Genomic DNA, 576716 nt, shown 5'->3' with positions numbered 1-576716 from the left:
ATACGGGAATGTAAAAAGAGGAGGTTGGTGTGATCATAATATCCTGCTTTATTGATTATTCTTATGGGTGAATGTGTATGTGCCTACAATAGCGGATCAGGTAAAAATTCTTCCCAATGTCTGTTTTGATGTTTTTTATCATGTTTTATCACACTTATGGATCTGAGATGATGCTAGATAACCAAGCCCCAACCTCAGCGATTTTTACCAGCATCCAATAAGGAAGTGACCACAACTGTAGTAACCAGGAAGTGCCACTGGGGGCTGGGAGCAGAAGACAGCCATCTCTCATTGACTCCAATGTTAAACATGCCGTTTTCACAGCGTTATTAAACCTATTTACAGCCTGGGCCACAAAACCATTTTAGTCTGTATGTTTAGGTCATATCTCCATGACAACACTGAGGGGGGTGAATTTTTTTGGCCCACGCTAGTTTTTATTCTTTTGGAGGTTAAAATGTATTGGCGCGATCTCTTGAGTGACAGCTCTCCGCCCGTTGTCCCTCACTTTGCCTCGGAGGTATACGTCAGCTATCTCCCTCCCCCTCACAAAATGGCGATGCGCACAAACCAGGATTATTGGATGCCGTGTGAATAACTGAGGTCAGCCCGGATGCTACATCCATATTATTTACTATCTATGTAGATAACTCGCTGCTTGAAGACCGCAGTGCATTAATGTGGTGACGTGGGGACGAGGGAGACTGCTAACTCCAGGAAGTTAGCTAAACTGACCATTCCGCGTACTGAACCTTTAATACACTGGAACACTAAACACTGGTATCTCTTACCACATCTTTATTTTGTAATTCAAAATGAAACTGTAAGAATCGATTTTTGATTTTTTTTTTAATGAAAATTAAATCTGATTAGTGATTGAGTTTCGCAGAGAATGATAATAACATGCTCAAATGTTAGAAACTACTATTAGCTATGGTTAAGCAATTCTACGTGAACGAAAACGTTCCAGTAAAAGGCTCCTTTTGTTTAAAGGTCACATGTCATGCTCATTTTCAAGGTTCAACATTTGGAATTTGGGGTTTCTACTAGAAACTGTTTTCATGTTGTCGTGTACAAAATAACCATTTACATCTCCTCTGTTCAGCTTTTGTCTGAAACACTCCATTTTAGAGCCTGTCTCTTTAAGCCCCACCTTCCGAAAAAGCCCAAATCTGCTCTGATTAGCCCCTGAATCTAACTGCCAGTTAGATTTAGGGATATATCTGGGGGTGTGGCTTATCACAGACGGAGGTAGTGCTAAGTCAAGTTCTTAATAAGGGGACGTGGTTTTTGAACACAGGGTTTTCAGAAAGGCAGAGGTGGAGAAAAAGAGAGAGGGTTGTTTTTTCCTCATACTTTGGGAATCTCTAGTCACACCAGGGACCCATATTAATGTTGAAAAACTCTGAAAAAATACATTTTGCACAATAGGTGATCTTTAAAAAACCACAACAGTTGATTCATTTTTTCAACAACTGCCTTTACAAAGTCAATGAGGAATTAGACTGGATGTGGAAAGTGTAATGGCAACCGGCTCTATCAACATCAGGAAAGAGAGCAACGCCTCCACTTCCTCCAATTCTCTCTCTCTGTTTGCTTATTGGATTGCACTTCATCCTGTGGTCTGTGTGTGTGTGTGTGGGAGAGAGTGAGAGAGAGAGCATAACCACTCCTTTCATACAGTCACAGTCAGACAAACAGCAAAAGCAACGCCAGAGGAGCTTGAGAAAAGGCCGGCACCTCTTGCACCCCAGGGTGAGCCCACTTATTTGTTTCTCTATTGAGCATCACAAGCTCTAATGCCTGTTCCTATCAACACTTAATAACTTCTGTATAGTGCACATACAGAAAAAGATTATAACAGAGCCACACACACACACACACACACACACACACACACACACACACACACACACACACACACACACACACACACACACACACACACACACACACACACACACACACACACACACACACACACACACACACACACACACACAGGTAGCCTCACGCATCAGCACCACTCTGGCTCTAAATAAGACATGTTTCCTCGTGTGTCCATGTATCCAACTATGGGCAAGAAGGCTGAAGTGATATTTCATTTTCCGATCTCGTCTTTTAAACGTTATTTATTTGTGGTTTTGTGACACTTCCCCACAGTGTCCTGGATGCTGTAAAGCTTTCTAGCTCAGCTGTGTGTCAGCTTAAGCCCAGCAGCTGGCTCTTGTAGTTGGCTCACTGCCACTAGAAGTCACTGTGTTGTTAAGTTAAACCACACCTGTTGCATGCCTATGGCTGTGTTCGGAAAGCCATACTAGCGTCCTACATCCTACATACTCACCATCTATATACTACATACTGTCTACTCAAAGATCGATTGTGTATGTGAAGTGCGTCGAAACATTCACACTGAAGTATACTCAAGCAATAAAGAATTTCTTCTTCTTCTTATAAGACTCCGGACGTTTAGATGCTGTTTAGCGTATTGCCGCCCTCCACAGGTTCGATATAGAACTAGATTTTTACATACAGTCCTGTGTTGTGCAGGAAATGCAGAATTGTAAATAAAGAATTAAAAAAAAACCTTCCTTGTCGTTTGAAAAGACGCGATGCATTGTGGGGCGGTTGAGTAGGAAAAGTATACAATCGATCCATACCCAAAATCTTTCCGGAAGTTAGTACTCATCCGGGAATTTCTCACATACCCAAACTCGCATACCCATACCGTCAAAATGAGTATGAGTAGGACGTTAGTATGGCTTTCCGAACACAGCCTTAAAGACCTACTTCACCGGTGGAAATATGAAGGTGTATTGAACTCTGAGATCCTATGTAGTATAAATGTGCAAACATTTTAGAAATCTGATCATCCTAGCTTGAGAAAAGGCAGAAAGAGTGTTTTATGGTCTCACTGTCTAACCCTACATTTTTACCTTGTGTGACATCACACAGGGTAAAATGTAGGGTTAGGATTAACAGGACAGATGGGCCAAGGGAAGACTGAGGGAAGAAAAACCTTATTCCTTATAATATAATTTTATAATGACAGAATGCCGGTTCCATATGGGTGAAGTATTCCTTTAACCAAGGTTTGATCACCACTGACTGGAGGAAAATGGATGTTTGTACATTTGAATATTTTCCCAGAAAACTATTTTTTTTTATGTATCTCTCAAGTACACATCAACTGTTAAGATGGCAATATGTTGTAATACGATGTTTAGAATGTGTGCATGTCCCTGTACTCTAAATACTATGTTATATTGGGTATTAAGTGTAGCCTAGTAATAGGGATAATGGTCTCAAGTGGAACATGGACTAATCAGTAACAAGTGAAAACCCCTGTGTGGGCCCCAGCAGGACACACTGATTATGGGTTGACTTTCAGCAGGCAGCAGGCGCTTTGAGGCCATGTGCACACGTACAGGGGGGATTTTAGAAACCGTATCTTTCTCTGTGGAGCTTGGCTTTTTGTCCACATGCAAACATCACAGCCGGACATTAAAAACCGGAGTGTTAAGTGGAGATTTTGGAAAAACGTTGTATTTCTGTATTGGTGGAGACATGGAAACCAGAGGATTTAAAAAACGCTGGCGTCATGACCTTTTGTAATTGTTGTGTCCATCTACTGAGCATGCTCCGTTTTCTCTGTTTTGAAAATATGTAGTGTACGTGTGGACATGGCCTTAGTTGCTACACATTAATTGTTTTTGGTTAAGTGAGTGGTTGGGCCTGTAGAGGCCAAGCCTAAGCTTTAAGCCCTGATATGCTGTACCACGGAATACCTTCTTGACGCGTCTTTCCTTTGTTGTTATGAATGATAGTCAGAGTCATATTTGCAATTAAAACCATCTGTTCAGCTTATTTAACTTAGCAGTAGAGCTGCAACGATTTATCGAATAATCGATTATGAGAAAAATTTCCAAATATTTGAACTAGCAATAATTCGCTTCGACACATTTTTTTAATAAAAAAATTCCAAATTTTCAGCTTCTCAAATGTGACTATTTTCTGCTATCTTCATGACAGTAAACTGAAATATCTGTGTGTTTTAGACATAGCAATACATTTGAGGACGTCAACATTGGCTTTGGAAAACTGATCAACATTTTTCACCATTTTCTGACATTTTACGGACCAAACCACTAATGAACTAATTAATAATTGATTAAACGAGAAAATGATCAACATATTAATCGATCAACAAAATAATCGTTATTTGCAGCCCTACTTAGCAGCAATTATTCTACAAACAAATTCCCTTGCTGCAGTCAAATTGTATGGCGTGCGATGTGACTGTGTTTGGTCAAAAACCGTTTGTCTTCCGGGTAGCAAACTGCTGAACCATAGATTGGTGTATTACAAGACCCCTGATTGGCTCTTACGGGACCTATATGTTATGTCATGGTCTGAGGACTCGAGATGCATTACCATATATTACCCAAGCTTATTGGTAAAGGTTGCCTTCCAACACTATTCATTTTGAGCTGCCATCTAGCCAGGCTCAACTATGGGCACTATGGGTTATTGTTTCTTACATCAGTCTCAGGCTGTGTCTTATTTAAGGGGCTAAGGACGCGGTCTACGCGGTCTATGAAGGCTATAGCCTGTGAAGGCCGATTCGAAGGCCTAACAAGCGTTGTTAAACGAGACGGTCTCCGCAGGTCTCCGTTTACGAGCATTTCCGGTTTGCGTAACAAGCCGTTACCTTGCGTGACGACTCGCTGCTCCTGTGCTGCCTAGCAACCCTGATTGCTGCCAATGGAAACAGCCTTGTCAACGGAGGAAAAAAGAAAAAGAAGTTGCCTACCAGACGAAAAAGTACAAGAAAAAAAGAAAGGAAGATAAAAGTTAAGGAGATGGAGCAACACGTTGCTGTTTTGTTTTGTTATTTTATTTTATTTTATGCCATCTATGAAAAAAACGCAATGAATCTTGGGATATGTTGGGCCGCGAAGGATACATTTGTTGCAGCCTTTAAAACTGTGAAACGAAGGCTGCATTTCTCGGCTGCATATGAAGGAGCCTTGCAAATGGAACAAGCCTTTGCGCGCCGCTATGACGCAATCGGTCTTCAAATACAGCCTTCGTAGGCTGGGGCCTCTGGAATGGGATTCACCTTCAATCTCTGTTGGCATCCCTTTCTCCCTCTCCCCACCCACTGTCCCCTTTCCCCCCCTCAGATTCCAGTCTGTCACTATCACACACACACTGGTTACTAGTGTGAGCAGAGATGGGCAGTGTGGCGTGACAATGGCTGTGTTTTAGTCTGCTGTATAGAGGGGCGTGCTGCTGAGTGCTTCTCCCACCCTGCTACACACACACACACACACACACACACACACACACACACACACACACACACACACACACACACACACACACACGCTGGCTCGACCCTAGACGACACTTCTTCCACATGCCATGGGATTACACACTACGTAATGAACACCTGTATAGCCTGGAAAATGTTTGACTTGAGCAGCATGTGAAGGTAAGATCAGACACGTTGACACAATGGGGCAAAACAAATTGAAGTTGGAAAAAGCTTTTGGGTGGAGCAGCACAGTCCTCTGACGGCATGTTGGTGTTCCATTTCACTGAGGCTGAGGGTTACTGAATGGAATACAAGTGCAGCCTGGGTGGAAGAGATTTTTGTAAATTCCACCGCTGCTGCTGGCCCCTAGATCTTCTGCATACTTCTTGTGTCTTTGTGAATCACTGGAACTTGTATCCGTAACTCCTGACATCTGGCCTTTATTATGGGGCTTTAAAAGCTCCTGGTCGTGATGGTTTTGAGTGAAGGTTTGCAGCGACCTAACCCTCCGTCATGTTCTAAGACCTGGACGTTTAAAACCAAATCACTAACCCTGCGTTCCAAATCACATGCTCTTTCTTTTTTCTATTCTACATAGCCTACTACATCCGACGATAAAAATAATCTAGTTAGGATGCAGTAGGCATACTATTGGGACATAGTTTTACTTATTTATTTCATCATAACATTGCGCCTTGATCTTGCCTCTTGCTTTTATATCCGTTGCATCCCCGTTTGTTTTCATATGGAGGCTTCGTCGATGTGACGTCACTTCAGGAGCACACTGGATTGTGGTTCAGAATCGCCCAAATACGATGCTGTTTTCAACACTAAAAATCTTGGCCAGATGTAGTAGACATCCGGGTCTTTCTAACCATCCTAAATCTGGCCACAAGAATCGGGACATACTATATTTTTCTACCATACTAAATAGTAGAATTTACCTGTAAGCAGTAAGGACTGCTGCATTGAACTCACACCAGATTTTTCTGCTTCTTAAGGTGCGAACACACTGCACTCTGCCGCGCGGCGAGTTTACATACAAAGTCAATGTATTTCGCGTGGCGGCGCACGAATGGGCGGCCGGCGGCGGGCATAGAGCGGTTCACGCGGCGCGCCGCCGCAGGAGTTGAGAATATTTAACTTTTTGCTCCTCCCGACGTCACTCGCTTCGGGACGACGGACAGAGGAAATTAAGATGGATGAAAACATAATAGTCACAGTTTGCTCCAATAAGTTCTGTGAATAGCCTATGTGTCTGTTGCCTGCTGTGTACAGCTATCAGTTTTGCTTTATGAACCAAGTTAGCACCGGTTAGCTTGGGTAAAGCACCATCAGCACAGCAGACTGGTCCCCTCAGCACCGGTTAGCACCAGCATATACCCCGGGCGGGGGACACAATATGACCCAATATGATCACGCGGCGCGGAACCTGCGATTCGCGCCACGGAGCGCAGTGTGTTCGCACCTTAAAACTCATATCATCTCATATCATTTCTATACTGTATGCTGTGTGTTGGCCTTATTACATTATGCTTATATTGAACAATGAGTGTAATGTGAGTGTAGTGTAAGCTCTTAGCAACAAGCTAGTGGACACAGTGGAGCATTTAGCTGGCATAGAACCAGATGTTTTTAGTCAAAGAGTTGCTGATAAAGGAGGTTCATGTATTGGCCAGACACTGGACTTAAATGAAATGCTCTGTGCATGCTGGATGGGTGCACATCCTTTAGCTAACATGTTCACCATGTGTGTGTGTGTGTGTGTGTGTGTGTGTGTGTGTGGGTGGGTGTGTGTGTATGTGTGTCTAGGTGTGCACAGTAGCTATCTTTTGGATGTGAGAAACAATTTAAATAATTTAAAACAGTTGTTTTATGCAATGTTGCAATTGTAGAGATATTTCAGTCTATGATTGCCACGCGGACAAACTAAATGTGAAATGCAAAGATGTGTGTGTGTGTGTGTATTTTTTATTTTTTTATTTTAGTATTTTACTTTCTGCATGACTTTACAAGAAGTAAATAAAGCTGACAAGCTGTCACACTCTCTCTTCCCTCTCCTCCAAATTTGAATTCAGTTGACCCCAGCACCAAGCTACTGTAAACTGTAGTTGAGCTGAGTTAATTGCATTACATGTTCTAAAATGGCTTCCCGGCGGTCTGGATCATTCCATTAACGCTACCTCACTGTGAGGAGCCATGATGTCTGCTTGGAACCATTAACGGCAGCTGTCTCTAGCCCTCTTCTATTAGCACTCATTCTAACACTCGCAACTAAATATGTTCTAGACAAGCTGACACTAATCCATCCACTGCATATATGCGCTGCACTGTCTTTCCAACCCTCCCTCCTTGTCCTTCTCTCATGGATAGATACATGGCACACTCAGCCCCTGAAGATCTAGGCCCCAGGAGCAATCGCCACAGTTTTCAGTAATTAAAGGTGTAGTCAGCATTTTTGCCCGTGGTCCAAATCACTTCAAGGCTGTGTATTAACACTGGATTGTTTTTTCAGGTAAACCGATCGAGAGGATATATTCTCTGATTTTGACAAAAAAGTGATTTTGACAACAAGCTTTCTCCAGAATTGGTGACTCCACTTTTAATTGTCTAGTTGTAAACAAAAAAACAAGAGGGGCGAGCAGTTTCCTTCGACTTAAAGAATAGGTTGACATTGTTTCAAACACATGATTAGCCAATACAGAAAAGAAGACAAATCTATTTTCTAACTTCTTTTCATTTACAATAAAGAAGCAATCAAAATACACAGTTGTCCTTCCAATGGCAGTCTTTAGTACCAAACACAACGAATAAGCTGGTGAGATATGGCTGGTCTCATGAAGCTAGATGGACGACTACAAGAACCAATCAGAAGCTTATTCCTCTATGAAGGATGAACGTTAGGTCAGAACGCAAGCTCTGATTGGGCCAGCCATTTTTTGACCCACTGAGATTGGAGAAAGTCCAGACTGATCTGTGGGAGAAAAGGTGAAGATAGGGTGAAGCTCACGAGACGAGGCTAGTGATTTGGGCTCTTGCTCAAAGGCACCTCAGTAGGGGCAGTACTGGCGGGTTACTGCAGCTTGTTTGATTCTAAACGAAGCTCGGCAGCTGTGTCACACTCCACTGTCTGTTCTGCAGCCAGTCAGGTGGCCAAGGACAACGGCAGGCTACACCGAAACACATGCCATCCACATGACCTTCCACAAACAGAAGCATGACATCACTGCTGAGACTCACTCTGTGTGTGTGTGTGTGTGTGTGTGTGTGTGTGTGTGTGTGTGTGTGTGTGTGTGTGTGTGTGTGTTGGCAAAGCCCAACCCTTCCACAGAGAATGGCAGTGCACCTGTGCTGTCACCATGCCACCTGATGGTCCCACCTTCCAGGAAAGCCCCTGAGGTTTACATGTCAAAGAGAGACAAGTGGCTTAGCTTATGAACTACTTGGGATTAAGCCTGTGTGTGTGTGTGTGTGTGTGTGTGTGTGTGTGTGTGTGTGTGTGTGTGTGTGTGTGTGTGTGTGTGTGTGTGTGTGTGTGTGTGTGTGTGTGTGTGTGTGTGTGTGTGTGAGAGAGTGTATTTGTCGGCGTGGCATGTGCCCGTGTTGACGTGTGTGCAGTGTTGAGGGGACAGTGTGGACAGTCCGTGATAGCGTGTGTGTATATTATATGGCATAGTATGTATGACAACAAGCGAGGACATTCCTCCTGTGGATTTAACAGCGTAGGACATGCTGCCCAATGCCATTTGTGTGTTACGCATGTCCACATGATATAAAAAGACATGTATATTAGTTCCCTTACCATCTGACAGGCTTGTAGAAAGCTAGCTTGTATGTTATAGTGTAGCTACCACCCAGGTGAAAGCTTGGGTCCATGTGGACCTTTATATAAAATTATTACTTTTCACGCTCTTTTAGCAAATCAACATTGCTTTTGATGCCTCTGTTGTGATCCAGAATGACATTATTGAGGTGCCACACACTTTAAAACACCGCGCTCACGTACACGCATACAGACAAAGCTATTATTTCAGATCTGTCATCCTTTGAAAGGTCAAAGGCAGCGTGTTACAGACTGTTGCGAACAGTCCCGCGCTGCCAAACATGAGATGATGAGTCAAGCCTATCAGCTGAACAAAGCAGCATACAACTCAGATGGGATCTTTTGACATTTGTATAATTGCCATTGATTTGGTATTAAAAAAGTATTAAACTATTTTTTTTTTAAAGACAAAACACAACCCCCTCATCACCTTACATAAAATGTTCTTCTAAATAGAAGAATTTGTTCATATGTTGTTAATTGTTTGATCTATATTACGTTTTATACGTATTAAAAATGCATTTTTGTAAGACCTTGACATCGTATTTTTTGATTTATCAAATGGAAAAAAAGGCTGTATCCAAAATCTGGTCCGTAAAAACTTTCAACGCTTATATGTTGAAAAAAAAATAGACATAAAGGTTTGAACTCTGGCTTAATCCAACAACTAGATTTGTGTTTTTAAAGAGGTTGCACATTCACACATAATTAGACAGATATTGCCAGATTTGCATATTTATTTGAACATTTCTTAAACAATTGCAATACATAAAATCATTGTTATAATGTCAGTAATCAACTGGCAAAGTTTCATGATGATATCTATGAAGTTAAAACATGTACCCTATGCAGTGTCTTGACGGTGTGGTCTCTGTTAAGCCCTCTATACCCGGGAAAGACAATAGGCTCGTTCGACCTGTCGCCGTCTTGCTAAGACCTGCGCAATTATGACGCTCGTCTTGCTGAGCGCACTGCATTATGGTTAGACTTTTTGTCCCACTTGCACCCGTGGCTGGCTGCGGCTCGGCTGCTTGAGACTTTGAAGTCCCGCGGTATCAAGACGGACACAGACACTGGAGCAAGTCGCTGCAGTTGCTCCCCACGGGCTGCGGGAGCGAAATGTCTGATGGGAAACGTCTTGCTGACAGGCGGAGCTGAGCGCTAATTGGGAGTTTAAACCTCGTGCCTTTGATGCGTTTCCCCAATTGGTTAGGCAAAAGTCTGACATCACCGCTCAAAATTAAATTACGATCCATTCTTTTTGATTTTAATTTATGTTTAACCCTTATGCCCCGTTAAAAAAAAGTTACACTGGGACCGCTTCGTACATTTTGTGTATTTTGACCTTTAAACTGCATTAAAATGATGAAAGATCAATATTTTTTCACAATTTTTTTTTCCATTTTTTTCATGAAGGGGTTGTTATTCAATTCATGTTGTGATTTAATAAATCACAAATGAAAATTAACCCTTTAGATGCCATTTTTGATCATATACCACTAACCGCTTTTTTGAAAAATACACATAAATTCAATATTCAAATCTTTTTTTTAACTTTGATTATTATTAGTATCACCGGCTCACCCATCTGAATGATAGGTGAGAAAATTATATTTGGTGCATTATTACTTTTTGTTTAATGTCAGATTGAATAAAAAAGTTACACTGGGACCGCTTCGTACATTTTGTGTATTTTGACCTTTAAACTGCATTAAAATGATGAAAGATCAATATTTTTTCACAATTTTTTTTTCCATTTTTTTCATGAAGGGGTTGTTATTCAATTCATGTTGTGATTTAATAAATCACAAATGAAAATTAACCCTTTAGATGCCATTTTTGATCATATACCACTAACCGCTTTTTTGAAAAATACACATAAATTCAATATTCAAATCTTTTTTTTAACTTTGATTATTATTAGTATCACCGGCTCACCCATCTGAATGATAGGTGAGAAAATTATATTTGGTGCATTATTACTTTTTGTTTAATGTCAGATTGAATAAAAAAGTTACACTGGGACCGCTTCGTACATTTTGTGTATTTTGACCTTTAAACTGCATTAAAATGATGAAAGATCAATATTTTTTCACAATTTTTTTTCCATTTTTTTCATGAAGGAGTTGTTATTCAATTCATGTTGTGATTTAATTAATCACAATTAAAAATTAACCCTTTAGATGCCAGTTTCGATCATATACCACCAACCGCTTTTTTGAAAAATACACTAAAATTCAATATTCAAATATTTTTTTTAACGTTGATTATTATTAGTATCACCGGCTCACCCATCTGAATGATAGGTGAGAAAATTATATTTGGTGCATTATTACTTTTTGTTTAATGTCAGATTGAATAAAAAAGTTACACTGGGACCGCTTCGTACATTTTGTGTATTTTGACCTTTAAACTGCATTAAAATGATGAAAGATCAATATTTTTTCACAATTTTTTTTTCCATTTGTTTCATGAAGGGGTTGTTATTCAATTCATGTTGTGATTTAATTAATCACAATTAAAAATTAACCCTTTAGATGCCAGTTTCGATCATATACCACCAACCGCTTTTTTGAAAAATACACATAAATTCAATATTCAAATCTTTTTTTTAACTTTGATTATTATTAGTATCACCGGCTCACCCATCTGAATGATAGGTGAGAAAATTATATTTGGGGCATTATTACTTTTTGAATAATGTCAAATTGAATAAAAAAAGTTAGATTTCTACCATTGACTTGCATTATAAGAAAACTTTTTGGCAACCCGCCTTTAAATTAAAGTGAAACATTTTTTTTGCCTCTGATTTCCCATATTACTGCAGAAAACACAATGCAATTGGGTAAAATGAAAGAGAATAGTAAAATTTACCCATTTTATCACCTCTTTTATCATCAAAATATGAATTTTTATGATGAAAACCACTCACTAAAACTACAAAATAACAGCTTTTTTTTTTTTTTTTTGTGTGTGTGTGTGTGTGTGTGTATGTGTCTGTGTGTGTGTGTGTGTGCATGTGTAAGTGCATGTGTGTGTGTGAAAGTGTGCTTGTGTGTGTGTATGAGAGGAGAGAAATTACAAGGGGTACAGATTTGCAACCCTAATATCGTATGACACATGCAAACACACACACCCCCCCACACACACACACATACACACACAATCTTATTTTGTCATGGACATGCAGACAACAGTCCCCCCCATCCATATTCAAACACATTTGACATTTTTCTTTAGATTTGTTGTCGCAGTGGCCAGTATTCCTGAAATTTTTTAAAATTATGAAAAATCCTATTTTTTTTCAGATTTGTGTCATGAGGCAAGTTTTCCCCCAGTAATACACCATATGAAATTCATAAATCAACTAGATAATAGTTAAAACCTAAAATGTGATGCCTTACCTTCAAAATGAATGCAAAACATTATATAAATTCTGATTTTATCTTGGCATGGCCAAGGAATCAAAAATACTGGTTTTATGGCTTTCTATGAGTTTACGAAATGGCATCTTTTTAGACAAGGATTTCAGTGTATTTGATTTGAGTACACACAGACACACTCCTGGATTTTTTTTTTTAACTTCAACCATTCTGACTAAAAGATGTGTTCACTAACTACACATCAAAACAATTTTATTGTATTTTTTAATTTTTTTTAACTGGTTTGCAGCCATGAATTACACAAGGATGCCAATTTGTTGTAAAGGGTCACCATAGAGGTCAGGGGGGGGGGGGGGGGGGGGGGGGGGGGGCTAAAACGGGGCATTTTTTTTATTGACCTTATTTTTACATAACCTTATCAAGTTTACTACAGAGAAATGGGAAATTACAGTCAAAAATATTTTTCACTTTAATTTTAAGGGGGGTGTCAAAAAATGTCGTTATAATGGAAGTCAATGGTACAAACCGCGTAGTTAGCGGTCCCAGTGTAACAAAAACATCTCACACAGTCAAAATGAAGTGGAAATGGATGAAACTCAGGATATCAAAACGTCATTGTAAAACACACCTCCTTACCAAATTTTATGGCTTGGGGACAATCACAGCCAAAATTATCTCAAAAATGCAACCCCAGATACACAGAATTCCACTAGCGGGGCATAAGGGTTAATCATTAGGCCGCCACAATATGCATTTAAGCAGAAATACTTAATCAGAGTTAAACCTCTGAACCCTTGACATAGAAATAATTTGGATGTGTAACTCTCCTGTATAGATATATTTAAAAGTGAACACAAACTTGAGTCACATAAGATCTTGGTGAAGTGATTTTTATACCATTAAGATTAAATCATAGGCTTATTTCAAGTGATCTAAATGGTCTGGGGATTGTATTTTACATGTAGTGTTGCAAAGCCAGACCAAAACTACAACAAGTAGTTTGTTTGTTACACATCATAATACAGTTCATCATATCCATCTCTACAATAATAATAAGGGATCTTTTCTTAGACCTTCTTTATTTAGGCCGATCATATTCGTTATGTGAAGGGAGAAATACTAAACCTCCTTTATTTGGATTTGTAAATTATTCTTGTAAATTATTCTTTATCACTTAAAAGTAGGTGTTCTAGTAAAGTAACAAGAAAGATAAAGATGTGTGGGGAATGGGGATATTAGCTTATATCTCGTTTCTTGTTTTGAAAATGCCCCTCGCTTTTAAAGTGTTTACTCGTCTTTGTGTTGTGTTCTGCTTCTAATCGGTTGTAGCATGTGTGACTCTCCTGCGAATATGTTTCTAATAGGCCTTCAAAATAAAACTAGAAAACGAACTGCATCCGCAACAAGGACGCTACTTCCGACTCGGAGCTGTCCGGCTTCAGTCAGGCATTTTCGTCACTCCCCCGACTGCACTCGGCTACTCTCGTCTACTTTCCAGACGAGCTGAAAGTTAGGTCGAACGAGCCTAATACTATTGGACATATTTTCATGTCTCATTTAATGTGCAGTCCAATGTGCAATTGTAGGTGTGTCCTCTACAGCACCCAAGTACAAACTAAGAAAGCTTTTAGAACGTTTGGGTATCCACTCATTTGAAAAATATCTACCTCCTCAGATGTTGGATAATAACTTTTCATGCTAATTTTGTCCATGTGCGATGTGGTGACAAGGATGTACATAGTAGGGTTACAGCTCTGACTGGTGTCAGATGTTTGTGATTTAGGGCGAGGACTATCTGACTTTGATAATCACACACACACACACACACACACACACACACACACGCACAGCCCAGCCTCCTCCCACATCCACTCTGACAGGTGCTGATGAGGCATAAGACATAAGAGAGCTCACACCTTTCAACTTAGCCACACAGACTTGTTTGGCTTGTTATTTAGAGAATGGGCTCTACGGGCAACGGATCGTTACTGAGTGCTTTTCGGTTTCCATTGGTTTAAATATTGTCTTTTAGTGACTTCAAAAAACTGAAAAATGTATTTGATTTTTGATTTGAAACAAGAAATAGAAGTTTGGTTTTACTTTTTCGGTCTGAAATACAATGTAAAGCTCCTCATGGTTTGTGACGTTGGAAGTGAAAAAAGGGTTGTCAGCTGCAGGTTAAAATGAAGACTGCTAAAGCCATAACTGTCAGGACTGTTATCCAGTGAAATGTGATGGGTAAACAGCAGCCAATGAGCGGAGGTGTAGTAACGTACAAGGTGCCATGTTAGGGGACAGCTGGTCCCTAACCAACACTGACTACTGCCCGACTCCACCACCACAGATCAGGTGAGCTCAGTCCTCATATCAGCATGTTGAGCCATGCCTCAGCATTCTGCTTTTGTGTCTTAGGTTTAGATCTAATTTGGGTAACACTTTACAATAAGGGTCCATTGATAAACTGTTAGTTGATGCTGAAGTCATGCTAACGGTTTGTTAAAGCTTATTAAGCATTGATGGACTGTTAATGCCTAGTTACTAACGGTTAGGCATTCACTATGCTGAGTTAACTCATGCTTAGTTGAGCATTAAGTAAGCATGATGATTAGTTAATTAGTTAATGCTTATATTACGCAAGCATTTAGCAGTTTTCAATGGTTAGTTAATGTTACGTTAATGCAAATGAAACATTAACTAAGCAGTCACTAACAGTGCATTAATTGTTCCCCTATTTTAACGGTTTACCCTAATCTGATTTCCTTGTCCTGTTGCAGAAGTAAGTTAGTAGAAATAACCCTGTGGAAATCTCCGTGTCCATTTAAATTGTTCATACTGTATATTCATTTGTTCACAGAGTAAAACTTACTATGTTTCCTTAAGTACAACATACAGTATACACAGTGCATGTCCATTATGATCGTGTTGTTATTAATCCATGATTTGATATTGCCGTGAGGTCAGAAAAGATGCCATACATATACCAACATCTGTGCAGGGTTGAACAATTATCGAATATACATCTAATTCTATTTAATTTTTTTTCTTCTGTGATACTCTTGAATGTCATGACTGGCATAGTTGTCCAGTTATGGTAACGATGACAAAAAAACCTGATGAGTCCAGACAAACAATATTTGTAATATTAGAGTGACAGCTATAATGTTGACAGCTTTGTACTGTTGTGTGTGGAGCTAACATTAAACCTATAGCTCCATAGACAAACAAGACAGATTCACAGGCCAATCTCTTGCTCTATGAAGCTTTGAGAAAGGTTATTTGACATATTTGTCAATATCTAACTAATTATAAGTAAATGTGCATCTTTTTAAAAGTCAACAATCTTTATGTTGTATAAAGAGTAAAATCTTTACCAAAAGAATACTTCACCCATACGGTGTTTTAATACATATTTCCACCGGTGAGGTATCTTTAATCTTTATTATTTTGACAAAATATTTGAGTCAGAAGTTTTTTACTTAACATATCTTGATGGATACAGCCTTTTTTATTTTTTTTATTAATACATACTATGTACAGGTCTTAAAAAAAATAATTTTCAGCATTTTTTCAAAGAGGGAAATGTATCATTAATCAGACAATTAACAACATATGAACAAATCCTTAATAACCTTCAGAATAGTGCTAAGAATTGTTTATGGTAAGTTTAGTTACTTGTATGAAAGAAGAAGACATGTTATGGAAGCAACAAAAGACATACATCTCAAAATAGACTGCAGTGCTCACAACCACCGAGCTGACAGCACACACATATACAGGAGAAGCAAATATTGGCTCAGGCACCTGTCAGGTGGTCCATCATTCATGGTTCTTATACTTTGACCATGTGTGTGTGTGTAGTGAAGCATGCTAGAGTCAATATTTAGTCCCTTCATGTTGACTGCTCCTGCTTTAGTCTCCGGGTGCCAACAGCTTCCTGAAGTGTTGCTCTTCTGTTTGTTCTGGTCACTTATTCCAAACAGCTTGACCTGATCATCAGTCAATGGATGCACATAATAGAATTATCGTATTGCTGTGTTCAGACTTGATTGATTTACAGAGTGGACGTGTTTGTGTCAAGAAAAAAAATCCAGTGTGAAAACACAGCCAGTAAACGGGCATGTCGCTGTGGTTGGCCCTTTTATTTTCATAACCGTTTTCAGAGCCTGTTGCCAGACTACATTATTATGTTTCTAAGAGTTGTGAATTCAAATTTTCACTCAAAACAATTAAAACCCCAACTAGGCTGGGGAGGCATGTGCATGCATGCTGGCAGCCCCCAGACATTGGGGGGAATGTTAGATTTGGCTGAATTAGGTGACACAAACACAGGCACACAGCCGCTATGGACGGATTGCATTGTGCGAGTGTGACCTAAGGTTAACCAGGGAGCACCTGAACCGCTCAAATGCCCCTTTAGCTGACAGGTTAAATTTTTTAAAGGACGAATACATTTTATTTGCTAATCGTTTAGCCTCGCACAGCCAGACCAAACTACAGCTAGTAGCATGGTCTGGAACCAGGTTATATCGCTTTGAGGTTAGGGGGGAAACTGAGCTGGCCTGTTTTCATTTCTTTAAACCAATCACAATCGTCTTGGGCGGTGCTAAGCAACATTATGAGTTGGATACTATCAAACCGTATCAAACACACACACACACACACACACACACACACACACACACACACACACACACACACACACACACACACACACACACACACACACTCACTTTCTGATATCTCCTGTTCTGAGCAGAGCATTAACATGGACCTATTATAAGAGAGCATAAACGATAGGCTACAGCGGGGAAGAGGAAGAGGAAGGGGAGGAGTTTGACGCTGTTATCTAGCAGGAGCGCTGTACTAGTTGTCGATATCTAGTTAGTCAGATTACTGATCCTTTGCTTTTATGCTTGGTAGGTATTACTGGTCATTTTAGTATCATCATTTCAAAAATACTTTTGATATAATGTATCTGAATTTGAATAAAATAAAATAAGGAATGATATAACATTACTAAAGCAACTGGTAACTAAACTGTCAGAGGAGTACAAAGTAGGGGAGAACGGGGGAATCTGAGGCATCGGGTAATGTGAGCCACCCCCTGTATCTAGGCAACGGAAAACATTTGTGGTCATGTGAGATATATGTTTTCAAGCCCCTCTCATTTCCCCATGGCCCTGAAAGAGAGGACCTCATGGTGCTGTGGTAAGCATGTTTTTTTTACCAAAATAGGTATTTTGCATGTAAAAGTAAATTTTCTTGCTGTCAACTTAATCAACTGTTGTGCCAAAGCAAATGTATTCACGTAGAAAAACTTCTATCATACGTGTTGATGAACTACCAACATATGAAACGCAAAATGTAGCACAATGCCCAAGACAAATTTCCTTAACAGGACAATAAAGTTTACCCTGACCTGACCTGACCTGACCCTGAAACCATGTGATGCTGATAACTGAAGATTAGCCTGAAATGCTAAGAGAGGTAGTTTTTTCTCAAATTGTGGTGGTGGGGGAAAGTGAGCCACTGTCTCACTTTCCCCCACCATGTGGCACAAGTTAAGTTTAGTCTTAAACATATTTTAATGTAATATTACATGACATGTGTTTTATTTTAATGTCATACACATTGTAGAAAAGCTGGGGCAACCACACGGAAAGAGCACCTTCTCATCTTTCCCTGTAACCTTCAGGGCTGGAATGTAGAGTAGGCCTAGTTGTAGAGTATGACAGGCTGATGTTATACTCCAGTTGGGTCTTCTCTTGTGTTCTGAGTCCCAGGCTGTTCTCGCTGGTTCTGATTTTCCTATGCTTTGGCCCCCAGACACTAGCTGGCTCTAAGGGTCCTGTGTTCTGACCCCCAGACTGTGTTCCAATCTAACTGGTTCTATCTTTCATTTGAATCTTATTAAAACCTTTTGAATTATTATATGTTGTATTTGATTTTGTTCAGAGTTACTTTCAAGTGTTTAGAAAATTTGCTTTGCTTAATTGACCAAACCCCATCATTCTTTTACTAGTCCGACATTAGTTCTGGAATGTGTGGCTAGCTTTCAGGATTCTTACTGTGACAATATCTGTTGTCATGGTAATTTCAGAGTGGAAAAAGTAAGTGGATCAGTTTACCCCACAGCTGGGGTAAAGTGAGACACATGACAACTTTTTTTAAAACAATCATATTTTCACTGCCCTTTGTCTTGAAAAAATTCTGCTAATGCCCATTTCTAGGAAACATCCTGAATTAATGGGAAATGTGTACATTTGAGTGATAAATCATTTTAGCTCGCTTCGAGGGGAGCAAATGTAAAAAGTGGCTCAGATTACCCCGTTCTCCCCTACATTGCATACAATGGAAATACTTAAGAAAAAAAATCACAATTGTACAATTCTTAAATAAATGTACTGTTAATTTCCACCACTGTTTTCACTTAAGCATTATAACTTAAATACAGAGACATGAAGATGGGCCTACTGTATGTACTGTCACTGTTGAAAGAGCATCTTCAGTTGTCATGAGTTAAGCGTCATGAAATGGGGCTACTCAAGTAAAGTAAAGCTCAGATATGTACTCATGTACAGTATTTAATGAATGTACATCATTACACCAATGCTTTTTCATCTTCCTTTGTGGTATTTCCAAGGTAAAGGCTTTGGTTGGAAGCTGCATAGGGAAGTAGCAAGTGAAAAGTTTTTTTCTTATCTCTGTTTTCCAGGATTAAAGGTTCATTAGCGGCATTGTCAGTTTAGCTAACTTCCTGTCAGTGACTGCAGTTAGCAGTCCCCTCCCTCGTCACCACATTAATGCACTGCGGTCTTCAAGCAGTGAGTTATCTAGCACCATCTCAGATCCGTAAGTGTGATAAAACATGATAAAAGCCATCAAAACATTGGGAAGGAGCCAACAAAAAGGTGACCGGGCCTTCGCAGTAGCTGCCCCACGCTTGTGGAACCAACTGCCACCTGACCCCTCCATTACTGCCTTTAAATCAAGGCTCAAAACCCATCTGTACACCCTGGCTTTCCCTCCCCATTAGCTATCTGACTTCTACACTACTGTATATGTTTGTGTGTGGAAGTCCGGGTTATATGTATTTTGTACTTTTATCTTTATTTTTTCTATTGTTGTTGTTGTTATTTTGCCTTCATGTTGGCCCATGTTGGCCTACTGAATGCACTATGTACAGCACTTTGGTCAGTGAAAACTGTTATAAATGTGCTTTTATAAATACATTTTACTTACTTACTTACTTACTTACTTACTTACTTACTTACTTACTTACTTACTTACTTACTTACTTACTTACTACCTGCTCCGCCATTGTAGGCGCAAAAACATTCACCCATCTGTCGCTCTGCATGTGCACCGGCAGTGGGACGGTTGCCGGTTTGTAGCGTTCTCTCTTCTGATTGGTTATCAGTAGTGGGATCCCCAAAAAGTTTATTTGCTGAATACATGCAGAGCGGGTGAGTGAGAGATCAGCTTTATGAAATGCGCACACTATGTAAGTGATCACTGTATGAATAAAGAGCGATTTAACACTTAACATAAATACATCGCTTACTTCACCTTTAAACATCTTGTTATAACACTTAAATAGAACACAACACTAGAGTTAGCTTTCTATTGGGCCTGCTTCCAGTCACCGTGTTGTCTGACCTTCACCACGTCAGCTTTTATGAGTGAGCATGTTTTCCATGTGTGCCACAGCTCTTCAACTGTAGAGGAATGACAGCTATGTGCTGCAGACAGACAGTGTGCCCACAAAACATTCTGCTGTGCAACACAAGCTCTTCCATTAGTCTACAAAGATAACTCTCTTGACACAAAAAGACACACACACACACACACACACACACACGTAGGCAAGTAGTCAGTCAACACACTCAACACACATCATTCCAAACCAACGCATGCTCTCAAGGAAGTCACAAAACACACTTATCTTAGACCTGTTTCTCTACATATCATTAAGAGTAATTCTACTCTGGATTATATTATCAAATAATAAATGTTAATCACTTGAAATGTGAACAAAAGTGCAACTTCCAATATTTCCATAATTGATGCCCGATAAGTGAGAGGAGAACCTAAATATTATGAAGACTAATGCCGTTTTTACAGTCACTATACTAGCTGTAGTACCATGCAAACTTGATACATTCAGTTGAAGGTATTGTGGTTGCATGTCACTTCTGCCAAGCAATGAGGATACATAAAAAAGCAAACTGTCAAAATCAGTGCAGAAAAAAGCAGATATTCTGATTTCTAGTCCCTAGCATTAGGCCGAGCACTTAAAATACATTGGATCCTACATTTCCCACAATGTATAATGTCCTTGTTGATCCAACTCCACACTTCCAGTTTGTAATGCAGGCTTTCTGTGTACAGCCTGCAAGAACATATTAACAAAGATCACACACACACACACACACACACACACACACACACACACACACACACACACACACACACGTCACACACACACACACACACACACACACATACACACACACACACACACACACACACACGCACACACACAGAACAGAGCTGACAACACCGTAACCTCTCAGCAGCGTGAGTGCATTGCTGAGTGATGATGAAAGAGACATGTTAAGCCGGGTTGTAAATTATTTGGAGGCATGCTGGGTCAGCTGAGTGGTGACATAGGAGCATACGTCCTGACAAACAGCTGGGCTTGTTTTTCCCTCTTTGATGTTAATGGAATACTTCACCCATACAGAACCGGCGTTCAATTATTATAAAATCGCTATTATAATATAATGAATTAGGTTTTCTTCCCTCAGTCTTCCCTCAGTCTTCCCTTGGCCCAGCTGTCCTGTTAATCGTAACCCTACATTTTTACTAGTGTGATGTCCAAGCCCCAACCTCAGCGATTTTTACCGGCATCCAATAAGGAAGTGACCTACAACTGTAGTAACCAGAAAGTGCCACTGGGGGTGGCGCCAAGACGAGCAGTTTTTCTTTGACTCACTTGTTAGATAGGCCGTTTTCAAAGTCTTATTAAACCTATTTACAGCCTGGGCCACAAAACCATTTTAGTCTGTATGTTTAGGTGATATCTCCATGACAACACTGAGGGGGGTGATGTCACAGAAAGAGAAATGTAGGGTTAGACAGTGAGACCATAAAACACTCTTTCTGCCTTTTCTCAGGCTAGGATGATCCGATTTCAATTTTTTTTGCACATTTATACTTCATAGGATCTCCGAGTTCAATACACCTTCATATTCCAACCGGTAAAGTAGGCCTTTAAGCATTTACTAAGCATGTATTAACAGTTAAGTAATGCTTAGTAAATGCCTACTAAGCCTTAATTAAGCATTAACTAACAGTTATTTAATGTACCCTTATTGTAAAGTGTTACAGGGGTGTCCAAACTTTTTTCACTGAGGGCCACATACAGAAAAATCTACGAAGGGCCGGGCCACTTTGCAAAAATAACACATTTATCAGGACATGTAGCTGCTCTGATGTTTAGTTTCATAGTGTCTTCGTGAATTGTAATCTTTCTTCACGGCAACACTTTACTTGCACATTAAACATTAAACATTTGCGGCCAATGTCCAGCTGAGCGAAAATAGTAGCCAGCCGAGATCCCGCCCCTCCAAGGGCGGTCCGGGGGTATGCCCCCTCGGGAGATTTTTTTAAGTTTTTAAAGTGAAATGCATGATTCTGGTGCACTTTGAGAGGGATATTAAGAGGCTAAAGCTGAAGAATTTTGTATGAAAAAATGGAGACACTGTGTCAGATGAATTAGAAGCTATTGGAGAAGGACACATGGATTTTCCATAATAATATTAATTTAAAATTAAATATTATTCAGGGTCCTCTGGGATGGGCTTGGAGCTCTTTTCCCTTTATGGGACATATTTCTCTGTAATATAATGAGTGCATTTAAATTATTTAAAAATTAAAAAGGGCCATATTACATTATATTTTTTAAATGTGCCACGGGCCAATCAATCAGTTTTGACACCCCTGCACTAGTGGGTTAACTAAGAAATGCAAAAAAAAAATTCAAAGGGCCATATTACATAATATTTTTAAAATCGGCCGTAGTTTGGACACCCCTGAACTAACCTAAAGTGCCTCGTTTCCACCGAGTAGAGCGGGTTGGATCGGAGCGGTTCGGTTCGGGTAGTTTGGCTTTAAATTTGCCAAAAGTTGGGTAGGGTACGGTTTAAGCGCACCTAACCGCTCTGAGCCGCTCCTAATTTCGGTACTCCTCCGTTGGGGTACCAGCCGCCTGAAAGGGTGCCGAAAAGGCGGAGCTACACATGCCGTCCGTTTATTGGTCGAAAGAATAATTTCCGCCGTGTGTAGTCACCTCGGCAAGAGTGAAGAGAGTCTTGTGTTTTGGCGAAAAATGTAAGCGCAGCACTGTTTATTGTGTGGTGTTTTTCCTCGTCATTAAATTAATCAGTTGGTTATACCACCATGTCCCACTGCTACGATGTCAGGTAGCTGCCGCAGCCAGCACCGTTCGCTCACTGTCTCAGTTGCACCGAGCCGTCTCTGTCCGTTTACGCTCACAAAAACACGGGGGGAATAAATAAAGAAGCGGCTGGTTTGACCAAGCAAAAACGAGAGAACGCTGGCTTGACCACAGTTGTTCCACAGCCCGATAGTTTGACCCATATTCTGGCGGCGGCTATCGCAGTCCAGCCTAAACCCCGCCCTACCAGTAAGGGTAGGGTCGGCGGTGGAAACACCACCGAGATTCTTAAAGGCGAGCTGTCCCGCTAGGAGCCGCTCCGCTCCGACCCGCTCTACTCGGCGGAAACGAGGCATAGTAGCCTCTTAGGCTAACTCTGACTCACTTACAGTTTGACTGTTGATTAGTGTGCAATGTCCCTGAAGTAAACCAATAAATACAAATAAATACATAAATGACTGTAAGGGTGTTTTTGAAATCACCATAACATGGATTTGAAACTACATGCAGATTGTGGAATACAAGGTCCAACAGATAATTCAAAGATTTAATCATGAATGTGAAAACCAGAGAGGTTTCTGTGACTGATGTTTAAGCCCCTATCTCACTGGGCTGCGACTGTTAGCGACAAGTTGGAGACTGCATTCGCGAGGGAATTGGAGTTGGAGACTGCATTCTCAATTTCATCGCATGCGTCGCAGAGCCTCACAGTCCGCCGGATTCTGAAAAAAATTAGCGAGACAAATCTACTCTCAAAATAGTCTCAGAGTCGTCGCAGGTGTCTCGAACGCGTCGCAAACCCTTCTCAGTTTAGTTTCCGCAAGTTAGAAAGTGCGAGAAGTGTGAGACAACTATGCAAGGGTTTAGCGAATTGTGACTGATTTGAGACAAAAATTAGACTGACATTCCGTTCGTGCGACGCTCGCCAGATTTTCGTGGGACATAAATGCGAGGTCCCAGCAAGTTTTGGCCAGGACATTCGCAAACGTGTCGTGAGGAACCAACTCAGTGAGACTGCAAGTGAAAATTGTCGCTAATTTGCATGTTTTCAGGCAATTTTGTGTCTCCAACTTGTCGCACACTGTCGCAGCCCAGTGAGATAGGGGTTGTGTGGTAGTTGCTTTGCTTCGGTGGTAATGCATAGTGTTCATCAGAACTGGTTGATGACTTATTCACTATCATATCTACCTTTTAAAGGCCCCCCTAACTTGTATTTTTCCCTTGCCAATCTCAAGCATTGTCCACAGTAAACTATTCAGTGGCCTATGGACATCAATATTAGTCCATGTAAAATGTGTGTAGTCTTTTTGAATAATATTTTCTCCTATGTTGCAGGTGGGTCATCCCCTCTGGCAGCAACGGTGGACTACAAATCCCTCCTTCCTCAGACAGGATGTTTCTGTGGGCAGGAAGTAAAGCAGGGGATGGAGGAGGTGACCGCAGGTATATTGTATACTGCCTTACTTGATTTGTTATATAAGATGAATGCAAAAGTTAGTATGTTAGAACTAAAAATGGCAACCATTTCGAACCTTAAACCATCTGAAGATTCCAGAATGCTGAAGATTACACGGGAAAATGTTTGAATATCAAATCAATGTAAAATAACAAAACATGTTTGGATGTGAGATGTTGAATGGGATATCCAATTGAAGTAGAATCACCAGTTGACCTAATGTGGGAAGACTCACGCCACTCACACAGAGTTGGATTGCCAGTTGAAGTGGATGAGACTAAGAAATACACTTTCTGATGAAGTTAAAGGAATACTTCACCCATACGGAACCGGCGTTCTATCCTTATAAAATCACCACTATAATATAATGAATGAGGTTTTTCTTCCCTCAGTCTTTCCTCAGTCTTCCCTTGACCCAGCTTTCCTGTTAATCCTAGCCCTACATTTCTAGGGTTAGACATTGTGACCATAAAACACTCTTTCTGCCTTTTCTCAGGCTAGGATGAACCGATTTCTAAAATGTTTGCACATTTTATACTACATATGATCTCAGAGTTCAATACACCTTCATATTCCCACCTGTGAAGGAAGTCTTTAAAGAAGCGCCACGGACTGTTTAAGGGTTTCCCACTGTAAATAGTTGAAGCATGAGTTGGTATGTAAGCAGCATTGAGAAAAGTGGGAATGTCACTCTGACAGCCAGTCGTGCGGTAGAAAGCTGTAAAACTGTCAATGAAAGCGCTTAAATGACCAGTTAAAGTTTGGTGACGAAGGCCGTTAAACCTGGGAGTGCCAAGGATAGTTTAAGTGCATGCACTGTAAATAGTGAAAGTGTCAGCCGGTATGCAGGCTGTGGCAGGAGTTCGACATGGCATTTGAAGGGTAAAAGGCTAGTTGAAAGATGAGCCCATGTGTAGAGGCTGAATGCACTTTTAACTTACTTGTTGAAGGGTATCAAATCAAATCAAATCAGTTTTATTTATATAACCCAATTTTACAAATAGCCAATAGCCTCCTCCCAGGACTGACAGACAATAGTGCGATACATTTTTTTACAGAACAGAACAGCAGAAAAATCACAAAAGGGAACACAATTCAATGACACGATTATAACAGACATATAGTAAAACACGTGAATTCAGTCAGTCAGTTCTGTTTGTTCTGTGAGGCCCTGTTTTGTCTGTTGTTTTTTTTAACTTGTGTAATTGTATTTTCTTTTAACTTCGATGTCAGGGGACTACAGATGAAAAATAGCCTTTTGGCTGATTCTGGCATTTTTAACCCATGTATGATCATGTGTTTTATTAATTTGCACTGTCCCCTTCTTAAATAAACTGAATTGAATTGAATGCAGGAGGATTTTAGATGCTGCCAGAAGTAGAAGCTGAGCAACACCGTTTAAGATAGAGCAGGCCTCTCTGGAATGATAGTTTGAGTGGAGAGAGGAACGCAGCTGAAGATGAAGTTTTGGAGTGTTTATACTGTGTATAGGGAGAGGGCTGTATAGAAGGGCCAAGACAAAGGGTTTACCTACCTGTTATAATGTTGCTTATTCCCACAAAGCCGTGCTGTGCCACACAAAATGAATCTAATGATAGAAACACAAGAGGCAAAGACTATTAGGCCATTACACATGTTCAAACAGATCCCAACATTTCTAACCCTCTCAGGTCTGTACTGTAGTGCGCCATTCACTAATTCATGAAAAGTATGTAAACATCCTTTTTTAAGAGGTTCAGAGAAAAGTCTTGCCTGAACACAAATACAGAAAACATGTCGGCCCCTGCATGTTTAATGTTGAGCGTTTTTTCCAGATCCATCTACCAGAAGATGCGTGAAAGTGACGTCCTGGACAAGAGGAAGACAGTGACAGCTCTGAGAGCAGGGGAGGACCGGGCCATTCTGCTGGGCCTCAGCATGGTGCTCATCTCCGCCATGATGTACTTTGTCCTGGGCATCACCGTACTACGCGCTTACTCTGACAGGTAACAACAGCTGTGTGTGTGTGTGTGTGTGTGTGTGTGTGTGTGTGTGTGTGTGTGTGTGTGTGTGTGTGTGTGTGTGTGTGTGTGTGTGTGTGTGTGTGTGTGTGTGTGTGTGTGTGTGTGTTTGTGTGTGTGTGCTGTGACTTCAATGATATCACTGATTCAAAACCTAAAAATGAATGTCACCATATTTATAAGCTGCCGCGGCTTGTGCTGTTCGCTCCCTGTCTCTATCGGGTTGCACCAAGCCGTCTCTGTGCATAAATTTACCGGCGTAATACGCTCACAACACGGGGGGAATAAATATTTAAGCTGCCGGTTTGGCCAAGCAAAAATAAGAGACCGCTGGCTTGACCACAGCTGTTTCAAAGCCCAGATAGTTTGACCCATATTCTGGCGGCGGCTATCGCAGTCCAGCCTAAATCCCGCCCTACCAGTAAGGGAAGGGTTGGCGGTGGAAACACCACCCAGTTTTTTAAAAGCGAGCTGTCCCGCTCTGAGCCGCTCCGACCCGACCCGCTCTACTCGGTGGAAACGAGGCATTAGCTAACTTCCTGTCAGTGACTGCAGTTAGCAGTCTCCTCCCTCGTCCCTACGTCACCACCACATGAACACACAGCTGTCTTCATCAGATAGTGCCGCAATGGAGAGCAGCGAGTCATCATTCACGGGCACAGAGACCCGCCTCTTTACAGCGCTCTGTCTCCTGATTGGATAAAAATCGGGGCGACTGTGGCTCAGGTGGTAGAGCGGGTCGGCTGATGAAAGGTTGGAGGTTCGATCCCCGCCCTGCCACCTGTGTCATAGTTGTTGTGTCCTTGGGCAAGACACTTCACCCACCTTGCCTCGTGTGAATGTCGATAGTTAGCCTGCTGCTATCGGTGTATGAATGTGTGTGTGAATGGTAACGTGGGAAAGGAAAACAGGTCTCCCTTGCAAAAGAGTCTTCGGCCTCAATGGGATTTACCTGTAGAAATAAAGGTTAAAAAAAAAAAAAAAAAAAAAGAGCGGGATACTAAAGATTTTACCTGGCAATTACTGCAAAGCTGAATGACTGGGAGACTTGTGTTATGAACTGTGCAAACTGTACACGTGATTGCTGTATGAATATAGAGTTATTTTACGCATATATTAACCAGCCAGCAATTGTAAATTTTCATTATAACAGTTTTGTTTTCATCTGCATAACCCACAACACACAAAGGGACTTAAATGCACTTTAAAGAAGTGTCTCTTCCTCTTCAGTCTGTGGACGGACGAGGCTAGCTGCACTATCGTCAACTCCACCATCGTGTGGGATGTGAACTGTTCGTACAGCTGTGGAGCAGAGTGCTGGAAGAGGTCCCGTTACCCCTGTCTGATGGTCTACGTCAGCCTCAACTCATCAGGGAAGGTTCTGAGGCTGCTGCACAATGAGGAGACAGAGGAGAGCAACGTGGAGGTACTTCAGTGTTGCCTGTTCTCTGCCTACTTTAACTGGAGCCTTTGGTGGAGAGGAGAAACATCCCTGCGTTCCAAATCACATACTTTTCTTTTAACTATACTACATACTAAAGCCTGCTGGTTTCCATACTCCGGAAGGCAGTTGGATGTATTGTACATGAACCGATTTAATTTTTTTTTTTGCACATTTACACTACATAGGATCTCTGAGTTCAATACACCATCATAATGTCTTCAATAATGCCTGGACTATCACATGACCAGCGATTATATATAATGAAGTGATATAAAGTCTGTTTTTCTCTCTACCTACTCTTTCTTTCAGTGCTTCTTCATCCCAAAGTGCCGTAAAGACTATGCAGCCACTCACGCCATGGTGCAGAACATTTCGGAGCGCCTGCGGTCTCAGCAGAGTGTGCAGTGCTTCGTGGACCCCACAGACAGAGCGGACAGCGCCATCCTCACACAGATCTACGGCCGCATGGCAGTCTTCCACTCCCTCTTCTGGCCAACCTGCACTCTGATTGGAGGAACCGTCATTATCGCCATGGTGAAGCTGACCCAGTACTTGTCAATCATGAGTGATAGGCTCGGTCGCATTAAGAGGTGAACAGTAAAGGAACGACTAGAGTTCACAAGGAAGCTACGAACCTTTTGCAGGACCTACACGTGTTTCCACTGCAGGAACTATGGGTCTAAAAGCTGTGGTCCCCGGAACCTTTCTTAGGGTAGGACTTTGCAAAGGTTCAGGAACCTTTGGGGCGGGGCTACAGTGCTGAAGATGTCTGATTGGTGGAGTTACCGTTTCACCCACGATGTTTAAATCTCTGTTTAGCGAGCGTCCTACGTACTATCACCTGGGCCACACGTCATGCATCTGCTGCACTTGTGTTTGACCTTTTCTTTTCTTTTTTTTCTCTGCCAACGTGTTAAGATTATAGCAGCCGCATAGCAACACTTGCAACACTTCAGCTCAGTGGTCTCGCCCTTCTATTTTTCTTTGTTTTTTTACCGTCAAATGGCTGCTGTTCTACGCTTAAAATATACAGAGAAATAATCTGTCCGCTGCCCGTGTTAACCGACCAGCAGCCACACGGTGCACTTTTCATTTTGTTCTCCTAGACGATCGCATCTCTCTGCTAAAATAAATAAGAGAAATAATCTGTTGATTGTAATTCACTGATTCTCTCTCAACGAACTCAACATTTATTAAATGTAGTCTGTTAGAAAATGACGTGCAGTGCAGATACATTTACTGCTTCTCCATACGTCATCAGCCTGATATGCATAAACCTCCCCAGGACTTCACACCCCGGTGGAAACACACACAGCCACGCAGCCCAGGAACTAAAGGTTTGTGGTGAAGGAGTTCCTGCTAGTTTGGGTGGAAACGTAGCTAAAGAAGATGGAGAGCTGAGCTGTGGTCTGTCTGTGACAGCTGGAAAGGATTCAATGTCTCAGTGACTATCTAAAGAGGAGTATTTTGGGACAGTGTCGGAGTCCCAGATTTGCAGATAAGCTGATACTGCTTTGCGGCTTGACACTAGTTAGGCCTGTCGGTGGCTTAAGCTGCAGCCACAATCTTGAACCAATCATTTCCATTATATTTTGTGGCCACTCCCTCATTTTAGAGGATTTCCACCAATGTGACGTTATGTCTGTAAAGCTATAGTGCGTAACTTTTTCATATTAATGAATGTCGGTTACATTCAAGCCATCGGCAAACGCGTTGACACATAGTTGATTAAGCCTTATCAGTTCCACAAAACTCTCTTGCGCCCAAGAAATGTTTCAGTTGTTGATTCCTCTGCAAAGAAAAAACCTGGACGTACAGCACAACAGAAGGTATAAAATCCATGTGTCAATCACGAAGGATTGCCTCATGTAGATGCGCCAACAGGGCTGTTGTAATTAACCAGAATTCCTCATGGGGGGCGACAGAAGTTACGCACTTAACTTTAAGTACCTGTTGTGCGTTCTAAAGCTATACAAAGCTGTTAAGTAAAAGAATAGTTAGGTATGAGAAGTATTTTTTATTGAATATTTCAAATTGTCAAACTATTTCTTTTAAGGACTTAACTGTAGCTTGGCTTCAGTAAGTGCATTTGGCTGATTCCCAACATGAAAAAGGCCACAGTATGCAAGTGCATACAATAAACAAGGGGATCAATTCACTGCTTCACTCCACTGTAAGTTCACTTCAGTCATTTCTTCCATTTCCTCTTGGGTAAAGAGGATAGGTGGTGGCAGCCTTTTCAGATACGTACAGTGAGCAAATGAATGATGCCTGTGTGTGATTTTAAACATTTTCTATTTTAACCTGTTTTGTTACACATATTACTGTACAATCAAATAAACACAACGTGCCTCTTACCTCTCTGATTTTCATTCCTCATTAATATTAGTATATATTTATTTTGTATTCTGTCAGAGTTTGATATTACGGCTTTTGGATTATGTGAACTATTTTATGACGACTGACGGTTTGACAAGCTCTGTGATTGGCCGGATAGTCTGTGCCATCAAAGACCAAAGAGGTAAAGTTCCTATCATTATTTATTCTTTACGAGCCCATTTCTCATACGAAGATCTTCCCTTAATTTAACATTTTTGCTAATTTTTTTTAATAACCAGTCTAATATCTGGAGGGATTCAGTAAAGCCATATTATAAATGTTTCAATAACAACAGTATGCTAAAACTTTACCACAAACAATTAAAGAAAAAGAAAGGTTTTATAATTCCCTGATGATCAATCCTCTTTTTATCAAACTATGTATATATTTTGTGAATGAATGGCAGTAATATGGTCGTTTATTGATGGTGCATTGAGGTACACCAATTCTGTTTGAAATTAGGGTTTTATCCTGTGTTATTGTATGTACATGTATTCAACATCCTATTACTTTACAGTAAAAGTCACATATTATTATCAGTTTCAGATTCAGATTTGTAATTTGGGATTCTACTAAAAAAAACTTAATATTTCTCCAGTGTGATTGTATGGGAAGGAGGGACTGAAATGTCATTGGCCACCCATGTGTTGTTTTTTTTTCTTCCTTTCTGATAGGTAGTTTGGAGAGGATGGGTATTTTTTTTCTTTTTTTTCTGATAGTTTGCCACATTCATCAACATACACACTGATAAATCAATGAAGACAGCTTATCTACTGATATAGGACCAGTTTGCAACTTCCAACTACACAGTAAAGGCAGGACTGTGGCCACTAGAACTGGTCTCTGGTCAGCAAAGGTTTTGAAAACAGCATAAGTGTGCGTGTGACACGCATGCCACCCATGCATGGGCAGGGCACGTGCCCCACCAGATTTTTGACATTTGATTTTGTTTATGTGTAGCTATGTAGTTTCAATGATCTATTTATAAGTGTACCATGTTCTTAGTAATGGCAGAATTTCATAAATAAAGCTTTTTTTAGCAGGTTATTTGGCTAGTAGCCCCAATAGCATTAGCAAGTGCCATGGTCATCTGTCCCTCAGTAAAGTTGTTAAGCATCTGGCTGACAGAAAGATATGTTGTTTTGCTAATTTTACTATTCATCTTAACTGAAATAAATGCTGACTTCTTCCTTTATGCTCCAGAATGCTTGGATTACATGTCCCTTCTGTTGTTGGACCCCACCACAACTTTGGCTTGCATGGCGCAGGTCAGCACTGTTCTAGGCTGTGTGAACTCGCTCGTGAAAACAGACATTACAATGGATACTAAAATGATTTGAGGATTTTTGATTACACATACTCTTTGCATTGGTTATAATTTATATCACATGCCATTCATTCAGGTTTGCGATGGCCACCCCACTCTAGGTCTGTGTTGATTGGAAAAAGGGGTTAAAATTGTGTGTGTGTGTGTGTGTGTTTCTAACTCCCCTCCCCTGCACCAGTGTCTATCCAGGGCTACAATACTTACTTGAGCTAATCATACAATATTCAATTAATAATTAATTTGACTGCTGTGTTATTTCCGTCACATTGAGCCATAAAAATGAACACAACATGCAAATGTAGTGCAGCATAACAGTGATCCTTCTTCTGTACAAGAAGAAAGCAGCAACATTTATTCAGACAGAGCAGGACTGAGACAGGTGAAACAGATACAGTGTGTGTGTGTGAGTGTGTGTGTGTGCCTGCAGTTGGAGCCATGGCTTTAAGGTGGATGATTCTGTTGTTTGGCCTGGGACTGGTAAGCATTGGTATCAAACATTAACAGTATTATTGTACCTTCACTGCGAAACACATTCAGCTCTAGAAAAAATTAAGAGACCACTCCAAATGTTCAGTGTCTCTCGTTTTACTATCTATAGGCATTATGTTTGAGTAGAATGAACATTTTGGTTTTATTATATAAACTACTGACAACATTTCAACCAAATTTGAATAAATGTTTTGTCATTAAGAGCATTTTCAATAAGTAATGTATATGAAGATTTAAGAAAAATCCAGACTGGTCTCTTAATTATTTCCGGAGCTGTACATTAGTTCAACATTGAGTTGGCTTTGAAATGTCAGATTATCCTGTAGCGAACCAGGTCATCAATGTCCTCAACTGATTGATTGATTAATGTGCTTTTCAATGTGTTAAACAGGCAGCAGCTAAGCTAACAGGTGATACAGGTGGGTCATATCAATGTTTTTCATGTTTAATTGCTGTGAAAAGGTGGGGGGCAAAAACTGTAGGATTTTAGACAAAGTGAGAATATTTCAAATACTGTAGGAGAGAACGGGGTAATTTGTCACACGGGTAGGTTGTCACAATCGTTATATCTCGGAACCAGAAGGCGCTGTCTGTTAAATTTTGGTATGTAAATATCCAGAATTGGGATCAGAGGTCATCTACATAGTCTTCCTTGGAGTTAGACTGCTGCATTTGAGGTGAGAGGACTGTTAGTGTTTTTCATGTCAAATTGAAAATATTTAGCTCCTCAGTATTTTACTTCTAGGCTTTTACACAATGGGTTTATAACAAAACACTTTTTACCCTAAAAAAGTGTGAAGGGTAAGCTATAGTTTCATCCCATTCGTCCGGTTACCTGCAAGCTCCGTCGCACCTCTGCCACGTCATCAGGACTCACCCGCGGCCGCTATTGGACCATTCATCGCTTCTGTCAGGCAGCAGCTCACCAGGCAGGACAGAAAACATGGACTGGATTTCACTGCTGTCCTTTCCCCTCACCCACACATCACTTCATCAAATGGCCAATCATTTATATACTCAACCACCACCACCCCTCCACCCAGTTTCCCCCCCTCCCCTCCGCCCCTCTGCACAGCTAACCTGGCTAACCTCAGACCTCTCCAGCCTGCCCCTATCCCATCACCCTCTGGCTGTGCCAACTTTGCCCTCCTCAACACCCGCTCACTCAACAATAAAGCCCCCGCCATACATGAACTCATCCTCGACAATAATCTGGACCTCCTATTACTTACTGAAACCTGGCAACAACCCAATGACTTTTTCTCCCTCAACCAAGCATCTCCCCCTGGTTTCAGCTACATCGCCAAACCCCGCCCTTGCCGCCGTGGCGGTGGCCTCGCCGTCATCCACAAACATAATTATTTGATCAGAGAACTCACCCTCCCCTCAGTATCATCATTTGAATTCATTGCTTTTAAAGCCCCCTCCTCCACGACAGTTATCCTCATCTACAGGCCACCCAAACCTAATCCCTCCTTCCTTTCTGACTTCACCGAACTCATCACATTAGCATTAACCCTCTCTCCACGCTTGCTGTTACTCGGTGACATTAATATCCACATGGACTCCCCCACCTCCAAGCTCTCATCTGAACTCACCATTGTACTGGACAATTTCGATTTCACCCAACATGTCACCTTCCCAACCCATGACAAAGGACACATCCTCGACCTTGTCTGCTCCATCAATCTCCCTATACTCAGCCTTCACCCATGCCCCTTTCCCCTCTCTGATCACAAACTTATACTGTTCACCATCCTCTCCCCCACCCCCTGCCCCCGCCCCCTCAGAGAAATCACCTTCCGTAACCTCAAATCCATTGATCCCCACCATCTCTGTGACCTGCTCTCCTCCACCCTCCCCCTGGTCTCAACCCTCAGCTCACCTGATGAGCTTACAAACCACCTTAATTATATCCTGTCTTCCTCCCTCAACACCCTGGCCCCCCTAAAAACCAAAACTGTCTCCTTTAATACTTCTTCCCCCTGGTTCACACCCGCACTCCGCAAATTGAAACAGACTGGCCGCCAACTCGAACGACTCTCCAAAAAAACTTCACTCACAGTCCACCACCAAGCCTACAAACTCCACCTCACTGCCTACAAAGACGCCCTCACCGCTGCCAAGTCTGCCTACCTCTCTGCCAACTTCTCTGACCCCTGCCAAAACCCCAGAACCCTCTTCTCCACAGTGAGCAACCTCCTCAAACCCCGGACCAGCACCCTCTCCACCTCCTCCCCAGATCTCTGCAACTCATTCCTCCAGTTTTTCGCTGACAAAATCACCACCATCAACCTTTCACTTTTCCCTGTACATGAACCCCCTGCACATTCAATGGCCCCTTCCCTACCCATTTCGCTGGACATCCCAACCCCTCCTCCCCATTGCCGTCTCTCCCACTTTGACTTGGTTACCCCTCTTGCACTCTCCAAGCTTATAAGCTCCTCCAAACCTACTACCTGCTCCCTTGACCCCCTCCCCACTCCCCTGCTCAAGTCCTGCCTCCCCGTTCTCTGCCCCTACCTCACTAACCTCTTTAACTCCTCACTGTCCCATGGAATTGTCCCCTCTGCTTTCAAATCTGCTGCTGTCACCCCCACCCTCAAGAAACCTGGTCTCGACCCCGCCTCCCTCTGTAACTACCGCCCAATCTCCAACCTCCCCTTCCTCTCCAAAACCCTTGAACGCATAGTCACCAAACAACTCCAATCCCATCTCCACGCCAATAACCTTTTTGAATCCCTCCAATTTGGCTTCCGCCCTCTCCACAGCACAGAAACCGCTCTCCTTAAAGTCTTCAATGACCTCCTCACCTCTGCCGATGCTGGTTCCCTCAACTTCCTCATCCTCCTTGACCTGAGTGCAGCCTTCGATACTGTTAACCACACCATCCTGCTCACCAGACTCAGCAACCTCGGTATCGAAGGTACTGCACTCAGCTGGCTTCATTCTTATCTTTCTGACAGATCCAACTTCATCTCCCTCCATAACCACACATCTGCCACAGTCACCGTCACACAAGGTGTTCCCCAAGGTTCTGTACTCGGCCCCCTCCTCTTCATCATTTACCTCCTCCCCCTTGGTCAGTTACTTCGCCATTTCTCAATGGACTTCCACTGCTATGCTGATGACACCCAAATTTACCTCAGTACCAAATCCCCCCACAACCCCCCCATCTCCCACATTGAATCCTGCCTGTCTTCCCTTACACTCTGGATGAAAAATAACTTCCTCAAACTCAACAGCAACAAAACTGAACTCCTCCTAATTGGCTCCAAATCCACCCTCAGCAAATGTACAACCCCCCCCACACTCACTATTGATGGCACCATGGTCTCCCCCTCCCCCCAGGCCCGCAATCTTGGCGTAATTTTTGATCCCACCCTCTCCCTTGAACCCCACATCCGTCACACTGTCAAAACCTCCTTCTATCACCTCCGTAATATTGCAAAGATTAGATCCTCCCTCACACCCCATGCTGCTGAAAGACTCATCCATGCCTTCATCTCCTCCCGCCTTGACTATTGTAATTCACTCCTCGCCGGCATCAGCACCACCTCCATCAACAGACTCCAACGTGTCCAGAATGCAGCTGCCCGTCTCCTCACTCACACCAACTCGTGGAACCACATCACCCCAGTCCTCAAAAAGCTCCACTGGCTCCCCATTTCTTTCCGGATCAATTACAAACTCCTGGTCCTCACCTACAAAGCCCTCAACCATCTGGCCCCCCCATATCTCACTGACCTTCTCTCCCCCTATCAACCCCCTCGGGCCCTCAGATCCTCCTCAGCCAGTCTCCTCTCCACCCACACATCTAAACTCTGCAGCTTTGGTGACAGAGCTTTCTCCAGGGCAGCTCCCAGGCTCTGGAACAGCCTCCCCCAACATATCCGTGACTCTGAGTCCCTCACCATCTTCCAGTCCAAACTCAAGACCCATCTCTTCTCCTCTGCCTACCCCTAATTCACCCACCAACCCAACTCTACATGACATTTTTGTTTGTTTGTTTATTGTTTTGTTTTTGTAAAGCGCTCTGAGTGAGAGAAGAGCGCTATATAAATAAAATTTATTATTATTATTATTATTATAGTTTAGATTGTTTGTAGCAAGCTAATTAGTTGTCAGATGGTTGTTGGCCTTGATACTAGCAATAAATTCCAGTTGGGGTTGGTCGTCACATTTTTTGGGGGTTGGTTGTCACATGTTATCCAAAGGGTGCAGCCAGGAAAGGAACCCAATAACAAAAGAAAATGACAAGCTGTATCCTCACTGACACCCCAGAGAAGGAGGCAGCTAGCATGCAAAAGAGAAAAAGGGCAACAAAATCAAAACGACCCAGTGCATCCCAAACTAGACCAGTTGCCAAGGCTACTGCACCCCAGTGCACTCCAACCCAGCTGGGGAAGAATAAACAGAAGAGAAAGAGACATAAGGAGGAATCTTCATCAGATGAAGAGGATAGTTTGTGTTTGGTTTGTATGGAAACGTTCTCCAGCACCCGTTCAGGGGAGGTAAGGGAGAAGTGGTGTATGTGCAACCAGTGGGCACATAAGCTCTGCTTAGTTAGAGTGGGCAGACCCTACATTTGCCATCACTGTAACTCAGATAGTGAATGTGTGTATCCTAGTTGAGTAGGCTATTATTGTTAGACCTATTTGTTTTGTTCTTTATGTTGTTACATACAGTAGGTTGGTCTTAATATGGATTTCCTTTTTGTTAATTCCTTGCTCATTTTGTGTTAAGATGCATAACGTTATGTAGGCCTATTTTTCAACTTGACAATGAAATTAAACTTTCAAATGTAGTTCTGCTTTCTTGCCTTCTTTTTAAGATTTTTCCCATAAAGATAACATTGTGACAAACAACCACATAGTGTGTGACAACCGACCCCTTGATGGGGTTGGTTGTCACAATGTGTTAGAGGGTCTTTGATGGTAAATTTCTTCTTTATTACAATAAGTTAGAAAAAGTGAGGGGTTCACATTTCACGCCAACACCTTAAGCTTCAATTTAATGTAGGAATGACTAAAGATGTTTAGGTGATGAGCAATTCTCACTAGAGTAAAAAGTGTGCCTACTTACCCCGGTCTCCCCTACCACCATGCTCTACCTAATGCACCTGTGGCTGTTTGGCTTTTAATGCATGATTTATTTCATTATTATTATTATACAGGATACTAACCTGCTGTAACCCTTTTTTAAGCAGCATAATATTATTTATTCTTTATCTGCAGAAACGGATGTCGATGAAGGCCGCGACTGGGACATCTTTAACATTAATGAAGGTTGGTGCGTGGTTGGCTCATTGTTACTGTTCTGTTATCACCTGTCTAAGAGGATGTTCATTAACTAATACACTTTACCCTGGTCAGCCCTCTGAAAAGCTGCTACAGATACACGTCTAGGTGAAGACGGCATTGGTGCAATAAACTGTACAGCTCCGGGGAAAAACTAAGAGACCAGTCTGGATTTTTCTTAAATCTTCATCTCTACATTACTTATTGACAATGCTCTTAATGACAAAACATTTATTAGAATTTAGTCGAAATGTTGTCGGTAGTTTATATTATAAAACCAAAATGTTCATTCTACTCAAACATATGTTTATAAATAGTAAAACAAGAGACACTGAACATTTGGAGGGGTCTGTTAATTATTTCCAGAGCTGTATATGCCAATATGTATTTAATTTATTCATTTCTATGTATGTTCTATATCTCCTTTTTATACTGTATGATGTATTATATGGACCTGTGTCTGCAATAAAAGCTTGATTATTATATTATTTATTTTTTACCTCTGCAGAGGCCGGACTGGACCTGCTGGAGGGAGATGTTGAACAGAACGTAAGTTTGTGTGCACGGAGACCGAATACCTCTGACTGCTCTTCAATAATCTGCATATCGTTAACCTCATAGCATAATTGCCTAAATCATATTTACTCTACATCTACTCAACTCTACATCTACATTTCGTTAGCCTAATAGCATAATTGCCTAAGTCATATTTTTAAGGGTTATAAAGTAGGGTAAAGTAGATGTAGAGTAGATGTAGAATAGAGTAGATGTAGAGTAAAAGTAGAGTAGAGTAAATATGATTTAGGCAATTATGCTATGAGGCTAACAATATGCAGGCCTATTTGAGATGCAAAGCCATTATATAGGCTATGTATATTCATGCTGATGGGACATTTTGAGCATGAAAAAGATGTATTGTTAACAAGTTAATGATAGTGACAGACCGTATACTTACCTAGTCACAGATGTTACAAATATTCAAAGTGCGATCAGATAACGAACAAACTTTGTGATTAGATAGTTTTTTTTCTGATTTCATTACTATTGAATGCTTGTGGATGATGAGGTTTTAGCAAGAACAATATTGTTGTTCTCTCAAATGAAATGGGCATGGCATTTAAAAAGATCTTATATACGCATAATTTGCATGCAGGAATCAAAGTAATTCCACTATACTGAGAGGAACTGTTTCATAGAACTACAAGCTTGCGTATTACACATGTTCTAATAGAAGACAATATCCGAATTTGCATGCCAATCAAAGAAAACTAGCAATTTAGAAATTCAAGGTTACAGTTAAAAGACAGTGGGTAAAGTTGTTCCTTTATCCATCTGTATCACGTTTTTTTCTCTTGTTTCTTTCATTCCCATCAGACATTGGCCAGGAACTCCATCATAGCCGATGAATACCGCTGGCCAACAAGCATTCCCTACTACCTAGAGGACAGCCTGGGTAAGACTGTCTGACTGTTATGGGCACCATGGTACTATGGATACCAAATTGCACCAAATTCAGATTATCTTTCATTATGTTTCTTAATTGTAACATGTAGACATGAATGCAAAGGGAGTTATCCTGAAGGCTTTTGAGCAGTACAGACTGAAGAGCTGCATTGACTTCACACCATGGAAGGGAGAGCAGAACTACATCTCTGTCTTCAAAGGGGACGGGTGAGCCCTGCTTTAAACCACTGTGATCACTTCACATAGGCATCTTCTCTTTAAAACAAGACTAAACTACATCTTCTAACATGCCTGCTGCTTGAGCTTATCTTGGCACATGAAGTCACAATTTATGTCCACGCTAACTCTGCATCCTTAAAATAAACTACATGGAACTTTGAAAAATTGCCCTTCTCGCCTGGACGTAAAAGAGCCTTTAGTAACCAATGCATCTGGCCTCCCCTCTGTGCAGATGCTACTCCTATGTAGGCAACCGGCGTGTAGGGAAGCAGAGGCTCTCCATTGGTAGAAACTGTGACCGTCTGGGAACCGTAGAGCATGAGTTCCTTCACGCTTTGGGCTTCTGGCACGAGCAGTCCAGAGCTGACCGAGATGACTATGTCAACATCATGTGGGATCACATTCAACCTGGTAACACTTGTACTTATAAAACATATAGTAACTTAAGGTGAGACACTGCTTTCATCACATGTATTCTTTCATATTTTTTTTTAATCTTTATTAATACAGGTAATCCCAACGAGACACGGCCATTATCTCAACATTAGTTTTTTTTCATGACGACATATACAAGTTAAACATTTTACCCCAATGCAGTGTCTCGACTTTGTACAATATATAATAAACTGTTTCCCAAATCTATTCTCTCCTGCATGTTGCTCCTAATGCGCACCTGCTATCTATTAAAAAAAAGATGTCCACACAAACACGGGCAGTAATTATTAAAAACAACGTGCTGTATCATTCCTGATATCATTAGCCTCTTAGCATAATTGCCTAAATCATATTTACTCTACTCTACTTTTACTCTACATCTACTCTACTCTACATCTACTTTTCATTAGCCTAATAGCATAATTGCCTAAGTCATATTTTAAGGGTTATAGAGTAGGGTAAAGTAGATGTAGAGTAGATGTAGAATAGAGTAGATGTAGAGTAAAAGTAGAGTAGAGTAAATATGATTTAGGCAATTATGCTATGAGGCTAACAATATTCTTGTTTGTTCCTCCCCTCAGGTAAAGAGCACAACTTCAAGACATACGACGACACAGTGTCCAGTGCTCTAGGTGTTCCATATGACTACGGCTCCGTCATGCACTACAGTAAGACCTCCTTTAGCGTGGGCTCAGAGGCCACCATAGCCACCAAGCTACCACACTTCACGGATGTCATCGGCCAGAGGATGGGCTTCAGTGCCAGTGACCTCACCAAGCTCAACCGCCTCTACAACTGCAGTGAGTCAGCTCCGCCTCCACTCAACTAATACACCTAGACAGCCCTCGTCAGAGCCCCAAATGTAATACTTTTTTGTGGTAACACTTTACATTAAGCGTACATTAATTAACTGTTGCTCAATGCTTAGCTAATGATAGTAACGGTTAGTTAATGCATAGTTAATGCTTATCAAACATTAATTAACTATAACTAACGGTTAGTAAATGCTTGGTTAAACATGAATTATGCTTAGTTTACTAATTAGTTAAACCATTAACTAAGCATAACTGTTAGGCAATGCTCAGTTAATTCTTATTCAACATTAACTAAGCAGGTGTTAATGCTTATTAAGCGTTTACTAAGCATTAACTAACCATTGATTAATGTACCCTTATTGTAAAGTGTTACCATTTTTTAATAAAACCCTAAATGTAGGGCCGATTGTGTTAACAAAATGCTGAACCTATAAAAATCTAACATCTTCCATAATGCGATAACTGACCCAAAATGTAATAAATTGTCACATTATGGGTAAAAAAGTTATTAGGTTTTGTGTTACGTTATCAACCAGTTATTACACTTTTGGGTTTTATTACATTTTTAATACATTGTCACATTCGGGGTGGTTGTTACATTTTAACAAGGCTGCCACAAACCGTTACAGTGGACACATTGTCTGGTACAGAGGGAAGCCTCTGGCAACACCTACCATGCAGGCTACAATGTAATTAAAGGTTCAGTAAGTGGAATGGTCAGTGACTGCAGTTAGCAGTCCCCTCCCTCGTCCCCACATCACCACATTAATGCACTGCGGTCTTAAAGCAGCGAGTTATCTAGCATCATCTCAGATCCATAAGTGTGATAAAACATGATAAAAACCATCAAAACAGACATTAGGAAGGATTTTTACCTGCTCCGCCATTGTAGGCGTATACACATTCACCCATCTGTCGCTCTGCACGTGCACCTGCAGTGAGACGGGTGCCGGTTTGTAGCGTTCTCTCTTCTGATTGGTTAGCAGGTGTGGGATCCCGAAAAGTTTATTTGCCAATTACATGCAGAGCAGGTGAATGAGAGATCGGCTTTATGAAACGCGCTCACAATATAAGTGATCACTGTATGAATAAAGAGCTACTACGAGTAAGTCGGCACGTTGGCGACACCTTCGAACAAAAGCGGTAGTATTATTACGACGCCAGCTGTCGTGAAGCTGTTTTGTAGCTCGTGCAGGCGTGCAAGATTCAAATAATCAGGAAGCAATATGGTGCGTGTCCGTGTGTTGAAAGTGTGAGGGCACCGGACTCTTTTCGGCTCCGTGAGTCTATGGGTGACACAGCATCAACTAATGCCAGTCAGTGCTAAACACACCTGATTGCAATGAGTTGATGCATTGTCACCTCTCACGGAGCTGAACGAGTATGTGTCCCCACACAAAGCGAATGAACGAGAGACGGCAGTTAGTTATGGATCACGATGAGGTAATGTGTTTATGTTGTAAATAATGACTATTTCCGATGAATAATGGTCATCTGATGATGCTGGTGAGGCAAAGTAAACTTTGTTTTAGTAGGCTACCGCTCATTCATTTAGGAGTAAACACTGCAGTCTAGTTTCGCTGCGTGAAATTGTGTATACGTTGCTTGGCAACGCCCTCCCTCCCGACTATCACTCTCCCTTTTAGCTTTTCTTCATTGCATTCTCTTTTTTTTCTTTTATGGTTCAGCCCCGTTATCGGTCATTATGACGACAAACAACTGTCTCAAACAAGGCTCCCGCTCCCCTTCCCTCACCTGGAGGGATAGGCTTCTCAAATCGCGTTCCTGCGCCTCACTGAAATCTGTGACCAATACGGATATGTGACCATAGAGCATGCACGCGTGAACCGAAAATCGGACTGGGTGTACGACCAGATCAAATGCAGTAATAAAAACTATATAAAAACGTCTTTCTTTGCACTGATGGTCTCGTTTGCTGTTAAAGGTAATTTATGATTATGAGAGGAAACATGAGGCTGTTTAAAAGATATTTAAAAGTTACTCGTTGCCGCTTTAACACTTATATTAACATAAATAAATCGCTTACTTCACCTTTAACCAATTGTTGTGTCTAAGGTAAAACAATTCATACCATGTACTTAATAATAGCTGCTTCACGCTAATTAGGACAGATAATGTCCTCCTGTTGGATACGTTTACATGCACAATACAATCAATCAGCAGGTGCATCTTCAAGTATTATATATCCTTTGGAATATGACAGATTCTAAATGCTTTATGGTGTCTGCAGTCAGTGATGTAATATCAAAGTATGCTGACTATTTTTAGGAAAGTATTCATGTTGGTATGTTGTTTGAACCAAGCTAAACATTGCAATTACTAGCTTGGTTCTTTTTGAAGAAATCATTCTTGAAAACGACCTGCAATGATTGTTACAATATTGTTTAGTTTCTTTATTTAGTCAGTTATGCAGTCTTTGCCACCATCATAGCAAAACTAAGTGTTATACACATGTATTATGTTATGTATCATCGGGCTTAGCTTCAATATGCCATGTATATATACAGTCATATGAAAAAGTTTGGGAACCCCTCTCAGCCGGCATTATAATTGACTCTGCTTTCACACAAAAAAAGATAAAAGTGGTATGTCTTTCATTTACCAGGAACAGCTAAGTACTGGGATGTTTTCCAAACAAAGATTTTTTGAAAAGCAGTATTTATTTTTATGAAATTAAATAAAATGTGAAAAACTGGCTGTGCAAAAATATGGGAACCCTTGTGGTCTTGCTGATTTTAATGCATGTAACAGCATGTAAAACTGAGGACTTTAAACACAAAATTGGTTGGATTATGTTGTTAAGCCTTGAACCTCATATAAAGGTCTGTTTAATCATGATACAAGGTATTTTAGGTGCCTAAATGCAAGTTCCACTTCTCTTTGACTCTCTGCAGAAGTGAGACAGAATGCGATCATCAAAACAGCTCCCAAAAGATCTTAAAAACAAAGATTATTCATTGTCATGGTTTAGGGGAAGGCTACAAGAAGCTTTCCCAAAGGTTTCAATTGTCAATTTCTACTGTAAGGAACGTTGTCAGGGAATGGAAGGACACAGGCACAGTTGCAGTTAAACCCAGGTCTAGCAGACCAAGAAAAGTACAAGAGCGGCATATGCGGCGGATTGTGAGAATGGTTGCACACAACCCAAAGATCACCTCCAAAGACCTGCAAGAACATCTGGCTGCAGATTGTGTATCTGTACATGGTTCTACAATTCAGTGCAATTTGCACCAAAACATCTGTATGGCCGGGTGATGAGAAGGAAGCCCTTTCTGCGCCCACGCCACAGATACAGTTGCATGGAGTATGCAAAAGCTCATTTAGACAAGCCAGCTTCATATTGGAAGAAAATGCTTTGGACTGATGAGACAAAAATTAAGGTATTTGGTCTTTATAAAAAGCAGATGTTTTGGTGCAAATTGCGCTGAATTGTTGAACGATGTACAGATACACAATCTGCAGCCAGATGTTCTTGCAGGTCTTTGGAGGTGATCTGTGGGTTGTGTGCAACCATTCTCACAATCCTCCACCTATGCCGCTCCTGTTTTTTTCTTGGTCTGCCATGCCTGGGTTTAACTGCCACTATGCCTGTGTCCTTCCATTCCCTGACAACGTTCCCTACAGTCGAAATTGACAATTGAAACCTTTGGGAAAGCTTCTTGTAGCCTTCCCCTAAACCATGACAATGAACAATCTTTGTTTTTCAGATCTTTTGGGAGCTGTTTTGATGATCCCATTCTGTCTCACTTCAGCAGAGAGTCAAAGAGAAGTGCAACTTGCATTTAGGCACCTAAAATACATTTTCTCATGATTAAACAGACATTTCTATGAGGTTCAAGGCTTAACAACATAATCCAACCAACTTTGTGTTTAAAGTCATCAGTTTTACATGCTGTTATAGGCATTAAAATCAACAAAACCACAAGGGTTCCTATATTTTTGCACAGCCAGTTTTTCACATTTTATTTTATTTCATACAACCAAATACTGCTTTTCAAAAAATCTTTGTTTGGAAAACATCCCAGTACTTAGCTGTTCCTAGTAAATTAAAGACATACCACTTTTATATTTTTTTTTGTGAAAGCAGAGTCAATTATAATGCCGGCTGAGAGGGGTTCCCAAACTTTTTCATATGACTGTATGTTCTCAAAATGTTGTACAAATAAATGTAACTACATTACACTTTTACAAGATATGTATGTAGTCTGACGTGAAGAAAGCACTTAAAAAACATATTGTTCTCTATGATAACATTTACATTGAATTATCGGCCAATAATTTCTGATCATGTAGCCATCCAAAATGTTTTCGGGCTTCATTTCAGTTCAATGTTGTTTCATGAAATATTTACGTTCTTCTGTTATCTTGTACGTTAGCAGCCTTGTTTGGCATTTTTGGTTTTGTAGCAAGATGAAGATCTACCTGCAATAACACTTCCTGCATTGTCATCAAGGACATTGAGTCATATCTTGTTAATGTTAATCAATTATTTCATGTAGAGCAAATAAAACAACGGATATGTGATAAGATATTTGACCAAAGGTGTCCTTTATCAAAACTCTTACGTAAGAAGGTTCCATAAATAGTCATTGAGACATAACAACATAACATTCCTCACGGTTCTATGCTGCTGTTTGTGGATTGGGAGCATGAGTGGGTTGCCTTGAGAATCTTACTCACCTGTACTCATTTGATTTGTGTTGACAACAATGAAAACAATATTGAGAAAGAGAAAGGTAAAATACGTTGTGTTTATGACAGGACATTTGTTCTCACCCACAGCCCAGTCTTGTACCTTTGTGGACAGCTGTGACTTTGAGGAGGAGAACATCTGTGGGATGATCTCAGGTCCGGGCAACAGACAGTGGGAACAACACAGCTCTGTGAGGGGAGGGCCTCAGAGCGACTTCTCCAACATGGGCCAATGCAAAGGTGACTGTCAATCACTTTAGCCTCATAGCATAATTGCCTAAATCATATTTACTCTACTTTTACTCTACATCTATTCTATTGTACATCCACTCTACCCTACATCTACTTTACGTTAGCCTAATAGCATAATTGCCTAAGTCATATTTTAAGGGTTATAGAGTAGGGTAGAGTAGATGTATAATAGAGTAGAGTAAAAGTAGTGTAGAGTAAATATGATTTAGGCAATTATGCTATGAGGCTAACGACATGCATGTTATATGGTGCTGCAGCCTGGACCTTACTTTTTTTTTTTTATTAATTGGAGACTGAACACGTTCAGAGATGCCAAATATTTTGCAAAACATCAGTAACTCTCAATTTTACAAAAAAAACAAACAAACACATTTTAGATGAACAAGTGAAATACAATGTACAGCAAAGTACTAATCACACTGCAGTATTGTTCCTATAGAAAACATCAAACGGTAGATATTATTCAACAGTATGAGCATTTTACAGACAAACAAAAAGAGAAATGTTGACAGTGAACACGTACACACATGTCCAGGAAGCAAAATGAAATACAAGCGAATGAGTTCTTTCTCTCTTATCTAGCCTAACACACCTGTAAACACCTGGCCTTGATGTCTGAACACATTTGAAATCAAAGGCGCCTGAGGGGATTTTTAACATAATCTGTACAAAGTACATATTGACAGTAAAGATATATTGATTAAAAGTTCCACGTTTAAAAATAAATACCAATTTATGAGGGGGATTTATTAGATACAATTGAGAGAGAGGGTTTCTTTTATTGTTATAAAAAGTTATAAAAATGATTGTCTACAAAGATATGATATTTATGTCAAAGCCCCAACAACGATGCACTAGTGTTATGGATGGCAAAAGAGAAAGAATCTAGAATCACTGTGGATTTGTGTTGTTAGTCCAGGCTACGGAAGAATATTAGGGCCACAGGAGAGAGAACAATGTGAGGAAGTTTTTTCATTTTGCATTTGAGAAGAAAGTCGGAACATGTGGAAATACAATTTTCTAGAATAAAGACGAAAAACAATGTTGAGAGCTGTAAAATGACACTACAGATTTGAACTACCCGTATCAATTACTCATCAGCAAAACGTTATCAATACACAAACGATGCATTTTTTCTATCATCATAAGGCAAACAATGGCCTACAACCTCATTTTTTACTGAAAGCAGAAGTCCTCTAAACACCACTTATAACATTGCTCTCTATGTGCAGCGGGCTGTGACACAAACCTACAGGGACCGTCTACAACTGAAGAGAACTGTTATTAGATTCTGCAAAAGACTTGAGACTGTGGAGGTTCACCTTCCAGCAGGACAATGACCCTAAACATACAGCGGAATGGAATGGTTTAAATCAAAGCATAGTCATGTGTTAGAATGGCCCAGTCAAAAGTCCAGACCTAAATACAATTGAGAATCTCTGGAAAGACTTGAAAATTGCTGTTCATAGAGTCTCTCCATCTAATCTGATGCTGAATCTGAAGCTTAAGCTATTCTGCAAAAAAAGAATGGGCAAAAATGTCTGTGCAAAGCTGGTAGAGACATACCCCAAAGGACTTGCAGCTGTAATTGCAGAAATGTGGTTCTACAGTATTGACTCAGGGGGGCTGAATACTTTTGCACGCCACACTTTTCAGTTTTTTATTTTATTTTATTTGGTCCATCGCATGGTCAATCCTAATAAAACATGTGTTGTTGTTACGTGACAAAATGTGAAAAAAGTTCAAGGGGTATGAATCCTTTTGCAATCCACTGTATACAAGCAAAAGGCAAGATCGAGGCGCAATGTTATAGTGAAATAAACAAGTAAAAGAATGTCCCAATTGCAGCATACTGCATGCTAATTTACTAGATTATTGTTATGATCAGCTGTAGTAAGTAGAATAGAAGACAAAAAGAAAGAGTATGTGATATGGAACGCAGCCAGCCTCAATTTGTTAACTTTGTCTCTCTCTGCTGTCAGGAAGAGGCTACTTCATGCACTTCAGCTCGGCCTGGGCTCAGCCTGGGCAGCGTGCCCTGCTGGAGACGCGCTGGCTCTACCCCAAACCTGGAGCCCAGTGTCTGACCTTCTTCCTCCATCACAGCGGGGGAGCCCACGATGTGCTCAATGTCTGGGTGAGAGAGGACGACCAGGCCGGCTCCGGCAGCAAACTAAAACTCTTCAAGAGTATTTCAGGTGAATAATGATAATATTGTATTGAACAGGGTTTTGACGTAGGTGATCCCATGCCACTCTTTATTCAAACGCTAATATGAATGATAAAAAATGCAAGATGGTGTGCCGTTTTGACTTTGCTTTTGAAACATTGACATTGTTATGCTAAAGACTATCGGCCAATCAGATCAAAGACGAGGCATAATGAACATTTGTAAAAAAAAAAAAAAATGTGCACATTCAAAATGGAAATACTATTGAAATCAGCTTTTTCCCTCAGACCTAGCGATACATAAGGGTCTAATATCTATTCTATTTTCTATTGTTGTCTGTTGTCTTTCCAGGAGGGGTCATGGGCTCCTGGGAACTTCACAGCGTCAATGTGAAAGTGACTGGGAAGGCCCGTGTGCTGTTTGAGGCAGTGAGGGGAGAAGGTCCGTCCACAGGAGGCTTGTCTCTGGATGACATTAACCTGTGGTCCACACCGTGTCCTCAGCACGTCTGGCACATCCGCAACATCAGCCGCCTGCTGGCCACCACGCCCGCCGGACACAAACTCTACAGCCCTCGCTTTCTCTCACCCAAAGGCTACTCCTTCCAGGTACATGATGGCTTTGATATATCGTATCCTCTCCATCTACACACTTGTATATACATGAGAATATACAGGCTTTCTCTTAGCTGCTGCCTGTAGTGGTCTTGTTTCTCAAAGTGCATAACAAAACATAAAAAAGAACTTCCTCCTCTATTATTTTTCTATTTTTAGATTTCCATTCTTTGGAATAATCTGAATATTGATTTAATAATGATAATATATTTAATTTATATAGCGCTTTTCTCACACACAAAGCGCTTTACATAGGACCACAACAGTAAACAAGCAAAAGGAAAATGTAGTAGAAAATGAGTTGTAATTTAGTAGGTGTGGTCTGAAAAGCACCAGGTTGTCTCATGTTCCTCCACTATGCCCTGATCATCCATAGGTAGGTGTGTACCTTAACGGAGTGAGCAGTCGTCCAGGGTACATGGCCACATACTTCTACCTGACCTCGGGCCCCAACGACCACAGCCTGAAGTGGCCCTGTCCGTGGCAGCAGGTCACCATGGCCCTGATGGACCAGCAGTCTGACGTCAGACAGCAGATGAACATGCACCGGATGGTCACCACCGACCCTGACAAGATGTCTTCTGATGGTAAGAGAGGGCTGGATGACTGGGCTATCCATTCACTCTCCTGTCTGTAATACTGTCCCTGCTTTCCAAACCACATACTCTTTCTGTTTTCTATTCCACATACTACATCTGACCATAAAAAAGAATCTAGTTAGCATGCAGTAAGCATACACTTGGCACATACTTTTACTTATTTATTTCATCAGAACATTGAGCCTTGATCTTGCCTCTTGCTGCCTCTGTCGCATCCCCGATTGTTTTCATACAGAGGCTCCGTCGATGTGACTTCACTTCCGCTTCGCACTGGATTGTGGGTCAGAATCGCCCAAATAGGATGCTGTTTTCAACACTTAAAAATCTCGGACGGATGTAGTAGATATGCCGCGGGTATTTTTTTTTTTACCATAGTATGGGGATTGGAACGCAGCCAATGAATGCATATTGATTGATTGATTGATTCTTTTTAATGACCACACAGCCAGGCTGGTGGGATTTGTTATCAGTACAGCTTGGTACAGGTTCCAACTTACAAAACATATAACACAGATGTACATACAGACATACACACTACACAATACATAAGGGCCATGCTTAATCCTCAGCGTTCAGAGTTCAGAAAGTTTATTGCAGTTGGGATGAAACTGTTTTTGAACCGTGAGTAGTGGTCATATTTGTCAAACAGAGTCCCACCCTGTTGATCTATTAGGCACTGAGTACTACTGGGACAATCCCAGGACGGTTGGCTCCAGAGTGACTGCTCCGGACGGCAGCCATTACTATCGAGGCCCAGGCTTCGGGACCAGTGTCTTCATCAGCCACAGCAGACTGAAGAGCAGGAGCTTCATCAAGGGAGACGACGCCTTCTTCCTCCTCAGCCTGGAAGGTGTGAAGTTATTCACATACAGTACACAGGACCGAGATACTACACACAGTTACACTCTATATTTAAAGGAATAGTTCAACTATTTTAATCTTTGCCTCACTCTTGGGTTGAAGACAAAGCAACAGAAAGCATTCCTTTAACTATGCATACATTTTTGAAAAAGAAATGGGCAAAGGACGCTCATTGCAGATTAGTTTATCACAAATACTAGGAGTCAATAGATTTACTGTTATGTTGCACTCTATATATTTGTTGCACTTTGTCATTTTAGTATCAAATACATATGCCTATTGTTGCCCTAATGACAAGCACATCCACGGTGGTTTGCAAATGCACACTGCCTGGGTTCCTTCCAGTATGTATTTCATTCTCAAATGACAAAAAAAAATGACAAAAAAATATAGAGTGCAACATAACATGGTAAATAAACAAGTTGGAACTAGCTCCCAGGGGCATTTAGAGATGGTGTAATCTTTATCTTCTGTCAGCAGAGGCAGGCTACAACTATCTATAACTATAACGCTATCTCGAACTAAATTAAGCTACCCTAGCCTGTTTCTTCATCAAAAATGCACACACAGTTAAAGGAACGGTTTATATCGCCTTGGCTTGAACCCGAGAGCGAGTGAGGAAACACGCTCAAAATATAAAACATGTTGAACTGTACCTTTAAGATCCTCCTGCCTCAGATCCACATCATGCTAGTCCTCTACTGGTCCTCAGATATCTCTGGTCTGCTGGAGTCTCAGCCTCTTGCCCACTCTGCAGTCCAGGCTGAGGACAGTCTGATGGAAGCTGCTGCAGACCCAGGCTCTCCACAGGCAGACACGGAGAATAATAACCCCACGGTGGTCAATGCCATAGCAGGGTGTGTGGCAGCAGCAGCCATGTTGGGTGTGTGTGTGCTGGTGGTAGGGAACATCCTGAGGAGGAGGAACCAGAGCAGGAGGAGCAGACAGCAGGAGAGTGACCAGGCTGTCATCATACAGGACATGCCTGGCTTCATGGAGGTCTTTGTGAGTTCAACACTGCACTCACTTAATCCCATTAGGGATTACAAGTACTCACATTTGGGTTCTTGCTGGAAAACCGAGTACCGATTTGAGTGCTTAATAAGTAACCTGGTGAGACCAGCCTGATCTCACACAAGCTTCACATTCGTTTCAAATTAATTTATCCAATCTCCATGTGGAGGAGCCCTCCCCACTTTCCATCTATTAGTGGATGCAGCACCTGATTGGTTCTTGTAGTCGTTGACGTCAACATGGTAAAATGATTAAGCTTGTGAGATATGGCTGGTCTCATGAGGATAGATTGACGACTACACAAACCAATCAGAAGCTGCCTTCCACTATAAGAAAAACACAATAGCCTCGTTTGAGTAGGAGCCGTCTTGCTCAGACCTGCGCAATTATGACGCACAGCAAGACGCGCGTCATAATTGCGCAGGTCTGAGCAAGACGGCTCCTTCTCAAACGAGGCTAGTAGGTCAGAAAGCGGCCCCTGATTGGCCCGGTAATTTTTTGACCAGGCTCCTCCCCACGGAGATTGGAAAATGTCCATACTGATCTGCAGAAACAAATGCAAAGCTTGTAAGATAAGACTGACCTCACCAGGCTACTTAATAATGCCATTAGAGTTCTTGCAATAACACAATCATTTCTGACTGTAACAAATTGTCATTACAGGCATTTTAACATTCAACACTATGCTCATTTTAAAGAGGGCTTGGCCGGACCTTTCCCTCAGATATGACCTTCATCTTAATTGGAACAAATTGTTATGACCAGGGGCGTTTCTAGGTTTCTAAAACACCCAGGGCTTAGCCCAAGAGGGAAAAGGCTAGTGCGCGGCAATTTTTTTTAATACTTTTCTGCTGATGCACATTTTTCATAATGCTTTACATAAATAAACAAAATAGCCAGTTTATTATAGCTTTAAATAGCTACTTGACTGCTGTGCTGCTTATCCCCAGACATCTAAAGTTCCAATCAAGTTATTTCAGAGTAAAATGAGTATAAGTGAGTATTAGCATGCTATTTAGCCAAATTGGCCTACTTACAGCCCACAGAAAACTGACATATTTTCTTTGATGCAAGTTCATCAATTCATGGCTTAAAATCTTGAGCTGTGGAACTTTCAACAGAAACTCCTAGCAGTAAGCGACGCGAGTGTCCTAACCTTACTTGTTTCCAGGGTTGTGAAAATGTACAAAAAGAAATGAAAATGGTTACACAATGGCATTTTCAACGTGTAGTCTTACACGTTTAAAAATAAAAGATTGGATTTGGACATTGTACATCATCTGCTTCTTACGTCATGACGTGTAAAGTGCTGTTGGGTGTTTACTAGTACATGCACACAGTATTGGACCATTCCTAATTACCATCATTGAAATTTAGATTTGTAATGGTTTACTGTGCATTCTTATTGTGCCAATTCTTGTAAATCAAACAGATCAAGTTCTTAGTTTGTGTTCTAAAATCAGTACTAATCGTTTCTCTATTTGATTACAGGAACACCCAACCAAGGGCTTACCGTCTCCTCTCAGCAATCCATGACATCCAGATGAAAGGAAAAGGAGCACATTACTAAATGATCAGTTAATCACCGGACTCCTTCTGAATGTAAAACCAATAAAACCTCTGACATGTCAGGCCCTGGCCGTGGCATTACAGCAGCTTGCTTGTTTGGAGTGAATTTCTAAAATGAAATCCATCGCATTTATACACTTTTATCAAGAATAGTATCAGATAAAAGCAGACCCAAACGAGCGTCTTTAAAACGGCGAGGAACTTTCTGTTTTTGTTGCATTCTTTCACCCACTTTGGACAAAAGCGGTGGTGTTTTTTTTAATACGCCAGCTGTAGTTCCTTGGTGAGGGACCCATGATAAAGGCATAAAGAAAAACTATATAAAAATAGCATTCTTTGCACTGATGGTCTCGTTTGCTGTTACATGTCATTTATGATCATCAGAGGAAAAATTAGCACGTTTCAGAAATATTTAATAGTTCCTTGCAGTACCTTTAAACAAAGGCAGTGGTTGGGATTTAAGATTCTAAAGGCGAGTGTAGCTCCAACAACAGCCACTGGGAGGCACCACACACAATATTATTATTCAGATTGAATTGAAAAAGGGAATACGTGTACCACCTGATGCATAAACAGGCAAATGTAATGACATCTTATGTTTTTAGATCAACACATGAACACATCACTCCATGGATTACTATTGTTATTTGGATGTTGAATTGAACTATTTTGTCTTAATTCTTTAAACAACACATTCGCACATATTTTAAAAGGTGCAACCCAACATTTTAGTAAATCAAAAATCTGATGACGATTAAATGGTAGAACTGCTGGTAAGAAAGAATAACTAGGACATAACTGAGTATAGGGAAATTAGACAGTTCCTATCCGCCTTTTAGACATCTCAAATTCTACATTGCAATGCCCTGCTAAAAGAATATATCTATTGTCCTGTCCATCATTACCTGCATCAAATCAGTCACCTGTTGAGCCCCCCCCCCCTCCCCACCCCACAAATATCAGCCAGATGTCAGTTCAAGTCAAGCATAATTTTTATTATGAGATACTCAAACACAACAGCATAAGTGCCATGGTTCACACTCAAAGCATGGTCTAACTCACACAGTTTCATAAAAGGTGTCTTGCGTACAGTCAGTGACACTCACACATTGTCCCTGCGTTCCGAATTGCATACTATTTCTTTTTTCTATTCTACCTACTACATCCGACGCTAAAAATAATCTAGTTAGGATGCAGTAGTCATACTATTGGGACATACTTTTAATTATTTGTTTCATCATAACATTGTGCCTTGATCTTGCCTCTTTCTTTTATATCCGTCGCATCCCCGTTTGTTTTAATTTTGCTCCGTCGATGTGACGTCACTTCACGTGCGCACTGGATTATGGGTCAGAATCGCCCAAATAGGATGCTGTTTTCAACACTAAAAATATTGGCCGGATGTAGTAGACATCCGGGTCTTTCTAACCATCCTAAATCTGGCCACAAGAATCGGGACATCCTAAATCTTTTTTGTACCATACTAAATAGTAGAAAGTATGCGATTCGGAATGCAGGGTGTGTTTCCTTTTAACAGACGTTTGGACACAAACAGTAACAATCTTTCACTTTCTAGTTCAGTTTGTGGGTCTCTTCACAAAGCAGGTATTCATAGAGGTATAAACATGGATTATCTGGCAACAGAACTTAATTTAAACTCTTTAATTTTATTTTATTCAGTGTGAGGGGGGAAACAAATGACATTTTATTTGACCCAATCCATCGTACCGCTTCTTCAAATATTCCATTGTTCTCTGGAACATCATCCAATTTATACATGAACAAATAACTGCTTTAAATCTAACTAAAAAGTTAGACCAAAAAAACGCAACAATGTCCATAAGGATTGTCTTGATATTTATATATAAAAAAAATATTTTGGGATAAATGGTTGATTTACATGTCAAAAAATTAAGAAATGTAAAATATTGTTTATATGTAACCTGGATTGCCCCCCCCCCAACAGGCACTGTTCCTCTTTAATTTCCACACTTTATATATTTCTCTCTCTTTGATCATACTCTACATAAAACCAATAAAAGAAAAGTTTGAAAAATATATATATATATATTTTAACTTTCTTTGTAAATTTGGACTTTTTTGAGTTGTTCATTGCTATTATTCGTCAGTCTGCCCCAGGACAGCTGTGGCTACTCTCGTAGTTTACCACCACCGGTATGACTGTGTGTGAACGAATTGAACCAGGAACCCTGTAAAGCGTCTTTGAGTGCCTAGGCAATAAAGCGCTATATAAAACCTATCAATTATTGCTGATAACAATACTTGTGCAAAATCTCCTTGGTAATCTCCTTGGTAGTCTAATTATTTTGGTGTTGGCTGTCTGACGGCTGCAACAGCATTTGGTTTTTCTCTCTGAGCTTTTCCAGCTCCACATGTATAAACATCAGTCATGGGCTCAGATCTGGGTTCAAAGCTCACAGATTTGGCTCATTTTCACATTAAAAATTGTGATTTGGATGTCTACTAGAAATCCTTTTCATTTTGTATTGTCCAAAAAAAAACCTAATATTTGCCATTGCTGAATCTCCTCTTGCAGCTTCTGTCTGAAACGCTCCATTTAAGTCTCTGTCAGCCCCTTCTTCCAAAAAGCCTAGTCTGCTCTGATTGGCCCTGAATCTAACTGCTGTAGGGGTATATGGGGGTGTGCTCTTAGCGGGTGGAGGTAGTGCTAGATTTCTCTCCCCTTATGACGTCATAAGGGGAGAGAAATCTGACTGAGGTTTTTGAACACAGCTTTTCAGAAAGGTGGCGGTGGAGAAAAAGAGAGGGTTGTTATTTTCATACTTTTGGAGTCACATTAATGTTGAAAAAACATGAAAAAGTGCATTTTGCGTAATAGGTTAAAAGAGTCCCCTAAATTTGGGACTTATTTAATATCAAAATGCCAAAACATCAAAACATGACAGACATTTGAAGGCTGTATAATTCGTAAATCGTAACGCCAACCCACGGAGACTTAGCACCCAACTCTGTAGTTTCTCAGCTGGACATAGCCTTTTGGTCAAATTTGGATGATTTTTTTTTGGGGGGGGGGGGGGGGGTTCTGGCACTCAGATCAATGTATTATTACAGCTTCAAATCAGAATGACAGAGAAATATGACGACTGTTACACCCGTATAAATCCCATTTGTGTTGTTTCACAAGTAAACACTTGGTCAATACGTATTCCATTAAACGCAAAGACAACTCAAAGATGAACCAACAGATGGAACGTTGAAGGTATGATAACTGTTGCAGTGGGACTTCTTCTCTTATTCATATCACCTTGGTTTGCCTTATTGTGTGAAGACTTTTGTCTCTGTTGAGCAGAACCAAACGGTTAAATCACGTTCTTCACATTTGATCTTTTCTAGACACCACTGCACTTCACCTTTTATATTGTGTGCTGTTAAGTCCTTTTAAGATTAGCCTTATATAATGTGCTGTTTGTTGAATAGGAATGGATACTATAATATAGATCACAGTAGAAATAGCTGGCTGCACTATGGCTAAATACACTCTTCGGTTCCAAACTGGCTATTACTCACACTGTCCTTATGATCTGACGTGATTTGAGATCGCCCTTTGAAAGCAAACAGGCTTACAGCGCTTCGGCTACAACACCACACACACAAACACACACACACACACACACACACACACTGATGGAGGAAAACAGTCGGACACACAATGTTACATATCTGTCTCACACCTGACATACCATAAACAAAGGTAGATGGCTCTTGCGATGTGTAAACTCTGCCTCCAAAAACTAAATTAACTTGCAACTGTTACTAGCACACACACACACACACATACACACACACACACACACACACACACACACACACACACACCCACACACACACTAATGTACAAATGTATTGAGAGCGTTTCCTAGTTAGGCCCAGAGGTCAGGTGCCATGCGACTATAAAGTAAAGGCTTGAATCTCTATCAGTGCACAAAGGAGCCACTCTGAGCAGCAGAGACAACCAGGGCAAATGAAGAAGACAGAGGGGGAAGATAAACAGACTCAGGGCTGCACTACAGCAGACCCAAATGGCAGCGATGACAAATTAAGTATTTGAAATGTTAAGACTTAAACACCCATCATTTATGTATTGCAGTGTTGACGAAAATAAATAAAAGAAAAAACAACATTTTGATGCATTTGCAGAAGCCTGTTTGGTTAGTGTCACGGCCTCAGCTCAAGGGGAGAGGAGAGGCAGGACTGAGCTTTAGAAGTCAAGATCACTTTAAGTCATGGAAGACCAAATGCCATGTGTGTTTCATTTGTAGAATTTTTAAGGAATTTTTGGTGGAAAACTTGGACGGGGATTCCTTAACATAATGAAACATTTCTACATTTCTATTTACCGGACAGGCATTACACAACACTTGGTTCACACTCATTCTAAAAAAATTTGAATGTTCATTTGGTATACTTTCTATTGAAAAATTCTGATGAGTTATTAGTGTAATCTCTGGAGTGTATGGGGAACAGTTCAAAGAAATTGAACACAACATCAATTATACTCATTTTAAATAGTGTAAAAGTAATCTGAACATACTTGAAGAAAATACACAAGTTTTGGTTTGGGAGATTATGGGCCTACAGTAAATATACCATACAAAAAAGGATGAAATGAAGGACACATTTTAATTTAAATGCCTTTATCTATTGGACAAAGGATAAGGAAGCTGTGGAAGAAAATGTGTACTTTAGTATTTAACCAGGGTGGTAGAATGGACTAGAGGAAAGGTGGCCGACCAGTAACCATAAGGTCGCTGGTTCGATCCCCGGCACCGGACAGGAGGGTGTCCGATCCGACCTGCTCTACTCGGTGGAAACGAGGCATTAGTTGTAAAATTAGTTGTGGCTGGTATTACGCCTTCGGTGCCCACCATCTCTACCATAGTGTCCTTGAGCAAGACACTTAACCCCAAAACTGCTCCAGGACCCTGCGCTATGACCCCCTCCGAAGTGTGCACTTGAGAGGGGATATACGAAAAGACTAATTTCAATGTGACCATTGACTAATAAAGTAACTTAACTTAACTGGTATTGTTATTCAAGGACTGGCTTACACGTAACTGACAACCCTGACCATTCCGCTCACATACCACAGAATGCTAAATCCAAAGTGCTATAGTCAAGTGGTTGAAGTCTGATACAATTTTCCAGTGGAAACTTTGGAATTCACTTTCGGGCGCATACAAATAAAAATTGTAGAAAAATATGTTTTTTTTTTGGTAGTACTTTAGATAAGAAAAAAGAGCAAATTCTCCTCCAACTCAAGGTTTTATATTTTCAGTTGCATAAATACAACATACAGCTCTGGAAAAAATTAAGAGACCACTCAAAATGTTCAGTGTCTCTCATTTTACTATGTTTAGGCATATGTTTTAGTCGAATGAACAATTTGGTTTTATAATATGAACTACTGACAACATGTTTACCAAATTCCAATACATTTTTTGTCATTAAGAGCATTTTCAATAAGTTATGTAGAGGTGAAGATTTAAGAAAAATCCAGACTGGTCTCTTAATTTTTTCCGCGGCTGTATTTCTAATAAAGGACGATGTGACAGAATTGTAAAAGGCATAGTTCAACATTTTTAAATTTTTAGTTTTTTACTTGGCTCGAAAAAGACGACCAAAACCAAACCTTTCCTGTAACTGTCCGTGCATTTTTCTGAAGAAGGGACATAGGTCGCTCATCCAGGTTAGCTTAGCTCAAACACTGGTAGTCAAAGGGAGTGTCGGCTTATAGTCACATCACTAAACGGTCCCTGTGTGCTAGTTGGGACTTGTTTATTCACCACGTTATGTTGTGCTCTATATGTTTTACACTTTGTTATTTTAGAATCAAATACATATGCTACTGGAACGAAACCAGAAACTGCCCGTGACAGCACTGTAAACCCACACCGCGGTGAAGTTAGTTTGAAGTTGGAGAAAGAGAAGCCGTAGCAGCTGATGAATGTCTGTCGAACATCCAACGTCAAACTAACTTCACCGCGGTGTCGGAATTTTGAACTATTCCTTTAATAAGAACAGATCTCAGACAGAGGATGATTTATATGTCTGTGAGCTTAAAAATATGTTTCATATGAACATCTTTCTCTCACATACTCAAATCACATGACTCATGTATAAGGAAGCAGAGCTGTACAACATGAGTGAACCAGCTGCAGCTCTTCATGCACACTGGTGGGGTGTCTGCTGGAAAGGAAGTGTTCTCTAAAGGCCAGGACACACCGGTCCGACTACCCGAAAATGGAGTCTGCCGTTTCAGGCAGCTCCAGTCTGCCCGTCGCGGCCCAAAAAGTGCCAAGAACACACCGAGCCGACTACTGACTTTCCGTACGCTCTGCGCTTGTGCGGGACGCAATGTCTCCATAACAGCAGGCGGCGCTAATATGTATTGTGGCCCAAAAAAATACGGAAGCCGGAAAGCTCTCTAGACCATAAACATAGATAGAAATACGTATTTATATTTATGGACCATAAAGAGCACCATTTTTAGCAGAGAGTGTCGAGCATGGTGTCGAGTAGTCAACAAGGGTTGATGCATGCGAGTACTCGCTGAACGAAACAAACAAACATTAAAACATTAAAACAATGGCTAACTGTTGTTAGCTGTTTGTGCTACCTACCCGGGCTTCACTGATTTGCTAGCCCTCCACCAATCAAATTGCTCCAACTGAAAGACTGCCGGCTCAAAAGAAGCCCGACGACATCTACGACGACCGACGTCACGGCACACACCAAACAGATTCGTGTCCCCGCCCCTTCCAGACTCTCCGACGGCGATTATCGGGCCGGTGTGTCCTGGCCTTTAGGCAACGGCTTTACTTGGGCTATGTAATGCAAGCTAGGCATGCAGGTAGAGCACAACCTGTTTCGGTTAGTTTAGCTAGCTTGAATCTCATAGGGTACTTGTGTAGAGATCATCTAATGTTGTAATGCTCATGAGAGGTCTAGATTTGTAAAACATACCCACTGTTGCTGTTGATAGGCCCTACATATCTACCCAAAGAAGGCAATAATCCCTGGCTATACAACAAATACTTCATTCCATTCATGTAATAAAACTACCAAGCATGCCGTCTCTCTCTTTGTTGCTGCTTTCAAACATAATCCTGCTTCTTCCTCAACTATATTACTCTATTAATGTCTTATTCTCCTGATACTACCAGTATGATATGATAAATAAATCTTTGAATTTTGCTGGTCAATAAATGTCATTTCATGACCTTAAAACTCAATACAGTGTCATGCAATCTTAACGTATGAAACAATTCAAATGTTCGGATTTTGGAAGCTCCAAAAACAGACGGCACCACAAACCAACTGACAGACTGAAAGTATCAGTAGAAGCACTGGAATATTATAATTCCCACTTTAATGTATCTAGATATTACAGTAGACACTGCACAATCTTTAAAGCCACTGTGTGTAGAATTTGACAATTTCTATCTTAGGTTAAAGCAGCAAATTTGACTGGAGCAGCTTCCACCAGGACTGGCTCTTTTTTCTACACATATCTAAAGCTAACGTTGAGACAGACGCTACAAATGATCTACACACAGTGGCTTGAGCATGTACCCTGCATATACTACGTTTACTACTGCATATGTAATTGTTCTATTGCTCAGCAATATACCGCTCAGGACAATAATTCATATACCAGCATTATTACAAGGTATAGTACCATATAAAATGTTGCAACTACTGTTATTTTGATCATAAACTTACTGTCTAACTGGGGAAAACTTTTTTTGGACAATAAATAGTCCATTCATATTTCAGTTGTTTTTCCAAGCGCACATGCCAGATGATTCTCCAGCATGCACTCATAACTTGTAACGTGTGCCCTTCTCATAAACAGTAGAATAGTACACTAATGAGTATGCTGACTTTTTGTAAATACTAGTGCTTGGTTTACACTTAACAGCACAGTTCGATTCGGTTCGGCACGGCATTTTCACTGCTGACAGTACCCTTGTTGGGGGCGGGGCAGGGGGGTTATGCCGGACGGCGATAAATACATATAGTCAATTGTTCAGAGCATGTAAAGTGCAGGCTGCAGCAGCTACGTAACTTTGACATCATAGTAGCGGGACACAGTATATCCCGATGATTAATCACACAGTAAACAAAGAGCTGCGTACTAACATCATTCTCAAAGACTCTTAACTCTTGCCAAGGCGACTACATACTGTGGTTTATCTGTCGCATGGAAATAACCAACGGACTGTAGGACTGCAGTGTGTAGCTCCACCCCCTTCTGGGATGGTTTGGTACCCCAACGAAAGGGTGACAGAAATAAGTGCAGTACGGCTTTTCTTATTTTGGTCTAAACGCGTACAGTGAGTGTGTGCTGAGCTGGACTGTACCGCAGCGCTCAGATGACACACGGCTAAAGCTACAGAGCATAAGGCTATGGGACAAGGGAAGTAGGAGGGCGCTAACTACCAGCCTCACATCATTTCCCCATGAAAACTCTCTGAGGAGCCAACAGAGGACTCTCATTAAAAGCTCAACATAACAAATAAATAGGCAGCAAAAAAAACAATACTTATAATTTCTCATTTAAACAACAGGATAGGACATACCACAGGAAAATATTCAGTTCATTCTTTTTGTCAACTGGATTTTTAAAGGTTTGACTCGCATTCATTACTAAAGGGGAGATCACCTGTTATGATACGTTATGAACCGTCCAGAGCCCTTAGGTCGTCTGGGACAGGTCTACTTACAGTCCCTAGAGTTAGGACTAAACAAGGAGAAGCAGCTTTTAGTTATTATGCACCAAAAATCTGGAACAAACTCCCAGAAAACTTGAGGTCTGCTGCAACTCTCAGTTCTTTTAAAATCGAGTCTGAAGACTTTTTTATTTCCATTTTAACCTGCAATTTTTTTTTATTTGCTTCTTTTATTCGCTTTTAAATGTTTTATAATGTGTTTTATGTATTCTAATCTTGCCCCTGTAAAGCACTTTGAGTGGCCTTGTGTCTGAATTGTGCTATATAAATAAACTTGCCTTGCCTTGCCTATCCTGCAACATATTTCTAATCAAATCCGTGAACTCAACTGAAGCCATTAAGTATTTCACTAAATACTATATGTATCTAGAGATGCCACTACTACAAATAACAGAGCATGGATTCTCATGGCTTCGGCCCCTAGCAGCTCTCAACATGGAAGATCGTTCTTGTCCTTAATGACAAATTCCTATAGTTTGGTAATTTCTTTTAAATGAATGAGTGAAATGGAAGATGGAATAGAAACTGCTGAAGCCAGGCCAATAGACTTGTGGCCCAGAGTCATCCAATGGGATGTTACCGTAAAGCACTAGATGAATGTGCACTGAGAAAAAGTAACACAGACTGGTGGCCGCTGAAATAAAAGGGTTCGCTGTTCACTCCTCACGGCCCAGTTTCAATTTACACTCTGCAAGTTAAAACAGAACTTCCTGTAGAAAAAAAAACCCACACATGCTGAACTTTTAACAACACTCGCTTAATAACTAAATCATTTGTACTAAGAAAGACAGCTGTATGTTAGCTGGACTAATGTTTATAGGGGGGAAGACCACTGGGCCCTGTGCTGCTGTTGTTATTTCATGCAAACAGTTGCAGAGATTGTATATTGTGCTGGGAGGCCTTTCACTGCACAGTCTGGTATAAGTAACCTCTTTTGTAGGCGCTGAGGGGATAGAAGGTGGCCACCACAAACTTGCCGTCGAAGGTGCGTCCCGTCAGCAGCCTCTGAGCCTCTTTGGAGTCACTGGAGTTGGCGTATTCTACAAACACCTGATGGACACACAACAGAGAGAAGGAAGGGTGGATGGATGAGTGGCTGAGGTCTATGGGTGAGGGTGTAGCTCTGATACAGATCAAAGGAAAGTGAGGTTGTTAGATTATAATTTAGTACAAACACATAAATTAGCAGTGTCTTCATGAAGTTTGGTTTGCTAACTGTCCAATCAAGTATGCACATCTAACACACAGTGGAGGTTAACTATGGGAAATAAAGGGTTATTTGTTACACTGAGCGTTCCCAGTAACTCCTTATCTTTACAGGTGGCTTTCAAAGAAACCACAGTCTAACCTGTCCTTTGCCCGGGTTCTCCTTGGGGATGAGCAGAGACACCACTGAGCCGTACTTCTGACACTCTTCCTTCATGTCATCCAGGATGTCTGGCGGGAAACAAAGACAGACATGTTGGATTACTAACCCTCTACACACTGGTTAAAGGGTGCCGGTTTCTAGCGTTCTCTCTTCTGATTGGTAATTAGTAGTGGGAACCCCCGAAAAGTTTATTTGACGATTACATGCAGAGCGAGAGACGGAGATCGGCTTTCTGAAACGCGCACACTATATAAGTGATCTCTGTATGAATAACACTTATATTAACATAAATACATCGCTTACTTCACCTTTAAGAACCAGCTAATGAATTCAGACATTCCCAAAGTCATCATTTAGACATCGGATAGGTAGATGGGTAGATGGATGGATGGATGGATGGATGGATGGATGGATGGATGGATGGATGGATGGATGGATGGATGGATGGATGGATGGATGGATGGATGGATGGATGGATGGATGGATGGATGGATGGATGGATGGATGGATGGATGGATGGATGGATGGATAGATAGATAGATGTGACATACCTTCATACTCTTCTTCATTATGCAGGTGGCTGTCATCGATCAGGTTGAGCAGACGCAGGACAGGAGAGGGCAGCAGTACCAGGTCCTCAATGTGAGGAGCTGACAGATACATGAGGGTTAATGTGGTACACTGAGAGATGTGTATTCATTATGCTGGGCGTCTTGAATATTGACACATACCAAAGGGAATACTGAAGAATGGGTTGAGCAGGGCAGTGTCAGCTGTGCATCTTTGCTTTGGATCATTGAGAAGCATGCTGCAGACACAGTGAAATAACAGTCAAATGTAACTAGACGGCTATAGACAAGTTGCCTCAACATTTCGTTAGCCTCATAGCATAATTGCCTAAATCATATTTACTCTACATCTACTCTATTCTACAGTACATCTACTCTACTCTACATCTACATCTTTTCGTTAGCCTAATAGCATAATTGCCTAAGTCCTATTTTAAGGGTTATATAGTAGGGTAAAGTAGATGTAGAGTAAAAGTTGATTTAGGAAATTATGCTATGAGGCTAACGATTTCTGAAAGCTGTAGGTGCCCCTATTTATTTATTTTTGTCTTCTTCTTTATTGATAAGAAGATCATACAACACACCAACTAAACTCACACAAGCTTGGGGGTCTGAGTTAAATGTAATGTGGAACCATAGTGTTGTGAAACAATGTTTTCATGTCAGCATGTTTCTTGTAGCCTGGTGAGACCAGCCCGGAAAGTGCGCTATAGCTTCACACTTGTTTCTCTTGAGTAGCTTAGTAGAAGTTAAAACCGAGCATCAGAATTGGGAAGAAAGGGGGTTGAAGTGACTTTTAACGTTGCATGGTTAATGGGGACAACCGTGGCTCAGGTGGTAGAGCGGGTTGGCCAATGATCCAGGGGTTGGCGGTTCGATCCCCGCCCTGCCACCTGTGTCATGGTTGTTGTGTCCTTGGGCAAGACACTTCACCCACCTTGCCTCGTGTGAATGTGTATGACTGCTGTATGTTTGAGGTGGTGGCCGGAGGGGCCGTAGGCCCTGAATGGCAGCCTGCCCCAGGGCAGCTGTGGCTACTATCGTAGTTTACCACCACCGGTATGACTGTGTGTGAATGAATGGAACCTGGAACCCTTTGAAAAGCGCTATATAAATCCAATCCATTATGGTGCAAGGCACAACTGAAATCGAGACTCATCAGACCAGGCAAGTCCAATATTTTATTGTCCAATTTTGGTGAGCCTGTGCGAATTGTAGCTTCAGTTTCCTGTTGTTAGCTGACAGGAGTGGCACCCGGTGGGGTCTTCTGCTGCTGTAGCCCATCTGCTTCAAGTTTGGTCGTGTTGTGCGTTAAGAGATGGTATTCTGCATACCCTGGTTGTAACGAGTGGTTATTTGAGCTGCTGCGTTTCTATCATCTCGAAACAGTATGCCCATCCTCCACTGACCTCTGGCATCAACAAGGCATTTTTCGTCCACACAAATGCCGCTCACTGGATATTTTTTCTTTTTTAGGCCATTCACTGTAAGCCCTAGAGATGGTTGTGCGTGAAAATCCCAGTAGATCAGCAGTTTCTGATATACTCAGACCAGCCCGTCTGGCACCCTCAACATTGCCATGTTCTAGTCACTTAAAACCCCTTTCCTCCCGATTCTGAAGCTTGGTTTTAACTTCAATAGGTTGTCCTGTTCAGGTCTACATGCCTAAATGCATTGAGTTGCTGCCATGTGATTGGCTGATAAGTTAAATGTGTTAACAAGAAAATTAACCGCTGTACCTAATCAAGTGGCTGGTGAGTGTATATGAAATATATTTATACTATTGTATTGTCATAAATGGTGAATCTTCAAACAATAGACCAAACTGTTTTGACCTTAGTCTTGTGTAAGATAAAGTCAGGTTGTTAAAACTAAGATAGTATGTATGTATGTAAAGTAGACTAGTAGCGCCAACGTATGTTGTTATGTCTCACTATTCCAACCCTGAAAATCTATCACGTAGGGTGATATTCAAGCGTTGATAGATTTTGCTATAACTTCTGGAGAATGACTGCATTCTCATTTCATTACAATCCCAATGCTGTATTGTTGTCTTGACTCATGTTTGTTTATTTTGTAATTAAACATTGTGTCATCTGGTATTAATTGCCTTATTCTCATCTTTCTATATTCTACATCATCTGATATTTCAATTCCACGACATTGCACATTTACCTTTTGATAAGGTCTCTGAGGTGATAGACGGGGATTGCAGGGCACACCAGGCTGTTGTTGGCAAAAATATGGTCAACAATGGCAGCACAGTTTTCCTAAAGGAGAGAAGGCACTTTTCTTTATTCATTCAAAACATGGAAGACTGTTCTCCACTTGGTTAACTCAGGGCAACTATCATACCTATGTGTACATTTAATAACCTTCTTAAACGTCCACACATTTCTTTGATACCATCAAAATAAATCATATTGTCTAATGAAAGTTATTGCTAAATAACTAAATAAGTCCACCAAATATTCATCATCATCATCTTCAACCGCTTATCTGTAGTCAGTCAAATATTTGAATTGATTATTCTTCTTTTAATCATCAAATCTATGACTTTGAACCCTTTAGAACAGAAATAGGTCTCGCTCCGCCAACTCTTCAAGCTAAAATGCAACTTTTTCCTTACATTAAGCCATACTAAGACCTTCTGATTCAGAGGTAGAGTCACTGATTCTGTAGAACGCTTGTTGTCAAAATCAGTGAATATCTCCTCATGATCTGCTACCTGTCTGTACTGTGTGTTCGCTGAAAGAAATCCAGTGTCAAAAGACAGCCTAGGCTCTGTAAGCGGGCATTTAGCTAGCTACAGCAGACCCCCCTTTGTTTACATACCATTTTACAGAGCAAGACTGTGTATTAATTAACACCAGGTTATCTTGGCGAGGGGATATTCACTGATTTTGACAACAGGCATTCTCCAGAATCGCTGACTCCCACCTTTTTAATTGAATGAATATCATGTTATCTGAACCCTCAGAAAAGATCTTTGTGACATACCTTCCACTCCTTCGAGCGGACAGTGTCTTTGAGTTTGATTCCTGAGAGCATCTCCAGCAGGATGATGCCCAGGCTCCAGAGGTCCACCCCGGCCGTGCAGCCTGAGTCCAGCTCCAGCCCGGCCTGGGCCAGGCTGTTCTGGAGCTCTGCCTCTGGAGCACGGTACCCATCTGTCTGGATGTACTTCACATCCTGGAGGAGGGGAGGGGAGGCAAAGAGGAGAGAGTTACTTATACAGGACTCAGACGGGCAATCGTCATGTGCGTTTAGAGCACCCCCCCCCCCCATAAAGGCTCAGTCCATGTTGCAGATCTGTGTCTCTCCACACTGTCATTAAAGCATGGAAAATGCAAAAAAAAAAAAAAGGAGAAGGAGAAGAAAGAAATACAAGACTCATGTATCCTACTCCTCTCTCCCCGACCTTCCAGCCAGCAGCTGCACCCACCTGGTTTCCCTCCTTGAAGCTGAGGCCGAAGTCGATGAGCTTGAAGCACTCGTCGTCGGCGCTCCAGAGGATGTTGCGTGGCTTGAGGTCGGCGTGGACGTAGCCCTCCCTGTGAAGGAAGGCCAGAGCCTCCAGGATGTCTCTGGCACAGTGCTGCACCATCCACATGGAGTGGCCCTGCTGGGGTCTGACAAACAATATCACACCATCAAGTTAAAACTATACTGTATGTATGACAAAAACACATTTAAAAATGTCAGTGTATTAGCTACACTACACACCTAGCTAAAAGTAATGCAAGCTAACACAACCGTCCTACAATAAATCCTCCCCGTTTCACGAAGGTTATAACGTTGGGCTACTGTTAGTACTGTTTAGTAGGAGGCTTTCATTCAGAAGTGTATGATCATTCTGAAGGCCACAGTTTGTGGTGCTGATAAATGGCATTGCTTTCTTTGTACTGACTGACCTTTATAGTCTGTGTGGTACAGGTGTTTGGATTTGTTGGGCCAACCCCTTTATACCAATGAGGCTGCGCTTAATAACAGAACAACCTCTGTGTGGCCTGTCACAGTCACACCCTGCGTTCAGAATCTCTTTCTTTTTTCTATTCTACATACTACATCTGATGATTAAAATAATCTAGTTAGCATGCAGTAGGCATACTATTTATTGGGACATACTTTTACTTATTTATTGCATCAACATTGCGCCTTGATCTTGCTTTTATATCCATCGCATCCCCATTTGTTTTCATATGGAGGCTCCGTTGATGTGACGTCACTTCAGGTTCGCACTGGATTATGGGTCAGTCGCTCCAAATAGGATGCTGTTTTCAACACTAAAAATCTAGGCCGGATGTAGTAGACATCCAGGTCTTTCTAACCATCCTAAATCTGGCCACAAGAATCGGGACATACTAACCCTGCGTTCCGAATCGCATACTTTCTACTATATAGTATGTAGAAAAAAGATTTAGGATGTCCCGATTCTTGTGGCTGGATTTAGGATGGTTAGAAGTACCCGGATGTCCTACTTCATCCGGCCAAGATTTTTAGTGTCGAAAACTGCATCCTATTTGGGCGATTCTGACCCACAATCCGGTGCGCACGTGAAGTGACGTCACATCGACGAAGCCTCCATATGAAACCATCAGGGATGCGCCGGATATAAAAGCAAGAGGCAAGATCAAGGCGCAATGTTATGATGAAATAAGACAGTAAAGTATGTCCCAATAGTATGCCTACTGCATCCTAACTAGATTATTTTAATCGTCGGATTTAGTATGTAGAATAGAAAAAAGAAAGAGTATGCGATTCGGAACGCAGGGTAAATCTTTTTCCATACTAAATAGTAGCAAGTATGCGAATCGGAACGCAGGGACAGAGTTCTACTACATGAGAAAACAGATTAGGGGACTTGACTCACCTACCAGCCTGGCTCCCACTACTGCCACGTACCAACAGCTCAGACACACTGACATCCAGCAGCTCCAGCAGCAGGCAGCGGGTGGCAGACCCCATACAGCCGTGGTTAGTGAAGACTCCGTACAGTGTCACTGAAGGGGAGAACACATCTGTCATTAGTACAATACTATACGCCAGGACTCTGCTGTACTTTATATGACTTAAAGAAAAAGTGAATATGAAATGTCATGCTGCTGGACCATGCTCTTCAGTACAATAAAGATGACAATGGAGTCACACTTAAATTACTTTTCTATTATTATCCTTTTTTCTAGGTATTTTTTGTTATTAACTTAAGCCTTAGAAATGCTTATTCTATTTAGTTGATATTTTAAATGGCTTGTTTTTCTTTGCAATGCTAAGCTTCTTCTATCTATACTCTATGTTATCCTTTATATTTGCTTTTATAATCAAGTCTTTGATCTTGTGTATATTTTAACGTGAAGCACTCACTGCATGCACTGACATTTAGCCTACATTTCAGGTCAGCTAACTAGTTTCGCTGGCTGACTGAATGTGCTGCTTACAGGGGGCAGCCTGAGAACATTGTACATGTTTCAATAGTGCAAAGTGTGTTTACCTATGTTCTTATGTCCCTGATGTCCCTGGATGTCTTCCAACACGGACCTCTCCTTGTGAAAGCCGTAATCTCCTCCCTGAGTGTCGGCCTGGAACTCCTTGACAGCGGCGGTGGTGGCTCTGTCTGAGCTGACCTGGTACACGGAGGCCGACACTCCCTGGCCCAGACGCGATTGGACGGTCCACAGTTCGCCGAAGATCTCGAACAGAACGGGCTTCATGCTCTGGTCCACGCTGCTCCTCTGGCCCGGCATGATGCTGTCCGAACCCGGCGGAGGTGCCTGTGTCTTAGCGCTGGGCTCGACGGAGGAACCACCGCAGTGAGCCATTGGAGGAGAGGTAAGCGGCGGCTAGTTGACAGGTGGAAGCAGCTGCACCAGCATTGCAAACCGCCACATAAAAACTACCTAGGACGGGTCAGCGACAGCTAGCGCACAATACAGCTACACCCACACCCACACCTGGGACCTTGTTAAAACTAAGCTCAGAGCAAAACCTGGGCATATTAAAGTACGTTTACCTACCGAGGCTGTCAAAATGAATTGGCATTAGTCAGCTGAGAAAAAGTAAGCTAATTAAGCTGCTTTACTTAGCTACACTAGCTAGAGTTTGAGCACAAAAACGAACCACTTCAACGAGGCGTATGGAAATGTCCCCCGCCATTTGTATTGGCTTTATATGACTTAAAAAAGCGTATTCGTTTTAGTTTAATCTGCGGTAAAGTTTTGTCGAAGTTGTAACTCAGGTTGTTGATATTAAACTGACTTCCGTCCCTGGGTGTTGCAGAGCATTTTTTCCTGCAGTCTGCCCCCTGTCGGTATGGAATACTAGCTACATGTCTACATGAGTTCATCCCACTATGGTTCAACCGCACTGTAAATTATTTTTAATTGTCAAGATTCCAGGTAAATTAATACCCCCTTTCTTTGTAGTTCTATTCCTTTTCTTGGATATGCAATTTGGATGTGCAACGTGATTAAGGCGAGACACTGTAGGTGTACATTTAATAAATGAAACTATTGCCAGTCGATTACTTTAGCCTATCTTTTGCATTAGGCTACAACAGAGTCAAACATGTTGAATACTGAGCAGCATTTTTGCCAATATCTTTTAAATTACCCAGAAAACTGATTTTGCATAGTCTACATCCTTTTTTATATTATACATTAAAACTAAGGTCTTAAAAATGCATTTCAGCATGTTTTTAAGAAGAAAATGCATCATGATTAAGATCAGTAACCATATGGACAAATCCTTCTGGAATATCCTTCAGAATAGTGCAAAGAAGGATTATGGAAAGATAATTTGTGGTAGATTTTTAGAAATTGAGATTTTTGGAGAGTAGGCTACTGAAAAAAACTAATGTTGAGATAAGGCCAGTGGACAACACAAACTGTTTTTTGGGCATTAATTATTATGAAATGCCCTACATAGGCTAAGTGTCAAAAGTGTACCTTCAAGTGCAGGGTTCGTTTGAAAACATTTAAATTGAGAATTTATTGATTACTTTTACAGTACCCTTCAGCCTCTAAAAACAGTCTCACAGTCACAACATATGGACGTGAGTCAGGAAAATAATCACGTCATGTTGACAATTGACATGCAGTTGTGGTTGGGCCGTTCACCATGCCGTTCACGCTTGTCTCCGGGGTTGCAGCTGGATACTATTGACTGTAGGCGTACTGTCAGCACACTCATCCTGGGCTATCTGACATCGACACGTCGAGTCTGAGGATGTGAACAGGAACAAACAAGGAAGTGTAGTTAGCAAACAGCAGGCAGAACACTAGCTACTTCTGCATCTGCGGCTCTGTTGGTCTGTTACCCGAGTCAGTGTGTGTGTACTCACTTACGTTAGAACGACAAAATGCCTGAGAGACAGACACTAAGGTAAGAATAACTAGTATAGCGCGCAGCGTGCGTTATAATTGTCGCACGCTAAGTTCTATGTTTTTCACTCATTCACCGAGGTCACTGTCGTTGTCCCCCCCAGTTTACATCACCGAAAAAACAACCGCTGTCAAACAGAGAGCTGTATACTTTATCCCACGTCAGAATTCCACCTATTAGTAGCGTATTAGTCTTATTTTAACCATACTATTTATGATTTTAACGCGTAGGCTATTCACCTGTGACCTGAGGCAGTGAGTGAAGGTGTCAAATGTGAAGGCCATATGCATTGTGCTTTTTGTCTCGTCTCATAGGTGGTGGTGGTGTTCACTTGTTATTATATCAGAATGGGCATGATGATGCTCCAGTGATGATGATAAAAAGGTCTAGTGGGGAAAAAATGTTTAAAAGTAGTAGGCCAAGGCCTAGCCTAAAAAGTAAGTGAACATTCTAAAAAAAATAAAATAAATCACATCAATCACATGGACATTTACAAAGATGAAGCAAAGCCATTATGTTCCAAATCTAAAGACCAGCAATCAAAACAACAATTTCTTATGAAATAATACAATTCTCTTTTTTGTATAGGCCTATAGTGTATGAATGAATACATATGCTCCCACAAAATATACAGCCCCAGAAAAAATTAAGAGACCAGTCTGGATTTTTCTTAAATCTTCATTTCTACATTACTTATTGACAATGCTCTTAATGACAAAAGATTTATTGGAATTTGGTAGAAATGTTGTCAGTAGTTTATATTATAAAAGCAAAATGTTCATGCCTCTAAAGAGTAAAACAAGAGACACTTAACATCTGGAGTGGTCTCTTAATTTAATAAAAGCATCAGACTGAATGATCGGCCATTGTTTTGCGACCGTGGTTCTTTTAAAGTGCAATGTCATGTCAGTTTTATGTCAAGCTGACCTTACTGTGTCATTGTGACTTTTTGCCTTCCCCTTTGTCCAGGCTTCAGGCCAATAACACCAGTGCTAGTGAGGGACTGGAGGGCTTCAAGGCTCACGCTGTCTTCCAGGAAATCAACAAGAAGCTCCAGGAGGTGATTACAGTCCCTATGTCCAAATCACATTTTTCTTTTTACTACACTACTCATATTAAAGTACAGAAGAGTTTTAGGCCACAGGAGAGAAAAAGAAATCAGATAAGAAAGATTTTCTTTCATTATGTCGAGAATTAATAGCCTGGCTCCGCCCGCCTACCTACTTCCGCCCAATTTTCATTTCACTTCAGTAGTCAGTCTGGGGTTGGGGTGTGTTCCATGGGTTGGACCAGGCTAGAGAATTAATACGAATACTGCAAAATGCAATAGGTGTGAGTGGGGCATCTAGGTGTTTTCAGCATACTACAATTGACGTGCATGTATTGGGACATCCTAAATCTTTTTCCGGCATACTAAATAGTGGGTAAGTATGGGGATTGGAACGCAGGGTGAATTCCTTATTGCCCACCTTTAACTTTATTTTATTCTTACTTTTTCCTTGTGTATACTCTACAAGACTTTTATTTCAACCGTATTGTTTTCATTATAATTCGAACGTAGCACACGTGAATTTAATTTATCAATCCATTCAGACATACAGTGTTTTTTATTTAATTTTTTTATTAATACAAACTTTGATGACAAGACTTAAAAAGCAAAAACACCAAAAAACAACAACATGTCAAGTAAAATAAAGATGCAAAATACATAAATAATAATGGGGGGGGGGGGGGGGGATTATGTTAATAGTATCCGTTGAGCAATTTAAGGAAAGAGAATAGTAACAAGTGTTTTGAAGCAGTTACCTTTTGTGTGACATTACTCATACCAGATCCCTCTCTAGCTGTCCGGCTCTGCTGTCTATGTAATGTGTTGGGTTTGTCATCAGTGACGTGGTTTAGTGTAATGTCGCGGGGCAACCGATCGAGGAAACCCGATTGAAAGTTTTCGATGCAGAGCTTATGTTTAATAAGAGAACTGTTGCATCATCAATGTTATTTAAATGTAGAGAGGGAAGTGGATTGACCTGTTTCTATTCAGATCCCAACACGTACATGTGCTTGTAAAAATATGCCTCACAATCCTCACCTTCGTTACATGCTTTTTCACGCATGATACAGAGTCAACCAGAATTCAAACACATTTTGGCTTATAAAACTGGGCTCAGGTGTAACCGCATTATACCCACTGTTTACATCACACAACACAAGATAACAGCATATTATACTGTGTGTTGAAAACATGACGATATACAGACAAAAATACTAAAAACCTCAAAATGTCAGTTTTTAACATATTTTTCATAAAACATATCCTTGAACACGTTGAGCTTTACCTGCACAATGGAAGGTTGGCATTTTTCTACTAGCATAACTTCGAACGGTATAGAAAATGTTAATTCACATTAAGATGCTTGTTGTAGGGGTTAACTGCATGTACAATCTCTGTTGCTCTTTGCCCAGGATGGAGAATCGTTTGTGAAAAAGATCGGCGGAGTGTTTGCCTTTAAAGTGAAGGACGGGCCGGACGGACAGGAGGCCACTTGGTTTGTGGACGTGAAGAACGGCCGAGGATGTGTTCACCATGACACGGGTAAGAACAAGAGTGTTAGAGGCTTCCTGCTGTCTGCTAACCACATAGACCAAACCTATAGACGTATAACAGCAGGTTAATATTCAACTTTCAGTATGTGTGGAAATAACAGTTTAAAGTTCAAGCCGTGCACACACTGACCCTGCGTTTAAATCGCCATACTATCTGCTATTTAGTATGGTAGAAAAAAAAAAAAGATTTAGGATGTCCAAATTCTTGTGTTCAGATTTAAGATGCTTAAAAATACTAAGATGCTTACTACATCCGGCCGAGATTTTTAGTAGCTCCTTTTACACAGCCAGTGGCAAAATGCTGGCCTTTTTCACCCCTCGCCCTGCTGTGTAAATGGCTCCATTGCATAACAGGGTACGAGAGGCGCAACAGATTGTGCCTGGAACTTACTACCTCAGAGGAAGTAAAACTCTAGGCATGTTGTGCTTCTCTGTCTGAATGCGTCTGCCTGTTTGTTTGCGAAACAGGGACGCGCGTGGCTAGTGTGACGTTACACACGTTCTAAAAGTGCCACCGTAACCATGGTAGCAGTCGGAAGACAACAGATAGATACTTGTTTGATCCCGAAAGGATATTCGGACATCCAGTAGCAGACATACCACACAAACACACCTCATCTTTTAAGAAGCAGAAAGAACAAAAAGTAATGGCTGATCAGTGAGCTCCTCTCAATCTGAGCTCAGGGTGAGGAGGGCCCTTTGACTGCCTGCACCAGCACTTCTGCTCTCAATTCACACGCCATTGTTGTTTACTCTTTTGCGACACAGGCAGCCCTGTTGCATTCTGGGATGTGGATTGCTGTGTACATTGGCACACTGATGCGCCAGCATGCTGGCTTTGCTTGGTCGTTGGTCCTGTGCAAAATAAACAGAGCCGACATATTGGCATAACGTTGTTCTCTCAATATGCCGCGATCTCTGTGTAAAAGGGGGCTAGTGTTAGAATCAGCTGGCTATTTGGGAGATTCTGACCCACAATCCAGTGAAGTCAATTCGACGGGGCCTCCGTATAAAATAAGAGGGATATGACGGATACTGTATTAGCAAGAGACAAGATCAAGGTGCAATATTTTGATGTAATACATAAGTAAAAGTATGACCCTAGACTAGATTATTTTTATGATCAGCTGTAGTATGTAAATAGAAAAAAGCAAGAGTATGAGATATGGAACGCAGGGTGTGTTTCTCTCTTCCACCTCTGTTTGAATGTGTTAGACTTTAACCTGTCCCTTTTGTCTTAATCCCCTCTACCATTTAATAAATGTCCCTAGGGTGTGTATGCTCCTATTCCTTATTGAAGCTCAGCTCCTGTCTCTGTGCCCTGCAGATAAGAAAGCAGATTGCACCATAGCCATGTCAGATACAGACCTGCTGGCCTTGATGACAGGGAAGATGAACCCACAGACTGTAAGTATTCAATCTGAGTGGACTCATGCATGTTCTGTTGATAATAATAATGGATTGGATTTATATAGCGCTTTTCTAGGCACTCAAAGCGCTTTACAGGGTTCTGGGTTCCATTCATTCACACATAGTCATACCGGTGGCGGAAGCGTTGCTGCCATTCAGCGCCTACGGCCCCTCCAACCACCACAAACATACAGCAGTCACACACATTCACATGAGGCAAGTCGTCAGGTGAAGTGTCTTGCCCAAGGACACAACAACCATGACACAAGTGGCAGGGCGGGGATCGAACCACCAACCCTTTAATCATCGACCGACCCGCTCTACCACCTGAGCCACAGTTACCCCATAATGATTCTCATTCCACTATAAGGAGGGGTAAGCAATTCTGGAGAGTGCTTTTTGTCAAATCAGTGAATATCTCCTCACAATCTGCGTACTGTGTGTGCACTGAAAACTAACCTGGTGTTAATATGCAGCCTACGCTCTGTAAACTGGTATATAGGGTAAGGGAACATTAACAAAGGGGGCCCACTGTAGCATGTAAAAAGGCCCGTTTACAGAACCCAGGTTGTGTATTAACAACAGATTTTCTTTCCTAGCGCACTCACAGTACAGACAGGGAGCAGATTGTGAGGAGATATTCACTCATTTGACTAAAAAGTGATTTAGTCAACAAGCATTCTCCAGAATTGCTCCACTATTAATGGTGATGCTTTAAAGTGTATTACTGACTTTCTTCAAGGATAGGTACCCATGTTTTTAATGTCTGTCTTGAAACAACCCTCACATGCCCATAATAAATTGGAACAGTCCCCATGTTGGCCAGGTCCCCTCCTAAACATTCCACTGTAAGTGATGGTCAAGTCAACTTTATTTATATAGCACATTTATAACAGCCGAGGCGGACCCAAAGTGCTGTACAGTAAAATAAGTCAAATACATTACATCCAACACATCAAATAGAAGCAAAAAGCAAAAAATTAAAACTAAATTAAAACACAAAACAATAGTAAGAGTTCTAGTAGACACTGCTGGGATAGAATAATGGGGGGATAATCCAATGCTCAGTCTGTAAAAAGAGGCCCTTCTAATGTTCTAGTATTAGGTTTCAGCTGTTCTCAGTGTGTCAAATGAAGTGGGTATCATCCAAACAAACAGGCCTCAGAAGTGTGAATTTCCCCTCATTGTTTGCCAGTGTTTTCTTGGGAAAGAAGAAACCCTCACATGAAGAGGGAATCGTGTACTAAAAAAGACTGTAACTTTTGGAAGATACTCCCTTCATTGGTCTGACTCACAGGGCTGAATCCTTACATGAGCTTCAGGGGCCCTTTACACGGTGAAAACGTGACAGTTTTCCCGTTTTTGGTTTTAAAAAAAAACCTGTTCAGACACAATTTATCTGACATGTGTCATCTTCACTCGTACACATGTTTTCAGAGGAAACGGGACGAAATCGCTGTAGTAGACATGCCAAGCCAATAGTCAGCGGTGACACAGCCTAGTAGATAGCTCTTCCGGTACAATTTGATGCATAGAACCTTACTGTAACCGAAAATTAATGCCACTAACGTTCATAAAGCGGTTGCTGTAAGCTTTGGGTTACAAGTATTGCAAATGACAAGCTTTCTGTCCTTTCACCTTATTGAACTCGTGAAAACAGAAGACATGCTGATAGTGAAGGGGCTTTATGAGCGGCTACTTTCCTGTTAGGCGTACTTCAAAATAAAAGTCAACTCACGTTTGTCCAGTGAAATGCTATTAATGTTTAGCCAGTGAAATGCTTTTACTGTGAAGCCATAGCCTTAATGCTCCTTTTGTTGAACAGTAACTTAACCGCTGCGCGCTGAACTATGGATAGTGTTTTTTTAATGTAGAGAGCCGTGTCCCTGGCATATTGTAGTTTGGTCTGGCTTTGCGAGACTACTGGCATATAGAAGCTACACACGTTTATTTTGCTAGAAAAACCGGCACAGCACAAATCTTTCCCCAGACAAAGTGGCGGGTGGTCTCAATAACTTACTAATCGCTTAGACTAAATTGGCGAGTGTTATATTTGAGCCCTGCACGACACTCTCCGCGGATCACAGTGATGGTGCCGCGGAGACACCTTGCATGTTGTCTTCTAACTTTATAACTCGCGTGTGGGTATTTTGACAGCAAATGTTATAGACTACGCATGTGTGAGGTTGGAGCCGTGACGTCAGCGTTACCAGGGAAAATGGTTTCGGTGTTTACAAGAAACCAAAACCGTTGTGTTTTCCAAAAAATCCTCCCTGGGAGGTGATCTCAAAAACCTGCGGTTTCATGCCTGCGTTTGCTGTTTTCATGTAAATGATATAGTGCAAACGGGAGAATATTTTCGCGTATGCACCGTTTCGTGTTGTCGTGTAAAGTGCCCCTCAGTTGTACTTCAGAAAAGTGTTGATTGATAGAAATCTCCAATAATCAGCTGAGAAGGACTCCAGTCCAATCTCACCTCACTGAAATCACTGAGACTTTTTTCAAGTATTTCTTGGCTGTGTCACAGAGCCTTTCCTTCACCATCCAAGTCCTGTTGTAAAGAGCAGCGAACTCCAACACTGTAATGGAAACACAGAGCAGCATGACTAGTTTGTGTTGGCTTACTCTGATGCTCTCTCGGCCCTGCTTCATGTTAGCAACATCAGCTAACCTCCCTGTGAAGCAGACTAGTATTGACACTTATTTTTCACAAATCCAGTGTTAAAGCACTTTGCCTTTGCTCTTTAAATGCATACCCTTTTTTTACATCCCCGTTTACAGAGCCTAGGCTACACAGGATGTACAGGTAGCATCTTCATGAGGAGGTATTCACTGACTTTGACAAAGTGATTTTGTCCAACAACTTGACTCCACCTTTTAAATGGTTAACTGTGGGTCCCTGCAGTAAATTCTGATGCGGATACAGACGTAATTAACATAATCATTTGGAGTATGTCCCTCATTTAAATATAAAGGTGTGGTCTCTTATGTACATTTTGTAGTGAATAGTCAGTAGAAGGTTATGTGCACACAAAAAAAAAAGATTAACGGCCGGAAAATCCTTCTATATAAAATCATCTCTAAACTTATATAGTATTTTAGATATGTAAATGTTGAATACTATTATTCATGTATGAGTTATGCTGGTCATGTGTGCTTATAGTTGAGGACAAATATCCACCACCGTGACAATAAAGTTGTGTTGAAAAGGAAATCTAGGACAATGCAAATGAGCTTGTTCTTTCAATTCTACACTAACTCACTTAATCTATGTTCAGTTGTTGCATATTCATTTTACCATAACGCCTAGGACTTTAATAAGCAGTTGAACTATGTAGTGCATTTATGGTATGTTTTCTAATATGCTCAAAGAAAAGTATAATATTAATGTAGGCACTGATTTATTTTCCCTTGTGTTTTTGTCCTACCGTTTAGTTCACTGTGTGTGTGTGTGTGTGTGTGTGTGTGTGTGTGTGTGTGTGTGTGTGTGTGTGTGTGTGTGTGTGTGTGTGTGTGTGTGTGTGTGTGTGTGTGTGTGTGTGTGTGTGTGTGTGTGTGTGTGTGTGTGTGTGTGTGTGTGTGTGTGTGTGTGTGTGTGTGTGTGTGTGTGTGTGTGTGTGTGTGTGTGTGTGTGTGTGTGCGCATGTGTGCAAAGGCTCTTCTATAAAATGAACCAGATTTATTTGACATTTATTTGGATTTGGCACCACCAATATATTTCTTAGCACCAGGGTGAAACAGTATTGCGTTGTTATTTGGCTGATTGTGTTAATGTACTGCCCTCAGACTTGAGGCCAGGACGTGGTTGCTGCATAGGACCAAAACATAAAACACATTATAATACAAATGTCCTGTGTGTGTGTGTGTGTGTGTGTGTGTGTGTGTGTGTGTGTGTGTGTGTGTGTGTGTGTGTGTGTGTGTGTGTGTGTGTGTGTGTGTGTGTGTGTGTGTGTGTGTGTGTGTGTGTGTGTGTGTGTGTGTGTGTGTGTGTGTGTGTGTGCGCGCAATGCCTGATAGATCTCATCCATCTCTGCCTTAGAGCTCCATTGTTGTCTAGACTCTGACCAGATGTTTTAGCTAATCAATTTCTGCCTTTTTCAAATCTGAAACAGTTTTTATATGTCTATTCTAAGCAGGAACAAATTGCTTTCAAATGGGAAGTTGCTGTGTACTGAGAGGCAGACCAGTGCATTGTTAGTTTTGGTATTTTGGTCATTGTTTAAAGTAAGTACAAAATATCAAAACACAATGCAATTTTTTAGCGAGGAATGAACAAAACCTTTCATCTTTAAGGGGAGACACGGCAGGCAAAAGCAAACATTATATTTTTCATGCACTGGTCATTTTTGAGATTTTTGGCCAGTCGTCTTTCATACTAGTATAATTCAAAAGTCCAAAATGTAGATTTTTTAAGGTGTTTATTTGACTAAACCTTGTCTGTTTGCGTCTGTTTTATTTCTCCCATAAACCATCTTTAACAGCTATTATCTCAACATTTTTTTTTTTTTTTACTCTGAACCAGAAACCTCAACTTCTAATGCACTTAAATCAACTCAAATTTCCATAATCATTCTTATTACCGTTCCGAAGGTTGTCACAGAAGGATTTTTTCACATGTTGTTAATTGTTCGACATTTTTATTTATTATATAAAATGAAAGAAAGGTTGTATCTAAAATCTTTCCAGTAAAAACTGTGGACGTTATTATGTTGTAAAAGGGAAATCAATTTTTTAACTCTGGCTTCCAGCATCTAGTTCTTTTTGTTGCATAATTACTTAGTCAGATATTTCCAAATTTCTGAAAAGAAAGTGTTAGACTGAAAATAATTGTTTTGATGTAAGTCATCAACTGGCAAATATTTCTGTATACATCTATATTTATAAGTTAGAAAATGTACACTATTAACTATGCAGCCGCAGTGTCTTAAATTCTTGTTTTTCATGCTATGTGCAAAATGTGGTTCAACTCTGAGTAACCATAAGGAAATGTAGTCGATCGTGAAGCCCTCCAAGGTCAATACTGGAAGGGGCAAAGTACGCACTCACCCCCCTGACATTAGTCCATGGCCGTTCTCTGAGATGACGTGTATCAAAACGCCCGGTTAAAAAGCTTTCATTTTCCTTCCGAGAACTGAGGTTCAAGGGATAGCTCAGAATAATTGAAGTGGGGTTTGTATGAGGCAGCTAATGCATATTTTTTTTTTTGCATTGTTATGCTTTTATTGATAGTGTAGATACAGAGTTGAAATGGGGCAGAGAGGGGAGTGACATGCAGAGAACGACCGCAGGCTGGAATCAAACCTAAAAAAATACATATCCGTTCTAAATCTTAATGTGGGATTTTTGCAGCGTATCACTACGGCAATCAGCTGTATGACTCATCATGAAGAATCCTACATTTAGCTTACTATCAAACGGATATAGTTATTATTTAAGTAAGCATTTATATATATATACTGCTGGTCCCCTCTACAGCAATACAGGGCTGACTTTTACTACAGCGACATCTCCCCACAAACTCCTTATAGTGACTGAGCCAGCTCCACAAGGTAACACACTAACTATGCCTAAGTACAACCATACAACCCCACTTCAAAAATACTGAACTATCCCTTTAAAAAATGTCCTACTGTCCTAGTGATCACAGTATTACCTCCTGATCTGATTGGACTCTGGCCCACAAACTTTCATGTCTCTCCCCACTGTGTCTGCCTGTGTGTTCCCATGCAGTCCTTTACATTGCATAATCTGTTGTTGCCGCCGTTGGCCCACTTTTCCCTCTTGGGTTGAGTTAATCTCCTTCACGGTAACTCTTTTAAACCAGCAGTGTTACAGTTTATCTCTCTCTCTCCAATACAGACCAAACCCTTTGCATTCACCAAGAATGCGAGAGAAGCAGCTTTCAGTTTGTATGCTCCACATATCTGGAACAAACTCCCAGAAAACTTGAGGTCCGCTGCAACTCAGCTTGTTTTTAAATCAAGTCTGAAGACTTTTCTGTTTCCATTTTAACCTGCAATGTTATTGTACTTAAATGTTTTATTTCTATTCATTCGCTTTTTGTAATGTGTATTATGTATTTTAATCTTGCCCCTGTAAAGCACTTTGAATGGCCTTGTCTGAATTGTGCTATATAAATGAACTTGCCTTGCCTTGCCACGCCACAACAACTGCCTCCATGACACTTTTTCTTCTCTTTTTACATCACCCTTGTTCTCGGCCGGCAGGCGTTTTTCCAGGGCAAGTTGAAGATCACAGGGAACATGGGACTGGCCATGAAGCTCCAGAGCCTGCAGCTGCAGCCGGCCAAAGCCAAGCTGTAGAAGAGACATGGCCAGCAGCAGCTTGATGTTACTACTACACTAATGAACACTGAATAGCATTAACCACCAAGATTTTTTAACAGCCAGATGAATGTTAAAGGTTTGTAAAGATTCTTGATCCAGGTTCCCCCCCTCCCCTAACCCTAGAGACCTGACCAGTGGAGTAGTCGGCAGCCCCAATCTAACGCTGGAATAAGATAAATGGACAAGGGGTGGCTCTCTCATGATAGCACACAGTCCTACAATGGAGCAGAAGGCAGGTGCTCCCCCCTACTAATTCACTTCATGTCCAGTTTTTTTTCAATAACATCCAGTCTGTCCCTAATCAACTCTTCCCTCTTGAGTGTGTTCTGTCTGGAAAATGTTTTTGAGTAAAGCAGATTGACGTCATTTTTTTTCTCCACAATCATGGACACACACACACAACAGTCTAAAGTGCCTGCTGCTTCTTCTGACTCGCAGTTTGCTGTAAGGTAGCCAACCGTTAAAAATAAATGTTTTTCACTGTGGCCACCACCCCAGCTTATCAACGGAGGGGGATGATTTGTCATTTCCTTGCACTTGTACCATTCATGTTTGAATCTCTCTAAAAAGATTTCTATTAAAATAAACGTGTCTTTTGCCAGACATCACAACAACATGCTGTTTCTGTTTTTGTGTTTTTATCAATAAAAGTTTATATGGACAGCCGTGATAAAATGGTCATGTCGAGTTTTATGGATTTCCAAATGGAAATATTTGTCCTGATGTCCTAAACTGAGCTTATTTTTTTATTCCGTGTAAAGCATGGATGTTAAACTCCTATGGTCATGCTTCTCCTTGTTCCACGATATATATACTTACCCTGCGTTCCAATACCCATACTTTCCCTACTATTTATTATGCCAGAAAAAGATTTAGGATGTCCCAATACACGCACGTCAATTGCAGTATGCTGAAAATACACAGATGCCCCACTAACTCCAATAGCATTTTGGAGTATTCATCTTTATTCTTGACATTTCTTGACATAATGTGAAAACAAATCTTCCTTTTCTGATTTTTATTTATCTCCTGTGGCCCTAAAACTCTTCTGTACTTTAGTATGTAGTGTAGTAAAAATAAAGCGATTTGGAACGCAGGGACAGACACACATGACTCTTGCTGCACATTGCCTCTCCCCCCCCCCCCCCCCATCCTCAGAGGTTATAGTAGGGTAACCTTTACAATAATGGCCCTCTGTGCAGCTGTGACTTGGATGTTATAGTCAAAATTGGCAATGTTCCCCCCCCCTTTTTTTTTGGAGGAGCTTCAAAATTCATTTTCCAACACTGCACAGCGACCTGCTTCCAGACTGCCACGCTGTAGTTTTCCCCTTCTACATGGAGGAGCATGGCAAAAAAACAAATCTGTTAACTAGCTCTGACCCAGATTCCACTGCAGCAGCTTTGGCTCAACTCAGGGAACTTGACTGTGGGTATTATACTGTGGAGTCACACTGGGCTTATTTCATCACAATGAAATAATGTGGTAAGACTTTGTGTCTTACCACATTTCTTTACTTTTTTTTCATGTATCTTATATGTTATTTTGTTTACAGCACTTTGGTCAACTGATATTGTTTTTAAATGTGCTGTAGAAATAATTTTTTACTTTGACATTTCATGAGTTTAGACTTATCTTTCCTGTAAATCTCAATCAAATGGTGAACCTTTTTTAGAAATAACATATGTGTTTAAAACATGCTTAACAAGTTGAATAAGGACATACAGTATCTCACAAAAGTGAGTACACCCCTAACATTTCTTCAAATATTTCATTATATCTTTCCATGCGACAACACTGAATAAATGACACTTTGATACAATGTCAAGTAGTCAGTGTATAGCTTGTATAACAGTGTAAATTTACTGTCCCCTCAAAATAACTCGACACACAGCCATTAATGTCTAAACTGCTGGCAACAAAAGTGAGTACACCCCTAAGAAAAAATTTACAAATTGGGCCCAAAGTGTCAATATTTTGTTTTGCCATCATTATTTTCTAGCACTGCCTTAACCCTCTTAGGCATGTAGTTCACTAGAGCTTCACAGGTTGCAACTGGAACCCTCTTCTACCCATTCATGACGACATCAAGGAGCTGGTGGATATTAGAGTCCTTGCGCTCCTCCATCTCCCGTTTTAGGATGCCCCAAAGATGCTCAATAGGGTTTAAGACTGGAGACATGCTTGGCCAGTCCATAACCTTTACCCTCAGCTTCTTTAGCAAGCCAGTGGTCGTTCGGAGGGGTGTTTGGGGTCGTTATCATGTTGCAGTACTGCCCTGCGGCCCAGTTTATGAAGGGAGGGGATCATGCTCTGCTTCAGTATGTCACAGTACATGTTAGAATTCAATGAACTGCAGATCCCCAGTGCTGGCAGCACTCATGCAGCCCCAGACCATGACACTCCAACCACCATGCTTGACTCTAGGGAAGACACACTTGTCTTTGTACTCCTCACCTGGTTGCCGCTCCACACTCTTAACACCATCTGAACCAAATAAATGTATTTTGGTCTCATCAGACCACAGGACATGGTTGCAGTAATCCATGTCCGTAGTCTGTTTGTCTTCAGCAAACTTTTTGTGGGGTTTCTTGTGCATCATCTTTAGAAGAGGCTTCCTTCTGGTATGACAGCCATGCAGACCAGTATGATGCAGAGTGCGCCGTATGGTATGAGCACTGACAGGTTGACCCCCCACCCCTTCAAGCCCTTCAGCAATGCTGGCAGCACTCATACGTCTATTTTCCAAAGCCAACCTCTGTGTACGACGCTGACCATGTGCACTCAAACTTCGTAAACTGGGCCGCAGGGTGGTATTGCAACATGATAACGACCCCAAACACACCTCCAAGACGACCAGTGGCTTGCTAAAAAAGCTGAGGGTAAAGGTTATGGCCTGGCCAAGCATGTCTCCAGACCTAAACCCTATTGAGCATCTTTGGGGCATCCTCAAACGGAAGGTGGAGGAGCGCAAGGTCTTTAATATCCACCAGCTCTGTGATGCTGTCATAAATGGATGGAAGAGGGTTCCAGTTGCAACCTGTGAAGCTCTAGTGAACTCCATGCCCAAGAGGGTTAAGGCAGTGCTGGAAAATAATGTTGGCCACACAAAATATTGACACTTTGGGCCCAATTTGTAAATTTTTTCTAAGGGGTGTACTCACTTTTGTTGCCAGCAGTTTAGACATTAATGGCTGTGGGTCGAGTTATTTTGAGGGGACAGTAAATTTACACTGTTATACAAGCTGTACACTGACTACTTTACATTGTATCAAAGTGTAATTTATTCAGTGTTGTCCCATGGAAAGATATAAAGAAAAATGTGAAGAAATGTGAGGGGTGTACTCACTTTTGTGAGATACTGTACATGCTTGTATACAAGCTACATACAGTACACACAGATGTTTTTTCTCAGTTGTCCACTTTGTTCCCCAAATGGTTGCTTTAAAGGGGCACTCCACCACCAATACTTTTTTTGTAACATGAAGGTCATTTCACTTGTCAAGAGAAAGTACTACTCAGCCTGTGAAAACAGTTGAACAATTTGTTGTGTGGCTCTGCCCTGGAGGAGCTTTGTCAAGTCTAGGAAGAATAATGAACCATTATGATATCACACTGATGTCATACAGGGAAACTTTGTTTTGAGCATGGAGACGACATAAAAAAACAGAAAGCGTCTAGTGCAAAGTGGGGTGGGGTGGTATGTTTAAAAGATGCGTTATGTTGCACTATGGGAAATGTAGGACCCAGTTTGTTTGGGGGGGAAATTACCCATATACAAGGGGGTTGCTGTCAAACTGCATACATTTAGACCATTCTTTTCAGACTTCCAATATTGTGGGAATTCAATTTCAATAAGAATTTAAGGCATTCATTAAGGCCTTTACTTATTTTCTATGATGGCTGTGGTCGCTCTGTCACCATGACCCTGACCCAAATAGCATGTTTGTTTGTTTGCTATTCAAAACTCGTACGTACGAGTTACAAAACACAGCAGTGATTCAGCGTATAGGCAGGTCATCACTGTCCTAGGAAATGATTGCCTGATGCGAGATGCCATGCTTGTTTTGTACAAGCAGAAAAAGAACTGGACTGTTAGGAGAGCGACGATGAGTAGCAAATAAACATCTCTCCATCCGTGTAACAAAGCAGGGGAATAACAGGATCTACCAGTTAACGACATGTGATATGAGACAAACATATAGACTGCATGCAGTAAATCCTACATGCTGTAATAAATAAAGCAGTTAGTTTAACAGCGATGACCAGGAGAGCCACAGCTGAGAAGCTTTATTGGACACGTTTTTCAAAATCACTAATGCACTGGGTGGGACTCCAAGCCTTGTTTTGTAGGCGGCTACATTACGAGAGCTGCTGCCCTTTCAAACTCAATGGAAAAATAGTTCAAGTAAAAGATGCAACGTGTTGGCTCATAATAAATGCAGACAGATGTGTGCAAAGGAAGCAGACAACATCCCATATGACACTGATGGATAGACACTGTCAACAAAACAGTTCCATGTCGTTGGCCTATTCGCTTTAACACAGCAGAGGCAGAGGTATTTAGATTATAATGCACAGAGTAAGAGGTTACAAGTCACAAGATAGGTCACGTGATCTCTGCCACTATGTTCTGTGTCTGTGGAGAATGACACAATGAAACATGAAAAACTAAAGAACCTGTTCAACACTTCTGTGAAATGAATCTGTTGGTACATACAAAAAAATGTCCGATAACATATTTTTACTGTAATAGTGGGAACATATTGAAAACGGGCTGTGTCTCTCTCACTCTCACTCTCCCTCTCCCTCTCCCTCTCCCTCTCACTCTCTCTCTCTCTCGCTCTCTCTCTCTCTCTGTCAGCCTGAAAACAGCAGCTCGACAGGGCTTGTGATTAGTGTGACTCCCCAAACCCCCAACAGACTCTCCAACCGCCAAGTGTCTCCCTCCCCAACGCAAGCATTCATCAAACTCTTTTTTTTCCCCTCTGCAGTCCATGGCTGCAGTCCCAGCAAAAAAAAACAGATTTAAAATAGAGATTTATATATTTTTTTTAATACTTAAGGCCACTAATAGATGATTGACTGCCATTACGTTGAACTGCCGTACAGTCCAGATGCACCTGATGAAAACTTTATTTTCACTGTAGGCTACTTTGTTTTTGTCACTGTACATTTATTCAATTCTTTACATAAACAAAGTACAAATACATCAGAAATGACACAGACGACATGGTGAATGACCAAGGTGTAGGTTAAGCAAAATACAGGAGCAACCAACTACAAGACAACAATGGGAATACATAGATTAGAATACAAAAAATAGTTCACATAGTGTTAAGCACACAAAGCAATAGCATGTTTACAAGTTAAGCGGCCTAGTCAGATGCTCCACATAAGAAATAAAGGGGCTGCCAAACTGCCATACAAAAGAATGAGACATCTTGCCACAAGGGCTGAGTAAGCAATACTGTTCAAATGTGCTTTGGTCAGGGTAAGAGTGTAAACGTTTTATGTTTAAAAAAAAATAGATGAATAATTGTGGGAATCACTGGCAAAGGAGCAGATAGTGTGGAAGCCTCAGAAGAGATCTTGGTAAATGTGAACACAGTGTGAGACGAGCGGTCACATCCGTCTCTAATAGGAGCAGTCATACATTTCTTTATATAACAGTTGTATTATTATTATTATTATTATTATTATTATTATTATTGTTGTTGTTGTTGTTGTTGTTGTTATTAATAATAATAACGATGAATTAATTCATTCATATTTATTATTATTATTATTATTATTATTATTATTATTATTATTATTATTATAAGTAGTATTAGTATTTTTGTTATTGATAATAATGTAATTATTTAAAAATCTTTCAGTAGTTCACTGAAGTTTAGTAGGCGACGTAGTGTTTTCCTGGACAAATTGGAACATTCAGCAGTTTAATATTTTATCATTTTATTTAGCAGAAATGAATAAATAAGGGACACATGCAACTAAGTGCTATCTTTTTCCAATGTCACTGCCTCATGCATGAGCTAAGCTTACTCTGTTAGCAAAAATGTCTCTCTAAAAAAAGAATTAATTTATTTTGCCTTTGAAGGGCAGCGCAGATGGCAATTTAAAAGAAAATGTTTCATTATATTAATGCACCAAGTGGAGATGAAAAATAAGGTTTTAATGGCTCACGCATATACACACGGTCACCCACAAAGTTGGAATAAAATATTTTTGACCTCTTCTCATGAAATGATTGTGATAATGTGATGTATTGTTGATATATAAAGTGTATATCTTCTTAAAACTTTATTGATCAATCTCCCAAAAAATGTGTTCTTTGGTTGTGCTCTTGCAGCTTAAAGCTGTCCCCAGACCCTTCTTGCTTGTGTGAGGCATTAGTTCTCCAGGATGTCCCTGTACAGTGTTTCCATCCAGCTCCACCAATGGTGTTTCTCCTCCATAATGAAGACTGGCCCATACCATCACTGAGCTTCACCTGCTGGAGTGGTTTCCTGGATGCAGTCATCACAGAGGTTCTTATAGCTTAATCACAGCACCCTTTGTCTTTCATGTATACGGTCAAGCGTGTAGTGGCTCTCATCCATAAAGACAACATGTCGCCAGTGCCCAAGCTGTAATGCCTGTAGGGGGGGCCATACTCAATATTAGTGAGTGAGTGACATTTGAAAGAGTACTATTGGAAATTCCTATGCATGAAATACCCTGGAGTGTATGTTTCGTGTTCAATTGACCAAGGTGAACATGTTTTTACAAACCCCTTTTATTGTTCAATTTCCCCAATTTTGTTTAAACCTGAATACACAGTTTGTAAAGGTTAATTGTGGTTTAATTTTCACTGTGATGTGTTTGGATGAGATTGATCAATGAAGTTTTGTGAAGATATACACTTTATCTATAAAAGAATAATTCACATTGTCACAATCATTTCATGAGAAGAGACCAAAGATATTGTATTCCAACTTTTTGGGCGAGCGAGTATTATTGAAAGTGTTTTAATCACAAGCAAGATGTAAGAAATGAGGTGAGAGAGTAACTGTTTTTGAAGTATTTTCTAGGCCTATTTTGACTAACCTATGGTGATGGAACGTCCCAACACCCTTAGCAGTTTATGTCTGATGTTCAGTGAACTGTGCTAATGCATCATAATGGGAGCAGATGTTCATACATCGGGGTGGGCTTGTTGAAAAAAGAGACCCAATCAGGAAACACATAGGACATTAGATCATACCCCGTCGCCCCTTCTTTGGCAGGCTAACAAATGTATTGCTGAAATATTTGAGACAATTTATTAAAGTTAGCCTTCCTAAGAACAGGCGTCTGTCTCCAAGCTGAAAAAAGGGTGCCCCTATTTGGTAACATATTCTATAATCTTTTGCACTTCAGCTTGCTTTAAGATTGAGTGTAGGCTACATTAATTATTATGTGTTTAGCTGTTGTATCCAAGAATAAGCCATGTTATCGGTTTGAGTTATTGTGGAACTGTATTTCTGGTAAATCCAATGATTCAAATGTAACCAAACTCAACCAAAACCCAGTCAAAAACCCAAACCTTGCATCAGAAATAAACAGAGCTGCTACATCGAGGGCGGGAAAAAAAATCCATTCTTGGGGGGAAAAATAAGAGAGAGAGAAAAGGAAAGAATTTGTGTTTTTGGCACTCGTGCAGGTCAGAGCTTTCTCTCTCTCTTACTCACTCCCTTCCTCTCCTGACTCTCGCCTGTTCCCCTGCCTTTCTTAACTCCCACTCCCACTCTCTCTCTCTCTCTCTCTCTCTCTCTCTCTCTCTCTCACACACACACACACACACACATCTGGAGGGTATCTGCTGTGGCTCTATGCTGTGACTCCCTGCCTGCTATGGGACAGCCTGTGTGTGTGGACTGGACATCAGAGCTGCAGTGTGTTTCAGCAAGCGTTGGTCGGACTGGGGTAACGTAGCAGACCAGTTAGCTTTTGCTTCTTTTGCAGACTTTATACCGCTGCATGCTATAGGGATTCGCTGTTCAAGTTAAAGTGGGAAATATTAGACTGAGCTTTGTGTGTCAGCGTCATTCATCCATGCATGACAATTGGGGCATGTGTGCATTTCAGACAGTCCAGATGTAACACTTTTACACAGCGCAGTAAAGCCACTTCACAAGCTCCTGCACAGCTGGGTAAAGGAGAGAGAAACGCAGGAAAACACTATGATATATAGAAAACGCTCAGCATCTCCGCTAATACATCTCACTGAATAGGGTAACATGTGAATGTTGGTGACTATTTTAAAAGGCTTTACACATATACCTGACCCCTGGTACGATGATTTTTTAATATTCTAGCCATGGTCTTTAGTGTGCATTTAGTGCAGGGAAGTGCACAGGCTTTGATAAATGGGCTTTTTTTTAACCAAAAACACTAACCTGAACATATACTGTATACTGCTGCTGCTATAGTGCTTGTCAGACAATTGCTAAATAAATATATAGATTCATTAATAATCATGTTATCTTATATTCCATTCCTGAAGATTTGACTTGATTGATTTTTGTGAATTCTGGTGTTTAATGATTTTAGAGCAATCAACAATTTTGGTTCTTTTTTCAAATTAGACCTTACAGTTGGTGAGGACTGAAGCTTCAGAGACCGCAGAGAGAAAAGACAGAGAGCCCGCAGTCTTTTGCTATTGGCCTGGTGTGTAAAACAGTTTAACACACACACATATATATATATAATGAATGATGGTTGTTTTTCTATTCTCCAGTTTTTGAAATTGACTTGCAGGGATAGACCAGTAATGGTAGATCAAAAACTCTACATTATCTTCCAATACAGTAACCAGATACATGGTTACATTTGTTTTGCTTGCTGTAAAGTTAAGTTTAGCTTCCCTAAGTCTGCTGCCCCCCCTCGAGAGAGACACAGATTGAGGCAGCAAAAGCAAAAAAATATTCTGGAGTGGGTCAAGCTCCAAAAATCCTGTATCATACACCTGCCACGAAGCCACTCCAAGGCATCAATCGTTTAATCCACCCAGCCTGATACCTGACGACATCTTTCAGACTTACATTTAGTCATTTGTGAACATTTGTGGTCTCCAGTCAAGCCAAATTTGAGATTGTTGCAATGATTTCATCTGGGTAATTTCACTCGGCTTCTTCAGCCTACAGAAAAAGAAAATTGGACATGGGAATTGGACAAGCAAGTTGATTAACTGAGGGAACGATCTATTGGTCAAGAGCATGGATTGATAAACTGTATCTGCAAAAAGATATTTGAAGCGGCATCCATTGGAACGATAACAATTACAGGAGCTGATCTAGTGGCTTTATGATGATGTACTCCGGCACTAACAAAGCATGGTGTGTCTACGCAGGTTTCATTTTTAACATGTTTCCCATCTTGTTTAGCATGCTAACATTAGCTAATTAGCACTGAGCACAAGGAACAGCTTAAACTGATGGGAATGTCATTAGTGTTGCATTCATTGGACCATAAATCAAAGTATAAGTGGTTCCAAGTCATCTATGAAATACCAAATAAATTGCATATCCATCATCAATCTAACAGTTATTGAGTCATTTCAGCCAAAAATCCCAAATGCAAATCCCATGTTGGTGCTGGAGGATGAAAAATTACCAAAGTCTCCAGGACTGATCCTCTAGGCAGCATGGATAACTCTCCCAGCAATTCATCTGAAACTGATTAAAAGTGAATAGAGTCTGAAAAGTATAGAGCACCTGCTATATGCTGCCTGCACATGATAGATAGATAGATAGACAGACAGACAGACAGACAGATAGATAGACAGATAGACAGACAGATATATAGATAGATAGATAGATAGATAGATAGATAGATAGATAGATAGATAGATAGATAGATAGATAGATAGATAGATAGACAGACAGACAGACAGACAGACAGACAGACAGACAGACAGACAGACAGACAGACAGACAGACAGACAGACAACAAGATACAAAAACAAGTAAGAAAAACACAAGCTTAAATGCACCAATAGACATGGTACAAAGGTAAATACAGATGTATATTTATACATGCATTTTAAAAAGAAAGAGCAGCAGCAGATGTTAATATAAGCCCTTCTCTTGTCAGATGTTTGGACTTATCACAGTAGGAGAAGCACTACCTTGCTGCTAGTGTTTTAATCCTAACCTGTGAAGTAACAGAAATATCAAAAGTGAGCTGGAAGGCAAATTGGGTTTTGGGGTGTTATAAGAAAATAAAAGCATGTTTCCAACCAAGTCAGTCACAGTGCTTCTGCTACACAAATCTATCTGCCTTGTTGTGTTGAGTGGGTTTTACCCGTTATCAATGTCTGAATCTGTTGAGCCTCGGCAGAGATGACTCTCACAAGTTTATATATCGATCCTGGTATGAGTGTTTTTTTTTATATCCAGACATTTTGTGTCTGTTGTTGTTTCACTAACTCAGCTTTGGTTTAATTGAACCGAACCTGCTGGGAATTCAAGACGCAGCTACTGTATGTGCTAAATTGGATTGATCGCTGCATCAGATAAACTGCTGTGAAAGCAAATGTCTGATTAAGTTACATCATAAGGTACGGACCCCCCTCCCCCCCACTCACACACACCCCTGGACTATTCATAAGAACACTGATTCGTAGCAGTATATGTTTAATCTAAAAATGGTAATTGAGGAATTTAATTTAAACTTTCTGATTTCCCACTTCAGTTGACTGTATCACTATCTCCTATGGAAAGCAATTTAGAAATACAGTATCACTTTTTTCACGTTTGATTATCACAAAATAATGTTTTTTCAATCAGTTTAACAAATTGTGATGTTTGTACTTCCCAAATCTGTCAGGTCTTGCACACACTTTCTGATGCAAAGACGCTTCAGGGTTGTATCTTGGAGTCACTGTCTGTTGCGACAGACACCCTCATCCAAGCACCCGTCTCCATCAGGCTTAAGTATGTGTCCAAGTGGCATGCTCCTAACTCCACTGGTCATTTCTCTTCAGCCACAGTCACCTCTCTGCTGCCTCTTTGTTGTTCCTAATGGTTTTCACCTGCACTGGCCGGTGATCCCAGGGCTCCGTAAGCCTTGCAGAGGGGGTGGCCTACAAACCCCCTGGTAGCCCACCTCCACTGGCATGCACCTGCTCCTCCAGCAGCTCCTGGTACTTACCCCCTTTCCTCCTCCGGTGTCTCTCCATCCTCTCCTGCCAAGGCACAGTTTGTTCTAGCAGGATGAGCTGCCTCAACGTCTCAGGGAGAGCTGGCTGATGTGCACTGGAATCTCCAGTTGCCTCCCCAGGTCAGCTGTAATCAGCCTTGTCTCATCCCGTAGATAAGCAGACCAGCAGAACAAGGGTATCCTTTATGAACAAGATATCCTCTTTGTTAAGGTGGATCCTACATGCTGTTGCTGATTTCCCTTGCTGATGGATTCTGCAATAAACTGCAGGGCCTGGCCGTCGCCCAGTGCCTTGAAGCAGCTACTAAGGATACTGTATGTTCAATGGTTCCTCTCTTTGAATACATGGGGCAAGAAGATGTTTCTGCAGATGACTTCTGTTCAAAAGCTTTCAACTGTCCTGGTCACTCTGTGGACCACAGGAGGATTGAGAGGATTCCATGCTGGGCCATCCAGACCTCGACTTTTCCAGGGACTCTAGACATGTCCACTGCTGGCAGGTCCAGCACAGGTCTGGCCTTTATAGAGACATGTCCTTCAAGCTGCAGGTGAAGATCTTCCCCAGGTGCTTCACCAGCTTATCCATGGTGAACGGGCTATAGACATCTCCAATGCTGAAGTGGAACTGATCTCTGGTCCTCCTTCACTTCAGAACCATAGACCAGACTTGGTGGATTTGTAGCACATGTGTATTCCCTATAGTCCCTGGGGGATGGGGGATCCATCTGACTCCTGGAACTGATGTTGTTGTTACTGCGAGGTCATCCAATGCCAGCAATGGATTGGTGGTTGCCTCACACCTGACTTGCTGAGAAGGCCGCAGCACTGTCTTTACAGAACCTGACCAACATGTTAAACACACACCAAGACCTCATTGAAGAGGTTGTCTCGGTCGGGTTACAAACAGACTCTGATATGGTTTTACTTTGGGTGAGAACATGTTCTAAGCCCAGTATGACCCAGCTGCAGGAAACATTGCACCCATTTGTTGGATTGAAACCAGCTTATGTAGCCAGTTGCACTGTGCATTACCGGTGGAATTGTAAGCTTTTGCAGCCACTCCAAATTCTAAAACTGTTTCACTGGCCTGAAGTGATACATGTAAACCATGTAATAAATGATAACCACCTCCAAGATTGACCCGTGTAGACCAGATGAACAGGTGTCTGCTCTTCTTCTACTCTTTCCCTGCGTTGCAATACTCATACTTTAACGCTTTTTATCCTGCTAGAAATAATGAAGGATGTCCCAACACGTGCATGTCAAATGCAGTATGCCAAAATACCTGGATGTCCTACTACATCCTGTCGCATTATGCAGTGTGCAAGCCCGCCAGCTTTTTCGTCTGTTCTGACACAAAATCATCTGTGCAGTGGAAGTTAGGCTACTTTACATCAACTGAGCTGCCAAAAGAGAACACCTAGCGATGTCACGGCTCAATAAGCAAGAGGGTCAAGTTCAAGGTACAAAGTTGATGAATAAATAGTTTGTACCAACTGTATGCATACTGCATGTACATTACAGATATCTAAAAGGCAGATGCAGTATGTAGTATAGTCAAGTAAAAAGTAGAAGATGTGACACGTAACACAGTTACATCAGTTTGACAGTTATGATAGTGTTGCCTCTATTTTTTTTATATTCAATTCAGTAAATTCATTTATATGTTCAGTTTTTCAATCAGTGTAACCATCCAGGGTCCTTGATCTCTATGGTTCATAGAGGGCTGATGCTGCCCTTTCCAAAGACATTCTATCCATTCAATCCTTTAACCAATTGTCCATGTTAAAGCAATTGGGTTTTTGTATTTTCCAAGTCATCGTAATATCTTGCTTAACTGACAGAAATGCTTAAAATCGATGATGCGTTGACTGAAAGTGTTGACTGTATATTTCCTACCCTACTGCGTAAAAGGGCGATTAGTGGGCAGAGTGGAACTTTTCAAATAGAAGACAAACTAGAGATGATCTCTTTCACAAAAACTCTGAGGGGCACCGCCACATTAGGTTTATCAGTGCTCAAGCCTTCATAGGACCATACACTCATTTATAAATATAATGTGCTTTTAGTGACATATCCACAGAGATGTATCACCTAAATCTGCAGTTTTATCACTGGAAAGTCTTTTCAGCTTCTTTCAGTTTATTGTTTTGTTTTGTTTATGGCCCACTACTTTGTGTGTTTATTGGTTACTCTCACCACTATTAATCAGTGTTGTCTTTGGTGACGACAGCAGGCATGGGAGTTAATGGTGAAGAAGCCGTTACAAAATAGGAACCAAACAGGTAACCCTCTACAATAAGGGTACATTTGTTAACTGTTAGTTTCTGCTTAGTTAATGCTAGTAACAGTTGGTTAACGCATAGTTAATGCTTATTAAGTATTAACTAACTGTTACTGCTTAGTTATTAACATATAAGCTAGTTAAGCATACACCAAGCGTAAGTTAATGCTTAGCTAATGCTTGTGTACCCTTATTGTAAAGTGTTACCGCAGAACACGTGACCTGATGTTTTTAACTTTGCTGTGGTTGTGATTGTGCAACAGAGAGATCGAAGCTGAGCCGAGGACATGGCCGTTCCCAGCAGGCGTTCCCTCCTTTGGGCCCTGAGTGTGCTGCTGTTGGCTGGGGCCTTGGTGCGCTGCCAGGCCCCACTACAACCAGAGGAAGAGGAGGAGGAGGAGGAAGACTACACCGACATGGCAACAACAGCCCTGACCAAACCCGAGCCCATCGAATGTCCGGCCGACTGCAGCTGTACAGATGAGGAGACGGTGGACTGCGCCGGGGTGGACCTCACAGAGTTCCCACCAGAGCTGTCCCACACAACCCGCCAGCTCTCTCTACAGGTGCTTTCACACACGCACGCATGCACACATTCACGCACACACATTCACGCATGACACACACACACACACACACACACACACACACACACACACACACACACACACACACACTCACACACACAGTGTTAGCTGTGTCAGATAAGTTTAACATGTCCTTAGGTTATATTCTCATAACTGAATAAACAAACTTTACTCACTGGAAAATTCGATTCCTGGAACACATGTTTGAAGCTAAATGAGCTACCGGAAAAGTACTGTTTCATTGTTGTTGTTTACAGTTTTGTTAGTAAACATTTTCTATACTTTCATTTAGTTCCAGGTTCCTCAAAATGATTGTTTATAACACAAGTCTCTTATGTCCCTTTGCGTCTTTGGTGTGTGTCTGTGTTTGTTCCCCGATGCCAGAACAACAAAATTGAAGAGATCCATTTGGAGCACATTTCCCATCTGCATGACCTCGAGACTCTCAACCTTCAGAACAACTGGATAACCACTGATGGTAAAGACTGTGAAGCAATCTGATGAAATGACTGTGGTGAAGTGTGCACATTCTCTGAGCCATGTAAGAGCCCTAAACTGTCAAGTCAATTTGTAGCAACTTTGGTTTGAAAAAAGTGGCTATTATGTGACCGGGATTTATTTATTTATTTTTATTTTGGCATTTTAAGCTTTATTTGATAGTACAGAGTTGAAATGGGGAGACAGAGAGAGAGAGAGAGAGAGAGAGAGAGAGGGGGGATGACCTGCAGTAAAGGTCCACGGGTCAGATTCGTACCCGCGACCACTGCAACGAAGGCCGGTGGCAATGTGGTACGCGTTCAATCCACAACGCCACTGGAGCACCCGGGATTGTTTGTTTTTTTGAAGAAGACTTTTTGTTTGGTGTCTTATTTTCATAGAGACAAAAACCTTTCCTATACAAAGTGGTTTGACAATGTTAATGCCAGCATTTAGTCACAGCCAGTATAGTCACATCCAGGAAATGGAGGGGATGGACATGGGCATCAGAATATTTTTCATAACATGAGGACCAACGTTTGGTGGATTTTTTTCTTCACGGCCGGCTGTGGCTAGCTACTGGAGTATATTGTGTTATGATTGCTTAGCATGGTGTAAAACGAATTGACCCATTTCATAAACAACAAATAATTGAGCTTCACTGAACTAAAATAATGTGAATCAGCAAAGCGATGTGTCATTGTTTAACCTCTGTACAGAAAGTGTTGTGGTTGGACAGACATTACAGAGTAAAAGAAACCACATCAGACATTTGGCATTCCTCGTGACGATGAATCAGCGTCCTAATGTTTTAAATTCAGTACAGATTTTTTTCCTGAAATTCCTTCAAAGAATCTGAGATTATTTTCACGTGTACCATAGGTTTGATGTTTTTCTCCTCATAGGCCTTGAAGACGAAGGCTTTGAGATGCTAACACAGCTGGCCTATTTGTACTTGGCCAACAACAAGGTGAGTCATGCATCCGTCCCACGTTTCAAATGTTTGTTTTCAGCACTGACCTCAAATCTGCTTACAACCACCAAGCAATGGCAACTCATCTAGTTCCATCACAATATTTTCACTCTATCTCCTTCCATGCTTTTCTAGTCTATTATTCTGATGCATTGACATAGTGCCAGCTGGCAGAGAGGGGTGGCAGCCTTCCTCTCGTACAGCTTTGTGTGAAGCTTATGCTTGTAATCACTTCCAGTATGGCCGTGCCAGCTGGTCAGGGCTAAAATGTTACTGACCCTTTTGGACACAGCATGAGAGAGAAAAGGATGGACAGATTTGTTTGTGCCTTCACAGGGATGAATAAGCAAATGGGATACAGGAAGAATAGGGGGCTTTTTAAAGTGCTCAGTAAGCCCTCAAAGACACCCATGCTGCTTTAATCCATAAACCATGTTATAAAGGAGAGAGCTCTAAATGAACATCTAATCTCTGGGATTGCTATATTCTCTGCTGCTTTTTTTTTGTACAATGAAGCGAATGAAAAGCAACGAAAACCTTACTTTTATTAGAGGGGCCTTCTTAGCTAGTCACGTAGCATTTCTGCTCTGTGTTAAATTGAGTTGTGGCCAATTGTCTGCAAATGAGTGACTGGCTGTATCAAAGCTGGCATTAGCTAGTTAGCACACAAGTCAAGCTGAGGATGGCAATGGGAATTTAGCTTAGCACATAGAGGTCACTTGTGAGAAGAAAAAAACATTATTATTTTTCTATTTAAGATGGTCTAAATAAATGAAGACACTCTCTACATCAGTTGAATCTAACAGTGACTTTTTTTTTGTATACACTTGAAGCTCACCTCAGCACCAAAGGTCTTACCACCCTCCTTGGTCAGTGCTGATTTCGCTGCCAATCAGCTCACGAGGATATACCCGTACACCTTTGGCCACAAACCAAAACTGAGGTATGGAATATGTTTGTGTAGATGTACCCCTTTGGTTCCTGCAGTTATAATATGTCCATTTGGCAATGTCACCTTGGAAAATGAACTGTTCCCAGGTCGGTGTATCTCCATAACAACAAGCTGACTGACACAGGGCTCCCTGACCAAATGTTCAACGCTTCAGAAAGCCTGGAGATCCTCACCATGTCCAGCAACTTCCTGAGAGTGGTGCCCAAGAACCTGCCCTCTTCCCTCTACCGGCTGCATATGAAGGTCCACCATCTGATAAAGCTCGCATTAGCTTTCAATTCAAATCAATTCAATTCAATTCAGTTTATTTAAGAAGGGGACAGTGCAAATTAATAAAACACATGATCATACATGGGTTAAAAATGCCAGAATCAGCCAAAAAGGCTATTTTACCATCTGTAGTCCCCTGACATCGAAGTTAAAAGAAAATACAATTAAACAAGATTCTAAACAACAACATAAACAGGATGGAACCTCACAGCACAAACCAGGGCATCACAGAACAAAGAAAGAAAGAACATACATAGTGTGTTGACCACATTCACAACAAATGATCATAGTGCTGACATGTGTATGTATTGATCAACCATTGTCTGAACTGCTTAGTAAATGATTTGCATGTGTTTCGTCCCCTGATATGTTGTTGGATAGAATTCCATTCCCTTGCACTGCGATCCATTTGTGACACGATCAGTACCTGTTCTTCTACTGATGTACTCAGCATGTGGTGGTGGAGCCATGTTAGCCGGTCTCTTCTCATCCATGATATAAATGCCTGGTAAATGATGATAACATAAGGGTTGGCTGCTGTTGTTCTACAGAGTAACAAGCTGGAGAAAATCCCAGCGGGGGCCTTTGATAACCTGCCAAACCTCAGAGAGCTGTACCTCCAGAACAATCTGCTCAGCAACGAAGGCATGGACAACGAGACTTTCAGGTGGACACAAATTCTCATAAATCCCCATAGCAGGGCTGCACTATATATAAAAAGTGTTTCATTATAGCGAATACGGTAGAAGTATCTCACAGACTGCTTGAACTGCAATAACAATAACAATCTGCATGTCAATTTATTTGGTCAATCAAATCTAGCCTATGCCAGAAAATGTTGTAAAGGGCGTTTGCTTAAGAAGTGATCAATATACCCAGGGGGCAAAGTGATTTTATGGACATGGAGCGTTGTAAAAGGTTGTTCACCAAAAATGACATCTAGGACCTTCCACGATCACAACCTGGGTGGACAACCTTGTCAACAAGCTGCTGGAAAGCAACAGCGGGCCGACATAGCAAATCAGAACCACTGTTTAAAGGCCTACTTCACCGGTGGGAATATGAAGGTGTATTGAATTCTGAGATCCTATGTAGTATAAATGTGCAAAAAAAAAAAAATCGGTTCATCCTAGCCTGAGAAAAGGCAGAAAGAGTGTTTTTTTTAACCCTATATTAATCTTACTGTGACATCACAGTAAGATAAATATAGGGTTAAAAATAAATTACTTTGTAAATATTACTGTGATGTCTCAGTAGGAGAAATCACAGTAATATTTACAAAGTAAGGTTTTTTTTTTAACCTGTGATGTCACAGTAAGATTAATATAGGGATGGGCTAATGGGGAATTTTTTGAACTTATAGATATCATTATGAAACTTTGCCAGTTGATTACTGACATTAAAACAACAACTTTTTGTATTACAGTATTTTCAGGCAGTTGGACACTTGTTTTGTTTTCAAAATTTAAAAAAAAATTGACTCTGCTTTTGTCCAAAATCTAGATTTTGGGGCTTTGCAGATATGCACATTTACGCATCATTAGTAAGATATTGATGATTTTTCATATTTATTTAAACATTTTGGAAAATACTGTAATACAAAAAGTTGTTGTTTTAATGTCAGTAATCAACTTGCAAAGTTTCATAATGATATCTATAAGTTTAAAAAATTCCCTATTAGCCCATCCCCATTCGCTTAAACAGTGGTTCTGATTTGCTCTATGTCGGCCCCCTGTAGCTTTCCAGCAGCTAGTTGACCAGGTTGTCCACCCAGGTTGGGATCCTGGAAGGTCCTGGATATCATTTCTGGTGAACAACCTTTTACAACGCTCCATGTCTGTTTTTCAAAAAAAAAGGGGTTTTGCCCCCTAGGTAATAAATAATAAACAATAAAACCATGTTGTTGAAATGGAAATCATGCATTTAATTTTTTAGTTTTTGGCGTCTATGTTGGGAATGAGTTTAAAGCAGAAATACATACAAAGTATTAAAAAGTAAAGCTTTAAACTATATACTGTATTTAAGTATTTGTTTAATTATATCCTAAGAGAAGTTGTCTTCCCAATATTCAACAATGTTATCACATATCATAGTTTTCCTGATATGGTGCAGGCTTAATCGCTAGGGGGATTTAACAAATGCTATCATCTTGGAAAAAAATTGTAAACAAAGAAAATCCCCTTGAGTACTATGTGAATTCTAATGTTGCAGCATCAGAGTGAAGGCACACACGAGGACTGGATCAGAGAGCTGAAAATTTGAATACTTCCTCTCTCTCTCTCTCTCTCTCTCTCTCTCTCTCTCCCTCTCTCTCTCTCTATTGCTTCTCTCTGGCAGCATGCTAAGTAGCCTGGAGTGTCTGGACCTGTCACACAACAACCTGAGCGTGGTGCCCAAGGGTCTGCCTCGCAATCTAGTGCTGCTGCACCTGGAGAAGAACTCCATCCGCAGCATCCCCGGAGACTCTCTGAGCTCGGTGAGGAACCTGGAATACCTGCTGCTGCACAACAACCAGCTGCGCTCACGCTCCATCCACCCCGCCGCCTTCCAGGTACACAGCTCCTTGGGCCATTTCAGATTCTTTTTGATCTTTTGCAGTGAATGACTGAGGATGATGATGATGTGCAAAAAACTGCTTTGCATCGTACCTGACAAATGTAGACGTTTTGAAAATGTGATTAATAATGAATTACAGATCTATTTATGTTGGGGCCTAAGGCAAAACACAAGCATGGTTCTTTTACCATTCTTATATATCTTTCTTTTTGATTGTCTTTGTTATTTCTCTACATGTGCATGCCTATCCATTTGTTCGTTTACGACTGTCTTCTACTGAACCATTTTTGCAGATACACAGTAGGATCATGGAATAGCCCAATGGAGAGGGGACTGAAGGGGGGCCCTGAGTCTGAGACTACTCAGGCATTCAGCATTCTGCTGCCATTTAGGCCAATGGATTTTAAGAAAGACATAGAGAAAAGTAAAATAATTAGGGCAGTCAAACGATTAACATTTTTAATCACAGGATTCTGTGGATTAATCACGATTAATCACGATTCATTTTACCATTCGAAATATGCCCGAAAAATTCGAATTTTCTCTGTATATTGTTGTATGAACGGAAAGATATATGACAGAAGGTGGATGTACATTTAAAATTAGTATTTTTATTAATTGAAAATCCAAATTATAGTTTTAATACTAAAAATAAATTTAAATCAGACTAAATGTACTGTGTTTGTACGTGTTTGTACGTGTTTGTACGCGCGACCACGTCCTAGGGACTGTTCATTTGTGCCAGGAAGCCGACGTTATGTTGATGTCTATCACACAGACCTCTGAAAACTGCAGACGTTTGTGTCCTCGCGGGCTCTGAACAGAGCGGACAATGTTTCTCCTCCTGTTGCTCCCGACATCAACTGTCACCCGCGGCAGTTGATTGTATATACTATCTATAATGCGCGTGACACAGACCTGGCCGTAAACAGATTAAAACACAGCATGGGCTAGCGTGCTGCTATGTTTGGCTGTGCACAGCTACTGATCCTGGGTCAGCCACAACGTTAAAGTGACTGTAGTGCAGAGCCGGCAGGATGTACGGGGCGGATCATTCTGCACATGCGTTAATTGCGTTAAAAAAATGAACGGGTTAATTCCATAAATTAATCACCCTGCGTTAACGCGTTAATTTTGACAGCCCTAAAAATAATACATTGAATTGAATAAATGAAAAACTATGATAACCATACTTCATGTTGTATGGGGCCCTTTGGTAGCTAGGGGGCCCAACAAGACAATTGCTCACTTTGCAACCAATGGTAAATCCACCTCTAATTTCCCCTGGCTTGTCGTTTGTCCACTGTAGGGATTGAAGAAGCTGCACACTCTCCACATGTACAACAACCTGCTAGAGCGTGTCCCCAGGGGCCTGCCTCGACGGGCCAAGACCCTCATGTTGCTCCACAACTCTATCAACGAGATCGCCCGCAACGACCTGGTGCTGCTGTACACCCTGACGGAGCTCAACCTCAGCTACAACAAGCTGACCAGCCCCAAGGTGCACCGCGAGGCCTTCAGGAAGCTGCGTCTGCTGGAGACCCTGGATCTCTCGGGGAACGGCCTCCACTCCGTGCCCCTGGGTCTACCACGCAGCCTGCAGACCCTGGAGATCAAGGGCAACCAGCTCAACTCTGTGCCGGACGGAGCCCTGAGTGGCATGGACAAGCTGCGTAAGCTTGTCCTGAGTGACAACCAGCTGAAACTCAACTCAGTCTACCAGGGAGCGTGGATGGAGCTCAGCGCCCTCACAGTGAGTGGGGGCTAGGGGGGAGGGGGGCAGATTACATGTCAGATATATTGTAGCTCTTGTCCACTGCAGAAACCTAACAAGCTGTAGCATATAGGCTTTTAAGATTCAAGTGTGGTTTTGGTATGAGGTTCATCCTTGTGCTTCCACTGTATTTTTACAAACTGGGCCATTTCTGATAAAATACCTACTTAAGGGCAAACGGGATCACGCTTATCGTTTTCGTGTGAGTTGAGTGAACAACATAAACAGTAGTTCTTCTGAGGTTGTTTAAAACATCGATACATTTAGTTTAAAGCGTACACGGACAAAAGATACAAAATCCAGAAAACCGCTGCTGAACACAGGTCACACACAGAAGATCCAATCCCCTCTGCCGTTTGCCACATGGCGTGCATTTTGATCCTTCATGTTTCAGTCATCTTGTGTCATATTTTTTTCACATCTCCCTGAAATGATTTGCTCGTCACACATCTATTTTGTGATGTGATGACGACACATCTGCTCCACCAATCCAAACTGACGAGCACTGTCAGGAACCCTGAAACCTGGGATGGGTTTTTTCTAGTGCCAGAAAAGTCTCATGTTGCCTCTGTATTTATTGGGTTGGAACTCCAAATACACTGTATGATGTGTCACTGCCTTATTATTCTTTTGGGGTATTCTTCAACATTCTTCGACATATGGGCATCAGGTAGAGGCGAGTTCTCATGTTAACACTGCTTAACCATCTCAGAGACAAGCACATAAAGCTATAGTTAGCTCTCAGGGGAAAATATTTCGGGTATGTCGCAGAGGACTCCAGATGGTTTGTAACTTGTAAAAAGTTGTAATGCCTCCATTTCAATCACTGGCAGTGAGTTACACATAAAGACAGGAGGAGGAGGGGGGAGAAGGTGAGAGCTGTTGTCAATCCCTCACTCAGAGTATGAGGCTGAACGTAGACGATTTTTTCATATTTTATTTTTGCGAGCACCTGTCACCTTTTATGCAAAATGCACTTTTTAAAATGATTTTTCAACATAAGCTTGTGATTAGAGACTCCCAAAGTATGGGAAAAGAACAACCTCTCTCTTTTTCTCCACATCCACCTTTCTGAAAGATTCAGATGTATCTCCCCTTATGACATCATAAGGGGAGATAAAGCCATGCCCCCTCATTACCAACATAACTTAGCACTACCTCCACCTGTGAAAAGCCACAACCCTAGATACCGGGTAAAATCACTCGCTGCGTTTCAATACTAGTTCCACTTCCCCTCGTTCACTTACCCTCAGCCCTTGGTATGGCGTAACAGCATACGTTGCACGTAGGGAACTTGGAGCTTGGAGGGAGAGTGGGCGGGGAGGAGCGGGGGATTTAAATGGGACACACTTGCCCTTGTAGTCACAATGGACGGTCAGTCACATAGGTAGTTCTGAATGCAAAAAATAGAGAATTATGACATTCTACTAAAGTATATTGCATATTAAGAAAATTCCATAGCACGACTTACTTTTAATTCGGACATGATAATTTAGATTATCAAGATATTGTTACCTACACTTGTAAATTTGGTCCGACATGTTTTCTTAGTTTCTGTTTGTTTCAACCAAAAACATCTGTTTTAAATAGGCATACTAATTGGCAGCCATCGGTGTTATAGCAGCAATGTGTAAACTGCAATACATTCACTGGATTGATCCTGTGGAAATAGGATAGGCTAATTGAGGCATTTTGGAATATATACAGTATATATATTTGTCATGTAGATGGCAGCAATGTGCCATAAAGGCATACAGTCTGCAGTAAAATAAAAGAAGAAGAAGAAGAAGAAGAAGAAGAAGAAGAAGAAGAAGAAGAAGAAGAAGAAGAAGAAGAAGAAGAAGAAGAAGAAGAAGAAGAAGAACTGCAATGCACTGTGGGTGATATCCACCTCGGAGTGACCATGGATGTTCACTCGATCACTCAGCCCTCCGAGGGTCTATCTCACTAAGTTCACTTCAGTTTTCCAACAATTGGAACGACACTTATGATGGCGGCGGGGATTCCCTCAAAATCAAGTGAACAAGGGCATATTGAACAACTATTGAAACGCAGGGACAGTTTGCACTGAATCTAGATTCAGAGCCAATAAAATGGAGCGTTCCAGACAGAGTCTAAAGAGAGGAGAGTTAGCAATGGCACTGTGAGAAATCTAACTTTTTTTTTTTATATTAAACCATGAAAACAGTTTTTACTGGAAACCGAAATGTTCTATTTTGAACCTGAGAATTAGCATAATATGTGACCTTTAAGTATCACCTCCAGAGTAGTAGCCAAGTTCAGTTCCCCGGAACGCACAGCCAGAGTGGACAACAGAGGGAATCCAAACAGGAACCCGTGAGAAACTCAGGATTTGTAGAGCTCCTGCAGTGTTATATTAGTTACACATAATTTAAATCATGTTTCTGTATATTTCTTACAATAATATGCAACAGATGAGTGAAACATTTTAATTGTTCCTTCTGCATCTTGTCATTCATAGACACTTGACCTGTCTGGCAACCTGCTGTCCCACGTCCCCTCTGATCTGCCTGAGTCTCTGGAGTACCTTCACCTGCAGAGTAACCGCATCTCCAGTCTCCCTGCTTCAGTGTTTGAAGGCACTCCCAACATCAAAGGCATCTTCCTCCGGTAAGGGACGCGCAACATAACAGGTCTTATCAAACGGATAACGTTGTAGCTATTATTATTTTTCTTGGACACAGTCAATTCATCCGCAAGATGGGCCTTAACTTGATGCTCTTCACTCTGTCTAGGGTTTTGAGGAAAGAGGATTGGGGGAGGGGGGAGGGGGGGGGGGACTGTGCTTTTAGACAGGTTCTCTTTCCACTTAGGAAACTTTGACACAAGTGTGACTGAAGCATGTCGGTGAGGAACTTACCATTTGTTATATCGCTCTGCCTGTCTCAGAGGGACCGTTGCAACACCTGTGTTCTTACAATCAAAACAGGTGGAATTTTACGGGCAATGGAAAGTTTTTTTTTTCTTGAGTAAGTGTGCCTTAGAATACTTAATCCACAGGGGATAAAACACAATCTATGAAATGAGCTTGTTAAATATATGAAAGTAGTGTTTTGAGGTTTGCCATTTTCTAATAAAAAAAAATAAAAAAAATAAACTTATAGTCCTGTAGGTCTGAAGGTTACATGAAACTACAGCTAGCTGGATAGCTCAGCTTTAGCACCAAGACTGGAACCGCTTATTTCACCTCTTCCAGTAGAAAGAAAATCAGCCTTCCAGCACCTCTAACGCTCACAGATTAACATATGCGCTTTGTTTTATATGAAAGAAAAAACTGGCAAAAGCAACACATGATTAAATGGGAATTATGGGCCAGGCTTTTTCTCTGCCAGGTGCAGTGACTTCATAAGCTAGCCTGCTGTTGGCACTAACATCATAATAACCTTATGTGGGAGTGGGATACATTTTCTTATCAAACCCTGGCCAAGGGAGTGAACAAGCGTGATTTCCAAGAAGTATAACAAGCCACTTACAGTTTTGCAACTCTGCAAGGAATACTAACCTGATATTAAAGTTAAAAAAAGTTAGAAGGTTAGATTTAGAATGTCAATCCTGTTGTTTCCCATTTCACAACATAGTTAAAGGCCAGACACAGATATGTATTTGTCTTTTTTGCTTCCATAAGATGTCTTCTTTCATACTAGTATAAAAAAAGGTCCAAAATTAAAATGTAGGTGTTAATTTGACTAAACCTTGTCTGTTTGCCTCTGTATTGCTCCTACACAACCATCTTGGTTTATTACAGAAATATTAGTTTATATGTTGTTATGAGACATTTTGTTCTAAAAAACATGCTGAAATGCATTTTTAAGAACTGTACATGGTATTTTCTTTATACATTGAAAAAAGGCTCCATCCAAAATATGTTCAGTTAAAAACTTTGGAATCTAATATGTTGTTCAGATGAAATAAACATTTTAACTCTGGCGTTGTCCAACATCTAGGTTTCTGGTTATTTAAAGATATGCACATTTAAACATAATAAGTAAGTTATTTCTATTTTCATAATTATTCAAACATTTCTGGAAAAAAAAGTAATCCAAATAATACTTGTTTTAATCTTAGTAATGAACTGGCAACGTTTCATGATGTCATCTATTAGTTCAACATTTGACCCTATTCACCTTCAGTGTCTCTCCGTAAACTGTCAAAAGGTCCTTTCAATTGTACAAACCATGGTTTCAGTGCTATGAGAATGTGTTTCCAGCACATGGAAGTCAACCACGTGATAAACCTTTATAAAAAAAAAATGTAAAAATACTTTGTGTCCTGGTTGGTTAGTAATCTGCTAAATTTACTATGTGTTGGACGAGATTGGACTTCATTTTGCAGAGTATAGTGCAGTGCATGTGTCTAATCTCTCCATCTCCTCTGCCTTGTGGGCATTCAGCAAAAATATCCACTTTGGTGTATTCGGCTTATACCCACACAGGCAACTGCAGCTAAAAGCAGCAGCAGCCAGGCAGCAGGGTAAATAGGCTTCAGACAAGCCTTTTTTCAAGGCTTTTGTTTTTCCATCTGACCTCAACATAGCCGCTTTATGGCTGGTGTTTACGGGCCTTGACCCCTTCCAGGAAGTTGTGCTCTTCTTGTTGCTCGGATCAACTGCTGCCACATTTTTCTCTTTTTTTTCTCTTCCCAAATCCCCCTACAGATGGGAGCCTTTGTCCTGAGCCAATTTAGAGCCACTGGAATGCTCGCATCAGTGGGGGAAGTGGGAGGAAGGATTTATTGTGTTTGTATTCATTACTAATAACATGTGTATTGCTTGTTGACTTGTTGTTACAGTTCATAGGCAACATATGCAATCATTTTTACTGATTGATTTGAGTAGATGCAGTTGATTCCAGGTGTTACAGAAGTGTCTTGATAAACATTCCCCCCCTATAATATAACTCAATATCAATTCAATATCATTTAAAGCTCGCAAGCTTTGAAGAGAGAGCGAGAGAGAAAGGGGGAGAAAGAGGGTGTATTCACACTGGGAAAGACCGCTAGTTCACTTGCTATGGTCCAGAGCAAATATAATTTAGATTTTTTTAGTTTGGTGTGGTCCACTTTCATATTGCCCCTTTTGCAAGTGAACCAGCATTACGAAGCAAAACACATGTGATCTGAGGTCATTCATTCATTGGACAGACATTCTGGGGTGGAGAGAAGCAGGAAGAACAAAGTAAAAACTGCGAAATATATCATAATATGGGGTTAAAAATAATAAAGAGGCCTACATCTAGCCTATAAATAAAGAAGAAAAACATAAAATTAGTGTTGTTTCATATGGTTATAAAATGTAGCCCTATGACAATGCCACGTTATGTGGCTTGTAGCCTACGATGTGAAACATAATTTTACTGTATTTTTTGTTTTTGCTGCTGGACGCGCGGCTCGCAAGAAGCCGACACTCAGCTGATTAACCTGTGTATCAGCTGGGTGTCAGCTCGGCGCAGCTCAGCTCCAAACTGACGCGAGCACAGTATTGACGGTCCCGTAACATGGGAAGCAAAATAAAAACACACACTTCATGCAAAGCGCAGCGTGAACCTGTTGTCACTGTGCGGGAGACGCTCCCCTCTCCTTCATCTGGTCGCTGAACACATCAGCATGTTTACGCGTCCTGTCTATCAAATGTAATATATTCGCTCGGGCTCCCGGTCAAACCACAACTAATCTTCCTAACAATGGCGACAACAACACTTTCCCATAATGTGAAGCTGATGGCAATTTATTAAAAAAGAAAAAAAAGAAAAGGCACAGTGCTTCCTGCAATTGGGTCGGATCGAATCCGGACAAATTCACACCACAAACAAACTGCAGCAGAGTGCGTTTGGAAGCGCATCGAGACCACCTCTTCAGCTGGGTCTCGGAGCGCTTGTTTGGTCCGCCCCCGAGTGCGATTGCTGTCTTCACACCTGCCTGAAAGATGCGCACCGAAATGCACCTGACTTCGTATCAACCGAACTAAACACGGCAGGTGTGAATACACCTTGACAGACAGAGATAAATGGAGTATGGAGAAATAGCACCCACTAAAACGGCCCATGTGAATAAGTGCTGGCCTTTGAGGATATGGCGCTACGTATTTGCAAACAAGGCTGATTTGCATAAGAAGGGAGAAAGTTTGTGCAAATGGGATGGACGTGCGATAGATACAGTGCGGTTTCAGTGCAGTTTGCGCGCATTTCAGCCTTTTGCGCGTGCTCTGTGGCAAAAGCAGTGCAATCCTTAAGTGGATCTGGCCCTATGTGTTTTTTTATGTGCAATAAAGAAAAGAGAAAGAAAACATATTTTCAAGTGGATTTTTTAGTTCAGAGTGTGGACAAATAGACCCCACTCTCCTGATCCCTGAGTGGAAGGAAGCTGTCATGCCTGTTGCCTGATCCTCTCTACAGGTGTGATTAGTCAATTAAGTTAAGTGACTTTATAGTCAATGGCTACATTGAAATGTATCTTTGCATATCCCCTCTCAAGTTACCACACTTTGGAACGGTCAGGGACTGCAGGGTCAGCCATGATAGTACAGCGCCCATGGAGCAGTTTGGGGTTAGGTGTCTTGCTCAAGGACACAATGGTAGAGACGATGGGCACTGTACATATAATACCGAGTCACCACTAGTTTTACAACTCACACCCTCCTGTCCGTTGCCGGGGATGGAACCAGCAATCTTGCAGTTACTTGATGGCCCCTCTTTCCTCTACTGTAGGTCATCCTACCACCCCCCAAATGTCGCCTGCGGTCTGCTAACCGTCTCTTCAGCACGTTGTCATTCTTGCGTTTAGTCTCTGAGAGCCCAGGCATACAGACAGCCTGTCAGGGGTAGGGATGAAATTGTTTTTATTTCCTCTCTTTTCCTCTCCAGGTTTAACCGTCTGTCGGTGGACTCAGTGGACGAGAGCTCTCTGGCACACCTGACCAACCTTCAGGTGCTGGACGTGGGCACAGGGACCAGTGAGCGGCCATTGAAAAGAGAAGAGAGGGAGCGTGATGCCATGATGGAAGAAGAGGAGGAGGAGCAAGAGGAAACATAAGACATGATCCATTAAAAACTGACATTGGACTCAAGCTGTCATGGACAGAAAAAAGGGGCTTTGAAGTGAGCCCTGTGAATGTAATTTTCCCAGGTCTGTTATTGTATTTCGCTGAGTGGCAGAGTTACATTATTTTCCTGGTGCAGGATACCGGATGAAAAGTACTTTTTAGATTCCATTTTTTGGGCTGGTTAGTATAACATATCTTTATATAACTTTATATAAGCTTCTATTTGTTTTGGACCGTTCACATGCAACATCTTATACCAAATTATATTTCTGTGCTTTGTTCTAAAAATGCATTTACAGAAGTCGAATTGAACTTCTCGATGCAAATGTTTCATAGTCAATATACTAACAACTGAAGCGCACTGTGTGCGCCTCTCTCTTTCGCTCTCTCGCTTTGTGTAATTTTCTTAATGGCTGCCTTGTCTCGCTGGCTTTAAAAGAGTCTCCCACTGAAGCTAGCAAAACCTTGTCATCTCAAACCAATGTATGAAACACCACAAAAAGCACTCTGTAAAATGGGGCTGCAATTCAATTTCATATCTATAAATCTATTGCTTATCTTTTAAAGTAATACATAACCTCTTCAATTGTCAAAAATGACCAATGCTCAACTCCAGCTTAGATTTTTCCATTTGCTCACTTTGTCAGGCAAACTCTCAGGAGTGTGATTCAGAAAACACAAAATAACAGAGAGCAACACGTCTCATTTGAAAAGCTTTAAAGTTACATCCTTAATATGTTCAGTATACCAATCAAACTTTTTTTTACATCAGCCATTCTCTATATTTGCATGTTGCTGTGGGTTACCAAATACAGAAGCAATTTTTTGTTGTTCCTGGCAAATTAAAGCTCTATTGTGTAACTTATGTTGCCCATATGAAGAATTCTGAGTAATTACAACAACACTGTTGGCGCATCTACACGAGGTAGATTGGTGATCATTGATTTTATACACTCTGCTCTACGTCCAGGATTTTTTCTTAGCAGTAGAATGAACAACTGAATTCATCTGAATCATTTCTTGGGCGTTTCTTATGATTTTTCTGAGCTCCTGCACCAGTGTTGGGGGGGGGGGGGGGGGGGGGGGGAGGGGGCGAGAGAGTTTTGTGGAGCTGGTAGGCTTAATCAACTTTGTGTCAACTCATTTGGCAATGGCTTGAATGTAAACCGACATTCATTTATATGAATGATTATATATATATATAACAGTTATGCACTATAGTTTGTATAAGCACATGTTTCACAAACTGCAGAGCACAACATTTGATCACCAGTTCAGTTTTTCCGGATTACATTGTTGTCTGTATATTGAGTCTTTTTTATGAAATGCCTTGTGAAATGATGAATTCTTAAAAAGACAGAGTTAGACTGCAAATCAACTGGGAATCCAATGTTAAGGATTGTTAAATAAAGCTCATATTATTTTGGGTTTCGACTAGAAACAGTCTTCATGGTTTACCCTGCGTTCCAATACCCATACTTCCCTACTATTTCGTACGCCAGAAAAAGATTTAGGATGTCCCAATACACCAATGCGCGTCAATTGTAGTATGCTGAAAATACATAAATGCCCCACTAACTCAATAAGAATTTCGGAGTATTTGTCTTTATTCTTGATATTTCTCGACAAAAAAATCTTCCTTATCTGATATTTGTTTCTCTCTTGTGGCCCTAAAACTCTTCTGTACTTTAGTATGTACTGTAGTGTAGTAAAAATAAAAAGTATGTGATTTGGAACGCAGGGTCAGTGTCCAAAAAAACCTTTATTTCTCACAGTGCCATTGCTGAGTCTCCTCTTTTTCAGCCTCTGTCTATCAATGTTGAAAACCCATGAAAAAAGTGCATTTTTCATAATAGGTGACCTTTGCTCAGTATGTTTTCTTGATCAATTATTCAAACCATTAATCCCGATCACAATGACCTTTTATTACTTTGTATTGAGAGTTTCTCTTCAACATTGCTCTCAGTAAACTCATATGCACAGTGAGGTATTGGTATGGCGACAATGATTTGAATCAATAATGCATTATAATGTTACTTTTGCCATGTTTACCTGAATGATTCTAAACCTTATAGCAAGTTTCAACATATCTGTAGCTTCAATCCATGTTACTGCTGCTGTCCAGTCCTGTCTGTTTTTTTTTATTTTTGAAAAGATGGCAAATATTTTTATATGACATTTAAAAAATACTCATCATATTACAAACACTATATTGCTATGAATACAGTGTCACTTTCACATACAGCAGTATAGCATTGTCACATATACAGTCATTGAACACGGCAATAAATTATTTCAAAAGGCTGTAGAAGACGTGTGCGTTTCCTAACATTCACCAGCAGAGCATTCGATCAATTACTGTGTCTGTTCTCCCACGCTGCTCATTTCTCATTTGTCTCCAATTTAAACCCATCATTTGACCAGATTAAACTGGAGCCCAAGTGTAGTGTGACGAGTGGAATGTACCATACATAACTTTTGGTCCTTATCATAATGGCCATAAAACAATCCCTTGATAGTGTAGCCAAACTGTAAATGTGTGTTCAGAAAGGAATCAAGAGGAAAAAGGTTCCTCGTTAAAAGTTCTTCGTAGGAGTTAGCCAGACAACTTGCGAGCCCCAGCAGCAGCAGCTTAGCATAAGAAAAGATTGTCCGGGCGAAATACAACGGATGATACCAACCTGTTTTTCGGTAACTTAGACGGTTGATGCCCAGTCATGGCTTCGGCTCAACTCTGTGATGTATTTTAACAACATAATGAGGGCTATAAGGCAGTGTCTGTAACTACTGTATGTATTGCACTTAATGCACTGTCCACCATTGGACCATCATCATGAAAACGTAGTGTCTATGGTGTACACCGTTGACTGCTAGCATCCCAGAATGCAATGCTTTGAGTTAAGTCTGTGTTTCCCATTGAGTCAGTTAGTCAGTTCATATAACACATCAATATTTGGCACACTTAACCTGTCAGTGATGACTCAAAAAGATAATGATTAATACTGTAAGTGTTCAAAATCTGATTAATGAGCAGTGGGAAAAAAAGTGTTGTATTAAGAAAGACCTGAACATATTTAAGTCTTACCTTTAATTGAATGGCCTCGTGCGTATTGGTGAAATGTTAGATACACTAATCCAGTAGAAAAGCTCCATAGTAACATGTTTGTGTTTTAAAGGAAGAGTTCAACATTTTTCAGTTTGAACTTTTTGCCTCACTCTCCGGTTTAAGAAGAAAGCGACAGAAACATTGTTCCTGTAACTATGCGTGCATTTTTGATATACAGTGCTTTTTGAGCATTTTGGAATTGTATTGTGTTTAACCATTATTCATTCATTTTTATCAATACCAGTATTTTTTATATGAAATAACAGATGTTTGTTTATCAATTCAACATTTTTCTTTTCCAGAAATAAATTGTTAAAAGAGATAAAACAAATGATTTGCCAACTGCTGTATGTGCAAAGTTTTGTGAACCCTGAGCTGCATTGCTTAAATCGAGCAGGTAAAAACAATCAGGTGGGCCAAACTGATTGATGAAATAGACCAATGTAATGAGAGATCTTTAGGGAAGAAATTGGGTGGCACAAGGTAAAACAGAGATAAAAACCAATTCAGTTTAGGCTCACCAAAGTGAACCCATACAGGTCAGACATGCTAAAAGGGGAAAAAAATCTCAGAGGATCTCAGGAATAGAGTTTTGATGCACATTTGTCTGGGGACAGCTATACATTCATATAAAAAAATTTGAGCTCCATCGGTCCACCGTGAGGCAAATCATCTACAAATGGAGAGCTTTAAGAGTGACTTAACATCTGCCGAGAAGTGGACTTCCTTCAAAAATATCCTCAAGCGCCACAAGAAAAGGGATTTTTCAGGTAAAAGTCAACCCACACATTACATCTGGAGATTTGCAGACCATTTGCCATCACCATTCTTCACTTGGGAGAAGGTTCTCTTGGTGGTAGGCAGAGTTGCGTTTTTGCCCAAACATGGTGGTTTTGGTTATGACTAAACAGTTAAATTTTGGACTAATCTGTCCACAGAATAAGACTTCAGGTATCTCCAGGTGCTCTCTGGCAAAGCTGTGACAAGCAGTTTTGTTATTTTTTAGAGAGCAGAGGCTTCTTCATCAACCCTCCCATGAAAGCCATGTTGACTGAGTTTTCTTCTTATCGTGGAACCATGCACATCTGTCCCAGATGCTGCAAGAGAGGTCTGCAAATCACTAGATGTAATGTTTGGGTTGGCTTCGAACTGAAAAATCACTTTTCTTGTGGCGCTTGTGGATATTTTTGAAGGTCCACTTCTAGGCAGATGTTCAGTCACTCTTAAATCTCTCCATTTGTAGCTGTCCCCAGACAAATGTGCAGCATCACAACTCTATTCCTGAGATCCTCTGAGATTGTTTTCCCTTTTAGCATGTCTGACCTGTATGGGTTTACTTTGGTGAGCCTAAACTGACCTGGTTTGATCTCTGTTTTATCTACTGTAGTGCCACCCAATTTCTTCCCTTAAGATCTCTCACTACATTGGTCCATTTCATCACTCAATTTGGCCCACCTGATTGTGTTTACCTGCTCGATTTAAGCAATGCAGCTCAGGGTTCAAAAACTTTTGCACATACAAAAGTTGTCAAATAATTTGTTTTATCTGTTTTAACAATTGATTTCCGGAAGAGAAACATTTTGAATGGATTAACAAACATCTGTTATTTTCATATAAAAAAACTGGTATTGATAAAAATGAATTAATAATGGTTATAATAAATAAAATTCCAAAAGGCTCAAGGGGTTCACAAACTTTCAAACAGCACTGTATAGAAAGGGGCAAAGTTTGCTCATCCAGGTCAGCTTAGCTCAAACACTGGTAGTCAAGAGGGGCAGGACAAAATATAATCTTTACAACATCACTAAACGCTCCTGTGTGCTTGTTGGGACTTTATTTACAAAATTCTACAAAATGTGTAGAAATATATAGCACAACATAATGTAGTAAATAAACAAGTCCCAACTTGCACACAGGAGCGATTAGTGATGTAGGAAAGTGTATCTTATGACCTGCTCCCCTTGACTACCAGTGTTAGAGTTAAGCTGACCTGGATGAGAGACCTTTGCCCCATTTCTATATCAAAAATGTATGCACAGTTACAGGAACGGTTTTTGTCACCTTTTCTTGAGCCTGAGAGTGAAAAGCCAAACATTAAAAAAAAAGAACTTTTCCTTTAAATGTAGAATGTTCAGATCTGGTTTGATATACTTGCCAGTCGCAGTATTCCTAACTCGTCTCTCCACTCAACCAAACAAACAAGGATCCCTTTGTTTCTGTTGGATTGCCAGCGGTTGATTTGAGTTCAAGTGCCAGGAAAAAGTTTCATTTAACCAGGGGCTCCTGAGTGTTGTTCAAATATGAGAAACCATACGACATATCTAATTTGCCAACGTTACTGAAGTTATGACAAGACCACTAGGGACAGTTCAGTTTCTGGTCTTCTTCTTCTTCATCAGCCTATAGCAGCAGCACCAGCTTTGTTAAGGCATTAATTAAAACAATGAGGGCATCACGGATCGTATTATCACATATGACACAAAGAACACTAGTTGCTTGCAGAAATATAAAATATAACAAAACACCTGTCTTTTTAAATATGGTGCACACAGACAAAATAAAAATGCATAAATGATATAAAATGGAGTTATCAAATAGTGTTTGTCGATGCGAGTCCTTAACACCTGTGTTCAGGCTCTGGGTGTGCAGGTGTGCACTCACGCTTGCAGGTCCAAACCAAGGAGCAATAAATTCCCTCTGTAGTCCTTTGAGTGTCATAAATTCCACTGTCCACGGCAGACGGCAGTCCACCGCTAAAACCAACCAACAGTTTCTCCATTGAGGCGTTCCCTGTTTAAGTTCCCAGGACATCTTGACCCTGTCATGTGAGTATTTGGCCCCGTAAATAAGATGAAAGATGAAGCCTGGCCCTGCTGCTGCTGCTGCTGTCTTTGTCCAGGTTTCTGGTCAGCCCATCCATCCACACACACACACAGACAGACAGACAGACAGACAACCAATCAGAGCCTAGGAGGAGTATTGGGCTATACATTGGTCTCAAGGCCATTCATGTCGATGGTGCAGTGTTCTTTGCTCTTCTTCAGGTGCCTGGGGGGAACAGGGGGATTCCTCCTCTCTCCTGCCGGCTTCACCCCCTCCTCCAGCTGCATGAGGCGGGCCACCTCTGAAGGGGGCCGGTACACGCCGTTGTTGTTGTTGTGACAGTTCATCACAGGTGGGCTGTTGTTCAGCGCCGGCGTGGGCTCACAGATCAAAGGCACCTGGTCAACATGGCCACAGGTATGGGAGTTTAGAGGTTTAGAAGAAAACAAAATGAATCAGAATCAGAAACAAACTAGGGCAGCAGCTTTGTCGTTCTTATATTCCATGATGTCTCCCGTATGCTTTTATGTTTTAATGTTCTGTGTTTTGTATTTATAATGATTATTTGTCTGTTGTGTGACAATGGTTTTACTACAGAATGCAGAACAGAGATTTACCAAATCAAATATCAAATCAAATCAGAATTACTGTATTGATCCCAGGGGGGAACAATACAGTAATTACAGTACAGCTCCAATTTAGAATAGAAACCCACAAAGAAAAGATAGTGGTTTAAACAATCAAAATCTAACAACACAACATAAGAATAGGAGGCTACTACAGTATAGACAATGTTAGTACTGGAATAACTAGCGTATCAGATATGTAAAGTGTGCAAATATTGACATCAGAAGAATGCCAGGAAGAAAATGAAACAGTTGAGAAGGAAAAACAACATGTTGAGAGTAGCAGGACAGCCATTTTCTGAGAGCCAGACTCACACTGCATGTTACAAACGTACAGTTCTGTGTTAAGTGCTAATGCAAAAAAGCTGCACTTACACTGCACAGCCCTCTGTTACTGTGAAGGAGAGTGTTGAATACAATTTCCCATATTAGACCCTAAGGTCTAGTTATGATCACTTATTTTGAGCCTGTAGCTTCTGAGCAAATCTTAACTTACTCATATAAATTCAGAAGCAATGAAAATATATGGGTAACACTTTACAATAAGGTGTTATTAATTAACTGTTATTAATTGAGCATGAACTTACTGTGATTAACTGCTTTGTTCATGCTAAATATGCATGAACAAAGCATCAACTAACCGTTATGCTTAGTTATTGCTTAACCAAGCAATAACCAATCCTTAATAACTACGCATTAACAGTAAGTCAATGCTTAAAAAGCATTAACTGTGCATTTAAAGATCTTCTATTATACTACTTTTCTGGTCTTAAATATCTTTTAAACAGCCTCTTGTTTCCTCTGATAATCATAAATTACCACAACAGCAAACGAGACCATCAGTGCAAAGAAAGACGTTTTTATATAGTTTTTATTACTGCGTTTGGTCTGGTCGCACACCCAGTCCGATTTTCGGTTTGCGCATGCAGGCTCTATGGTCACATATTCGTATTGGTCGCAGATTTCAGTGTAGCGCTGCAACGCGATTTGAGAAGCCTATCCCTCCAGGTGAGGGAAGGGGAGCGGGAGCCTTGTTTGATACAGTTATTTGTCGTCATAATGACTGATAACGGGCTGAACCATCAAAGAAAAAAAAATGCAATGAAGAAAAGCTAAAAGGGAAAGTGATATACGGGCGGGACGAGGGCGTTGCCAAGCAACGTGTACACAATTTCACGGGAGTGAACTAGACTTCAGTGTTTACTCCTAAATGAATGAGCGGTTGGTACTAACACAAAGTTTACTTTGCTTCACCATCATCAGATAACCATTATTCATCTGAAATAGTCATTATTTACAACAACATAAACACATTGCCTCATCGTGATCCATACTAACTGCCGTCTCTCGCTTTCTGTGAGGACACGTAATCTTTCAGCTCCGTGAGAGTAGTTAGGTGACACTGCATCAACTCATTACAATCAGGTGTGTGTGGCACTGACTGGCATTAGTTGATGCAGTGTCACTAACCACTCTCACGGAGCCGAAAAGAGTCGGTGCCCTCACACTTACTTTCAACACACGGACATGCACTATATTGCGTCTTAAGCATTTGACACTCGTACGGCCAGCACGCCCTAGAAAACAGCTTTACGACAGCTGACATCGTTAAAATACTACCGCTTTTGTCCAAAGGGGCCGCCAACAAATGCTTCCTCTCATCTGGGGCTTTCAGCATTATCTGTCAACACTGGGCTTCGTCCTTCTCCGCCCCCTCGCCCCCCTCCTGCCAACCCCACTCCGTTGTGATTAGTTACCTTCCGAAACACTTTCAGCAGCGCACGGGCAAATTTGAGCAGGAAGGTGGGGGCATGGCCTGAGCCTGCCTGAGCATGTTGCAGCATTACCATTAAGGTTGCAAAGGGGTGGAAAGTTTCCGGTAAATTTCTGGAAACTTTCCACGGGAACTTTCGCTCGGGAATTTTGGGAATATTCAAAATTGGGAAATATAGGAATTAACTAAATGGCGGTCATTTAAATGATTTTTTTTCAAATCCAAACATAAATCTAAACATATAAACACTATGTTTTGTCATAGGCAGACATCCATGCAAAATAATACAATAAAAAAAAACATTTGGCCTACATTTGAACAGAATTATTTATAAGTAGAACTTATAGAAGTTTTGATAATTTTATGAACAATCAATAATTTCACTGAACAACAAAAGTATGAATGTTGTGTAAAATATAACACATCTTTCTGACCCAACCCATTCAATAAATTAAGTAAAATGTGATGGCAGAATGCACAGTGCATGTAGGGGGCGTGGCCTCAGTTCCCCTGCAGTAAGCAGTGTGCTATGTGCAACTTGCCAAGTGTACTTGCATGAATTCTGGTTGTTTTAGTCAAGTTGCTCAAATATATTTTCCCCACCTATATTTATGATCACTGTTTAAGCCTCTGTAAACCTGGACTAGTAGAAATCAATATATGAAATCAAGTTGGGTGTCTTGATAAGCTTTAAAAAAAATCTGATTTGAATTTAAATGTTCATAAATACTATAAAACTTAGTTGAAAACACTGCTTTTAACTGTCTAGAATGTTTGCTAGGACTGCAATAACATAGTTAGAAGGATTAAGTGCATTTGGGTTGCTTAAAATTTTGTAAATTCCCGTTTATTCCCGTTAATTCCCAATATTCCCGTTAATTCCCAAGGAAAGTTTCCAACTTTGAAAATTCCCGGAATTTTGCAACCCTAATTACCATACATGGAAAATCCGGATTGATCTACGCAGATAAATCCCAGAAATTTGAACAAGTGAATCGCGACCGGCTGCCCTAGTGTTTAGCGCTCTGCACAGCCACCCCAGACGGTCAGCAGGGAATACGTCTAAATGCAAGTAAGTCATTACTTCACACTTTAGTATGGTTAAACATGACTATAAATATTTATAACGTTTAGGTCATAAAAGTTGAAAAAGCATTATAGGTGCTCTTTAAGGAATACTTCACTCATACGGAACCGACGTTCTATCATTATAAAGTCGCTATTATAATATAATGAATTAAGTTTTTCTTTCCTCAGTCTTCCCTTGGCCCAGCTGTCCTGTTAATCCTAACCCCTACATTTTACCATGTGTGATGTCACACATGGGGAAATGTAAGTTTAGACAGTGAGACCATAAAACCTTCTGCCTTTTCTCAGGCTAGGATGAACCAATTTTTTTTAAATACACATTTATACTACAAAGGATCTCAGAGTTCAATACACCTTCACATTTCCACCGGTGAAGTATGTCTTGATAGTTGATAGCAATGACTAACAGTTAATTAATGTACCCTTATTGTAAAGTGTTACATGTGATTTGAAACCGAGATCATCCAAATCAGATATGTGCACGCACCATTATATCAATAACAATGGTCATATCAGTCATGGCCGCCATCTTGAAAAATGTATTATCCAAATAGCAATTCCCAATAACTGCATATACTGTATGGTCGATACAGTCAACCTATGATGTACTCAATATAACATTATATCCATCGCTGATGAGAAGATTAAACTGAAAACTGTTGTTTGCAAAGAGCACCATATTGAACACTCGTGATAACCCAATGTCTGATTTTTTGGTTTTGAACCCTTCACTATAAGTATACCTGATGTTATGCTACATCAAAAAATAAACAACTAAGTGAGCATAGCGTTAGTTCAGGCAGGACACGGAGTCAAGCCAGCTGTTAAACCCTGCTACGTCAGCTGACCAACAGCTGTTTCCACTCCAAGCATCTGATTGGCTATTCACTCAAAGAGGCGCCTTATTTAAGCTGCTCTAGCCTGCCTACTGGTGGTGCTTCCTCTGCACTGCTTTATAACCCACCTCCAACCCAGTGCCTCCTTTTTTACTGTATTTGTCTATCAATATCATTTGTGTTGTCATTGATGCTTGCTCTGTTCTGAACCCTAGGGGGTCCTTGCTTCAGCTCTCCGCACTTTGCACCATTCCATGTTGCTCATGGAGGGCAGAGGGATGGCCTTCTAATTGAAATCAAGGTTTCTTTTGAAAGTATTCCTGACTGAATTATGGTTATCTGAAACAATGAATGGAACATAATAGTTTTAGTCACAGTTTTCACAGTGGTATTGACAGCACACTGGGGGGGACCAGCCTATGCACATGAAAGGTCAATCATTTAGGAGGCGGCTCTCGTTACATTTCGGAGTGCCCTGTCAATGCTGTTTGTGTGTAAGTTCAAATATGAAAAAAAGAACTCTTCCAGAAGTGAAACCACAAATACATCATCTCACCCCGTCTCCCTCCTTCATGAAGTCTTTCCTGCAGATATGTGCCATGATGCCTGTGGCCAAAGCATCGCCCATCACATTGACCATGGTGCGGAACCTGTCTCTGTTAGAAAGAAAATAGAGAGATAATAGGGGCGGATATTTTTTTTGGACATTTGGGTCCAAGTGAAGGGTATAGCTGAAGTCAAATGAGATTTGTGTGTTTTGCTTTGGATCTGAAAAAAAAGGAACAATAAAACAGACACACAACTTACAACGCCCAATCCACTGCAATGATGAGAGTGATGTCATCGGTTGGCAAGCCCACTGATGTTAGCACTATCACCATGGTGACCAGTCCGGCCTGTGGGATCCCTGCTGCTCCGATACTGGCTGCAGTGGCTGTGATACTGGAAGGTTGATTACACAGAGAAACACCATGACCGTTAATCAAACCTTCAAATATTAAAGGTGCAGTGTGTAGAATGTATTGGCACCTTTGCATAACAGACTTGTTATTGGCTATTTAACAATAACAGTGGTCCTTGTGGGATGGCACAAGAGCCCCGTAAGTAAAGCTTACAAGAACAAGCAATTTTCACTCTTTTTTTTTTGCTAATAATGTGTTGATGCCTTATTGTCTTTACATTTCCCTCTTTTACCTATTTTGCTTGTTGTTTTTCCAGGGCTCAATTGGATAATAGATCGCAAAAAACTAGGCTTACTCTTTTGCATCTATACTCAACTGAGTGGTATAGAGAAGTTAACGCATAATGAATGTATCATCATCAAGTCAGCGTTGTTAACTTTACAACTGTATTTTATCCACAAAACCCTATTCCACTTTACCTTCCTCTAGGCCTACAAATAATTAAATATTATATTATATTATACCATGCAGACAATGACCCTCATTTACTAACAGTGCGTATGCACAGATTTGTGCTGAAACTTCGGTCAATATTCTCGTACCTGAATTTCTTGAACTTTTCATTTAATAATGCATTGGCCAAATGTATTGACTAACCATGACATTGATGTGATTTCATCTTCACAAATTATTGTATATCTATTCATAATTAAAATATTAAAATAAAAGCTGAGTTCCCAGTCCAAATGTCCACATAACGTTGTCGTTTACTACCTCTGTAATCTGCTCTGTAATTGGTTTTTAAACATAATTCAGCACTCGTGTACTATCTGTCGGACACTCTTTTTATTGAGCTGGCGTCCTTGATTCAGCAGATTGGTTTTGATTAAAAGCTTGCAGTAATTACTAACTATTAGAAAATTGAAAGGTCAAGTTGAGCTGTACTGTACATTCAATGAATGAACTTTCTCATGGCCAATATGTTCTTAGGATGGAGTCAAAGGATGAGCTTGGCCTCATGAATAAACTGCCTGACTACACACTGATTACAAGCATAAGACTGTGAGGACTGTGTATATACTATCCGGTGCAGATGGGCTGATCCATCACAGCATGCTCGTGAGAACTGGTGGTGTGTGTGTGTGTGTGTGTGTGTGTGTGTGTGTGTGTGTGTGTTTGTGTGAGTGTGTGTGTGGGGGGGGGAGGGCGGGGGAGGTCAGAGGTCCAGCAGTGGCGTGACTGGGATACTGCGGTTTATCGAGGCCACGTGGCTCTTTTCTCTGAGACAGCTAAGCCGATATTACCAATGTACAGTAGCTGTATGGAATTATATGGAGTGACATACAGTGGCAAAAAGTCGGTCAAAACACAAACCCGATTCCTTTGTTTTTAGTTTCAATTTTAAAGAAAAAGTGGCATTATCAAAATTTCAAATTCATTTATTACAGTTTTCTTCACAGATAATATTTAAATGTTTTATTTTTCGGAGTAAATTATTATTATACAATACTGAAACAACAGTAAAAAGACTTGTTCTCCAATTCTGCAGGCATGTCAGGAATTGAATATGCTATTTTATATTCATGCCAGCCATTGTTAGCTTCGCTGGATATCTGCCATAGTATTGTGTTATTTCTCCGTGTACATTCACCACTTTTCCTTGTGTGAATTGGCGATAATGAAAAGAGGCACTGGGCCAAGTTCAACACAATGTGTTTAAGAAAATAGCTGGGCAGGATTCTTTCTTTTTTATTCTTCATGCAACTCTCTCTCATTACTTTTCTGTGTGTTCAAGCAAATGAATGTCACTTGTTCATTCCTATATCACAAATAGCAAATTTGCCTCAGTGGGCGTATACCTTCTGCACAGCATACAACACCCTCTGTCCTTAGACACTGGTGTAGCATCATGGATGTCTTTGAAAAGAGACAAACTTGTCCATTAACACCATTTTTTTGCATGCGTCACTGCAATATTGATAAATGATAAATAGCACATTTTTTTGGAATTTTGATTTACTGATACAAATGTCCAATGGATAAAGCATGCATTCCACTCTGCTTTTTTAATGTGGCAACACAGAACAAGTAAATACAATTGTTTGCCTTAAATGCATTTGTATACTTTGTACATAAAAGGCTTGTCTGAAGAGCAACCTTACGTAAGGGTTTACATAATTGGGTCGTGAGAAAGAGCGCTATTCTTGGTATTCCTTTCGTTCCAACTCTCTCCATGTAAAGCCTTATTACTACTTCTAATGGAAAATGCCAGTCCACAGATGTTGTTCTTGAAATGTATTTGGACCTGGCCTTTAGAATCACTCTCAATGCGCATAGCTGGGACTGAAATATACAGTATAAAGCCAGGCTCAGCTGCTCATCAGTGACCTCTGTTATGTTGACTGTGATGTATTTCTTTGATAGCTTGATGAAAGGCATGACATGGCTAGAGACTGATGCTGCACCTGATTGGAGCCTGGGAAAACTGTTCACAGTGTGTCCAAAACACCAAGGAACCTCATCTCCATCCAAACAATCTGAACGTGCTCACTTTGATAACGGCTGCAGTCCAAAACCCAGTGAATTATGTGGGTATGCAGAAGGATCACCCAAAAAGCATGCTAATTTCCATATAAAAAAATCTCAACCAGATGTAATAGGGGTATATTTTTCAGAATGCAACATCTGACCAAAAGAATTGGGACACCCTAAATCTTTTCATTTTACCATACTTACATACGCAGGGTATACGTGCCAAGTCTTAATACTAGCATGTTTTTTTTAAACTTGTAAAAGACATCTGTGGTGCCAGCAGCCAGTCACAGTCACAAACAAACAAGTCTCCCATGCTGTTCAGATGGTAAAAGGGATTTATGGTTTGTTAATATCATTGCTTTAAAATCCCAGCCATATCTTTTTGGCCATGTCAATGAGCTTAAGAGGCACAGATGGTCCACTGTATATAAGCGCGGGCCCACCACTGACCTGATGGTGATGATCTGGCCAAAGTCCAGCTCGTAATTATTAACTTGTGCGATGAATATTGCAGCCACCGCCTCGTACAGCGCCGTGCCGTCCATGTTGATGGTGGCGCCCACGGGCAACACGAAGCGGATGATGCGCCGGTCGATGTGGTTGTTCTCTAGCAGGCACTTGAAGGTGATAGGCAATGTGGCAGAGCTGAAGGGAGACAGTCAAAGTCAAAAGTCAAAGTCAAAATTATTTCTATAGCACATTTAAAAAACAACATCAGTTGACCAAAGTGCTGTACAAGATACAATACAAAATAATAAGATACATGAAAAGAAAAATTAGGAGTGTCATTATCTCAACTTGTGTTAAAGGCCAATGCAACAAAAGTGAGTCTTCAGCAACGTATTAAACTGCTCAACTTAACAGGGATCCAGAGACAGAGCAGAGCAGAGGAGGCATATTTTTCTAACCCTCATCCTATACCCACAGACTTGACACGCATGAAAAAAAGCCATTTCAGTGTTTTAGAATTACTCCGCTGTTTGTCAACTTGAGAATGAGTCCCTCTGATGGAGTGTGATACTTTATATAAGAATCTATGGCAAAGATAAACTCAATAAAAAGTTGTATTTATAAAAAACTGCAAAGGGCGGAATTGGACAGTTTTGACTTGAGGTAAAATTACCCCAAAACATGTACAGTACAATGACACATTGGAATAATAGAATAAGATACCAGTGAGATAGGACTCCACTCAGGTAGGATGAGGGTTCAAATGCTAGACAATAAACATTCCATCATGACCTAATGCACCTGGACATGTGCGTAAACAACTTGTGTCCATTTATGGTGTTGTTGTGGTGAAGGAAACAGCTGCAAATGTTACCAATACAACACAATGTTTTTCCAGACATTCAGCATGTTGCTAATCTGAGCTCAGAACACACGTGTGAAAACGGCTGGCTATACTAGAGCAGGTGTTTACCAGTGCTTGGCTGAAAACAAATTACCCCCGGACCCCTCTACGAGGGTCTGGTTCTCCACTGGCTACTATTTTCCTCCAGCAGGACATTTGAGGCACTAGCGAAAAAACTCTGGGTGTGTGAATGACATTTAACTAGTCAATCATTTGGGCAAGTCTGTCTGCCTATCTTTCTCACTCCGCTGCACACTCAGTCACTACTATCCATGCTTAAAGGAAGCAGGATAAAAACACTGGATTAAGATGTTCAAATGTATTAAAAAATGTGTTTAAAAATGCACAAAAATGTTTAGAATGTTTCAAAAATATGTTTAAATTTGTTAAATAATTAAAAGATCTTTCAAAACACACAGGGATTTAGAAAAAAAAAATTGGGGGGGAGGGGGGGCTCCGCTGAAATTTGTTCTCGGAGGGGGGGCTCACTCTCTCACACTTTGAAAACCCCTGGAATAGACTATAGAATAGAATATCCTTGTAATGTATTTGTGCAACTTCTCTTCATCAATGCTAGTACACACTGCATTCTCCTTTCTCCTAATAGAACTATAACTGATTTCACATGTCAAATGTATACATTGGATAAACCATGTGCAAAGTTTGCAAACACAGGATGCACACACACACACACACACACACACACACACACCCGATGATCTTTCCTTACACAATACAAACATGGTCAGTCCATCCCCTTTACCTTGAGGATGTTGCCAGGGCAATGAGCAGAGCTTGCAGGATGCCCCGTATGTAGACGATGGGGCTCTTCTTGGTGATGAAGAAGTACATGGCAGGCAGGATGAAGAGGCCGTGGAGGACCAGACCAAACACCACCGTCACCGCGTAGAAACCCAGCTTCTTCCCCATGGCCGAGGGGTCACTCATCTCCAGGATCTTACCCGCCACCAGGAACACTATGCCAAAGGGGAAGTACCTGGCAGGAACACAGGGGCAGCTAACGGTTAGCAACGCTTAGCTGTGAGATATCCTTAAAAGAAATTGAGGGGGCGCCCGTGCCGCAGTGGGTAAGGGTGCGCCCCCCGGGCCCAGGCCCCGCAGCAGACCGGGTTCGAATCACGCCCAGATCCGTTCTCTGCATGTCTTCCCCTCTCTGCCCTATTTCACCTCTGTCTCTACAAACTGATAATAAAGCATGAAAAATGCAAAAAAAAAACTTGATCAGCCATTCATACTACATGTTGATGCCAGCCATATGGAGCTGGTGCGGTACTCCTCCAGGCTGATGGAAAAGGTATCGAACATCCCGTTAGCTTCTACGTATTCTAAGAAGTTTAAGGGTGTATTCACACAGGGAAGTCCGCTAGTTCACTTGCTTTGGTCCAGACCAAATAGAGTTTAGATTTTTTTGGTTTGGTGTGATCCACTTTCATATTGCCCCTTTTGTAAGTGAACCAGCATTACGAAGTAAAACCACAAGTGATCTGAGGTCATTCATTCATTGGACAGACATTCTGGGGTGGAGAGAAGCAGGAAGCACGAATAAAAAGTTTTTAACTGTTGTTAGCTGTTTGTGCTACCCGCCTCACTATCATCATAAATCAAAACTAAATTATTATGAGGCACTTCACTGATTCGCTAGCCCTCCACCAATCAAATTGCTCCAACTGAAAGACTGCCCGCTCAAAAGAAGCCCGACGACATCTACGACGACCGACGTCATGGCACACACCAAACAGATTTGTGTCCCCGCCCCTTCCATACTCTCCGACGGCGATTATCGGGCCGGTGTGTCCTGGCCTTAAGTTGTACGGTTGCAACAACCTGGTCAATACAATCCTCAATCCGAGGAAGTGGAAAGGAATCCGATTTGGTCACTGTATTAACTTTACGAAAATCTGTGCAACATCGAGGTGATTTATCGGATTTCTCAACTAACAAGCATGGAGATGCCCAACTGGAAGTGGATGGTACTGCAATTTGATTATCCAACATGTAGGTTACCTCACGGTCAAGTATTTTCCTCTTCTCCTCAGAGACTCTGTAAAACCTCTGCCGGATGAGTTTAGCGTCAATATCATGCTCTATCAGATTTGTCTTAGACGGCGTGTCTCCAAATAAACCTGGATAGCTTGCAATTAGTTCAGCTAACTCAGTTTGCTGCTCAACAGAAAAATGAGACAACAAGCCATCCATATTCTGTAGACATTCAGAGTTCTTCAGACGACCATGCAGTACAGAATCATCTGGCACTGCCACATCTTCTCCCCCACTAAAAACTGACTGCAACACTATACCAGCAGACAAAACTGGGCGCACTTCAGAAGGAGTGTGTGAAACCTCAGATTCATTCTGGGGACATTCCCGACCATAGCATGGTTTCAGCAGATTTATGTGACAAAGTTGATTTATTTTCCTACGATCTGGAGTGGAAATTAAATAGTTAAGCTCAGAGAGCTGACGTTCTACAGTATATGGGCCCATAAATTTAGCTTGGAATGGTGAACCCACAATTGGTAGCAAAGCCAACACTTGGTCACCCTCACTAAACTGTCGTCTCTCAGACCGTCGATCATACAAATGCTTCATCTGAACCCGTTTACATACTCTCTCAAATTGGACGGAGGTTCCTCTGTGTACCACTCATCTCGAAGCACTGCCAACGGACCACGCACTCTCTGTGACCAAAGACTAAATCATTTGGACTGAAACCAGTACTTTCCTGACACACTTTCCCATGCAGCTAAAAGCAACACTTTACAATAAGGCTTCATGCAATAACTGTTAGCTAATGCTTGGTTAATGCCAAATAGGAATGCTTAACCCTGCTGTTATCGTCACAATTTAGTAACACAGGTTACTAAGGGGTTAATAGGCATTAAATCAGCATTAACCAAATAATAACTGATAACGGATTATGACGAGGTGGTGAATAGTTTTATACAGAAACTCAGGAGCAGTCATTTCTGTTATAAAGGAATAGTTCAGTATTTTTGAAGTGTGGTTGTGGGAGGTACTTAGGCATAGTTAGTCTGTTACCAATAGATATGGTGGTCAGAGCAGTCACTATAAGGACTTTGGTGGAGATGTCGCTGTAGCAGAAGTCAGCAGTTTTTTTTTTTTTTTTTTCTCGCCACATTTATAAATGGTTAGCTAAGCATGTAGAGTATCAATCCGCAAATCAGCAGTGGAAAGTATGAATTTCATTGAGAGAGTAAGACTCTTCACCAGAGCTGCCTGTTAACGGTCTGGGACACAGATGGTTTGTCATTGCCTGTATGTAAAGTGTGGCAGGTGCTAAAACATTTTTGGTGGCACATACAATCTAAACAGTAATCGTTACTGAAATGTGGTAAAAAGCACTTCCTCAAGTTCAAAAGTATGTCTGAAGGAGAAGTAAGTGATCTTTTTTGGTTAATATAAGTGTTAAATCACTCTATATTCATACAGCAATCACTTAAACAGTATGCACAGTTGATAATACGAGTCTCCCAGTCATTCAGCTTTGCAGTAATTGCCAGATACAATTTTGAGTATCCCAATCGTTTTTTATCTAATCAGGAGACAGAGTGCTATAAAGAGGCGGGTCTCTGTGCCCGTGAACTATGACTCGCTGCACTCTCTGCACTATCTGACGAAGACGGCTGTGTGTTCATGTGGTGGTGATGTAGGGACGAGGAAGGGGACTGCTGACTGCTAGTTACTGACAGGAGGTTAGCTTAAAGGACCAAATCAATTTTACTTCTCCTTTAAATAAATCCTTACCATATCACAATGGCAACGATCCTAAGGACGGCCTCGTTCAGGCTCTGACAGAAGTTTACCAAGGCACTGCCATTTGGCCCCATCCTTCCCAACATGATACCTGTGAAAAAACACACAGCACAATCTGTTTAAAAAAAATTAATGAATGAATTTTAATTTGCGATGATGAATCCTAACTCAAGGCCCAAGAGGTACACATTAGAATTCAGAGAAGAGTAATGCATTTTATTTTATTTTTTTACCCATGGTGGCGGAAAAAATAACGATTCCAAGCACGTTCATCCCATCGCTGGTTCCTTCCCGGGTGCGTATGAGCACATCGGGGGGCGGAGTCAGGTCCAGGGCAAAGTTCTGGATGTCAGTTCCATTGTCGTCCTGGATGCCATAGATGAGCGAGCGTCGCGTAGTGGACTCTGATTGGGCCATACTCACCGTGGGCTTGGCTTTCACTATGACCTCACTATTCGTTCTATACTGTTGCCAGGGAATCGAAGAGAGTAAGACTTGTATTAAAGAAAAACAACACAAAAAGCCTTTGTGTTTGACAGTGTTGGGTGTGTGATAGCAAACAGGTCTTACCTGTTGAAATGTGGCCTGGACCAGATTAGATGGAAACATGTTGCTGAAAGGCAAGGACAGACATTTTATATTTTAAAAAAAGTAAGATTGAACAATAAGAAAGCAAGCAAAACATTTCATGATGTCCTGTTTGTGCTTATTTAGATCAACACATTTACATTTTTATGAAATTCAAAAAAAAAGTGAGACTGCTTCATTTCCACTTACATTTATTTAAACCTTATCCAAATCTCTTATGTTGCCCAACGTTAACCTTAACTTTTATCTCCCACAACAATGAAATTGCTTTCCAAAAAAAATGTTTTCAGTATATTCCCACCTCACACCCTGCTGTTTGATGAGAGGTGCATGTACAAAATATGATGAGCTAGATCAGGTCTGTCAACCATGGTCCCGACAAACCATTTAGTATCTGCTCCTGACTCTCACAGCTGCACAAATTAAAACTCGTATTGCACACAAAGGCATCATATCTCAAATGAAATATGGATCACTCACAGGAAGCACCTGGAAAACCCCTTAACGCACCATAACTTAACGGTGTATATTTCACCCAAATACAGGCTATGTAACTTTTGATAGAAAAAATAACACAAATGGAATTCATATGCAATAAATCCCCTCATGCACAATTCAATACACTTTGTATCAGGTTTTTGCTACTTGGTCTGGTATGACCAGTAGATTATGACTGCTAATGTTTGCTAACTTTAGATGCATAAAATTGTAAGGGAAGTCAATAAGTAAGTTAACTGTCTTCATAACTCTTCTCTATGTCATGGTCTGTCTTTGTCCTGTCTTGTTTTGGTGGTTTCCTGTTTTATTTTGGTATGTCTGTCTTGTTCCTCCCGATGTCCTGTCAAGTTTCCCTCCTGTTTGATTACTGCTCCCTCCCCTAATGTGTTACACCTGTGTCTCGTTGTGTCTAGTATACAGAGGCGGCCTTAACGATCTGGGGGCCCCATTCAAGACCTAGTGTGGGGCCCCCCACATTTTTTGTATTTTCGTATTTTTTTATTTTTATTTTTTTAATACATATTTCTTGTGCATGCATGCTTGTGCATGCTTCCCGCAAAAAGAAAACAGATTGTAGAGTTTTATGAGATGATCGGCCACTGGGTGCAGACTCTTAAAGGGCCCCCCCACTCCTACCTATCCAGTCAGGTACACTGACTTTTCAGCACATATACAATTAATGGTAAAAACATATTAATGAAGTCAGTTTTTCTCACAGGATTTAGGGATACTGTGGGAGGGACCTAGCCTGGTGCTACCAGACCATCGTACTTCATTTCATTTGTACAGAAGGTCTGGAAGTGCTGTAATTGGCAAACGTTCACTCATTTGGAGGCGGGTGTCTGTCGAAGTTTAAAACTATTGGATCTGCCCAGTGCCACTCTGGATTAGCCAACCAATCGCATCACGTTTGGTCATCACATGTGTCATGAGCCGGCTTTTGATGGTGCCTTCCAGTTGGACAGGGAACTCGGAAATTTCCGACTTCACTACAATATTGTAGTCTATGAATCTACCGGTACCTGGCAACAGTAACTTGTTAGAGCCTAACGTTTAGTTATTTGGACGAGAAAGGTTTTAGGCGTCCATACTTTCGCGAGCAGATGCACTGGAACACAGACAGGTCGGAACTCGGAACTACCAAGTCGGAAATCTCCTTCTTCCGAGTATAAAGGAACGCAGCATTCAACTGAAACTGGAGCGTTCTCAGCCACTCGCTCTGTTCGCTGATTGGCACGATCGTAGATTCTCCGGAGAATCTGGGAAATGCGCTGTACACCCAGACTGACTACTGAAGGGAAAATGAAATTTGGCCGGAAGTAGGCGGGCGGGCGGAGCCAGGCTAGGAGGGACCCTGGTCCTTGTTGGGGGGTCCGGGGGCATCCACCCCGGAAGAAAATTTGTGCCTTTTGCATTAAAATGCATCAATCTGGTGCACTTTGAGGGGAACATTTAGAGGCTATATCAAATCCTGAGATGCAGCAGGAACATTATTTTTCAGATTTTTCTTAATCAGGCAGCACTCTTTACTCTGCTACTGTAAAAACAGTACAGTAGATTGGTCTGCAGACTCATGTTCTATGATGGAGAGACTCATTTCAACAGATAAAGGGTGGATAGCTACTTTTTATGAACAGCATAGAATTTACACATAGAAATCGTATTCCTGTATGTGTGTGGGGGCCCTAAAGGCTCATCATGAAGCCCCTTAGACAGAGCTACTAATGCTGTTTTCTTATGCTTTTGTATTTCTCCCCCTACTAGTTGAGGGGCCCATGATGATTTATTTCCTTATATTTAGGCTTATTCCTTTTTGGACCCTGTTATTGACCTGAGTGACTGAGCTCTTTGACAATGCAACATGAAAAGTTACTATGAGGCCTAGGGCCCGGTAGCCTGCTCAAGAATTATTTATCAAAAAAAATAAAAAAAAAATAAAAAATTTTAAGGGGGGGCTTGGGGGCCCCCCAGAGGGCGGGGCCCCATTCAATTGAATGGGTTGAAACATAGCTAAGGCCGCTACTGCTAGTATATATACCCTTTGTCATTCCTTTGTTCCTTGTCTCTGCATTATGGTTTGTTGTGTCAGTGTCGGCGAGTCTTGTCTTGTCTTGTCCCGTGTTACCTGTGTTCTCTGCCTGGCTGCCTTTTTTGCCTTTTGGGAGTTGCATTTTTTGTACAATAAATTACCTTTACTGGAAACGTTCTGCATTTTGAGTCCTGCTCGCCTGGCTGTCTGCCACACCGTAACAGAATGCACAGACCAAGATTGGACCCAACAGACGCTCTTTTTTGCCGTGAGTTGGAAGACATGTTATTTTTTATTATCAGTGCCATGGACGGCTGGGAGAACATTCCCAGCAGGAAGGAGCTGGTGCATGTGCTGCTAAGCCCGAGTTGGAGGGCGCCTTACCCGAGTGGGCAGTCGAGCTTCTCAACCCCCCAGTTTTTTGGCCTAAGAGCTATATGCCACTTCCACCGGACTTTTGCGACTGTCCTAAGCCTCCACGCTCCAGCCTCCAGCCACTGCCCCCGGTTCCCTGCTTCCAGCCACAGCCCCCGGTCTCCTGCTTCCAGCCACAGCCCCCGGGCCCCGGGCCCCAGCTACCAGCCTCCTCCTGCCTTAAGGACTATCAGAGTGGGGGTGGTGAGTTTGGATTACCATCAGTTTCCACAATGCTCTCCAGCTCCCAAGATGACTCCGGCTTCAAGCAGCAACATCCAGCCTCCGGCTTCCAGCAACAAGCACCAGCCCCCGGCCTCCAGCAGCAAGCTCCAGTCCCTGGCCTCCAGAAACCAGCATGCTAGCTACCAACCCCAGCATGCTAGCTACCAGCCCCAGCATGCTAGCTACCAGCCAAAGCATGCTAACTACCAGCCCCAGCATGCCTTCGCTCCTGCCCGAGGGGGACCAACCTTCGCTCCTACCTGAGGGGGTCTGCCCCCCAGACCTTCCAGATCTTCAAGGGGTTGCCCGCCCTCTGCCACGCCTTCCTCTGGATGGGGTCCGTCCTCGCCGCCGCCGGCCCCCTGGGGGGTCCGCCCTCATCGCCGTGGCTGCTGGCCTCCGGGGGGGGGGGTTCGCCTTTGCCGGCCTCCTGAGCGGGTTCGTCTTCACCTGTGTTCTCTGCCTTTTTGCCTGGCTGCCTTTTTTGCCTTTTGGGAGTTGCATTTTTCGCACAATAAATTACCTTTACTGGAAACGTTCTGCATTTGGGTCCTGCTTGCCTGCCTGTCTGCCACACCGTAACACTCTACTTATGCACTAAAGCTTTTGTAGAGTATAGAACTGTGCTACAATGTAATACCCTAATTCCAAAATACAGTCAAACCAAGTGCAAACATTAAGCTTAAATAGCACCTAAACCAAACACATTAGTTTTTTCTAAAAGTTGACTTATAAATAACAAAATCTAATCTTTTTATACAAGACCAGAAAACACTCGGACACAAACTCTATCCTTATCAGAAGAACAATGTATGTGTTGTATGAGACTGACTGACTAACTGGCAGCTTCAAACCGGCAGTTAGATTCAGGGCCTATCAGAGCAGACTGGGCTTTTTGGATGGCTTGAAGAGGTTTGTATCTTGTACAATGCATAGAATGATGCTTACAATGCCAACAATGTTAACAGTGAATAGTGAAAATAATAAAAATTGAAAATCTGAAACCTCTAAAGCACTACTGACAAACGCAGCTTTATTTGCACTCACTGGCCCTCATTTATCAATGTTGCGTAGACCAGAAAAATGGGTGTACGTACATTTCCACGCACATCTCGGCATTTATCAATATGGACGTGAGCGTAGGATACGCTCAAATCCCACGCCAGCTCTCAGCTCGTGTACGCAATTTTGTAAACAGCATGGACTCGCAGTGCAGGCTGTGCCGGGTAGCCGATGACTTTGTTGGACAATTATAAGAAGATAATACAAATGCAGTGTTTGCTCAGACCGAAATAAAGATATTAATCACTTAAAATTGTGCAGCTTATGGTGCGCAACTGAGTAGGAGCACTGATTCAATAGTGCACACACCGGCCACTTAGGAGCGCTGCATGGGACTGCGTAAGGGCAGTTATCTCCGTTTGGAGCAGCTGGGGGGACACTGAGGCACGGGGGCTGCATTCATTCAAAATGTTAGCCACAGTATTAAATATGTAGTAGGCCTACACTGCTCTTTATGATAAAAAATACACGGCACAACATTCAGCTTAACATTTTATTTATTTGACGCACTTTTTAGATGTTAGTTCCTCTTTTAATGTGTTATTGATCGCTTAAGCGAGCGATTTATTTCCACCGTTAACCGGCACGTTTTTCCGACCTGCTGGTGGAGCAGGACTGTGGGCGCTCTCACAGCTGATCGTTGCCAGGTCGGCTTGTGCAGCTGACCGCCGGGCTGACCACTCCTGCTGTCATACAGTAAAACGCAAAATGTGTTATTTTTAGTTTTTACAACCCTTTTGAGTAGTGCTATCTAAAAGGGCCAATACATTCTAATCATTCAAATCTCTGCAGACCTGTATTTATTTCATGGGGACCATTACCGGACAGTTGGTGCGTCTGTTTCTCCTCTACCACTTAGGCTATATTATGCCCGCACCCTCAGTTGGTTGCATTTCAGAACAGCAACACGCGATGTTTGAGTCAGACCACTAAAGAAATGGCGACATATAATTGTATATGCTGTTTTATAGCATTTGAGCGATAGTAGCCTACTGATGTAAACCTAAAATGCAAAATCCTCAGCTGGAGATCGTTTTGTCAACACCAACGCTGTTGACTGCAGCAGTTATTTCCTTCCTAACTGCTGCCTTCTGTTATTCTTTGATGCCGCTTGTAATGCTCCGAAATGAAACTCTTTTTTTTCTACTTTCGCTGTTATTCTGTCAATTTCTACTTCAGATAAATTCCTCTTCTGTGCCGTAATTCACATATCCATGTCGTAAAACCTCTGGGCGAGGCCTCTAAACTGAGAAAATATAGGGGCGTGGTACGATCGTTTTCAGCCGCCGCATTTATCAATAATGGCCTGGCGTACGCTGAGATTGGCGAGATACGACTGTTTGATAAATACCACGCGACACCTGGCGTAGGGAGGTATTTGCGCCAGAATCTGCACCAGTTTCCACGCAAAATTGATAAATGAGGGCCAATGAGTAGCCTGGAAATCCAGACCCATATCTAGAACGATAGATGGTCTGGCCACAATCAATAGACCTTCCCAACTCAAGGGGCGGCACCTACACGTGCATTTCAAATACCACTGCATGCAATTGGAAAGCACTACAACCAATCAGAGCAATGAACAAAGTGACGTATTAAGCCCCGTTCGTTTAGCGAACAGCGGGATTAACTGTTAAATAAAATGTGTTAAAACTGTTAAGTTAATTTTGCTGTGGTTGGTCTGCAAAACAGAACATTCCACTTACTTGCTAATGAAAGATTTGAGTGCCGTCTTCCAAATCGTAAAGGGTCAAGGTCGAAGCCTTCTCAAACTCAAACAACATCTCTGTTGTTTACTATCACGCTTCGACGGGGCATGCACAGCACTGTCATCGGTTACGTCCGCCCCAGAGCACCATATCTAGTGCTCTGGCATGCCCACATCAGAAAGAACGATTTGATTGGTAGCTCAGGATTTTCTGACATATTTAATGAGCTTCAAATGGAGTGTCCAGACCAACAGGCTCAGCAAATTTTATTTGCCAGCGGCAGGTCTGGATTTCCAGGCTACTCAATGACTGCACTGAGACCTAAGATTGAATTTCCCTTATGTAAGTGGGTTTAGTTATCACACTTTAAGGTCACCTGCTGATCCATTTATCCTGCATACACAGCTCTATGCTGGCTGATTACTGCCCTTGGACTCACCCCATTGTTCCACCAAGAGATTAGACAACCCAACATACACTCACACGAGCACCATGTCTGACAGTGAGGAGTCCTGTCTATTGACACTGGCTCGGAGAAAGATTACATTTTTTGTCAACAATGCAGTCATCCCTGAATATGGGAGCTTAGGAAAACCAATGTTTTTAATCCTGTCTCCGGACTTGTGGCAAATCCACACTGTCTGAACAAAATAGGATGCTGTCAGGATGACGTGTGCTCTATAAGGGTGTTATAACATACTCCGAATAGATTAATGTGAATCTGGGAATGAGGAGTGACAGTGCTAACGGTACTGACTGCGTTTAGTGGTACGTTTTAAACTTCCAACTTTTTCTACCCTTTTCTACCTGATATTGTTCATGCCATCATAGACAAAGCATGAAATCATTCTCTTATACATTTGAATGGAGTTTTACATTACATAGGTGACACAGCAAAGTTTATTCTTTCACATTGAAGGCATTACAGGTAATTCTGGAGAATGTTTGTTAAATCACTTTTTCTAAAACTGAGTGAACATCTCCTCACTATCTGACTCTGAAAAAAATAAGTGATTTGTCAACAAAAATTCTTCATAATTACCTAGTATGCCTTTAACTACACGGAACACTTAGAAGAAGAAACTGATGAGTTCACAAACAAGGGTCATTTTCATTTTTGATGGTCATGATGATAGCTTGCCTGCAGAGTACATGTTTAGCACTGTGATACTTCTGCCGTCAGAATTCCCAAGAAAAAATCATACTGATAAAGACACAATATTATGATTAATATATATATATACTGTATAAGAATCTAAAGGGATAGTTCATTATTTTTGAAGTGGGGTTGTATGAGGTACTTAGGGATAGTTATTGTGTTACCTTATGGAGATGGATATCAGTGCAGTCAATATATGGAGTGAACAGATTAACTATGCCTACCCCATACAACCACACTTCAAATACACTGAACTATCCTTTTAAAGAACTAAATGTTGCATGTTTAGAATTTATAACACCATCAACTTGTATTTTGATCTCTGTGCTCTGTGGCTCAGCTGATTATTCTACTGTCTCCACTGTGCTCCAGCTGCTGCTTTAAACACGCAACTAAGCCGCTGAAAAATCATAATTGGATTCATCATAATGACTTATAGTGGGGCAAGCAATACCTGTTGAACACAGATATGAGAAATGTAACTTAATGTAATTCATTTGTGTTCATTTGTCAGAGTTGGGGTTGAAATTATTATTACTTACTTATTATTACTAAACCTGCCTTCCAAATCACATACTTTTTTTCTATTCCACATACTACATTTGACCATAAAAATAATCTAGTTAGCATGCAGTAGGCATATACTTGGGACATACGTTTACCTATTTATTTCAGCATAACATTGCGCCTTGATCTTGCCTCTTGCTTTTAAGTATATCCGTCACATCCCATTATTTTTTCATATGGAGGCCCCGTCGATGTGACGTCACTGTCGGTTCGCACTGGATTGTGGGTCAGAAACGCCCAAATAGCATGTTGTTTTCAACACGAAAAAACTCGGCGGGATGTAGTAGAAATCCGGGTATTTTTAAGCAAACTAAATTTGACCACAAGAATTAGGACATCCTAAATCTATGTTCTACAATACTAAATAGCAGAAAGTATGGGTATTGGAACGCAGGGTCTATTAATACCCTCAAAGTTGACTCACATTAAGTTATGTTTCTCCGTCATGTGCAGCACTACTTAGCCTGTGAATACATATGTGTTATATATCCTCTATGCATCTCCAAATAACTTACTAAAGTCCAAGCAAATAAGATTTAATAAACAGTAAACATTATACTTGAATTAATAGATGTTTGTTTCTTATTATTAATCAACACATCGTATAAAATCCCAACTTTTTAAAATCCTAACATGGCCTTATTTCTATATAAATTTAATGTACAGTATATGTGTATATGGCCCTCTCCTCAGAATTCAGCTCCATACATCTCTTCTAAACCCTGACAACCACAAATAATCCCCTGCTGCACTGCTGAATGCAGCCTCTTAACTATCCTCTCCAGGATCTTGTACAAATTGCAGAGCACTATTACTATAACTATTGTCGAGTGATTTTGCTATTTAAGTCTGCTGAACTGGCAGCAATTGCCATCGGTTTGGGGTGTCGCCTTACTCTCATTATCATTGCGATCTAGGAATCAGTGTTTTTTTTTTGCTGGGTTCACGTATAGTCATATGGATGTCATGGTGTTGTTACCGGATGAGGTCCAGCAGAGCATCAGCAGAACTCATGATAGCCTTGCCACTGTCCTCAGAATCCTCTTTCTGGGCTGCTCCGCCGGGATGGATGATTGAAACCATGATGATCCCCACCACCACGGCCACAAAGGTCGTCCACAGGTAGTAAGAGACGGTGATCAGACCCAGCCGACTGGAACACTTGGCGTCTAGAGCTGCCAGTCCTGACATCAAACTAGAAGAGGGAAAAAAATCCAAGTTACATTGTTAGTTGGTGCTTTGACAATAGTTTCATTATTATATCCCCGATTGCTGGTTGAACCATTTTAAAGCACATGTGGTATTGCATTCCAAAGTATTAAAGTTCATGCTTCCCGCTTTGACACTCAACTTATCTTGATAATGTTGTAATACTAATAATTACCTTTAATAATTTTATTTTTTTAACAGTTTGGTAACGCTGGATTTCTGAGTAAAGCCATGCAATGTATTTAAGGTGTTTTATGAGGCCAAGACCTTGGACAATATTCTTAACCTATACAAGAGTGCATCTTTACCTAAAAAGTTCAAGAACGATCAATGTTCAAGTTTCCATTTTTCCGAGCACTTTAAGACGTCAGAAATGTTGTTGGAATTGTGTGCCGGGTTTTTGTTTCCATGGACAGGAATAACACCTACAACTTAACTAACATGACCACTGAGCAAACTTCATCTGCTAAGAAAGTGATGTGCTAGCATGTGATGCCATCCAAAGATCCAGAAAGCCTACTGCTGTAGTAAGATTCTTCCACAACGGCGCATTTCCAGGTGGGAGGTGAACTTAAAACCGAGGCTGGACATTCAAAATAAATACAATGTTGCTTTTACAGAAATGAAGTGACAGTATACAATATGGGATCTGCATCATACTGTACAGTAGCCTTACGTTTTAAAGTCCAACATTTTGTTGACCCATCCATTCACCCTGAATGGTGAATGGATGGGTCCTGGTGAGACCAGCATGATCTTGTGAGCTTCACATTATGCCTCGTTTCTGTCGTGGAAGTTTTTAATCAGTTAAACCTTGTGGGAATAAATGAACTGAAACTTCTCAATATAAACAATTTAATAAAAGTAGATCAAACAACAGAGTTACAGAGTAAAGTTTCCAACCTGCATGGTCAGCCCCCGACGGGACTGACCCTATCTTTTGGTCAGACAGGGATTTTAAAGGCCCCCTTCAACAACGGGGGTGTCAACTAACAGATGGTCAAACAGGTCTCAGGGGTTTATTGTGGTCATTGTGGTTTATTGTGGTCAGCCACAATAAACCTTAAATTACTTTAAGCAACTGTTGTCAGCACATTTCTTAGAGGAAATGCACATGTGTTAAACTGATGTGATATACATATAGAAAAACAGATCAATACGATGGTTACAAATAAATTTGCCCTCACAGTTTCCACCGAGTAGAGCGAAGAGTGGAAGCCCCAACCTCAGCGATTTTTACCAGCATATCCTTTCTTCCCCATTCTGATGCTCGGTTTGACTTCAGTACATTGTCTTGACCACGTCTAAATGCATAAATGCATTAAATTGCTGCCATGTGATTGGCTGATTGTTTTTATAAGCCATTGAACAGGTGTACCTAATAAAGTTGTTTATAAACAGGCATATAAGTGTGCGATTAATTTAGATTAATTAATCACAGAGCCTGTAATTAATTAGATTATTTTTTAAATATTTAAATATTATATAATTGATTGCCATTAACACATGCGCAGAATGACCTGCCCTCTATATCCCACCCGCTCTGCACTAATTGTCATACTAGCGTTATGGCTGACCCAGGATCTTTAGGCTACTGGGCACAATGGTGATGTGCAGTGGCAAGCAGGAAGCGGAAAGTAGCAGCGTGTTTTTGTTTCGACCTGCTAGTGTCCACGTATGTGTGTGTGTGTTGCGGGTGGCAGTTGCTGTCAGAAGCAACTTAGGGTGTATTCACACTGGGAAAGTCCGCTAGTTCACTTGCTTTGGTCCAGACCAAATAGAGTTTAGATTTTTTTTGTTTGGTGTGGTCCACTTTCATATTGCCCCTTTTGCAAGTGAACCAGCATCACGAAGCAAAACCACACGTGATCTGAGGTCATTCATTCATTGGACAGACATTCTGGGGTGGAGAGAAGCAGGTAAAACGAAGTAAAAACTGCGAAATATATAACTGATACGATATGGGGTTAAAAATAATAAATAAATAAATAAATAAATAGGCCAACATCTAGCCTATAAATAAAATTTAAAAAAACATCAAATTAGTGTTGTTTCATATGGTTATAATATGTAGGCCTGTGTCAATGTGTGGCTTGTAGCCTATACGATGTGAAACATAATATTTACTGTATTTTTGCTGCTGGACGCGCGGCTCGCGAGGAATAGGCTCAAGCTGACACAGCTGAATTAGCCGTGTGTCAGCTGGGTGTGAGTTCGGCGCGGCTCAGCTCCAAACTGACACAGGGGTAGTATTGACGGTACCGTAACATGGGATGCAAAGTAAAAACACGCACTTCATACAAAGCGCAGCGTGAACCTGTTGTCACTGTGCGGGAGACGCTCCCCTCTCCTTCATCTGATCGCTGAACACATCAGCATGTTTACGCGTCCTGTCTATCAAATGTAATATATTCGCTCGGGGCTCCCGGTCAAACCACAACTAATCTTCCTAACAATGGCGACAACAACACTTTCCTATAATGTGAAGCTGACAGCGATTTATTAAAAAAGAAAAGGCACAGTGCTTCCTGCAATTGGGTCGGATCGAGTCCGGCCAAATTCACACCACAAACGAACTGCAGCAGAGTACGTTTTGAAGCGCATCGAGACCACCTCTTCAACTGGGTCTCGGAGCGTTTGTTTGGTCCGCCCCCGAGTGCGATTGCTGTATTCACACCTGTCTGAAAGATGCGCACCGAAGGCGGAAGTGCATCTGAGTTCGTTTCAACTGAACTAAACACGGCATGTGTGAATACACCCTTAGTCTGCCTTGTTCGGAGCATGGGAGGACACAAACGTCTGCAGTTTTCAGAGGTGTGTGTGATTAATAGCCTACAGGACATCAACATAACGTTGGCTTTCTGGCACACACACACACACACACACACACACACACACACACACAAACACACACACACACACACACACACACACACACACACACACACACACACACACACACACACACGATCAGGAATGCAAAACTTGACCAGAATTGATTGAATATAATGTCATGCACACATATGGAAACAGATTTAAAATCAGATTTATCCATTGATTCTGGTGTGGATCACAAAATAAATGACATTCTATATATTTGCTCAGAAGCACAGCAAAGTTATGAATTATGGTTTTAGTATTATTTTAGTTTTCATTATTGACAGCACACCATCATTTGGATTTGCCATGATTAAAAAAACAGATGTTAAATGTATATCCACCTTCTGTCATTCATCTTTCCGTTCATACAACAATATACTACAATAAAAAATGAGAATTTTTCAGGCTTATTTCGAATGGCGATGAATTGTAATTAATCATGATTAATCCACAACCCTGTGATTAATCTGATTAAAAATGTGTATCTTTTGACAGCTCTAATATAAATATGTGGGATGTTGGCTGGATAACAAACTCTCATTTATGACCAATGGGGAACACCTAACAAAAAGTCTATAAGTAATTACTGGGTCTACTGCTGCTTCAAATCCATTCAGTAATTCATATGATTTATTCACATTGCATTAAATGTGTTAAAGTGTTTAAGGTAGAATGTTTTGGGAAGCATTAAACTCTCGACTGCATCTGGACGCTTGTGAGCCGGCCATGGAGTAGGTTGTGTCTTACTCAGCTCCTCCACCTTCGCTAAATTTAATAAGAATACGCTTATTGACTGTGGCAAATAACCATAGACGTCGATTACGGGGGGGATGGGGGGTACATGTACCCCCCACTTTTCGTCAAGACTCATTTTGTCCCCCCCACTTTTTAAGCCGGACATGGAGTGCGTCCAGCCGTATTAAAACACAGCGTTAAGGTCTCTCTCTCTCTCTCTCTCTCTCTCTCTCTCTCTCTCTCTCTCACACACACACACACTAGTTTGCACACCAGAGAAAACATGCTCCGAAGTCTCCGCTAGTTTGCACACCAGAGAAGACTGATGCATTTCAATCAGCAGCAGAGAGACAACGGCGAGTGGCTTTAAGTGTCCCGTTGTGAAGTGTAAACTGTAGGGATTTACCATCCTCTATGCCCACTAATGACTGTTAATGTAGCGGACACTAACAGCAGCTTGTGTCGCGGCACATGGATACTGACGATGTTGTTTACAGTGACGTGCGGTCAGGGTAGGCAGTGCCTACCCTGGCGGTGTGCAAAAAAATAAAAATAAAATAAAATAAAATATTTTTTTTATTTAATAAACTTATATTTGTATTATTACTGTTACTGTTAATTATTTCGATCTTTACATGTAATCCGCGATTACTTTAAAAAAGTGTAGACGTTTTGATTCGAAACGTGGCAGTTAGTAAGTTATGCCAAAAAAATATTGTGCCTTTGCTGTTTCCCATTCATTGTGTACGGCAAAGAATCAGTGCCTTTGCGCCTATTCATTGTGGACGGCAAGAAAAAAGTTTTCGCTTGATTCTGTATTATTTAACATGTACGCAAATAAGCATAATTCTTTGTGCCTTTTTTACGTAAATGGTATGCCACATAAGCCTTTACATTACATATCATTCATGGACCAATTAAAATCGAGATATTACTAGACATTTACGCATCTTAGGGCAACGTCATTACGTTATGCTCATTCACGTCGCATTACCCCCGCGGATTTTTAAGTCAACATTGCAGCTGCCGTGCCTGCAGATATTTCAGACTGGAGGAATTTTAACAAATTGGATTATAATTTAAAAAGGAACAGAATGAATAGCAAGAGAAAGGCCTGCGCCAGCCTTGGACGGTGTACAGCAGCAACAGGGACAAACAATGTTCGAGCATTTCAAACGGACAGGCAGCCTACATGAGCGGAAGGATGCTAGCTAACTGTGCTGTCAGTCAGACTGTCACTGGATTACTATCGTCTTGCTTATTTCTACAGCCAGGGAGTTAGATTGGTGAGTCAGAAACTTTTTTGGGGTTTATTTAATAATAAAGTTGGATGAATTGATACCGAGTGCAATCCATTCTGCATTTTATATTCAATTGAGCAGTTGTGTTTTCATTGTTACTGACGGACAAACCTAAGCTCTGCAATGTGGATAAATGGTTACATTCTGATGCTGGACAGGTCCATGGGGCATATGCTACTGGTACTTTATCTATTAAGATAAAGTTTATGGAGTGGAGTTGCCATCAGTTATGCTGTAGTCCTACATAATGATGAATGCTGTCTTTTATTTTTAAGTTGAATAGAAGTAGTACCGGTAGTTTGAATCGGCGAAGGTTTGACTTGTTGCCTTACGTTTTTTCGGCCCTCGGTGTGAGGGACGGGTCCGTTAAGTCGATGGATGCGATGTTTAATCATTTAGACCAAACTACAGTAGGCTACGGGCAAACCTGAAGTCACCGTCGTGACGTTTCATATACGTCCCGTCTGTGTGTGTGTGTGAGTGAGTGAGTGAGAGAGAGAAAGAAAGGGAGGAACTTATTTGAAATCGGCCGTGCGTGCCTGTTTGTTGTTTATTGTTTTTGATTTAACAATATATAGGTTTAGAGAAATCTGGCTTTCAGAACTCAGTGCCTACCCACTCACTGACCTCACCGCACGTCACTGGTTGTTTATCAAGAAGTAATTGAAGCTGATCATGGCTATGCTACTAGCTAGGTTGCCATGGAGACCGAGGCGGAGTAATATTGTTGTGCGACAGTCCAGCCGTGCTTCGGCTCGATGTGCTCAGTCGGAACTACCTTCCCAAGCTCCTTTTGTTTACGTCATGTTTGGTTGGGCTACGGGGAGCAGCTAGTGGCTCATATGTCCGCTGCTTTTTGAAAATGCTTTTTTCATCAAATGTGTCAGACATCAGTGTTTTGTAGGCTATACATTGTATTCATTAGTGAGCGGGTATGCCGTCTTTCAGAACCGTTCATTACCTGCACTAAAGAGAAAAAAAGATGTTTCCTCATTGTCCCCCCCACTTTTGAAAATGCACTCCAGAATGCCTGTTTGTCCCCCCCACTTGTTTAGCCAAATCGACGTCCATGCAAATAACGCATAAAGCTCTCATGGATGGGTAAGACCAAGAAAAAGAGCCCAAAGGTGCTGGACAATCTTTTGGGGAGTGAAGGAGACTTTTTGTCGAACGAACTAGCTAGCAGTTCACCAGGCTCAGCTAGCGCAGGTGATCACTTCTCTGCCCCATCGATAATAATTATAATAATACATTTTATCTCGAGGCGCCTTTCATGGCGCTCAAGGTCGTTGTACATTCAAAAACATATACAGTATAAAAATATAAAATAAAAATATTCTTAAGGTTTGGAATAAAGAGATAGCCCCCTGTTTTGATATCTGGCTCATAGAGTTCTCCAGTACTTTATCTATGGAGAAAATTTGTTATGAGATTTCAGGGAAAGCAGAGAAATGTAAACAGATATTTTCCTTGCAGCCTTGCCTTGACTATAACTGTACAGAAGGGACCTAGATGACATGTTGTTGACTTGACTTTTTATTTTTTGCTTAACGTTCGCCTATAGTTTGAACAATGTGTTTGGAAGTTGTTACTAACCTGTAAAGTAGAGTATGCCATGATAGTTGTTTATTTTATTGTGTCTTTTGTGATACTTTAAAAAAAAAATTGTGTGAACGGTATGTTCTCTAAAAAAAATCCATAACAAAAGCATTTAATTCAAAAAAACTCCCGTCTGCATGAACATCATGAACCAGTAAGAGGATTTACCAGTAAACACATTCACAGCCTTTTAATTAAAGCAAAGCGGGCGTCGCATCAGTGCTATGGTGTTGGTGCCTTAATCCACACACACACACACACACACACACACACACACACACACACACACACACACACACACACACACACACACACACACAGAGTAATGAATACAGTAGACACAAAGATGTATGAATGAGAGTATCCAACACAACATGCATACTTAAACTAATAGAGAACGATATTGGATCATGAAGGTCACCTATTTTAGCTGATCTGATTATAGTGTTTTGTTTTTCAAGTTACTTTTATAGTAAATGATGTGCTACATTTACATTACATGTATTAATGACAAGTCAGATATGAGGAACGCTAATATATTAAAGCTCACATATTATGCACTTTGCTGTCAATTTTATATGGTCTAAGTCAGTAGTTTTCAAACTGTGGGGTTATGGCAGGGGGGGGGCGCAGATGAATATGTGAAAAAAAGAAAAACTTTTTTTTTTTTTTTGAGTTTGTGTTTTTTATATTAAGATCACGGTATAGCTGGACAAGAGTTCTTCTGCTTCGTTCCTCTCACTGCATTTAAATGCATTCATTATATTACAGAGAAATAAGTCTTGTTAAAGAAAAAGAGCGCCAAGCCCAACCCAGAGGACCCTGCATACATTCTTTTTATTTTAAATTAATATTTTTATGGAAAATCCATGTGTCTTTCTTCAATAGCTTCTAATTCATCAGACCCAGTGTCTCCAAATTATTTGTTCACACAAAATTCCTCATATTTAGCCTCTTAATTTTCTTCTCAAAGTGCACCAGATTCATAGCCTGGAAATCCAGACCCTGATATCTTGAACGATAGAGGGTCTGGCCACGATCAATAGTAATTTCCAACTCAAGGGGCGGCTCCTACTCGTGCATTTCAAATGCCACTGCACGCAGTTGGATAGCACTACAACCAATCAGAGCGATGCACAAGGCGACGTAAGCCCCTTTCGTTTAGCGAACAGCTGTTAAACTGTTAAATTAAACGTTTGCCGTTGTCGGTCGGCAAAATAGAACATTCCACTTGCTAATGAAAGATTTGAGTGCCGTCTTCCAAATCGTTAAGGGTCGAGGCCAAAGCAGTCTCAAACTCACACAACATATCCGCAGCCATCTTTGATGTTTACTATCACGGCTTCGACGTCGCATGCACGTCACTGTCGTCATCCGGTTACGTCCTCCCCAGAGCACCATATAAAGGGCTATGGCGCACCCATATTAGATAGAACCAATTGAAACCACCAGCCAGATTTCTGGCTTTCTTGATAAAGCTTCCGGAGCGTGTCCAGACCAACACGCGCAGCAAATTTAATTTGCCAGCGCCTAGTGGCAGGTCTGGGAATGCCAGGCTACCAGATTCATGCATTTCACTTTAAAAAGGTGAAAAAAAATCTCCCGGGGGGACATACCCCCGGACCCTCCTAGGAGGGTCTGGTTCTCCACTGGCTACTATTTTCCTCCATCAGGACATCGGAGGCACTAGCAAAAAAACACTGGGTGTGTGAATGACGTCTAACTAGTCAATAATTTGGGCAAGTCTGTCTGCCTATCTTTCTCACTCCGCTGCACACTCAGTCACTACTATCCATGCTTAAAGGTCACATATTATGCTAAATGCACTTTTTAAATGTGTTCTAACATATCCATGGGTCCACGGTGTGCCTAGAGACTGCCAAAATATTTAAAAAAATAACAATCTCTCCTGTTCTCACTCTCCCCCTTATCTGAAAGTTTTTTTCAGCCAACAATTAAAGAAAAATATATTAGGGACCACTAAGACCATATAATATGGTGTATAATAGTACCGAAAAGTGTATAATATGGGATCTTTAAAGGAAGCAGGATTAGAATACTGGATTAAGATGTTAAAATGTATTAAAAAATGTGTTTAAAAACGCAATTTTTTTTTTAGAATGTTTCAAAAATATGTTTAAATTTGTAAAATAATTAAAAGATCTTTCAAAGCACAGGGATTTAGAATTTTGTTTTAATTTTTTTTTTTGGGGGGGGGCTCCGATGAAATTTGTTCTCTGAGGGGGGGCTCACTCTCTCACACTTTGAAAACCCCCTGGTCTAAGTAGTCCCTAATACTTATTTTTTTAAATGTTTGCTGAAAAACCCGTTCAGATCATTTATTGTAGCAAGCCTCTATACCCTGATGTTCCTCTGGTTTCCGGATGACCTATATTGGTGTCTGCAGCCTGCGATCTGGCTGGCCCCTCCCACCTCTCTGCCGGGTCCTCCCACCGTCTCTGCCATGCTCTCGTGATACTAGAGAGACACTGCGTGACTGTGAACACAAGTGTTTAACCGGAGCGAAGCCATACTTCGAACAGTTTGACATGACCTGACATGATTAAAACCAGTGAAAACAGTAGCCTCACAGTTTGATTTCTACAGGAAAAACTTCCCACCCTTTGTGGTGTTAAAAACGAGGCATTATTAAACTCCAATGGGAAAGCTAAGTTAGTGTAATAGAAGCAAACGTTGGGTGCTACATCCGAAGCTACATGTGCGCTAACGGCTAAAAGTGACAGTCAGACGATTTAAAACCAGTGAAAACAGTAGCCTCACATTTGGTTTCCACAGGAATAACTTCCCACCCTTTTTGGTGTTAAAAACGAGGCATTATTGAATTTTGAACTTTTTATTTTATTTCAGACATATCAAAAACAATACAAAACTAAATGAAAAGCATAAAAATACAATAAACAAAATGTATGTTTAAATGACTTCACAAAAAGAAAAAAAAGAAAATTATCTGTATTGATGTGATATGCCTGAAAAGGAGCAGGAAGAAGTATACACTTATTTAATCCTACCCCTTTTCCATAGTAAATAAAATAAAAATATTTATTATATTCGCTTCTTGTAATCCATATAATCTCTATACAATCTATCTATACAATTGGCGATTCTATATTTGACATTTACGATCTATACATACATACAACTTAATATACTATGATTTTTTATATTTTTTATATATTATTAAACTCCAATGGGAAAGCTAAGTTAGTGTAATAGAAGCAAACGTTGAGTGCTACTCCCGAAGCTACATGCTACACTAGGTAAATAACAGGCAAACAACCATTGAGGAGATTCCTTTTAGTTTCACCGATGGAATTACTACGTAACACAAGTAGTTCCCTAAGCTTTGTCTTGTTATAAACGCGGCATTATTAAGACTGCTGTGATTAAGATAAATTAGTGGATTATGAGCAGAATGCTTCTGTGTTGGTTTATGCAACACTCTGCATGGTTTGCTGCACTACGGGCATCTTGTCGCTTAGCGGGGAAAACAACATGGCTGTCGCTCGGAAAATTTTCCAGAGGATCTCAGGGCCGTGGACCAATAAGAAATGGGGGGAGGGGAGTTATCATAGAATACTGCACGGTGGAAGTTTCTGGTTACTAATGTGGGGGGGAAGCATGGACATATAAAGAAAATATGGGGGATGTGGCTGTGCCGACTGTGACGATATAGTCGGCGAGAATTCTGACTGGAGTATATTGGGGGAGGGGTGGGGGTGTCAGAAAGGGGGAGAGTGAGAAAAGGAGAGATTGTTATTTTTTTCTCTAGGCACACCGTGGACCCATGGATATGTTAGAACACATTTAAAAAGTGCATATAGCATAATACAGTCAAGTGCGAAAGTTTGTGAACCCCTTGAACATTTTGGAATTGTATTTATTTTTACCATTAATAATTCATTTTTATCAATACCAGTATTTTTTATATGAAATAGCAGGTGTTTGTTTATCAATTCAACATTTTTCTTTCCCAGAAATAAATTGTTAAAACAGATAAAACAAATTATTTGACAAATGTTGTATGATCAAAAGTTTGTGAACCCTAAGCTGCATTGCTTAAATCGAGCAAGTAAACACAATCAGATGGGCCAAATTGAGTCATGAAATGGACCAATGTAGTGAGAGATCTTTAGGGAAGAAATTGGGTGGCACTAGATACAACAGAGATAACACCAGGTCAGTTTAGGCTCACCAAAGTGAACCCATACAGGTCAGACATGCCAAAAGGGAACCCAATCTCTGAGGATCTCAGGAATAGAGTTGTGATGCTGCACATTTGTCTGGGGACAGCTATAAATTATTTTTTTTAAAGTTTGAGCTCCATCGGTCCACCGTGAGGCAAATCATCTACAAATGGAGAGCTTTAAGAGTGACTGAACATCTGCCTAGAAGTGGACTTCCTTCAAAAATATCCACAAGCGCCACAAGATAAGTGATTTTTCAGGTAAAAGCCAACCCAAACATTACATCTAGTGATTTGCAGACCTCTCGTGCAGCATCTGGGACAGATGTGCATGGTTCCACAATAAGAAGAAAACTCAGTCAACATGGCTTTCATGGGATGGTTGCTGAAGAAGCCTCTGCTCTCAAAAAAGAACAAAACTGTTTGTCACAACTTTGCCAGAGAGCACCTGGAGATACCTGAAGTCTTATTCATTGGACAGATTAGTCCAAAATTGAACTGTTTGGTCATAACCAAAACCGCCATGTTTGGGCAAAAACGCAATTCTGCCTACCACCTACAGAACCTTCTCCCAAGTGAATAATGGTGGTTTCAAATTGTCTGCAAATCTCCAGATGTAATGTTTGGGTTGGCTTTTACCTGAAAAATCACTTTTCTTGTGGCGCTTGAGGATATTTTTGAAGGAAGTCCACTTCTAGGCAGATGTTAAGTCACTCTTAAAGCTCTCCATTTGTAGATGATTTGCCTCACGGTGGACCGATTGAGCTCAAATTTTTTTTATGAATTTATAACTGTCCCCAGACAAATGTGCAACATCAAAACTCTATTCCTGAGATCCTCTGAGATTTGTTTCCCTTTTAGCATGTCTGACCTGTATGGGTTCACTTTGGTGAGCCTAAACTGACCTGGTTTTATCTCTGTTTTATCTAGTGGCGCCCAATTTCTTTCCTAAAGATCTCTCATTACATTGGTCTATTTCATCAACCAATTTGGCCCACCTGATTGTGTCAACCTGCTCGATTTAAGCAATGCAGCTCAGGGTTCACAAACTTTTGCACATACAACATTCGTCAAATAATTTTTTTTATCTGTTTTAACAATTGATTTCTGGAAAAGAAAAATGTTGAATTGATAAACAAACATCTGTTATTTCATATAAAAAATACTGGTATTGATAAAAATGAATTAATAATGGTTAAAATAAATAAAATTCCAAAAGGCTCAAGGGGTTCACAAACTTTCGCACTTGACTGTATGTGACCTTTAAACCATCACTGATACACTGTACTGTACAACATATATAAAGGTGTGTTTTTAGTCTTGTATGAGAGACATTTTATATCTTTACAAGTTTAACATGTCAATCGTAGAGGTGAAAAGTAGAACTCACAGGACAGCAATGCACTTAAATTAAAAGACAGATGACCAGTAAGATCCAGTGCCCTCCATAGATAGAATATAAAAGGTGCCCTCCTTATTTTCAGCACAATCCACAATCCTACGATCTAACAAGCATTGGGCTTCCTTAAGGTAGGTAGGCCTTTGGAGCCAGCCTCTGAATTTTAAATATGGTGTTGAAAACAAAACATGACCTGAATGAGGTCACATTGGCATTCGAACATTGTCACAGATAATCTAAATATTAATGCTTATCCCTGCCAAACCAGCATCACTTCAGTTAAAGCTTAACTTCGCCCAGTTTACAGTTTTTTTCAATTGCTAACCCACATTGGGCACAACTGGAGCGACATGTGCAAAACTCTAACAACATTATGCCCAGCAGCAGTTCATGTGGACCAAACTCTAGCTCGTTTTTCATTGCTAAAACATAATTTTCAAAACTATTATCTCATGGCTTAACCACAACCTGCACAACAGTGTGGATTTCCAGCACTTTGTTCGAATGCTAACACACTCACAACTGTAGACCACACATTCAAAACAGAATAGATTTCAGCCTAGTGCATTTCAAACACTAGTGATTGCAATTTCAACTGAAACACTAAGAATGTGTCTTGTTTTAGACTTGTTAGTGAACATACTGTATATACAGGGAAAAGGTCAAAAGTACTTTATTTTGGAAATGGACTAATGAAGACAGGTTGTTGGAGGGAGAAAAGTGGCAATGTGAGTGTGAATGTGTGGAGCAAAACCTAGAAGATATAGAGCTGTAATTTATGATGAAATACAGTAAGGGCTACACTGATAGACCTTGTTGTGAATCATGGTCTCTCATTGAGAGAGGTGTGTGAAGTAACTCAAATTATTCAAACTGTAAAGATTAAAGGTTTGTAATTTGTGTATTGGGGTTTGATGCTAGTGTCTATATATATACTCTGAGTGTGTTCTGATTGACAGTATGTGTTATCTCAATGAGGCTGGTTCATAGTGTGTGCTGCACTGAGCCTATTTTGCAGGTGAAGTGAACTGTTCAGCTCAGTGAGGAAGACAAACGGCAGTACCTGGACACGACGAGCGGGAGGATCAGCATCTTCAGCATCCTCATCAGCAGCTCTCCAGGAAACTGGAAGTACTTCACCTCCTGTCAGAGGGATAGAAGAAGAATGGCTAGTCAGAGGCAACCTGAGGGAAAGCATTATACAGCTGGTTGAAAAGGGGAAAATAGTAAAGGCACTTGATGAGATTCAAAAAATAATGAACATGGGTTTCAAGGCATTGTCCGAGCGTCTGACAATAATGCAGCTGATGATGAGCAAAAAACGACTGCAGCATCATGAAGATCTCAATCAACTGATGTTTTAAAATGAACCATTGGAGAAAGGCCAAACTGATCTGCTGGAGACAAACAAGTGGTTTTTCAGGTTGTTCTTATATAGGGGAGAACGGGGGAATCTGAGGCATCGGGTAATGTGAGCCACCCCCTGTATCTAGGCAACGGAAAACATTTGTGGTCATGTGAGATATATGTTTTCAAGCCCCTCTCATTTCCCCATGGCCCTGAAAGAGAGGACCTCATGGTGCTGTGGTAAGCATGTTTTTTTCACCAAAATAGGTATTTTGCATGTAAAAGTAAATTTTCTTGCTGTCAACGTAATCAACTGTTGTGCCAAAGCAAATGTATTCACGTAGAAAAACTTCTATCATACGTGTTGATGAACTACCAACATATGAAACCATGTGATGCTGATAACCGAAGATTAGCCTGAAATGCTAAGAGAGGTAGTTTTTCTCAAATTGTGGTGGTGGGGGAAAGTGAGCCAAATGCTGTGGGGGAAAGTGAGCCACTGTCTCACTTTCCCCCACCATGAGGCACAAGTTAAGTTTAGTCTTAAACATATTTTAATGTAATATTACATGACATATGTTTTATTTTAATGTCATACACATTGTAGAAAAGCCATCATGCCAAGGAAATACACCAGGAAGACGACCTGGGGCAACCACACGGAAAGAGCACCTTCTCATCTTTCCCTGTAACCTTCAGGGCTGGAATGTAGAGTAGGCCTAGTTGTAGAGTATGACAGGCTGATGTTATAATCCAGTTGGGTCTTCTCCTGTGTTCTGAGTCCCAGGCTGTTCTCGCTGGTTCTGATTTTCCTATGCTTTGACCCCCAGACACTAGCTGGCTCTAAGGGTCCTGTGTTCTGACCCCCAGACTGTGTTCTTTTCTAACTGGTTCTATCTTTCATTTGAATCTTATTAAAACCTTTTGAATTATAATATGTTGTATTTGATTTTTGTTCAGAGTTACTTTCAAGTGTTTAGAAAATTTGCTTTGCTTAATTGACCAAACCCCATCATTCTTTTACCAGTCCGACATTAGTTCTGGAATGTGTGGCTAGCTGTCAGGATTCTTACTGTTACAATATATGTTGTTATGGTAGTTTCAGAGTGGAAAAAGTAAGTGGATCAGTTTACCCCACAGCTGGGGTAAAGTGAGCCACATGACAACTTTTTTTAAACAATCATATTTTCACTGCCCTTTGTCTTCAAAAAATTCTGCTAATGCCCATTTCTAGGAAACATCCTGAATTAATGGGAAATGTGTAAATTTGAGTGATAAATCATTTTAGCTCGCTTAGAGGAGAGCAAATGTAAAAAGTGGCTCAGATTACCCCGTTCTCCCCTACCTTGCTTTTTTATTATTAGCTTTTACCAAGAATAATTAAAATGGCCTACTGGAGCCATTGTAGGTCAAATAGAAAAGGTGTTTTTTCCATTTTGAAATGAGACATACAGTAGGGGAGAGTGGCCTGAGTTGTGCCAGTGGGGAAGTTGTGCCACCCCTTGTTTCTAGAAAACCTTGGAAGAAATTAGAAATGTGACCATATATTTAAGAAGAGCGCCATCCATTTGACTCATCCTGTAAAAAAGGGAGACACAACGAATAAGATGTAAGCACATTTAAGCTAAAAAAAACTGTATTTTGCCTTTCAAAGTAAAATTTCCATGATCAAGGATTGGATTATTGTGTCTGAACAATTATAGACACGTTACAAAACATTTGACACATGTTTTAGTGCTTTAGTATTCTACACTTTGAGTCTATACAGTTAGCATGATGTCAACTCTAAACTGCGGCATCATGCTAATTATCCAAAATTCTGGGGTTGGGGTGATTTATGCCAAAGGCACAACTTACACCACACCGGGAACAAGTTGTACCACAAGACAACTTTTTATATTTCTTAAACAGTGTATTCCAGATCCAAAGTTTTTATTGCCAGGGATGCACAACATCCTGAAATGTATGTACATATTTGAGTTGGAGACATAACTGTCAAGGCCTCACTTTAAACTCACTTTGAGTAAAAAGTGGCACATCTCACCCCACTCTCCCCTATATACAAATGTAGTCATCCGTAGGCCATATATTATATATAATTTTTTGTCTGTCCTGCTCAAATGCACTTTATGCCCTTATGTTTGTATACTGAATGTAAAATATGTGGACAGTTGCACAGCATTAACATATACTGTAGAATAAAACACAGTCCCAGTGCAGCTCTAAGACACTGTGGTAGAGAGCTGGGATAAAAGTGTTGCCCTGAATAAAGTGCAAACACATTAAAGAGATCCTATTATACTACTTTTCTGGTCTTAATTTCTTGTTAAAAACTGCTATAGAGCAACCTGACACGAATCACATCACAAAAAACTATGTAGATTTTCGGGACACTCTTCCTCTTACCCTAGCGAGCACAGCAGTCTCTCCCTACACACTGCTTTGAGCTTCTGCGCCCCTCCCCCCCTGCTGCAAACCCCACTCCGTTGTGATTGGTTACCTTCCTTCCAGCAGCGGGAGATTTTCAGGAAGGTGTGGGCATGGCCGGAGCTTGCCTGAGCAGCATTACCATACATGGAAACATCCGGTAGCGTGACAGAAACTACCCGGAAATTTGAACAAGTGAATTCTCGACCGGCTGTCCTAGTGTTTAGTGCTCTGCATAGCCACCCCAGACGGTCAGCAGGGAATACGTCTAAATGCATGTACGTAATTATTTGATAAGCTAGTATGGTTAAACATGACTATAAATCATTATAACAACGTTTATAGGTCATAAAAGTCTCTCTTTAATGAGTGTGACGTGTTGATCACTACTACTTTAAAGCACTTCCAAAGCAGGATAACAATACTTTGTCATTCATTCCAGTCAAAGGCATCAATGACAGAGCTTTTGCCATTGCTGCCCCAACCCTCTGGAACTCCCTCCCCATAAACATCCGAAATGCAGACTCAATCAACTCATTCAAAAGCCAACTCAAAACTCACCTCTTCAAGAAAGCATATGACCCCTGACCCATCCCCATCACACCTGACCATTCCAAACCTCTTTTTGAATCTGTATTTTGTTTTTCCGTTGTTTTTGTTTTGTTTTTGTTTTTCTTATGTCGGCCTATTGTATATTCTATGTGATGTAAAGCGTCTTTGAGTGACCTCCAGAAAAGCGCTATATATATCTTATCAATTATTATTATTATTATTATTATTATTATTATTATTATTATTATTATTATTAATGTTAAAGCTATGTTTCCCGGCACAATCAGTTGTGCATCATGTACCCCGTTCCGCAATGGAGCCATTTAAACACAGTCATTGTGTTAAATGGGCTGCTACATACTGTAGGTCCTTGTTACGGCCGCCCTTTGGCTCGTTCAGCGGCCAGCAACAATTAAAGAAACAACACCAAAACCGTGATCAAAGCTTAAACAATAATATGATTTTATTAAAGCAATCCCAAAACTCACGTTTCAGTGGAGGGCTGTAAAACAAAAGAAAGAGTGGAGGAAGCCTGGAGCAGCCACAATTGGACTGCTTGGTCCAGAACTTCCTCCTCCTAAACTATACCCCGACCCCTCTAACTATAACAAAACTACAGATAATCTAACTAACAGCCCTCCATCTAATAAACTAAAGAACATAAACAGAATTGCCACAAGCTGCACCCCGACGCCTCTACTGTGCGCTGTGTGAGAGACCTAGCCACGGCACAGGCCACGCCGGACCGGCAGTAGCACCGTCCCCCGAATCAGGACACCTGAGCAAGAGGAGGACCAGGAGAGAAGAAGAGAAGGTGGGAGCGCGTAACAGTCCTAACGTTAGCAGCTAAAGTTGCTATGATGACCAGCAACCCAGAGGCATCATGGGTAATATGGATATAATAATAATATGGAAAATAACCTCCAGAAAAGGATCCAATACCAAATGCAAGTAGATTAGATTAGAGTAGAGCTGCAAGGAGTCAAAGAATAATAGCTTAAACACACGCATGCACACACACACACACACACACACACACACACACACACAAACACACACACAAGACCCACCAACCCACACACACACACACACACACAACACCCACCAACCTACACACACACACACACACACACACACACACACACACACACACACACTCACAAACAGTCACACACGGACGCAAAGGCTTAAATCTGATTTAAAATATTGGAAAGCAGCCATAAAATATCACAGAACGAACTCCAATGACGTGTTTCCAAGGCCCAAGAGTTTTGGGTGACAGTTTGGCAGTATAGGCTGATCTCACAGGCTTTTTCTCTATTAGTTTCAGTGTCCACTGGGCTTATAGTAACACTGGCTTCCATCCAGGGCAGCAGGGGACAGCTGTTCTCCTGCAGCCCCTGCAGCCAGACCTTGTATCTCCTCTCTGTCAGAATGAAGTTGGCCCTGTATCAAGAATTTAAAAAAAGCTTTTTTCCTCCCAAGTCATCTGCGTTATATATTATCTATGGTGTGATCAGAGTGTGTGTTAGGAGACACTGCCTCAGCACTCAGTGTATAATGATTCTGCACTTTGAAAGTTCAACACTGTCCTTCACACATGTTTCAAGTGGAGTCCATTTACCATTCACATTTTATTATTCTGCCATGGTATGAATAGATGTTGATTTGTTCCTATTTGCTTTAGATGGTAAATTGAGTTGTGGGCTTTGTAAAATGTTTTGACCTGACTAACATATTAAAGGGATACAAAGGTTTAAATCTTTTCTTTGCGATATTGAACAGTAAGACTCAGGTATTATTTTTCAACAGCATCAATGGCAATTCAAAAGTTAGCACTCAAGTCAAGATAATAACTGAAGGACAAGTGAAAGCAATTATTTTGTGGCATTCTATACTCTGCTGCTTGTCATAACGGGCCAACACCAAAGGTTTACGGTGCAGTATTAGTAACCAATGGCACGACAGGTTATGTGTGAAAGGATCAAGGCGAAATCCAGCGACGCAATGTCGAAATGTCATAACACAATTTTTTTACTTTGCTCTGAATTGAAATGAAATGTTGTTGACTGTGGCTGTACAAAGCACAGTCATCACCATTCCATTCCTTGCTCTACCCATGACGGCCTCCTCACCACTTGTTTGTAAGACAGAAATGTAGCGCTTCTTCATCCAGAATTTTTTTTCCACTGGTAATTATCAAAAGGTATGGCAGTGTATTGATGCCACAAGAAAATACAATCCAAACTCACATTTTAGACAACAAACTTGAGTCCACTTTTAACTGTGATGACTGTGAATAACTGGATTAAGTTAAGTTTGTTAATTTTTCAATTTACACAAGGTACATCGGAATTTGTTCTTTGCATATATAATGGTCAGCCATTGCGGCGCCCCTGGAGCAGTTTGGGGTTCCACTGTCTTTCTATGTTTCTTGGCGGGGTGTAAACTGACAAGTCATTTCGTTGCTCTGTAACATGTGCAATGACAATAAAGTTGATTCTGAATCTGATTCTGATAGTGCCTTGCTCAAGAACACAATAGTAGAGATGGTTGGCACCATACATGTCACATATAGTTTTACTAATAACACCCTCCTATCTGGTGCTGGGGATCCAACCAGAGACCTCATGGTTACTGGTTGGAATTTCCTCTACGCTATCCCATTGGGGTTGATGAAATGAATATTATGTCCATTTCCAAATGGATATGTTATGTCCCTAAACAAAAGTGATTTAGACAATAAGCATTATACAGAATCACTGACTACACCTTTAAGTTATCACGCTATGTTATAACGTGTTAATAATGGCATGCCTTTTATCTCTTTATAAAGAGTTGTGCGGTATAACCTGATATCAGGTTAAAACATGATCAATCTTGATCACCTTAAAACAAGATACTGATTTATTTTTATCTGGCATCAATACCCTGCCTTACCATTGATTTAGATTGCTATGTCATTTCTAGGAGAAAGGGTCGGATGGCCACATACAGGGCCGCCGCTCCCCATGCGCAGGGTACGCAGGGCACCAAGTACCTGGGGGGGCCCCCCAAAAGATATATATATATATATATATATATATATATATATATATATATATATATATATATATATATATATTGTTTTAGTTTTTTTTACAAAGGAAAACGAGATGATTCGGGGGCCCCCCAAAATTGAGGTTTCTTAAACAATTTCATGGTAATCATGAAACCCAGACAAAACCAAGAATCAAAGTAATAATGTGATTTATTGTAACCAAGGAGGCTGCAAAAGAAAAAGAGGTAAACGGGAGGAAGACCTGGGGCAGCCACAGTTGGACCACAGTATTGCCCAGGCCTTCCTCCAAATAAACTATTCCCCTGCCCTTCTAACAACTACGATAAAATAAACAGAACACAACCTAGCAGCCCCCCATTAACTAAACAACCAAAACTAAGGAAAACACCAGCAGCAGGTCAGCAGCCGACCGTCATCCCGTCAGGCAGGCAGAGAGAGCGAGCCAGCCGCCCAGGCCACGCCTTTAAACTCTGCATGATTGGGAGCACCTGCCCCCAATCAGGCCCCAGAACACCTGAGAGAGAGAGAATGAAGGAGGCAAGAGGAGGGAGGAGAAAACAAGGTGGGAGCCGTAACACCATCGTTGTTTTTTCTTAATTGTGTAACCTATCCCTCAATTCGGGAAAATTCGATGTTTCCCCTAATTATAGCCTACCCAGCGTTATCAAGCTGTTTTTGAATGGCAATTCATAATGGCAAGCGGGGCCGACGGCAGCCAAGGGGCAACGGTGGGCCTGCCCACCCAAATGTGCGCCCTGCCCACCCAATCAAAAGTGAAGAAAATGTAATAAAATATGTCTATTTACTACCAGGACCATTCCTAGCTTCTGATTAGGTGGGCACGGCGACAGCCCAACTCCAAATTCACCCATCACCAGTTTTTCTGTGGTCAACGTGCCACATATTATATATATGTCTGACATTGTATATAATAATAATATATAATAAATAATTAATAATGGATCATATGATTGATTGTATGTGTGAAGGCTAACTTGTAGTCCACAGTTGAATTATCTTCCAAATTTGACCACAGCTTTTCCCATCTGCTCTATTGGGTTTGTTTTGTTCTTTATTCTCTTGACTTTTGGCTCATTCATTTTTCAGTCTGTAAACCGTTGGCTTAACTCTGGATGTTCTCATAGTGTCATGTCTGTCTCTGGCAGGCGGCGCTCCTGCCAAAAAAAGCCCCAAAGCCCAGTGTACACTATACCTGCTCAGCGCTCAGCACCAAACATCAAATAGACAAAGTTAGCAAGTAGCCAGTAGCATTTAGCAGCTAAAATGCCAGAAACTCTCCAAAAGGAGTTGGCGGAGACCAAAAACAGAGCTCAAAAGAGAGTGAATATTGGACTTGCATGCCCCAGGTGAACAGAGACATGACTACCAAATGAGTTCTAATTGTCCCCTTAGTCTGCTGAATGTGCACACATGCCAGCAAGTTGGCCATAACTACTGTATGTCAGGTGAGATAGTATATAACAGTTATTGCAGTTTTAAGTACACTGACAAATCATCTTAGTAGCCCAACTGCACCACATATCAGATATACAGTACACCAACATGCAGTTCACTCTCCTTACAGTCGTAAGCCTTTTGAGTAAAAAACGAAATAAAAATTAAAAAAATTAATATCTTTTTGCATTTTAAAGCTGCAAGTCTCTGGCTGGAACAAAACTGTAACTGTTAAGCAGAGCAGAGGATTCATGTGGAGACATTGTATAAAAGTTTGCTAGCACAGTTTCATAGAATTCAGTCAAATAAATGACTATACGTAAACTTGTATTCCACCTCAACAAACTGAATGTGTGACTGTGACAGAATGGGAACTTGCCATGCGTAAGGGAAAACTGGTTACTGTATGTATTACACCTGCAGCCACTAGATGACTTGAAGGAATACTTCACCCATACGGGACCGGCATTCTATCATTATAAAATCACTATTATAATATAATGAATGAGGTATTTCAGGTGAGATAGTATATAAGTATTGTGTTTACATTTTGTTTCCCCCCAAAAAAACAGTTATTGCAGTTTTAAGTACACTGACAAATCATCTTATGCTGGGTTTACACTACACGACTTTTCACGCGATTTGACAGTCGCAGACAATCTTCCAATGTCGTACTAAAATCACAGAAGTCGTGCTGGAGTTGTGGCGCGCGCACGTAATCTCAGTCGTTTGGTGTAAGGTGGTCATCCACCCGATTTCAGCTAGTCTTCTTCCCGTCTTGACGTTCCGACATTATCAAACATGTTTGATATTATCGTTAGTCTTAAGGGGTTGGCTCAAGCGAAATTACGTAAACACTGTCACACTCTCGCATGCACCAAGCACGACGCAGGGTCCGCCTGGTGAAGCACTTATTTCGGACACTTTTTCCTTGAAGCCTCGGCGTGAGATCCATCACAGAAAGAGAAATATAGGGTTAAAAAAAACTTACTTTGTAAATATTACTGTGATGTCTTTTACTGTGACATCACAGTAATATTTACAAAGTAAGTTTTTTTAACCCTATATTTCTCTTTCTGTGATGTCACGAGAAAGAGAAATATAGGGTTAAAAAAACACTCTTTCTGCCTTTTCTCAGGCTAGGATGAACCGATTACATTTTTTTTGCACATTTATACTACATAGGATCTCAGAATTCAATACACCTTCATATTCAAACCGGTGAAGTAGGCCTTTAACACTTTACCGTCAAATACAGGGTTAGGAGTTAAAGTTATTGGGGGACGAGATCAGCAAATAAAGATGGTCAAATAACTAAAGGAAGTCCCCCGCTCGGAATATTGAATTAACCTTTTTTTAATTACATAATCACTATCGCGTTTGCAGAAATGATATTAATCTCAAAAGGAATCTAGTTGTAGTCTTGCAATATGAGACCCCCTGTCTTTTCAAAATCTCACTCTGTGACTGAAAACTAATGACTAGTTGTCTTCAGGTGTGAGTTGATTGTCTTTAGATGTAAGAGGGTTTCAGTCTTCAGTCTTTTCAAACTCTTTTAAAAGTCCTCTAGTGTAAGCCCAGCATTAGTAGCCCAACTGCACCACATATCAGATATACAGTACACCAACATGCAGTTCACATGTCGTAAGCCTTTTGAGTAAAAAACTAAATTAAAATTAAAAAAATTAATATCTTTCTGCATTGTAAAGCTGCAAGTCTCTGGCTGGAACAAAACTGTAACTGTTAAGCAGAGCAGAGGAGTCATGTGGAGACATTGTATAAAAGTTTGCTAGCACAGTTTCATAGAATTCAGTCAAATAAAGGACTATAAACTTCCAGCACAGATAAGTTGTGTTCCACCTCCACAAACTGAATGTGTGACTGTGACAGAAAGGGAACTTGCCATGCGTAAGTGCAAACTGGTTACTGTATGTATTACAGCCACTAGATGACTTAAAGGAATACTTCACCCATACGGAACCGGCATTCTATCATTATAAAATCACTATTATAATATAATGAATAAGGTTTTTCTTCCCTCAGTCTTCTCTTGGCCCAGCTGTCCTGTTAATCCTAACCCTATATTTTACCATGTGTGATGTCACAGAAGGTAAAATGTAGGGTTAGACAGTGAGACCATAAAACACTCTTTCTGCCTTTTCTCAAGCTAAGATGATCCGATTTCTAAAATGTATACTAAAAATAAACTACATAGGATCTCAGAGTTCAATACACCTTCATATATCCACCGGTGAAGTAGGTCTAAGCATAGAGATCTTTAAATGTGGGAACAGTTCAGACAATATCTAGAAGAACAACAAGTGCAGTGCACAGTTTCACAGATAAGCCGGACAACAAACTGATGCTCTTAACAGCAAAACAAAGCACAACAAACAGCTCAACTGACTCACTGGCTTTAAGTCCAAACTTACTTCCAATGATAATTTGAATGAAAAAATCCGAACAACATTTAACAGGTAGCACCCATCCAGGTTAGCACATTTTCTGGAGAACATAGTTAGATAAGAGAATCAAACACATCAGGAAAAGAAATTCCATATATCGGTATATTGCCTTTTAAGAAAGTCTTGCTTTTCATATAAATATGAATGCTTTCACATAAATCCCGACTCTTTGCTATATACTCCAAAACTAGACTGAAAATATCCTATATCCTAAGCCTTGGGTTTACTTCTTATAGAATGAGGAACAGCAGCAACATTAGGCTAACATAGCTTATCTGTTTGTTTATGATTAAAAACATATAGAGAGGAAAATAAAGGCCTGATTATCTCATTACACTTTTTCTTTTAATTAAAACAGGTCAAGTTCCAAGTTGTGTAGCAGGCATAACTGTACTGTATAGAGCACACAGGACCGACTGCAATGCACATATCTAATGTTATCTATTATTACATTAGAGCTCACACACATGTTCATTTTTTATCAGAAAAGACAAGCCCACAGTAGGAAATCTTTGTCATTTACTACTGCTGAAGTAGTAAATGACAAGTTCGACCAAGAAGAGGCAACCACCATGGCTGAGACCCCATCACGGTATACTATATCTGCTGATTAATAACCAAAGACAAGTTGTGTATTGTATAGATGGAAGTGAGTGTGAGGCTAGGGAGATGAGGGGGGATGGAGGGTGGATTGAGGCGGGGGCATAATGACAGCTAAAGAGCTTTTCTGTTGGGCATTAGGCAGAGAGAGCTTATAGTTTTTCTGTATAAGAGCATGGATCAGCACTCCAACACCGCCAGCATGCAGATAAGGGTTGTCTGTGCCTCTGCCTCATCTTGCACTAGTATGAGCATGGGTTGGGTGTGTTTTTGTATGCCAACTTTATCACTCTCCCTGTCTACTTTGCTAGTGATACGCTATGTTTTGGCACGCTCCACTATTGCGTAATTGTCACTTGCAGTCCCAGATGGCACTGTTACATAGTTAAATGAAAGGTGGCTCACTTGAAACATATAAGAAACTATGAAACTAAGAGAGACATGTACTTGTGGTTAATGGTGGGTGCTTAGACATTGTTACAGCAGCATAAGTACCTGCAGAGAGAAATAAGAATGTCAATCAACACACATTTAAGGCGAGAAACTTGCAGGCAAATATTTATTTTCAGGCACTGGTCAATATAGAGATTTTCGTCTATTTTGTTTTCATAACATGTCTTCTTTCATACTAGTATAATTAAAAGGTCCCTTATGTACACTTAGGTGTTTATTTGACTAAACTGTGTCTGCTTGTGTCTGAATATTTTAACGGTATATCGATTTAACTTCCATAATCATTCTTAGCACTATTCTGAAGGATAGTACAGGATTAATTCATAGTTTGTTAATTGTCTTATTAATGATACATTTTGTCATTCAAAACATGCCAAAAATTTGTCAATTTATGATATGAAACATAATTGCTTTAAAAATGTTACCCTATTCACCTGCGGTGTATTGCCTCAAAGCTTGATAACACCCTCCACAAAAAAAGGCTATAATTAAAGCCCCATGGATTGAATTGAGCAGCAGTGCATTGTATCGCTTTCTGATTTCCATTTTATTAAAATGTTTTACTTTTTATTTTTTTAACCTTTATTTCTACAGGTAAATCCCATTGAGACCGGAGACTCTTTTTCAAAGGAGACCTGTTCCCATTTACACGTTAACATTCACACACACATTCATACACCGATAGCAGGCTAACTATCTACATTCACACGAGGCAACGTGGGTGAAGTGTCTTGCCCAAGGACTCAACAACCATGACACAAGTCGCAGGGCGGGGTTTCAAACCGCCAACCCTTCGATCATTGGCCGACCCGCTCTACCACCTGAGCCACAGTCGCCCAAGAATTTGTCATTTGTAAGAGGAAGAATGTTTTTCTCCTTTTACATGTTGTACACTGACTGTATCTTTGAAAACTTTGTTTTCCAGTGGGAAGACAGTGGTAGCCTAGCTTAGCTCACACCACTAATGCTGCTGCTGGTTATGTAATGTGTCTTATAAATGAAAGACTCCATAGCTCACATGCATGCACCACACAGAGGGATGAATGAATCAGGTTACTGACTTCTTCTTTGTCCTTTGAGTCAATTCAACCGGCAGAGGGAATGTTCCTTTGTTTGTTTTTTTGTTGTTTTGTACGTGATGCAGTACAGGTCAAGACAGGTGAAAGACATAACATTAGGTGAGGGACATGACAATTTAAGTGTTCACATTTAAAACAGAACGGACGAGACAAAAACAAGCAGGAGGTCATTGCATATTTTTACATTGTTGTTGACAGGTTGTGTGTGTGTGTGTGTGTGTGTGTGTGTGTGTGTGTGTGTGTGTGTGTGTGTGTGTGTGTGTGTGTGTGTGTGTGTGTGTGTGTGTGTGTGTGTGTGTGTGTGTGTGTGTGTGTGCCTTTGTTTTTCAGATGAAGGCCATGTTCACAGCTGTAGTGCATGCTTTCACAAAAAAAAAAGCTCTTTGACCAAAAGTGTTCTCTGCTCTACTGCAGTGACCAACAAAAACCTTAATGGTAAAAAAAAAATTGCAATTCTTATTTATTTACAACAATAGCTTATAATATGTAGTTAATACATGATCGAACAAGGCTAAAAGCATTTGTGTTGCACTTAAGTAAAGTTAATATCAGGTAGCCTATCTAAACTTTTTTAGGTTAAAAAAAACCCACCGACGAAATGGTCAATTTTTTATGTGAAGAAAATGGTATTATTGAGCATTTTGACTGATATATAGGACCTAAGTTCAGACAGGAGGCAATATACACAACAGCTTTTGGAAAAACTAGTGATAATGGCTGACAAACTATAGGCAGAAACTACACTGCTAACACTCTGACAAAAACATGAAAAACAGGAACGCCTACAAAAGATTGCATCTTGGTTGAGAGAATGTTTCTCAGACATTAGTTCTGCAGCATAACTCTACTGAGTGATTTCACCACATACAGGGTTGCGATTACAATCATTTGCACTAATACTGGACATGATCAGAGGGAGAGTGAGATTAATAGCAAGAACACTGAATTCAGGCAGGATTTGTAAGGGCAAATGTGTTGTGATAATGTGACACTTTCTTGGTAAGGTTACTGTAATCAACCCCACCCTAGCACTGCCTTTGGAGCATACTGCTTACACTGATCAAAACTATGAGAAACAACTCGAATTAAGGGAATTGTTCAACATTTTAAATTTTTTAATCTGTGCCTGCATGTATTCTTGATATAGGAATAGGCAACGGCTGCTCATCCAGGGTTAGCTTAGCTCAAACACTGGTACTCAAGGGGAGCAGGTCAAAAGATAAACATCTTTGACGCTCTAACCCCTACACCACGAGTGTGTAGCTCAAGGTGGAGCTGCTGGGTGACAGGATGAGGAACACCAGAGGAACCAAGCTGTTTCTGATCTGAAGTAAATAAAGATTTTTGTCTCCATGACTTCCAGTAGAACTGTCACTCCTACACCTACACCTGCCCTCCTTCTTTTAACAGCTTGAAGAAATTCCAAAGCACAGCCTTAAATTATTGATAGTGTGTATACCACACGACACACTGAGTTAACTTCAACTGCTCTGGTTACATTTCTGCCGTTTAAAAGCATGAAGCTGTTCCACTGTAAGTTAGATATAAGAGATTCAAGATTCAAGATGGTTTTATTGTCATATGCACAGCAATTACAGAGTCGCTGGCAATGAAATTCTTTAGTCTTGGGCTCCTCCATTCCATATAACGTGTTATGACAGCTCCAACGCTAGCACTGCTTTTAGAGCAGCCGCAGTGCAAGTTGTTTGTGTTTTTGTTAATGTATCTATAAATAATACCTCATACAGCCGATGTTCAAAACAGAGCAAAAACACAAACAGATAGTCTAGTGGAGGGCACAATTAAAGCGAGTTTCTATGGAAACATCTTCCATCGTCATGTGGGTTCTCTTCTACGAGTTTGGACTGGTGTTTGGAGTAGCGTGCTGCGATTGCTGTGAGGAACTTTTAAGGTAGTAGGTGTGATGGAAGTTCTTTTAAGGTTGGAGGTCAACTCAGGTGGAAGAATATTTCAGGAGACTTGGATGAATTATGAAGCAATATGTATTACAGGCTTGGCCAAGGAGAACCGGACTGCAACTCGGGTGACTTGCACTTCAATTCTGACGGACACATCCTGAGAGCAGTGTATTATCCTTGTGCTATCTCTAACACCTCCCTGGCTCGGGCACCAAGCGTACCAATGTTTTGGTTGAGAGCTGAACACAGTGAACCATAACATTCTGGAGTAGAAGGAGATGAGACTTTATCTATACAACTGACCTAAGTGTCTCCTAACAGGCTCCAAGGCTGACCTAGAGTCTGAGAGACAGACACACAAGACATAAATGCACAATTAATCTTTACCATTAATATTACAAATAAAGACCGGAAATTCCCTCACAGTAGGCAATGCAAATACAGAATGCACTTTCAAAGAATATAGATTTGTTGAAAGATTTTCCAGCTACCATTATTCAGCCAGTATAAAAGCTTGAATATATTTTACACAAATGAGAACTGATCCAAGACAATCACCTTGAAAGTAAATCCACTTATGATGCTTGGGAAGAATTCAATAAAATAAATGAAGAAGAGAGCCTGTTTTACAAACTGGGGGCATATAGTTTTAAAAAGCATGGGTATTACTATTACAAACGTTTTAGATTGATATAGCGCTTTTCCAAATGCTCAAAGATGATTCACAATAGCAGCTAGATGCTTTATAGCATCGCTTGATTTTTAGCACTTCAAGTCGAATCTGTTTCTCACAATCCCAAATGCAACCCAAATAGCTCTTTGCTTCTGTTGGGTTTTTGTAAAATTGTTTAACAATATAACATGTTCTTACAGTTAACTGAACTGACAGTTAGTTGAATGCACCTTACATTTGTTGACAGTTTTGTTGAATATCAACTAACTCACTGTTGACATGCAACTGTATATCTACTTGTTAGTGTCAACTGTGGACTATCAAAATAAACACAACATCTACTAATAGTGCAACTTATAGTTAACTAGCAGTTAGTTGAATACATGTTACTTATCTGTTGAGAGAGTTCTGTTGAATATCAACTCATTCACTGTTGACATGCAACTGTATATCTACTTGTTAGTGTCAACTGTGGACTATCAAAATAAAGTGTTACCCTTGCTTCTTATTGTTTGTCTGTGGTCTCTTATATGGACTCCAGGTGGAGGAGCTGCCCATTTCAAGCAGTAAATAAATGTTTACAGTTCTTTAAGAGTGGTTTGAAACTTTTTGAAGTACTTTTTTTTAGAAAAAGGATATGTGCTGTCCTCTCTGTCTGCGCCACCCCCTCCACAAATGCAGAGGGAGCTTACACACGATGAGAGATGCCACTATAAACTGCAGTCCAAACAGACACACACCATGCTCAAACAAGGACAAGCCACATGTTATGCTATGTCTCTCTGATTGTCCTGCTGTTCTAGTCAGCGTGAAGAACAAACATGAGTACGGTCATCACCTTAGTGAAACAAATCTAATTCAATACTCTTTGTATACTCTTTATTTAACTCAACATTGTTTTCTGGGAAAGTTTAAAATGCCTTGTTATGCTCTTTTTAATATGGGACCACGCAGTTTGGCCTCTTGTTTAATTGTATGACCTGGCATTATGCTGTGTGTTTGCCTAGAATTGCAGGGATTTCAACTGTTTATACATCTACCTCTTTACATCACTAGAAGCCAAAATATACTGTGAAAATAAATAATAATTGAATAATTTTTTTTCTATAAAATGAATTCCCCCTTTAGACGACAATATTAATGAATATCCTAAATAATATTGGCTGTTTACTTTGCCTGTCCCATAAGTGCTGGCCTGATCGGTTTAACTCTCTCCTTAAGAGATCCCTGATCTTGTTCCGTTGCTGGCCGGGGAAATACAAGTTAAGAAATGAGCTTTACAAACTGGAGACATACAGTATGCTGAGTCTGAAAGGCACCAGAGTTATTATTACAACAATTATTACGGGATAATGCAGGATTTAGCATTGACGTTAAGGACTAAAAGTTAGGATATTTCAGCAATGTTTGCATTGATTGATTTTTGTCTCCTTGTCAAATCTTTCTCACGATCCCTTGATGCAACCTTATCGGCTTTTTTGTTACGTTTGGTTGCACAGTTTCCCCTTCAATCTGTCTTTTGATTTTCCCCTTGCATAGTGATTTCTGGCCGAGAGGATGAGTCATATCCATTGTTTGCCCGTTTTTCTTTTCGAGATGGAGGGGCTAAGGCCAGGTTAGGTAATTAACTAATGTTTTCAGTTCTTTGTCTGTGGTTAGAATATATATATATTTTTTTTTTTTCATTCAAAATGGACAACTTTTAAAACTGCAAAGTAGATTTACTTTAAACGCACACACAGAAATGGGAATGCACACGCTCAATGTCCACTTTACAAGGTAGGCCTCAACGTGTACAATCTGATGCAATCCAACACAACTGTTCTGCCTTAAAGTCTGTTAAAGATGTGTTCTTTTAAAGAAAGACGTGACGCACATTGGCACATTCATTTACAAAGCCTTGACCAGGAAGCTTCCTCGTTATTTAACAGAAATGCAGCAAATTTCAGATGGGCTTTATCAGACCCGCTCCACTGACATGCTTATGCTTTATATCCCACAAACCCAGTCTGAGCTGGGAAATGCAGTACAGCTTTAAGCTTCAGTGCCACTGACTCCTGGAACAAGTTACAGCAACAAATTCAAATGAATACCATGATCCTTTAACCAATTTAAACTTAATATCTTAAATCTGCCAAACTCTAACTGTACCTGTTTTAATTAGGCCGTATTGTACTTTTACCAATTTTATTTTATTTCCAGCCACTACACCTCTGTCTAGAATGTTTCTCTTTACCAGCTTGTTGTGTATTTGATGTATTTGCATTGTGTATTGTGTATGTATTGTTGTTTTTGTTTCTTGACACCATTGCAAATGAGGGTCACCCCTCAATGATATCTCGAGTATAAATAAAGGTTTTAAAAAAAATGCAGGTCATCATACAACAACATACAACAGTACATTTTGCCTCCATTCCATTTCAATTTCAGCACGGCAGTAGAAACAAAGCTAAAAGCAGCCACTACTCTGATGTTAACTTAACAGCTATATGTTCAAATGACTAAGGAATGTATGCGTGACCATTCTATTATCGGATTTATATTATGCATGTGGTTAGACTGTGTGTGCACTCAACAAGTTACAAACAAGCTATTACTTTATTAAGTCTCAAATTGCCTCCGCTGTAAGTAAAACAAATAAGAAGAGTGTGGAACCTCTCTTACTTTATTTGATCCACTTTGACTGTTATGAACAATGGGATGTTCTTGCTTCATTTGATATTATTTGTGCTTCCATCATCAAATATCTTCTATATGGTATTTCATCCTTGTTTTTTTTAATGTTCACACCATTTATATTTCAATACAAAGCACTTTTGCGATCCATGCCTGTCTTTTCAATATTCTAAGCAATTTGGGCTGCATGTCTAATATGAAAGGTGTGATACAAATGAAGTTTGTTTGTTAATATTATTTCAGCAACAATGGAAGCGGCTTCATCCTACACACGTTTCACACACACTGGTGTTTGTCTATTGAATAATAATTCATGCCTACATGGCGTTTGTATGTTTCTATGTTACTAAATGATGTGAAATATGCTGTATATTATACATTAGTATTTAATACTAAATGATCAGTGTGTCAATGTGTCATTCTGACATTACATTTGATTCTGCAAAGCCTTCCAATACTTTAATCTATAATCCCGATTTATGTCATAGATACATTCATACATTTCTGATAAGTACGAGCTTGTGTGGAAGCTGTTGTGTATGCTTACATTAAACTGCAAACTATTTAATTTATGTATATTTTTATTTATACGGGCTAATTCTTTAACATTCTGCTTCGGCAGAGTGTAATACCTCCTCAGATTAAAATGACGTTTCATCGCATCTCAATTGACTAATACCAGATACAGACTGGCACACACAAACACATTGTCTCACTTCTCTTGCTCCTCCAACACAGAATGATATGGTCGTTCAATACATTAAATCAATCAATCAATCAATCAATCAATCAATATCCTTTATTTAACCAGGTAAAATTCATTCAGATTATAATCTCTTTTCCCAGAATGACCTGGCCGGCCAAGAAGGCAGCTCCATGATAAAATAAGCACAACCAACAGTCAGGTACAATTTTCATACACCACATTCAACATCAATTAATATACAATACAAGATCAGGGAAAAGACTATATATAAGAAAATGTAAAATTAAACGTAAAGGTTTGCGCCTGCTTTGTGACTTGTCTTGCGACACCCTGACACCGGCAAGCACTTTTTATTTGATGTAGTACAATTAGGTAAACCATTCGTTTGATTGAACTGTAATCCCCTATTGTGAGAGTGAAGGTGCCACATGCTATTTTTAAGCCTATTTGAGAATATGACAGCACTTTCATCAGACAGATGGTGCGAAAGAAAAGGGTGCAGTTTTGCTAATAGAGTTGTGCAGATTAAATATATAGCCACTAAGCCAAATAAGGGTAAATAGTTGACCTCTGGAATTTTTCATTTGATTACAAACCTTTAAAACAACACTCAATAGCAAGTGGTTTGAAGAACCTTAACATTTGTAAAATATTATTACTTTTGAATGTGTTTAAATTTGAGTAATTTCAGTTTTTTTTGCATGTTGAACATACCTCTTCCCATAAAGTTAACCCGGGTTTCCTCCTTTTTATTTCCCATATTTAGCTTAAACGGATAGAATAAAAAGCCAACTTAAAACCATACTCACGCACATGCATGAGATTTTTTTTTAACTTAAAAGGCTGTAACTTTGAAAGATAATCTCAGAAGTCTGAGGATAATGCACTCATATTAACTTCATATCATTTTTAGAATATATTTTGCACGGAAAAACAAGGATTTGCGGCCTCCACCACATACGCGTGAAATGCATTTGTAGGGATCTCTTAGTGGTCAGTATGAACAGAGGAAAAATAATCTTGTTCCACACTGTCTCCTTGTTATGGTGTTAACAGTGAGCTATAGCAACCCACGAATGAATGTTTCTTACAGTCGTACACTTCCATTAAATAGAAATATTCTAGAAGTCTCGTAGTCAGGTGTGCTCCGGTGGCGTAGTGGATAGAGCGCGTAAGGTATTGGCTCCAGCCTTCGTTGCAGTGGTTGTGGGTTTGAATCCGACCCGTGGACCTTTACTGCAGGTCATCCCCCCTCTCTCTCTGTCTCCCCATTTCATTCTGTACTATCTAATAAAGCTTAAAAATGCCAAAATATAATCTTTAAAAAAAAGAAGAAGAAGTCTTGTAGTCAGTAGTCAGACTCACACCTTTCGCATCTTTGGAAACCATTCTATTGTTATAGTCTTTGACTTTTAAATTGTTTTTTTCTAGGCTGCATATCCTATTGTTAAACTGCTACTAACTGGTGGAAGAACTCCTTCCCAGTAGAGGCGCTTCATAAACAGTAAGATAGTTTAGAACACAGTTTGCTAAAGATAGGGCTCTGGCCCCTCAAATGGTTCACAAGATAAATCTGAAGGAACGGCCTATTTGGGCCTCTACCAATTACTTTCAGGAAACCATGAGAGAGCTTTAGATGAGAGAAGTATTTCTGTTGGAACTGCTGGCAAGTCATAGACATCTTGAATGGGACAAGGAATCCATAACAAGACCCTGATTCCCAAAGAGGAACCTGTGTAATTGTATGTACCGTACATATGAATTGCAAAAAAATTTAAATAAAAAGCCAATTTCAACATACCAAACACTGGACCTTGTTCTAAATGTAATGGTCGAAGATCCTAGGCCTATGGAGTCCTACCACCAGTGCAAAATCCAATTAGAAAGACTAAACAGACAATTTTAAAGAATACAGAAATACTACTCCAATTTACATAACTCTGGCTTGATACAGTGTGAAGTAAATTGGACTCGTATTTACGTCAACATTTTACTTAAGTACACCCCACCACCACCACCACCACCAACAACAACAACAACAACAACAACAACAACAACAACAACAACAACAGCACCACTGTTAAATGATAGAATACTAGACATGCTTTTGGAAACATAAATATGAGATATGGCTTGGTATCAGTGTGAAATAAACTAGACTAAACTAACTAAAGCAACAAATCAGGAGAATAAATGAGGGAGGGGGGAGCATTTAGTGTGTTGTGATGCTCCACAGTTGTAAGAGGAACAGGGAACCCCCCCCCCCCAAAAAAAACAAAGCCTGCATGATAACCAACTGACGGACTGACTGACCTGCTCTGTGAGCCGCCGTGTCCTCAGGAAGAATCCCAACAGACAGCCAATGATGACAGCCAGCACTGACATGATGAGGAGCCCATTCTGCTGGCACACGTTCTTCACCCTCAGCCACACGGCGTCCAGTGCCACCGCCATCGCGAGTCACCTGTCCCCGGTATCCTCTATCAGTAACCCATAAATGTCCCTCAACCCACCACCAAAGCCTGGACACAATCCAGATGTGATGAGGACAACTACCAACAAAAAAAAATTGTGGTTTATGTAAAATCCAGGATTGGGATGTGGAATATATCCAATGGTCCGTGATGTCTTTTTTTTGTACAGCACCTACAGGCTCAGCATATAGTGCTAGTCGCCGCGGCAATCTGCACTAAGCTAAGAAGATCCTCTCCACTTTCCAGGCATCCCCCGCCCAGCCACCCAGCTCCACCCATCAGCCACCCTGCTGCTGTGTGCACACTGACCCACCGCCAGGGGCATGGAACAGCTGGCAACCATGTCTCGTGTGGGTGGGGGGGTCAACATCCAACCCAATCCTGTTAGTGCACTGCTGTATTAAACAGGTCTGTAGAGCTGGATTAAAGATCCATGTGAACACTTTGACAAAGGTTAAAACAGAGCGGGAGGCGAGCAACCTGACAGGCCTGCTGAACCTCACACACACTGGCAGGCAACAGAATGACGTCTTAAAGAAAAAGTGTGCCACAGTCCATAAGGCATTGTCTAAGATGCGTGGAAAATGTACTGTATGTTGTTGATGATTAAATCAGCAAAGTAACGTAGGAGGGGAAACATACTGACACAACTTGCTGTATTGTGCAGTGAGGTGAGACACTGCAGGCTGCTGAAATGTTTAACTTATAGATATCATTATGAAACTTTGCCAGTTGATAACTTACATTAAATACATATAGTGTAATGAGAGATATAGAATATTGTATTTCTCTTGCATAATACTAAACTAAAATATTAGATTCCTGTTCTTGATACTGTCTGCATTTGCAATAAGTCATTAAGGCCCTGTTTCCACCTGGGATTATGATGTGATTTTGGTCATCTGATCACAAGTGGCCAGCTCTCAGTGTGTGTGTTCACACTTGTCTTTTTACATGTGACTTCTTGGTCTACTTGTGATCGGATAGCATTTACCCGCTCTGTATGTACATCAACACGTAATTTCCGTTTGCATTGGTGTTTTAACCGGTGGGGTTCAAACAAGATAACATACAGGGCTGTACTGTCGCATTTGCTATTAAAATGCATTACTTGCGAAGATAATTACAAGTCTAGGTTGACGAGATAGGCTACTTTCTCATTTAGACAAGGAGGTGCGATGCACAACACTGCTTAGAGGGCTCTACATTCGCCAAATGCAGTTAAATATCTTAGATAGCATATAAAAGTAAAAATTCTTAGGCGAGTAAGTTATTACGCCTCTTTAGCTGGTGAAATATGTGTGCTCGCCGGGCGGCTTTTCTAACGTCTGCCTCTGATACACTCTTGTCACCACCACCAGTACACGGCTTTCTATATTAATGCAGTTAAGTTACTGCTTGTGCGAACAGAATATTTCCTGTGCGCCGCTACATTAAAAACCTGTTACTAGCCAAATGCGAGTTGACTTTTATTTTTCTCTCTTTCAAAGGTTTTTTTATTAAATGTTAGTAACAACGGAATTGTAACACAGCGAGTACACATTTTTTCCCCTTTTTCTCCCGAACATACCCCACCCACATCCCACCCTCACACCCAACAACACGAAACACACACCACAAGAAACAAAAACAAACAATCAATATGAAAAAAAATAAACATAAAGAAATAAAATTAAATCAAATAAAAGAGGGGAGGGGGGTAGCTACTCTTCTATAATTATTGTTGTTTTTTTTAAATAATTTAGGAAGGGGCGCCAAATTCTGTCAAATTTATTCTCGGATCCCTGGGTAGTGTAACGTATTTTCTCTAAATTCATACATGCCATAATGTCTCTAATCCAATGTGAGTGGGAAGGAGGAGCAGGATCTTTCCACTTGAGTAAGATAACCCTACGAGCAAGTAATGAAGTAAAGGCCAGTACCTTCAGCTTCACTTTAGGCAAGCCCGGATTTGGAGCAATGCCAAAAATTGCAGTGAAAGGGTTCGGCTCAATTTGATGCTGAATTACTTCAGAAATTGTTTGAAAAACTGATGTCCAGAACTCAGTCAAGGTGGGACACAACCAGTACATGTGAAATAGTGATGCCGGTGCGCTCTTACAGCTATCACAGGTCGGGTCTACATCGGGGAACATACAAGCTAATTTAGTTTTAGATATGTGGATACGATGTACTACTTTAAATTGCACAAGAGCATGTCGGGCGCACATGGAGGTAGAGTGTATCCGATTCAGGACTGAATCCCACATGTGATCTAGGAAGGCAGAGCCTAGGTCCTGCTCCCACAGGGTTCTTATAGCTGCTAATGAGGGGCTATGCAACTTTGAAATAAGGTTGAAAAACACAGAAATTGAGCCTTTTAATGTGGGGTTTACAGAAAGAAACAAATCGACATGATTGGCTAGCGGTTTATAAGGGAATTGGGGAATTAACTTCTGCGTAAAATGCCTGATTTGCAGAAATCGGAAAAAATGTGTCTTTTCGATACCGAAGTGTTTTGTCAATTGGGAAAAACTAGCAAATAGATCATTAATAAATAAATCACCGATGCATTTTAAGCCTTTTTTATGCCAGATCTTGAACGCACCATCCACCGTCGAGGGAATAAATAAATGATTAGCTGCAATTGGGCTGAAAAGTGAAAAATTCTGCATTCCAAAATTCTTCCTAAATTGGGTCCAGATTCGAAGGGAGTGCTTAATCACGGGATTACTGTTGTGCCTACACAGAGTGTCTCATTTGAAATGTTGTAATGGGTTAAGACTGATGCCAAAGTGCATTCCAAGAGACTAAAGTCTAACGCATGTTTACATAAGTTTCTCTGTAGAGTCAACCATCCCAGACCCCTGCGGAGGTCATAAACTCATTTAAGATGTGATAGTCCCTTTTAAAAGGTTGGTTAATCCTACCAGACCTTTGGGGACTGATTCTCTGCAAGTTCCACAGGATGAAACTCTATTTGGAAGCTAATATAAAGTTCAAACCAGACATGGCAGGGCCCAGGCACCCTGCTGTGTTTACCTTATCTCAACTGTGAGACACAAGCTTCAAAGCTTTCTTTTCCTAAGGAAGGAAAAGCATCTTATTGGCTGGTTTGAATGTAAACACTGCTTGCTGATTAGACAACTAACTTCTGATTGGATGAGAATGCATTTGGACTGTTTTAATACAGGATGCAATCCTCTCATCTTTGCCATTCGCCTTCGGCTTCCAGCCGTGATAGAAGGTACGAAATGCTTAAACCTGAGGCCTAGGAATATAAGCAACCTCAACCATCAGTCTTTATTCTCGCTGGACGAGTTGATGGATTGCTTGGAACATCTTCTTCTGTTTTCCCGGATTCGAGAGAGAGTTTCCTAGAAACCGCTTCACCAGAGCTGAAGCACACCTCAACCTCTCCTCAAAACAGGACCCCCACACGCGCAAAGCGTGAGCAAAGACGCAGGATCCCTTCATCAAGACGCCTGCACTGCCCGTTCCACGGACCTGAGCCAGCCAGCGGACCCGCCGAGAAGTGAAGCCGCCTATCACTTATCATCTGGGCCGTTCCTACGCTGCCCCAGACGCAGCGCCAGCAGAGAGCAAGGTTCTCCGCTTCCTCCTCTCCTCCTTGCCTACGCTGCCCATCGGACCGCAGACAGCCCGCTATTGCCAAGGAGAGCTGCTGATCCCCTGCTTTCCTTCCCTTGGCATGGTGTGGCACGCTGCCCTTATCAGCTGAGCTGGTTCCACACCACTGTCTTCCACAAGACGCGCTCCATCAGCGCACAAGGCCCGGCAAGCGGCCTTTTTCTCCTCCTATCTCCTCCAGCTGCCTTCAACCAATCATCGCTGGACCAAGCGATTCACGTGAGGCTATTGTCTGGGCTAAGATAGTTATTTTATGTTGTTCATTAACTTGAAGTAAACGTAAGCGCTGACGAGCTCACTATTTCCTGATTTAAAGTAATTCTGACTCACTTGTGTTTTACATAAGTGTTTTTCACTCACAGTGTTTTTCTCCCGTTAACCGGGAATGTATTGATGTGTTTTTGTTGCTGTCACTCTTAAAGCCAGTGAGTTCTTTCCTCTTTATCAATTCAACAGTTCACTACGTGCTGGAGCTGCAGCTACTGTCTTTTGTTTCTCTCCTTCTCATTTCTAACTACGCTCATCACACACACACAAACACACTGACACTCGTGATTCCCCCTCAAGTATTCTTAATGAATACATGAGGGTGTAGTTTCTGTAATTTTAAAGTTAAGATTGCGTGAAGACAAAACCAAAGTCTCCTCGCATCATCCTTTATAATTATTATGTGTTTGATTGAAGCAGTAGGTTACATACATGCTTTGCATGCTATTTCCCCTACTGATTAAAGGTAGAATATTCAACTTTCAGAAGTTGTCCACCACATTGCTTTTAGCAATTGATCTACCCGTGGCTTAAAAGCCACCTCAAACCCTCGCGTGACGTCAAGGTCTCGCGTCTGCCATCTGAATTCATCTAAATTCTAGAGTGACGTTCCTCTGTCACACACACACACACACACACACACACACTACACGTGTGCACTCACCCGCACATAGATAGAAATACATGGCTTTATAATCTAAACTGTTCTTATTATTGCTTGTGCTATGTCTGCTTTCTTAAATTAGATTAGTTCATGGTTATTGACTTATGTGTATCGTTTTAATCAACTTGCCTAAGTAAATAAACCCTTACATTTTGATTTTAAGAAGTGTCTGTGATATTTGTGTCTTGTATTTCACTAATGGCTGGTAAATAAGGTTTATGCTCGAATATTCACTCCTTCATTATCTTAAATGTACATTGTAACCAACTTTGACATTTTCAAGATAAATCCCTTTAACATTATGAGACTGTTTTCTGATTTGATACAAAGTTCCCTTTTACAAAGGGTGGTGCTCCGTAGGTATTAATAAGTAATTTGATTAGCTGGACTAATTTAATTGATCATTAATTAACAATTTTTCTTAATATTATAATTTCCATGAAATTAATAATATTCTTGACTTTGACCAAATCTACCCCTTATGAATTCCCAACATTACCCAGGCTGGGGCTGAGTCGTCAAGGTGAAAATGCACCCAATACACTAAAGAACGGATATTAGCAGCCCAGTAATAGTATTGGAAATTAGGGAGGGCCATTCCGCCTGTTTGTTTTGGTCTTTGAAGAAATGCTTTCCTTAACCGAGGGTGTTTACCATTCCAAATATAATTTATCATTAAAGAGTCAAGGGCCTGAAAAAAGGATTTGGGGAGAAAGATGGGGAGACATTGGAATAGATATAGGAACTTTGGGAGTAATGTCATTTTAATTGAATTTATTCTACCTATAAGAGAGAAAGCCAGAGGAGACCACGTCGATAATATTTGCTTCGCCTGATCCAATAATTTGAGGAAGTTCGATTTAAATAGGTTTTTAAAATTTCTGGTAAAACATACCCCAAGGTAACTCAGATGATCTGTCACCACTTTGAGTGGGAGAGCTGTATAATCAAGTTTAAGAGCTTCTTTATTAATCGGAAAGAGTTCGCTCTTACTCAGGTTAAGTTTATAGCCAGAAAACTGACTAAAGACCTCCAACACAGAAAGTGACTCCGGGAAAGAGGTGGCTGGCTTGGCGACAAACAAAAGTAAGTCATCGGCGTATAATGATACCTTAAGTTCAATTCCTCCTCTCCATATCCCCTCAATCTGTTTGTTACCTCTGATGGCAATCGCAAGTGGTTCGATTGCAATAGCAAAAAGGAGCGGGCTCAAAGGACAACCCTGCCGGGTCCCACGGTGCAGATCAAAATCACTTGAGTAACGGCTGCTTGTTAATACTGAGGCAGAAGGGCATGCATATAATAATTTAACCCAAGAAGTGAAAACAGGACCCAAACCGAATTTCTCAAGGGTGAAAAACAAATAATTCCATTCTACTCTATCAAATGCTTTTTCAGCATTCATAGAAGCGAGGCATTCTGAGGGAATATATTTATGGGGGAATATAAAATGTTCATTAGCCGGCGGATATTATAAAATGATTGGCGTCCCTTTATAAACCCAGTTTGGTCGGGGGATATGATAGAGGGGAGAACATCCTCCAATCTGTGGGCGAGAATTTTAGCAAGTATCTTCACATCCGTATTTAATAGTGAGATTGGTCGGTATGATGCACAATCTAGAGGATCTTTATCCTTTTTTAACAACAGGGAAATACAGGCCTGGTAGAACGAAGGCGGGAGTTTACCTGAGTCAAATGAGTCTGAGAGTACTGAACATAAAAAAGGCGATAATTTGTCTGAAAATTTCTTTAAAAAGTCAGATGGAAGTCCGTCTGGACTAGGAGATTTGCCTGATTGCATAGATGTTACTGCTGCAATAATTTCCCTCTGAGTAATAGGTGCCTCAAGGCTATGTCTCAGGTCTTGAGAAAGGGAAGGCATGTTTAGGTTACTGAAAAAGGTTTCTTTGACTTTTATTTTTAAGCAGATAAGAACAGGAAGTTATTAGTTGTTAGTTATTGCTCAGAAATTGAGGTTACATACAAAAAAATGACCAGTATAGGAAATCCAATGCACTGTTTTAGATTTATTTTAGCCTTATAGTCAAAATAAATGTTTTTTCGATCATATCAAGTGAGGAAAATACATCTTACATTTTTTATTTTTTATAAATGTAGCCTAGCACACACAGTTTGAAAAGTAGATAGATAGATAGATAGATAGATAGATAGATAGATAGATAGATAGATAGATAGATAGATAGATAGATAGATAGATAGATAGATAGATAGATAGATAGATAGATAGATAGATAGATAGATAGATAGATAGATAGATAGATAGATAGATATATAGATAGATAGATAGATAGATAGATAGATAGATAGATAGATAGATAGATAGATAGATAGATAGATAGATAGATAGTGTAAGTGTAATAATAATTGTGAAATTGCAATCTTACAGATTGCAATTTCTTTCCCCACAGAATCAAAGGCGCTCTCTACCTCATATGTATCCGGAATTGGAAAATGAGGCCAAATTAATAACAAAGATGCCTATAAAAAAGACATCACGGAAGACAAACTTGAAGATGTCTGAACTTCGGTCTTCGGTCTCAATGGGATATACCTGTATAAATAAAGGTTAAAAAAGAGAAAAGAGCAGAGTTAGAGCATCCAGAAACTTTTATCCTGTTTTGTATGTTCACATTGGCCCGTTATTCCGAAAACAGAAACTCACAGTTCTGAAGTGCTGTTATTCAAACAAGTTCAAAGCAGGCCAGTTAATCTGACACTCCAGCATCTCCAAAATACACACACCCGTCAGATCGATGGGCTTTGGGTCCAATGGGAAATATTTTGGAACATTGAGCTGTCAGAAATATGGGGATGCATAATTATGAAATGGCGAAAAATGAAATGGATGGAGAAAAGGAGAAAAATACAGTTTTGTAGCCTTGAAGCTTTTTAAACTGAATTCCTTGTAAATAATTCACAATAGTTTGTCACTATAACTACAACAGAAGCAAAGACATCTCACTTGTGTCTTTGGATATTTCTAAGGTTACTTCCATACTAAAGGGGACTTTTACATCATATTATGAAGTCAAAGGTAGCTTAACCTCCCTATACTGCTATGTGTAGATGCAGAACTGAATGTATACAATGATTTCATTATATCAACATACTGTCCCACCTCTGGACTGGTGTCCTCTATGCTGTTTACACCCACGAATGGTCAGCAAGGCATATAATGAATTAATGGGCTTCTTTGCTTCAAATGCGCCTGCGGTCCATGGTAATGGCCCTACATGTAGCTTGCGTTATCAATCTAAATAATGGACGTGAGAGGTCGAGACTAGAATCAACAATAACAGCTCCTCTGCAATTAATTGACTGTTTTTTCTCCCATTAATGGAGTGAAAAAGACAGGCAAGTAATTGCAAAGGAGGCTTGTAATGCAAAATATTTCTCTGTTATTGTTGATTCTACTCCTGACCTCTCTCATGTAAGATCATTAAGATCTAATAACATTTAGATCTGTTAGCAAGCAAGGTAAAACATTGGAACGTTTTCTGGCCTTTGAGCCAACATGATGACAGCCATACAAGTCAATGTTTGGCAGGTTGAGTGGTTGCCATGCTAGACAGTTTTGGGCTGGACTTATCCAATTCTAGAGGCGCAATCATCATATGATCACACAAGCAACATGTCGGGCCCCAACCATGGACTGCAGGCGCATTTGAAAGCGACCCATTCATCCATTATGTGCCTTGCTGGCCATTTCTTAATTTAGTGGGTGTAACAGTATGTTGGTTTAATGCAATCATTGTACACATTCAGTTCTGTATCTACACATAGCAGTAGGGAGGTTAAAGCTGGGGTATATGATTTTGGAGAAAATAGCAGTTGGGATAGAGATTTGAATCCAAATACCTCAACCGCTCCACTTGTGTTCTCTCTGGTCCCTCCCTGACACGCTCTACCTGCTGTAGCTCCTCCCTCCGAACTACAGTTATGCTCGTTCATGTCTTTTCAACTAGTGTCTTGATGTAAAAGTCCCCTTTAGTAAGGAAGTACCTTAGAAATAAATCTATCCTAAGACACAAGTGAGATTACCCTTTTTTTCTGAAATACACACCTTTTTTCGAAATGGCCGTGGAATGTGCCGACAATTCACCATGCAATACACCAGACTCACATACAGTAGGTGAGTTATTAGGAACTCTGATATCTGTGTAGACTTTACATTATAAAGTCACTATCAGACACTCTGTGGAGCTGCAGAGCTGACTCAACTAAAGCTCTTTGGTGAAACTACAATAAAATAAGGCAGGACGAAAAGGAGAAAACAGACACCCGAGCGGAAGCCAGCACACTTGGGGATGAAATGAGAAAAACTGGAAACTGCATTTATGACTAGCTTCTGGAAAATGATTCTCACTCCATTTCAACTGACGCGTTTACAGCTTCAAAGGGCTCATCATGACAGCAGTGCATGAAAGGCGCAACAGAGAGCGCAAAAGATTTGATGATGATTGCAGAAAATGATCGAATCAGAACAAGTCTGAGTAGGGATTCTGATGAATTGATCATAGACTTTTCCTCAAAAAAAGCAGTTGATTGAGGCATGACATTTGTGTGACTGTTCTGTGGCACTGTCAAGAATAAGGCAACACAATGAAAAGGCTCTGTATGTGCATTGCCAGGCCCAATGCTTGAATTTGGTTTTGGTTCAAAGTAGAAAATCAAGCCTTCACTTCATTACCTTTTTCAACCTGGTGATTTTTTTTTTGTTGCAGCTCTACAAAAAGATACAGTGCATTTGTCAAATGCAAAGAGGCCCTGCACACTGGAGAGCATGTCATTCAAGTGCAGAGGCCCTCTGCCCCATGTTGGGCATGAAGAGAAAAAGCCCTTAACTCTTACTCCGCCATTGATATGAATTCCCGTCATTTATCATAGAATGCTTCCCCGGACCCCGCCAATGAAAAGATTTTCCGGCAGTCCACCTTTTTTACCATTACATTAATGGCTGTTACGGACCATCTGACATAAAATAGGTCACCCGAACAAGAAAGGTGGAGCTTATAACCCCCACTTTTTGATTTACACTCTTTACACTTTGCAGGGATGGCAGCAATGCTCCATTACGCCGGTTGCCATTCCAACCACCATAAAACACAAAGAAGAAGGGAACGTATGAATGGAAAGTGTGGCGGGAAAATCAATAACTGACGTTCACATGTAATTTGATATCACAAATATTTACTGGTTGATTTACTTTCAAACAAATGAAAAATATCGGTGCCCGGACAAAAGTATACGGCTGAACAAGAGGTAGACTTGTTATGGACTCAGATTGTGTTCAGCTCCGCCTGTATTAGTGCCAGGGGGCGACGGACGTCAACCTGTCAACAAACACCGCTGGCTGTTTGGGCTGTGTCAGTGACAATGTCAGTGACGGCGATGCAGATTATAATTTTGTAATTCAGACCCACCGTCAAGTGACTCTGTTTCAACTTGCCATTCATAATGAACGAGGCAAGACAAGACATATTAAACAGTGTGTCTATAAGTTGGGTAATATGTTATTTAGACTGTAAGATTATTTTCTACGGACAAAATATGCTGAATGCCAAATATTCAGACAAAGGAAGAGACACTTACACTGCAAGGCCAACTATTAAGTGTTTTGTGTTTGTTTTAATAGTTGGCTCGATGGTGTGTTGTGCCCCCAACCTGGTGTATTGTTTTTCCAAGAAATTATGAAAAGTCACACATTTCTGTGTGTTACAAAAATGATTGCTTGCATGAAAGTAAAACAGTATCTTGATTTTCAAATGTACGCAACACCTTTACCTTTGGATTGACACCCCACTTGAGCCAATAGCATCAATATATTATGCGCAGCCTACAATAGTCAACGAGAGTCTGCTTTAAAAGGAACAGCTTGCCTCTCTTCTTTGGTGTAAAGTCAGAGTCTATCAATTTGCAACCAATTGTGTGGAAGACCAAGGTTTTGTATATAGCCAATGCGATTCCGATCACTTGGGTATGTCGCTTATTGGGTAACTCAAAACTTTAATGATTGAGAGGGAACTACAGGCTGCATAGTGTTACCTTTCAAAAGAGACCCACCCAAATCATGTACCCCAAATGGTTCAAGCAGCTGAATATTTAGTTTGTGTATGGCTTGGATTGGCATTTTAGGACAACTTTACAGGACTGTTAAGGGGTTAATGGATCACCCTCCTGTGCTGCGTGGTAGGGAAGGCCGTGCGTGACGGCTTTGCAGTTCAGATGGGTTTTATTCAGTAATGTAGGCCTACGTATAGAAATGCCTTTGGAGAATAGCCAGGGGATTAGCACAAATGCATTTGTCTTGACTTCCACATATGCGTTAGTAGCTGTCAGATGTCACATGAGATCCATAACAATTGCTGTCCTTTGTTGACACAGCTGTCGTCCACTATTGGTCTGTTGCAGGATGCAGTGTTGTTGATGTTAGATTAAGAGGAATTTTCCAGCCCTGATTCACTCTCCATTGCTTTTCAAGCAAGCACAGAACACTCGTTACAGTTTATTACACACCTGCCAAGTTTAAATGAATATTGACTTAATGTATTCATTTAGGGAAATGTAATTTTTCATGTTTTATGAGAAGATGATTAACACCTCTCTGATTCCTATACCCTTAGTTGTTATGTTAAGGCCTGGTCACACCAGAATGTGGCACAAAAATACTTCAATCTGGAAGTTTGGTGATGGATGAAGGGTTAAGTGTATAGCTGGCGAATGTAGGGCTAACGCGCTTTCTAGCCGGAAACATGCTTGTCACAATAGCTCCAGTCTTGCCAACTTTAGGGACTTTCTCTCTAGATTTGGCAACTTCGAAGGCCACTAACTTAAGTGATCATTTTCAGGTGGAAAAGGTGCGTGAACTGTGCATACCTAACTACTCATCACTGACAGTTTTTTGTCCTGAGCTATTCAACTTGATGTTTAAAGTGGTTGTATTTTGGGGTGCTCTGGTGGCGTAGTGGACAGAGACCTTTCCATATTGGCTCCAGCCTTCGTTGCAGTGGCCGCGTGTTCAAATCCGACCCGTGGACCTTTACTGTAGGTCATCCCCCCTCTCTCTCTGTCTCCCCATTTCAACTAATAAAGCTTGAAAATGCCAAAAAATCATCTTAAAGGTGGTTGTCTTTCTAGAAGGGATTTTAAAAGAGTGATTATATTCCAGTGGATTCTATTCCAGTGGTTTCTAAAGTGTCTGCATTTGTCAACAGACTCATTTGGCCAAATATGAATTGATTGATCACTCTAGAGAGGAGTATTAATCTTTCCTTTGACCAAAGCATGAGTGATTCAGGCCTCACAGTCTGTCCTTATGACGATAGCATGTGTGCAGCACAGTGACTTATTTTATCAATGGGATTGACCTCCTCTTAAGAAGTACATTTAGGCCTGAGTAGTGCTTGGATTGAGGGACACACACTTAAGTCTATTGCATCACACGTGGAAGAATCATGAATGGTGAGTGCTGCTTTTGCTGTGTTGTCAGTGTGTGCCAGGGGGGAGAGCTTGCGTATGTGTGAGTAAAGTATGTGCTCGTGCTGGGATCACATGTTTTGCCAGACTCCCCCGGTCACTAATCCCTCTCTTTTGCCAATATTTCCACTCGATCTGGTTTCATCAGGCCAGAGATTACACTGGATTAAGACAACCGCGCCCCAAGCCGACATGCCTTCATTCATTAAAAAACCCACATGCAGATGCTCACATGCATACCAAATTCTCATACAGCCAAAATGCAACAATTAGGGCCTAGAGCAAGAAGTTAACACAATCACATGTTAGTATGCCATTTAATACATTCATTTCAGTGACACATGACTGTTTTGCAAAGAATGTTGTCCTGTGTATCCATGTGGTTATGTAATATAGTGGTGACAGCACGGGGCCAAATGTCATCAGGGTGGTTGTAGTTCAGTAACCCTTTACCACGGTGCAGCAGGCAATCCGTCTGATAACACTATCCTCCATATGCTTCTTTCTCTGTTCAGATATAAGGAAACTGGCAAGCAAAACTTTTCAAAAAACATTACGGCCGCCTTCACAGCAAACAAGTCATTCTACTTAATTGATATACTTCACATTCCCTTTGGAAATGTTCCGAAAAACTTAACTTTAAGACATAAAAAAACGGGTTGTAGTGGTTAAAATAAATGAATGTAATGCCTGAATCATCCAGCCTATAAATGAGGAGAATCAAACAATTTGATGAAAGCTGGACCCATGGGGTTGTTGTTTGTTTCTTTCATGTTTGTAAGTGTGCATTGTTTTTCAATTGTAGTTGTTTTGTATTTTAAAAAGATGTGTTTCCCAATGATTACAGGATATTTTCCTTTTGAACAATGTGTCTTAAAAAACATTAGTGTAATGTTTTGCAAGAAGTGTGTTCCAGACAGTGCAAAGCATACAGTACATTATGTTTGTAGTGTTGGAGCGTTCCTTTAGGGCATGGTTAAAATAGTTAGAGGTTATGATGCTTTGGTATAGCATTCGGCAAAAACTGTAAGTTTGCACGCGAGGCCCCCCTACAAAGTGTGGTATCTTGATAGGGGCTATGTGCAAAGACAAATTTCAATGTAGCCATTGACTAATAAAAGGTAATTTACAGTGTTTTCCAATCACCCGAACACTAAAATCAAAAGTATTAAGGACCAATACATTGGCCCAGATTGTGTCAGCCTCACACTTTTTGCAAAACAATACACACAATGATTAGCAAAAAACTAAACACACTTTTAAGGTGCGCCCACACCAAACGCTTTACGTGCGCTAGCCTGCGTGCGTAACGTGCCTAACGTGCCGCTTGACCATTTGGTGTCAAAAATGGTTCAACGCGCCTAACGCGCCTGCTCCCTCACGATATTCTGTTTCCCCTAATCAACCAAGGCTGCTATCAGACCTGACACAACAGCGTGCATGTCCGCACAAAAACAACACGGCCAACAACTGTGCCAAAAGACAAATAAAGGCTGGTGCCATCCATAGATGAAGCAACTCTTCAGATGGAGGTCTTGGAAATGGGAACATCTGATTTGCTCAACGCTCAACACAAGGAGTCACTGCTGTGTGACATTTGGATCAACATGGTTCCCCAAGCTCGTTTTAAAAACACCAGAGCTATTGCTATGCTGCTCCTCACAATGTTCCCCTCAACATACATCTATGAATCAGCATTTTCTGCAATCAATTCCATCAAGAGCCAGGACAGAAACAGACTCTCAAATGCACACCTTGGACAGTGCCTCAGGATTGCCACAACAGATTACAGGTCTGTCAGAAATGTTGCCTCATCATGTCGCTCTCGCTCTCACTTCTTTCACTGATTGGTGTGTGAACAACATCAATTTATTTTTGCTATTTTGTCAATCTTTTTGTGGCTACAATTCTTATTTAAAAACAACAGATGAATTCAAAGAGAGAGAGCAGAAACAGAGGATAAGACTAACAGCGCCCAACTAATTGGTCAAATTTCAAACAGCAATTAAATATTATTTTCCAAATAATATTCAAATAAAAGCAAATTATATTGTTTGCCACAATCAAGCAAATAATACTTTTGTTGTATACAGACTGATGTTATTTGCTACACATATTTAAAACTGACTCTAATGAGCTGACTCCACTCGAGCGTGTTACTCGGCTAAATGGGCGGCTTTCCAGAAATGGTGCATGGAGAGGGATTGTGATCCCATCTCATGCCCTTTGCTGCGTGAGCTCTCTTTCCTCTAGACGCTGATGGAAATAGGGCTGTCTTTTAGCACGGTTAATGGTCTGCACTCTCTGTAGCCCCTTCCTGTGTCTCTTAGAGAGGAAGGGAGAGACATACAGTATAGAGAGGGGAAGAGAGTGGACGTGAACACACACTGATCTCATTTTCATTTTCCTTTATTGAACCTCAAAAGATCAATTGAGGGGTGACCCTCTTTTACAATGACATCGAGTCAATTACAGATACACAATATACAATGAAAATACACAACAAGTTTACAAAGAGACAACACCAATTAAAACATTTAGGTCAATTGAATGAAGCAGGACAATAGCCTAATTAAAAAAGTGGAGTGTGACTCAAAATAATAAGCTTAAACTGGTTAACAGTTATGAGTGTATTTATTTTAATTTGATGTTGTAGGCTGTTCCAGGAGTCAGGGGCACTGTGGCTTAAAGCAGTTTTACCAAGGTCAGACCAGGCGTATCTGAAATAAGCAGCATTTCTATCAAATAGAGTGGTAGCTTTCCGGTCAGGGCTTTATGTATAAAAATATGCCAATGTGCGTCACGTCTTTCTTTAAGAGAGGACCACACAACATTTTCATATGTTGTGTGGTCAAGCGCATCCACAACAACACTTGTTGGAACTGGAACAAGGCTGAAAAGAGGAGTTTGAGAGACAGGTGGTATGTTATTACTGGTGGTAGAAGGTATAGATCCTCCATTGTGAAAGAGTTGACCAGCAGCTAAAAATGTTTTATTAAAGGCTAAACCAATCTCTTTCTGATCATTTAAAGCAGGGGTCCCCAAACTTTTTTCACTGAGGGCCACATACAGAAAAATCTACGAAGGGCCGGGCCACTTTGCAAAAATAACACATTTATCAGGACATAGCTGCTCTGATGTTTAGTTTCATAGTGTCTTCGTAAATTGTAATCCTTCTTCACGGCAACACTTTCCTTGCACATTAAACAGACACATTTCCCCTCTTGTTTATATGCCAATGATACACCCAGTGTTTTCTGCCTTTGCGTCCAATGTCCAGCAGGGTGAAAATAGTATCCAGCCGAGGTCCCGACCCTCCTAGGGGGATCCGGGGTATGCCCCCCCGGGAGATTTTTTAAAGTTTTTAAAACGAAATGCATGAATCTGGTGCACTTTGAGAGGGAAATTAAGAGGCTAAATCTGAAGAATTTTGTATGAAAAAAATGGAGACACTGTGTCAGATGAATTAGAAGCTATTGGAGAAGGACGCATAGATTTTCCATAATAATATTAATTTAAAATAAAATATTATGCAGGGTCCTCTGGGATGGGCTTGTTGTTATTGCCACCATAGAGTCATGTGTACTGCTCTTCAGCCATGATTCAGTCAGAACCAAGACATCTGGGTCAGCGTGAGACACTAAGATGTCTAACATGGTCTACTTTATTGTGCTGACGCAAACTTCTGATGTTTAAATGAAGAAAACCCAAACCGTTTCTTGATTTGAGGATGTTTGGTGAGTTTAGCTCTGATGTGCTTATGTCCGGGTTCACAACTGACCTATTACACATAATAGGTATAGTTTTTTAATTACTTATGGTAATCCCAAGTGGTCTGTGGCGTGACCTGTATGTTCTGTGAGGAGGAATTAATGATGATCTGACAGACTGACATACAGGGATTGGGTGAGTTTTTACAATAATGGATGTTCCAGGCCTGGAGGGGGCGCAAGTTGCATGGGCATTAGTGGCCATTGAGGCTGAGTCACGTGAGATAATAACCTCTTGACTGACCAGGTGTGGAGATAATCAATCATGCTGGACAGAGTTTGCAAGAGGAGTGACGCTAGGAACCGATTTTATTGTTAACAGCACATTGCTGGCCAGAAGATGTTTCCCTTGTTTGTTTAAATGTAAACCGTTGCGGGCAAAGAAAGTCGGTCTGTTCCAGAAGACCTAAAATTGACGATAAAGGGAATGCCCAAGGAGAGACAATATTGTTTGAGCCAGACATGAAGTTGGCGCGCACGGCTGAATTTGACGTCACCAAATCGAGGCGATGGCATGTACGTACATTGTTTTCCAGCATTCAGGACGGAGTCGATAAGGCTTTTACAGTCAGTTCTAAGACTTTCTGACTTTTCTGATTTAAGGTCATTTGACGTGTCAGGACCATAGATGCAGCGGGATTATTGTGGATAATGTCTGGAAGCAGTGAGTTGATGTGGGATACCTGGGCACCGGGATAGCAGAAGGTCTCTGCCCTCGGCAGGAACACTTGTTGGACCATGGATGAGCCAACGAGGAGGCACTGGGGTTCCGCTGTCCGGCACTGCTGCACTGCAGAGCAACCAGGTAAAGGCCAGGCTGGATCATTTGCCAATTGTGTTGATGACAGCGGTCCAGAGCGGCAAAGCTGCGTAGGTTGAACCGGGCGTCTGGTGGATCCTCCGTCCGATGATGGCATCCTGCAGCATCCTGCGTCGGTTCTCTCCCGTGTTGGAACGACGAGACGTCTGGGAAACACCGGCCACAGGTGGAGAGGAGACAGCCGCGGCGTAGGAAGCGGCGACGGGCAGCGAAGTGACAGCGGAGGAAGAGGCGGCGGGCGTCTGGATGGATGGCACAGGCCCAATGCCCTGTTGAAGACACCCTGTGCTGATGCTATTTAAGTCCTTATGTTTGGGGCTGCTGCACTGTATGCCTGTTTGTTTGCTGATGTTCCAGGGGCATAAAATGCCCCTGGAACATCAGCAAACAAAAAGAATAAATAATGAAATAATAAATAATAAATGAATGTTAGTTTTGGACAAATGTTGTTTCAGGGGAGCATTTTGTTGGCCCTCTGGCTAAACTAATTGGGGAACCCTGACCCAGAGGCTGCATTCATCCAATGGGATGGTACATCAAGGACACCAAGGCTCTGACAGAATTCCACATTTCATTGATGTTACTAGGAAACGGTAAAAGCTGCTCAGATACTTCGGAAAATTAAAAGGGATGTCTGACATTTCAATCATAGTCAGGCATGATTTTTCCAATCTTCTATTGTCCAATTTTGGTGATGCTGTCTGAATTGTAGCCTCAGTTTCCTGTTCGTAGCTGACAGGAGTGGCACCCTGTGGGGTCTTCTGCTGCTGTAGCCCATCTGCTTCAAGGTTGGACGTGTTGTGCATTCAGAGATGGTATTCTGCATACCTTGGTAAAGGTCTGGAATCGCTCAATTGACAAACGTTAACTCACTTAAAGGCAGGTTTCTGTTGAAGTTTAAAACTATAGGATCTGCCCAGTGCCACTCTGAATCTTCCAACCAATCGCATAATGTTTGGTTGAGAGACGATGTCATGCGCTAGCTTCTGAGCCGCTCCTTCTGTTCGCTGATTGGACAGCCAAAAATCTGGCTATTTAAGACAACACCGAGCCACAGTAATACAGCTTGGCGTTGTAGGAACTAGACTGGCATGTCTGTTTGAAAAAATATGGTGCATTATGAAGCAAAAAATATCAAAAAAGGAGACCCGCATTTTGAGCATCTGAGGTTGTATTTCAAGCAAGAATGGGAAAAAAATGTAGGCTAGCTTTCAAAATGTCAACAATTTAAGTCCTCAGTTCCCAAACGCTTACTCAGTGTCAAATGAAAGGGTGATGTGAAACAGTAAAACAATGGTAAACATGCCCCTGTCCCAAAAAATTTTAAAACACGTTTCAGGCACAACATTTAAAATGTGTGCATATTTACAAACAAACGATAAAGTGTATCAGTTCAAATAAATGCATATGATGTATTTGTACTGTTTTATATTTGATACAAGTAGAAAAGTAGGAAATGATCACCTTCTGTTTTATTCACATTTTAACTAATGTCCAAACATTTTCATTATTGGCGTTGTAAAGTTTGTCATGTCATTTTGTTGTACTTCGAATTAGTAGTGTATAGCCTACTTGCTTTGGCAATTTTAATCTATGTTTTCCGTGCCAATAAAGTCCCCATGAATTAACCCTGAATTCAGAGAGAGAGAGAGAAAGAGAGAGAGAGATGTTGCGCGTGTGCAGCTTCCAGACTCCCTCACTTTTTGACGGCGATGTGACGTTGCAGCAGCGGGGAAACGGAAGAGATGGCAGCGGGCTTTAGTGCGAGCCAGTCTGCGCGTTGACATGAGCTCGGACTGTGAAAGTTACTACAGCAAAGACAACGCGTCCGTGGAGGGCTTCACGTGTCCCAGAGCGGACAGCGACGCCACGGCGCTCTTCTGCTGCGGCTTCAGTGACTTGAAGTACTGCTGTGATGACCCCAACAGCTTCTACCCCTACGAATATGGATACATGTGGTGGTTAACGTAAGTCAGTCTGATTGATCACGTGGGCTACACATTTGGCATTTTCCATATTGTAATCTCTGTGAGAGATGTAGGCTATGTCAGCCTAGATGTACTGGTCAATTCATCCTTTTTTTAACTTGTAGTCACAGTGTCAAGAGCGCAGTGAGGACCATCAGGTGTGATGCTGAGTTATCCTGCAGTATCCTGAATAGCATTTCCCACCTAGATTAAATTATCATATTCGAAACAGTTTTATTTTTTTTTGGCAATTCGAGCTTTTATTTGTAAAACAAACAAACAAACAAAAAAACAAACAGGTGTATGGTTTTGTGAGCTCTAGCCTACTGTTGCTGTAGCGATTTGTATTAAGGAGCCAACCTGTTACGCACTCCGTCCATGTTTGACTCTAATTGGCTGTTATAGGTGAGAGACTGAAGCCCAATTAGTTCGCCTTTTGATTGATTTGGTCCTCAAATATTCAGAGACGTTTTGAATCAATACGTGGGGAGTTGAGTAAGGGAATGTTAATGTTACTGCGCCTTTTATCAGACGAGTTTAACTTTTCAACAATTCATTTTGAATGTCTCATGGTTAACTTAAAGACCAGACTTAATTACTTTTTTTTTAAACACTTCCGTACACAGGAAGCTGTGCTTGTAATTGGCAGAGGGAAAATAGATATGCGTCTCTTTCTCAGATTTCTGCTGCTTACATAACACAATGGATGTGGACGGATGGAATGCATTTATTTCTTCATATCTTTTTGTAATCTTTTCATATACATCTTTTGTTGCTGTTGATACTCCACTGTTCTCCATCTCCTCTCAACAGTTATTTGAGGAACTGTCACAGTGGGTTGTTTGCGAAGCTATTTTTCAGTTCAAATTGGTAACAAAATTCTATTCTCCCAAAAGCAAAAAAACTCAGTTTAATCCAAGTTTAAGAGCCTTCCATCTTCCATTTGTGATACTCAATATTTTATCATACACTGGATATTATAATTGAATGTAGGTTTTGGGAAACTGTTTCTGTCACGTTACCAACACATTGCTTGAAAAGTTTGTCCCAGCTAAATAAGCCAACCTCTGGACAGCATCCATCTTGCTATTTATGTATGATTATGAATTTTAATATGAATTCCACTGAAATAAATTGAGGTTCTGCCACTATTGTTTTATTTATTTGGTTTGACTAATGTTAGTGCTTCCAACAAGTCTTGCCATTGTAGGCGCATAAACATTCACCCATCCGTCGCTCTCTGTGCGTGCACCAGCAGGGAGACGTGCCGGTTTGTAGCGTTCTCTCTTCTGATTGGATATCAGTTGTGGGATCCCAGAAAAGTTTATTTGCCGATTACATGCAGAGCGGGCGACTGAGACTGATCGGAGTTATGAAACGCGCACACTATATAAGTGATCACTGTATGAATAAAGAGCGATTTAACACGTAAACATAACTATATATCATTTACTTCACCTTTAAGAGTTTAAATAAAACATTTAAAAAAAATTCCCTGGAAAATAAAGGAATGCATTTCTCCAAAGGTCAAAGACAGTAGCAGTGTGGCACTAATGTCAGTGTTTCCCCCAGCGCTTAAAGGTGAGAACACACCGCGTTGGGTGCGGTGGCGGCGTTGAAAAATCCTATTTTTGCATAGGGAACCATTGGTTTAGGCGCGATGATCCGTTGGCCGCGGCAAAGCGGCGCTTTGGACGCGGCAGCCGCGTTACCAAAGCGTCAACGCACCACCAAAGCGTCAACGCACCATCGCCCGAGATGAAAAAATTTAACTTTCAACGCTCCAGCGCGTGACGTTTAGCCGCGTTGGCCAATCAGCGGTGAGCTTCACCCGACGTCACAGACATCGGCACGGTGGGAGGACCGGAGGACAACACAGAGGCAAACACAGAGGAGGAAATGTATTTACGGCTGGCTGCCTGGTGCTGTATGAAGCCGCTCGGGGTTACAAGACGTGGGGAAAGTGAACCAGGAGAATGGGCTTCCTGGTTAATTCAGTGAATATGTGCGGCTGTGCATTAGCCGATAAACCAAGTTAGCGCCGGTCGGATAGCACCCGGTTGTGTGCGGCCACCACCTCCATATAATGAAGCCAAACATAACGGCTTAGTCCGGGGAACTTTCACAACGAGTACAGCGAAGCACTGGTGTTTATATCTACGCCAGCCACGGTCCCCTGTCACAGCCAGGTAGGGTAATGTAGGCTAGTTGCCTTTATTTTCTACTGCCCTGCACACAATGCTGCTGTAAATGTGTTTGGTATGGTGCTGCCTTGCTGTTTGTGTTCATTTCCGAGTGGCATGAATCTGTTTTACGGCTATTTGTTCCGTTCAGTTGCTGTTTATTTGTCTTTTGGCACAATTGTTGGCCGTGTTGTTGTTGTTTTTGTGCGGACATGATCGCTGTTGTGTCGGGTCGGTTCTGATCGCAGCCATGGTTGATTAGGGGAATAAATATATGGGGGGGAGACTAGCTGCGAAGCGTTGGACGCGTTGAACCATTGAACACAAAATGACCACGCGCCAGATCAGGTGCGGTGGGCGCGTTGGCCACCGCAACCAACGCGTTTGGTGTGTTCGCACCCTAAGGCTGCCGCCTTACCAACGCCAGCCCCCCGCCTTGGCTACCGACCGACCCGACTGCTGCACAATTAATGTACTAGCAAGCGCGATGTGTAGATAGATAGGTTGTGTTGCCATGGATGTAGAGTCACCTACTTCACCAGTGGATATCCTATGTATTATTAATGTGCAAACATTTTAGAAATTGGTCCATCCTAGCCTGAGAAAAGGCAGTTATGGTCTCACTGTCTCTAACCCTAAATTTTCCCATGTGTGACATCACACATGGGAAAATGTAGGGTTAGGATTAACAGGACAGCTGGGCCAAGGGAAGACTGAGGGAAGACTGAGGGAAGAAAAACTTCATTCATTATATTATAATAGCGATTGTATAATGATAGAACGCCGGTTCCGTATGGGTGAAGTATTCCTTTAACTTTACAAGATTCTGACAGCACTTTTTTCTGTTCCAACGTCTCTGTACCTGAATCACTCATATCCCCATAGAGCAGTGCTGTGTTTATTCTCGCCACAAGTTCAGTGCCTGCTTGCTCCCTGCTCGTTGACTCTCCGGCCTGCATGCCATATAGACATGCATGTATACAGCCATCTTATCTCGTAATCGGGAGTTTGCGTTCTGCGCATGCTTAAGAATTCGCTTTGAGGGATTTAACCCCGGAAGTGGAAGGAAACAACGTAAATACCATCCAATAGAAAAAGGTGAAAACAAAAACACCCCAAAATATATTGAAATAAATTAATGAATGGCTGACAAATGTATCAACGCAGTTTTTCTAATATTTTTTTGGTATTGAAAACCATCGGAATTTCGATACAAGTATAAGCAAACACGTTGGCATCATGACAACACTACATTGTATGTGTGGATTTATTCTGCTTATCTCTTTGCTCTGTGTGGGCGGCAGTGGTGCAGTGGGTAGGGCGATCATCCTCTGGAGTGCAGGATCGGAGGTTCGATCCCCCGCCTACTCGCCACATGTCGAAGTGTCCCTGGGCAAGACACTGAACCGCAAATTGCTCCCGATGGTTCAGAGAGTGCCTTGCATGGCAGCTTCTGCCATCGGTGTATGAGTGTGTGTATGAATGGGTGAATGTGGTAAGAAATGTAAAGAGCTTTGGGGCTGAGAAAATCGGCTAAAAAGCGCTATATAAATCAAGTCCATTTACATTCCATTTACAATTTCCAGGCTAGGAGCTCTGGTGGGTCTGTCTGTAGCTGCCGTTGTCCTCCTGGCCTTCGTCATCACTGTGTGTGTGCTCTGCTACCTGTTCATCACCACCAAACCCAGGCGCCTGGACAGCGGGCTGCCGCTCCGAGCAGCTCCAGGTAACACAATCCCCGCGTTCCAAATCGCCATACTCTTTCTTTTTTTCTATTCTACATACTAAATCTGACCATAAAGAATTTAATTAGGATCTAATTACACTTGGAAAATACTTTTACTTATTTATTTCATCATAAAATTGCTCCTTGATCTTGCCTCTTGCTTTTATATCCGTCGCATCCCCGTTTGTTTATCATAACGAGGCTTTGTCGATGTGACGTCACTTCTGGTGCGCACTGGATTGTGGGTCAGAAACGGCCAAATAGGATGATGTTTTCAAAACTAAAAATCTCGGACGGATGTAGTATAGCTACATATATTTTATTTTATATTTTTTTATAAAGATTATTTTTGGTATCTTCAAGCTTTTTTAGACAGAGTTGAAATGGGGAGACAGAGAGAGAGGGGGGATGACCTGCAGTAAAGGTCCGCGGGTCGGATTTGAACCCAATGCGACCAAATTTGAACCCAATGCGACCAATGCAACAAGGTCTGAGCCAATATGGTACGCGCTCTATCCACTACGCCACCAGAGCGCCCCGTATCACTTTTCTAACCATAATAAATCTGGCCACAAGAATCAGGGCATCCTAAATCTTTGTTTCCACCATACTAAATAGTAGATAGTATGGGTATTGGAACGCAGCCTATGTCTCTATGCAGGGGGCAGAACATTAAACACATTCATACAAATACACACTGCAGTATGTAGGATCAACCTGCTGACATTTAATGGCTCACCCAAAGCTTTCCAAAAAAACAAGAAACTGCCAGACTTTACCAGACTTGGATTTTCCTATCTTCAGACTGACTGTTGTGCTTATTTGCATACAAGAGATAAAAACTGTCTAAGAAACTGATTAGACGAGCAAACATGAAATTCTCCAGTGAGCTAAAAGCATTCATTATTCTCTGGCTCTCATTTCTTTCTGGGAGATTTTTTTTTTTGGTAGAACATTTTAATTATGGAGAATGCGGCAGTATGCTGTGCACACACAAAAAGATAAAACAGGAGGCATTTGCAGTGTTTTTTCAAGTCAGAAATGTACGAGTTCTTAACCCTTCCCTCAACAATGAAATGCATAGGCTACTGTAAGAGCAAACAGACAGGGATAAAATAGAGCAAAAAAAATGTTATTGAAAAATACAAAAGGAATTTATAGAATGAGCAAATGAAGGAGATTGAAGAAGGAAATAATTCATGATAAAAATATATGATCCACCATATAATCCCATGTATGTTTTAGATTCTACTGTGCACTTTAACTCACAGGCAGACCACCAAAATAGCTAATCAACGGTTGCCAGTAACAATCAAACTCTTATAGCATACTGTATGTAGCCAAGATTTTAATGATGGGGGGGGGGGCCATAAAACCAATAATTTTCTTTGAGCTTTCAGGGATAGAAACAGTTACTGTGGGAGCTTTTTAGTCCTACGTCAATGGAAGAATGCCTTGAGGTCAGACTGTTTCTCTGCTTTCACATCAGTTTTGTTGATGATGTTTGAGATGTTTTGCATTTGTAAGGCAAGCAGAACAGAGTGGTGTGCAATTACAAATCTCATTTAAAATTGATTTTGCAAAAACAAAAAAGCCAGTGCTCAGTAATATAGATGCCCATTTACTCGCAGGAGCCTATTAGAATGAACATATTTAAAAATATCACTCTTATATCAGTGTACAACACAACAACAAAACAAACCGAACAAAAATACATGACGCACACAAGAGATGTGGTCACAATTTGTTTTTTATGTATTCATGTTACCAGTGATCATAATCACATGTATTCCAGCACTTGCTGATGATTTATTTAAAGTTTGAAACAACTTTTATGCAGTCTTTTATGGACTTGTAATTCTGGTTGTTATACCCATTAACGCCACAGGGTGGCAGCAGGACATTGGGCGGCCGACCGGAATTCCTCTTAGCGTGTGGTTGCTGGCTCTCGGGTCATTCTGTTACGAGGAGTCAACAGCAACAGCTCACGGTCGTCCTGTTGTGTTATTTTACTTTTGTTCATCAGAACTACCTGTTTGCCCGGTCCCATTCCTGGGACCTGCAACAGACACATGGTGTTGATGCCATTGATGCCTCTACGAATTCTGTATTTTACCTAGGACATTTCCTTTCCTAACCAGATGACCCGGAAATACTTGGAAGGTGGTTTGAATTCTAAAAACGCTTAGGAAAGGCATAGGAAAGGTAGCCTGGCTCTGCCCGCCCACCTACTTCCGCCCAAATTTCATTTTCCCTTCAGTAGTCACTGTCAGTCTGGTGATGGGGCGTATTTGTGGGATTTTGCCCGAACAAATTTCTGAGTGTCCAATCAGCGAACAGAGGAAGTGGCTGAGAACGATGACGTCGAAGTCGCGCTCCAGTTTCAGTTGAATTCTGCGTTCCTTTACACTCGGAACTTGGAAATTTGCGACTTGGTAGTTCCGAGTTCCGACCTGACTGTCTTCCAGTGCATCTGCTCGGGAAAGTATGGACGCCTACAACCTTTCTCATCCAAATAACTAAACGTTAGGCTCTAGCAAGTTACCGTTGCCAGGTATCGGTAGATCCATAGACTACAATATGTAGTGAAGTCGGAAATTTCCGAGTTCCCTGAACACACCGTCAGAAGCCGGCTCACGACCAAACGTTATGCGATTGGTTGGCTAATCCAGAGTGGCACTGAGCAGATCCAATAGTTTTAAACTTCAACAGACACCCGCCTCCAAGTGAGTGAATGTTTGCCAATTACAGCAGTTCCAGACCTTCTGTACAAATGAAATGAAGTACGATGGTCTGGTAGCACCAGGCTATGGGAAAGGTGCCTCGATGCATCCTTTAACTCTCCTTTAGCATAGGTTACTCCTGACCAACCTTTACGAAAGGAAAAGGAGATAGTTGTATCCCATAATCCTTTACGGCGGCAATATTTAAAGCAACAGGCCACCGCCGGAGTTTACTGACTCTACGCGAAGACGAATGAGACGCGGTAAAACATAAGAGAGGAGAGGAAGATTTAATTCAGCTAAAACAAAATACCCCCCTCCCCATACAAATAATAAAGAACTCATAAAATACCTCATAATAGTTATTTTCGTAGCCCATAATTTACACCATAAGAAAATAAAATGCCAACTCACATGTGAATTGGGATTCAAGTGGACTTAAATATTCCCCTTGGCCAAGTCCGACCTAAGTGATTCTCACTCTGTTGGCCAAAACCTGGTTGAAATCAATATGACAAGAACGCATGGATCGAACGAGCGCTTGTTGTTGTCCATTTTTGGAAAATAGTTGTTTCACGCTAGAGACTCACGTCAGCAATACTCGCCGTCGCGCAATGACGTCGGTTAGGAAAAGTGAAGTCGAATTCATTTTAAACAGTGCTGTCTTTTCTTATGTTCGAAAGCTCTCCTTGACCCGATGACATTTTCGTAGATGCCCCAGGCCTTCTTTCAGCCTCTGTAGCCTACTAAGATATTCCTAACCCTGGTTAGCTTCTACTGACAACCATGTTGACCAATGTACCTCTCCACCTCTCTATACACTCTTGAAGCAGCTTTCTCGTCTAAAGAAACCCAGTCACTTGTAGCTGCATTACTGGCTAACTTTTGGTTTTCGCTCCAAATAAAGTGCTAGCGTATCTGCTTTAGCTAAACATAACCAATTAAACAGTTGCTTCTTTAAGCACACAGGAGTGTTTGTGTTGTTAGATTTGATCAAGCAGTAGGCTTTGCTTTTCTCAGTTTCTCTTGATTGCTTTGACACGTTTGTATCGCTGGCATGCAAATTGATAGTTTATAGATTAGAAAAATGTAATTACTTTTGATAGTGTTATGTCTGTTTCTGTTTCAGGCTCTTTCCACACATGCTTCTAAGTGAGTTGTTGCTATTGTCTTCCAGGCCGTACACCGAGCCCACAGGGCCCGGGGCCGAGTCACCCCGGTGGCTCTGCTGGGCCTCAGGGCCTCAGGAAACACTTTGTGGGGGGGAAGCTGGACTGTGACAACCAGCCCGCGGACCCTGAACGCCTCTTCCAGAGATGCTTCGTAGCTACTGTGGCCTCTATCAACGTGGAGGGGCCTGCTTAGACTGCTGGACCACATCTCTATCTTTATTTTATTTATTCATAAACATTTCTGTAAATATGTCAGATTTAGCCAGTGGGCTGGTTTTCATCCACAGCCCCTGGCCACATGTTACAATGGGCTCCCCCAAGAAGCAAGTCAACAAATAAACAAGAAGGTTAGAGAAAAACACACATTAACTAAAGTGACAATTTGCGATAATACAATCTCTATATAAGAAGTTATCAGTAGTTCAAGGCATCAAATACATAAAGCAAAGGACTAGTACTATGCAGCCCAGTTAGAACCCTCCGGGGTTGATCTACTAAGATCCGAAAGAAAGAGTGCTAAACTGTGTGAGCATTCTAAACAATTGCACTTTTGGTTTGTGGGCGTTCTGCGTGTGATCAACTAAGTTTAAATGCGCAAAAATGACAACGGGGTGCAAACATGTTAGAGGAAGTTTCCGTGTTTGGACGGAGAGCAGAGTGACAGCAAGAGAAATGTAATGCCACGCACTGTCGAGCTACAGCCAATTAATATTAATATTACTCAAATAAACAAGATATAGGAGAGAATTTGTGAGAAAATAAATGCTGTGGGTAAAACAAGGACTGATGAAATGAAGATAATATGGCAGGACATTAGAAGAACAAAATAACATATCTTATAAAAAGCCTCTGCAGATAAAACAGGTTTCACATGAGCATGAGTAGGCCTACAGTCGCTCCTGTTGGAAACAGCAACTACGTAAAGCCCTGTTTGCCAGCAGAAATAGTTACAGTGCGCTCTTTGCGCTGGAATGACCCAGACACGAAGAAATGCCTTTTGGCAAGGCAGGTATTGTGTGACTGTTTCTTGTGAGTGGCTATACAAAGAAGCACTTAACTCATCCAAAAGCTCTAAAAAGTAATTACTGATTGGGCGATATGTCTGGATTATTTGTGTTTCTGTTAATCCAAACATAACTTTATCCGTTATCTTTTATGTCTACTCCTCACCAGCCGTCTGTGTGCAACAGTTTAACACCTGCTTTACAAACGTATTAAATATAGACGCAATCACAACGGCCGCAATTATTTTCAGGCTTTGTAAATCACAGTGCGTGTGCTAAATAAACCTTTTTGCATCCACTCCTCCCATATTTTGCGCACTTGGGAAGAAACGCCTGATTTTTACATATTCATTCAGACAAACATACTAAATGAACAGAGCATGTTATTTGACCCGCAATCCTCAGTGAGCAACGTTAGTAGATCAGCTTGAACTTTTTCTTTGCTGGTTAAATCCCGTTTTGTCTGACTTTTAGTAGATCAACCCATTAGGGTGTCTTTGTGACTCGCACCCTGCGTTCCGAATTGCATACTTTCTACTATTTAGTATGTTAGAAAAAATATTTAGGATGTCCTGATTCTTGTGGCCAGATTTAGGATGGTTAGAAAGACCCGGGTGTCTACTACATCCGGCCAAGATTATAGTGTTGAAAACAGCATCCTATTTGGAGTGATTCTGACCCATAATCCAGTGCGCACGTGAAGTGACGTCACATCGACGGAGTCCCCATATGAAAACAAACGGGGATGTGACGGATATAGAAGCAAGAGGCAAGATCAAGGCGCAATGTTATGATGAAATAAATAAGTAAAAGTATGTCCCAATAGTATCCCTACTGCATCCTAACTAGATTATTTTTATCGTCGGATGTAGTATGTAGAATAGAAAAAAGAAAGAGTATGCGATTCGGAATGCAGTGACAGTTTAGCGCTGGGTGCAAGGAAATGGAAGAGAGAGAGGCTGATGAACCACCATTACAAGCCAACACACTGATAGATAACCTTGCAGATAGAAATACTGTTATCCCTGGATGAAAAGAATTTAAAAATATGGAAGAAAAAGGTCAAAAAGCATAACTTGAAATGTGCAGAGAAAATATTAGGAAGGTGTGTCCGTACGATAGCCTATAGATTTGATTTCAAATAGAACATATGATAGATTCAACATATGGATGAGTAAAGGGCTTACAGCATACTGTCGCTTCATACAATAATGGAATTTTAAAGAATTTTGAAACTTTCGAAAAAGATTATGGATCTACAAGTAAAACATCGGATTAACGAAATTAGGAGTGAGGGATTGGAAAAGGCAGAGAGTGAAATACTAAATGTTTTCTAACAACATACATCTGAAAGTGAACAGACACTGATGTCCAGGTTATAAGTTAAAGTGTTCAATACTACTTCAATTCAAACAGCCATCATTCAATCATCAATTTGACAGAGAAGGAGTGAATGGGTATATCCGAAGGTGACGGGGAAATATTGATATATATACAGTATATATACCCACAGCCTCAAACAGCTGGGGAGAGTTTGAGTGGAAATCATGAGATTCTTCAGTACCCTGGTCCAGAAGAGGATCAAGGTGTGGAACAAATTGCTGGTGGTTATGTGGTTCAGATGTAAGAAACTATTATCATATATTTTTATGTCTGTCCTTGATTACGGTGATGTTGTTAATCGGCATGCATAAACTCCTGGACTCTGTTTTTCACTCTGCTTTAAGATTCATCACAGGAGATGCTTATGACACACACCATTGTGTTTTATATGAAAATGTTGGGTGGTCCTCCCTTAAAGAAAGACGTGACGCACATTGACATATTTTTATATATAAAGCCCTGACCGGAAAGCTACCACTCTATTTGATAGAAATGCTGCTTATTTCAGATGGGCTTTATCATACCCGCTCAACTGACATGCTAATGTTATATGTTCCATACGCCTGGTCTGACCTTGGTAAAACTGCTTTAAGCCACAGTGCCCCTGACTCCTGGAACAGCCTACAACATCAAATTAAAATAAATACACTCATAACTGTTAACCAATTTAAACTTATTATTTTGAATCAGTCACACTCCACTTTTTTAATTAGGCTATTGTCCTGCCTCATTCAATTGATATGAATGTTTTAATTGTTGTTGTCGCTTTGTAAACTTGTTGTATATTTGTATTGTATATTGTGTATCTGTAATTAACTCAACGTCATTGTAAAAGAGGGTCACCCCTCAATTGATCTTTTGAGGTTAAATAAAGGGAAATGAAAATGAAAATGAATATTTTGGGGATTGCCCAAAAATGACATCTTAACTGGCAAAAGATACATAAGGGCCTATAACCTGTATTTCAAACTGCTATTCCATTGATTTTCTGACAATATACCCGGGCACAAAAGCATTGAATATACAATCGTCAGCGGGCGAGTATTTGATAAGGATATTACTTATTGGAGGAAAGAAAGCCCTGATTGCAACCAGATGCTCCCACATTAGAAGATGGCTAACAGAGACCGGACATGCTTTAATTACCTTGCTTCAATGCCATGCTAAATGATTTTAGTTGATTAAGGTCAAATGAAAGGGAGAATAATAGATGAAAGGAAAGAGTTGAGTCATGACTTGATGCAATTGTAGAAGCGATATTTTTAACATTAATGCACTCATGTATACAGTAAATGCATAATTGTATGTACTTCTATAGGTCATACAGAATTCAAAAGACAGATAAAAGACAATTATTTAAAAAAATACATTAAGTATGCTGGACAAACAAGAAGCCGCATAAGAAAACTGCCAATAGGCGGACAGGTCTTAGCAATAGCATACAACACAAACAGCGAGGCATGCATTAAACAATGTGAGACAGTTATTTGTTGGCCAAAGCATCCAGGCAGTAGCCCACCAGAGCTATAAGTGACTTCATGAGATCAATAAGGACCTCAATATTATTTCAAAGCTATTAAAAGTCATAAAACTACACATGCTTGTTGTGTGCTGTCTCTGGCTTGGATGCTTATCTTTACTTTGATCTTGCTGCACCTCCAGAAGAGTCTCCTACCTTAACTAAAGCATTTTCTATGACTCCAAGCTGTTGGAACTGCTCAGATGATGTCTTCTGTGCAGCAGGATGTTTTAGCCCATCACACTACAGAAGTAAACGTTCCACAAGTCAACATAGTTTTATCCTTTGAACATAAAATCCCCCTTAGATCATATCATTTTTTTCTCATGAGTGCCCACCTCATGCAAGTACTGTAGAATAAATGTTAGATGCACATAACAACTTTGCACTATACTCTTTGAGCAATAGGAGCATCCGTAACTAATGGTATAGCAGCATAAAAAAACAAGATTTGCTTAAATTTCAAAATGAATAAACTCATTTGAAGGCAACAGATATGTGAGCATGTCAGACGATATCTGATGTTTTTATTTCATTGGTTTTTGAAGCAGTGCACAGCCTCTCAGGTTGATGTGTTTTTGATCTGGAGTATTTCGCTAAGCAGAATGCAAATGTTTAACTGTCAAAGAAGGCAGTGTCTTTTATGATTGGCATAAAGAATGGTTGTTCTTTATCACCATGGTACATTTCTGGTTTAGCAGGCAAGAGTACAATACTGTATCTGTAAAAGGAGTATGAGTTAAAGTTTCACATGCACACTCTTAAAACCATTGACTGACTTCTATGACCACTTGACGACAGTAGAGACAAGTTGTAGACATAATTAACTTACAGCCTTATGTATAGATGGTGTGAAGGTTGTGATGTAAGTCCAATATTCACCAACATGAAATTCACCTAACCTCAGTTAAACTTTGTTTTTTATGCTGATCAGCATACATGTAAATGTTTCAATTGTTTTTCTCTTCACCTGTTGTTGTGTATTTGATGTATTTGCATTGAATATTGTTTATGTATTGTTGTTTTTCCTTTGAATTTGTTTGATCTCGACGTCATTGTAAATGAGGGTCACCCCTCAATTGGTCTCTCGAGGATAAATAAAAGTTAAATAAATAAATAAATACAGTAAATGTGCTTTCTAGCCAGCTAAGCTAATAACAGTAAAGGCCTACACTGCCTTCTAAACATCACTGTGTTGTTACCATTGTCATCGTGGGATGAGGATGACCCCCGTGCTCAATGCACTACTTTGCTCAAGTGCAGTCTCAAAGAGCTGCAACCATTACTGTACACTGTAAACAATTGCTGTAAATTTACAGCAGGATTTCAACAGCATTTACCTGTTATTTATAAAAACAGCATTTAACTGTTAAAATAAAAGGCAGTCTGTTAAATTACAGTCCTTTGCTGTTATTTTACGGAACGGTAATGTTTTTCAAAAATACTGAACTTTCCTGTTAATTTACCATCAAACTTAGAAGGGACTTGACATGAGCTGCCTGCACATGTGAAGCTTATACAGTTTTCTTCATTAATCCTCATCCATCCACATCTTAACTAATAAGTGTTGTTTACTGTATATCCTCTGGTTAAGTTTACTTAAAGCTGAGTTATATCTACTTGGAAATGGAAATTGCAGTTAACGTAATTAAACCAAGTTAGTCTTACTTAACTGAAGAGTTGTGTTTACTCGTAGAATTAAGGAAACGGATTGCCTTCGATAAATCAAGTAAGCACAACAAAGTGTATTGTAGAGACGCCCGCTTTCTCACAATGACTTGCACTGGACTAAACGTTTGTTATGTTGCTATTTGCACCCTCAGTAAAGGGGATGTTGCATTCCATTACCATATGCATTTTGTTTAAATAAAACATTTCTGTGTGAACTAACTGTTGTTTTTGGTTATAACAAACGGTTTGTGGAAATCTTAAACAAGATCCCTAGTTCAACTCAGGAGACAATTTACAATAGAAATTAATCATTCCATTGAACTTGATATATTGTAAAAAGTGTCTTGAAGTAACAAACAGAAGCTGCTCTCTGTGTTTAGCATTTGAACAAATAGGGGACATAGTAAATTTACATATGGAATGAAACAGATCTGCCCAATGAAATATAACATCCCCTTCGCTCACGGTGCAAACAACATAACAAACATTTAGTCCAGGTTCATCCCTTTTTTCATTAACAGTATAATCCTGTCAATTTTAGTGACAGTCAAATAATGTTAATTTAACAGTAAGAAAATGGCAACCCTGCTGCCAGTTGATTAATGTTTTTACTGAAAAAACAGGTTCATACAGTTTTCTTCATTAACAGCATAATCCTGTCAATTTTATTGACAGTCATATAATGTTAATTTAACAGTAAGAAAATGGCAACCCTGCTGCCAGTTGATTAATGTTTTTTTACAGGGAAATTTCTTACAGTGTAGATTCTCTTTTAAGTAGGACAGACACACAAACACACACACACACACACACACAGAATGTACTTTCTTAGTGCACCAGTGTAGGGTTGTCTCAAATGAAACAAGGGTGTCCTGCACATACAATAATATCTGACAACTGTTCCTATTCTGTATTGCTTTTTCAAACACCATTGCAACCTTTCCTGCTAACATTTGACAAGTGTTTGTAACGCTGCAAACATATCGGCTGGTTTGCTCTCTTGAGTTCATCTGCATGTAGGCCTACAGTGTTTCCCGTCAACTGTGTATTTGTATTCATTGCATTAAAATAAAACGTGTACATGATGTGTCCTGCTCCTCCTATACCTGAAGTCAATTAAGTTTATCCGTCCATACTTTTCAGTGTCATGCATTTTATGCATTCAAAATAAAATAGTGTAAGTAGAGAATAATACCATTTGAGACTCATCATAGCCCGAAAATGTTTTGTGTCCCAGCTGGTAAAAAGAAAAAAGTAATAATATACAGTGGATTGTGTTTGCCTGACAATAGAACAGATGGTGACAGGCTGCTTTCAGGATGATACTCAGTAATGTTGAAATGCAACATCAGATAGGGACAAGAAGACAAAAGAAATGAATCCTCTTTGGGAAATGAATTTTTCATGGATGAATTCAAAGAAGAGGCAAGAACAACAAATGAACAATACAAATACAGGATTCACAGAGGAAAGGATGATGACAACATGTAGAGAGAGCACTGCCTGATAACTCCATCTCTAGGAGAACCACTAACAGCTGGTATTTTCCTTTGGCTTGTTTTTATTTTTATTTAATTTTATTTAACCTTTATTTTACCAGGCAAAATTGCTTTAGGTCAAATGCCCTCTTTTCCGAGCAAGGCCTGGCCAAAATGGCAGTAGTTAGAATTAATAAAAAATAAGACAAACATAAGAAGAAAGCACAGACATGAGAAAAAGAGACAAATACATTTCAGTGAAGAAGAAGAACAGTTTTGAGACAATGACAAAATGCTATTCAGTGAAACATTGACACACTCCAGAACTTGCCATAAGAAAACATGTGAGTCGAGTTTTAAAATCATTCTTAGTGATGAGTTCCTGCAATTTGAGTTTTTTAATAGTGTTCCAGGCAGAGGGAGCAGACTCATGAAAGCCCTCTTCCCAAACTCAGTACGGGTTCTGGGGACAGAGGTGGATAGAAAGTCCAGAGAGCGCAAACCAGAGGTCTCCAACAGGTCGATCGCGAGGCGGGCTTTCAGTAGCTCGCCTGATAGGTTGACCGACTTGTAAAAAAAAAAAAAAAAAAATGTTTTTTGTTTTTGTTTTTTTGTTTTTTTTACAAGTTAAAAATCTGATGAAGGTAAATGCACCTCTTCCCATGGTCAAAACTTGCGATTTGCGGTAAATAAATGTTCATGTGTCTCAAAGCGTTTCTCTATCAGCTGGTGTGTGTGCTGCTCTGCATGCGGCCATGCATGACTACGGCATGCACTGTCTTTGACCTTTGCATAAATGTATTTAATAATTTTAAGGGGAAAAGACATTGTATTTATTATTTCAACTATTGAGTTATTTGTAACTGCTAGTGCAGCCATACAAGATTTATTTTCTGAATGTTCAATGCTGCTTTATTTTTATGTTTTAAATTGGGAAATACATGTTCCAAAACGACCAATAACCTCTGTATTTAAAAAGAAATCAAGCAAGTAGGCTAATAATAACCATTAATGAATTATAAGCTATCGCATCACAGTAGGCCTAATTGTCCACAATAATCTCACAACAGCCCCTATCTAAAAAGGAACTTTAAAAATGTACAACTGTAAGGTCAGTTGTCTGTTTTATTCAAATAAGCAGTTGTTTATTTCTGTAGTGCGTATTGGCATCTTTGAGCAAAATACCCCCAAAATTTTCGGCGCGCCGCTTTGCGCCGCGCCTCCTCCACACCTGCGTGGTGACCACCTTGACTAAGACATTTCCTGGGGGAAACACTGTTGCGTCACAAATAACAAGTGTAGTATAGACATTGATGTCAATTTTCAGTGATATGTGGCCCACAAAAAGTGTAAAGTAATGTGTTCTTGGACCTTTGATGGGAAATTATTTATGATAAACATTGGGTATTGCAATTTCACACGTGTACAAACAGAAGCTTGATTCATTTGATGTGTGCTATGTAAATAAATATAAGCGATTTGATACAAGTAGCTCTTGGCCACTTTAATTTTTTCAAAGTAGCTCTCTGTTGAAAAAAGGTTGGAGACCCCCTGGCGCAAACTGTATGATGAATTTGATTTAAAAGTGAGGTATGACTTGTTGATGGCAAAAGCGCAGCTAAAACAAGGTTATTGGTTTTAGACAGATACACAGCACTCAGACACTCACCTTGTGCGCTCAATTTTGATGCTGTGGCACATTTAACAATGATGGGGAAATTGACACAAACACACACTTTTTTTGTTACTCACGACCTGAGAAGTCTGGTGAACCCATTATTGTTAGGTGTTCTATAGATGTGTGACCCTGCCTTCTGTATCTGGCTAGCTGGTTACTCCATTCTAGTTTAATCTGAACAATTGATGCATCTCTGGGTTTATCTGCTATTACATTGTTCTGCAGTGCTGTATTAGAATTTGACATTCACACTCTACATACCAGATAACAATTGTCTTGATTCTCTACACATTCGTATATATGCTTGTTCTTTGGAATGATGAGCCAAAGACATGACCAACAAAGTTCAAATGTTCACCTCCAGTAAATGATTCATTTCTTTCCAAAGCGGTTAGCAGGCTGCAACTGTCCACAGTTTCAACAAATGTGGAAGGAGGCAGACACGAGAAACATTATCCAGTATTACAAAAGGGGATTTATGTACTGGCAAATGTACAAATTAAAAGACAAAAAGCCATTCCATTCTTTGCAGCAATCTGTTCTCATCAGAATGAGAAGCTGTCTGTGTGCTGGGCACTGGCCTGGAGCCCTGGAGAGGATACTTTTCTTTTCTTTTTAAACGTCAGACATAGAGACAACCCACTGCATGGTTTATGGTAGGCCTGCTAATGACTTTTATGAAAGTCTGTGGTTCTGTTTTGGTTTCCTTGGCAACTTCTTGTACAGCATTGCCCCCTGGGCCAGGTAGTGGGAGAAGATTAAAGAAGATAAAGATTTCCTTCCCACTATCTGGGCACCTTGCATACAAAGGTTTTGAACAGGGATGTCCGTCTGGATCAAGTTGGACTGACATTAGGTAGCCTATGTCTGTGTGTGTGTGTGTGTGTGTGTGTGTGTGTGTGTGTGTGTGTGTGTGTGTGTGTGTGTGTGTGTGTGTGTGTGTGTGTGTGTGTGTGTGTGTGTGTGTGTGTGTGTGTGTGTGTGTGTGTGTGTGTGTGTGTGTGTGTGTGTTTTGAGTGAGAGAAGGGATTTAGAGCATATGATCCACACTCCGGAGCAGCAGGGGGCGGTAAGGCACCATTCAGCTGGAGCGCCGCCGCAGTGAACCAAGAAGAAGAAAAAGAAAGTCCTTCCATGGAGACCAGAGACGCTCCAGCGGTCGCTAGGCACACAGTAGAATATAATACGAGCAGCATGTGTGCATCTTCGTGAGCAACTTTATCTTTCCTTATTGTTGTGAAGCGTGAGGCTGCAGAACCGCCTCGATATGAATCTATTGAGAAGTTTAGAGTGCACACTACAGAATGCAGTGTTTTTAGCCTGCAGCTAGCTAACACCCGGTCTCCTAAGCAACAATGAAGTCACCCAAACTGTTGAAACAACGTAAAGACGCGTGCTGGTAAATCGTTGTAGTGTATTATGTTATAGTGAGCGAGCCACACAGCAGTTAGGGAGAGTGTGAGGGTTTGAGAATGTGGAAACGAGGCGGGCGAAGCTCCGCTCTGGACCGGGCTCAGGCTCTGCTGCGGGAAACTACAGCCAACACACGGACACACACAGTGAGTACACAGCCTGTGTTAACCACATGAAACAATCAACGGTGGTATCTGTCGTCTGTGCTGAGCGTGAGAGATGCTTTTAAGCTGTTATAGGCTATTGAATTATTGTCATTATTGTTTTTTAGCATTATTTCTTTCACTGCATTTTTGTCCACAATACCATTCAGCTTTAACAAACAGCAGCACCTCTCTCTCTTCTGTCCGTCTCATCAGGGAGCTGTGGGGGAGCCTGTGAAAGCCAGGTCTGCTCCCTCAAACACTCACCGCGCATTGTCTGATGTTAGTGGGCCGTCCTCTGTCAGCTCACTCACGCAGGATGGAGCGTACACTGTAGGCTCTGCTGCTGCTGGGAAGACCACCAGGGGGCGAGAGGTGGATTCCACTCAGGTAAACAACTTCTCACTCTTTAAAAGCCCCTGGCTGTGTTCGGGAAGCCATAGAGCTGTTAAGCGGAAGTGGCGGAATTACGGGGCATGGGGCCTATCGGCTGAAAAAAAATGAATGGGTGTCTATGGAAAGTAATCTACTATTTTCTGGTCCCAGTCATTAAATGCCTTGGATTACATATATGTTTTGTATGGGTCTAAATGATCATTTTTCATGTGAAGAGTTTGACGGTATGTTGTATGATTATTCGTCAAACGGCTTTTGAAAAAATGTTACGAGAACAACCATAACAACTACAAGTCTTGTCGCCTCTGTGACGTCACCTCAACACATTCCCTCCACTTCTCGACTGACAGTGCTAATGCTAATGCTAATGGCTGGCGTGGACAACGCCAACAATCTCCCCACTCGAGAAATTGAAACTTTCCACATGTCCACTTGTGTAGTGGTTTTCACCACGCTGAAGACTTTTGTCTTGTCCTTGAAAGAAGGCAGTAAAGTGCATTATTGACACAGCCATGTTTCGGAGCTAAGCCGGTGCAAGTGGAGGTGACGTATATCATAAGTGTCAAGAGCAGCGAAGAGCTGTAGTCTACAAAAGCGCTCTGCACAAAACCTGACCGTATCCAGCTTCTACTCGCTAAATTGTTCCATTCTTTGCACGAAAAAATACCATCTAAATCCATACAAAACATATGTGTAATCGAAGGCATTTCATGACTGGGACCAGAAAATAATACATTTCTTTCCATTGACTACCATTGTAATTTTTCGAGCCGATAGGCCCCATACCCCGGAAGTAAGCCACTTCCGCTTAACAGCTCTATACTAACGTCCTCCCTCCTACATACTCAACATCTATATATTACTTTCTAGATAGATTGTGTAAGCAAGGTGCGTCGAAACATTCACACTGAAGTAGGCTATACTCAAGCAATAAAGAATTTCTTCTTCTTCTTATAAGATTCCGGCTGTTTAGACGCTGTTTAACGTATTACCGCCCTCCACAGGTTAGATATTGAACTAGATTTTTACATACAGGCTGTGTTCGGAAAGCCATACTAGCGTCCTACATCCCGGACATTGTTGGAGGGACCCTGTTGGGGGTTGGGGGGCATGCCCCCCCGGATTTTTTTTTACCTTTTTAAAGTAAAATGCATTAATCTGGAAGCCTGGCTCCGCCCGCCCGCTGTGGTATATTGTATCGATCACTCGGTACTCGATGATGTTAGTCTAGCTGCACTACTATGAGCGTGCAGCGGCAATGTGTTTGTTCAGTCTATGTACCAGTAAACACCCGCCTACTTCCGGCCAAATTTAATTTTCCCTTCAGTAGTCAGTCTGGGTGTACAGCGCATTTCCCAGATTCTCCGGAGAATCTACAATCGTCCAATCAGCGAACAGAGCGAGTGGCTGAGAACGCTCCAGTTTCAGTTGAATGCTGCGTTCCTTTATGCTCGGAACAAGGAGATTTCCGACTTGGTAGTTCCGAGTTCCGACCTGTCTGTGTTCCAGTGCATCTGCTCGCGAAAGTATGGACGCCTAAAACCTTTCTCGTCCAAATAACTAAACGTTAGGCTCTAACAAGTTACTGTTGCCAGGTACCGGTAGATTCATAGACTACAATATGTAGTGAAGTCGGAAATTTCCGAGTTCCCTGTCCAACTGGAACGCACCATCAAAAGCCGGCTCATGACACACGTGATGACCAAACGTGATGCGATTGGTTGGCTAATCCAGAGTGGCACTGGGCAGATCCAATAGTTTTAAACTTCGACAGACACCCGCCTCCAAGTGAGTGAACGTTTGCCAATTACAGCACTTCCAGACCTTCTGTACAAATGAAATGAAGTACGATGGTCTGGTTGGACCAGGCTATCAATCTGGTGCACTTTGAGAGGAAATTTTAGAGGCTATATCAACTCCTGAGATGCAGAAGGAACATTATTTTTCAGATTTTTCTTAAACAGGCAGCACTCCTTACTCTGCAACTGTAAAAACAGTACAGTAGATTGGTCTGCAGATCCATGTGCTATGATGGAGGGGCCCATTTCAACAGATAAAGGGTGGATAGCTACTTTTTATGAACAATTTAGAATTCACACATAGAAAGCTTATTTGTGTATGTGTGAGGGGGCCTTCAAGGCCCCTCATGGAGCCCCTTACACAGAGCTAGTAATGCTGTTGTTTTTAACTTGCCTTTGTATTTCTCCCCTATTAGTTGAGGGGCCCATGATGATTTCTATCTTGTTACATTCTGATGAGTATACTTATATGTAGGCTATTCCTTTTTGGACCCTGTTATTGACATCAGTGACAGAGCTCTGACTATGCAACATGAAAAGTTACTATCAGTATCTCCGGCCCCCCTGAGCCCTTGGGCCCCTGGGCCTGTGCCTGGTATGTCTGTGCAGTAATCCACCCCTGGATAGGTTGCACAATTAAGACAAAACAACAATGGGCCTGTTCATAACTAATTTATATATTTTTTGTAATGTAATGATCATCATGAAGTTTTTTAAAAAACCTCAATTTTGGGGGGGCCCCCGGATCATATATTTTTTCTTTTTCATAAAAAAAATATATATATATATAAAAAAATGTTTTGGGGGGCCCCCCAGGAACTTGGTGCCCTACGCACTCTGCGTACCCTGCGTATAGGGAGCGGCGGCCCTGGGCGGAGGATCCCTCCGACGCTCTCTGTCCGGCTCATCAGACAGCAATCAGCTGTCTGTCAGTTGAGTTGGACGAGCCGCGGTGTGTGAAACACAGCATTCAGTTCTGATCTGATTTTATATAGCCTACTATCTATGGTTTTGATCTCTCTCCACTATCAGACTGGCATCACTCATTTCATTTAGTAACTCTAATGTTGTTAGGTATTTATCTTCATCTCTTATCTATGAATGACTGCACGTCTGCACGTAGGCCTACAGTTGTCAGATCGCGGACCCCAAACAATGTTGTTGCCTAGCAACTTGCTCGAAAATATTTAATTTTCCTGTGCGGGTAGAATTGACCCAGTGCATTGTGGGGCGGTTGAGTAGATAAAATATCCAATCGATCCATACCCAAAATCTTCCCAGAAGTTAGTACTCATCCGGGAATTTCTCGCATACCCAACCGTCACATACTCAAATTGAAGTCAAAATTAGTATGAGTAGGACGTTAGTATGGCTTTCCGAACACAGCCAGAGTCCTGTGTTGTGCATGAAATGCAGAATTGTAAATAAAGAATGTAACACAAGAAACGCCAGCATTCTCTTTATAGGCTACCTATAACCTAACCTGGCTCCGCCCGCCTACCTACTTCCGCTCAAATTTCATTTTCCCTTCAGTAGTCAGTCTGGGGCTGCAGTGAATTTCTCCGCTACAGCTCAGGAAAATTTCCGTCCGTCCAATCAGCGAACAGAGCTAGTGGCTGAGAACGATGACGTCGAAGTCGCGCTCCAGTTTCACTTGAATGCTGCGTTCCTTTAAACTCGGAACTCGTAAATTTCCCACTTGGTAGTTCCGAGTTCCGACCTGTCTGTGTTCCAGTGCCAGGGCTGCCTTTACCCAGTGTTGTGCCTGAACGCGTTCAATGAACGTTCGTTCATGAACTCGTTCATATTGGGGGCGAACGTGAACTGAACGTATGTATTTCTGCCTCATGAACGTTTTTGCGAACGCGCTCATTCTGGCGTTTGTGAACGGCGCTCTTACAGTCGTTCAATCGTTCATCGAGTGCCAGATTTCCATAGAAAACCCCCGCTAAAAGACATCGTAAACAGCCCTTAATATGTAGCTGAAAAACACCCAATCTGGCAACACATGCCACCACTGCGTCGCACCGCCGCTGCGTCATCAAAATGCGAAACACCGCGGGAAAAAAACTAAAACAAATGAATGCAGCAGCACTTACTCAGACCCATGACTCAGACCATGGACCTAGCCTCAGGTTCTACCTCTTCTTCGTATGATTGTTACCTACCTCAGATTGTGTTTGTGTTAATAAGTAGGCCCTATACTGCAGTTTAGAATGGTCTCCTTGATGGTTTTACTATTTTAAGTTGTAGGCTTTGTTTGCTGCCTGGTATATTTTTCAGTATTGCTTTCTTTGAATGAAATTTCATGTGAATTGTTTCCAGGTTTGGAAAATTATAAAAATGGAAAAACTTTTGCACCTTAACCGTTTTTGTTTGAATAATTCTTTATTAAAAGACCATCAAACAGCAACTTTTTCCTCATGTTTTTGAGAATATACTGTAGGGGTAAAAGTTGCTGCTGGCTTCTAGTGTGGACTGAATGTTATTGAAATAATTTCTGTCTGTGGTTCTATATGGTATGTGGCAATTATTTAGAAAAATAGCAGCCTGCAGCAACATATTGAAAAAAAAGAACTATGAATTAGTTCATTTTTGAACTGTGAACTTAGTTCAGAATTTTTAATTATGAACTATGAACTGAACTAGTTAATTTTAAAGTGTGTGAACTGAACTTTGAACTAGTTCACGTAGAAAAATAACTTTCGTGCATCTGCTTGGGAAAGTATGGACGCCTACAACCTTTCTCATCCAAATAACTAAACAAGGCTCTAGCAAGTTACCGTTACCAGGTCCATAGACTACAATATGTAGTGAAGTCGGAAATTTCCGAGTTCCCTGTACAACTTGAACGCACCGTCAGAAGCCGGCTCATGACATACGTCACAACCAAACGTGATGAGATTGGTTGGCTAATCCAGAGTGGCCCTGACACATGTCCAATAATTGTAAACTTCAACAGACACCCGCCTCCAAGTGAGTGAACGTTTGCCAAATAGAGCAGTTCCAGACCTTCTGTACAAATGAAATGAAGTACGATGGTCTGGTAGGACCAGGCTACCTATAACCGCCACACAGGTCAAATCTACCTGTGCATTTCTAATGTATTATAAAATCATAAATTAGTTTGTTTAATGACTCTGTGGTGGCTGGTGTTGCCCGTTTGGGTGTTTTCCGCTACATATTAAGGCCTTTTTACTGTGTGTATTAGCGAGGTTTTCTATGGAAATCTGGCACTCTTTTAAAAGACGAACTGAGCACCGTTCACAAGCGCCAAAATAACTTTCATCAGGCAGAAAACAGAACGTTCAGTTCAAGTTTGCCCCAAATATGAACAAGTTCATGTTCATTGAACACGTTCAGGCACAATACTGGAAGTGAGAGCCAGGGGCTTCGCTAGCTGTCACACCTAATTATTCATACATTTTAACTTCCAATAGAATAAAAACTAGCCTGGTACAAAAAAATGTACCCCCCTCTTTGTTACACTACAGCACTGCAACTTTTAGAAGATATTGCTAATGGCTTCTGTATACCTTAGGATGTAAATGCAGTGCACGTTCTTTAAATGCAATTTTACAACAAGTTTCCACTGTTTGTGAAGCTGCTGTTTGTCTCTGCTGTGCTCTACCAGGATGTCAGACCTGATCTCAGACCTGCTAGCTCTGTGGATGGAGGAGGGAGCAGGTTCCTGAAGAAAGCTCCGCCCCCTGCTACCAACAGCAGCCAATCACCTGTCAGGAAGAGCTTAATGCCTGAACACAGGTATGGTTCAGTGTATGTTAGGGCGCACTTACACTAGGCTATCTGTACCGTGCCCAAGTAACGTTTGCTCCCTGAAGTCTAGTTGGTTTGACCCAGTGTGAGTGGTCCGTTCAGTACTCAAGCACGGTACACTTCCTCAGCCCTAGCACCGTTGGGAGAGGTGGTCACAGTACAGCTGCTAAGAAGTCGACACGAGCACTGGCTTAGACGGCGATCCTGATGTCAGTTCATATGAGACTGTTCCCCGCGACCCAATACATCCATGCGTGCGAAGGACATTTAAATTTTTTTTTGTATGAGGCTTTTTGTTAGTCTGACGTGGATTTGTTGCAAATTTGGCCGGATGAAAATATTCAAAAAACTATCGGATACACATACGCTCCAAAACCCAACTTTTTACACCCTGTCTGATCCACGGATACACTATCTCCAGTTCTTGTATAGTCACCTCTGCTGCCCAAAGCTCAGTTGTTGTGTTATTCTTCCTCTCTCCTTGTCTGTTCAGATATGTGTCCTCCTCCCAGCCGGGCTCCCAGGCCCTTGCCCTGAGCAGACTGGCTCAGATTGAGAGGAGCGTCCTCAGCCACAGGGATGGGCAGGACCAGGATCCAAGCCGCTCTGTGGAGGCCCCTGGCCACCTCTTAGCTCAGGCCAGCATCGAACAGGGCCAACACTTCCTCAAGAACAACAGCTATTCTGCTGCTGCTGCAGGCTCTCCCAAAGGCCCAGGGGGTGGGGGCAGGTCCAGGTCACAAGCTGCTGATGCTGGGGTCCTTTCACTGGGGCCAGTGAGGCCAGTGAGTGGTGTGAGTGTGGACAGTGATGAAGAGGACATGAGGAAGCTGTTTGGAGACTCACTGGATTCAATAGATAACAGCTTCTTCATAGGGAGACCCTCTTCCATAAGCACAACCAACAAAGTATGTTTCACTTTTTACAGCCACTACTACATGCATTGCTATGTGTTGTTATATTCAGGATATGTTGGGCAAATAACATTACTCATTCAGATAAATTGATTATACATATTGGGTTGTAAACCTAAGGACGCATAAGTTTGGCATTTAAGTATGCATGCTGCTTTTTTATTTTTTAAGTGAACTTAAAGATCACCTTTTATGCAAAATGCACTTTTAAATGGTGTTCCAATATTAATATGGGAAAAAAAACCTTCTGATGTTATACCCCCTCATTACCAACCTAACTTAGCACTACCTCCCCTTGTGATAAGCCACACCCCCAGATCCCCCTGAATCTAGCCCTGCATTCCGAATATCATACTCTTTCTTTTTTCTATTCTACATACTACATCTGACGATAAAAATAATCTAGTTAGGATGCACTAGGCATACAATTGGAACATACTTTTACTTATTTATTTCATCATAACATTGCATTTTTTTTGCATAACATTGGATAACAAGTGCATTTTTCATAACAGGTGACCTTTTAAAAAGTTCCAAATATAACTTGGTGACACCCTGCAGAAAGCTGTTTCCGTTCTACTCTTTCAGTAGTGTGCTTTCCTCTCTCACAGATGTTGAGTCAGAAGGTCCACTTCAAAACAACAGGCTCTTCCACATCCAACCCAGCCCTGCCTCTCTCCCCAGCCTCTCCGCCCTTTAGATTCAGTGGGCAGGCCCAGGCTCATCTCAGCCCCTCAGCCCTGTCTCTGTCCCCGTCCCCCCCTCACAGGTCCTCCATGGGGGCCAGTCCACAACGCTCCCTCTCCTCCATGTCTGGCCGCAGTGAGCTGCTCTCCCTGGAGGAGCTCTTCCCCGTGCGGCCTGCCTCTGAGGATCCACACAGTGACATGAGTGAAGTCTACTCTGAAGGTGAGACAGTCCTCCATCAGGCCCAGCAAATATATCAGGAAAGATGGTGGGTAGTGTTTTTATGCCTCCGCGCCACGATAGTCGAAAGGCTAGAGGCATTACATTTCCAGATTGTCCCTCCGTCCGTCTCTGTACGTTTATCCGGAGCCATTCTGGTGAGCACAATATCTCATGAACTCTTTAAGTGGATTCTCTTCAAAGTTTGCACAACGGTCCACTCTTATTCAACGATGAACTGATTCGATGTTGGAAGTCACAGGTCAAAGGTCAAGGCCTATGTGACCTCACGCCTCATGAACGTATATATCCCAAGAACGCTTTGAGGGATTTTTGTCAAAATTGGCACAATCTCACACCTTGATTAGGGAACAAAAAAAGAACATTTTAGAGGTCAAAGTCACAGTGACCTAGTGTATTGTGGGTGCAATATCTCACACTTTCGGGGATTTTCTTCAAACTTTGCACAAATGTCCACTCTGACTCAAAGATCAACTGAATCGATTTTTGGAGGTCAAAGGTCACTGCAACCTGACTTATTGTCAGGTCACAGTGACCTTGTACCATACTGTAGCTTCTTAGGCGCTTTACCTTCTTTAAGCATTGGCCTACCACCACTGGTCTTTCACCATTCGGCAGTGCAATGCCTTCCGGAGGCTTATAACCACCAGGCGGCAGTATTAGATGATACTACAATGAAGAGTCAATGGGATTACTACTAGGGTCAACAGTGATCCCCTTTGTTATACCAGTGTCTCACTGTTTTTGTTTATTAATCCGTTTTTATTCTTTACTCCTCATCTCACGCATCCTAGATGGACAACAAGGTAGATAACCCCTCCCTCTGTAGAGTTAGAATGAGCAGAGGGGTGTACTACGAAGCCAGATTAAAGCAGCTCCGAGTAACATTTAAATATATTTTAAACAGCCTCCTCTCATAATCATAAATTACCTTTAACAGCAAACGAGACCATCAGTGCAAAGAAATAAGTTTTTATATAGTTTTTATTACTGCGTTTGGTCTGATCGCACACCCAGTCCGATTTTCGGTTCACGCGTGCATGCTTTATGGTCACATATCCGTATTGGTCGCAGATTTCAGTGTGGCGCAGCAACGCGATTTGAGAAGCCTATCCCTCCAGGTGAGGGATGGGGAGCGGGAGCCTTGTTTGAGACAGTTATTTGTCGTCATAATGACTGATAACGGGGCTGAACCATCAAAGAAAAAAAAGAAAATGCAATGAAGAAAAGTTAAAAGGGAGATAAGAGTGATAGGCGGGCGGGAGGGCGTTGCCAAGCAATGTATACACAATTTCACGGGAGTGAACTAGACTGCAGTGTTTACTCCTAAATGAATGAGCGGTAGCCTACTAAAACAAAGTTTACTTTTCCTCACCAGCATCATTATTCATCTGAAATAGTCATTATTTACAACAACATAAACACATTACCTCATCGTGATCCATACTAACTGCCGTCTCTCGTTCATTCGCTTTGTGTGAGGACACGGAATCTTTCAGCTCCGTGAGAGGTGACACTGCATCAACTCATTGCAATCAGGTGTGTGTAGCACTGACTGGCATTAGTTGATGCTGTGTCACTAACCACTCTCACGGAGCCGAAAAGAGTTCCGGTTACCTCACACTTTCAACACACGGACATGCACTATATTGCTTCCTGATCATTTGAATCTCGCACGCCCAGCATGAGCTAGAAAACAGCTTCACAACAGCTGGCGTCGTAAAAATACTACCGCTTTTGTCCAAAGGGGCCCGCCAACGTGCAATGTTACTCGTAGTGGCTTTAATGGCTGAGCGAGGTCTGTTGAGTCTAAAGCCAGAGTTTTCAGTATCACAAAAGGTGGCTCTCTTTTTACCTGTACATAGAGAGAGAGTGTAACATATTTTTTTTTAGAATGAGCTATTAATGCATATTTTATATATTGAATACCTCATTCATTATTAGTAGTAGCAATGACTAAGTAATGCATTGAAGACAGTTCTCTGTATATACAATATAATTGATAGACTTTTCTTATTGCAGACTTCAATATAAATGTGATGACATTAGACAACCTTGTCCCTGCTAACATTGGATTGACTGAGGAGAGCCCAGGACAGGAGGTGGGTAATAACAGAATTCATCATCAATGGTTATCTGGGGTCGGGTAGCTCCAGCAGCAAGCTGTTAACACAACCTTAACATATTATCAATTTCTATGTTGACACAGCAGAAATCTCAGATGTTGCTTATCAGTATTACATTTTTTTTTTACTTACAATTATTATCAGGTTGATATGAAAAATATTTCAAATAGCAGCTTTAAAAGGTCCAATGTGTAACATTTATGAAACATTTCAAACTACGGTATATATAGAATATGGGTGAATGGGTAGCAATGAAACCTGACTGAATTCAACTTTACCTCACTTTCTCCATTGCCTATAACAAATCTAGTTACTACTTATTTCTATGAGAAGCAATCGGGTCGGATTTTCCCGCCCGAATCCAAAGGGTGTGACGTTTGGGTTTGTGCGCGTTCCAGAGCGTGCGAACCGCTCAATCACCACTGCATAACCGCTGACGGAAATAGATGGACACACATATCGACAAAGGCCAAATTTAAGTAGAAAGCAATGTAGAACTGAAGAACAGTTTTTTAGCAAATATCTTGTCAGTGAACAGTGTATATGAATTATAGTCAATTTGAGCTTTTTACTCTTTCTTTACAGGGGATCTCCTCCAATCCCCTCGTGTACTAATTAGACTGTGTATTATTTTCTCTTCATGCTTGCTTCTACAGAGAGAAGCCAAAGCCAGAGCCTCTGTTCCTGCATCCCCGAGCAGACATCAACAGGTAGCCAGGTTAAAGGAAGAGGAAGAAGGGGACATGCTGCCGGACTACCACAGTGACTTTGAGAGTGAGAGCAGGACAGAGGCAGGTGGTGGTGCCAGTGCCAGCCAGGTGTCAGAGCATCTACACAGGCATGGAGATGGAGATGGAGAGGAGGCGGGGCTAGATGATGATGTCACAGAGAAAGCTTCACACGCAGAAGACGATTACACCAGTGATTTCTCACAAGACTCAAGACGCTCACACACTTCACAGACGTCAGATGGCAGCGGAAGCAGATCCTCCATGTCCTCAGCCTCACAGGGCAGCCAGAGCTCCTCTCCACCTGCCAGGAGGCAAGCTTCAACCACAAGGCTTTTCAAAGAGGCAGCAGTGCAGACTCAGCCCGATCAACAGGCTCACACATGGCCGCATGGTTAGTTCTCCTTACAAAGACCTACTGTACATATATTTTTATTTTATTTAAAGATTTTTTTTGGCAATTCTGCTATTTATTAGAAAGTTTGGAGAGACAGAGATGAAGTGGGGCAGAGAAGGGAATGACATGCAGAGAAGGACCCAGGCTGGATTCTAACCCGGGTCTACTGTGAAGAGGACTGAGCCTCTATGGGGGTGAGGGGGGGGGGGGTCTCTAACCACTACACCACGAGGATTTGGGTTTACAGGGGCTTTAAAGGTTCAGTGTGTAGTACTTATTGGCATTTTTTGGAACCGACTTTGTAGAAATGGAATATTATATTCATACGTATGTTTTAATTAGTGTATAATAACTTGAGAATAGAGGTTTTTCTATTAGTACATTAGGATTAGCGTTTTATATCTACATACACCCAGAGGAAAAGAAAATTCGAAAAGAGATCTCAAACGTGTTTCATTTACTTCTCCTAGACAACTATGAGATCTGTGTGACACCAAACTGAGACTGAGCTTTATTTCTCCTGTCTCTCATTTTTTTTCTCCGGAGCGATACGATGCACTAAATCTCAATGTAGTCTCCTTTAAGTTTCAGAAGAGATCTCATCAAACTCTCAAATAATTCTCACAGTTTCTCAACTGGTGTGTCTCTTTGTGATCTCAGGCAGAGAAATCAAAGAGCTCTCTCTATGAACTCAATCTACTCAGTTTCTTCATCTCATACTAAGCTCAGATGGAGCCCATGAAGAGCTCTCCACAAGCACTCATTGAATTCTCAGACTTATAGAAAATTTTTCGTTGCTTTTAAGGGTTGTTTGCCTGTGGCGAAGTGGGTAATGCACTAGACCCACAACTGATAGGTCGGTGGTTCAAGCCCTGTGTTCCACCACATGTTGGAGTGACCTGGAATAAGACATTTAACTCTGACTATGTATGTGTAAATGGGATCAGGTAAATGATAAATAAATCAAATGAAATATAAATGGTAAATGATGGTAATTGATACAGATTGGGATTAACCTTTATAAATAAAGGCAAAAATGATAATATGATTTCTTGTTGAATTTATTTTCCAAAGGAGAAACAAAGGAGCCATTAAGACACTGAATTGAGAAGAGCAATTCTAGTAGCTCTGTCTCACCTATTTCTCCTAGTGAATTTTAAGATAAATATATGAGAACATTTCAGACCAAAAAGAGACTAAAGACTAAAATGAGGCTGAGATGAGAATCTCACATTTGTCTCCTGAGCTGTAGAAGAGCAAGCTTTGAGCAGTAAACCTTTCCTCTGGGCAGGGCCGTTTCTACCTTTTTGGGGGCCCTATCATAGATAGTAAATAATATGGATGTAGCATCCGGGCTGACCTCAGTTATTCACACGGCATCCAATAATCCTGGTTTGTGCACGTCGCCATCTTGTGAGATTTTTACTCCGCCTCACTCCTCTTGCCGAAAAGGGGAATCGACGTCACGTTGGGGGGAGGGAGATAGCTGACGTATACCTCAGAGGCAAAGTGAGGGACAACGGGCGGAGAGCTGTCACTCAAGAGATCGCGCCAATACATTTTAACCTCCAAAAGAATAAAAACTAGCGTGGGCCAAAAAAATTCACCCCCCTCAGTGTTATCATGGAGATATGACCTAAACATACAGACTAAAATGGTTTTGTGGCCCAGGCTGTAAATAGGTTTAATAAGACTTTGAAAACGGCCTATCTAACAAGTGAGTCAAAGAAAAACTGCTTGTCTTGGCGCCACCCCCAGTGGCACTTTCTGGTTACTACAGTTGTAGGTCACTTCCTTATTGGATGCCGGTAAATCGCTGAGGTTGGGGCTTGGGCCCTATGCAAGATTCTGTTTGAGGGCCCCTGTTTTGTCTATTCAGTGTGTATTTTCATGTTTGCTATGTCTGTCCTCCCTCTAGGTGTGGATACTCTGGGTCCTGAAGCGTCCATGGCATATGTAAGGCCCAGCCCGCTGCTCACTCATACTCTCAGTGCAGACATGGTAGAAGGTAAGACCCATTTAAACAAAATACAACATTAAAGAACAAACATGTTCAAATCATTTAACAAATATAACCAAAAGAGGACTGGATTCCCCCTAAAACCTAATGACTGACAAAGAAATCCTACTAGTGTGAAGCAAGAAGCAGTAAAAACTTAAACCTAGCCATGAAACCATGAAATGTAGTGTGTGCTTGGCAGTGCTATAGATGTGGTGCTAATCCTACTGTCTCTACATGTGTCTCCGCTCAGCTCTCAGCTCCTTCAACCCAGCTGTATTTGCACTCAATGAAATGCTCAAGCAGCAGCTGGCCATGACGCAGCGCTTTATGGAGAGAAGCCGCCATCTTCACTCAGGCCTAGTGCGGAGCCTGGAACCCCCAGCCTACAGATACACTACGCTGGAGGACACCAAGGAGGTGAGACACACTCCCACAGTCACATACCAGTGTGTGTGTGTAGCTGTGTTAGTAGCTTGTCCTGCAAAAGTTCAGACTTTCCACTTTAATTGCGTATTTAAAGCGTATTTACATCCAAATCAGGTGAGGGGTGTAGGAAATACAACAATTCCATACGCAGTTCCTACCTTTTTTAATGGACCAAAAGTAATTGGAGAAAATAATTATAAATCAAATTGTCACTTTGAATATTTGGTCGCTAATCCTCTGCAGTAACTGGCAGCTTGAAGTCTGCCATTTCATTTCACATCCATTGTGTTGGTTTACAGAGCCAAAATGATACAGTGCCCTGCAAAAGTATTGGAACAGTGAGGCCAATTCCTTTATTTTTGCTGTAGACTGGAAACATTTGGGTTTGACACCAAACTATGAATATGAGACAATCGATCAACAATCAACATTTCAGCTTTCATTTCCAGGTTCACATCTGGATCTGATAAACAACTGAGAAGATAGCATTATTTGTAAAGGAACACCAAATTTTTAGGTGAGTTAAAGTATGGGAATAGATAGACTTAAAATAAATTAAAGTGAATAAGACTTAATATTTTGTTGCAAATCCTTCACTTGCAATAGCTGCATCAAGCCTGTGACCCATTGACATCACAAAAGTTTTGCATTCTTCTTTTGTGATGCTTTTTCAGGCTTTCACCACAGCCTCATTCAGTTGTTGTTTTAAATTGGTATACTACATTCCAGCTCCCACACTGCATAAACAAGGTTACTTACTTAATTTGCATAATCAGCACACACATATACTTTGTTTGCCTACAACGTTTCTCCATTCTTTCCACAGTACATTCGCAAACGCACATCTCCCAAGCTGACAATGGACCAAGCCTTAGAGGATGTGCTGCAGGAGATGAGAGACTACCATCACATCTGACCGACAAATAACTGAAATAATGCCATGTCCGTCTTATCCAAATAAGTTTTATACATGACACACAGTTCAATTTGATGTTTTTGCTATGGAATAAGGATATGTGTTGTTTTGCAGTCATACAAAATGCCAATGTTTGAATGTTTTAATAAAAGTTGCCATCAAAGTCATACGCTCAGTTGACTTCCTGTTAGTGACTGCAGTTAGCAGTCCCCTCCCTCGTCCCCACGTCACCACATTATGTAAACTGTATATTAAAGGGACAATAACATTCTTGGCCCATACACAGAACTCAGCAAAAGCTCATAAAGGCCAGGACACACCAGCCCGATAATCGCCGACGTCAAAAAAAAAGACGAATCTGTTTGGTGTGTGCCGTGACGTCGGCCGACGTAGAGGTCGTCGGGCTTGTTTTGAGCCTGTCGGCCGCCGATTGAACATGTTCAATCGGCGGCCGACCGTCTTTCATTTGGAGCAATTTGATTGGTGGAGGGCTAGCGAATCAGTGAAGCCCGGAAGTGAGGCGGGTAGCACAAACAGCTAACAACAGCTAGCCATCGTTTTAATGTGTTTGTTCGTTTCGTTTTGAGAGTACTCACATGCATCAACCCTTGTTGACTGCTCGACACCATGCTCGACACTCTCTGCTAAAAATTGTGCTCTTATGGTCCATAAATATAAATACGTATTTCTATCTATTTATGCTCTAGAGAGATGTCCAATCATTTCCGGCTTTCGTATTTTTTCAGGCCACAATACAGATTACAGCCTGCTGTTGTGGAGACATTACGTCCCGCGAGCGTACGGAAAATAAGCAGTCGTCTCGGTGTGTTCTTTGGCCGCGACGGGAAGACTGGAGCTTCCTGAAACGGCCGACTCCATTTTTTGCGAAGTCGGAACATGTCGGACTGGTGTGTCCTGGCCTTAAGGCAGCAACTTTAACAGACAACAGACTTATCAAAGAGGAAACACGGGATATATACTGGCTGATCAACCACATAATCACACACAATTAAACTACAGATAACAATCAGAAACAAAACGTAAATGTATTAAACATTTTTTTACTTATTTAAACAAAAAAACAAAAAAATATATAATGTAAATCAAGAAACAAATATCAAATAGAGAATGAAGCTCCCTCACGACATGGCAATGAGTAGCTGTGTCACTACGACAAACAAAACCCATGTGTCCTGGAAATGATTTGTTAAATCAGTGACTCTTGAGAACCGGGACAAAAGGCCGTCTTCCATATGTAACTGCTGTTATGTTTGAAACTAAAAATATTTAAAATTGTAGATGTTATTAGGGATTAAGAATAGAATGTCTGGAGCACAATTATCAAATATGACACTGTTTATCCTCTCACGACGTCCAAAACAGTGTGTCCTCAGAGAAGGTTTCAATCTTTCATATGCAATAAAACCTATTAAAAATGTACTTTAATGATTAAAAAGAGCTTTTCTCATCAAAATAAACACTAAATAATCTCTCATATATATATAAAATCCGTTTTTCTACAACACATTCATGTTTTATAAGGATTCTAAGTGGTGGGACCACTTTACTGTAAGTCAACACCATCAGACATTTCATTATGTAAAATGTAATAAAATCAGGCGAAATAAGGGGCAGCTGTCACTTTGAAGGACCTCTTGTCAAATTCTACCTCTGCAGAGTACAATAGAGTCAGACAGGCTCTGATAAGTGTTGTAGTTTTAGAATATTTTACATTCCGAATCTTGAAAGTCCTGTGTTACAACCATGATATGTCAACTCCGACTTACAATTTCTGAAGAAGTTATTTGAAATTTTTTCATCATTTTATTTTCCTGAAGTAGTTCATACTAGCACCTAACATCAACAGAAAAACCAAATGGCTACTAGATAAATTCCATTTGTTATGTTTAAGAAAGGTTAAATATGTCAACACCGTCAGACAGGAAATCTGACGGAGTTGACATCTGACGGTGGTGACGGTAAAAAAACCAAAAGCTGGGAGGTTGTGTCAAAGCTTAGCTCAGTAGCTTAGTATATGTTGGATACATACATGTAATTTAATTTGCTGAAACCAGGGGCGTTTCTAGGTTTCTGAAACATCCGGGGCTTAGCCCAAGAGGGAATGGGATAAAGTGCGCGCGGAGCTATGCTGCTTATCCCCAGACATCTAAAGTTCCATTCAGGTTATTTCAGAGTAAAAATTTTCACAAATGGCCACTCTATGATGATATGATAATCACTCTAAGGGCCGGCATGGAGTTTGCTGACATGCCTTCTTTTTAATCCAAAAGTAAAAACAACATAACTATGAATATATGGTTTACAACCTGCGTATAGCGGCCTAGGCTAGGTTTCATTTCAACATTTTGGGCGACAAATTATAGGTGGGAGGTATGGGGGAGCGTCAAACACTTAATTTCCTGCATTCTGGTGGATTTTTATTCATCTATCTGTGCCTTTTCTGCATCAATTTATAGTGGAAATATTTTTTTTTTCTGTGAAGGAAAAGACAACATTCAGGTTCCTAAAGAAACAACTATAATGGAATATAATGCAGTAAGGCTCTCAGGCATCCTGGATTTTGCAAAACTTTCTGCACATTCAAAACATATCACATGTTTTGAGTATTTAGTTTTTAGGAATCATGACTCAGCACCAGTGTTAACTATTTATGACACTTAACATTGGTAATGAAATGACAGCCACCATTGGAAATGAAAAGGGTGGGCAGCTAGCTAACGTTAGCTAGTTAGCTAAATTGGAACTTAAGGCAAAAGTTGGAAACAAATCATGTTTGTGTATTACCCACATTTTTAATCTTTCTATATCTTCCTGCGTTATTCCAAGGATCTGGAAATCAGCTTGTGTCCTTCCTTTGTATAAAGCGGGAGAAAAAACTGACCCTAATAACTATAGGCCAATATCCAGACTGTCATGTCTGTCAAAAACGCTGGAATCCCTTATTAATAACCAATTGAAAACATTTCTCTCAAGTCACACTATTTTATCTGTTCACCAATCTGGTTTTAGAACTAACCATAGCACTATCTCTGCCATCACTCTGGTTACTAACAATATTGTCTCTGCCTTAGATAATAGTAAACACTGTGCTGCCCTCTTTATTGATCTCAGTAAAGCCTTTGATACAGTAGACCATTCTTTACTATTAGATAAATTGGCTAACATTGGTCTTAGTGAAAATGCGTGTAGCTGGTTCAGTAATTACCTTTCTGACCGATCTCAATGTGTGAAGCTAGGTAATATCCAATCTGGTTTCTTACCCATAACCAAAGGTGTTCCACAAGGTTCAATTTTAGGTCCGGTGCTATTCACCATCTACATCAATGATATTGTGTCTCTTGTCAGTGGTTGTCAAATCCATTTATATGCTGATGACACCATTTTGTACTGTGTTGCTGACTCTGCAAAGTCAGCTATTGAGAATCTGCAACTGTCCTTTAATGCTCTTCAGAATGCTCTTATTTCACTTAAACTTGTCCTTAACCAGACTAAAACTAAATTCATGTTGTTCTCTAGGGCTAGAGAATTGGACAACAGTGCATGCATCTATGCTGTAAACGGTTCTTTGATCGAAAAAGTCTCTGAATATAAGTACCTTGGTATCTGGCTAGATGAGAAGCTCACTTTTAAACCCCATATTGACAAACTTGTTCTCAAATCTCGTCAAAAATTTGTAGGAAAAGGGTAATCGAAGCAGTGTTTTTATCAGTGTTGGATTATGGAGATATAGTTTATAGACATGCCTCTGCTACTGCCCTAAAACCCCTTGACTCGGTGTACCATTCAGCCCTTAGATTCATTACAGGTGATTCCTTTAAAACTCATCACTGTTCCCTGTATGAAAAAGTCGGCTGGACATCCCTGTCATTGAGACGTGAGTTACATTGGTTTTTATTTATTTTTAAATCCTTAATTGGTAAACAGCCACCCTATTTATCAGCTATGCTCGACTGGAACTCTCAGTCTTTTAATACCCGATCCAGTGAGCTGCTGCTTTTAAAGGTTCCTAGAGCTCATTCAAAGCTGGGAACAACTGCTTTTAGCTATAGTGCCCCCACCTCTTGGAATGCCCTTCAGAGCAACTTCAATATGACCATTCTCCCCACTTTTTCTTCTTTTAAATCTATGATTTCTGATTTTCACCATCACCACTGCATTTGTTTTAACTGAATTATTTTTTTAAGCTCTTTTATTGTAATTCTTTATTTATTTTGATCTTTTTTATCTTGCTAGGATTTTGTGTTTCTCTGTTTTATTCTGTCACTCTGTTGTTATTGTTGTTGTTGTGTTTGTTGTGCGCTCGTCGGCGTTGTAAATGAGGGGAACCTCAATGCCTTTCGAGTTTGTTTAAATAAAGGTTTTCATTCATTCATTCATTCATTCATTCATTCATTCATGTTAGCTTTCATCCTTAGACACTTGACACAATCAATCATCAATATTGGCATGCTATTTAGCCTCATAGATTGACCTATTTACAGCCCACAGAAAACTGACATATTTTCTTCAATGCAAGTTCATCAAGTCATGGTTTAAAATCTTGAGCAGTGGAACTTTCAACAGAAATTCCTGGCAGTAAGCTACGCGAGTGTCCTAACCAATGGGAGCATGTGCAACGTGCAGATATGGCACAGGCGCTGCATGAAGCAAAAATAAATAAAAAAAACATATATACTATATAGGGGAGAACGGGGTAATCTGAGCCACTTTTTACATTTGCTCCCCTCTAAGCGAGCTAAAATGATTTATCACTCAAATGTACACATTTCCCATTACAGTTTTTTTCAATCGCTAAACCACAGTGGGCACAACTGTAGCTCAATGTGCAAAACTAACTACAGTCTGCACTACCAAGTCATTGGAGCTGAACAGTTCACTTCACCTGCAAAAGAGGTTCAGTGCAGCAAACACTATGAACCAGCCTCATTGAGATAACACACACTGTCACTCAGAACCTGCTCAGAGTACAAACACTAGCATCAAACCCCAATATACAAATTACAAACTTTTAATCTTTACAGTTTGAATAATATGAGTTATTTCACACAAATTACATAATATTTTCTTTGATGAAAGTGTTAACAGAATTTAATTTGCCTTATGATTGTATAATATTTTAATGCACAATACATGCTTTCTGCCTGTTGAACTTTGTCCCAGTAAACCTAACAGCCCCAAAGTGTTTTGCTAAGACAAAAGTTGTTGTTTAGCCTTGAAGAAGAAACTGCCTAATAAGATTTTGGCACATACAGAGGTATGACGCATTCATGTGCACAGTGGTTGAGAAGAAATGACTCCCATATTCTGTTATCAGACATTGTATGAAGAATAACACCAGCTGAGATGAATTTCTGGGAATATCTACCTAATTAAAAACATTTCTGCTTTCGCCAGCAAAACAAGGGCTGGACACGCCAAACCTAGTGTGTTTGCGCACACACCACCTTCTCTTGCATATAATCCCATGTACACTGTTCATTTCTTTGTATTCAACCATGTACCAACCCAGATACATTGTTGATTCCCTTGTATGCTGTTTGCAAGTAAACTTCACCTGCTTTTGAAGAAGCCTGACTCAGTTTCAATTATTCAAACACTTGGGCTGTTTGATGAAATAATTCTAGTAACAAATGGTCCTTCGAATCGCCGGATCCAATATCCTCATCCTCTGGACGAGAAGAGCCTGCACCGTGAACGGGGGAGTCCAAGATCTCTCGACAAAAGACCTCCAGTAAACAGAGCTACAAAAGAGGCTGTCTGCAGACTTGGACGGAGGAGGGGTGACGGAATCCAGAGCCAAAACTGAGCGAGTCGGGGCTTTCTTCGAATCAGGTGAATATAAACAGCTGATTTTGTTTTGTGTAGGAATTAGGGTGGTTCCTTTATTTTATGTTTTTTGTTATAGGCCTACTTCCGATGTATAGATAAACTAGTTTATGAAGCAGATATTCTAGGGGAGAATAACTGATCGTAGTGTTTGGGAAAATGCACTAAAGTGAAAAATATTTCAACCTGAAGTGTTTGAGAAAATACACTCACAACAAATAAAGTCTCAAATTGATAAATTTTAGGGATTGAGGTGGTCCCTTTGTTCTGACAGGTATATTTTGTTCCATTAGACTGAGAGTTCATTGTAATTTGGGAAGGTTTTATGGAAACAGGGTATATTTTCTTCCATTAAACTGAGAGTTCTTTGTAATTTGGGAAGGTTTTATGGAGGCAGAGTATATTTTGTTCCATTAGACTGAGAGTTCTTTGTAATTCGGGAAGGTTTTATGGAAACAAATTGATATCTGGCTGCTTGATGTTACTCAGCCTGGGGCTGCACTCCGGCCGGGTACTGCTCCCGGGAGTTAGTCTTTGACAGGTTGTTTATTTGTTTTGTTTTGTTATGTTTGTCAATAGTCTACAACTGCAGAGTAGACTTATTTGTTTTGTTTAGAATACATCACATAGGGTGTTCTAGCTTAAAATTGGTGAATTTTGTTAATCAATTGGAGGGAATAGGGGTCTCCACCCTGTTAAATTGATTACTGGGTAATTTGATATTAGATTTTACATTTTAAAAATTAAATTACTTGTAAAAATGCCTATCAGAGAAAATGAATGTACTGCAAAGTCTTATCAAGACAAAGGAGAAACAAAATGCTCGTCTCCTAAAGATGACCGGAGTTCTGACTAAATTGCTAAACGCTTTAAAGTTTAGAGCTGAATATCTCGCCAATCCAAGCCCCATAGTCAACCTTAAAGATTAAAGGTGCAGTCAGTCATTTGAAGTCCCAGCATAAACTTACAAAAAGCGTCCTTTTGTGTTCTTTTTATGAAAATGTTCACTGAAAAGAATTGTTCAATGCTTTTGATTTGAATTACAAGTTAAAGGGGATTTTTATGCTAAAATTTGATCATAATGTGTATTATTGATATAAATTGATTCAAACAGAAAGGGTGAAATTCTTTCACATGAAATTGTTTATTTTATAACATTTTTTTTAGGCAAACAAAAAGAAATGAAAATCAGAAGTTTGCTTCAATAGATACACATTTTGTATACTTTATTGAAAACATTTCCAAATGTAGTATTTATCTGTGTAAATATTCTAAAATTGTAATACAGAAATCAATTCCTGTAATGTTGTCATTTACTGTAAGGATGCAACTCTAAGCTGTTTGTTTGCTGGAAAATTCGTATTACAGATGCAACTTTAGATTTTAGCAGATTGGGTTGCACTCTCAACCCTGCCTCTCTCAATGAGAGACCATGATTCACAACAGGGTCTATCAGTGTAGCCCTTACTGTATTTCATCAGACATTACAGCTCTATGTCTTCTAGGTCTTCCTCCACACATCCACACTCTCACTGCCACTCTTCTACCTCCAACAACCTGTCTTCCTGGGTCCATTTCCAAAAAAATATATATTTTTGAGCTTTGCCTTTATACTGTATAGATGTTCACTAACAAGTCTAAACAAGACATCTTAGTGTTTGAGTTGAAATTGCAATCCGCAAGTGTTTGAAAGGGATTCATTCTGTTTTGAATGTGTGGTTTATAGTTGTGGCAGCAGTGTGTTAGCATTTGAAAAAAGTGCTGGAAATCCACAGTGTTGTGCAGGCTGTGGTTAAGCCATGAGATAGGTGTGTAGAGTTTTGAAAGTTGTGTATAAGCAATGAAAAGTTGAAGTTTGGTCCGAATGAACCGCTGCTCTGCATACTGTTGTTAGAGTTTTGCACTTGTCGTTCCAGTTGTGCCCACTGTGGTTTAGCAATCGTAAAAAACTGTAATTCAGGATGTTTCCTAGAAATGGGCATTAGCAGAATTTTTTCAAGACAAAGGGCAGTGAAAATATGATTGTTTTAAAAAAAAGTTGTCATGTGGCTCACTTTATCCCAGCTGTGGGGTAAACTGATCCACTTACTTTTTCCACTCTGAAACTACCATAACAACACATATTGTAACAGTAAGAATCCTGAAAGCTAGCCACACATTCCAGAACTAATGTCGGACTAGTAAAAGAATGATGGGGTTTGGTCAATTAAGCAAAGCAAATGTTCTAAACACTTGAAAGTAACTCTGAACAAAATCAAATACAACATATTATAATTCAAAAGGTTTTAATACGATTCAAATGAAAGATAGAACCAGTTAGATTAGAACAAAGTCTGGGGGTCAGAACACAGGACCCTTAGAGCCAGCTAGTGTCTGGGGGTCAAAGCATAGGAAAATCAGAACCAGCGAGAACAGCCTGGGACTCAGAACACAGGACAAGACCTAACTGGATTATAACATCAGCCTGTCATACTCTACAACTAGGCTTACTCTACATTCCAGCCCTGAAGGTTACAGGGAAAGATGAGAAGGTGCTCTTTCCGTTTGGTTGCCCCAGGTCGTCTTCCTGGTGTATTTCCTTGGCATGATGGCTTTTCTACAATGTGTATGACATTAAAATAAAACATATGTCATGTAATGTTACATTAAAATATGTTTAAGACTAAACTTAACTTGTGCCTCATGGTGGGGGATAGTGAGACAGTGGCTCACTTTCCCCCACAGCATTTGGCTCACTTTCCCCCACCACCACAATTTGAGAAAAAACTACCTCTCTTAGCATTTCAGGCTAATCTTCAGTTATCAGCATCACATGGTTTCATATGTTGGTAGTTCATCATCACGTATGATAGAACTTTTTCTACGTGAATACATTTGCTTTGGCACAACAGTTGATTTAGTTGACAGCAAGACAATTTACTTTTACATGCAAAATACCTATTTTGGTGAAAAAAAAACATGCTTACCACAGCACCATGAGGTCCTCTCTTTCAGGGCCATAGGGAAATGAGAGGGGCTTGAAAACATATATCTCACATGACCACAAATGTTTTCCGTTGCCTAGATACAGGGGGTGGCTCACATTACCCGAAGCCTCAGATTCCCCCGTTCTCCCCTATTATAATAATTTTTTTTTTTTTTAACAAAAAAAGATTCGGGGCTAATCAAATTAGATCCGGGGCTTTAGCCCCGAATAAAACAGCCTAGTGACGCCACTAGCTGAAACATAGGGTTTGTATTTTTTCAACATTGCACCCTGTTTTGTCCCACTTCTCAAGAATCACTGAAATGTTTGAAAACAAAAGACTTGCCAGATAAATTAAATGTACTAGCTTAAGAGAAACATAAGTTTAAGAAAATGAAGTGTGGTTGCAAGAAGTTTCCAACTGTAAGATAGCTGTGTTGCCCTGTCTGTAGGCAGTAGGATGACTTTTGATGAAAATGGAAGAGTAACTGATGGGGAACAATGGAATCATACCCTGCGTTCGAATCCCCATACTTCCCTCCTATTTAGTATGCCAGAAAAAGATTTAGGATGTCCTAATACATGCAAGTCAATTGTAGTATGCTGGAAATGCATATATGCCCCACTAACTCCAATAGCATTTTGGAGCATTCGTCTTTATTCTTGACATTTCTCGACATAAGGGGGAAAAAATGTCCTTATCTGAATGTATTTCTCTCCTGTGGCCCTAAAACTCTTCTGTACTTAACTGTAGTATGTAGTGTAGTAAAAGGAAAAGTATGTGATTTGGAACATAGTGTGGAAAGTGTGCAAAGGTGGGCGGGGTGATCTGTTGATGGAGAGAGAAGGTCCTCTGGTGGACGGATGGAATATTGCAATGAAGATTGAGAGAGAGAGAGAGAGAGAGAGAGAGAGAGAGAGAGAGAGAGAGAGAGAGAGAGACCATGCAACTAATATATATAAAATATAAAGGAAAGGAAATATAGGAAGACAAAAACTGCAATGTAAAAAGAAGAAATAAGGTACACCATAATAACAGCATGAATGGGAATAAAAGTGCAGCTACAGTGCAGTGCAAGATTTTAATAGAAGGTTCCAAATTGAAATCTGACAAAAGGCGGTTGGTTGCAAACTGAAAGATGTACGCCTTCAGGCTGTATATTGAAATCTATGGAGCGCCTCCGCTTGCTATCCATCCTGTATACAACACAGCTGTGTGGTTGAGGAGGAGAAGGAGCCCCCTGTAGAGAGACAGACATTAGATACAATAAATCCAGTATAAAGAAATGGAAGCTAACACTGAATAATGTTTTGTGAGACATTAGAGAATAATAGTTTAAGTAACAAAGTTCTTCTGACCTCTTTTCCCAGATGAACATGAAACTGGGAATAACTCAGAGTTAAGTCCTGGTTTGGGGTACTGGTCCAGCTTTTCTGCACAGATAAAATCAAGACCAATAATGAGACCATGCACTTTACAGTTGGTTTAGACAATTGTGTGACTTTAATGCGTCAGTAATTATAGCCCACTAATGTAATATATATTATTCTTAAATGAGCCATTCTGCCATTCATTTACTTTTTACTTACTGTTAGAACAAGTTTCTCAGTAACACAGCAACTTAACATGTTATAACAATAAAGTGATTTGGTGCTAAACCAACAAAGAAATGATTGCATTAAGTAATGAACAATACCTTGTTTTAACTTTAAATGATCCTGTTGATATAAAAAAGCCATTCATATATTTTTTGTGATGGTGTAGGCATAGACTCTTTTCCTGGCAGACACTTCCAACAAGCACACATGGAATTAATAACGTTAATGGCGGCTGCCCTCCTTTATTTTTTTAGTTAACCCACTAGTGCAGGGGTGTCAAAACTGATTGATTGGCCCGTGGCACATTTTAAAAATATAATGTAATATGGCCCCTTTAGATTTTAAATAATTTAAATGCATTCATTATATTACAAAGAAATATGTCCCATAAAAGAAAAAGAGCACCAAGCCCATCACAGAGGCCCCTGCATAATATTTTATTTTATATTAATATTATTATGGAAAATCCATGTGTCCTTCTTCAATAGCTTCTAATTCATCTGACACAGTGTCTCCAAATAATTTTTTCACACAAATTTCTTTAGATTAAGCTTCTTAAGTGTCCTCTCAAAGTGAACCAGATTCATGCATTTCACTTTAAAAAGTTAAAAAAAATCTCCCGGGGGGGAATACCCCTGGAACCCCCTAGAAGGGTCGGGAACTCGGCTGGCTACTATTTTCACCCAGCTGGACATTAGAGGCAATAGCAGAAAACACTGGGTGTCTGGAGGCATTTAACAATAGCCAATGATTTGGGCAGGGCTAACATTGGAGAGGGGCACCCTAATCAAATTCTGCTTCGGGCAAATTTACGAAAACACTATATGAAACTAAACCAGAGCAGCTACATATCCTGATAAATGTGTTATTTTTGCCAAGTGGCCCGGCCCTTCGTAGATTTTTCTGTATGTGGCCTTCAGTGAAAAAAGTTTGGACACCCCAGATCTAAAGTTTCCATGATGCCATGGAAACAGCATGTCACTTGTCAAAGAGGTTTAACAATATTGTTATGAATGAAATATATTAAGTAACGGTAGGAAAAACAGAAGTTTCTAATTTTGTGGCTATACGATTGGGGAACGGAGGAAGTCATTGACAGCAAAGATGAAGAAAAACATATGGATTTTTTAAATCTAAAGCTAAAACGAGAATTAGTCTCACCCCACCCCTCCTTGGGTTAGCGGCTAAAACTGAAAATAAACGGCTATTAAACGCTTGCGTTGGTGTTCTGAAAAGAGAAAACTTCCATTATATTAGTAAATGGTCTAAAGAAAATTAAAAGCCTTTAATTGATATTCAGAAAAAAATCGCGGAAACACATTCCTGATTGACGCTTGTATAGGAGTGATCCTCAACCATACTGTATTTATGTACCTGTATGTCTGAGTGTGCTTTAAAAGCTAGAAATAAAAAGTAGAAATACCACTTGTAGTGTTTGCGGTTATCGATATACGGTTTTTAATGGCTGAGATGGAAAAGTGAAGAACTTGAATGGCTTTGCTACCACAAATTAAAGACTAGAATTATTCAGACATTGGACAGCCGCACCATAAAGAGCTAGGAAAGATCACTAGTTTAATTCTGATGATAATGCAAACAAGTCATTCCTTAAACTAAAATGTATGTTGTCTTTTAACAGATTTACAACAGTGTCATTTATTGTTCTTTATTAATAACAAGTCATTATAGATGTTCCAAGTTATGATGGAGTTATATTTTTAACCAGAAGAACTTTAGACTGTGTTACACATTTACCAATATGCAGTTTTTCAGCAGAAAATAAAGGTTCTAAAACAGAAAAGTTGATGTTTAATTTTTTTTATTGGATTTTTTTGTTTTTATGTGGGAGGAAACCGTAGTCCTCAGAGAAAACCCACGCCATCACAGTGAGGAAGAGATTTGGAATGCTGTGAAAATGGTCTCTACCCTCCCAACCTGACCACTGATCATTGCAAATTGCGGACACTTCTGACGCAGGCGGAAAACGGTTTGGCCGTGGTTTTAAAAACCTGTTAATGGCGCTCGTCTTCTTTGGTGTGCTGTTTGAGAGTCTCAATGATGTATCGATAGACTAAGGGATCCTGTGACATGAGATTCATCCTTAGCACCCCTGCACTGCCCATCTTCTTGCACAGGTCCTTGTGCACTGCCCTGATGGTCCTTTTAATATGGCGACCACTTGGCTTGACAGCAATGTCAGAACCTGCGATTTCTGCACAAAGTGTTTCTTTCAATGTCTTGATAGTATTTCTTGTAGTCTCACAGGATAGATTGATGGGCTGATTCTTGATGATCTGATTGACCAGCCCAGACACCATACTTAGGCAAAACAGTTCATCCCACTTATGGACAGGGTGTACTGAGGGCTTACATGCAGATGGGTTGGCTGCGGACTTAGATCTAGTTAAGTCAACTGCAGCCTCAAACTGGTCTTTCTCAAAAGTGTAGTTTTCCATTGCCAGGGCTTCTGTTATTGATGTCAGACTTCTTACGTTCTTGATAGCTTCTGTCGTTGTAATAACAAAGCGTTCTTTGGAAGAAACTTGTGTTGGTTCATCCTCTTCAAAATGAGTTGCAGTGGTTTCACGTGAGTCCTCATTTGGGCCTTTTGCTAGTGTCAGACTTCCCACTACTCCCTCTATCTGGCTCACAGCATGGGTCACTGGGTCCATCTTTTTCTCATGCTGTTTAGCCTGAAGGGAGAGCCACAGACACATCCTCTTCATGAAACTGTCTACTTCAGTTACGATTTTGGCAACAATGTTGACCTTTTGTCCATTGTCCTTAGGTTTCAGGTGGTTGTATACTACCACACTCAGCTGTTTGGCAACAATTGTGTGCTTGCCGCTAGAAATGTCTTTTGCCATTCTGTCGTAAAGGCACAGTTCCTCAGTGCTGCCTGTTGTCTTGCTGGATTTTTCCACAGGGACCATGTCCTCCACCAGGCTATCCACACTGTTAATCAAAGACTCAATTGATAACTTGTCTACAGTCAGTGGGACGCTGTCAAGGCTCATCCTCAGTTTTGCAACAGAGCTGAAGATTGATTCTTTCGCATATTTGTGGACAAAAAAGGCTTTGATTTTACCTCCCACACTTTTCAAGCAGGAAGTTTGGCAAGAGGTTTTCTCTGATAGGGACTTACTCTTGGGTGAGCCATCTGTCTCCAAATTAAGGTCTTCAAATATTACTTTGGCAATCTCAGAGGCTGCTGCCTCTGTTTCCTTTGAGGTACTGTACACAATCTGGTCATATTCCTCCTCTGAGATTTTTTCTGTATAATGAATGAGATTGCTATCTCTTGATAGTTTCTCCAGAATCTCTTTGACAGCTTCTGTAGTTGTAATAAAGAGGCTTCCCTCTGATGAAACTTTTGTTGATGTCACCTCTTCAAAAGGAGTAACAGGGTATGTCAGACTTTCCACTACTTCCTTTATCTGGCTGAGAGCCACGCTCATCTGGTCCCTCTGTCCCTCAAGCTGTTGTGACTGACAGGTGAGCCACTGACACATCCTCCTCATGAAGGAGTCCACTTCTTTCCTGATTTTGGACAAAATGTTGACCCTTTGTCCATTGTCCTCAGGTTTGAGGTGGTTGTATATCACCTCACTAAGCTGTTTTGCAACAATTTCTTGCTGCCCACTAGAAATCCCTTTGGCAATTCTCTCATAAAGGGACTGTTCATCTGTGCTGCCTTTTGGTGTTCTGTTGTCCTCTGGTTGGATCATGTCCTGCACAAGGAGGTCCAACCTGTTGATCAGAGTCTTAACTGATGATGTGTCTACTTTTTGTGGGACGCTGTCAAGGCTGCTCCTCAGTTTTGACACAGAGCTGAAGATCGTTTCCTTTGCAAATTTGCGCACGAACAGGGCTTGGACTTTACTTCCCACCCTTTTCCAGCAGGCAGGTTTGTAAGAGGTTTTCTCTGATAGGGAATTCCTCTTGTGTGAGCCATCTGTCTCCACATTAATTTCATCCAATAATACTTTAACAATCTCAGAGGCAGCTGCCTCTGTATCCTTTGAGGTGCTGGACACAAGCATGTCATATTCCTCCTCTGAAATGTCTTGACTAATGCTACTGCTTTGAGACGGTTGTTTCTCCAGGATAGTCCTGACAGCGTCTGTGGCTGTCATAACGAAGCTTTCCACCGAAGAAGATCTTTGTGATGCATGCTCTTCAAAAAGAGTTACAGGAGTTTGACGTGACTCCTCAGGTGCATCCGGCTCCTCTGCTGATCCTTCCCCCGGTGTTTTAGCTCCATCAGCTTCCAGTTTTGGGCTCTCTTGGCATTTATTCTTCCTTGCCTTGCATTTCATCTGTCCTGCTATTTTTCTCAGTATTTTTATGACAGGTTTTACCATTGCCTTCAGTATGCCGGTGGAAGGCTTGGATACCAGCACGCCGCTCTCCTGGCTGCTGGCTGAGCTGCTTCCACTAAGTTTTGAGAGCTCTGAGTTAACTCTCCTCGTAACCTCTTTTACCACAAGCTTGTTAACCTCCTGTGTGCTCTTGCAATGGATGTCTTGTTCGACACCCATCACCTCCGCAAAAGTTAGTGAAATAGTGTCACCCAGACATTCAAAGACTTGGTCTTCAGAAATAACAATGCTCATGTGTGATGCACTGGATCCAGAAGAGCTACTGGACGATTTTCTATGACCCTCCTGTGTAATGCTTTGTTTTAAAGCCTCATAAATGTATCTAGATATAATGCGAATTATATCCACACACATGTCTGTTATGATACTCTCTGTTTTCTTGTCAACAGACCCGATGTGCAGGTTGACCCACTGTACCGTTGTCAGTTTGTCGAAGAACATTTTGACAAGCGGGCGGAGAGTCTCTGTTGTGGCCAGCGGAAGGGCCAATTCCATATTCTCTTCTCTTGCGTTATCCATTGAGATCGCTGTTTGTAGTCACTGTGTACCTTTCCTTGAAACAATGTGAATTTGCTCTGAAAAATCTAAACAGAAACCAACCTTTGGATTTGGGTCCTACTTATAAACTTGCATATTGCGTTTTATGACATCAATCATTACATCATTGGAACCTTTAGTTGCCTTTTGATCTGTGAATGACGTCATGGCATTCCAATGACTTCAAAGGAAAAATTACAAGAGTTTAAAAATAAACATTCAACCCTAGCAACTGTAACTATGCACATGACTTCACCTGCCTTTGATATTTGAATGACCTCATACCATACTGACATGCCCCACCCCCTTTGGGGGAAAAACCATGGATATATAAAGAAATGGACACCGGATTGAAACATGGTGCCCATTCTTTCCTATCATTGGCGCAACGCAACATACAGGATCTGAATTTTCTTCCGCATCATGGGCGCCTAGCACGCCCCTAAAGCATGATGCACAGTGCAAGTTTCACGACTTTCCGGATGTGGCAATATTCGCGTTCTCGAGCATCGTAAGCCAGAAGTCGCAGGCCCCACCTGCACAGTTTTTTTCTTTTTTTTTCTTTAAATAATTGTTTTGATCGGTCTAACTTCAGTTTCTGACTATATTGACATCAGTAAAGTGGGTCATAATAACAAATACAAATGTCTATTGTCGGTTAATGGTAGTGGTGCAACCGATCACGGTTGATTCGTGGTCCATATGGACTAACCCTCAAGTTTCCACACGCACATGAACCGCAGATTGGGTGAATATGAAAACATAAAAATAAATAAATAACTCGGCTGTGTGACTATTTAGATTCCATAACAGGTCTGCTCACTCACTCACTCACTCACTCACTTGCCCTAACACTAACCACCCAGCTGTGATGCCTGAATCTAATCCTCAAAACAATATAAATAACACAAATTTTCGGTCTGCGGTCTTTTTTATTGTTTGACTTGACCTTCTCAAGATGGCCGCCGCGGTGTTCCTTTAGCCGAGTGGAGCTCAATAGCGCCATGGCTAATCTAATGTTCTATCTATATTCTAACGTCTCCCTATCCCCTTACCCTAACCCTAACCACCCAGCTGTGATGCCTGAACTTAATCGCCAAAACAATATAATTTGTCTAAATAATTCCTGAGGTATTTATCTAAATAACGTTCAAAATTAATTTTTATTTTCTTCCGCCCAGCCACAGTACTTCTGCCCAGCCTCAGTATTGTTCTCTGGGGATGCAGCTGGATACTAATGGGCAGGTCTGGATAGTTAAGTTTCAGTTTCGTTTTTCATCTCCATGTCAGACAGCTGTTCGCTCAGCTGAAGGGCTCGAGCCTCAAGGAGCAGACAGCACGACTCAGTCTAAAGTCAGCGATGATCACTCTCACAAATCAAAAAGCTATATTATAAAATAAAGCTATCTCTTCCTCCCTCTATCTGTCTGTATATATTTCTCTCTCCACTGCACACTATGTAAATACTAGTATTTTAAAGTAAGCAAAATTAGGATTATAACCTCATTTTGCATTTAAGTATTTTTAAATATTTGAAGATTGCAGGCTACTAAAATGTGTCAGCCAATACATTCTCAATGATACACATGAATAATTCTTTTTTTTTTACAGTTTAAACCAAATTTTTTAACAATACTGGAAAATACATACTGTATTTGAAAGCAATACAGAATGCATGATATTACTGCATTGTATTCTATTCTATTTTTGTCACCGGGAACCTAAATGTTGTCAATTACTTTACATAAATTTGGTGCATATAAATTCACCAGAATGTAGGAAATGAAGTATTGAATGCTTCAATGCTCCCCCCAGACCTCCCATTTAAAATGTGTCCCCAAACCAAGGTTTAATCACAACCTACACCCTTGAAATTCAGGAATTATTTTGTTTTATTTTGTATCTATAGGCCTTTGTATAAGGATACTTTGGAATTCTAATCACATTATTTTAAATTAAAGTCTTAGGTCATGCTTATCAATTGCTCATAATAGCCAGTCGGCTTACTTCTGTGTTGGACATTACTGAACCTATTCCCATTTACAGCAACCCCTAAGAAAATAGTTCCAACGTCCCTGGTCTCACACAGCCAGACCAAACTATAGCTATAGTAAACAAGAATCGACTTTTGTGATGACAACAGGGTGCAAAATTCATTTTTGCACACCAACTCAATAAAAAAGTACTCACCTGCAGAGGCAAACAGCTGAAGTCACAAAGCCACATAGAATAAATCCACTTGTAGATGTGAAGATATATAGAAAATACTCCAATGTTTCTACATAAAATCAGATAAGAATCCATTTAAGCAGCATGCAGTTTGATGATTGAAATGCACTATGGCTGGTGTAGAGATAATTAGATCTGCTTTGTGCTCAACTTACCTTTAGGTTTCCCAGACACAGTTAAATTCCACTCAGTAGTCGTCACACCATCTTTACCAGTTACATTACATGTGTAAAGTCCTGAGTCTTCATGCTCAACATTAAACATTTTCAGTTTTGAAGGTGCACCTGGGTCTATTCTCACTCTGCGAGAGGTGAAATTAGACCAAGTACTATTCTTCAAAAATAAATGAGCAAAAGTAGCTTTGCCATTGGTCCAGTTGATTTGAGTTGTATATCGACGTTATGTTGCACGTGAATGTTTCTGTGTCTCCCCTGGACACCAGTCTATTAATGTTGACATATGGATCAAACCCTTGGAAGGAAACAATAGGTTAATACAAAACATAACCTTAAACTGAATGTAAAGCAAAATGTGTGTCAAAAAAACTCCAGTGTACTTGCAAATACTTGGCACATAACTAATTGTTGAATGTAGAGCAGAGCCGCTTGGTTAAGCTCCATGATGACCATCAGACAGACAGAGACACAGTGAAACTTCCTCGTTCGCTTTAAAATGTATTTGTGGAGGAGGCACAGAGAAAAGGAAGTGGTTAGTTGATCTTAAGCTACTCAAAACAGAGGTATGTATGTGTCACACCTTTAAACATGAAATGAAATCACGTGGGGATCATACTCTTTTCATAATTCAAATTGTAATGCTGAGATTAGACACTTGCTCCTCCTTGGAATAACTGTAGGAAATTATGACATTATAATTTTTTTCCCACGTTACTTTAGGCTTCTCTGTTGTGTCATAAACTATTTAGCTGCCGGAAAAAAACACTTCTACATAGTGCTCATGGACATGGCCCACATAGCGTGAGCAACTTAGAATTTACACTCTTCAGTTGGGTTTCACAGTTGCAACAGATAGTTCAAAAACATGATGCTTTTAACCACAATATGAGGTTTGCATAATAATTGTGTTGCTCCCCTTTGTAATAATAACGATTAATATTATGTTTGTTCTGCATCATGATTGTGAAAAAAAAACATTTAATCATCTTAAGCATCGTATACCTGTTCAGGGAGTACATTTAGTTACTGTTGGATAAATACAGGTTAAAGTACACCTATGAATGCATAGTGGTTAAAATCCTTTAAGCTGCTTGAGTTTCAGAGTCCTGGTATTGTATGTGCAGGTGTAACACAAATTAAATTAAGTTCATGTTAAAGCAGCTACGAGTAACATTTAAATATCTTTTAAACAGCCTCATGTTTCCTCTCATAATCATAAATTACCTTTAACAGCAAACGAGACCATCAGTGCAAAGAAAGATGTTTTTATATAGTTTTTATTACTGCATTTGGTCTGGTCGCACACCCAGTCCAATTTTCGGTACACGCGTGCATGCTCTATGTTCACATATCCGTATTGGTCGCAGATTTCAGTGTGGCGCATAAACGCGATTTGAGAAGCCTATCCCTCCAGGTGAGGGAAGGGGAGCGGGAGCCTTGTTTGAGACAGTTATTTGTTGTCATAATGACTGATAGCGGGGCTGAACCATCAAAAAACAAAATGCAATGAAGAAAAGCTAAAAGGGAGAGATAGGCGGGCGGGAGGGCGGGAGGGCGTTGCCAAGCAACCTATACACAATTTCACGGGAGCGAACTAGAATGCAGTGTTTACTCCTAAATGAATGAACGGTCACCAGCATCATCAGCTGACCATTATTCATCTGAAATAGTCATTATTTGCAACAACATAAACACATTACCTCATCGTGATCCATACTAACTGCCGTCTCTCGTTCATTTGCTTTCTGTGAGGACACGTAATCTTTCAGCTCTGTTCAGAACCTTCAGAGCTCTTTTAACACCCTGCAGGACTGTCTAGTGGACCTCAGGCTTGTTCTTAATACAGACAAAACAAAATATATGTGTTTCTCCAGAGCAAGAACTATACATTTTAATGATCTTAATATTCATACAAATAATGGATCTCATATTGAAAGAGTCACTGAATATAAATATCTTGGCATCTGGATAGATGAAAAAGTATCTTTTAAATTTCACATAAAAAATCTTGTCTGTCGTCTGCGACAAAAGATTGGATATTTTTATAGGAACAAAGCCACCTTCCCGTTGTTCAGTAGGAAAAGGATTATCGAGGCAGTTTTTATGTCTGTCCTTGATTACGGTGATGTGGTTTATAGGCATGCATCTCAATCATGTCTTAAACTCCTAGACTCTGTTTTTCACTCTGCCTTAAGGTTCATTACAGGAGATGCTTATGACACTCACCATTGTCTTTTATATGAAAAGGTTGGGTGGTCCTCTCTTAAAGAGAGACGTGACGCACATTGGCATATTTTTATATATAAAGCCCTGACCGGAAAGCTGCCACTCTATTTGACAACAATGCTGCTTATTTCAGATGGGCTTTATCAAACCCGCTCAACTGAAATGCTCATGTTATATGTTCCATATGCCCGGTCTGACCTTGTTAAAACTGCTTTTAGCCACAGTGCCCCAGACTCCTGGAACAGCCTACAACATCAAATTAAAATAAATACACTCATAACTGTTAACCAATTTAAAGTTATTATTTTGAATCAGCCCCACTCCACTTGTAACTGTTTTAATTATGCTATTGTTCTGTTTTATTCAATTGATCTGAATGTTTTAATTGTTGTTGTCTCTTTGTAAGCTTGTTGTGTATTCTCATTGTATATTGTGTATCTGTCTCGATGTCATTGTAAAAGAGGGTAACCCTCAATTGATCTTTTGAGAATAAATAAAGGAAAATGAAATGAGAGGTGACACTGCATCAACTCATTGCAATCAGGTGTGTGTAGCACTGACTGGCATTAGTTGATGCTGTGTCACTAACCACTCTCACGGAGCCGAAAAGAGTCCGGTGCCCTCACACTTTCAACACACGGACATGCACTATATTGCTTCCTGATCATTTGAATCTTGCACGCCCGGCACAAGCTAGAAAAAAGCTTCACGACAGCTGGCGTCGTAAAAATACTACCGCTTTTGTCCAAAGGGGCCGCCAACGTGCCATGTTACTCGTAGTGGCTTTAATAGTGACACCCATGCTTTTCCCGCTATAACAAGTCAAAATGTCTGTTCACTGTTGATTCACCTAAGGTGCTGACCATGTACCCAAATGCTGTGGTTCCCTTCAAGATTAAAACAAAGTCCTATTCACATATCGATTAGTCATGATATGATTCTAAACTTTTTAGGCAGATTATACAAATTGGCCTTCCTCCATGCAGGATCTACTTATCCCCAGGTGGCTTGCATGGTTGGTGACTTACACTATGAGGACAATTTAAATGTGTGTGATTATCTATTAAAATGTAGCCTAATGAAAACAGACGTACAAGGACACACTCCTGAATGCAAACCTACTGTATATACTGTGTGTACACACACACACACACACACACACACACACACAAACACACACACACACACACACACACACACACACACACACACACAGGTTCTGCTAATGAATTGCATTTCCTTAATGTCTGCACACAGGTTGGGGCTAACACGTTCAACTGTCAGAAAGGAACAGGAAACTCACACTCACACAGAGGTGACAGAAGCTAACAGGTGAAACATGAGCAACAATACACTTCAAATTGATAAATCACTGATAGGATTTGTTCAGCTCCTTTATCGATCACAAAAAAGATCTCAGACATGCTCGCAGCTTGAAGCAGGTGTGGCCTTTAGATTCTCAATTATGTTAGTAATCACATTGTCTGCCATCCTGATCTGCATATAGGCAGTCTTATATATCATCACTGCCGGGCTGTACAAACTTTTACAGTTTTTTTCGATCGCTTACCCACAGTGGGAACAACTATAGCTCAATGTGCAAAACTCTAACTACAGTCTGCACCACCAACAGTCACTGGAGCTGAACAATTCACTTCACCTGCAAAATAGGCTCAGTGCAGCAAACACTATGAACCAGCCTCATTGAGATAACACACACTGTCAGTCAGAACACACTCAGAGTATAAACACTGGCATCAAACCCCAATACACAAATTACAAACTTTTATTTTTTACAGTTTGAATAATTTGAGTTACTTCACACAAATAACGTAATATTTTCTTTGAGGAAAGAGTGAAATTATTTCCCATGAAATTGTTTATTTTATAACATACCAGTTATGTAAACAAAAATAAATGAAAATCAGAAGTTTGCTTCATTAGATAGGGGAGAACGGGGGAATCTGAGGCATCGGGTAATGTGAGCCACCCCCTATATCTAGGCAACGGAAAAAAATGTTGGTCATGTGAGATATATGTTTTCAAGCCCCTCTCATTTCCCCATGGCCCTGAAAGAGAGGACCTCGTGGTGCTGTGGTAAGCATGTTTTTTTCACCAAAATAGGTATTTTGCATGTAAAAGTAAATTTTCTTGCTGTCAACTTAATCAGCTGTTGTGCCAAAGCAAATGTATTCACGTAGAAAAACTTCTATCACACGTGTTGATGAACTACCAACATATAAAAACCATGTGATGATATTAGCTAAAGATTAGCCTGAAATGCTAAGAGAGGTAGTTTTTTCTCAAATTGTGGTGGTGGGGGAAAGTGAGCCAAATGCTGTGGGTTTCCCCCACCATGAGGCACAAGTTAAGTTTAGTCTTAAACGTATTTTAATGTAATATTACATAACATATGTTTTATTGTATTGTCATACACATTGTAGAAAAGCCATCATGCCAAGGAAATACACCAGCAAGACGACCTGGGGCAACCACACAGAAAGAGCACCTTCTCATCTTTCCCTGTAACCTTCAGGGCTGGAATGTAGAGTAGGCCTAGTTGTAGAGTATGACAGGCTGGTGTTATAATCCAGTTGGGTCTTCTCCTGTGTTCTGAGTCCCAGGCTGTTCTCGCTGGTTCTGATTTTCCTATGCTTTGACCCCCAGACACTAGCTGGCTCCAATGGTCCTTTGTTCTGAACCCAGACTGTGTTCTAATCTAACTGGTTCTATCTTTCATTTGAATCTTATTAAAACCTTTTGAATTACAGTATAATATGTTGTATTTGATTTTGTTCAGAGTTACTTTCAAGTGTTTACAAAATTTGCTTTGCTTAATTGACCAAACCCCATCATTCTTTTACTAGTCCGACATTAGTTCTGGAATGTGTGGCTAGCTTTCAGGATTCTAACTGTTACAATATGTGTTGTTATGGTAGTTTCAGAGTGGAAAAAGTAAGTGGATCAGTTTACCCCACAGCTGGGATAAAGTGAGCCACATGACAACAATCATATTTTCACTGCCCTTTGTCTTGAACAAATTCTGCTAATGCCCATGTCTAGGAAACATCCTGAATTAATGGGAAATGTGTAAATTTGAGTGATAAATCATTTTAGCTCGCTTAGAGGGGAGCAAATGTAAAAAGTGGCTCAGATTACCCCGTTCTCCCCTACATATTTTTATTTTATATTTTATTGATAACATTTCCAAATGCAATATTTATCTGTGTTAATATGCTATAATTGTAATACAGAAATCAATTACTCTAATCTTGTCATTTTCTGTAAGGATGCAACTCTTACGTTTTTGTTTGCTGGAAAATTTGTATTAAAGATGCAACTTTAGATCTTTGCAGATTGGGTTGCACCCTCAACCCTGCCTCTCTCAATGAGAAACAATGATTCACAACATTTCTTCTAGGTCTTCCTCCACACATCCACACTCTCACTGCCACTCTTCTCCCTCCAACAACCTGTCTTCATTAGTCCATTTCCAAAAAAATATATATGTTTTTGCTTTCCCTATACTGTATTTACAGTATGTTCACTAACAAGTCTAAAACAAGACACCTTCTTAGTGTTTCAGTTGAAATTGCAATCAGCTGTGTTTGAAATGCACTAGGCTGAAATCTATTCTGTTTTGAATGTGTAGTTTACAGTTGTGACAGCAGTGTGTTAGCATTTGAACAAAGTGCTGGATATCCACAGTGTTGTGCAGGCCGTGGTTAAGCCATGAGATAATGTGTAGAGTTTTAAAAATTGTGTTTAAGCAATGACAAACGAGCTAGTGTTTGGTCTGAATGAGCTGTTGCTTCAGACTGTAGCAGAGGCATGGTACACATGAAAGGACCAGTATCTCTTTAAGCAGTTTTTTTTAATGCATGTTAAACAGAATTTTCCAATTCTCTTAGAGTGCGGCATCACCCAATAAGTGTCAGTCTCTTGACAGTTGTTATGGGGAAGGTGACTCATCATGTATTCTGTCCACAGACGGTTGTTACATTACGTTCCCGGAGTGGCCCGTTTGGTTAATGGGGGACACGGTGTCTCCCCGGGAAAGGGAGGGGACAGAAGAAAAGTCTGAGTCACTGGTGCAAACCCATTCCACTTAGGCCTCAGTGCCCTGAATGAACGCATGACGTCAGTTCATTTACGTTGTGTGGAGATGCTCAGCTGCCTGTGTGTGCAGCAGTCTTACTCAGAGAAATAAACAAAGTCAAACCCCAAAAACACAAGGGGCCAGTTTCACAGACATGGATTAAGCCTAGTTCTGGAATAAATTTGAACTTTCAATGGACAATCTCCATTCAAACTTTCATTTAGTCCAAAAGGACTAGGCTTTATCCATGTCTGTGAAACTGGCACAAGGTTCCTTAACACAGGCGAGTAGGTGCTGAACTGGACAGCATGCATTGTTGTGGGGAGCCAACTGCCACGGAAGCCAGCCACAATATCTTACAAATATTGCTTCAGTTGTCTGACCTACACTAGGCAGTATCAAATGATTGGGGTGTTGTGTTAAGAAACTAAGGTTGAAAACAGATTGATTAATAAAAACGGGTCAAATGAGGCAGTGGGTGGGTAAGATTACAGCAGGATTTGTTGAGCTTTCTATGGGCCTAACTATTTTAAAGGCCGACTTCACCAATTGGAATATGAAGGTGTATTGAACTCGGAGATCCTATTTAGTATAAATGTGCAAAAAAAAAAATCAAATCGGATCATCCTAGCCTGAGAAAAGGCTGAAAGAGTGTTTTATGGTCTCACTGTCTAACCCTACAATTTCCTTCTTGTGACATCACAGTAAGGGTTAGGATTAACAGGACAGCTGGGCCAAGGGAAGACTGAGGGAAGACTGAGGAAAGAAAAACCTGATTCATTATATTATAATAGTGATTTTATAATGATAGAACGCTGGTTCCGTATGGGTGAAGTATTCCTTTAAGGGTTAATTGCACAACAAACAATAATCTACAGTCAAATAGGATTGAATTTTCATATCTAAGTTATTTGTAACTGGTTTATATCGTTCATGTCACATATCATTGAAGCCTATTTCTTTCTATTTACAGTGATGTGACATGTCCCATTGGTAATGATCATGCATTTGTGGGCAGCATCACTGATTATGTGGGTGGGGAGCTCAAAAGAACAAGCAACTCTCTGCCAGTAAGGAATAAACAAGACATATTGGCAATTCATTCATTATATAAGTATGTCCAATTTCTTCAATGTCATTACTTAGCAAATGTGTGTTTTAACATCAGAATATATTACAAATGACTATTATTTAAACCCCACAATTATGAAGTGGCCCGGACAGGACTCATCATTTATAAAGGTGTGCGTAGAAACCCTCCCAGAACATTGCGTTCGCACAAAGCCAAGAATGTGCTGCTCGAAAAAAAAGTTGAGATTTATAAAACTGTGCTGCGCACTGTTGCACCAATCTTCCCTTTATAATTACCCACCTGCGGTGAATTGTGCGCAGGCGATCTCCGACCCGTGTCCTCCCTCTTCAACTCCCAGTTTCATCCCACAATCTACCATACATGGCGAATGCTAAATAGCTCCTGAATATGATGACGCTCTTAATAAGCACGGAATTTTGACTGACATGAGGAAAAAAGGGAGGCAACCGGCCCCAAAGAAAGCGACTGAAGGAAGAAAGTCTGTGCTATGCGCCGCTGTAACTGGCCCACAAACACACACGCGTGCTGATCACATATCATGATTGGCACAGTCATTACAGTCTTCTTTGTTAAGCTGTTTTGCCCAACTTTGTACTGTATGAAATATCACGTATTAGCGAACCTGTAGGATATGTGTAGGCCTATATAAAATGTGTTGTGAGAGGTGAAATAATGCTATAACGCATTGTTTCCCTTCTGTGAGATCCACACATTTCCAACAACGTCAGATTATAGTTTAAACTTCCAGGGTAAATTGTTATTATTATTATGAATGTAATAATTTGCTAAATTCCTAACATGATTTTATCTAACGAAATATATAGTTTTAATTAATATTTTTGGCCTTAACTTTGTACAAAACTACTTTTTATACACTATACACAGCCTAAAATATAGACTATTTTCTCTCCCGCTGGCCACTCACAGACACACCTCCCGACGTACTGTATATGATATTATTATAAAGTAGAACTAAGATTCATTTAAAAAATATAACCAACACATGTATAGACCTACTTGAAGTAAATCAACCTACATCATTACTGCATGCCAAAGACAACAGTAGCCTATATTCGCAACAATAGGTACGCACATATAATTGATTAAATATATTGGGTGCCATGCATTTCACAAGGATATGTGTGTTTTTCCGATGACAGAGCTTTATTTCGTGGTGTTGCCATTGAGTGTCGCTGATTCCCCGAGTCAGGAAAACCTTGCTATAAGCATGGTCAAAGATTGGCGTGGGAATACGCACAATTCTCCGCAAATAATTATTTTATAAATACCACCGTTTTGCCACCGCACATTGTGCCTGTCTACGCAAGGTTTTTGTGCGCAGCAAGCTTTATAAATGAGGCCCCTGGACTAGTTTCCCCAACAACATAGCTACTTTACTAACATACTAACATATGTTAGGGCATCCATAGCAAACAGTTACACCTTACTTAATGCATTGACTTAAGTTATCATTCTTAGGTAAATACTTGATGATACAGCAGTAGTGACTGATCAAGTTGATCTCACGCTGACAGATGAATAATATCAAACATTTGAGCTTTAATAACCATCTAAGTAGACATGAGAAATGCGCACCATCATGCCTGAGACGAGGACTCATTCAATGCACACTCACTCCATAAAAGAAGCAGCAGAGTGAACAAAGGAAACGCGCAGGCAGATTTTCACAGTTTGCTGCACGAGTATAAAGATAAGAACACTTTCCTTTCCCTGAGGATGCAGCTTACTCAACCGTACGCGGCTGTTTCTCCTACTTCTTCACTTTCAATGTGTCTAAATGATGTTTTTTCTTTATTCTACAAGAAATATGTGACAGAAAAACCTATATGGCGCTCGCTATAATTTCCACAAATGGAAAACTGTCGATATGTAATTATTAGATTGATGTTTTGAGGGACCTTTCTGCTTTTACGGAGCGGAGCGCAGTACTAAAGGGCAGCCTGGGCGTTATTGATTGGCCCGTCCACTCTCGCTCAAGCTTCAAACCGTGTGCAGACTCCCTGCAGCTATGCGCATCTAACGAGGGAGCCAATCCGTGGCACCAGTCTGACTGTCAGAGAGACTCGCAGAGCCATGGCACCAGCACATCCTCCGACCACTGGACCCTCCGCAATTTATTTTTAGTGACAGCGCGCCACTAGGGGAACCATTTTACGCACGAGCACCTAACAGGCACAAGCCGGCTGTGGAGAGCCTCAGTCCTCCTGTTGCGCCATGGAGAACTCCAGCCTGCTGGGTGGAAGCGCACAAAGCGCCGGTTTGATAGACTTTCTTATGTCGGACACTTTTAGGCAAGTTGTGAATTCTCCCGAGGCCATGGCTGGGTTCGTGGCCAGTGCGTTCAAGAGCCCCGCTGGAGCCGAGTTCATGGTCGCTCCCCCGACGGAATCTCCTCACCTGGTGCCGGCCTTTTGGGACTCCCCGCTCAGTCACGGAATCAATGTGTTTGTAGGACTCGTTCTTTGCTTCACTATGCTGGGGCTGGGCTGCACCGTGGAGGTTAACCAGCTCGGAGAACAGATCCGCAGACCCATCGGGGTGCTGCTGGCTCTGGTGTGTCAGTTCGTTATCATGCCCTTGGTGGCCTTTCTCTTGGCCTTAGCCTTCTCTCTGGATGATGTGGCGGCGATGGCTGTTCTCCTCTGTGGCTGCTGCCCGGGAGGAAACTTATCAAACATCCTGTCTCTGCTGGCGCACGGAGAGATGAATCTAAGGTACAAATACTGTAAACTGCACTTATCTAAACAACACTATGTAGCAAGTTATCGATTGAACCTTAAAAAAGTGTTCAAAAGGTTGAACTAGGCTATTTCGAGTATTATTCAGCAATTTACGCACGGAAATAATGAGGACTTGGATACACTTTACGCACCACTCTTAAGCTCTACGTACTTCCCAAAGTCATTGTGGTATCGTTATCAGCCTTAACTAAAACGATCCAACACTGTGCCCAACGTCCACATCCATCTAACACTGCTATAACGGTGCGTCTTTGCTCTCCTCTCCCCAGCATCATCATGACCATATCTTCCACTCTGTTGGCGCTCGTGCTGATGCCGCTGTGTCTGTGGATCTACAGCCGCGCCTGGATCAACACACCGGTGGTTAACCTCATGCCGTTCGGGGCCATCATCTTGACCCTGTGCAGCACTCTCATCCCCATTGGTTTAGGAGTTATGCTGAGGTACCGCTACACGCGTGTGGCCGACATTGTTTTAAAGGTAATTTGTGAGTTTGTTAAAAAAAATACAGTTGTGTGTTATTTAGGCCCTGATGACTATATTCGATTTAGGAGTATACCTTTGCGCCAAAGCGCACTGCGTAATTTTCCTTGTCCGTCATAGACTCTGACCGAAAACATAGTGACATCAGAGTCACTTTTTTCCCGGAAGAGCTCCTCCCTCCAATTTCTGATTAAATGACACGTGAGGGAGGGCCACATCAGCTCCGGCAGAGTCCTGTTAGACAGCAGTGATGCCTTGATGCAGATTCCAGCCCTGTGTTTAAAGACTCACCTCATGTTCAATGATACATCTCAAAAGCACACACATTTTCCATTGTAGGCGCAATCTTGAGATATGACACTTGCCTCTCAGAAACCCTCACTTCAGATAAGGAAATATATATATATGTCAAAAAACAAAATAGGTGGCCCACGCACAGCAAACCTCCCTCGTCCTTAAAGGTCACATATCATGCACATTTTCAGGTTCAAAATTGTAATTTTCTACTAGAATCTGTATACAGTACTTCATAGTAGGGCCCGACCAATATTGATTTTGGAGTGCCGATGCCGATTATTTTCAGATAAAAATTACGGTTACGATTAAATCGGCCGATTAAAAAATTAAATAAAAAATCCCCAAAATATATATTGAAAATATTTACTTTTTTGAACCCTTAAATATATATATATATATATACCTTTTACTGTTGAAAATATGTACAGGAACTTTTTCTTTATTGCAATACGCATTGTCTAAAAAAAATAAAGTGTAACAAATATGTCTAAATTCAGACATTATGCATTTTATCTTACTGCACCCAACCCTCTGGAACTCCCTCCCCCCAAACATCAGCATCTCAGACTCAATAAACTCATTCAAAAGTCAACTCAAAAGTCACCTCTTTAAGGAAGCATAATGACACCTGACTCCACTTCAAACCTTATTTGAATTTTTTCTGTATTTAGTTTTTTTCTTCATGTATGATTCTCTATGATGTAAAGTGTCTTTGAATGACCTCCAAAAAAGCACCATATAAATTCTATAAATTATTATTATTAACAGTCAAGTGATGACCAATGCCTCTGTTATTGGTTGCAGGGGGAACTGTCAAGTGTAAATTAATCCAATGAATTACAACACACCTGCTGCCTCTGTAAATAGGCTATAGCATTAATGCTATTCAATGAGGCTACCTCCAGGACAGCAATACATTTCACACATGATTGCTTGAAAAAAACAAAAACAGCAAAAATTGGCAAGAATCGGCAAAAAAACGGTTGATGCCGATAATTCCAGAAATATGCGATAATCCACCGATATAATCGACCGGCCGATAAATCGGTCGGACCCTACTTCATAGTGTCAAAAAAATCAGTTATATTTCTCACAGTGCCATGGCTGAATCTCCTCTTTTCAGCCTCTGTCTGAAACGGTCCGTTTGGAGCCTATCTCTTAATCCCCGCCCTCCATAAAGCCCAGGCTGTTCTGATTGGCCCTGAATCTAACTGCCGGTTGGAATCTAACTGCCACTCAGATTCAGGGGGATCTGGGGCTGTGCTTATCACAGGTGGAGGTAGTGCTAATTTAGGTTGGGAAATACATCTGTCATAGCCTGGCACCGCCCGCCTACCTACTTCCGCTCAATTTTAATTTCACTTCAGTAGTCAGTCTGGGGCTGTGATTCATGGAATTCTGCTCGTCCAGATTTTTGGATGTCCAATCAGCGAACAGAGGGAGCGGCTGAGAACGATGACGTCGAAGTCGCGCTCCAGTTTCAGTTGAATGCTGCGTTCCTTTATACTCGGAACTTGGAAATTTCCGACTTGGTAGTTCCGAGTTCCGACCTGTCTGTGTTCCAGGGCATCTGCTTGGGAAAGTATGGATGCCTAAAACCTTTCTCATCCAAATAACTAAACGTTAGGCTCTAACAAGTTACCGTTGCCAGGTACCGGTAGATCCATAGACTACAATATGTAGTGAAGTCTGAAATTTCCGAGTTCCCTGTACAACTGGAAAGCACCGTCAGAAGCCGGCTCATGATATACATCACGACCAAACGTTATGCGACTGGTTGGCTGATCCAGAGTGGCACTGGGCAGATCCAATATTTTTTTTTTTTTTTTTTTTAAGATATTTTTTGGGCATTTCTATGCTTTATTGACAGTGCAGAGACAGAGGTGAAATGGGGCAGAGAGGGGAATGACATGCAGAGAACGACCGTGGGCGGGAATCGAACCCGGGTCTGCTGCTGGGACAGGCCCGGGGGGGGGGGGGGGGGGGGATGCCCTACCAACTGAGCTAAGGACACCCCTGAGATCCAGTAGTTTTAAACTTCAACAGACACCCGCCTCCAAGTGAGTGAACGTTTGTCAATAGAGCACTTCCAGACCTTCTGTACAAATGAAATGAAGTACGATGGTCTGGTTGGACCAGGCTACATCTGTCTGGGCTTTTTGAACACATTAGAGAAAGGTGGATGTACAGAAAAAGAGAGAGGGTTGTGCTTTCTCATACTTTGGGATTCTCTAGACAGAACGGGGACATTTTATTGTAGACATGAACACATGAAACATGAAAAAGTGCATTTGGCAAAAAAATCAGTTCCCTATTCTCCAGATGTAGGGGCCCAGAACAAGACAGGCAAGTGGACTCATTCATAACGAAAAAAAAAACCTGGATCACAGTGGGACTGTGCAGGGAAATCCAGAATGTTTCATTCAGTTGCATAATAAGAGGTGAGGTAACCTTTAAACACTGTGTTGTTTCTCCAGGTATCTCTGTGGTCTCTGCTCATCACCCTTGTGCTGCTGTTCATCCTGACTGGAGCCATGCTGGGCCCGGAGCTGCTGTCCACCATCCCTGCCTCTGTGTATGTGGTGGCGGTGCTGATGCCCATGTGTGGCTACGCGGCGGGCTACGGCCTGGCTGTGCTCTTTGAACTGCCGCCCAGCAGCTGCAGGGCCGTGTCTCTGGAGACCGGATGCCAGAACGTACAGCTGTGCACCGCCATCTTGAAGCTGGCCTTCCCCCCTCAGCTGATGGGAGGCATGTACATGTTCCCCCTGCTCTACGCCCTGTTCCAGGCAGCCGAGGCTGGCGTCTTCATCCTGGCCTACCGGATGTACAGGAAGAAGGTGCTGTGCAAAGCAGACCCCACGGGGGACGGCCAGGACACGGACATAGGTTACCAACGCTTCAGCGATGATGACTTTGACTCTTCTTATGGCGCCGTCACAGTGAGTGACCCCAACACCATCATGTTGGACCCCTGTCCTCCTGATCCTACTCCAGTTTAATGGTCACATGCTCATGTTCAGGTTCAACATTGTAATTGGTGTTTCTACTAGAAACTGTTTCCATGCTGTTGGTAATGAGAGGGATGTGGCTTTTCCCCTTGTGACATCATATAGGGAAAACATCTGAACAGAATGTTTGAACACAGGTTTTCAGAAAGGTGAAAGTGGAGAGAAAGAAAAGTTTTAATTTTTTTCTCATATTTTGCGAGTCTCTAGACACACCAGGAACCAATATTAATGTTGAAAAACCATGAAAAAGTGCATTTTTCAAAATAAAAGGTGACCTTTATTATGCTTATTTTCAGGTTTAAAATTGTAATTTGGGTTCCTACTGGAAACTATTTTCCTGGTGCAGTTTCCAAAAAAAAACTTTAAAGTTCTCACAGCATCATTACCGAATCTCCTCTTTTCAGACTGTGTCTGAAACGCTCAGTTTTAAGGACCTCTTTGTTTAAGCCCCTCCTTCAAAAAAGCCCAGTCTGCTCTGATTGCCCCAAATCTAACTGCCGGTTTGAATATCACATGCAGTTAGATTCAGGGGTATGCTTTTCACAGGTGGAGGAAGTGTTCAGTTAGGTTGGTAATGGGGGGCGTGGCTTCTCCCTGTATGACATCACAAGGGGAGACCAATGTGACTGGGGTTTTTGAAAACAGGTTTTCAGAAAGGTGGAGAAAAGAGAGAGGTTTGTTATTTTCTCAGACTTTGAGAGCCTGCAATCACACCTGGGACCCAGAAAAATGTTGAAAAACCATGAAAAAGTGCATTTTGTGCGATAGGTTTTAAACCTTTAATGTGTAAGACCTGCAAGTGGACTCATTATTCATAAAGAAAAAAAATCTGGATCACAGGGACTGTGCAGAGACATCCACAAGCGTTTTATTCAATTTGACATTCATGTCTAACGTCGGACAACAACAAAACGTCACTCATGATGTTTTAAACATTTCTGTTTTATCATCAGTATCATTTATCACACTATCAAAGGAAGACAGCATTGAGTTTCACTAATGAGCATGGCTTTAAAACTGTGTGTGAGAAACACAAAACATACATATCAGAATTATTCATGCAGTGCCATTCACTAGCCTACATGTGCTCCATTAACAGTCTGAACAAAATGTACAATACATGTATATTATAAACTGTAATCAAGAAAATAAAATATATGGACACTAAAGACGTGTACCGTGTTCGCGTGTGTGCCGTTTTTGGGAAGAGGGAAAAAGGAAAAGGGTCCCACACACCGACACACCTGACCATGATTAGGCCTGATGATGGCGAGCTCGCGCTGCCTAATCAATTTAAATAGCTTCACCCAGAGACCATTGGGTTGATTGAACAAAATGGCAACGTATTGTGACGATCCAGTCGACAGCTATTTCTATTCCTCTTACGACCCTTACACGGGCAGATACCCCAAGACTAATAAAGACGAGGCGTGGGGGAAATATAAAAGTTACCATTCCCACTACGGAGACATCTCGGACGCCTTCAACAACCGCCAGCGCGCGCAGCTCAAGTCCATCTTATCCCAAATCAATCCAAAGCTCACCCCGAGACTCAGGAAGGCCAACACTAAGGATGTGGCGGTGCAGGTCAACCCCAAGAGAGACGCCACAGTGCAGTGCTCCATCGGCCCGCGGACCATGCTGGCCATGAAGCGCGACCTCGTGCGTAAAAGGAGGCAGGAGCCCACCGCCGCCGCCTCGTCGCCCGGCAGCAGCCCCAATAGTAAGGCTGGGGGCGGCGTGAGCTACCGACGCACTCTCGCGGTCTACTCACCCATCGCCTACAGGAGCGTCACCTGCTTCCTGGTTGACGAAAACAACAACAGCAAAGAAGGCTCGTGCAGTGAGGCGCAGACCGGAGAGCCGGACCAGAACTCGGGGAAAGGCGAAGAAGAGCCGGCCGGTGTGGATGGAAAGACCGCCAAGCTCCGGGACAATGTCAAAAAGCTAAAGGCCAAGAGTGACTGTGTGCAGCCAACTCCTGAGGACAAGGCGCGCGTGCAGTTCCAGGTGAGTTGCATCACGCGTTTAGAGGGGGTTCCCTTAACTTCCAAGTTTTGAACGGATTTCCATTTTTTTTTCTAAATACATTCCACTTGTGCTCAGTTTAAAAAAATAAAAATACTACCAAGAAAATAAGTAGTTATGAAGATAAAATTCCTGTTATAAAGTCCTCTCCATCTGTGATTAGATACATTTTAAATCTTAAAATAGTTCATGTTCCTACAATTGTGTACAGTATAACATGGTTATTTTAAGAACCCCCCCCCCCCCTCCCTCCTCAGGTGTGTTTCAGGGTTCTTTCTGAATTATGTTTTTAGATTTTGGTTTGGGGAATTCTTCTCCAACTGGAAAGCCTCCTGATTTTCAGAAATATTTGGATATAGATCAATCTAATTTGGATAATGTAATAAAATGATGTAGGTCACTTATTCCCAGCCAACTCCAGAGTGTCCAGTCTTGGCTGTTTTTGAATTTGTTGAAATGGGCTCTTCTAAATGTCATGACTGGAGCTAGGCTGACTCTCATCAAGATAATGTTGATGATCAGCCCAAGTCTCAACGTCTGGCTATGACAAATGCAAGAGCTGTAATAACTCAATGGAAGACTGTAAAGCTAAACTGAGCTTTAACCAATGTTTACTGAGCCAGTGCTAGTGAGGGGGAGTGAACAGACTCTCTAACGGTTTCCTTTTTGTCTGTCAGTTTCTGGAACAGAAGTACGGATATTATCACTGCAGAGCATGCAACCTGCGATGGGAGAGCGCCTATGTTTGGTGCGTTCAGGGCACCAACAAGGTGAGCACACCATGTCTTCTGTGTAAAGCAAATCAAATTAGCCAATAATTGCACTTGGGTTGGGGGGGAGGGGGGGACTGCAATCTAAGAAGTTTTTAAAACTTAATTTTACTGCAATGACCCCTTATTTATTTATTTTTCTTTAAAGGAGAAAATTAATTCTCACTTTTGGTGGGCCAAAAATGTGAATAATAATTTGAATTCCAAACACTACAATATGAAACTAATTGTTTGTTGCAGGTTTACTTCAAACAGTACTGTAGGAAATGCCAAAAGGAATTCAACCCATACCGTGTGGAGGACATCACATGTCACGTAAGCCCTTTTACTTAGTGGCAAAGTACGTTTTTAAAATGGTCTGTGCCTTTTTTACTGAACCATAGATGATATTTTTTCTTTCAGACTTGCAACAAATCTCGCTGTTGCTGTGCCATGACGCAGCGCCACGTTGACCCCAAGCGGCCCCACAGACAGGACCTGTGTGGCAGGTGCAGAGGCAAGCGGCTCTCCTGCGACAGCACCTTCAGCTTCAAATACATCATCTAAACTTTTGCTCTGTGTCAATAATGGCATCTGGGATGCAAAATCTATATATTTTTGATTCAAAACTTTATTTCATGGCTTGTTTTGTTGCAATGAATGCTAAGCACCACACCCTTTAACGAGGAAAATAAATAACTACCATGCATGCAGCTGTACCGACTCTGTACGTAACTCAAACCAAACCTGTGTATCCCTGCATTCCAAATCACATACACTTTCTTTTTACTACACTACATACTAAAGTACAGAAAGGTTTTGGGGCCACGGGAAAGAAAAAAAAAAATCAGATAAAGTTTTTTTTTCATTATGTCAAGAATAAAGATGAACACTCAACTTCAAGTTAGTGGGACATGTATTTTCAGCATACTACAATTGACGTGCATCTATTGGGACATCCTAAATAGTAGGGGAAGTATGGGAATTGGAACGGGGGGGGTCGGTGGGGGGCTGAGGAAAAGCAACGCAATCTTAATAACTTAAGACACTTGTACTGTATTAGGCTTTTATTTATCCAGAGAAGGCTGGTATGTGAGTGAGCAACAAAAAAAAATGGATAATGCACCTCTACATTAAAACATCTTCCAGGTAAATAATATATTCATTAAAGGACAGCATTCAAATGTACCAGACAAGCAGGGGGGGGGAAGCTCAGAGGAATGAGTACAGTGACTGTTACAAATGTGCCATGACAAGATTTTCTAGAAAGCAATTCAGATAACGGTTCATGTCCTGCAGTCACGCAGCAAGTCGGGTCATTCTGAAAGCACAGTGCCACTCCCAACTACACTCTTTAGGATCATATTGTATAGTGGAGGACGAGCACTGCTTTGCAACTTGATCAACCTACATGGACAAACAAACCTTTTTTTAGTCTCCCCCTCAAGGGTCTTTAAGCAGAGCCCATAATGGGGTGACACACTAAAAAACAAGATCAGTGGAGAGAAGGAATGCATACGACTCGGCTGGATTGGTGTGGTCCAAACAGGAGACGGGAGGCTGCATTAGATCTTCCATGCCAACCCTGTCATAAATCAGAAAGGTGGCTAGTCCCCACATGAAACCCCCCTATTGCAAGACCACAACCAAACACACCAAGGAAGCCTTTGGGAAATGTATGAAGTTTGGGGTGAGGAAGAAAATGTTAAGCGGGATCATTAATGACTCGGATCTGGTTTTTGGCTTTCTCTCATCACATTAGCTTTATACATACATCCTATCCGGATGAACAGTGCATTACACAAAAAGTACAAGGAGGGGGGGAAAAAAATACTGGTTTTACACTATACATTTTCTAAAATATATACAGAGTAAAATAAGTTATGTTTCCATAATGAGCTGTAGCCAGTCTGCACCTGTGTGCAATTATATGCATCTGTGTGTGTGAGCTTATACCAGAATATCCAATATATATATATATATCACACAGTCAAAGAGTCTCTAAAAGGCAGCTACTTATTTGGTTAAAGAGTGAGTTTTGCACAAAGACCTGTTAAAAGGGGATTCTCCTCTCCAAGCAGATCAATAGATAGATTTCTCTTTTTACACTCTCCCTGAAGGCAAACGTCTCCCGCAGGGTTACTATTACACATGTTAAATATCCTAACATTTACAACCTAGGATGTGTTAGCTCTAATAAAAAATACATTTCTCCAAAAAAATATTCTTGCAGTGCTTTTCTCTTTCAAGCATGCTTTTGAAAAACCTCTTTTTAAAAACAAGATTTTTTTTCTGTGTTTGCTTAAGAATCTTGACCGTGTGTCCTCAGACCTACGCGTCACCTCCTTCTCTGGACTGTTTGGCATGCTTCAATTCCGTCTGTCCAGCCCAGAAGAGGCTCAGCAGCACGACGGGCAGATCCAGCAAAAAAAAATAAAAATTGAAAAAAAAAAATTTGAAAAAAAGTTGTCATCCCACCGTGTCCTCTCCTATTCTTTTCCAAGCAACACCACCACATGACTTATTGCAACTGAATTTTGCAAGTTGGCTTAGCCTGGGGAAAATATATTAGCTTGAAGCATTCATACGTGTGTGTGTGTGTGTACTAATATATATTAAGAGTCAGTTATTCCCACGCATCCTTTTAGCCCTTTTATAGGTGGAGTCTCTCTCTGGTCCTCCTCTGAAACCCCCTCGCTGTCTACCCTCTCTCTCTCTACAGCTGAGGTGAGGTCTGTGTAGAGCAGGGGGGGAGGGTGTACGTGTTTTTATGTCCCAATCTGAGTCCTCGGACATAGCCTTGCAGTCTTTTCTGTACCACAGGTTTACAGTCCAGTGCTGACCACGGTGTTGTTGATGGTCTGACAGGCCTGTGCCCTGCTCAGAGCCTCTCTGATCTGGAGGTTGAGCTCCATGAGGCGGGCGCTGGCCTGCGACGGGTCCCTGCTGGGGCCCACCACCGCCAGGCAGCCCGTCTGCCCCAGCGTCTGGTGGCGGAAGTAGATGTGCAGCAGGGTCTGCACCGCGTTGTCCGTCTCGTTGCCAAATATGTCGTTAGGCCACAAAGACCTGGAGATAACAGAGAGAGGGGTGAGTTCACACAGCCAAGATTTTGAACAAAAGTCGTACAGAACTATTTTTTTTTTCTTTTTTTTTTTAAATGGGGGTTGAATAATTTATTTATTTCATTGTCTTTGAAGCTTTTCTGTTCCATTTGTACACAACAAGGCCCTGATTGTATGTGTGTAACCCGCAAAACTCAATTTCACAGCAAAAATGTGCAAACTGACCTACTAACGGTAGGATTGCGTGCCGTGTAAAATAAAATGTCACGCATTGTGATTTTACAAAAGCCTGAAAATAATTGCGTAATCAATGGCCTGCCACCAGATCTCAACCCAATAGAGCCCCTTTGGGATGTGGTGGAACCAGAGATTTGAATCATGGATGTGCAGCCGCCAGATCTGCAGCAACTGCGTGATGCTATCATGTCAATATGGACAAAAACCTTTAAGGAATGTTTCCAACACCTTGTTGAAAGTATGCCAAGAAGAATTAATGAAGTTCTGAAGGCCAAAGGAGGTCCAACACGGTACTAGAAAAAGGTGTACCTAATACAAGTGTGCTGGTGAGTGTATAGTCTATCAATAAACTGCATCAGACTTTGGAACATTGCGACTTATCAAGGCATGGATAGTATGTGTGGAATTGTAGCACTTACATGTGGCAATTTGTGGTTTGGTTTATTTGAAGCTATAGTACTTGTTGTTGTTCTGAGTTTGTACCTTCATGGTTGAATGCACTTAATGGAAGTCGCTTTGGATAAAAGCGTCGGCTAAATAAAATGTAATGTAATGTAATCAATTGTAATTGTCCCGTCTTACCTGAAGAGTTTGACCTGTGAGAGGGCAGAGCAGAAGTCTCGGCCTCTGAGTGTCTCTATCAGTGACTGGATGGCCGTCTCTGTGTTGGTCTGAGCGCCGTCCGTCATACACACGTCCTCCTGCCCGTCGGTTCCCGTTTCAGCCTCCTTCAAACAGCTCTCTAGGATGGTCAGCTCCTCAGACATGTTGGTCACCTTTACAACACACACATACACATGTTCAATGCATATACAGTGCCCTCCAAAAGTATTGGAACAGTGTCTTTTGCTGTAGACTGGAAACATTTGGGTTTGACACCAAACTATGAATATGAGACAATAGATCAACATTTCAGCTTTCATTTCCAGGTATTTACATCTGGATCTGATACACAACTGCGAAGATATCATTATTTGAAAAAGGAACACCACATTTTTTTAGGTGAGCAAAAGTATTGGAACAGATGACTTAAAATAAATTCAAGTAAATAAGACTTAATATTTTGTTGCAAATCCTTTGCTTGCAATAACCGCATCAAGCCTGTGACCCATTGACATCACAACACTTTTGCATTCTTCTTTTGTGATGCTTTTCCAGGCCAACTGTTTTCCAGTCAACCGCAACAATAAAGGAATTGGCATCAATGTTCCAATACTTTTGGAGGGCACTGTACATGTGAAGACTATCCTGGAGGCCATTGGCATAGACCTCACCACTGAATATATCTAGTGGAGAAGCTGCTGAGCCCCATTACTCTTTATTGAGGAATTATTTAATATCATTAAGTCCTGTAATTTAATTAAAGCTCCGGGGCAGGATGCGGTCCAGAGTGGCCTCGACTGCAATCCACGTTTAGCAGGGCCCGTGTTAACTACTCTAGTAAAAAGATCCCGCCAGAGAATACACTGCTTACTTATGTATGCGCCGTATTGACGGAACCCTCTCAACCTTTTAACCTATCCCACAGATATGTTTGGGGAAATGACACACAAACCATTATAACATTATCTTAGTTTGATGACTAAAACACTTCTCCTGAGTCTTGGGAGTCAGACAATGAAACAAAGAAACATGTGACACATTATTTAGACTTTTCAAAAAGAAGAAGACCATGAGTTCCTTCCATGATCTGCATATATCCCTCTCATAAAGTGTTTCTATCAGAGGGCTTTCTACAAGGCCCAGAGGCTGCAGGGATTGTATTCTGGCAAAACATTTTTGCATTTCAGATTTTATTCTGTATGGACGAAAAATCGCAAGGATGACATAATCGGAACTGCACGGGTGTTAGCTTTCTAGTGCCGAAAACGGTACGTTTCTCTTATTTACCTATCGGAACGTTTTTTACATAATCAATAACACTACGTAGTTTGTTTATGTGAAAATACAAAAGAATACTTTCAAAATGTAATGAGGAATAACAGTGAGACAACAATCAGGGGAAGACGGTTTCCTGCAGCATGATGCAATGTGTCTGTTCCTGGTTCCCTGACAGAGGAAATGGAGAAGATGGGAGTTCCCACAGCGCCATTCTATTCTCCTATAATGGATTGGATTTATATAGCGCTTTATTTCCTAGGAACTCAAAGCTCTTTACAGGGTTCCAGGTTCCATTCATTCACACACAGTCAAACCGGTGGTGGTAAACTATGATAGTAACCACAGTTGCCCTGGGGCAGACTGGCGGAAGCGTGGCTGCCATTCCGTGCCAAGGGCCCCTCAGACCACCACCTCAAAACATACAGCAGAGTCATTCACATTCACACGAGGCAAGGTGGGTGAAGTGTCTTGCACAGGGACACAACAACCATGACACAGGTGGCAGGGCGGGAATCGAACCGCCAACCCTTGGATCATTGGCCGACCCGCTCTACCACCTGAGCCACAGTCGCCCCAACTATCCAGTCCCATGTGTGTCAGCCCTCACCTCTGCCTCTCTCTTGATGGTGTCCACCCTGCTGATAAGCTTACAGTAGGCCTGGAAGAGCAGCAGCAGCTGAAAGTGCAACTTATAGAGCCGGCGACATAGCTCCAGCTCCTACAGAGACACAAACACACACAAAGTAAGTTACCTTATTATGGCCCAACACACACCTCAATGAAATGACTTTCTGGTGAGCACATGATTAGACAGATGGGTTTATCCTGGGTTAGAGACGTGGGAGGAGATGAAAGGGGTTAACGTGGCCATCTGGAGTTTTTTTTTTTCTTCCAGGGCCATGGAAGAAGAGGTGAGTCTACCCACTAGTGGAATTAGTCATGAGATTTCAATTAGAAAAACCCATCCCTCAACCCCCCTTGTTCTGTGAGGCTCACTGTAGATGAATGGCAAAAAGTAGTAATTACTTGGAAAAATTAGGACCTTAACCCAGCACAACATGGAGGGAGAGAAAAAACAAAAGGCAATTCAAAAACAGATTATGGGAATGGAACAATACACATGCAAAATAAAAAAAGGTGATCTAGTCCTGATGGCCAAAATGACCTCTCCACCCCCCATCCTCTACCAACCACAGGGCCCCCCCTCCCTGAAATCGTCTGTAACTGATCATTACACATTGAAGACATGTTGATTCACTTGATTATTAACCAGGCTGGATGTAGCAACAAGTTAAAAAAAAGAAAAGCCTATGTTGCACTACAAGGATGACAGTAAATTATGAATGACTGGATGGATGGCAGAATTGAGCTTTTTATATCATGGCTGATCTAGGCAGCAGACATATAAGAGGTGGGGTGGGGGAGGGGGGGTTGGGGGGTGTTGGCAGAGCACAGTCTGTGGTTGTGTCAACAGCAGGTATGTATGTACAGACAGAGAGAGGATGAGATGATCAGTGTTCTGTCCAAATGATTATTATTAAAAAAAAGTCTATAGAATATGAGAACCACTTACTGCTAGATTTTCCATTTGCTAAGCAAAGAAGGTGAGCAGGTCGCACACACAAAAAAAACAAATAAAATAAAAACAAACAAAACAGAAGGAGAGAAAGACCAAGAATTAGTGAGCTTTAACATGGAGACACAAGTAGAGACCTGACGGGGTCGGTGGCGGTGGTTTATCATCTTCACAACAGGTCAGGGGGAGGGGGGATCAGTGACGCAACAGATATGAGCTCACTACAGCAGTAACACAAGCTTTATATCCTGAGAGGCTGAGTGTGTGTGATGAGGGAGAGAGAAGATATGGTAGAGAGAGTGGAGCCTCTGGAAACCCAAATCCACACAATCCTTCTAACAGTGTCATTTGGGGAGTTGGTTGCATGATAGTAAGCATCTGCAAAGAGTTAGGCATATAATATTTCTCAATCCAAATGAAAATATATTGTCATTTTTTCAGAAATTCAGTTTAGATGGAGGCGGGCTATGCTCTGGTTCTTATGACACTACAAGTATTTTTAAACCAATCACGGTAGTTCTGTGCTGAAACATTCTGTAAAAAACAATGGATGTTGCCATGGAGACCGTCTGATATGGGCACACACACACGGTCCTGTCAAACGGTCTGGACAGTTTCTAAAACTAGATTTTATAATATTTATGAACATTGATTTTCAATCAGATTTTTGTAAAAACTTGATATCATAGATTGATTTTTACTATTTTAGAACCGGTTTCCAGATGCTAAATAAGTTGACTTGTCCCTGTGACTGTACATCAGTTTTAACCATAGATAGTATATAAAATGGATGTAGCATCCGGGCTGACCTCAGTTGTTCCAACTACATCCAATCGTCCTGGCCTATGCGCTTAGCCATCTTGCCAGATTTTTACTCTGCCTCATTTCCTCTTGCCGAAAAAGGGCATTGATGCGACGTCGGGGGGAGAGAGATACGCCCATCTAGCTGACGTATACCACCGAGGCGAAGTGAGGGCCAGCGGGCGGCTAGCTGTCACTCAAGATGCCGCGCCCCTAATTCTTCGTAAATTTTAACCTCCAATAGTTAAAAAGATTAAAAAAATTCACCCCCCTCGGTGTTGTCATGGAGATTTGACATCATCTCTGAGATTTGTAACTTCTGCATTGGATGCTGGTAGAACTCTCTGTGGTTGGGGCTTTTGTTTTAACCTAAGACAGCTTGTCTGTGGCTGGAAAAATAATGAGGAATCTGTGCATGTCCACAGAGCTGTGCAAGAAGCTCAAGCTAAGACAAAATGTCAACATTTCTATGATGTGGAGTGTGACATCATGCAAAGACCGGACACAACTGAGGACAAATAAGTTCGAGTGGAAAAGCCGTTTGAAATTCTGGTCTCGCTTATCTTGTCTGTGTTTGATTGACAGCAGCTGGCAGGCTGAGCCACGCCAGGGAACCAGAGACGAAGGCTACATTTAGGCTAATGTAACCCTTCTAATACATTTTCCTATATGCGACCGTTTTTTAAATTTTTATACACGGCAATGTTAAAAGCACAAATCAACAGAATCTGGTCATTTCAATTCGGCCCACTTTCATATCACAGGTCAGAATTTTTGCAATGTGACCTGATTGTGAACAGTCATTTCAGATTGTGTGTGACTCTCAGGGCGCTGACTCAGCATTCACACAGGTCCTCCGTGCAGAATTAGCGGCCATTGCGCCACAAAACGCCGCAATTAAAAATGTGTCTCTCTTTCTCCTCACACTCGTCCTAGCTGCTCATAAAAAAAAAAACATTAAAAAAAAATAAACCATGAATTCTGATTTCAGTGGCCTCCTCCATCTTTACATGTGTGAACTACGTGCTGTGTGTTGCGTCATGGTTACTGTTCTTTAGCGCATGCAGGTTAGTTCAGGAGTGTGACCACTTCAGACAGGAATCTGATGTTGCCCACATTTATTTATTTTTATTATGTCAACAGCCAAAACCAACAAATTGGATGTGAACTAGGGGTGTGAACGTTTACAAAAATGTCTAACCGTGTACACGACGGAATTTTTTTCGTGTACACGGTTAACCGTGACGTCATTGTTCTCGTGCGCCCGCCGTCCTGTAGGCGAGCGCACACACACACATACGCGTTCGCCTGTCATGTGCGCCGTCATTATCGCGCTTCATTAATTTCCTGATTAATATAGCCTATCGCTTTCTACATGTCCACGTTTATGCAGGTTGAACAGGTGTTATAAAGTTTGGGCTACTTACGCGCGTAGTTCACGTCAACCGGGTAACTTTAATCTTTAGGTTATCTTTCATCACTCTTCCGTGGCTGTGAGTCGAGCCCGAGAACGGCGCCTCCCCGTGTGTGTGTGCGTGTGTTTGCGATTATACACACACTCACACACACGCCGAGGGACAGACAGATTGGGCAGACTAGCTTTTATCCTCCCCAAGTAGTTTATTAGTGATGTAAAATCAATAAATGCGTGTCTCCAGAACATATTTAAAAACTTTGAAAAAAAGAACATTTAAAATTTGAATATTTTTTTTTTAAACGGTTTTCGTTTATTGATTTTTCCTAAACGGTTATGATTTACTAAACGGTTACTCGTGTACACGTGTACACGTGCACACCCCTAATGTGAACAATGCATCTAAATTGAGCCCTAAGGCTAAGGATGTGTGAACACAGCCATAAAGCTATGACATTAAGTATGATTTAAACTGTAGGCCATTTGATTGGCTGTATGGAAACAAATTCTCCATTTACATAAACTCAGAACTCGCAGTATTGTGACGAACACATCCAAAAGTAGGGGGCAAAAAATCAATTATACATTTCTCCATCTTGATTTTTACTGAAGCAGACAACAACATGCAATTTCAGCTGGACCTTAAGTCTTAATGCAACAACCAAACTGGTTCCATGATGCATCCATTCCTAATGAAATAAATGAATTCCAAGTGTTAGTTGGTACCTGTGTATGTGTGTTGGACCGTTGGTTGCTGTCTTTGTCCCCAAATGTTTTCCTGCAGTTTTCCAGCCACTGTGTGTTGGGGTTTGGACGACAGGAAGCGAAAAACAACAGGACAAAAAACAAACACAAGGTTTAGCTGAGGAGGTAACTTTGCTACCGTAACATATACCATCTCTGCATCTAACATTTGTGTGCGTATATAATAAAAGCTGGTCAGGGAAGGATGGGTGATTCAATAAGTGTGTTGTACTTAGCGAATTAAAGAAGGGCCTGTTCCCAGAGCAGGGCTTTGGTATCTAGGCCTCCAGGGACCATCGCCGTCTCATTCAATTAGCGCCCCTGCATCCCAGAACCCCCTCTGCAATCTCATCTCTTCCCCTCCCCCCACCTCCCTCCTCTTTCCACCACTCACAGTCTCTCTCTCATGCCTGGCCTTCTATAACTGATTTAGGAGCACCGAGGGTTATTTTTATCTGCTGTGGGTAGGGGGATGTCACCAGTGATGCAGCCAGATCTACTCATACTAAACTACTGATTCAATGCCTTTCTCCGCTGATGAGACAGAGAGCGGGGGCTGAACTTGGACAGCGTCAGCTATTTGTCTCCATATCCTCTTGGTCTTCAATTACATCAGAGTATTAGGTCCAAGTTGAGTAAAAAAAATACAAGGTAAAATTGCAATAATGAAGTCATAGTTGTACAAGAATAGTGGCAAATTTTAGGAGAAATGTGTGTAAAGGAGTAGGCCATGGCTACACAAGGTGCTCCACGGTCCTCATTTTATTCTATAGATTTTTTTGTTGTTGAAATTTTTCACTTTATTAGATAGTTCTTTCTCTAACTTTTTCATTACGTGGTGTAATTGGAGCTTCCGTAGTAGGACAGATGGGTGAATGTTTATGTGTCTACAATGGCGTAGCAGGTAAAAATCCTTCACAATGTCTGTTTTGATGGTTTTTAAATCATGTTTTATCACACCTATGGATCTGAGATGATGCTAGATATCTCGCTGCTTGAAGACCACAGTGCATTAATGTGGTGACGTAGGGACGAGGGAGGGGACTGCTAACTGCAGTCACTGACAGGAAGTTAGCTAAACTGACCATTCCGCTAACTGAACCTTTAAGTAACCCAAAAATGTGGAGACCTGCAGAGAACCAACCGCGGCAAGGATTCTAAACCGGGTCTACTGCGATGAAGATTTTGATGGCATAAGGATACATTTTACACATGCTACCCTTGTGATCATGTTCTTTAGAGTCGCACACAACACCAACACAAATACCCCTTAAGTCTTTGAGTCTTAAGAATCACAGAGGATATGAGGCAACTAACCCGAGTGTGTGTGTGTGTGTGTGTGTGTGTGTGTGGGGCGGGGTTCAAAGAGAATAATAAAGCAGATGAGAGTGTGTGTGTGTGTGTGTGTGTGTGGGGGGGGGGGGGGGGGTTCAAAGAGAATAATAAAGCAGATGAGAGTGTGTGTGTGTGTGTGTGGAGAGATGTGTGGTGACTTACGAGCTCTGCTGCTTCCCTCTTGGCGTTGTAGGTGTCCAGGTGTTCCTGCAACTCCAGCACACTAAACTTCAGAGTCTCCAACAGTCCACAAGAGACCAGCTACAACAGCAAGACAGGACACCACATACATTAACCCCACAACAACACCTAATACTCACACAAATAATCACACAAAAATCAGCTTTCCACAGGACAGTCAAGACATACATCAAGGGAATGTGTGGAACATGCAGCACTATGTTTGTGATGACAGGTACATGTGTTACTGCAACCACAATATTGTATTTTTTTTTCTTTTGCTCCCTCGGTTGTATTCAAAGGATTGCAGACAGAGATGCAGAACGGGCCTCACCGTCTCGGCGTCCAGCAGCACAGTGGGACACTGCGAGCGAGACGTCATGACCTCCAGGGAGCTGAGGAACTGGTTGCCCATTCGCTGGAGCCTTTCCCCCAGGAAGCGCACCGACGAGTGGGTGATGGAGCCAAACTTCCCCTGGATGTTCTGTGTATTGAACAAGGATGGTGGAATACAAAACGGAAGAAACATTTTTTTTTTTTAATGAGAATGTTCAGGAGTTAGCAAGAAAGAAGATGGAACATTACGTCCAGTCCTGCCAACCAAAAATATCCACACGACAAAAAAAAGAGAGAGTCAAGGCTTCTACCTGAAAGAGTCGGGAGAACACGTGGAAGGTGTAAACAGCAGAGGAACCGTCTGTATCCGACAGCATCTGGTTGACATGGCAACGCCAAGCATCTTCCTCATTGTCGTAGGCGACGGGCTGGAAGGCTGCCAGGATGGCAGACAGGAAGGGAGAGGGGGGCGGAGAGGCCTGGGGCTCTGGGTAGCAGTCTGCGTCACCTTCATCTTGACTGGAACACACACACACACACACACACACACACACACACACACACACACACACACACACAGGGGCCAATGAGCAACTATCCTACATCTTCCACACACTCCCCCCAGTCTGCACTGAAGGACCAATGTAAACACACACGCACACACACACACGCGCTCGTCCTTTACTTGCTGCAAGTAAACAAGCTCTCATCGCTCTATCTCTGCCTGGCTATCTCACCGCAGAATCTGCTGCAGTACACTGAGAGCTCTGATCTACTGCAGTGCTCCAGCATAACAACAACATATCAGCCATTAGCATTTTAGCATCACGCAAACGATGCATCTCTCTCTCCCTCCTTCTCCCATACACACAGACAAGATACTCACAGGCCTGTGGGACCAAACAGCCTGAAGAAGCAGACAGAATATAAGTATCTAATGCCCGCGCTGCCCAGCGCTGGAGCGGACACAGTCTCTGTCCTCATCCTCAACCAAACTATCGCTTGGTTTTTTCTCTCCCTCTCTTACTCTCTTCCCCTCGGCTGCAGCTCCACTGTGCTGCAAACTGCTAACAGCACTAGCGCACTGCACTCCCATCCCACACAGGACTGCAGAGAACACTCTACACAAGCTGGGCATCCTCTCACACACACACACACTTCTCAAAAACAGAGCCAGCTCCCGACCTCACACAGAGGTAGAACGCTGCCAGGGTTGTTTTTATCTTGCTCTCTCCTACTCGCAGGAATCCTCATGCAATGCATAGGAATATACTAAAACTGGTTAGAGACCTGCTGTTCAGACAATCATGCAGAGTACACACCACTCACACACACTTGCCTATTAATCATGCGTGACTAAGCTAAGTGAAAGCCCTTCAAGACAGTGATGTATGCTACAAAAAGGCTTAGTGTGTGTGTGGGTTTAAATCTTCATTTTGCTTCAGTGTACCGGTAGTTAATAACAATGACTTTAGAGCTGTCCTCCAGTCAGAATTGGCCCACCTTGAAGAGGGACTGTTTAAATGTGGCCTGCAGCCAGCCTAGCCTGGCCCTCATCCATATCTCCCGCCCAGATGGGAGCCATGCCAGAGAAGAAATTAGCCATCACACCATCTCAAAAAGCCACATACTGTAAATCTATATACCTTCATAAAGCAACCAAGCTGCCAAGCTACCCAAGCTATTGTTGAATCAACATGAGACATTGCATACCAATTTTGAATGGAACTGTTTAATTTTACCAAAGCAGAGGTAGGTAAGTGTCGGCTCGTAAAATAATGTAATTAAATCTGTGACGCAAACATACAATGTTATCAGTCAGCCCCTTGCTGAGTCCAACAGACAGATCGTGAAGCCTCTCAACCGGTTACCAAGTTACCAGATGACAGTTCTAGATAGGATTGTTTCACTTCCTGACATTTGTCATCTTAGGGGCACGTTACACGAAACGGTGCATACGCGAAAATATTCTCCCATTTGCACTATATCATTTACATGAAAACAGCAAATGCAGGCATGAAACCGCAGGTTTTTGAGATCACCTCCCAGGGAGGATTTTTTGGAAAACACAACGGTTTTGGTTTCTTGTAAACACCGAAACCATTTCCCCTGGTAACGCTGACGCCACGGCTCCACTTCACGTATGCGTAGTCTATAACATTTGCTGTCAAAATACCCACACGCGAGTTATAAAGTTAGAAGACAACATGCACGGTGTCTCCGCGGCACCATCACTGTGATCCGCGGAGAGTTTCGTGCAGGGCTCAAATATAACACTCGCCAATTTAGTCTAAGCGATTAGTAAGTTATTGAGACCACCGGCCACTTTGTCTGGGGAAGGATTTGTGCTCTGCCGGTTTTTCTAGCCAAATAAACGTGTGTATCTTCTATATGCCAGTAGTCTCGCAAAGCCAGACCAAACTACAATATGCCAGGGACACGGCTCTCTACATTAAAAAAACACTATCCATAGTTCAGCGCGCAGCGGTTAAGTTACTGTTCAACAAAAGGAGCATTAAGGCTACGGCTTCACAGTAAAAGCATTTCACTGGCTAAACATTAATAGCATTTCACTGGACAAATGTGAGTTGACTTTTATTTTGAAGTACGCCTAACAGGAAAGTAGCCGCTCATAAAGCCCCTTCACTATCAGCATGTCTTCTGTTTTCACGAGTTCAATAAGGTGAAAGGACAGAAAGCTTGTCATTTACAATACTTGTAACCCAAAGCTTACACCAACCGCTTTATGAACGTTAGTGGCATTAATTTTCGGTTACAGTAAGGTTTTATGCATCAAATTGTACCGGAAGAGCTATAGGGGTTTTTTTTTTAAACCAAAAACGGGAAAACTGTCACGTTTTCACCGTGTAAAGTGCCCCTTAATCTTTGTTAACATTGTGATTTTTTTAAGTTACTCTGTTCACACGACATCAACTTCCTGTGTGTCAATTTAAGACTTTAGACTTCTTATTTAGTACTTCCAGACCCTCTAGTAAAGTTAGGAGATCTTCTGAACGGAATGTTAATGGGGGTTCCATATATCTTGCTGACTCAGAGCATATTATAGTAATCTGTGTATTTTTGTATAGTTTTAGATTGAAAACACTCCATCTCCTCTCCCCCGTTTTGAGAATGAACAGAAGCTAAGGGTGGCCTCCAAGGACAAGAAGCTAGTTACTGAAGATGGCATCATCCATCTTCAGTAACTAGGTGCATTTCTTGCTGACATTTCTGGACATTAATTCTATCCGTTCTGTGCTACTGTATAAACATGTAGGTGAAACATGGCGGCCTCCAACTGTAATGTAGATATAAAACGCTCATTTTAAAAAGGGAATAAAATATATATTTTAAGTGATGAATATAATATTCCATTTCTACCAAGTCAGTTCTGAAAAACACCATTTCCCTTTAACACACTGCTACTTTAAGGGTTGCAGACATAAGATCATTTTTGAACAGCTCCCTGATAAGGTAGGACATCTGGGACACTTACCTGGACATGCTAGAATAATCAGCCTCCTCTTCCTCGCAGCGCTCATCCAGCTCCTTCAGGGCCTGTGTCACGTCCTCCTCCCACATGGAGCCACAGGTGCTGTCTGGGTCTGGGTCTGGGTCAGGGTCTGGGTCGGGGTCTGGTTTGGCCTGTGGTGGGGTGGGCAGGGCCAGGGCCTCTTCCTCAAATCCCGGTGGAGTGTCTATGGCGGGCGGGGGAGGGGGGGCGGGGTCCAGCTCCTCTGGAGGGTCCATGGTCTCCTGGCTCTCCTGCTGCTGTGGAGCCTCTCGAGGGTCCTGGGGGTCAGAGGGCAGAGCGCTCCCAAACCCCGTGTCCTCACTCACACTGCTGCTCAGCTCCTCCCCAGCCATCATGCTCACAGCGTCCTGCAAACACAGGCCACAGGGGGGCGCTCAAGGGGCGGCTCAGCACGCCATAACAAACTTAAAACATGTTGTACATAAAAAAAGGGACTACAAAGAAGCTTTCAGTTTTTGATAATTCTTTGGACAAAAAGAAACGGTAGTCTTTTTCGACAGCAGTGCCCACTGTTCTAAAGGTCTTTGCTAGCGTTCGTGTGCAAGACAGGATGCATCGCGATGAGGTAATGTATTTGTATGTGACTATGTAAGATTAATAATAGTATTATGACAATGGAAAAGCCCAGTAAACTTTTATTTAATACCAGTTCGAGAAAAACAGGATGTTCCGGTCTGCCTGTCGTCAATCTTTTTATCTGAGTTGGCAGGTATTTGGACTCGAGCAAAGGCATTAATAATAAGAAGAAGAAAAATAGCGCCTATATGTATTTTAGGTCAGCCTATACTCAGGCTATGCTAGTTTCGACTACCCAAGAGGGACTTTTAAGTAAGTGTGTTTTCTTTTCAAATTAAAAAAATTATCACTTCCTGGGAGATGGCTCCTTACGTCACTCCATAACATAATGTCTCTCGTGAGAATTTTCAGAAAAAGAAAAGAGTCGATAAAAGGAAGCCAATATCAATCTATCACTGAAATGCCATTAAAATGCTGACCTCACCGCTAATAAAACAGTAGCAGCATCATGGTGAAACGACAGGGAAGCAGATGAATGAGATGTATTGTATGTGCTCTGAGGCACGCCACCATCTATACGGACTCATTTATGACCTGCACTCCATAACTACACATAAGCTATGGACATAACAAATCGAACCAGCAGTAATGAAGCGCGTTCTACGGACTAAATGAGGCTATGTTTTTATAATCCACAACCTAACTTATTACATTAGCACAAAAGCCAGTTATGGATTCTTACTCAGACGCAGGAATGTGCAGATAAATTCCATATGTAAAGTGATGGAGGGCGGAGGGATACGTCGATGGCACAGAAACGGTCCTAATTAAGAGCACTTGTTTTTTTTTTCTATTCAAAACTGTATTGCGTAGGGTGAAGCGCAGCGTGGCATGCAGCCAGTACATCACAGAGACAGCAGCTATATTACAGAAAGCTTTTAGAAAGTGGTCGTGGCCGTCCTGAGTAAGAGTATTGATGGTTTTTATCTGGAGGCTCATTACGCTAAGAGCTAGGGGCCTGTGATGGGGAGATGTCCTTGAGATGATATTGAGAGCTGGCTGGCTGAATTCCACTTCCTAGAAAGTTACGTTGGGTTGTGCGCATGGAGCAACGTCACTGAGGGGTAGGACGTTGGAACACCTAACAATGAACAGGTAAAAGCTAACCCTGCGTTCCAATCCCCATACTTCCCTACTATTTAATATGCCAGAAAAAGATTTAGCATGTCCCAATACATGCAAGTCAATTGTAGTGTGCTGAAAATACATAAATGCCCCACTAACTCAAATAGCATTTTGGAGTATTCGACATTATTCTTGACATTTCTTGACATAATGAAAAAAAAATCTTCCTTTTCTCTCCTGTGGCCCTTAAACTCTTCTTAAAGTATGTTGTGTAGTAAAAAGAAAAAGTATGTGATTTGGAACGCAGGGTGAGACTATTCCTACATCCATATATTTGAACGTATAAAGTTCGGCATAATGGCTTTTATACTGAAAAACTCCCTCACTGTTCAAATGCCAGACATCATCATATACTCACCATTGTTAGTATTAGTGATACATGTGAGTAGGAGTAGGTAGCAAAGCTGTTCATCAAAAGAAGGTTCTATGGCATGTTAATATGGTAGCAGACTTAAGAGGTCTAATTGGCTTGAGCACCAAGTGTTTTTCCTTACTTAACTTAGCAATGCTAAAGCTAACACACCACTTGTAATGGACTCATACTCACACATGCTTCTGCCGCAGAGAAAGTAGCTGGTGTCCATTTCACAAGTTTTTAGTTGGAATGGCCAGTTTGCTATGTTATTGGAGGTGAGCAGTAACAGCCGACCTGAGGTGAGCTTTTTGTTTCAATCTCTCCCCAAATCACACAAGCAAGCAAGCTCCCACATATAACTATTGACAGAAAATACCATTAAAAAGGAGGAGCAAGTGCAAGCCTTCAGCACCCACAACCGGAAGCAAAGCAACAAAGCAAGAGCAGGTAGAGTGATTCAGGTAGCACGCCCGACAGTGGGTCATACACCGTTATAACCGGCACCATTTAAAATTCCCCCAAAAAGGTTGTAGATTTTTCTTGTCTCAATGACAGTAAAGAAGTACAGCAAGTGCGGACAAAGGGATAGGCAGATAGACAGAGAGGCAAGCTAGAAAGCACCCGTGCACCAGAGTTTATTACTGCTCCCGATTGATCGCACCTCAGGCAGCTGGCTGCTGGTGCTGTCTGAGTGGGCTGTCTCCAGACTGGGGCTGTCCAGGGGAGGGAGGGAGGGCACATAGGGCAGGACAGTGGCCTCCTCTGTCAGGACACTGCTGGAAGAGTCCTGAGACTGCTGCAAAGAGTCCACATGGTTGGAGGCGGTGTCGTCGGTAGCAGAGTCACTGTTAAGCTGTAGAACATAAAGCACAGGGACCGCTTAGCTTCTCGTCTGTTGGACAACCCTTTATTAAAACAGGCTAAGGATGTCATCAACACAGTACACAGAACAAAAATTACTTACGGGCAATTTCTATGTATTTTCCGATTTTCTTTTCTCCCAAAACTATTTATTATATTATTAATACATTATTGTGGTGCAGAACACACTTTATGTTATGCTGGGTTTGATAACTTAATATACTTTAAGCTTATTTGTAGTTGAACAAAACAAAAAAAATACATAAACCATTGTTTTCTGTATAAGGCAGAGCACGTTAAGTCATTTGAGTCTTCCATTCAATTGATTCGGCCAAAGCGGAAGAGTCATTCCAACATTAAAACATATGAACTATATTGTATATTACACTAGACTCTTTCAAAATTCGGTTTTAGCCAAAAAATAAATGCTGCATGCTCATTTTTGACGTGGCACAGAGTAATACTGGTAGACTACACACATTCTGGGGGAAAATATCCATTAGAGGCAAAAGCGCATTCTCTCACCGTGCACTACCATGATCAAGAAACACAGAAGAGAAGAGAAAAGAAAATAGAGAGAGAGAGAGAGAGAGAGAGAGAGAGAGAGAGAGAATACATCCCCATTAGACTGAGGTCAAGTGTTTAGATGAATGGCACTAGTATTGGCAGCAGGGGGGGGGGGGGGGGGGGGGGTGAGACCTTGCTTGCAAAGCAAAACAAAGCAAAGAAGCAGTGCAAACTGGAAATGCAACTGAACATTTCTCATTAATGAAACAGTAAATGATCAATGATTTACCATGTGGTAATTTGACTAGAACTAAGTGATTTGATTTTTTTCTTTCTGAACTGTAATAGCATATAGAGAAAGGACTACAGCATCGATCTAGCAGTCAGTGGAAGAGGGGCTGGGGCTTGAAGGGGGGGCGGTGTCTACCACCAGCAAAAGAAGCGAGCAGCTAGCCCCCTGTCCATAGTAGCAGCAGGTCCAGCTCAGGACACACACACACACTCACACACCATTCCAGCGGGGCTGTGTGGGGAGCATGGTGGGTTGGGGTGGGGTGGGAGTGGACCCTGATTGGAGTGAGACTTACAAGGCCAGAGCGGGTGAGAATCTGGCTAGCGCTCAGTACCTCCTCCTCAGACGACTCGTCGGTGTCCTCGTGGTTGGTGAGGTTGAGGCTGGGCGTGCTGCCGGCGTACTGGCACTCCTGCAGTGTGGGCGTGTCCCCTTTGTCCATGCTCTCCAGGGAGCGCCGACGCACACCCCAGTTAAAGTTGTCCATGCTCTCCCCCTGCAGGACGGCCAAGACAACAGCAGTGAGACACAGTGCAAACAACAGGAGGGTATAGGGGCGGGGATCTCGCGAAAAACACCTAAACAAAAAGCACAAACACATGATGTATAGCCTTGTTTCCACTAGGTAGTGCGGTTTGGTTCGGTGCGGCTTCAACATGCACTTATTTGCATTTCCACTGCCAAACGTCAGGGAAGTGTACCATCATAAGCAAACAGTGCTGCACCTGTTTTTTGTCACCCTTTTCTTTGGGGTACCGAACAGTCCCAAAGAGGTACCTAAAAAGGTGGAGCAACACACTGCAGTCCACTGATTGGTTGACAGAATAGTCGTTTCCGTACGAGAGATAAACATGTCACAATAGAGAGGTATCTGCGGTGGCCAGCGTCACTCAATGGCTATGACCCATAGACTGTGTTTACGATACTCTTATGCAGTACGGCATAAACCCCACCTACTAAGTAAGGGTGCTGTGGGTAGTGGAAACGCAGGCCAGATCTAGGGTTACAGTGCCATGCAGAACCTAACAGTGTCGCTCAGTGGAAACGAGGCATAAATCAACTTAAAAAAAAAAAAAAAAACACATAATACCCAGGTGGGTGAGATGATTATGCCCCCCGTTTTGGGATGGGGAATGATGCAATGTTCTAAAACTATAAAAATTAAAAGGGGTCTACAACCACAGGAGCCACAAAATCAAATCAAAGAGCACTGTAAAACTGTATTTGGTGAAAAAAAAAAACGGAAAAGGTCACTGCAGTGAACATGTCTGAAAAAGCTTTGTGGCCCACACACTTACCTGCAACTCCTTGTGGCAAGAGAAGAGAAGGAATACGTTTGTTAGTAGACTTAAGACGGTTACAAAACAGAAATGTCTCTACTACAGCAGTAAGGACACGAGTTGGGACAAACAGGACATTAATGTTGTTAATCTGGAACAACACAACTCAAGACAGTATGGTTAAAAGTAGTGATGAAATGTAACTGACTATGCAAGTACTAGTAGAGGTAGTGGGCAATTGTAGGTAGAGCTGCAACGATTAATCGACAAATCGATTATTAATCGATTATTAAAATAATCGCGAACTATTTTGATAATCGATTAATCGTTTTGAGTAATTTTTTTATAAAAAAAAATCCAAATTCTCTGATTTCAGCTTCTCAAATGTGAATATTTTCTGGTTTCTTTAATCCTATTATGACAGTAAACTGAAATATCTGTGTGTTTTGGACATAAAAATACATTTGAGGACATCAACATGGGCTTTGGAAAATGTATCAACATTTTACGGGCCAAAGCACTAGTCGATTAACCGAGAAAATAATCGACAGATTAATCGATTATCAAAATAATCGTTAGTTGCAGCCCTAATTGTAGGCAGATGTTATTGCATCAAGTGGGTTTGACAATTGTGGCAAAGCAAATAGTTATACCGTCCATCCCACTATTAGCTCCTCCATATTTCTTTCAATGTATCATCTTATCCAAAACCACAAAGTAATGATGTACTTTTTCCATATATGTAGGGCAACTCCACTTCCTTCCACACACACACACACACACACACACACACACACACACAATGCTACTGTACACTCTCACCTCGGCATCCTCCAGCTCCACATCTAGGAAGTCAAAGTCCTTGAAAACTCCAAACTGTTGCTCACTGCCTGTGTCTTCTCCCAGCACCTCCTCCTCCCTCACCACCTCCTCCACTGTGGGGATCAGGCTGGTCTGCTGCTCTACAGAGTCTAGGTCCTCATTGGACGAGAACACCACCTGCATTGAAAGAGGCCAAAGTTGTTGCATAGTCATATAAAATTGATTGATTGATTTATTCAATTTATTTCAGACATATCAAAAAATACATAACAAAATGAAAAGCAATAAATACAATAAACAAAAATGATGTTTAAATTATTAAACAATTTACATATATTGAAATTATATGCCTGAAAAGGAGTAGGAAAAAATAAGAATTTATTTAATCCTACCCCTTTTCCACAGCTCAAAATATAATATGTATTATATTAGCTTCTTGTATTCCTTATAATCTCTATACAATATATCTATACAATACAATTGTTCATAAACAACTTTACAAGTTGAAATAAAATGATACAAATCAACCAACGGCAAAGAATATAGTTAACAACAGCCGGTATTTTCTAAACACGGAATTTACAGAGACCTGGTCAGAGGCTTTAGAGTAGGAGAGGAGTCTTACAGATGGATTTTTGGGAATGCCAGACTCCGGGCCACATAAAGACAAGACATTCATCAGCCTCTCTCTGGTTCTTCTCTGTTAGAAAAGAATACATGAACACACTGTTAAAAACCTGTCCAAGAAGGGTTAACTACATGTACAATAACCATCACCAAGTTCCAAAATGGGATTCCTATCAATGTGTGCCTGGGAGGGGTCCAAAGCACCAGAGCTCCAGATATTCTTGTAAAAAGCATTTTGTGCTTATTCCGTTTCTGTTCTATATTAAATAATATAATCATATGATCTGTTTGTATTGGTTATTTTGGGTTAAACACCAACCACACAGGGACTGATCAGAGCTTTGTCTGGTGATGCTTCACATTGACACAGTAGCAGGGTTTTTCCCTGCATAGAGAGTTACAACGCAGCCGTCAAATGTGGGGTTTCTTTATGGTAAACTAACAAGCTTACACTGGTGGTAGGATGGCCTAGAGGAAAGGTGGCCAACCAGTAACCATGAGGTCGCTGGTTCGATCCCCGGCACCGGACAGGAGGGTGTTAGTTGTAAAACTAGTTGTGGCTGGAATTACGTCTACGGTTAACGCAAACCCATTTTAACGGCATACATTTTTTTAATCGCGCGATTAACGCTCATCATGGTCTAGCAAACGTTGTGGTTTTTTCTCATGCTGTTGTATCAACTAGTAATGTTAGAACAACTGAAACACCACAAACTATGGGCATGCCCCCATTTAAGTTACTGTCAATTCAAAAGGAACATGTTCTACAGCGTAATTTCACATTAAAATCATTTAACTGGCAAAACGGCTAAACGTCAAGTCAATTCTGACTTTTATTTTGAAGCAGAAACCGGAACCTAGCACTTCCTAGCTCAGCTGCGCGACCTTCACTAGTAGAGTCTTCCGTGCGTGACTCTGAGACTACGCGGAAAAGAACAGAAAAGAAAGCCTGTCATTTGCAAAAGTCCTACTTATAACCCTGCGCGCACACCAAAAACCTCCATGAATGTTGGTGGCAGCTGCCAGTCATTCATTTTCACTTTAATTTTCGCTACAAAGCCTCGACTGCAGCAGCACCATGGCAACCACCTGCACGCAGGCATAGGCTGTGTCTTGATTCAGGTATTGCATGGGTATTGCAGCCTACGAAGGCTGCATTTGAAGACCGATTGCGTCATAGCGGCGCGCAAAGGCTGTCCCGTTTGCAAGGCTCCTTGTAAGGCTCCTCATATGCGGTCGTGAAATGCAGCCTTCGTTTCACGGTTTTGAAGGCTGCATCAGATGTATCCTTCGTGGCCCAACATATCCCAAGATTCATTGCGTTTTTTTCAGAGATGGCATAAAATAAAATAAAAAATAACAAAACAGCAACGTGTTGCTCCATCTTCTTAACTTTTATCTTCCTTTCTTTTTTTCTTGTACTTTTTTTTCTTTTCGTCTGGTAGGCAACTTCTTTTTCTTTTTTCCTCCGTTGACAGGGCTGTCTCTGTTGGCAGCAATCAGGGTTGCTAGGCAGCACAGGAGCGGCGAGTCGTCACGCAAGGTAACGGCTTGTTACGTGAACCGGAAATGCTCGTAAACGGAGACCTGCGGAGACCGTCTCATTTAAAAAGGCTCGTTGGCCTTAAAACCGGCCTTAAAATCGGCCTTCATAGGCTATAGCCTTCATAGACCGCGAGACTGCGTCCTACCAAGTGCGTGGTCTCTGAATCAAGACACAGCCATAGTGTGTCCACTCCACACACAGTCTGAAATAAGCCGTGGATGAAAGACTCCCAAAACATTTAGGCCTACAACAACCAGTTTAATTTAGCCTTAATACTAATTTGTTTTATATACCCTATGTTGTTTTATGGTTTTGTTTTAGTTTTTTTTTTTTTTTTTTTTTTGGGGGGGGGGGGGGGGGTCTATATTGTTATTTGCACTGAATTGCAAATTATGATATTTTAGAAGAAATACACTGAATTACACCATTGTAATTCAGTGTATTTATTCTAAAATATCATAATTAGAATGGGTGTGATAAGAGCATTAAAATGAGAAAAGATAAAGGGACAAAAATAAATCAGGGGACATTCAGGCTAGAATAAATGAAAATGCGATTAATCGCGAGTTAACTATGACATTAATGCGATTAATCGCGATTAAATATTTTAATCGTTTGACAGCACTGAAAGTAACTTAACTTACAAGCGTCACACTTGGTGGATTTTGGTCATTATAAGCTGTACATTGTAGGGTTATATGCCGCCGGGTTGGATGTGGTGTTTGAGTAGTTACCTGAGAGAGTTGAGGCCTTTTCCAGCTGACTGGCACCAGGCCGTTAGAGTTGGAGCCAGATGACGTGGAGGAGGTACTCCTAGTTACAGCAATCACCTGCGGCTTTCCATTCCGGCCTGCTGCAGTGCGCTGGTCACCATATTTATGCCCTATGATTGGTGTCTGAAAAATGAAAAAGAAATAATGACAGTTTACAATAAAATGACTAGAGATATGTGGCTCATGGAGTTCTCTAGCACTCTATCTATGGAGAAAAAATCCATTATGAGATTTCAGGAAAAGTAGAAAAATGCAAACAGATATGGCAGCCTTTCCTGGAATACTGTATATAGCAGCGCTGAAGAGACCTTCATGACACCTTTTTGACTTCCTATTTTTTTGTTCAACATTTACCTTTAATTTAAACAATGTCTTAGAAACCTTTTAGGTAGAGTATGCCATGTGATTGCTGATTTAGTTATGTCTTGTTTGTGTGTTCACTTTTCCGTTGTGTGTTTGTGTTTAAAAAAAGAAAATCATAAAATAAAGTATTTAAAAAATAAATGACAACAGAGCATATCCTGAGAGTGAATAGACTAGAATGGGTTAGTGGATTAGAAACTGTGAGTGGGAGCTGCACACTGACCTCTGAGATGTCAAAGTGGAAGTCCAGAGTTTTCCCGGGCAGCTCCTTGGAAGAGTTGTTGAATATGCGAGTGAAGGCAATTTCTGGGGAGCCGCAAGATTCTGTGCTGTAAGAGCGCTGCACGTCGTCGGGGACAACCAGGCTGGCTGAGCGAGACACAACCAACTTCAGAATGTTTTGGGCCTCCTTCCAATGTGGGCTCTGTAAAGAAAAATAAATAAATATAATATAATGATTCCATTGTGTGATATCAGGCTGTGTAGGCGTTGCTGGACAATGCGTGAATATGAATATGACATATTTTCCCTTCAGAATGCCCAAACCACAGCCGCCTACCCACAGCAGCAATAGTCTCACTCTCTGAAGCCATGTGTGTTTTGTGCAATTTTCTACAATGTATAGTACAATGTAATGTACATTCACAGACAGATACGTATTACTTTACTTTATTGTTGAACAGCACAAGGGAATTAAAATCTCCACAAGACACTAGCACACAGCTGGGTCATGAAATGGAACAGCCCCCTCAACTATGGTCAAAACCACGACATAGCACAAAGTAACAATCAACAACATAAACCACAGCTGTTTTGAACAAACTGAGACGACACAATATAGAAAAAGGCAAACCCTACACTCAAAGACATGAAACAGCAAAACTCAATAAGACATTCAGTCCAGCAAGGCATTGTGGGAAATGGGTCCGCCCCCTACAGTATGTTCTATGTTAATGTCAGGGAACATTAAAAAGGATGCTAAGCAAATGTAACTCACAGTGCACACCAATGCACACGCAAGACGTATAACTGTACACACGCACAAACTCAATGCCTTCAACAAAAAGTAATGCTGGTAGTAGGTCAGTACAGAATGGGCCTGAGGCAATAATGTTATTACAGCTGTCAGATGGCGTTTTAAGTGAGAAACATGTTGTGCTTCAGGGGGTCAGGCCTGGTAAAAGGCTTCCATAAAGAGCTGGAGCTACAAACAAATAAATGGCCTCAAACAATAATAGTGTAATACATGTCACTCTCAATTGTGCTACTACTTATAAACCAGATCATCCAGAGTGTTCACATGCATCAGGCTGTTGGTAGACAAGGGGCTGTGACTAGAAAACATCATAGAAGCATTATTGCTGCCGAAGTAAATAAGTTCAGTTTATCTCTGGATGCAATTAATAAAGAAGTGACTTAACGGTAGCGCCACTTTGCTAAGCTAAACAGGTGAAGTGTGGAGAAGGCTCACCTGGACATATTTTCCGATGATCTTCATGATCTCCAGGTTGAACTGTTTGACGGGCGCCGCCGACAGGTCGATGTGACTCAGCAGGCTGTGGATGATCTGCAACAAGGACTGCTGCATGCTGGGAAGGCCCTTCTCCAACAACTGAGAGAGGGACAGAAAGAAAGAAAGAAAGAAAGAAAGAAAGAAAGAAAGAAAGAAAGAAAGAAAGAAAGAAAGAAAGAAAGAAAGAAAGAAAGAAAGAAAGAAAGAAAGAAAGAAAGAAAGAAAGAGATGCTCACATTTACTGCTTTAAATCTCACCATACACGGCATTCAACAGCCGATAACACTTTACAATAAGGGTAATTAACTGTTAGTTAAAGCTAAGTTAATGCTATTAATGGTTGGTTAAAGCGGCAACGAGTAACTTTTAAATATCTTTTAAACAGCCTCATGTTTCCTCTCATAATCATAAATTACCTTTAACAGCAAACGAGACCATCAGTGCAAAGAAAGACGTTTTTATATAGTTTTTATTACTGCATTTGATCTGGTCGTACACCCAGTCCGATTTTCGGTTCACGCGTGCATGCTCTATGGTCACATATCCGTATTGGTCACAGATTTCAGTGTGGCGCAGTTATGCTATTTGAGAAGCCTATCCCTCCAGGTGAGGGAAGGGGAGCGGGAGCCTTGTTTGAGACAGTTGTTTGTCGTCATAATGACTGATAACGGGGCTGAACCATCAAAGAAAAAAAAGAAAATGCAATGAAGAAAAGCGAAAAGGGAGAGTGATAGTCGGGCGGGAGGGCGTTGCCAAGCAACGTATACACAATTTCACGGCGGTAGCCTACTAAAACAAAGTTTACTTTGCCTCACCAGCATCATCAGATGACCATTATTCATCTGAAATAGTCATTATTTACAACATAAACACATTACCTCATCGTGATCCATACTAACTAACTGCCATCTCTCGTTCATTCGCTTTGTGTGGGGACACGGACTCGTTCAGCTCCGTGAGAGGTGACAATGCATCAACTCATTGCAATCAGGTGTGTTTAGCACTTACTGGCATTAGTTGATGCTGTGTCACCCATAGACTCACGGAGCCGAAAAGAGTCCGGTGCCCTCACACTTTGCTTTCAACACACGGACACGCACCATATTGCTTCCTGATTATTTGAATCTGAACGCCCTGCACGAGCTAGAAAACAGCTTCACGACAGCTGGCGTCGTAATAATACTACCGCTTTTGTTCAAAGGTGTCGCCAATGTGCCGACTTACTCGTAGTGGCTTTAATGTGTAGTTAAAGTGGAAATGAAACACATACTTTAGCACTGGCAGTACACACACATGAATAAGGCAAATCACTTTGCCAAAAAAAAACATTTAAAAAGTTTTTTAAATCACAGATATTACAATTTATTATCTTGATTTTAACGTAGCGAACTGACTAGGTGGCCGCCATGTTGGAATGACGTAGAAGCCTACGTCACGAGGTTGGTTGTGTCTGGTGCGGTCTGGTGCCCCGTAACCGAACACTGGCTTGTTTGAGCATGGAGGAAAACAAAGTCGACAGATCTTTTGCTCTAGTGATTAATCCGATCGCCTTAAGTGTTTGAGCCAACTAGAGAAGGGAGACCTGAAGTGATACGAATGGAGGAAGAGGTGGAGCCGGTGATTTGGGGCTAGGAGCGGGTCCTAACACTACGTGATGTTCGTCTTGACCGCTGCACACAGTGACCGAGTCCATCTGCTGTCACGACGCTAGCTTGGGCCACATGCGGTCACTCCTGCATCACACATGTGCGCTCATTTAGCTATGCCGGGAGGTGGACGTGTTGGAGGCATGGTTAGAGCTGGCTATGCTCTCCCCTGAAGAAGGACGTCCAAGCCGAAACAATGGAGCGTCCTGTCAATAGCAGGTAAGCTAAACTGGCTAAACTAGCGGGGATAACACTTTGGATAACAAAAACTATAAGGTCATATATCGACCAGACGATGTGATGACAATGTTACTCACGTGCCGAGAGTTCACATTTAGTGTCTCTTTACTGACACGTTTGTGCATTTATATCGATTTTTCACGACATTGAATAAGGCCTGCCTGCTAACCCCTTCGTTAGCCATTACATGCTAACGGTTGTTAGATTGCCTATCAAATACGAGCTACCGGTGTTACTCGGTGATGAGGCTCACACCGATTTACATCGATTGCCAACTGACAACACAGAGTAGGCCTATTTTAAATTTTTTGTATTGGACATGCCAACTGACAACACAGAGTAAGCCTATTTTCAATTTTTTTATTGGACATGAAAACCATTTGGTTAATTTTTGCTTGGCAGTGGTGGGTGCGTGTTCATTACATAAAAAAAAGTAGTTGGGCCTACTAGACTTTAATTCTAAGTTATAATAAGACTGTAAAAACATTTACAAATAATAAACACATTGTAAAGTGGGGGGGGGGGGGGGGGGGAGACATGTCCATAGTGGAAATTACGCCCCAAATATATCCGTAGCTTCACTCATAACGTTCGGAGCTGAAGCCCAGGCACACCTCATAGTGTAGCCTACGACAAAAGTAAATGACAAACAATAAGCATTTGTTCAAAATGCAATCAGAGGATCCAAAGATCTAACATTTAAAGTGGAAATGAAACACATACTTTAGCACTGGCAGTACACACACATGAATAAGGCAAATCACTTTGCCAAAAAAAAACATTTAAAAAGTTTTTTAAATCACAGATATTACAATTTATTATCTTGATTTTAACGTAGCGAACTGACTAGGTGGCCGCCATGTTGGAATGACGTAGAAGCCTACGTCACGAGGTTGGTTGTGTCTGGTGCGGTCTGGTGCCCCGTAACCGAACACTGGCTTGTTTGAGCATGGAGGAAAACAAAGTCGACAGATCTTTTGCTCTAGTGATTAATCCGATCGCCTTAAGTGTTTGAGCCAACTAGAGAAGGGAGACCTGAAGTGATACGAATGGAGGAAGAGGTGGAGCCGGTGATTTGGGGCTAGGAGCGGGTCCTAACACTACGTGATGTTCGTCTTGACCGCTGCACACAGTGACCGAGTCCATCTGCTGTCACGACGCTAGCTTGGGCCACATGCGGTCACTCCTGCATCACACATGTGCGCTCATTTAGCTATGCCGGGAGGTGGACGTGTTGGAGGCATGGTTAGAGCTGGCTATGCTCTCCCCTGAAGAAGGACGTCCAAGCCGAAACAATGGAGCGTCCTGTCAATAGCAGGTAAGCTAAACTGGCTAAACTAGCGGGGATAACACTTTGGATAACAAAAACTATAAGGTCATATATCGACCAGACGATGTGATGACAATGTTACTCACGTGCCGAGAGTTCACATTTAGTGTCTCTTTACTGACACGTTTGTGCATTTATATCGATTTTTCACGACATTGAATAAGGCCTGCCTGCTAACCCCTTCGTTAGCCATTACATGCTAACGGTTGTTAGATTGCCTATCAAATACGAGCTACCGGTGTTACTCGGTGATGAGGCTCACACCGATTTACATCGATTGCCAACTGACAACACAGAGTAGGCCTATTTTAAATTTTTTGTATTGGACATGCCAACTGACAACACAGAGTAAGCCTATTTTCAATTTTTTTATTGGACATGAAAACCATTTGGTTAATTTTTGCTTGGCAGTGGTGGGTGCGTGTTCATTACATAAAAAAAAGTAGTTGGGCCTACTAGACTTTAATTCTAAGTTATAATAAGACTGTAAAAACATTTACAAATAATAAACACATTGTAAAGTGGGGGGGGGGGGGGGGGGGAGACATGTCCATAGTGGAAATTACGCCCCAAATATATCCGTAGCTTCACTCATAACGTTCGGAGCTGAAGCCCAGGCACACCTCATAGTGTAGCCTACGACAAAAGTAAATGACAAACAATAAGCATTTGTTCAAAATGCAATCAGAGGATCCAAAGATCTAACATTTAAGATCAAAGTAAGCGCTCTACAGAGCTGACACATGCCTTCTCTTGAAATTTGCACCTAGACTATTTTTATTTTAATTGTCTATGTCCAGTCGGTGTTACAGTAACACTGGTGTTATCACAAGTGTATTACCCGATGGGAACATTTCCACACCGAGGCATTCCTACTGTGCTAATGTATTTCTTTTCTCTCCCTCTTCTCTAGATCCTCTTGTGGATCAGGAGAAACAGCGAGATCCTCCCAGTGGCATCGGCAAGTCTGTGGCAGTTCAGAAACACCTCCCTTGACTCGCTGCCAATAAGTGCGGGGACACATTTCCTGGGAAAACCCACTGGTCCGTGTTTGTTGTTACAACAGTCACTCTGCTTTCAGGTGATTGTTTAGCAGTATGTTCTACTTTTTAGTGCTATTTCTATTGACTTAACCACTTCCGCCATGGAGTCATGATGAACAAAGATATAAGGGAAAAAGCAGCTACTTGTTTACACATTTTAATGTACAAAGTGGGAGGGGGGACTCTGACTGCGTTGCCTAGGTGACTGTCTTAACTAGATAGCGCTGCGGTAAATAAAAGTATTAATGTAAGGCCTACACATATGAACAACCAGGAAATGTGTCCACGCCCTTATTGGTAGCGAGTCAAGGGAGGCGTTTCTGAACTGCCACGGAGGTGCCACAGACCTGCAGATGCCACTGGGATCCCGGCCCTGCTGACCAGGCTGGGTGCTGCCTCCCGGCCCTGCTGACCAGGCTGGGTGCTGCCGCTGCCTGTTCTGGAGGGGACGCTGCCCATCTCCTGCTCTCGCTCCTCAGTCTGCTGATCTCCAGATGCATACATCTACCTCTACCTAATAGCCTGTTTACACAAGTTTAGAGCAAGCCACATAACAGAACTAGTACACATGTTGATTTAAATAACATTAAAAGCTTTCATACCTAACCCATATTCAGTGTGTTTATATTTGATGCTGTGTTGATAAGGGGTAATTATTTTTTTTAGATTTTATTTCATGTCAATACCGTTTCTGGCTGCAGTGCTGCTAAATTACTTTTATTGGTTCGGTTGGTATCATAATTTATTTCTAAATAACATATTTTCAAACTAGTGTGTATTTATTAATCTAGTTCAATTCTACTAGTTATATTATTCTGTGACATAAAAACTCTACTGGTCAGACAGCAGTGTTTTCAGTGAGGCTCCTTCAGATCTGCTGTTGTAAGCACCAGTACAGGAGACCTTTCCTGCCCACAGCAATAACATCTACAACTGCCTCCTTCCATGCCTGGAGAGGAGACTCCTACAATCTGAGAAATGGATTTTGCACATGAACGATTGATTTGTAATGAACGATTGATTTTTTTTTATGTTTTCCAACTGAAACAATAGTTTCTCTTTTGGGGTGATTTCCCCATCTCTTCAAAGGTGTTAATGTAAACTTTATATTTATTGTAAACCTGGACAAATTGTATAGAATGTAGGCTAGTTTATCAACGGTTTTATATCTCCCCTCCATTGTTTTCATAATTGTGTATACATTTCTATTGGATTATCAAGTGGCATCTTTACCACTTTCCCCTGCGCCTCTAGGTGGCGTGCGTGTATTGGCCAGTACATAAGTAAATAAAAAGTATTGGCGGAATTTTTTACAGTGTATTGATGGAATGCTATTTTGCCTCGCATGGGTTCATCAGATATATTTATATTTTTGAATTTGACATTTGTCATCGGACGTGTTTTTGAACAGCTGCACCGTGTTGAATGCACATTAAAAGTATCGCGCTTTGCAAGAATCAACACGATAACGTGAGGAAGACAGCTGGGAGATCTGTCCGTGTGAGCGTGATTGATTGCTACGGAAAATAAATCACGGTAAGAAATAGTTAAAGTGTAGGTTTCGATAAGCTGTGACGACGTCAAAAGCTGTTTATAGACGGCTGGTTTCTTGTTTAATAACGTGTTTGTGTTAGGCTAATTAAATCGTTTGTGCTTATGATGGTTGTAATTATTTGTGACGGATAAATGAGGCGCTGTTGAAATAGGACTTTTGTTAGAAAGGGGAACAGGTGTTTATCAGTGCTGCTACTTGGAATGAGATCTTGATCGGTTTTGGTATTGGTACAGTTGATGTCTTATGGGCTAAATGCCATCTGTCTTTCCCCTGCCTGGCTTGCGTGTTATAGGCGCTCTTCCCCTACGGCGGACTGATGCCTCTACGCTGTCTGTTTGCCGATCAGTAGCGCACATTGTATTCGGTGAAGTTGAACATGGAAGGATGATCGTCAGTTTAGTCTGTTGGTCCGGCGATCTACAAGCTGTTATGACTGGAAGGTTTTCTCCTCTAATCTTCCTCCAAACAGTGTTTAACCATATGCTACATGGGGTCAGTGGCACTTTCAAGAGAAAGAGTCCGCCGATGCGGACTCTTTCTCTTCTGGGCCGTCAGCCACCGCAGCGCTAGCAGGTTACGTCTCTCCTCTTTACTGGCAGTTTGTGAAAGTGAACTTTTAGGCTACATTTTTAGCTTTATAAAATTATTTTTTACACCCAGGAGACAGCCTCGTAGTGGCTTCCCTTTGTCTTTTTTCTCCTGATGCTCTGCATCCCTCACCGTTCCTGTCCTCTGTCCTCGGCCAGTGAGAGGGAAGGAGAGGGAGAGACAGGGAGACTGTCTCTCCCTCTCTCCTTCCCTCTCACTACCTCTCACTTAGGCTACTGTAGGCCGTCTTCCCTTTCTCTGTCTCTTTCTGTGTGTCCTTCTCTCTCTTTATCTCTATCTATGTCACTGTCTGTCTTTCACTATCTGCGCCTCTCGCTGTCTCCTGCCGTACTAATGTATGGAACGTTTGGACCAACCAACCTCGTGACGTCAGCAGCTGCGGGCTGGCAACATGGCGCCGCCCTTGTGGTGAAACGTAAAATAAAAAATGAATTTTCTTTAAAAATTTGATATTTTTCGTTTTCGTTGTGTGTTTGTTGATTAGAGTCAAAATACATTAATCAAATGACCCTCAGTTGTTTGAATGTTTCATGTCCACTTTAATGCCTATTAAACATCAAGAAAGTGTTAATGCTTAGCTATTAGCGGTTAGTTAATGTGGCGTTAACTAATGCTTAGTTAAGCATAAACTAATGCTTAGTAAAGCATAAACTAAGGATAACAATTAGTGACTGCTTAGTTTATGTTTATTAAGCATTTACTAAGCATTTATTAACAGTTAGGTCATGCTTAGTAAATGTTCATTAAGCCTTAATAAAGCATTAACTAACATGTAATCAATGTACCCTTATTGTAAAGTGTTACCCAACCGACATTCCAACTCTTTGCGTTACCTCGGCCAGGTAGGTGACCAGGTTGAGGGTGATGTCGGCGAAGGCGTCATGGAGGTAGCGGCAGACCACGTTGATCCAGTTGGTGCTGTCGCGGGAGTAGCTGTGTGCACTGTACAGGCTCAGCATGTGGGCCAGATTGGAGAGCGTGGGGTTCTTCTCCTCGGCACACACCTTGGCGATCTTGTCGGCCGTCTCCTTGCAGAAGGCGGTGGGGCTGTCGAAGTGCTGGATGAGGTGCGGCAGGAGGCACAGGATGTTCAACGGGAAGCCTGCAGAACCGAGAGGAAGGCGAGGCAAGTTTATCACAATTCAGACACAAGGCCATTCAAAGTGCTTTACAGGCGGAAGATTAAAATACATAATACACATTAGAAAAGCGAATGAATAGAAAGGAAGGGGACATTAAGAGAGACACATTTTTTAGGGGTGGGAATCTCTTGGCACCTCACGATTCGATTACGATTCCGAGGTCAACGATTCGATTCAAAATCGATTCTCAATGCATCTCGATGCAATTTTTTTTTATGTACATACCCATGTGTGATTTTCAAAAATATATTTATATACACATCTGAGTTTGCTACTCAGAGTTTGCTACTCACTTCCTACTTTTGTGATGATCATTAAATACAATCAACAGATGAATTACCTTCTCTAATATATCAGAGAAAAAGCTTTTCTTGTTACAAATATTACTCTCTATGAACAGTGCAATAATCAATGCAGCTTGCATTTCAACACAATATGGAAGTATTAGTACTAGTACTAGTATTTACGAACCGAATTTCAAATTCCGATTATTAACTTATCTGAATCGATTCGGAATCGTTCGAGACAGATTGGCGATGCATCGGAGAATCGATTATTTTTCCCACCCCTAATATTTTTAGCAAAGAAGACTGAAGCGATTACTGATTTCAATACAGCTGATAACAGCAAAGCAGTGATCTTAGCACTAAATGCAATGAGGAGAATGTGTGTGTGTGTGTGTGTGTGTGTGTGTGTGTGTGTGTGTGTGTGTGTGTGTGTGTGTGTGTGTGTGTGTGTGTGTGTGTGTGTGTGTGTGTATTGAGATTTCAGCCTTTTCCTGGCCTACAAATTATAACAAACAAACTAATGAGTTATGTTTGTTACTAAACAAGTCTTGAGCTATGGAGAAAAACAAGACATTCATGGTAGAAGTAGCAAGAGGCATAGGGCTGGGTATTGGCAAGTTCTTCAAGATATGATATGCATCACGATACGATGCATAATGCAATTGGAGGATACTAGTCGTACTGTGACATCTACAGGAGCGAAAAAGCAATTGTTTTACCTTCCTAGATATATCAATTATTGGAGCTGGCAATCGATGCAGACACCACGAAAAAATAAATATCATGATATTTTGCCCATATCGATTTTTTTGTAGCACGACGCTAGTAGGCACCTTCTCAAAACCCTACACACACTCACCTGCCACTTGTGAAGGGTCTACCAGCGTGTGCCTGGAGACACTGATGAGCTTGCTGAGCAGGTGGATGGTGAGCTCCTGCGTGGAGGCCGAGGTGAAGCCCTTGAGGAAGAGCTGCAGCAGGCCAGGGAAGCTGTACCACTTGAGCTGGGCCTGGACCTTCTCCAGACGCTCCCGGCTGTCGGGACGCTCCAGAGGCAACTGGCCCAGCAGCTTGTTGAGCAGCCGCAGCGCCAGCAGATACTCAAACTCGTAGTCCGACTCCAGCAGCGAGGCGGCGATCCAGAAGACTGTGGCCATCAGGTTGGCGGGGTCCACGGGGGGGATGGCGTCCCCTCCTGGACCCCCTCCCCCACCCAGCGCTGATAAGCTCCTGGTGCGCGCCAGGTTCCCGTGGCTGCCCCCCAGCCGGTCGGCTATGTCCAGCGTGTTGCTCCGCGGTCTGTCGGCCTTGCGTTCGCTCATCAGGCTGGCGCGCAGGGAGTTGCTGCGGGCGTGGGCGTAGTGGAAGCGCCCGTTGTTCAGGTTGAGTTGGCCGGTGCTCTTCCGATTGGCCGCCAGTTTAGGCCCCAACAACAAGTGCTCACGGTGAGACGTTCTGGGATTAAAAATGACCACAAATGATTTTGTAATTTTAGATTTGTGATAAGAATTTCAGGTAGTATGCGACTGAAAGTGAGCATGGGTCAAAAGGTAGTGAAAGTAAAAAAAGGACTTACTGTGCTAAGGCAGTGAGGAGGTCGTAGTTTTTGACTGTGTCTGCTAGCGTGTCAATGCCAGACTCCAGTGTCAGGAGGAGTTCAATAACAAAGCCCTGAGGAGAAAAATCAATAGAGGTCAATGTGAGAAAATATGGTATGACTCTGCACATACCAGCCAGTTAAAATAGCTTATCTGTACACCATCTAAATGATTACGCTACATAGCAATTGTACTCCATGTAAAATCTTTTGCATATACAGGAGGAGTGTGTGGTCTTTTTTGTTTGTTTTTTCAATTTGCAATCATTGCAGTTTCAGACTGCAGCAACAACAACCAACACATGTATACATTTCAATGGACAACTGTGCTCCAAATGCAATACTGTCTCATACCATCATGACTTATACTGTTGGGATTGAAGTAGAAAAACATGAATGTATAGTTTCCCAATTGCACTTAAAGGAGGGTTTTTAAACTTGCATTTTGTCAATGTAACTTTGTACGGCTGTCCATCTTGGCCAGGTCTCTTGAAAAATAGATTTTAATCTCAATGAGACTAACCTGGTTAAATTAAAGGTTTGAATAAGAATGAAATTAATTCACTTTCAAAATCATCCTTAGCTGGATGAGTGTTAAAAAGCATTCCACGTTGTGAAAACAGTGACCAATGCCTCTTGTTCTGTCATTAGAGCAGTGCAAAGCAGGATCATGTGGAGACCATTTTTTTTTTTTTAGCTTGGTTACCTGAGCCTCTTCTCCTGGGTCTCCTATCGTCTCCACCAGTCGAGAGAGGATGTCAGAGAGCAGGGCAGGAGTCAGAGGTTGCTTGAGGGCCCTGAAGATCTGGAAGGAGCGCCCGGCGTAGTGACGAGACGAGCAGGACAGAGCCGTTTGTAGAGCCACGTCACTCAGCAATGCCTCCAACTGGAAACCTGAAGGGACGCACATCAACGCAACATAATGATGAAGCTATCCAAAATCATACCTGTGTATCCCACGCTATAATCCATTCAAATGAGGCAACAGGTTAAGCCCCTATCTCACTGGGCTGCGACTGTTTGCGACAAGTTGGAGACACAAAATTGCAAGAAAATATGCGAATTAGCGACCATTTTCACTTGCAGTCTCACTGAATTAGTACTTACGACACGTTTTGCAAATGTCCTGGCCAAAACTTACCGGGAGCTCGCATGTATGTCTTGCGAACGTCGCACGAATGAAATGTCAGTCTAATTTTGTCTCAAATCAGTCGCAATTTAGTTTCATATGTCGCCAAACCCTCGCAAAGTCGTCTCACACTTCTCGCACTTTCTGACACGTGGAGATTAAACTGAGAAGGGTTTGCGACGCGTGCGACACACCTGCGACGACTCTGAGACTATTTTGAGAGAACATTTGTTGCACACATTATTTTGAAGATGTTCTAAAATTCAAGCGACAGGACTGCAAGGCTATGAGACTCATGCGAGGAAATTGAGACCCCTGTGAACGTTTCAAGGCAGTTTAGAGACTCCCTCGCAAATGCAGTCTCCAACTTGTCGCAAACAGTCGCAGCCCAGTGAGATACGGCCTTTAAGTTAAAAGTACCACACAGACCTGACGGAGACAGCTTGAAGACAGTCACAACGTGTCGGACAAAAACACTCAGCTGTTCGGCGCTCTTGATGTTGGGGTTCTTGGGCGACACATCCTCATGGTTCCAGAGCGGGCCTCTCTTTCTACAAAGGCAAGAAAAAAACAACACATCAGCAATGTGACGTGTTGAAAACTAGACAAATAATGCCACACCTTTAAGAAAAATGTGGAGTCAGCAATTCTGGAGAATGTTTTTTTTTTTTTTTTGTTAAAATCCCTTTTCGTCAAAATCAGTGAATGAGATATTCACTGGTTATCTCTTGTATCCTCCACCTGTTCAAACTGTGTGTGTGTGAGATGAAAAAAAAATGCAGTGTTAATACACAGCCTCAGCTCTGTAAATGGGCATGTTTCTAGTGACTAATTGGTCCACCAAATTTTACAGAGCCTAGGCTGTTTATATTATAACACCAGATTTGTTTTCAGGTCGCACACAGAACGGACAGAATCGCTGACTCCAGCTTTAAAAAAAACAATTGTCCATGTTACCACACCAGGCAAAGAAAGGAACCAGACCAACGCCAAAACCAAACTCATGCAATGTAAAATAAAAAATACCCAGTCCTTTCAGACACAGCTGGTGGCATGAAATCAAATGATTGAAAAGAATGAGTAAACAATTGTGCGTCTATAATAGTGTGTCTTTAGAATTCAATGACACATACTAGAGGCATGGGAGATCATACTGTACATTAGAGGACCAAGTTAACTGGCTCACACAGTAGCGTCTGGGGCTCAAATGTAAAATGTGAATTTGATGGTCTCACCTTGATGTAATGAACTCAATGAGAGCTTTGACCTTCTCGTCCTGTTCCACAGTGGCATCCACCTGGCTGAGCAGTGAGGGGGAGAGGTGACACATGGCAGGGCCCCCGGCCCCCAGGCTTATGCTGGAGGAGGTGGAGCTGGTGCTGAGGCCGGAGTCTGTCATAGGGGACGGCTGACAATCCGGCAATAAATCCTGCACTCCTATTAGGGGGGCAAAATGACACACACACACACACACACACACACACACACACACACACACACACACACACACACACACACACACACACACACACACACACACACACACACACACACACACACACACACACACACACACACACACACACACACACACACACACACACACACACACACACACACACACACACACACACACACACACACACACACACACACACACACACACACACACACAGTAAATACTAAAGCTGTGTGGCTTGGCTTTTGATGGCACCTCAAGAAAAATACTCCTGCATAATATTTTTTGATCGCTGCTGCCACCTAGGGATCTGCTTTGGCATTGGAACAAATGAGTAGGTGCAAAAAAATAAATAATAATAATTTTATTTTTTTATTCCGTTACTTTCCCTCCATTAACAATGACAAGAAAAAGTATTTGGGTTGAAAATCCTTGGATTTAACAGTAGCCCTCCTGCTATTCTTTTCTTCTTTTAGGATTCTGAGCTCCACACACACAAACTGACCAGTGAGGTTGAACTCTGGGGCTGCGGGCTTGACGGTCAGGACCCTGGGCTCGTTGTAGTCTCTGTTGCGCAGCAGCACCATAGCCACAGACTGCACGTTGCTGTTCGCTCCCTGGACAACCAGCAGATGGAGCAGCAGGCGTTTGCAGTGCTCATACACCTCTGGGTGCTGGTGATCAAACCCTGACAAAAGACAGACACAGAAAAGAGAGGGGGACAGAAGATGATTAGAAATTGGCGGGTACAAGGTGTGATAAAGAACCAGATGTCAATTAAACTCACTCCTCTACGCGGTACTTAAAAAAAAAAGAGAAATCTAAAAAAGGAAAAACTGCTAATAACATATGGTTAAACATACAGTATGTATTATACTATTGGGTAACACTTTATATTCATGGTACATGAGTACACTTATGAATAGTGTAATTTTGAATTTGCTTTTTTGGTACAATATATCTTGTTTTTCCAGGCACAGGAGCTGAGAGGCACCAAAAGAAGAAAAGACAATCTGTTCATGGCAAATAAAGGCATACAGAATATTAACAATAAAAGATGCAAGTTACCAATAAATATTGCATGTAGCAAGAGATGCAGGTAGGCACTCCACTCCACTTTGACCCCATGGTCCACAATCAGGTCTGTTAGTAAGATGACTGCAATGTTACATCTGAAAGAAAACCAGAAAATATAGAGTTGACTTCAGGCAAAAAGAACACAGTAGTATATAATATAAGGAGAAAATTAAATTGTTGTTATGTTCCACCTGTGGAGCGGTACACCAGGGCTATTTGTTTCGGGCAGGTAATCCACAAGAGGAGACCAACAGCCCCCTGAGGGAGGGAAGGGCAGAGGCTCCGGCCGGTTATGGTCCATCACTTTCAAACGCCAGTTAGCATAGAGTGGCATGGAGTCACCTGGGAGAAAGGGAGAAGATTAGCATACAGTAAGCGAGGAGGAATTTGGAGTAGCATTTAGGTTGAAGTGCTGTCAGTGGAGTCTGCTCTTACTCTTTTCCTCTTCGTAGGAGCCTCCCGAGCTGCTGCTGTAACGAGACTCCAGACGGTGGTGTTGTCGGTTCAGGTTACTGTTCAGACCACTGTAGATATCCAGGTGGGTGTAACTGCAACAACAGACAACGCTTGATTTTTTTTTTCATTCTTTCCCACTTAAATCTAATCAGACTTTTTGGGCTCACGGTGTCTTGAAATTTGATTCGATATTCAAACTTGAGACGGATTTCATGTTAATAAATGGAAGTAAATGAAGTCTGGATTTTTTTTTTTAAGTGGGATCGTGAGGAGATGTTTTTGACAACAAGCGTTCTCCAGAATCGCTGACTTCACGGCTACAAATCAAAACGTGTATGTTTCTCCAGTGTGAAAGATATTTGAGATGCATTTATTTTTACAATTAATTCTTCTATACTTTGAGAAAATACGATTGAAACCTGTCGTGGATATATACATTAATTAACTGTTAGTTTATGTTTAGTTAATGCTATTAACAGTTAGTTAATTCTTATTAAACATTAAATAACTGTTGATGCTTAGTAAATCACGGTTAGTTAAGTATTAATGCTAAGTTAACCAATGCTTGGTTAAGCATTAACGGAGCATAACAGTTAGATAAGCTACTAAGCAGCTATTAACGGAATGCTTAGTCAATGCATATTCAGCATTAACTAAGCATAAGCTATGAATGTCCCCTTATTGTAAAGTGTAACCCAGCTTTTACTAGAGGCCAATCAATGAGCATGGTCACCTGTCCTCCATGTTCATGTTGGAGTCTTTGATCTTGCCGTCGTGGTGACCGTCGTTTCCTGGCACCATGGTATTGCTACTGGAGGTTGTTCCTAGAAAAGAAAGCAACAAATGAAACCCATGACCCATCTCTCCAATTGAAGAACACATGGGAAACCATTGGGTCTCTTTAACAGTATAACTAGTGCATGCATAGACTTTTGCTCATTATTAACCTGAGGTGACGGAGGGGATCTTGTAACTGGAGGTGATGCGGTAATAGGGGGGGTTGTCCATGTGAGTGACCGCTGAGCTAACGGGCTCAGTCAACTCGAGCTCACACATCAACTCCTCCAGCAGCTGCATAGTCTTATCTCTGCCCAGGTAAACCACAACTCGTTTCACCTGGAGGACACACACACACACACGCGCGCACACACACGCACACACACACACACACACACACACACACACACACACACACACACACACACACACACACACACACACACACACACACACACACACACACACACACACACACACACACACACACACACACACACACACACACACACACACACACACACACACACACACACACACACAAACACAAGACACATGAGGAGCAAGTGGTGGACACGGTGCACATTGGTGGATGCGACAGATACAAGAGTGTGATGTTGATTTATTTATCGTGTGACTTACATAGGGCAAAAGGCTGGGGTCACTGTTGACTCCCGACATACTGATGAGGAAGTGCAGGATGATTTTGAGGTTCTTTGGCCAGCTGTCTGCCAGCGTGGTCCACACGTTCTCTATCTCCGACCAGGCAAACTCATCCCCGTACTGCAAAACATTTTGGAAAATAATCACAATGTCATGATCAATTCCATCATCATTTCATTCAATATTTCTCAAACCAGGGATATCCAAGTTCAATGATAGACTTTATTTAGTATTTAAAAGGATTTAAAAAGGAGGATATAACGGATGTTCTGAAGCAGGATGTTCTGTACTTTTAATACACTTTTTACATACTCACATTGATGTACTGTCACAGTAGCTTTTTGAAGTATGTGTATACTCGTAATACCAAACATCCTAAAGTGCTTATTTGTCACATAATAACCAACCTCCAAGTATTAATTAAAAGTAAGTCAGATGTAAGACTTTTGTATAGGAAATTCAATCCTTTTTGAGGCCTTATTTTGATAAATATTAAATTAAATGCCGTTTAAATGCTTTTAAGACCCTGCGAGTTACCCTGAAAAAACGCTTCCAGTAACTATGAATATGACTTAGAGGTCAGACTGTGCTTCAGTGGCCTCTCACCTTAGCCGTCATGAACATGAGGTTGTTGAGCACCATGGTTGTTGCCCTCGGGGAGCCCCAGCCCTCTCCACGCAGCCAGCGCCGGCTGTTGACCATCATCATCTCCCGGTCGTGCGCCTCGTCCTCCTCCTCACCACCACAGTCCTCCGGGCGCCGCACACTTGGTTTCACATCCACCAGCTCCACGTTGTTCATCCAAGGCAGGAGGTAGTGCAACATGACCTGACGACCACCGGGGTGCGCTGTCTGGATGCGCTGGCTCACCTCTGGGGGGGTGGTGGGGGTTGGGGGGGACAGGAAAGAGGCTGGCTGTTAGTTCAAGTGGATTTCTATCAGCTTCTTTCCCTCAGCTGTCAGACTGCTTACACAATACTCCATCTCATACTGCATAGTCCCTACTGCTCACTTGCACTCTCTTTTTGCACAACTTTCACTTTACTTTACTGTTAATTTATTACTGTTGTAATGAATGAATTGCTGTATAGATATTAAATACTGTACATATATATGTATATATAGACGCATATTGCATAAACTGATGTTTGCACTCTGGTTAGACCCACCTACATTTAGTTGCATTCTAACTTGTTACTTTGTGATGACAATAAAGGCAATCTAATCTAATAATGCTCTTTTAGTCCAATTTATTCTCTGTTTTGCTATAGTGAGCTGAAAAAAGCTTTGTAATCTAAAGTCAAAGACAGATTCTTGTATTAATGATGGAGTTCTAATGTTTTTTCGTTCCCGTTGCATCACTTCTTAAGACAGTTTGGATAAGTAAAAGGACTCAGCTGTGCATAAGTCATTAGGTTACATTCAGGTATATTTCTTATTTAACTTGCGTTGTGCCTGTGAGAGTAGGGATATGAGAAGTAGAGCCATCATATTAAGGAATCATTCCACACATTTCAACACTCTATACTACACAACTGTACAAACATGTAATGCAGCAAACCTGAGAAGATTGGAAGAGTGAGCTCTGGGTAAGTCCTTGCGAGCTCCTCAGACAGCTGGTAGTAAGACACAGAGTAGAGGTGTGGCAGCGGGGAGGGAGGGGTCAGGATCCCATCTGTCCGCAGGATCTCCAGTTTGTGGGCGTAACGAAAGAGCTTGGGTTCCAGTATCTATCAGTTGGTACACAGACAAAAATGTAGTGTATTTTACTCATGAAAAAAGTATATATAGCAGTGTTATGGTTTGGTGTGTAAAAGGTTAGCTTTAAAATCATCATTCTGACCTGTAGCAGCTGCATGGCCACCTCGTAGATGGCCCTGGAGGAGTCAGCCGCCTTGAACAGAATCAGGTTCAGCAGCACCACAGTGTCAAATTGGTAATCCCTAGTAGAAAAATAGAAAATTCACAATTTAGTCAAAATTTAGCTGGGTTTACAATGGACAAACAAAGGCAACAGATATATATGAGAACATTTTGTAGGACCTGTTGTGAAAGACATTTGCGATGGCTCTGAAGCAGCCGGCGGCCACGCGACGAGAGCCGGTGTAGCAGCGGTCCACGGCCCAGAACATGAGGTTGCTCTGGTCTGGATTGAGCTCCAGCAGCAGCATCACAGCCTCGCAACCCAGCTGATGAACCTAGGACGGGGGGAACCATACGGCAACACAAGTAAGCATAGGTTCACTTCTTCCAGCCTGCTAATCTATAAATATCTTTTTTTTTCCCAAAAGGATTTTAAACCTAAGTGCATTCTGCAAATTAACTATTTTATTGTTCAAGTCTTGGTCTGAACGGAAGAGTTATTGGCCTCTTGCAATTCAATGACATTTTATTTAATAAAGGTTTATTGTCCCCAGGGAACAATGCTGGTGCAGCATAAAAAAAAAATAAAAAAAGAGAAATTAAGGAAACATATGCTGTCCATATGGCAACAACAACGACACTGTTGAACAATACGTGTTTGACCAAGTTCAATGAGTGTCAAAGTGTGTCAATAAAAGTGGTAGACTGTTGTTCATCATTATGGCAGCACAATGCAGTACTTCTGAGCACCATAGTGTGGTGCTAGTGTCATAGTATAAACCTGTCCCACATTAACTTTGACCTCAGGAAGCACTGAGGACTTTTTTTTTTTGGGGCGATGCAAAAATTCCCTGCGTTCCAAATCACATCCTTTTTTCTTTTTACTAGACTACATACTAAAGTACAGAAGAGTTTTTTTAATAAAATAATCAGATAAGGAAGTTTTTTTTTTTTGTATGTCGAGAAATGTCAAAAATAAAGACGAATACTCCAAAATGCGATTGGAGTTAGTGGGGCATTTATGCATTTTCAGCATACTACAATTGATGTGCATGTACTGGGACATCCCTAAACAATTTTCTGGCACACTAAATAGTAGGGAAGTATGGGGATTGGAATGCAGGGATTGTTTCTCACCTTCTTGTCCTGAGAATCCAGGATGTTGTCTAGCCACTTGTAGAGGTAGCCATCGGAGGAAAGGCCAACATTGTCAGCTACCGGCCCACAACACAACACTGCAGACATGGCCTGGGAACACAGGGAAGGAAAAAGCTTTTATAATGATCAGAAATTATTATATTATAAGCAGTGAGCAGATTCTTATGTGTTTTCTAGATACAGCCGTGGAAAAAATTAAGAGACCACTCCAAATGTTCAGTGTCTCTTGTTTTACTATTTATAGGCATATGGGGGCGGGACCTGATAAGCCTTTGGCTTCTTCCGTCTCCCTTCGGACAACGTGGAATTGTCCGAAAGAATAATAAATAAATGTTTGAGTAGAATGAACATTTTGGTTTTATTTTATAAACTACTGACAACATTTCTACCAAATTCACATTAAAAATATTGTCATTTAGAGCCTTTTCAATAAGTAATGTAGAGATGAAGATTGAAGAACAATCCAGACTGGTCTCTTATTTTTTTCCGCGGCTGTATGTATTTTTGTGTACCTTTAGTGCACAGTACTGATGGCGGTTGATCTGCATATTTCTGTCGCTGTAGCGGTCCAGGGGAGTGAACATAATGCTGAAGGGGCCGGCCCAGTGACTGAACAGCATGAACAGACTGTGTCTCAGGGACTGCTGGGGGAAGATGGTTCTCCTCTGATGCACTGGACAAAAAACAGGTAACCAAATGAATTTTAAAATAGATGGTTTATTACTCTAACCGTAAAAAAATACTCACGCCTCGTTTCCACATACGTATGTCACTTGTGTCCGTTTTACGGATGGTTATTCTAGTGTCCGACGGAAAGAAGTGTGGGGGTCCGTGGGGTCCTTGTCTGCAGCGATCACAGGCACTCTCACTTGTGTCATTAAACTAATAAATCTGAATGTATTTCATATCAAGTACTTTTAAATCATCTAACTGACTTGACAATCAACATTAACAGAGTGGAAGGACATCGCATGTAAGATAACCTAGAAAAACTTCCATACGGTCTCTCCGTAATCCACGTAAAAAGTTAAATTTACGTGGATTACGGACAGAAATATTACGTAGGGGAGGAGTTTACGGAGACATTACGGAGAATCACATAGGAATGAATGGACTTTCGGTCGGATCCGTTTGGATCGCATACGAGAATGTACGTATGTGGAAACGAGGCGTCAGGGCGAAATAAACTGACTGAAATGTGTGAGCAAGTAAAAGAGAGACATATACCTGGGACATTCTGAATGATGTTGGCCACGAGTGCACTGAAATGACAGCGAATGTCCTTCAGGGTGTCGGAGTCCTTGTCATTTTCAGCCTCGAGCAGCTGCCTGGTCAGATCCACGTACTCCAGGAGCGTACTGTTCAAAGAGTGGCTCTCTCCATCCAACCCTCCACTGGCTCTGTAGTAAATAAAATAAATAAATAAATGTACTATCTATTTAAAACCAGATATACAGAGCACATTTATTTATTCCTAATCATATTGTGGATAGCATACATCTGACTGACGACACCAGCGTCAGCCAGCAGCTCAAATATCCGGACCAGCTGGACCCTGAGGATGTCACGACGCCGGCGCCGCTTCATGTTCTGCAGAGGAAAAAACAGCGTGGTGGCATTTTAACTTAAGGAACTTGCCTCTTGCTAAATACAGAAATGTGAAATACAGAAAGGGTTCCAATGTGATCAAATAAGGTGCACTTACTTCAGGTCTTCTTTCTAAAGCTTCTTTGATGATAGGATTTAGCTCCTCTATCAACTCTCTGAAAGAGAGGGGGAAGTTACCAGTTAAAAAACAATAAAAAACTATAGGAAAAGTTACAATGACAAACTACAGTATATGCTATTAGTTATTCTTTCAATTGTTTAATGGCGTCAGGTGTCAATTGTGTTACTGTAGATGAGTTGTATTTTGTGAAGTGGCTTTGTAATATGTAAATGTCTGTGTGTTGCAATTAATGTGATTGTGTAAATTGCATTGTCACAATGTAGACTTGCAGGAACCCAACAAGAATATCTTCTTAGCTTATGCTAAAACGTAGGTGGAGCCAAATGAAATGAGGTTGAGTGTTTGTTCACCTGAAGGCCACGGGGTTGGTCCTGCCAAGCCCCAGCACTAGAGACTCTGTGATGTCCATGCTCTCAGAGCGCATCATTGGGACAATGTGTTTGAAGAGGGAGGAAGGGGACGGAGTGCCAACAATCTATTTATAGACACAGAAAAAGAGCAAAGTCATGGCTGAGATGCAAAACTAAAATCAAGCCTACTCACTATTCATCATTAGTTGTTTTTACCTAAAGCAGGTCCTGTATCATATTGCATTTCCTTACTCTCTGCACCACTTACAAACCTTTCCAGACCTTTGCAACATTTGTTATATATAGAACTTGTCGAGTGTGTTTTTTTTTGCCATTGATACAGGTGAATCCCATTGAGACCGGAGACTCTTTTTTTAAAGGGAGACCTGTTTCCCATTCAAACGTTACCATGTGTGTGCAGTTTGTGCTGTCTAACCTTTGAATCATAACTGTAGCCGCTGTCCGGCGTGGACGCCAGCGTCTCAGGCGGGGAGCAGCGGACGGAGCCAGAGGCTGAGGAGGAGGAGCACATGGAGGGGGAGGAGGAGGCCGAGCTGCAGCACAGGATCAGGTAGTTCCTCCACAGGCCGATGTAGGAGTCACTGCTGCTGTTGACTTTCTTGGCATTGATGGGGCTACTGCAGGGTAGACATAGAGGAGAGGGCCCAGGGGTTAATGACACAATCCCTGTGTTCCCAATCGCTTAATTGAACTTATCTACTTTTTACTTTCTATTCTATTTTGTATATACTGTTTTATATTGCACAGAACATTCCTTTGCACTACTTTGTATTTAGAATTTATCTTATGTAAATATTGTTTATGTTTATCTTATTTAACTCTTTATTTTTATTTTATCGTTCCAACTGCACTGTGGGCCAGAGATAAACGCCATTTTGATTCTGATGTATGTCTTGCATATATCAGAACTGACAATAAAAGACTTTGACTTGATTTTGACTTATTCTTTCTTTTTTCTATTCTGCATACTACATCTGACCATGAAAAGAATATTGTTAGGATGCAGTAGTCATACACTTGGGACATACTTTCACTTGTTTATTTTATCATAACATTGTGCCTTGATCTTGCTTTTATATCCGCCCCAGTTGTTGTTATCATATGGAGGCTCCGTCGATGTGACGTCACTTCCGGTGCACACTGGATTGTGGGTCAGAATCGCCCCAAATAGGATGCTGTTTTCGACACTAAAAAATCTCGACCTGATGTGTATTTCTAACCATACTAAATCTGGCCACAAGAATCGGGACATCCTAAATCTTTTTTTCTATCATACTAAATAGTAAATAGTATGGGGATTGGAACGCAGGGCATGGCATCAACAACACCTGAAGAAACTGCATGCTGCCTGGCTACGCCACATGGGGGCAGCATGCTACATCCGTTTTTCGTCAGAGACGTGAACATATTCTAATGTATATTCTCATAACTGAATAAACAAACTTTCCTCACAGGAACATTTGACCCCTGTAACATTAGTTGAAGTTGGAAAGCTAACTTAAAATTAACTATATAACTGTTGTTGTTTAACAGCAGGGCCCACGGTTTTGTTTTCAGGCATATTCTTACCTTTAGTTCCATGTTCCTCAAAATAATTTTGTTTCAATGTATGATGCTATTATTATTCAATACTAAGAATTACATGTAGAGTGAGAATGTTCTGTAAAAATAACTGCAGTGTCTGCAAATGTAAAATAAAATCCACCCCCACTGAAAATGCAAAGTGGACCTTTGAGTTAGTATTATTTAGTGCAAAGTCTTATGTCGACAATCCTAACACATAATGTCACCAGCCTTTAATAGAGACATCCACAATGACCAAAAACACAAGATAACATATGTGTGCAAACAGACGGATCACGCAGACACAAAGGCGTGAGGAAACATACTTGATGTCGACTTGTGGAGACAGTAGCTGCAGGCGGGTGTAGGCAAACATCCAGGCATAGTTGAGGGCGGTGGGGCAATGCTTGGGCAGGTTCTCCTGCCGCAGGTAGCTGGAGAAGCTGATGACCCACGGGTCTTGGCCCTGAGTCACGTGGGCAAACACCCAGATGTGCGAGGGGCTCACCACATCGAACTGGTGGCTGATGGGAGATGAGCTCCACTCGGCTAGCGTCTGGAGGTCAATGCCACTGGGACAGTACAGCAGGTTGGTCTACAGAGGAGAGAACAAGAGGCAGGGGAGTTCAGTCCAAGATTCTTTGTACAAGTGTTATGATGGTGTAAATAAGAGGTTATCATTTTATTTCTTTATAATTTGCACATTTTACAATATATAGAATGAGAAAGGTAACAAACTAATAGTGTATGTAGCTGTACTTGAAGCCACCACCTGAATCATTTTAAAATTCATAATGTTTCATAAAAAGGCATTTTCTACCTGGTCAGCTCCTGTGAGATGAATGAAGCTCTCCAACACTGACGCACTTAGTCTGTCCATCACGTCGATGGCCAATTCCTCATCACCCTAAAAGACGAAGAACACATGTGTCAGATAACAGGGTACGCTGCAGGCTCACACACATTTGACGGTTATTTGTGTGAGTCAAAACAAAATGCAGTGCGAATCTGAAAGTATTTACCTTGCCAATGCCCAGTGCAGTGTGTAAGGCCCGGACCTCCTTGAGGATGTTAACAGCCAGCCTGCGTGTAGCAGGGCGGCAGCTACAAAGCACCACCAGGCCTAAACCCTCCACCACGTGCAGCACGCCTAATGGAGTACGCTCCAGGGACAGAGAGTGGCCGCTGCTTGAGCCCTGATTAAAAAGAAGAAATTAAAATCACTCAGAGCATTACATAAACATTTGTCATTAAACAACTAGTTATTAGACAAATGCACACAACACAAAAATCTATAGAATTAAAAGACGGATTCAGCAATTCTAAAGAAAACTTGTCTAAGTAACTTTTTGTCAACATCTGAATATTCTCCTCACGATCCGCTACCTGTACTGTGTTCACAGGAAGAAAAAGAATCCGGTTTAAATACAGAGCCTAGGCTCTGTAAACTAGTATGTAGACAAAGGGGTCCCACTGTAGTTAGCAACATGCCCATTTACAGAGCCAAAGCCGTGCATTACCACTGGATTTTCTTCAGCGCGAAATAAACTGATTTCGGCAAAAAGTGATTTTGACAACAGGCGTTCTCCAGAATGGCTGATTCCACCTTTAGCTTAATGAAGCTTCCTTAACATACCTGTGTATCGTGGCTCTTGTTGCTGCTCTGCACCGCCTGCCTCCATTGGCTGAGCAGCTGCAGCAGCATCTTGACTGCGTTGTCCAGCAGTGTGGGGTGGACGTCCGTCACCTCTCGGACAATGAAGTAGACAAAGCCAGAGAGGACGTCCTCCCTCCACTCGGGGAAATCCACCATCAAGGCCTGGAGGGTGGTGAAGGCCAGCCCACGCAGCTCCTCATCCATGTGGATGGTCAGTCTGGAGACAGGGAGAGAGAGAGACGTGAGAATGTGTGAAGGAACACCTGAGCTACAGTTGAGCTGTGAGAACGTGTCTGCGGTAGGCTTAAAGGAATACTTCACCCATACAGAACCAGCGTTCTATCATTATAAAAATCACAATTTTAATATAATGAATGAGGGTTTTCTTCCCTCAGTCTTCCCTTGGCGCAGCTGTCCTGTTAACCCTAACCCTACATTTTACCATATGTGATGTATGGTTTCAGCCTTTTCTCAGGCTAGGAAGAACCGATTTCTAAAATTGTTGCACATTTATAGGATATCAGAGTTCAATACACCTTCATACTTTCACCGGTAAAGTAGGTCTTTAAATGAGGGTGGGTGAATTACTTGGCCAGAAGCTCTATGAGGTCTTGTCTGCTCATGCCGTCTGGTATCAGTCTGGGGATGGCGGCCACACACGTACGGAACAGATCGATCTTTGGCTTCCTCTCTCCCCTGTTGGAACAAATGGCTGATGAGAAACTGACTACAGGTCAGACATGCACAGAGCCAAAGACAGAAACCGAAAAAAACATGAGAATTGAGGTTTGTGGTTCCATACGTGATCATGTCCTCAGGCTCCTTGTTGGACATCTGCACGTTGGTCATGCTCATGGAGCGCCCCACCTCCTTGTCCAGGTGTCGCAGGATGTTGTCCAAGGCCTTTCGTACTTGTGGGTAGTAGAGTGACATGCCTGGAAAGAGCCAGCCAGAGTTGTTAAAGTCAAAGTCAGAGTCAAAATGATTTCTATAACGCATTTAAAAACAACATCAGTTGACCAAAGTGCTGTACAAGATACAATACAAAATAACATGTAAGAAGAAAAAAAAGTTAGGAGTGTCAAAGTCTCAACTTGTGTTGAAGGCCAATGCAACAAAAGTGAGTCTACAGCAACGTTAACGTTTAGCACTATATATATATAGCCTTGGGTGTGTCAGAGAAGTGAGAGTTTTTTAAGATATGGTCTCATTACTTAATTAGCAAATTTCTTTCAGAGTTGGGATCCCTGGAGCACTGTTTGAAGTTAGAAAAGCTACCTGAAAAGTTTCTGTTTCACTGTTGTTCTTTACAGCAGCTGGGGCCCACAGTTTGGTTTAGAAACATATTCAAGTCTTAAGTTTTCGTTCCAGGTGCCCGAAATATAATTTGGATTTATGATGATGATATTATTCAATACTACAGGTGACATGTAGAGTGAATATATGTCATGTAAACACGACTGCAGGCTCTGAGAATGTAAACAAATCCCCATCCTCTGAAACTGCATAGTGCACCTTTAAGCTAAAAAAAAATCAATAAAAAAGTCAATAAAATAAACTTCCTATAATGCCCTTTTCTGCGTGAATCCAACCTACCTATGACCTTGGCCTCTTCGTCAGTGAGGGTGGTGTTGAGGAAGATCTTTTTGACACGCAGGGTGTTTCCAGAGGGCATGATAATCCCCGTGGTGGGCATGGGAGGCTCGCCATCTTTCTGCTGGAGGCTGTCGGCGATCACCAAGAACGCTCGCAGACCAATGTTCATCCGCTGGCAGGGCAGAGAGAAAGAGAGGGAGGGAGGATATATGAGAGAGAGACAGCCCATCAACCATCCAACAACAGAACTTTAAGTTGTGTGTAATAATAATAATAATAATAATAATAATAATAATAATAATAAAAATAATAATTCATTTTATTTGAGGGCGCCTTTCAAAGCACCAAAGGTCACCCTATAGGGCATAGTTAAAAGAACAAAACAACAGAAATAAAAAAACAGAACAAGACACACTTAAACAATTTACACAGGTGGGGTGAAATGGGTGATAGACAATGATTAGACGGAATATGCCAGTTTAAAAAGATGTGTTTTGAGATGGGACTTGAAAGTGGAAAGGGTGTCAGAATTACGGTACTCGTGCCTTTACCTCTGGGTTGATGGTGAAGGTTTTGTGAGACTTGCCCACGCACAGGAGGTCGTAGATAATCTCCTTCATGGCAAAGTCCAGTCTTTCCTGTGGGGGAAAAAAACAACAACAATAACACACAAGCGCTGAAATCATCCCTTTAAATCCTGGGTTTTGATCAGCTTGGAATATTCCAGGTATGTTCATTCATTCATTCATTCATGTTGCAAGCTTACCTGTGCAATGAACTGAATGATCTTGACAAAGATGTTGAGGGGCGTGTCCCGGGGCACCACACTCCGAGAGCCTTTGGGGAAAAGTGCTGAAACGATGCTGAGGAGTCGACTAGTTGGGGGGGAGGGAAAAAAGGGGGGATATTATGATTTGGTGCTGAACAACATAGCTAGATATACAAATGGCATTGATTGCAAAGGGGTGTGTGAGAGAGAGAGAGAGAGAGAGAGAGCGAGAGAAAGAGAAAGAGAAAGAGAAAGAGAGAGAGAGAGAGAGAGAGAGAGAGAGAGAGAGAGAGAGAGAGAGAGAGAGAGAGAGAGAGAGAGAGAGAGTGAGTGAGTGAGTGAGTGAGTGAGTGAGTGAGTGAGTGAGTGAGTGAGTGAGTGAGTGAGTGAGTGAGTGAGAGAGAGTGTGTGTGTGTGTGTGTGAGCGAGCGAGCGAGCGAAAGAGATAGAGTGTGTGTGTGTGTGTGTGAGTGAGTGAGTGAGTGAGTGAGTGAGTGAGTGAGTGAGTGAGTGAGTGAGTGAGTGAGTGAGTGAGTGAGTGAGTGAGTGAGTGAGTGAGTGAGTGAGTGAGTGAGTGAGTGAGTGAGTGAGTGAGTGAGTGAGTGAGTGAGTGAGTGAGTGGATCCACTTGCCTCTGTGTGACCGTGTTGCTCTCGCACTTGATCCTGATGATGTAGACCCAGAGTAATCTGTAGAGTGACTCCAACGCGACACGGGACATTTTGGGGTCTTTGTTCTGTGGATGGATGTGGGAAAAAAAAAAGAATATGAGCCACTCAATGTGATTATATAGCAATCATGTCATTACCCACCTGTGAGACCTGAGAGGGCCAGGGCTGTTGACTGTCATGAGAAAACTCCGATAAACATAACTAAATAGAAAAAGCGGGGGAAACTCTTTGTGCATGAATTTAATTTTTAATGATTCACTGACTGATGTGTAAAACGGTTAACGCCACATGGTCTTATAAATTGAAGGCTAAATGCTTACATAACTATTAAGCTGTCAGTTAAACTAGTGAAATACAATATCATTTTATGGGGCATTTGGGAAGCAATGCTAAGTATGGACACAGACTTTCACAACCAGAATCTTCAGGATAAATACCTTAGTCACTACAACCGTTTTAAATTCTAAATTGAATTTGTAAATCAATAATTATGTCCTAGAAAAAAAGAGAACATCCAGGTTGATATTTTAAGGACTTGTTTTGGGACCGATCCAGCAAGTTCCCTGCTATGATGACCAATACCTATAGTGTTGAGATATACACACACACGGTGCCACACTGTGAGCTGACCATGCTCAGAGGGTGTGTGTGATGCAGGATTTCCATATGTTCCATATTGGCACAAGGTTTTCCCCACAGATATCCCTTACTGGGAGGGGCACAGTGGAAATGTTAACAAGTAAGGCACACCATGGCTTTGCTTAAGCTTGGCTGTACCTTATGAAAACAGATGGGAAGTGACGGTAGGTATGTCATAGGAGGATATTTGCAAACTTGGGTAAATTAAACCATTGGAAAGATAGCGAGATTATTTATTTATTTTTTTGTGGTTTGGGTGCTATGCTTTCAAACCACAGTCCAACCCGTTTGTATTGCAGCCATCTCTCTTATCTCTCCAATCACAGCTGCACAGAACATTATATCACCGAGCACAAACAAAGCAGTCTCTAAAGTCAACTAGGGCTGCTCCAGGGTCAGCACTTTTCCATTATCATTTATCTTAAAAAGTCCCAAGCATCATTGTGATCTAAGATTTAATCTCCTCTAATTGGCTTGGCCTTGTTTCTATTTAAAAAAGAACTTGCACCCCAGTTGTCAGTTATCAGATAACACTTTTCTTTTTTTGAAAACAGGTCTATAACGTTTTACATTTTATAGATATAGGCTTATTCTTCCCCCATCCAGGTCTTAACCCTTACATCCCATACTGAACACACACAATACCTGTGTACATGTAAATGTATTCAACACACTTTTGGTTTGGCAAGTAGTAATGTCACTTCTTTAACATCATGTAAATGTGTCCAGTAGGGGACTACTGAGTTTGCTTTTGCTAGAAAACCTAAAAAATATATTATAGTGTTGTGCAAATTGAGGATTTCTGTCACACATTGCTGATGAACTGTTTACTAAATACAATACTCAGCCCTAATGTCAACTGCTGATGGCTCAGGTACTGGAGTGTACATAGAGAACACTGAGAAATCATTCCTTGCGTTCCGAATCGCATACTTTTTTCTAGTTAGTATGGTAGAAAAAAAGATTTAGGATGTCCCGATTCTTGTGACCAGATTTAGGATGGTTAGAAGTACCCGGATGTCTATATCCAGCCAAGATTTTTAGTGTTGGAAATAGCATCCTATTTGGGCGATTCTGACCCATAATCCAGTGCGCACGTGAAGTGACGTGACATCAACGGAGCCTCCATATGAAAACAAACGGGGATGCGATATAAAAGCAAGAGGCAAGATCAAGGCGCAATGTTATGATGAAAAAAATAAGTATATGTATGTCCCAATAGTATGCCTACTGCATCCTAACTAGATTATTTTTATCGTCAGCTGCAGTATGTAGAATAGAAAAAAGAAAGAGTATGTGATTCGGAAAGCAGGGATTGTGTTTGCTGCCAGACAGCCCACTCCAAACAGAAAAACTAAACGTAGACCTGCTACAAAACAAACACAGGAGCAGAACACCAAATTCCACTATAGACCAATGAATTTATCTGCTCATGCTTCTATGAGCTGCTCCAACAGTCTGCTAATAAATACTAGGTATGTATGATAACGAAAGTTTTTAGCAACATGCATTTATAGCTACTATTATCATACATTTGACGATAACCAAATAATTGCATTTTATTATAAAAAAGAGCTGGTGTCTAATTTTCATACTTTATGGTTTCCTCTTTCACTTGAAGGAGATAAAGCAGACAAAAAAAAACATAACATAATGCATTGAAATGACAGCTGAACCATCAACATATATTTTTTTGCCACCAGTCCTTGTACAAATAGATATCATATTTTAAAGCAACGGTTGCTCCAATAGTAATAAGATGACAGTAAAAATCTGCTCAGAAAAATACAAACAAAGCTCGACAAAACACAGCCAAAGGAACTATCGCAAAGCTCCGAGTTAGTTCACAGGGGTTCTGCTGGGAATGAACACATAACTCAGTGCGTTTTCATGGGACAACTAGATAGGATTAAGCCATATACTGAACTTGCCGCTCGAACAGACCGTGTCACTTGTCTGAGTATACATGGCCTTTCAAATATTCGATAAATGGCCGGAGCATAGCTGAGTCCGCTATGCTAGGTGGCGCAGTGGCCCTTTTAACAAGTGGTTATAGAGCCACGTCCGGTTCCTTTCCGGCAACAACACTACTATTTATTAAGTCGTCTCCTTCCACTTCCTTGTGAAATCCCCGACAGGGAACTCTCGAGCTAGCGCAGAATGCAAACTCTGATATGCGATCCTGTATACATGCAGGTAGAATGCCGACTATGAACGAGTTATCTAAGTGTTCTTATACGACTTCCCTTGTCCATTAATGTGCCGATTTGTGTGCGAAATAGATCGGATAAAGGTGTATTTTACAAGTCCTGTAGAAGTCTTATTCGTTTATTTACCCGATTACGAGTCTGCTGTCACTACTACAGAGAAAGGTTGACCACATCATGGGGCCAACAAGGCAGAAGTCTAATACACCCTACAGCCTGGTCAGGACCTGGACCTTTCAAAATAAAAGGCCAGATAACTCACCTGCAGCGTCTCAATCTGCTTTCGGATGCTGTTGTTAGACGGCATCTGGAGCCAGTTTCGGTGTGAGAAAAAAAAGATGAAAATGACAGGAGACAAAAGAATGTAGGGGTTTGGGAGAGGGACACATGCAAGTTAAAAGGCAAAAAAACTGAAAAAACAAATATGACAAGAGCAGTGAAAACAAAGTAGGTTTACTCTTGTCATTGTGACAGTACACACAGACTACCGTATATATTGCTGAAATCAGAACACAATGAACTGTTGAACATGCTACTAGTGGATCTATTTAGTGAAAGTATTAGAGGCATGCCAGTAATCAACAGTTCATTGGTATTTGATATGGTGTTCTATATTTTAACATAAGAGTGGGCAGATTTTTAATTTTTTCTTTAAAGTGCAAAAGCAAAACAAAACATGGTGTGTGCTGTGGTCTGGAAATCAGACACTGGGAAGGAGAAGACACACATATAGAGGAGTGGATATATAAAGGGGGGACACAGAAGGATGAGGAAAAGGACACTTAAGAGGTGATTGGAAAATAATTTGAAAAAAAAAATAAAAGCAAAGAAAGAAAGAAAGAAAGAAAGAGAGTCCGGTTTTGTCTACGAAGCCCACAAACAGCGAAACCCAAGTCAGTCCAGTTAGATCCATGTCAAGCACTCACAACACACATTTTTTAAAATTTAACCCTGTGGGGGGGGGGGGGGGGGGGGGGGGTCCAACTTTAAAGTAAGCCTGCCCGATTATGGTGTCAATTATATCTCCTTTAGTCAGTAAAGTACTGTTATGATCACCGACATTTATCAGGTTTCAGGAAACAGTTATCACATATTTTTCACACAGTGGTATATTTTTAGTATTTATAACTAGAAAATTTTATTCGCGCATATTTTTACTGTACTGACCTCACATGATGTATTGCATTCAAATGCATTTAAAATGACAAATTATGCTTTTGATCGCAACTTTTTTCTTGCCTTTGCTTTATGCATTTTTCACTCACAAGGTGGTCTTTATACTGTATATACAGTCAATATTACAGTATATATTTATACTGTACATACAGTATATACATACAGCATATAGGCCACCTCCCACAACCTCTCCATCCGTATTTTCACTCACTGTAATGTATATTGGAGGGGCGGGGGGCTGGAAAAAAACAAAGACAAAACTATTTTACTGAATGATATTAATACACCAAACCCCTTAAAGTTATTGTGAGAATTTCTGATAAGCTTATTATGAAGCTCCTGCTCTAAACGGACAATACTTTATAACAGCTGGCTGAAGTACTAGTGTACTACCCCCCCACAGGGTTAAAATCATTGGTTGGTACAAGACACCCCCAAATCACTCAAATCATCTGGCCATCACACAAACCCATAAAATTATTTAATAATCCAAGAATCATCAACGAACACGCAGCAGACTGACCAATTACGATTTTTGCAAATCAAGGAAGTGTTAAAAAACAATCGATATGGTGAAAGAAACTGGAAAGTGATCACTGAGAGGACAGAGAGCCATTCAAAAAACCATCAGAAAAAACCACCGTCACAAAAGGCTCAGACAAGTCTACCACAAGACCAAACAATCTCAACAAAAGGGACAATCATTGTAGAGTGGAAGTGCTCGAGTCCGTAAGTCAAGTCAGTGGGTCCATTTGGTCAATGGGGCTTTTTGGAATCATTATGGTCAGGGGACAAGGAGAAAAAGGCAGGTTTGATCCGTTTGTAATTTGGTTCACAAGGAGTCAGTTAACAGACCTGAGTTGAAACAGCACTTGAGCTAATATGCGAGGTGCATCGGCTAAGACGTAGCACACTTTGAACGTGGGTTTTTTAAAAGATGTTACACAGTTTATTTCAAATGAGTTGCAGTTACAACAGGGATTATTAGCAATACCAACCCATACTCTTTAATTTGGCGTTTTATTTTGTCCATATACAAGCATGAAATTGTTGCTCTACTATTACCTCATCAAATCAAGTGCTATTCCTGTCCAGATCTGGTAGTTGTGATGATGGGGAGGAGGGGGAAAGTACATTATGATCTTAAAAGGACAGAGCCACAGAGCACACCCTTCACAACTTCTTCAAAATGGGAAGCATTACAGCACGTAACACCAGATAGTCATAATACTAACCAATTCACTTCCCTTCAACAGTCAGAAGTGTTGAACAAATTGTTTTCCTTTTTTCGTGTAAAAGAGATCCTTTATGAGCTTGAATTTAAAGGGTCCTAACCCACAGAGAACCAACCGAAATGTCACATGAGTCATAAGACTGAGGTTGGACGCTGAATTAAGGACTGTTAAAGCCAAGTATGGTGCCCTAAAAATACTTGAATAATAATACAGTCATTGTGCTATATGCTTTTTTTTTTTAGCACAAGGGTACAAACTTTTTCTGAAATGGACTGGGTATTAAAAAGCTCAGGGCTAGCAGTACCTTGAGGTGCGAGAGGCAGTTGGTGAGGAAGATGTGCCAGTTGTTGAGGAAGAACTGCTTCTGACTGACACACATCAGGCATGTCACCAGGGGATACAAGGCCTGGGGGAGAGAGACATGGAACAGTGTCAGCATCAAAAGATAGCCAAAAAAAGGGGGTAAGTAGTTTGCCCACAGAGTATAATCTAATCCCATTAGCCAGTTTCTCAAAAAAATAAATAAGTAAAAAAATAAAAGTAGGGGAGAATGGGGTTGGTAGGCAAACTTTTTACTCTAGTGTGAATTGCTCATCACCAAAACATCTTTCTATAGTCATTCCTACATTGAATTGAAGCTTAAGGTGTTGGCTTGAAATGTGTATCCCTCTCATGTTCCAACTTATTGTAGTGAAGAAGTAATTGACCATCAAAGACACTCTGACACATTTTGACAACCAACCCCACCAAGGGGTCGGTTGTCACACACTATGGGGTTGTTTGTCACAATGTTATCTCTGATCCCAATTCTGGACATTTCCATACCAACATTTCAGAGACAGCGCCTTCTGGTGCCGAAATATAACGAATGTGACAACCAACCCGTGTGACATATAACCCTGTTTTCCCCTATATGCATGAAAGCCTTGCACACTACTGTAAAGGACAGACCAAGAGCACAAGCTTTTAGACTAGAGCTGCACAATACCTCTGAACTCTCTTTGATGACATCAGGATCTAAGCATACTGTAAGTAGTACACATACAAAATAACTCAATATATAAGAAACAGATGTGGGAAAAAAAACTGTTTCGGAGATTGTCAGGAAAATGAATAAATTGACGTCATTGGGTTGTACTTATATTTTCAAAGTTGAATATGTTCGGATGATAATATGACAGGACTGTGTGAGCCAATATTTTTTTTTTTTGACAAAATACAGGAAGGAGTGCAACACAATAGGAGGAGGAAGTAGTTAAAATGCTGAGTGAATAGTGATAGGGGGTGGGGGAGGAAGAGACAGAATGATATGGTTATTACCAGGGAGTGCTTCTTTCTGGAACTAAGTTCAAATGTGTTCTGGTACAGCATTTCCACAAAGTTCTTCAGGCACGGCACGTTGACTTCATTTTTCACCGCCTGAAGGGATCAAGAGAGTCGTTTGCCACTGATCTCAAATGCATTAATGAAAAAAAGCAAAACAAGTGGACATCTTTCTTGCTCATGGTACACTCACAGCTGCGACGGGGATGAGAATCTCCACAAACAGGCCTGCTAGAGCATGCTTTATGTCCTTATCCTTGACTTCCAGGAAATACTGGGCACATTCCTAGTAAAAAAAAAAAAAAAGGACACCACCAAAAGGCACAACATGTATGAAGAGAATACACAGAAGATACATACATAAACAGACTGGAAGGACACGGTACAGTTTCACTCACTCACACAAAGAGAAACCTGGGCTTATGTTTACAGGCAAATATCTGCATATTTTAAAATCACTTTAGGCCATTTGGTTTATTGTGTTGAGCTTACTTGAGTAAGCCGCGGTAGATCTGAGTCGAACAGCTGACTGGTGGAGTGATACGCTAGACTGCGTCGGCGCAAGTTGCCGTAGTGATACAATGGCCGAACAACGCCTGATATTAAGTGCAAAAATAAACGGCTACCTTGTGGCTAACTAAATCAGTGAAAAAGAGCATCACTCTAAACAAAACAAAGTGTTTCATTTTTATCATTGACTGAAATAGTAGACAAACTTAAATGTAATCCATTTTGTGAATACGAAGTCGAAGTTATCGGTTATTGCTCACGCTCTATATAACAACATCACATGCCATGATATGTGCTAAAACAGATTGGAGTACATAAACCCACGGTATGTTCCATTAACACACGACAGAATCAATGTGACGTAGAGAGACAGAACAACCACTCTATCTATAAAGCAAGAAACATCTGTCTGTCTGTCTGTCTGTCTGTCTGTGCGTGCGTGCGTGTCCGTCTGTCTCTGGCTTGCATATCTCTCTGAATGTTTGTCAGATCGGCCTGAGCTTCCGATGAGGCTTGCATGAGGGATATTGATCATATTATCATATTTATATCATGCTGGTGTGCGCATAAGTGCGCATACTGAAGGCCGCAGTGAGGACGGGCATGAAGTAATCCCAGAGTAAAACCCGCCTCCTTCTGATTTGATTGGCTGCTTCGAATGAAATTTACATTGATGAGTGGGACACAGCAGGCACAGCCTTTTGTTACTCCCTCAATCCATGCACCCTCAACAGTGATAACTTCCCAAACAAGACATTCTTAAACCTTTCAACAGACATCACCAACACCTCAAACCTGTCTGCTTTAGTGTTAAAGATTGCACTTTACGCTATTTTCACTGTAATACAGTTAATCTATAGTTAAACACTACCACGACAGTGATGCTAATTTCAGTTAGCGTGTCAATAGCGTTTTCCATTTAAACTAGCACAGTCTCGGATAGGGTTGCTACAGGTGAAGGTAAATACAATTCCATGAAATGTTTTATATCTTTCAGAAACTAAAAGCTAAACGAGCTAGAGTCTATGTAAAATGGAAAAATGTCCTTCATTTTGGTTGCACAAATAAATGCTGCTGCCTTCAAGCTGCAATTACCAATACATTTTTTTTTTTAATTCACCTGATTTGAAGAATAGAGGATTATATATGGTGCAAAAACTATTACAGAAAGACCAAAAGTGACATTGACGAGCGATGCGACCGCCATTTCAATGACTGTTTGACACTGCATGTCCCACTTTCATGACGGGTTACATTTGAGCATGCATAAGCTAATACCTGCTTCCTACGGGCACTGCACTAGTAGAGATGAATGAAAAAGCTACTACTGCTCCATTCACAGCACACACACATACAGTACAGTCACTGTCTTGGCAAGCCTCCACCTTTGATCGTTACTCATGGAGGCTTTTTATGAGCTATTGCTAGAGGAGAGCTGCTGATTTTGAACAAAGGGGGGCCGCAGTAAAATAAAATGTCTGGTGCAATTTAACAAACACACATATCATCCACGCTTAACTGTTAGCTACAAGTCTGGCATAAACGGGCACGAATAGAATAGAATAAATAAAAAGGGAAATAAAGGGGACTATAATTTACCTGCATGAACTGGAAAGACGCCTCAAAGTCCTCCACGGGATACATCTTGACCCGGAAGAACTTCATGCCCATGATGAGAGTGATGATGCTCTGGACCACGTAGGGGCTCTGCTCCTTCTGCCTCAGCTCCTTCAGCTCTGTGATGAACTTCTTCCTCACTGCCTGGAACCTGAGCACACAGACAGACAGACAGACAGACAGACAGAGACAGACAGAGAGAGAGAGACAGACAGACAGACCACACACACACACACAAAGACAAATATATAAAAGGAGGTGATTTAGAATGTGATAAGTTGTAACCAATTTAGGCGGAGTTCAGATCCACTATTTAGCTTTGCTTACTTTGACTGTGTGAGGATTCCAATGACCTCAGCATACAGGTCTGCAACGATGTGCACGTTGCCAGTGTTGGGGCCGCAATACCTGTCAATCATCAAGGCATAATGTCATCAAGAGGCACTGGTACATTTTGAGATTTTTTGCTTTTTTTTTGCTTCCATAATGTACATTTAGGTGTTTATTTAATCAAACGTTGTCTATTTGCGTCTGTATATTTTTCCTATACAAAACATCTTTAATATTAATTATTTTTTCTTTCAATACTCAACATTTAAAGCACTTAAACATCCCCTAATCATTCTTAGCACTAATCCTGAAGGTTATTACAGAAGCATTAGTTCATATTTTTTGAAATGGTCTTATTTATGACAGATTTTGTTCTCAGAAACATGCTGAAAAAGGCATTTATAAGACCTGTGTACATAGTATATTTTGATTTATTAACAGAGAAAGGATGCATCTAAAAATCTGTTCTGCAAAACACTTTGGTCACGAATATGTTGTTAAAATGAAACGAAGATTTAAACTTTGGCTGTATCCGACGCCTATATTTGTGTGTGTTTTTTTTTTAAAGAACATGCAAATTTACCCGCATTTTCTTAGAAATGGCCAAATTTGCATATTTATTCAAAGATTTCCAAAGAAAATGTACTACAATAAAAAGAATTGCTTCCACGTAAGTAAACTGGCAAAGTTTCATGATGATATCTATAATTACATTATTTTTTCATCATGTTCACATGCAGTGTCTCACCTTAGACAGATAGATTTTGTTGTAGAAGACATTGTGCTATATGACTTTAAAACAACATACTAACTCTGAAAGTGTTAAGTGTGGTCATAATAAAGTTTTTAAAAAGAGACAATGCCCATTGAGCCAGTCTATTTTTTAAAAAAAAGTAGTAAACAAATAAAAAACTAAGCCTTTTTTTTATTCAAGTGGTAATCCTCTGTGTGTTGATGCTTAACTTACCCCTCTTTGTGTTTAAAGTGCTTGAATGCCAGGTTCAGAACTTCGTGTACTAAAACATCTGGCACTGGATGAAGAGGAATCTGTGACGTGAACAACAAGGAAAGCATTGGTCCCCATTAGAAGCATTGATAAGTCTCCGTTCTTTTCCTCTTTGCCTACCATTCATTAACCTCCCCCTACAGGAGCAGAGCCAAGGACAATTTAGCTCTGGTCTCCAGGAACTGGAAAAAAGGACTTGGCTTAGATTTAGAAAGACATCCAGTTGAGAGTTGGTGTGTTGTCACTGTGTTTATTTACTGTGTACCCCCCCCTGGACCTCACAAACAAGACTGCGCTTCAATTCTGCAACCACAGTAAGTTAGGCACATAAAATAAAATGACAACCTCTTAAACATTACTCTTATCTTTCTTAGTCGGCAGTTCACTAGTGAGACAATAAAAGTTTTAGTAATGCCAAGTCTCTAATCAGTAGGGGAATTCGGCCCTGGCAGTTAAAGATGCTTTTAATGATTGGTAGCAACACACAAAAGGTGGACAAAGACAATTGTAAATTTTATGTAGCATGCGCCAAGGTTAAGCTATACAGATACCTCTTTGACCGAGTACTTGTTATGACTTCATTAACTACATTCTTATTTATTACCAACAGTAACACAGAAAGCACAGACTCTACATTTTCAAGGAAGGTAAAGTAGTATTATAAAGGCGCAGTGCACATAAAAGCAAAAAAATCAATCAAACAAAGAAACAGATAATGTCAATACCATGTCAAAACCGTCTGTGTGCATTTCCACACCTCTCTGTGTAAACATTCAGTTATCACATGACCCCAGCAAAACCCAACTGCCAAATATGTTTTATGAACTGGGGCGCAATGTAATATGCAAATGAAGCAATGTGTCGGGATATATAGCTCACCTGTTTTAGAACCTCCACGGAAACTAAACAAAAAATGAAATCTATGGCTAAGTCCCTCCGCTCCAGAAGGTAGTCTTTATCTCGGTGCTGTTCATCCCTACAACATCAACAAAGAAAAAGAGTACATGGAAAGCTCAATGGAAATCACTTCTAAATGACCTGTTCAGAAGGCAGAAGTTGAGTGTTGAAATGAAGAGGGGAAGCCTCTCACCCTTTGGACTTGGTACTGGAGCGAGGCCTGTACTCGTAAGACTCGTCCTCGGTGCCACTCTGCCGCCGGTACCAGTCGAACAGTGTGCGCAGGAGGGAGGGCAAACAGTGTTCTGCTATTGAGCTCATAGAGCTTATTAACTGAAAAAAAAAAGAAAAAACGGATAGATAGATAAACAAAACTGACACATGTCAAACACATTAGTAAAATAAAACCCATGGTGTAGAGAATGCCGTCGCAAAAAAAGCAATGATTAAAAAAGGGGATTTTTTTTATATTCAATAAGCCAGTAGCACACAGGGCGATTATAGACCAGACTCTCCAAACTAGCGGGTGACATACTGTAGCTATTGATTGCAATTGAGGGAGTGCAGTGTTGGATGATCATAGCGCTGCCACACAATTGAGCAGCTCCCACAATACATCTGTCTCTGTGGCCGTTGTTCACATTCAATAATAGGGCTGGCCTCTATATAGCTTGTCCCCAATGTCAATTGTGCCTTTTAAACCAAGCGCTGTATTAACTTCGCTTGATCTATATTGATTTGTATGTTGCTGTAAAAAAAAGTTAAAGCTGTATTCTAATGGAAGAAAAAAAATCTGAAAATCATATTACTTACAAGTAAATAGTGAAAACAAGAAATCAGCACTTTAGCAACTAAAGATTACAGTGAATAGTTTCAGACAATACGGTAAAACATTAAGGTGGTTGGTCAATATGCAGAAAGTGTGTCCTTGTGTTTGCGCGTGTGTGTGTGTGTGTGTGTGTGTGTTAAACGGGCCAGTGCGGTGTGATAAGGGGTTGGTGGATGATGGATGCTAGGCAGGAGAGTTATGCAACTGCTCCCTCTGCCCTTATGGCACGGGGCAGAAACACTGCCAATGCTGATTTACTGCTGAGGATGACACAGCGATTTCTACACTCTCACTCTCACTTTTTTTTTTTTTTTTGCTCTCTCCATACCCATTTTCTCTCCCCTCACTCACAATGGGGACAGCTGGATCTATAGCACAGCACATCCTGGTTTGGCTTTGTGTTGTGCTGAACAAAGCATTCTGCAGCAGCCAGGCCCCATTGTATAGAGTTCTGCAGCAGCTACAGAACCAGGGGTGGACAGACACTGGGGCCGCTGAGTGGGTGGGTGGAGCTGTGGGGGGTGGGGTGGGGATTCAAACACTGCGCATATCGCATATATATACAGTCATATGAAAAAGTTTGGGACCCCCTTCTGATTTTTGTTCATCATTAGCTGGGATTTCAAAGAAGCAAATTCCTTTTCATATATGACATACCTTAGGGAAACAATTCAGCAGTATCATTTTGTTTATTGGAATAATAGAAAATATGCAATAGGCATCATAACAATTTGACTGGTGCATAAATTTGGGCACCCCAACAGAAAAATGACATCAGTACTTAGTTGAGCCTCCTTTTGCAAAAATAACAGCCTCTAGACGCCTTCGGTGGCCTGTGATGAGTGTCTGGATCCTGGATGGAGGTATTTTGAACATTCTTCCATACTAAAGTGATCCAGTTCAATTAAATGTGATGGCTGCTGAGCATGGAAAGCCCGCTTCAAATCATCCCATAGATTTTCGATGATATTCAAGTCATTGGACTGCAAAGGCCATATCAGAACATTGTACTTTTCCCTCTGCAGGAATTTGAACTGTGTTAAGGGTCATCGTCTTGTTGGAATATCCAACCCCTGGGCGACTTCAACTTTGTGACTGATGCTTGAACATTATCCTGAATAATTTGTTGAAACTGGGTTGAATTCATCCGACTATCGACTTTAACCAGGGCCCCAGTCCCGCTCCTGTTTTTTTTTTCTTGGTCTGCCATGCCTGGGTTTAACTGCCACTGTGCCTGTGTCCTTCCATTTCCTGACAACGTTCCCTACAGTCGAAATTGACAATTGAAACCTTTGGGAAAGCTTCTTGTAGCCTTCCCCTAAACCATGACAATGACTAATCTTTGTTTTTCAGATCTTTTGGGAGCTGCTTTGATGATCCCATTCTGTCTCACTTCAGCAGAGAGTCAAAGAGAAGTGCAACTTGCATTTAGGCACCTAAAATACCTTTTCTCATGATTAAAACAGACATTTCTATGAGGTGCAATGCTTATCAACATAATCCAACCAATTTTGTGTTTAAAGTCATCAGTTTTACATGCTGTTACAGGCATTAAAATCAACAAAACCACAAGGGTTCCTATATTTTTGCACAGCCAGTTTTTCACATTTTATTTTATTTCATACAACCAAATACTGCTTTTCAAAAAATCTTTGTTTGGAAAACATCCCAGTACTTAGCTGTTCCTGGTAAATTAAAGACCTACCACTTTTATCTTTTTTTTGTGAAAGCAGAGTCAAATATAATGCCGGCTGGGAGGGGTTCCCAAACTTTTTCATATGACTGTATATACACACACAGGGAGGCATCACTGTTGGTCCTCCTGCGAAATGAAAATGTCACATTCGTACGCCCTCAAGTGTTTTTTTTGTTTTTTTTACCTTCGGGACACTACTACGGCTGTACTAACCTGGTCAAATTGTGCATCTTCCCCTCTCTGCAGGGACCGGGACAAGGGTTTCTCCTGTGAAGGGGGGGGGGGGGGGGAGGGACAGAAAGATAAAGAGATTTAGTAATAAGTATGTTACTAACCCAGCACAGAGACACTGACACTGAGAAAGTAAATGAGAGAAAGAAAAATGAAGGTGTACAGTGTGGTACATGAGATATTGGAGAGTGACTGAAGACTAGGGCTGGGTATCGGAGTTTGATACTTTTTTTTTGGCACAGACTGAAATGCCCTCCGTACCATCGAGTATCGGGAAAAATGTCTTGTCGTTCAATACCAAATTTCAATACCTAAGGGGTTACAACTCTCATCAACTTCAAGTGAGCCAATGTACATTCAGCATTGCTTGATGTGCCAAGATCTAAAAAGTGCTGGTCATTGGCTGTGTCAAAGCATCCAGGAAAACACACAAGGTTACAACATGGGTTACGCAGTATGCATCAATGAGCCTTACACATACTTACTTGCACCTTTTTGATTTTATAATTAAAAAACGATTTGCACTGCTTCATTGTGTCGTTTTACATTTTGTTCCTTCTTCTTTTTTTCTTTTTTTTTAAGATATTTTTTTGGAATTTTTCATGCTTTATTTGACAGTATGAAGAGACAGAGGTGAAATGGGGCAGAGAGGGGAGTGACATGCAGAGAACGACCGCGGGCTGGAATCAAACCCGGGTCTGCTGCTGGGCCCGACCCGGGGGGGGGACGCCCTACTAACTGAGCTAAGGACACCCCCTTTGTTCCTTTTTCTGCTGGTTTATTCTGTAGGAGCTGCAGTGGCTAAGGAGATAGGGTGTTTGTGCTAATCTAAGGGAAGTTCGATTTCAGCTTATTCAAAGTGGCATTTATTGATATTGTGTAAAAATACCATGGCGCTAAAAAAAATTAAAAAAAAGAAAAATCTTGTTCAAACAATTTTTTATAAAATTACTATCGAAAAGAGTGTTGTTCAGGAAGCGGTATTGAAGTGAAGAGCATGTTTGAAGGACTAAGTGTCGGGAACAGGTCAGTCAATCTAGGCGGTTATGAATCATAATAACACTTTTTATTATTGTCACTCACATAAAAGCATAAAGACATTATGAGCCTCTTCTGCTAGATCCCACACAACTCTTTCACTTTTACTTGTGAAGTGTCTAAAGGCATGGCGGTTAGGGTTGCAACAAAGAGAGAGTGTGCCAGCCAGGTCACGTGTTGTTGAATATTTCATTTCATTTCCTGTGTGTTTTTTCTTGATAGCAGTGTTACGGTCACGTTTAGGCTCCTTTTCCTGTATTCCTTTTGTCTACTCGGGCTGATTGTTGACATTCTGTAGCTGTGTTTATGAGTGTTGTGTTAGTGACTACACTTCCCAGCACCTTTAGCGCCAGGATGAGACGTCGCACAGGTGTGTTGTGTTTACTGAATAATAGCACACACGAGTTCACTGTTAACTGACTACCACTTTATTGAATTTTAATCCAAAACAACATGTGACCAACCTTTCCGTGCATCTCCTAAACCTTCCCCCAACACGTAGGTTCCTATCACGTTAATACTAGTATGAACTAAAGTGCAATAATACCACAAGGTGACTGTTTGATAATGAGCAGCAGCCGGGGCAGCTGGAGGAGATTGCTTGACACAGCTGCAGAACACACGAGGAGGATCGGCGTTTGACAGTTCTCCGTTTTTAATCTTTTCACAACTACACAGAAGGATTTCTCGTCCTCATCACACTACATAACATGATCTCGCACAACTAGACTGGAGGCTCATGGGAGGTGGAGACGAGGCTCTTCAAACCAGCGGACTCTGTGAGGTCTATCTACTATTTAGTATGGTAGAAACAAATATTTAGTTTGTCCCAATTCTTGTGGCCAGATTTAGTTTGTTTAGAAATCTCACCCGGATGTCTACAACATCCGGGTGAGATTGTTAGTGTTGAAAACAGCATCCTATTTGGGCGATTCTGACCCATAATCCAGTGCGCACCGGAAGTAACATCACATCGACGGAGCCTCCATATGAAAACAAAACTGGGATGTGACAGATATAAAAGCAAGAGGCAAGATCAAGGCGCAATGTTATGATGAAATAAATTAGTAAAAGTATTTTCCCAAGTGTATGCCTACTGCATCCTAATGAGATTATTTTTATGGTCAGTCCTGGTATGTAGAATAGAAGAAAAAAAGAAAGAGTATGTGATTTGGAACACAGGATTAGTTTGCCTTTTCTTTTTTTCGTTACTTTCGTTATGTTGCAGTAGCGGCGGTCTGAATAGCGGTCTTGCGGCGGCTGTAGTATAACGGCAGCTTTTTTATCCCCCGCCTCCCCTCCCTGAGTTTCTCACCAGCGGTTCGGCCATCACCATCTCGATCTTCTTCTCGGCCAGCACGGCGAACTCGGCGAACAGGCTCTTGATGACGAACTCTCCGGGCTTGAGCTCCGGGTCGATGGTGATGCTGGACATGGCGGCGGCGGCGGTGTGTTTCTCCCAGGAGACGGGGGTCACCGAGGACACAGGGGCACGCCGTCTACTCACGCTGCTGCTGCTGACCGGGGCAGAAGCTGTGGACGGAGAGACAGAGAGACAGAGAGATAGAGATAGAGAGAGAGAGAAGGGCAGAGCAATAGAGGTTAGGAAGTCAAGTCAACTTTATTTATATAGCACATTTATAACAGCCGAGGCGGACCCAAAGTGCTGTACAGTAAAATAAGTCAAATACATTACATCCAAAACATCAAATAGACACATAAAAGCAAAACATTAGAACTAAATTAAAACACAAAACAATAGTAAGAGTTCTAGTAGACACTGCTGGGATAGAACACTCAACTAGAGGTAAAAGCCAAGGAAAATAAGTGGGAAATGATACATTGCCAGGGTCCATGTAATGTAAGAACAACAACCATTTTGTAAAAAAAAAAAAGAGTATGCAACGTCATGCTCTAGTTCTACTACAAACAGGAGCGCGGACATTTTTTCCTAGAAGAGGCTAATTGACCGAGTTGATGTGAGTGAGCAAGAGAGAGAGAGATGTTCCAGGGGCCGACTAGAGCAAACATACAACTTCTATTTGAGTCCAAGTTTGTAATTATCGACTATTTTTAAGCTCATACGGCCCGTCATAGGCGCAGATCACCTCAAAAACAAACAATTGGAGCTCCTATTAAGAGTTGTGTCAATAACAGTCTAAATGTTTCTTGAAAAAGCTTAATATTTGTGTTTATGTCAAAGTATATTTGTGTCCAAATGTTGTAAGTAAATATAACAACCAGTTCATAAAAGAAAATGCTGTTTTTTTCCCCTGAAACTTCATTGCAACTGTAGAAAGTTGGCAGACATGCATTACACATGGAAGGAACATTGTGAATAAAGGAGTAGTTTGAAATGTTCTGTTCAGTTGGTTAGCTTTGTTTATCATAAAGACCGTACATTTGGCTGAAACAGCAAGGCTGGCTCTGTCCAAAGGTAACAAATCAGCATGTCTGCAACACTAAATTCACCCGTCAGGTCTCATTTGCTTAATCCACATAAAAATCTAATTGTTAAAGTGATACTCAGCTGTAGTACTGGGGGGGGGGGGGGGGTGTGATGCGCAGGGCTATTTCTTGGCACTTTAGACAGAGAGAAAGCTTAACTGAGTCCAAGCTACGCTGTGCTGTGCTAAGCTAAGCGAGGTTTCATGTTAGCTTCATATTGGTCTTACAGACAAGAGCGGTATCAACCTCTCAGCTCTCAAGAAAATGAATAAACAAGTTTTCCAAAATGTCCAAACGGACAAGGACATATCCCGAGGTCCTTTAAGTGAACTTATGACATTGGTCATACAACACTGACATTGCTAAAACTGGAAAGACTATATTATGAATTACTGCAAATCAAAAGTTAGTTTAAATACCAGGCTAAAATTAAACATGCTAAACTGTTAAAAAAAAGATTAAATAACTGAAAGCTTTTTGATGATGATGATTCTACACATCTGAATCTTTGAAATACTTCAATACATAACCATTAGAATGTCCAATATGGGGTTGGAAAAGGGCCAATGCATCTTCATCTATCTGTTTATCAGATAGATGAAGCCAAAAAGGCCATTCTTCAGTCTGAAGAGCACAATGCTACCAACTTTCAGCTACAGGTAAATGTACCTTACTGTAAATGTACAAGCTGGAAATATGAACATCTGCACTGAGCTCTACCAAGTTGTGAGAGAGAGGCAACGTTTTTTTTCCCCTTTTTTTGCATTCAAATGTATTAAAAAAAATGTCCTTAATTTATCTTTTATTAAAGTATATGTCGACATTTCTAAAAGATACTCTGTTAAACTGTTGTCAGACATTACTGAGTTGTGACTAACCAACGGAGCAACACAGCGAACCTGTACACCCACACACATATTGGCCTGAAATACACACACACACACACACACACACACACACACACACACACACTTTAATTGTACTGGAGAGCAGTGGGACATCCGGTGCCTTGCTCAAACAGAACATCAGCAGTGCACTTTCTAGATAAAATGCCAACTTTGGACAATGCTGTAACATACTACAGTAGCAGGCATACTACAGTATACAGTAGCAGGCATTCTGGGATTTATCACATTGCCATCATATGGAGCCAAGTGGATCACATCTTCCCACATACTAAATTGCTGTACTGTAAGCCCTATACAAGACAGGACAGGGTTAGTTAATCAATTTTTACAGCACCTTTTAAAAGTATTTTAAGAGCCATACTAAGTCATTTACACAGTTAAGCAAAAAGGAGAGACCACAGAGCTTCTTCAGCAGTATTGAGAGCTGCTCCTGAAACACATTCATCAGGTCAATTACAGAACCCAGAGCTCTCGCACATTTGCATGCTGGCTGTGGCACGGATCATTTCACATCGTCCCATTCAAATAGTATAAGCAAATCTACACAGGTCTTAGTTTTTGGGAGTTTACGGACACATGGCCAAGAAGCTAGAGCCAAAGCTTTGGAAATAGTATGTTGGAAAGATCACACATGGTTGAAATGTTCAGCTGTCTACATAATAATGCTCTTGGGGTAGCCCTGTACGTCTGGCCATGTAGGGTCGGTACTAGTTGCTGCTAGTGAGTTGCTATTAACCGATAACATGAAATTTAAAAAATTTGAAAACGTCATCCTGAAATGCTTGTCTAGATACAGGATTACAATTTTCAAAAGACGTGTATCGTTCTTGAGATTTATGCTACAGCTGGGACTTCCGATCTAGTCCACAATGGTTTAAGTTCAGCCAAGGGGACAGCCAATAGCCAACTGACCCTTTACCTCCTTCCCTCCCAGGAAAAGGCCTTGTTCTGTTTCTTCCTGGTTGTCGTAGAAACACTCATGCATTCCTCATAGTCTGAATACCATTGGAGGAGCAGACAAGCAGGAAAATAAAATAGGTTTCAGCTCATAAAAACCCTGCATTCTTGCCTCACAAAAGACAGAATATGTTCAAGTTGTAGCATACATGTGTACACTGGTCAACAAGTCAAGACTCTATATAATAGGCTGACTCACTTGAACTCACTTGATTGTCTCAGACTACTTGTACCAATTCCGATTCTAAAGTATACTATAACTTATGGGTATGATTAAATTAATGAGAACTTGATGGTCAAGCTTTTTTTGTATGGAGCAAATGAGATGGGAGGAGGTGGCAGGGCGGGCGTAGTAGCAAGTGTTAGCCGTGTTGTCCATCAGCACAGAGAGCCTTTCAAGCATGTTCCCTCTTTGTTTACTGTGCTTCATCAACACCCCCGATGATGTCACATAGCCAGCTCCTAATAGCCAATCAGTGCTGTGTGGGCTCTCGACCCCCCCTCCGTCCTTCCTTTCTCTCTCACCCTGGGCCGGCTGAATTGTTCACTGGTTCACACTTATGATTACCGCAACACTGTACTTTTCCAGTTAACGACAAAATGTGTGTGTGTGTGTGTGTGTGTGTGTGTGTGTGTGTGTGTGTGTGTGTGTGTGTGTGTGTGTGTGTGTGTGTGTGGGGGGGGGGTCTTCTGCATTGCCCCCCTCCCCTTGCTCCTCAAGACATGCCAGTCATTTGTGGCATGCCAAAACTGTGATACACATTCAAAACGGACCCCCAACTGCACACATATCTGTAAATGATCAAAATAACTTCACCTAAAAAAACTTCTCGCTGTTTTAAGCCAGGAACTGTTGACTCTAGTGACTCACTTATGACCCTAAGGTCATGTTCCTTTACCCATTCAAATCAAAATGCAGAAGTTCAAGCATGCTTTGCTAATAAGAATAATATATAAAGATTTTTTTTTCAAATGAAGCATTCCCAATGCTTAAAAGGCTTCAAAGATGACCATAAAGAAAGGGTTGTAGTTAGAGTAAAATATTCATTTCTGGATGTTGCCATTGCTGTGTTCACAAAATTGTAAATAAAAACAAAAAGTGTTTAAAAATAATCAAAAGAGCCATGGTTTAGAGCAGGGTTTCTCAACGGGGGCGGTACCGCCCCCTGGGGGGCGTTCGTACAACCTAGGGGGGCGCTGGGACCAGGCTGGGACACAAGCTTTTTTTTTTTTTTTTTTTTTTTTTTTTTTTTTTTTTTTTTTAATAAATATATTTTAAACTTTCTTAAAAATCTTATAAATCTTTTGACTGCAAAAATAGGTTACCTGAAATAAACAGCCTATTTTAACTTTTCATGTTTCTAACCCCTCGACCTCTTTTTAAATATTCTCTCCAATGTTCTGCGGTCTGCTGACTGTCACAGCCTTAGAAAAGAGAAGGCTCTGCAGACAGCCAATCAGAGGTCTTTGAGTCAGAACAACCAGCCAATCAAAGCCTTAGCGGCAGAGGAATCAGCCAATCACAGACTAGTATAATGACGTTTACTGATATTGCTAATGCTAGCGCAGCGAGATTCAAACTTAAACTAACTATTGTCTCTGAGGTGGAGAAAACACAGAGTAATCAGCCAAAGCATGGAGTTAACTAACACACAAGCAGAACCATGTTAAAGACACAACCCTCATATGTTGGAGAGGGACGATATACTAAACGCTGTGCACCGCGAGAGGCTCACTGAAGCCCTGTACAGCAGCCCTGGCAACACGCACCGTCTCCATCCTACTCTGCACTGTTAAACTGAAAGCTAAACTATCAGGTGAGGGAGGGGCCGATCGCACGGCTGGATGATAGGTTTGCTGCATTTAAAAGCCTTCACGTGCGGTACAATGATAGTTTAACTAGGATTATTTTGTTTTAATGATAAAGGGAAGCAATGTTTGTTGTTATCATGTAGTCGCAATGTGTTAACTCCTCCTGTCGATCATTCACTGTGTTAGTTTCCGGTATTGTGCCGTACAAATAAAAGCCCCCCGCGATATTTCTTTTCTTTTCTCTCCTTTCCCTATCTATTTTTTTACTCAGTAACGCAAGTGATATAAAATGTAGCGAAGTACAATACTTCACAATAAACATACTCAAAGTAAAAGTATAGGTTTTAAAAATCACTTAAAAAATTACAAGTAGGCCTAGCCTAAATAGTAAATGTAAGTAGTAGGCTAAATGTAATTAGTAAATGTAATTCGCTACTTTACACCCCTGATTACAACCAATGCTGATAGTGTTTTTTTCTTTTTATGCAACCAGCCACCTGACAGTGGGTTAAATCTATCATAGAACAGGCTCATATTGGGATTTTTTTTAAATAATTCTTATAAGAAACCAAAACAGCACAGAAAATATGTTTTATTGTTGATAGAGGATGTAGCCAAAACATATTCTTAATTGTGTGTGTGTGTGTGTGTGTGTGTGTTTATGGTTTTTTTTTTTTTTTGGGGGGGGGGGGGGGGGGGGGGGGGGCGCTAGAGTGTCTCGGTAAGGTTAGGGGGGCGTTTGCTCAAAAAAGGTTGAGAACCACTGGTTTAGAGGCTTCAGAAGAATGAAGCTTTCACTGGTTGTTCTTCCTCCTTATGCAATTTCAAGTCACCTGCCAGAATACAGATTCTTTGGTCCGACTAATTTGCCTAAGTTGAAACAAACTGCCGCCCGAGAGAGCACTGGTATCTTACGGATTAAGAACATCTTGACCTAGAAGACGGACAGTACTGCAACTACAGTTCTGATAGCAAAGAACGGACAAGCTTCTGCTTAAGTGCCACAAGAGAGAAAATGCTTCTGTTTCTGTAGCGAGAGGCCCCACTCTGCCAGTCCTTCCATGGTTGTGCTTTAAGAAAGGGAGCACCCAGCAGGGTTGCACAACTACTGTATTAGAGCAGTGACTCCACCTCATCGCATTTAAAATGAACCCTCCCAAACGCCTGTTCACTTCCTCTGTCAGGACAACCAGAAACAACAGCAGAGACAAACACATACTGTTGGAATGCAAAGCCATGAGCACATTTATTATAGCAAGACAAAGGAATCGCCGCCAATGTTTATGTGGGGTAGCAGTGCCAATTCTGCTATTGTGTCTCAACATGCTCAGTCTCTGACGAGTCACTGCTGGTTTAACCTTCACCAAATAGACTTCTATATAGAAACAGCTGACAACTATTATTTAATATACACTCACCGGCCACTTTATTATTAGGCACACCTGTTAACACATATAGCTAATCAGCCAATCACATGGCAGCAACTCAATGCATTTAGGCATGTAGACGTGGTCAAGACAACTTGCTGAAGTTCAAACCGAGCATCAGAATAGGAAAGACAGGGGATGACTTTGAACGGCGCATGGTTGGTGGTGCAAGACGGGCTGGTCTGAGTATTTCAGAAACTGCTGATCTACTGGGATTTTCGCGCACAACAATCTCAAGAGAATGGTCCAAAAAAGAGAAAATATCCAGTAAGTGGCAGTTGTGTGGACCTAAATTCCTTGATGATGGTAGAGAATGGGCAGACTGGTTCGAGGTGATAGTGAGGCAAAAGTAAGTCAAATAACCACTTGTTACAACCGACGTATGCAGAATACCATCTCTGAACGCATAACACGTCAAACCGTGAAACAAATGGGCTACAGCAACAGAAGACCCCACCGGGTGCCACTCCTGTCAGCTAAGAACAGGAAACTAAGGCTAAAATCCTCGCAGGCTCACCAAAATTGGAAAATAGAAGATTGGAAAAACGTTCCCTGGTCTGATGAGTCCTGATTTCAGTCGTGACATTCAGATGGTAGGGTCAGAATTTGGCGTAAACAACATGAAATAATGGATCCATCCTGCTATTATCAACGGTTTAGGCTGGTGGTGGTGGTGTAATGGTGTGGGGAATATTTTCTTGGCACACTTTATGCCCCTTAATACCAATTGAGCATCATTTGAATGCCAAAGCCTACCTGAGTATTATTGCTGACCATGACCACAGTGTACCAATCTTCTTATGGCTACTTCCTGCAGGATAATGCACCATGTCAGAGCTCAAATAATCTCTAGTTTCTTGAACATGACAATGAGTTCACTGTACTCCCAACTGTACTCACTGTATGCCTGCAGTGTCACCAGATCTCAACCCAATAGAGCCCCTTTGGGATGTGGTGGAACCAGAGATTTGAATCATGGATGTGCAGCCGCCAGATCTACAGCAACTGCGTGATGCTATCATGTCAATATGGACAAAAACCTTTAAGGAATGTTTCCAACACCTTGTTGAAAGTATGCCAAGAAGAATTAATTAAGTTCTGAAGGCCAAATGAGGTCCAACCATGTACCAGCAAGGTGTACCTAATCAAGTGGCCAGTGAGTGTATACACATAAATTTCAAATTAAAAACTGGGGCTCAGTGGGTAGAGTGGTCGACCCGCAACATGTCCAAGTGTTCCTGGGATAGACACTGAACCCTAGCTGCTGCATCTGTGTATGAATGTGTGTTCCAGTTGTAAGTCGCTTTGGATAAAAGCGTCTTCTAAATGACATGTAATAAAAAAAGATCTGTTAATGGTCATTTCGGTTCGAGCATGTCACACAAAATAATGACAAAAACGGTCATTCACTTGCAGGCAATTAAGAGGTTGTTGAGTGAAGTGACAGTCTCAGGCACTGAGCTACGATTCTGCTTTACTGTGTCAGTAAGAACACTACTTTCTATGTATGTTAATTAGTTAAGGAACATTTTACCTGTCGGTGGCACAAAATGATGATGATTCATTTAAAGTTTTAATTTCCTGTCCACTAAAGAGTAAACTGTTTATTGAGTAGAGAACTTCAGCCCAGCATCACCCAGACTGCCATTAACAAAGCTTTTAATCTGCACATTTAAATGTTGACAGTGGCATAATTTCAGCTACTATACCTTGGGGCTCACCTGCATTCAACACTGAGGATTGTTCCCAGGTTGAAATCCAAATATGGTGAAATGACTTTTAAATAACCACGCTGCACGCATCTACAACAAACTACAAAACGTTCATATCTAGAACGAACTTAAGCGACACGTTCCTAAACACTATCTATCAGCATATGTGTGTTCCAGCCAGGAAGAGGGAAACAGATGGAAAGTTGAAGTTCTCATCAACGTCTGCAATTCACAAGAAATCTTATAAAAGAAAACTGTGATCCGTCAGATTTGTACTGTGACAACCTTTCCCTCGCTTAGGGTTGTTAATATCTCTTTAATATCTCTGTGTTCTGGGCCATTGTGAGTATACTGTTGTTGGCAGGACTAGGATACAGTCAGCAGGTCTAAGAACTATTGGAGGTCCAAAAGTCTGATTGTCTGGTCATTTTGTTTATAAGCAGTTTCTCAACTGATTTTAAAAGATTGTAATATGTATTATTACATTGTGCATACAATTATTAACACCTTGATATAGGTCAGGATATGGTCCACTTTACCCATTCTTACTGGATCCTGTCGTCACAATGAGAGGAACGAACCCTCAGAAACAACACCCCTTTCATTCTAACAGGAGAAAAGCAGGAGAGCTCAGGTGACTGCTTGAAGAGAGCAATCATGACATCAGTTTATGTAGCTGAGGTTCTGCAATCAAAGCAAAGCTTTGTGTTGCAGGCTATGTGCTGTTCACTGTGCACTCAAACAGTTGTGTGGAGAACCAGGTTTGTCACATTGAAGCTTTAGGTTTGATCCAAATGTAAAACACAAGCGTAGCCACACTTACAAACACAGCTATTCAAACTCACATTGTATTTCAAGCCATTATTTTTTCAAAACTACATTGAAAATGTGTGTTATCCTAACATCACTAGAAACTGGATTGTGTCTGTGTGTCATTACTAATGCAGGTACAACTGTACTGGAGTGATGAATCAGCAGCATCAGCTTGGCAATTCAAACTGCTGTGTGCCCATCCACCTTTGTCCATCACCACATTTCAATGAGACTTAGGAGGCAGCGCCTTTATTATTCCTGATGTAATATGGGCTGTATATGGAAGGCTAATAATAGGAGGGAACCAGAAGACGGATCAATAGCAGGGAAACATTAGCTGCCCCGGAGGGAAAGGGAGAGGAGGGTTATAAAAGTGGGAGAAAAACAAGTAGGATGAAGATTGCATTGAGTGCTGCTATGGTAGACAAAGAAAGATTTGGATGTTATGCTTTTCTTTTATTAAAGTTGAAAAAAAGGGAGCGAAAGGGAAAGTGGGAGCAGGAAACGCATTCAAAGAGAGAGAGTACTTTAAATCCACTACGAATGCACAATATATAGACAATATATTGTAATTGCGATATCGACATTGGTGAAACGTATCGCAAAGACTGCTTGAAATGCTGTAAATAGTCGCCTATTCCATGTGCCATGCGTTCCCACTCTGCATGTCAATGTATTTGGCCAATCAGATGGAGCCTACCAGAACCTGTTGTAAAGGGGGCATTAAGATGGTTAAGATTTTACTTAACTGATAAATCAATAAGAAAAAAACAATAAAACCATGTTGTTGGAACGGAAATTATGCATTTAATATATTTTTTATGGGCTATTTACTGTCAGGGGTCTATGTTGTCTGTGTGAACTTAAAGCAGAAAAACATTAACCCTGTATAGTTAAGTATTTATTTAAAATCCTAGGTGTGTCGTCATCTCAATATTCAACAATGTTATCGTACATCCATACAAGTTTTCCTAATATGGAGCAGCCGGTCCACCTCTGTCCTTCCTCATCAGCAGATGTTCATCAATAGAAACATTATCTATGGGACATCCAGGAGCCAGGAGAACATTGGCTGAGCACGGTAGGGTGGGGGGGGGGGGGGGGTGGGGGAGGGTTGGCTCAGCTAAAAACCAAGTGGATATTTTGCTGCAACCTGCATACACATCAAAACAAGCCTTGCTAAAACCTGGACTAAACATCATCAGTCATCCTGACAACTCCATTAATAACCACTTCTCTTTCACGGAGGTGAGATAGGACATCTCTCAAGCGTGGACTGGATTGCACGCAAGCATGTACAATGCTGCAGCGCCGGGGTCTGCTGGCTGTGTGTGGCAGATAAAAGTCTGCTGACCAAAGTGTGGTATGTAAACATGTAGTGCACAAGGAGCGTGGCAAGATATACTCACAGCTGCTACTCCAAGACTTGAGCAGAGATTTGATGCTGATCTCAAAGAAGACCGAATCCTGCAGGCTCAGCATGATGGCGGCGGCTCTCAGAAAAGTTCCACGGCTTGACCCGAGAAGGCACTAATTTTTTTTTACCGGGTTCTTGTCACTTTCATTTCACAAAAGCCAAAACATTCCACTCTTCTTGAAGACCTCTTACACGGCTTCAAAACAAAAACACAGAAAAATCTTCCCTTGTTTCCCAGACTGGAGGTGAACACTTTAGCCTCCACAGGTGCTAGTGAAAGGCATCCTCCTGAACCACGTCGTGACTGGAGAAGTGCTAGCCAGTATGTTTTCCTGTGCCAACCTATAGCTCAGTAAAGTGCGTTGGGAGAAGAGGAGACAGAGCATAGCCTGGGCTAGTTAGGGAAGTGTTCCACCCCGGCGCCTGCTGCTGCCCACTTGCCAATCCACAGAGTCCCTCATCCTCATTTCAGCACTGAAAAAGGTTTCCAGAAAAGGGCGAAGGACAAAAGTGCGTGAGAACTTTTGCTCCTGATAGGGGGGGAGAAACAGCAGCACACCAGAAAACGATAGAAGTCTTAACAATGCACGGCAATATTCCCTCTCCTCTTCTCTTCCTGTGTGTGTGTGTATGTGTGTGTGTGTGTTAGCGTGAGTGTGTGTGTGCCAGTCCTAGCCCACAAGCACTGTCAGCCACCCTTCTCTCTCTCTCTCTCTCCCACCCCATTCGCTCATGAGCAGCCCCTCCTCTTTCCGAGCTGGCTCTTGTTCTTTCACTGATGCCTGCTCTCTCTCTCTCTCTCCCAGTGAGAGCGAGCTTGTTTCAACAGTAAACAGATGGAGGCGGGGGCAATGGAGTGCGGGTGATGTCATCAAGATGCTGCGAGTGTTCCCTGGCTGTGGTTCAGCAATGCATACGCATGTCAAGAGAGCTGCTACTGTGCTGCCTGCCTCTCTCTCTCTCTCTTTACTGGGCCTATCAAAACCACACTTCCTGTTAGCTCCACAAAGCAATACTGATGCGTCATCCCCGACTGCAGTAGGAGGCAAAGGGAAAGAATGGGAGGATGGAGGAGAAGAAAAAAAAGGGAGGATAAACTTGGGCATGCACTCACCTTAACTAGTAGTCCTACTCCTACTTCTATCTCTACCCCCAAAAAATAGAAAATATCGTGTCCCTTAAGCCATATGACGCATGTAAACAACAATATTCTACCATCTGAAATTGTATTTTTTGTGCATTTCTACCAATTTCTAAATCTCAGACCATAGCGTGATAGCGTTCACAGTCAATCTGCTTGATCAACTGACCGTTCACACCCAGTGGAGTCATAGGCATTACATCACTACTCTGACAAAAAGCTACTAGGCATAGTAGCACACACACACACACACACACAGTGATACACAAAAACTCACTACACACTGCATTAGTGAGCTACCGGATCACTGTGTTTGTGTGAATGAAAGACACACACACACACACAGTACAGACACACACACATTACAGACAGACACACATCTGATTCATCTGATATCTAAAAGCTTGTGTTGGTGGCATAGACTTAAAAACAGATCCACATGATGACATCAAGTCATTTGCAGTCGAGGCGCAGGATTAAGTTTGTTACCAAAATATTCTCTGGAGGGGGGGGGGGGGACAAAACTGGGACGGCTGCAACAGACAAGAGCTCTTTTGTCTTTCTTTTAGTTTAGTCTTCATTTCTCCCTCGCCCTCGGTCTCTCCCTCCGTCACATGTCCTCCGCTACACAAGTTATGCAAAATGAGGCAAGAGCTCATTGCAAACAAACACACAACACAAGCAGATGCTTTGTCGAGCCCTGGCCTGGCATGGTGCTATATTAACCCTGATGCAGACTTTTACTGTGAAGCTTGTGATAAACAAGCCGCCGCCCCCAACGCACATTTTTATCTTGGAAGTTTTGGGAGACACATCACGAAGACACATTTCAAAATGTAGGAACAAGGTGTCATTCTTTTTTTTTTTTACAGTTTAACATTTGTAATGTACAATTCTTGGTCTGACCTTAAAAAAGGAAGTAGGCACAAGTCGGAGGTCAGAAGTACAGTATTTGGAAGAAGCCTAATGTTGTATACACTATATAAAAAGGTTAAGAGTTCATATTATCATCCTTCATCAAAAAATCCACTTGGAATACAAACATGCGGGGGGGAACTCTGCTTGGCACTGTTTTCTGTAAAGCAGCTTTATCGGGTAAGGAATGCAGAGAAATAGCCCATTCTCTCTGGGAACATTAGCGCTAAGAGCTTCTGTGTGCTGTAGTAACGGCGCTGATGTAAGTTGAAGACCTCAAAAACAACACAAAAACAGCATCATAATAACCCCCCCTCTCCCCTACTTCCTGGAAAGAAGAGCTCACTGATGAAATAATCTCATTTAAAATGGACCACCACGGCCAAGTTAAAGTGAAGAGCCCTGCCAGTGAGTGACAGCTATAACCATTCCTTTTTACACACACATGCAGACATGCATAGGAGAGCTCTCTCTCTCTCTCTCTCCCCAGGAGCCCACAGGGGGTTTGGTAGGATGCATTTCCTGTCCCGGGCCACTCTGAAGGGCAGTGGTGGTGGGAACAATAATCGATAGCGAGCTGTAATTCAATCCCTGACCTCTCCCCGGTTGGTGCCCGGTCTGCAGAGCACACAGGCCATCTAGATCCATCACTGAAGTGGAGGTATACGTAGGCAGCACACAGCTTTCCCCTGCACAGCTCCCTCACATCCATACACACTCCCCTTGAGTCAGAGAAATCAGTCCTTTCATACTCCCTAACCCTAACCCTTTAAAACCTTTTTACACACATATTGATAAGGTCAGTTGGGCTCTGATTTAAATCAAAAGACATCTTGAAAAAACACTTTTCATATTCCAGAATATTGCCAGTTGAATGACGAATGAATGGTAACAGATTCTCGCTAAGATGTTTCCGTTTTGTAACGCATCAACATTTTCTAATACAACCTTAAGTGTCTTTAAAACAGCTGGGAGTTTTCCTCCGTTGAGCTTAGGGGTGTTATGGCAGAGGGTGTGTCCCGTTTGTGAATGGACTGTGAAGCCCACTGAGGCAAAATGGCTATTTGTGATATTGGACTTTATAAAAAAAAATAAAATGATTTGATTTTGAACCACAAAACACATTCAAAAAGCAATGACAGAACTTCTGAAATTAATTTCTCTAAATTTACCAGGCAACTCATTTAGGAGCCATTCATTCTTCTTGGGTCAGAAGCAAAAAAAAAAAAGTCTCTATGGAATGACAAGAGCAGGACACCAATCAAATATGAGTTCATCCTCATCTTAAAACAAGTACAAAAGAGTCAGCCAATTGACTGATGGCACTTCTCAAAATAAACCGTCTTCAAGTTGTTCCTCATGAAGGGGGAGAGAAAGAGCACTATGATTCACAGCAGTCGACTCCCCAGCTACATGACACCATATTCCCACTAAGTGCATAGTCTGCAACCGAGCCGCATCATATAAGAGTTGGCCCAATTACTAATGTAATACAACACGACTACTCCATGAATAGGTTTGTCCAGGGCTGTCTAGTACACACCCAATACGACTGTTCAGACAGAAATCACATGCACATCTTCCATTAGGAATCAAGTACAACCCACCACACCAGTGCACAGTCATGCTCAGTCACATGCTCCAAACACTCCCCAAAATCACAAACGGGAAAGCCTGCTGCACCCATTAACCAAATACTCTCCCAGTCAAACCCTCTTCCAAAAAAAAGAAAAAAAAACCCAGATGTACATCCAGCAACCCGGGTTGATGATGTCAGCGTGCGGGAAAGACAAATGACAGAATGAGAAGTGTGGCACCACCCTAAAAGCCAACTCAGGCTATGCCAGTTCTGCAACATGGGAGAGGCACTCACTGATTCAAACACAGAGGTAAATTAACCCCTGAGGTATGAATATACAGCAGACTACTGTCTCTATATACGTCTCCTTACCTCCACTACTAGAGTAAATCGCACCACTTCTTTTTTTTAGTACATAACTCACCCTTGTGACCCCAGCCACCACCACCATGATGAAAAAAGGAGATGTTTCTAATATGACGGATGTTTCCTATAGTTGGAAAGAAAGAAAGAAAGAAAGAAAGAAAGAAAGAAAGAAAGAAAGAAAGAAAGAAAGAAAGAAAGAAAGAAAGAAAGAAAGAAAGAAAGAAAGAAAGAAAGAAAGAAAGAAAGAAAGAAAGAAAGAAAGAAAGAAAGAAAAGATTTGAAGACAATGTGTTTGAGTCTGAAGGAGAATCACTCTTGCTGCCTTATGCATGTCAACATGTCAACAGCAGTTAAGTGAGTCAAACTTTTTTTTAAAACTCCAAGGGTGGACACATAAAACTCGGCATTATAAGTGTTTTTGTGCGTTATTCCAGCTAGCCGCCTTGTCTAGTCCTATTGTTAGACGCTACGATGGCAAGGTGAGTAGAGCAGTAAGGGTGAGCTAAGTCATACTTTAGCCATGAGCAAACAAGGAGCAAGCATGCTCGGACAGGTAGAACTGCAAAGAAGCCGCACTGAGACACTGATGACAAGTAAATCACCCCACCACTGCTGATGCAAAACTGACTGCACACAAAACTTCTGCAGCAAACAGCTAAAGCTTCTGATTAAATTGCCAAAGCCCCCATTGTTAATAGCATTTTTCAATCTGCGCATCACAAGACAACACACAACTCAACAACACATGCCTCTACAGATATAGAAAATGATTAGGATGATCTGAAAATAGGAATAAGAATACAACTTTAAAAAAAGGAGAGCAGAACTGGCCACAGGTTCCTTGATGGTGAGTTTAGCATTCATTCATTGTTAATCGTAACAAGCTGGCAAACGCACCGCCCGGACCTTATCAGCCATGTAAAGTTGTTAACGTGTCAGCAAACAATTGCCTATTCACACAGCACACAGTTCAAATTCAGCAGGCAGAGAGTGCAAGGTTAGCATTGGTTTGGAATCAAGTTTTGTGATTTGATAGATGTTTGCTATCTTAATAATGATTGAAAATGAGTCATTTAGATCAGTGAGTGTCAGTGTTCTGATTGACAATCATATGAACTTTTGACAATGATAGGAGGACCGCAAGCATTTATAAAATGTGTACAAATTAAAAACAGTCTGCTGTTGTAATCCATTTTCATTTACACAAATGTAATATGCTATAAGTTAGCCTAAACTCTGCTTCCTCCAGCCAGTGAGGTGTGTTAGTACCTTCACACACCTGTTAGAGGGTTCCCAAACACAGCTCAGTTCTGTCTGTTGCGACGTTTTGACAAAGGTTATTTTTTTCAACTAGGCCGAAAAACATAATAAAACACGCCGTTTATTAGTGTGAGACACTTGACTATGATCTGATACAAACAGACTTTGTTCCTTGTCCTGATAAAGGCATCGCTCTGTGATATGGAAGGGAAGTAAATATTGTAGAAACACTCTAAATTTGAACCATCGCCTGTTGATAAAATAACTTGGCTGTTAATGATGTTTTTGTTGTTACTTGTACAGGACCAGAGGGGTATACTACGAAGCAAAGATACATTTAGTAAAGAATTTAACGTCTAAAAAGCCCCTATGAAGTGGCCCAGTTTATTTTCACGAACACAAAATAAATACGGATGACTACTGCATCAATATGTGCAGTTGAGTCAGTTGTACCTTTGAGGCGGGTTCGGTTACTGCGGGCAGGAGTGGCGGAGTGGATCCCTGGATCTACCTTCACCATGGTATCTGGTGGATCCTCCACTATGGTGTGTCCCATGGCTAGCAGGCCCAGGCGCTTCATGCGAAGGAGCCGGGGCCCGGACTCCCTGGCCAAGCCCCCCCCATGGTCAACGTGACCCTCGCCCGAGATGGAAGCCGGAACCAGGCTCCTCAGAAACTCCATGTCCCACAAGACCTTTCTCCGTCTTTCACTATGGTGCGCAGTTCAACAGCTTGTGCCATGCCACTCTCCCGTACGAATGACCTGTCTGCCTCATCTGCCCCATTAACAGACAAGAGTACAGTCCCGTCTCAAGCTGCTACGTACATGCAGAGGATACACGTTCACTCACTGGGCAGGGCAGGTGTGTGTGTGTGTGTGTGTGTGGACCTTGGGATCTGCCCTCACAGACTAGAACAAGACACACACCTGTCAAGGCTCACTGAAGTCGTTTGTCTGGACTAACTAGTGGAGGAGAAGCTGTTTACTGTAGCTAGCCGAGACGTGACACGGTGAAAAAAAAAATACTTCCTGCGCTGCAACTTTACCTGTCTGCTCAGAGTGAACGGGGAAAGTAAACAGACATGCCACTTTTCATGGGCCGTGATGTAATTGCGAGTGGGCAGGTCTTACATCTGAGTGCCAGGCACTATCTGGGGTGGGACCAAAAAACATGTTCCACAGGAGATAACACAAGCCTGGGCCACCGGCCAATCACAACAGAGAGGACACAGGCCACACCCTGCTGGTGTGTGTGTTGCACACCAGTGAGAGAGACCAAAAGAGGAGGAAGGAGATTGACAGACATTGGGAGACGTAGGAAGGTCCGTGGAGTTAACTGCACTCGTCTGCCTGCGTTCACTGATAGGCCCCTTATCGTTGTCGGAATGATGGCACTTTCACATTCACACACAAACACAAGTGCTTTCTTCCCAACTTACTCAATATAGCACGAGCAGCCCTCCCCCTTGCTTTCCACTTGTGCTCAAGTGTGCTGAGCCATTATGATGAAGAGAAGCAGAATGAGCAAAGTTGGGCTGATGACAGACTGCTGTGCTGGGCTTGGCTACACAGCCTGTACCTGCAGCAAAACTCAAACTCGTCACAAATATCCCCAGCAGAGAGAGGAGTGAGGCAGGGGACTGTACTGTGCTGCTGACTCTGACTAAAGAAACCATCCGTTTGCTGTTCTCTGGGACGCAGTGCAAAAACAAAATAATATATATTAATAACCCATCCAAGCATCAACATAGATAGACTTTAGCCAGCCCTCTGCTATAGCAATGCAAAGCTGCAACGCTCCATAAAGACATTACAAGAGGCAGTGTTTCCCCCAGGATTTTTTTCAGCAGCGGTGGCGTGGTCCCCGAACCTCCTAGGGGGGTCCGGGGGCAAATTAAATAATTTTTATAATTTAGCTTTTTGATTTGTGAGAGTGATCATCGCTGACTTTAGACTGAGTCGTACTGTCTGCTTCCGTGAGGCTCGAGCCCATCAGCTGAGCGAACAGCTGTCCGACACGAGATGAAAAACTAAACTGAAACTAAACTATCCTGTCCTGCCTGGACTGGTGGAGCAGCCAAATATAAATGTATAGGCCTACATATTGTACTAAACTGTAACACAAGTAATGAGTTGTGGAATTTGCACCAGTAGCCTACAGTAGTCCACATCCTTCGCTCAGCCACTAACTGTTTCGTTAGTGACTGTTCCGCGATCTGTTTGTAGCTTTTATATACTATCTATGGTTTGTAGCCTATGTCTCGAGCCCGAATACAAAGAGCCATGACGGCAAACTGACAGCGCGACTAAGGGACTGTACAGTGAGCCGCTCCCCCCGTTAGGTCCTGTTTTCAGCAGAGTAAGTTACATTCACCTCCGACGCATGGACTACGACTACGTTAGGCATTGCCCCGTTTCTAAAAGGAGCTACGTACCAAAAAAAAAAATTAGAATAATGAGGAGGAGAAGGATTTTAATAGCAGCGGCGGAGAAAATATAGCAGTGGCGGCCCGCTGCTGTGTGAACGTGGGGGAAACACTGAGAGGACTGTGGCACCAGTGTGCAGCAAACTGTTAAAAACACCTTTAGGATAAGACATTTCTGTTGATTCATCGTTAACAAAACACCACAATTAAGCAACTGGGCAATACGAGACAGCAGCACAATACTGATTTTGCTCCAATTGTCATTCCATACTTGTTTTTGTTGACGCTTTTAATATTAAATGAAGTGACAGTGTAATGTAAAAGGTCTGGTTATGCTAGTGAGCTTTGCAGCCTTTGACGGTCTAATATGCAGGTGCGTTGGATAATACACACACACACACACACACACACACACACACACACACACACACACACACACACACACACACACACACACACACACACACACACACACACACACACACACACACACACACACACACACACACACACACACACACACACACACACACACACACACACACACACACACACACACACACACACACACACGTCTAGCTAAGAGAAAGAAGCTCTTGCTCAGCATCCATTTAAAAAGCACTAACGTTTGGGTCCTGCTCCTCGACCTTGGTCACCCTCTAATGTATCATCATATCTATGGCTGTACATAGACCCTATGCTGGAGTCTTGGGCAAACTCGCCAATGCAGTCAAGTACAACGCTAGCCATTTATTTCCTTTAGGAGACGGTGGGTGTATTAATGCTACCTGCCTTGTGCCAAACAGCAGCCAACAAAAGTAAGAGGCTGGTCAAGAATATTGTTCAAGTTTAAAATAAATACTTTTTCGCAAAAAACGGCTTGTGGACTAAATAGGAAAAATGACGCACATTTCACACAAGCTGACAGGAATTGGATGAATGTCTATTTAGGTGATTCTTTTGTTTACCCCTAACGACATGGGAAGACCACAGTTTCTTTAGTTTTTTCATGTATTTTTTGCTCCACATGGTCAAATATCTCACACAATGCAGGTTAGATTTGTTTTAATCAACAAAGCACAGAAAGTCTTATGTTTCAATATGTCCCACAGTCGGGTAATTGTGTCAAAAGTAAAACGAAAAAGAAATAAAAACTAGGTCAAACTATTACTGCTACAAAAGGGCAATTCTAAATCCATTCCAGTTTGTGCTATAACTGTTGTTATAATAACCCCTGTGAATTGGATACATGCAGCTTTTACAAAAAGGTGTTAACAACATTCATAGCGGACAGTTATTTAAAATGTAAAAAGAGCTATACTCCTTTGCATGTCCTCAAGTAACCATCTCCTTCGTTAGATACAACAATTCTTAGGGTTAAGGGCAAAAAAATGCAAGAATGTATGTGAGTGAGACCTCTAGATGTGGACTGAAGAAACAGCATAAGTAACTGATTACACTCTTGACTGCAGTGTGAACAGTAAGTGAGATGATCTAACTGAGCAGTACACTATGTCAAAAGGCAAATGGGGAAAGATTTATATATATAAAAAAAATATAAAAAATAAAAAACGTATCTAGCATTTATTCAGCATCAACCCTGCAGAGTAAGCACAAGGTGGTAGGAACACACTGATAAAAGCAGAGCAGCACTTTTGCAGAAAAACTCTGCCCTCTAGAGGCCAGCTGGCAAAAAGGGACACCAAGCAGCACAAAACACAATGTTGCAATCTACTGACAAACCCAAAATAACCGGGGAAAAAAAGAAAAAGAAAACGCTTAGCAAAGAGTTGACGGCAAACCACTGAAACACTTGTTAAGAGCTGGACTGGAAAAACACAGTCTTTTAGAAAACACTCCATTTGCCCAAAAAGCTGACATTTATTTATTGTTAAATCCATTTGAAACCTTTACTATCCTCAGGGAACGTAGCTAATACAAAAGGAAACATACTTAAAGCAGAGGGTTCTATGGCTGGCAGTCGTAGTTATGAGTTCATACCGTTTTTGGCCAGATGGGTAGAGAGAGCAAGAGGAACCGTCGCTCACTGCTGGGAGACCATGAGACAGTGAGCGAACAGCGCTGGCAGCTACGTGACATCGTAGCAGTGGGACACAGTGTAGCCCCCTGATTAATTTAATGACGAAGAAAAACACCACACAATAAACAGTGCTGCGCTCACATTTTCGCCAAAACACAAGATTCTCTTCACTCTTGCAGAGGTGACTACACATGGCGGTAGAGCTGGGCGATATATCGAATATATTCGATATATCGCGAGATGTGCTCCAGGGGATGTATAAAATGACCCTATCGCGACCATCGAATACAAATTGGCACGTAATGTGTTTTTTTTTAGCCGCCACCGCCACCGGCAAACTCGCTGGTGTTCGCTTCTCTCGCTCTTTCCTGTGGCTCTCTGCCTCAGACTACATGCATTGGCAACTCACTCACTCACCCCTCCCAACCAGAGGCTCCTGGGCGCGCACCTGTGACGTAGTCTGTGCCCTGTGAGTGTTTACTTTTATCGCCATGTGAAAACAACGACGAGAGGGGGAGAAAAAAAGACGAGGGCTCTGCTCTTATGACAGCCGAACGGGCGGGTGGAGGGGGCGCGAAAGACGGCTGTCGTTCATAGCATGGACCTTTTTTGTAGACGGACGCTTGACAGCATAAGCGGCCGCTGTACAGAGCCTGGTCCTTATGAGAGGAAAGCGAACGAGCACCGGGGGAGTTTTTGGTCCAACGTCACACAACCACGGCATCCCATTTAATTCTCAGCCGTATTTATTTAAATCCTCTGATTGTCTTCCAGTTTTATTTTCATTAACTAAATACAGGAGAATTAAACAATAAGGCAGGTAACAAGAGGGACGATGAGCCACCTGCTGTTTGCGCTTGCATGAATCTCTCTCTCGGACTAACAGGCAGAAAACGAAACTTAACTTAGACAGGGAGCAACTGCTCTTAAAGCGACAGTAACCATTATACATGTCAGAGCCTTTTATACACATAGACTACTATTATGGATCAAAACCTGTTCTGCATTTAAAGTGTGGCTGCTATCTTCAGGGGGTTAGTGGTGATAAACAATTAGTAAGTGGTTGTAATGAGTCATAATTAGTGTTCTCAGTTTACAGATTAACAGAAGATGGAAAAAACTGTTTCCAAATAAAATAATGCTGGATCCATTGTATGGGAGTGGAAGGATGTGGAATAATCAATACAATGTGCAAACTCTTTGCCATGTGCAAGTTTCAAATTGTTTCAATAGAAAGCACTAAAGAATATAAACATGTTTCATGTAGCCTAATGCATTGTTAGTGCAGGCACATTTTGCAGGGACTATTTAAATCATATTACTGGTGTGATGTTATGCAAAAAATAAATTAAATTGAGCATTTAGGATGTGCTCTAGAGGAGATTTGAAATATATCGAGATATATATCGTGTATCGAGATATTGATTTTGGCCCATATCGCCCAGCCCTACATGGCGGAAATGATTCTTTCGACCAATAAACGGACGGCATGTGTAGCTCCGCCTTTTCGGCACCCTTTCAGGCGGCTGGTACCCCAACGGAGGAGTACCGAAAATAGGAGCGGCCTAAAGCGGTTAGGCGCGCTAATATCCGTACCCTACCCAACTTTTGGCACATGGAAAGCCAAAATAACCGGACTGAACCACTCCGACCCGCTCTACTCGGTGGAAATGAAGCATTAGACACCTACATAGAACAAAACTATTTGTAGTTCATTGTTGAATTTTGCTTTTTGAATATCCCAGCATGTCATGTTCAACACTCACTGTAAAGAGATGTGTCGTCCATTATCATTACGTAAACCAAAATCACACAGAGAACTTGTGATTGTCTGAAGACATCTACAGTGATGGCCTAACTGGTCTGTTGTAATGATGACGAGATGACCTAGAAATGAATTAAGATGATAAGTAGAAATACTAACAAGGTTGACAATCTGAAGAGTGAGAAAGACTGAAGAAACAATTACTGCCAAAATGAAATACAGAGAAAGACATTTCTCCTTCAAAAATGTACAAGGAAGAACATTTGTTTAGGTGGCACATGCCTGAGGCCTATAGGCAAAGATGCAGAGGGGCTGAAGCAGCAGATCCTGGTAAGAATCACTAAATGAGTCAGAGAGAGAGAGAGAGATGACTGATGATGAAGGCAAAGATAGCCATCGCACCCAGCCCAGAGTACCACAATGGTCAGTGGAGGCAGCTGTGGTGTTGCTGGGGCCAGGTCTGTGGTGCTTTGGAGCTAGAACAATACTCCTGCATAGGAGGCCCAGATCCCAATCAGCCCAGGAATGTGGAAGAGGAAGCTCTGGGAACAATGTGCAGCGTTCCAATGCCATTCTGGGTTCCAACCGCCCTCTGCCTTGTTCTGCTTTCAAGCAGTGGGAAAAAAACAGGAAAAAGTATTGGGCCCGCGGCCCAGGAGTAAGAGTCCGTTTAGCAGTCAGCTGGTCTGAGGGGAGGGGCTGGCCAGTACAACCCCGCGCTGCAGTCATGTTGATCTGTGAACCGCATCCATCTCAACTGCTGCTCCACCACTTGATGTCAGTAAACAGTCCAATGTGCATGGCAGGAATATCAACAACAATATTGCACTGCCCTCTAATGGTGCAAACAGCTACCACACCAGATGTGAGGTGTAACATGAAAGGATGGGGCCATAACATTACATTTCAATAGAAGTAATGTCTTTCAATCTTAGCTCTTTGCAGTTGGAGGTGCTGGCCTTCACTTCACTTCTGGCACGACGCCGTATTCTCCTTATGTGGAAATCTCCTACACCCCCAACTATTTCAATCTGGCTTAAAGACGTTATGTCATTCCTCAAATTAGAAAAAAATAAATGTAACAATCAAAGGCTATCCCACCAAATTTGAAAATAAATTGAATTCTTTTATAAATAATTTTAATTCTTTATCGACCCTGGCCCAGAACTATGGGGCAGAGAGGGGAGTGACATGCGGAGAACGACCACGGGCTGGAATCGAACCCGGGTCCGCTGCTGGCCAAGGCCCATGGGGGGGGGGGGGGAGACGCCCTACCAACTGAGCTATGGATGCCCCCGTACTTTTTCTTTTTACTGCACTACATACTAAAGTACAGAAGAGTTTTAGGGCCACAGGAGAGAAAAAAAAATCAGATAAGGACATTTTTTTTTCATTATGTTGAGAAATGTTAAGAATAAAGAGGAATACTGCAAAATTCTATTGGAGTTTGAGGGGCATCTAGGTATCTTTGGCATACTGCAATTGACATGCATGTATCGGGACATCCTAAATCTTTTTCTGGCATACTAAATAGTATGGAAGTATGGGTATTGGAATGCAGCCTCTATCTACAAACAGAAACAAAGAATGCAATGTTCAACACTCATAGCATACTCAGACAAAAAGAGGCTCATGGCTGGTGCTGGGGGCCTGATCGACAGTCGTGAGGCAACCCGCAGAGGGGTGGGTTGTCACTGCTGAAGAATGTGAGAATGTGACCTGACCAGACCCCTTGCATCCAAACCACCCTCTTTTTCTGTCCATTCTGCAATGATGACGCTAATCTACCAGAGGCCACATGAATATGCCACAAGAAAAAAAATGCATTTTAGAGGAACACACCAGTGCAATTCCACTCCATAACCTTTACAGTTCCTTGCATCATGCAACATGAGTTGACCAGAGACTATTTAAACCCTCATGTTTGAGAGGATGTCAACCAGCACTAGAGCTAACACCTAAGGGTTGAATTAATAGCAGAAAGAGTTGGGTTATTTACTGAAAAATGATTATTTAGCTGATTTTGTAAAAAATTATATTGCCAAAAAATGGAAACGTAAAAATAGGTTAAAAGTATAATAAGCACAATCTTGGGCCATGGTATTCTACCTCTGTGAAGTATGTAACTGGACGACCCTGATGTAGGCCCAACTTATGGGTTATCTACATGGCCCTGGATGATGATCCCACATCCAATACTGGTGAAGAAACCGCACATGCACTCACCCTGTATTGGACCATTCTCCAAACTATTGTTTTGCCATCATGTGCAGGCTGCTGTGGTTATCCACATATCTTTTTCACATTTAGAGTTATCATAGATTATTCAAAAAAAGCCAAAGCTCCAATAGCTCTACATCTGACCAATGGTGACGCGTACAATTTACACTCTCATCTCAGAGAATAGACAATTTTTTTTTAATTTGTTTTTACCTACAATGGCTATAATATTCATGCCACTTGATCTGATCTACAATGATATTCTATGATCCATTTCTCCCATCTGAAATAGGGATGTTCCATTTTATCATCCGATTTTCACACAGAACTACTGGTTCATTCATCAGTTTGTTTTTTCAAAGAGAAAGCACAGACAACATATTAACAAAATACAAGTGGAGTTACTCAAGCAGCGGGAGAAAACAGCTAGGAGAAGAGACTGAAAATGTCCACCTTCAGAATTTCAGCAAAAACAAGGAGATTAATCCAACACTCCTGTTTCGTTCCCACAGTGCTTAGCTTGCTCTGTAAAAAGCTTAAAGCACACAGCCACACCGCTGACGGAGCACTACCCACTTAGCCCCGGATGATGACGTACCTTGAAGGCCATAGAGCAGGGCCCTGCAACTGGCAAAAAGAAAAGGAGGGTCCACAAGTTCGCTGCACAAGAATCTGAAACAGAGAGAGCACAGAAATTCTGTCTTTAGCAACAACGACAAAAAACACAGAGAAACATGTGACATGAAACAGCCCGGGTCACTACGAAAAGGACAAAATATCCTATTTTCAACCCAAAATGTAGGGTGGATCTAAACTAGTGACTGGTCACAAAAAAAAAACATTCAGATGATTTATAGTCGGCAGGCAAAAGGGCATAGCTTTCACTAATTCATTCATTGCACCTTCTTGTTGTCATAACTGCACGAAATAATGGTTTAAAAAAGAAATGTAAGCAGTTTATGTAGCACTTTACCTCAAGTCACCTCAGCATGATTTGATCCTTAAACTACGACCTTACTGTTGGGCTTCAGTGTGGTTTGCCCTGGGGCAGGAGGGACAGAATTAAAAGCTCCTCCTGAGCAGAGAAATAATCTGAAGATTACACTACACACGACATCCAGGAGAGGCAGTTACATAAGAGCCTGCAAAAACTCTACTTGTCTTACCTTACAGTGTATTGTCATAGTGGCTGAAAAGGTCTCCTTTTATAGTCAGGTACATCTCATATCTAGTTATACCATCAGTGTTACTGTCTCTTTCTCGGAGCAGATTGAACAGGTTAAAGGGATAGTTCCGTATTTTTGAAGTGAGGTTGTTTGTGGTACTACTTAATGCATAGTTTTTTTTATATATATTTCTTTTTGGCATTTTTTTTTATGCTTTTATTGATAGTGTAGACTAGAGACAGAGTTGAAATGGGGCAGAGAGGGGAGTGACATGCAGAGAATGACCGCGGGCTGGAATCGAACCCGGGTCCGCTGCTGGCCAAGGCCCATGGAGGGGACGCCCTACCATCTGAGCAAAAGGCACCCCCATTACTTAATGCATAGTTAGCCTGTTTCCTTTATGTAGAGGGCGGTCAGCACAGTCATTTTAAGGAGTTTGGGCGAGAAGCCGCTGTAGCAAGAGGTCAGCATTGTACTGTTGCAGAGGGGGCCAGCCGAAAATTGGTTTTGCGCCATGTATATATGCTTACCTAAAATATATCCGTTCAATTGTAAGTTTAATTTAGGGTTATTTCACTGCCGATTTGTGAACTGATACGCTACACTGTACAGACATGCAGCCATTTATTTCTGCACTTTTTTCAAGTGTTCGACCATGTATTACTACGCCAACGCGCGCCGGTGAAGTGCAGCATATCAGTCCATGAATCAGTAATTTATTAGATGTAAGACTTTTGAAGGTTCTGCGGTAACCAGGGATGGCCTTTTAGATTTTTTTTCTTTAACCAGGCACCAACAAGAATTAAACGGTTATTAACCGGTTAACCGTTAAGATTTAAAGTAGCCTATTTATAGTGAAATACATGAAGCGTTATAGCAGGGCTCTCGACCTTTTTGTTTCAAGGACTGGCATATTCATTTAAAAACAATTCTAGGACCAGTAGCCAAATTAAATGCCTACATTTTGACATTCACACGGCACCTCGTCTGTTGTGAGAAGAGGTCTAGTATGCGAATGCAGGAGCAGAAAGTGCAATAAGTGACTGAAAACTGGGATATTTAAACACACACATAGGCTACATGATTCTTTTTAAATGGAACCGTTTAAAAGTTAGTATTAACCGGTTAACCATAGAAATCCCTAGCGGTAACCCTTAAGTAGCATATTCATAACTTTTTTCAAGAACAACAAAAAAAAATCCAGTGACATCAAGAATGACACATGCATAAAAGAGAGAAGGTACAAGAGGCAGTTCTAACCAACTGGAGGCAAACAAAGGAAGGAAGAAAGCAGCCACTGAGTCACACACAGCAGCCAGACAGAGAAGTTGAGGTGTGAGAACTTCCACTCTGAAGCACGGTGGACAGATGGTGAGAGCAGGCCAGTGGAGAGATAGAGTTAAAACAAAACTAACAGCCCCAAAAGTTGTGTCACGTCAGCAACACACCGTCACACATATCTTATCCCAGCCACCACAAACACACACAGAGAAAAATAAAAGACATCAGACGCAATCACTCGCTTCTCACGCTGACAAACCTGTGAATAATACATCTCACTTCCTGTTCCAACTTAGCCACACTCCAAAAAAAGCATGACCACAAAAAAAGGGTTAAGCCAAGCCCTGTGCACATCCTGAATGCTGTAGCAAAATACAGCCACAGACTGAGCTAACTGCTCTATATTTAAAATGCACATTTTGCTGTCTGTGCTAACAGGAAATATCATATTACACACGATATAGTTAACAAATCAGTTAATTTTGTAGCTCTGTGAAAAGGTTAAGCATTGTACAATGTTTAGTGTAACTGTAACAACAAGCGAGCGGGTGCTAAAGGTCAGTGGAGCAGGACGGATACCATCAATGGTTAACTTGACTTCATCTTAAAAAAAAAAAATCGCCTCGCAAATTTTTCGGACTCCCAAAAATAATTGGAAGGCCAAGAATTACGAGATAACCCCTGACAAAGGGAATATTGTCCTGTCTCATTTTACTGTCCCCCCCTTCGAAGCACGCCTTCAACTTCACCTCATAAAAAATTACAACAAACAAACTCAAGATGTAATGCATTCGCCGACTACTTGACTTGGAAGAATTTCGGGGCAAGCTCAAAAAGTCAGAAACAGGCAGTGTGTGTGCAACAGTAAATTGGACCAAAAAGGGGAATAGCCTATATATGGCTCCCCTCAACCATGCTAAATGACAGGCCTGGCCCTGTCGTAATAACTACCTCTTCAGCGGAAACATTGCTGGCTTCTTCCGAACTCGGTGGAGAAATGCATAAAGAAATGACCTTTTTTGCATGTTTCAACAGATATTCCTCTTATCTTTCATCTTGCTCTGGATGACTTGTTATAGCCAGAAAATATGGAGGCAATAATGTACCTACTACTAAAACATGGCAGAAAACACTGGCAAATCAGCTGAGGCCGTTTTGAGGGCAGACAGACAGCATGGTTTCTTTTGGCAAAAGGCAGACCCAAACATCAATTATGCTCCATAACCCTCTCTCTCTCCCAAAGCCAAGGATAATCTTCCTCAGCAGGGCTCAATTATAGGTTATTTCTAGCTAGACTCACTCCTTATTGTGCGCTACATTACGCCAAGTTTTTCCCCATGCAAATCGATTAAAAAAAATGCCCAACTCGAGGTAAAATCAGAGTAACTGATGTTGTGCTTTTATCAGACAGATGTGGGGCCCTATGCTGATCTCCACAACGACACAATCATAATTTAAAACTATAAAAATAGGTTTGAAAACAATTTTTTAAATATATAAACCATATTGGTACAAGAGCCCATTTCAACCATCTTCCAACTGTCTAGAATATTCTTTTTTCCCCCCCCCCCCCGTCTGATAGAAAGCTTTCAATATAGCGTGTGAATTTCCCACAGAAGGGATTGAAACAGTACAGCAATCCTGCTTAATCTTAAGTGTTTTAGAGGTAGAATTTGAATGAGTTCCAATGCTCAGTGCAGTGCAGTGTGACCGAGTTGGTTGTATGTGGACAATGTGTCATTTAGAAGCAAGGGTTTTTCTGGCCAATTTGTGTGCAGTCCAGATGTCCAGGCAGTTAATTATTTAACCAATGCACAAAACACCACACACCTGTCCTGGATCCAACTGCTCAGCCAAGGTTTAGATAACAGGTCATCTAATGGGACCAGGCTATACAACTTTATGTTGATTATATATTGCTAGACATCAGAAAGTTTGAGAATATGAGGATTTCCTATAAGAGCTGTCCTTTATGGAAACAGGTTTAACCAATGAGAGGTCAAAGGGGGGTAGAGGAGCACCTGTGCTGAACCCTTTACAACTTACAAGCCCGTTTAAAAGAGAAGGCCATTGTCCCTGCATTCCAATCCCCATACTTCCATACTATTTAGTATGCCAGAAACAGATTTAGGATGTCCCAATACATGTACCAATTGCAGTATGCTGAAAAATACATAAATACCCCCACTAACATTTTGCATGTTGGAGTATTTTGTCTTTATTCTTGACATAATGAAAGAAATCTTCCTTATATGATTTTTTTTTCTCTCTCTTGTTTTTTTCCCTCTCCTGTGGCCCTTAAACTCTTCTGTACTTTAGTATGTAGTGTAGTAAAAAGAAAAAGTATGTGATTTGGAACACGGGGTCAATGTTTGCTTTCTCCAGATGACAACGTATAGCAGCTACTAGAACCAGTGGTATACGAAATAACCATAAGTATAGGTAAGAAAGGAATGGTAGAGAAAAAACAAATAACAAAACAAGTTTGAGGGGGAAAAAGTTGCTAGAACCCACTGGGGACCGCCCCTAAAAAATATGTAGCAATCAATCTCTGATGCAGAGTTCAAGACACAAAAACAAAACACAATTTTGGGGATTAAAAAAAGGATTCTTAGATTGACATTAAATTGAGTTGCTATATTATGAATGACATCATGTTTTTTGTAGCCACCACCACTGAAATGCTGAGTAAAGGGGTAATCCTCACAGCTTATGGAGAGGCCACTGTGTGGGGAGCGTTTTAAATAGAGCATGCTTTTTCATCCGCATGCTCTTCCATGCCATTAATGTCTTACAAGATTAAACCAAAAATGAAATCTGCCTCAGATAATCACAGATGCTGATGGCTTTCTGTAATCTACTATGGTGCTATGCGTGTACAAGAGAATACACCATCCATCTGTATACTGCCACTTATCCTGGCATGGATGAAGAGGGATCAGCCAGTATAGTGAAGACCAGTGTTCTAGTGAGGACGACACTGGCTCAAAAACTAAATGACTTGTGTATAAAATGCTACTGTATGTATGCCACAGCAGTAGCCATCTGATCTGACATGGTACAAATACACAGCTAAATCAAACACTTTTAGATGACTTGAATTCAGTTACACCTTCTTCCCATAAAACAAATGTAACTCTTTCATAAAAGAAAGGACAGCAACATTGTCATTACTACTCAGAGTATGGTCTATCTTTGTGTGAGAGAAGACAAAATGCCTTCTCCTCTGTCACCATGCCTTTCGTCTATAATAGTTTGGCCATCCCCACTTCCAGCCACACAGTAGCCTGACCAGATTCCTGTCTCTCTCTCTCTGTCTGTCTGTATCCAAGTTAAGTACTCGGATCTTTACAAAAAAGACACACACGAAACAAATGCTTCATTGTATGTCTGATGCACTTTGGACAAGGAGAATGAAGTCCTCAGAGGAATGCTGCATGCACAAGCTGACACTTCTCTCACTGTTGTGCCAATGCATAAGAGAACCCACCATGCTTGGACATGTTGTGGCTTGGTCCCGTCTTCAAACACAATTTTTCCAAAGCTTGACCTCGCAAAAACAAGTGGTTCCTTCCTTGGAAATGATACAAAATATCGGAGCTTATTTGATTTATTCTAGCGGTTTGTATCCCAGATAAGGGCAGTGCATGAAAAAGAAATACAGAGTTACATGCGCTTGCCTCAGGGTTATTTTGCTACTGCGGGTAAACACACCAAATTCTGTCTATGATTATGTTGTCTGAAACGAATGGTTTTTCCTACTAAAAAAAACACTACGACCAACAAGAGACCTGGCTACGTTGAAATGGGCTTGCACACAGTGATGTAACGTTCATGGTAGCTTTTAGTTAGCAACTAGCCTGGTGTTGATACAAACTGCTAATGTTTAGCATGAGGCTAGCTAGCAGCAGCTGACCAGCCAGTTGTCAGCTATAACTTCACGCTAGTATCATGGCTTTGTTTACAGCCATTGACAGTGATGCAACTAATGACAACGGGCTGTGATTAAACTTGCAGGGTAGCTCGGCGATTAACTCACAGGCACACAGCAGCAGGGGAGCCAAACTCCTTATTTAGCATGCTACGGACAAATTTGGTACCACAGTTGGAAAGCTAACGTTAACCTCAACGGCAAAGTTGATCGCGGAATTTAACTTAAGCCAACGTTAACTACATTTGAAAGCACCCGCCGTGCCCTCGAATACTTTAATACTCGTTAAGCTGGCGCTACTCACAACTTTTGTCTCCTGTCCCTGTAGTTGGGCTAGGTAGCTAGCTTGCAGACGTCCTGGCCCTCCTCCATCGGAAGGATTTGCGTAGTGGTGTGATTTTTTTTTCTCCTCTGTGTTTCTGTGTCGGCAGCAGGGCTCTACTGTCAGAGCGGTCTGAGCCTGTTTGTCCCGCCTCCTTCATTGGGATTGGCTGTGACGGGGTACGCCTACATTAAAAACACAGCTTTCTATTCCACCAGATACGTGGCAATCCCGTGAAAAACGACCTGTTGATTGGATGACGTTCATATTGGTCCACTTATTATCCGAACTGGCGTACACCGCAACATGCACGTTTGGCGGGCACTCGGATGAGATGAGCTGCAGAGAAAGGTATGGGCGAGAGCTTCCTTCGGTGTTTTTTTTTTGTTGGTTCACCACACATGACCCAAATAAAGACTTCTATTGAAATATTAGTTTTAAGCACCACTTTATACCACCAGGCCATTATGGGGTCTGAACTCATAAAAGTATGTCCCTCTTTGCATTTTGCTCAATTGCTTGTCTGCATTAAGATACAAATTCATTAGTACAAATAAACTTTTCATTTATATGTAAATAGATATCACTTAAATATGCAGCCCATATTGCTCTTACATTGTTATACTTTCTATTATTTTACCTTTCTATTCTTTTAGCAAATTATTATTACTAGTAGAATTTTGCTGTTGATTGTTTCCTTTGGTCAATATAAGCAAGTGTTTCGATACATGATATATATATATATATATATATATATATATATATATATATATATATATATATATATATATATATATATATATATATATATATATATATATATATATATATATATATCAATTGTAATGACTCAATAAACCCGTAGGCCTACTGACAGTAACATTTACTAAAAGGTAAATGTTGGCTCTTCGTGATATTAAAAGTCTTGTTATCAATTCCTTAAAATCACCTGAATAAATAAACCATACTAAAAACATAGTATACTGTAAGTATCTAAGTCTACTTGTTTCATATTTAGATTTTTGCAAAAGTATAGTGCAGCTGATATTTGAACCAAATGGCATATATATGCTGTATCAGTTTGTTGCACTTTCTCCTGCAGATAAAGTAGGATGAACTTGGAATACCTTACTAAGGCCCCTGTGACTAAAAGAATAGTAGCTCCCCCTAGTGGCAGTTTTGTGCAGAGGTTTCTACTGAATTTAGAAGATGTGCATTTAACCCAACCAGACTCAGTCAAGTTTATTGGTAATGTATGTACACATACAGGAATACACATAACAGTTAGTTTGTTATGTACAGGACCTGCACAACAGTATGAGATAACATATATTTTAGGCACAACATCACAATGTTCAACCATTTACCAACTTGTGAAAATTCTTAACTTATCTGACAGGAAGCTTTTCATTGTAGCGTGTCAATTTCCCCTCAAACAGAATTTAACAGCACAGGTAATGCTGTTCAATCTCAAGTGCTTTATATGTATCATTTGAATGAGTTCAATGCTTTTTGCATAATAACATGCATATCAGCAAGTATCAAAAGACACTTTGACAAATAACATGCAGTATTTATTATATTTAGGAAATAGAAAAGCCGCGACTGATGGATCCACGCCCGTCATTCCTTCAGGGTTTTCTGAAATATAAAATAGAATAAATAAAACATTGTGTGTCGATTTTCCAAAGCTCTAGACAAGAAAGAAGGACCAGTGTTGTAAACAGTTAATCATTCATTTAATATTTGAATTTATGATTAGCTATTTGAAATGTTTGTGAGAGGCTTCTATTTAGTTACCAAACCAACTCATCTAGACTATGCATTCATTGGCATCTCTGTCGACATATGATCCATTTACCTCTAGCTTTGCACTTGTTCTGCAGGTGCATCAGCCAGGGCTTTTTTCTTACAATCCTCACACACATGGTGGCATCTGTTGAGAAGACATGCAGAGGTGTAAGGAAATGTTATCATAGTTATTCATATCATTTATAATGTGCATGCTTTCATTTGTTTACACAGCACAAAGATGACAGATTATACTGTTTAAGTAGTTATGGTATTGGCGGTTAGTAAAGGTAAAAAAAGGGAATAATGTTTTGTTTTTTTATTTAAATTAATTAATCTCGTCAAAATACAACACCATCAAAATCATCAGTGAGTTCCCTTACCTGTGGCCGCGACCTGCCCAGGGCCCAGCTCCTGGTCCGTCCAGGCCAAGCTCCCGAAACTTGGCTTTACATGTTGTCAGATAAGAGGCTTTACCCACAGCAAAACCAAGGATCCCAGCAACTGAAGGAAAGAAAAAATAGTTAAAGGTGAAGTAAGCGATTTATTTATGTTAATATAAGTGTTAAATCGCTCTTTATTCATACAGTGATCACTTATATAGTGTGCACGTTTCATTAAGCCTATCTCTCAGTCACCCGCTCTGCATGTAATCGGCAAATAAACTTTTCGGGGATCCAACTACTGATATCCAATCAGAAGAGAGAACGCTACAAACCGGCACCCGTCTCACTGCCGGTGCACATGCAGAGCAACATATGGGTGAATGTGTATGCGCCTACAATGGCAGAGAAGGTAAAAATCCTTCTCAATGTCTGTTTTGATGGTTTTTATCATGTTTTATCACACTTATGGACCTGAGATGATGCTAGATAACTCGCTGCTTGAAGACCGCAGTGCATTAATGTGGTGACGTAGGGACGAGGGAGGGGACTGCTAACTGCAGTCACTGACAGGAAGTTAGCTAAACTGACCATTCCGCTTACTGAACCTTTAAGAGTGCGAGAAAAGCGCTATATAAATCAAATATATTACTATTAAGAACCAATGATTGCTACTGCTGAAGGATTGATGGTTCTCACAGGGTACAAACCTGCTAGTTTTGGGAAGGGACCAAATCGCGCCGATTTCTTCAACATGCCTGCACAGAAATAAATGTAACTTTAAAAAAAACCATTGGGATGATTACAACAAATTATTACTTTACACACGTGTGTTATTACAATATTGTGGAAGGACTTTGTATGGCAGGGGGCTTTACCGTTGGAGAGGAAAACACCAGTGACGGCCATGCTGCCCAGAGAGAAGGGCAGAGCTAAATAAAGAAATAAAACAAAGTCAGATTAGACAATGGTCTGGAGCCGATCCCAGCCTGCACAGTAAAACAGGCACACTGTAGAACCAGAAAAAGATTTGAACCGTTTTATTATCTTCTAACTTTACTAACCTAGAGGCGGACACACAAAGGGGATTTTTTATATCGAATGATTGATCACTATAATTTGTTCCCCCAGTAAGACGTGCTGTGTCCGTGGACCGATCTCACCTCACTTACCCTGAGTTCCAATCCCCATACTTCCCTACTATTTAGTATGCCAGAAAAAGATTTAGGATGTCCCAATACATGCATGTCAATTGTAGTATGCTGAAAAAATACATAAATGCCCCACTAACTCCAATAGCATTTTGCAGTATTCGTCTTTATTCTTCACATTTCTCGACCATAATGATCTGATTTTTTTCCCTCTCCTGTGGCCCTAAAACTCTTCTGTTCTTTAGTATGTAGTGTAGTAAAAAGAAAAAGTATGGGATTTGGAACGCAGGGTAAGCTTGAGTTTAGTCTGACCGAACTTTGACCTGTGGTGTAGAGCGACTCAACAATTGGTCGACCTTACTATACACAAAAGGACTGGACTGCAGCATAGTTGAGGAAGTGCTGCTTGTTGACGTTCCATGATTATATAACTGCACAGCAGCAGCTGCTGGGCTGGCAGTGGGTGCGGACGGGGACAGATGAAAGTGTTGACACATTAAAAACATGGAGACTTTTTTTTAGTTTAGTGTTGAATCATAATAATAGCTAGTTAGCCAGGCTCAGTTCTAGCAGCTCATGCTCATAACCCAGTGGCCACAATATCCTCTGCTGTGTGTGTGTGAGTAACCTTCACCTCACTGCTACACACTAAATATCTGGTTTGTTCTGTTTCACTTGTTGGATCGGTCGCTTTTTTTTTTTTTTAAAGGATTCAGTAGTTATTATTAGGGTATTCAGAACTGAGATCAGCCCGGATGCTACATCCATTTTATATACTATCTATGGTATTCAGGTTTGAGTGATCTCAGAACAGACCATGCCTATTAGCTCCACCCAGCCAGGAAGTTCAAACAAGGTCTAATGAAAATTAACCAGAGTAAACCTATAGTACGTACAGCGGCGTGGTTACAGGACACTTCACTGAACACACTTACAAAGAATGGAAAATAAGCGGTTGGATAGATCAACTTGCTTTTAGCTTTTCTAACTCTGTGACTCAGTGTTTACTCAAAATCAAATACCACGAGAAGAATGTAAACACAGCTAGGGGTTGGTCGGTGGATAGATAAGCCCTCTCCGCCCCACTGCTTCTATACTTGAATGGAACCATTGGTTTGTCTGTCCTGCTATACAACACTAAAATGATTCAAAGGCAAGTGGTTTTCTACTGAATATATCTTAGAATGTCTTTACCTCTGTACCAGAAGCTCTCCTCTGAGCACTCCTTCCAAATCTTTCTCACATCTTCTCTGTGGATATGGCGTTCACCTTTGTGGTGCTGGAAAGACACACACACACAACAAAGGTAAGACGTCTTATCGGAGGCCCATTTCATTTGGTTAGGCTACAAGTCATTTAGTTTGGCTCTCACCTTCCACTCCTCTTTCCCCGTACAGGGACCAATAGCAGCAGCCGGCGGTGCCACCACTGTGATGGTATCTCTAGTCGGTTCAGAACTCATGATGCAATAAGATCCCCAAAGTTCTCCTTTTTAAAAAAACAGACCTGTGTGACTTTCTCCAGCACGTACTGTGTCCTTCCCCCTCTCTGTCAGTGCCTCACATTCAACTGCTTGTAATCGCCCCTCCCAGGCCACTTGTTTTTAACTCCACCCCACATTAAAAAAAAATAAAAAAATAACAGTAGACACACCCCCCTTCCATTAGAGGTGGCTTCAGAATGAAACAAATAAGGCAATAGGTAAATGAAAACTCTTATGATGAATTATGCAGGAACAAATATAAAATGGAGTTGTTTTTCATTAGAATATTACATGTAAAATTGTTTTCTCATATTATATCAAATGAGACACATGTTAGCGGATTAAGGTCACCTCTGTACACACATTTGCACCTTCAAGTTACACACACCTTTTTTTTATAGTTTAGTCAGAGTAGAGGTCAAATAGCTTGCTCCATTTATACATGCAAAAGAGCATGTTAGTAGTAGGGCTATCTTCAAGGGGAATCTTTACATTTGACTTACTTACAATCGGACGTCATTCTGTTTGATATGGTTTTACAAAAACCCTGTAATTTGTTTATGGTTTGGTTGTGAAACAGGATTAATAATGTACAAAGGTTACCATACAATCCATTCACGTATACAATCATACAGTGACCATACAGTTCATATTTGCCCTAAAACCCCAAGATGGTTATTCTTCTAACACATACACAATTTCCTTACTTTAACATTGATTTCATTTGAATGAATAATATTCCAACTAAACATGAACATATGTCTCAGATGTGTAGTCTTTATAGATTAGTTTACCCCTACCCCTAAGCAAATACTCCCACAAGCCAAAGGTTGCTTATTAGGAGTTAAATCAGAGAATGCTTTATTACCACTGATAACAATTGAACTGATATCTGAGCCACGGCTGGTCAGACTTCCCAGGCTCCTGTTCCTACTATATAACAATCGTATTAGTCATTTTCTTATTATTAGGAATTAAATCTATTTTAAACCTATATTCCTCTTTTCTAGTAAACCGAAAAACTAATTAATGCACTGCAGCACAATTAACAAATCGCCATTTAATAAGGGGTCAGCCTCTTTGAAGCATTATAACTAGTGGTAATCTTGTCACGGGAATAAACTGCATGTGCAGTCAAGTAAAACATATAAAAAAGGAAAATACATTTTTCTTAAATTAAAAATGATTACACTATATAATTGTGTTAATTACTACGCAATAAATATCAGTAAAATCTTATTCAAGTATCAAAACAGATAACAGTGTTCAGTGTAGTTGGCTATGTAATATAATAGTGGATTATACATATATATTTGTATTTAATATAGTAAAATAACACTTTACATGCTGTTGGAAAGTCTTGTCTTTAAAACATTATACTTTTCAAAGAGATGAGAATGCTTTGTATTCTCAGCAACTAGCAAATATGCCATATAACCTCCCATGAACAGTAGTCCATCTATCTATCTATCTATCTATCTATCTATCTATCTATCTATCTATCTATCTATCTATCTATCTATCTGTCTGTCTATCTGTCTGTCTGTCTGTCTGTCTGTCTGTCTGTCTGTCTGTCTGTCTATCTATCTATAAATGTCTGTCTGTCTGTCGGAGTATAGGCTACTGTAGTGGTGTAAAATATACAAAAATTCCATTTGGAACTATGTTATGCCTATGAATAAAAAAGTGTAACAGGAAATGATAGGCCTGTATGAGAGGTAGGCCTACCATTTATAGTTTACATTTTGTTTTATTTAAATCACTTTAAATGACACGTAGGCCTACTTTCGATACTCGGGTAGATTTAGTGTAAGCTACTTTAAGACTTGTACTCAAGTGCTTTTCTTATGGGTGACTGAGGAACTTTCAGTTCTTTCTCCATAGAGGATTTGATTATAAGCCATAATGTCATAACCATACAAGACAGACTTACCGCGAGCTACCCGAGTGTAAAACGATGGTATGCTCCTGTAGGTAACACAAGTTCGCAATGATATCGACCTCGTTTTAAGAAAAACATAGTTTATTCGCGATATCGGGGGAAATAACTACACTACCCATGATCCTATAGCGTCCAAGCGACGTCTCTGATTGGCGGACCACGTTTTTTTTTAATACGTCATCTTCACGCGACAAAACGTGAGTCCGCTTGGGAGGTCTGCTCATGGGTCTGCTAGATGTAAACAAACCGAAACAAACCCTCCTTCCTCTGAACTCAATGGTTCATGAATACACATCTGATTATTCTTGTCCGGAATACTAGGCACCGGTAGAGAATGAGCGGACGGTCCGTGAAGGGCTCATTGTTATAGCAGTATGGAGGCTGCTGCTGGGACCCTGCAGGAGCTGGTAGCCGCCGCCGCCTCTGTGCACTCTGAGCGGGCAGCGGTGACATATGACGGCGGCTCGGTGTCCGGGAGCTCCGTGTCTCTGCTGTACAGAGACCTGACTCAACTGTCCGGCGAACTGTCCCTCATCCTGCGAGAGAACTGCTCCCCTCATAACGGCGTGATCGGGCTGTATTGCTGTGATGATTTGTTCATACCTGTGTGGATTCTGGGGTGAGTTCACAGTTATATAGCCTATGTCGCGGAGGTTTACCACCGCATGTACCTCCCCAGTATATGTGAGTGTCAGGCCCACACAAGTCTTAATGTACATGTACAATGAGGGATAATAAAGTGTCCCTTGTTATATCTGCCAGGATCCTGCAGGCCCCTGCTGCCTACGTCCCTCTCGACCCTGAGGCTCCTGGACTCCTCTCGGCCAGAGTCATGGAGCGGTGTGCGCTCAAGTACTGTGCTGTGAAGACTGACATCCTGCAGGTGGAATAGAAATGCGTGCAGCAACAATAATGATAATGACTTATTGTGCAACATCAATATTTCGTAATAATTATCACCAATAAACAGCCAGGTTCAGGTTCAAACTTTAACAAATGAAATGTTACAGACAAAATCATGGTGGGATAAACTTGTTAGGGGTACAGTATATTTGGTACACCTCCATTCACATCCACCACCTCCTGGTGCAGTGTCTATGCACTGACAGCTCCAAGCTCTCGTTATAATACTGCAATATGTGTGTGTGGTGTGGTGAGGTGATCCGATTACACAAAACGATATTATGTGCAAGATGTGAGCACAATATGAACTCAATTAAGAAACATCTTAAAAATCTTTAACACTATAAGACAGGCTCTATGATTCAGGACCAACCGTAGCTGTTATTGTACTTTAGGCGCACACATTTTTATTTTTATTTATACAATGTATGTGTCCCCATAAATCCTCCCATCCAAACACAGCCTGCCCTGAACATTCTGCTTGTTTGCTATGTTCCCTGTTCCCAGTTTGAGTATTTTGCTGTCACTGCATTGACATGAGTGTGTGATCTGCAGTCGTCCCTGTTTGTCTGTGCTTTATACAATATGATAAAATACTCTCCTCCTCCTCCTCCTGTTCAGCAATTTCGGGCGGCCCTGGACAAACACCTATCTGTTGAGGTTTGCGTCGTGTTGCCCAAGTTCAAACTAACACTGGTAGAAGTCAAGCTGCTGCTGCCGGTGGCTGATCCCAGACCAGAACAAACTGACAGTGGCGGTCTCTGTGACTCAGCCGCGGCGCTAAAGGAGGCTGGCCACGGAGACTTAGCCTATGTGCTCCACACATCTGGAACAACTGGCCGACCAAAGATTGTGAGGGTGCCACACAAGTGCATCCTCCCCAATATACTGCATCTGAGGTGGGTGTTTGTACCAGCTAGTCCTGTCTGCATCGGTCTCCAAAGTGTTGCTATTTTGAAACACATTCACAAATGTATAGCTTTACTATTGTATTGCTCTGTTTGCTTTTAAAAGTCAGCAAGTCAGCAATACTGGAGAACATTTGTTTTGTCTAAATCAGTGAATATCTCCTCTTCATGATCCTAACATGTTCGTACTGTGTGTGTGTGTGTGCGCTGAAAAATCCAGTGTTAATATACACAGCCTAGGCTCTGTAAATGGGCATGTTGCAAGCTACGGTGGGCCCTTTTATTTGCATACCCATTTCAGCAGTGGACACACGATACAGACAGGTATCGTTAGGATATATTCACTGATTTTGACGAAAAGGTTTTGACAACAAGCCTTCTCCAGAACCCCCGACTCCTCCCTAGCCTAGTCCTACCAGGCCTGAAACTGGGCGCACAACCTCAACGTCATTGTTCTCTGCCACTCCCTCTGTTCGCTGATTGGACAGCCAAAAATCTGGCTGAGAAAACCCGCGAATATACCACGGACGCACAAATGAAAATTGAGCGGAAGTAGGTAGGCGGGCGGTGCCAGGCTAACTCCTCCCTTTTAGGTTACTGTTCAAATTGCACTGCCCTGGAGAAAAGGCTATTTCGTTCTGCAGCGCACAGGTTTTTAGTGTATGGTTAGAATGATAATAAAGCAGCGGTGGTTCTCTCGTCTCAGATCTTTGTTCCAGATGAGCTCGGAGGACGTGGTGTTCCTGGCGTCGCCCTTGACCTTTGACCCCTCCGTGGTGGACATTTTCCTGGCCTTATCCTCCGGGGCTCGGCTCCTCATGGTCCCCGCCGTGATCAAGAAAATGCCCGCTCGACTGGCCGGGCTGCTGTTTAGGGATCACAAGACCACCGTACTGCAGGCGAGTGTCTAGAAGCTGGTTCACTTTTCGGTCTCTTAATAATTGGCATATATTTATTATTTATTTTTCTTTTTTCTTCTGTATATTCCTCAGGTCACACCCACACTACTCGTCCGCTTCGGGCAACGTGTCCTAAAACATGAAGTGATGTCGTCGGGCTCGTCTCTGCGGTTGTTGGCTCTGGGCGGAGAGGCCTGCCCTCCCCCGGCTCTGCTGAGCACCTGGAGGCATGAGGACAACACAACGCACATCTACAATATCTACGGCATCACAGAGGTGTCCTGCTGGGCCTGCGCTTATCAAATACCAGAGTCTCTACTGCAGTCCAGCAAACCGTGAGTCCCCCCCCTCCCCCAACCCAACCCCCTGTCTAAAATGAATTAAATTAAATTAAATACATCTACATGTTAAACAAGCTGCAGTTATTATAACTCTATTAAAGGCCACCGTTTATGCAAAATACCCTTTTTCATGGGTTTTCAACATTAATATTGGTCTCCCACAGACTCCCAAAGTATGAGGAAAAAAAACAACGCTTTTTTCTTTCTCTTCCCTTATGATGTCATGAGGGGAGAAGCCACGCCCCCGCCTGACCAACCTAATTTGGCACACTACCTCTACCTGTGATAAACCACAATCCCAGATACCCCTGAATCTGATTTTCAGCTAGACTCAAACCGACAGTTAGATTTAGGGCCAATCAGAGCAGACTGGGATTTAGAGGGTGTGGCATAAAGAGACAGGCTCTAAAACAGTGTGTTTCAGACAGAGACTGAAAAGAAGAGGAGATTCAGCAATGGTACTGGGAGAAAAACATAATTTTTGTGGGGGATATTTCACCATGTAAATAGTTTTTATGTAGAAACACAGGTGACAATTGTGGATGTGAAAATTATCATAATATTAATGTGACCTGACCTTTAAACCTGATGTGCCTTTTTAGCAGAGCGTCCACAGTGCCTATTGGGACTCCTCTTATGGACACAGTGCTGGAAGTCAGAGATGAACACGGCCACATCGTTACAGAGGGTGAAGGACAGATGTATATAGGTGAATTAGGATTTAATTAACACACACACACACACACACACACACACACACACACACACACACACACACACACACACACACACACACACACACACACACACACGCACATGAACATTGTATTCCAGTGAATAAGAAAATGAAAAAGCGCATACATCTCTGTGATTGGTGCAGGAGGCGAGAACAGAGTGTGTCTCCTAGACGAGGAGGACGCCATGGTCCCAGGGACAATGAGAGCTAGTGGAGACTGGGTGGAGGTCAGAGACACACAGATGTTCTACCTGGGACGCAGAGACAGGCTGATCAAACGCCACGGGAAACGGGTCAACTTGGACAGCGTGCAGCAAGTAAAGAGATGTATACGTGTACTTAGTGTATGTTCTTTTACTAATATAAATGATATAGAAATATGAGCAAAACAAACATGACTTTTATACTTTTATGTGCAGCATCAGAATCTCACCACTAGGTGTTGCTAATGACTCCGATATGACAAACTGCACCTTTCTAACTTGCAGGTGCAGCATCAGATGTACAAAATGTTTTAAGTGGATGAATATGTAAGCGACCAACACGCCATCCTTTTTTTTACCTTAACTTACTTAGTGTACTTACTAGTGTATTTATTCTTTATATATATTTTCTTAAACAGATATTGTGTCCAGGAATCATCCGTAGGGTTATTTTTTACATGAAGAAAGAAACAAAGTCTCTGGGTATTTCATAGCAGCAATTTGTCTTTGCTCCTTACAGCTGGTCCAGGGTCTGCCTGAGGTGGAGGCCTGTGCTGTGGCTCTGTGTGAAGGCTCTCGGCTGCTAGCCTTCGTGGTGGTGGCGTCCACATCTGGGGAGGAGAAAGCCTCTTCCCTCACATCTGTGCAGACTCGCGCCGAACAAAGGCCCCGGGCAGTGCAGGAGAGGCACGGAGCAGATGGCCACCTGAGCAGACTGATCCTGGACCAGCTGGCCCTGCTACTGCCGTCCTACAGCGTCCCCGACTCACTAGTGCTGGTCCCCGCCCTGTGTCTCAGCCCTCATGGTGAACTTAACATACAGAGAGAGAGAGAGAGAGAGAGACACATAGAGAGAGAGAGAGAGAGAGAGAGAGAGAGACACACATAGAGAGAGAGAGAGAGAGAGAGAGAGAGAGAGAGAGAGAGAGAGATTCTTCACGTGTTCAATCAACCTCTTGTTTGTTTCATGGCAGGCAAAGTAGACACAGAGGCACTTCTGAAAATCTACCACAGACAGAGACGGAGTGTGGAGTCCGAGTCGTCCCGGGGAGATGTCACCAAACTAAAGCAGACTCTTCAGTCCTTGTGGCAGGTAATTGGAGATGCACCGATCCCGCTATTTTTCAGTTCCCATCCGATTCCGATATCTGTGTTTTTATATATCCAGCTGACACAGATACTGTCCAATATAAGACATAATACATTTGAGTTGGTTGTGATATTATGTTTAAAGCAGTTCTCATTTAAAAGAGCATAAAATGTATTTAAAATGCAAAAAGGTTCAAATGTATTACCCATTTATTTGAACTGCTTTGAACGGTATTCAATACAGAAGTTTATCTGTTGGAGCCATTGTTGTTTATTTTATTTGAGTAGGATTATTTACAGCCACGTGAGCTGTAAATAGAACGTCAGCGATTGACACAAGTGACGTTGTCACGTTTTGAAAACCAAATTAGTTAAAATAATTACATTAAAAAAAACTGACTATTGAATAGTTAAGTTAAGTTATCTTTATTTGTACACAAGGCACATTGAAATTCGTCTTTCCGCATATCCCCTCTCAAGTTACCACACTTCGGAGGGGGTCAGAGCGCAGGGTCAGCCGCAGTACAGCGCCCCTGGAGCAGTTTTTGGGGTTAAGTGTCTTGCTCAAGGACACAATGGTAGAGATGGTGGGCACCGTAGACGCAATACCAGCCTCTGCTAGTTTTACAACTAACACCCTCCTGTCCGGTGCCGGGGATCGAACCAGCGACCTCATGGTTACTGGTCGGCCACCTTTTCCTCTAGGCCATCCTACCACCCTGGATCGATGGCGTCTATCCCATGAGTGGATTGCAGCCATATCGGACCCACTACCGAATGGTCCCATCCTCAGTAGATGTGACCAGTTAACTCTAGCTTTAAATACTTCCTGGTTTAATATGTGGCCTGCCTGACTATGGCTTAAACTCCACAATCCTACTAACAGGAAACTCTGGGTCTTCCTGAGGCTGCCACCATCCACCAGGAGTCCAGCTTCCTGCTGAGTGGAGGAGACTCCCTGAAAGCACTGCAGCTCTACCAAGACCTGCTGCCCGCTGTGGGAGGAGGCACCTCACCGGAGCTGCTGGAGGTTATACTAGACGGGACCTTCGCAGACGTTCTTAGCCATCTGAGCAGAGCAACACTGATGCTGCCTCTTGAGAACATCACGTCAGTAGCCAAAAAACGCTTTGCCCACCCCCTCTCTTCCACGCCTGAGAAGAGAGAACGCACAGAGCGGTCAGCCCCAGAGAGGTTGCCGTTGGAGGAGGACAGGGCGTTTAGAGTGATACGACGGGCAGGTGAGCTGGTGGAAGCCAAAAGACTAATCCAGAAATCTAGGGGAGAAAAGGTCTCCGCAGAGAAACGTAGAGATGGTGTTCTGTGCCTCAGTCCGAGCTGGTCCTCAGACACGGGCAGATGTGTGGACGCCTCCCCGGTGCTTCTGGTAAAAGACGGAGCAGATCTGAGGTCAGACGAGGCAACGTCGACAGTGTTCATCGGCTCCCACTCTCACAGGCTCCAGGCTTTAGACCTGGCCTCGGGCAGCCTCCTGTGGGAGAGGGTGCTAGGGGGGAGGATAGAAGCATCGGCTGCAGTGACTTGTGACGGGAGCCTGGTGGTCGTGGGTCAGTAGTAGCAGCTCTTTCCTAACACTGCATGCGAATAAAAGACAACATGTGCTTTTGGATTTATTTTTTGGGGGGGGATTTTCACCAGGTTGCTACGACGGCTGTGTGTATTTCCTGTGCACCGCGTCCGGAGAGACACGGTGGACGTTTGAGACGGGAGACGCGGTGAAGAGCTGTCCTGCTGTGGACCCTCTCACCGGTGTGCTGATGGTGGGCTCACACGACGGGCATGTCTACGCCCTGGACCCAAAGGTGAGTGTTGTTGGGTGAGACTACTGATTAGGGGACATTCAAAATCAGAAGGACTCTTTTTGACACGGGCTGCCATCTTGAAAGTAGACGAGAGTTGCAGAGTGAAGTTGAGGCAGGCAACGTTTAAAATCTGCCAGAAGTAGTACAAAACGCTCAGAGTTTTAATTGACTTAACTTTGATTATTTTTAATTTAATTATCATTTTGAACAAACTAGAAAACATACAGACACTCGTAGAGGAGACGTACAGACACTCGTAGAGGAGACGTACAGACACTCGTAGAGGAGACGTACAGACACTCGTAGAGGAGACATACAGACACTCGTAGAGGAGACATACAGACACTCGTAGAGGAGACATACAGACACTCGTAGAGGAGACGTACAGACACTCGTAGAGGAGACATACAGACACTCGTAGAGGAGACGTACAGACACTCGTAGAGGAGACGTACAGACACTCGTAGAGGAGACATACAGACACTCGTAGAGGAGACGTACAGACACTCGTAGAGGAGACATACAGACACTCGTAGAGGAGACGTACAGACACTCGTAGAGGAGACATACAGACACTCGTAGAGGAGACGTACAGACACTCGTAGAGGAGACGTACAGACACTCGTAGAGGAGACGTACAGACACTCGTAGAGGAGACGTACAGACACTCGTAGAGGAGACGTACAGACACTCGTAGAGGAGACGTACATAGGCTACTCTACAATATAAACAACTTTCATCAACTAAAACGGGACAAAAAGTTTGAGTGTTTCGTGGATTTAAACTATGAAAGAATACAAACGACCTAAGATTGCCAAAAACTAATAAGCATTGTTTTGTCTTAAGGTTAACACTTAAAGCTGGGGGTGGAGGATTTGGGGAGAAAATGGCAGTTGGGATAGAAATTCGAATCCAAATACCTCAACCGCTTCACTTGTTCTCTTTGGTCCCTCCCCTATGGTCCCTCCCTGACACGCTCTACACCAACAACGTCGTGCCAAAGTGAATGGACAGTCCCAACAGCCAATAAGAACAGAGAATCGGAGCCTCGCTCTGATTGGTCAAAGTGTACAGCTCAGGTTAATTTTTACCAATTAGAAATCACATACCCCAGCTTTAAATCTTAAAAATGCTGCCCAAATAAGCACTGCCTCTGACTAAATAGTTTCATTTGGTAAGTGAAGGTGTCTGTGTTTGTGTGTCAAAATGTGTGTTTAGGTTGAGCAGTGTGTGTGGAGGCGTCACTGTGGTGGTGGAGCTGTGTTCTCTTCGCCCTCCCTGCACCCCTCACTCAGGCAGCTGTACGTGGCCTCACTGGGAGGTCACCTGCTCTGTCTCAACCCTGTGAGTCAAAGTACAATAAAAAACTCAATCATTTTGTACATTTTTTTGTTTATCTAGGGACATTTTAACACCCGGTTGTCTGTCCCCCTCCTAACCAGGACAGTGGTGATGTTCTGTGGTCTCACCGTGGAAGCGTCCCGTTCTTCTCCTCACCAAACGGCTCCTCGCTTGACGGCGTGGTGATCGGCTCTGTGGATGGAAACATCTGCTGCTTCAGCCACACAGGGGAACTGGTGAGGGCTGGAGCACCACTCAGACTTTCTCCACTCTGACCCTGCGTTCCGAATCGCATACTTTCTACTATTTAGTATGGTAGAAAAAAGATTTAGGATGTCCCGATTCTTGTGGCCAGATTTAGGATGGTTAGAAGTACCCGGATGTCTAAAACATCTCTCCAAGATTTTTTTAGTGTTGAAAACAGCATCCTATTTGGGCGATTCTGACCCATAATCCAGTGCGCACGTGAAGTGAAGTCACATCAACGGAGCCTCCGTATGAAAACAAACAGGGATGTGACGGATATAAAAGCAAGAGGCAAGATCAAGACGCAATGTTATGATGAAATAAAAGAGTAAAAGTATGTCCCAATAGTATGCCTACTGCATCCTAACTAGATTCTTTTTATCGTCAGATGTAGTAGGTAGAATAGAAAAAAGAAAGACTGTGAGATTCGGAACGCAGGGTGAGTCTTCACACACAGACAGACACACTGATACTAAATCACATACATGATGTGCTTTAGTGTTACATACTTAGCCTACTGTATTTCAGATCATTAAGACCTACAAATGATGAAATATCCCAGGGTCGGTGTGTTCTGAATACAGCCATTTTACAGTGAACACTGGACCGGTGCCTTGAATGATCATCATTTAAGCGTAGTAGCAATGTAGGATTTGACTTTCAAGTCAGAATCTAGAACTCATTAACTAGTATGTAACACAGTTTATTCAATGCATGAAATGAAAGTTTCAAAAAGTCCCATCATATGCTGACTTAAAAAGTATAACAAGTATGTTTTGCTCATTGCTGTTGAGGAAATGACTATTATATACTGAGATGATAACATTGTTGTGTTATATATAATATACTTTATGTGTACAGAGATGGTTTCATCGTGTGTGCTATGTGAGATTGTGCTACTAACACACAGGTGTTCCTGAGACCCAAATCTGAGAAATCCAAACTGTGAAACCCTGCAGTCCTTCAGCATGTCTCACTTTGTTTCTCCTGGCAGGTGTGGCAGTTTCTAACAGAAGGTCCCGTCTTCTCCTCTCCGTGTGTGACCCCAGACGGGCAGAGGCTCCTGTGTGGATCACACGACGGTCGGCTGTACTGCCTGAACTGCGTCGACGGCTCTTTGGCTTGGACCTTCCAGACCACGGGGAAGGTGTACTCCAGCCCGTGCCTGTTGGAGGGCTCTGCCGTGGGCCACGAGGGGTATCTGGTGGCCCTGGCCTCCACGGACGGGACAGTGTGGATCCTGGATGGACTAGACGGGCGAATGCTGGCCTCGTTCGCTCTCCCTGGGGAACTGTTTTCATCACCAGTGGTTTGGGAACAGTCTCTCGTCGTCGGCTGCCGCAACGATTATGTGTATTGTTTAAAGCTGACGGTCAAGGAAGAGACGTAGTCTCTAAAAAAAGTCATTTCTGCGCCTGATTTTTATAATTAATACCGACAAGCTTCTTTTTGGTTTTAATTCTGTGTCAGAGGCTGCTTTGGGAAAAGAGCTTTAATTAAAGTTGGGGGTGGAGAGGGGAATAATGAGTCCACAGTCTTTCATCTCAGACATCAGTATTTAATTTACATTATTCATAACATTTTGTATCTCTTTTAAGAATCTTCTCATGAATATCTCTTAAGTGGGACAAAAAAGTGCAAATAATACCAAACTTTTTTTTTCTCGTTACGTACAACACCGCGTACACTACACTATTGTGCACGACCAACGTTAGAAACAAAATGACAAAAGTGACTCTTTTTTTCCGACCTAAGCTCTGCTAACTCCTTGGACCCTCCATACAGTACATACTTACATAAATATACAGGTTGTTATGTGAGTGGCAGGAGATGAGGATTCAGAATTTCTTTTTTTAAAGAGGAAATGCTTACATTATCGTGTAAGATGGTATCACATTGACGAGGAAGTGACGGCGTAAAGCCTCCAAACACAAGTGTGTTACAGCGGGGGACAGATACAAAAGTCGTATGTTACAGCAAGCAGAGGGTGTTGTTGTGTCGGTGTCTGTTAGCAAAAGCAAAACAAATATCCAAATGACGTCTTTTCACAGGTGTAAGGGACAATGTGCAGTTCACTGTAAAAATGCCCAGTAACACTTGTGGTCTTCAGTGCTGTGTTTAGGTGCACCCACCGTGTGATCATGACAGATTTCTGATTACTTTTTTTTCCCCAATGGCAAAAAATTGTACAATATGCCTCTTTGTGACGGCTATCACAGTCATCACGGACACAGTGACATTTGTTATGCTAAGAGTATGAGTAAAAAACAAAGAAGAAGAAGAAAGAAGGCGTTTCTTTTTTTTTAAATACATAACAAACAAGGCTCAGAGAGGGAGACGCAGTATTTGTTTCAACATGGAAAACATGTCCGCTGCTTTACATAAATAATACCAAGGAGGGGCGGAGAGGAAGCCTGGAACACAGATCCAACAGGTCCAGTTATTGTTACCGATAGCCCTTAAAACACCAAAGACAGTTCTCCCTCTGATGATCCAACACTGTCATACGTCAGAGCTTCACCTCTCTAATACACAAGTGGTTCACCTTTTTTTTTTGTGGAGTGAATGATGTATTTACAACCATGGTGACACAGTTGGCTACAAAATAAGAAAAAAATGTGGGTGTTGGCTATTGCAGTGGCCAGCAATGTTTTTTTTAATGGGCTGCTGAGGACTGTCTTGACTGGAAAGTCTTTCTGGGGACATGTAGGCTCGGTGTGGTGGTGGTATACAGTACTGTATGTGCATGCGCGCAACAATTGTTTATATGTATCTGGAGTATTTGAATGTGAAGCGCACTTTAACATGATAATAGTACCAGCCAGTGTGTGGGTGGGGTTTGCGAGGTGACGGACGGCTTTGCTTGTTTCACAGTCAAGAGAGAGGGAGAGGTGATGGGGACTCTTGTGGAGGTGCTGCAGAGTCCGTGGGCAGTGTGCAGTCTCAGTGTACGCCCCAGAGCCCTCGCCGTGTGAAGCTGTGGCTAAGGTGTTACTACTTGATGATCTGAGGACAGTCGCTCCAGGCTTTGGCCTTTCGCTTGGCCAGGGCCAGCCAGGCCGGCTCTGTGGACACCTGCGGAGAGTCAGTGGAGGGGATGCGCTTTGACACCTCCTTGACAGCAGGGGGCGACGGTGTAGAGTCGGCAATCTCAACTGAAACAACAAGAAAGAAGGACAAACATCAGCTTGTGATAGCAACGTAAAGCTTTTTTTTTTTGTCTAATTTCATGGAACTGATTTGAACTATTAATTACAAATGTGGTCTTTATTACGGCAAACACAGTAACTGCCATTCAAAATGTTTCTAGAGTCCAGGCAGATGTCATCATATGTCTTACAAGAAGTGTATAACCAGGAAAATCTGAAAATTCTCTCATTTGAGAAACCTGCAACCATCAAATATTTGGTATTTCCGGTTGTAAAATGAATTGTTTTTTTAATGTCCGTGATTGCTTTTCTGTCAATCTACCACATGCTTGAATAATTGTTCCTTAGTACCTTAGTAAAATGGTTTAAAAAAACTGCTGACAATATTTCTCCCAAAATTCCGAATAAAAATATTGTCATTTAGAGCAGTTCCATTAATGAATCAAGAGAAGCTGATTGAAGAAATATTTGGAGTTCCAGAGTTGTATATTATGTCTACAGTGCTGCTTGAAAGTATGTGAACCCCTTGAGCCTTTTGGAATTTTATTTATTTTGACCATTATTAATTCATTTTTATCAATACCAGTATTTTTTATATGAAATAACAGATGTTTGTTTATCAATTCAACACCTGAGCTGCATTGCTTAAATCGAGCAGGTAAACACAATCAGGTTGGCCAAATTGAGTGATGAAATGGACCAATGTAATGAGAGATCTTTAGGGACGGAATTGGGCGGCATTAAATAAAACAGATATGAAACCAGGTCAGTTTAGGCCCACCAAAGTAAACCCATTCAGGTCAGTTAGCCAAGAGTAAAGGAAATCTCAGAGGATCTCAGGAATAGAGTTGTGATGCTGCACATTTGTCTGGGGACAGCTATAAATTGATTTAAAAAAAGTTTGATCTCCATCGGTCCACCGTGAAGCAAATCATCTACAAATGGAGAGCTTTAAAAGTGACTGAACAGCTGCCTAGAAGTGGACTCCTTTCAAAAATATCCTTGAGCGCCACAAGAAAAGTGATTTTTCAGTTCGAAGCCAACCCAAACATAACATCTCGCAGCATTTGGGACAGATGTGCAATGTGCATGGTTCCACGATAAGAAGAAAACTCAGTCAACATGGCTTTCATGGGAGGGTTGCTGAAGAAGCCTCTGCTCTAAAAAAAAATAACAAAACTGCTTGTCACAACTTTGCCAGAGAGCACCTGGAGATACCTGAAGTCTTATTCTGTGGACAGATTAGTCCAAAATTTAACTGTTTAGTCATAACCAAAACCACCATGTTTGGGCTAAAACGCAACTCTGCCTACCACCAAGAGAACCTTCTCCCAAGTGAAGAACGGTGGTGGCAAATGGTCTGCAAATCTCCAATGTTTGAGTTGGCCTTTACCAGAAAAATCACGTTTCTTGTGGCACTTGAGGATATTTTTGAAGGAAGTCCACTTCTAGGCAGATGTTCAGTCACTCTTAAATCTCTCCATTTGTAAATTATTTGCCTCAAGGTGGACCGATGGAGCTCAAACTTTTTGTAAATTAATTTATAGCTGTCCCCGGACAAATGTGCAACATCACAACTCTATTCCTGAGATCCTCAGATTTTCTTTCCCTGTTAGGTGTCTGACCTGTACGGGTTTACTTTGGTGAGCCTAAACTGACCTGGTTTGATCTCTGTTTTATCTAGTGCCACCCAATTTCTTCCCTAAAGATCTCTCATCACATTGGTCCATTTCATCACTCAATTTGGCCCACCTGATTGCGTTTACCTGCTCCATTTAAGCACTGCAGGGTTCACAAACGTTTGCACATACAAAAGTTGGCAAATCATTTGTTTGATCTGTTTTAACAATTGATTTCCGGAAAAGAAAAATTTTGAATTGATAAACAAACTGTTATTTCATATAAAAAATACTGGTATTGATAAAAATGAATGATTAATGGTTAAACTGAATAGAATTCCAAAATGCTCAAGGGGTTCACATACTTTCGAGCAGCACTGTATATAACGTTTCTATAATTTCCCCCAGTCTTCAGAGTGTTTGGTTCTCACCGGTGACAGAGCTGGGTAAAGTGTTGGCTTTTTTCAGGTTGTCCCTGCGCTCAAATCGCCCCAGGAGGCTGTCGGGTCTCTTGGGCTCCTCTGGTGTCTGAGGTTTGGAAGAAGGACTAGTGCTCCCGCTCCCTCTGCTCTCTGTGGGGCTCACCAGCGTGACCTGCAGCAGACATTTTGTGCCGAGTGAGTGGAAGAATATGGCGAGAATTGTGTGTATGTGGTAAGAAGAAATCTAATGTGGGGCACGTACACTGTCTCTATCTCGAGCATGCTTCTCAGCCTGTTTGACCTCTCTTTGGCTACGACGATCGTCTCGGTTCTGCTGCTGCTCCCTGAAGCCCTTCTGCTTCTGCAGAGCCAGTGTGATCCATAAGGGCCCAGCTTCTTTATCCTGGACCCTCGCACTGTCCAGTGAGTGCCTGCTCTGTAGTGATGGTTTTTCTGCAGGGGGGGAATACATGCATATTGGCATATTACTAAGGTATAAGGCAATAAACTGATACCAGATTTCAAGTACCAATGCCAAAATTATTGAATTAAACTTTTGTTTTATAAGGAATTAATGCAATTTTCTAATTACCGAAAGCTAAAGTCCTCTAATATTGAATGTAATTGGGAAACTATTTGATTTAAATGAGGATGTATCAGATCGAAAAATACATAGATATGAGTATCAGATGTCAAGCCAAGTTTTAGCACTTGGATTAATTTTGGTCAGAACCACACAAAAAAAAGGATCGAGGCTTTTACATAACATACACAAACACATTATACCTATTAAACTCTGGTTAAAGGAATACTTAACATTTTGGGAAATGCATTATTTGTTTTCTTGCCAACATTGATGCAACTCATAGGTCTAAATATGAATTTAAGCTAAGATAAAAGTGGAGTAAGCCATTTCAGGGAAAGCTTGTTTATATATGAACTGCCGACGAAAACAAATCCATCCCTTCCTGCTCCTTCATAGGCTCCGCCCCCAGACGTGCCTTGCCTTGGCAACAGCAGTCATCACTAACTACCTGTCAAATAGCATTGTTGCTAACGTCACTGTAGCTGATTAGTTAGAGAAGTGTTGCAGGGCTTGGTCTAAGTCCATTTGTTTACATGCCCATTTACGGTGCCAGCGATGTGTGTAAACCAAAGACTGTATATAAAAGACGTATAAACACCGGCCTTTATAAAGCACATCACAGCATTGACAGGTAGCGATGGTGAGTCTTCACATTGATTTTGTCTAAAAGTGTTTGGGAGAATTGCTAACTCCACCTTTAAGCTTAACTGGCCACAGGATGTACAGTATTTACCGTACAGACATGCAAGTGGTATTTATCTTCTAGCCAAACTTTGTGCAAGAAAACTAAAAAGCATTCTCCCAAAAATGTCAAACTATTCCTTTAAACTACGCATAGACACTATATGCTGGGGTATTCGCAAAACTCACTGCATTGTCCCTGACCAAAGTAAAGACTGACCTTTCCTGACGAGCTCCGTCTTTCTGTCCACCTTCTCTCTCCATGGGATGTTAATAGAGGGAAAGAAGGACCTCTTCTCCTTGGGCTCTTCTTCCCCATGGACCTGGACTTGGCTGCTTCGCTGCAACTGGGCCACCGCTGAAGGTTCCTCGCTCCTGCCCGTCTGCTCCTGGCTGCACGACTCTGTGACCAGGGAATCTCTTGGAGGCCCATGGGCCACTGTAGGTAGCGGCGATGGGGGAGGTGTGGGCACTGCTGTGCTGGGTTTGGGTGATGTGGTTGGTCTACGATAAACTGGGGGCTTGGAAAGCACCTTGTCACTTTCGCCGTGTGCGGTGGAGCAGGTAGTCTTACCCAGTTTGGCCCGAGGGACGGCGGGGGAGGCAGACGCATGCGAGTACTTGCTTGCTGTGACTTCTTTCTGAGGCGACGTGGGACTGAGTTTTTCAGAAAAGACAGAGGAAGTGTCAGAGTCCGGCTCAATGGGGGTGAGAGGTGAAGGGACGCCGTCGAAGCTGTCCCCGGCACTGTACCGTTTCTTCCTTTTCTCAGTGGACTGTTCGCTGTGAAATCGTAGGGAGAAGTTGGTTCTTCTCAACTTTATGCCAAAAGGCGAGGGCTGGTCCTCACCGTCCTGGCCTTGGTCGTCTTCCTCCTCTCTACCTTCAGAAGCCTCCGTCTCACTGTAAGCCCTGCTCTTCAACTCTGGCCCCTCAGGTTTGGCTCCGGGGCTGGGAACCAGGAACGACGGGAGGTCTTTGGCAAACATACACTCCTCCGACCCTCTTTCTACGATGCGAACTGTTTTACTAGTCCTGTTCTGAGGTTTACTGGCAGGGGCCGGGGAGGCAGAAGTGGGGCTTTCACATGGAGGAGCTTCCTCATCTGCTTCTTTCTCATCTACACTGAACACCTCAGAGTTCCTATTGGAATCCCCAAACTTCTTCTTCGCAGGGGTGATGGAGAACTTGGCGCTGGCAGACATGGTCTTCCTAAGGTTGGTGTGGGAGAACGCAGGTGCAGGGTCTTCATCGCTGGGCTGAGGCTGGCTCTTGCTCGGCTCTGGGTACTCTTCATATTTCCCCTCCTCTACCCCCTTGAATATCTTTGATCTGATGCTAGCCCATTCTGCCAGGACGGACTGGTCCGTAGAGGGTGAGGACTCGTTGAGGGATTTGGTTTTGCCAGACTTGCGGTCCGGCGAGGTCTTGCCCTTGGTCGGCGGTGTCCCCTGGGCCTTTCTATCCTCTCCCAAACCCAGCAGGGACTTGCAGGCGGTGTCTTTGATCTGGTCCATATTGACAGCCGTCCCGCAAAGCTGGGCGCCCGTCACTAAGATGGCTGTGTGGGGAACATACGGAGACGTTGGCAAGTTGGGGGAGTCTGGACCTTCGGAGGAGGATGAAGCCTTGGTGCTATCTCTATGTTCGGCTACGGCGCCGCCCTGATGGCTGGAGGCCGGCGTGACAGGCGTCAGGTTGACCTTCTGGAACAAGATCTGCTTTTCTCCTGAGGAAACTTTGAAAGAGAAAGGCCTCTGTCTCTCCTCCATCTCCCTCCAGCGCAGCTCCTCGGCCCTCCTCTTCCTCTCCTGGGGATCTGAGCACCCGTCAGCCTCCTCCGATGACTCCTCCTCCTTTCTCATCCTCTCCTCTGCCTCCAGCTTCTTCTTTACTTCCATCTCCCGCAACCTCAGCTTCTCCCCTTCCTCCTTCTTCTTTCTGTCCTCCTCTTCCTCCCTTAGCTTCCTCTTCCTGTTGGCCTCGAGCTCCTTCAGCCTCCTCACTTCCTGCTCCTGCTCAGAGCACCTTTTCTTTTCCTCTTCCTCTTTCCTCCTCTGCTCTTCCAGTCGTCTCCTCTTCTCCTCTCTCACCCTCCTTTCTTCCTCCTCTCTCACCCTCCTTTCTTCCTCCTCTCTCACCCTCCTTTTTTCCTCCTCTCTCACCCTCCTTTCTTCCTCCTCTCTCACCCTCCTTTCTTCCTCCTCTCTCACAATCCTTTCTTCCTTCTCTCTGATCCTCCTCTCCTCTTCCTCTCTCCTCCTCCTCTCTGCCTCCTCTCCAAGCTTTCTCTCTTCCTCCTGTTGTTTACGACCCCTCTCTTCCTCCGCTAGTTGGCGCAGCCTCAGCTCCTCGGCTGCTCTCTTCCTCTTCTCCTCTACCTCCTGTTTGATCCTCTGTTCCTCCAGCTCCCTCTTCCTCCTGCTCTCCTGCCTCTCCTCTTCCTGGAGTCTCTGTTTCTTGAAGCTTTCTAGGGAGCCTTCGACAGACGCCCTGCGCCGGCCGTCCGTGGAGACGCCTGCTGCCTCCAACTCCTCTTGCACCACACCAGGAATGGACACCCCTTGGAGGTCCTGAGAATACCACAACATGATTAGCTTCTATTCTCTTTTTTTGTGATCCATTCAAATTTATTTTTATTTTATTTTATTTTTCATTTTTGAAATCAGGAAAAACCAACACACAAACAAATTGTAAATGTTTTATAATAGTAGGGCTGAGTAACATCGGTAAAGCGAGATCATCATTTTCAGCCATCTCAATATTGTATCCTGGTGGTTACCGGTGGATCTACAAAATTCCACAAAATAATAACAAGAGAAACTGAAAGGAAATAGCTGGATAGCCAGAATAGCCCTGCAGGTACAGTATATCAACACAAGGCTCAACACAATGTCAAGCCATGCATTGCGGACTTGTCCATGATACGCTGTTGTTTCATCAAATCATAGCTCTGGCTCACCTGTGTAAAGCGCCGGTGCTTGCGGGAAACCCTCTGGTTTTTGGGTTTGACAGCCAGTTTATGCTTGGCAGCGGTGTTGTCCAAGCGAGGAACAGACTGTGGAACAGCATCCAGATTGATGGACTCGATAGTGCCAGTGGGCGGAAGAACTCGTCTGGACCTTGGGGACTTCACCGGGGTGCTGTGTGCTTCGGCTTGTTGAGCCCCCTGGACCTGCTTTATGTCAACAGAGCATTCATTAAAAACTGATTGTCAGAGTCAAGATGGACAATTTTTAAATTGCTGCTTCTTTTTTTTATCCCACACATTCTTCTCACACATTACCCACAATGCATCTTGTCATTTGATTGTTGTGCTAGTAGAGGCTAATGTAGCCTGATGCCTGTAGGAGATATTACCAGTATAACAGAGGTGTGGTGAGCTCAATTCTTTCTAACTCCCTAAAAGATTTTGTTTTAATTTCAGACTTCTTCAGCCCCGACTAGCAGTGACTTAAGTGACATTCCTCAAGGACATTTTTTCAGACTTCACACAGCTCCCTCTGGAGACAAGTTAATACATGTTCTTACCTTTGGCTCCATGTTTGCTGGATCGACTTCTACCTGGGCCAACACCTTCATGGGACTCGGGGGAACCTCTTCCTCGTCTGAACTTGCCTCATCTCCTTCACTCTTCCTCAGAGAAGGAGGCCTCTGGCCGAACTTAATGCCTTGAGCTATCTGCCTCTGTTTGATCAACAAAAGCGGTTGCACGTTATGTTTGCAGACAGAGGATATTTGTTCAGCAACTGAGATCCCATCCCTTCAAGGCCCATCCTTTAGTGACTATATCCTCCCTCTCCCAGGTCTATCTCATAGCGGGGAGAAGTCAAGACACGTTCCACACCCCAAACATAACACACCCCTTAAAATACTGATCCAAGATTTTAATTGTGTATGGTCTGATGGTCATTTGAAACAGTGTGCAGAGAATATTATTGTTATTCTGACACATATTGATATTTCTTGTTTTCATTATATGGGCGTGATGTCAGAAACTACAAATTGTTGGTATGATAGCATGGTCATTGTAGGTAAAGATCCAAGTGGTTGTATTACTAAGTAGATTGATCACGCACAATATCTTATTCCATCAGCTCCAAAAAAAGCAAAAGCTATAGGACTAGAAAATATGACTTAACCTATATTACATTAAGGATTGATCATGTATCATCAAGTCTGGGGGAGTAACAACAAGTAGTTTTTGAAACAAAGGGTGGGTAATAATCACCAATAAAGTAATAATCAGCAAAGATTGTAAGGTGGATCAACTGGAATAAGATTATAAAGCGGAGTAGCTCATGTGAGATTTTTCTAACATTGTTATTGCAATCTAAGAAAAAAAAGAAGAAGAAACCCACCTGCAGATTCCTAACTTTATCCGAGACGTTTTCCTGGGACATGCTGTGATCTAGAGCGGGCTGGGTCCCCGGCTCCTCTGGGATAAAGATGCTGTCGTGTGAGAGAGCTCTGGATCCGATGGGATTGGACTCCCTGCAGAATGAATGAGAGCGTCTTCAGTGAGGCAGCAAGGCATTACTGTCACTCATTCATTCATTTATCATGAGCGCGGGGTCAGCCGCAGCGTTTGCTCTGTAAATCATTTCACACCAAACAAATGAATGACCTCTTCACACACCAGCAGTTGGAGCACACATCAGTTACAGGCTCATACGGTGTGTGCAGTATTTTAGCAGAGCCTCACCCCCCCCCCCCCCCTTCTTTCTACAGATGGAGTTTACTGTGATGACTTCTGCAGTGACACTTTCACTTAATCTACAAACGTCCCGTGAAGGTCCCATATTATTGATAAGACTGTGTGGCTGCAGCTTTTATGACGGTAATAAAATAGAAAAACAAGGCTCAGTTTCGTTATGTAGTGCTCCTGTGTCAAAAATGAAACTTTTCTATACACAGTATGTAGTTACCTCAGATTTAGATTGGACTCCTCATCGTCAGATACAACTCCGTCGCACACCTCCCCGGTAGAAAAACTGGCCTTCAGCTCAGCCCCATCAAAGGCCCCCTTCGCCTCCCTCTTCTTCTTCTTTCCGAAGAGTCGTCTGAAGGGCTGGAATTTGCTCTGTCGCCTTCTCTCTGTGGGCAAGAGATAAATAGATGACAACCATGGCTATGTAAAATGAAAATCCCATAATCAATCTTTATATCTCGCCGTCGGGGCTAGATCATGAGTAGGACGGTGGGCTATGGGCTTGTTTATGTATGTTTGTGTTCAAATCAAATCAAGTTTTTATGTATATACTGTAGCAGCCCAATATCACAAATAGCCATTTGCCTCAGTGGGCTGCACAGCCCAGTCCGTAGGACACCCTCTGCCCTTAGACCCTTAGCTCGACAAAAAAAAACTTTAACTGGGAAAAAAGATGTCGAGAAACCTCAGTGAGAGCGACAGAGGAAGGGACAGACATGCAATAGATGTCACGTTTACAGAACAGTCCAATTCTGTGTGTGTGTGTGTGTGTGTGTGTGTGTGTGTGTGTGTGTGTGTGTGTGTGTGTGTGTGTGTGTGTGTGTTTGTAGATAATGAAATGCAATTCATTAAATTAAAAGAAAATAAATCAAAAATAGCAGATGAAATGAGGAGAAAACCTTGGCTCTTCGGTTCATACTTACACGTATTTTGCAGGAAGTGGGAAAGATAAACAACGCGTGAAAAAAAGGAAGAAGCACCCCACAGGCAAAGCAGCTCCAGAACCATCACAAACAAATCCCTCAATTATGGACTGGAAACAGGAACAGGAAAAGCAGTGAAAACCCTAGAGTCCTCCTGGCTATCCCAATGAGACTGGGTTAGCCATCCACGTGGCCTTTAGAGTTTACACTGAATGTGTGACTCTTCAACTCACACTTTATCAACCATCGGCCTACTGTATGTGTTATGTGATGGAGACTTTGATCGTGACTTAATAACACATCCCAGCTAATCAAACCACAGCCTGCCAATATAAAGCAATAAAATACTAAAGTTAGAAGCAGTGGACCTATAGTAAAACAGGTCATTAACTGGTGATAAAAACAGGCTCATGAGGAAGACATGAACCAAAGTGGTGGAACTGTATATCTTTGGACTTTTGGTTGATATATTTATTTCCTTCTTCACCTTTCACACAAAAGGCTAAACTGTATCTACGTGTAAAAAAGGGAATTCCAAAAGATCCAATGGTGGACCCCAAAGATCTGACGTGACATTATGTTATTTCAAATTGGAATCAGATATCTTGTCGCTTCATCTACAAAATGTTTTTTAAGGGTATTTCTGAGTGTTTCCCCCCCCCCCCCCCTCAGCACTGCTTTGTGTGTTTTGTTTTTGTCACTCTGTGTGTGTGTGTGTGTGTGTGTGTGTGTGTGTGTGTGTGTGTGTGTGTGTGTGTGTGTGTGTGTGTGTGTGTGTGTGTGTGTGTGTGTGTGTGTGTGTGTGTGTGTGTGTGTGTGTGTGTGTGTGTGTGTGTGTGTGTGTGTGTGTGTGTATACTAGTGGAGCTCCACTGGTTGAACTAAGTGGGTGAGGTTACTCTACACCACTGTGCTGACAGGGTGCTGTGGGTGTCCCTTTCAGAGCTATAAGTAGCAACTGGTGTGGGATTTCACTTCGCATGCAGAGGCATCATGGGAAATGATGATACAGTCAACTCATTTCCCCCACTTTGGTCCTCAACCCCTGAAGTTTGCGTTTATATTTGTGGGGAAGAGAGTGTGTATGTGTTTTTGTACACTAATACTATATGACTGTTTAGATTGATAGATACAAACAATGTGTGAAATATGTTTTTAGAATTGTGTTTTTGACTGACTATATAAAATCAGATGTTTTTTTTTCCTTCTTCTGAGACATTTATGACCATCTAAATCACATTAAACAATCAAGAAATCAGTTGTTTCTACTGAAGACCACAGTATAAGTCACCGAATCCCTGTATCTACACGGGGAGATAGATGATACATGTTTCCATCTATAGTTTTCACCACTTCACCATGATTTTGAACAACTTATGAATTAAGTCTTAAACCTATGAAGCTTAACCTTCCAGCTTACGTACTTATCTCTTCTTTAGTCCGTAGTTCTTTAACTTTAAAGCCAATGTTTGACATCTTATTTTTTTTTTATTTTTGCTAACTTGCAGAGAAGCTTGATACCCCTCACATGGTCTATACATCTATACAGTAAATAATATAGGGCTGTAGCCAGGTTAGCTTAGCTTAGCATTAAGACTTGAAAACAAGTGGAAACAGCTGTGGCTAGAGGCAGACATCTTTTTTTGATTGATCCGCTGATTATTCACTTGATTACTCTTTGATCTTAAGTAACATAAAGATAATTGATAATGGAAAGTGACTTGTTCCTTTCATGTTACGGCTCAAGACCCAGATATTTTAAGCTTGTGATATGAGTATATGGGACAACAGAAAGGGGCGTAGTATCTAGGGAATATGGAAGGAAGGCTTAAACAACCGACTGACTGTCTGTCTGTCTGTCAGTCAGTAGATTGGTTTTATGTCGTCGTCTCAGCTCTGTACTTTTTACATGTTGCTGCAGGATAGTATTTCAGAGATCGATCATGAGGCCATCTTTGTTTTTGTCCTACGTTTGGTCTGAAAGTGCCTTGCGTTGGATGGATGTGTGAGAGAAAAAGGTCTTTGTGGATTTGCTTTTGAATTTTTTTTTTATTTACCCTCTTTCAATAAAATATGTATTTTAAACAACAAAGTCCAGGAGTCTACAGAGGTTTGAGATCTTGTGAGACTGTACCAAGGTTGTGCTTGTTATTATTCCTATTTTTAAATAGAGTTATGTACTGTGTGTATGTGTGTAAGTACTAAAGGAAACGGATGATACGCTCATAGGCGACTACTCAGATCCGGTTTGTGCAGCGAGCCGTCTTATATGGCGTAACACACTGATGTTCAGTTTCCCTGCGGCATAAGGATTTTCTGCTCTGGTACAAAGCCCATAATGCATTGCCACAAGCATGCGCTAATACACTGACGCGTGAAACGAGAAAGGAGCCTATTTCCCCTGCAGCGGTGACGACTTCACAGAGCGCCATCCGACCTAACGGGAGGGTCAACTCATGCTTCCTGTGTGTGTGTGTGTTTGTGTGTGTGTGTGTGTAGTGCAGAGAGAGACCATGGTTGTATAGAATCCTAACCCCTGACAGCAAGCGACCAGGGAATATTTCACATCTGGTCAAGGTAAATGAACAGCACGAGGCAGTCTGGTTGAGGAAAACTGCTTCTTAATTCTACCTCAGATAAAGTGTTTACAGTGAAGTAGTTCGCTTTGTTCTACACTGTGTGCAAACTTTTTAGGCAAGTTGTATTTTTGAGGATTCATTTTATTATTGAACAACTACAGTGCTCTCGGTCAATCCAAAATGTTAATGAACCTAAACCTGAATGTTGACGAAAGTAAAAGTGAGGTTTTGTCTTTCTTACGAGAATATATATATGTTTTGCTATTATTAGGCAACTATTAGTATGCAGAATTATTCTGCAACTAAATAATAAAACTAAAAATTTCCCATCTCACTTGTTTATTTTCATCTGTTAAAGTGAGAATAATAAAACAACTCAAAATTTACAAATAAAAATTTCCGACATTAGCCACCCAAGGAAATCAGTACACCTCTCGGAACAGTGTCTGGGAGGCTGTGGTTGCTGCTGCACAAAAAGTTGATCGTCAACAGATCAAGAAACTGACAGACTCCATGAATGGAAGGCTTGTGACAGTTATTGAAAAGAAGGGTGGCTGTATTGGTCACTGATTTTTTAGAATAATAGAATAATTCTGCATACTAATAGTTGCCTAATAATAGCAAAACATACTGTATATATATTCTCGTAAGAAAGCCAAAACCTCACTTTTACTTTTGTAAACATTCAGGTTTAGGTTCATTAACATTTTGGATTGACCGAGAGCACTGTAGTTGTTCAATAATAAAATGAATCCTCAAAAATACAACTTGCCAAAACATTTTGCACACAGTGTAATAACAGCCAAGTAACATTAATGGCGTCATAAATGAATCAAGGGATAGTTTTACATTTTGAAAATACACTAATTCTCCGGTGTTTCCTCAAAGTGGGTTTGGGTATAGCGTTTCCTCCCTTCCTGTGTTATCTCCGGTTTATATGTTTCTAATGATCCATGCTTTTACTTGTTTTATTTAGTATGTGCTTATAAAGTTATGTAAAGTGTTTTTAATTTCTGAATGTGATGTGTTACTGTGTCTGTGAATTGGGGGAGGGAAGGGTGAGGGGGTGTTTGTTTTTTCTTCTTTTATTTTGATTGTATATAGGTCTACTGTAAAGCACTTTGTGTTACCTTCACTGCGTAGAAAAAGTGCAATACAAATAAAGTTTGATTTGATATGATTTAATTCGCTTTTTTGGTGAACAGTTGAGAAGATCAATACACTTTTATATCTGTCAGTTCAATATGAAGCTAAAGCCAGTTAGCTATGCTTAGCAACAACTTAAACAGGGGTAAGCAACCTGGTCTCCTCCTATTGAGGTATACACAATAATAAACACATTACATCTCATGCTGAATTCATACATAGACAAAATCCCCCCCAAAAAAGAAGACTATTAGCAGTTTTACAGGTTATTATGCGCCAATCATAATAACCTAATCACAGTTAAGAAATAGGTATATGCCTGCATAAGCCCCTGTTAAATATCAAGCTAATGTTTTTTGCACTTTAGTTAAGCTAAGCCTGTACAAGTATTGGAGCGGATTGAATCTTCTCAACTCAATTGCAATGGATAAGCATACTTTAAAGCATACTATCCATCCAGTGATTTAACATTCAATGTGGGGCTTTCATCTCTCTGACTAACTCTCCGTTGCACTTATGATACTTTTCTTTATGTGACTGATCTCATCTGTTGCTGCATGACTTCATGACTGATCACATTCTGTCTTCAAACAGTTTGAAAGGAATTGAAGAATCTAGGGGAAAAAAGCAATCAGAAGAAGTCCGAAAGGCGGACACAGCACACCAGGAGTCAAAGCCATCACCACACCATGCACTTCTTAAAGAGACAGTGAACACAGAGGTCGTGGTCATCCTCATGATGGGTTCAATGTCTCTTTATAATGTGGCTAAAAGCTGAAAGCTCACTCATTTCGTTCTGTTTACCTGGGCCTTTGGATTGGGTTACCTCTAAAAGCATGGCATGCTTAGTTTCCGTGGCGTCCGTTGCCATGGTCACTGTGCACCTTGGCTGGGGTGAGAGAAAGGGGAGGTGAGCATTGGGGGATGCTGTTATGGTCTTTTTATGCAGGGGGGCCAAAGGGGCAAATGTGAGCTATTAATCCAGGGAAAAAACAGCCAGAGACACATGAGAGATCAGGAAAGGACAACATTCAGAGAGCCACAGCTAGAGTAGCTTTTTACTCTCCGTGGCCTCCAGCATTAGCATCAAAAAGCTCAGCTTTGTAAGCTATCGCAGAACGGCTCATCTCGGGCACGATAAAGCCTCCGCTGTTTTAAAAGCAAGATGAGGCCTCTGAGGACCCTCTGTTGTTGGTGCAGAAATAGTGGTAATATAAAGGTTAGCTGTACACCTAGCAGGAACAATACACAGCTAAGTGATTGGGGGATGCAGATAGTAACAAAACAACATGTGAAAAGAGACTTATAGCAGCCGAGCCCGACCTGTTTACTTCCAGCAGGATGTCCCAACAGATAGAGATCCACCACACACACCACATCAACCATAAAGTTACAGGAACAAACAAACTACAGACTGCTTCCTGAACCCTCCCCCACCCCCCCCCCCCCCCCCCCACACACACACACCCCTTGCCAGCAGTACGTCGGCCGAGCCAGAGGTTTTCTGATGTGCTGTGTGTTGTGCTGCAAAACTACATGCGACCCTGGCTGGCAGTATGGAGCCAGAGAGAGCGTGAGACAGTACTGAGAGAGGCGGAGAGGAGCCCAGCAGTATCAGCATGCCGTGGGCTTCCTTCCTGAGGGAGACAGAGCCACACAGACACACTCTCTCTCTCAGAAATGTCTCGCCCCACAAAAAAGGAGGCTCTTTGTCCTGTCTGCTCCCAGCCAGCGCACAACAAGGAGCAAAACAAGCATGTTTGGTAGTCTGGGTTTGAGAACACAGACAGAGAGGGTGTGTGTGGCGAAGGGGGTTGACACTGTGTGTGACTGTGTCTGCTGGATGAAAATAGAGATATTGTGGTTTGTCTGTTTATTTACATCATTGGACTGGGCAAGTGTCTGTGTGCTCCAGAGCAAGTGTGCTAGGTGTGTGTTGCGTGTGTTTGTTGTGTTTGCAGTCCATTGGCTGCAGAGGACAGACCAGGAGCAGCAGCTATTAGAGATGGGATGAGAGAAGCACGAGGAGCAGCCATGTGCTCTACGCAAGCAGAGAAATGCCTTTGACAAGGCTGCAGCTGCATCAGAGTGTGGCGGGCGGCATCACACCATGCCCCGGCGCCGTCCATCCACCCCCCCACCCCAGCAGCCCCCAGCGCTCTGAGACAACCACCACAGTCCAATGGCATTGCTTGTATATAGGGTTTCAGCAGGCTAAGTGCCATAACCCTGACAGCACAAGTAGCTTGCTGACAAAGCAGACGGCAGACAGACAGACATGGTGGAGCCCTGTATACTATATACCGTTTACCTATTTCAGCTGCACAGCTGGAGACGGCTGCACACCACTGCAGTAAAACCTTAGAGAACATCGATCTGTCCCCTTTATGCACAAAGCTTTTTTTTTTACCCCAGATGAACGTCGTTGGCACCGCCCTTTGGGAGAAAACGTTGAAATAAAAAAAAAAAACAGAACAGTAACAAAAAACAGTAGGTTTAGGGGGAGGGGGAGTGGGGAGGGGGTGTTAGGACTGTCAGCATCAGGAGCACTCACGGTGGGAGACATGAGCATGGCATGGAGAGGGTGACGTAGGGAAGGGCTGGATGAGGAAGCACTTCTAAACAGAATAAACAGCAGGATGGATGTCTGTGGGGTGACAAACGACACATTGGATGAATATAGATTGTTTCCCCATCACAGTTGCAGCGCGGCTCATCAACACTCTCAACTCTTTATCCTAATCTCATTCTCTGAAGTTTTTCAGCAGCCTCCGGGTTTCCATGGCAACGGGTTACAGGAGACAGACACACACACAGACGCAGACGCACACACACACACACACACACACACACAGCACAGGATCAACTCACACGACAAATCTTCATCGCTACAAACAGACTGAAATAGTTCCCTCCTGATGCGCCCGAGTGCACACAGCAATATGGAGAAAGAACAGATAAGGGGGGGGGTGATTAATCGTCCTCTGCTCAGCCAGTTCGCCCCACCGCTGCCAAAGCTGTGAGCAAAAGCAAGTCAGGACAAGGTGGCAACAATGGCATACACTGTTCATTATTAAAACCAAAACTAGTTTGCAATCACACATCCTATACTGCAAATTCCTAATGCATCATTGAAGAAAGAGGTGGTGGTCCCGATAATGTTTTGTCGATGTTATAAAGAGTTTAATTGATTTTTACCATTGTTCACTGTTGCATCTCCCTTATGTCTCCATGTCTCTACTGAAGAAAAGAATGAAACTTCCTCTGCTGAACAACACTGAAATGCAATAGACATTTAAAGGCATCATCCACTACTATCACTAGACACTTTTGGGGGAGGTACACTCGTCATAAAGCTGCCTATGCTGCTGTTTCAAGTGCTGAAATAGATGTGTGGTGTGTTGCCTCATGATGTGGCAACAACAATTCAATGACAGGCTTTTACACAATCCATTATTTTGTTTGCTCTTCGGTCAACTCAAACCCCAAAACACTCCCCTAAACTGTCCCAACGTTGCCTCAGGACAATTGCCCACCACAACAAATGCAACTCCCACCCCCCCCCCCCCCTGTGGTTTACGTGTCTGTTGTTGCCCTGCTTATACACAGTCGCTTTGGGCCACGTCTGATGAGTGAGCCTGACTGCTACTGGAGGAGTATGAGAGGGATTTTTTCTAAAAACCATTGAGAGCAGTTTAAACTCAAGTCGGACGCGCTTGCATAATGTAGCTCCTAAATTGTTACAATTGCTTATTGGGCAAATGGCGATTTTGATTCGAGATTGGATTTATCGTTCAGCCCTTACCGTCAGCATGCTTAAATGCTCCCTATGACAATGATAACATGTTGATTCTAACCAGCTATAATACAGTGTTACAATGTTACCCTGTTAGTATAGTGTGTTAGCAATACTAATATTGGAGTATTACAGGACACAAATTCCCAGTGGCTGAGAAAAGAAAAACCTTGCCCTGCCTGTGGTACCATAAGAATAGTCACCAAAGTTCTTCTATACAAATCAACATCTGGGGACAATGACTGTCTGTACAAAAATGTCATGGCAATCCATCCATCAGCTGTTGATATTGTCTCAATCTGGACCACCTGGGATCCCTCAAAACCTGGCTGGAGGAGCTTAACAAACACAAGACAAAATGCAACCCAGTCGCAACAACTTTAATGAATTGTATAACGTTCCATGTGTGAGACATTACGATGTAAAAGGTGTTCTTGGCATAGTTTCTAGATGTCCACAGGATTCCACGCTTCAATGGATTTTTAGAGTGACACGCAACATGTATCGCATGACCATGGATGGTTACATTTTCCACATTAGCCCACGCGTAAGTGGCAGAGCTCAGGTAAGCAAACCAACAACAGTAAAAGGCCTTCTTCTAACTGCCTGACCATCACAAACCCAAACCATGACTTATGATATTTCACAGCTGCGTGCAGTAATAGTTTACACTCCACTGAATCACCCTGTGAGACGTGGAACTGCTCGTGATGACAGCCAGTAAATACTGCTGCATTGAAAGAAGAAATGTTAGAAGTCAATCTACAAACTACGCAGGCAACCATCAATACCTCAATATTTCTCTGACTGTTTTTAACCCTCTGTACCAAGAAGTCCTTCTTACCGTGCTGCGGCGGCCGCTCTGTGTGCGACGGTGTCTATGAGTGTGTGGCCGTTCCACCTGCCTGCTGTCACTGTGGAACTAGGGCATTACCTGGAGTCAGGTGTCAGTTGCAGTGAGGGCTGAGCTGTGTGTGTGTGTGTGTGTGTGTGTGTGTGTGTCTGTGTGTGTTTGTGTGCGTACAAGGGAGCGATGGGGGACACTTCCGTTGATATTCTTAAATTGATGAAGATTTGATTGCTGTTCTAAGGTGCAGCCATCAAACTCATGTTCACAAGTGCAGATGTTGTGTGTTGGAGTGGACTGCATGTACCATGTGATGGGAGGAGGCGTGTCAGCTGGGGGGAGGAGGGGGCATTCTCCTGTGTCTGCTAGTGCTGCTGAGGAGGCACAAAGTGACACTTTGTTTCTGGGCCTGAGAGCCAGTGCAGGAGAACAGAGTGGCATTCATCACTTCAAACTGGCTGATGGGCACACAAAGGCTTCTATTGTGGGTTAACAGTAAGCGTGTATGCACATGTGTGATTATGATGGTTTGTACTGCGGTGCACCACAACAACTGCTAACAAATATGATGGCCTGTTCTGTAGGAGCGTGAAGCCTCAAGAGGTGGACCGGTGGCAGGATCCAGCGCTTCATTTTTAACAGCACCATTCACTTTTCAATGAAGACAATAGACTGATCATTTTACGCTTATATCTGGAATTATAACAGCTGTGTGCATCAGCATAGTGTTAGTGTGTCATAACCTCCCCCCCGCCCCCCCATATCCTCTCCTCTCTCTGGTGTTGGCAGCATCACACTGCAGTCTCACAGGGATATGGTAATGATGGGGCTTCACCAACCTGGATGCTGCCTATATTACAGCAGCATAGCACTTCAAAGACAGATTGCTCTCTGACTGACTGACTGACTGAGTGTGCAGCACATAACATGCTGCACGGACATTCACACACGGTATTAACTGCACTTTATGTGTAAAAAAGACCAGGATTAACCAGCCCAGTGCTACTCTCACTGACCCGCTTCACTTGACATGTGCTAATACTGTCACATGGAACTGAGACCATAGAATGAATCCATTTTTAATCATAACAAAACTGCATGTTAAGATGAAAAATTTTAATTGGTGTCTTGATGTTTTAAAATGTACATTACATGGACCTATTCTCAATGACAATATATGCATCATCTCTCTGGTGCTGTGTCGATCTACAGTCACCTGCATGTTCTTGTGTAGAACTTATTTGAATAAATCTTGAATATCTGCAGCAACCAAGAAGAACATGCAGGACTAAGTAAAGTACTAAGAGATACCAATTTACTGTGACAGTATACAATACTTTACATACATTTGATGGGGATACTTACAGAAATAGTGTTTCCACTAGAAGATCGTTACATCCCACTTAGCATTCAATTCACTACATTGATTGCACAGCAGCAGTTGCAAAATACTGAACGAGGCTCTACAAACGAGAAAAGCCTTTTAAATGAGGTCAATGCATTGCCAAGTGAGCGCAACATGAACCTTTTGTAAACAAGTGCATTTTCAGTAATAGGCTGATGCTGTTTTCTTTTTTACCATGCTGGGTGTTTCCAAATGTTTGTCAAACGTTAAGGCTGTGCCACTGCAAATCAATTGACATTTAAACGGCAGAAATAACAATGAGTCAGACTGTCTTTGTCTGCCCGCCGACAGTGATTAAAATCCAATCTGTAGTTAGGAGTTGTTGAGGTCAAAAGGTGATGAATGACTCAAATAAAATGGTGGCTGTCTGGCACTGCAAAGGCTCTCCACAGATGTCTCTGAGAATACGTTCATAAGTCACTGCTTTGGGATGGTGAGGAGGACATAATAACTGCTCCCAATCTATGTTTTTACAGTGCAGCTGGAGACCTCAAAACTGAACATTGCAGTATTTTATAAAAACACCAAGCGGATGGCACACATCAGCACAGCTCTATATGTCCTCATGTATGTCTTCGCTCCACCATCAGTCCATGTTTGAACAACTCAAAGCCTATAACTTAGACAACCGACACTATGGTTGCCTGTCGATCAGGGGCTGAGGCGGCCAACTACACACACACAAACACAAACACACACACACACACCAGTTTACTCCCAACACCAGCAGCCTGGCACCCTGCCATCTGTGCCTCAAGCGCACACAGTCCACTGGCGGTGACAGCAATGCAGCATTGATTTAAAAGCCTTTTAAACTGACGTGTGTGGAAGAATAAAATCCAATGATTTCATTTTTTTCTTTCTGCACATGCAGGCCCGCACCATATGGCCCTGTGCATGCCCAGCTGACTCCAGTGTGCTGACATTTCAAATGCTGTACAGTAGCCTATCGTTTTGAAGAGAGACACGGATCTGTTGAAAGCCTACACATCAACACAGCAGACCCTAAAGGCACGGATCAATACGGACCGGTTAATGGCAGATTAGCGGATGCTGCCGCACAGGGATTACAGTCTATTAATTGCTGAGTAAAAAGGCGAACGGAGAACAAAGAATCTGGCCTGTGCTTTCTCTCACATATTGTCACAGACGGAATCCAAACAGTGCAACACCGAACAGCGTTAATCTGGATTTTTAAAACATGACGATTAATTATAATTTGGCCTGTTGACATCAGCATTTGCGCATTTCAAGTCCCAACCCATTTACAGCACGCGCGCGCTCGCACAGACACACACACACACCCGCGAAGGATGGAGCAGAAGATCTGAGCAGGTCAATGAGAAATGAGAGGTGGGGAGACAGAAACAAGGTCATCAGCGTGGTGAAATGGAAAAAATAGGCTACACATCAGCACGAACAATATGGAAGAGAAGAGAAAATCTGCCGACACCTTTTTTTTCCTTCACGCGATCCCTCCTCCCTGGTATCAGTGGCGAGGTAAAGCCAAGCTCTGGCGGCTCCAACCCTTTTGTGTGTTGCTGATGCTGCGGGTGCCCGAGACGCACGCACAGGCAGTCAGTCAGTCCCGCACAGCTGCACGCGTAAGAGATGGAGATGGGGAGGGTGTGGCTGTGTGTGGCTGCGAGAGACAGAGAGAGAGAGGCGAGCGGCGGAGGCGCCGCGCCAATCCATATGGGAGCACGGTGTGAGCACGTTACTGTAACGTATAAGCTCGTGCTTTTCGGAAGTAATTAAACAGGAACGAGGAACTGAATTGCAACTGACCCAAGAAAAAAATAATAATAATCTATCCCTGAAGGTGTTAATCCGAGCAGAATGGATGTGTCCATGGTGCTGAAGTGTGTCTGTTTATTTCTCATTCTGTTTCATTATGCACCTGTGATGCTAAAGGAAATAGGCATAATGAAGCAAGGATGTCGAGTCGATTGACAGCAACTACTTTCTTAAATCAATTACCTTTTTTTCTTGTAAGTGGTATCTTTCACACATTTTCCAGACAGTTTATATAGGCCTGCCAACATACTAAATTCAGATCAAACTATAACCTGCTATCCGTATTGAGAATCTCCAAAGCTGACTCGGGTTTATCTGCTCAAAGCATGATCTATAAGCTTTATGTTTAAATCCATCCGCTCTGTATTAGGGACACAAGCTAACATCTTTATACCTCTATCATTTTAAATCTCACCATTTTAACATGTTGAGATTTATAGTTGTATAATGCTTTTTTGTGTGCAAAACATTAACATCAACATTTGCCATTTATTTTATGGTCATCGCTTTACAAACTGCAGTGATTGTGCCAATATGCTCCAAGGTTGACATAACTAGGCTTCCATTCATACCTGTGCTAACAAAATATAATTCATGTTAATGATAATGGATGAGTGTATGATTCTTATTTTGGTTAAAGATTTTGTAGGCCTTTAAGGGGAGAAACAGATCAGTCATATGATCTTGTAAGATATCCGAGCAGAGCATGGAGTGTATCGAGTTCAGTCACATTAGAATGATTTCTCTGCCATTTATCTGTGATAAGATACCAAGTACTTTGGAGCAGCGTTTGATGTGTTTAGGAGCAAGGGGCTCTGGTTTACGAAGGCTGGAGAGTGAGAAACTGCAGATATAAAACAGGGTTGGGTATCCTTATGCATTTTAACAGATAGTTTAAACTTATCATGTTGATCACAGCACTGATTAGGTTTTTGAGGAGTCAGGGGAGGTGACTGAGCTGAACACAAACTGGATTGTTCTCTTACTTCACTGTATACAGAGTTCAAATCCAACCCCAATACACAGAGCTCCATCTAACATCAGAATAAAAATTAACCAAAGATGTCTCTTTAAACACTGCTATGACAACTATCTGTGTTGGTTCATCCACAGTCTAACACAATCTGGATGTAGTGGTTGACAAAAAAATACTTTCAGGCCGATAGCACCGAATACTCATACTCCACTTCCTCTGATTCCAAGTGTGATTATATAGCAGGAAGTGTGTGACTATTGAGCAAGGGGAGGGTCGCTTCCAGTGCTAAAAACAGAATCAAATAGACCATTGATTGATGCAGTGGGAGTGCAACTGAAAGGATCTATTTGACTGTTAAGACTTTCCCTACAAGAAGTAGGGCAGAACTATACTGTGAAATGAAAGCTTATAAAACCACGCATAACAGGAGAGTTGAAGACAAGTCTTTTTTTAACTTAAAGAAAGAAAAGAAGCAGAGGAATCTTGGAGGCTATATGGCCCAACACCAGATACACTACTAGCTGAAGTGCATCTCCCAACTGGCATGCATAGGATGCCAAAGGAGGAGGCTCTCTGAAAATGAAAAAAAAAAACTTGCATTCCTGCGTCACACCTATCATACTGGGAACATCTGCACATTCTTTGGTAAACGTGGTGCACACTCTGTGCAAACTGGACAGCTCTTTTATTTCAAAAACAGATTATTGCACATATTGTAGGCCTATCTTTTTCAACTTCCTTTAATATTCTTGGTTCTGCAGGACTTGCTTTTTACTGAATATTTTATACAATGCTCTTACTATGTCCAAAAAAAATAAAAAGTCTTGCCCTAAATGTAATATCAATACGATATACATTTAGTAGTAGCCTACATATTACTCATAAAATGTGTTTATAGTGCACTGCTGCTTTGAATGCATGTAAGATTTTATTCTGAAAGTGTTAACCTTATTATTATTATTATTATTATTATAATATCTAGTAAAAGTGACCTTAGTATAAGGACAAAATTAACCTTTTTAAGGTAAATATTTAACTTTGTTAATTTGTTGTTCCACTCAAACATGTTCAACAAAACGCTTTTATTTTGACAGCTCGTGAGGAAGTGACTATGTTTACGTTAGCAAACTTCACGCGCTTAAGAAGAAGTTAACTATGGCTACGTGGTAGGTATCTTAACGGCTTTCTTCTTTTAACAGCGACGTCAGCTCGCTGTGTCCTGGTATTGAACGTACACACCGGACAAGATGCTCCCTCGCCGGCAGGACAATGGGATGAAGAAGGCCGGAGGAGCGCGCGGCGGAACGGTTATAAACTTCAGGACGACAGTAAGCTCGGGCTCCGTCCGCCGCAGCTCCGCCGTGCTTCCCTCAGTGTTAACGTTCCTGGTTATCGTCGCGTCCGGAGGCCTGCTGCTCATGATAGAGAAAGGAATGCTGAGCAGCATGGAGACGCCTCCACCCCGGGGGTCCGGCCAGCGGCAGGACCTCATCCGGCAGGTCGGGAAGAACAGCCCGGCTGCTGTGGACGTGGACTCCCAGGTAACAGTAACGGAACTGCTACTGAACCGTTCATGGGTGTTTTCCAAAGTAACAGGTCCAGTTTAAACAGCAGAGAGAGAGACTGAGATTTGGCTCGTGACTAATATGTTTCACAATATTACAAGATCTGTGTCAAAAGCTGCAGGATTAGAGTGTTTAAAGGACCAGAGTGTTGCATTCTTTAGTGGTTAAACCACGACCGCCGACCAAAACACGTTCTGAAATGTCCTGGTTTGGTAATGTTCATCATAAAAAAACCCACAAGCCTAAAAAGTTGGATCAAATTGCAAATTTGTAAATGCCCGAGGTGTCTGTATTGATTATTTAAAGGGGAACTCCAGAAACATTCCATACTTCCATAAAGGGGTGGGGACTCTCAAAAGACAGTTTAAATAAAAGAATAGTCAAAACTGAAGTAGCAGAGATGAGATATCTTTACAATATCATCAATTATAACTATAACACAACCCGATAGTCTTTTCATTATACCCTATCTGCCTGGTGAATAGGACCTGGCACAATACAATACAAACTTATTTCTGTTTTCCTTTTTTTTTTATATTTATTATGCACAGGTCGAAGAAGCACTGCAATTTCATTGTATACCCGTTGTGCAATGACAATAAAGATTCTATTCTACTCAATACAGCTGTTTTCAAAGGCTGAGTAATACAAACTGTAACTGAAAGTAATGTGGACATTTTGGTGGAATGCACCTTTAAGTCACTGCTATGTGCTCACATTCAGATTCTGCAGGAGATCCGTAACCGGACCATCCGGACCGTGTGCAGCCAGAAGAACATGCCCCACAGCGTGTGGAACCTGAGCCCCCAGCAGAGGAAGACGCTGCTGCAGCATATCCTGGTCAACGACCAGTACCACTTCCTCTACTGCTACGTCCCCAAGGTGGCCTGCTCCAACTGGAAGAGGGTTCTCAAGGTTCTGAGTGGAGCTCTGGAGAACGTGGAGGTCAACATCAAGATGAACCACCACAGCGACCTGCGCTTTCTGTCCTCTCTGAAGCCTGACGAGATCAACTACCGCCTCAAGCACTACTTCAAGTTCATGTTTGTGCGAGAGCCCATGGAGCGCCTGCTGTCTGCCTACAAGAACAAGTTTGGAGAGATCCAGTCCTACCAGAAGAAGTACGGCGTGGAGATCATAAAGCGCTACAGAAAAGGACGCGCCAAGGACAAGTCTGTGAGCGGGGATGACGTGACATTTACAGAATTTGTCCGTTACTTGCTGGATGAGGATGTGGAGCGTATGAATGAGCACTGGATGCCTGTGTACAACCTGTGCCAACCCTGTGCGGTGTCCTACGATTTCATTGGCTCATACGAGCACCTTGAAAGGGATTCAGAGTATGTGCTGCAGCACGTCGGCGCACCCCCTCACGTTCACTTCCCAGAGAGGCAGACGTGGTACAAGCCCGTCACCACCGAGACATTACACTATTATCTGTGCGGCGTGCCACAGAAGCTACTCAGGGAACTTCTGCCCAAGTACATTTTAGACTTTTCCTTCTTCACTTACCCTCTCCCCAACACAACCACTGAACACTGCCGGCAATAAAAGATGCAATATTTTATAGTTTTGATATAATTGTTTTATAGGAGAATCATTTGTTCTATTTTTAATACTAGGGAACAGACAGTATTAAGCATAGCTGTTACATATTTTTACCTGAGGTGTTGAAATATCACAAAATGCTGATTATCGGAAGAGATGGAGACTCGACTTGGAAACCACTAAAGCTTGAAATCAGCAGCAGAGAGAACAAAAGAACAAATCATGTCATTCCACACAGTCCTGTTTAAACATGTTTTCTTGCCATGCACTGTTACAAATCAATGAACCATTTCAGTATACATTGATGCCAATGTTAAACTGTTGCAAGACCAAACTTTACATTTTTTTTCTTTTCTCTACACATTGGAGAAGCTTAAAGGTTAATGGGCACACGTGGTTTAGCAGGCTAAAACACAAACCAATGTCCTCCTCACAGGGTTTGAAAGCAAGCGTGTCTTTTATGTCACAGCTTCTCCTGTCTTTTTCTATAACTTTCCCACTGTTCACCTTGTAATAAAAAACACACAGGCGTTGTGATGGATATCACTGCTATTCCTGTAATTCTGCATCACTTTTATTTTGTGAATAATAATTTAATAATTTAAACATCATTACAAAAGTTGACCATTGAGCATAATATAACACATATAAAACCACAGGGCTGAATGAACTCTTCTCTTGCTACATGTATGAGGGTTACGGTGGCCGAGTAACAAATCATTTCAGAAGCACTAACTGAATCCTAATTTGATCAAAAGACATACAGATCTAGGACACGTCATCCATTACATTGGATTTTTGGAAAGTATAAATGAGAACATGTCTTATTGTTAACACTGTATAGAGGTTAGTTAAGCACCTAGAGGGCTGGACTGGTGAATACAAAATGATTAAGTGTCAATTCATGTCCGACTCAAGTCTGCAAGTACAAGCTTCTAGTTTCTGACTCACTCGTCGACGCCTTCATTTGTCTGTGTGTCTAAACGTCAATCCTTGAAGCTCACACTTCTGAAAAGAGAAAAGAAAAGACATTTGACCTCTTTGGTGATCTTTAAAGAAAGTTAGATCTCATCATTACATTTTTGTCTTCTATAAAAATCTAAATAGTGTGATATTGGAAACAAACAGCAAAAATCCATGGATTAAAAAAGATGAAGCAAAAATGATGAGCTTAACGCCTATGGGAAGCCTGGACAGAGATGGTATAAATCAATATATGATATCAAAAGGTGGGTGTTAATAAGCTTTTACAAAAATCTGATTGAAAATAAATGTTCAGAAATATTATAAAACAGCTTTTTTTTTTTAAAACTGTCTAGACCGTTTGATAGGACTTGGCATCAAACAGTCTCCATAGCAACATTCATTTATAGTCTCTTTAGGAAACCAAACCATAGCCTGCCTCATCTACTAGTAAACCAAATTTCTGTAAAGTATCTCACACTTTACTGACTATATCTTTTATTAGGATTGATGAATATGCTTTTCAGGTGCTCACTATCATACAACTTACTCCCCAAAATGACATAGTTAGAACAAGGTTGTGGTGGATTTGGCTTAACAGGGGCTTTAATAATCAAAGTCAAAGTCTTTTATTGTCAGTTCTGATATATGCAAGACATACATCAGAATCAAAATGGCGTTTATCTCTGGCCCACAGTGCAGTTAGAACGATAAAATAAAAAAATATAGAGTTAAATAAGATAAACATAAACAATATTTACATAAGATAAATTCTAAATACTAAGTAGTGCAAAGGAATGTTCTGTGCAAAATGAAACGGTGTATATAGAATAGAATAGAAAGTAAAAAGTAGATAAGTTTAATTGAAATGTGCAATGTGATGAAAGATATTTACAATGTGCAATATGCAATCAACTGGGTGTACATTTTAAGGCATTTTGATGTGCAGGCCGAGTAATGAATAGATTAAGTAGTTGTCTAAGTAATAAGCTAATAGTAAGCTAAGAGTAGCTGTCTAAAGCCTCACCTGTCAGCTGACCTGTCAGTGGAGCGGCTCAGAGTGCGTAGGGTGGAGCGGTCTGGTGAGGAGTGATGAGGGCTGGATGATGAGACGTCCAGGGGCAGCGAGCTCTGCAGGGATGAGAAGGACACTCCCTGTCTGCGCATCTCCTGCACTGCCCTTTCCCTGTGGATGGAGACAATTAGATAAGGTCAAAATGTTTGTTTGGGGCCTCCACTGGTGTTGTTAACAACCTCCGACCACAACGTGTTTCACAGCTGCACATTTTCTTGCAGCCCTATACAAACTAAGGCTTTAGTAAATCAAGTAGGCCATTTATTGTAAAGAAGAACAGCTGAAACTTATTTTTAAGTGCAGATGAAGATACTATTTCTACTTGCAACAGGACACACTAAGCTGGGACACATGTTGGTATTAGGCTACATTCAAACATTTAGAACGATGGAAAAACTGGCTTAATATGGGGGAACAGTCTGGATTGTAAAAACGTTATCACATGTTACTTTTATTTCACCATCTTTGTCTCTTTCTAGTTAAAGCATTATCTATCTATCTATCTATCTATCTATCTATCTATCTATCTATCTATCTATCTATCTATCCAGCTCTTTCATAGTAATACTGACAGATCTAATCCGTCTCATGCTTGCAGCTTTTGTTCCACTCCTCTACACACTTTTCTGCTCTGTGGTAGGAGTAGTAAAGTCAGCGTCGGTTTAAAAAGTTGTGTGGCTCACCGCTCAAAGCGCTCAGTGGTCAACTGTCTTTTCAGAACGTCCATTTCCGTCTGCAGCTGAGAGACTTTGCCGCGGAGCTGGGACACCTCCCTGGCGTGCTCCGCTCTGAGTGGTTGTTATACACGTGCAAACAAATCACAATCAAATATTTGAAAAATAAAAAAGGCATTTTATTGGAGTCTTCCAACATATTGCAGAAGATTTGTTTTTTTTTTACGTTTTGCTGTCAGCCAGGGTCAGCCTATCACGAAGCACTTTGAGCTCAGACTCCCTCTCACTGGCTGTCAGGTGGATCTGGAACTCTTTGTGCCGATTGGTGGAGAGCAGCGTCTCCAGGTTACGGACGGTCAGCCGCTCGCTGGCCAGTTGTTTCTTCAGTATGTCTGCCTCTGACTGAATATCCTCCAGTTCTCCCGTGACCTAGATAACAAGCAGATATATTCACTAAGAATATTCCACAATAAGACAGCTGCTGCTGCTCATGTAGCTATGTGTGTGTGTGTGTGTAACCTACAGCCTCACCCTCTCTAGATCCATACTCCGGGAGGTTAGATAGCGTGCAGTCAGCTCTTTGCCAGAGTCCAGCTTGACGCAGAGCTCCCTGACAGAGGCCAGATCAGAGAGGAGGGTGGCCTTCTCCTCCTGTGCTCTGTGGAGCTCCTCTTCCAGTCGGGACATCCCACGAACCAGCGATGACACTTGGGCCTCGTACGCCTGCAGGGCCTGCACGTGCTTGGGGAAACAGAAGGGAGAAAATACATCACATACTAAGTTTAAGTGAGAAATAGAAGAACGACGAGGTGAGAAGGAGCCCGATGCGCATTATCCCGCTTATGACACGGCTACTAACTAAATAGATGAATTGAAGCAAAATTGTTTTTAAGTTTAGTTTTACATTGATTTAGAAATGTATTTAACGGAACAAAAAATAGTCTGCTATGGTCAGAACTTCCTCCATGGCAACTCTTAACTATGTCACTGTGTGCCAACCTTACTTACGTCGTCTTGACTGGAGTCTTTTCAGACATCCTTAACCATGACTTCAAAAGTGTCCTGCTCTCCAGATACATTCAAAGTCATGTTGACTGAGTTGATTGACAGGAAGTGATCGATCAGAACAATGTCTGTTAGGGCCATAGCAACTGGAAATTATCCTTAACAGCGGGCAATATAGATAAAAAGCAGATTGTACATTGCCATGATTGACCAATCAGAAGCCTTTTATCGGTGCCGTGTAATAAAGACCTCTTAATGCTTGTACGGTCCTACCAGGTAGTACCCTATAGTTATCCCCTATTGTCTCACCTGCTGGATCTCTCTCTCCTGGTGTCCCACAGTGTCTCGGAGGTGTCTGCGCTCTGTGTCTGCAGAGAGCAGCTCCAGGCGGATGGAGTTATTGACGCCTTCAGCCTGCTGCAACATCTGCTGCCTCTCCTCCACCTCGGAGTGGGCCGTCCTGAAGCGCTCAAGCAGGTCTCTGTTCTCCTGCTCCTGTGGGGGGGACACCTTTAAAGTCAGCTGGCAGACAGACACACACGTTGTTCAGGATACTCTGAACAAATAAATAAAAGAGTCTCTCCCAGGCCCAAAGCATTAGAATGAGCATGAGGAGAGAACCACGTTTTCTCTTGCCTTTGTGGCCATCAGTTTCTCTATCCTGGACACTTCAGAGATGTAAGAGTGGACCCTCATCTTCAGCTCGTCCTTCTCATGCAAAGCCTCCTCCATCTCCACGTGTACAGCCTAAGCACGCACACACACACAACAAAAAATAACAGGAGTCAGTGTTATGTCTGTTTGCTTCATTCTCTTCGTATACAGATGAACTTAAAAAGGTGCTCAGAGGAACTTTCAACTTGTGTTAATTCTTGCACCCCCTTTGGACAAAAGCGGTAGTGTTTTAACTACGCCAGCTGTAGCTCCCGGGTGAGCGTACCCATGATAAAAGGTTTTAAGAAAAAACAATATATGAAATAGCATTCTTTGCACTGATGGTCTTGTTTTGCAGTTACATGTCATTTATCATCAGAGAAAAAAGGTGAGGTAAGTGATTTATTTACGTTAATATAAGTGTTAAATCGCTCTTTATTCATACAGTGATCACTTATATAGTGTTCGGGGATCCCACTACTGATAACCAATCAGAAGAGAGAACGCTACAAACCTGCCTACATTGGCGGAGCAGGTAAAAATCCTTTTGATGTTTTTTTATCATGTTTGATCACACTTACGGATCTGAGATGATGCTAGATAACTAGCTGCTTGAAGACCGCAGTGCATTAATGAGGGGACTGCTAACTGCAGTCACTGACAGGAAGTTAGCTAAACTGACCATTCTGCTTACTGAACCTTTAAGACAGTAAGATTGTTCCCATACTTGGTTCTCTCTGGTCATGGTAGCCAGGTCATCCTGCAGCCTCCTGTTCTCTCTCACTGTGATCTCTCTGTCTCTCTTGAATCCAGCCAGCTCCTCCTCACAGGCCTCCAGCTGTCTCCTCAGGCTGCCTGTCTCCCTCTCACGGCTGTTTAGCGCCCCCTGCAGCTGGCTGCCGTCGCAAAAGAAAAAACAACGGGTTTCAGCTTATTGACAGGAACTCTCCATTAAGCTGACATTTAGATCTTAAAAAAACAGTGCCAGATTTCACAGTACTCACGCTAGTGCATTTTCCATGTTTGTGATTGTGAGTCTCACATCTTCAACAGTGTGTTCCTGTTTAAATGCCGAAAACTAATTATAAGTTATTCTTTAAGCACAGCTCAGCTTTACGTTACATTTTAAATACTGGCTTCAACTCTTTACAAGTGTAACACCCGGGACTTTAAGAATCTAGTAATAATAAAGGCAAGTCAAGTGTACATCATATACTCCTTTAATTTGTATCATATGGACAGGGAAAACAGTGACATAGCATCTCTGCCAACAAACAAACAAAACACAACATTAGTACATCCTAAAAAAGTCATTCCTTGAATATAAAATACATTATAAATCCTAAAACATCTCATACTACGTGCGTCTTTTTACCATTACATCCCCGAGGGTATGCTACACAAGTTTATCTTCATAAATTCTACCTTTTTGGATAGCTCGTCTTGGAGAACAACCAGCTTCTCTGTCTTTTGATCCACCTCATCTTGCAGAGCATCTTTCTCTCTATCCAGGGCAGAGACGGATTTATGAAGGAAGGACATTTCCTCCTTGTGTTTGGAGCCCTGTTCACTCAGCTCCCCTGTCGGTCGAAATAAATAAATAGAAGAAATCAAGCCAACAGCCAGGCTGCCACAGAAACAAATGATTGAGGAAGCAAAACAAAAACACCAACTGCAGCCATCTCTCCTGGAGCACAAACATTCACCTATTCTCTTCTCCAGTTTGTCAATCTCCTGGTGGGCAGCATGCAGCTCATTGGTCTTCACAGAGAGCATGTGTTGAATATCAGACAGTGACTGCTCCATCTGCTCCTGTAGCAGCCTGTAGACAAAGACAGGGGGGGGGGGAACCAACATTCCTTTCAGTTTGTCAACAGGAATACATTACGAAAAACCTTTTGTTGATTTGGTCTTTTTGTCTTCAGCACAAACCTGAGAGCGTTGGACTCAGCCCTGTGCTGGGCCACCTCCTCTGCATTCTGCACCACGACAGCAGAGCGGACCTTCAGCTCCTCCTCCACAGCCTCCCTGTTCTCCTTCAGCAGACACACCGAAGAGCGCAGGTCCAGTCTCTCCCGCTCCAGCTACACACCACAATGGACAATGTGCAGCACCACACAAACCCATTCAGACTCAAAGGGCACAGACATGATGAACAAACATAAGCAAAACATTCATCAGGCTTACTCTCTTTACAGCATCCTCCAGGTCAAGAATCCTCCCCTGCTCACCGTCTCTGTCCATGAGAGCTGAAGCCTGGGACACCTGCGGAATGTTTGAATATTTGTGTGTGTTAAGATCAATGCATTCCAAGTTATAAAAGCTAGCTTACAATACAAAATGTGTCCCTCTGAGCCAAGATTAACAAGCAGATATAAATAGAGCAATTAACGATCATAATGCTGCGGGGGACAACGTGTCCGTCGTAAAAGGCAAAACGAACCTTTAACCTCTCCAACAGTGCTTCTCTTTCATCCATCATCTGCTGCATTTTGATATCTGCCTGTCTGATGTCCTCCTTCAGTCCCAACAGGTCAGCTGACACCTCTTTGCTGTGGGCCAACTCTAGGTCCTCCTGAGCCTATGCCAAGATTTTTTTTTTTTTTTTTTTTTAGTGAGTGTAAGAGTGTAGTTCCCAACCTGCAGGAGAGACGTTTGTAATACTCACTTGTTTGAACAGTGTTTTAAAGTGCTCTCTGTCAGCGCGGAGGGCCGTCACGTTGCTCTGGATGTCCTCCATGTGTTTCTCAAAGTCCAACAGAGCAGCTTGCAGCTCGTCTCTCTCCTTTCTCACACGCAGCAGGTCTGCCTCTGTGACGCCGCCCTGAAAAATGTGACCACATCGTTTCATTTTGTGCATAACTTTATGAAGATGTTTTTTTTCTTTTTTTTTTAATGGCCATCTTTTGTACCCTTGCTGCTCTTGACGTTGGACTCCTGCCCCTGACTGGACTCCGATTGGGGCTTGTATCCAGGCCGCCGGCCCCCCTGGCTCTTTTCCAGCGCTCTGCCACCTGCCGATAGTAATCCCTCTCCTCCTCTAGACTCTTGACAAACGCATCCAGCCTGGACGGGGAGCGTTCCCTTCCGCACACACCATGTTTAGCCCGCATGCTTTCCAACTCCAGCACCAGCTCCCTGTCTATGGAACAAGTCAGTAACACATTCATGTCAACAATGTAAGAGAGCCCCTGGAAGTAAATCTTTGGAGAAAAAAAAAGGTTCCAAACCGCTGCCTACCAGCCGCCATCATTCTCTCCATTTTGTCCTGCAGCCTTATTTTCTCCTCGTCCAGGAAATTCACCAGTCCCTCCATTTTCTCATTCTGATCTTTAAGCTCCGACAGCTGGTCTTCGAGACGGTCCTTTTCAAATGCACTTTCAGACTGCTCCTGAACACACATTGTGTTTTAATACAATGTTGGACAGATTTTCGGGCAAGGTACAGTGAATCGTGTTCCCTGAAGAATTCAAATTCAATATAGATTAGATTATAATGAAATTATCAATTTTACATACTCTTCTCATTTTCGTGATCATTTCCTCCAAGTTTTCGATGATTTTCTGTTGCCTGTGAATTTCTTCCTGTTGGAGAAAATACATTTCAGGTTTAAGGGGTTTATTTTCAATCTGTACTAACTCAGACTTTGTTAGCTGCCACACTGCACAACATTTTCATTGCGTGACTTTACGTTAGTTTCTTGCAGCTCCATGTCGGCAGTTTCCAACACCCTCTCTTTGTCCATCTCCATGCGCTTGGCCAGGTCGTCGATGTGGGTCAGCTCTTCACACAGTTCCAGGTTCTTTATGGACAGATTGGCCACTTCGCTGGAGGCGTCCTTCTTCCTCTGCTGCAGTCCCTCCACCTTGTGCTCCAGTGTCCTGTTGCTCTCCTGCAGGTATTCAATCTGTAACAAGCGTCGACAGACAGTAGGGTGAGACTAGTAGCGACCATGCCTATGAAGGATCTCTGAGCTTTCATGCTAGTAATACTACCCCTGCGTTCCAATCCCCATACTTCCCTACCATTTAGTATGCCAGAAAAAGATTTAGGATCTCACAATACATGCACGTCAATTGTAGTATGCTCATAATACATAAATGCCCCACTAACTCCAATAGCATTTTGGAATATTCGTCTTTATTCTTGACATTTCTCAACATAATGAAAAAAAAAACTTCCTTATCTGATTTTTTTCTCTCCTGTGGCCCCTTACACTCTTATGCACTTTAGTATGTTGTGTAGTAAGAAGAAAACGTATGTGATTTGGAATGCAGGGTACATGTTGAGGCCAATTTATACGTGCGCTCTCTCTCTCTCTCTCTCTCTGTATATTTATGTGTGGTGGTGATGTTTGTATATATTTTGGATATGAGTAATTTGCGCACCTGTGGTCTTATGTTGGCAATCCCGGGGTGACGTAGGTTATTTAAGGAAATCACAGGTGATCAGCTGATCTTGTTTTTGAATGGTGAAGCCAGCCACACAGTTTTTCAACCGTGCTGCGTGTGTGTGTGTGAGCATTTGTTTGTTTTTGAGGATTTGTTTGGTTTGTTTTTTAATTTCTCATCTATTGTTTTGCACAGTTCTAAATAAATCAAGTCAAACTGATTTTTTTTTTTTTTTTTTAAATCGGACCTCCCTTTTTCCTACAACACCGCCACGCGTTGTTTAAAGGCTTAACCCCACAAGTGGCATTTGTTTGTTGTTAGATTGCCACTACACTACATATGTAAACTGTTTAGACATCAGGGGAGATGTCTTATACGGCTGCTATGCTTGCCTGAAGGTTCAGATGGGTGATGACTTTCTCGTTGCTGATGTTCTGAGCTTCCAGGGAGATGACGTCATGAGGTCGTCCTCCATGAAGAACACAATTCAGCCGCTCCAGCTCTTTGTCCCTCTGCTCCACCTTCAAGAAAAAACAACAACATCTCATGGCCTCTGTGGTCACACCAGCACTAAACATGTCTCTGTATTAAAAGGTGGAGTCAGCGATTCCCGGACAAGGATTGTTGTCAAAATCACCTTTTTTGGGGGGGGGGGGGGGGGGGGTCGGGGGGAGGGGGAATGCTCTCTTCTGTGTGCTCTGGAAATATATCCTGTGTTAATACACCGCCTAGGCTTTGTAAACGGTCATGGTTGCTAGCTACGGTGGGCCCGCTTTGTTTACAGACCAGTTTACAGGGCCTTTGCTGTGTATCAACACCAGATGTTTTCCCTCCGGCACACAGTATGGACAGGTAGTGGGATCTTGAGAAAATATCTCTGATTTTGACAAGACGCCTTCTCCAGAAATGTTGACTCTACCTTTAAATGCCTTCAATCAAAGTGTTTCTTACTTGTGTATTGAGGTGTTCTATTAAGTCTTGAGCATTCTCCTGGTCTAGCTTGAGCTTTACGATGTTGTCCTGTAGCTCATGAATCCTACAAATAGAAACTGCAGTGAGTCAAAGTGAGTCTTTTTGAGCTAAAACGCAAACGTAAAATCTACACATCTATAAAGTAGTTAGTTAGCACCTCGCTCAGTAGGACAGCTCAGGGCGCCATTAATAGAATACAAACCTTCCATCTGCCAACAGCAGCAGGTCAGCTACGTACGGATCGTCGGGCTGAGACACGGGATAGCCCGACGTAAAGGAGGACGGTATGAGCTCATCGATCTGCATCCTCTGCCGTCTGAACGGGATGCTGCGCTTATTTCCACCTGTGAAAAACGATGTGTGTGTGTGTGACGTGTGTGTGTGTGTCATTCCATTGATTTTTGAAGCAAAGCACAATAGAGTTAAATAAAAAATGTACCAAGGTGAAATATCCAATGGGAATAGCTGTCTGCTAGCTTGAGTGAGACCCGTGGCATTACCTGGTGTCTGCACCACGGCCTGCATGTTCTTCTCCTGCAGCTGCTGGATGCGCTCAGCTTTAGCCTTGCTATCCTTTTGCAGGGAGTGGACTTTGTGCGCATACTGGTTGTTTAGAAACTTCAGGTCCGAAGTGTCATGGTCCAGTTTTCTGATGTGGGTCTTGAGCTCTGAAAACAAGACAAGGTCGTATGAAGTTATCAAACTGGTCTTATGTGTCTAGGGGAAATGCTTCAGAAGGGGGGGGGGGGGGGCGGCGGCTGGTTGACGTTGACAGCTGACCTCTGGTGACACAGTCCTTCTCCTCCTGCAGCCTGAGGAGCTGGAGGTGTAGCTCGTTGTTCTCACGGACAGCACGGGCATTCTCGGCCCGGTACGGCTCAAGAGCAGCATCCAGGTTTCGACTTTCCTTCTCGGTCTTCCCTGCTGACAGTTTGGCATTGCGCAGGCTCTCGGTAGTGTGGACCAGGTCACTGTAGTACAGACACACGCTTGTAAACATATGTCATTCAGCCATTGTAGTTGTTGCCTGATATTGCGGGGCCAAAGGATGGAGGCTCACCTGAACAGTTTCTCAACCAGTGGCAGTGACTCTATTGCCAGAGGGTGTCTGTAGCCCAGTTGATCCAGACGCTTCCTCAATGCGACGAACTTCCTCTCAGCGCTGTTGTTCATGACTGCACTGACAGTTGTACATAAGATACATACATTATTTGTACTAAACAACATTCATGTGGAATAAACAGCATACACTGTTCAGACCTGCGTCAGACCTGTGTATGGGTTGAGGGAAACAATGCATTGCTAACCAAGTTAGCCATTTATTTACGGTTGGCTAACGATAAGTAGCTAGCCTGCGGGCTAATAAGTTATTATTAGCATAAACCTCCGGGCTACTTTGGACAGATAACAAGTGGCACCAGCCGCTGGTCAGCATCGTTTGGCTAGTTAACCAATGAGCTAGTTAGCGTTACATTTCGTTTGCCTCCACTTACCGCTTTCCGGACACCTTCCTTGGTTCAATGGCACCAATATGAGTTATTCATTGGACCAATAACTTGCACTGGAGTGTTTGTAGCTTCATATTTGAGTTAAAAGTCATATAAACAACGTGTTTCCGCGGTAAAGGTTTGAAAAGAGCGCCGACTGCGTCCGGTTTGGATTCGTCACCATGACAGTGAGAGGCTCCGGCTGCAGCCTGTTCTGTGAGTCGGCGTCGTCCGGTGCAGACAGCGGAGGGCGGAGTTAGCAGCACAGAGGTCTGGGTTTCTTTATATGTACTTGGTATATACAGTATATGGCTTAAACCCCATGGTTTAACCAAAGCATACACAGAAACATTCAGTGTCACGTGCTTAACAATAACAAAGAATACACCTATGTGATACAGCAACTGCAAATTTATTATGTACATATGGCAGAAGAGAAATAACAAAAATATAACACAAACAATAAAGTGAGAGCAGAATTTTTTTGAATCTCAGAGGAACAGTAACATGAAGCAGAGATGAAATGCACCACTGTCCACTGATCATATCCCTTTCATTGAAATACACAGACATACACAGAGGAAATGATAATTGTCCAAAAGAAAAAAATACAGGGTAGTTTGTGTGAGTAGCTAGTGTGAGGCAGAAGTGAATCTTTAGTGCAAAGTAAAAAGAGATTAATGAGACTGAGCAATGCTGGAGAAGTACTCCAACATGTCCCCGATGGTGAACTCCATGGTGATTCCAGATCCGGGGTAGCATCTGCCAATCAAATCTTCAAAGTGCTTGTACTGACGGATGAACTCGTCCTGCATGGAGTGCCACACCACCTAGGGGGAGTAAATAACATAGGAGCAACAGTTTAGACTACAGAGGAGCTGAGGAAAGGTGTGTGTGTGTGTGTGTGTGTGTGTGTGTGTGTGTGTGTGTGTGTGTGTGTGTGTGTGTGTGTGTGTGTGTGTGTGTGTGACAGTGCCTGGACAACGCGTCGTGTGTACAAGACCAACAGGCTTAGCAGTTTAAATGTCTCACCTGTAGCAGACTTTCTTCCTCACACAGATGCTTGTCCACCTTCTTGTAGAGATTGTCCAGTCCCTTCTTCACCTCTTTGCCGGGATACTCCTTGATGACTTTACGCAGCTCCTGTTTGTTGAAGGCCAGCTGGTAGCTCACCTCCTCTTCTCGAACGCCCTGAGCGACACGTGCTTCCACGCCCTCGAAGAAATGCTGCGGGAGTGAGATGAGTCATGTTTACCCACAATGCATCAGTAATGATGTGTTCCACTTCCAGTTGAATTTGGAAGTGGGACCCTGCGTTCCAAATCACATACTTTTTCTTTTTACTACACTACATACTAAAGTACAGAAGAGTTTAAGGGCCACAGGAGAAAGAAAAAAAATCAGATAGAGAAATGTCAAGAATAAAGATGAATACTTCAAAATGCTTTTGGAGTTAGTGGGGCATTTATGTATTTTCATTGGACTACAATTGACGTGCATGTATTGGGACATCCTAAATCTTATTTTGATATACTAAATAGTAGGGAAGTATGGGAATTGGAAAGCAGGGGGAGTTTCCGAGTTCCCAGTCTGAAATTTAAACAGGAACACCCCCCCCCCCCCCACACACACACACACACACACACACACACACACACACACACACACACACACACACACACACACACACACACACACCATCCCTGAGGTCCGAATTCCAAGTTGTAAACTCTGAGGAACCTCGCTAACCCAGAGTTCAACATTCAACATGGCTGCTCAGCACACTTTGATAATATAACCTTCTTTATCATTTGTGTCACATTAAATCACATGTACACCTGGTAGCTACTGCTCCTTTTCCTATCTAGCAGATATGACGCTACTCACGATATTTGTATGCACAAAATTAAAAAAATACGTTCACGACATGCTTTTTCTTTTTATTTCCTGATGATGCAACAGGAACTTGTAATATAAAAAGGAACGCAGCAAATGTTCACATCCTGCAGACTCCAATGTCCAGGAACATGACAAAGGTTTTTCCGTAAACTCAGTTCACTCACGTTGAGTTTTTCTAGAGGCTGGCCCAGAGAGTTGATGACGTAGGACTGCAGGTGGTCTGTGTACTTGTGCTTGGCCTCTCTCCTCTCTGCGTCCAGGCAGGAGATCTTCAGACGGGACAGCGTGGAGAAGATGTGGTGGAAGTTCTCCATCATCACCACGTCTCGCGGCGTCTTCTGGCTTTCGCTGGCTACCTTTTCCACTGAGAAGGACCAAAACCAAAACATTGTTTCAAAGGCATCACATACCACGTAAATACCACACCCTCTATTGACATTAAAGAGCTACTTCACCAGTGGGAATATGAAGGTGTATTGAACTCTGGGATCCTATGTAGTATAAATGTGCAAACGTTTTTTTTTTTTTTAATCGGTTCACCCTAGCCTGAGAAAAGGCAGAAAGAGTGTTTTATGGTCTCACTATCTAACCCTACATTTTAATAGTGTGACATCACACTAGTAAAAATGTAGGGTTAGGATTAACAGGACAGCTGGGCCAAGGGAAGATTGAGGAAAGACTGAGGGGGAAAAAAACCTCATTCATTATATTATAATAGTGATTTTATAATGATAGAACGCCGGTTCCGTGTGGGTGAAGTATTCCTTAAAGTAGGTGCATTTCTCACCGTTCATGAAGACCGCCCTGATGAGCTTGACGTAGGCTTTGTCCAGGTCCCCTCGGCGCTCTGCGTTACGGAAGATGGTCTCGGCCAGCTCGGCGAACTCCTCGAACACGGTGACGAAGGGCAGGATGCCCACTTTGCTTTTTTTGGAAATCTTCACTTCCTCCATCTGTCTGATCTGGTAGGACTGCGGGGTGGGGGGGGGGGGGACACACCATATATTCTATTTATAACCCTTCTTTAAAGTAGCTTTCAGTTTTTACACCTCGATGACTTTTTGTTTTCAGTTTGGCATTTGCCTCGAGACAATGTAGTTGTATGAATGGATGACCATAGAAACCTGTTTAGTAGAGTGTTTGTTTTATTTTGTCTTTGTGTTCCTTTTTTTCGGGGTTTAGTGTGTGTGCGCGTGCGTGTGTGTTTATGCTGCATTATTTTGTCTGAAAAATCTCCAAATAAAACTATTAAAATGGTCAAATATGGTAGTGTTTTTACGACACCAGCGTCCAAGCACATGCCCGCTGCTGCGTGTGCATTTGTTTAGAAAAGTGAGAGAATAGGTCCATGGAGAGAGGCCACAAAGATGCGTTGCGATGAGGTAATGTATACATAAAATCATAATGGTAATATGGCGACGGTAAAGCCTATATTTCTTTAGCCTCATAGCATAATTGCCTAAATCATATTTACTGTACTTTTACTCTACATCTACTCTGTTCTACATCTACTCTACTCTACATCTACTTTACCCTACTCTATAACCCTTAAAATATGACTTGGGCAATTATGCTATTAGGCTAACCAAAAGTAGATGTAGAGTAGAGTAGATGTAGAATAGAGTAGATGTAGAGTAAAAGTAGAGTAGAGTAAATATGATTTAGGCAATTAAGCTACGAGGCTAACGATTTGTCTCTATACTCACAATACATTTGTCAAAGTTCCTCTTGACGGTGACCAGCACGTTGCCCAGCGTGGTGCTGAGGTAGGAGGCCGGGTCCACGTTCTCAGCCGTCCACACGTGGTAGCTCATCTTCACCAGCATGTACAGAGAGTTGAAGCTGTCTATCTTGTCTCCCAGGGCGATGAGACTGTTGAGCTCCGTCTCAATGCTCTGGAAGATCTTATTCATCATCAGCCGAACCATGTCTTTCCTTCAGTCCCCCCCCCCCCCCGAAAAAAAAAGTGAACAGAAAAAAGACAGAAAAAAATTGGAAAAGGCAGTGTCAAAGTGAAACAAGGAGAAAATATGAATAATGACTATGGCAGTGAAGATGGGTTATCATTATTATTTGTATCCGACAACTCACTCTGATGATAAGGAGTGCCTGTGTTCAGCCTGGGGAGGTATCCTTGACGGCGTGCCTCCATCCGACTCCTCCATTTCAGGCTGACATAAGATAAGAGGAGACGTTAAAAAAAACTTTACAATACCAAAAATGACATGCATATGAATGACGCTTCGAGGCAAGACAAAATGTTGGAATAATTCCAGATTGAACCACACACACACTAGGTACAGCTACAGATGTAAAAAATGAAGGATTAGACCATTTTTTAACGTTCTAGAAAGTACAATATGCGCCACACCGTATCAACATCCTCCTGTCAACAGCTACTTCCAGCATCTAGACATTTTACCTGAGCCAGAGGGGGGATGACTGCCGGGTGCTGCTGCAGCTTAAAGAACTTGCTGATGAAGTCTTGCTCCAGCAGACACAGAGGCTCCAGCTCACTGAGGACCTGCTCAAATATCTACAACACACACACAGCAAGCAGTCACCATGTCATCTCTCAACACATACTGTATGTTCATGTACTAACATTTCCATTCCTCATTTAAAAAGGTGGAGTGAGCCATTCTGGAGCATGCTTGTTGACAAAATCAGGGTCCGCTACCTGTCCGTACTGTGTGTGTGTGCTGCAAAAAAAAATCTGAGGTTAATACACAGTCTAGGCTCTGTTAACTGGTATGTAAACAAAGGGGGGCCCACCATTGCTAGCAAATGTTTACAGAGCCTAGGCCGTGTATGAACAACACCAGATTTTTGTTTCGGCGCACACGGAGTACAGACTGGTAGCGGATCGCGAGGAGATATTCACTGACTTTGACAAACAAGCGTTCTCCAGAATCACTTGACAGCACCTTTAATTTGTTTGATTGCAATCTTTGCCCTGTGTGGCAGACAGTGTCACCTTGTCAAACTTGGTGCGGTCGGCCACGTCCAGGTCGGAGGCGGACATGTTGCCCATGTCCAGCAGAGAGGAGGACTGGGAGCGCCGGCTGTTGGAGCCCGCCACCGTCAGCTTGTTGAGGCTGGAGGTGGAGCCTGTCAGCTTCCCAGAGCTGCCATGGAGGCCTTAACGCAGCACAACAAGGCAGTGGGGCTTCAATGTCACGCAGTAAGGGACAACACAATCAACTATAAAATTATAAAATTCAACTGCGTAGTCAAATCATAAGAGAGAACCCAAGATTACCAATGCTTATTATGATTAGCCATTTAACATAGAATAAAGCCTTTGTTTCCACTGAGCGCTGCGGTTTGGTTCGGTTCATTTATTGAAGTTTCCACTGTCAGAAGTTGGAAAGGGTACTAAAAATAAGCAAACCTTATCGCACCTATTTTTGTCAACCTTTCGGTATCAAGCCATCCCAAAGGGTCCCTTAAGGGTGGAGCTACACAATGCGGTCCGTTCATTGGTCTACGAATCATTTCTGTGCGAGAGATAAACCCATGTGTGTGTAGTCTCCTCTACAAGAGTGAAGAATAGTCGGCACACAGCTCTTTGTTTATTGTGTGGCGTTTTTACTCTTCATTTAATTAATCAGCGGGCTACACTTTGCCCCGCTGCTATGATGTCACAATAGTTACGTAGCTAACGCGACCAACACTCTACGGCTCTGACCCCATAGACTAGTGGCATAAACCCCGCCTATCAAGAAAGGGGACTGTCCCTTGTGGAAACGCAAGCCAGACCTATGGTACTCTTTCCCTTCCAAACTGTGCTGTGCCAAACCGAACCGCGCTGCTTAGTGGAAACGAGGCACTTGAATATGTGATGATGCAACTGTAGTGTGAAGGTTTAGAACAAACACACCAGGTCATGGCAATGTTTCTGATTGGCAGAGCTTAAGGTGGTATGTATTGGGGGAGCGAAAGGCTTAGTACAAAGGATTCCTTTGTAGTGCAGCTATGTAAGGCACAGTGGTAAGAAGTAGAGTGGGTCATTAATGGAGGGAATAGCGCTATCCAAATGTCATACTTACTTTCCGTTTCCTGTTTGAGTGCACTCTCTTTCCGCGGAAGCGTGGCTGCAGCCAGTTAGAAAGGCAGGCATCAAAGACAGAGACAGGTTAGGCTTAAACAACATGCAGCACGGGAAGGAGTGAGGCTAGATGTTAGATGTACAGAGTAAGTTACATATATGCTGACGTGACGTGCACTGCAGCGGCTAAGGTGTGCCAGTGGTTCGGACAAACCTTTGGAAAACAAATGCTTTTTTTTGGTGGGGGGGAGGGTTTGTTTTCAGCAAGAAAAGCTGCTACAGAACGCAGAAAGCACAGTTCTGTCATTCTGACGAAAAACACAAGCTCAACAGAAAGTCCTGTTATTAAGAAATGAAATATTCAGGAGTAGAGAAGTGGACGTGTGAAGTCCTTGTATGAAGGGAAAAGTGAACATCATCAAAAGGCAAAACTATTGTCAGGACATAGGGAGCACACCCTAGGAAAACATGCTTTTGGTAACAGATGTAATGCAGCAAAGGCAGTACAAGAACCAGGCTTTGTTTTTTATGTATACAGACGTGTTCCATTATATTCAGTGTGAGAGAACAATACAAAACTAGACAAGACAATGACAAGATGCAGGTACATTTTATCTTGCCTTCAAGTGAACTACATGTTAAACAGAGTGTACAAAGGAATCCTAATTACACATAACACCATTAACTTGCAGTAGACACACAGGCCTGCGGATCACTTACCAAACTTGCCCTTGGCCTCCTTGGTCGTACCCGCCATCTTTATCTTGGCCACCTCAAAGAAATCTTTGATCTCTCGTTCATATAATCTGCTCATGTAGTCAACATAGGTCTGAAAGGAAGGAGATGACATTTGTTTAAATGCAAAAAACAAAGAAAAATTAGACATTTTGAAAATACACTATGAAGACCGACCGGTGTTCCAATGTCTATACAGTAAACCATGAAGCCTTAGCCACTGGACCGTTAGCTTAGCATAAAGACTTGGAACACTTTGCACACAAAAGGAATTATTACAACTGTAACTGTTCTCATTCAACTTTGCGCAAAGGAAGCGTGTTTCTACGATGGCTTGAAGTATTTTCTGTGAGTTCAACAGCACTGACCCGTGACAGGCCCTCGTACTTCTCCCGGTGGGTGTTCTTCAGCCACTCCATGAGCTTGGCGTAGCGCAGCAGGTCCCTGTGGAGGGGGCTGTGTTTGGGCAGGGTCAGCTCCGTGTTGTGCTGAGACAGGGTGGAGCTCTGGTCGTGGCCCTGAATGACAGAGGGGGGGGACGGACGGACAATTAGCAATGCATGCAATTAAAGAGTTGGTGTAGGCAAACCTTATATATAGAGTCCCAGTGCATCTCTCTCTATATACACAGACACGATCTGGCTTTCCTATCACAGAAAAGGGTGTGTTCACGGGATGCGTTAACCTCACATAACCACCAAACCACGTTTTTTAAAGTTCCACCACTTCCTCAGCTCAACTTATTAACAAGCTTTTTTATGCAATGTATTTCTTACTAATGTTCTCCTCACTTCTCCCCTCAAGTGACATGCAAGCAGACCAGACCAGGCAACAGGATTTAATGATATGAGATCTTGTGCCACAAAAGCCAAGTTATAGCACCCAAACAAACAAAAACAGAAAAAGCTCACAGCTGCAGACAGGGATGAGTGGCGCCTCTTCAGCTTTAAGATCAAATGAGAGATGTTAGCGTCGTTAGAATACATTACCCATGCAATAAAGATGATGGGCTACGGAAGGAATGACATGTCAGTTGGAGTGAGGGTTTGAGTGGGTCAAACATTAGCAAAGAAGGGGGGGCAAGTGGAGGAGGTGTGTGTGTGGGGGGGGGGGGGTTGCTGTGAGGGTACTCACTGGCAGCGACAGACAGGAGGACCTATAGAACTGAGGGATGGTCATTTTGAAGTGACTGAAGTGGTTGAACTGACACACACACAGAGACACAGAGAGCAGAGGTGGGATGATTCAAAGTGAGCAACACACAGAGAGAGAGAGAGAGAGAGAGGGAGAGAGGGAGAGAGAGAGAGGGAGAGAGAGGGAGGGAGAGAGAGAGAGAGAGAGAGAGGGAGGGAGAGAGAGAGACACCAGAAGAGGAGGGACACAACTGGAAGGAAACCACACAAAGGAAAGCCCAGGAAGAGAGGAAACAGGAAGTATAGCCCTTTTTTCCCGGCAGAGCAGACACACAACGGCAAAAGGTGTGAGGACCACACGAGATCATACTCTCAAATCTGCAAAGAAAAGAAACCCCGCTCCCTGTGCTTTTCTCTGCTGTTACTCTGATGTGATGTTGAGCTGCTAAATTGACAACGGGTCTAAACATGTCGTTAAGCATCTACAAGATGTAAAGTGACTTCTGAGTTGTCACCAACTTAGAAAAAATACAAAAACAAAACCCAGCAGCCTTAATAACTGAACAGCTAAAAGCATGTATGAATAATTCATAAGTCTGCTCCGAACTTTTCCTTAAGTAAAAAGCTCCAGCCCACCAATAAAGAAATACTACAGTATGTAAAAGTTAAAAAAGTACTGGTTGTACAGTAAAAGTGTCTCTGATTCTCTCTTATCTGACCTTATTAGATTGTGAATTCTGATGCATCAATGTATCAGCAGCATTTTACTGTTGGGAGTTGCTACAGGTGGAGCTGGCTTCAACTACGTCTGTATATACACAGTTGAGTTAGCTAAACGTGACATGATATATGGGAGAAATTAACTTCTGGAACATAAACCTGTTTCAATAGAAGAACTGGATATATAATAAACTAAAGTAAGGTACAATTATGTAAGTACAGTTCTTGAATAAATCTACTTGGTTACTGTCCACTGCTGTTGATCCATGCCGTTGTAGATATTGTATCCACTAATCCCAGTCAATCTTTTATATTCTAAAACCTTAAAGGAATTATTCACCCATACGGAACCAGCGTTCTATCATTATAAAATCGCTATTACAATATAATGAATGAGGTTTTTCTTCACTCAGGCCCTGTTTCCACCTGGGATTATGATGTGATTTTGGTAATCCGATCAAAGGTGGCCAGCTCTCAGTCCGTGTGTTCACACTTGTCTTTTTACATGTGACTTCTTTGTCTACTTGTGATCGGATACCATTTACCCGCTCTGTATGTACATCAACACGTACATCATTTCCGTTTGCATTGGTGTTTTTAACCGGTGGGGTTCAAACAAGTAAACATACAGGGCTGTACATTGCCACAGTTTTAATCGCATTTGCTATTAAAATGCATTACATAAGAAGATAATTACCAGTCTAGGTTGACGAGATAGGCTACTTTCTCATTTAGACAAGGAGGAGCGATGCACAACACTACTTAGAGGGCTCTACATTAACACTCGCCAAATGCGGGTAAATATCATAGATAGTATATAAAAGTAAAAACTCTTAAGCGAGTAAGCTATCACGCCACTTTGGCTGGTGAAAGATGTGTGCTCGCCGGGCGGCTTTTCTAACGTCTGCCTCTGATACACTCTTGTCACCACCACCAGTACAATAAAGGCTTTCTATATTAATGCAGTTAAGTTACTGCTTGTGCGAACAGAATATTTCCTGTGCGCCTTCACATTAAAAGCCTGTTACTAGCCAAACGCGAGTTGACTTTTATTTTTAACCCTCGTAATGTACTCCCGACTGACCCATGGTCCTCTGGGGTCATTTTCACCCCAAACGGTTTGGTGTTTTTTTAAAGCCTAAAGTATAAATTGTCAATAAATGTTGTGTTACACCTTTAGTCTGACCTTGTTTACATAAAAATATAAAAAAAAATCGATTTAAAATTAAATAAATAAAAATTTAAAAAATCCTTAACATGATTTTGACTATATGACTCATTAGAGAGTGGCTTATGTCAAATGTTAGTGAAAAAACAGTTTTTGAATCACTTAGATTTTTTTAATAGAAGCAAATACAAACACCCTTGATCTTCTGGGGTCAAAATGACCCCGCCCGGTTCGGCTGTTTTTTAAAGCCTATAAAGTATAAATGATCAATTAATTTTGTGTTACACCTTTAGTCTGACTTGAGTCCAACCCATTACCACAGATATTTCCCTTAGTTTTTTAATTTAGGGCCAACAGACCTTCTCGGTCAGTTCTCGCCTGGTTTGACTGTTTCTAAGGCAAAAAGCATAAATAATCACTAAACTCAGTTTTTCAGCTTTTTACTTTATCCTCACTCTTTACCTGACATAATTAACATTTCAATTCAACATTACAACACGTAAAACTTTTCAAAAATGAACTTTTTAGAAGTGAGTCACTCTCGATTTGTCCCTCAGTTGCATGTGAGACAGGTAGTTATGGAGTGATCTTTGCTGATTCACTTCATTGCATTTTGTTGAATTTGGTTCAAAATGAGCTCACAAGCCTCTGAGGTAAAGCCTGCTGCCTACTGATCATGCTGCCTAAGGTTTGAAATGGTGCAGAGTCTGCAAGAAACGATCTGTTTATGTGTTTTGTTTTCTAAACCATTGCTTGACCCCACACATCAAAGGCATGTGGTTAAATGTGGTTTTTGTGATCCGATCTCAATGCGTCTTGAGAGTGTTTTCACCTGTAGTTAGAGCTGTTTTCATGTGATCAGATCACAAAAACCACATGTTGGAAACGGGGTCTCAGTCTTCCCTTGGCCCAGCTGTCCTGTTAATCCTAACCCTACATTTTACCATGTGTGATGTCACGCATGGTAAAATGTAGGGTTGGACAGTGAGACCATAAAACACTTTTTCCTGCCTTTTCTCAGGCTAGGATGAACCGATTTCTAAAATGTTTGCACATGTATACTACGTAGGATCTCAGAGTTCAATACACCTTCATATTTCCACTGGTGAAGTAGGTCTTTAAAGGGATAATCTTGTGTCACCTACCACCTATAAATAGGAAACTAAGGAACTAGAAAAAAAATTCTTATACGAGTCCCGTCCCCATCAGTAAGAGTGTGCCTTTTTTATACTATCTATGGAGTGTGTCTGTTTACCTGGTGGACGAACATGTTGTTGAGGTGATTGGTGAGGCGGCGAGCGAACGTGTCCCTCAGCTCTGCAAACAGGAGCTGCTGCTGATTGACAGCCACCAGCTTTTCATGGCCTGGGGTAGGAGAAGCATAAGAATCTCATTTCATTATATATATTTTTTTTTTCAAATAACACAAACACACAAACACACACACACACACACACACACACACACACACACACACAGAAAAAGTGAACACAAAAACAAAAGATAAAACATAACAAACAACCAACATGGTGTACTCTACTTTACAGGTTTCTAAGGACATTGTTTAAACTAAAGGCAAATGTTAAGCAAAAAATAAAAAGTCAAAGGTCACTTCAGGACCGTTATATAGTCAAGAAAAGGCTGCCATATCTGTTAAAATTGTTCTGCTTTCCCTGAAATCTCATAACAAATGTTCTCCATATATACAGTATTAGAGTACTCATTTGATTACAAACTTAAGGAAATGTATCGGCATTAAAAAGCAATCAGCATTCAAATCTACAGTATAACTGTTTGTGACCACACCAAAGATAATTAGAATGTTGTTTCCTGAGCTTTAAGTTTTTCCTAATGTGCTATTTCTGAGCGTCAAATCAGTGAGAACTTAAAGCAAACTGATTGAGCTGATCAACCAGTATGTGTGTGTTGGACTGACCTGGGCGGAGGGCTACGTTCATACACTGCGACAGCGCTTCAGAGGCGTTGATGCAGGCCTCGATGCCTTTAGGGGACGTCAGGTCTCCCTCCTGCAGGGCGCGGATGTGCCCTTTAGACAGGTCCATGTAGTTCTGCACAAGGAGAGACATCCCACCGTCACACACACAGTCTAACAATCCAGCTATTTATTTAAGTATATAATCGAGGCTTCACATCTAGCAAACAAGAATATTTCTTGCCAGGGTAAAAAAGCATGGAACAAAATCCATTCGTTCAGTACTCAGTTGGATACATTTTGTTACGAAATTAATGTACATTTTTTTTTATTACATTTTTAAATGTTTGTGATTTCTGAAATTAATGTGATTTCAAACTTATATATTTAAAAGGCATTTATTTTGATGTTATTCAGTGTTCGATGCTAGAAAAAAGGATTTTAACATCCTGTACCAGAACAATTTCAATACATTTCAATAAGTCTAAAAGAGAGTATAATAGTCTTTACTCTTATTTTGATTGTTTATATTTATCTCAGGCAGAACTTCCACATAGAAACAAAGCCAAATATCTACAACCAATTTTTCAAATGGGTTTGTAATGTATAACATATGCAACACCTTATATGTTAATCACTTTTTTAAATGTCACACTGTCTTAATATCGTTAGCCTCATAGCATAATTGCCTAAATCATATTTACTCTACTCTACTTTTACTCTACATCTTCTCTGTTCTACATCTACTTTACCCTACTCTATAACCCTTAAAATATGACTTAGGCAATTATGCTATTAGGCTAACGAAAAGCAGATGAAGAGTAGAGTAGATGTAGAATAGAGTAGATGGAGAGTAAAAGTAGAGTAGAGTTAATATGATTTAGGCAATTATGCTATGAGGCTAACGATATGAGTTGTGTTGTGTTCCACCATCCTCACCACTAAGAACTGGATCTCGTCCAGCAGCTTGCCGTTGTTGGTGTTGCTGATCTGGATGAGGCGGTTGCTCTGGGAGATCTGGTCCATCTGGTCCTTGACACTCTGCAGCATCTCCTCGTAGCTGCTCAGCTTGCCCTCGATGGTGTCCACCTCGCCCAGGGCCTCGTCCAGCAGCTGCATCAGGATGTTCACCTGCTTCTCCGACGCCATGATGGACTGGATGTTGGCCTTTTGATGGAAGGAAACAACAAAGAGGGGGATTCAAATGTGTTAAAAAGGTGAAGTGAGTGATATATTGATGTTAACATACATGTTAAATCGCCCCTATGTTCATACAGTGATCACTTATAAAGTGTGCACGCTTTCATAACACAGGTCTTTGAGCAGCATCTTCACTCACCCCATCCAGCACATGCAGCTCCCTGGAGAGCTGCTCGGCGAAGGCCTCTGCGTTGGAGATGGCGTACTCACACACCTCCATCATGCCCTCGATGTCCTGCTCCTCGCGCGTGCTCAGCTCCTGGTAGTCGTCCAGGGCGTCCTCGTCGCCCCCGGCAACACTCTGACTCTCGCCACTCGGCACCGACTCTGATCCCATCAAAAGCAGAGACAATGGAAATGCACATTAAAGACACGGTTCATATGTTTGGTAACATTGTGGGTTTTTTTTCCACCTCTTGTAAGAACAACTACAGACAAAAATCCCTCTGGAAGAGATGTATGCAAGCTGAAGTCTTAAAACGCATTTGAAATGAATCGGACTGATTTTTGATACTCTATATAGTGACTCATTGTTTACCACTGGTGTGAAGCGGACGCCTATAAGAAAATGGATACAAGCAGCGAAATGGACTTTCTCTGTATTTTTGTTGATGGAAAAAGACTGATAATCCAAATCAAAGCAATGCTCTGGAACTATAAAACAATAAATGAACCAGTGTTGGTGAATAATCCTATACATGAAGATGGAATGGACCAGTAAAAGAAAAAAAAAGAGAAAAAAAAACGAGCTTAAAGTGAAGTAAATACATACATGGGGCTAAGTGTGTGTTATGATCATTGAAAAATGAATCATGCCCGTCCCTTATTAAGTGAAGGGAGGTGAGACAGTCTCTAGTGAGAATGAGGTCATGATGAGAGGTAAGAATGCAGAGAATAGGGGGGGGTTGAGGAGAGGGCAAGTTAAGTCCTACCAACCTTCCGCTTTAGGAAGTTCTGGCCAGAGAAAGTTAAAGAGAGGAAAAAAAGTGAGAATAAAGAAGAATTTAAACACAGAAAAAGGCCATACCACAAAAAGCCAAGATACAAAAGAAGTGATACATACTGTTAAACATGCTATTACAAAACGAACCAAAAAAGAGGGTCTCACTTCAAAATTAGAACACTTTTACAAACATGAGCAACACACACACACACACACACACACACACACACACACACACACACACACACACACACACACACACACACACAGAGAAAGAGAGACAGGCATTTTAAAAGGCAATACAATCAAATCAAATCATGCGCTCAAGAGTAAAAAGGACTTTTTTTGCACACCTTCCAGCAGCTGAGAACTGACATTCACAAACTCCACCTTCTTCCTCAGGTAGCGCTGGTTCAGCTTCCAGATGCAGGAGATGAAGGAGTTCTTCTCGGCCGCGCTGCTGGCCACCCAGCGGTACACCTTCTCAAAGTGGAGGTCAAACTCAGGGTTTTCCTACAACACACAAGCAGAGAGAGAAGAAGAGAAGAATATCGTTAGCCTCATAGCATAATTGCCTAAATCATATTTACTCTACTCTACTTTTACTCTCCATCTACTCTACTCTACATCTACTTTTCATTAGCCTAATAGCATAACTGCCTAAGTCATATGTTAAGGGGTTATAGAGTAGGGTAAAGTAGATGTAGAGTAGATGTAGAATAGAGTAGATGTAGAGTAAAAGTAGAGTAGAGTAAATATGATTTAGGCAATTATGCTATGAGGCTAACGATATGAGCGCAGAATTATTTGAGAACAGCCGTTGGGCGAGGTTCTTCATGTGGGGGGCTACAAAGCTATTTTATCTGACCTTGCTCGCATCTTTGGCGTCCACCTCCGTCAGATCGCGGAGCTCCCACGTCTGCTGCCGCTTGTAGAAGTCCCCTTTGTCCGATTTCTTCACCTTCACCACTTTCACCTGGACCGGTCTCTCGGTAGTGACTGTAAGCACAGTATTTCAGAAAATATTTACCTTTCATAGTTAAAGGTGAAGTAAGCGGTTTATTTATGTTAATATAAGTGTGAAATCGCTCTTTATTCATACAGTGATCACTTACATAATGTGCGCGTTTCATAAAGCCGATCTCTCAGTCAGCTGCTCTGCATGTAATCGGCAAATAAACTTTTTTGGTGGGATCCCGAAATTAATATCCAATCACAAGAGAGAACGCTATAAACCGACACACGTCTCACTCATGGTCTCACTGCCGGTGCACGCCAGAGCGACATAAGGGTGAATGTGTATGCGCCTACAATGGCAGAGCAGGTAAAAATCCTTCCCAATGTCTGTTTTGATCGTTTTTATCATGTTTTATCACACTTATGGATCTGAGATGATGCTAGATAACTCGCTGCTTGAAGACCGCAGTGCATTAATGTGGTGAACGTAGGGACGAGCGAGGGGACTGCTAACTGCAGTCACTGACAGGAAGTTAGCTAAAAGAACCATTCCGCTTACAGCACCTTTAATAGCTGTAGTGCGTAAGAGTGTCGGTTACATTCAAGCCATCGCCAAATGAGTTGATACAAAGTGGATTATGCCACTATCAGCTTCACAAAACTCGCTCTATTATTTCTCCGTATATGGCAGAGTTTACAAACCAGTGTCACTCCCCCTGACACTGGCACAGCACTTCAAAAATGACAACAAAATGTTTTAGTTGTTGATTCTACTGCTAAGAAAAAAGCCTGGACATACAGCAGAAGGTATAAAGTGCAAGATCACCGAAGGCTTAACCTCATGTAGATGTGCCACAGTGTTGTTGTAATTATTCGAGAGTTCCTCATGGGGGGCATCAGAAGTTACACACTATAGCTTTAATGGTCGCCTGCAGCTGTAGGTTATGTGGTTGGAGGGCACTTACCCGTGGCACACAGGAAGCAGTTCTTCTTCTTCTTCCCGGCCTTGCAGACGTTGACGATGCCCAGGAGACGCTCGTCGTTGGGCGTGAAGATGTCCCTCTGCAGAGCGTGCTTGATGGCTGTCATGGTGGCTGCTGTCATACAGAGCACACACATGGTATTACATATGACTGTTCCACACGCACGCACGCACGCACGCACGCACGCACGCACGCACGCACACACACGCCCCGCCGCGCCACGCGCGCACACACACACACACACACACACACACACACACACACACACACACACACACACACACACACACACACACACACACACACACACACACACACACACACACACACACACACACACACACACACACACACACACACACACACACACACACTTTACAAGGATTCTATTTGTTGCCTTTTAAATGTTTTTTTAGTTTTTTTTTAAATCAACAAAATGCAATTTACAAAACAAGAATGGCAAAAAATTAAGTATTTACTGATCATAAACGTATTAAAAAGAAAACTGTCAAAATAGCACTTTAGGGAACGAAGAGAGACATTAAAAAAGCAACGATTTTGATGTGGTCAGAATAAGTTTTCTTGACGTCTTTTTATCCCAAACATTTTAGTGAGTTATAATATTTGACAAAATATAGCAAAAATTAGAAAAAGAGTTGTGGATGCTTTACCATTTACATGTATGAATATGATACTTACCCCACAAATAATAACGAGGTTAGTACGGCAATATGTGAGTATAGGCTATAGCATTCAATGTATCGATAATAACACATTATGTCATTAAATGTAAACGAAAGACTTTTAAAACATATTTAAAGACAACCAGCTGTGGACATCAGACCAAAACAATTTGCTTTATAAACAGTAAAAAATAAATGTTCAATGGTTTCCAACTCTGAATAAACTTTGACATGCATACATACACTTACTTTGGCCAAATCGAATTTAGCTTGAGCTTTCTCCTCCATATCAACCTAACATGAACTTACTAATACAACGCATAATGTGAAGACTTGTTGGTTTATTGTAAAGTAACTCAGGACTGAGAAGCAGAGAAGCAATGAAGCACCAGACAAAGTCAAAGCAGTCAAGTCCTCTCTGGCTGTTAGCTCGCTGGCTAATGACGTTTCTGCTAGCGCTAGCTACTGTTAGCATCGCTTAAGCTGGTTGCAAAGAACACACGAAGACTGTTAGCACATCGGCAATACAATAAACTTAACCACCGTGATTTTCTGTTATTTATCAAAGTGTATCTATCTGAAATCTGACAACATTATTCATCATAAGTAGCTACTACCTTGTGTTTTGTCAGCCCAGCAGCCGCCCTCTCACTTCCGGGTTGTCATGTGACAACGACAGTGTCAACATCCGCCCCCACCTGCTCCACCCACACAGGCGGTGCTGATCATGGTGCTGATGCTGCGGCATCTTCAGAAAGGAGATTTTATTCATTAGGCTATTTACATCTCTGTCTTGAGGAGAGAAAATCTTGTTTTAGGAAATAACAGAAAATTATGTTATTATTTTTAACATATCCCTTAAATCCTTTCTGTTTCTATCAAGTTTTCCCCAGTTGTAGCAGAGAACAACTAGGCTACAATATAGCCTACAAGGCCCATGTTCTCTCAAAATCATCTCTGCACACCAACTATCAAAAGATCCTTATTAAATTATCATACAAATATAATAAGAGTGTATAGGCTACTGTTGCTCTCCTGCTGGATACAAAGCCATAGACTCAAGTTATGACTTGAAGTTATAGCCCATATTTGACAACTTACATGGTTAGAAATTGCCTATAAACTCTTTGTTACTATGTGGACAAGGTTCCCCCATTGACTTTATGCTTTACATCCTGTGACGCGGTCCACATTGTACAATCACACCACATTCCTCCATTAAAAAAGAAGAAAAAAAATGGACTGTAATAAAGTATTAGATGGAGGGAAGTCTTTTGCTTCTATCTGACAGCAATATGCAGTCTAAAAACTCATTCCAGCGAAGCTCAAAATGTTAGTCATATCACAAGTTAGAGTTTTATTGTTGTGGTTGTGCAGGTGTTGTTTGCAGCTGCGGGCTACGCACCATACTTACCACTTATAAAGTAGGTCAACCATATTTATTATGGACAGAAGATTTTTAGTTTTCAAATCATTTTAGATTCAAGTTATGTATTTTAGCATTTATTTACCCGATCAGAGAATCAACATTGGACTTGTAGATGGAATAAATGCAAACTGTGCAAACATTATAACAAATGTAGGCTACTTCACCAGAAAAAAATGCACTGGCCGCAATCTCTGTTGTTCAACACATCCAAGAGCGAGCTCATCATTGTACGTTCTTTATCATGTACTGTATATACACTGTAAATGTATTTTGGTGGATTTTTAAATGTTCCAATGTGCCTCTAACATGTGCCATTTGAGTAATGCCATACATGATCTTTAGTTGACAGCAGGTGGCATTGTTAATCCACATAACAGATATCATTGCCTTGCTCATGTGTTCTGTTCTTACACTTCATCTCTATTGGCCACAGTGTTTAGTCAGTGTTGTTTTATTCATAACAATAAAAGTAACAATAAAAGTGGCATACCAATTTTTGGCGAAAGCCCATGGTACCAACTTAGACTAGAATGTTTACTAAGTCAGACAGACATGATTAACAACCAATCGACAGGCAATGCTTTGAGGTGCAGCAGAGACATGCACTGGATGAATATGTTTACAACTTCAAAAATATGTATGACGTATGTGCTCATATCTCTATTTTCATCAATCGTCGTGCAACATAAAATGTGTTACCACAGCTATGGAAAAACCTCCTGAAGACAATGAACAAGTAGATCAAGTTATCACTGTAAAGTCATGTCCTATCCTGTTGCAGGTCTCTGTAACTGTTGTGTTTTTGTCCATTGGTTTGAAAGATGAGCAGTTTGTGATTAGAGCTTATATTGCCATATTGAGCCAAAGTTATTGATTTAATATTGCAATAAACACACAACACTTATTAATATATATATAAATATCTTTTTGAAAAGATGTTTTTTAGAACCCTTAAAATGCATATTAACTGAAACATAATGAAGTCACAAGATTTTGACATTAAATTGCTGGGAAAACTTTAACAACTCTAACATGATAACTCAGTTTATCTATTTGTTTTATTTCAGATACAGTATGTTCTCCTTAACGAATATGTGAGCCTACATCATCTCATGAAGGCAACTACTATGTATTTCCAGTTGAATGTCAAATTTTCCATTCAGAAAAATCATAAAATGCCTCCTGTGATTGGGTCAATACGTCCGTGAAAATAAATAGTTTTTCTTCCCAACATGTGCAATGTACATCGCAACACTACTTACACACACACACAACGCACGCACGCACGCACATACACACACACACACACACGCACACACTCATTACAAAACACACACACGATCACACTACCATTATGTTTCTTCAACATTTCTGTTATGCCACATGTTGTGCTTTCCTGTAGCCATGATTCACCCACCATATCCTCTATTCCAGCACTTAGCCTACTGTCTATATACTTGGTGAATGTCAAAGGTCCGCAGACACTGCTGACGTTGGTGTTCCTACAACGGGCTTATGACGGCACAAAAACAACGTGCTAGATTAAAGGTGGAGTCGGCGAAACCTGGAGGACGCTTGTTGTCTAAATCACTTTTTGTCAAATAAGTGAATATCTCCTCATGATCCGCCACCTGTCAAAAAAAACTTGTGTTTATACACAGCCTAGGCTCTATGAACTGGTATGTAAACAAATGGTAGGCTATGTGAACGAAGGGCGCCCACCGTAGCTATAGCAACATATCCGTTGACAGGGCCTATAGGCTGTGTATTAACACCTGATTTTTTTTTAGTGTCCAGTGCACAAACATTACAGACGGGAGGTAGATTGTTAGGAGATATTCACTGATTTTGACAACAAAAAAAGTGATTTTGACCACTAGGCTAATGTTCTCCAGAATCACTGCCTCCACCTTTAAAAATTGCTGTAAAAAGCAGCTGTGAATAAAACATTAGAATACAGTGTCGTAACTTCCTTCACAGTCAATTTTAGAGGAGGAACACAATCTTGCTGTGGTGGACTTTGTAGGTGAGGAGAAGGTGTTCCCACACTATCTGAACTGTCAGGAGGACACTATCCCTGCATTCCAAATCACATTCTTTTTCTTTTCACACTACATAGCCTACTAAAGTAGCCTATAGGGCCACAGGAGGGGGGAAAAAACTCACATAAGGAAGTTTTTTATCATTATGTTGAGAAATTTCAAGAATAAAGACGAATACTCCAAAATGCTATCAGAGTTAGTGGGGCATTTATGTATTTTCAGCATACTACAATTGACGTGCATGTATTGGGAGATCCTAAATCTTTTTCTGGCATACTAAATAGTAGGGATAAGTATGGGGTTTGGAACGCAGGGTATTATACACTGATGAGGGAGTCCCAGCGACAGGGATGCACTGGCGGATGACTATAGCAATCAAAAGGGGCTTTTCACGTCGGCGGTGCGGTGTCGGGGGACGGTGATTACATCTGTGTGATCTACATTTGACATTCTCACTGACGATTAAAAGGCAAATTGCATTTTCTCTTTCAGTTTCCGAATCCGAAAAACATTTGAGTTGCTATCTGGATGGCATTTAGCGCAGCCCTTTAATGTGCTTGAAGAAGGCATCGGGTGGTTGTTTTTGAGGTCCCATTTTGTTGTTATGAGTCAGATTTGGCATGAATACATCTGCATATACGTACAGGCTGACTTATTATTATGAAGCACCACTGTATAACTCGTAGAGGTCTTTTTTACACTTTGTGAGTTCAAACTAAAATAAACACAGAACCTTTTTTCAGATGTGCGTTGATTCAAGTGTCCCTCCCATGCCATTGGTTTTTCCCCTATAAATTGACTCTTTGGATGAAGTACATAAAAGTGGCCACCTGAATGCAAGGCTACAAACAAAGAGCTTGTCGGAACACAGTGTTAATAATAATAATACAATTTTATTTGACAGGGACAATACATACAACATTGCCACAAAAAAATGGGAAAATGTGATGCATATAAGACGTCTAGCTTCAGCTAATTTGCAGTCTTTGTCCCTGGGTCAGGCTTTAAAATACAATCAAAGATACTAAATACAATAAATGCAGTGATAGAGATACAGTGAATAATACAATTAATAGGTACCATGAGTCAATACACAGCTGTAGTTATACATTTCAGATTAAAACATAATTCAATTTAGCATTAAACATTAGTAAAGTGCTCTATTAAAATAACTTGAGAGACGTTAATGTTCACATTTCTGCTGCTGCTTGAGCCACTGTTTAACTTTCACACTAAAACTCTTTAGTTCTGTTTGGGATTTAATCTCTGATGGTAGAGAATTCCATAGGTGTGTACCTTGCACTGAGAGAGATAATTGGCCAAATGTTGTCCTGCATCTTCGAACTTTACAGTTTTGTTTGGTTATACTCCTTGTCATTGTCTGGCAGTTGTCAGTCTTTTTAAAGATCTGAGACATTGCTTGTGGGGCCAGTCCATTTAGGCACTTAAAAACAACTTTCAAGGAACAGAATTTTATAAAGTTGGAAAAAGTCAACAAATTGTATTTCTCAATAATTTTACAATGGTGCCATTTCTGTGGCTTCTGGTCTAAAATTTTTAAAGCGTGTTTATAGAGTGAGAATAGAGGTCTAGTAGCTGACTCAGTGGCCTGGCCCCAGGCAGTGATGCAATAGGATAGATGTGAAAAAACCATGGCATGCAGATACAAATGAGATGCCTTAAAGGAGAGGCATGACCTGATAAGTCTAAAGCAGTTCAGACTAGTTTTTACAGTTTTAGATAGCTTCTTTATATGTGAGTCAAACTTAAGTTGAGGATCTAGAGTTATACCTAGATATTTAAACTCATTTACCACCTCAATTGCTTTACTATCTATAGTGATGTCAAATTTCTCTAGTACTTTCTTTCTTATTGAGAAGCACATTGATACTGTTTTTGTGTAGTGTTTGGGCAGTAGTATGAAAAGCCTCACTTTGGTAACCCCATCCTAAGGTGAGCTTCGCTCATCGCTGCCAAATTACACATATGGAATAACATGGCAGGTCTTCCAAAGTAAGGCCCTAGAGCCCGCTATTACCCTGCAGCAAACGATGCATCGTGAGCTCTCTGCTTGTTAGGAGGCTTGGTCATGCGTGTGATTTTTCTGCTTTAAAGTAATCATGTAATTTTAGAAAAAAAGTGTCTGTGTGTGTGTGTGTGTGTGTGTGTGTGTGTGTGTGTGTGTGTGTGTGTGTGTGTGTGTGTGTGTGTGTGTGTGTGTGTGTGTGTGTGTGTGTGTGTGTGTGTGTGTGTGTGTGCTCTTGCAAGAGTGCTCTCCTGTTTTGTGTGTTTGGGTGAGAGGGCATGTTTGAGAGTGATGAGATAAAAAGAGAGAGGGGGTCATTTTTAAGAGAACATGAAGACAGAGACTAATCTCAGATGCTGATGTTGTGTAAAAAAAAATGTCATGACCGACGATTAGCTGAGAATCAAATCAAATTTGAAAAGAAAAAAAACATAAAACTATGAAAGAAAGGCTCATTTGTGTTGCCGCCCCATGGATTCAGTTTGGTGATTAAAGAAAATGTTGGATAATCATATTATTTTCTGCTCAACAACATAAGGGAAATGGCTCCCTTATTACTTTTGTAATGTTTATTTTTTTAATTTATCGTAATCAGAGAACATTTTTTTTCTTGTCATGTATTCTCTTATTCTTTTATAGTAATTATATTACACTGTCACAATACACACTTTGCTATAGGGTTTATTTGAAGGATACAGGGGTTGGAAGCTTTTGGTTTTGAGTGCAAAGATTTGTGATGTTACTAGTCAACTGTGTCTGATGAGAACAAAAGCTGAGACATGGTTCCAGTTTTAATATGTAAAACTATTAAATCATTTTTTTTCTATACATTTTCTATAATGCATCCTAATTACTGTAAATTGCGCTTAGTGATTAACTTGAAATTCTATATGCATACTTTCTTTCTTATTTTAGTTATGACTTGGTACCATCTGTATCAACACACACACACACACACACACACACACACACACACACACACACACACATAATCTATTACATCTCTTAACTATAAAAATAAGAGTTCTTTGTGTTGAAATATGTATTAAAGAGGAAATTATATATACAAATAAATAGATAAGTTTGGCTGATTCCTTTCTCTCTTTCATGACTAACAGATGAAATTGCACATAGCTGTTTCAGTGAGCTTAAAATAATATTGCAGTGCGTCACAACAACACCACAAAGTTTCCACCCAGAACTAACCAGTCAATCCAGAGTTTTTGTTGTTAATAATTTGTCGTTGGGAGTTTTGTGAAAAGGTTGAAGCAGTGTGAGCAAAGGAGTTTCTACCTCTTCTTCCTTGGAGGACACGGTTGTTCTCAGCAGGACTTTGTGAGTCACATGCTGCACATATGGTGATCTGTTAAAGAAGGTGTTTGGAGTGCAAGGTCTCCTATATTGACTCCTTTTTGATTTTCTCTACTTACGACATCTATTGCAGTATGTCCGTCCTGGCAGAGGGATCCCTTACTCCATTAGTAATGATGCACTTAAAAAAATGGTTCCGGGTGAGCTCATTACAAACGATTGGTTTTCATGATTTCTACAATTTTGGAGAAAAAAAAACAATAGACTCAGAGGCATGATGTCATATGCTAAAAGTTCAGCCAACGGTCACTGTAGGATGATGGGACTTTGTTAATTGGTTTTCTGCTTTTTCCTCGTTTCCAATCAAGAATATCAGTCAAAGAAGCGATGCAGATGAACACAAGGGACGGATGTGTTTGGATGGATCTGACTCTGTCTTTCAATCATGACGCGCAGCAGCACAGTGCTTAAAGAAAAACTTTTGACACTTACAGTATATATTCAAGATTTACTGGATAGTTTTTATGAGAAATCAGAAAGCATGCTCAAATCTGTCAGTTAAACATAAGGCTGACCTAATAGAAATTTAAAAAAGCATGTTTAAAATCCCATTTTCCCCCCAGATGCATGTAGGGCCTACATAGATTGTAGCCTGGTCCTACCAGAATATTGCACTTATTCGTATTTCATTTGTAGCTACAGAAGGTCTGGAACTGCTCTATTGGCAAACGTTCACTCACTTGGAGGCGGCTGTCTGTTGAAGTTCAAAATGATTGGATCTGCCCAGTACCACTCTGGATCGGCCAACCAATTGCATAACGTCGGGTCGTGACGTATGTCATGAGTCGGCTTCTGACTTCAACTGAAACTGGTGCGCGACTTCGACGTCATCGTTCTCAGCCACTCGCAAGAAATCTGTTTGAGCAGGAATCACTAGCTATATCCCATTCCAGAGACGGACGCGGTCTACGCGGTCTATGAAGGCCATAGCCTGCAAAGGCCGATTTGAAGGCCGAACGAGCGTTGTTAAACGAGACTGTCTCCGTAGGTCTCCGTTTACGAGCATTTCCGGTTTGCCTAACAAGCCGTTACCTTGCGTGACGACTCGCCGCTCCTGTGCTGCCTAGCAACCCTGATTGCTGCCAACAGAAACAGCCTTGTCAATGGATGAAAAAAGAAAAAGAAGTTGCCTACTAGACGAAAAGAAAAAAAAGTACAAGAAGAAATAAAAGAAAAGACAAGAAAAAAAGAAAGAAAGATAAAGATGGAGCAACACGTTGCTGTTTTGTTATTTTTTATTTTATTTTGTTTTATGAAAAAAACGCAATGAATCTTGGGATATGTTGGGCCGCAAAGGATACATCTGTTGGACCCTTCAAAACCGTGAAACGAAGGCTGCATTTCTCGGCCGCATATGAAGGAGCCTTCCAAATGGAACAAGCCTTTGCGGGCCGCTATGACGCAATCGGTCTTCAAATGCAGCCTTCCTAGGCTGCGACCCCTGAATTGAGATTCACCCCATGAATACCAAAGCTGGATCTCAATCCAGAGACCGGGTCCTTGGAAGGATGCAGTCTACGTGGTCTATGAAGGCTATAGCCTGTGAAGGACGATTCGAAGGCCGAACCAGGGCCGAACGAGCGTTGTTAAACGAGACGGTCTCCGCAGGTCTCTGTTTACGAGCATTTCCGGTTTGCGTAACAAGCCGTTACCTTGTGTGACGACTCGTCGCTCCTGTGCTGCCTAGCAACCCTGATTGCTGCCAACGGAGACAGCCTTGTCAACAGAGGAAAAAAGAAAAAGAAGTTGCCTACCAGATGAAAAGAAAAAAAAGTACAAGAAAAAAGAAAGGAAGATAAAAGTTAAGAAGATGGAGCAACACGTTGCTGTTTTGTTATTTTTTATCTTATTTTATGCCATCTCTGAAAAAACGCAATGAATCTTGGGATATGTTGGGCCGCGAAGGATCTATCTGTTGCAGGCTTCAAAACCGTGAAACGAAGGCTGCATTTCTCGGCCGCATATGAAAGAGCCTTGCAAGCCTTTGCGCGCCGCTATGACGCAATCGGCCTTCAAATGCAGCCTACGTAGGCTGCAACCCCTGAATCGACATCCAGCTCAAGTGAAATTGAAATTGTGCGGAAGTAGTTAGGCGGTGGTGCAGGGCTATGTAGATTGTCTATGGGGAAATGAGTGAGGGCACAATAAGGACTAATCCATGTAGTGGCTTTCCAGGTGTGTGAATCATACACAGTAACCTTCACTCATTACCTTTGGTACCTACAAACCAATTAGCCCCAGCATTAGCAAATGCCAGTGAACCTCCCTATAAACAAAAACGAATCAAAGGTCACATTATATAGCCTAAGGACCTCTCAGGAGACCGGGAACACATCAGGTCTGTCTCACTACGGAAGCAACACTGACGTAGCAACAAACAAACGCTGTCTTTTCACTTAAACAACGCTTGTTGTTAAAATCACGTTCTGTCCATACTGTGTGTGTGCTGGAAAAAAAAGCTGGTGATACAGTCAGGCCCACCTTAACCTGCCATAAGGCTCTGGGGCTGAGAGGTTTGATAGGCCCCCTGAGAGGCGGTCTTACAATACAACTGTGTAAAAACTATGTTTGTCTATAGATTCCAAAACTTTTTAGTGACTGGTCAGTTATTTTTTATTTATTTTTAAATAACATTATTCGGGGCCTTCAAAGATCAGGGGCCTATATTGAGCCATTAAAAAATACGGTGGCCTTGTAATACACAGCCTATAGGCTATGGTAATGGTATGTTAACAAAGGGTATGTAAACAAACAAAGGGGACCACCGTAGCTATAGCAACATGCCCGTTTACAGTGTATTAACGCAGAATTGTATTTTTCTCCAGGTAGCGGATTATGAGGTGATATTGACAACGATCGTTCTCCAGATGCACTGACTCCACCTTTAAATGCTCCAATGCCAAAGCTGCAAAAAGCCAGGCATCTGTTTGTATGCGTGCCCTGCTGACCATCATTGATTAACAGGGAACGGGGAGATTAGAGTAGGAGGAGGACAAGGGTGGGGATGAGTGTGATGACTCCCCGGAATTGCTCAATTACCAAGTGCACTCCATGTGTTGCTGCCCGTGCTCTCAAACAATAGTCCCATCAGATTTCAGGAGATGAAGCTCTCATGAGGTCAGAACTGTTGCGTGTTTGTGTGTGTGTCTCTTCTTTACCAAGTTATCTGCCTTATAAATGAATAAATACATATTTTATTTGTGCATTGTTTAAAACAAATTCATGAACAATTAAGGAAACAATTAAGAGACCAGTCTGGAATCTTCTTAAATCTTTATAGCTACATTACTTATTGAAAATGCTCCAAATGACAATATTTGTATTGTGAATTTAATAGAAATGTTGACAGTAGTTTATATTATAAAACCAAAATGTTCATTTTACTCAAACATACGCCTCTAAAGAGTAAAACAAGACACACTGAAAAAAAGAAAAATCCTTATGGAATATCTAAATGAACAGAATAAATCCTCCTCTGCCACATCCCCCTCTCTACTGAATCCAAACTCCCTCTCTGTACCACACACACATTAAACTAACAGCCAAAGCAAACTGCATCTTTCCTTTGCAATATTAACTCCTCTTCATCATGGGCTTGTATTTTTTTATTTTAATATGTTATTATGTCTTCTGGTTTATTCCTAACAGATCAAAATGAATTACACTGAGCGCGGCTTCACACAAAGACCGAGACATTACCTTGATGAGAAAAGGTAATTTAGTAATGAGCCATAATGAGTCTTTTTCAAATGATGAAGGAGATTTCAATGCAAGTATAATGGTGTGATGTGAATGCATAAAAAAGCTGGATACAAGATCAAAATGAAGACACATTTCCTACAATTATACAAAATAATCTCTTTACTGAAGTAAGCAATCATAATACACAATACACAACAAACCTATATACGTGACTTGAGCTTTTGCCTCTGCTGTTGATGGGTGATCATCAGTAACTTTAAGACCATTTTGTATTGGATTATTGGGTCCTCATTGGGCAGGGAAGGCTTATCATGAACCTATGTTAATAAAGCTGCAGAAATGTTTCCTTAAGGACCACATGAAAAGAAAGAAAGAAAGAAAGAAAGAAAGAAAGAAAGAAAGAAAGAAAGAAAGAAAGAAAGAAAGTGGATCAGATTAGTCCAGATCTCAGATCTGACTATTCCAATTATTATTTAAGAGAGAGATATTTTTGTAAATAACATTCAGGATATTTGTTCATAAATTGCACTGCACCGTATTTCTGCAAATTAAGTTCTATTCTATTCCACTGTTTTTAAAATGCTATCTATGCTGTTTTTTTATTTTGTCTATATAGTTGCCTTTTTATGTCTTACATTATGTAATGCATTAAGTTACCATGTAGTTGATCAATAAACCCACCTTGCCTCACAAAGTTTAAATCTAAAATTGGTTGTGAATGGTGTATGTGTGCACATATACTTCCTACTTTCATGTTAATAGTAAAGTAGTGAAGCAATGGAGCATATGAAGTTACATATTGGTGAACGTTCATAAAAAAAGAGATATTTTACTTTGAGGATGTCCAATAGCAACAGACAGAATAATACAGGACTGTTTGCACCAAATGGACCTTATTCGTTCTAAATAAAATACAAGGATAACAGCTTTATTTATTTAATTTTTTGTTCATTTGTTTGTTAATTTATCTTTAGCTTACCGCCGTGAAAACCTAACCTTCAGCCAACTTGTTGATCACCGAAAGGAACTTTTTACGCGCGCCGGAGCTCCACTGAATGACGCAAGTGTCAGCGCGCGAGGGGGTGTGTTGTGTCTGACACGAGCCTTCATATTTGTCTAACGTGAGACCGAAACACTCAGACAGACAGAGCAAGAAGTCAAACGGACAGGACCAAGGGGGGAAAAAAGACAAAAAAAGTGAAAAAAAGTTCTTAGTTAAAGGGCCAAAGAGAGAGAGAGAGAGAGAGGGAGAGAGAGAGAGAGAGATGGGGATGAGGACCTTCCAGACCCAGAGCCAGCCTGCGCACCGAGGAGCCGCCAGCAGCAGCCTGCACAAACTCAACATGAGTCCCCTCAGCACGGCCAGCATCACCATGGCAGCCCTGCTCATCCTCACCGTCCCAGTCTGCAAAAGTAAGTCAGCCATTGCACTTTATCCCCATTTCAATCTCATCTCATTGTTTATTCCTGATATCAAACTCTCTAAAAGTCTTGCACTGTGTAATAGCCTAACATCTGACCTTTTTCATGAAAGGGATGAAGGTGTAAATCAATCAATCAACATGTATTTATATGGCACCTTTCATACAAGTCGCATGTAGGCTAGCCTACTTCAAAGTCATTTACAATTATTGCAATAGCCTATATAGGACAGCATACATGGATGTGGAGAGACCAAAACGAATCTAAGAAACTCTTCTAAATCTTCAACAATTCAAATAATAGCATTCAAACATTGATACATTTATATAGCAAATAAGTGCTATTCACAAGTTATTTCGTTTTTAGTTAAAGGCCTACAGTGGAACACTTTTTTTAAATAGGAATTCATAGATAGATAGATAGATAGATAGATAGATAGATAGATAGATAGATAGATAGATAGATAGATAGATAGATAGATAGATAGATAGATAGATAGATGAAAGACTTTTCGGAACGGCTGTATGCTACTGATCAAAATCTAAATTCTGGATAACTCTCTTGATTCACGTAAAAAAAATGTATCCATCCATCTAACCATCCATCAATCTATCCATCCATCTATCCATCCATGACATACATTCACAAACGATTGAGATAAGCGAAGATTTAGTAGATTGACGGCCATGTTATCAAAGAAGCTTTAACGCTTAAACATTCAAAGAGATGCTGCACCATCAGAAAGATTCTTTATCTCCCAACGACATGTTACGAGCAACAACTCCCCTATATGTTCTACAGTGAAGCTTTGACTCACCCCACATCAACCATGTGAGGAAGAGTGTACTAACTGGATAATGTTAAACTTGAATTTTAGTGTTTTTTGTATGAAACCAAAGGTGCTCCAGCAGAACTTCAGCAAGCCACGACAGATCAGAGGCAGCTCCTCAGCCAGGTACGCAGCACTTGTTATCCTGTATTTGTTCTGTATCCTCCCTGTGTGTGTGTGTGTGTGTGTGTGTGTGTGTGTGTGTGTGTGTGTGTGTGTGTGTGTGTGTGTGTGTGTGTGTGTTTGTGTGTGTGTGCTGGTATTACTCATGTTGTGGGGACATGTTTCTGTTTACACAGTGATATTGTGGGGACGTACCTTCCTTTTGGGGACACAATTGAAGTCCCCTTAATGCAACAATGACATTTTAGGATAAAGACTTGCTTTTAGGTGAGGGTAGACTTTAGGTTTAGGTTAGGGTTATAGTAAGGGTTAAGCAAGCAGTGGTTTTGGTTAGGGCAAGTCTTCAGGAAATGAATGTAAATCTATGTAATGTCCTTGCGAGTGATGAAAACACAACGTGTGTGTGTGTGTGTGTGTGTGTGTGTGTGTGTGTGTGTGTGTGTGTGTGTGTGTGTGTGTGTGTGTGTGTGTGTGTGTGACTGTTCTTCATCTTACTGTGATGCCCTTGCAGATAGATGCTTTGTGCTCATCCTACCTCTTTGCTGACCTGAAGCTTTGGGTGAGTCTGGCTTGCTCTTTGTATTATTTTAGTTGACACACATATGACAAGCTTGTACATTTATTATTTTTTCCCACCCCTTTTTTCTGGACATTTTTCTAGAAATCGGATGTCTTAGGAGAACTCTGTGTCTTGATGCTGGTTCAGAAGTCAAAGGTGTGTCGTGTATTTAAAATCTCCTTCAAATGTTTTTTGTTGACGGATGTAACAATGACTGTCAATGGTGTTTGATTGACATCCACTGAAAGACTTTTCTCGTCTTCTCAGGAGCTGAAAGTGCGAGAAAACAGTAAAAGGGTAAAAACAAGTTATTTTACTCTTATTTTCCCTAAAAGGGTAAGACATAATAGTAAACATAATGGAATTATGTGGCATGTTTCTTGGTGTCTGTGTGTGGTTGTATATTTTATTTTGGAATGTAATGCAATGTAATGTATGTGCAGTTTTTATTTAATAACTCAAGACCACACAGTTTACACACACAACACACACACACACACACACACACACACACACACACACACACACACACACACACACACACACACACACACACACACACACGTACCCCTGGTTATCTACTCTGCATGTCAGTTGCTTTTTCTCATAAACCAACAATGTTTTGCACATGAAGGCGACAGCGCGGTTCCACAGTCAGCTTTATGTTTTGGTTGCATGAGATTCTTGGATAATGTTGAACATCGGTAGCTTGGCACCGCCTACATACTTCCGCTCAATTTTCATTTCCCCTCAGTAGTCAGTCTGGGCCTGAGGTATATTTGTGGGTTTTCTCTGGCAGATTTCTGCCAGTCCAATCAGCGAACAGAGGGAGTGGCTCAGAACAATGACGTTGAGTTTCAGTTGTAGTCAGAAGACGGCGCATGACATACGTCACGACCAAACATTATGCGATTGGTTGGCAGATCCAGAGTGGCACTGGGCAGATCCAATAGTTTTAAACTTCAACAGCCTAACACCTTCAAGTGAGGCAACGTTTGTCAATCGAGCAATTCCAGACCTTCTGTACAAATGAAATGAAGTACGATGGTCTGGTAGGACCAGGCTAGAACATTGTCGGGTTGATTAAAAACAACAGCGGATGCCGAGGTTGCACTGAAGAAATAGCTGCACAGAGGAAGCACTTAAATTGCACGTTCCTTTGTTGTTTATATCCTCTCTGTGTTATTTATGTGTGTGTGTGTTTGTGTGTCTGGCTGTACCTATGTGTTTGTTAGACCCCACTGTTGCACCCACTCCTGCACCTACTTTCTCAACTCCATACCAGAGGAGAGAAGGGACTCTTCTCCATGCACGTATGTATCCCCCCCACGTCAGTTCTTCCTTTCACTCTATTGTTTTCTTTTTGCTTTAACGACATCATTTCCCAGCCACTCATTGATAAATTTAAAAAAAACAACACAACTGTGTGCAATCAGTGCTGCAAAACTGATATGAAATCCTATTTTGTAGATTCATATTTCGAACCATTTCTGGCTTAGAGAAATGTAAAGACATTTCAACTACAACAAGTATTCAATGGTTTAAAAAGAGAAGGAGCTAAATAATGTAGAAGATAAGATAAGATTGCAGCACAAATGAAAGTTGTGAATTGTGTGAGTGTGTAGCAGATGTTGAAGTTGAAAAGGTGTGTACTACTTTGTGCAGTTGTTGCCACAGCGTATGTTTTTCCCCCTCATTGAGCATATGTCAGTTAATGCTGTTTGGTATCGGGGCAGCCTCGCCTCACTCTCTCTGTAAGAGCGGAGTCCACATTATTAGTTGTTCTTTCCCCAAGCTGCCTGTAATTACGGTCTAAAAATAATGATGCTGACAGGTGGACGTATATGCCTTATTGCTATCCAGCGCTGACATTCACAGATCGGGTGCTCAGAGGGATTGTGTATCTCTGGAGAGAGGGAGAGTCACACATGCAACACTGAGGGAAAGGGAAGGGCAAGTTAAGACAAGGACATTCTTCTATTCAAGTTCAATTATTTTCTTTTTTTTGTCTCTGCAGGAAGATATCCACGGACCTGGGGGGATCCAGAGCAGAGGTCACTTTCTCTATCGGGTATGAACGCATTGTCCATACCATCCCTGCGTTCAAATCCCCATACTCCCATACTATTTAGTATGCCAGAAAAAAGATTTTAAGATGTCCCAATCCATGCATGTCAATTGTAGTATGCTGAAGTGAAAATACATTAATGTCCCACTAACTCCAATAGCATTTTGGAGTATTCATCTTTATTCTTGACATTTCTCGACATACTGAAAAGAAATCTTGCTTTTCTGATTTTTTTTCTCTCCTGTGGCCCCTTAAACTCTTCGGTCGTTTAGTATGTAGTGTAGTAAAAAGAAAGAGTATGTGATTTGGAACGCAGGGAAGGTTTCATTGTGTGTTTTAATCTGCGAGGTAATATGAGGGAACATTCCATAACTAGGGCTGTCAAGCGATTAAAAAAAATAATCTAACTAATTACAGGCTATGTGATTAATTCATCTAAATTAATCGCATACTTTTATGACACTTGTATGCCTGTTTATAAACAGCTGTATAGCCTACTACAGTTTGTTTCTCTCTCTCTCTCTCTCTCTCCGTCTCTCGTAACTTCTATCTCCTCCCCTCAGCCAGGTTTCTACATGAAATAAAATTAGGAACTAGCGCCGAATTTTCTCAAAAAAACAAGCAGACTAAATGACGACTTTCCATCTCCCACAACAGACAGCGCTGCACTGCAGGTGCGCATAGCCTATGCCGATTCATTCACCATCGTCGTACTCATAGGCAAAAATATTGACACACACACACACACACACACGGGGCGGATGTCCGTTTATGCAGGAGACGAGACAGCTAGCAAACAAAATTGAAACACACAGAGGAAGATTGAGAGATACTGTTTTGAACCTACATTGTTGCACCCACTAAATCAATAATGCACAGACACTGCGGAGAATAAAGTAAGATGTCTTCCTACCTTCATGCTTATTTGCCCGAAGCATCCCATAAACCGTCCATAGAGCCCTCGGCCCCTTTCCCCTGCTTCTCTCTTTACTTTTCTCCCTTTTACCCGTGCGGGCCGTGTCTGTAAGCTACAGGTGCAGCTGCGCACCACTTTTGCACCGGGTCAAAGGGCATTATAGAAGTGCGATTAATCTGCGTTAATTTTTTTAATCGCGTTAATTTTTCTGTGATTAATTAATCGAAATTAACACGTTAATTTGACAGCCCTATCCATAACATTTGATTTGCATCCACAGCCACGGAATGGAAGACGGTCCTTAGAGTATGAGTAAATGGAAGGTAATAGTCTTAATTACACATTTTGCTCACACTCAAATCTTGAATTAGACTGCAGGTTACAATGACAAATCGAAAAGATTAAGTCACTGTTTGAAATTGATCAGAGGGGTCAAGGGGAACTTGGAATAACTGTTTAATTTTTTTTCTCAGGTCAAAATTTGTTATTTTGATTCAACCTTCCAATGTATAGTAGATACAATAATGCATCAAAAACATAACGTTAATATTCACCATGGTCCAAAAGACTGGAGACTGTTTTTTTTTTTTACCAACAGTAACTTTATGATTATTTCATTACGTCCATTTAAAAAAAAAAACATGGAACACACCTGGATTTCTCTTTAATGAAGAAATCCTTCCATATATTCGTTTGATAGATTTCCTTATGAGGATTAAGGATTATATTAACCTATATGCTGCCCAAAAAAACACATTTATATGGTTCATTACTATGTCAGAGAAGTGTGTGTCCTTGTATTCATCATCTTATCATGTGTATTTTTGATGTGTGGTATAGTGTCTCTACCTCTGAAGCTTCGCGTACAGGCCCAACACAGACGTCCCCGAGAACCTGCAGCCGCTACATCATGACCCAGCCATCCGGACTTCAACCACAGCCCATTGCAACTGCTGTACAGTGATGTCTGAATGTGTACACAAAAAAAAACAATTAAAATACCATTCATTTGTCCAGATTTTATTTTGTGTATATGCGTGTCATTTGATTGATTAATTTGTTCACACATTATGAATATGAAATCTTTAGAGAATCAGGTAATGTATGCATGTATGAAGGCAGATATGTACAAAGGTAAACACGTTTGCTGAAATTAAAACACGCATATTTCAACCATATAATAAAAGCATTTATTTAACAGGTGCATTGTTAAAGAATCATAATTAAGATCAAATGAGAACTTCATATTTTAGTCTCTCGTTGTCCTGTCATTCATAATAAAAAATAACCATAAAGTAAGAATCCATAACACACTGAACAAAGCTGCGAAAAGGAAAAGGAAGAAATTCATGCATGGATATTAAGAATATTATGTAGATAACTCTGGGAATTATTTAGTTATTTCCATTCTCCTTAGTTTTAGTTTATATATTTTTATTTATCCATTTTCTTTAGTTATTTTTCCTCCCCCTTGAATATGTAATTACTGTTATCAACAGTAGATGTCACCATTGTCAGCCAGTTAAAACTTAAGATACCTCAGTAAGGCTCCAAGGGGGTTCTATTATATTGACATGCAAGGCAAGGCAAGTGTATTTCTATAGCACAATTCAGACACAAGGCCATTCAAAGTGCTTTACAGGGCCATACAAAGCATGAAGATTAGATGTTAGAAATTGCATTAAAGAGACAGAAAAAACAGAAAATACATCAAGATTTAAGACTAGACATTAAACAGTTAACCAGCGATGTAGAATGGCTGCAATGAAAATGACGTGACTGACAATATAGTTATTTTCTATATAGCCCATTTAACTTAATTACTCTTTCAAAGTTTCAAACTAACTTAAAAGTATTGGGGAATCTGTATTCACACAATCAAATATAATGTAGGAAGAAACACATGTAGGAACATTGATTTTTCAAAATAAATCCAAATAGTTTTCCATTAGCCATTTAAATGATGCAGGATAAGAAGATGAATCCCAGATGAATGTGTTCATGGTGAGGTGGAGGACATTCATCAAATGATTGTGTGATAGTTGTGATAGCAACGTGACAATGTACAACCCTGACATTCACATTTATCTGCAAAAAGATGACAGATATTTAAACAAAGAAAAATCCAAATGGGTACAGAAAGGTTTGAGAGAGAATATCAGCATATTATGAGAATTGAGTCCTATGAATTTTGTGAAGTGTTTTCATTGTACATTTGAATGAGCTGGAGAGCCTTTCATTTTTACAACAGAATGTGTGTAGCATCACATTCAACACAAGATCTCTGGTCAAGTCAATAAACCAATATAAGTGGGACTCAATAATGTGAGGCAACTTCCAAACTGTTCCTGTGAGCACTCAGTCAGTGTGACTCATACCACGTAAATACTTTGGACGAATTAGAGATAAGAACACATACCAATTAAATACATGATAATACATGCCACAACTGGGGTCCCTCAAGGTTCCGTCCTGGGACCTCTCCTCTTTTCTCTGTACACCAACTCTCTGGGTTCTGTTATTCACTCACATGGCTTTTCCTACTACAGCTACGCAGATGATAATCAACTAATTCTCTCCTTTCTCAAGACTGAAACACAGGTAGCAGTGCCTGTCTGACTGACATCTCTCAGTGGATGTCCACACACCACTTGAAACTCAACCTTGACAAGACCAAACTGCTTTTCCTCCCAGGTAGATGCACTCCCACCCTTGACCTTACTATCACCATTGACAACTCTGTGGTAGTCCCTACCATGACTGCTAAGAGCCTGGGCGTGACACTCAATAACCAACTCGCCCTCACTGCTAACATTGCTGCAACAATCCGATCGTGCAGATACACACTGTACAACATCAGAAGGATCCTTCCCCTTCTACCCCAGAAGGCGGTGCTGGTTCTGGTCCAGGCACTTGTCATCTCACGCCTAGACTACTGCAACTCCCGTCTGGCTGGTCTGCCTGCATGTGCCATCCGTCCACTGCAGCTCATTCAGAATGCAGCAGCTCGACTAGTCTTCAACTTACCAAAGTTCTCTCACACTACACCACTCCTCCGCTCCCTTCACTGGCTACCATAGCTGCCCACATCCGCTTCAAGGTACTGGTACTATGGTACCGTGCAGTGAACGGATCAGCAGCCTACAACCAGGACATGGTCAAACCTTACACCCCAGCTCGTCCACTACGCTCTGCATTTGCCAATCTGCTGGCTGCTCCCTCACTCCGAGGGTCACCTAATCACTCGACTAAACCACTACTGTTTGCTGTCTTGGCTCCAAAATGGAGATCAGATCAGCTGATAGTTTACACATCTGCCACCGCAGCCTTAAAACACATCTCTTCAGACTGCACTTTGACAAAAAATAATAATAATAATATTAATTTGCACTTGTTACATCTCCATGGCATGTAGCCTAGCACTTAAGTGTGTCACTTTGTAGTTTGGTTTATTTGAAGCTATATAGGCCTATAGCCTAGGCCTAATAGTGCGAGATGAATGCACTTAATGGAAGTCGCTTTGGATAAAGCTAAATAAAATGTAATGTAATGTAATATAGGCTACTTAGCCTATGTCATAGGGCCTATCTCTCTCACACACCTTCATGTCGAAACAGTTCCTCTGGCTTCATCGATGTGGTCAAAAATGGTATTGCAGCTGTTGCTATTTTGTCTGTTGCCATGGTGACGAGCACCACGCCGAAGATGGAGAAACAATCTGATGTCAAGCCTAAAGACACCGGTCCATAACGAGAGAGAGAGAGACAGAGAGAGAGAGAGAGAGAGAGAGAGAGAGAGAGAGAGAGAGAGAGAGAGAGAGAGATATGCACTGTTGAAAAACACAGGCTATGTTCAACACAATGTTCAAGATCAAGTTGCGTTTCCAATGATTACAAATATAGCCAAAATAATAGGCCTAGGCTACACAAACAACATAAACATTTATATTTTGCTAAATGGTAGACGAAGCCTATCATAACAATAGGCTACATATAACCTAAAAAGCAATAGGCCTACAATTATCTTCCAAATAGGATTTAAGAAGATGATGTTTTTCGTCTTTGAAAATCTTAATAGACGTGTTTTAGAAAAAAGAAGTCCGACCATAGTGTTTTTATAGGCTATTTGGGGGTAGTCCTATGGAATTTTCCATGTAGCCTACAAGTCGTTTAGTCTCATTTGACATGTAGCCTATTATCGCTGTAAAATGATCCAAATCACAGATTACTAATCACCAGGCCTACCAGGTAGCCTGCCGTGTGACTGACTTTCCAATCCACAGGTTACCCTGACCAGCATGTGGATGAGCTCCCACTGAGCAGGCTTGAGTGCTGTGTTGGGCTCAGCAGCAGCAGCAGCAGTCCCTCTTCTTGGCTCCAGTTCCAGCCCAGCCTGCTCGCCTCAGCGCTGCGCAGTAGTCAACCGTCAGCGGCGCCACTAGGTGCAGGGATATCCCGACGAGAGGTGAGCTTTTTCGGGGTAAGTGTGACACTCTTTCGGTGAACTCCGCTCCATATTTACATGACGTATATACTTATCCACAGCCACTCGGTGTACCATTGGCGCTCGTGAAGCCGCAAACGGAACAATTTGTTTTTGCTCGCGCGCTTGTTTGGTGACAGTGCTTGGCAAAAGGCCCAGTGACCCACATTCTTATCTAACGCTCGTAAGCTAGCTAGCTCCAGCTAGAGGAGGGTTGGTTGACACACATATAGCTATACAGTACGAAGCGGCAGACGAGTTGAATGCTCGCTAGGGTACGTTATAAAGTCGCTAGCCAACGGTAAGGCGGCTGTCGGATATATATAAGAGGACACCGGAGCCCTGTAGGTGTGTGTCATATGTCGCAGTAAGTGTGTCAATGTGTCAAGTTATTGTGTTGTTTCTTTCGTTGACGTTAGCACGTAGGCTCGGCGGCGCTAGCCTTCTAGCAATAACTGTCCTGTTTGCCGGCCGGCATACAGACATATAGGCAAGGGACAGACAGGTAGATGTGCTGCAATCAGGTTTGTCACTTCATGGCTCACTTTAGTTCAGATGACCTAACATCTTCGCATGTCATCGCCCCCAGCCTCTTCCTCGTCCACTGCCTCTATTTATAGGTTTGTGTGTTAATGCGTGTCAGCTGCGTTTCTCTCCCATGTCCCCAGGTCCTGTTTGAGCATGAAGTTTATGCACTCCAATATGTTTAATTTAAACCTGCACCATTAATATGAAAGACAATAGATTAAAAAAGTGATGGCGTCTTAATGTTATAATAACATTGTAAAATCACCAGAATCAGTTCCTATGGCAAGCTGTTTGACAGTAATATGTATTGACGGACAAGTTGTTGTTTGAAAGCTTTGATGAAAATCCTTTTTGTGCACAACATGATGTGTCATGCTTTTTCTATGAATACATTTAAGCTTCATTTGAATTCTTTATTGGCCGTAAAAACAGTCAAATCAAAAAGTCCATTGTTAATAACACATTGCAGATGTGAAACATTTGGTGAGAAGCTATGCCTATGGGGTATTTGGAGCAGTTATTGGAGCATGGAAATGTACATTGACACAGTTGTGTTGCTGTGGTGGCTGCAGGTGAGGAGAGGAAATGGGGACAGTTGGTTCCATTATTAATCTGCTATCTGTGTCACAATAAACATCTTTCATCAAGTTTTACAAATTCTTCCAATTTTATTAGACACTTTATTTGCAATGTACTGTCATGTGTGTATTGTACATCACACACAGTAGTTCTGCGGAAATAGTGGGACAACTCAGAAAATTGACAGGGGATGGGACTGACGAAGATAGGGATTTACATTATTTTGTGCTATACACTTAATAATGGAATTGGTGCACGCCTTTCATGTCAGCTCTGCTCCCACACACACACACACACAGAGAGGCCTGTGATATTTCAGATGAGATGTTCTCCTGCTTTTGAAACCGATGCATCAGGCAGCTTGAATCATTCAGGGGGCTAACAGCTACTTTTTAAACTAACAGCAGTTTAGCTTATCGTTAGCCTCATAGCATTATTGCCTAAATCATATTTACTCTACTATACTTTTACTCTACATCTACTCTATTCTACATCTACTCTACTCTACTTTTCCCTACTTTATAACCCTTAAAAATATGACTAAGACAATTATGCTATGAGGCTAACGAAAGGAGCTGTAGACTAGAGTAGATATAGAATAGAGTAGATGTAGAGTAAAAGTAGAGCAAAGTTAATATGATTTAGGCAATTATACTATGAGGCTAACGTTATGCAGGACTGTTGAGAATAACTTTGTAGAGAAGAGCTGGCTTGTGATGGGTGACAGTTGACGTTTGACGGGTGGGCATTGACAGCTTACAGTCTTTCCTTCATCTTGTAATATAATATAAATAATGCGATGTTAAAGGTATAGTGTGTAGTAAAGGTGTATTTAGTGGTGAAAGTGATTGCAAGTGCAACACAGTCTGTGTCTACCCCTCCCATTCAGATCATTTACAGAAGCTACGGGGTTCTTAATGCCAAGAAGCTATAGTTACTAAAGATGGCATCATCCACCACTGCCTCAAGTCTTTCCACAATATCAAGTGATAAGGTGAAGATGTATTTAGTAGGGCTGGCCCGAATGCCATTTTTCAAGCTTCGAATATTCGTTGGTTTTTCCGAGCGAATATTCGAATATTCGTTCTAGAAAAACACACCATCAAAAACAACATTAAAAGAAAAAAAAAAATTAAAATTAAATAAAAAAAAAACGATAATAATCCCTATATACTCCCTGGAACCGATTTTGACAGTATCTGCATATTTTGTTGAAGATTTACGCGCTCGGAGGTGAAGTAATGGATGCGCTATGACACTTAGTGATGTAATATCCTCCTAAATGAGCAATACTACTACTACTACTACTACTACTACTACTACAATATTACTAACTTTTATATCCAAATATAAAATTATTTGATGAAATCATATTGCAGTACTAGCTTCTTGCAAAAAAAATGTTGAAAAAAAAAAAAAAAAAAAAAAAAAACTAAGCTCCGAATACTAATTTAAGCTCCGAATACTAATTTTCCGAACGAGTATTCGAATAATTCGGGCCAGCCCTAGTATTTAGTTATTTATTCTATAGAGCTCATTCTCTATCTTCCAACAGGTGCATTTTCTGGTGGACACCCACTATTTGTAAAAGCACGTAAGGCTGTTAAGTTTGTCCGTTCTGTGCTTCTGTGGAAAGAAACATGACAGTGCAACATGGTGGGTTTCCCCCTGCTCATATGTAGATATAGGCTCCTTCTTGGTAATTAAAAAAACTACTTTTGTTTTCAATTATACACTAATTAAAACACATGTTCTTGTTATTACATTTCTACCAAGACTGTTCAGAAAAATGCAAATTCCCCTGACACACTGCATCTTTAAAGGTCCTGGCAACCCACAAACATATGACAATAATGTTGGGTTTCTCTATAAGCTGTTTACAATTAATTAAATACATTTTCATAAATAATGCATCAGGTAAAAGAGTAACCTCTCCTCACTGTCCCAGTACTTCAGTGTTCTTAGTTCATGGTATATGTACGGCATCAGGAGATGGCATGTGACTTTGTCCTGACAGCCATTTCATATGCTGAGCTCACCTCACCAGCAGAGCCGTGTTATGGCTACAGACACTTCACACTCCCAGCTATAGTATTTGGTCTGACTGCAGTCTGCTTCACACGGCAGTCAAAGCTTTAACTGTTGAGATTAGTGGTGGAATGTTGTTTTGTAAGGTAATCTGTTGAAGCAGCTAGATGTGCGTACTGTTACTGTTTGCTCTTGAACACTGTTGCTGAATACAAAATGATCTAATAAAGTCCAATATAGTTTGTATTGACCCGACACACCTTGATAACCAGTGAGTCAGTGCAGAGCGTACAGACGTCTGTGGACTGCAGGAACTCACTACACTGACCATGTTCGCTGTAATGAAGGGATATGTCACCCCTGTGGAACCGTGTCACCCTCTTATGTGTTTTGAATGTGGCTGTGGAAAACAACAGATTGATGGCATAATCTAATGTCGAGAGATGATGATATGATAAAACAAGCATTGTCCTCGAATGCTGTCCACAAGCGATATTAGCCAGACATAAAATAAAACTGCTGTGACAAGAGTAAAAGTTTATTTGTTGATGATCAATTCTTTTCTCTGAGCTCTAGAAAAGAGGACATTCACTGTCAAGAAACCTGCGCTGCATTGTTACAATCAGACCGATCAGACGCAAATCTGAATCCGAGATTTTCAAAATAATGTTCCTTCACTTGACTTGAACCTACTGTGTTAATGTTAACAATCCAAAACTCAATACAAAATGTCCTTTTTTTTATATTATATATTGTATATCATTTTATCATCAGTTAGTGAAGGATAAAAGCACACAATATGTGTCACCTTTTGAGTATGACACAGAGGCAACACGTGTGTTTTTTTTAGCAGAGCACAGTTGTTTCTTGTTGACAAGTTGACCTACATGGAGATCAGGGACAGTCGAATCTCTCTCAGAATGACGCTGTCTGATTTGTCTATGATCAAGAAGAAATGGGTCAGGTGAGGCTACTAGATGGTTCCTTTAAAAGTGAGGAGAATAAGAGGAGCAGCGGTGTTATCTGTAGCATCAGGGGTCGTCATCGATAGCTCCTCTGTGCTTCAATCGGGCATTTTCCAGATGAATGTGTCTGTTTTGGGAGGCTGAGAGTGAAACAAAACTATAGAATTAAACCGACAAAAACGTTGTCACTTATGAACAGGATTCAACCTTTGCCGGTTCCAGCTTCTCCCACACTACTTGCATTTAATACTTGTTTAAAATTCAAGTTTTGGGGGGAGGGGGGTTTGGTCATTTGTTTTGGGATAAAAAAACGAAAATCGTTAAAAAGAATACATTGGCATGGATGTACCAGACAGTTTAGTTTCTTTAAATGCCACTAAGACAAATGAATACAGTTCCTGGTTTGGAGAAATCGTTGTGAGGGTTTCTCTGTACTGATATAAAGTCCCAGTGAATAAAAAGAGGTAACATACAGTAGGTTATGGCCGAACTGCTTCAGATGAATGGTGTAGTAGTGCAACATCAATATACTGTATGTACTAGCAAGATAGGCTGATTTCCTCAAGTAGATCCCTCCCCTGTTGATGGCTGGGGCCTCTGGTTACTTGTGAATTCCAAGAAACGTGTGTGTGTGTGTGTGTGTGTGTGTGTGTGTGTGTGTGTGTGTGTGTGTGTGTGTCCTCTGTGTTCTCTTATTTCTGCAGTGCTATGGGACACTCACGATGACCCAGATGTTTATGAGTCAGTCATGCCAGGTTCTCAGCTCTATTTTTGCTCCTTTTAGTAAACTCAGCTTTTCTGTTTGTGTTCAACAGGCGAGGAGTTCAGAACCACAGTTTCCCACAGTTCGTCATCAGCCATGTGAAGCGGGGGCTTAATAAACCATCAGTCAAAGACAGGAGGTAAGAAGAAGTCAGTTGACTGCTCTAGGGTCAGTGGGACAGTGGGATTATGAGGTGAATGGTACTGGTGAATTAACTCTTTTTGAAGCCTGCTGGGGATGGAACACAGCCATCTTTCAGTATCGTTGTATTTTCTGATCTGGGGTCTGCTGTTGGTTCTTGACTGTTATGGTTTTGGCTGGGTCACCATTTCAGATTATTTTCTCATGCTATAAATAAGGTTCAGTATTCCTTGACTATATCGCTTATACTCCCAAATAAGCGTCTATTGTTAACTGCTGTGTCTTTGCCAGCTGTGTGCGTGTGTGAGCTTAAATTATGATGTTAGTGAGAATGCTTGTTTTATCTATTGTGTTAACCACTAGACACATTCCCTGCATTCCAAATAGCATACTCTTTTTTTCTATTCTACATACTACATCAGACCATAAAAATGATCTAGTTAGCATGCAGTACGCATACAAATGGGACACCACTTTTACTTATTTATTTCATCAGCGCTTACTCACCTTGGGACATCCTAAATATTTTTTCTACCATACTAAATTGTAGAAAGTATGGGTATTGGAACTCAGCCCTGGTCTTTTTTCTTCCACACTTTCTTCTTCTTTCTTGTCAAATGATGTTGTCCACATTACCCACAATGCCCCACTACCACTGACAGTTGGGTTTGGAGAATCTGTTGTGCTGTACAAGTAGCTAGTACAACACAACAACAAGCTCTAAAGTAATGGTTTTAGGACTTTTGTATTGAAGTCTACGTTATGAAAAAGGTTTGCTAAACCATGACAGGAGCATTACAGTTTAGAGCCACAAGACATTGGGCATCAGGCAATGTCTTGCCTTTGCATGTGAAGCAAATACTGTTTGTGCTGAAAGATCTTGTTCTGCAACGTGCTGCCAATTTATTTAGTTATTTTGCCCGTGGCATATCGTAAAAGGAGAGCCGTCTGTAAGTTAGGCCATGTTTATGAGGTGTCGAAACTGATTTCCAGGAATTTTCTGTAGTGAAGTGACGGAGGGCTCTCTTTCCACCATCAACAGTCAAACACATTCATTTCATTTACAGTTATAGGTCAAAAACAGCAAATCCTGACATATGAGAAGTTAGATTTAGATTTTGGTTAGATATTTGATTAATTAATGATTGATCACCAGTCACAAAAATTGTTGATTTATCTTCTGTCAGTAAATGAACTCATTGGTTCAGCAATAAGACCAGCATGTGAAAGCATTTACTACAGTGGATGTCTAAACTATGACCACGGAAGTGCTCTCTTTATCTGAGATTAACTGCAGTCAATAAAGTGTGATTTCTTTTTGGCCTTGGACAAAGTAGGCCGGGTGTATTATAGAGTATAATAAAGCGAGGTGCAAAGTCTTCTGTGAACAGACAAGCCTATGCATGCTCACAGACAAACTGCTGCCTTTTTCCCTTGCAGCCCTCCTTGTGAGTGGTTAGCATGAATTGTGTTTTATTTACCACATGAAGTGTTGGTGTTCAGGTCACATGTGTTGGGTCATGCTGTCTGTATATACCAGGCTGTGGTCCTACAGGACTGTGAGTGTGAAGTCACTCCTGATGGCTGCTTTTTGCTGCGGCTCGTCCTTCTGAACTTCATTGACCCACTTGGCATCAGTGCGAGCCCCCTGGCTGAGTTCCCTCTTCACTGGGACAGCAGCAGTCGAGGGGCCCCCCTTTGCCAACCACCGCTGCTGGCCTCTCAAACGCTCCCGTCTGTGAGGGCAGAGGACAGAAAGTCCCAAAAAAAACAAAGACTCCTTTTGTGCTGCTGGGCCTTGCGCGCGTGTGCGTTGAGTGGAAACACAGCTGGCCGCCCAGGCATTGAGGATCCAGTTGGTACGACTCTGCAGCAGTATGGTGGGCAGTGTTGACAAGCTGTGTGTGTGTTTTTACTGCTTCACAAGGCTCAAATGTCATTCTATTAAACAGAGAAAACCCTCCTCCTCGGTTGAAGCAGCTACGCGTGTGTCCACTGAGGGGAATCACATCCTTGTTCCTCTGTGTGGATGGCCTTGAAGGCTGGCTGCCACACACAGGATGTGTGACTGGGTAGATAATTCCTTGATGTGTTCATGTTGATTTGTGTGGCCTCCTCCTTGACAGCGAGTCTGTTGCTGGCCCCGGGGCTGTTAAAAAAAAAAGTGCATCACATTACCCTAGATATTTCCCAACTCGTGGGGGCCCCTGAGCACTGATTGATGTCTGCACCCAGGTTTTCAGTTTCTTTCCTAGAAATCTTGTAAAGGCCTCAGTCTTTGTTGTGACACCTGGGACTCTGGAGGCTTCACAGATCCCCCCTGCTCTCCGGTGTCAGGATGTGGACCATGACGCCAGGGATATGTCCATCTGAGTCCCCAGCTGGAACCCGCTAGTCAAAACAGTAACAACAATTTTGGATCATTTGAGGTGTTTGAGACAATTATTTTTTTTTTTTACGATTTTTTTTGGGCATTTTTGCTTTATTAGACAGATTGGAGAGACAGAGTTGAAATTTATAGTTTTGATTAGGAGATTAGGAAAATCCCATAATTTTTCCCACTGAAAGAAAAGGTCAGTAATAGCATTCAAGTTGACAGCGTGGCTTCCTCATGTGAGCCCTGTATGCAGGCCACCTGATTGAATCTACTGATGCCTTTTTTTCAGAAAAACTAACTGGTTGATCATAATAATAAACTCAATTTGTAATGGCTCTAGGGAAGTGCAGTATGGACCCTGTGTAAAAATCACAACGGGTTAGTGCTAAAACTGACATATCTTCGCTACTATTTGTTAGTCTGCCATAGAATGTGGCTCAGACATCGATGGTCTGGTGTGTTTGTCTTCTGTTTGTCTGCAGCATAATAGAACATAGTTGGTGCGGTGTTATTGTGTGTTTCAATCACTGTAGCTTTAGCCTGCTGTCCTCTGCATTAAAGACAGCCGCTCCAGCCTTTGCATATCAACAAGTAGTTTCAGTCTCCCATGAGAGAGCACTATCCTATTCCCATTTTGATTACTGGGCTTTGGTACGCTTGGAATGATTTGATCACAAATGTATCACTGGATGTATTTATTTGATCTCTGAGCTCACTGAATAATAAGAGACATCTCTGCTGTATTCTCTCTTTACACCTGCTTTATAAAACAATAAGGATGGAAGAGGTTTGCTTGTGATTGGTGGTTTCTTCTAAATGATCCAGTATTGTTGCCATTGCTTGATAGATTGTTACCGCCATGTTTACGTGTTACCTGTCACAGGGATTTTCCATCCACAGTCTTAACCCTCTCCACAGTCTTAATAACTGTGTGATGGTTGGAGTATATCGGCCGTGGAGGAATTCAGGCGGAACTATTTCCTCTCCACGCTGTGAGCCTGTTACCATGGTGTTGTTGCCCATTGGCACCGTTGCTGCGCTGGCATCTTGTGCGGGGTGTGGCGGGGCTGCGTGACGAGAGCGGGCGCCATAGATCCACTTCATACTGACTCATATCCTCAGAGCTCTGCTGACATATTCTTCAGAGTATGCGTGTACAATCCTGCACGCTCGCACACACACTAACACACACACACACACACACACACACACAAACAGACATTCAACAGTGTGGTGCGAGCAACAGAATAATGCTGATATTGTATCGTCAGGTTATGATTTGATCGCCATTAGGGTGAAAAGAAAACATATAAAACAACTACTAGTAGTACACGTGTGTTCATTTGAATACGTCCGGTAGTGTAAATGATTGACAGACATTACTAAAAAGTGATAATTGGCTGTTGGAAATTCAGCACCTCACACGTCTGCTGCAACCCCCCACCCCCCCTTTTTATTTTTTTTCCTTGACGCATGTTCCCCCTGGGGGCTCAGGGAACACCAGGACCCCTTTGCATATCGTGTGATTAAATGAGGAAACGTGATACGCAGGCTGGCAGTTTGAGTGCCGGCTTCTCGCACGTTCTGTTCAAGTTTGCTTGCCGCGTTATATGGTGTTTTTTAATGGCTTTGTGTGGCCAGGGAGAGTGTAGTGTTATTGGTAAGAACAGGAAGGTGGTGCCTGTGGAGCTGTGATTAAGTTAGATCGGAGGAGGAGGAGGAGGAGGAGGAGGAGGAGAGAAAAGTAGGTCATTGGGCCAGCGGGTCAGTGAAGCACCGATGACATCACAGTTATACAAGCTCTGCTCTGCCGCTTACACAACAACTCGCTGGCTCTGCTGCTGCTGCTGGTACACAGTCAGTGGTTGACATTTTTCCTTTCTACTCTTTTACCGCTTGAGTATCATTCATGTGTTTTTTTTTTATTTCACTGTTTCTTTTAGCCCTTTTTTTCAGTCTTGGTTTGTTTAACCGACTGTTTTGAAGCTGGCCTATAGAGCACACATTCAAAATGCTCTCTGTTTTAATACTAGGTGTGTGTGTGTGTGTGTGTGTGTGTGTGTGTGTGTGTGTGTGTGTGTGTGTGTGTGTGTGTGTGTGAAAACATTTCTTCATTACAACTTTCCACTCTGCTTTTGAAGTTGCATTTGGCTGCCTGTTTTGACCAAACTAATCTTACATGAGGCCTGTTTGTGTCCTCAGAGTCCCATGCAGTAGGCAGAGCAGTAGAACAACACTGCATACCTGAAGGCCAACAGGCCATGATGACCATGACCTACTACTACTACTACTACTACTCCTCCCACTCTCATCTTTTCCTTCGTGTCTAAACGTGAAGGTTTAAATACTTACGGTTGACTTCCTTCCCTTTGTTTTCATGAACACGGCAGTTAAGTTCATTTATTTCTTTTTATCAATAGCATAAGTGCAGACTGGGTGATTTCCCCTCACAGAAATGCACAGTGTAAATACTCAGTTGTCATGGGTCAGTTGTTCAGATTCACATATTTTTGAACCCTTAAAGACCTACGTCACCGGTGGAAATATGAAGGTGTATTTACCTCTGAGATCCCATGTAGTATAAATGTGCAAACATTTTAGAAATCAGTTCATCCTAGCCTGAGAAAAGGCAGAAAGAGTGTTTTATGGTCTCACTGTCTAAGCCTACATTTTCCTTCGTGTGACTTCACATGTTAGGGTTAGGATTAACAGGACAGCTGGGCCAAGGGAAGACTGAGGGAAGAAAAACCTAATTCATTATATTATCATAGCGATTTCATAATGATAGCACGCCGGTTCCGTATGGGTGAAGTATTCAGTGAAGTGTGAAGTATATTCATATATTAAATAATATTCCTTATGGACGCAATAATGCATATTTTATCCCTTCTGAAACTGTAACAGTAGCTGTAAGTTCTATTTTATATGAAAACCAAAGATATGAAGAACTCAAATTCATAAACAGCTCCATGTTTGTGATGACTGTAGTGGCTTCTCTTGGTTTGGCATCTTTTCTTGAACGTGAATGTGTGATTATTATGCCATAATTATATCAATACAGGTGTGTTAAGCTATTTGGCCAAATGGCTGCTTACAATAACAGACCTTAGCTCGGCTCTTTTATTGAAACATTGGTATGGTGAATGGACTTGGCATGCTTACATTGATTTGTGGACAGTATCATTGAAGGGAGTTTCTCACCAACACCAAAAGACCCAATTTGGTCACAGAGCTCCCACACAGGTTCTGACTGTTAATTGGTTCATGAAATAAATGGGTCAAATATTTAGGCTTAGAGTCCCAGGGGGGCACTCTCAATTTAATTTGACAATCTATGTATTGTAGGCTTACCTGCGCGGGGAGAGGAGCGGAGTCGGGTGATATAGGAGAAATACAGTCAGTGATGGGCTGAATCTCACACCGGATATGTTTTTTTTTTTTTTTGGCTGATTTAAAGCAAAATGGCTGCTTTTATGTTTTCATGGAATGGAACACGTGGAAACAATTTTACATTTAAAAGCATTAATATGTGCACCATCAAGAAGTTGCAATCAAACGAACAATACAGGGCATTCATTCATTGCACGTGCATAGGCAACCTCCAACACTGACTGACTACTGCCAGTTTGAGCTGTGAGACAGTGATCTAGCGCCAATTTTGTACAGAACAGCTGCATCACTTTTGAGTTCCCCAAGTTGCACAAATGTCTCCTATATTAGGCTGCCCAGCTAGCTTTATATACGTGTGGCAGGGGTGTGTCATTAAAGACCTACTTCACCGGTGGAAATATGAAGGTGTATTCAATTTGACGTATCTACTGTTTTACTTTCTATTCTATTTTATATATACTGTTTTATATTGCGCAGAAAATTCCTTTGCACTACTTTGTATTTAGAATTTATCTTATGTAAATATTGTTTATGTTTATCTTATTTAACTCTTTACTTTTTATTTTTTTTTATCGTTCCAACTTTACTGTGGGCCAGAGACAAAACGCCATTTTGATTCTGATGTATGTCTTGCATATATCAGAACTGACAACAAAAGACTTTGACTTGAATGCCACTGATGAAAACGTGTGTTGTTTCATTTCCCAAACCCCTTACAGAGTCAGATGCTGCTGCCATGTGCCACGCTCAAATCAGCGGCAGAAGAAAAACTGAGCTCATCAAAAACCTCTCGTCAACTCTCTGCCCTCTTGATTGAGAAAACCTTCAGTGAATCTCCTCCAGGACTCACAGCGCTCCACCACCACCACTATATTATCCACCCAGACCTAGACCATGCCTTCATCCAGCAGCACCCTCCTCATCCTCTCACAGGACTGGCTGTACTGTCAGTAAGGTAAGACTACAGTTTTTTTTTTAACCACCTGATTGGACTCAATGGAAAGGTTAAGGAAGTCATTTCATTTGGTTGTTTTTTTCTCTCCCCTCAAAGGTTTATTCACAAATGTCTACCTCACGCTTAAAATCCCCCTCTCCAACACTGCGACCCTAAACAGGACACCAAAATGACCTCGAGCATCGACCAGTGAGTCAAGCGCTTTCAGTTACCTACATGTTATCTGATTTACTGCCTGATATTTTTTTAATATAAAACAATTGTTTGTCACAAATTCCATTCGAGTTCTTCCGTGTCCAGTTTACTTATTGGATACTGCATTTACTTCAACATAAAGGTTTAAGGTATGAGGGTGTCACTCTCTTATCAAAGAGTATAGCTGAATGATTATCTTCTTTAACTGTTGGCATGGTTTGCTCTGCAGGGATGATGGCAGTATCTTTGATGACTTGATGGAAGAAGATGAAAAGGACAAAGCAAAACGGTAAGACCCCCTGTGCTTGGTGTGTGTTCAGTGTTATAATGCAGCCAGTCAAGCACCAAAAATGGCTCAATTGTAAGACAGTGTGCGGGAACTGGTCTTTTCTTCTATATGCAGCATTGCTAACATGGCTTTAATGGATGTTGTGCCCTACACCCTACAGTGTGTCCCGTAACAAGTCAGAGAAGAAGCGCAGAGACCAGTTCAATGTCCTCATCAAGGAGCTGGGTACCATGGTCCCGGGCAACACCCGCAAGATGGACAAGTCCACTATTCTGCAGAACAGCATCGACTTTCTGCACAAACACAAAGGTGAGGAGGTCTCTCCATGACAACGGCTGGATAAAACGGATTGTCATCAGGAGCCAAAGAGCTGAGCCTGTGTACCTCTCTCCTTTAACAGAAAACGCCGCTCAGTCCGAGTCAACGGAGATCAGGCAAGACTGGAAGCCTCCTTTCCTTAGCAATGAAGAGTTCACTCAGCTGATGTTGGAGGTGAGCAGCGCTTCTAAAACTTACCCTGCGTTCCAATACCCATACTTCCATACTATTTAGTACAGAAATCGTTTTTTTTCACCTCCAGAAAAAGATTTAGGATGTCCCAATACATGCATGTCAATTGTAGTATGCTGAAAAAACATAAATGTCCCCAATAACTCCCAATAGCATTTTGGAGTATTCGTCTTTATTCTTGACATTTCTCGACATAATGAAAAAAAAAAAAAAACTTCCTTATCTGATTTTTTTTTTCTCTCCTGTGGCTCTAAAACTCTTCTGTACTTTAGTATGTAGTGTAGTAAAAAGAAAAAAGTATGTGATTTGGAACTCAGGGATGGAGTGTCCTTTTGTTTTGATTTAGAATAGAAGTGAATTAAAGGTGGAGACAGCTATGCTGGAGAATGCTTGTAGTCAAAATCAGTGAATATCTCCTCACAATACCTGTCCCTACTGTGTGTGTGCGCTGAAAAAAATACACAACCTAGGCTCTGTAAACTGGTGTGTAAACAAAGGTTATGTAAACAACGAGGGGCCCACCGTAGCGAGAGCCTATAGGCTGTGTATTCACACAAAGTCTGACTAAAAAGTGATTTTGACTACAAGCCGCGTCTACGGAATCTCTGACCCCTCCTTTTAAAAGATCATATTTGTTTCTGTCAGGCGTTGGATGGTTTCTTTCTTGCAATCACGACTGATGGGAATATAATCTACGCCTCTGAGAGTGTGATGTCCCTACTGGAACACCTACCTGTGAGTATACTGTCAATGAGTGACAATATGGAGAACTCTACCAATAGTGAAGCATTCATTGGTGCTGATAGATATCTTATGGGGCGGCTGTTACGAAGCGGGTAGGGCGGTCGGCCACTGGAGTGCAGGGTCGGTGGTTCGATCCCCCGCCTCTCTGCCACATGCCGAAGTGTCCTTGGGCAAGACATTGAACCCCGAATTGCTACCGATAGTTAGCTTGCACCCTGCGTGGTAGCTGCTGCTATCGGTGTATGAATGTGTGTGTGATTGGATGAATGTGTACAAAACACATGAGTCTGTGAAAAAACATGGAAAAGAGTTATATAAGTGGAGTCCATTTACCATTTATGTGTTCCAGTCTGACCTGGTGGATCAGAATCTGTTGAACTTCCTGCCCGTGGGGGAGCATTCAGATGTGTACAAGGCTCTGTCCTCTTATATCACGGAGGAAGAGACACTCATGCCCGAATATCTGAAAAGTGAGTGGAAATCTTTTGTTTTTTTATTTGGGGCATTTCCTTTTTGTCACATTTATCTTATTATGATCTCACTTATCGTTTTACTCATCCCATCATTTCCTTCAATTCCTACTTTTTTTTCAGCAAAAAATCAGCTGGAGTTCTGTTGCCACATGCTCCGAGGGGCCATCGACCCCAAAGAGCCCCCTGTGTACGAATACGTCAAGTTCATAGGAAACTTCAAGTCCCTGAATAATGGTGAGTCCCGCTATGTAAACTGTCTCGAGTGTAGAGTTGCGTTTGTATGGCTGTAAAGGTCTTAACTTTTTTTTCATTGGTCACCAGTGCCTAACTCTACCCGAAACGGTTTTGACGGAGTGATCCACCGAACGCTGCGCTCTGCCTTTGAGGACAGAGTGTGTCTCATAGCCACTGTGAGACTAGCCAAACCCCAGTTTATCAAGGTAAGAATCATTAAGCTGTCCTTCAGCTGTCTCACTTCACGCTTCTGGGTTTGAAAAAGGGGATTTTAAAGACCTACTTTACCGGTGGGAATATGAAGATGTATTGAACTCTGAGATCCTATGTACAGTAGTATAAACGTGCAAACATTTTTGAAATTGGTTCATCCTAGCCTGAGAAAAAGGCAGAAAGAGTGTTTTATGGTCTCACTGTCTAACCCAGTGGTGTCAAACATACGGCCCGCGGGACTTGTAGAGCACACATTTCTGAGCATGTCAAAAAAAAAGTAAGTCTCTAGCCCATTCCTGTGAGGAGTTATGACTTTTTAAAGAAATAACAAAATGCTCACTCCAGCCGCTAGGGGGCAGCCAAAAAAAAAAGAGCACATTTTAGGAACGTGGTAAATGGCAATCTTGCTTCACCGCTATTAATGTTTCCCCTAGTGCTTTATAGCAAAGTAAAAACCAAAAAAAAAATATATATATATTTTTAGTGCTGAACAATTAATGTACTACTAGCAAGTGCTGTGTGTCTGTGGCTCTGCGCGCGAAACGAGCAGGAGCATGCTAGTATACAAGGATTTATTTCCTAATTTTCAATGCTGCTTTATTTTTATGTTTTAAATTGGGAAAAACATATTCCAAAACAACCAATAACCTCTGTATTTAAAAATAAATCATAACAGTAGAAGTTGCACTTTTATTTAATTGTATTTTGTACTGTCTGCATGTTTGCACAAAATGTGTCCCTGTAAATAGTAAACAAAATAGCACAACTCTAAGGTCAGTTTCTGTTGTATTTTTGTATTCAAATAAACAGTTGTTTATTTCATTAGTGCGTTGAGCAAAAAAAACACATTTCCGTAAAACATTGTGCTCAGTCCCTCCCCCCCCTCACTCTCTCTATGTGTTCCACACTGGCACATATAATTAAGGATTTAGGACATGTTTTTTATTTTTTGTTAAATAAATGTGATGATGTCATAATACACGTTGACCTCTGTCCCTCACAGGAGATGTGCACTGTAGAAGAACCCAATGAGGAATTCACATCCAGACATAGTTTAGAGTGGAAGTTCCTCTTCTTGGACCACAGGTACACTTTTTTGGTTTTGTCAATTGTTCATCCAAAAGATTCATGTAACATCATTTCATCATCATGTGTAGGCCTACGTTTATTAAAGTCTATTAAATCTTTTCGCATATATAACACCAGCTCGTCTGTCCACCAGCGCCGCCATGTTTTTTCAAGTTCAATAACCCCCTGTCTAAATCGCAAGCCTCTCAGACAGGTTTTTTCCGCGCACAATTTGTTTTGACAATAACCATTAAGCGTTGGGTACGCTCTATAGCCATGAATTGTTATCCTACAGAATCCAAAAGATTCATGTAACTTTATTTAATCTGTTTTCCATTATGTAAAAAATAAATTTTTCTCTGGTGCTTATGTACAGTAACCCTGTACCAACAGGTCATTTATAAAGGAAGCATTCACAGAAACAAAATCAGAAATACTTAAAGGTTCAGTTAGCGCAATGGTCAGTTTAGCTAACTTCCTGTCAGTGACTGCAGTTAGCAGTCCCCTCCCTCGTCCCTACGTCACAACATTAATGCACTGCGGTCTTCAAGCAGCGAGTTATCTAGCATCATCTCAGATCCATAAGTGCGATAAAACATGATAAAAAACATCAAAACAGACATTGGTGGGGGCGCCCTTAGCTCAGTTGGTAGGGCTTCCCCCCGGGCCGGGCCCAGCAGACCCGGGTTCGATTCCCGCCCGCGGTCGTTCTCTGCATGTCACTTCCCTCTCTGCCCCATTTCACCTCTGTCTCTCCGCACTATCTTAAAAAAAAAAAAAACAGACATTGAGAAGGATTTTTACCTGCTCTGCCATTGTAGGCGCATACACATTCACCCATCTGTCGCTCTGCACGTGCACCGGCAGTGAGACGGGTGCCGGTTTGTAACGTTCTCTCTTCTGATTGGTTATCAGTATGGGATCCCCGAAAAGTTTATTTGCCGATTACATGCAGAGCGGGTGAATGAGAGATCGGCTTTATGAAACGCGCACACAGAATAAGTGATCACTGTACGAATAAAGAGCGATTTAACACTTATATTAACATAAATAAATCGCTTACTTCACCTTTAACTGATCCCCGGGGGGAAATTGGGTTACATTACACCTTTTTGATTTGACTGCAGCTGTACATTTGGGTTCCTGTCTACTTTGCAGAGGCCTAGCAGTTACTCATCTCAATAACATGCTCCTTGTCTTGTCCAGAGCTCCACCCATTATAGGTTACCTTCCCTTTGAGGTGCTGGGGACATCGGGATACGACTACTACCATGTAGATGACCTGGAGACGCTGGCCAAGTGCCATGAACACTGTGAGTAGACTCTCTGAGACCTCAGTGGAGCCCGTTGATCTACGGTTGTTTCGAATGGTGAATGACAGTCAGTGTTCCCCCCCCCCCCCCTCCTCTCCTGTGTGTCTGTAGTAATGCAGTATGGCAAAGGAAAGTCGTGCTACTACAGATTCCTCACCAAAGGGCAGCAGTGGATTTGGCTTCAGACCCACTACTACATCACGTACCACCAGTGGAACTCCAGACCGGAGTTTATCGTCTGCACACACACCGTCGTAAGGTACGAGGAGGATTAACCCAACCATGTTTACTTTCCTATATACAAAGACGGATGGGCGGGAATACTTGATTCCCCGAGTAGTCCTCGTTTGAAATGAACTTAATTGGTCAACAACAAGTTCACAATTTTTTTTTTTTATGTGTAGGCCTACGTTTATTTTGTTACTAAGTCTTTTCGCATGTATAACACCAGCCCCACATGTCGTTTCAATTTCAATAACCCCCCGTTCTACACCGCAAGCATCTCAGACATGTTTTTTTAGCGCACAATTTGTTGTGACAATACTCATTAAGCGTTGGGTACGCTGTATAGCCGTGAATTGTATGCCGCGGACAGTTGCTTTCTCAATTCTTTGGCTCTTGGAATAAACTACTGATGCTCATCCCTACTTTAAACATCTTTAGTCACAATGTTGTCAACATATCAAAGTGTATTTCCTCTGCTTGTCTTTACAGTTACGCTGAAGTGAGAGCAGAACAGCGCGGAGAGCTGGGGATTGAAGACTCGCCGCCTGAGATCACAGTAGACAAGGTTAGACTTCAGTAAAGATCCATGTGTTCTTGTGTATGTAAGCCCTGGAGCTGACACTGACCCCCATGTTCTCTCTCTGTCCCTCTCCCCTGGCAGCAGTCCCAGGACTCAGGCTCAGAGTCCCAGCTCAACACCTCCAGCCTAAAGGAAGCCCTGGAGCGCTTCCACCGCAGCCGCACGCCCTCCGCCTCCTCACGCAGCTCCTGCAAATCCACGCACACCGCCGTGTCTGACCCGGCCTGTAAGCAGCATCCACAAACAGCTGTTCACTATCAAATAATGTGACGCTTACTTCACCTTTAAATTAAGTTGGTATTTTTTTTTAGTACGTGATAATGATGTTGGTATTCCCCTCTCTCAGCGTCCCAGATGAAGCTTCAGGGAGACAGGAGCACACCGGGCCGCCAGTCCGTCTCCGCCGTGGAGATGACATCACAGAGAAGGTCCTCTATCAGCAGTCAGGTCAGTGAAGGGACAAAGGGCAGGGCTGCTTTTACATTTCTGAATAATTGTGTCCTTGAGATTTCCAAATCAGAATCGCTTTTTTTCCCGCCAAATGTACAGAAGTAGGGGAAGGTGGGGTGATTTGTGCATTTTGGAAGTTGCAAAACCCCTTGTTTCTAGAAAACCGTGGAAGAAATTGGAAATGTGACCACATATTTAAGAAGAGCCATCCATTTGACTCATCCTGTAAAGAAGGGAGACACAAGGAATAAGATATAAGCACATTTAAGCTCAAAAAACTGTGTTTTGCCTTTCAAAGTAAAATTTCCATGATCAAGGTTTTTCGATTATTGTGTCTGAACAATTATAGACACGTTTGAAAACATTTGACACATGTTTTAGTGCTTTGGTATGCTACACTTTGAGTCTATATAGTTAGCACAATGTCAACCCTAAATTGCTGCATCATGCCTATTATCCAAAATTCTGGGGATGGGGTGATTTGTGCGCAAGGGCCTGGGTGAGTTATAAGTAAGTAAGTAAGTAAAATGTATTTATAAAAGCACATTTATGACAGTTTGCACTGTCCAAAGTGCTGTACATAGTGCATTCAGTAGGTAAACAATGAAGGTACAATAACAATAACCAAAATAAAAGACGTAAAGCCCATACATCCACATAAACACAGATAGTAGTGCAGAGGTAAGATAGTTAATGGGGAGGAAACACCAGGGTGTACATATGGGTTTTGAGCCTTGATTTAAAGGCAGAAATGTAGGGGGAATCACATTTGTCAGGTGGCAGTTGGTTCCACAAGCACGGAGCAACTAGTGCAAAGTACATTTCTGAGAGTTGTGCCAGTGGCATGGCTGTATACGCTGGTCACCAAAAGAAAGTGATTGTCTACAGTAGCTCAGAAGAGAGTGACATCTCAATTCCACTTAACGACACCACTGATGAGAGTTCAGATGGCCAGAAAGATGATGATGGTGACTTTGTCATTGTGACACAATGACGCACAAATCACCCCACTACGTGGGGTGATTTGTGCGACAAGACAACTTTTTTTCCGAAAGCCATATTTCTTAAACAGTTTATTCCAGATCCAAAGTTTTTATTGCCAGGGATGCACAACATCCTGAAATATATGTACATATTTGAGTTGGAGACATAACTGTCAAGGCCTCACTTTAAAATCACTTTGAGTAAAAAGTTGCACAAATCACCCCACCTTCCCCTACATGGTTGATTTGACTTATTGGTACAGCGCTTAAAAAAAAAAAAAAAAAAAAAAAGTGGGGTGGAGGATTTGGGGAGAAAATGTGTCAGTTGGGATAGAGATTCGAATTAAAATACCTCAACCGCTCCACTTGTTCTCTTTGGTCCCTCCCCTATGGTCCCTCCCTGACACGCTCTACAGACCAACAAAGTCGTGCCAAATTGAATGGACAGTCCCAACAGCCAATAAGAACAGAGAATCGGAGCCTCGCTCTGATTGGTCAAAGTGTACAGCTCATGTTAACTTTGACCAATCAGAAATCATATACCCCAGCTTTAAGTTAAATAAATAAAAAAGGTCAGAAAGCAAGACAAGAAATAAGCAGGACATTATACTGACAGATAACAGATAACATTTCTTTCCACAATAAAAACATGATCAAAATTGATGATACAAAATCGCTTCAAATACTGTTCTACTTTCCTTGTGGAGATATGGTGGATTGTTTTTAGGAGAGTCATGACTGGAAAGAAAAACTGTTCAGATGTCTGTTGGTTCCTGCAACGATCCTGTGCTGGGTATGAAGAGATGTCAAAGTACTCCACTCATCCTGGTTCTTGTTTTTGTGTTCATTTTATCAGCATTCCATGAGCTCCCAGAATACAGGACAGAACACTGCTCCATCCATGGCTTCACAACAGCAGCAACAGCAGCAACAGCAAGTCCAGACCAGCAGCCAAGTAAGATTTTTATGTCATTTGTTGTAAAGCCTATTTCATTTTTTATCATATACAGCCGCGGAAAAAAATTGAGAGACGAGTCTGGATTTTTCTTAAATCTTTATCTCTACGTAACTTGTTGAAAATGTTCTAAACGACAATATTTTTATTGTGAATTTAGGAAGAAATGTTGTCAGTAGTTTATATTATGAAATCAAATGTTTTATTCTACTCAAACGTATGCCTCTAAAGAGTAAAACAAGAGACACTGAACGTTTGGAGTGGTCTCTTCATTTTTTCCGGAGCTGTATATTTACTGCATATACAGTAGTATAGCCAGGCAGTGGAGCCTCATCATTGAACATCATTTTGATGTAGTTGTCCACGGTATGCCATGGTTTGATTCATTTAAAAAAAAGCTGCTCTACTTAATAGATATTGACATTAAAAAGGGGGTGAACTTAAGTTCAAATGAATTTACTTATTCTGCATATCAATGTATTTATTCCTAAATAGAAAAGTATAACTCATGTTTCATCTTTGATGATCACAAACAAAACTGCATTATTTAAAAGGGGAGTATTATCACAGTACATGAAAGAAACATAATTAAGTGCTGGCTATTTTTCTAGACTGACAATCAATATTATAAATACTGGCATGCTGCCCCCTTTTTCCTAACACCCCTTGTAGCCTGTAGATGAGGCCCTGCATTCCAAATCCCACTCTTTCTTTTTTCTATTCTACATACTGCATCTGACCATAAAAATTATTTTGTTAGCATGCAGTTTGCTACAATTGGGAAATACTTTTACTTATTTATTTGATCATAACATTGCGCCTTGATCTTGCCTCTTGCTTATATATCCATCGCATCCCCGTTTGTTTTCATACGGAGGCTCCGCAATGTGACGTCACTTCTGGTGCACCCTGGATTGTTCGCCCAATTAGCAATGCTGTTTTCAACACTAAAAATCTCGGCCGGACGTAGTAGACAACATCTTGGTATTTTCTTAGCATACTAAATCTGACCTCAAGAATTGGGACATCCTACATCTTTTTTTTTTCTTTCTACTATACTATATAGCAGAAAGTATGGGTATTGGAACCTAGGGGAGAATTGCTCATCTCGTGCTGCACCAGATACAAATGCTCTCATATTTTTTTCCCAGCTGCCATTTGACTTGTCACCATCTCCCCCTGTGTCACTGTTCTTCTCCCCCCTAGTCACTGGTGCAGTTCAGCAGCCAGATAGAAGCCATGCAGCACCTGAAGGACCAGCTGGAGCAGAGGACGAGGCTGATCGAGGCAAACATCCAGAGACAGCAGGACGAGCTCAGGCAGATCCAGGACGAGCTGCAGAAAGTGCAGGGGACGGGGCTGCAGGTGAGACCGCACAGGAGGGGCTGGAACATGGCTGAACAACACACACAGCTTTGCTTTATGAATATTGATATGTATGTACTGTTTAGATAGAGGCATAGCTCTGATCATTCATTCATAATCTTTCTTTTTTACAAACATAAAAACAATACACATTCATTAACATAACAAAAACAAATGCTATAATAAAAAAATATATCCACAACAACCATGACAGCAATTAGACACACACACACACACACACACACACACACACACACACACACACACACACACACAGAAAAACCAACACACAATTATGTTCCTCATTTCATCCTTCTTATTAGCTTGGCCTCAATAAAGTCCATTTGTGACATATATCATACACATTTGTAGATCCCTGTCTATTTTATTTGCAATAATTCCTTCCAATATAAAGTAATGTTTTCAAAAGGGAAGAATACAAGGCAATTTCAATCGTTTTCCTATAAAAAAAAATCAATATCTCGCCTACTGATATAGCAGTTTTTCAAATGAATTATTGTTTGTTGTGGAACATGGGTTGAGTGTGATGCTAGCCTTCCTTTTCTATTCAACCTTACCAAAAGGATCTATGTTGTATGTTTTTTAGATGTTCGTGCAGAATGGACCCGAAGTACTCAACCTGAGCTCTGTTCAGATGGCCCAGGTGAACACTGTGCAGCAGGGGGCCACGCTCACTATGCAGGGCCAGGTGGTGTCTGCAGGGCCTCTACAGCAGCAGCACACTGTCCAGCCCCAGGTCCAGGTGCAGCAGCAGCAGACACTCATACGGGAGCAGAGCACAGCACTAGTCCAGGTCAGTCAAACACAAGGGCTGCGTACCAATACCCATACTTCCATACTATTAAGTATGCCAGAAAAAGATTTAGGATGTCCCGATACATACATGTCAATTGCAGTATGCCAAAAATACCTAGATGCCCCTCTAACTCCTATAGCTTTTTGCAGTATTCGTCTTTATTCTTGACATTTCAACATAATGGAAAAAAATCTTCCTTATCTGATTTTCTTCCTCTCCTGTGGCCCTAGTACTTTAGTATGTAGTGTAGTAAAAAGAAAAGGTATGTGATTTGGAACGCAGAGAGGAGTTCTCCTTCCCTCCCCCGAGCGGCTCATTAAAAACTTGTTTGTTTTATTCTTGGCTTCATTTTCTTCTTCTGTGTTGTTTTTTTTCAGTCTCAGCGGTCGTCTCTCACTCTGCAGCCTCAACAGAACCAGCTGCCCGCGTCCCTCTACAACACCATGATGATCCCTCAGCAGAACCAGACCAACGTGTTCCAGATGGCCACCAGCCAGGCTCAGAACAGTGGGTCCAACAGTCCCGCCATGGCTACGTTTGCACAGGACCGCTCAGCTCAGCTTAGGTTTCACATCTTCTTCTTCTGCAAAACTATACTCCTTTATTTCTTATTAAAAAACTAAAACATGTGGCTGTTGATTTAGTGACCTCTAACCTGACCCCCCCTCGCACACTGTCCTGTCTTGTCCAGGTTTCCCGCTGGTTCTCAGCTGCTCACCAAGCTAGTGACGGGCCAGATGGCATGTGGGGCGGTCATGGTCCCCACAACCATGTTCATGGGCCAAGTGGTGACGGCCTTTGCACCTCAGCAGGGCCAGACCCAGACCATCAGCATTTCCCAGCAGCCTCAGCAACAACAACAACAACAACAACAGGAGCAGCAGCAGCAGTTGCAAGTGCAGCAGCAGTCCCAGGTCACTGCCATGCAGCAGGGGCAGGCTGCACTGGCCCAGCAGCAAACACAGTTCCTACAGGTAACACTCGCCTGGAAACCAACATTTGAAGTTGCACTGCTTAACTAGCGGTGGAGTTAGTTTAAAGTTGGCTATTTGACAAGACATTCATCAGCTACAGTGCGTCTTGCTGTCTCCAAATTCAAACTAACTTTACCTCAGTGTCGGATCACAAAGTGTAAACAATCAAGAGGGCAATGAGAGTGTATAGTGATGTTGTAAGGTTTTTTTTCTGACTGTCAGCAGAGGCAGGCTAACGCTACTCTTGACTACCAGTATTTAAGCTAAGCTAACTAGCGATGAGCAGCCCATGGTTATTTATTTTTCAATAATGCATGCACAGTTAAGGGAATGGATTATGTTGCTTTGTCTTGAACCAGAGTGTGAGGCAACAAGCTTAAAATAAAGAAAGTTGAACTCTTCCTTTTAAGACCGTCGCCTGACAAGCCCTTAAATAAAAATATATATTTTCGGCGTTACTTCGGCTTGCTGTAAATGGCTGGTAAATGTATTTCCATATATCCGGCTAACCGAAATATTTCCCTTTAGGGTCCTCGACTTCTCCATGGGAACCAGTCCACACAGTTGATCCTGCAGGCAGCGTTCCCTTTGCAGCAACAGCTCCAACAGCAGCAGTTACAACAACAACAACAACAGCAGTTACAACAACAACAACAACAACAGTTACAACAACAGCAACAACAGTTACAACAACAACATCAACAACAACAGCAACAGTTACAACAACAGCAATTACAACAACAGCAATTACAACAACAGCAATTACAACAACAACAGCAGAAACAGTTACAGCAGCAGAAACAGTAACCAGCCCCTCACAGGGCAGACAGTCTACCACAGTAGCTGGCTGAAGCTCATGGGAACAGAATGAGCCAAAAGCCAGACGTGGGTGTCTTTGTGGCGGGGGGTCTCAAGGGAGGAGCAGCAGCACTGACATCATGCCTCAGAGGCTGAAATGTGATTGGTTGGTTGGGCAGGCTAAGACTGTCTTCACCCTCACAGGGATGTTTTGCTGTTTGCACTTCAGAGCCAGATGGCTGCAGAGAACCAGGACCAGGTCCACTGCGGCTCTGGCTCAATGCCTTTTCTCCAAGAGACAGGGAGCTTCATTCCCTATAATGGAACCCCTCCAGCCCCCCTCCCCCCCCCCCCCCCCCCCACACACACACACATACACAGCCTTCCCTTGTGTGTGTGTGTGTGTGTGTGTGTGTGTGCGTGCGCTCGTGCTCTAGTCACCCTCACAGGATTATTGTATGCAGAGCTCCCCCAGTCAGTGCAGCAAAAGCTTCTATGGAACTTCATGGACATAGCAGCCAGAGGCCTGTTTTTTTGGTTTCTCATATTCTTGTTCTTTTGTTGTAAAAATAATTCTGGGTCAGAAAATATTTTTAAGAATGTGGTGTAGATTGAACTTTTATTGTACAGATCATCTTGTGTAATATATTATGTAAATACAATGGAAAAAGAAATAACTAATATTTTATATGATGCATGAAACAAAACGTGTAGTCTGTTATTTGCAGCTTTGAAAATGCATTTTTCCCCCTAGTGCTCAAAGAAAAAAGAGATGTTAAAACGCTCAATGGCTGATGTTTTCACTGACGACAGGACGTGAGACAGACAGACAGACAGACAGACAGACCCAATGCTGCTGATTGTCGTGTCACAGTTTGTTTAATCCTTGACCCGTATTTTCACTCAGTTTCATAAAATTGTCAAAGTGATAAAGAAATGTTTAAAAGTGTTAGTAAGCTTTCTGAAATCTGCACACCTAAAGACTCAATTCCACTTGAGTATTGTAAGAAACACTTTTGTGTTTAAAAGGTTAAACAAAAATAGTTTTGCCAACAAATGATTCTATATGTTCTACCTGAAGAGGCTTAATTCAATCTATACATGTTTATCCCTTAAAATACAATATGGAAGTTTATAAAAAAAATATTGACCTGTCAACCTGTGAATAGTATTCTCAGATAAAGCTCAAGTGAAATGATTTACCTCATTGTCAGTCTAATCAATCACCCGTCTAGTGTTTGGACAGTGATCAGTATGTAGGTTAATGGGAGTTTAGGATTGGTCCTCGGTAAGGAGAGCAGCCCTGACATCCCCATATCGTTAGCCTCATAGCATAATTGCCTAAATCATATTTACTCTACTCTACATCTACTTTACCCTACTCTATAACCCTTAAAATGTGACAATTATTATGCTATTAGGCTAACCAAAAGTAGATGTAGAATGGAGTAGATGTAGAGTAAATATGATTTAGGCAATTATGCTATGAGGCTAACGAAATGTTTCTTTCTTTGGGACTAGAAATTGTCTCCCACCGTGTTGCTTCTGTTTCTTCTCATGGACATGTGGTGTACTGCGGCCGCCTCAGGACTGATCATGTAATGAAGAAGGTGAAAAAATCTGATTCTCAGTTAAGCGTCTGATCAGAATTGTTCCCCCATATACTTTCAAGAACAGCTTTTTCAATAGTCGGAGAACTCCTAACTTATTCTATATCATTTGTACACATTCCCTGCGTTCCAAATCACATACTTTTTCTTTTTACTACACTACATACTAAAGTACAGAAGAGTTTTAGGGCCACATGAGAGAAAAAAAATCAGATAAGGAAGATTTATTTTCATTAAAGACGAATACTCCAAAATGCTATTGGAGTTAGTGGGGGGCATTTATGTATTTTCAGCATACTACAATTGACTTGTGTATGTAATGTAAAGGGACATCCTTAATATTTTTCTGGCATACTAAATAGTAGGGAAGTATGGGGATTGGAACACAGGGATTATGGTTTCGCAGGGCTTTTGTGTTGCCTGGCAGCAAACCTCTCTATCAGATGTAGTTCACCATCAGACAGTTCTAACGAGGTAAAGTGACTCAGTTTGGGGTTGTCAGGGAAGAAATAAAGTGTATCACTAAACATCTGTTGCCTCTTCAGTGATAGGCCCTGAATAAACCCTTAGCTCAGGTTGTGTGTGACTAGAACACTGATTTTGTTTGGAAATGTTACCCTTAATTAAGACTTTGGCATTATGAAGCTTGAACTTAATTTAAAAATGTAACGGTCAGTTTTAAATATAGTCCCATGTTAGTTACATTGTAGTCACATCATTTTGGGACAAATTTCAACTACTCACTATTTTGCCAGTTGCAGTTAAAACATCTAATGGGCCTTAAGGGACCTTTTATGGGATGTTGGCCCATCCATTTGGACCCTCTTTCTGACGTAGAAGATAACAGATAACCCCCCCCCCCTCCCTACTCCCTCATCTCTAAACTGATTTTCAGCCTTTCCAGCCTAAACGTAAAGGGGAATATAACCTTCCCTTGTTCTCCCAATACATATCTGACCACCATCTCTTGTCTTTACTCAGGACCATCTGTGGTACTACTACAATACATCAACATACAGTAGAAATAAGATACGGAACATTCCCCAGCTTTGGTGTGTGATCCTGGGCCTTTAAATTGTAATGAGTATTTTGCATGGGAAGAAGAGTGGCTGTGGGAGACTTTGCACAATGTATGATAAGACAAACAGGAAAAAGAAAAGTGAATTATTTTTCTACACTATTATTCTAAACACCAAGGATCTAACGAACTGTGACACACACACACACACACAGAAAGACCCGGCTCCTTGAGTTTCAGAGGCTTTTTACGGAAACTTAAAGGTTGTTTTCAATCTTTACGTTGGAAACTTTTAAACTTAAGGGCAAGTGTTTTGTTATCCAAAGAGAAATCAGTGAGACACAGTGCATTGTGGGAAATGTTGTGTAGTTCTGTTGTGCACACTAGAAGCTCTGAATGTCTTTTAAATTCCTATACTTTCTGTGCTGCTGTTATCGTTTGGCTCATGAAATGTACTGCAGCAGCCCCTGGAGTTATGGGAGGGTTAACCCCCACTGAGCCACACACCTGCTGTGATGTCATAGATCCAGGTGCATGTGGCCGCAGGTGCAGATTTTTGTTTTTAAGAAAACAAAATGACTGGGGCCCTTTTCCAATAATACAAAAAGATTAGTAGTTGAAACTAATACTTTATAAATAGCGAGTAAATGATTTCCAAAGTTTATGAGAACGTTTAAGAAAACTCCTGCTGACTACTTCGACCCAGCTGCACACAATATGGGAGGAAATAAGTTGGACAACTGATAAACATGTATACCTGTTGACCTTATTAATGCCACACCAAACACATTTTTGCAGCATTATTACAAAATGAATTGGCCTTGTGGAGTTGAGATGATTGACATTGCATTAGGGCTGCAACTAAGGATAATTTCCATCAGCGATTAATGTTGGGCTTATTTTTTGGTTCTTATCGATTATATCCCCCTAAAAATAGTAAAAAATTAAAATAAATATTTTTTATCAATTAACTATTTAGTTTCAGTTGTATTAGCCCCTTTTCGTGAGGTATTGGTAAAATCATTGATTAATTATGTCATCAGATAATTTTATTCTAAATGATGGCCTTTGACACTAATGTTTTTTCTTTTCAGTCAATTATTAGTTCCATACACTTTTCACCTTTGCCTCTGAAATGTTCACATTGTCATGTCCTGCCACCTGCTGTCCACTTTTCAGACTGCAGGGTTTAAAATAATTATTTTCTGAATGAATGCTGAAAGCACTTTTTACAGGTGTGCTTCTGCTGCCTCTCATTTACGTCTTGAGCCAACCCATAACCCTGAAGGCAAATGTATCAAACAATTAGCTCCCCTTCAATCTGAAAATAAAAGCATTATGAAATGTTGTAGTTTTTGCCTTTTATTTACAGGATTTCTGAAAGGATTTCCACTCCGCTCAGCAGCACAGAACAAAAGATGGGGTTAGAAATCAGACCACACATGAACCATTTTTATTGAGCTATTTATAGAGTTATTAGGCATTTCGTCCAACCTTGTATGACAAACAGCAGTATTTCACAGCTGGGCACACTGTCAAATATTGACAATGCAGCTTTAGCCTTGTTCACATAAAAAAATATTTGCTTTCTCGTTTATAACCACCTCTCCCACTCGTTCTGCCCCTACAGTACTTTTTTTTAAAAGGAAAAAAAAGGAAGCTAAATAAATAGATACCATGTTACGTAAAAGGTGAAACGCAGGCTTGAGTTGTGTTGCCATGTTCGGGTGTCACTGAAACTACAATACGGCTGATTATGGCTGAAGGAGTGAGTGGCTTATACTGTGGGATGGATCACCAATGGTTTATTTTGTACATGATGTAGTCACCGGTTTAGTTGATCTGGGCGCAGCAGCATTGGAGGCAGTGTGTGGTCATACTGTAAAGGGCTTTAGTCATAGAGTAAGAGTTAACCTGTGTGGGCGATTACTGGCCTTGCTTCAACCTGATCCGTGTTTGGTTGCTGTATGCGCCCGGAAACTGGAAGCAAGAAATAACTGAACGATATTTCCAATATATGATCAGCGTTTTGAAGAGGTCTAAACCAGCTCATTGAAGCTGTTGTGTAGCTCTCTGTTCTAGTCACACCTGGACACAAAGGTATTCTAGTGGTTCAGGTCTCTCTAAAACATTGCACCAGTGTAAAACAGGATTAACTAAAGTAGGGAAAAGTTCTGCGGCCTGTCGGTCTCTCTGCCTCAAATAAAAAAAATCTCGACTTCAGTTTCTTTCTTATGTGCTTCTTCGGGGTTTGAATCCTCAGAGTGGAAAAATGAAAAAGTGTCACTTGGAGAGGTGAACTAGACAACCAAGCAACACCAGCCAACTCCTGGAAGAGGAAGCTGGCAGCACTTGGACTCAGGTTATTCATAACATCATCTAAATAAACAAAAAAAAAGGCAAAAATTCTTAAAATGGACTGAGAATCTGAGTGGGAGGGAAGTACTGTGAGTCAGGAACCTTTTACAAGTGTGTTGGAGGGCAGCAGTCAGTAACAATCCAGTCCCCTCTCTAGCATCGTTTCCACTGAGCGGTGCGGTTCGGTGCGGCTCACACATTCGTTGCGTTTCCACTGTCAAAAGTTGGGAAGGGGACCAAAATAGGCGAGCTGAGCGGCACCTTTTCTTTCGTCATCCTTTTGTTGGGGTACCAAGCCGTCCCAAAGGGGTGCGCAGCTCTTTGTTTATTGGGAGTTTTTTTTCCTCTTCATTGGATTAATCAGCTTGCTGCACTGTGTCCCGCTGCTACCATGTTACCATAGTTACCTAGCTGCTGCGGTCAGTGCCGGTCGACGGCCCCGACCGATAGACTGTATATACTCTGACCGTCTGGCACAAACCCTGAATACCAAGTATGGATACTGTCGGCAGTGGAAACACAAGCCAGATCTATGGGGTCACCGTGCCCTGCTGAACCGTGCCGAACCAAACCGAACTGTGCTGCTCAGTGGAAACGAGGCATGATCTCTCACGCACCTTGTGATGAGATTACAGTTTTAACACAGAGCTACAGTCCCAGCCCCCACTCGCTCATAGCTGGCCTCTGTAACTCCACGTATTCTTCTTAATGTGTATCCAACTTCTATACTTGATGAAGAGAAATCCTTGATTTGTTTGCATTCAACAACTACACCTCCCATGAGGCTTTGTTTGTGCAGCAAGGCAAGTTGTTATTTAATGCTCAGAAAATAAGTGTCAAAGCCACCGAGTTCCAGACTTTAGTGGATCAAAGGCCAGCTAGGAGACGAGGGTAGGGCTTTCTCTACAGCAACAGTACCATATTTTACACGTATGTACAGAGTAAACCTGAAAGTCTTTCGTCACATTAAAATCCAGCGTCTGGCTTGATGAACAGGGCAGAGAAGGCGAACGCCAGGAAAACAATCCCTCCGATGATTGTAACTATGGAAACAGACAAAGTAGAAAGAAGTTCATTTATTATATTATTAGACAAACAGCCATTGCATCTGTACTGCTTTTTTTTTTTTTTTACAGATGAAACAAGTGTTGTAATGTTTTCTCACTTCCTCTTTTTAAACGTGGCCCTGAAAACTAAACAGGAATGTGAAGAACACAAATGTGCAACACAACTGCTTTTACTTCAAAGGTGTTGTCTAAACAAGAACCGGGGCATCATTTATTAGTCCCTGTGGACAAAGGGTCAACAAGGTGTTCTCTTGGACCCTACAGCAGCTGAACCATGTTGGGTTAAATAGTGTTTGACTTGCTATGGTTGCCGTGCAACACTGAGCAGGACACGTCACGCCAACATTACCGGATGGATTTAAGTGGAGGCAGAAGAGGGGGAAAACCAGCATGTTAGCCGCTTTGTCATTAGTGTCGTAAATGCTGAATCATAAAACATAACTCAAAATGTAACACTGCCTGGTTTAGAATGGCCAAATATGTAACGTCCGGTCTGCAGCGCCAACAAAAGAAAACTGATAACTGGAATAGTCATGAAAATAGACTGTCTCACCTGTTCTGACGGATATTTTCTGGGCGATCATTCTCCCTCCAACCACAGCCAGTCCTGTACACATACAGTGTCCAAGTGTACCACCCACTGCAACTCCAAACGGATCCTGGCAATTTAGAAACAACAAAACACATTTCGTATCGATTGCTTGAAAAAAGTATACATAACCTTTAGTAAATACTGAAGCAGCAGTGTATTAACACAGCATTGAATGCATTCACTGTTTGGCTCAAAAACATAAACAAGGGATTGATTTTTTTTTCCCCACTGGGGGCCACCCATGGTGCAAAAAACTGACAGAGAGCCCCCTTCAGGTTGTTAAAACATTGTGTAGCAGTAGATGAAATGGAACACAAACCTCCCGGGCAGCTAGAATAATGGTGGTCAGCTGTGAGCGGTCCCCCCACTCTGCCAGGAAGGTGAGGGTGAGGGCCTGGATGAAGATGGGTGAGATGATGCTGTGCCACTTGGACTGGGACACGGTGCTCCCTGACCCAGCCTCCAAATCTTGACTTCCATTAGCCAGTTTGGTCCGCTGAAGCTGCACAGACAAGAAAAAGATACATAGGTTTTTTTTTTTTTACTAAAATCTATTTTTACAAATTGAAATAAGGGAGTATTTTCACAACAGTATTATGTCCCAATTTCCTACATACAGTTACCTGCCCCTCAAATTTCAGGGTAAACTTACTTTGTAGGATACAACAACAAAATAATGGGATGCAAGAATCTTTAATCCATAACAGATGTGGTTGAAAGAGTTAAAGATCCTCCTCATGTACAGCCTGGTGATATGAAAGGCTTTCAACACATCTCCAAACTTGTTTTGATGTAAGGGTATTAAAAAAAATTGGTAATGCATTAAAGGTGGAGTGAAACTGGTACATAAACAAAGGGGGCCCACCAAAGATAGCAGCATGCCTGTGTACAGAGCCTAGGCTGTGTATTTAATCAATGGACTTTTTTTAAACGCACACACAGTACGGACAGGCTTTGTCTTTGTCAGGGTTCGACATAACGTATAGCCCGATGGCCCGGGGCCAGTAAAATCATTTGCAGGGCAAGTTGATTGGCCAGTCACTGTCCCGCCCGGGCCAGTGACTGGCCAATCACAGTTCAGTATCTTTTTGTAGACTACATCATGGTTCATTGAAATGCGCGTTGAGAGTCGTAATGAAAGCAGTGTTTATTTAAGACTCAATATAATAAACCTAATATAAAATATATTTTTGAATGAAAGGCCAGTGGACACCGATGCGTGGGTGTTTTGACATGCGGGGCAACAAGCGGGTGCACTCTCGCTCCGTTGGCAGAGCTGCCTACTGTCCGCCTGCGAGTCGACAAATCAATCGACTTGCTTTGCCTCCTTTCTTTCTTCCCACAGCAGAGGTTGAGGTGCAGAAAATGATAACTGCGCTTTTCCTTTATCTGCCGCCGTAATGTTACAGTATTTTCATCCAAGCCCCAATGGTAATACAAATGAGAGGCGTTATTTAAACGCTGTGAATGCGTCTCCGGTGATTGTGTCGGTTGTAGACAGAAACGAACGGAGGGACTCCGCTCACTGTACAGTATAGTCGCGCAGTTTGGCACTGTGTTTTCAGGCTCGAGACATTCAATCAGATCGCAGAAGTCTTTCCCATTGAAATCGCTAACGGGGAGAATATCCCCGGTTATTATTTTAGCCACAAACCACAGTTCATCTGCGCGGCGGCTCACTCGCTGGCGAGATCACACGGTGAAACGCTGCTGTGATCGGACGAAGGCATTGTGTGTTTCTAAGGTGATTTAACGTCATAGTCTTAGACGAGCGTTTAACTTATGCTGCATATTTTGCACTGCATTGTTTTTTATCAATAGTTTGAAAAAATGGTCCCACACCGGACTCTTATGTGAAGCTGACACTTCATGGAGAAGTGACACTCCTGCAGCGCGCTCACGACCAGACGTGAACTCACATACACGGTGAAATCTCCCATTAAAAAAACGGCATAACCCACTGATTTTCGGATTTCTATTCTATTTTTAAAGTCAACTTGAGCGCAAGCGGAAAACCGGTCATTCGGTCGACACATTCACATCCCTAATGCATATAGAGAAAGTAATAAAAACAGCCTACCACAACACAAAGAATGATCAGACCTTCATCTCTTATTTTTTTTTTATGTTTGATCATGACTTCTGCAAGTGAACTATTCATTAAACTGCCCAAATTCAAGAATAAAAACAACCATCAAACTACTGGACTTTAAAATACTGGCCGACTCTTTCAACATACTTTTAGTTGTAGGCTTCTAATTCAATATGTTTGCCTGGTTTTATATTATGTGTATGAGCAATATCAACATTTCATATAATTAACCAAAAGAAAAATAACCAAATCTAAAGGGAATATCTATACTGTTACAGAATAGATATTCCCTTTAGATCTGGTTATCTTTCTTTATTTTTCTAATACAGGTATTATAATTATTAACACTAAATTATGAAGAAAAAAAAAGTGTGTGCAGGGCCAGTGAAAATATACAAGGGGCCAGTAAAACTCGGATCCACTGGCCCGGCGGGCCAGTAGGAAAAAAAGGTTATGTTGAACCCTGTTTGTGGTTATTTGTTTCTTTAATGCCAACCATTGGTGAGTCAGTGAGAGAGAGAAACTGTGCAAGAAGTCTGAAGTGTGTTTTTTACTTATTTGGAATGACTTTTAGTCACCCTGAATTGAAAACTTTGTCACCACCACATTTAAAAATGCCGCTAACGAGATGACTCAGAATTGCAGTACATGGCAATCACGACAAGCAGCACAAATACACCGAATAAGTTGTGTTTGGCTAACAAAGCAAAGCCAGAAAACACTGTTGCTGTTGTTGTTGTGCTAAAGTTAACACTAGCGCTTAGCCTGGAGAGTGGCGGCGTATATAAACATAAACAGTGACGTCCTGACCTGGCTCTCTAGCCTGTGGAAAAGCAAACTTGTTCTTTATATGTTGGAACGTTGAACCAACTGCAAAGCGGCGCTAGCACCAGCCTGGAACTGGAACCTGGTGTGGTGTTGATGAAAGAAGGGCAACAACCTGACCTACCTCTTCATCCTTCTTCTTGATCTCTGCCTGCACCTCCTCCAGCTCCTCCTGGCCTTCATCTGGACTCATCCTCAGCCCCTCCCTCAGCATGCGCACGCCAAAGATGGCAAACAGAGCAGTGGACACATAGTATGTGTAGATTCTTGGGATGATGGTGGTGGCATAGCCAAAAAGCACTGTGGATACAACAATGACCTCATTATTACTCATTGCCAGATGTAGGAATAACTGTGCATTATTAGCTAAGCGCAGAACCAAAGACTTCTACCAACCGGAGAGACAAGTCATGAGTCCCAGAGCCAGCATAGCACCTAGCAGCACAGTGAGGCGGTTGTAACGCATGGCCATGATGGCTGCAATGAAAAATGTCTTATCCCCCAACTCAGAGACAATAATGACGGAGATGGAGGCCACAAAGGCGTGGATGAAACCCAGGTCCCCCTTGCTGGAGCCATCTTCACTGGACACGACTGGGCCTACTGGATGGGGACTAGAGGCCTTCTGCAAGGAGAAAAAACACAGTAATGCACACAAGTTAAACACAGTTTATAGCAACAGTCAAAGGTGTCCGTCTGTCCTGGTCAGCTTAATATTCATAAGATCCCCATAAGTAATATCAAACCTGTTTGATAATGTCTGAACGTCAAGACAGGAAAAAACCTGACTGAATCAGCTCGGATGACCACCAAAAGACTGAGAGTACGGGCGCGCGTCACAACTCCAGCAAGATTCCTATGATTTCAGTCCGACATTGGAAATTTGTCTGTGACAGTCAAATCACAAGAGAAGTGGTTTGATGTGAGGTAGGCATAAAGGGGAAACTAACCCTGCGTTCCAAATCTCATAATAGTTCTTTTTACTACACTACATAGTAAAGTACAGAAGAGATTTAGGGCCACAGGAGAGAAAAACAATCAGATAAGGAAGATTTTTTTTTTTTCATTATGTCGAGAAATGTCAAGAATAAAGAGGAATACTCTATTATGCTATTGGAGTCAGTGGGCATTTATTATTTTGAGCATACTACAATTAACATGCATGAATTGGGACATCCTAAATCTTTTTTTGGCATACTAAATAGTAGGGAAGTATGGGGATTGGAAGTATTGTTGAAATCCCGTCCTTTGTACTAGCAAATCTCTTTTTCCCCCCTAGGAAACATGGTGGAAAACAACCAAACGTTAACTTTTTTTAGTGGGCAACCCTTTAGCCAATTCATACTATGACAGGATACCATCATCACAGGAGTGTTTGATGTTGAGCCAGTCAGCTTTATGAAGACAGTCATGGGAATAGGCACGATTGTAATGGTTCATTCACAACGCTCAACATAATGTGAGTGTTATCTATCTCGATTCACAATTATCACTTATATCATCTTATTGCTACTCCTTTGTCAGGCTCAATGATGACTAATGGGCTGGTCTATAGTTTTGGAAGTTCACAAGATTGCCTTGATTAATCTGTGAATGTTTCTAACGGCGAACTCGTTTGTGTTTAGTTTGTGAATATCTTTTAAAGCAACGGCTTTCAGATCGAAAGATTTGACTAGAGTTATTATTTATTTTATAAAACAGGAAGAATGAAAAGTGGGGTTTAGAATTCACTCTGACAAAGCTGATGTGTTGATTTGGTTCATTCAAAGTATCATTAGAGTGCTTAACGCGATGTTATTATAGAGTTATGTAACCCCTATTATTTTTCAGGTTAGCTCATAGTTGAATGTATGACATTCACTCGTGAACCAAAACGACCCTAAATAAGAACTGGTGGTAAAACCATTTGATTAATAGGTCTCTAGAAATAAAATCCCAGTGTTGGTGCATTATTCTGCTCAGGTGAACATACGAAGGTGATGAGGAACTCAGTGAGACACCGGTTATAGAAACTGGCACACCGGGACACAATGTGATTGGGCTCAGTTAGCATGTGGGGGCTAGCGCAGGCTAGCTTGGCAGCAGCGGCGTCAAAGCGTGTTACAGTCCGACGCAGATAAACGGTTTTATACAACAATAATTAACATACAGTGTTACCTCTTGTGGAGGAAGCTCCTGGACGGGCTTTTCCTCTGGTACCGCAGCAACAACTGCGAAAGACAACAACAGCACGAGCGGAAACAAGAAGCACAGTAGCCGTCGGTCTGCTCCGCCAGCCATGAGAGGCATTACTGCTTCCTCAAAACACTGAGCAAACACACTTTGCGCTTTATGTCGTCTCCCGCGAATCACTTAATATCACTGGCAACGAGACGAGCTAACTTCATATTAGCAACATACACAATTCTAGCTAATACACGTCACGGTAGGAACGACCGAGCCAACTCAGGGCGGAAGTTACAATCCTGTTGACCAGACGAGAGAGATGATTGGACCGTACACGCGTGACTGAAGGGTGACGTACGCACAAGACAGCTCAGTGATTGCACAGTCATCTTGTCAGTAAGAACTGCATGCATGCAAGTCTACTCATGGAGTTGGATGAGTTAAATGCATGACTTACATCCAAGGAAAAAACAGGTCATGATAGGTTGCCAGTCACCACAAACCATATACCGGTAATACAATAATTAAGCTAATTTAAAAAGGTTGAGCTTAAACTGATTTAATAAACATTAATATGCAGATTTACTCAACTTATTGCTAAATATTTTTTTTCAAGTGGTTTCAAGAACTTGATTATTCTACAATAAATATATGTAAATACTAAAATGAATTCCGTACATTTTTACAATTAATTTTAAATCCGTTCTCCAGCCAATGTTTGAGAATCACAATCTTGTGGATTCCTAAAATCCTAGTGTTAACTAACTCCAAATAAGCACAGAATAGACACAGTATACGTACACGTTTACAGAAAGTAAACAGAATCCACTCTTTGCTCTGTATCTTTAATGGAGGGTTAGTTCAGTATAATTACACAAAAAAACTTGATAGTATGTTGTACTTCAAACTCCTTTACTAAAAATAACAACTTTCCAGTGTTTGTACAACAGAATATGCTAAAAAAAAATACGTAAAAAAATAGACGTATACAATATAGGCCTTTATGCTTTTACAAAAAGAACATTTAATACATTGCCATAACAAGAATACCCTCAACACCAACGAGTCTGAAGCTCCCATGACTCCCGAGTACAAGGAAATGTACCGGTGCAGCGCAGGAAGGTCGGCTCAGACAGTGATAGTATAACTGGGCTAAGCAGCAAATACAGGCACTTTCACCAGTGGGTCATATGCTCAATCACCATTGTTTTAACTCACTATTTGGTAGATAGGAACTTGACAATAAACTAAATGGTAATCCTATGGACGGATAATAGCTTTAATTAAAGAAAGATTAAACACGTCTTTATTTCATGTTGTAAATAGAAAACATTTGCAATTAATACATGCATATTTACCTTATCATAAACAAAAACAAGTTATTGTAATGGACATTTGTGATGTCATTCCATCAGTCTCTGAGAGACATGTTTGTTTGTTGTCTCAGAGAGAGACGTTTGCTGTGGTTCGATGCCTGTGTTAGCTATCCAGCAGCTTCACTTGGTCCAGAGCACCATGTCAGTTAAAACTGACAGAGAGAGAGATATGTGTGTCCCCCTATACACTTTCAGATTCCTCAAACATGTGTTTCATTTCTCTCTACAGCGATTTCTCTCAACTGCTCATAGAACAAAAGGTATAAAGGCTTTTCTGTGTTTTGGGTAGGACTCGTATTTGCTTTTGTAAAAGTCATGACAGAGCTGTGCTTCCAGTCCCTGGCTGAACAGCACGTAGAGGACAACGATCCACCAGGTGAGAGACAGGCCTCCCAAAACCAAACCCAGCGCGATGTAGATCACCAGCTCGGCAAAGTAATGCGGACAGGACACCAGCTCGAACCAGCCCCCCTGTGGCAGCCTGTGAGCCAGCGTCTGCACACTTCCTGCAAAGACGCCACAAAAGGGAACCACACAGAACATACATCAGTTCCTATGTTATGCAATAGAGCCGTGGTTAATGCTACTTTTCATATGGATATTATATATCTGTGTTATAAGTTAAAGCTGCACTAATGAATGATGTGCTTCAGGAGTCAGGACTATGTGTAATGTGAAACTCTGCAGCTCTTTGGAGGTCACCAGTTCTCAGTGTTTTTGCTGAATGTGCAAATTGCTGTGCTGGGCCAACAAGTTTCCCTTTAGCAGCTACTATATCACTGTGGTAAAGTCTGCAGCATTAATGGAACCTGAACACATTGTTGTGTGTCATAAATGAACAATAACACACATTTGACAACAATCAAATCAAATATGACATTCACTGTGATGTATTGCATATCATAAGCACATGGCAAGCACCTAAACAATTTAGATGAGGTACTTTTGGAAATGTTCAGCAGTAATGAAATATAACATTAGAATCAGAATCAGAAATTGTTTATTCATCCCCGGAAAAATGTAGTCCTCTTACAGTTGCTCCCATGTTAGAATATGAATATAATCGGATAAATTATAAGAGAATAGAATAAAGAAGGATGTAGGGTTCTGAACATTATACTACAATATCGAGTGTAACATGCCATTTATAGAAAAAATTGAAATATAAATGTAAAAAAACATTTACATGATACTATAAAACAGTGTATTAAATGCTGAAAATGGGATATTTAGGTGCATTCTATTAAATGCAAGAATTGTAAAAATAAGAACTTGATCGTGGTGTTAAGTCAGTGCACGGTTGAACAATCGCCAAAGTTTTAAGCAAAGACAACAACTGAACCTTACCTGACTTCCCAGTGCGAAGCCTGGCCAGCAGGACCATGGACTGATGCTGCATCCATGAGGCCCAGATGAACAACACGCTTCCAGCCAGATGAAACCAGTCCATCTGAGAGAGGAGAGATCCCGTCCCTAAAAGAAACAGCACAGGCATCTGAGCACCTCAAAGCTAGCCCTCAAAGCTAACCTACCAGACCATCATACTTCATTTCATTAGTACAGAAGGTCTGGAATCACACAATTGACAAACGTTAACTCACTTGAAGGCGGGTGTCTGTGGAAATTTAAAACTATTGAATCTGCCCAGTCCCACTCTGGATCTGCCAACCAATCGCATAATGTTTGGTTGTGACGTATGTCATGCGCTGGCTTCTGACTAAAACTGAAACTGCCGCACAACCTCAACGTCATTGTTCTCAGCCACCCCCTCTGTTCGCTGATTGGGCCGTCAAAAATCTGGACGGAGAAAACCCGCGAATATACCGCGGGCCCAGACTGACTACTGAAGGGAAATTAAAATTGAGCGGAAGTAGGTAGGCGGGCGGTGCCAGGCTACCTCAAAGCTAGGGCTGGCTATCGAAGTTCAACACATTTTTGGCACAGACCAAAATGCCTTGATGCCATCCAGTTTCGAAAAATGTCTTGTTGTTCAATGTCATGGAGCCAATAAGCAAGCAGTATGGTTGATGTGCCAAGATCTAAAAGTGGTGGTGATTGGCTGTGTCGAGCTGTAGTGGTTCAGGAGATAGGGCTTTTTGTGGTAATCTGAAGGCAGTCACGACGATTTCAGCTTATTTAAAGTCTTGTTTATTGATATTTTGTAACAATCCCAATGAGCTGAAAAATAAGTCTATTTTATAAGTCTATTTTACGTACCATAGTCTACTGTGTAATGTCATCTTGTTAATAGCGATTTCATAAAATTTGTAACGAAAAACGTAAGCTTTCAGGAACCGGTATCTAAGTCAAGATATTGGTATCGATATTGAAACATTTTGAACGATACGCAGCCCCAGTCTCAAAGTAGAACCGGTGAAGAATAGATCATATACAGGAGGACTCATTTCAACTGTACCTTTTCCCAGACGGTCCGTGCTGAGCGCCGTCAACCCTACGATCACGTAGTACACCAGGCCGAACAGGTACTGCACCAGATGCATGGATCCATCGGAGAAGACGCTGACACACAGGCACTCCTGCAGACGCCTGAGGGAGTGGACGCACAGCAGCAGCTGCACCAGTAGAGTGGAGAGCTGGGGGACTGCACACAGTGTTTATTTATTTGTTTGTTTGTTTCAGGACAATGCACATTAGTGAACATGTACAGCATTACACGTAAAAATGCCAGATTGTAGCCCGGGATCTGTAGTCCATTAGGCAGGTTGATGGTACAATAAAAATGACGAAGATATACAAAAGAAACATTTGCTATATACAAATACGGAGAAACAGAAAGAAAGAAAAGGATAATTAATTAGTAGGTTAAACAAATACACAATTAATAAGGTACAGCATACATTTAGAGGTGGTTGCACCTTTGGTTAGTTCTTAGCCATACCTTTACTTGGCTCTTAAAGGTGGCCAGAGTGGGACGTTCCCTTATAGTGTAAGGGGCAGAGGCAAGCCGCATAACAACACAAGCTTCAACACAGCGATGGAGGAGCGCCAGTCAATCTACCTTGACTGTCAGCGCTGGGCACGCCTGACCAGATGTCTAACAGTGTCGTCAGCCATGACGGGTGGGACTGGTGCTGGAAGGTGAAGCTCAGGTAGAAGAGCAGAAGAAGACTGTTCCAGGTCACAGAGATGACGTAGAAGTGCCAGAACCATCTGAGAAGAAAGAGAAAAGACAGTGGCTTAAGTTAGTTACCCTTCTGACTTACAATCTGACAACACGCAATGGCAGTAAGTCAGTGTGTGTTCAACTGAATAAGCATCCACACAGGTTTATACGATGCACACAATACAATGGACCCCCAATACATCAGTGAAATACATCAAAAACGTATGGTTACCTTTTGGGGACGTCAAAAAAATGCAGCCAGTCGTCCGGTCTGAGGTTTTGTTTGGTCTTTCCATACCGGATCAGATCCTGGAACAGCACGTGAGGGCGACTCTTGTCTGGTTTACTGAGCAGACGTGAGGAGACGCCGTGAACGAAGGCGGCGGCGAGGAAAATAAACGCCAGGGAGATCCACAATACATCAGCAAAACTCAAGCTCAGAGAGCTCCAAGTCATTTTTTTCGCTCAATTCTTTTGTTGTGTGCGACGAAGAAAAGTATTCTTCTTCTTCTTCTTCTTCTTCTTCTTCTTCTTCTGTGTATTGTTTTTTGGCGGTTGGCAAACAACTTAAAGATGCATTACCGTCATCTACTGGTATGGAGTGTGGCAACATTTAACAACCTCGCTTCAAAAAATAAAAAAATAAAATAAAATAAAATAAAATAAAATAAAATAAAATAAAATAAAATAAAATAAAATAAAATAAAATAAAATAAAATAAAATAAAATAAAATAAAATAAAATAAAATAAAATAAAATAAAATAAAATAAAATAAAATAAAATAAAATAAAATAAAATAAAATAAAATAAAATAAAATAAAATAAAATAAAATAAAATAAAATAAAATAAAATAAAAAATTAGTTACCCTAAGAAAATGAAATATGACACTTATTGGAATTCTTTTGTAAAATGTCTATTAAATCAAAACTTACTTTTTCTTTTCTAAATTTCCCCCTCATCTGCCTTCTGTCTTCCTCATATCTCTCACACTGTATTATAACATGTTCTACGGACTCTTCTTGCCCACATTCACATCTGCCTGTTTCGTGTTTTCCTATTAAAAACTGTGTACTGTTCAGCCCTGTCTGCCCAAATCTCAGTCTTGATAGAACCGACTCCTCTCTTCTGCTTTTACCTCCACATCTCATTTCTCCCACTTTCCTTTGTATGGAAGTAAATGAGTGTCATCGGATTTTGAAAATAAAAAGCCATTGAATTTTAAGCACTGAATATTTATGCATTGAAATAACGTAGGGAAGAACGGGGTAATCTGAGCCACTTTTTACATTTGCTCCCCTCTAAGCGAGCTAAAATGATTTATCACTCAAATTTACACATTTCCCATTAATTCAGGGTGTTTCCTAGAAATGGGCATTAGCAGAATTTCTTCAAGACAAAGGGCAGTGAAAATATGATTGTTTTAAAAAAAGTTGTCATGTGGCTCACTTTACCCCAGCTGTGGGGTAAACTGAGACAGACCATAAAAATCAAGGGGGTAAAGTGAACCACTTACTTTTTCCACTCTGAAACTACCACAACAACACATATTGAATCCTGAAAGCTAGCCACACATTCCAGAACTAATGTCGGACTAGTAAAAGAATGATGGGGTTTGGTCAAATAAGCAAAGCAAATTTTCTGAACACTTGAAAGTAACTCTGAACAAAATCAAATCCAACATATTATAATTCAAAAGGTTTTAATAAGATTCAAATGAAAGATAGAACCAGTTAGATTGGAACACAGTCTGGGGGTCAGAACACAGGACCCTTTGAGACAGCTTGTGTCTGGGGGTCAATAGGAAAATCAGAACCAGCGAGAACAGCCTGGGACTCAGAACACAGGAGAAGACCCAGCTGGATTATAAAATCAGTTATAATCTACAACTAGGCCTACTGTACATTCCAGCCCTGAAGGTTACAGGGAAAGATAAGAAGGTGCTCCTATTTTTTTCACTCAACAGACACAGTGAAAGCCGGTTGGATACTCTACCTTTGGACAATAGTGGTTTTCTTCTCCGGCTGTGATCGCTGGCAGGACGGACTAGGGGCCCTGGTCGGACTTTTTTAATTTATTTTTCACCCTCAACAGACACAGTGAAAGTCGGTTGGATACTCTACCTTTGGACAATAGTGGTTTTCCTCTCAGGCTGTGATCGCTGGCAGGACGGACTAGGGGGGCTGGTCGGACTTTTTTTTTTTTTTTCACTCAACAGACACAGTGAAAGCCGGTTGGATACTCTACCTTTGGACTATAGTGGTTTTCTTCTCCGGCTGTGATCGCTGGCAGGACGGACTAGGGGCCCTGGTCGGACTTTTTCTTTTTCTTTTATTTATTTTTTCACTCAACAGACACAGTGAAAGCCGGATGGATACTCTTCCTTTGGACAATAGTGGTTTTCTTCTCAGGCTGTGATCGCTGGCAGGACGGACTACGGGCCCTGGTCGGACTTTTTTTTTTTCACTCAACAGACACAGTGAAAGCCGGTTGGATACTCTACCTTTGGACAATAGTGGTTTTCTTCTCCGGCTGTGATCGCTGGCAGGACGGACTAGGGGCCCTGGTCGGACTTTTTCTTTTTCTTTTATTTCTTTTTTCACTCAACAGACACAGTGAAAGCCGGATGGATACTCTTCCTTTGGACAATAGTGGTTTTCTTCTCAGGCTGTGATCACTGGCAGGACGGACTAGGGGCCCTGGTCGGACTTTTTGAATTTATTTTTCACCCTCAACAGACACAGTGATCACCGGTTGGATACTCTACCTTTGGACAATAGTGGTTTTCTTCTCAGGCTGTGATCGCTGGGAGGACGGACTAGGGGCCCTGGTCGGACTTTTTCTTTTTCTTTTTTTTTCACTCAACAGACACAGTGAAAGCCGGTTGGATACTCTACCTTTGGACAATAGTGGTTTTCCTCTAAGGCTGTGATCGCTGGCAGGACGGACTAGGGGGGCTGGTCGGACTTTTTAATTTTTTTTCACCCTCAACAGACACAGTGAAAGCCGGTTGGATACTCTACCTTTGGACTATAGTGGTTTTCTTCTCCGGCTGTGATTGCTGGCAGGACGGACTAGGGGGGCTGGTCGGACTTTTTTTTTTTTTTTTACTCAACAGACACAGTGAAAGCCGGTTGGATACTCTACCTTTGGACAATAGTGGTTTTCTTCTCAGGCTGTGATCGCTGGCAGGACGGACTAGGGGCCCTGGTCGGACTTTTTCTTTTATTTATTTTTTCACTCAACAGACACAGTGAAAGCCGGATGGATACTCTTCCTTTGGACAATAGTGGTTTTCTTCTCAGGCTGTGATCACTGGCAGGACGGACTAGGGGCCCTGGTCGGACTTTTTGAATTTTTTTTTCACCCTCAACAGACAGTGAAAGCCGGTTGGATACTCTACCTTTGGACAATAGTGGTTTTCTTCTCAGGCTGTGATTGCTGGCAGGAAGGACTAGGGGGGCTGGTCGGACTTTTTTATTTTTTTTTTCACCCTCAACAGACACAGTTAAAGCCGGTTGGATACTCTACCTTTGGACAATAGTGGTTTTCTTCTCAGGCTGTGATCGCTGGCAGGACGGACTAGGGGGGCTGGTCGGACTTTTTGAATTTTTTTTTCACCCTCAACAGACACAGTGAAAGCCGGTTGGATACTCTACCTTTGGACAATAGTGGTTTTCTTCTCAGGCTGTGATTGCTGGCAGGACGGACTAGGGGGGCTGGTCGGACTTTTTCTTTTTCTTTTTTTTTCACTCAACAGACACAGTGAAAGCCGGTTGGATACTCTACCTTTGGACAATAGTGGTTTTCCTCTCAGGCTGTGATCGCTGGCAGGACGGACTAGGGGGGCTGGTCGGACTTTTTCATTTTTTTTTCACCCTCAACAGACACAGTGAAAGTCGGTTGGATACTCTACCTTTGGACAATAGTGATTTTCTTCTCCGGCTGTGATTGCTGGCAGGACGGACTATGGGCCCTGGTCTGATTTTTTCCTTTTCACCCTCAGGCAGTTTGGCTGTTTCTGGGGGCTGGTCTCACTCCTATAACCAAGGGTAGGCCTATATAAAGAATGCAGCGCGCAAATGGGAATCGCATCTCATTCTGTTTTTACAGTACACTGAGCGAGAGGTCAGATACTGTTGAAATGTTACATGAAATGTGAAATTGTGGACATGAGTTTGCCCTCCTTTTTTTATTATCGCACGATAATCACGGGTGCCATTGTGATGCTTGCTGGGAAACAAAATGTAAAACTGTAAACAAAAGTTTGTTTTCCTCTGAATAAATCATATTGCAAGTGTTCTATTATGTTCTGTGATTTCATTTTACAAATCAGCGTATTTCACATACACAAATAAGTTTATGCAACACATGGTAGAACATCCAAGTTAAAACCAAAAGGTTTTTCTTTTTCTTTTTCATAAATAACAAATTAAAATAATACAGATTCTTGTATATTGACTTTGTAGAAACGATTAAAGAGGCGTTGCGCAATATATATATCCATGTGTTCAATTCATTTATTTTCTAATAACATTCTTGCAATTGTACACGTGGCTACGAAACACTTCACAATATTACACAGGTATTACGGGTTGAAAATGACAGGTTTTCAAATGAACGTAGGAAAACTCCTGGTTGTAAAAAAGGGTATGAGTTTATTTATTTATTTAATTATGATTTTGTCATACAAAGAAAGTCACCTAAGTCTCACACGGTAACAGTTTCACGAAAACAGTTTTGCTGGTCCAACATGATACATTCCTTTATTTCTCAGCAGAAATACCTTTCCCCTCTGAACAGCAATGATGATAGACCATGTGATTCATGTATTTCTCTGTGTTTATGTCTCTAGTAATAAACATGCGCCATATGTACCATCGTATGCATTACCTTAACAATGAGGCGTAATTAATCTATATAGAAACCCGAAGGACTTAAAGACAAGACGGTTGAGTTTATTTTTCATTTTTATTTAGTTATGATTTTGTCTTACAAAGAAACAGCCACCCAAAGTCTCACACAGTAACAGTTTCGCTAGTCCAACATAATACATTCCTTTATTTCTCAACAAAATACCTTTCCACTCTGAACAGCGATGATGATAGTGTGTACATCTCGGGATTCATGTATTTCTCTCTATCCTATGTGTATAGCGAGGCATTATTAGGTTAGATAGGAACACAAAGGACTTCTATGTCACTGGGTTGTTAAATGTTTATTTTAAATTATTATTATGATTATCTCATACATAGAATTGGTCATCGAAAGTCTCACACAAAAAAAACAGTTTCGCTGGTCAAACAAAATAATACATTCTCTATTATTTCTTAACAAAATACCTGTCCAGAGTATTATGGACAACCTTAGCTTCCTCTACATTACGCCCCGGGTTAGAATATGTACAGGACAATTTTTCCGATGAGCAAGGTTCTTCTAGCTGAGACATGCACACACCGTTAGCCAGCCGCTCTAAATATGCTATCATGTGAACACTTTGGGGCCCAGGTGCACGCTTCTTCTTTTTCGCCACCGTAGGCTGCATCTTTTTCACCTCCATAATGACAGCAGCTCTCACATGTAAACAGTACCACCCTCAGTGTCAAAGTCCGGTGCACGGTCCATGTCTAGACCGCTTTTAGATTGGTTTGATTCGAAATCCAACTCTTCCTCTTCTTTGAATGACTCTGCAGCAGGCTCAGCGGGTTGTTTGACAACTCGATTGGTTCTCGCTTCTGCAGGTGTAGAGCGGGGGCTTCCGGCCCCGAGCTGGAGTATCGCACTGGTCACGAGCGGAATCTTGCGGCTCTAGGGATCTGGCTGGCTCTCTCGTGTCGACTCTCTCGTGTCCGCCCTTTTGAGTCTTCTCTCGTGGCCTTCTCTGCTCTGACTCAGGTTCGAATCCCTCCCGCCGATGGGTAGTCCAAAGCACTCGATCCGCTCTCGCTTCCGCTAGTGACCCGCGAGGGCTCCGATGCTCAGGTGGAGCCGAGCCTTGGTGGCGAGCAAAATCTTGATGCTCTGGAGATCTGGCTGGCTCTCTAGTGTCGATTCTCTCGCGGCCGCCCTTTTGAGTCTTCTCTCGTGGCCTTCTCTGCTCTGACTCAGGTTTGAATCCCTCCCGCCGATGGGCCGTCCAAAGCACTCGATCGGATTTAGCTTCCGCTGTTGAACCGCGAGGGCTCCAATGCTCAAGTGGAGCCGAGCCCTGGTGGCGAGCGGAATCTTGTGACTCGGGGTACCTGGCGGGCACCGGAGCTGCAGATCTCTCGCGTCCGCACCTTTGAGTCTCCCCAAGCGGTCTTCTCACTTTTGGCTTGGACTTGGGTTCGGATGCCTCTCTCTGAGGGTATGAACTCGGTGCTTGATATGTTATCAATTTCGCAGGTGAATCGCGAGGGCTCTGAGAGCGAGGGCTCTGATACCGAGATCGGGACCTTGCAGACTCTTCGGTTGCGGGTATTGTATCTCCTGGTCTCTCCTCTTGTTTAGAGTCGGGGTCTGAACCCGGGTCTGAACCCGAGTCTGAGCCGGAGTCTGAGCCAGAGTCTGAGCCAGAGTCTGATGTAGGTGAACAGTTCCAGGAGTAGTCTATTTCGGGGTTGGAGTATCTTTCGCAGTTGGAGTATCTGTCAGAGTTGTTTTGGAGGCGAGCGATATCCCCGACACCCAACTCCAGTTTGAGACCCCTGACACTCAACTCTTGTTTTTCATCCTCCTTGCGATAGCCACCCAACTCTTGTTTGATTTCCCTGACACCCGACTCTAGTTTATCATCCTCCCCGCGATAACCACCGCTTTCTGAAAGTTCCCCTCTACGTACAGCGTTATCCCGAATGGGGTTCGGTGTGTTATTATCAGACTTGCCACGTTCCCGTTGAGGAACCCAGGTCTTATGCTCACCGGTGTGGCCCGTGGAGGAGCCCGCCCCGCCGCGCTTCTCCTCACGACATACCCCCATTTGACATTTAGGACGTTTAACACGGTTCACTTCTGGCTTCACTTCTGGCTCGAGCGCATCTGAGTTGGATGACAATTTGCGCTTAAACCCTCCTCCGGCGTACTCTTCAGCACCACCGCAGAGCATTTTATACCACTTTTCGTCTTCGGACTCTGAATCTGACACGCTGTCGCACTCGCGGTCCCGCTTAACAGCTTTAAATGTGATACCGCTCCGCTTGACGCTCGACGCTTCGAATCTGACCTTTCCGGACCTCGTTTTGCCCAGTAAGCGGAACGCGTCTGCGCTCTCATCCTCATCATCGCTGCTGCTGTATCGCTCCAGGGGTCCATCGTCTATGAAATCGTAATCTTCGGAATCCTCCTCATCCTCCTCCTCGGAGTCATTGGTATCACTCAAAGATACACAACCGTTGTCTTCGTCTTCTCCATCTCCGTCTCCGTCTCCGTCGTCACTCTCTTCCTCTTCGCTTAGCGCTTCCTGAGCCTCGCTCAGCCAGTGGTGCTTGTCTTTGAGACATGTGCGACTCGAGCGATCACGTGACTTCTTCTCGATCTTGGAGATAGAGGCTGTAGGCTTAATCGGTTTAGGGGCAGATGGAGCCCGCGAGGCTCCTTTGCGTTTTCTCTCGGCCCATCTGCCAACATCTTTGGTAGCAGCGGGTTGCCCCCCACCAACGCTCATCTTCCTGTACGGTTTATTGGCCAGCCGGTCCTTGAACGAGAACAGTATCTTTTTTGTCCAGTTATCGCTGGATGTGGATTCCAAGCAATTCAGTAGGGCCTTACTGAGTCTGTCCTCAGGTCTGTGATTCCGGAGCAAAACGACAACGGTTCTGTTGTCGATCACCCACTCTCGAAGAGTGGCACTGTATCTTCTGTCGAGAAGAGTTTCATCCAAGCCCAGGAGAGTACAAACCGCTTCTCTCCTGAGCGCTTCTTTGTACAACCACGGTGTGCACAGCAGCAACGTAGACAGGTTTTTGAGCCACCCTGAAAGTGGAATGTGTTCCGGGGTCACAATAGAATACAGAACGTCGGTCTCTGCGGAGGCAACGTCCGCAAGTCGGTCTTTGCCTGGCTCGTTGTCCTCTGCGTCGTACTCGTCCTCTAGGTCACGGTCTCCGTAAGAGTGTGTAGAGCACGAGGATCCGCCATGCGAGTCGCTTCGCTCTCCCTCTCCCACCTTCAGCCCCTTCTTTAATTTACTGTGGTAAGTGCAGAGCTTTAGAAAAATCACCTTAGCGTCCGCGCACATACGCACCAAGTCCTTGTCCTTGTCCTTGACCTTGTCCTTGTCCCCGTTCGCGGACTGTTTGACCAGTGAGTTCCACATCTTTTGGGCTTTGGCTACGTTGTCCTGGGTCTGAAATTCCAACAGCGCATCGCAGGCCTTGTCCACCAGCCTTTCATCCTCTCCGTACATGAGCTGGGCGCACTTGGACACGATTGTGCTCAACTCAACCCAGTGCACTCTCATCTGTTCCTGCACGATACGGATGCGATTCTTTCTCACAGCAGTGCGAACGGTCTTGTCTGACGCGTATTTGCGCCACATGTCCACGTATTCTCGCACTTTCTCTATCGGACAGTACAGCAGCTCGGCCACCGGGAACGCGTGGGGGATCTTACAGGCCATGAATTTAATGCCCAAATGCACAATCTCAGCCTTGACGGGGTCCCGGATCATGCTCTCCACGTGCTTGGGTGTGTAATTGCACCAGCTGGTCGGGTCCACGCGTTTGATGAACGCTGCTAAGGCGAGATTGTGTATCTCCTGATACACTTCCGGGCCGGTGATGAAGGTCTCCCGGTCTAGGGCCCTTAGAGTGTAATTCCAACCGCTCACAAGGTCACCGCTGCCCTTGAAGCAGCACTGCTTGACGGCCCTGCAGAACCTCAACGTGGTAGACACATACAGCTCGGGCATGCCAGCCTGTCCCTTTCTCAATTTCACGAGCGGTACCATGTTCACTCGGTTTTGTTTTCCGGTCCTCCTAAAGTAGACAGTGCGAGGATCGCCGTTCTCGTAACGGAAGGGTTTCAGGTCACAAATGACTTGGTGTTCGGAGAAACAATCTGCTGGAGCCTCACGGGGATTATTAGACGCGTGTGCCGTACCCGGGTCTACCACGCAGCACATCGGGTTCATCTCTTCCAAGTGCGACACCAGCGCTTCGTTGTTGCTCTGGGTGGCCGCATCGGTGCGCAGCAGCTGGCAAGGCTGAATTTGTTGGAAGGTTGGGGTCAGAGCTGTGATGTGCGTGGGCACTTCTAGGGCCATGTCCCAAAACTCAAACTGGTCATCTGTTACCTTTTTCAACACCTCAAGACTTTCGAGCCCTGGGACAAACAGTACCTCTTGTACGAAGTACGTGTTCTTTTTACATTTCTCGGTCCTCTGTAATAAAACGCTGTAGGTCGCCACCATGGACCTGCTGCTGTCACAGTACAAAAGGTTGTGTTTGTAAGAGACTTGGGTGACTACTGGAATCACTTTCTTTCTGTTGGTACTCGTCAGCTCTTTGATCGGTATATGGAGACCCGTGAAGTTGCTGTGTGCTAGCAGAGCGTGTTTGTAACCAGCCCTGTCCACACTCGCAATAGATTCCAATTCGTTTCCACCTTCGATGTCCACCAGGTCCATCAGTGCACGCAGCAACGGGCGTGAGGGTCTTTGCGGTAAGGCGTTCGCGTCCCGGATCACCTTGTTCCTGATTATATTGTAGACTATTTTTGGTTCGCTTCTCTTCTCCCTTTCGGACAGTTCCTGTTGCTTCATAGTCATCATCCTCATCACGGTCATAAACAGTCCTTCTGTATTTTCACAACTGAAAACCTCTTTGTGAACTCCGGTTAGATACCACGGAGGTTTTTTTGCGACTACGAATGTCCGGGTTTCAGCCGACATGTTGATGCCTCCGTAAGACTGCTCCGATGGGGGACTAAAAAAGTCTTGAGTCTCAGCCTGGCTGTGCACAGCAGTGCAATGCAGGGTGTTACAGTGTCTGAGTGGAGGGAGAGAGAGACAGACAGCAGAATATTCTCAGAGCCTGGTGGGTGTGCAATTTAAAGCTGTGGCCTCCAACCACGGGTGCAGAGGAGAGGGGAGGGGTAGGGGAGTTTCAACTATCCAACCAGTCCTCCATGCCCAACCAGGGGCCTCATGAGCCCTGAGATTGTCCGACCGCGCCTGGCTCTACTCCTCCAACCACCAGTGTTTACAGTATGTGCAATGCTGGGCCACGATTGTCCAACCGCGCAAAGCTGGAGACAGCTGTGTATGATCAACAGAAAGTGTGTGTATGCGTGTCTGTGTGTGTGTCTGTGTGTGTGTGTGTGTGTATGTGTGTGTGTGTGTGTCTCTCCCTCCCTCCCTCCCTCTCTCTCTCTCTCTCTCTCTCTCTGTGCATGCGTGAGAGTGAGTGTGTGCATATGTGTGTCTCTCTCTCTCTCTGTGCATGTGCGTACCCCTGCCTGCCTGTGTGTGTGTGTGTGTGTGTGTCTCTCCCTCCCTCCCTCCCTCTCTCTCTCTCTCTCTCTCTCTCTCTCTCTCTCTCTGTGCATGCGTGAGAGTGAGTGTGTTTCTCTCTCTCTCTCTCTCTCTCTCTCTCTCTCTGTGCATGTGCGTACCCCTGCCTGTGTGTGTGTGTGCGTGTGTTAACAAGCACCCATTGCATGGTAATGCTATACAGTGCTATAGCTTTTTTTTTTTTTTAAACCAGGGGCCTCATGAGCCCTGAGATCGTCCGACTGCCCATGCCTGTACTCCTCCAACCGCCCTAAGCTGGAGTCTGAGATCATCCGACCGCGCCTGGCTGTACTCCTCCAACCACCAGTTTTTACAGTATGTGCAATGCTGGGCCTCAATCGTCCAACCGCGCTAAGCTGGAGACAGCTGTGTGTGATCAACAAGAAGTGTGTGTGTATGTGTGTGTGTGGGAGATGTCACCCCCCTCCCCTCAGGGTGTACTTTCCCACGCAAGGGAGCAGTATGTACACAGGAGCCAGCAGTAGTGATGGGTAGATGAGGCCTCGTGAAGCGTTGCGAAACATTGAACCAGGAACCATGTAAAGCGTCTTTGAGTGCCTAGGCAATAAAGCGCTATATAAAACCTATCAATTATTATTATTATTATTATTATTATTATTATTATTACCCAAACTGTATTGATACTGTGTAACTGTGCTGCTCAATACTGACACCTGCTGGATCTTAAAAATCATTACCGGCAACCCAATGACAGACTCAACTGACATACTGATTTAAGACCTGCTATACAATAATATAATTTAACTTATTGTATTTTATATTGTAATATTTCATATCTTAATCAAACTTTGAATATCTTTGATATCCTAGTGAAAGTTGGGGTGTTGAGTTCTGATAGATCAAGTGGGAACTGGCAAGGCAAGGCAAGGCAAGGCAAGTTTATTTATATAGCACAATTCAGACACAAGGCCACTCAAAGTGCTTTACAGGGGCAAGATTAGAATACATAAAACACATTATAAAACATTTAAAAGCTAATAAAAGAAGCAAATAAAAAAAATAAAAAATAAAAAAATGAAAACTCGATTTAATAAAAGAAGCAAATAAAATGAAAATTGCAGGTTAAAATGGAAACAAAAAAGTCTTCAGACTCGATTTAAAAGAACTGAGAGTTGCAGCAGACCTCAAGTTCTCTGGGAGTTTGTTCCAGATTGTTGGTGCATAAAAACTAAAAGCTGCTTCTCCTCGTTTAGTCCTAACTCTAGGGACTGTAAGTAGACCTGTCCCAGACGACCTAAGGGCTCTGGACGGTTCATAACTTATCAGCATATCAGTAATGTATTTTGGCCCTAAACCATTTAGTGCTTTATAAACCAACATCAGTATTTTGAAATCAATTCTTTGAGTGACTGGAAGCCAGTGTAAAGACCTCAGAACTGGGGTAATGTGATCCACTTTTTTGGTCCTAGTGAGGACTCGAGCAGCAGCGTTCTGAATTAGCTGAAGCTGTCTGATAGATTTTTTTGGAAGGCCAGCAAGGACACTGTTACAGTAGTCAAGTCTACTAAAGATAAATGCATGGATAAGTTTTTCTAAGTCTTGCTGAGACATAAGCCCTTTAATTCTTGATATGTTTTTTAGGTGGTAGTAGGCTGATTTATTAATTGATTTTATGTGTTTCTTGAAATTCAAGTCGGAGTCGACAACAACACCAAGAGTTCTGGCTTGGGGTGTGGCTTCTAACATAACGGATGTAAGCTGTGCGCTGACTTTTAATTGTTCATCTTTGGCACCAAAGACAATTACTTCAGTTTTATCGTTGTTTAATTGAAGGAAATTTTGGCACATCCAATCATTGATTTGTTCAATGCACTTACTCAGTGCCTGTATCGGACTGTAGTCTCCTGGTGATATGGTTATGTAAATTTGTGTGTCGTCTGCATAATTATGGTAGCATAATTTGTTCTTATTCATAATCTGAGCTAGTGGGAGCATGTAGATGTTAAATAGAAGAGGGCCAAGAATGGAACCTTGGGGGACCCCGCATTCAATATTTGTCCGCTCAGATGTGAAATTGCCTATTGACACATAGTAGTCTCTATCCTTTAAGTAGGATTCAAACCAGCTTAGTACAGTTCCAGAAAGTCCAACCCAGTTTGCTAGTCGATCTAGTAATATGCTGTGGTCAACTGTGTCAAAAGCGGCACTGAGATCCAGTAAAACTAAGACAGAACTTTTGCCACTGTCTGTGTTTAAGTGGATGTCATTGAGGACCTTAACCAGAGCAGTCTCAGTACTGTGGTGTTGTCGAAATCCTGACTGGAAGACATCAAAGCAGTTATTCATTGCTAAGTAGTTATTTAGCTGTTGATAAACAGCTTTTTCAATGATTTTACTTAAAAATGGTAGGTTAGATATGGGCCTATAATTTTTCATGAGTGATGTATCTAGATTGTTCTTTTTTAGGAGTGGCTTGATGACTGCTGTTTTCAGGGCCTGTGGGAATACACCTGTCTGAAGGGACGTGTTGACAATTTGTAGAACATCTGAGGCCATACAGCTAAAAACAGTTTTAAAGAAGCCTGTGGGCAGAATGTCAAGGCAACAGGATGAGGAGTTCAGGTGTTGTATAATGTACTGGGAAGAACCATATGAGATTACAAGGAAATAAAAACAAATACCTTATTTGCGGATATTTGCAGATGAAGGTTTGTACATTATACCATCATTCATAATGTTTAAGTGTAAGTGTTTGAATGACTGCTTTTATGAAACAGAAAAAATTTATATATTTTTTTTAAATTGCTTTGTTTATTGGAATCATCGATGATATTTAATAATATATATGTATATATAAATAAATATTGGATTTGAATAATAACATTTTTCAGTGTAATAGCTTGACACTTAAGAGAGCAGAAATGACACTACTAAATAGAAAAAAAAACTGAAAGTATTTTAGGTACAGGACAGTTAAGAATGGCCTTTGACTGTTATTATCACATCACATCATGGATGGGCACGGTACATCACACAGCGGTCGTAACCAAGTATCTTTTTCTTGCACAGAGCAAATGCAAGTAACACATAATTAACATACATCCCAAGATAACTAATAGTGTGCTCGGAACAATGCCCAATCCACACTGATCCATCTCAGTATGATCCATGGCTGATCTGAGCGAACTTACGTAGGTGGTAAAGGTGTTCATGATCTGAGACACTTTTGTGGGTTCCGGCTTTCCTCAGTCCCACAGACAGGCCTTTGCGATCCGTAGGGCTTACTCAGCCGTGTCTCTTTCCGCAAGAGTCTTGGATGGTCCAACGCCTAGGTCAAAAAGTGAATGTATGTTAAAGTTTAACTAGGCTGAGATTCTTATCCTGTATAATGTTACAAGCGTACCTTTCACACTGAAGCTCCCAAGCTTTATGCGAGAGCACACCCAAGCAACAATGCGACCTGTCGAGCCAATTAAAATATGCATCCGATTAAGGTATGCAACCGGGCTTCAGGCGAGAGCAACCGAGCCACAGTGCGACACCGCTAGAATAATACAGTGGCGGTGTAAAACTAAGCCGGCCACTGGCAAGCAAGTTACAGTAGGCTAGGCAATCGAGCTTTAGGCGAGAGCGCACCCAAGCAACAATGCAACCCCCTAAATAACACAGTTCAATTGAATTCAGTTTATTAAAGAAGGGGACAGTGCAAATTAATAAAACACATGATCATACATGGGTTAAAATGCTAGAATTAGCCAAAATGCTATTCTCTATCTGTAGTCCCCTGGCAGTGTCAGCGGGTCTAGATAACACCAGCCGCCCACTGGAGAGCAAATCAACGAAGGCTAGGCAATCGAGCCTCAGGCGAGAGCACACCCAAGCAACAATGCGCCTTAAATAACACAGTGACGGCAACAGTTGGATCCCAAGACGTTCACTGGCGAGCAAATAAAGTAGCCTATGCAACCAGGCTAAGGCGTGAGCTACCGTGCAACGGTGCGACACGGCTATAATAATACAGCGGTGTGAAACTAAGCTGCCAACTGGCGACACACTACAGCAGCCTACACACGTGCAACAGTGTGACACGGCTAAAATAACACGGTGAAGGCGATTTAGGAAACTAATTCGCCCACCGGCGAGCAATACAGCAGCATACAGTGTATACAACAGCATACTAGTGTGTGGCACGGCTCACCCACTGGCAAGCAAATAAAGTAAGCTATGCAACGCAAGGCTTAGGTGAGAGCACACGACTAGTGCGACACAGCTCAAATACAACAGTGAAAGCGACTTCTGACCCGAAGCCGCCCACTTGACGAGCAAATAAAGTAGCCTATGCAACCGCTCTAGGCGAACTCAGCAGCCGAGCAACAGTGCGACAATGCTACAAAATACTGTGGCGGCGGCTTGGACCCCAAGCTGCTCGCTGTCGATTAAATCAAAGTAAGCAACCGGTCTAGGCGAACTTAGCACCCGAGCAACAGTCAACAATGCTAGAAAAACAATACATTCGAGCATACAATTAGCAACCGGGCTTAGCGAAAAACACACAAGCAACGGTGCGAACAAAAGAATAACACGCCAACTGTGAAACCAGCCGCCGCCTGACAAGCTCAATTAAAGCAAGGTGGAAAGGTGATATTAGCTTCCGCGATAGCCGCCGGCTACGCGTAGCCTTCACACTTTACTCACTCCTGACCGGCCGCAGCCGAAGTCGAACGAATTGCAAGTCGCAGCCTTTGGTGGACGAAGTCAAATCGAAGCACCAACCCTTAGGTTACAAAGCTACTTGTGACAAGCTAATGGTATACTATCACACAACAATGTGTGTGACCTGCTAGTCCGCGAGAAGATAGAAGGAACAGATCCTCGAGTGACTTCCGGAATACATATTCTCGGGTCACCCAGGTGTCACAGGTGACTATTTTGGTATAAGATCTCGACCTGCGCATGCGCGTGATGGAACATCCAGTGCTGAAAGCACCGCCTCTGGCGGTCAGTAGGAACGAAATAGAACCAGGAAAACAGACATATGAAAACAAACTAAATACTGGCTGAATTTGTGACATTGAGTCCTGAAAAACACATTGATTGACAAAGTCATGAAAAATATGAATGATATAACGAAATAACAGTGGATTATGTCCAGATGTTTACCTCTGTTGCCCCCATGAGGAATTCTGAGTAATAACCATAGCACTGTCAACAAATCTACATGAGGTTAGCCTAAGGGACCGTGTTCACCATGCGTTCACCGTTTCTTTAGATCACCCAAGTTTTTTTTCTGAGCAGAATCCACAACTGAAATGTTTCTGAGGCGCTTCATGGGATTTCTCTGATCTCCTGCACCAGTTTTGTGGAGCTGAAAGGCTTTATCAACTTTTTTTCAACTCATTTAGCAATGGCTTGAATGTAGCAGAAATTCATTTGTACAAAAAAGTTCCGCACTATAGGCCGAGCTTTAACTAAATGACTTGTTGTTATTCATTTTTTTTCTCGAAAATTGTTAATAAAAGACTGAAATAAACTACTAGCCTACTACCTGATAATAACTTGTTGTGAAATTAACTGTCAAATTTCATTACCTGCCATATAGGCCTATTTAATCATCCCACAGTGCATTATTGAATAGTGTGGTAGCCGATTGTTTCCCCATGGCGACCAAGACAAGGGCGAGACTGGACAATCATCATTGTGTTTCAGAAAGGTTTATTTCAGGAGATTTCCATCAGACATCAGACATAGAAGATTTCAGAGTGAGCATCGAAGCAGCAGGCTGAGAGAGCCGCATGGCACCTAATTTGCTAGTTACAGGACTCGTTTATATCTGTGTGTGGGGTGTATCATGTGTCTTAAGTCTTCTACTAATAGACAGATCGTTTCATCATTTGTGCAACACCAAGTCAAACACACGTCCATCTAGGGATGTTCTACTTCTTCCCCGTGACCTCAACCTTTAGACATACACGGTCAGCAAACTCTTGATATTATAGACTACTGAAATCCACCACAATAGCTACAGGCCTAGGCCTATACATTGTAGCAACGCCCAAAATGGGTGGGAGTGGGAGTGGGGAGGTCCAGCTTGGAGCTTGTTGTCGAAGAGAGGCATTAGGCATTTCCAGCATCCCATTGCATGCCATTGAAATGCCGCCACCCCCTTCCACTGTGAGGACAACCATCAACCCAACCCGGGCGAGCCTAAAACTGCCCCGTTATGCTAGTGTGGTACCCCCAGAGCCATACCTCTCCCAGGTCAGGTTGGCAGCATCGCACAATGTTTGGATTGGATTGAAGCGCTGCAGAGTTATGACTTTAAGATCCAGCACTGGGTGGGGCAATGGCACACTAACGCAGACACCCATGTGAAGGGGTAGACTGCAAGTATTGTCAACCCTAGAAGGAACGGGACAAAATGATCCATCTTGCCATCTTGCAAAAGTGGGGCAATGGATTGATGGTACGTCCATTCTGGCAGGAAGTCTCAGCACTAGTAAGTGCATAAAACTCCCAATGGACCAGCCTGGTTCGGCCAAATGGGCTGCTCTATTGGGTCTGGTGCTCATCATGTGGCAGCTGCTGGTTCCTGAGGACTGACATCAGCGGGTGTTGCAGGCAGTTTGTGGCTCCGTGGGACCAGGCCACTTTGGAATAGCCAAGACCCTGAACAAAACTACACTGGAGATTCTACTGGGCAGGTTGCAGAAGGGACACTGGATTGATTTTGCACTGTTGTGATGCCTGAACAACCCATAAAATACCTACCAGACGCTCCCTGCCATGTCCCACTGCAGCAGTACGAATTGGGGGCCCCCATGGAGCGGGCCTGTGTGGACACCCTTGGCCTCTTCCCTACCACCGACTCTGGGAACCGCTATGTCCTTGTGGCAATGGACTATTACACAAAGTAGCCTGAGGCGGCTGGTGTGCGAGATGTTTAGCCGATTTGGTGCGCCGGAAGGGCTGCACAATGACCAAGGGTGCAACTTTGAGGCACTGTTGTTCACTGAAGTGTGCCGCCCCACCCCTCCTTGGGCTAAAACGGCTAAAACTGAAAATAAAACGGCTATTAAACGCTTGCGTTGGTGTTCTGAAAAGAGAAAACTTCCATTCTATTTGTAAATGGTCTAAAAAAAATAAAAGCCTTTAATTGATATTCAGAAAAAAATTGCGGAAACACATTCCTGTTTGACGCTTGTATAGGAGTGATACTCAACCATACTGTATTTATGTACCTGTATGTCTGAGTGTGCTTTAAAAGCTAGAAATAAAAAGTAGAAATACCACTTGTAGTGTTTGCGGTTATCGATATACGGTTTTTAATGGCTGAGATGGAAAAGTGAAGAACTTGAATGGCGTTGCTACCACAAATTAAAGACTAGAATTATTCAGACATTGGACAGTCGCACCATAAAGAGCTAGGAAAGATCACTAGTTTAATTCTGATGAAAATGCAAACAGGTAATTCCTTAAACTAAAATGTATGTTGTCTTTTAACAGATTTATAACATTTATTTTTCTTTATTAATAACAAGTCATTATAGATGTTCCAAGTTATGATGGAGTTATATTTTTAACCAGAAGAACTTTAGACTGTGTTACACATTTACCAATATGCAGTTTTTCAGCAGAAAATAAAGGTTCTAAAACAGAAAAGTTGATGTTTAATTTTTTTTTTTATTGGATTTTTTTTTTATGTGGGAGGAAACCGTAGTCCTCAGAGAAAACCCACGCCATCACAGTGAGGAAGAGATTTGGAATGCTGTGAAAATGGTCTCTACCCTCCCAACCTGACCACTGATCATTACAAATTGCGGACACTTCTGACGCAGGCGGAAAACGGTTTGGCCATGGTTTTAAAAACAGATTTTATGAACCTGTTAATGGCGCTCGTCTTCTTTGGTGTCACCATGTGCTGTTTGAGAGTCTCGATGATGTATCGATAGACTGAGGGATCCTGTGACATGAGATTCATCCTTAGCACCCCTGCACTGCCCATCTTCTTGCACAGGTCCTTGTGCACTGCCCTGATGGTCCTTTTAATATGGCGACCACTTGGCTTGACAGCAATGTCAGAACCTGCGATTTCTGCACAAAGTGTTTCTTTCAATGTCTTGATAGTATTTCTTGTAGTCTCACAGGATAGATTGATGGGCTGATTCTTGACGATCTGATTGACCAGCCCAGACACCATACTTAGGCAAAACAGTTCATCCCACTTATGGACAGGGTGTACTGAGGGCTTACATGCAGATGGGTTGGCTGCGGACTTAGATCTAGTTAAGTCAACTGCAGCCTCAAACTGGTCTTTCTCAGCATCACATGCAGCCTCATTATTGATAGCTGGTTCATCAATGAAGAAAGCAGGTGTAGCTTCAAACACGGGTTTAAAAGTGTAGTTTTCCATTGCCAGGGCTTCTGTTATTGATGTCAGTCTTCCCAGTACTTCCTTTATCTGGCTAACAGCAACAGTCACCTGGTCCCTCTTTTCCAAATGCTGTTGTGACTGACAGGTGAGCCACTGACACATCCTCCTCATGAAGGAGTCCACTTCTTTCCTGATTTTGGACAAAATGTTGACCCTTTGTCCATTGTCCTCAGGTTTGAGGTGGTTGTATATCACCTCACTAAGCTGTTTTGCAACAATTTCTTGCTGCCCACTAGAAATCCCTTTGGCAATTCTCTCATAAAGGGACTGTTCATCTGTGCTGCCTTTTGGTGTTCTGTTGTCCTCTGGTTGGATCATCTCCTCCACAAGGAGGTCCAACCTGTTGATCAGAGTCTTAACTGATGATGTGTCTACTTTTTGTGGGACGCTGTCAAGGCTGCTCCTCAGTTTTGACACAGAGCTGAAGTTCGTTTCCTTTACAAATGTGCGCACAAACAGGGCTTGGACTTTACTTCCCACCCTTTTCCAGCAGGCAGGTTTGTAAGAGGTTTTCTCTGATAGGGAATTCCTCTTGTGTGAGCCATCTGTCTCCACATTAATTTCATCCAATAATACTTTAACAATCTCAGAGGCAGCTGCCTCTGTATCCTTTGAGGTGCTGGACACAAGCATGTCATATTCCTCCTCTGAAATGTCTTGACTAATGCTACTGCTTTGAGACGGTTGTTTCTCCAGGATAGTCCTGACAGCGTCTGTGGCTGTCATAACGAAGCTTTCCACCGAAGAAGATCTTTGTGATGCATGCTCTTCAAAAAGAGTTACAGGAGTTTGACGTGACTCCTCAGGTGCATCCGGCTCCTCTGCTGATCCTTCCCCCGGTGTTTTAGCTCGATCAGCTTCCAGTTTCGGGCTCTCTTGGCATTTATTCTTCATTGCCTCGCATTTCATCCGTCCTGCTATTTTTCTCAGTATTTTTATGACAGGTTTTACCATTGCCTTCAGTATGCCGGTGGAAGGCTTGGATACCAGCACGCCGCTCTCCTGGCTGCTGCCTGAGCTGCTTCCACTAAGTTTTGAGAGCTCGGAGTTAACTCTCCCCGTAACCTCTTTTACCACAAGCTTGTTAACCTCCTGTGTGCTCTTGCAATGGATGTCTTGTTCGACACCCATCACCTCCGCAAAAGTTAGTGAAATAGTGTCACCCAGACATTCAAAGACTTGGTCTTCAGAAATAACAATGCTCATGTGTGATGCACTGGATCCAGAAGAGCTACTGGACGATTTTCTATGACCCTCCTGTGTAATGCTTTGTTTTAAAGCCTCATAAATGTATCTAGATATAATGCGAATTATATCCACACACATGTCTGTTATGATATTCTTTGTTTTCTTGTCAACAGACCCGATGTGCAGGTTGACCCACTGTACCGTTGTCAGTTTGTCGAAGAACATTTTGACAAGCGGGCGGAGAGTCTCTGTTGTGGCCAGCGGAAGGGCCAATTCCATATTCTCTTCTCTTGCGTTATCCATTGAGATCGCTGTTTGTAGTCGCTGTGTACCTTTCCTTGAAACGATGTGAATTTGCTCTGAAAAATCAAAACAGAAACCAACCTTTGGATTTGGGTCCTACTTATAAACTTGCATATTGCGTTTTATGACATCAATCATTACATCATTGGAACCTTTAGTTGCCTTTTGATCTGTGAATGACGTCATGGCATTCCAATGACTTCAAAGGAAAAATTAAAAGAGTTTAAAAATAAACATTCAACCCTAGCAACTGTAACTATGCACATGACTTCACCTGCCTTTGATATTTGAATGACCTCATACCATACTGACATGCCCCACCCACTTTGGGGGAAAAACCATGGTCATATAAAGAAATGGACACCGGATTGAAACATGGTGCCCATTCATTCCTATGAATGCTGCTCATTGGCGCAGCGCAACATACAGGATCTGAATTTTCTTCCGCATCATGGGCGCCTAGCACGCCCCTAAAGCATGATGCACAGTGCAAGTTTCATGACTTTCCGGATGTTGCAATATTCTCGTTCTAAAGCATTGTAAGCCAGAAGTCGTAGGCCCCACCTGCACAATTTTTTTTTAAAATAAAATAAAAATAAAAAAAATCTTTAAATAATTGTTTTGATCGGTCTAACTTCAGTTTCTGACTATATTGACATCAGTAAAGTGGGTCATAATAACAAATACAAATGTCTATTGTCGGTTAATGGTAGTGGCGCAACCGATCACGGTTGATCCGTGGTCCATATGGACTAACCCTCAAGTTTCCACACGCACATGAACCGCAGATTGGGTGAATATGAAAAAAAAACTCGGCTGTGTGCACGTGATTGGCGCATGTGTAATACGAAACAGTTAGTGGCTGAGTGAAGAATGTGGACTACTGTAGGCTACTGATGCAAATTCAATTACACAACTCATTACCTGTGTTACAGTTTATTACAATATTAATTTCTATTTGGTTGCTCCACCTTAAGTCAGTCCAGGCAGGTCTGGATAGTTAAGTTTCAGTTTAATTTTTTCAGTTTAAACCACATTTTTGATCAATGCTGGATAATAAATATTTGAAAGCAATACAGAATGCATGATATTACTGCATTGTATTCTATTCTATTTTTGTCACCGGGAACCTAAATGTTGTCAATTACTTTACATAAATTTGGTGCATACAAATTCACCAGAAAGCAGGAAAAGAAGTATTGAATGCTCAAAAATGTCTGGGGGGGAAACCCCAGACCCCCCATTTAAAATGTGTCCCCAAACCAAGGTTTAATCACAACCTACACCCTTGAAATTCAGAAATTATTTTGTTCTATTTTGTATCTATAGGCCTTTGTATAAGGATACTTTGGAATTCTAATCACATTATTTTAAATTAAAGTCTTAGGTCATGCTTATCAATTGCTCATAATAGCCAGTCGGCTTACTTCTGTGTTGGACATTACTGAACCTATTCCCATTTACAGCACGCCCCCTAAGAGAATAGTTCCAATGTCCCTGCGTGCCAGAGGATGGGGGTGAAAAAGACGAGGACAACGCCCCTTCACCCACAGAATGATGGTTTGGTGGAGCGTTTTAATCGGACACTCGCCAACCAAATAGCCGTTGTCACCTCGGAACACCAGCGTGACAGGGACCAAGACTTGCCCAAGGTCCTGTGGGCGTACCGGTCAGCATACAGGAGAGCACTGGATGTACATCATGTCACATCCCGGCTCAAGGGAAGGACAAATGAGGAACCACACAAGAAAGTTATTTATTTTTATTTTTTTACTTTTTTTATTGAGTTTTTACATTATAAAAAACAATTACAAAATAAACATTGAAATATATCAATATCTCCCCGACCCACCCCCCTCTTGATGTACAATTAAATGCATATGAATAACATAAAAATATACATATATATACAGGTCCTTCTCATATAATTAGCATACTGTGATAAAGTTCAATATTTTCTGTAATGTACTGATAAACATTAGACTTTTATATATTTTAGATTCATTACACACAACTGAAGTAGTTCAAGCCTTTTATTGTTTTAATATTGATGATTTTGGCAAAAAAGTTAAGAAAAACCAAAAATCCCTATCTAAAAAAATTAGCATATTTCATCCTACCAATAAAAGAAAAGTGTTTTTAATACAAAAAAGTCAACCTTCAAATAATTATGTTCAGTTATGCACTCAATACTTGGTCGGGAATCCTTTCGCAGAAATGCCTGCTTCAATGCGGCGTGGCATGGAAGCAATCAGCCTGTGGCACTGCTGAGGTGTTATGGAGGCCCAGGATGCTTCGATAGCGGCCTTAAGCTCATCCACAGTGTTGGGTCTGGTGTCTCTCAACTTCCTCTTCACAATATCCCACAGATTCTCTATGGGGTTCAGGTCAGGAGAGTTGGCAGGCCAATTGAGCACAGTAATACCATGGTCAGTAAACCATTTACCAGTGGTTTTGGCACTGTGAGCAGGTGCCAGGTCTTGTTGAAAAATGAAATCTTCATCTCCATAAAGCTTTTCAGCAGATGGAAGCATGAAATGCTCCAAAATCTCCTGATAGCTAGCTGCATTGACCCTGCCTTTGATAAAACACAGTGGACCAACACCAGCAGCTGACATGGCACCACAGACCATCAATGACTGTGGGTACTTGACACTGGACTTCAGGCATTTTGGCATTTCCTTCTCCCCAGTCTTCCTCCAGACTCTGGCACCTTGATTTCCGAATGACATGCAAAATTTGCTTTCATCCGAAAAAAGTACTTTGGACCACTGAGCAACAGTCCAGTGCTGCTTCTCTGTAGCCCAGGTCAGGCGCTTCTGCCGCTGTTTCTGGTTCAAAAGTGGCTTGACCTGGGGAATGCGGCACCTGTAGCCCATTTCCTGCACACGCCTGTGCACGGTGGCTCTGGATGTTTCTACTCCAGACTCAGTCCACTGCTTCCGCATGTCCCCCAATGTCTGGAATCGGCCCTTCTCCACAATCCTCCTCAGGGTCCGGTCACCTCTTCTGGTTGTGCAGCGTTTTCTGCCACACTTTTTCCTTCCCACAGACTTCCCACTGAGGTGCCTTGATACAGCACTCTGGGAACAGCCTATTCGCTCAGAAATTTCTTTCTATGTCTTACCCTCTTGCTTGAGGGTGTCAATGATGGCCTTCTGGACAGCAGTCAGGTCGGCAGTCTTACCCATGATTGCGGTTTTGAGTAATGAACCAGGCTGGGAGTTTTTAAAAGCCTCAGGAATCTTTTGCAGGTGTTTAGAGTTAATTAGTTGATTCAGATGATTAGGTTAAGAGCTCGTTTAGAGTACCTTTTCATGATATGCTAATTTTTTGAGATAGGAATTTGGGGTTTTCATGAGCTGTATGCCAAAATCATCAGTATTAAAACAACAAAAGACCTGAAATATTTCAGTTGGTGTGCAATGAATCTAAAATATATGAAAGTTCAATTATTATCATTACATTATGGAAAATAATCAACTCTATCACAATATGCTAATTATATGAGAAGGACCTATATATATATATATATATATATATATATTAGTGGTGGGCCGTTATCGGCGTTAACGTGCTGCGTTAACGCAAAACTCTTATCGGCGATAAAAAAAATATCGCCGTTAATCTCTTATTCCACCTCCTGTTCGGCTCAGGGGAGATGGTTCCCTCCAGGGCCGATGGCTGTTCGCCGTCAGGGTGAACCCCCTTCCGTGTGTTCTCTGGTCGGGTAATAATAGCCGGGGGCCGTTGTTGACACTTGAGGAGCCTTTATTGCAGGAGCGAAGCTTCTCTCACACACCCGCCGCTCTCTCTCTCCATCACTTGCCCACGACACACACCACCTGGCTGCAGGATCGCTAATGTAACACTCAGCGCCAAACCCCCTTCACAAATCTGTCTATTCAATGTTTACTTATGAATGTATCCATGTACGTAACTCTGACATGTACATAACTTAATTTATTGTTAATAATATGGTCTGTTTATAAATTCGGCATATGATTAAAGCATCTAAACGCCCGTAATCATGTTAAACGTTTACTGTTTTTAAGTTATTAATGCCACTCGCTCCCGCAGATACACAGCAGGGGGAGGTCTTATATTCAGCCATTGCTAAAGGGAGTGCTGTATTATGGAACGGCCGCTGTGGTACGAAATGCCAGTCTCAACAATGTTTCCTACACGAAATTATAACTCTAGCGTCTACAGCCCGTTGTTTTCATGTAGTGTAACTTGTGTAATGTGTTACATTATTCAGCTGTTGCCGTGATGTCGGCTAACGCTGATGCTAATGATAACTAGCTCTCCGTCGCACAATAGACTGTAGGTTGGTGTTGCAGCCAGCTGTTAGGTGAAGCGCTGTCCCACAGGTAAAAGCCATGGACCTATAAAGCCTGTCCAATATTCACTCTAGTCCAGCTTCTTGAAAAGTTTATAAGGACTTTATTATTTATGTAAAAATTATATTTAATGTTTCACACAAAAGTAATGGCTTTATTTTCTGTTATAGCCTATAGCCTACCCAACAAATTAGTTTTTTCGTTTTTTTTAAGCACAAAAAACAGTGCAATGTTGTGATTTTTAGCCTTATATCTGATTAAATTGTTAGAATATTATTTGTTCGCAATAATTAGACACTCGTTCTGATGACGAAATGAAAGCCACCTGGCTTGAGAAACACGTTCTCAAAGACTTACTTTGAGTCATTATTTAGGGAGCACACACATATTATGATTGAATTCAAATGAGCCATTTTAATCTAGATTAATCTAGATTAATTCCAAAATTAATCTAGATTAATCTAGATTAAAAAAAATAATCTATGCCCACCTCTAATATATATATATATATATATATATATATATATATATATATATATATATATATATATATATATATATATATATATATATATAAAAATAAATAAAATAAAAAAGTACAATAGTAATTGTTGAAATAGCACAGGAATACAGAAGTATAACAAAAGTAATAATACAATAAGTACTAAAATACTGTTAAAAAAAATTTAAAAAATCAAATTGTAACCACTCTTTCTGACAAGGGATAAACACTCATGGCAGTACTCGATACACTACGAATCCACACAGTCTGTAATTTGGGTAATGTTGTCAAAATACAAGAGAAAAGGCATCCATACTTTTTCAAATTTATTTGCAGCTCCCCTCAATGTAAATTTGATCTTTTCAAGCTTTAAATAGTACATGATTGTTGTGATAGCACACAGGTCGGACCCAAAAGCAGAACAGACTCCAGGTAGTCAGTAAAGAACAATGATTATTTTTGGCTGGCTGGGCACAGGACGACAGATTGGCGTGGCGAGCAGAGGCAAGTGGACCTCCGGGAACCCGCAGGCTGGCGGGCAGGAAAGGCGAACAGCAAAGACAACTGGCACGGAAGGAAAGAGGAGCAGAGTTAGTTCGAACTCCAACTGAGGCAGAAAGAAAACAACAAACCTAATCTTAGGTCTCGGGTAGTTACCACTCTGGTACGTCGTATACTCTGGCGCTGAATGACTGGAGTCCACAGGTTTAAATAGGGAGCCCTGATCAGCCCAACGATCCACACCTGGAACAGCCTGCCCTGGAGTGCCACCACGCCCACATGCCAACAGGGAGGCCGACACATGGAACAACAAAACAAAGGAGAGACAGACGAGGGAAAACACACATAGGAGAAGGAGAGACTGCCGAGCCGTGAGTCATGACAATGATCTCTTTTAGCCAACTAGTATGAGATGGTGGGACTGGTCTCTTCCAGTTAAGAAGTATAAGGCGGTGAGCTAGCAAAGTTGTAAATGCGACCACATCATGCAACCCAGCCGGCCATATTGTATTTCTGGGCATCACCCCAAAAAGAGCAATGATGGGCTGAGGACTAATTTTAATACTGTAAATGTCGCTAAGAGAGCCAAAAATCACAAGAAAGTTAGTTTAACCAAATTATAATTTATTTAAACCAATTAAAAATTAAACTAATAAATGGTGCGTGAATGTCAGTAGTCAGTAATGGGTGCGGTGTCTGTGTGAGTGAATGAGTGTATGGTGTGTGTAAAGCAGCACTAACTAAACCTAATTAACCCAAAACAAAATCAACCAAAACAAACCATACGTCAAGAGAGGGGAGCCCAAGTGGCTGACTCCTGCAGCTTTTATAGCTCAGGAGAGCAGCCAGCATGGGTGTTGATGATCAGCAATAAGCTCCTGGCAGCCTGCCAATCAGGAGGTGCCAGGAGCTGTCACAATCAGCAGCCCTCATGTTCGGACGGGAGTTGCGAACACCAGTGGATCAGGCTTTTGGGGTGCCACCGAAGACTGAGCAGCCCCAGGGGCCCGGATTTGAATACCTGCGAGACCTCCAACAATACCTGGCCGAGGCACATGCCACTTTCCTTTAATAACTTGTTGTGAAATTAACTGTCAAATTTCATTACCTGCCATATATGCCCATTATTTAATCATCCCACACTGCATTATTGAATAGCTACAGGCCTAGGCCTATACATTGTAGCAACGCCCAAAATGGGTGGGAGTGGATGTGGGGAGGTCCAGCTTGGAGCTTGTTGTCGAAGAGAGGCATTAGGCATTTCCAGCATCCCATTGCATGCCATTGAAATGCCGCCACCCCCTTCCACTGTGAGGACAACCATCAACCCAACCCGGGCGAGCCTAAAACTGCCCCGTTATGCTAGTGTGGTGCCCCCAGAGCCATACCTCTCCCAGGTCAGGTTGGCAGCATCGCACAATGTTTGGATTGGATTGAAGCGCTGCAGAGTTATGACTTTAAGATCCAGCACTGGGTGGGGCAATGGCACACTAACGCAGACACCCATGTGAAGGGGCAGACTGTAGGTATTGTCAACCCTAGAAGGAACGGGACAAAATTATCCATCCGGTGGCCATCTTGCAAAAGTGGGGCAATGGATTGATGGTACGTCCATTCTGGCAGGAAGTCTCAGCACTAGTAAGTGCATACTACTCCCAATGGACCAGCCTGGTTCGGCCAAATGGGCTGCTCTATTGGGTCTGGTGCTCATCATGTGGCAGCTGCTGGTTCCCGAGGACTGACATCAGCGGGTGTTGCAGGCAGTTTGTGGCTCCGTGGGACCAGGCCACTTTGGGATAGCCAAGACCCTAAACAAAACTACACTGGAGATTCTACTGGGCAGGTTGCAGAAGGGACACTGGATTGATTTTGCACTGTTGTGATGCCTGAACAACCCATAAAATACCTACCAGACGCTCCCTGCCATGTCCCACTGCAGCAGTACGAATTGGGGGCCCCCATGGAGCGGGCCTGTGTGGACACCCTTGGCCTCTTCCCTACCACCGACTCTGGGAACCGCTATGTCCTTGTGGCAATGGACTATTACACAAAGTAGCCTGAGGCGGCTGGTGTGAGAGATGTTTAGCCGAGTTGGTGCGCCGGAAGGGCTGCACAATGACCAAGGGTGCAACTTTGAGGCACTGTTATTCACTGAAGTGTGCCGCCCCACCCCTCCTTGGGCTAAAACGGCTAAAACTGAAAATAAAACGGCTATTAAACGCTTGCGTTGGTGTTCTGAAAAGAGAAAACTTCCATTCTATTTGTAAATGGTCTAAAAAAAATAAAAGCCTTTAATTGATATTCAGAAAAAATTGCGGAAACACATTCCTGTTTGACGCTTGTATAGGAGTGATCCTCAACCATACTGTATTTATGTACCTGTATGTCTGAGTGTGCTTTAAAAGCTAGAAATAAAAAGTAGAAATACAACTTGTAGTGTTTGCGGTTATCGATATACGGTTTTTAATGGCTGAGATGGAAAAGTGAAGAACTTGAATGGCGTTGCTACCACAAATTAAAGACTAGAATTATTCAGACATTGGACAGTCGCACCATAAAGAGCTAGGAAAGATCACTAGTTTCATTCTGATGATAATGCAAACAAGTCATTCCTTAAACTAAAATGTACGTTGTCTTTTAACAGATTTATAACAGCGTAATTTATTTTTCTTTATTAATAACAAGTCATTATAGATGTTCCAAGTTATGATGGAGTTATATTTTTAACCAGAAGAACTTTAGACTGTGTTACACATTTACCAATATGCAGTTTTTCAGCAGAAAATAAAGGTTCTAAAACAGAAAAGTTGATGTTTAATTTTTTTTTTTATTGGATTTTTTTTTTATGTGGGAGGAAACCGTAGTCCTCAGAGAAAACCCACGCCATCACAGTGAGGAAGAGATTTGGAATGCTGTGAAAATGGTCTCTACCCTCCCAACCTGACCACTGATCATTACAAATTGCGGACACTTCTGACGCAGGCGGAAAACGGTTTGGCCATGGTTTTAAAAACAGATTTTATGAACCTGTTAATGGCGCTCGTCTTCTTTGGTGTCACCATGTGCTGTTTGAGAGTCTCGATGATGTATCGATAGACTGAGGGATCCTGTGACATGAGATTCATCCTTAGCACCCCTGCACTGCCCATCTTCTTGCACAGGTCCTTGTGCACTGCCCTGATGGTCCTTTTAATATGGCGACCACTTGGCTTGACAGCAATGTCAGAACCTGCGATTTCTGCACAAAGTGTTTCTTTCAATGTCTTGATAGTATTTCTTGTAGTCTCACAGGATAGATTGATGGGCTGATTCTTGACGATCTGATTGACCAGCCCAGACACCATACTTAGGCAAAACAGTTCATCCCACTTATGGACAGGGTGTACTGAGGGCTTACATGCAGATGGGTTGGCTGCGGACTTAGATCTAGTTAAGTCAACTGCAGCCTCAAACTGGTCTTTCTCAGCATCACATGCAGCCTCATTATTGATAGCTGGTTCATCAATGAAGAAAGCAGGTGTAGCTTCAAACACGGGTTTAAAAGTGTAGTTTTCCATTGCCAGGGCTTCTGTTATTGATGTCAGTCTTCCCAGTACTTCCTTTATCTGGCTAACAGCAACAGTCACCTGGTCCCTCTTTTCCAAATGCTGTTGTGACTGACAGGTGAGCCACTGACACATCCTCCTCATGAAGGAGTCCACTTCTTTCCTGATTTTGGACAAAATGTTGACCCTTTGTCCATTGTCCTCAGGTTTGAGGTGGTTGTATATCACCTCACTAAGCTGTTTTGCAACAATTTCTTGCTGCCCACTAGAAATCCCTTTGGAAATTCTCTCATAAAGGGACTGTTCATCTGTGCTGCCTTTTGGTGTTCTGTTGTCCTCTGGTTGGATCATCTCCTCCACAAGGAGGTCCAACCTGTTGATCAGAGTCTTAACTGATGATGTGTCTACTTTTTGTGGGACGCTGTCAAGGCTGCTCCTCAGTTTTGACACAGAGCTGAAGTTTGTTTCCTTTACAAATGTGCGCACGAACAGGGCTTGGACTTTACTTCCCACCCTTTTCCAGCAGGCAGGTTTGTAAGAGGTTTTCTCTGATAGGGAATTCCTCTTGTGTGAGCCATCTGTCTCCACATTAATTTCATCCAATAATACTTTAACAATCTCAGAGGCAGCTGACTCTGTATCCTTTGAGGTGCTGGACACAAGCATGTCATATTCCTCCTCTGAAATGTCTTGACTAATGCTACTGCTTTGAGACGGTTGTTTCTCCAGGATAGTCCTGACAGCGTCTGTGGCTGTCATAACGAAGCTTTCCACCGAAGAAGATCTTTGTGATGCATGCTCTTCAAAAAGAGTTACAGGAGTTTGACGTGACTCCTCAGGTGCATCCGGCTCCTCTGCTGATCCTTCCCCCGGTGTTTTAGCTCCATCAGCTTCCAGTTTCGGGCTCTCTTGGCATTTATTCTTCCTTGCCTTGCATTTCATCCGTCCTGCTATTTTTCTCAGTATTTTTATGACAGGTTTTACCATTGCCTTCAGTATGCCGGTAGAAGGCTTGGATACCAGCACGCCGCTCTCCTGGCTGCTGCCTGAGCTGCTTCCACTAAGTTTTGAGAGCTCGGAGTTAACTCTCCTCGTAACCTCTTTTACCACAAGCTTGTTAACCTCCTGTGTGCTCTTGCAATGGATGTCTTGTTCGACACCCATCACCTCCGCAAAAGTTAGTGAAATAGTGTCACCCAGACATTCAAAGACTTGGTCTTCAGAAATAACAATGCTCATACATGATGCACTGGATCCAGAAGAGCTACTGGACGATTTTCTATGACCCCCCTGTGTAATGCTTTGTTTTAAAGCCTCATAAATGTATCTAGATATAATGTGAATTATATCCACACACATGTCTGTTATGATACTCTCTGTTTTCTTGTCAACAGACCCGATGTGCAGGTTGACCCACTGTACCGTTGTCAGTTTGTCTAAGAACATTTTGACAAGCGGGCGGAGAGTCTCTGTTGTGGCCAGTGGAAGGGCCAATTCCATATTCTCTTCTCTTGCGTTATCCATTGAGATCGCTGTTTGTAGTCGCTGTGTACCTTTCCTTGAAACGATGTGAATTTGCTCTGAAAAATCAAAACAGAAACCAACCTTTGGATTTGGGTCCTACTTATAAACTTGCATATTGCGTTTTATGACATCAATCATTACATCATTGGAACCTTTAGTTGCCTTTTGATCTGTGAATGACGTCATGGCATTCCAATGACTTCAAAGGAAAAATTAAAAGAGTTTAAAAATAAATATTCAACCCTAGCAACTGTAACTATGCACATGACTTCACCTGCCTTTGATCTTTGAATGACCTCATACCATACTGACATGCCCCACCCCCTTTGGGGGAAAAACCATGGTCATATAAAGAAATGGACACCGGATTGAAACATGGTGCCCATTCATTCCTATGAATGCTGCTCATTGGCGCAGCGCAACATACAGGATCTGAATTTTCTTCCGCATCATGGGCGCCTAGCACGCCCCTAAAGCATGATGCACAGTGCAAGTTTCATGACTTTCCGGATGTTGCAATATTCTCGTTCTAAAGCATTGTAAGCCAGAAGTCGTAGGCCCCACCTGCACAATTTTTTTTTTAAATAAAATAAAAATAAATTGTTTTGATCGGTCTAACTTCAGTTTCTGACTATATTGACATCAGTAAAGTGGGTCATAATAACAAATACAAATGTCTTTTGTCGGTGAATGGTAGTGGTGCAACCGATCACGGTTGATCCGTGATCCATATGGACTAACCCTCAAGTTTCCACACGCACATGAACCGCAGATTGGGTGAATATGAAAAAAAAACTCGGCTGTGTGCACGTGATTGGCGCATGTGTAATACGAAACAGTTAGTGGCTGAGTGAAGAATGTGGACTACTGTAGGCTACTGATGCAAATTCAATTACACAACTCATTACCTGTGTTACAGTTTATTACAATATTCATTCCTATTTGGTTGCTCCACCTTAAGTCAGTCCAGGCAGGTCTGGATAGTTAAGTTTCAGTTTAATTTTTTCAGTTTAAACCACATTTTTGATCAATGCTGGATAATAAATATTTGAAAGCAATACAGAATGCATGATATTACTGCATTGTATTCTATTCTATTTTTGTCACCGGGAACCTAAATGTTGTCAATTACTTTACATAAATTTGGTGCATACAAATTCACCAGAAAGCAGGAAAAGAAGTATTGAATGCTCAAAAATGTCTGGGGGGGAAACCCCAGACCCCCCATTTAAAATGTGTCCCCAAACCAAGGTTTAATCACAACCTACACCCTTGAAATTCAGAAATTATTTTGTTTTATTTTGTATCTACAGTCAAGTGCGAAAGTTTGTGAACCCCTTGAGCCTTTTGGAATTTTATTTATTTTAACCATTATTAATTCATTTTTATCAATACCAGTATTTTTTATATGAAATAACAGATGTTTGTTTATCAATTCAACATTTTTATTTTCCAGAAATCAATTGTTAAAACAGATAAAACAAATTATTTGACGAATGTTGTATGTGCAAAAGTTTGTGAACCCTGAGCTGCATTGCTTAAATCGAGCAAGGTAAACACAATCAGGTTGGCCAAATTGGTTGATGAAATAGACCAATGTAATGAGAGATCTTTAGGAAAGAAATTGGGCGGCACTAGATAAAACAGAGATAAAACCAGGTCAGTTTAGGCTCACCAAAGTGAACCCATACAGGTCAGACATGCTAAAAGGGAAACAAATCTCAGAGGATCTCAGGAATAGAGTTTTGATGTTACACATTTGTCTGGGGACAGTTATAAATTCATAAAAAAAAATTTGAGCTCAATCGGTCCACCGTGAGGCAAATCATCTACAAATGGAGAGCTTTAAGAGTGACTTAACATCTGCCTAGAAGTGGACTTCCTTCAAAAATATCCTCAAGCGCCACAAGAAAAGTGATTTTTCAGGTAAAAGCCAACCCAAACATTACACCTGGAGATTTGCAGACAATTTGAAACCACCATTATTCACTTGGGAGAAGGTTCTCTAGGTGGTAGACAGAATTGCGTTTTTGCCCAAACATGGCGGTTTTGGTTATGACCAAACAGTTCAATTTTTGACTAATCTGTCCACAGAATAAGACTTCAGGTATCTCCAGGTGCTCTCTGGCAAAGTTGTGACAAGCAGTTTTGTTCTTTTTTGAGAGCAGAGGCTTCTTCAGCAACCATCCCATGAAAGCCATGTTGACTGAGTTTTCTTCTTATTGTGGAACCATGCACATCTGTCCCAGATGCTGCAAGAGAGGTCTGCAAATCACCAGATGTAATGTTTGGGTTGGCTTTTAACTGAAAAATCACTTATCTTGTGGCGCTTGTGGATATTTTTGAAGGAAGTCCACTTCTAGGCAGATGTTCAGTCACTCTTAAAGCTCTTCATTTGTAGATGATTTGCCTCACGGTGGACCGATGGAGCTCAAACTTTTTTTAAAATAATTTATAGCTGTCCCCAGACAAATGTGCAGCATCACAACTCTATTCCTGAGATCCTCTGAGATTGTTTCCCCTTTTAGCATGTCTGACCTGTATGGGTTCACTTTGGTGAGCCTAAACTGACCTGGTTTTATCTCTGTTGTATCTAGTGCCGCCCAATTTCTTCCCTAAAGATCTCTCACTACATTGGTCCATTTCATGACTCAATTTGGCCCATCTGATTGTGTTTACCTGCTCCATTTAAGCAATGCAGCTCAGGGTTCACAAACTTTTGCACATACAACATTCGTCAAATAATTTGTTTTATCTGTTTTAACAATTGATTTCTGGAAAAGAAAAATGTTGAATTGATAAACAAACATCTGTTATTTCATATAAAAAATACTGGTATTGATAAAAATGAATTAATGATGGTTACAATAAATAAAATTCCAAAATGTTCAAGGGGTTCACAAACTTTCGCACTTGACTGTATATAGGCCTTTGTATAAGGATACTTTGGAATTCTAATCACATTATTTTAAATTAAAGTCTTAGGTCATGCTTATCAATTGCTCATAATAGCCAGTCGGCTTACTTCTGTGTTGGACATTACTGAACCTATTCCCATTTACAGCACGCCCCCTAAGAGAATAGTTCCAATGTCCCTGCGTGCCAGAGGATGGGGGTGAAAAAGACGAGGACAACGCCCCTTCACCCACAGAATGATGGTTTGGTGGAGCGTTTTAATCGGACACTCGCCAACCAAATAGCCGTTGTCACCTCGGAACACCAGCGTGACAGGGACCAAGACTTGCCCAAGGTCCTGTGGGCGTACCGGTCAGCATACAGGAGAGCACTGGATGTACATCATGTCACATCCCGGCTCAAGGGAAGGACAAATGAGGAACCACACAAGAAAGTTATTTATTTTTATTTTTTTACTTCTTTTTATTGAGTTTTTACATTATAAAAAACAATTACAAAATAAACATTGAAATATATCAATATCTCCCCGACCCACCCCCCCTCTTGATGTACAATTAAATGCATATGAATAACATAAAAATATACATATATATACGTATATATATATATATAGGGGAAGGTGGGGTGATTTGTGCATTTTGGAAGTTGCAAAACCCCTTGTTTCTAGAAAACCGTGGAAGAAATTGGAAATGTGACCACATATTTAAGAAGAGCCATCCATTTGACTCATCCTGTAAAGAAGGGAGACACAAGGAATAAGATATAAGCACATTTAAGCTCAAAAAACTGTGTTTTGCCTTTCAAAGTAAAATTTCCATGATCAAGGTTTTTTGATTATTGTGTCTGAACAATTATAGACACGTTTGAAAACATTTGACACATGTTTTAGTGCTTTGGTATGCTACACTTTGAGTCTATATAGTTAGCACAATGTCAACCCTAAATTGCTGCATCATGCCTATTATCCAAAATTCTGGGGATGGGGTGATTTGTGCGCAAGGGCCTGGGTGAGTTATAAGTAAGTAAGTAAGTAAAATGTATTTATAAAAGCACATTTATGACAGTTTGCACTGTCCAAAGTGCTGTACATAGTGCATTCAGTAGGTAAACAATGAAGGTAAAATAACAATAACCAAAATAAAAGACGTAAAGCCCATACATCCACATAAACACAGATAGTAGTGCAGAGGTAAGTAAGTAGTGCAGAGGTTAATGGGGAGGAAACACCAGGGTGTACATATGGGTTTTGAGCCTTGATTTAAAGGCAGAAATGTAGGGGGAATCACATTTGTCAGGTGGCAGTTGGTTCCACAAGCACGGAGCAACTAGTGCAAAGTACATTTCTGAGAGTTGTGCCAGTGGCATGGCTGTATACGCTGGTCACCAAAAGAAAGTGATTGTCTACAGTAGCTCAGAAGAGAGTGACATCTCAATTCCACTTAACGACACCACTGATGAGAGTTCAGATGGCCAGAAAGATGATGATGGTGACTTTGTCATTGTGACACAATGACGCACAAATCACCCCACGTAGTGGGGTGATTTGTGCGACAAGACAACTTTTTTTCCGAAAGCTATATTTCTTAAACAGTTTATTCCAGATCCAAAGTTTTTATTGCCAGGGATGCACAACATCCTGAAATATATGTACATATTTGAGTTGGAGACATAACTGTCAAGGCCTCACTTTAAAATCACTTTGAGTAAAAAGTTGCACAAATCACCCCACCTTCCCCTATATATATATATATATATATATATATATATATAAAAATAAATAAAATAAAAAAGTACAATAGTAATTGTTGAAATAGCACAGGAATACAGAAGTATAACAAAAGTAATAATACAATAAGTACTAAAATACTGTTAAAAAAAAATTAAAAAATCAAATTGTAACCACTCTTTCTGACAAGGGATAAACACTCATGGCAGTACTCGATACACTACGAATCCACCCAGTCTGTAATTTGGGTAATGTTGTCAAAATACAAGAGAAAAGGCATCCATACTTTTTCAAATTTATTTGCAGCTCCCCTCAATGTAAATTTGATCTTTTCAAGCTTTAAATAGTACATGATTGTTGTGATAGCACACAGGTCGGACCCAAAAGCAGAACAGACTCCAGGTAGTCAGTAAAGAACAATGTTTATTTTTGGCTGGCTGGGCACAGGACGACAGATTGGCGTGTCGAGCAGAGGCAAGTGGACCTCCGGGATCCCGCAGGCAGGCGGGCAGGAAAGGCGAACAGCGAAGACAACTGGCACGGAAGGAAAGAGGAGCAGAGTTAGTTCGAACTCCAACTGAGGCAGAAAGAAAACAACAAACCTAATCTTAGGTCTCGGGTAGTTACCACTCTGGTACGTCGTATACTCTGGCGCTGAATGACTGGAGTCCACAGGTTTAAATAGGGAGCCCTGATTAGCCCAACGATCCACACCTGGAAACAGCCTGCCCTGATTAGCCCAACGATCCACACCTGGAAACAGCCTGCCCTGATCAGCCCAACGATCCACACCTGGAACAGCCTGCCCTGGAGTGCCACCACGCCCACATGCCAACAGGGAGGCCGACACATGGAACAACAAAACAAAGGAGAGACAGACGAGGGAAAACACACATAGGAGAAGGAGAGACTGCCGAGCCGTGAGTCATGACAGTACCCCCCCCTCAACGACCGCCTCAAGGCGGTCTACCAGGCTTCTCTGGGTACCTGGCATAGAACTCCCGGAGGAGTGCGGGGTCTAAGATGAGGCCCCTGGCGATCCAGCTCCTCTCCTCTGGCCCATAACCCTCCCAGTCCACCAAGTACTGGTAGCCCCTCCCTCTGCGCCGAACGTCCATCACCCGGCTGACCGTGAAGGCCGGGTGACCATCAATGAGACGGGGGGGTGGTGGGGCGACGGTAGGCGGGCACAACTCACTAGCAGTCACTGGCTTAAGCTGGGAGACGTGAAACGTGGGGTGAATCCTGAGGGACTGGGGAAGTTTAAGGCGAATGGCAGCAGCGTTAATGACCCTATCGACCTCAAATGGCTCAATGTACCGGGGAGAAAGCTTCCTGGACTCAACACTAAGGGGAATGTCCCTGGAGCTAAGCCAAACCTTTTGGCCAGGTACGTACACGGGTGCAGGGATCCGCCGCTGATCAGCCAACCTCTGATTCTGTTCCCTAGTACGCAGGAGGGCCGCTCTGGAATCCCTCCAGATCCTGCGGATCCTACACACGTTGTGCTGAACTGACGGCACGGCGATCTCGATCTCCTGAGAGGGAAAGAGAGGAGGTAAGTAGCCCAGAGACGCTTCAAAAGGTGTCATACCTGTAGCTGCCGACGTCAGTGAGTTGTGGGAGTATTCAACCCAGGTGAGATGTGAGCTCCACGACGCTGGGTTGTGAGCACAGATGCATCTCAGAACCGTCTCCAGGTCCTGATTAGCCCTCTCGGTCTGGCCATTGGACTGGGGGTGATGGCCGGAGGAAAGACTGACGGAGGCCCCCAACGCCTGGCAAAACGCTTTCCACACTTGAGAGGTGAACTGAGGCCCTCGATCCGAGACAATGTCCAGGGGAATCCCGTGGATCTGAAACACATGGTTGATCACCAGCTCAGCAGTCTCTGCAGCCGAGGGCAGTTTGGGAAGGGCCACGAAATGCACCGCCTTGGAAAAACGATCCACAATGGTTAGGATAGTGTCATTACCTTCAGACGGTGGTAATCCAGTAACAAAGTCCAGAGCTATGTGCGACCATGGGCGACCAGGCACAGGGAGCGGATGCAGGAGCCCGGCTGGAGGGCGATGAGTCGACTTGCCACGAGCGCAGATGGTACACGCCTTCACATACTCGCGCGTGTCGGCAGCGATGGACGGCCACCAGAAATGGCGTTGAATCAGGCCCAGGGTACGGGAAACTCCAGGATGACAGGCGAAACGTGAAGTGTGACCCCACTTCAGCACCTGAGGACGAACAGAAACAGGCACAAACAGACAACCCGGAGGCCCACCCCCAGGACCGGGGTCCCCTTGGAGAGCCACCTTAACCACGGACTCAATCTCCCATGTCAGAGAGCCCACCTGGCAGGACTGGGGAAGAATAGTATCCGGGACTGAGGAACTGCCGTTATCAGGGTTAAACTGTCTGGAGAGGGCGTCAGGTTTAATATTCTTGCTACCAGGGGCCTATTGCATAAAAGTGGAATAAAGACATCCAGGATGATTGATAAAGCCAGCCTTGACAAAGTCTAGCCTGGGCACTTTGGATTAGTCAGTTGCATAAACGCCAATCCAGGATGTAAAGGGGCTGCTTTGTCAAGCCAGGTGTAAGTAATTCTGTTAAGTGCCAGCCCACAGCTTTCAGAAGTAGACCCAAAGATCGAACACAGATTTACTGATGGAAAAATGGAAAAGACGGCCCATTTTCCCACAATGCCTTGCTAGTTTAAACCGTAAGTGAGGGGGCAGTTCATTTCATACAGGAGATGTATTCTCTGCCGACTGTTCGTGATGTCCCTGCATTGTTTTATGATAAAATAGTTGACAGTGAGCAGTCTGCAGGTGCATCTAAAAAATTGAATATCATGGAAAGTCCATTCAAAAAGTGAAACTTTCATAGATTCATTACACAAAGTGAAATATGTCAGGCCTTTTTTTTGGATGATTGATTGATCATGGAATAAAAAATCCAGTATCTCAAAATATTAGAATGTTACATACAACCAATCAGAAAAAGGATTTATAATACAGAAATGTCGACCTTCTGAAAAGTATGTTTATTCTAGATTAATTTCACTCCATGTGTAATGAATTTCTAGAATATATTTAAGTTTCACTTTTTGAATTCAATTACAGAAAAAAGGAATTTTTCATTGATATTGAATTTTGTTTTAGATGCACCTCGATATAGTGATAAGTACAAAGTGAATTTATTTGACCCACACTTGCAACGTCATCTGCCATCGATAATCAATTGTATAAATATAGCCTGCAATATTGAACATCAATTATTATAATTTATATCATTGCATCTTAATCTAATTATAATTAAGTTAATTATAAATGGTTCAGGTTAAATAAATAAAAAAGAAGGACTATTTAACTAAATGACAATGCAGTCTTTTATGTGGTACCTTAAAACAGGCTAATGAAAATAAAGCAATACACAGAAGATCACGGAATAACTGTTAAACACCTTGATTTCAGATCGGAGTGACAACTGACTGAGCCAATCAGGCAACAGAATAAGTGTATCCTTTACGTTTAGCCTGGTCCCGACCAGGCTAAACGTAAAGGATAAATCTCCAGGGTAATTTATGTCCCTCCGCTTTTATGCAACCGGATCATGGCTAACGCAAGCCAGCATAACCGAAATATCCTAGTTTAATCCCTTATCCTAGTTTTATGCAATAGGCCCCAGGTCTAAACATGAGGTTAAAGTTAAACCGACCAGAAAACAGTGCCCAACGTGCTTGGCGGGAGTTTAACCGTTTAGCTGTCTGAATGTAAGCCAGGTTCTTGTGATCTGTCCATACCGTAAACGGAGACGCCGCACCCTCCAACCAGTGGCGCCATTCCTCTAGCGCCAGCTTAACAGCTAGCAACTCTCTGTTGCCGACGTCGTAGTTCCTCTCCGCAGGGGACAGCTTCTTGGAGAAGAAGGCACAGGGATGAAGCTTGTTGTCTCCTTCGGCTCTCTGCGACAATACAGCTCCCACTCCCAGATCCGAAGCGTCCACCTCGACGACGAACTGACGAGCAGGGTCGGGCTGCACCAGGATGGGAGCGGAGGAGAAGCGTCTCTTAAAGCGGCAGTTGAGAGTTTTTTTACTGTAATATTTGGCAAAACTGTCATAATAGCCATTCAGCTATATGTAGGTGAAGTGGTCTGAAAATATTTTTTTATCACTTTGCTCCCCCCTGCCTCTGTGTGCTGCCCCCCAAAATTGCCACCGCTCATGTTAATTTTGACCAATCAGAGCGAGGTCAGATTCTCCGTTCTTATTGGCTGTGGGACCTTGGCAACGACGTTGATGCGTCAGTTGCGTGAGCGTTCACGACCCTAGCAGTCTGACACTAGCCTACTGTTTGGTACATGGCTACTACGGCGGACAGCAAGTGGCAATGTCTTCACAAACGAACCCTCAATTTACCATTCCCAGGATACTAACAACTAACACCGCTAAGACAGCAAAAAAACGAGGAAAGACGAATATTGAAAAGTTAACTGCTGAAAGGGAGACGGAGAGAGCTTGAAAAAAAGTACACCGGCCATGTCTTCTTGACCTATCACATCAAGACCTCTCCGACCGCGACCTCGCAACTTTTTTTTTCAAAACAGCGACAAGCGACAAATCTAGCTTTTTTTCTGGTGTTATTGGTGACTTTTTTCGCCAAAGCAAGTATCATCTCTTCTCAACGAGCAGCGGGAGCCCCGAGCTGAGAGGTGTAGGCTATCTCCTGTTCTGACCGCAGCTGGGAGGGGCTGCTGCGCAAGGACCAGGCCGTCTGTCAGTGCTCTGTGACGGGGGACGGGCCAGGAGGCTCCCGCTGCTCGTTGAGAAGCGTTAAAAGTGATATTTGCTTCGGCGAAAAAGTCACCAATTACACCAGAAAAAAACTAGATTTGTCGCTTGTCGCTGTTTTGAAAAAAAAGTCGCCAGGGGGGCTGAAAAGTAGCTAAATATAGCGACAAAATCGCTAAGTTGGCAACACTGCCCGAGCAGCCCCTCCCAGCTGCGGTCAGAGCAGGAGCATTAATAGGAGATACACACACCTCTCCGCTCTGTTACAATTAGTTTGCTATCTTGCCTGGCTGTTACAGCTACTTTTGTTAGGCCTACCAGCACACTTACTATGATTTTAAGCTAACATACATGGTATGTCTGTGATTAAAATGTATGCTCAATATGTACGTATGTAGTTATCATTACTAATGTTTAATCACCTCGGAATCGGACATGGTGTTTGTCTCCTGTCAAAGTAACTGAATTCACATGAACGCGCAAAGCTGTCGTTCAGAGGGAGGAGCTACAGCAGGTAGAGCGTTGGGGAAACAGCCGTTGGGATCCCAACGGCTCAAATTATCAACTGCAGCTTTAAGCTCGCAGAATGCATCCTCGGCTGCAGGCGACCAGACAAATGGAACAGACGGAGAGGTTAGCTTAGTGAGGGGTGCTACTACCTGGCTGTAGTCTCTCACGAACCGTCTGTAGAAGTTGGCGAAGCCCAAGAATCTCTGGAGTTGCTTCCGTGAGCAAGGCTGCGGCCATTCCGTAACTGCCCGGACCTTGGCTGGGTCGGCCCGCACCTGTCCGCACTCCAGGATGTAGCCCAGGAACGACACTGAGGAGACATGGAACTCACACTTCTCTTGTTTAACAAACAGCTTATTCTCCAACAACCTCTGGAGGACCTGACGCACGTGCACAACGTGGTCCTCAATGTTGTGGGAAAAAATCAGGATATCGTCAAGGTAGGCAAACACAGAGTGGTTCAAATAGTCCCTAAGCACGTCATTTATCAGGGCCTGGAATACTGCTGGGGCATTGGTAAGACCAAAAGGCATGACTAGGTACTCAAAGTGACCTAAAGGGGTGTTAAACGCAGTCTTCCACTCGTCCCCCTCCCTGATGCGGACCAAATGGTAGGCATTACGTAAATCCAACTTAGAAAAAACAGTGGCCCCATGGAGTGGTTCAAAAGCTGAGTTAATCAGTGGCAGGGGATACTTGTTCTTTACAGTAATATTGTTCAAACCCCGAAAGTCAATACATGGTCTCAGAGTCTTATCCTTCTTAGCCACAAAGAAAAAAACGGCTCCTAATGGAGAGGAAGAGGAGCGGATAATACCTGAGTCCAGTGATTCCGTGATGTATCTCTCCATGGACTCGCGTTCCGGAGCTGAGATATTGTAGAGCCGGCTGGTGGGAAAAGGGGCACCAGGCAGCAGGTCGATGGCGCAGTCGTAAGGTCTGTGAGGAGGTAAGGATAAGGCCCGGTGTTTGCTGAACACCTCGGCCAGGTCGTGATACTCCCGAGGAACAGAGGACAAGTCAGGAGGTTCTGGTGAGGCAACACACTCCTTAACGGAACATGGGGGCTGAGCTGAACGGAGACATGAAGCATGGCAGAAAGAGCTCCAACTAGCTATCTTCCCAGTGGCCCAGTCAATCACAGGGTTGTGGACCTGCAGCCACGGAAGCCCGAGCACTAAGGGAGCTTGTGCAGAGGGCATAACATGGAATGTTATCTTCTCTCTGTGGTTGCCAGCCAACAGGAGAGGCAACTTCTGTTCGGAAATAAGGGCCAAAGCATCACCATTGAGTGCATTAACCTTGAGCGGTGGGTCAATGGGATTGGTGACTATTTGACTGTGTTTTACAAAATTAGAGTCAAGTGACGACTCCGTGGAGCTGTCCTCTCAACGCCGCCACGTTCGTGGTGAGTTCCCCCAACGAGGAGATAATGTCTCGGAGGACCATTTCATGTTGTCCCAAAAGAAGGGCCTTGCGCTACCTCCGCTTGGTGTAGCTTGTCTGTATCCGCTGGGTCCATGTTGGCCGGAGTATTCTGTTGTGATAGCACACAGGTCGGACCCAAAAGCAGAACAGACTCCAGGTAGTCAGTAAAGAACAATGATTATTTTTGGCTGGCTGGGCACAGGACGACAGATTGGCGTGGCGAGCAGAGGCAAGTGGACCTCCGGGAACCCGCAGGCCAGCGGGCAGGAAAGGCGAACAGCGAAGACAACTGGCACGGAAGGAAAGAGGAGCAGAGTTAGTTCGAACTCCAACTGAGGCAGAAAGAAAACAACAAACCTAATCTTAGGTCTCGGGTAGTTACCACTCTGGTACGTCGTATACTCTGGCGCTGAATGACTGGAGTCCACAGGTTTAAATAGGGAGCCCTGATTAGCCCAACGATCCACACCTGGAACAGCCTGCCCTGGAGTGCCACCACGCCCACATGCCAACAGGGAGGCCGACACATGGAACAACAAAACAAAGGAGAGACAGACGAGGGAAAACACACATAGGAGAAGGAGAGACTGCCGAGCCGTGAGTCATGACAATGATCTCTTTTAGCCAACTAGTATGAGATGGTGGGACTGGTCTCTTCCAGTTAAGAAGTATAAGGCGGTGAGCTAGCAAAGTTGTAAATGCGACCACATCATGCAACCCAGCCGGCCATATTGTATTTCTGGGCATCACCCCAAAAAGAGCAATGATGGGCTGAGGACTAATTGTAATACTGTAAATGTCGCTAAGAGAGCCAAAAATCAGAAGAAAGTTAGTTTAACCAAATTATAATTTATTTAAACCAATTAAAAATTAAACTAATAAATGGTGCGTGAATGTCAGTAGTCAGTAATGGGTGCGGTGTCTGTGTGAGTGAATGAGTGTATGGTGTGTGAAAAGAAGCACTAACTAAACCTAATTAACCCAAAACAAAATCAACCAAAACAAACCATACGTCAAGAGAGGGGAGCCCAAGTGGCTGACTCCTGCAGCTTTTATAGCTCAGGAGAGCAGCCAGCATGGGTGTTGATGATCAGCAATAAGCTCCTGGCAGCCTGCCAATCAGGAGGTGCCAGGAGCTGTCACAATCAGCAGCCCTGATGTTCGGACAGGAGTTGCGAACACCAGTGGATCAGGCTTTTGGGGTGCCACCGAAGACTGAGCAGCCCCAGGGGCCCGGATTTGAATACCTGCGAGACCTCCAACAATACCTGGCCGAGGCACATGCCACTTTCCTTTAATAACTTGTTGTGAAATTAACTGTCAAATTTCATTACCTGCCATATATGCCCATTATTTAATCATCCCACACTGCATTATTGAATAGCTATAGGCCTAGGCCTATACATTGTAGCAACGCCCAAAATGGGTGGGAGTGGGTGTGGGGAGGTCCAGCTTGGAGCTTGTTGTCGAAGAGAGGCATTAGGCATTTCCAGCATCCCATTGCATGCCATTGAAATGCCGCCACCCCCTTCCACTGTGAGGACAACCATCAACCCAACCCAGGCGAGCCTAAAACTGCCCCGTTATGCTAGTGTGGTGCCTCCAGAGCCATACCTCTCCCAGGTCAGGTTGGCAGCATCGCACAATGTTTGGATTGGATTGAAGCGCTGCAGAGTTATGACTTTAAGATCCAGCACTGGGTGGGGCAATGGCACACTAACGCAGACACCCATGTGAAGGGGCAGACTGTAGGTATTGTCAACTCTAGAAGGAACGGGACAAAATTATCCATCCGGTGGCCATCTTGCAAAAGTGGGGCAATGGATTGATGGTACGTCCATTCTGGCAGGAAGTCTCAGCACTAGTAAGTGCATACTACTCCCAATGGACCAGCCTGGTTCGGCCAAATGGGCTGCTCTATTGGGTCTGGTGCTCATCATGTGGCAGCTGCTGGTTCCCGAGGACCGACATCAGCGGGTGTTGCAGGCAGTTTGTGGCTCCGTGGGACCAGGCCACTTTGGGATAGCCAAGACCCTGAACAAAACTACACTGGAGATTCTACTGGGCAGGTTGCAGAAGGGACACTGGATTGATTTTGCACTGTTGTGATGCCTGAACAACCCATAAAATACCTACCAGACGCTCCCTGCCATGTCCCACTGCAGCAGTACGAATTGGGGGCCCCCATGGAGCGGGCCTGTGTGGACACCCTTGGCCTCTTCCCTACCACCGACTCTGGGAACCGCTATGTCCTTGTGGCAATGGACTATTACACAAAGTAGCCTGAGGCGGCTGGTGTGAGAGATGTTTAGCCGAGTTGGTGCGCCGGAAGGGCTGCACAATGACCAAGGGTGCAACTTTGAGGCACTATTATTCACTGAAGTGTGCCGCCCCACCCCTCCTTGGGCTAAAACGGCTAAAACTGAAAATAAAACGGCTATTAAACGCTTGCGTTGGTGTTCTGAAAAGAGAAAACTTCCATTCTATTTGTAAATGGTCTAAAAAAAATAAAAGCCTTTAATTGATATTCAGAAAAAAATTGCGGAAACACATTCCTGTTTGACGCTTGTATAGGAGTGATCCTCAACCATACTGTATTTATGTACCTGTATGTCTGAGTGTGCTTTAAAAGCTAGAAATAAAAAGTAGAAATACCACTTGTAGTGTTTGCGGTTATCGATATACGGTTTTTAATGGCTGAGATGGAAAAGTGAAGAACTTGAATGGCGTTGCTACCACAAATTAAAGACTAGAATTATTCAGACTTTGGACAGCCGCACCATAAAGAGCTAGGAAAGATCACTAGTTTAATTCTGATGATAATGCAAACAAGTCATTCCTTAAACTAAAATGTACGTTGTCTTTTAACAGATTTATAACATTGTCATTTATTTTTCTTTATTAATAACAAGTCATTATAGATGTTCCAAGTTATGATGGAGTTATATTTTTAACCAGAAGAACTTTAGACTGTGTTACACATTTACCAATATGCAGTTTTTCAGCAGAAAATAAAGGTTCTAAAACAGAAAAGTTGATGTTTAATTTTTTTTTTTATTGGATTTTTTTTTATGTGGGAGGAAACCGTAGTCCTCAGAGAAAACCCACGCCATCACAGTGAGGAAGAGATTTGGAATGCTGTGAAAATGGTCTCTACCCTCCCAACCTGACCACTGATCATTACAAATTGCGGACACTTCTGACGCAGGCGGAAAACGGTTTGGCCATGGTTTTAAAAACAGATTTTATGAACCTGTTAATGGCGCTCGTCTTCTTTGGTGTCACCATGTGCTGTTTGAGAGTCTCGATGATGTATCGATAGACTGAGGGATCCTGTGACATGAGATTCATCCTTAGCACCCCTGCACTGCCCATCTTCTTGCACAGGTCCTTGTGCACTGCCCTGACGGTCCTTTTAATATGGCGACCACTTGGCTTGACAGCAATGTCAGAACCTGCGATTTCTGCACAAAGTGTTTCTTTCAATGTCTTGATAGTATTTCTTGTAGTCTCACAGGATAGATTGATGGGCTGATTCTTGACGATCTGATTGACCAGCCCAGACACCATACTTAGGCAAAACAGTTCATCCCACTTATGGACAGTGTGTACTGAGGGCTTACATGCAGATGGGTTGGCTGCGGACTTAGATCTAGTTAAGTCAACTGCAGCCTCAAACTGGTCTTTCTCAGCATCACATGCAGCCTCATTATTGATAGCTGGTTCATCAATGAAGAAAGCAGGTGTAGCTTCAAACACGGGTTTAAAAGTGTAGTTTTCCATTGCCAGGGCTTCTGTTATTGATGTCAGTCTTCCCAGTACTTCCTTTATCTGGCTAACAGCAACAGTCACCTGGTCCCTCTTTTCCAAATGCTGTTGTGACTGACAGGTGAGCCACTGACACATCCTCCTCATGAAGGAGTCCACTTCTTTCCTGATTTTGGACAAAATGTTGACCCTTTGTCCATTGTCCTCAGGTTTGAGGTGGTTGTATATCACCTCACTAAGCTGTTTTGCAACAATTTCTTGCTGCCCACTAGAAATCCCTTTGGCAATTCTCTCATAAAGGGACTGTTCATCTGTGCTGCCTTTTGGTGTTCTGTTGTCCTCTGGTTGGATCATCTCCTCCACAAGGAGGTCCAACCTGTTGATCAGAGTCTTAACTGATGATGTGTCTACTTTTTGTGGGACGCTGTCAAGGCTGCTCCTCAGTTTTGACACAGAGCTGAAGTTTGTTTCCTTTACAAATGTGCGCACGAACAGGGCTTGGACTTTACTTCCCACCCTTTTCCAGCAGGCAGGTTTGTAAGAGGTTTTCTCTGATAGGGAATTCCTCTTGTGTGAGCCATCTGTCTCCACATTAATTTCATCCAATAATACTTTAACAATCTCAGAGGCAGCTGCCTCTGTATCCTTTGAGGTGCTGGACACAAGGATGTCATATTCCTCCTCTGAAATGTCTTGACTAATGCTACTGCTTTGAGACGGTTGTTTCTCCAGGATAGTCCTGACAGCGTCTGTGGCTGTCATAACGAAGCTTTCCACCGAAGAAGATCTTTGTGATGCATGCTCTTCAAAAAGAGTTACAGGAGTTTGACGTGACTCCTCAGGTGCATCCGGCTCCTCTGCTGATCCTTCCCCCGGTGTTTTAGCTCCATCAGCTTCCAGTTTCGGGCTCTCTTGGCATTTATTCTTCCTTGCCTTGCATTTCATCCGTCCTGCTATTTTTCTCAGTATTTTTATGACAGGTTTTACCATTGCCTTCAGTATGCCGGTAGAAGGCTTGGATACCAGCACGCCGCTCTCCTGGCTGCTGCCTGAGCTGCTTCCACTAAGTTTTGAGAGCTCAGAGTTAACTCTCCTCGTAACCTCTTTTACCACAAGCTTGTTAACCTCCTGTGTGCTCTTGCAATGGATGTCTTGTTCGACACCCATCACCTCCGCAAAAGTTAGTGAAATAGTGTCACCCAGACACTCAAAGACTTGGTCTTCAGAAATAACAATGCTCATGCATGATGCACTGGATCCAGAAGAGCTACTGGACGATTTTCTATGACCCTCCTGTGTAATGCTTTGTTTTAAAGCCTCATAAATGTATCTAGATATAATGTGAATTATATCCACACACATGTCTGTTATGATACTCTCTGTTTTCTTGTCAACAGACCCGATGTGCAGGTTGACCCACTGTACCGTTGTCAGTTTGTCTAAGAACATTTTGACAAGCGGGCGGAGAGTCTCTGTTGTGGCCAGCGGAAGGGCCAATTCCATATTCTCTTCTCTTGCGTTATCCATTGAGATCGCTGTTTGTAGTCGCTGTGTACCTTTCCTTGAAACGATGTGAATTTGCTCTGAAAAATCAAAACAGAAACCAACCTTTGGATTTGGGTCCTACTTATAAACTTGCATATTGCGTTTTATGACATCAATCATTACATCATTGGAACCTTTAGTTGCCTTTTGATCTGTGAATGACGTCATGGCATTCCAATGACTTCAAAGGAAAAATTACAATAGTTTAAAAATAAACATTCAACCCTAGCAACTGTAACTATGCACATGACTTCACCTGCCTTTGATCTTTGAATGACCTCATACCATACTGACATGCCCCACCCCCTTTGGGGGAAAAACCATGGATATATAAAGAAATGGACACCGGATTAAAACATGGTGCCCATTCATTCCTATGAATGCTGCTCATTGGCGCAGCGCAACATACAGGATCTGAATTTTCTTCCGCATCATGGGCGCCTAGCACGCCCCTAAAGCATGACGCACAGTGCAAGTTTCATGACTTTCCGGATGTTGCAACATTCTCGTTCTAAAGCATTGTAAGCTAGAAGTCGTAGGCCCCACCTGCACAATTTTTTTTTTAAATAAAATAAAAATTAAAAAAATCTTTAAATAATTGTTTTGATCGGTCTAACTTCAGTTTCTGACTATATTGACATCAGTAAAGTGGCCTGGGTCATAATAACAAATACAAATGTCTATTGTCGGTGAATGGTAGTGGTGCAACCGATCACGGTTGATTCGTGGTCCATATGGACTAACCCTCAAGTTTCCACACGCACATGAACCGCAGATTGGGTGAATATGAAAAAAAAATAAATAAATAAATAACTCGGCTGTGTGCACGTGATTGCCGCATGTGTAATACGAAACAGTTAGTGGCTGAGTAAAGAATGTGGACTACAAGCTACTGATGCTAATTCAATTCCACAACTCATTACTTGTGTTACAGTTAAGTACAATATTTATTAATTTCTATTTGGTTGCTCCACCTTAAATCAGTCCAGGCAGGTCTGGATAGTTAAGTTTCAGTTTCATTTTTTATCTCCTGTCGGACAGCTGTTCGCTCAACTGATGGGCTCGAGCCTCACGGAGCAGACAACGCGAGTCAAAGTCGGCGATGATCACTCTCACAAACCAAAAAGTTAAATTATAAAATAAAGCTATCTCTTCCTCCCTCTATGTGTCTGCGTATATTTCTCTCTCCACGGCACACTTAGTCAATACCACTAGTTTAAATGAAGCAAAATGAGGATTATAACCTCATTTTGCACTTAAAGGCCTACTTCACCGGTGGGAATATGAAGGTGTATTGAATTCTGAGATCCTATGTAGTATAAATGTGCAAAAAAAAAAAAAAATCGGTTCATCCTAGCCTGAGAAAAGGCAGAAAGAGTGTTTTTTTAACCCTATATTAATCTTACTGTGACATCACAGTAAGATAAATATAGGGTTAAAAAAAAAATTACTTTGTAAATATTACTGTGATGTCACAGTAGGAGAAATCACAGTAATATTTACAAAGTAAGGTTTTTTTTTAACCCTATATTTATCTTACTGTGATGTCACAGTAAGATTAATATAGGGTTAAAAAAACGCTCTTTCTGCCTTTTCTCAGGCTAGGATGAACCAATTTAAAAAAAATTTGCACAATTATACTACATAGGATCTCAGAATTCAATACACCTTCATATTCAAACCGGTGAAGTAGGCCTTCAAGTATTTTTTAATATTTGAAGATTGCAGACTAGTAAAATGTGTCAGCCACTACATTCTCAATGATACACATGAATAATTCCCCTTTTTTCAGTTTAAACCACATTTTTGATCAATACTGGATAATAAATATTTGAAAGCAATACAGAATGCATGATATTACTGCATTGTATTCTATTCTATTTTTGTCACCGGGAACCTAAATGTTGTCAATTACTTTACATAAATTTGGTGCATACAAATTCACCAGAAAGCAGGAAAAGAAGTATTGAATGCTCAAAAATGTCTGGGGGGGGGGGGGGGGGGCGCGGGGACCCCAGACCCCCATTTAAAATGTGTCCCCAAACCAAGGTTTAATCACAACCTACACCGTTAAAATTCAGAAATTATTTTGTTTTATTTTGTATCTATAGGCCTTTGTATAAGGATACTTTGGAATTCTAATCACATTATTTTAAATTAAAGTCTTAGGTCGTGCTTATCAATTGCTCATAATAGCCAGTCGGCTTACTTCTGTGTTGGACATTACTGAACCTATTCCCATTTACAGCACGCCCCCTAAGAGAATAGTTCCAATGTCCCTGCGTGCCAGAGGATGGGGGTGAAAAAGACGAGGACAACGCCCCTTCACCCACAGAATGATGGTTTGGTGGAGCATTTTAATCGGACACTCGCCAACCAAATAGCCGTCGTCACCTCGGAACACCAGCGTGACAGGGACCAAGACTTGCCCAAGGTCCTGTGGGCGTACCGGTCAGCATACAGGAGAGCACTGGATGTACATCAGCAGCCCTCATGTTCGGACAGGAGTTGCGAACACCAGTGGATCAGGCTTTTGGGGTGCCACCGAAGACTGATCAGCCCCAGGGGCCCGGATTTGAATACCTGCGAGACCTCCAACAATACCTGGCCGAGGCACACGCCACTTTCCTTGGCGAAATAAGGAAGATGCAAGAGGGCGGCAGAAGCGGGCCTACAACATCCAATGCCAAGGGCAGCCCGCCCGCTGGCTGAAAGAGATGTGCTGGCCGGCCGGTCCAACTCGCACATTACGTCACCCCCTGCTGCAAACTGAGGGACTGGTAGGGGCCAAGGAGCAGGGGCCCCTTAGCCTCCATTCGCTATGCAGACTTTGTGATGAGCGGTTGAGTCACTGAGGACGAGTGACCCGTTGGTGGGGGCAGTGCAGCGACGCCCCCTTTCCCACAATGCCTTGCCCTGGACTAAATGTTGCTGTTTGCCCCATGAGTGAAGGCGATGTTCCATTTCATTGGTTCAGCTGTGTTTCATTGCCATTTAAAGTTTCCCATGCCACCTATCTATTACATGAAAAAGTATAGAGAGCACCCTAGCTGTTACTTCACGTGTCACGATATTAACACGTAATGTTCATGTTAATGAACATTATCAATTCATTTACAAACCCCTTTTGATTTAATTGTGGGAAACATAATAAAAACCAATGGTTTCTCCAGATTCAGTAAAAACAAAGTAAAATTAAAACTGCAAGCAGTGATGACCGGGCCCTCGCCCACACATGCTGCAAGCCGGAAGCGCGGAATTGTCGGCGACGCGCTCGCCTTCTGCACATACCCAGCAAGTTTGATGATGATAGGACCTACGGTTAAGGAGTTATGGCCAATTTGTGGATAGGCAGCGCCCCCTATGGGTTGGTCGCGATAAGCTTCGAGGGACATGCTACCACATGACTTCTGCACATACCCAGCAAGTTTGATGATGATAGGACCTACGGTTAAGGAGTTATGGCCAATTTGTGGATAGGCGGCGCCCCCTATGGGTTCGTCACGATAAGCTTCGAGGGACATGCTACCACATGACTTCTGCACATACCCAGCAAGTTTGATGATGATAGGACCTACGGTTAAGGAGTTATGGCCAATTTGTGGATAGCCCCGCCCCTGTGGCGCCCCCTATGGGTTAATCGCGATAAGCTTCGAGATACATGCTACCACATGACTTCTGCACATACCCAGCAAGTTTGATGATGATAGGACCTACGGTTAAGGAGTTATGGCCAATTTGTGGATAGGCGGCACCCCCTATGGGTTAGTCGCGATAAGCTTCGAGGGACATGCTACCACATGACTTCTGCACATACCCAGCAAGTTTGATGATGATAGGACCTACGGTTAAGGAGTTATGGCCAATTTGTGGATAGGCGGCGCCCCCTATGGGTTCGTCGCGATAAGCTTCGAGGGACATGCTACCACATGACTTCTGCACATACCCAGCAAGTTTGATGATGATAGGACCTACGGTTAAGGAGTTATGGCCAATTTGTGGATAGCCCCGCCCCTGTGGCGCCCCCTATGGGTTAATCGCGATAAGCTTCGAGATACATGCTACCACATGACTTCAGCACACACCCAGCAAGTTTGATGATGATTGGACCTATGGTTAAGGAGTTATGGCCAACGTGTTATTAAGCCCCGCCCCTGTGGCGCCCCCTATGGGTTCATCGCGATAAGCTTAGAGGGACATGCTACCACATGACTTCTGCGCATACCCAGCAAGTTTGATGATGGTAGGACCTATGGTTAAGGAGTTATGGCCAACGTGTTATTAAGCCCCGCCCCTATTCACATATTTCACATTTAAAGACTTCCTGTTGATTTTGGGGCGGGGCTTCAAGAGGCTTTTTTGTGGGGCCTGCAAAGATACATTTGGGGTTGTAATTTGGTGCAGCTAGGTATAACACAGCCTGAGCTATGATGAATTGAAGTTTCATGAGGTGCGTATTTACGCGACACTTTGACCCCCAATAGATCCCTGGTTCTCGGACAACTTCCTGACCTTTTCGCAATTCCTTATCGGGCAAGGGTCTTTTGTATTTGAGAAGTGGTTTGACGTCCCTGGCGTCAAAACTCTAGGAGCCTTTCGTCGAAATGCGAAAAGATGGTTATGGCGGTTTTAGGCACTACATCCAACATGGCCGACTTCCGGTTGATTTTGGCTATTGACATACAATTGCATTTAGGTGCGCCTTGGGCCATTACATGTTGTCCTGTAATTTCAGGCTTCTAGCCCAATTTTTGAGCATGCATTTCCTGAAAAACAGTTTTTGGCCATAGGGGGCGCTATTTTTGAGATCAAATCCTGAACCACTGATACATTGCAATTTTTTGCAGGTCTGATGGGTACGCCACATATTTTCAACTAATGCATGACGGGAAAGGGGTCAAAAGTCCCATTTTAGATTCCAAAGAATAATAATAATTAAAACTGCAAGCAGTGATGAACGGGCCCTCGCCCACACATGCTGCAAGCCGGAAGCGCGGAATTGTCCGCGACGCGCTCGATACGGACGCGAGGACGACCTCAGGCCTGGGCTCTCAGCAGGCGGGCGAAGTTTGGAGCGCGTGGGACAGCGCAGAGCGAAACTAGAAATTCCCGCGGAGATATTGAAAGTACAAGCCCCCCTTCTAAATCGGGGAAGAAAAAAAATCACGGCTGACCCCTGTGGTCCGAGAGACTTTACCGTAGAGCAACATGAGCTGTACATGTCTGACAAATGATAAGTCAATCGGAGTCAGGGGGAAAGGGGCGTGGCCTGGCAAACATAGCATCGGTTAATGACGTTTTTCGCATTTGTGGCGCCCCCTACGGGTCAACCTCGACAAGCTTAGAGGGACACGCTACCACATGTCTTTTGCACGTATCCTGCAAGTTTCATGATGATAGGACCTACGGTTAAGGAGTAATGGCCAATTTGTGGATAGGCGGCGCCCCCTATGGGTTCGTCGCGATAAGCTTCGAGGGACATGCTACCACATGACTTCTGCACATACCCAGCAAGTTTGATGATGATAGGACCTACGGTTAAGGAGTTATGGCCAATTTGTGGATAGGCGGCGCCCCCTATGGGTTCGTCGCGATAAGCTTCGAGGGACATGCTATCACATGACTTCTGCACATACCCAGCAAGTTTGATGATGATAGGACCTACGGTTAAGGAGTTATGGCCAATTTGTGGATAGCCCCGCCCCTGTGGCGCCCCCTATGGGTTAATCGCGATAAGCTTCGAGATACATGCTACCACATGACGTCTGCACATACCCAGCAAGTTTGATGATGATTGGACCTATGGTTAAGGAGTTATGGCCAACGTGTTATTAAGCCCCGCCCCTGTGGCGCCCCCTATGGGTTCATCGCGATAAGCTTCGAGATACATGCTACCACATGACTTCTGCACATACCCAGCAAGTTTGATGATGATAGGACCTACGGTTAAGGAGTTATGGCCAATTTGTGGATAGGCGGCGCCCCCTATGGGTTGGTCGCGATAAGCTTCGAGGGGCATGCTACCACATGACTTCTGCACATACCCAGCAAGTTTGATGATGATAGGACCTACGGTTAAGGAGTTATGGCCAATTTGTGGATAGCCCCGCCCCTGTGGCGCCCCCTATGGGTTCATCGCGATAAGCTTAGAGGGACATGCTACCACATGACTTCTGCACATACCCAGCAAGTTTGATGATGATAGGACCTACGGTTAAGGAGTTATGGCCAATTTGTGGATAGCCCCGCCCCTGTGGCGCCCCCTATGGGTTAATCGCGATAAGCTTCGAGATACATGCTACCACATGACATCTGCACATACCCAGCAAGTTTGATGATGATTGGACCTATGGTTAAGGAGTTATGGCCAACGTGTTATTAAGCCCCGCCCCTGTGGCGCCCCCTATGGGTTCATCGCGATAAGCTTAGAGGGACATGCTACCACATGACTTCTGCACATACCCAGCAAGTTTGATGATGATAGGACCTACGGTTAAGGAGTTATGGCCAATTTGTGGATAGCCCCGCCCCTGTGGCGCCCCCTATGGGTTAATCGCGATAAGCTTCGAGATACATGCTACCACATGACATCTGCACATACCCAGCAAGTTTGATGATGATTGGACCTATGGTTAAGGAGTTATGGCCAACGTGTTATTAAGCCCCGCCCCTGTGGCGCCCCCTATGGGTTCATCGCGATAAGCTTAGAGGGACATGCTACCACATGACTTCTGCACATACCCAGCAAGTTTGATGATGATAGGACCTACGGTTAAGGAGTTATGGCCAATTTGTGGATAGGCGGCGCCCCCTATGGGTTGGTCGCGATAAGCTTCGAGGGACATGCTACCACATGACTTCTGCACATACCCAGCAAGTTTGATGATGATAGGACCTACGGTTAAGGAGTTATGGCCAATTTGTGGATAGGCGGCGCCCCCTATGGGTTCGTCGCGATAAGCTACGAGGGACATGCTACCACATGACTTCTGCACATACCCAGCAAGTTTGATGATGATAGGACCTACGGTTAAGGAGTTATGGCCAATTTGTGGATAGCCCCGCCCCTGTGGCGCCCCCTATGGGTTAATCGCGATAAGCTTTGAGATACATGCTACCACATGACTTCTGCACATACCCAGCAAGTTTGATGATGATTGGACCTATGGTTAAGGAGTTATGGCCAACGTGTTATTAAGCCCCGCCCCTGTGGCGCCCCCTATGGGTTCATCGCGATAAGCTTAGAAGGACATGCTACCACATGACTTCTGCGCATACCCAGCAAGTTTGATGATGATAGGACCTATGGTTAAGGAGTTATGGCCAACGTGTTATTAAGCCCCGCCCCTATTCACATATTTCACATTTAAAGACTTCCTGTTGATTTTGGGGCGGGGCTTCAAGAGGCTTTTTTGTGGGGCCTGCAAAGATACATTTGGGTTATTAATTTGGTGCAGCTAGGTATAACACAGCCTGAGCTATGATGAATTGAAGTTTCATGAGGTGCGTATTTACGCGACACTTTGACCCCAAAAAGATCCCTGGTTCCGGGCTAACTTCCTGATCTTTTCGCAATTCCTTATCGGGCAAGGGTCTTTTGTATTTGAGAAGTGGTTTGACGTCGCTGGCATAAAAACTCTAGGACTAGTTCGTCAAAATGCGAAAAGATGGTTTTGGCGGTTTTAGGCACTAAATCCAACATGGCCGACTTCCTGTTGATTTTGGCTAATGACATATAAATTGCATTTATGTGCGCCTTGGGCCATTACATGTTGTCCTGTAATTTCAGGCATCTAGCCCAATTTTTGAGCATGCATTTGCTGAAAAACTGTTTTTGGCCATAGGGGGCGCAATTTTAGAGATCAAATCCTGAACCACTGATACATTAAAATTTTTTGCAGGTCTGATGGGTACGCAAAGATTTTCAACTTTTGCATGACGGGAAGGGGGTCAAAAGTGCCAAAAAAGAGTCGGAAAAAGAATAATAATAAGAATTAAAACTGCAAGCAGTGATGACCGGGCCCTCGCCCACACATGCTGCAAGCCGGAAGCGCGGAATTGTCGGCGACGCGCTCGCCTTCTGCACATACCCAGCAAGTTTGATGATGATAGGACCTACGGTTAAGGAGTTATGGCCAATTTGTGGATAGGCAGCGCCCCCTATGGGTTGGTCGCGATAAGCTTCGAGGGACATGTTACCACATGACTTCTGCACATACCCAGCAAGTTTGATGATGATAGGACCTACGGTTAAGGAGTTATGGCCAATTTGTGGATAGGCGGCGCCCCCTATGGGTTCGTCACGATAAGCTTCGAGGGACATGCTACCACATGACTTCTGCACATACCCAGCAAGTTTGATGATGATAGGACCTACGGTTAAGGAGTTATGGCCAATTTGTGGATAGCCCCGCCCCTGTGGCGCCCCCTATGGGTTAATCGCGATAAGCTTCGAGATACATGCTACCACATGACTTCTGCACATACCCAGCAAGTTTGATGATGATAGGACCTACGGTTAAGGAGTTATGGCCAATTTGTGGATAGGCGGCGCCCCCTATGGGTTGGTCGCGATAAGCTTCGAGGGACATGCTACCACATGACCTCTGCACATACCCAGCAAGTTTGATGATGATAGGACCTACGGTTAAGGAGTTATGGCCAATTTGTGGATAGGTGGCGCCCCCTATGGGTTCGTCACGATAAGCTTTGAGGGACATGCTACCACATGACTTCTGCACATACCCAGCAAGTTTGATGATGATAGGACCTACGGTTAAGGAGTTATGGCCAATTTGTGGATAGCCCCGCCCCTGTGGCGCCCCCTATGGGTTAATCGCGATAAGCTTCGAGATACATGCTACCACATGACTTCTGCACATACCCAGCAAGTTTGATGATGATTGGACCTATGGTTAAGGAGTTATGGCCAACGTGTTATTAAGCCCCGCCCCTGTGGCGCCCCCTATGGGTTCATCGCGATAAGCTTAGAGGGACATGCTACCACATGACTTCTGCGCATACCCAGCAAGTTTGATGATGATAGGACCTATGGTTAAGGAGTTATGGCCAACGTGTTATTAAGCCCCGCCCCTATTCACATATTTCACATTTAAAGACTTCCTGTTGATTTTGGGGCGGGGCTTCAAGAGGCTTTTTTGTGGGGCCTGCAAAGATACATTTGGGTTATTAATTTGGTGCAGCTAGGTATAACACAGCCTGAGCTATGATGAATTGAAGTTTCATGAGGTGCGTATTTACGCGACACTTTGACCCCAAAAAGATCCCTGGTTCCGGGCTAACTTCCTGATCTTTTCGCAATTCCTTATCGGGCAAGGGTCTTTTGTTTTTGAGAAGTGGTTTGACGTCGCTGGCATAAAAACTCTAGGACTAGTTCGTCGAAATGCGAAAAGATGTAAAGTGGCGGTTTTAGGCACTAAATCCAACATGGCCGACTTCCTGTTGATTTTGGCTAATGACATATAAATTGCATTTATGTGCGCCTTGGGCCATTACATGTTGTCCTGTAATTTCAGGCATCTAGCCCAATTTTTGAGCATGCATTTGCTGAAAAACTGTTTTTGGCCATAGGGGGCGCAATTTTAGAGATCAAATCCTGAACCACTGATACATTAAAATTTTTTGCAGGTCTGATGGGTACGCCACATATTTTCAACTTTTGCATGATGGGAAGGTGGTCAAAAGTGACTTCGTTTCGGCGGAATAAAAAAAATAATAATAAGAATAATAATCGTACCGATTACAATAGGGCTTTCGCACATGTCTGTGCTCGGGCCCTAATAAAAATCGTACCGATTACAATAGGGCTTTCGCACATGTCTGTGCTCGGGCCCTAATTAAAACTGCAAGCAGTGATGACCGGGCCCTCGCCCATCCATGCTGCTCGCCGTCCTGGCCGTCCTCGGCGCTCCAGGTGACCGCACAAGAGAACGTGCCTCTTCGGAGCGCGCGGCACAGCAATACCTGTCGCCGGAAGCGCGGAAGTTGCCGCGACGTGCTTGATATGGATGCAAGGACGACCTCAGGCCTGGACTCTTACCAGGAAGGTGAAGTTTGGAGCACATGGACCATTGCAGAGCGAAATTACAGCGAAGCGCGACGTGTGCTTGTGTACGGTCATTACCGTGCGAAAGGCCGTGATTTGCAGTAAATAAACGTCCACATGTGTCTCCAAGTGTCTCTGTAGGCTATTTCAAAGGAAATTAAGCAAGTACACTAATTATAACATTAATCAATTATAGGTTTGCATCACAGAAGGCATATTGGCCTATAATAATGAAAAAACACCACCTATGTGTACAGTTGTGAAATGTTTTGAATGAAATGCAAACCTCAGTTAATCATTTGCTCTTGTTTCTCTGTCCTGAGATTCACACAGACTGAGTTGTCTTGTTTAAATGTTACAAATTGAGCTAATTAACTGAACTCCAATTTTTTTTGAAGTTGCTGCAGAAGTTATCTCAGCTAATTGTATAATCAAACATCTAATTTTATATTAAGGTGATTGTATGCAGAATGCTCATGCCAGAAACAGTGTTTTTGTACGGATTAATAAATAAATATTAGCAGGTTCCTTGCAAAAACTGCAAAATGGTTCAGTCCACGTCCATTCATTCCCTATGCATGTAATATATTTTCGGCCACTAATGAGATTTGGGGGGCGCTGTTTTCCTTACCTCACAGATTAAGAAATGTTTAGAAAAGTCTTCACTCCCTCTAATTGTAATGCAACACTGCCATCTAGTGGTTAGCTGTCCTAAGTAAGAGCATGGTGGAGTTAGGGCAACTTCCTGCTTTTTGGGCGAATATTGCTAAAAAGAACACTTCCTGTTGATTTTGGGGCGGGGCGTCAAGAGGCTTTTTTGTTCGTACTGGGATTGTACATCGCTGTATGAAATTGTGTGGTTCTAAGTACAACACAGCCTTAGTTATGATCAATCAAAGGGTTCATGACGTGCGTTTGTGATGTTTTTTAGCTAATCAGGCGCCAGTGCTGCAAGACGGTGGTTCCGATTAAAACAAGCTTTCGGGTATATCATCTTCCATGTCGGAGGACATACCCTATCATATTTTCTTTTGCACAAAAAGTTGTTATGTGTGCACTTTACTCTGCAATCCTGCAGAGTAATGTGGAGTTCTGACTTTTGCCGCCATGTTGGCGAATACCGGCTCCCACCTCGTCATAGTTATTCGGAATCAAACAAAAAAATTATTGGTGTATATTCCATTTCTTGTGAGTGTCCCTAGAGTTTTCGTTTTGCTAAATATGTTCCTGCTAGGAGTTATGAATTTTTGAACTTTGTGAGGATTTTCGAGTCAGAAATTCACATATTTCACTTTAAAAAAATTCCTGTTGATTTTGGGGCGGGGCTTCAAGAGGCTTTTTTGTGGGGCCTGCAAAGATACATTTGGGTTATTAATTTGGTGTAGCTAGGTATAACACAGCCTGAGTTATGATGAATTAAAGCTTCGTGAGGTGCGTATTTACGCGAACTTTGACCCCAAAAAGATCCCTGGTACTGGGAGGAATTTGAAATCTTTTCCGCAATTCCTTATCGGGCAAGGGTCTTTTGTATTTGAGAAGTGGTTTGACGTCGCTGGCGTCAAAACTCTGGGACCAGTTCGTCGAAATGCGAAAAGATGTAAAGTGGCGGTTTTAGCCACTAATTCCAACATGGCCGACTTCCTGTTGATTTTGGCTAATGACATACAATTGCATTTATGTGCGCCTTGGGCAATTACATGTTGACCGGTAATTTCAGGCTTCTAGCCCAATTTTTGAGCATACATTTCCTGAAAAACTGTTTTTGGCCATAGGGGGCGCTATTTTTGTGCACAAATCCTGAACCACTGATACATTGCAATTTTTTGCAGGTCTGACCTGCCCGCAGAGTTTTACAACTATTCTACCAGGGCAAGTAGGGGAAAAGTCCCATTTTAGATCCGGAAGAATAATAATAAAAATCGTACCGATTACAATAGGGCTTTCGCACATGTCTGTGCTCGGGCCCTAATTAAAACTGCAAGCAGTGATGACCGGGCCCTCGCCCATCCATGCTGCTCGCCGTCCTGGCCGTCCTCGGCGCTCCGGGCGACCGCACAAGAGAACACAAGAGAATGTGCCTCTTCGGAGCGCGCGGCACAGCAATACCTGTCGCCGGAAGCGCGGAAGTTGCCGCGACGTGCTTGATATGGATGCAAGGACGACCTCAGGCCTGGACTCTTACCAGGAAGGTGAAGTTTGGAGCACATGGACCATTGCAGAGCGAAATTACAGCGAAGCGCGACGTGTGCTTGTGTACGGTCATTACCGTGCGAAAGGCCGTGATTTGCAGTAAATAAACGTCCACATGTGTCTCCAAGTGTCTCTGTAGGCTATTTCAAAGGAAATTAAGCAAGTACACTAATTATAACATTAATCAATTATAGGTTTGCATCACAGAAGGCATATTGGCCTATAATAATGAAAAAACACCACCTATGTTTACAGTTGTGAAATGTTTTGAATGAAATGCAAACCTCAGTGAATCATTTGCTCTTGTTTCTCTGTCCTGAGATTCACACAGACTGAGTTGTCTTGTTTAAATGTTACAAATTGAGCTAATTAACTGAACTCCAATTTTATTTGAAGTTGCTGCAGAAGTTATCTCAGCTAATTGTATAATCAAACATCTAATTTTATATTAAGGTGATTGTATGCAGAATGCTCATGCCAGAAACAGTGTTTTTGTACGGATTAATAAATAAATATTAGCAGGTTCTCAATAGTATTTCAATTTGGGGGAGGGGGGGGGGCGAAAAAATGTCTGTCCCCTGGGGGGGCATGACAGAAAATAATTGAGAACCACTGGGCTAAGCGAAGTCTTCAGTCCCTTTATTTGTAATGCAATACTGCCATTTAGTGGGAGTAGGATGTGTAGATAAATGTATCCAGCAGATGGCAGTCTCTTCCTACTTAATGTAGGAAGAGAGTGCCATCTGTATAAATAAGCTCCCATTCACAGCATGCAGTACCAATGGGTTGGCCACTAGTCCATGCTGGCTGCTCGGAGAAGGCAGCATCCTGGGGGCCTGGTTTTATAGGCGAATATTGCTAAAAAGAACACTTCCTGTTGATTTTGGGGCGGGGCTTCAAGAGGCTTTTTTGTGGGGCCTGCAAAGATACATTTGGGTTATTAATTTGGTGCAGCTAGGTATAACACAGCCTGAGTTATGATGAATTAAAGTTTCGTGAGGTGCGAATTTACGCGAACTTTGACCCCAAAAAGATCCCTGGTTCTCGGACAACTTCCTGACCTTTTCGCAATTCCTTATCGGGCAAGGGTCTTTTGTATTTGAGAAGTGGTTTGACGTCGCTGGCGTCAAAACTCTAGGACCAGTTCGTCGAAATGCGAAAAGATGTAAAGTGGCGGTTTTAGGCACTACATCCAACATGGCCGACTTCCTGTTGATTTTGGCCCAGGACATAAAATTGCATTTATGTGCGCCTTGGGCCATTACATGTTGACCTGTAATTTCAGGCTTCTAGCCCAATTTTTGAGCATGCATTTCCTGAAAAACTGTTTTTGGCCATAGGGGGCGCAATTTTTGAGATCAAATCCTGAACCACTGATACATTGAAATTTTTTGCAGGTCTGATGGGTACGCCACATATTTTCAACTTATGCATGACGGGAAAGGGGTCAAAAGTGACAAGAAAGTGCCGGAATAATAAATAATAAGAATAATTAAAACTGCAAGCAGTGATGACCGGGCCCTCGCCCACACATGCTGCAAGCCGGAAGCGCGGAATTGTCGGCGACGCGCTCGCCTTCTGCACATACCCAGCAAGTTTGATGATGATAGGACCTACGGTTAAGGAGTTATGGCCAATTTGTGGATAGGCAGCGCCCCCTATGGGTTGGTCGCGATAAGCTTCGAGGGACATGTTACCACATGACTTCTGCACATACCCAGCAAGTTTGATGATGATAGGACCTACGGTTAAGGAGTTATGGCCAATTTGTGGATAGGCGGCGCCCCCTATGGGTTCGTCACGATAAGCTTCGAGGGACATGCTACCACATGACTTCTGCACATACCCAGCAAGTTTGATGATGATAGGACCTACGGTTAAGGAGTTATGGCCAATTTGTGGATAGCCCCGCCCCTGTGGCGCCCCCTATGGGTTAATCGCGATAAGCTTCGAGATACATGCTACCACATGACTTCTGCACATACCCAGCAAGTTTGATGATGATAGGACCTACGGTTAAGGAGTTATGGCCAATTTGTGGATAGGCGGCGCCCCCTATGGGTTGGTCGCGATAAGCTTCGAGGGACATGCTACCACATGACCTCTGCACATACCCAGCAAGTTTGATGATGATAGGACCTACGGTTAAGGAGTTATGGCCAATTTGTGGATAGGTGGCGCCCCCTATGGGTTCGTCACGATAAGCTTTGAGGGACATGCTACCACATGACTTCTGCACATACCCAGCAAGTTTGATGATGATAGGACCTACGGTTAAGGAGTTATGGCCAATTTGTGGATAGCCCCGCCCCTGTGGCGCCCCCTATGGGTTAATCGCGATAAGCTTCGAGATACATGCTACCACATGACTTCTGCACATACCCAGCAAGTTTGATGATGATTGGACCTATGGTTAAGGAGTTATGGCCAACGTGTTATTAAGCCCCGCCCCTGTGGCGCCCCCTATGGGTTCATCGCGATAAGCTTAGAGGGACATGCTACCACATGACTTCTGCGCATACCCAGCAAGTTTGATGATGATAGGACCTATGGTTAAGGAGTTATGGCCAACGTGTTATTAAGCCCCGCCCCTATTCACATATTTCACATTTAAAGACTTCCTGTTGATTTTGGGGCGGGGCTTCAAGAGGCTTTTTTGTGGGGCCTGCAAAGATACATTTGGGTTATTAATTTGGTGCAGCTAGGTATAACACAGCCTGAGCTATGATGAATTGAAGTTTCATGAGGTGCGTATTTACGCGACACTTTGACCCCAAAAAGATCCCTGGTTCCGGGCTAACTTCCTGATCTTTTCGCAATTCCTTATCGGGCAAGGGTCTTTTGTTTTTGAGAAGTGGTTTGACGTCGCTGGCATAAAAACTCTAGGACTAGTTCGTCGAAATGCGAAAAGATGTAAAGTGGCGGTTTTAGGCACTAAATCCAACATGGCCGACTTCCTGTTGATTTTGGCTAATGACATATAAATTGCATTTATGTGCGCCTTGGGCCATTACATGTTGTCCTGTAATTTCAGGCATCTAGCCCAATTTTTGAGCATGCATTTGCTGAAAAACTGTTTTTGGCCATAGGGGGCGCAATTTTAGAGATCAAATCCTGAACCACTGATACATTAAAATTTTTTGCAGGTCTGATGGGTACGCCACATATTTTCAACTTTTGCATGATGGGAAGGTGGTCAAAAGTGACTTCGTTTCGGCGGAATAAAAAAAATAATAATAAGAATAATAATCGTACCGATTACAATAGGGCTTTCGCACATGTCTGTGCTCGGGCCCTAATTAAAACTGCAAGCAGTGATGACCGGGCCCTCGCCCATCCATGCTGCTCGCCGTCCTGGCCGTCCTCGGCGCTCCGGGTGACCGCACAAGAGAACGTGCCTCTTCGGAGCGCGCGGCACAGCAATACCTGTCGCCGGAAGCGCGGAAGATGCCGCGACGTGCTTGATATGGATGCAAGGACGACCTCAGGCCTGGACTCTTACCAGGAAGGTGAAGTTTGGAGCACATGGACCATTGCAGAGCGAAATTACAGCGAAGCGCGACGTGTGCTTGTGTACGGTCATTACCGTGCGAAAGGCCGTGATTTGCAGTAAATAAACGTCCACATGTGTCTCCAAGTGTCTCTGTAGGCTATTTCAAAGGAAATTAAGCAAGTACACTAATTATAACATTAATCAATTATAGGTTTGCATCACAGAAGGCATATTGGCCTATAATAATGAAAAAACACCACCTATGTTTACAGTTGTGAAATGTTTTGAATGAAATGCAAACCTCAGTGAATCATTTGCTCTTGTTTCTCTGTCCTGAGATTCACACAGACTGAGTTGTCTTGTTTAAATGTTACAAATTGAGCTAATTAACTGAACTCCAATTTTTTTTGAAGTTGCTGCAGAAGTTATCTCAGCTAATTGTATAATCAAACATCTAATTTTATATTAAGGTGATTGTATGCAGAATGCTCATGCCAGAAACAGTGTTTTTGTACGGATTAATAAATAAATATTAGCAGGTTCTCAATAGTATTTCAATTTGGGGGAGGGGGGGGGGGTCGAAAAAATGTCTGTCCCCTGGGGGGGCATGACAGAAAATAATTGAGAACCACTGGGCTAAGCGAAGTCTTCAGTCCCTTTATTTGTAATGCAATACTGCCATTTAGTGGGAGTAGGATGTGTAGATAAATGTATCCAGCAGATGGCAGTCTCTTCCTACTTAATGTAGGAAGAGAGTGCCATCTGTATAAATAAGCTCCCATTCACAGCATGCAGTACCAATGGGTTGGCCACTAGTCCATGCTGGCTGCTCGGAGAAGGCAGCATCCTGGGGGCCATGTTTTATGGGCGAATATTGCTAAAAAGAACACTTCCTGTTGATTTTGGGGCGGGGCGTCAAGAGGCTTTTTTGTTCGTACTGGGATTGTACATCGCTGTATGAAATTGTGTGGTTCTAAGTACAACACAGCCTTAGTTATGATCAATCAAAGGGTTCATGACGTGCGTTTGTGATGGTTTTTGGCCAATCAGGGGCCAGTGCTGCAAGACGGTGGTTCCGATTAAAACAAGCTTTCGGGTATATCATCTTCCATGTCGGAGGACGTACCCTATCATATTTTCTTTTGCACAAAAAGTTGTTATGTGTGCACTTTACTCTGCAATCCTGCAGAGTAATGTGGAGTTCTGACTTTTGCCGCCATGTTGGCGAATATTGGCTCCCACCTCGTCATAGTTATTCGGAATCAAACAAAAAAATTATTGGTGTATATTCCATGTCTTGTGAGTGTCCCTAGAGTTTTCGTTTTGCTAAATATGTTCCTGCTAGGAGTTAAAAAAATTTGAACTTTTTGAGGATTTTCGAGTCAGAAATTCACATATTTCACTTTAAAAAAATTCCTGTTGATTTTGGGGCGGGGCTTCAAGAGGCTTTTTTGTGGAGCCTGCAAAGATACATTTGGGTTATTAATTTGGTGCAGCTAGGTATAACACAGCCTGAGCTATAATGAATTAAAGTGTAATGAGGTGCGTATTTACGCGACCTTTGACCCCAAAAAGATCCCTGGTACTGGGAGGAATTTGAAATCTTTTCCGCAATTCCTTATCGGGCAAGGGTCTTTTGTATTTGAGAAGTGGTTTGACGTCCCTGGCATAAAAACTCTAGGACAAGTTCGTCGAAATGCGAAAAGATGTAAAGTGGCGGTTTTAGGCACTAATTCCAACATGGCCGACTTCCTGTTGATTTTGGCTAATGACATACAATTGCATTTAGGTGCGCCTTGGGCAATTACATGTTGTCCGGAAATTTCAGGCTTCTAGCCCAATTTTTGAGCATGCATTTCCTGAAAAACTGTTTTTGGCCATAGGGGGCGCTATTTTTGTGCACAAATCCTGAACCACTGATACATTGCAATTTTTTGCAGGTCTGACCTGCCCGCAGAGTTTTACAACTTTTCTACCAGGGCAAGTAGGGGAAAAGTCCCATTTTAGATCCGGAAGAATAATAATAAAAATCGTACCGATTACAATAGGGCTTTCGCACATGTCTGTGCTCGGGCCCTAATTAAAACTGCAAGCAGTGATGACCGGGCCCTCGCCCACACATGCTGCAAGCCGGAAGCGCGGAATTGTCGGCGACGCGCTCGCCTTCTGCACATACCCAGCAAGTTTGATGATGATAGGACCTACGGTTAAGGAGTTATGGCCAATTTGTGGATAGGCAGCGCCCCCTATGGGTTGGTCACGATAAGCTTCGAGGGACATGCTACCACATGACTTCTGCACATACCCAGCAAGTTTGATGATGATAGGACCTACGGTTAAGGAGTTATGGCCAATTTGTGGATAGGCGGCGCCCCCTATGGGTTCGTCACGATAAGCTTCGAGGGACATGCTACCACATGACTTCTGCACATACCCAGCAAGTTTGATGATGATAGGACCTACGGTTAAGGAGTTATGGCCAATTTGTGGATAGCCCCGCCCCTGTGGCGCCCCCTATGGGTTAATCGCGATAAGCTTCTAGATACATGCTACCACATGACTTCTGCACATACCCAGCAAGTTTGATGATGATAGGACCTACGGTTAAGGAGTTATGATCAATTTGTGGATAGGCGGCGCCCCCTATGGGTTGGTCGCGATAAGCTTCGAGGGACATGCTACCACATGACTTCTGCACATACCCAGCAAGTTTGATGATGATAGGACCTACGGTTAAGGAGTTATGGCCAATTTGTGGATAGGCGGCGCCCCCTATGGGTTCGTCGCGATAAGCTTGGAGGGACATGCTATCACATGACTTCTGCACATACCCAGCAAGTTTGATGATGATAGGACCTACGGTTAAGGAGTTATGGCCAATTTGTGGATAGCCCCGCCCCTGTGGCGCCCCCTATGGGTTAATCGCGATAAGCTTCGAGATACATGCTACCACATGACATCTGCACATACCCAGCAAGTTTGATGATGATTGGACCTATGGTTAAGGAGTTATGGCCAACGTGTTATTAAGCCCCGCCCCTGTGGCGCCCCCTATGGGTTCATCGCGATAAGCTTAGAGGGACATGCTACCACATGACTTCTGCACATACCCAGCAAGTTTGATGATGATAGGACCTACGGTTAAGGAGTTATGGCCAATTTGTGGATAGGCGGCGCCCCCTATGGGTTGGTCGCGATAAGCTTCGAGGGACATGCTACCACATGACTTCTGCACATACCCAGCAAGTTTGATGATGATAGGACCTACGGTTAAGGAGTTATGGCCAATTTGTGGATAGGCGGCGCCCCCTATGGGTTCGTCGCGATAAGCTTCGAGGGACATGCTACCACATGACTTCTGCACATACTCAGCAAGTTTGATGATGATAGGACCTACGGTTAAGGAGTTATGGCCAATTTGTGGATAGCCCCGCCCCTGTGGCGCCCCCTATGGGTTAATCGCGATAAGCTTAGAGGGACATGCTACCACATGACTTCTGCACATACCCAGCAAGTTTGATGATGATTGGACCTATGGTTAAGGAGTTATGGCCAACGTGTTATTAAGCCCCGCCCCTGTGGCGCCCCCTATGGGTTCATCGCGATAAGCTTAGAGGGACATGCTACCACATGACTTCTGCGCATACCCAGCAAGTTTGATGATGATAGGACCTATGGTTAAGGAGTTATGGCCAACGTGTTATTAAGCCCCGCCCCTATTCACATATTTCACATTTAAAGACTTCCTGTTGATTTTGGGGCGGGGCTTCAAGAGGCTTTTTTGTGGGGCCTGCAAAGATACATTTGGGGTTGTAATTTGGTGCAGCTAGGTATAACACAGCCTGAGCTATGATGAATTGAAGTTTCATGAGGTGCGTATTTACGCGACACTTTGACCACCAATAGATCCCTGGTACTGTTCTAACTTCCTGACCTTTTCGCAATTCCTTATCGGGCAAGGGTCTTTTGTATTTGAGAAGTGGTTTGACGTCCCTGGCGTGAAAACTCTAGGACAAGTTCGTCGAAATGCGAAAAGATGGTTTTGGCGGTTTTTGGCACTACATCCAACATGGCCGACTTCCTGTTGATTTTGGCCCTGGACATGAAATTGCATTTATGTGCGCCTTGGGCCATTACATGTTGTCCGGCAATTTCAGGCTTCTAGCCCAATTTTTGAGCATGCATTTCCTGAAAAACACTTTTTGGCCATAGGGGGCGCAATTTTTGAGATCAAATCCTGAACCACTGATACATTGAAATTTTTTGCAGGTCTGATGGGTACGCAAAGTTTTTCAACTTTTGCATGACGGGAAGGGGGTCAAAAGTGCCAAAAAAGAGTCGGAAAAAGAATAATAAGAATAATTAAAACTGCAAGCAGTGATGACCGGGCCCTCGCACCTCCGTGCTGCTCGCCGTCCCGGCCGTCCTCGGCGCTCCGGGCGGCCGCGTGAGAGAACGCGCTGCGGTCTCCTCTTCTTCGGAGTGCGCGGCACAGCGATACCTGTCGCTGGAAGCGTGGAAGTTGCCGCTACGCGCTCGATGCGGATGCGAGGAAGTCCTCGGGCCTGGGCTCTTACCAGGCGGGTGAAGTTTGGAGCGCGTGGGACAGCGCATAGCGAAATTACAGCGACTTCCTGCTTCGTGGCGACGACGCCGAGAAACTACTAAGGCCATGGAGCTGATTGAACCTACTAAGGCCATGGAGCCGATTGAACCGGCTTCCCGTGTTATCGTTGTCTCTAGACCTCCCTGAGCTGCTTTGAGGTTGATTTGATCAAGTGTGTAGGACTTGAAGGTAAATAACTAGCATGCAATATTTACTTTGCCCAGCAGTTGGCGCTCTCACTTTTTCTTAATATTATTGTGTGGGCTTACTCAGGCCTTGGGTCTCATTAAGCATATCAAATGTTGAGAAGATCAGACTGAGTATACTGGAGTTACAGCTACTTCCTGTTTACTGGCGAAGACGCCAAGCAACGGCGAAGGCGTTTTGACAGGTGGCACTCTCACTTTGTATGAATATTAGCGTGCAGGCTTCCTCAGGCCTTGGGTCTCATTAACCATAAGAAATTTGAGATGATCAGACAAAGTACAGTGAAGTTACAGCGACTTCCTGTTTAGTGAATAAGACGCCAAGCTATGGCGAAGGCCTTTCAGCCAATGAAACCAGCTTCCAGTTTTATCACGGTGGATGTCTGTAGACCTCCCTGAGCTGCTTTGAGGTTGATTTGATAAAAGTTTGACGGACATATAGCTAAATAACCAACATGCAATATTTACTTTGCCCAGCGGGTGGCGCTCTCACTTTATATGAATATTAGCGTGTGGGCATCCTCAGGCCTTGGGTCTCATTAACTATATACAATTTTGAGATGATCAGACGGAGAATAGTGAAGTTACAGCGACTTCCTGTTTAGTGGCGTAGACGCCAAGCTACGGCGAAGGCGTTTCAGCCAATGGAACCAGCTTCCTGTGCTATCATGGTGGCTGTCTCTAGACCTCCCTGAGCTGCTTTGAGTTTGATTTGATCCAAGTTTGTAGGATGTGTAGGTAAATGCAGCAACATGCAGTATTTATATTGTCCAGCAGGTGGCAATGTCTTCCTACTTAATGTAATACTGTCATCTAGTGTGCAGCCCTTTCTTTATAGGTCCATGTAGAGAAAAGTTGAAAAAATTGTGAATATTTCAATTTAAAAGTCTTCCTGTTGATTTTGGGGCGGGGCTTCAAGAGGCTTTGTTTGTCCTGGGATTATACATTTCTGTATAAAATATTGGGCATCTAGGTGTAACACAGCATGAGTTATGATCAATGAAAGGGTTCATGAGGTCCGTTTTTGATGTTTTTTGGCGAATACTTCAAGATAAAAGTCTTCCTGTTGATTTTGGGGCGGGGCGTAAAGAGGCTCTTTTGTTTGTACTGGGATTGTACATTGCTGTATACAATTGTGTGGTTCTAAGTATAACACAGCCTGAGTTATGATCAATGAAAGGGTTCATGAGGTTCGTTTTTGATGTTTGTTGGCGAATGTGGAGCCGGTGCTGCAAGACGGTTAATCCGGATAAAACAAGCTTTCGGGTATATCATCTTCCATGTCGGAGGACGTACCCTATCATGTTTTTTTTTGCACAAAAAGTTGTTATGAGTCCACTTTGCTCTGCAATCCTGCAGAGTAATGTGGAGTTCTGACTTTTGGCGCCATTTTGGCGAATATCGGCTCCCATCTCGTCATAGTTATTCGGAATCAAACAAAATTTTTTGTGGTGTATATTCCATGATAGATGAGTGTCCCTACAGTGGTCGTTTTTCTAAATATGTTCCTGCTAGGAGTTATTAATTTTTGAACATTTTGATAATTTGAGAGCCAGAAATACACATATTTCACTTTAAAAAAAATCCTGTTGATTTTGGGGCGGGGCTTCAAGAGGCTTTTTTGTGGGGCCTGCAAAGATACACTTGGGTTATTAATTTGGTGCAGCTAGGTATAACACAGCCTGAGTTATGATGAATTAAAGTTTCATGAGGTTCGTTAATTATGATGTTTACGTCAACTTTGACCCCCAATAGAACACTGGCACTACTGTGCTGTTGAAATCTTTTCGCAATCTAACATCGGGCAAGCGTTTTGAGTACTTGAGCAGTGGTTTGACGTCCCTGGCGTAAAAACTCTAGGACGAGTTCGTCGAAATGCGAAATTATGGTTTTGGCGATTTTAGGCACTAAATCCAACATGGCCGACTTCCTGTTGATTTTGGCTAATGACATAACATTGCATTTATGTGCGCCTTGGGCCATTACATGTTGTCCTAAAATTTTAGGCTTCTAGCCCAATTTTTGAGCATGCATTTCCTGAAAAACTGTTTGTGGCCATAGGGGGCGCAATTTTAATGCACAAATCCCGAAACCACTGATAAGTTGCAATTTTTTGCAGGTCTGACCTGTCTGCAAAGGTTTTCCGGTTTTTTTCGATGGGAAGGGGGTGAAAAGTGCCAAAAATGACTACAAATAAGAATAATAATAATAATAAAAAGAATAAAAATCCTAGCGGTTTCAATAGGGCTTCGCACCACTCGGTGCTCGGGCCCTAATTAAAACTGCAAGCAGTGATGACCGGGCCCTCGCCCACACATGCTGCAAGCCGGAAGCGCGGAATTGTCGGCGACGCGCTCGCCTTCTGCACATACCCAGCAAGTTTGATGATGATAGGACCTACGGTTAAGGAGTTATGGCCAATTTGTGGATAGGCAGCGCCCCCTATGGGTTGGTCGCGATAAGCTTCGAGGGACATGTTACCACATGACTTCTGCACATACCCAGCAAGTTTGATGATGATAGGACCTACGGTTAAGGAGTTATGGCCAATTTGTGGATAGGCGGCGCCCCCTATGGGTTCGTCACGATAAGCTTCGAGGGACATGCTACCACATGACTTCTGCACATACCCAGCAAGTTTGATGATGATAGGACCTACGGTTAAGGAGTTATGGCCAATTTGTGGATAGCCCCGCCCCTGTGGCGCCCCCTATGGGTTAATCGCGATAAGCTTCGAGATACATGCTACCACATGACTTCTGCACATACCCAGCAAGTTTGATGATGATAGGACCTACGGTTAAGGAGTTATGGCCAATTTGTGGATAGGCGGCGCCCCCTATGGGTTGGTCGCGATAAGCTTCGAGGGACATGCTACCACATGACTTCTGCACATACCCAGCAAGTTTGATGATGATAGGACCTACGGTTAAGGAGTTATGGCCAATTTGTGGATAGGCGGCGCCCCCTATGGGTTCGTCGCGATAAGCTTCGAGGGACATGCTACCACATGACTTCTGCACATACCCAGCAAGTTTGATGATGATAGGACCTACGGTTAAGGAGTTATGGCCAATTTGTGGATAGCCCCGCCCCTGTGGCGCCCCCTATGGGTTAATCGCGATAAGCTTCGAGATACATGCTACCACATGACTTCTGCACATACCCAGCAAGTTTGATGATGATTGGACCTATGGTTAAGGAGTTATGGCCAACGTGTTATTAAGCCCCGCCCCTGTGGCGCCCCCTATGGGTTCATCGCGATAAGCTTAGAGGGACATGCTACCACATGACTTCTGCGCATACCCAGCAAGTTTGATGATGATAGGACCTATGGTTAAGGAGTTATGGCCAACGTGTTATTAAGCCCCGCCCCTATTCACATATTTCACATTTAAAGACTTCCTGTTGATTTTGGGGCGGGGCTTCAAGAGGCTTTTTTGTGGGGCCTGCAAAGATACATTTGGGGTTGTAATTTGGTGCAGCTAGGTATAACACAGCCTGAGCTATGATGAATTGAAGTTTCATGAGGTGCGTATTTACGCGACACTTTGACCCCCAATAGATCCCTGGTACTGGGAGAAATTTGAAATCTTTTCGCAATTTAACATCGGGCAAGGGTCTTTTGTATTTGAGAAGTGGTTTGACGTCCCTGGCGTCAAAACTCTAGGAGCCTTTCGTCGAAATGCGAAAAGATGGTTATGGCGGTTTTAGGCACTACATCCAACATGGCCGACTTCCGGTTGATTTTGGCTATTGACATACAATTGCATTTAGGTGCGCCTTGGGCCATTACATGTTGTCCTGTAATTTCAGGCTTCTAGCCCAATTTTTGAGCATGCATTTCCTGAAAAACAGTTTTTGGCCATAGGGGGCGCTATTTTTGAGATCAAATCCTGAACCACTGATACATTGCAATTTTTTGCAGGTCTGATGGGTACGCCACATATTTTCAACTAATGCATGACGGGAAAGGGGTCAAAAGTCCCATTTTAGATTCCAAAGAATAATAATAATAATCATACCGATTACAATAGGGCTTTCGCACATGTCTGTGCTCGGGCCCTAATTAAAACTGCAAGCAGTGATGACCGGGCCCTCGCCCACACATGCTGCAAGCCGGGAGCGCGGAATTGTCGGCGACGCGCTCGCCTTCTGCACATACCCAGCAAGTTTGATGATGATAGGACCTACGGTTAAGGAGTTATGGCCAATTTGTGGATAGGCAGCGCCCCCTATGGGTTGGTCGCGATAAGCTTCGAGGGACATGCTACCACATGACTTCTGCACATACCCAGCAAGTTTGATGATGATAGGACCTACGGTTAAGGAGTTATGGCCAATTTGTGGATAGGCGGCGCCCCCTATGGGTTCGTCGCGATAAGCTTCGAGGGACATGCTACCACATGACTTCTGCACATACCCAGCAAGTTTGATGATGATAGGACCCACGGTTAAGGAGTTATGGCCAATTTGTGGATAGCCCCGCCCCTGTGGCGCCCCCTATGGGTTAATCGCGATAAGCTTCGAGATACATGCTACCACATGACTTCTGCACATACCCAGCAAGTTTGATGATGATAGGACCTACGGTTAAGGAGTTATGGCCAATTTGTGGATAGGCAGCGCCCCCTATGGGTTGGTCGCGATAAGCTTCGAGGGACATGCTACCACATGACTTCTGCACATACCCAGCAAGTTTGATGATGATAGGACCTACGGTTAAGGAGTTATGGCCAATTTGTGGATAGGCGGCGCCCCCTATGGGTTGGTCGCGATAAGCTTCGAGGGACATGCTACCACATGACTTCTGCACATACCCAGCAAGTTTGATGATGATAGGACCTACGGTTAAGGAGTTATGGCCAATTTGTGGATAGGCGGCGCCCCCTATGGGTTGGTCGCGATAAGCTTCGAGGGACATGCTACCACATGACTTCTGCACATACCCAGCAAGTTTGATGATGATAGGACCTACGGTTAAGGAGTTATGGCCAATTTGTGGATAGGCGGCGCCCCCTATGGGTTGGTCGCGATAAGCTTAGAGGGACATGCTACCACATGACTTCTGCACATACCCAGCAAGTTTGATGATGATAGGACCTACGGTTAAGGAGTTATGGCCAATTTGTGGATAGGCGGCGCCCCCTATGGGTTGGTCGCGATAAGCTTCGAGGGACATGCTACCACATGACTTCTGCACATACCCAGCAAGTTTGATGATGATAGGACCTACGGTTAAGGAGTTATGGCCAATTTGTGGATAGGCGGCGCCCCCTATGGGTTCGTCGCGATAAGCTTCGAGGGACATGCTACCACATGACTTCTGCACATACTCAGCAAGTTTGATGATGATAGGACCTACGGTTAAGGAGTTATGGCCAATTTGTGGATAGCCCCGCCCCTGTGGCGCCCCCTATGGGTTAATCGCGATAAGCTTCGAGATACATGCTACCACATGACTTCTGCACATACCCAGCAAGTTTGATGATGATTGGACCTATGGTTAAGGAGTTATGGCCAACGTGTTATTAAGCCCCGCCCCTGTGGCGCCCCCTATGGGTTCATCGTGATAAGCTTAGAGGGACATGCTACCACATGACTTCTGCGCATACCCAGCAAGTTTGATGATGATAGGACCTATGGTTAAGGAGTTATGGCCAACGTGTTATTAAGCCCCGCCCCTATTCACATATTTCACATTTAAAGACTTCCTGTTGATTTTGGGGCGGGGCTTCAAGAGGCTTTTTTGTGGGGCCTGCAAAGATACATTTGGGGTTGTAATTTGGTGCAGCTAGGTATAACACAGCCTGAGCTATGATGAATTGAAGTTTCATGAGGTGCGTATTTACGCGACACTTTGACCCCCAATAGATCCCTGGTACTGTTCTAACTTCCTGACCTTTTCGCAATTCCTTATCGGGCAAGGGTCTTTTGTATTTGAGAAGTGGTTTGACGTCCCTGGCGTGAAAACTCTAGGACTAGTTCGTCGAAATGCGAAAAGATGGTTTTGGCGGTTTTTGGCACTACATCCAACATGGCCGACTTCCTGTTGATTTTGGCCCTGGACATGAAATTGCATTTATGTGCGCCTTGGGCCATTACATGTTGTCCGGCAATTTCAGGCTTCTAGCCCAATTTTTGAGCATGCATTTCCTGAAAAACACTCTTTGGCCATAGGGGGCGCCGTTTTTGAGATCAAATCCTGAACCACTGATACATTGAAATTTTTTGCAGGTCTGATGGGTACGCAAAGATTTTCAACTTTTGCATGACGGGAAAGGGGTCAAAAGTGACAAAAAAGAGTCGGAAAAAGAATAAGAATAAAAATCGTACCGATTACAATAGGGCTTTCGCACATGTCTGTGCTCGGGCCCTAATTAAAACTGCAAGCAGTGATGACCGGGCCCTCGCCCACACATGCTGCAAGCCGGAAGCGCGGAATTGTCGGCGACGCGCTCGCCTTCTGCACATACCCAGCAAGTTTGATGATGATAGGAGCTACGGTTAAGGAGTTATGGCCAATTTGTGGATAGGCAGCGCCCCCTATGGGTTGGTCGCGATAAGCTTCGAGGGACATGCTACCACATGACTTCTGCACATACCCAGCAAGTTTGATGATGATAGGACCTACGGTTAAGGAGTTATGGCCAATTTGTGGATAGGTGGCGCCCCCTATGGGTTCGTCACGATAAGCTTCGAGGGACATGCTACCACATGACTTCTGCACATACCCAGCAAGTTTGATGATGATAGGACCTACGGTTAAGGAGTTATGGCCAATTTGTGGATAGCCCCGCCCCTGTGGCGCCCCCTATGGGTTAATCGCGATAAGCTTCGAGATACATGCTACCACATGACTTCTGCACATACCCAGCAAGTTTGATGATGATAGGACCTACGGTTAAGGAGTTATGGCCAATTTGTGGATAGGCGGCGCCCCCTATGGGTTGGTCGCGATAAGCTTCGAGGGACATGCTACCACATGACTTCTGCACATACCCAGCAAGTTTGATGATGATAGGACCTACGGTTAAGGAGTTATGGCCAATTTGTGGATAGGCGGCGCCCCCTATGGGTTCGTCGCGATAAGCTTCGAGGGACATGCTATCACATGACTTCTGCACATACCCAGCAAGTTTGATGATGATAGGACCTACGGTTAAGGAGTTATGGCCAATTTGTGGATAGCCCCGCCCCTGTGGCGCCCCCTATGGGTTAATCGCGATAAGCTTCGAGATATATGCTACCACATGACATCTGCACATACCCAGCAAGTTTGATGATGATTGGACCTATGGTTAAGGAGTTATGGCCAACGTGTTATTAAGCCCCGCCCCTGTGGCGCCCCCTATGGGTTCATCGCGATAAGCTTCGAGATACATGCTACCACATGACTTCTGCACATACCCAGCAAGTTTGATGATGATAGGACCTACGGTTAAGGAGTTATGGCCAATTTGTGGATAGGCGGCGCCCCCTATGGGTTGGTCGCGATAAGCTTCGAGGGACATGCTACCACATGACTTCTGCACATACCCAGCAAGTTTGATGATGATAGGACCTACGGTTAAGGAGTTATGGCCAATTTGTGGATAGGCGGCGCCCCCTATGGGTTCGTCGCGATAAGCTTCGAGGGACATGCTATCACATGACTTCTGCACATACCCAGCAAGTTTGATGATGATAGGACCTACGGTTAAGGAGTTATGGCCAATTTGTGGATAGCCCCGCACCTGTGGCGCCCCCTATGGGTTAATCGCGATAAGCTTCGAGATACATGCTACCACATGACATCTGCACATACCCAGCAAGTTTGATGATGATTGGACCTATGGTTAAGGAGTTATGGCCAACGTGTTATTAAGCCCCGCCCCTGTGGCGCCCCCTATGGGTTCATCGCGATAAGCTTAGAGGGACATGCTACCACATGACTTCTGCACATACCCAGCAAGTTTGATGATGATAGGACCTACGGTTAAGGAGTTATGGCCAATTTGTGGATAGGCGGCGCCCCCTATGGGTTGGTCGCGATAAGCTTCAGGGGACATGCTACCACATGACTTCTGCACATACCCAGCAAGTTTGATGATGATAGGACCTACGGTTAAGGAGTTATGGCCAATTTGTGGATAGGCGGCGCCCCCTATGGGTTCGTCGCGATAAGCTTCAAGGGACATGCTACCACATGACTTCTGCGCATACCCAGCAAGTTTGATGATGATAGGACCTATGGTTAAGGAGTTATGGCCAACGTGTTATTAAGCCCCGCCCCTATTCACATATTTCACATTTAAAGACTTCCTGTTGATTTTGGGGCGGGGCTTCAAGAGGCTTTTTTGTGGGGCCTGCAAAGATACATTTGGGGTTGTAATTTGGTGCAGCTAGGTATAACACAGCCTGAGCTATGATGAATTAAAGTTTCATGAGGAGCGTATTTACGCGACACTTTGACCCCAAAAAGATCCCTGGTTCCGGGCTAACTTCCTGACCTTTTCGCAATTCCTTATCGGGCAAGGGTCTTTTGTATTTGAGAAGTGGTTTGACGTCCCTGGCGTTAAAACTCTAGGACTAGTTCGTCGAAATGCGAAAAGATGTAAAGTGGCGGTTTTAGGCACTAAATCCAACATGGCCGACTTCCTGTTGATTTTGGCTAATGACATATAAATTGCATTTATGTGCGCCTTGGGCCATTACATGTTGTCCTGTAATTTCAGGCATCTAGCCCAATTTTTGAGCATGCATTTGCTGAAAAACTGTTTTTGGCCATAGGGGGCGCAATTTTAGAGATCAAATCCTGAACCACTGATACATTAAAATTTTTTGCAGGTCTGATGGGTACGCAAAGTTTTTCAACTTATGCATGACGGGAAGGGGGTGAAAAGTGCCAAGAAAGAGTCGGAAAAAGAATAATAATAATAAGAATAAAAATCGTACCGATTACAATAGGGCTTTCGCACATGTCTGTGCTCGGGCCCTAATTAAAACTGCAAGCAGTGATGACCGGGCCCTCGCCCACACATGCTGCAAGCCGGAAGCGCGGAATTGTCGGCGACGCGCTCGCCTTCTGCACATACCCAGCAAGTTTGATGATGATAGGACCTACGGTTAAGGAGTTATGGCCAATTTGTGGATAGGCAGCGCCCCCTATGGGTTGGTCGCGATAAGCTTCGAGGGACATGCTACCACATGACTTCTGCACATACCCAGCAAGTTTGATGATGATAGGACCTACGGTTAAGGAGTTATGGCCAATTTGTGGATAGGGGGCGCCCCCTATGGGTTCGTCACGATAAGCTTCGAGGGACATGCTACCACATGACTTCTGCACATACCCAGCAAGTTTGATGATGATAGGACCTACGGTTAAGGAGTTATGGCCAATTTGTGGATAGCCCCGCCCCTGTGGCGCCCCCTATGGGTTAATCGCGATAAGCTTCGAGATACATGCTACCACATGACTTCTGCACATACCCAGCAAGTTTGATGATGATAGGACCTACGGTTAAGGAGTTATGGCCAATTTGTGGATAGGCAGCGCCCCCTATGGGTTGGTCGCGATAAGCTTCGAGGGACATGCTACCACATGACTTCTGCACATACCCAGCAAGTTTGATGATGATAGGACCTACGGTTAAGGAGTTATGGCCAATTTGTGGATAGGCGGCGCCCCCTATGGGTTCGTCACGATAAGCTTCGAGGGACATGCTACCACATGACTTCTGCACATACCCAGCAAGTTTGATGATGATAGGACCTACGGTTAAGGAGTTATGGCCAATTTGTGGATAGCCCCGCCCCTGTGGCGCCCCCTATGGGTTAATCGCGATAAACTTCGAGATACATGCTACCACATGACTTCTGCACATACCCAGCAAGTTTGATGATGATAGGACCTACGGTTAAGGAGTTATGGCCAATTTGTGGATAGGCGGCGCCCCCTATGGGTTGGTCGCGATAAGCTTCGAGGGACATGCTACCACATGACTTCTGCACATACCCAGCAAGTTTGATGATGATAGGACCTACGGTTAAGGAGTTATGGCCAATTTGTGGATAGGCGGCGCCCCCTATGGGTTCGTCACGATAAGCTTCGAGGGACATGCTACCACATGACTTCTGCACATACCCAGCAAGTTTGATGATGATAGGACCTACGGTTAAGGAGTTATGGCCAATTTGTGGATAGCCCCGCCCCTGTGGCGCCCCCTATGGGTTAATCGCGATAAGCTTCGAGATACATGCTACCACATGACTTCTGCACATACCCAGCAAGTTTGATGATGATTGGACCTATGGTTAAGGAGTTATGGCCAACGTGTTATTAAGCCCCGCCCCTGTGGCGCCCCCTATGGGTTCATCGCGATAAGCTTAGAGGGACATGCTACCACATGACTTCTGCGCATACCCAGCAAGTTTGATGATGATAGGACCTATGGTTAAGGAGTTATGGCCAACGTGTTATTAAGCCCCGCCCCTATTCACATATTTCACATTTAAAGACTTCCTGTTGATTTTGGGGCGGGGCTTCAAGAGGCTTTTTTGTGGGGCCTGCAAAGATACATTTGGGGTTGTAATTTGGTGCAGCTAGGTATAACACAGCCTGAGCTATGATGAATTGAAGTTTCATGAGGTGCGTATTTACGCGACACTTTGACCCCCAATAGATCCCTGGTACTGTTCTAACTTCCTGACCTTTTCGCAATTCCTTATCGGGCAAGGGTCTTTTGTATTTGAGAAGTGGTTTGACGTCCCTGGCGTGAAAACTCTAGGACAAGTTCGTCGAAATGCGAAAAGATGGTTTTGGCGGTTTTTGGCACTACATCCAACATGGCCGACTTCCTGTTGATTTTGGCCCTGGACATGAAATTGCATTTATGTGCGCCTTGGGCCATTACATGTTGTCCGGCAATTTCAGGCTTCTAGCCCAATTTTTGAGCATGCATTTCCTGAAAAACACTTTTTGGCCATAGGGGGCGCCGTTTTTGAGATCAAATCCTGAACCACTGATACATTGAAATTTTTTGCAGGTCTGATGGGTACGCAAAGATTTTCAACTTTTGCACGACGGGAAGGGGGTCAAAAGTGACAAAAAAGCGTCGGAATAAATAAAATAAGAATAATTAAAACTGCAAGCAGTGATGACCGGGCCCTCGCCCATCCATGCTGCTCGCCGTCCTGGCCGTCCTCGGCGCTCCGGGTGACCGCACAAGAGAACGTGCCTCTTCGGAGCGCGCGGCACAGCAATACCTGTCGCCGGAAGCGCGGAAGTTGCCGCGACGTGCTTGATATGGATGCAAGGACGACCTCAGGCCTGGACTCTTACCAGGAAGGTGAAGTTTGGAGCACATGGACCATTGCAGAGGGAAATTACAGCGAAGCGCGACGTGTGCTTGTGTACGGTCGTTACCGTGCGAAAGGCCGTGATTTGCAGTAAATAAACGTCCACATGTGTCTCCAAGTGTCTCTGTAGGCTATTTCAAAGGAAATTAAGCAAGTACACTAATTATAACATTAATCAATTATAGGTTTGCATCACAGAAGGCATATTGGCCTATAATAATGAAAAAACACCACCTATGTGTACAGTTGTGAAATGTTTTGAATGAAATGCAAACCTCAGTTAATCATTTGCTCTTGTTTCTCTGTCCTGAGATTCACACAGACTGAGTTGTCTTGTTTAAATGTTACAAATTGAGCTAATTAACTGAACTCCAATTTTTTTTGAAGTTGCTGCAGAAGTTATCTCAGCTAATTGTATAATCAAACATCTAATTTTATATTAAGGTGATTGTATGCAGAATGCTCATGCCAGAAACAGTGTTTTTGTACGGATTAATAAATAAATATTAGCAGGTTCTCAATAGTATTTCAATTTGGGGGAGGGGGGGGGCGAAAAAATGTCTGTCCCCTGGGGGGGCATGACAGAAAATAATTGAGAACCACTGGGCTAAGCGAAGTCTTCAGTCCCTTTATTTGTAATGCAATACTGCCATTTAGTGGGAGTAGGATGTGTAGATAAATGTATCCAGCAGATGGCAGTCTCTTCCTACTTAATGTAGGAAGAGAGTGCCATCTGTATAAATAAGCTCCCATTCACAGCATGCAGTACCAATGGGTTGGCCACTAGTCCATGCTGGCTGCTCGGAGAAGGCAGCATCCTGGGGGCCTGGTTTTATGGGCGAATATTGCTAAAAAGAACACTTCCTGTTGATTTTGGGGCGGGGCGTCAAGAGGCTTTTTTGTTCGTACTGGGATTGTACATCGCTGTATGAAATTGTGTGGTTCTAAGTACAACATAGCCTGAGTTATGATCAATCAAAGGGTTCATGACGTGCGTTTGTGATGTTTGTTGGCGAATCAGGCGCCAGTGCTGCAAGACGGTTATTCCGGAAAAATCGAGCTTTCGGGTATATCATCTTCCATGTCGGAGGACGTACCCTATCATGTTTTTTTTGCACAAAAAGTTGTTATGAGTTCACTTTGCTCTGCAATCCTGCAGAGTAATGTGGAGTTCTGACTTTTGCCGCCATGTTGGCGGATATCGGCTCCCAGCTCGTCATAGTTATTCGGAATCAAACAAAAAAATTATTGGTATATCTTCCATGTCTTATGAGTGTCCCTAGAGTTTTCGTTTTGCTAAATATGTTCCTGCTAGGAGTTAAAAAATTTTGAACTTTTTGAGGATTTTCGAGTCAAAAATTCACATATTTCACTTTAAAAAAATTCCTGTTGATTTTGGGGCGGGGCTTCAAGAGGCTTTTTTGTGGAGCCTGCAAAGATACATTTGGGTTATTAATTTGGTGCAGCTAGGTATAACACAGCCTGAGTTATGATGAATTAAGGTTTCGTGAGGTGCGTATTTACGCGAACTTTGACCCCAAAAAGATCCCTGGTTCTCTCAAAATTTTGAAATCTTTCCGCAATTTGACTTCGGGCAAGGGTCTTTTGTATTTGAAAAGTGGTTTGACGTCCCTGGCGCAATATCTCTAGGAGCCTTACGTCGAAATGCGAAAAGATGTAAAGTGGCGGTTTTAGGCACTTATTCCAACATGGCCGACTTCCTGTTGATTTTGGCTAATGACATACAATTGCATTTAGGTGCGCCTTGGGCAATTACATGTTGTCCGGAAATTTCAGGCTTCTAGCCCAATTTTTGAGCATGCATTTCCTGAAAAACTGTTTTTGGCCATAGGGGGCGCTATTTTTGAGATCAAATCCTGAACCACTGATACATTGCAATTTTTTGCAGGTCTGATGGGTACGCCACATATTTTCAACTTATGCATGACGGGAAGTGGGTGAAAAGTGCCAAAAATGACTAAAAATAATAATAGGGAATAATAATAATCACACCGATTACAATAGGGCTTTCGCACATGTCTGTGCTCGGGCCCTAATAATCGCACCGATTACAATAGGGCTTTCGCACATGTCTGTGCTCGGGCCCTAAAAATCGTACCGATTACAATAGGGCTTTCGCACATGTCTGTGCTCGGGCCCTAATAACAATCGTACCGATTACAATAGGGCTTTCGCACATGTCTGTGCTCGGGCCCTAATAACAATCGTACCGATTACAATAGGGCTTTCGCACATGTCTGTGCTCGGGCCCTAATTAAAACTGCAAGCAGTGATGACCGGGCCCTCGCCCATCCATGCTGCTCGCCGTCCTGGCCGTCCTCGGCGCTCCGGGTGACCGCACAAGAGAACGTGCCTCTTCGGAGCGCGCGGCACAGCAATACCTGTCGCCGGAAGCGCGGAAGTTGCCGCGACGTGCTTGATATGGATGCAAGGACGACCTCAGGCCTGGACTCTTACCAGGAAGGTGAAGTTTGGAGCACATGGACCATTGCAGAGCGAAATTACAGCGAAGCGCGACGTGTGCTTGTGTACGGTCGTTACCGTGCGAAAGGCCGTGATTTGCAGTAAATAAACGTCCACATGTGTCTCCAAGTGTCTCTGTAGGCTATTTCAAAGGAAATTAAGCAAGTACACTAATTATAACATTAATCAATTATAGGTTTGCATCACAGAAGGCATATTGGCCTATAATAATGAAAAAACACCACCTATGTGTACAGTTGTGAAATGTTTTGAATGAAATGCAAACCTCAGTGAATCATTTGCTCTTGTTTCTCTGTCCTGAGATTCACACAGACTGAGTTGTCTTGTTTAAATGTTACAAATTGAGCTAATTAACTGAACTCCAATTTTTTTTGAAGTTGCTGCAGAAGTTATCTCAGCTAATTGTATAATCAAACATCTAATTTTATATTAAGGTGATTGTATGCAGAATGCTCATGCCAGAAACAGTGTTTTTGTACGGATTAATAAATAAATATTAGCAGGTTCTCAATAGTATTTCAATTTGGGGGAGGGGGGGGGGGGGCGAAAAAATGTCTGTCCCCTGGGGGGGCATGACAGAAAATAATTGAGAACCACTGGGCTAAGCGAAGTCTTCAGTCCCTTTATTTGTAATGCAATACTGCCATTTAGTGGGAGTAGGATGTGTAGATAAATGTATCCAGCAGATGGCAGTCTCTTCCTACTTAATGTAGGAAGAGAGTGCCATCTGTATTGTAGTGAGCCAGAAATTCACATATTTCACTTTTAAAAAACTCCTGTTGATTTTGGGGCGGGGCTTCAAGAGGCTTTTTTGTGGGGCCTGCAAAGATACATTTGGTTTATTTATTTGGTGCAGCTAGGTATAACACAGCCTGAGTTATGATGAATTAAAGTTTCGTGAGGTGCGTATTTACGCGAACTTTGACCCCAAAAAGATCCCTGGTTCTCGGACAACTTCCTGACCTTTTCGCAATTCCTTATCGGGCAAGGGTCTTTTGTATTTGAGAAGTGGTTTGACGTCCCTGGCGTTTTCACTCTAGGACCAGTTCGTCGAAATGCGAAAAGATGTAAAGTGGCGGTTTTAGCCACTGAATCCAACATGGCCGACTTCCTGTTGATTTTGGCCAATGACATACAATGGCATTTATGTGCGCCTTGGGCCATTACATGTTGTCCGGTAATTTCAGGCTTCTAGCCCAATTTTTGAGCATGCATTTCCTGAAAAACAGTTTTCGGCCATAGGGGGCGCTATTTGTGTGCACAAATCCTGAACCACTGATACATTGCAATTTTTTGCAGGTCTGACATGCCTGCAGAGTTTTACAACTATTATACTAGGGGAACTGGGTGAAAAGTGCCGTTAAACCCTAAGAATAATAATAATAATAATAGGGAATAATAATAATCACGGCGATTACAATAGGGCTTTCGCACATGTCTGTGCTCGGGCCCTAATAATCACACCGATTACAATAGGGCTTTCGCACATGTCTGTGCTCGGGCCCTAAAAATATATCTAGCCTATGCATCTCTTCATAACTGAGGCAGGATGTCTTGCCTGACCACCATGGATATCACAAGTCTGGCAAGTGGGTTTTTACCGGAAATAGAAGAGGGATCATTCCGGAAAGGGAAATGTCACCAAAATGAAGTGGTGTTTTTGAACATTTGGACGAGAACAACACTCTTGCATACCTGCCCTGCTTCGGAGGACTACAAGAAGAGGTCCTCGCTTGAAGAGGCAGCTAGGTTTATAAGTCCTGAAACAGTAAGTTGTTGATCTAAACTGGGAGGAGGTTATCTAATTTCACATCTGAGCTGAACCGGTCATATCATGCGCTCATTGAAATGTCAGCAGCTCATAAAACACGCGCTCCGTCCTTTATGCTTTGACGCTGGACAGCGGGTGAGTTATGGGGTGATACCTGACAAACGGCTAACTTTATAATAATGAGTTACGATAGGTAACCCTGGGTCCAGTAACATTTATTTCCAGGAGGAGCTAAAGCTAGCTAGCTGTTTTTTTATTTTTTTACCGGAGCTGGACGTTCTTCCATTTCAATAACAGCCCGTTGTGCATATGAACACCACACGTATTCTCCACGTCTGAATATATTTCTTTTTTTAAAGTCCATGGTCCGAAAACATTGTCTAACGTTAGTAGCCTCATTTCAACACATTGCATCACTCTTTGCTTGCTAACGTCTGTTGATATCAATGAATGCTAGCGTTATTTCGGTACTAGCTGTGAACAGGTCGGCAGTGTGACTGAGGTGTGGCTGTCACGCGACTCCAAACAAATCAGCTGACCTGGATTTAGGAAAGATGTTGAAAATGTATTACAGTTGAAGCTAATGCATGAACATGTTTTTAATTGTAGAAGAAAGCAGCAAAACACCTTTATTATTTTTTTTAAACACATAGCCTACATCAAAGTCACACAACGATAGATTATTGTTTCAGAGCTCCATCTAAGTTGTTAAACATATTCAGAAGAACTATAGACATTAGTTCTAAGCAACAACTAAGCCAAAAAGGGTGCGTTTTAGATCATCAGGGGGCCTGGTTCATCTAAATGCAGCTTCAAATAGTCTGGTTCTGATTCGAGGCTGTCTGTCTGATTCACTGGGGCAGGAAACAAAGCGTTAAAGGTATTGCCAACTGGAGATGAAAGCAACAATGTTTCCTCTAAATCGTGTCTCATTATGTATCCTCAACTCTTGCTTTTCTGTTCTCAATGATAAAGAAAGAGAGAGCCCTGTTCTACTCATTGCACTGATGTGGCTGCTGAGGCAAACAGCTGAGTCTGTGGTAAACACCAGGATGTTGAACTTGGCCTGTATTTCTTTGTATAGTCCTATGGCATGGAACAGCTTTGAAACGGTTATTGGTCAGTCTGGTGACTTTTGAGGGGAAATGTAAAGTCAGCACTTCCTGCTTTTTCTTGGACAGTCAGTCACTTACCCACTGGAATATGACGGACGCCTCTGTGCAAAAGCAACTACAGAAAGGGGCAAAACACTTCACCCTGTGTAGATAGTTGAATGTTGCTGTTACATCTCATGTGGCTGGTTCTCCCATTGTAGGTATACAGTTAAAAGATGCATTCACGTTGGGAAAAAATGTATTATCACTGACTGTGTCTGTAAGTTAATTGGTAATGGGAACGCCCCCGATTAGGAGGCCAACTATAATAGTGTCAGTTTGATGTGTGTGTGTGTGTGTGTGTGTGTGTGTGTGGGGGGGGGGGGGTGGGTGTAGTTTGTTTGTATTGTCTGTAATACAGTAATAATGACTGTAGGACATTTCTCAACGGGGCTGTAACTACTAGGCAAGGCAAGTTTATTTATATAGCACAATTCAGACACAAGGCCATTCAAAGTGCTTTACAGGGGCAATATTAAAATACATAATACACATTAGAAAAGTGAATGAATAGAAATAAAACATTTAAAAGCTAATGAATAAAAATAGAACATTTAAATACAATACAATTGCAGGTTAAAATGGAAACAGAAAAGTCCTCAGACTTGATTTTAAAAGAACAGAGAGTTGCAGCAGACCTCAAGTTTTCTGGGAGTTTGTTCCAGATATGTGGAGCATAACAACTGAAAGCTGCTTCTCCTTGTTTAGTCCTAACTCTGGGGACTGTAAGGGTGTATTCACACTGGGAAAGTCCGCTAGTTCACTTGCTTTGGTCCAGACCAAATAGAGTTTAGATTTCTTTTGTTTGGTGTGGTCCACTTTCATATTGCCCCTTTTGCAAGTGAACCAGCATTACGAAGCAAAACCACACGTGATCTGAGGTTATTCATTCATTGGACAGACATTCTGGGGTGGAGAGAAACAGGAAGTACGAAGTTAAAACTGCGAAATATATATCATTGATATAATATGGGGTTAAAAATAAAAAAATGGCCTACATCTAACCTATAAATAAAGAGGAAAAACATCAAATTATTGTTGTTTCATATGGTTATAATATGTAGCCCTATGTCAATGCCACGTTATGTGGCTTGTAGCCTACGATGTGAAACATCATTTTTACTGTATTTTTGGTGCTGGAAGCGCGTCACGCGAGAAGAATAGGCTCAAGCTGACACTCTGCTGATTAACCTGTGTATCAGCTGGGTCGGCGCAGTTCAGCTCCAGACTGACACGGGGATAGTATTGACGGTCCCGTACATGGGAAGCAAAATAAAAACACACACTTCTTGCGCAGCGTGACCCTGTTGGCACTGTGCGAGAGACGCCCCTCTCCTTCATCTGATCGCTGAACACATTCAGCATGTTAATGCGTCCTCTCGATCAAATGTAATATATTGTTCTGGGCTCCCGGTCAAACCACAACTTATCGTCCTAACAATGGCGACAACAACACTTTCCCATAATGTGAAGCTGACGGCAACTTATTAAAAAAGAAAAGAAAGAAAAGGCACAGTGCCTCCTGCATTTGGGTCGGATCGAGTCCGGACAAATTCACACCACAAACAAACTGCAGCAGAGTGCGTTTGGAAACGCACCGAGACTACCTCTTCAGCTGGGTCTCGGAGCGTTTGTTTGGTCCGCCCCCGAGTGCGATTGCTGTATTCACACCTGTCTGAAAGATGCGCACCGAAGGCAGAAGTGCATCTGAGTTTGTTTCAACCGAACTAAACACGGCATGTGTGAATACACCCTAAGTCAGGGGTGTCAAACTCATTTTGGTTCGAGGGCCACATACAGCCTCTCTGATCTCAAGTGGGCCGGACCAGTAAAATAATGGCAAAATAACGTACATATGTCAACTCCAAATCTCTAGCTTTGTTTTTCAGTAAAATGCTTTATCACTCAGCCTACATTTGTAACCTACATTATCATGGATCACAAGGGATCTCTGTACCCCCCAGGAAATGTCTTAGTAAAGGTTGCTGCTGGCCATGGGAATAGGAGGTGCGGCGCGAAGTGCCGCAGCAAAAATTTTGGGGGTATTTTGCTCAAAGATGCCAATATACGCACTAATGAAATAAACAATTGTTTATTTGAATACACAAATACAACAGGCACTGACCTTACAGTTGTCCAATTTTGTTTACTATATGTACAGGGACACATTTTGTGCAAACATGCAGACAGTACAAAATTAAATTAAATAAAAGTGCAACTTCTACTGTTTTGATTTATTTTTAAATACAGAGGTTATTTGTTGTTTTGGAATTCGTTTTTCCCAATTTAAAACATAAAAATAAAGCAGCATGGAAAATTAGGAAATAAATCTTGTAGGCCTACACTAGCATGCTCCTGCTCGTTTCGCGCGTGCAGAGCCGCGGACACATCGCGCTTGCTAGTACATTAATTGTTCAGCACTAAAAATATATATATATTTTTTTTGGGTTTTACTTTGCCATAAAGCACTGGAGGAAACATTAATAGCGGTGAAGCAAGATTGCCATTTACCATTTCCCATGTTGCTGAAATGTGCTTTTTTAAATTTTGGCTGCCCCCTAGCGGCTGGAGTGAGCATTTTGGTTATTTCTTTAAAAATTCATATCTCCTCACAGGAATGGGCTAGAGACTTACTTTTTTTTTTGAAATGCTCATAAATGTGTGCTCTACAAGTCGCGGGCCAGATTAAATCATCTCGCGGGCCGGATCCGGCCCGCGGGCCGTATGTTTGACACCACTGCCCTAAGTAGACCTGTCTCAGACGACCTATGGGCTCTGGACGGTTCATAACGTATCGGCAGATCAGTAATGTATTTCGGCCCTAAACTAGTGAACCTTTGACCCTTTCCTCTCTGATCATTTACATGCAGTACTGTGTTTTTAGTTGCCGTACTCTAAATGGACTTTCCTTTTTATCTCGTGTGCCCATAATTGTCCTGCTGCCTATATTTCTGCATTGTTGAATTGATGTCCTTTCTTCTTCTTCTTTTTTTACAGAGACCACGTTTTTAACTCCTGCCATTCTCAGTGTGTGGCTTTCAGCTAACATGTCAATTTTATAGAATGTATAGTATTGAAACAAATTGTACATTGCTACAGCAATACAGCTTATTATGCACAGTTTAGGGCAGTACAATCCTCCTACAGTATTTATTTGAGTTTGACAAACTGCTAAAACTGTCTCTTCCTGGTGTTGATTTTAGGCTACTTGACAGTTGATAACTCTGTTGACTGACTCAGTAATATGATTGTTGCACACGTGGCAGCCTTCCTTTGCCTCACTTTGCTTGTGGCATTTGGACAGTGAAAATAATATTTATAATGATATGCACACGAATGTTCGTCAACTGAAATAATTGGTCTAAAAAAATGGCAAAAGAAAAGAAGGGGAAAAATAAAAGCAAATAAGGCAAACGACTGAATCATTTTTACCGAATAATTATATATTTTTAAGATGCGATCAAAGTAGGTTATATTGTGCTTTTGATCTTTCACATCCAATTCTTTGCTACTGCAGCTTTAAAGACGTGAGTAAAGCAACAGCTCTCTCCACTGACTGTATCCTGCTCTCTTCCTTTAAGGTGCTCGTGAGAGGCATGAATGACTTTGCAGTTCTCAACACGGGGAGGAAGATGCCCCTCCTCGGCCTGGGAACATGGAAGAGTGAGCCAGGAAAGGTATTTAGAGCCAACACTCATTATCCTTCTTGTCATTTCTCACTCATGTCGCAACAACAACCAATATGGCATTCTGCTCTGCACTTTCAGATCCCCTCTCCACTCACCTTCTATCCAAATGATGTGGAAATATATGGTGTCATTTCAGTACATAGAATGTCACTTATTATGCGGAATGCACCTTTTCATGGTTATATTTGTCTGATTGGAACATGACTGTAAATGAAGGCTGAACTTTATACAGTCAGTGAGGCAGGGCAGCTCCTTTGGTTTAAAAGAGATGAATGCATCTACCAAATATCATATGCATTGCCAACCAAATTTGTGAAATCTGTTTTTAAACAATGATTGTGAAAGAGAAAACGTGTACTATTTTAACATAACACCTTGCCAACTGATCGCCATGCCTGCAAGCAGTCTTTAGCGCAACCTTTTTGAAGTCAGTGTTTCATTTGAACAGTTTGTCCTATTCTGCCACTGTCACAGGTGAAACAAGCCGTAGTTTGGGCCTTGGAGGCTGGCTACCGCCACATTGACTGTGCATCCATCTATGGCAATGAGGTGGAGATTGGAGAAGCCCTGCAGGAGACGCTTGGCCCTGCCAAGGTAAAACACCATCACCAAACCTTAGTAGAAGCTCAAAGTGTACTGCTCCATAATGTAAAATGACACTCCTTTCAGGATTGATAGATAGATAGTATGGTTCAGTAAGTACTTGGCCAGATGTTAAGATATCCGTCTTTCAGTTTTCACTACACAGCTGTCATATTTACAGCAGCAATATTTGTATTGCTGTTACCATAGTTATCATAATGATGTTTTATATTTTTCTATCGTCTTGGGCTTTGAACAGTTTCTTGAATCTTACAATTGAGCTGCACATTTTTAATTCATTGAATCAAATGAATCATAAGTCAAAACGGGGCTACACTTGGCTGAATTATAAAAGCTTTAAGAGGTAATATAAAGAGCTGTTTGGGCAGCTTAAAGAGCCAGCTCTTGTTGGTGAGCCGATCCAAATGATCCGGCTCACTAAAAATAACCGAAATTCCCATCACTGGTGGAAATGAGGCATAATGTTCTGAACTGTCCAGGCCCCATTCAATCCCTACATGAACATTTTAAAACACTTCACTTTTTTAACACACTG

General features: G+C 42.0%; 22 protein-coding genes across 30 annotated transcripts in view; 13 read left to right on the top strand and 9 right to left on the bottom strand.

The window, feature by feature from the left end:
• Positions 1-24342: 24342 nt before the first annotated feature.
• Positions 24343-28482, top strand: s100p (S100 calcium binding protein P; the record flags this gene model as incomplete). The annotated part of the gene is made up of 4 exons (XM_080031995.1): positions 24343-24431; positions 26259-26429; positions 27675-27870; positions 28198-28482. The coding sequence occupies exons 1-4, from the start codon at positions 24382-24384 to the stop codon at positions 28480-28482; spliced, it is 702 nt and encodes a 233-aa protein (XP_079888121.1). The 5' UTR covers positions 24343-24381.
• Positions 28483-32029: 3547 nt separating this feature from the next.
• Positions 32030-52075, top strand: mep1ba (meprin A subunit beta a; the record flags this gene model as incomplete). Its single annotated transcript, XM_080032882.1, has 15 exons — positions 32030-32071; positions 32475-32502; positions 37321-37371; positions 37892-37932; positions 38758-38836; positions 38937-39054; positions 39299-39477; positions 40083-40301; positions 45120-45269; positions 47264-47479; positions 47803-48059; positions 48442-48652; positions 49338-49514; positions 50238-50530; positions 52031-52075. 15 exons carry the CDS (start codon positions 32030-32032, stop codon positions 52073-52075), a joined length of 2106 nt encoding a protein of 701 aa, XP_079889008.1.
• A 1079-nt stretch (positions 52076-53154) lies between these two features.
• uhmk1 (U2AF homology motif (UHM) kinase 1) lies at positions 53155-69052 on the bottom strand. The gene is made up of 9 exons (XM_080032910.1): positions 68312-69052; positions 67694-67823; positions 66266-66452; positions 65821-66012; positions 64996-65090; positions 62983-63059; positions 62803-62901; positions 62231-62319; positions 53155-61932 (listed from the first exon to the last, which is right to left on the bottom strand). The coding sequence occupies exons 1-9, from the start codon at positions 68637-68639 to the stop codon at positions 61786-61788; spliced, it is 1344 nt and encodes a 447-aa protein (XP_079889036.1). The 5' UTR covers positions 68640-69052; the 3' UTR covers positions 53155-61785.
• Positions 69053-70060: 1008 nt separating this feature from the next.
• scp2b (sterol carrier protein 2b) lies at positions 70061-81236 on the top strand. Its single transcript, XM_080032103.1, has 5 exons — positions 70061-70200; positions 71170-71260; positions 72664-72793; positions 74132-74211; positions 80442-81236. Exons 1-5 carry the CDS (start codon positions 70178-70180, stop codon positions 80535-80537), a joined length of 420 nt encoding a protein of 139 aa, XP_079888229.1. The 5' UTR covers positions 70061-70177; the 3' UTR covers positions 80538-81236.
• Positions 81237-88372: 7136 nt separating this feature from the next.
• podn (podocan) lies at positions 88373-110106 on the top strand. 2 transcript variants are annotated; one of them, XM_080033332.1, is made up of 12 exons: positions 88377-88511; positions 89174-89255; positions 94296-94598; positions 95004-95097; positions 96002-96066; positions 96903-97012; positions 97108-97264; positions 97843-97958; positions 99629-99842; positions 101157-101600; positions 104104-104252; positions 108500-110106. In XM_080033332.1, the coding sequence occupies exons 3-12, from the start codon at positions 94320-94322 to the stop codon at positions 108666-108668; spliced, it is 1797 nt and encodes a 598-aa protein (XP_079889458.1). In that variant the 5' UTR covers positions 88377-88511; positions 89174-89255; positions 94296-94319; the 3' UTR covers positions 108669-110106. The 2 variants fall into 2 exon arrangements, with proteins under 2 accessions (XP_079889459.1, XP_079889458.1); XM_080033333.1 differs by lacking the exon at positions 89174-89255 and having other exon boundaries at positions 88373-88511.
• Positions 110107-114768: 4662 nt separating this feature from the next.
• On the bottom strand, positions 114769-170963 carry slc1a7b (solute carrier family 1 member 7b; the record flags this gene model as incomplete). Its single annotated transcript, XM_080033192.1, has 11 exons — positions 114769-115005; positions 119489-119588; positions 119740-119874; positions 122820-123014; positions 124487-124720; positions 127510-127609; positions 127752-127983; positions 128089-128131; positions 136749-136964; positions 150160-150239; positions 170823-170963. The coding sequence occupies 11 exons, from the start codon at positions 170961-170963 to the stop codon at positions 114769-114771; spliced, it is 1713 nt and encodes a 570-aa protein (XP_079889318.1).
• An 18455-nt stretch (positions 170964-189418) lies between these two features.
• LOC307254055 (protein shisa-like-2A) lies at positions 189419-197731 on the top strand (the record flags this gene model as incomplete). Its single annotated transcript, XM_080032290.1, has 3 exons — positions 189419-189600; positions 193370-193509; positions 197410-197731. The coding sequence occupies 3 exons, from the start codon at positions 189419-189421 to the stop codon at positions 197595-197597; spliced, it is 510 nt and encodes a 169-aa protein (XP_079888416.1). The 3' UTR covers positions 197598-197731.
• Positions 197732-207283: 9552 nt separating this feature from the next.
• cUnh19orf44 (chromosome Un C19orf44 homolog) lies at positions 207284-222224 on the top strand. The gene is made up of 10 exons (XM_080033178.1): positions 207284-207696; positions 207910-208083; positions 213523-213653; positions 214159-214573; positions 215191-215488; positions 217529-217608; positions 218289-218754; positions 220676-220765; positions 221010-221176; positions 222012-222224. Exons 1-10 carry the CDS (start codon positions 207610-207612, stop codon positions 222099-222101), a joined length of 1998 nt encoding a protein of 665 aa, XP_079889304.1. The 5' UTR covers positions 207284-207609; the 3' UTR covers positions 222102-222224.
• Positions 222225-249489: 27265 nt separating this feature from the next.
• Positions 249490-253798, top strand: slc10a4 (solute carrier family 10 member 4; the record flags this gene model as incomplete). The annotated part of the gene is made up of 3 exons (XM_080033174.1): positions 249490-249989; positions 250286-250496; positions 253274-253798. The coding sequence occupies 3 exons, from the start codon at positions 249490-249492 to the stop codon at positions 253796-253798; spliced, it is 1236 nt and encodes a 411-aa protein (XP_079889300.1).
• Positions 253799-255142: 1344 nt separating this feature from the next.
• zar1 (zygote arrest 1) lies at positions 255143-257151 on the top strand (the record flags this gene model as incomplete). The annotated part of the gene is made up of 4 exons (XM_080032718.1): positions 255143-255817; positions 256513-256605; positions 256846-256920; positions 257008-257151. 4 exons carry the CDS (start codon positions 255143-255145, stop codon positions 257149-257151), a joined length of 987 nt encoding a protein of 328 aa, XP_079888844.1.
• Positions 257152-257644: 493 nt separating this feature from the next.
• Positions 257645-355479, bottom strand: fryl (furry homolog, like). Of its 5 annotated transcripts, XM_080033039.1 has the most exons (62): positions 355340-355479; positions 349256-349329; positions 324765-324982; positions 322394-322447; positions 319849-319988; positions 319638-319734; positions 318720-318799; positions 317750-317830; positions 317405-317573; positions 315489-315581; positions 315293-315391; positions 314277-314378; positions 308677-308780; positions 308042-308150; positions 307827-307913; positions 307276-307447; positions 306482-306614; positions 306268-306375; positions 305659-305896; positions 305045-305218; positions 304843-304929; positions 304349-304617; positions 302875-303076; positions 302439-302563; positions 302065-302122; positions 301858-301949; positions 301587-301759; positions 300872-301032; positions 300339-300449; positions 299382-299536; positions 299182-299281; positions 298900-299068; positions 297945-298210; positions 297318-297458; positions 296846-297014; positions 296632-296722; positions 295878-295990; positions 295634-295784; positions 295434-295537; positions 294871-295053; positions 294142-294343; positions 293336-293457; positions 292484-292671; positions 291757-291851; positions 291040-291635; positions 289585-289853; positions 282287-282427; positions 281039-281239; positions 280414-280575; positions 278132-278206; positions 277507-277683; positions 275700-275900; positions 274406-274597; positions 271650-272035; positions 268465-268672; positions 268152-268301; positions 267800-267898; positions 266285-266353; positions 263341-263358; positions 262375-262485; positions 260469-260662; positions 257645-259653 (listed from the first exon to the last, which is right to left on the bottom strand). In XM_080033039.1, exons 3-62 carry the CDS (start codon positions 324882-324884, stop codon positions 259410-259412), a joined length of 9180 nt encoding a protein of 3059 aa, XP_079889165.1. In that variant the 5' UTR covers positions 324885-324982; positions 349256-349329; positions 355340-355479; the 3' UTR covers positions 257645-259409. The 5 variants fall into 5 exon arrangements, with proteins under 5 accessions (XP_079889165.1, XP_079889162.1, XP_079889164.1 ...); XM_080033036.1 differs by lacking the exons at positions 349256-349329; positions 355340-355479 and adding an exon at positions 340658-341247; XM_080033038.1 differs by lacking the exons at positions 349256-349329; positions 355340-355479 and adding an exon at positions 334936-335613.
• A 1090-nt stretch (positions 355480-356569) lies between these two features.
• ociad2 (OCIA domain containing 2) lies at positions 356570-360232 on the bottom strand. The gene is made up of 7 exons (XM_080032445.1): positions 360055-360232; positions 359877-359961; positions 358410-358463; positions 358242-358289; positions 357532-357652; positions 357219-357293; positions 356570-356998 (listed from the first exon to the last, which is right to left on the bottom strand). Exons 1-6 carry the CDS (start codon positions 360142-360144, stop codon positions 357221-357223), a joined length of 471 nt encoding a protein of 156 aa, XP_079888571.1. The 5' UTR covers positions 360145-360232; the 3' UTR covers positions 356570-356998; positions 357219-357220.
• A 2103-nt stretch (positions 360233-362335) lies between these two features.
• On the top strand, positions 362336-371986 carry aasdh (aminoadipate-semialdehyde dehydrogenase; the record flags this gene model as incomplete). Its single annotated transcript, XM_080032322.1, has 14 exons — positions 362336-362726; positions 362870-362990; positions 363632-363909; positions 364625-364817; positions 364911-365152; positions 365764-365867; positions 366039-366211; positions 366618-366903; positions 367072-367190; positions 368073-368754; positions 368846-369009; positions 370228-370353; positions 370452-370586; positions 371591-371986. Exons 1-14 carry the CDS (start codon positions 362482-362484, stop codon positions 371984-371986), a joined length of 3264 nt encoding a protein of 1087 aa, XP_079888448.1. The 5' UTR covers positions 362336-362481.
• A 179-nt stretch (positions 371987-372165) lies between these two features.
• cracd (capping protein inhibiting regulator of actin dynamics) lies at positions 372166-388783 on the bottom strand (the record flags this gene model as incomplete). The annotated part of the gene is made up of 9 exons (XM_080032321.1): positions 372166-373751; positions 375796-375958; positions 376049-376239; positions 377274-379626; positions 380016-380231; positions 380585-380740; positions 381415-381547; positions 381982-382150; positions 388723-388783. The coding sequence occupies 9 exons, from the start codon at positions 388781-388783 to the stop codon at positions 373591-373593; spliced, it is 3603 nt and encodes a 1200-aa protein (XP_079888447.1). The 3' UTR covers positions 372166-373590.
• A 7583-nt stretch (positions 388784-396366) lies between these two features.
• On the top strand, positions 396367-398911 carry chst14 (carbohydrate (N-acetylgalactosamine 4-0) sulfotransferase 14). The gene is made up of 2 exons (XM_080032054.1): positions 396367-396773; positions 397521-398911. Exons 1-2 carry the CDS (start codon positions 396480-396482, stop codon positions 398346-398348), a joined length of 1122 nt encoding a protein of 373 aa, XP_079888180.1. The 5' UTR covers positions 396367-396479; the 3' UTR covers positions 398349-398911.
• Positions 398912-399151: 240 nt separating this feature from the next.
• On the bottom strand, positions 399152-409252 carry cep135 (centrosomal protein 135; the record flags this gene model as incomplete). Its single annotated transcript, XM_080032881.1, has 25 exons — positions 399152-399353; positions 400336-400494; positions 401067-401171; positions 401284-401486; positions 401589-401798; positions 402372-402557; positions 402699-402809; positions 403444-403612; positions 403721-403776; positions 404142-404296; positions 404423-404538; positions 404649-404800; positions 404904-404981; positions 405160-405297; positions 405385-405540; positions 405629-405858; positions 405957-406107; positions 406235-406300; positions 406408-406623; positions 407500-407628; positions 408059-408143; positions 408282-408423; positions 408580-408747; positions 408860-409050; positions 409140-409252. 25 exons carry the CDS (start codon positions 409250-409252, stop codon positions 399332-399334), a joined length of 3507 nt encoding a protein of 1168 aa, XP_079889007.1. The 3' UTR covers positions 399152-399331.
• Positions 409253-409959: 707 nt separating this feature from the next.
• Positions 409960-426637, bottom strand: exoc1 (exocyst complex component 1). 2 transcript variants are annotated; one of them, XM_080032332.1, is made up of 19 exons: positions 426589-426637; positions 425271-425402; positions 424217-424347; positions 423702-423861; positions 422545-422732; positions 422145-422372; positions 421209-421341; positions 420528-420637; positions 416620-416769; positions 416237-416345; positions 415518-415562; positions 414443-414606; positions 413888-414001; positions 413557-413636; positions 413172-413400; positions 412253-412436; positions 411630-411829; positions 410599-410793; positions 409960-410396 (listed from the first exon to the last, which is right to left on the bottom strand). In XM_080032332.1, exons 2-19 carry the CDS (start codon positions 425392-425394, stop codon positions 410244-410246), a joined length of 2697 nt encoding a protein of 898 aa, XP_079888458.1. In that variant the 5' UTR covers positions 425395-425402; positions 426589-426637; the 3' UTR covers positions 409960-410243. The 2 variants fall into 2 exon arrangements, with proteins under 2 accessions (XP_079888458.1, XP_079888459.1); XM_080032333.1 differs by lacking the exon at positions 415518-415562.
• An 11141-nt stretch (positions 426638-437778) lies between these two features.
• Positions 437779-443432, top strand: nmu (neuromedin U). Its single transcript, XM_080032460.1, has 9 exons — positions 437779-437954; positions 438863-438918; positions 439427-439474; positions 439577-439630; positions 439742-439771; positions 440710-440787; positions 441492-441545; positions 442739-442781; positions 443299-443432. The coding sequence occupies exons 1-8, from the start codon at positions 437807-437809 to the stop codon at positions 442772-442774; spliced, it is 504 nt and encodes a 167-aa protein (XP_079888586.1). The 5' UTR covers positions 437779-437806; the 3' UTR covers positions 442775-442781; positions 443299-443432.
• Positions 443433-446802: 3370 nt separating this feature from the next.
• On the top strand, positions 446803-474785 carry clocka (clock circadian regulator a). 3 transcript variants are annotated; one of them, XM_080032094.1, is made up of 23 exons: positions 446803-446937; positions 451856-451942; positions 458431-458666; positions 458763-458855; positions 459091-459150; positions 459311-459459; positions 459551-459642; positions 460306-460395; positions 460754-460874; positions 460998-461111; positions 461199-461317; positions 462328-462410; positions 463599-463705; positions 463817-463964; positions 464420-464495; positions 464592-464736; positions 464857-464957; positions 466800-466898; positions 468105-468263; positions 468871-469077; positions 469458-469645; positions 469772-470054; positions 470583-474785. In XM_080032094.1, the coding sequence occupies exons 4-23, from the start codon at positions 458836-458838 to the stop codon at positions 470859-470861; spliced, it is 2640 nt and encodes an 879-aa protein (XP_079888220.1). In that variant the 5' UTR covers positions 446803-446937; positions 451856-451942; positions 458431-458666; positions 458763-458835; the 3' UTR covers positions 470862-474785. The 3 variants fall into 3 exon arrangements, with proteins under 3 accessions (XP_079888220.1, XP_079888222.1, XP_079888221.1); XM_080032096.1 differs by lacking the exon at positions 446803-446937 and adding an exon at positions 447154-447288; XM_080032095.1 differs by lacking the exon at positions 446803-446937 and adding an exon at positions 447177-447307.
• A 61-nt stretch (positions 474786-474846) lies between these two features.
• Positions 474847-482863, bottom strand: tmem165 (transmembrane protein 165). Its single transcript, XM_080031985.1, has 6 exons — positions 482572-482863; positions 480811-481039; positions 480539-480714; positions 477817-477999; positions 477459-477564; positions 474847-476881 (listed from the first exon to the last, which is right to left on the bottom strand). The coding sequence occupies exons 1-6, from the start codon at positions 482701-482703 to the stop codon at positions 476805-476807; spliced, it is 903 nt and encodes a 300-aa protein (XP_079888111.1). The 5' UTR covers positions 482704-482863; the 3' UTR covers positions 474847-476804.
• A 555-nt stretch (positions 482864-483418) lies between these two features.
• Positions 483419-487601, bottom strand: srd5a3 (steroid 5 alpha-reductase 3). Its single transcript, XM_080032714.1, has 5 exons — positions 487313-487601; positions 486976-487127; positions 486373-486558; positions 485304-485429; positions 483419-484462 (listed from the first exon to the last, which is right to left on the bottom strand). The coding sequence occupies exons 1-5, from the start codon at positions 487534-487536 to the stop codon at positions 484203-484205; spliced, it is 948 nt and encodes a 315-aa protein (XP_079888840.1). The 5' UTR covers positions 487537-487601; the 3' UTR covers positions 483419-484202.
• Positions 487602-570598: 82997 nt separating this feature from the next.
• The window catches only part of akr1a1b (aldo-keto reductase family 1, member A1b (aldehyde reductase)), an 11759-nt gene continuing 5641 nt past the window's right edge, over positions 570599-576716 (top strand). The window contains exons 1-3 of the mRNA XM_080033422.1: positions 570599-570732; positions 575471-575566; positions 576053-576172. Coding sequence (XP_079889548.1) covers positions 575486-575566; positions 576053-576172 — 201 coding nt within the window. The 5' untranslated portion in view covers positions 570599-570732; positions 575471-575485. The remainder of the gene's footprint in view (positions 570733-575470; positions 575567-576052; positions 576173-576716) is intronic.

This window comes from Ammodytes marinus (assembly GCF_949987685.1).
Source record: "Ammodytes marinus genome assembly, chromosome: 8".
NCBI classification, from domain to species: Eukaryota; Metazoa; Chordata; class Actinopteri; order Uranoscopiformes; family Ammodytidae; genus Ammodytes; species Ammodytes marinus.
This window is presented reverse-complemented; position numbering and strand designations above follow the sequence as displayed.

Bases quoted from the DNA above. Each gene is read 5' to 3' on its own strand.
- fryl (XM_080033036.1), bottom strand. From the start codon at position 340,886: ATGGAGTTTCTGAGGAGCCTGGTTCCGGCTTCCATCTCGGGCGAGGGT. The intron at 319,735-319,848 runs GTGAGAGGCTTC...TTGATGTTGTAG, and splicing joins TCCAGTACCAAGTCCAAAGG to GGATGAACAGCACCGAGATA. The intron at 280,576-281,038 runs GTCAGTGTGCAG...TTCATTTTTCAG, and splicing joins TCCACTTTGACATCTCAGAG to ACACCAATCATAGGGCATAA.
- ociad2 (XM_080032445.1), bottom strand. From the start codon at position 360,144: ATGAGTTCTGAACCGACTAGAGATACCATCACAGTGGTGGCACCGCCG. The intron at 358,464-359,876 runs GTAAAGACATTC...TTCTTTATTTAG, and splicing joins GGAGAGCTTCTGGTACAGAG to CTCTGCCCTTCTCTCTGGGC. The intron at 358,290-358,409 runs GTAAAGCCCCCT...ATTTCTGTGCAG, and splicing joins TGGTGTTTTCCTCTCCAACG to GCATGTTGAAGAAATCGGCG.
- podn (XM_080033333.1), top strand. From the start codon at position 94,320: ATGGCCGTTCCCAGCAGGCGTTCCCTCCTTTGGGCCCTGAGTGTGCTG. The intron at 97,013-97,107 runs GTATGGAATATG...AACTGTTCCCAG, and splicing joins GGCCACAAACCAAAACTGAG to GTCGGTGTATCTCCATAACA. The intron at 97,959-99,628 runs GTGGACACAAAT...TCTCTCTGGCAG, and splicing joins ATGGACAACGAGACTTTCAG to CATGCTAAGTAGCCTGGAGT.
- cUnh19orf44 (XM_080033178.1), top strand. From the start codon at position 207,610: ATGTGGAAACGAGGCGGGCGAAGCTCCGCTCTGGACCGGGCTCAGGCT. The intron at 207,697-207,909 runs GTGAGTACACAG...CCGTCTCATCAG, and splicing joins CCAACACACGGACACACACA to GGAGCTGTGGGGGAGCCTGT. The intron at 214,574-215,190 runs GTATGTTTCACT...CCTCTCTCACAG, and splicing joins CCATAAGCACAACCAACAAA to ATGTTGAGTCAGAAGGTCCA.
- chst14 (XM_080032054.1), top strand. From the start codon at position 396,480: ATGCTCCCTCGCCGGCAGGACAATGGGATGAAGAAGGCCGGAGGAGCG. The intron at 396,774-397,520 runs GTAACAGTAACG...GCTCACATTCAG, and splicing joins CTGTGGACGTGGACTCCCAG to ATTCTGCAGGAGATCCGTAA.
- exoc1 (XM_080032332.1), bottom strand. From the start codon at position 425,394: ATGACAGCCATCAAGCACGCTCTGCAGAGGGACATCTTCACGCCCAAC. The intron at 422,733-423,701 runs GTGTGCAAAAAA...TGATGGGATCAG, and splicing joins CAGTTCTCAGCTGCTGGAAG to AGTCGGTGCCGAGTGGCGAG. The intron at 414,607-415,517 runs GTAAGTATGACA...TGCTGCGTTAAG, and splicing joins ACTCAAACAGGAAACGGAAA to GCCTCCATGGCAGCTCTGGG.
- uhmk1 (XM_080032910.1), bottom strand. From the start codon at position 68,639: ATGGCTCACTGCGGTGGTTCCTCCGTCGAGCCCAGCGCTAAGACACAG. The intron at 66,453-67,693 runs GTGAGTCAAGTC...ATTGTTTGTCAG, and splicing joins AGTGGGAGCCAGGCTGGTAG to ACCCCAGCAGGGCCACTCCA. The intron at 62,902-62,982 runs GTATGTGTCAAT...TGTATCTGTCAG, and splicing joins ATTCTTCAGTATTCCCTTTG to CTCCTCACATTGAGGACCTG.
- srd5a3 (XM_080032714.1), bottom strand. From the start codon at position 487,536: ATGACTTGGAGCTCTCTGAGCTTGAGTTTTGCTGATGTATTGTGGATC. The intron at 487,128-487,312 runs GTAACCATACGT...CTTTCTTCTCAG, and splicing joins TTTTTTGACGTCCCCAAAAG to ATGGTTCTGGCACTTCTACG. The intron at 486,559-486,975 runs GTAGATTGACTG...CACTGTGTGCAG, and splicing joins GCCCAGCGCTGACAGTCAAG to TCCCCCAGCTCTCCACTCTA.
- scp2b (XM_080032103.1), top strand. From the start codon at position 70,178: ATGCCTGAGAGACAGACACTAAG. The intron at 71,261-72,663 runs GTGATTACAGTC...CTCTTTGCCCAG, and splicing joins TCAACAAGAAGCTCCAGGAG to GATGGAGAATCGTTTGTGAA. The intron at 72,794-74,131 runs GTAAGAACAAGA...TGTGCCCTGCAG, and splicing joins ATGTGTTCACCATGACACGG to ATAAGAAAGCAGATTGCACC.
- tmem165 (XM_080031985.1), bottom strand. From the start codon at position 482,703: ATGCCTCTCATGGCTGGCGGAGCAGACCGACGGCTACTGTGCTTCTTG. The intron at 480,715-480,810 runs GTTGGTAGAAGT...TTGTATCCACAG, and splicing joins ACTCATGACTTGTCTCTCCG to TGCTTTTTGGCTATGCCACC. The intron at 477,565-477,816 runs GTTTGTGTTCCA...CTAAATTGCCAG, and splicing joins TTATTCTAGCTGCCCGGGAG to GATCCGTTTGGAGTTGCAGT.
- clocka (XM_080032094.1), top strand. From the start codon at position 458,836: ATGACCTCGAGCATCGACCA. The intron at 460,875-460,997 runs GTGAGTGGAAAT...CTTTTTTTTCAG, and splicing joins CATGCCCGAATATCTGAAAA to CAAAAAATCAGCTGGAGTTC. The intron at 470,055-470,582 runs GTAACACTCGCC...ATTTCCCTTTAG, and splicing joins AGCAAACACAGTTCCTACAG to GGTCCTCGACTTCTCCATGG.
- nmu (XM_080032460.1), top strand. From the start codon at position 437,807: ATGGGGATGAGGACCTTCCAGACCCAGAGCCAGCCTGCGCACCGAGGA. The intron at 438,919-439,426 runs GTACGCAGCACT...ATGCCCTTGCAG, and splicing joins AGAGGCAGCTCCTCAGCCAG to ATAGATGCTTTGTGCTCATC. The intron at 439,772-440,709 runs GTAAAAACAAGT...TGTGTTTGTTAG, and splicing joins TGCGAGAAAACAGTAAAAGG to ACCCCACTGTTGCACCCACT.